Here is a 532,169-nt window from a genome sequence, read left to right on the forward strand (position 1 = left end):
AGACCAAAGCGCTCCCGTTGGCTTCGGTGTTATTTGCGGGCACTGGGTGACATCTGAGAAACAGGCTTTAGGATTGCTAAAGAAAGAGATTCAATATTTTGACAACCATCCCACTCTATAATAGCACTTCTGTTGAGACACTCAAAGGCCAAACAGTTTGAAACCCAAAAAAGATGCAGCTAAAATATCCACAGGAAACGAAGCACAACGGTGAAGGCTCTAGCAGCTCTCCCTTGAATTCCAGGAAACACACTCAGACTACCTGGTGATGGATGCTGCAGGTTAAGACCTGCCAGACTTTTCCCCAACATCTTTAAAGTGAATTTAGTGCTGATGAAGGTGCAGAAGTGAAGGTTTGCATGGAGGGCACATACGATTTTACCTTAGCCCCAGCCCGAAAGGACTGACCCTTCCAACGTCTAACAGGATAGTGCAATGTCTTGATCAATTCACTCATCTTTACTGCTGAGGTATCAATCGAGTGCCAGGGAAAAGGTGACTTGAGCTTCAAAAATGGTTGAACATTGTTGCCAAGGGCAGTGGCTGAAAAATCACAGTGTGCAGACCCTCTTCCTGGAAACCAGCAAACTGATATGGTTTGAGACTGAAGTGTAGGTGAGTGAGGGGAGAATGACCAGCCATCTGCACTGAAGAGATGCTCAAGAGCCATCCCAATAGGACCACAGAGGAGAATGTGTCCGAGGAGAATGTGTCTGAGGAACAGCTTCTCCTTGCTACAATTAGGAAACTGGGCACTGCTGGGAGGAATCCTGGTCACTGGTAATACAGCAGCCAAGAGAGGAAAAGTGGGTCTGAAAAGAGCTTGGCCAAGTCAAATGCTCATCGAGCCCCTGGGGCTCCTGATGGAGAGAGATGCCTGGAGACAGGAAGAGTCACACGGCTGTGTGTATGGAACACTGCTGGCAAGCGTTACAACCACATGGAAAAACGCAATCATAGAGGACAAACAAAGGCAAGAAGATGTCTTCAGAGTGGATGCCCTGCTAATTAAATAGTGCATTGGATGAGGGAAATCATCTTTAATTAAGATGAAGAAGAGTGAAGCGATCTGGTAGCTTTGTGATTTGAGGTTACATGGAAAATGCATGAAACGACACAAACTTGAGATGAAAGCAGTGTGGATTGTCCATGTCTTGTACACTGAAGCTCTTGTGCCGATCTGGTGGGAATGTTATCCAAAGGAGAGGATGCTTTTATCCGCTACGAATACTGATGTGGGATGTGAAATTCAAGGGGAAAAATCCAGGTTTGCGTCTATCAGATGATCTGTTGTGGTGTCAAAAAGGCTACCTGAGGGGAGAAACAGTGAAGAAATCAGTTAAAAATATCAAAATTTGAAGAAATCAGTCAATTATCCCAAAAAAGGGAAAAATTAAACTGATGGAAATTACATATTTGAGTTCTAACATGTGCTGGGGCTGAGCAGCTGGTGTGTACACAGGCAGTGGCTGCTGAATCCCATTTAGAGTAGGGCTCAGTTGGCTAAAGAAAACCAAATTAAATAGTTTTTTGAATCCATATTTGCCAGCCAAGTTCCTCACACAACATCCAGTGCCCCCACTTCAGGTGTCAAGTGCTGCATTAGAGTCCAGAACAAACTGCTCTGCAATGCTCACCCCTTTGAAGTTAGGTTCTGAAGAAGGGAAAAGGCACCACATGAATTTTAAACCTCAAGTACATACTTTGGGATCTTCTTTGCAGCAGTCTAAATGCATATGGGAGAATACATATATATATAAATATCTATCTATATTATACAGAGATATGAAAAGGTGCACGGTATGATTATATCCCATCTTTTTTAAAGCACTTTAAGAATGTGCTTTTTCTAAACAGAACAATGAAAGATGGACAGAAGAATTACAAGGAGCGCGCTAAGAACACAGGGCAAACAGGAGACAGACATCAATCAGCCTGAGAGGCAAATGCAACCCAATGAAAAGGGTTGCATGCAGTTGTGCACTGAAAGGATAAAGATTTATATTACAATAAAGGATTTGTATTTAAGGTTTCGAAAAGGTTTTTTCATTGTTTGAAGTTTCATTTTCTTGATATTGTATTTCAAGAGAAAAGCAGACAACCTGTATAGAATTGCCTCGTTGCTGTTTTCTTATCATCTGGCTCTTTACCAGGAGATTGCTCTCATCTTCTCACAAAACTGTGTCACCCCTGGCCCTGAGGATTGGGATGACAGTGTTGTGCCTTCTTTTAGGGATATCAGAATTCTCTCTCATCTGGAAATTAACCCCAGTGTGGAGAAACTACACAAGCTCTCAGCACAGCTGTGGCCCAAAGCAGGGGTATAAGGAGACATCTCACATGGTCCTGGGCTGCATATAACTTAAAAATCCAATATTCAGGATGAGGATGCAAGAACAGGGTGGTGCAGCTGCCTTGCATCAGTTTCCATGTGCAGAATTTAGGGGTTACATGTTCCTGTTACACCTTCCTGTTGTTTCTCTTTTAAAACACAAGATCCAGATGCTTTATGTAAACTGCAGACCAAAGAAAGATGAGCCTTTCTGCAATATCAGCTTCTATAGAAAAGACTCTAAAAGCTGCCACATCTGTGAGATAAAGACCTATCTCCCTATCTCACACCTTGCAGATGCCTGTATCACAGAACCATAGGATGGTTTAGGTTGGAAAGGACCTTAAGATAATGAAATTCCAACCCGCTGCCATGGGCACCGAGAAACTAATCAGTCTCTCTACTTAGTGAATGATATTTACCCCTGGAGCCGCCTGACCCATTTCAGCTCTGCTCTGGACACAGCCTTCAGCTTCTGGTAGGTGCTGTGGAAGACCTGAGCTTTGATAACATTTGTTAGAGACAATTCTAGTATTTTCTTAAGATTTATCTGTCGATGCAAGTTTAACTGCCACAGTGCTTCCAATTTCCTTTAAACACCCTTCAATCAATGGCTTTTAAAGCAAAGGCCTTCTCAGCATTGATGGTGATTTTAAAACAGGAGCACGCAAGTGCTTTCTGCTCACAAGTGCTAAAATCTAATTGGGAAAAAATGTCCCCCTTAACTTTTATGGGGATGAACCAGCTTGGATGTTTTACAATGCTTTAGAGTTCCAGAAGAGGGTTTAGAAAACAACACAGCCCCTGTGCTCCTCAAAGCCCAGCACTTTGCTAGCAGTAAGCAGGTTCAGACCCAGCTGTAGGCAGCTATTACTGCTCACAGAGCCCAGCCCTGCTGGCACCTCCTAACATGACCTGAGCAGACCTGACCTTCTCTCTGGAAGCAGCCCTCTTCCCACCAGTGATGAAGAGCGCAAGAGCAACCACACTTCTGACTGAGGTGTCTCCAGTGAAGTGTCAGACAGAGTCGTGATCCAAAAACACAAGGGTTGAGGCATCGCTAGTCCACATACAGCCAGATCTTGTGCACAATGTCACCAGTGTCGCAGGCAGCACTGACTGAGCAGCAAAGGCTGATTAAAGGCATCCTTTTTAGGCACCAGCACTTACCGTTGGTTCAGATCATCCACTTTGGGTGCTTTTGCTTCACAAGTTTGTTCAATTCTTGAAGACCAAGAGAGCAACCATCTGATGTCTCCCATAGACAGCTTCTGTACCCCTCCTTTCCCCCCGCCCCCATCTAGTCTCCTGCAAGACCCACCTCCATCAAGCAAAACAATTTAGTCTGGTTTTATTCTACCAATACACCAGGTTAATCACTGATCATGGAATTATAGAATCATTTAGGTTGGAAAAGACCTTTAAATCAAGTCCAACCCAGCACTGCCAAGCCCACCACTAAACCACGTCCCTAAGTGCACATCTGCTCGTCTTTTAAACACCTCCAGGGACGGTGCCTCCACCACTTCCCTGGGCAGCCTGTTCCACTGCCTGACAACCTGTTCAGCAAAGGAATTTCTCCTAATAGCCAGTCTAAGCCTTCCCTGGTGCAACTTGAGGTGGTGATTTATTTGCTATTAGCTATCATCTGCAACCAAGGCCCATTGCACCAGGCACTGTACAAACATAGACTCTTCCCAAAGATTCTTCAAGCTAAACAAAGACAGCTGAATAAACCACACAAAGGCTCTCTTTAAAGAACTTGCCAGTGACCACCCCTTTACAAAACCAGCTATGCTGACAGGGAAAGACCCCTGTAAAAGTTATATTCCACCTCTTTTGCTACAGTCCTTGATAAAAAGCATCTGTATTTTGGCTCTCTATCATAATTACTGTCATTATGCTGTCTGAATATCACTTTAAATCACTTGCTTCCAAGAACAGTATGATATTAACATGGATATGTGCTATAAAGAGGCACTTGAACACATATAATAAATGGGTGGGAACCAAACATTTGGTTTACAGCCGTGAGCATCACCTCCCCCAGCAGTGCAGACTGCAGCGTGGTTTATTTAGGTATCCTTCCATGGATATTGTGAAGTATACACTGCAAGGAAGTATGTCAGCCCAAAAACTGTATGCATGGATGCTCAGAGGTGTACAGGCAAGCAGAACACAGTGGTGATCCGTTGTGAAGTGGAAAGGGAGTTGTCTTCACTGCCACAACCACCTCAGCACACCATTACAGATGTACAATGCGAGTAGTAACTACAGAAACCGTGCTTGAACACCACAACAACCCAATAATTCTCCTTAACACGATCACTAGAGCAATGAAAAGATAACGCTGCATCGCATCAGCCACCTTTATTAGGATCCTCTTGCACGAGAACCACTTCCCTCCCTGATAAAAGCAATGAACAGGATGTCACTTGGAAGAGACCTTTCAAACCAGAGCTTCCTGCATCTATTATCGCAGCCGTGCCCTGAAACGCTATTCAGTGCCTGGCCAAGAAAGCAGCACGGCGGCTTCCAGGCAGCGCGTGCTCCCAGCCCCCCCTGGGCCCATGCCAGGACTAGACTATAGTTGCTTGTCCTCCCAACTGCTTCGCTGGTCCTATTCCTTAGTAACTGCACGTGCTCCGACAGCGGGATTGCAACCGGCGGTGCTCCACGGCTGGCAGCTGCTGCTCAGGCACACAGCAGCAGTGTGTGAGAGCTCCTTCTCTCCAGCCCCTACGTAAGAGAGATTAGGAGGCCCTTGCACAAGATGCTGTGATAGTATTACTACTCTCCTGTCCATCCCCATAGCCTCCAGGTAGCACGGCCTGAGCTCAGCAATGCTGTCCTGTTCTTCACAGCAAGAGCGCTGCTGATCTCCAACCACCCTTTGTTGTTATACGTTAGAAACATGATAAGAATGCACCATAACCCATGATATTGTCTGTGCAAGATTCCCCCTCCTTTTAATTTAGCTTTGGGGATAACATGTAAATCACAGGGAAATGACTTTGCAATGCAGGGAAATTCCCAACTCACTTTCCCCACATTCTGGCCCCACTGTATCTTCAGAGGATGGCAGCTCAGCTCCTACCATCAGGGCACCTGTTGACAGACTGACTCTTTAATGAGAAGGTGCTTCAAATTTCAGTTTCAGCCCATCTTGATTTCAACACCATGTGCAACAACATGCAAAAACCTTCTTTCCCAGCCCACCCAGCTGCCCAGCTAAGCTGCTGTGCAGCTGCTGTCAGGCTTTTGAGGGTGGCTGCACTTCAAGGATAAGCAACCCAACACTTAACTAGCACATAACCATCTCTGCAATCTTTCTGTGAACCCAATATGGTTGCTAATACCTTGGACAGCTGAGCACATGCTACAGATGATTGTGTTTGTCCCTACCAGAAACCTCCCAGAAATACCAGGGGTGAGCACAAGTCTGGCGTAAGAAGGGTAACTTATTAGCTTAGCTGCTACCATGAACCTTGAGGTTTTATGGATATGAAACAGAGGAGGAAATGGTAAGATTCTGATGCCTTTGTTTTTTAACACAGGCCGTTGAAAACTCAAAGATAGCTGGGTCCTGTATGCAATTACCTGCCTGTATGTGCCATGCCAGGAGCATTGAGAACTGCTTCTGTGCCATAAATAAACCAATACATTGGAAGCTGATAAAAATGTGAATGCATTTTACCTGTTTGTAGGAGAGAAATGTCCGGCTTCTCATCACAGTCAGGTGCCTCTGCTGATTGCAAATATAAACAAGAAATCTCATTACTTTGACTGAATATGGGAAGGAGATTAAAAAGCTGCATATTCTAAAAGTGGTTTTGCATTTTCTATATACTTTCCTCCACTGCAATTTGCTGTTGCTCTGTTTAAAACCTCACTGTTTGCTTGGAGGAAAAGGTCATATAATAAAAATGCAAACTTAGAAGAGGGGAGCTGGGTATTCAGAAGCAGTTGTGCCAGCAATGGGATGGGGAAATGCTTGTTCTTGTTAAGGTTTCTGGATATTCAGATGATAAAAGGAGTTGGGATCATTTGATAAAGTCATGTCAGGAATGTCACCAGCGGTCCTTGGAAGGCTGGATCGCCACCCTCTGACAGCTGCCATCATGGGGAAAGGCTGAACACCCCCATTCCTGCACCGTGACCACAGATGAGCTTGTTTTACGGGGCACAGATTTACAAGGCCAGTGTCTTCAAAGATGCAGTGATTAAAAACGCACATAACCAGCCAGGGACAAGAACAGTTACGGTGTGTGCATACACACGTGCTTTCTACCCACAGCTTATGCAAGATCATTTGACTTCATTTAGCCCACAGTGAAGGAAGGCTAAAAGCCTAATTTGTTCATTTCTTATTTGCCACAGGCCAAGGGTATGCATAAAGATAACTGATTTGGCTCAGTGGATGTGCACTGACTTGTTAGACTCTAGTACCCTGGAGTGCGCATGTAAACCCCAAGTTATAGGCGTGTAACAGGAAATCAGTGCCTAACCTACACAAGCCTCATTCAAAATCCTATTATCTTTGTCTTTTGGCACTTTAGCAATGGTATTTAAGGCCTGTAAAACACAATGAGATCTTTGAGAGCACTTCAGCAAACTAGGTGTGGTTATAAAGGACCAGCCCATTACAGGGTACACGGTCAGTGTGATGAATATACGCCTACTCACATCCATTTATTGCACAGTATCTACAGGGATCAAATCTGACCAAGGCTACACATGCACTGAACAACTTAGTTCAGCTCCCGCTTGGAACAAAGCTATGTCCTGATCATCTTTATCATGGCTCTACGCATGAGGATGTTGAGTCGTTGCCTTTATGATGATATTGTAAGGACTAATCCAGCTCCTGATCTACATTAGTTTCCTAATGTAGAACCACCAACCCGTGGCTATCCATCCCTGGACCAAGAGGCTGCTCTCTCTTCCACATGCATGGATGTCAGTTTAGTTTTTACCTGTCTGCTCCCTACTCAGTTCAATTAAATGAACTAAAGACAATAGAAACAAACTAAACCCCCTGATATTAAGCAGTTACCCTCCCACAGGAGGTTTAAAGGGAAAGCATGGAAAAGTACAAGGCACAGACCTGTAAGTGACCCTGCGCCTTGCACTGATACCCGTTTCTGCTTTCTGTGAGAAAGTGTCATGCCGGGCAGAAACAAATCAGGTGCTTGGTACAGCTTACTGTGAAAATATTGAATATTGGAAGGACTGGGTGGCTCAATACATAGGAAGAGTTTACCTAGGCTGGTTTGGATGTGGACTGGACTCCCAGTGATGGAAGGACTGGATGTGCAAGGGAGGAGACAGCACAGTGAAACGAACAGCTGAGGAACAGCCAACAGGACAGACACAGCTTTAAAACTGACAGTCTGAGGCCAACTTCTACATTATGAAGAATCTGCACCAAGTGATTCTGTGGCACAGCTACTCAGCAGAGGCAAAGATGTAACTGGCCCCTTGGGTTAAAGGGACCCAAACTATGCAAACGGGGAAGCCAGATCTGAGTGCTTGCAATGGGTTGAAAAGTCTCCCCTCTATCAATACCAGGGTTGGAGCCAACCAGGCTGTTCACTCAAGTGATAGTTCTCTGCAGCAACCCTTGAAGTAGCTCTAGAGATGGAGTTACCTTTCTGCCTAACTGCTCTTCTGACATACGCTGAACTCAGAGGAAAGCAGTGATTCAGAAAGAAACAAATGGAAGCTAGGAAAGAAGGACTTCAGCCTCCAACTTTGCAGGACCAGTTTTGTGCCATTTTAATGTGGCACAAGACTAACAGGTGAGGTCCAGCTCTCCACCAACTGTCCCAGTCCTGTTCCTCATGACAGCACAAATGTTTATATGGTCACCAAGATCAGATCTCATTAAAAACTGACACCACCACCACGTTAATGCTTGTGCCAGCACCAGAACGGGAGTGGGAGCACAGCAGATGCCCAGACAAACTACTCAATAGCTGCCTGAATTTGTTTTATGAACCTGGATGTGTAACTGCAGCTCCAGGTGAAGTACGACACAAAGGCATGACAAACACCTCGACCTCCCAACATGGCTGTAAACCACCACCTTTCTGTATGTCATTCCAAGCAGGAAAGAAGTTTGCCTTTGACAACCGCGCCCAGAGACTGCCAGCCAAGCTTTGCTTGTCTTGAGCCAGCTTGCAAGACAAGGCAAGCAGAAATAGAGCCTGCTGTGAGAATCTGGGGCCTCTTTTCTGTCCTTTGCTTAGATGGAGCTCAGAAGCTCTTACAAAACAATCCCAATAGTAATTTCCTTAGAACCTTCCGCAAAACAACAGTAAAAATAACAGTTTAGCTTCTGATGTACATGTTTGTTAAGTGTAGAGCTGCTGGTTTGCTCCTTGCTCCATATCTCAGGCTGGGAAGATGAATGCAGCAGTCATTCAGTTTAATACTACTGGTTTTGTCTAAGGTATCACACACAAAAGCACTGTAGCATGTGTTGGACTTGTATCCTCCATCGTTCGTGGCCCTGTGTGTACTACTAAGCAAAAAAACATCTACTTGATCTCTTCAACATGTAGATATTGTATCGAAGACACAAACCGGGGAAATCAGAAAGATGAAGAGAAAGCAAAAAAAAACCCATACAAAACAATGGAAGCAGCAGTTTGAACAAGGATGTGCTTATTTCCAGAAAAGAAGGCAAGCATCTTTCCTTCCATCATTCCCACTATTTTACAGTGCAACAAGATGATGTTAATTTTAAACAACAATTCAAGGATGAAGTGGCACAGCATGTAATTTATTTAAATTAATCCTGCCTGGAAAATGTCAGCATGTTTTCTAACATTGCCATATTTTACTTTACGGACTAGGACAATCAAAAGCTTCCAGGTTATGCACAAGGTAATCACTTTGCATGAACAGCTCTTACACTTTGTACTTTGGGCATACTACTCACACAATATCAGCTTTCCTGTCTATGCAATGGACTACTACTGCTGAGTAACGGCTTAGAGGATCTTCAGAACATAAAAAGGGAGGAAGAACTTACTGTGAGAGACGTATGGCCCCTGACCTACTGCTTATTAATGGATGGAGAGTTTAGTAATCAAAAGGCTTGGATGCTATGTGTGGCACAGAGGTGACTGGAACAGCCAGTCAGTTCCTTCTGATTGTACCTTGTTTAAGGTTTCTATGCTAATGGCTGACTGTCTCCCTCTGTGCTGCCACTGGCAAGGCCATGAGCCACCTACCCATGTGCTCTTCTGCAGGGTGAAAAAAACACACCATGGGAAACCCACTGCTGTAAATCCCAAGGCAATTTGCATTGTAATTCATGCTGCTTTAAGAGGGGAAAACCTTTGCATGTCTTTTCGTTGACTCATTCTCTTCCAGGGCCGCTTTGCATCTCATCCCAGCAGCCACAAAGGTTCAGCTTCTCTGCTGGGAGAAGACAAGATCTGGCACTATGAAGCCATGCCCCATACCCTGTGCTGTTGGCATGACATGGGACCAGTAGTCAAGGCTGAATATTATCACCCTCTTTAATTTTAAGCATAACATCTGTTTGTAACATTAACCTACAGTCTCTTCTCCCCTTTGTGACAGTCAACTTGTGAAATTCTGAAGAGACTGAACAAGGCCAATAAAAATTTAATGGCAGTGACAGCTTTATTCTCAGATCTAACAAATAAAAACCCTTACCCCAGTCTCAGATCTCAGGCTAGGAACTAACAAAAAAACCCAAAGCAAAATAAAGAAATGAAAAAGAATAATATTTCCAGCTATGAAAAATATTGTCACTGATTTGGAAGTTAAAGGCGTTTTTATTTGGCTTAGGATAACAACATTTCCCAATCTGCACAGGGGAACTATTTGCTGGAAAGCAGCATTTTTTTTTATTAGCTTTCAAGTAGGGAGCTTTTCTGTCCTTAATTCTAGGAGATGAGGCGAACATCATAAATAAGGTTGAAGCTGGGCAGCATCTATATCCAGCAATCATGATTTCATTTAACCTGGAAAAATTCTGTTGAGCACACCCTATAGAAAGGGGTACAAGAAGCAGATCCACCCCACTCCCTTGCTAGAATTCTCTGAAATGGTGAGTATCACTGAAAGCAAGAGCAGGATTTACATTATCAGTCTGAAATGATGTTTCACAGGACAAAGCACAGAGGGTTGCTCATGAATGCAGTGTCTTACTGCTTGGTTTGAGATGACACACTAATCAGAGGATGAGCTAAGTGGCTCAGGGGAAGGCAAACAGGATGGAAAACCTGCCCTTCCTCTCTTAAATACTTCTGCTGTTACAATTTAGCCCACTTCAGTGGTGACTAAAATGTTGTCTTGTGGCTTTGGTAAAATAAATGGATTTGTTCTTTGGGCACCTCAGTCTATACCCACAAACTGAGCCAGCACATTTCAGTGAGCAAGTGGAGACAAAACTAAGAGGATGACCTCGAAGTATGGACATGAGGACACTTGCTCAGGAGGGCTCAAGCCTCTGCCCCACAGTCCACACACAGACTGGAAGAGCTCAGCTGGAAGCGTGCTGAATCCCACATCTCAGTGGCTGCAATTCCCATAGTTTTCAGATTCTCAAAAGCTAAGTTTTGTAACATGGGGTCCTGGGACACCTTCTTCCCATAGCAGATCAAACCTCGCTCTGCGCCTGCCCTCCCCTCCTGTTTTGGTCTCTGTTAAGTTACACACAGCTGTAACAATTTTGGTATGGTTTCACAATGAATAGTTAATACGTGCATAGTTCCCACAACACCACTTTTATATCACAATACAGCTGCTGTGGGTTGTGAGACTGTGCTAGCAAACATTCCAACATGCTTCCCTCGGTCCTATACACTGCCCCAGGTATCTGCTAACATCCATGGCTGGAAACAAAATATGGGACTAAATGGATCTGTCGCTTGATCAGCTCTATATCCCCCATATCAGAAGCTCATGGTTGTAACAGAAGTACTAACAAATCTTATTTCAACAAGATGAAGATGTTACTGTCTGCTCCTGCCCCCCTCTGCTATCACATAGGCTGGGGAAACCTCTCATTTGCTTCAGTGCAAGGGCAGGTTGGGTTGGCTTCAGCCACCGGAAGACAGGGCTGTGGATAGGGCAATGAAGGGTAAGATGCAGATGGCCACTGAGGTGTGTTCAATCACTCCTGCACCACCAAAAAGGGCATGTATGCCTGTGGTCTATGTCAGAGAGAAACCAATGCACTTCAAGTAATGGCCAATAAACTAAACACGAAAAAGAGATTTTCTATCAATCCAGGTACTATGTACTTTTAAAAAAATAAATTATTATTATAATTAAATATAATATTATACATTTTACATCTATTATATATATTATATTATCTATAATAATATTATTTTATTTAGTTATAAATTATTAATTCAAATAAATAAACCCAAGGGGCTGATAGGTTAATTGCTGCTCACTCCTCATCCACACACATTGAGTTACCTTCCATGTGCAGGGAAAGACAGGTATTGGAGCCTATCTTATTCAGTCACCCCATACTCAGCTTCACTTATTTCTTCTTAGTCTTGCTAGCTTAGAAACAATATCATTAGCTTAACTCTCTCCTCCTGAGAAAGGACCAAAGATGGAGATGGCCCCGTTTGAAAGGCAAAAGCTGAACATCATTGTCATTTTAATTAATATCCTGCAGAGACACCACGAAAAGCAAATAAAAAGGGAGGAAGGAAAATAAAAATCAAAACAAAATTAGGTCAATCCTCTTTCCCGAGGGATCTTCTGCAGTCAGCCCAAGGACCCTCTGCTCCCCACATCTCACACTGCACTTCCACCCTCCTGCCGTGGGGGAACAGACAGCCTTGGAAGGGGCAGAACTCAGTCCTGTTGTACAACACCAGTAATCTGACACTGTCTATAAAGAGATTATCTCCGATCCCTCTCTCCTCCCTCCCCCTATACATAAGAAACCCTTTTCAAGGCTAGTGCTGGTTCACTTCTACCCAGGGAAGCTTATGCTACTGAAAAATGTGCACTTTTTTTCTCCCCCGTGTTATTTCTGTTTCTGGGTGTTTCCCATTTTCCTCATTCTTATGCTTTTCCCTCCTGGCATTAATAACATGTAGAATGATTTCAGATGCTGGTCTAAGCGTGTGTTTCAGAGGCACAGCTTTCGACAGAAAACATCATCTCTCTGACACAGGGAGCTGGAGAGGACATCTGTAATCCTGCTCAGCCCTCCCATAGCCACAGGGACCACCAGCATTCCTTGCAAAGCCACCAGGTTCACCATCCCATCAGCCTGTGGATGCTAACAGGCACTTAATTGTGGTGATGGGCAGAAGGGAAGAGGGTAAGAGGGTAAACGGTAGGCAGTTTTTATATGGTAACAGAGAAGGACCGTGTTTAAGGACACTGGCACATGTGATGTGCCTCAGACAACAGTGTCAGATGCTCCAGGGAGAGATGGGCAAGAAATACAACCACAAGACAGCATTAAGAAAACACTAGGATAAGGTAGGGTAAGTGAAGCTTCATATGAAGAAAGTCCCTTGTAGGACAGAAGAGAAGATAGGAATGGACTAGTTAAGGTTTATAAAGTAATTACATGTCTCTTAATCAATGATACTGCTTTCCCATGAATGCTACCAGGGATTTTGACACTGCATGTTGCTGTTTGTTGCTGGAGCTGCGTCCTGCTGGGGTGAAAGCTTAGTGCAGAGGCCTCACCACAGGCTGGTCCTGGCCTCAAGCATGCAGGTTATCCCAGCCCAACTTGAGCAGCTCTGCTGCAACCTCCTACCTACATTACCTGTTACTGCTGGCAAGCTCCCTCCTGTGTATTACAGAACCTTGCTGGCACAAGCAGGGTGGGCATTTGTGGGTGGTTTTTGCTACAGTGATGCTGCTTCACAAGGAATGTGAGAAAACTCATCTATCCTTCCAGACACAGACAGTTTAATGGGAAAGCGCATTTGGGTTACGTCTTAGCAGTACAGTGAGGGGCTCGTCACACCAAATAGCACAGAATTAAAGACTTCTACTTGCAAACCTGACTGGATCAGCTAGTTTAGCATTCAGATTTCATGAACACTGGGAAGAAGAGTTTGGGTGCTAATGGAAATGGTTAGAGACATCATTTGAGAAAGACTCAAAGTTAACTTGGCTGCAAAGACACTTCCTAAACTTCCTACTATCCCAAACATAAGGAAACACACACTTTACACAGAAACCTGCTCAAATCTTCAAGGTCTTATTTTCATAGAGTGAACATGTGTAACTCCACAGTCAACAAGAAAACACTTGTGTGGGTACAAAGGCTCTAAACTTTTAACCTTACACTGACATGTTGCTCTGTATATTTTTACATACCTGAGCCTCTTTTTAACCGTCTTCTTGCAAGTTTAATTTGATCCTGAAGAATCTGGACCCAGTCCCTAGGACCAGGCAGTTTATCCACATGGTTAGCAGTGCAGTATTTTTCTGTAAAGACTGAAATAAAAAGATACCATTTTTTTTGAAGCGTTCCACCAGGATGGACAAAAGGAGACTGGAGAGGATTTGAAACAAAATACATCAAATTAACCACTCATCAAAAAGCATTTAAATGGCCAAATCTGGGATTGAAAGAATCAAGTCCAACTCAGCGTTTCATGAGTTCATCATTCAGATGGCATTTGTGTGTATAAATATCACAATACCATAGTTACTCCTTACAAAAGCCTATTCCAGAGAAACAGTCTACACCTGAGCTCTTCCATTCATGAGTTTCACACAAAACCATCATAGAAGAATAGCAGTGTACTTTGAAAAGAGTCTCCAGATGCGGCAGGCACTTGTAAATGCTGCCTCCCAGATGGTACAAGGAGAGAGTTGAAGATCTGCTCATTCAGTGGCTTCTTGGTCACGTTCCTAAGGCTTCAGGCAAACAGATGACAGATAGAAAACCTACCTCTGTGCAAACCTTTACAGTTTTCATACTGCCAAACTAACAGAATTTTTATAAAGCTACTAAAAAAGCCTTTTCTGGGAAAAAAAGAAGTAACCTATAGGTCCAACGTCATATTTGGTTGAAAAGATAAACAGGGGCTAAACATTATAGAATCATAGAATGGTTTGGTTTGGAAAGGACCTTAAGATCATCCCGTTCCAACCCTGCTGCCACGGGCAGGGACACCTCATACTAAACATGTCACCCAAGGCTCTGTCCAGCCTGGCCTTGAACACTGCCAGGGATGGAGCATTTACCACTTCTTTGGGCAACCTGTGCCAGTGCCTCACAACCCTCACAGTAAAGAACTTCTTCCTTATATCTAACCTGACCTTCCCCTGTTTAAGTCTGAACCCATTATCTTTAATTCCATATTTATGGCAGCTTCAGCAATGTTATACCCAAAATACAGGATTATAAATGGAGTGAAACTGATGCAATTGATTTTCATCATACAACTGAGAGGTATGCAAAAACTATATAAGAGCAGAAATAGAAAAATAATGCATTATTTCTGTTGGCATTACTATTGTAGTCCTGATCAGAGGTCTCAGAGCCCACTGTCCCATTATGGCTAGGAAACAAAGACAGAAAAGTGGTCCCAGATGAAGGAATGTGTAAACCTTGAGGATGAATGTCACACAAATGGGATGGGGAAGCATGAAACAATAAAAAAAGACAATTTCAGTATTTTACACACACCCTCTGAAGCAGTGCCAGCTGGTCAGTGTAAGGGGACTGAAAGTAATCCCACCCTCCAAACTCTGTGCATGTTAACAGCTTCACAAAACTACTGCATGAAAGGCAATAGCAATACTTTCCTCTGTAGACTGATTAGCAAGGATGTTAGACCAAATGTGAGGGCTTCCACAGAAGTCAATGCAGTTCCACACATTGCCAGTGTCTGATTTGCAACAACTATGGTCTCTCTGAAAGCAGAAATAATGCTTCCCTTCTGAATGCATATGGTACCTGACACAACAGGAACCTGATCAAGACTCCTACTCACTTCAGACATGCAACTGCAGTTCCTGCTTGTGACCAGGGCATGAAGACAATCTGTGACACTAGGCTGTACCTAGTGCTGCAAGCGCCTACAGTGGGAATTACAAATACTGCCCACTGTTGCCTGCATAGGAGGCCAGAGCCTGGCCACGTTGGAGAGCCAATGTGTTAACTTGCTTCTCTAACTTGCTTCTTCTTTGGAATGAAAGTCGAAATAGTGCTTAGTATGTGGTTAGGAAAACACCAAGGTAGGCAAAAAGGAATGGGAATGCACTAGGAAGAAGGCAGGTGAAGTGGGACCTCCACCTTCTAGTCCACCTGAACTAACAACCCCTCTTATCCGACCCCCTGCCACAGGCAGGGACACCTTCCACTAAAGCAGGCTGCTCTCAACCCATTCATCCCCCCATCTGCATTGATACTGGGGAATGTCCCAGCCCAGCAGTAGGACCTTGCACCTGGCCTATGGAACTTCAGGTTCACATTATGTGCACTCCTGAAGCCTGTTGAGGTAACTCTGAATGGCATCCCTTCATTCTAGCAAATCAACTGTACCACTCAGCTTGGTGTCATCTGCAAACTTGCTGAAGGTGCACTAGAAACCACTGTCTCTGTCCCTGACGAAGCCACTAAATCGTACTGGTCCCAGTATGGATCCCTGAGGGTCCCATCACACTTATATTTGAACACAGCTTACTGAGTTCTGCAGCGAGCGACTTCACTGCCTGGATTTCCAGTCAACCACATAAAGGAAAAATAACAGCTTCTGATATTCCTTTTTCATCTTCCTCCCCCCCCCCCCCCCCAGTTCCAAGTGAAAGACTGATGCAACTCACAAGGGGACCTGACTGCCTGGGAGAAACACTGCAACTGATTCAACAGGTGCCACTGCATCCCCAAGGTCAGAAGAGGATTTCTCCCTGGCTAATCATCCTGTTGCAGGAGCCTTAAATTACTTGTAAGGACAGCAGTTAAAATGTTTTCAGACAGGAAGAGTGATGTCCAAGCAAACAGATCTCTCCTTTAAGTTCTCTGCTAGGTTTTGGCATGAATATAGCCTTTTGTATTGCTGTCACGGAAAAGGACTTAAAGTGCCACTAAAAGAGATCTGGGCACGTGGTAGAGGAATGTCCTAATGATAATAATGTAAACAAGATAATGTTGTTCTTGTGGAGATTTCATACTGGCTCAGTTATTTATTGGAATAAATGAAACCACAGTGTCCTATAGCCCAGCTCTTGTGAGGGAAAATGGGTTCTATTGGAACCAGGCTGAGGAGAGACCCACAGGACATCAGCCCTTGGCATCTTATTCCATCACAGATTGCAGGGATGAGCTCTCCTGTCAGGAATCAGGCACTAGCACTTGGGCAATACTGTAAATACCAATAAGGATCACTGTTACTAAAGTGGTACCCAGTAGTACCATCAGAGATGAAATTTATCTGTTGGAACTATAACTCCCCCCTTTCTTCTCCCAAACTCAAGGGAAGAGGTTAAACCAAGCCTCAGAACTTGCTCCATTAAAAGCTTAGCTCCTGAGAAACATTGATGTCCGCAGTGGGTGATGATGCTATTTTAATAGTGCTGCTGCATCTACTGAAAAACATTGCTTTTATCACAGTACTGCTCAAATTAGAGTTTGTTGGGGTTTTTTTCCTAAGTAATTTTGAACTCCTTTTCCTTCCATTTAACTTATTTATGAAAGCTTTTAAGGAAGAATGAGATACAGACAGAGGAAATTCACCTTCAGATTTCTGAAGATTACTGAGCTCAAGAAAGGAAAGTATAAGAAAGTGTTTGTGATTTAAACCTAATGATAACTGTAAGAAAGTCTGTCAGCAACTCTGTGTTAGGACTATGACATAGCCACAATATAGACTTTATCACACAACTGCACAAATTGACAGGATTGTCTGGTGGTCTCCATGTCCAGCCTGCTGCTCAGAGTGTGGCCAACTAGATCATGATGCTCTGGACTTGGAATATTTCCAAGGATGGAGATCCTGCAGCCCTGTTCAACCACCCTTATGCTGAAAAAGCTTTTCCTCGTATCATGTGGAAAATTTCCATGTGTCCAATGCTTCTTGTGCCTCTGAGAAGAGTCTGACTCCATCTTCTCTACACGATCTATCATCTTCTTTAGGTAGTTTTGGACAGCTGTAAAATTCCTCCTGAATCATCATCTCTTCCAGTTCCCTCTGCCTTTCCTCACACTTCACATAGGTAAGTACTTCATGACTTAGCTGCTTCAATACCATAAGTCTTGGTGGCTCTCCACTGGACTCAAGCCAGTACATCAGTGTCTTTCTTGCATGGTGAGACGGGGCCACAGAGGTGGTTACAAAAGGTTCGTTGCCTCCTTTAGCTGTCAATTGACTTACTAAAGATCTTCTCATTGCTAAGGCAATCCTAAATTGGTAATCTGTATGTCAGGGCAAGTCACAGCCTGTCTTTTGATAACTTGGGTATTTTCCCTGCTATCTATCTCAGATTTCAACAACAGAATCCAGTTCAGAACCTTTGGCCTAATACTAGTTCTTTGTATGTTGTGATCGGAGAGTTTGAAGGTACATGTGTTTTTCTGGCAGTGAGAAACTCTGACTGCTAAGAACGCCACCCAGCACAGGGTCCTCACACTGACTTAGGAAATCTGCTTCTACAAGAGAAGGACCACCACCATTCTTATAAGCATCAAACTCATCTCAGTCCCAGTGTTATCTTCCTCCATCTCTCCCCAATCCAGCCATCAACAGCTCAACTATTTACAGAGCAGACACAATCAGATGCAGTGCAAGCCTCAGAGTTTTGGCTGAAGATGATCAGTTACACTGTCATTATGTTTTCAAGAGTTCTTTGCATCTCTGCTATCCGAAAAAGAAAAATGATTACCTTATAGGAACATTGAGTTTCCAGCCTTAGAGCCTGACTTCACAAACTGGGATCACTGGCTTAAAATTAACACAAGCTCTCCCCGTAGAAGCTATTTTTAACAAGTGAATGAAAGGGAACAAAAATAAGACTGCATATTTTAATAGATTTAACACACATCAGAAATTCTAATCCCCTTACACTCTCTGTAGCTGAGAATATGTTCTAATTCCACATATGAAAGAAAGCAAAACCCATACCTTTTATTGCACCCACAATATTTTGGTCTAGTCCTTTCCGGTTGTCATTGAGCCCTCTTTTCCTTTTGCCGTTTGGTAAAGAGTTAGCCAAAGTCTTGTCATCAAAAAATGCACAGACCAGCTTCCTAAAGAGCAGACTTCCTGAGCGAGTATAGTTTGATAATATAGAGTCCAGCTGAGATTTCGGCATGAAGACGTCAAAGCCTTCTGCAAGTTGCACTTCTGGCTACCGAAAGAATACAAATGTTTTAATTAAAGGAGCATTCAAAGACGTTATTTTACTTCAATCATGCACTGGTGAGACTTCACAATCACTTAATCAAACCCTGAAGCTTTTGCCAACTATTCAGTACCACAGCAGCCTACTTCATTGAAATCAAACCCCATCAGTGAATAAGCACCTTAAAAGGCAAATCAAATAATCATACTCCTGTCTGCCCACTGTAATAGGTGACAATTACTGACATTATTTCTAAGCGTGCAGCTAACAAAAAGAACAGAGATACCTTTCAATATTGGATAATAATGACAAACCAGAGGATCATCCCAGAGCAATATTCCCATGCAATGATTTTTGGATATTTATCTAACCATTTTATGGACTTGTTTCACTGCCAAATGATGGGAACAAGTGGGCTGTGGGGCAGCCAGGCACCTCCAAGAAGCACAAATGCAGGGTTACTGACTGTTCCACGTGGGCTTCCAGCACAGATACAGCCCATAGGAGTAGACGATGAGTTTGAAGGTTGCTTTTGGAGTCAGCATCTGCTGATCATCCATGTTTCCCTCCTTTCCACATTCCCAAAATGCAACCTTAGAAAAGAATGATGTCAGGTAGGCAGCTTATTTCAGCACAGTGGGAAATCACAGGGATTTACACAACCACTAGAAAATGAGATGGAAGGGACGAAGAGGAAACAAAACCATCCTGTATTTCACAAGAGTCTCAAGTGCATTGTGGGCCAAAGCAGACCAAGTCCTTCAAGGAAGTCCCCTTATTAAGAGTCTTTTTGCTGCCCCTGTCTGTACATACCAGAAACTACACAATCAATATTTGCAGTATTTTCTTCTGTGACTACACAAGTTGTCTGTATGAAGTAATTATGTATCTAGAATGGAGATACATCATGAATAAACTACACTTTTTAAGGTATTATGTGGAAGTTGGGGGCGACAGGGTAACAGTGGTCATGATGTGAGGAAATAAGCTTGCTCCTAGTAACCTGCTCTTTTTTCCCCCTTCATGAAAATATATCCATCAGTGGTGGTGTGTTGTCAAAGCTGTTTACAGAGCAAGAGCAAATGCCATCTCCCATCAAATCACCTGCAAATGTCTTGAGTCTAGACAGAAGAAAGGGCTGCCAATCTCTGGAGGATTTGGCTGTGTAACTCTTTTCCCATGGATGTTTAAAACCCAGTATCAAGAGAGTTACAGCAAGCAGCATATTTTCAAAGCATGTTCTATGACTGGCTATGATTCTATGATATGCATGTGTATTTTGCAATAAAACTAGAGATTACAATGCTTTGGGAAGCCAGGATGAAGGATTTTAAAATATTCAGATAGCAATTAGAATCTAAAAAGCGTATTTCTCAGCTTCTTCTAGTTGAGAACATTCAAAATGCTGGATCCAGCAAAACAGTCAGAGTTACTCTATTTGACATTTGACAGTCTTCTGATGTAGGTGGGTTTTTAACATATTACTTCTGAAGTTGCTAGTGACAGGAACGATTTTCAGAAGTAAAAAACATGGGCTAAGTTTACAACTTGGGAAAGATTCTACTTCACAGTAATCAAAACAAAGAATGTAGTTGTCATGGTGATGAAGGTACCCTGTCCTATTCTGCTATTTGGGTCTTGGGTCTCATGATAGCGATCTAAGACAACCTCCATTGTACAAGATGCCTTGGGCAGAAAAACCATCTTCACTAGTCATAGAAACACAGAATCATAGAATTGTTTATGTTTAAAAGACCTTTAAGTCCAACCATTAATGCAACATTGCTAAGTCCATGTCCCTGAGCACCACATCTACACGTCTTTTAAACACCTCCAGGGACAGTGACTCCACCACTGCCCTGGGCAGCTTGTTCCAATGCCTGACTACCCTTGCAGTGAAGAAATTCTTCCTCATCTCCAATCTAAACCTCCCCATGTGCACCTTGAGGCCATTTCCTCTTGTCCCATCCCTTGTTCCTTGGGAGAAGAGACTGAACCCACCTTGCCCCATCCTCCTCTCAGGCAGTTGTAGGGAGCGACAAAGTCCCCCCCGAGCCTTCTCTTCTCCAGACTGAACACCCCAGATCCCTCAGCCGTTCCCCATCACACTTGTGCTCCAGGCCCTGCACCAGCTCCGTTGCCCTTCTCTGGCCCTGCTCCAGCACCTCAATGTCTCTCTTGTAGTGAGGGGCCCAGAAATGATCACAGGATTCGAGGTGCAGCTTCACCAGTGCCCAGTGCAGGGGCACAATCACTGCCCTGGCCCTGCTACCACACTGGTGCTGATACAACCACTACAAGCCAATTACCACTGTGGTAACTTTTCTGACACCTCCTGCTTAAAACCCCAAAGCCAGGAGGATCATGAGGCCCTGCCCTCATGGTCTGTATTTTGCCATTATGCTCCATGGGAGATTTCCTTCCTCCCTGAGCTCACCTTAGGAGATCTGTGTTATGCTTTGAAGAGGTATAACCCCCCACTAATACAACTGTAAGATACACTTCAGACCTTTCCAATGAACCAGCATGGAGGAGTTAGTATTATTTCAGCTTTGACTATTTTGTTCTTAATATAGGAATCAATTTATATATCAGTGAAATAATTTGAAGGCAAAACACTGATTTATTCATATTTCCTTTAGTAGTAAACTGTTTTTCAGTCAAAGACCTAACTGAACTTTATGATCACTTTGAATGCAATTTCTCAAAAGAAAAAGCATTTGTTAGCAGATAATGATCATGGCATAAGGAACTGGTGGGTGAACTATTCATGTATAATAAAATAAATAAGACCTGAATGCCAAAGGCTTTTGCTGTGCTAAAATTAACAGGCAGTGAATTAGATTTAATACTAGACATTTTAGTAGGTTGTACTACCTAGATTAGAAACGATTAGGTTGTAAGTGAAATACTATAACAGTAAAACAAACACGAGAAAGTTTAAGTAAGAATAACAGATTATTACATCTAAAAAGCAGGTTCTATGATTCACGGCCCAGATCAAGAGTTGATCTCACAAAGACTTTTTACACCTCTGTAAGTAGCAGTATTTCATCTCAGCATCTGAACCGGTTGCTTTGGTTTCAGTAGCCTCAATTTTATACCCGTTAAACAGAGATTTTTCTTAAAGTTCAATAAATGTTTTCAAAACAACAGCAGTGCCAGTGCTGGCATATGACACAGCACACACTAGAGACAACCCATGCAATATTCTCAAGGGAACATTTAGTTACGGTGCTGTGTAAAATGTCTTTCATTTTTTTTTCAGGCACACTGGTCCTGAGCACGCTAGAGATGCCTCTGAATAAATAGGAAAAGATAATACTGCCATTCATTGTGAAAGAAGAAGTGACTTTCTTCAGCCTTCTCTCAATGTTTAAGGTCACATTTTATTTTCGCTGTTAAATACATCTATTTTCAGAACTCAACTGTTTTCTTTCCAAAGATGAAACAAAATCAATTTGTTTGTCTCGGGCTTCTGGCTCTGTAAATTCAGTCAAACAACTACTGTGGCAAGCAGGGGCCAAAGCATGGGAGGGCAGATGAGGACCTGATTTATGAGCCACATGTTTTCTCTTCTTTTTTTTTATCTTAGGTCAAATTGGCACCTTCAAAGAATTGTGTCCAGCGATAGAAAACATTCATAAAGCCAAATTACATTCCATTGCAAGCACAAAACTCTTTTCAAACCCATGTTTCAAGCTGAAAAGAGTGCCACAAGCAAGGAAAAATTAGAAGCACAAATTGTGTACTGGAGATAAATTACCAGTCCCTCCCCCGACCATTCTCTCAAACATTATGAAGCATGATACTACAAAAGGAAAACCTCTGAAAAAGCCTCAAACTAGTTACTCGGTATCACTACAAAGACTATGGCATGAGACTGCAATCTAATTAGTGGTGTGGTTTGTATCTGTGTAACTGAATTAGCATGACTGCTCTTTTTCATTATTAGTTCCCTTTTCCAGAAAGGTAGAATATTATCTGCTGCGTTGTTTTCATTTACGCTTATTGGTAATGAATTTAATTACGTTTTTCTAGCTCATTGTACTTGGGAAATTGGAAACTGCTTGCTCAAAATTAAAAATATATTAGAGAAATTAACGATCAGCTTACTCAATCAGTGAACTGGTTCAGATGGCATCTCTTTGGCCATTAAACAAAGCCAATCAGCCACCGGATACATGAAATTTCTATCAATGTGTATGTATTATATGAACCAAGAGAATACGCTTATTGCAATTTTACATGTAAAAGATACATATTTTTTTAGATGGGCAAATGTTGGACCCTTTAATCAGAATGACATCACCAACAAAGTCAAGGCCCTCGTCCAGCATCCACAGTGATGAAGACCAAATAACTGTATTGAGCAAAGGCTGGAGTATGAACTTTATAGAGGTGAGGAATGCCCTGAAGCCAGTGGGACCAGCCAGGCATGAGACACAGCACATAAATACACCTTGGCAGGATAAAGGCATACATGTAGACTACATGCACTCATCAGCAAATGACAGCGCTGTGAACGGTTTATACACAAAGCACTTTTCACAGCTCTGATCTCATGGTGGCTCTTGGTATTAAGAGGCATGAAGAACAAGTTTCAACTGTAAGCTCAAACAACAGGCAGCCTTGAACTCAAGGGAGAACTACACACTCATGAAAGCAGAAAAACAAACCCCAAACCTTTGTAATCAGCACTTCCCAAGTCAAACCCTACTGTCTAACCCTACCCAAGATTTGCTTGTTTAACAAAAAGCAGGAACATCAACCTGCCTTGAGTACTCATTCTCCTGAATGAGTTTCAAAATCCTGTGATCCCACTTATTAAAATATTAACTTACATCTGATGAAGCTGATTCAAGGATAATGCCAAATCCTGAAACAGGGGTTTCTGGTTTTAAGGGGGTTTCAACTGCTTGTAGACTCGATCGTTCTGAGTTTGTTGATAGTTTCTTTTCGTTCTCTGCAGGGTTGGGTTTCTTATTCATGGTAATTGGTTCAACAGTTTTGAGGGGCAGTTTTTTCTTTTTATTTCTCTTTCTTGATATTGTTGACTTCTGTGCACAAATCAGAGGAGCAGGAGGCTGCTGTCTGTTTTGAGTCCCAACTGAATGAAAGAAAGCAACGAATTAAACTTACAGGCAAAAGCACATGTACAAGCACACAGATACATCATTAAACTACTGACATACTGAACTTATCCTCTGGGTATGTGGTATGGTTTTCAGGGCTGTTTGTGCATGTGAAACAGTTACATTTTATCACCTTTGCGTAATTTTCCAATCTGTACAATGGGGAAAATGACACTGAGCTCCACTGTGAGGTTTTCCAAGACACACTGATGAATAGCACATTAGGAAAACTAGGAATATGTAGTTCTTTTTCCTAGTGACCAACCTAGGGGTGGTGACACAAAGGGCTTGACCAATGATTAATTTGTGTACCTTGCTGAATGACTGAGAATCTCACTGTCTTTGAGCATCTTTTCCTGATAACGTCAGATAATATAAGTGCTAATGCAATTATTTTTCTGAACGGTTACCAAGTTAATTAGCTTAGCAAGAACATTTCAAGTACCATTATGTCAAGAACAAGTGAAAACACTATTAAATAGTTTAATTTCTAGGGAAAAAAGTAACCCAAAGTTGCATCAGTTTGTTTCACTCAGACACAGAAACTGACAGGTCATGTGCTACCTCTGCAATCTAATGAGACCAGACTTATTTATCAGTATCTTGCATTTTCCACAATCATTTGTACAAATGAAGGCATCAATCCTGAACCAGTACCAACGCAAACAAGTCCACCAGCAGAATGATCTGCAGATACAATTATATATCTGGATGAATCAGGAAAATGGAGGTCAGAACAAAAATGGCCAAAAGTGCTACCCATGCTAATCAAACTCACTCGACTCACTCGAGCTAGGAGTGAACTACAAATAATCCTCATCTATAAAGCTTGAGGAGAAACCCAACCCTTGGAATACTGTTTATTAAAAGATTTCTGGGATATTTCATTTCTGGCAAGGATTTACAAGACTGTAATTTGTAGTTTATCATTTAGATAGAAGGGTGTTTGAATACTAAAATAAGTGATTACACTTTCACTTACATGTTCTTTTTTGCTTTTAACAACACATGTGCCAAACAGTGTTTTTCTCTCTACAAAACCATCATTTCATGCCTACCAGAAAATATGAATCAAGAGATCCACAAATTAACAAGGTATTTACACTCTAGCTACATAATAAATAAGAAATGTTCCTGCTATTGAGGAGCCAGCTTTTCTGGCATAACCCCCAGTTCTGTACCTCTCACCCATACGCTATTTTTAATCATGCTCATAATTTCAATGAAATCAGTGCAACTGTGTAAAGAATTCCCTGTCCCAGCAAAGATTGCAAAACCTGTGCTTCTTTGCAAATCAGTGACTTCTAAAAGAGCATTTTTACTCATGTCAACTGATACTACAAAACCTGTCTGATCCTTCCTGTCACTCACTGAAACACGAAACACCATGTAGACAAGGAGTTTAGTCAGCCCTTCACTCCACCCACCTGCAGTTAATTGCTCAACACTCCCTTTTCTTAGAGGTCATATCCAGCACTCTAAGAGAAAAACCTCCACGGCTCCACTCCGCATCACTCACATCGGAAATCTCCAGTATCTCCAATTCTCATCAGCATTAACACTAATGTTTAGGAAGCCTGTGATGACCTACCTAACTCTTAGCTGCCATACTCTTGTTATCTTGTTGTCTCTAGTGCTCTGTGCTGTTCTGTTTCAGCTCCTAATCTAGCAGAAAACTTGGACTCAATAGTTTTTCCCAATGAACACATTATTGCTGGTTCAGCCAGTAGAAGGAACTGGTAAACCAGCCTGAAGAAGGGTGGATGCCACAACATGCAGCAGCTAGCTCAGTTGAGGCTACCACTGAGCTGTAACTTGAAAGAACTTTGAAGTGTTATACAATAACTTTAAGTGGCCTTCCAAGTTTCTTTCCTTACCTTAAGATTAATGAACTGGTAAGCAGCTAACAGGTAAAGTAGCATTTTGCACCTCTGTACAAATACACCCTGAGAACAAACTGGGGATAGTTGTAGCATATAGATGTACCCACCCAGTTTCCATTAGGAATAAATTTATTCTCATTAGGAATAAATCACATTACATTTATTTATTTATTTTAGCCTTAAAAGATTCCTACAGGTAACATCCCATGTTATAGGTAAGGATCTGAGAAGTAAAAATGACATTTCCAAGAAGCTTGTGAAAATTTGACTTTGAACAATGTGTCAAGAGAGCAGGAAACAGCTCAGGTTTTCCTGAGTTTACATAAAGTTCTGTCTTACTAGACCATTCCTCCTAACAAGAAGATCATGGAATCATAGAACAGTTTGGGCTGGAAAGGACCTCCAAAGATCATCTAGTCCAAGTCCCTTGCAATGAGCAGGGTCATCTTCATTTGAAATGCTTGTCATGGATAGGCACGTCTGGGACCGGCCACTGTACCTGCTTGAATCTGAATCAATTTTCGCATGGTCTTGAGCTCCTGAAGGATAGCCTGCAGGGTTGACTGGCAATTACATGTACAGCAGTTTGGTCCAATTGATGAATTCATCATTGGGATTTCTCCTGAAAGAAAGTGGAAAGAAATGGGGGAGAGAGGATGTAACCCACAAAAACCACCCAAACAATGAGCAGGCATTTGAAACTATTAGCAATACAACAGATCATGGAATTAGATCCAAAGCAAGAAGCAAATGATTTTCAACATGGTGCCTTTTAAGAGGAAGGGACCACTAGTTTTTATCCAATTACTAATATGTGCAATTATATACAGTAGGGAATGCAATGTTACATGGGCTGAAGAAGACTGAGCATGAATACAATGCACTCTTCACAGCAGGGCTGTCTATTGTCAGGCTAGTTCATCTTGAATAACAGTAGCACCAAACCTCATTATAAATATACTCACTTTATCACACACACACAAAAAAGCCCATCTCCCAGAACAGCCTTACAAAGAATGAAGACAGACAGCATAATAAAGGTTTACACTGTACATTAAATGAGGGCCTAAGAATTTTAAACTGCTTGAACGTTACATGTGATACTTTATCATGTGAAGAATTGAGAATGAAAATGAAACACCCTATTCCAAGGGAAAAATACCCACAAAAAACCCAAACAACACCTTCTCAAAACAAACAGGCTGGAAAAGAATCACAGCAAGAAAACCTTTCAAATCTGCTTTTCTCCTTCCTAGGCTGGGATTGTTTTCTATGTCACATTTTCCAGCACTGTGACCTACAAGATGGGCTTTCCATAGTTTCCTTTTGAAAATGAATAGATTCAACAGGTACTTCTTTTCCAGTAATTCTTACAGTGTTTATCTGAATTTACATACTTCTATTTCTAGCCCTTAGCAATGCTTTTATTACTGCCTTGCTTTCCAGAAGCTTTGCATTGGAGGTCCTGAATTAGGACAGGCTGTAACAGCTGGGAGATTTCAAGCTTTACCTGAACAGTTATATCCTGCATGTTAGTTTAAAATAGTTATATCCTTAGCTTTACTGCTGCAAATAAAACATTCAATATTCCACAGAACACCTAGCAGTATCTGCTTGAATCTGAGGCCAGTTGGGATGCACCCCCCTTCATTTCAAAACATGCTTACAGTCATTTACATTGATGGCTGTTTTACTGCTCATCAAAGCATGCAAGAGGGATGATCATTTTATGAAGATAGGTACAAATGAATCTAACAAAAATCATCTTGCTTGGTGTCTCATGTGGTGGACTTCAGAGTGTATTTCCCTTTTTTCCCCATAGCTGACACTTATCAGGTACCCTTTAATCATTACCTAGCTAAATTTAATACCAGGCAACTCATTTAATCTTCGTTCATAAATCCTCCCATTTTTCATTTGCTTTCCTCTGAAGCCAAACCAGTTTATTAATACCTTTTTAGGTCTGGTCTGTGTTCTTTCTGATGTCACACCCACACAGATCCCCTGACTTCAAACCCCATTTGAAATGGATGAAATATGGCCACTGCTAAATTGCTCAGACTCTTTCCTAGTTCTTCCAGTGTCATTCCTCCATCCTCAAATCTCTCTTCCCAGGCACACGTTTTCTATCTCTTTCCATTCAGTCCTTCAGCTTTGAAGCAACATCTATCAGACTTGAGCAAACTGGTGGTCGTTCTCCCAAAAGTAAGCTACTTGTGAAGCCAAACTCATGCATTACTTAAAGACTATTGGCATCTTCTGGGTGTCTCCTCCTTTCCTGACAGATTTAGACTGTCCACACTACTACAATTACATATTTTGGTATTTTAAAACAGCACCCATGGACAAAACCTGTTAATACTGCACTAAGATAAACAGAGTAGTTTAAGAATCTCTGCAAGTCTAGCAAATACGAATACAATAGTTCCATCTGCGGCTTTTCACCAAGGTTTCAGCTGTAAATAAAACAACTTTTTCAAAGTAAAAAGTGATCTGGAAAACAGGCTGAGTCTCAAATTAAAACAAAAAGAGGTTACTGACTCAGCAGGACTCTGCCCTGTTTGATCTCACCCTTCCTTTGTGCACTGTCTATTCACTGTAAGTTCCTTGGGGCATGGATGGGATTTTATCTTTCCAATGGTCCATAAAGTTCAGCCCATTGTTACAGGTACAGAGGGAAACAAAATATATGTTATCTTTAGCTTTGCAGCAGGTTACTCAGAATCCCTCAACTTGGCTCCACCAACACCCTTTACCCTAAAGGGTAAGGCAGACTTTAAGGGTTAAAGGGAGGGCAGACTTTAAGGTAGGGGTTAAGGGTGTTAAAGGTAGACTTTTAGATAGATGAGGTTCAAGGCTACTTGGAATTTAACAGCATCAGCATAACCCTTTACCTGTCAGTAAGACAAACAGGCACCCCATAAATGGGGTCCTAGGAAATTAGGAGAGTTTTATTAATAGAAGACAAAGACACAGTAAAAACAGCCTTTCTCCAGTGTTTTTTCAATTGGTTTAAACTAGTAAGATCCTCAGGATAAAGCCTGTTCTCTCTCTTGATCAGAATCCAATATTCTAGTGGGCTTTTGGAAATGCTATCTGAAAGACTACAGCAGGAGACAGGGCTGGTGGGCTTCTGTTTCCTTCTTAATGAAGACTTCACATAGTGCTGAAGTGCATCTGAAAACTCAGACAAGTTATATCAGTAAATACCTGTACATCTTTCCTGTTGCAATACAACATGTTCCTAATGAAAGTACGCAGTCACGCAGGCTCCTGATGGAAAACCAAAGGGTCTGTTTTCCCATTGAGACATAGGGGATTTACATTATAATCCCCATTAGCATTGATAGAAATTACCCATGTAAATCTACCACAGGTACTGGAAATGGGAAAAGAGACCACCAGTATTTCATATCAAAGCAGGATTCTACTGACTTCATACATATTCATGAGGGTTTTTTATTTTCTTTCTAGCCTCCCTCCTCTGATCAGTTATTGTGTTATAAGAAACATCTTGTAGAGTGTTCTCAGTCATTGTTCCAAGCACTACCTTTATCATTTTTAGAGGACAAAAGCAACCCTTTTCAACTTGTTATAAATCATTTTTTAATTTTAAAAGGAGAACAGACTTTTTATTTTTATGAAGGAGTCTTTAAAGAGCCATCTCCCTCTCTTTGGAAGCTAGCCAGCAGGCAAATTTGATACCAGCTTCTATAGTTGAGAGAAGGAGATGACACAAGTGCAGTAGTTGCTTCCCCAGTGTGAGCAGCAAGTAGCCCAGGACAGTGGTTCTTACAGCTGGGTCTGCTGAGAGTGAGTTTACCAGGTGTAACATTGCTACCATGAGTTTATATTTGAAAAGTATGCAAGCACAATCCATTGATGTAACTTGACATAACTAAAAAGCAATTCAGCTGCTGCATCACTGCCAGATTTGTTACAGAACATAAACTCAAATGCTGCAGACAAGCTCTATGAGTTTGTTGTGTCTTAACAAGCCAGACATGCTACTCACTGGTAGTAGCTCCAAGAGGCTTCCACTAAACACAGAAGGTCACAGGCTTCTAAGTAATGACTTGTGGAACCATTGCCTTAAATATGGTTCAGAATAAATCACTTTGCTTATCAAGTACGTTCCTACTCTTTCCTCTGTTGCAGCAATGCCCAGGCTCCCCCCATTCCTCCTTTTCCCTCTCTATTTTTGGCAATACCCTTTTCATAACTGCTTTCTAAACCAACACCTATTAAACATCCATTCCAGCCTCCCCTTGAACCACCTTTACCATGTGAGTAGATAACTAGTTAGATGGACTTGGCATGCTTGTTACAATCAACTTTGAGCAATTCAGACAGCCTAAACCATATATCTTGGCTTCCTATATTGTATATATCCACAATGGACAGAAACAGTTTCTGGACTCATCTGTCTGCTAATGCCTGGACATCTCCCAGTGATGACTTAGACCTGACAGCCCTGCATAATAAGCTTACACCCCACCTGAACAGTTTTGCTCTGATGAGTTTTAAACACCATGGTAAGTACCAAGGAACAGTATCTTCCTTGGAGTACTGTTCAGCATTTCTATACCCAGCTTTTAAGGACTTTGTCCATCCTCTGAATAACATCTAAAATACTGAGTTAGATGCTCAGGCTTCCAATGCAAGGGATGGGGGAACAGCCACCCAGAAGAGCTGCGTGCTGGGTGAGGAGCAGTTTCAGAGCTTGCCCATGGCCCAGAAACACATCAGATGTTTTCCCTTCCCAGAGACCAGGCTTCAGAGCCAAAGCAGCATAAGTGCCTGGCAGGATCACAACACCCCGCTGGAGGCAGACACCTCTAAACAAAGAGCCTTGCAGATCGTCTTTTTCAAAGGTGGCCAGAGGAGAGGGCTCACACCCACCTTTATGTAATAACCTAAAAAACTGCATTCCTTTCTGCAGCAGGACAGCTGCACAGGGAGGGGTGGAAGGTGCCTCCTGGTGCACTCCCCCAAGAGCTGGGAGCCTGGCCATTCCTCCTCTCCAGCCCAGGAGGTCACTCAATCCAACCCTTCTCCTTGTCTCTCACAGACCATTCTAACCTATAAGAGATCATAGATGAGCCAAACCCTTCCTCTTTGTATGAAAAATCAAAGCACTGACATTTTCTTGCATATGTGGCCAAATCCTGTCAACACGTTTTAGTTCACATGCTGAATCAGGCCCCTGAGGGGACAGAGGTGCTGCTCCACCTACTTTCTGGATGCGAGAACTAGGCATGTGCAGGCTTGGGCACTTCTGTGCATGCAGCGAACTGTCCCTGCCAGTGCCCAGGGACTCTCAGGACAAAAAGAGAGATGCGCAATGAATTTCGGGTCCTTCCACACTTTCAGAAGGACCTGAAATGAGTGGGATTTTGAAAGCACAGCTTTTTATTCTGGCAGTAAAACCTCCATACTGGGGAATTTTAAACAAGAGAAAAGCATTTTAAGGGCACACTGCCATCTACTTCAGGGCAGAATCCTCTGCCAGCATAAGATGGACCATGCTCTATACACGACATTCATAGGTAGACTCCATCATCTCTTTTCTCCAATAGTCCCATCGGAATAAAAGCCTAAGGCTGTGGAAGGGACTTTGTACCTGTTATAAGGCTGATGCCATCTCCTTCTGAAAGTCAGTAGAATCCTGCTCCACAAGTGGTGTCACAACAGAGCTACATTACTCATTGCAAAGAGGAGTGGTAGAGGCTGACATTTAATTAGCTGTGAATATAGTAACAATGGCAAAAGCTGTTTTAGTAAGTACTGTATAGAAATTAAGCCTGCAACAGCATTGAGTAATGTTGTCCTATCACCAGGAATCCATTTTAAAAGCTAAGACAGATGGTAGCAGAATGCACCGTGCCCACTTTCACACCTTTTCAAAGTGATAACTATGTGCTCATTTGGTAGACTGAACTATAAAACTGCTCTCAGTGCAGCGGTACAATATATCATCACAACAAAAGCAGAAATTTAGTACAGTACAAGGAGAGAGAGGGAAAAAAAAAGTAGCATTCTCAGTAACTAATGCAGATCATACCATTGGATGCCACGGTTCGTGTCTGATTTTGGAACGTTTTGGATCGAGTTCCGTATTGCCCTGAAAAATGGCTGGCTTGGGGTGATAATTCATTCCATGCACCGCTCTGTGAAGGATGAAGGCTCGCCTGGGACTCTGCAGGGGGATTCAGGCGCTGGGCCCAGGCTAAGTCTAAATCTTGGGGCTCCTCCTTTAGTTTTTCTCCTTCTTTGCCAACTCGTTGATAGATTCTTCCAGTGCTGTCATTCAGTAATCTTCTCATCCCTGTAATTTGTTTTTTAATTTCCCGGCTTTCATCTCCTAATGAAAACAGAGCCACAGTTATCACTGTAAATTAGCAAAAAGGGTAATGGGTAGAGATTAGAGATTTTAGATGCCAATAAGAGTTGGAGTATTAAAAGAAATAAAGATGAGAAAGAAAAAGAGACGGTTGGGCAGAAGCTGGTATGTTCCAGGCTATGCTTTAACACAGCGATGGTTGACATCTCCCACGGTTGAAAGACCTGCTGAACTTGGCTTTCTTGATGCTGTTTCTAAAGCTTTGATGAGTAAGATTATTTTTTCTGCAGAAGGAAATAATAATAGCTACCGCAGTTTCAAATAAACCATCCTTTTAAGAGACTGATCCTATTCAGCTGTTGACATCCGTGGCTATTTTCCCCAAGTAAAGCCTAAAGGATCAGATCTTCTACATATCAGTTTGCTAAATGCAGAAGGTTAGATCCTACAAAGGAAAAATAAACCACAAAAAGCATCACCCCACACAGACACACAGAACAACACTGTATCTATTGATTTTAATGAGCAGGATCAGTTCCATAGGCCACAGAATTGAATACTACTGGTTTATACAGGAATAAATTAAAAGGCAGCTAATACACATATAACCATATACAGCCTAGGATATACTGCTGGAGGTCTTAAAACTGTGGATTATGAAAACAAAATGAAACTTTAAACAAGAAAAATTTGCCTGTTTCAAGTAAATTCAGGGCATTTAAATAATAACAATTGCATGCTTTAATACTCCTGGCACCATTTAAGTATTAATTTTACATATGGAGCTGCTGATTGCACAATGAATATATGTGTTTTGGGCAGATAGCAGCTATTTCGCTTGTTAAAGCATACATTACATCTCACTAGTAATAAGGAAGTGATCACAGCCCCTTCTGAAATAGGAAGTTTCTATTTTTTTACTGGTAATAGAAAAATCAAACATCCTAAGCAAATGGAATAAGTGGAAGAAATTGCTGAATCAGCCTTTCTTTATAATGCACTTTATACAGTAATACTTGCTATCCTCTACTGAGTTTACATTTGCATGTCCCAAAGTAAACCTATTTTTGGCAAAGCAATAGTGCAAAGGAAACTTCAGAAGGAAATGCCAACCATCCAAAACCCAAGATGCAACATTCATCATAGACTCGTGCAATGGTTTGGGTTGGAAGAGACGTTAAAGCTCATCTAGTTCTAACCGCCTGCCATAGGCAGGGACACTTTCTACTAAAGCAGGTTGCTCCAAGCCCTGTCCAACTCTGATTCAACAAGACATTTGACAGTGTGTTAATGCCAGGCACATGAGCAATTTTATCAACCCAACAGCACTATTCAGTTGTATAAACCTAGAAGCATGCTTAGGTAGCTGGCTGAACCAGGCAGCTAAAGAGCAGCAACCCCCTCCACAACACAGGTCAAGCTCAATGTGGCTGCAAATTGCTGTGCAAGCCCAGCATACCCAGGGAGGCACCTTAAAGAGGGAGGTTTTGCTGTAGGAGGTGAAGCAGCAGAAGGGGACACAAGCTGTACAATCTGCTCCAGCCTCTGCTGAATCAGAGCATCTCCTGCCTGACCCGGTGCACTGGTTCCCTGGGCCAGAGCCAGCTGGCTCCAGCCCACCCTGATCCAGCGGGAAAGTGGGTAGTTTGCAAGAAAGCTTCTAGTACAAGCTTAGAGAAATATGTGTCAACCCTGCACACGATACTCCAGCACTGCTTCCACTCCAGCTACAGCAGCAAGAAACCCCTTTGCAAGGAAGTTCTGCATTGTGTTTGCTTTGTCGGTTTGCCTGTGGATTTGTGTGTGGGTGTGATTTAATTAACAAATCACAGCACCAACTCCTCTAAAATGACACTTTCTGGCCCTGACCCAACTAAGGGTTGACTGTTTGTAGTTCCCAACCTCAAAAAGCCACAGAGTACCACCAGACTCCAATTATTAAGATACTTTACACTGCCTTTCCCCTGTATGTGGCTGTATCTGCCCATATATCCACGCTCCAAACGCTGTTTGCTACAGCAAAGCATGAAGCAATCCCTCACCATCGCATCATTTAGTAGTACACCAAGTTTTATGCTGTCGATTTGGATTTGTATTCAACAGCAAAATGTATCTGAATATCAAACAAGCTTCCCACCCACCTCCTCCTGTCAGTGACTGTGTGCTACGTGGCTGGTCGGGTGACATGTTGTTGGAAAGATTAAATTTCCCTTTCCCAATTACATAAAATATTAATGTTAATTGAGCTTGTTCAGCCTTGATTCTGCTTCCTTGTTCCTCCATATAGAAGTCTTCCCACTGATGAGCACACTTACTTCTAAATAGAAAAAAACCCTACATTTATGTCACAACAAACCCTGAGAGTGCATCCTACATAAGCATGTCTTTGTGTTTAGGTAGCTCCCTACTTAAAACAGGGAGATTCAAACTTCATGAACTTATTTGTTAAGTTTGTTTTTTTTGCTGTGGTTTTTGGTTTTAGGGATTTTTCTGCTTGGGGTTTTTGGTGGTGGTTTTTCTTTGAGTTTTGGGGTTTGTTTGGGGTTTTTTAAATGTCTTCTGTTTTGTAAGGAAGGACATAAAAACCATGCAGGCTGTAACTGTAACCTTGACTTAGTCTTCAATGCAAGTTTACAATCCCCCTCTTGCAATTATGACTTTTAATCTGTAACTGGCCAGTGACAGCAGCATCCTTCCTGACACTGTCTAAATCTGCAGGCAGGTAGGTAGTAGTAACAGATTTAACTTCATGCCCCTTGGTTCTCTCATCTGGCTATTAGCTCTAAAGCCCAATGATAGCATTTTGTCATCAGCTATCATCAGCTGATGATTTTCACACATAATAATCATGTACTTTTAAAAAAAGTAAAAAAAAAAAAAGGAAGATGGGGCACAGAAAAAAACAAAGAGCTCAAGATACTGCGTGTTACAGAGGAACCGGCCTTGCTGTTTAAATGCTGAATAGGATAATCATATAGTTTAATACAGAAAAATCTGCATTGCCTACCTCTAAAAGCCCTCCTGAGATGGATTTTGAGGCCTGAGAGGAGTGGTGCCTATTTCAGCTTCTCCCTGTGCCAGGGGTTCTCACCACTTCCAAGGGAATGGGGACACCTCTGAAGGGCAGACTACATGAGTTGCTATTTGGATTCCCCGCTTAAACCCTCTGGTTTTACCTGAAGCTAATGAAATTACTTGCAAAACACTAGAAGACTTAAAAACTACCACCCAAAATAGATAAGCTTGGCAAATGACAGCCCTATTTAGGAATTTATATGTAAAGATGATAATGGTCATAACAAAAACATATGAACCATGTTTTAAAATGACTATTATAGATGCTTCTATGATGGCCCCTTATATAGAAACTGTTTCTTCCACATGAATAAATGCTTCCACATGTTTCTAAAACAAATAAAAGCAAAGCAAAGCCCTTTCATAAATACTACATTAAATCCACATTAAAAGCCATTTCCCCAAAATTCATTTCATTCTCTTTCCTTACTGAAAGGGATAAAAACTTCCAGCTTTGGAAGTTGTAAAAATGTTTAAAGTTACAAGTGCACAACTGTAAACCAGAACTGCCCTAGGATGAAGCAGCATCCACAGGCTAAGCGTGTACCAGTCTGAAGCAACAGACCTGCAAACAACTCCACTTAACAAAATGTTCTTGATAATTCATTAATTCCCTGCTTTGGCCCTATGTGCCTGACCATATTTTCACAATCATGCTTATTAAGTTTGATACAAATGAAGCACACTGCCTGCAAACAAGTTGTTCTACTTTTGCCAAATAATCTGTCAAGTTATCACAGTGCTACAAAGAATTAGCAAACTATATGCAACCATAACAATATGATAAATATTGATTTTATTCCAGTATTAGAGAGCAGTAACCGCATCGTATTTAATGTGTGTGTTTTAAGTGTATAAATGAGCGCACAGGGCTAAGGTTGGACTATTGTGTGTGTTTGAGGTTTTCTTCCTTTGACTTATATAAACAAATATATGTTCTCCTGGCCCAGTATTTAGCAAATAAGTTCTTTATCTTTTAACATTTATGTTTCTCATATGTTTTGGGAAATATTAATGAGCAGTTGACTTTTTTAATGCATTTTCTGTTGTGTTTGGGCAGATGGAACTCATGCAGAAAGTTTTCCTTTCTTGGTTATACAAACAAGGCTTTTTCCTCCCTCAGGCTGCCTATGGAAGATACTTTCTATCTCAGAGATCTGTATCAAACTAAGCTGAAATTGGTGGACGAGATGAGAAGCTATGGGGAGGGTAGAAACAGCAACAGGCAGCTAGGCAAGCACATGTGAAGTGACAACACTAGCTTGGTTTGTAAGGAAACAAGAAACTCTGAGGTGAGAAACAGTGGAAGTAGAATGCATAATGCTTGAAAGCTCAACAGAAAATAAATAATGGCAATGAGTTATATAATCAAAGATATTAAATGCCAGTTTATTAGATGCCACTTGAATGCTGCCCTTCCTGGACGAGGGCCAGCAAAACTTGGCTGCTGTGTTTGAAGATTTTACAAGGGCTAATTCAGACCAGCTCCAGGAACCAGGAGGCACGTGCATGCAGGGCACACGTCTCTGCTGCACAGCCAGGCTGAACTCACCAAAACACCTTTCTGAATGTTATGCACTGGATGACGACAGGCTGAAAAGTTGGAGCTGTTCAGCCTGGAGAAGAGAAGGCTGCCTGGAGACCTCATAGCAGCCTTCCAGTATCTGAAGGGGGCCTATAGGGATGCTGGGGAGGGACTCTTCATTAGGGACTGTAGTGATAGGACAAGGGGTAACGGGTTAAAACTTAAACAGGGGAAGTTTAGATTGGATATAAGGAAGAAGCTCTTCACTGTGAGGGTGGTGAGGCATTGGAATGGGCTGCCCAGGGAAGCTGTGAATGCTCCATCCCTGGTGGTGTTTAAGGCCAGGTTGAACAGAACCTTGGGTGACATGGTTTAGTGTGAGGTGTCCCTGGCCATGGCAGGGGGGTTGGATCTGGATGATCTTAAGGTCCTTTCCAACACTAACTATTCTATGATATTCAAGTATTTCCTTCAAAGACAGTTATCCCAGAAGGGAACTAAGCATCCGTTCTCTATACCCACATCAAACTGGAACTTGCAAAGCTCAAGATAGTTTTGCCACTGTCATCTTGTATTGCAAGTGGTCCTGAAATAGAAAATTGTGAAGGTCAGTATGGAGAAAATAGAGGAGCCATGTGCATGATTCCTTATCAGATCAAAGGTTTCCTAAATCAGATGGAAACTTGTGACTGCTCTGTGGATAATTTGAATCTGGCATCTGTGTATCTAAATTGGTGGGGTAAGCACACATTTCTCAAATAAGGGACGCCCAGTCCTTGCTGGGGGATCAACCTTGTCAACCTGTATTGATCAAGTAACACAGGCAACAACATGCTTTGCAAATTAAAACCCCAAGTCAGCAGGGAGAGCAATGGAACAATGTCACAGAATCACACAAGCAGCGTGAGTTACGTGCAAGGGACTTTGAGTAGCCCAAGCTAATATACAGGGATATTTGAGCTGTCTTTGTTAAGGCACCTTAGCAGTACACTACAACACCATCTAAAAGCACCTACGCATCCCCATGTCACCACACAAAGCACTAAGATTGCATCTGCAGGAAAACTGGATTACCCTCAAATTAGACCCCCTACTCCCAAACCAAGCATGTAAGTACACAGGTTGATTGACACCCCTGCTTATGGAGAGACACAAAGTTAATAAGCATCACAAGCACTAATGTAAGCAAAGCAGAATCTTTGGAACATTGAGGACCTGGGGGGGGGCGGTATTTCCCTATTTCCCTGGAAGCTGGATCAGCCCAGGTGGTCTGGCCACTACCACTACAAAGTAACTGAAGAGCTTGGTGACACAGCTTCAAAACACGCAACAGGAGCAGATACAGAAGCATAAGTTACACAGCTTCACACCACACTGAAACAGGTAAATCACTCAGGAAAGGACAAGTGAGCAACTGTTCAATAAATGTATATATTAATGGGGTCATATAATGGAAAAGGTAGTAGTAGATATGCAACAACTTCCCCCAGTTCTCAGAAATATCCGAGGTCAAGATCATACTTCAGCCTCAAAGGGAAGGTTCACAAAGTGAGATCACTAGAGAGCACAGATATATAAAATAACATTTTGTGCAGTCTTAATTACAGAAGCTACTGGTGCAACAGTCAGACTTGGGATACAATTCTATTAAAAGTAACAAGTAACTTCAGAGGCTTGCGTTGAGGCAACTTTTTCTCTGTGAATAACTTGCAAAGGCTATTATTTCCAGGACAGAATAAATTCTTGGTATTAGTGAGTAACTTACGCATCGCTCCCCTGCTCCAAGAAGACATTATTTATTTTTACCATAACATAGAGAAGTTATTAATCTGCTGCCTTCCATTTCAACAATGCAAAGTGCTGTAAAATGCACAGACACCTGCATTACAGTACATTTCAGTTCCACTTTATATCAGTCATAAACATCTCTGCTTTGGACATCTCTTCAAAACAAATGCTCCAAGCACACTGTGTGTAGCATTGGGTTTTATGAAACTATAAAAGTTCTTCACTGTTAATTACACAGACAAATGTCTCATCACACGTTTGATTACCAGGATAATATAATTAGTTTTCTACATTAACCTTTCCAACACAGAGCCTGAATTTCAAGTTGAAAGCATTGTAAAAATACTCAGGCTGGGGGTATATTATATTTCTGCTTTTTTGTCATGATAATAAAATACTAAGACTGGAAAAAAAAAAACACCTAACCCATTGTAGTATACACGAAAGATAGACAGATATATACACACAACCTAGGTTTGATCAGCACTGTCCACAAGACATGGGTGTACAGTCCCCTCACGGGCTTCTATTTCCAAGCCTGGGCTAGCAGCCCTGTGACAGAAGGTTTATGCTGATAACTGGCAAAAGCTGAAGTCAGGTCTGCCTTAAATCTTGCCTGTACTTGAGGTTTAAGCACTTCACTCTGGGCTGCTTCCTCCTTTTCAGGTTGAGCAGTCTCTCTTGCAATCAGATAACTAAGCCCTTCCCTTCCAAACAAAAGAGATGCCAGTCCTCATCTGCAAAATACAGCAGTGACATTCCTCCCACCCAAAGGCTGTGTTTAGTATGTCCTTTGTCTAGAAAGAAGTTCTTGTTTATCATCTTATCAGAACAGAGGACTGGAGGAGAGGACAAGCTACGACATCTCCCAGTCCAACACTGCACCACATGAGCAGACTTCACAAGCTTACCAAGCTCCATTCGTCACATCCATCAGAGGGTCACATCCAGTACCTCGTCCACTAATTGTGCTGAAACTTCCTCCAACTTTCAGCCTACAAAGCTGTTCTGACCATCTATGCTGGTGCCAAAAAGACCATATAGGTTCAACAGGTCTTTCCCGATACTTAATTTATCTGCATGTTAAACATACTGGATACTTCCTACTTACTCATTTACCCTAGGAGCTCCCCTCTTCTCAACAGTACAGTTTGTGGTCACCCTTCTTAACTGTGAGACCAAAACATATGCACATCCCACTCCTGATAGAGCTTCACTTGTTTATATACTGGCATTAATATTTCACCTTTTCTAAAGCTAATAGTTTCAATGATGTATCTCAGCATCCATCCACATACTAAAGTCTGCGTCACACTGAGGTTTCAGCAGCTGACCCCATGAGCCAGTTAGAGAACAAACGTATACAGGAGAACACACTGAACTCTAAACCAATGAATTGGAGTGAACATCCTTCTGGGATGAATTTTGGCATAAATCAGTGAAAACAAGTAAAGAAGCAATTATACCCTGAAGCTCCTTATTAGTGGACAGGACACTGAGCTGGGGAAAGTGTTGTGATGCCACCATCCCTGAAGCACAATGAAATATTACTCCATGCACTGTGACTTTTTCTAAAGGAAAGCTGGAATGCCAAACACCAATCATCCCAGATCCCCACTGAAAGGTGGGAACCCAGATTTCAAGCGCTTTCAGCTGAGTTCAGTCCCTGCTACTGCTTTCCCTGCATTTCAGATCAGTGTCTTTGTCACTAGGAATCTGGATGAAAGCAGACACCAAAGTAACCTACTGAAGATAAAGTGAGGAGATTATGTGAGCTCTGAGTAAGTTACTGAATTGAACCCAATCCCCAAGGAGGGGGAGGGAAAAGTCTAGTCTACAAATCTCACACAGTCATTTGTCATTCAGCCTTGTCAAAAACAGCATGCTTTGAGGAAATCTGAAAGTTGGACACTTAGGATATTGCCAGGAAATAGCATCTTTTCATAGCAGCTGAAGGTGGGCCCCCAGGACTGCAACACCACGCTTCAGTACCTGATAAGGAAGATCCTTGATAGGACTTACATTCTTAAAGGTTAAATTCTGACTGGCTCTTGAAATAGGTGAACTTTAGGCACTTAAATGCCAGAGCACATTCAGTTTCAATGAAAAGCTGGGCATACTCAAAACAAACCCCAAACAAAATCCAAAGACAACACAGCCAGACCAAAATCAAAATCAACTGGTCTAACTCACAGTACAGACATCAAAATACAGACTCCTGCAGATTCTTAGAAGCATCCTGGCTTAAGCAGCTAGATGCCTAACTCCTGCCAAAGCTTTATCATGACTTACTGTTGGAAGACAAAGCATTCAAAGTAAACTTCTGGTGGAGCTCACTCCATCAGGTTTATCAGACCCCACCAAAAGTGCTTACAGAACATGAAATCCAAACACAAAGCACAGCAGCCACATTTGCTGCTCTCTGGCAATGGGTGCAGGAAGAAATGTTTGCTCAAAATCCTAATGGTGAGAAGCTGAGAATTTAACACAGCTCTCACCCTCATGGAAATACTCCAGCCATCAGAAGATTCCACACTGCCCAGGACATTCTCCTCTCCCATTTACTTCTGACCTCTAGAAAAGGTTGTGGCACTATGAATTAAGGAGACAAAGGCATTTTGCATGCAATGAAGACCAACTTCAGGTGCTGATTTACACACTCCAATGCCTCTTGCTGGCTCCAGGAGGCAACAGGCACAGATTACAGACACCTTAAATCACCCTTCAAAACGTTTAGGCTCCTGGTGCACTTAAGGAGAGGCAGACACCCCTGAATTCCTTGCACCAAAGCCTGAGCAAAGTGCCCAAGAACTTGCTTTACATAACAAGAGTCATTATGGTAGCTCAAAAATCTGGCTCCTGATCCTCTGAATTTGGCCTGCCAAATTTTTGCCAGGAGGTGCTTTACTCAGGTGAGGTCCTACATGAGACAGGAGGGGGCTGGAAGCAGGGAAGAAAGAAGCACTCTGCAGCTGGGACAAAAAGGACGCACAGGAAGATAAAGGCTTGCTGATGACCAGTCCTACCATGCTGGAGTATATATCTTTGGTATATACACTGTGCAATGTATATACACTTTGTATACTGTATACTACTACTTTGTTTTCTTTACACATTTTTAACTGTTGATTTAATTTCATTTTGCCATGGCAGGATTAGCAGGCAAGCTACAGAGGTGAAAGGACATTATTACATTAAGACAGCACATTAATCCTTTATCCCACCCAAGGCAGAAGCAAAACCAAACAAATAGCAGCTTCCTGGAAATTGAATTTCTGTTATCCAGATGTCAAAGATGTAATACCCCAATTACACAAACTATTGCCAGTGAACCATGCCAGGGAATATGCAATGTAAATGGGGTGAGCACAGAGCTGCAAAACTGCAGAGTCAGCATTTGGCTCTCTGAGTGAGTGATAATTAGCACTGTGTGTAGACACTAATAAACATTTATGTCTGAAATTACAACTTTTAGCAGTGTTAATAAAGGATATATTGGCAATTCATAGAATATAAGGGTCTTGAAAAGAATGTCATATTAAACAATGGCAGGCTCTTCCTGTGCTTGCACAGAGAGTTTTTTCCTCCCTAATTGCAAATGGCCACGCTATGTCGCTCAGAAATTAATCAACACAAGCACATACCTAAAAAAAATGGTTGTGTTTCTTTGGTCTCCCCATTAACATCATTGCTGTAGTCAGAGATCTTATATATCTCAGGGTGGTAATCTGGAATGAAAAACGATAAAAAAAATTAGAACTCAAGTGATCTGGAAAAAATGAACACTGAACACATTGCTACAGTTTTACTACATAATTTATCAATATCTCTGCAGCTGATTTCATGTACATCAAATTAACCACAGAAAATGTGCTCTGTATCAGCACCTCCTAAAAAAAAACTTTGCTCACACTGGAGAGACTCAGCTCCGATATTTCACAGATTTTAGGGAATAGCTACGCCTGCCCTAAATTACTGTGTTCATTTTCACAGCAAATTATCCCACCAGATGCCAATTATCTGGCTTCTTGCTTTACAGATGGAAAGCAGATTTATAACAAAAACTTTACCTTCCCAGAGACCAAGGGGAACTTTCAAACTTCACCTCAATCAGAAAATCAGCAGTGTACGTTAGGGCTGCATCATTCAGCTACACTAATGTGTATTTGTGCCACTGGCCTCTGAGTTCTGAAGACAGGAGGATCAGGGACACCTTAGGATATTCACCTAGAGAAACTAAGGATGGCCCTGAGAATAAACACCAGCATCTCTTATTCAGAGATGTTACAGGATTAAAAAGTAGTAATAATTAACTAAAAAATTCACCACTGGATTTCTATTTCAAATAAAAAAAAAAGAGTATTTTGCTGTGAAGGTGTCCACTGTAATCCCAGGCAGGTGCTCTGTAAAACCAGAGCTGTGTTTACACGTGCGTACAGAGGGAAGAGTAAGTCCAAGGAACAAACCATGTCTAAAGGCAGCTCTCCTGGATGCTATTTCTGCCTCTGCTACTGGCACACACTTTGTCCTTCGGCAAATCACTCAAGACTGAACTATCAATTCGGTGTCTTGAAACAGCCACTTCCCCACCTCACTCCTTTAATGCCCTCTGAGTTCCCAGCGCTCTCTGCTACTCCCTCTGTAAACTGGTTTTTATGTTTACCTGCCTCACAAAAAGCAAGGCAGAGATTAACTCATGGAAGAGCACTTTGGGGGATTCACTTAAAAGGCACAACAGAAACACAGGGTGGCAGAAGCAGCTCCTCCTCCTGCAAGCAGCACACCTGCACCGCTGAGAAAACAGCTACAGAATGAGAAAGGTCTCCTGGAAGCCAAACCTTTTTGTTAGGTGCTGTTTATTTGTACAGCACGACTGTCTCGAGGGTGCAAGAGGAGGAACAACACAGTAAGTAAATGGGAATTGAGCCTAACACAGTAACGCAAAAACAGAAAAGGGCCTGAAAAAAAATGAGCAGGGAAAAAACCACAGCAGAGTTGGAGAGGTTAGCAATGAGGCGCTACATGAAGGGTTCCTCTGCCTACTGAGCACACCCAGCAAAGTGAAACAGGTAAAAGGTGAAGTTTGAGATATGACACTGAGGAATTAAAGGCTCCTTTCGTAAGGCTGAAACTATGGGATTTATGCTGACTGCCTCCCATGGTCATTAGATGTCCTATTGAGGAGGGGGAGCAGCTTGGTGGGTACCTGGTGACCAGCCAGGGTCAACCAGCCACATTCAGCATTTTCATCCTCTCAAAGGCCTCCAAGATCCGCTGGGAATGAGCACGTGAGAACTAGGAATTAAATGACTTACAGACTCATGAGCCTTAGATCTATAGAGTACACGTGGTTTCTTCTCTAGCACTTCCCTCTGTACAACCAGCTGCTCACAATATTATTCTGATCTACAGCTTCTACCTTAAAGTCACCACATTTCACCTCAGAAACAGCTACATTTCAGTGCAGGAATGGATTTCCCCTTGATCTGGTCATTACTGATCACCTGGATAAGGTGCTCTGAAGTTGTTTTGGGGCGAGAATAAGCACTATAGGGGCACACATCGTTAACAGATGGTGTGTTACCAGCTAACTGACACAGCATACCCTATTCTCTTTGGTTTTCTCCTTCTGCTTCAGATGTCACAGTCCAGGCGCTGCGAAATCTGTATCAATTTCACAACAGTAAACACTAAACTGTGACATTACAGAATGACTCCTGCAAGCGGCAAAGGCCAATTACAAGAGACAACTATTTATACATAATTATCTTTATAATCAACTGTGATAGAAAAAAGACTGTGAGTGCAGACTCACATGCAAAATGTGATTTTTATCTCCTCCATTCTCAAAGTACAAAGGCGTAATTTTCTCTCTAGGATATGTTTTTAGTAGAGATTTCTATAAGCCTTTCTACATCCAAAAAGAGACCCCAGATACAATGAGAATTACTAACAATCTACCATCATAACTGAATTTATCTATTAAAGCAAGGTTAAATAGATTGCCTTATTCACTGAGGCATATCTAAACTTGTAACAAGTGGCAACTGAGCATTGGCAAAATAGTTACCTGTTTCTGATAGCGTACTTATTCTTTTTACAGGTCTATTAGGGCAGAAATAAAACCATGTCTTCAATTTCAGTTTTACTTTTCCACACATTTTGCTTTCACCCACCCCCCCACCCCCCCCCCCCCCGGTTCCTGCGCTAATTCTGCCTCTGAGTCAGAAGCAAGTTTGGTATCAAAACCCTACAAACCAAACCTGTTTTCCATAGAAATCAAACCCTAGATAGGTTTGCTAATGCACACAGACCTCCAATACCTTTCAGACAAGTCTGACAGGTCGCTGCCCTTCTAGTTTTAACAGGAAGTGCAATGCTCCAGACCCCCCCCATGAGGATACGACAGTCATTATTTACTATTCCTGCCAAGTGAGCCTATTTCCGTCTTTAAATTTCCTTGCATCAGACATGATTATGCCAAGCTCCTGCAAAGACATTGCTCTTCAGACAGCAAGTCTTGACACTTGCATGTGTGTGTCCCCCTTCCCAAGTGTGACATTACATCCAAGCAGTCACCTGCCTTGAACTTAGCATGCAGGACACACACAGCCGTTTCATGGAGATATCCTCACCCAATACTTGGAAACACAAAAGGAAAAACAAGATCTCAAGTCAAATGCATCAGAGCAAAAAGATCTTTGGCCAGAGAAGGGATGAATCCCCAACCAAAACAAATCCCTAGGGCTGGGAAGTCCACCTGTTAAAATGCCCACCAGCGGCTGCATCTTCTCCTATTACTATCATAAGAAACCCCCAACCAAACAAGAAGACTGAAAACAGAGCTGTGCTCCTTCCCTGACATGAATCCAAGTTCCCCCCCACCCTCTCTCCGCGATGCCTTTTCAAATAGCTCCTTTTCCAAAAGCAAACACACCCCGAGTGAACAAGTTACACGCCAGTGGCTCTCCCCTGCCCACGTACGATTAGTTACCTGCGTGGATTGTTAATAAAGCAACCTCTGTTCTGCTTTTCTTTGAAACACGCGGATGTACACAGTCGAGGGGAGGAAAAAAACCCACCCCAAACACAATAAATCCACAGGAGTTGAATACTAAGAAGGTCCGTTGTTGCTCAAGTGTCATTATTTTTCTGCTCGCTTCCTCCTTTTACCTTTCCTCCCCCCCCCCCCCCCCTTCCAGAAACAGGATTTACCACGAAACCACGAAACACTATCTAACTTTATTTTGTGCAAGGGAAAAAAAAAACCACGTCCAGCTTACTGGGGTGGTTGGGGGTGTTGCAACAACACGGAACACACATGCAGAAAACCCGGTTAAAATGAGGAAAAGGGGGATAAGAGCAAAGCAAATACAAGGCGTGCAATGGTTTCGGGGAGTTGAAGCACAGGATTGCGGAGTTAAATAACAGCGCCGGGGAAGGGGGGAGCGGGGACTCGGGGCGCGGAGCTCGGGCGTTTCATAACGCCCCGCTTCCCCCCGGTGCAAAACTCCGTCTGCCCCCGGCGAAAGAACAAAGCCCCAGCCACCCCCGGCCGCCGCCTTACCTTCGTTGATCAGTTTAAAGCTTTGGGATTTCCTGCTTCTCTTCCTCTGCGTGAACTCCATGGTGCGGGCAGGAAGGAGCGGGGCGGCCAGGCGGCCACCCGCCGGTGGTGGCAGGACCGAGGTCCGTGTCTTTTAATCAGCAAAAAACACGCGGGGGTTGGGAGACAGCGGCTCCGGCGCTGAATAAAGGGCTCCGGGACAACTTGGCTCCGCTCTTTCCCCTCACACCCCCTCTACCTCCCGCCCTAAACTTTGAGGGAAAGCGGGGTGCGGCGGGGGCAGCCCCGAGGGGGCGATGCCGGGCAGCGCCGCCGCCGCCGCCTTCACCCCCCCCGCCGGCTGCGCGGCCGCGGCCCGGCGGCGAAGGGCGGCCCGCAATGGCTCGCCGCCGGCTCCGGGACCCCGGTGCCACCTGCTGGGGGAAGGCGGCGCGCAGCCCGGCGCGCCCCGCGGCGGTTCCGCCAGCCCCGGCCGTAAACTGCCACCCCGAGACTGGCCCGCCGCCGCACGCCGCACGCCGTGGGGGGAAAGGCGGCCGGTGCCGCCGGGCCCCGCCGCGGGGGTGGTGGGGAGAGGGGCTGAGGGGGCAGCGCCATTTTGTGTACCCCCTCCCGCCGCCTCCACAGCTCCCCATCCCCACGCACCCCATCCCCTCCCGGACACTTTCGGGCTCCCCCTGCCGTGCCCCGCCGCCGCCACAGCTTCCCCCACCGCGGCCTCGGCAAGGCTCCGCGGCGGACAGCGGGGGTGCCCGGCCGTGATGGGAGCGGCGGCCTCTCGGTGCGGCCTTGCGCTGCCGCCGGGCGCTCGGGGCCGCGCCGCTGGCCACGGGCCCCGGCCGTGGCGGTGGGTTCCCTGCGGGGCTGAAGGGGGAACTGTCAGTGTTTAGCGGAGCCGTTCCTGGGACAAGGTCCGGAGGGGATGGGGCTGCGCAAAGTAGGTAAAGGCGAGAAACGGGGCTCGGCTGACGCCAGCAGCGGCTCGTTACCGGGCTCTACGGTCATTATCGCAGCGGTGTGCCCGCTCGCGTCGCGGACCGAGGCCTGGAGGAGCACGCCGGGCTGGCGAGTTAAACGCTGTACAAAGAGGGAAAGAGTCTCGGTCCTCCGGAGGAGTGAGATTTAGTGCCTCTCCGATGGTCACCGGGAGGTCACCGCAGCCATACGGATGGCCGAAAGGCTGCTTGGATTTATTCACCACTTGACACTTCCAGCAATACTTCCAGTTCTAAATTCGTTTCTGGTTAATGTGTTTGTTTTTATAGTCAGCAATACTTCTGCCTGTTGCCTGTAGTAGAGGAAGGACCCAGGCTTTTACAGTTATGACTACCAATAACTGAAAACACAGCTCCCGATCATCATCTTGTGTTTTACGTGCAGTCAGGCTGTGTTGTGACAAGGGGAAGAGTATGTGATAACTTGCAAACGCCTACCCGAACAGATGTAAATGCAGATCTTCCTTTGGTCTCGTCACAGTACCCAGGAGAATCCCATTGGCTTCGGTAATAGTGACTGACCCTAACACTCGGAATAAAAACATAAAATTAGTGCGAGGAAAGCAATTTGAATATTAACAATAGTGATTTGTATCCTGACTGCGTGTGTGGACACAGCCAGACCTGAATTCTCTTGTGCAAGGTGCTGGTCTGAACACCATAGACAGAGCATACCTGGGTCTGAAAAGCAAGGTAGGGAAATAGGCTTAATGGTGAAGCAATATAAGAAAATATGCCTACTGGTGAAATTTATTAGACTCTGGAAAATTAAATTCATGAGGGAGGTTATTGAAACCTCACAGATTGGGTAAGGGTGTAATTTTCTATTAAATTGCTAAGTGGAAAATCCCAGAGGCAATCAATATGCTACTTTTGGAATTTTCCTAAACTTCGTTGTAAGGCTTTGTGAAAGGAAACTGGGCTAACGTACTATTTAAAATCCTGCTTTATATATTTTTGGGAAGATGCTGAAGCAGCAGAGGTAGATGGATGTCATATGCTGTTTGCTAAATGGTGTGGGGCCGATTAATCTCACGGTGAAGCTGGGTCTGAAATGCAGAGCAGTGTGCCTATATTTTGTGTACAGAAAGAGTACAGAAAGAGTATTTTCTGTTCTTTTTTTCCCCTTCCCCAAGCAGTCTGCTGATTCCTGCCTGCTAACTTTATTTGCAAAAGCATTGCTGAAACTGCTATGTTTGACTCTCATCCTTGCTGGGACAATAGGAGAATTTTCATAAAGCATAAGGCCTTCATTTGCTGTTGGACTCACATGATGGGCTTTACCCTGCATTTGCCAAAGGAATGTGCCACAAAAAGGTCCTTTCTGTTTTGTTCTGTTTTCTTCAATTTTGTGAAACATTTTGGGGTATAATTTATGAAAAAGCAATGGCACTGTTCTACCAGCTGCTCTCTTTCTCCTTTTAGTTCTTCCTTCTCTGGATTTTTTTGTGTAATGGGTCACTCAAGACATGAAATGACTTTTCATTCTGAACACTGGACGTTGCACTTTCAAGTAGGGGTTTATGAGAATTAGCACATCCCCTTTCATTAGTATTTCTCATTTTGCTTCTTGTGAATTAGGTTCATTCTTTTCTACATGCAGAATAAGCTTGAACCCTCCACGCAAACCTAATGATCGTTACTTGAGTACATCTTGGGATTTTCATTTCTGAAAGTATCAGCCAGTTTGCATAAAAGTGAATTAGAAACTGGGACAAGGTGACTTTAGGTCAAAATCTTCTAGTTATCCACAATGACAGGAGGATCCGGTGGCTAAAAATCAAACTTTCTGTCCTGTACTGCTACAGTTTCTCAGCCATCACTTAGAAATGACCACTTCCAGCACTCAAAGCTCCCATGTACAGTAATTAATGAGCCTGCTGTGGGGCATTTCGGGGTCATCTGCCCATTTGTCACAGACCACTGTTGCATTGTTTTAGCTGGGGACACCCAGAAATGAAACTTGTCTTTATCCCATTGGAATGGCTTGCTTTATGTCACCCTGGATAGTCACCGGCTGCATCACTGTGGCAGCTGAGGGACTTAGGATAAAGTGCACAGGCTCCAAGGGGCAGCCAGCTTCTAATTTCATCTTTTATTTCGGTTCATGTCTCAGTATCCTGTTGTTATTATTACATATTAAGAACCCACAGTTCCTTTTTTTCTGGTGAAAATATCGACAATTCCGAGCATTTTGTGTATATTCATGAAGAGTCGCAAAGAATTTCCTCAATCAAACCATTAATTGAGTAATTGTGTTTTTCGAAATGCCATGAAATTAGCCAACTAAATAAGGGCTTTATCTTGCAACATACCCTAAGTCATTATGATTATCCCTATTTCCTAGTTACCATTTTATTATGCTGCAAGTTACTTTCAATGCATCCCCTCCCCATTCTAACTGATTTTCATTTTCCCAGCAATCTTCTAGTGTGTAAAATGCTTTTTTTTTTCCATTTCAGCTGCTAGAACCCAAACTAACCAATTAAATATAATTAATCCAGTAATGCCTCAGTATTAACAGCAGCAGTGCTCTCCACATCAGGATGTTCCAGACTTTTTCTTTGCTTCCAGACTCACAGATGTGTCCAGTTAATTGCAGTATTTTGATTATTAGTCAGAAAGTAGATGGTGCAGGACAAAGAAGACTGAAGAATCCTGGAGCTGAGGAGAATTATACTGGAAAAAGTACACAGACTAGATGATTTGATCTGAAGCTTTACGTCTAATGTCAAGGAATCCATGCAAGGTTGGGTGAAGTAAGAGGAGGCTGCTGGCTGTCACATTAATAGCACCATGATTACTACTCATCTTGGGGCCTGGAGAGGTTCAGTGTTAGGAGGCAGAAGGGGGCTGAAGAGGTAAATTGGAGATCAGGAGCTGCCCAGGTGACAGGTTAATCAGTTAGCTATTTTGGTTAGTTATGTGTAATGAATGTCATTGAGGATTTAGGTGCTAACTGTGGTAGCGCTTTTCCCTTTCCAGTGCTGTTTTTGTGGTCACATGAAATACACAGGCAGTGTTTTTCTCAGCTCCCAGCATGAAAATAGGTGATGTTGATGCTGTGTCTTACTACAAACCTTCCCTTTTGGGAGGCCTTCATGTTGGCATATCCAAGGACTGGGTCATTACAGAGGTAGGTTTCCAGATGTCCTGAAGCAGTCTGAAGCTAGGAGTGCAGTTTAGCTTTTCTGACCCCACTTATGTTTTTCCTGTACCATTCCAGTTACAGTACTCAACATCCTTCCAGTACCTAAAGCGGGACTTCAAGAAAGCTGGAGAGGGCATGTACAAGGGCATGTAGTGACAGGACAAGGGGGAATGGCTTTAAACTAGAAAGAAGGTAGATTTAGATTAGATATTAGGAAGAAGTTCTTCCCTCCCCAGAGAAGCTGTGGCTGCCCCATCCCTGCAGTGTTCAAGGCCAGGCTGGACACAGGGGCTTGGAGTAACCTCTTCTAGTGGAAGGTGACCCTGCCCATGGCAGGGGGTTGGAACTGGATGAGCTTTCAGTTTTTTTCCAACCCCAAACCATTCTATAATCTTATTATGTCTCTATAGTTACTCTCTTTTTCCTTCGGGACACTGTATTGAAATGGCTTCTTGTCCATTCTGCTGCTCATTAATCTTCCTCATATAAATTTAAAAGAAAAAAACCTACAGGACAATGTTTTCATCTGTTTGCCAGCTCAGGGAGACCAAAACATTCCAGAACTGTTTCAACAATAAAAAATATAACTGACTCTATGTACAAAGTGTTCTTTGTGTGTGTGGTTACAAACCCTCTGTATATTTCTGTATCGGAATGCAAACCCCACTGTAAGGCTGGGCTTTTCCTCCTGTCTGTCTTTTTATGTGTGGCCTGGACTAAGACTGCGAGGAAGGCCAGCGTAGTCTAAAAGTCAAAGTTTGCTCTGATCAAATACTTGTAGGATAACTGGATATTAAGGTATTAATTCTTCCCTAGGACAATCCAGTGTTCGGATTTGAATTCTGGGATGAGTGGGTGACGAGGCTGAGCTCTAAGCAACAGATGTGGTTGGAGGATAAAGAAGAAAAGGACTCTCTACGCTTTTATGAAAGCTAATGTGGAAGAGTAAATGAAGTTCACCCATATACATGCATGCCCTGTGCTTCTCTGCAATATGGAAAAGTCATAAGCTGCACGAATTTTGCCTTCCCTCCCACTTACAAGGCAATGTGCTTCACGGGAACTAAGGGCAATGTGGGTAGGGCTCATTATTTTTCTTGGAACACTCTTTTTCTGTGCTTTATAAAGAGTAATAGTGCTTAAAATTTTAGTCTGGATGTGTCTTTACACCACTACCATCTCTGTCTAAAGAGATGAAGTGTAAAGCCAGGCTGGCATTCCAGGAAGGCGCATGTTTGAGCTGTGGGTAGTTCAGGAGTTAATCATGGTGGCCTGAGCACAGCTAGGGTAAGCAATCCCATTTCTGATGAATTCTGCAAGCACACATTGCAGCAAGCTCAGCTCAGGGCGCAGCAGCCCAGTGAGTCCCCTGCTAGGAGGAGTTCAAAGAGGTTATGCTACTAATCATACCTACATTTTTGTGTCAGTTTGCTTCAATCACAGCAGCTGAAGGCAGATGTAAAAGTGCAGCAGTGGAAAGAGTCAATAACTGGAGCTACGGATGGAAAATGAATGCAGAATCAGCTTCAGGCACAATTGCATTTAGCAATGTTAGACAGCTCCTTGAGGGTGCAGGATGAAGAAGCCCAGACAACAGCCATACTCCTTTAAGTCCTGACTGAGGCTGATGTGGGGACATTGTTCTGTGTGTCCCCAGCCCAGTCTTCTTGCTGTTCCCACAGCCTGTGTCTCAATTCTGCCTTGATCCTTTTCCATTTCTCTTGCCACACATTAGTAAATGCACTTGCACTAAAATCAATGGGAGTTTGAAAACTAAAAGTAATGCGTGCTTTGGTATGCTACTAATCCACTTATTTGGATCCTCTTACTGCTCCTCTGGGCTGCCCTGATCCTCTCTATCAGCCCACCCAGCTGCTCTGATCTGCTCTCTAAACTTCTGCTGTGGCTATATTAGCATCCCTGTCAACTCACAGAGCTGCTGCCTCGATGCCTTCAATCCCCTCTCCCAATGAGAGTCTCTCTACTAAATTATAATCCTTGTAGCTCAGAATATTGATGTAAGCTAAAATAAATTTATGAAAAGTTGCTAAAGGTCCTACTAAGATGTTCTATTTCCCTAAATGTTTTCAAACAGTCCTTACATTTCAGGCTGCAGAAATAGCTTAAGACACGTTCATAACCACCTGCCTGCTCTTCAGGTCTAAAAAAACATGAAATCTCATTGCAAGGTACAATGTAGTTCAAAATCTACTCACACATGCACTTTTTAAAGAGAGATTATGTGAATTTAATATCTGTGTCAGGCTGGAGACTGACAACATCTGAAAATACTGCTGCTTTTATTCAGCAGTAAGATATATGCAGCAGCATTTTCATTAATGTGCCCACCCCCGATTTCCCTTCAGAGATGTGTAGATACTGAAGACTCCATCACCCATTCAAACCTTGACCTTTCTGCTGAGGCAGAATGGGTATTTTCTCTGAGATGGACACATCCTGCAAGGGTCAAACTGACAACACAAAGTATGATCGTTTAGTAACATCTTTGAGAGATTTCTTGCCTGAGTTGAATAGAAGCTAATGAACTCTTAGAAGTACAATACTTGACACTCAACCATTTATCTTCTGTACACATAAAATTGAAGAATGACAGATGTTTTAATGAGCTTTTCTACCATCCATTGAGATCTGTTTGGCATTGGGGGTGGGTGTCTCTGTTTATTCTCCTATAATTTGAATACAGTTAAAACATCTCAAACCTGATGTTTCTGAAGTGCAGACTTTGCTTTGGTGAAGGCTGAGAAGAGAGACAACTGTATGGATCTAAAACTCGGTGCACAGAATCTGACAAACCTGTGTGCATTTGCAGAGATCCTCTGTCATAACTAGAAGTTCAATCATCTCCCACAAATCCCAGTAAGCCTCTTTTTCTCACCTGGAACATCCTAAATGGTGCATGACCAATTAATGATGCTCAAATAAAAAAAAAATTCTTTTTCATTTTATTTATTTATTCATTTACAGTGTAGACAATCTTAAAACATGAAAGGCTAGAATGTTTTACAGGTCTTTTACTCATTCTTTGACCCTTCAGGGTAGTCTTGTCAGTACTATGGGATTTTATTCCAAGTTTTTTCAATGTTTCAAGTCTTTTTAAACTTACTTTATCAGTATTCTTCGCTCCCCTCAAACTCTTCTTTCCAAAGGAAATGATCTTGACTCATCTGAATCTTGGGTATGATTGTTAAATTAAAGCAGAGACATCTTGATAGGATGATTTGGATCTTTGGGACCTTCAGTCTTGTTCAACAGGAGGAGGATATCTGAATGGTATTTGGTAATGGACAAAAGAAAGAATGACATTAATACATTTCACTGTCAGCTGTAAAAAAGTTGGACAAACTGTTTTGTCATCTTGCAGGGATTACTCCTGTATCCTTCTGGGAAAGAGTCTGCTGCTTGGATAACTGTAGTGCAGACTGATACTGAGAGTATGTTCACCGTTTAATGTGAACCTACCATTGCAGTATTATTCTAGAAAGAACATCAACAGAAACATCAACAACAACAAAAAGCAGGATGATCATTTTCCTGGAAGGTGTTTTGAATTCTTTTAACAGTTACAAATGGCCACTGCTGTCAAAAGAGCACAGTCTCCCTAGTGATGGCTTGGGATGGATTCATTGGATGCTGTAATGACACAGTGACATAGGCTGAATTACCAATACAACAGAATTTTCCTAAGGTATCTCCTGTAGCAGCCAGATTGGTCATAATTAGCCCTTCTTAAATGTAAAGCTTTTTAGAAGCAATAGTGAGGTTTTTATCCCACCTCAATTTTACAGATAATAAAGCTGCTGGGATAGGAATTGACCCATGCATCCTATAGACAACCTAAACAATCCACCTGAACATTTCTTTATCAAAACCTGGTCTAGGTGAAGGTGTCCCTGCCCCTGGCAGGGGGTTGGAACTGGATGAGCTTTAAGGTCCCTTCCCACCCAAACCATTTTGTAATTCTATGATTTTATGAAAACTAGAGGATAATTATGATTCAAATTGTTACTTCAAGTGTGTTTCTAAAAGCCATGCTAGCCTTACTAACCAGTAACGTCCATATGGATGTCACTACTTTCCTAAGTCTTTTAATGGTGCCTTACAGAGGTCTGTCACGGCAGACAGGAACTGTAGGGGCTGACTTACCATGAGAACTAACGATACTTTAAAAGGCAAAACACGCTGAATTACAGTGCCACCTGCTCCTTTCACCCCTAACAGTACATGGATGTCATATACCCTTTTGAAGACTTCTGTTAGAAATCTCAGGAACTTTTTTCTGCCATTGCTTCCCCTGTGAGCTTTTCTTGTCTTTGCCAGTGGCTTTTGGACACCCATGGTGGAGTGCTACCTCCTACTTCTTCCTCGGTCTTCCCTCTGGCTGAGTTTTTCTCAGCCTGTGACCAGCAGATTGTGTGTTACTGTTTATGCAGCTCTGAAATTTGTGGGTGACACAAAGCTGTGTGGGAGTGTTGATCTGCTGGAGGATAGGAAGGCTCTGAAGAGGGATCTGGACAGGCTGGATCGATGGGCTAAGGACAATTGTATGAGGTTCAACAAATGCCGGGTCCTGCACTTGGGTCACAACAGCCCCATGCAATGTTACAGGCTTGGAGAAGAGTGGCTGGAAAGCTGTCTGGCATAAAAGGATCTGGAGGTGCCCACTGATGGAGCTGAACATGAGCAGCTTGTGCCCAGGCAGCCAAGAAGGCCAAGAGCATCCTGGCCTGTATCAGCACCAGTGAGGCAGCAGGGCCAGGGCAGTGACTGTGCCCCTGCACTGGGCACTGGTGAGGCCGCACCTCAAATCCTGTGTTCAGCTCAGGGCCCCTCACTACAGGAGAGACATTGAGGTGCTGGAGCAGGGTCAGAGAAGGGCAACAGAGCTGGTGCAGGGCCTGGAGCACAAGTGTGATGGGGAACGGCTGAGGGACCTGGGGGGTTCAGTCTGGAGAAGAGAAGGCTCAGGGGTACCTCATCGCTCCCTACAACTGCCTGAGAGGAGGATGGAGCCAGGAGGGGCTGGGCTCTGCTCTCAAGGAACAAGGGATGGGACAAGAGGAAATTGCCTCATGGTGCACCAGGGGAGGTTTAGATTGGATATTAAGAAGAATTTCTTCACTGAGAGAGCAGTCAGGCATTGGAACAGGCTGCTCAGTGCAGTGGTGGAGTCACCGTCCCTGGAAGTGTTCAAAAATGTGTAGATGAGGCCCTGAGTGACATGGTTTAGTGGTGGCCTTGGCAGTCCTGGGATAATGGTTGGAGTGGATGATCTTAAGGATCTTTTCCAACCTAGCTAGTTCTATGATTCTATGAAAAGTAATAAGAAATAGCAAGCCTAGTATGAGAGGCTCAAATCCCTAAATGGAGGGGAAGGGCACGTGCCCAATGCAAGCATTATAGGGAAGTGCAATTTGTAAACTTCATAAAAAGTGCTACCATGCCTCCTTAGAACAAACTGTCATGCATGTGGAAGTGACCTGTGGATGTGACAAGCCATATACCTGTAAACAAAGTAAATGTGGGGGTGAAGAATGAGAAACTGGGTAGATTAACAACTGCCTTAATAAATGAAGAGTGAGACTGGATGTGGAGGTCCCTTTGCCAAAGCAGACACATTTAGTCATATTATGAAGGCAATTTTATCAAATATCTTTCTTTTTATAGTATTTTGAAGATGAATAAAAGGACCCATGTACCTATCTGAAAAAGGTTTCCAGGAGTGATCTGTGCCCTGTACCTGTGATCTGTACCTGAAATGAGTTCTTCTGCAATCACAGTCAGCTGTAAGGCATCAGTTCTGCCTCCTGTGTATGAGTGAAGGCATATGCTGGCTGAACTGGGGTTTTCCCCTGTTTTAATATCAAATAGAAAAGTGAAACTGGATACCCATAAAGTACTGAATACAACCTGAAAACATCTAAATATAAACTGAATGCAACTGAGCACAACCAAAATAATTCTGATAGCTTTACCACTTGGCCAAATAGATGACATCTGGGTTGTTTGACTGAAATGATGTATTTCTGAGCTGCCTTCAATAAGCTTCCTGTAAGTTGACAGTTGGCTTACAGCAGATAAAGCTGAGTAATCACTTAATCATCAAGAAACTGGAATGAAACACTTCATGTATGTTTTAAGCTTGTATTTCTATTACATACAAGGCTCTTAGGAATGTTCCAAGATTTTGAGTAACTTCTAGATTTCCCTTTTCAGTCTTAGTTTCGTATGGAATGTTGTGAAACAAATTACTTCAAAGTATCTTTGTGGTTAACTTTGTGGGGTTGTTCCAGAGGTCTGCGGAAACCTGGATCTAGGAAAAACATGGGTAACACTATTGCTTCCAGACCCATCTCAGTTGCAGTGCGCTCTGAAGACTCTGCAAGTGGTTTTGGGGGAGCTTAACAGCCCTAACAGCAAATATAACATATATGAATCACATGTGAGACAGAAATACGCCAACCAATAGCAAACCAGCAGTATAGCCCTGAAAAGCAAAACAGGAGCAGTGGAAAACAAGCTAAGGATTTATAGCAGTGATCTAATTGACTCTAATGAATAGAGTAATGCCATCTATGATAAATTGGTAGTTTGAAATACAGCTTGGAAAAGCACCCATTTCACTTATTAAAAATATCTGTGCATTCACATCAGCAAAGGGTCATTGCATGGATGAGGGACTGGCATAGGAAAGGAATTGTCTGCTTTTGTAACACACTGCTAAGCAATTTCCACAGTCTAAAGGCTCCTTGGAACAATGGAGACTCAGAGTAACCCTGTTATGGTGTGGAGGAATAGTTTCCATGGCGTCGTCCGTGGAGCACAGCTCATAGTGTGAGCTTTCGTGGGCACCTTTGTCCAGCAAGTGGTGCTCCAGATATCATCCTACAACCAAGAAGTGTGTGTGAATGGAGACAGTTAAAGGATGAGATCCATAACAAAGAAGGCAGGGACCATAATGAATTGCTAGTATATATATACCCTCCGAAATATGTTCTGAGGAACAGAGGATCTTTTAACTGAGTCCAGCTGAGACCTGACTGAACCATCTCAACTATGCATGTCCCTCAGAAAATCTTGCCCTGACCCCAGGGCCAAGAGGACTCAAACAGATTTGCCAACCTGGAAACCAGAGAGGGGGATCTCCTCATGAGTTGTCAGTGAAATAAAAAGAAGGTACTACCACTTCTTTTACTTCTTTTGTCTTCAAAAAGAGAAATCTTGAGGATGGATAACACCAAAGTGTTTTTTTTTTCTTTTTCCCTCTTCAGGGAGATACTGGTGAATACCCTGAGGAAAAACGGAACAAACATATATATTTTCATACATTAACTCCTTTGGGAGATGTTGTACTTTATAGATTGCCACTTCTCTTCTACAGGACAAGACAACTGTCTTGATTACAGAGGGGATTTACATTAAAGGATGCTTTGATTTGGAGGCAAGAGAGCACAGAACCAGGAGTACTGGGCACTAAGTCGATCATGGAAGGTTTTGTCATTGTTAGTGAACTTTTAGACACCTTTTAGAGCTACAGCGTGAATTTCAAACATAGCCAAAGCTGATTTACCAATGTAAACTTTTCATCTGCTTTCCTTGTCCATTCACCCCTCCTTGCCACCTTGCTGGTTTGCTTTGATTTTTATAAACTAGGAGATCTTTGGTCTAGGTGTCACCTCACAGTAACTGCATCATTCTGGTGAACACTGTGGATGATCTGGCTTTCCTCCATTTTGTACTGTCTCTAATTGAGATAAAATGCATGTTGTGGTTTAACCTCAGTTGGCAAATAAGCCCCACGCAGCCACTTGCTCATTTCTCCCCTGGTGGGATGGGGGCGAGAACTAGAAGAGTAAAAAGTGAGAAAACTCATGGGTTGAGATAAAGACAGTTTAATGGGACAGAAAAGGAAGGAAATTATAATAATGATGATGATAATAATGATGGAATTAGAATATACAAAACAAGTGATGCACAATGCAATTGCTCACCACCTGCTGACTGATGCCCAGCCACTTCCCAAGCAGTGGCCCTCAGCCAGCTTCCTCCCTAGTTTATATACTGAGCATGATGCCATATGGTATGGAATATCTCTTTGGCCAGTCTGGATCAGCTGTCCTGGCTGTGTCCCCTCCTGGCTTCTTGTGCACCCCCAGCCTCCTCGCTGGCAGGTCATGAGAAGCTGAAAAGTCCTTGACTTAGTATAAACACTGCTTAGCAACAACTGAAAACATCGGTGTGTTATCAATGTTATTCTCATACTAAATCTAAACCACGGCACTGTACCAGCTACTAGGAAGAAATTTAACTACATCCCAGCCAAAACCAGGACAAACTGGAGAAGAAAATGAAGTAAGCTCTAAGGTAATGTCTACACTACAGTTAACTGGGGGGGGGGGGCAGTTGTCACTCAGACACAACCATCCAGATAAAGTTCATTATAGAGTATTCCTATAGCCTCCAAATTTACGCCTTTATCCTAGTGTGGGCACAACCCCCCTTGGGTGTCTTTACTGAGACATTCCCAGATCCTTTCACCATCAGATGTGAGATAATTTCCTTTGAGAAGAGCTATGAAAAAGCATAGGTCTGTTCGTCCTTCCTCATTGCAGAGTGATGGCATTCAAGCCTGTGATAAAGCAGGGAATGGTTTCTAAATCCAGACCCCTCCAGCCTGGGTTTAAACAACACCCTTAATGCAACAGGCCATTTTCTTCAAGAAAGAGCCACGGTGCGACTTAGAGATGCAGAAGCTGCTTTGTGCCATATACTATGAAACTAGAGGAGACAGAGATGCTGCCACCAGACAGGCTCCTCCCAAGCAAAGCAGAGGAGCTGGTTACAGTGACTTTCACCCTTCACTGTTCTGCCTTTGTCTCCAGCGAAAGTGTAGCCCTGATGGATTTAAGCATAGTAAGAATTGGTTCTTCTTACTCATTCTTCAAAGCTTTATCTGGACCTCTTGGAGCTTACTAGCCACGGGATGGAAATTGCTGGGCAAAACTAGATAAATAAGCAAACCAAGATTTCTTTGTGTTATTACTTGGATCACAAATGCTGTAGGCCTGGTGACAAGGACTCCAGCTAGCAAAGGCAGTAGATTTTATTTCCAGGATATACATGCTAAGGGGCTCAGTCCCTACCAGCTACCTCAGTCATCCAGGCCTGAAGGAGGCAGAAAACAGGCATCACAGTTAAACCCCAGCACAGTGTCTCAGGTACACAGGAGACAGGGAGTACAAACCTCTCCCATCTCAATCAAACCCTACACAGTGTAGCTTCACTCAGTAGGGCAGCATAAGAAGCTGAGAAGTCCTTGACTTAGTACTGCTTAGCAACAACTAAAAACATTGGTAAAAACAGCTGAAACCGATGATCTAAAAGGTCTTTTCCAAACTAAGTGATTCTATGATATTGTGATTTCCTTTGGGGCCCTTCCCTCCAATGGCCAGGCTGTGCATTCCTTGGGTACTCCTTGTGGCCAGAGATCAGTATAATGGAATCATTTAGGTTGGACAAAACCTTTCGTATCAGTGAATCCAACCGTTAACCTAGGCAGCACTGCCAAGTCCACCACCAAACTATGTCCCTAAGTGCACATCTACACATCTTTTAAATACCTTAATATTCTCCCTCTTTAATACACCTCTGGGCCACAGAGTAAGGACATGAAGGGTATGGCCATTCTGTGAGATGAAAAGCAAGCTCAAGAAGGGGTAAACACAATCTCTACATCACTTATCACTTCTGTTACCAGCAATTGGTAAGCTACAGCTGTAGTTCCAAGCATCCACCTCAGCTTTATGGAAAGCTGAGTTCTGGTACCTGTGGTGGATTCAGCAGTATGGTGCCATGTCTGTCCACAGCAACACTGAGAGCTACAGCTCCATGCTAAAGCTCTGCCCCACACACAGCTCTGGTGCTCTACCTAAGTCTACATCTTATCCCTTTTTAATAAACTCCATAATGGGTTTCTAGCTGGGCTGAAGTGTACAGGTGATCTAGGGTGTCTTCTGTGGGGTGGCATAAAACCATAGTGTCATTTTAGGTTGGGAAAGATCTTTAAGATCAATGAGTACAGCCATTAACCCAGCACAGCCAAGTCCGCCACAAAACCATGCCCCTGAGCACCACATCTTTTGAACACCTCCAGGGATGGTGACCCCACCACTGCGCTGGGCAGCCTGTGCAGTGCTTGACAACCCTTGTGTGGAAGGCATTTTTCCCAGTATCAAATCTAAACCTCCTCTGCTACAACCTGAGGCTATTTCCTCTGGTCCTATCACTTGTTCCTGAGAGAAGATCCTGACATCCTGACGCCATCCCTGGGTCCAGCGACCAGCGCTGATCATTTCCCTGTTTCAGTGACCAGCCCCATTCTCTCCCTGGCCCCAGAGCATCCACACCCACCTCGGAGCATCGCCCGACCGTGCACAGAAACACTGCCGCCGTGTCGCGCTCTGTCGCACACTATCACCTACCCCCATCGCTCCTCCGAGCCACCAGGGGGCGCTGCACGTGGCCTTGCGGCTCGCCCGGAAGCGACGCTACTGTTTTGCCCCGGCAGTTCCGGTGGTGGTGGTGGGGCCGCTATGGATATCCTGAAGGGGGAGATTAGCCGGAAGCGGCAGCAGCTGGAGGAGAAGGAGCTCCTGGGGGTGAGGGGGCCGCCCCAGCAGCTGCTCGGGTGGGGAGGGTGGCGGGGGTGGCGGGGGTGGCGGGACCGGCCTGAGGTGGACGAGCGGGGCGGGGCGGGGCGGGGTGAGGTGAGAGCGGCCCGGGAGGCGGGAGGCGCTCGGGTAAGGGAATCCGGAGCTGCCGCAGGAACGCGTTTGGGGGTATTAGGAATGGGTTTGGAGGGGCGCGAACGTCCCCGGGTGGGGTTTGGGGACAAGGAGCAGGAGCGGCCCAGGATGGGGTGGGGAAGGAGTTGGGAGAAGATTGGGGGTGCAGAAGCAGCCTGGACCTTGCTGTAGGGCCTCATTGTGTGCCTTTGCCTTTTGGGGGTGGTTTAGTTAGTTATTTGTGCAGCTCGGCAAAAATGACCCTTAAACACAGGGTGAGTGACAAAGCATCGATATGAATGTTTTCAGAATGTAAGTGGACGTGAAGAGGACACTGCTTCATCCCTGGCAGTGTTCAAGGCCAGGTTAGACGGGGCTTGGAGCAACCTGCTCTAGTGGAAGGTGTCCCTGCCTGTAGCAGTAGGTTGGAACAGGGTGAGCTTTAAGGTCCTTTCCAACCCAAACTGTTCCATGATTCAGGCACTGAGAGAGGAGAGAAGTCTGTGTGACCTTTGGTGAACAAAGTGCAGTTCCCTTTCCTCAGCCCTGCTGCGTTCTGTGCATAGAAATAGTCAATAACAGAGGGGTCTGGGTGTGCCAAGTGTGTTAACTGAAAGCACTCACAGTACTGCAGTGCTTTTATAGAATCATAGAATAGTTAGGGTTGGAAAAAAACTTAAGATCATTCAGTTCCAACCCCCCTGCCATGGGCAGGGACACCTCACACTAAACCATGTCACCCAAGGCTCTGTCCAGCCTCACGCTGAATACCACCAGGGATGGAGCATTCACAACTTCCCTGGGCAACCCATTCCAGTGCCTCACCACCCTTACAGTAAAGAACTTCCTCCTTATATCCAATCTAAACTTCCCCTGTTTCAGTTTGAACCCCTTACCCCTTGTCCTATCACTGCAGTCCCTAATGAAGAGTCCTTCCTCAGCAGCCTTATAGGCCCTCTTCTGATACCGGAAGGCTGCTATGAGGTCTCCATGCAGCCTTCTCTTCTCCAGGCTGAACAGCCCCAACTTTCTCAGGCTATCTTCATGGATGTCTTGAATTTGGTTTTGGTGATAGTGGTTGAAGTAGGGAGCTGTGGTTGAAGGCTTTTGTAGGCAAAGTATGAAGGAAGAGCTGGAACACCTCTCATATGAAGACAGGCTGAGAAAGTTGGGGCTGTTCAGCCTGGAGAAGAGAAGGCTGCATGGAGACCTCATAGCAGCCTTCCAGTATCTGAAGGGGGCCTGTAAAGATGCTGGGGAGGGACTCTTCATTAGGGACTGTAGAGACAGGACAAGGGATGATGGGTTCAAACTGAAACAGGGGAGGTTCAGGATAGGTATAAGGAGGAAGTTCTTTACTGTGAGGGTGGTGAGGCACTGGAATGGGCTGCCCAGGGAAGTTGTGAATGCTCCGTCCCTGGTGGTTTAAGGCCAGGTCGGACAGAGCCTTGGGTGACATGGTTTAGTGTGAGGTGTCCCTGCCTGTGGCAGGGGGGCTGCAACTGGATGATCTTAAGGTCCTTTCCAGCCCTAACCTTTCTATAGTTCTATGTCTATCAAGGGAAATGCTTCAGGGTGTCTGGGAGGTCTCATCAAACACATTTCTGTGTGCTTGGTGCACCATCAAGCCTACAACATGCTTTATACAAAGGTGATTTCTCACACCTCCTTAATTTACTATAAAATGCCATCTGTTGTGTGGTTTATTTCAACAACTTTGCTGTGCTCCAACCTGGGCCTGGCTGTGCACATCAGCTTTGTGCTGATAAGTACCAAGGCCTTACATGGCAAAATATGTGGTTTGTTAAAGTGCTGATGAACACATTGTGCTTTTAACTCTGTTCATCCACATGTGCTGCAAAGTCACTATATTGCTGATTTTCAGAGGTTCTTCCAACTAGTCCCCTTTAGATGACAATGTAGACATCTCTCTGAAAGGATATAGCTGAATTCACCAAATCAAGTAAGGAAGTTTGAGCCATTTTCCACCAGGGATGTGAGACTGAAATGTTAACAGCTTTCCTCTCTTTTAGGGAAGTAAGAAATATTTCAAACGCAGTGAGTTAGCTAAAAAAGAAGAGGAGGCCTATTTCCAGAGATGTGGCTACAAGGTATGGCACCTGCTCTTCCAGGAGTTTGCATGTTTACTTTGAAGTCTGCATTTGATTATCAACAGTATAAATGTTGTTAATGATAATTGTTGTTCTTTGTTCAATCTGTTAATGGTATGCATAAGCCAGTAAATGAGAAGCCACCTGGAGAGGTATGAGTTTCCAAACCCATTTTCAATGCAGGAAAAGATGTGCATGATATACAGCTACTTAAGTTTGTGTTATGGTTTGGCTGTTCTTTCTTTTCTTTCCTTCTTTATTTTTGTGGAAAGCATGAAGTGGCTTAGGATCAAAGCTTGTCTTCCTTTCTTTTTAAGCTGTGCTGTTAGGCATGAACACTATATCTGATACAGCCACCTTCCCCTCTCTCCCTGCTCCCTTATCAGGAAAAAATGGATATCTTTGGATAATTCTATCCATTCAGACAATTTTTATAGTCTTGTCAAATGTCCAGAAAAAATCAGTACAGTGTGGGTGCACACTGAAAAGAGCTGCCAGCTTTCCTACTGTGTATTTGGGTTTTGGCCATCAACCATCCAGCACTGAAACTGTGCAACAGCAACATTTATTGTCTTGCTGGCAAAATATGAGAAAACAATTGGTAACCCAGGGTACATTTTGCAACAAATGAGTGATCTGGAAGGCTTTATCTGCCTTGTGATGGTGTCAGGGCGATAGTGTCCTGGACTGGAGAGAATGTTTGTTTTTGTTTACCAGTGTGTGTGTCTGCCTGCTGCCTGATTATCTGTGTATGGGAGGGGGGATGCATTCCCTTGGGGAAGATAAAGGCTTGTAATCTTGTTTGCTGTTACCGGGCACAAACAGGAGCTTTGTTTTCAGCTGAACTTTATGGAGACAGTGGCTTATTCTGAAACCTTGATCTGTTTGTATAATATTTGAACATCAAAGCCAAAATGATACTCGGAACCTGCAGTATATAGTCATGAGAAAATGTTCTGTGAATCCAGTCACTCTTCCAAGTGGAAATACTCCATGATGCTTCTGAGTATTGGTTTGAATCCTTCAGAACCATCCATGGTCGTTCAAACGGTGCTGTCTGTGCTGCTGCAGCACCAGGTTTGGTTTGAAATGTGACCCTGCATAATGGTTTTAAAATAAGTTGCTTTGTTTAGTTTAGTTCCTTTTTAGAGCCTCCTAGATTTCTGCATTTGATCTTTGCAATCTTCATGACATGTAGAATACAGACTGATTTCTTTTTTAATTCAGGAGCTGTTTTGCTTTGCTTAAACTTAAGGAATTGTAATAATTTGACTTGCTTGAAGAAAGCACTGAAACAAAAATAACTGTGGTAAAGATATCACTTGGAGTCTAGCTGACAGAATGGATCAAATCTTTTCCCTCAATGCTGCTGTCTCTTTATGATTTCCAGAGTGTTTGTAAGTTAAATTTTGTATATATCCTTCTGCCATGGGAGTATACTTCTTTATACCTGTATATATTTTCACAGTTCTTCCTTATTTTCTCTCCCCCATCAATTCCTCCTTTCCTGCACTGGTGGAAGTTTTCTTTTTCCCTGCCCTTTGTGTTAAGCATTGATTGGATTGTCCTTCCCTTGTTTGGAGAAACAGCTGTGCTTGTAGGATTGTTTTCTGTGTTTGCTAGAATAGTTTTGAGTATAGATTTGTGGCCAAATCTTGTAGCTGGTGCCATGGGGGTGAATCCTTACAGCCACATGGAGTCATGCTGACACGTGTGTGCAAGACTCAGTCATTGGCCTGAAAGAATAGAAAAGCTTCTTTAAAACCAAATCATGTCTGATACCTTCATCAAATTGATCAGCCTGAATGCAGACTGGGAGTGACAGTGTGCTGCCCACACAAGGAGAATGCTGCAGAGTGCTGTAGGATTAAGTTTCCCTTTTAGCAAGTATGGTAAGGAAATAAATTCTACTAAGGAATTTAGGAAAAAAAAAAGATATGAGTGAGTACTGGAAATGCTTCCTTATTAAAGGAATACTACCAACAGCAGTCTGCTCAGGCTGTCAGAAGTGTCACACTTGATCTTATAAAGGGATGCGTAGTTCCATGGCTGCTGTCTCAAAGTTCCTTTGATCACAGAGTTGGTTTGCTTTATTAAAATATGGAGTAATGAAGAAGGAAAGCTCTGTTTGATTCAGGGACCTGCTTTTAGATTAAGAGGAGTTGCTAATGAGATCCTATCCCTATGAGGAGCTGTAGGTGTCTTTTTTTTCCCTTTTTTTTTTCCTTTAACCCATAAGAAACTATGACAAGTTTATTAGAAAGATGTTGTTACTGTATCAAAGCACTTCTCAAAACCTTGAAGAAGCCATGGATCACTGCTAATAGTACTTGCCTCACTGAAGCTATGGGTAATAAACATTTTAAGCTGCAATTGCACCAAAAGAAGCAGTCCCATTCTCTCCCTGCCCTTGGATTTTCATTTCTGCCCTTATATCCATGCATGTGCTGTGCCTGGTGAATTGGATGAGGAGTTAAGTGGGCTGGGAAGGGTCCTTTCTTTGTGTTTGCCAGGTTGTTTTCTGTTTAAATCATTTCCCCCATCTGGTTCATCACATGGTAATGCAGATGCTTTTGCATGGGGAAGTAGTAAAAAGCAGGGGCAGGAATCAACAAGCAAAGGGTGGATTTGCTATTTTCGGCACCAGTGCTGACATCTGCCTGTTAAAGTGGTTGGCAAACTTTAGCAATTATGCTTTCCATTTGCTCTAGAGACTGCTACCTGCAACCTGCAGAAGTGTTAGTTTACTACTGATACTTCTAAAATTTTTTATTGTTCTGTGATAGACAACAAAATCTATGAAACTAAAGGTTTATATTGTTATATTAAAATCTGTGTTAGAGTTCTGAATCTTCACATTGCTAGTAACATATAGGATTGTTTGCACTGACAGCTTAGTAACTGTCTGTTGAATGTAGGTACAGGAGGAAGAAGAGGAAGAGAAACCACTGACTTCGTCAAATCCAGTGCTGGAGCTCGAACTAGCAGAAGAAAAGTTACCAATGACCCTTTCCAGACAGGAGGTAAAATCAATTGTCACAGTCCTCTTGATTTTCGAGCAAGTTCATCTGAAGTCTCTTGTTAGTGCTGGTTTTCCCAGTGAACTGTACTTCTTATGGCAGCTGTATTAAACAGTGTCTCAGTTGATGATCATCTTCACTCATCAAGGATCTGCTGTCCAATTGAATGCATATGGAGGTACAGATAGGTAGAACTCCTTTGTCATATGGATATGCACAGATGTGCTATAATATTTTACAGCTCTTTCAGATGGCTTCTGGATTAGACCCTAAATATCACTATTTTCTTTGGATAATACTGATACTGAAGATGGCATACTGACTTTTTTCCCAGGAATCCCTCCCCACGCCCCCCAGCTTCTTTTTCTTAATTGTTCTGAACCTAAAAGAAACTGAGTTTTGGAAGTTCACCTTGATTTCTAGAAGAAACATTCCTGAAGTCAGAGCAGCTGCTGTGTTCTTTGGGTTTTTTTTTGCAAGGTTAAAAATGCCTGTGTGAATGTGAGTTCAGAAATACATCTATGCCTCAAAGCAGAGGAGAAGCAGGAAGCTCAGAAGCACAGACTAAATTCTAATCTTGGAAATACTGAAATTCACAGCTGAGATAATCCAGTGATGTCACATGTCCCCTTAATTTTGCTGTTTTTCCCAGGGGCATATCACAAGACTTGCAATGTTGGCTGTTGGTTTCATGTTTGGTTTGAGGCTTGGTCTCTTACGTCCTGTGTAGTGCACACTGTCTCACTGCTATTGAACTACTTGGGTGGATGAGGTTTAGGTGTTGCTGTGCCAGCAGTCTCTCCATCCTTGGTTTTGTGATATATCAGTAAGCCTGTTGCCTAATACACTAAATGAATAATGGTTAAGTATAAAGAGATTTAGCAGCAATGTGTAAAATAAGGAATCAGGAGAATAAAGTTTAGTTTTTGGCTCTGCCCATGATTTTGCAAGTCAGTTGAGGGAGGCTTTTTCACCTCTCTTATATCTACTTTAAAAGTAATTGTCCCATTGGATTAGGGACTTCATATAGCAGCCTTCCAGTGTCTGGAGGGGGCCCATAAGGATGCTGAGGAGGGACTCTTCACTAGGGACTGTAGTGATAGGACAAGGGGTGATGGGTTTAAACTTAAACAGGGGAAGTTCAGGTTAGATATAAGGAAGAAGTTCTTCACTGTGAGGGTAGTGAGGTGTTGGAATGAGTTGCTCAAGGAAGTTGTGAATGCTCCATCCCTGGCGGTGTTCAAGGCCAGTTTGGATGGAGTCTTGGGTAATGTGATTTAGTGTGTGGTGTCCCTGCCCATGGCAGGGGGATTGGAACTGGGTGACCTTAAGGTCCTTTCCAGTCCAAACTATTTTATGATTCTTTGGTAAATCATAGAATGGTTTTGGTTGGAAGGAACCTTAAAGCTCCAAACCCCTACCACGGGCAGGCACACCTTCCACTTGACCAGGTTGCTCCAAGCCCTGTCCAGCCTGGCCTTGATCACTGCCAGGGATGGGGCACTCACAGCTTTTCTGCTTAAGAATGAGAACTTTTAGCAAATCATCTTGCAGATGCGCTGGAACAACCTGCAGCCTGGTAACAGAGTGGTTTTGTTGCCCTATGCAAGTAGGTGAGTGAGATTATTGTCAGGCTCCTTGGCGATTTTGAGAACAGTTTGTAAGCTGGGACAGAGGGATGATTTTGTGTATTTGTGTAAACAAGTCAGAGCAGGAAGAAGTTAGGCTATATCAAACAGCCTGGGATTTTAGGCAAAACTGGTAATGTTTTGAATGACCTTTCCCTGAAATACTGTGGGAATTTTATATTTAGATTGTAAAGTGTCTGGAACATTTTTCTACTGCTTAAAATATTGCCATTTCCTTTCCAGCCCAGCTCAGGTTGTTATCCTAAGCAAAGCAAATAGATCAGTCATTCTGGATTGTATTTTGCTTCCTCTACGAGTTTGTGTAAGGGAATGCTTTGATTCTTCCCAGGTTATCAGGAGGTTACGAGAGAGAGGTGAGCCCATCAGGCTGTTTGGGGAAACAGACTATGATGCATTTCAGCGCCTGAGGAAGATAGAAATTCTTGCACCTGAAGTGAACAAGGTAAGACTGGCTTGTTATGAATTAGTTACTTATTTGTGGTGGGATAACCAGTGAGAAGCCCTATAAAAGTTACTGAAAATCGGTTTCAGTAACTTATAATTTTCAGGAGGGAGGTGTAGTAAAGAGCAAAGAGAAACATCTGCTCCCTCTCATTTATTGCCTGAGAAAGTATGCTAAATGTCATCATTTTGCTCACAATTGCAATTCCTTCTGTTAAAGAGTTAAACCCTCGAAACCTTTTCAGCTGAAAAATTAGCCTCTGGGTGGCAGTAATAGCCCAGCCTGTGCTGTTAACCTGCTTTTAACCAGCAAAGGCAGTCATTTACTGTTAAAACTGTCCTGTGTTTGTGATTATATGCATCTCTGAGAAGGTACAGGTAAGGAAGAGGAAGACTGCATCCTGTCTTACTTGTATGTGATGATTTTTCATCAAAAACTTGTTGTGGAAACTTCATTTCCCACCACTTCCCTTTAAAGTTACAACCAAATAAAAAAAATGACTAAAAGAGACCATAGTTAACCTATTTATTCCTTTTGTCTTAACAGATCAGTTAAATGAGGAGATGCAGTTGAGGTTTGCATTCATGGTTCACCAAGTTTGCAACCCAGCTAAGAAAATGACAGTTGGGATTTTCTTCCCTAATTTGTGGCAAACTGAGTTGTTTGAAACATTTTAACTGGGGCTGCTCATAAAAGAAAAGCCTTTTCCTGTTCAAGTCTTAAATAAACATAACTAAATGTTGAAATATGAGTATTTGAGCTAATGAAAGCTGCCCCTCCAGTGACAGCAGTGACAGTAGTAGGAGTATTAGGAAATAGTGAGCTCATAAATAGGATTGTGATGGATTTTTGTGTTTATATGTTTCAGCCACAATGTGTTGCTTAAATGTAGATAGTCACTATAACCGTTTGTGGTTCAGGCATTTTTAGACTTCTAAATGATTAATAAAACCACTCCAGACAGTCAAGTCTGATGACCGAAGAGGGGAAATAACTGTGCAAAGCTATTCCCAGTGGAGTGGCTGAATTTATCGTAGGGTAAGAAATGTCATACTCCTTTACATTTTATGTCTCAAGATAGTAATGTCTGTCCTTTAACTGTGACTAAGCCGAGTCTTACTCTATTTAAAAGCAGCCCTGAACTTTATATATGTGATTTTAAACTATTTTTTAACCACCTAAAACCTAGGGGATTTTAAACACTTAATCTATATGAACCATTCTGCTATGTTTAAATTATCAGTAATAAAGGGAAACTACATAAATGTTTTATGGGATAGTACTGAAGGAGTGTTAACCTTATTTACAGCTTTTTTCAGGGCAGATGGGAAGACTTGTAGAACTGGTGAGCGTTATGGTCTGTTTTCTGTTTGTTTGGGGGTGATTCAATGCATTGCTTCGAGTAAATGTCTTGAAGAAAGTCCTAGAAGTCGATGCAATCCTCCATGGTTTTCTGGTGAAAGTACAGTTTAAGGTCTTTTTCACAGGTCTGGACATTGCAGAAGTTGATGCACCTGCTTTTTGTGAAGTGCTGAAGCAATCCAGAAGCTGTTCTCTGAACTCAGTTTAAATTCAGACCACAAAGCTAAACCTTTATGCACGTTTTTACAGAATTTGGCTTCTCTTAAACAGAAGTTGAATGCTCACAGTGACAGTACTGAACTGCTTTTATTTACCTGAGGGGTTTATTGTGAAATGGTCATCTCTCACCTTTTCTAGGGTCTAAGAAATGACCTGAAGGCTGCTTTGGATAAGATTGACCAGCAGTATCTGAATGAAATCGTAGGCGGCCAAGAAGCAGGAGATGATGACTCACAGAATGACTTGAAAGTCCATGAGGAAAACACTACTATTGAAGAACTAGAGGTATGTGATGGGTAGATTTTAATGAAGAGATTTTAGATGTAGTACATTTTTGTGAGAAAGCTTTTTTGTCAGGTTTGTTTTGACAAACTTGTCTTGTTTTCAGCATTGAGCTTGGGCATTCTGAAGTATCCTTAAATATGGTCTTGGGTTGCACCATAGGGGCCTACAGTATCCAAGTGGTCTTTGTTAACAACACCTCATCAAAGAGGGGTAAGAGTTGCCTGCAGGGAGAGTAATGCAGTTAGGATTCCCTCTGCAGGGGAGTTAGAGTTAGAATTGGAGAATTTGATACAAATACATTACCTGGTCATAAATTCTAAAGCCTTTCCAATAAGTATCTGAGAGGGTAATAGGCTTAGTACTGCTGAATTTTCCCTATACCAGAAAGATGGGACTCTGAAAAATAGACACACAGAAAGAATGTCTGATATAAAATGATCTAGGACAAAAAAAGAAGTGAATATCAGAAGTAGGCAGATCACAGGAGATATCAGAAATGCAGAGACCATGTGTCCCAGAAACTTCAGTGCAATGGCTCCTCTGTTCTGAAGGAGCACCATGGTATTTGTGAAAGTGAGTGGAGAATGAGTGCCGTGAAATGCATCCAGCACCTGGGATTTCAGGGTAAAATTTGGAACAGCACATCAACTTCAGCTGCAGACTTTTACCCTTAATCTTTAAAATCCTTTGCAGGAGTTAATCTTCATAATGTGCCTCCAAAAGTGTGTTTAAGAAATAATCTGATTTATAATGGAAAACTTAAATGATTGAATTATTATTAGGATATAGTCCTTGGCTTTTTTGTTAGGATACCAGGGGTCCTGGTTTAAAATAACAGTAGTACCAGCACTGATAGCAGTTGTAATGGGGCTGCATTTTACCCTTCTGTTAGCTCTCAAAATATCCCCTTTTTGGGGTTGTGGGGCAGGCTTGGTTTGAGCCATGAAAGTAATCTTTTGTTTGAATACACTTCAGTCTTAATTTTATATTACTTTAACTACTTACATAAAAGCTTACACTGAATTGGGTTCCAAATCTATGAGATACTTTAAATAAGACTCACATTGGTATTGTGAGAACAAGCAAAATAGATTATAAATCCAACTCTACCGCCTGGAAATGTTTCTCTAAAGGGGTGTTAGTGTTAGCAGGTTTGAGGTTTGGGTATTGGAGCACACTGCTGGGGGTTTGTGGTGGTTTGTTGTTTTGGGGTTTTAGTAGATTTGTTCACTCAATTTCACAGTTGCAATGAAATAAAATGGGAAACAGCCCCACAACAACAGAGAATTGGAATAGCTTAACAAAATAATTAGGTTAATTGATGGCTTTGGGGATCTCAGCAAATGCAGCACACCCACAGTTCCCCTTCCTGCAGTGCTGTCAAACAGCTGCTAATGATGCCAATCATTTAGTGGTTAATGAATGAAAAATTGCTGTTGCAGTGACTTTACAGAAATAATCATATTGGCTTTTTGACTGTAATGTTTTTAATAGATTAATGAATATCAGGAGCATATATAGCTGCTGCAGTCCGTTTCATAACTTGTGTTTTGGATTACTGCTGGACTCTGTTAGAGCTCACAATGCAGAGAATCGTGCTCTGCTGTGGTGGTGGTGGCAGACTTCTAGACAACTTGGAACTAATTCATAGAATCACAGAATGATTTGGGTTGGAAAGAACCTTAAAATCATCTAGTTCCAACCCCCTGCAATGGGCAGGGACACCTCACACTAGACCATGTCACCCAAGGATCTATCCAACCTGGCCTTGAACACTGCCAGGCATGGAGCATTTACCACTTCTTTGGGCAACCTGTGCCAGTGCCTCACCACCCTCACAGTAAAGAACTTCTTCCTTATATCTAACCTGAACTTACCCTATTTAATTACCTCTTTTCTTCTGTTCTAGGCTTTGGGAGAATCCTTAGGACGGGGTGATGATCACTATGACATGGACATCATAACAAAGTTCTTGAAGGTAACAAACTCTAATAGATTAATAATTCTGTAGCTGTGTTATATTTTTTACTATCATGTAGATATATCTTGTGCATAGAAGGGATGTTTTTGACTGCTTGTAGAGAAAAACTCATGTTTAAGATGTGGGTTTTTTTAAATGCTTTGCACTCCACAGCTTTGGTTAGTCACAATAGTGACTTCTGCTAGAGCTAGGAAAGAGTGTTCTTCACAATCTGGTCCTGCTTTTTTTAGATAAAATAAATATGGTTTTGATTTCCATGTGGTCATTAAAGCAGTTGTACGTAGTTGCTTCTATATACTACTAGGACATTAAAAGCTTCCGAGGAGTCCCTGCCTCCCTTCCCCAGGAACAGCACAAGCTGAAATGAAATGTCACGTGGTACTGTAATGTGAAATAAGAGCATTTTAAAGGAAATCCACTGGCTTTTCTAAGGAACCAGATTCAAGTGGATGGTAGAAAATTGTTTCCTTGTTTCCTGGCAAGAAGCCTGTATTGCCTCTTATTTGAGTCAGCTGGTCCTTGTGTAACTACTGTGATGATCACAAGTCACAGTAAGAGTTGGAGCTTTTGTTTGTATTTATAAGATACACCATCATTTTAATGTAGTTTGGGCTGGGCAGGGAAAGCAGGCTCAAAAATTGCTTTCCAGGTGAAGAGAAGGCACATTTGATGTGTTTTCCTTCTGGTGCGTTGAATTTTCACTGTGATCTTCACTATTCCTTAGGCTCCTATGCAGGAAAACTGCCCTGAAACGTCAGCATCTTCTGCTTAAGATTTCTGGTCTTCTTACGTATTCGTCCTCCTTCCCTGCAGTGATACCTGCAATGATGTTTCCTTGTTTTTTTTTTTTCTGTAAACACCTATTTATACATGCTCCCCCCCCCATCTTTTTGTACTAGGAGGGTTGTTCCTCTCCCTCCTTGTGTATCCTTCTGAAAGAGGCTTCTTGGAGCCTTATTTCAGATTTCTCCAGAGAACCTGATTTTGCCTTCATGGCTTAAACTGTTCCCATCTGTTTTGCCGAGGAAGCCAGTAGATGGTAGTCTGACATAAATGTGCTTGTTCCTTACACAGTTTCTTCTTGGCGTTTGGGCTAAGGAGTTGAATGCCAGAGAAGACTATGTGAAACGGGGAGTGCAGGGGAAGCTGAACAGTGCCACGCAGAAGCAGACAGAATCCTACCTGAGGCCACTCTTCAGAAAGCTTCGGAAAAGGGTGAGTCACTTTTAAATGTCACTATCCTGTAAGAGTTTACCTTCTGCTTTCAAATGTAGTGTCCTTTCCTAAGCTAATGTTACCTTCCCTGAAGAAGAGAGATAAGTGAGTTTGTCAGAGTTTCTGCGTCTAGAGCACACGACTCCCCTGTTCTGATGTTTTTATCTTGATCAGTGAGTTCTGCCTACCCAGTGCTTTTCCAAGTGTTGCTGAATGTCTTACCTGTTCATTAGGTTGCAAACAGGATAGAATTGGAATTGTATTTTGCACTTTGCCGCTAGCTACTAGGTGTAACCACTTAACCTCTCTTTCTTCAGATCCCTTATCTAAATGTTTTCCTTTGTTAAAGTCCTCCAGCTAGGGTAGTTGCTAAACTCTGTATAAATGCTGAGTAGGATGATTTTCCTGAGCTGCTATTCTGAAGTAAATATGTCTTCTTCTTCTTCTCCTGTAGACACTTCCTGCAGACATCAAGGAATCAATAACAGATATCATTAAATTCATGTTGCAAAGAGAATATGTGAAGGTACGTTTGTTTGCACTCTTCCAGCATATTCAGACTGTTTGGTTCTAATAGATGGAGTTTCTTACTTCCAACATTCCCATTCTTTTTTGCATTTGGAAGATGCACACAGTGTATATCCAAACAAAATGGAAACTGGCTGTGAAAGGTTTGGCTCCCAGTAGTGTTTGATCCACAGCCTGTCAGAAGATCTTTTGAGGTTGGTGAAACTGCAGAGCTTTGAGAAGGGAATTTTTCTCAGAGATGGTTATATTAAGTTGCAGAGAGGAATCCTCTGTGGGAAACCCGATATTGGAAGGTTAAATGAAGTTATTGAATTAATAGGGATAGGGTGTTGATTAAATAATTAGGAATTAATTGAGTCAAACTGAGTTATTGAATACGAGATGCTGTCCCTTTCTGTGGCGATGCTTACATTAGCCAGCCTGGTATGGTTGAGGTATGGTAATGAAAAGCCTTTTGGACAAAGTCTGCTTACTGGAGGAGGCAGAAGCACTTTGGCACACAAGATCAAAGGCAGTGTTGGCTTTTGTTTGTAGCTGCCTTCAGAAGTAGAACTCAAATACCAATAGCATTTGCTTAAGCAGCTTGTGTATACAGAGGAAACCAAGCTGTGTTTTGCCTTTAAATTTCTAGTATTTCATATTATTCTTGTGAGGAGTTGGGGTAGTTTGTCAAGTAAGCAGTGAGCCTGCTCCTGAAAATAACTTCAGATAGCCCAAGGAAAGTTTAATCTAAATCTGAAAATAGAACTGAAAGTGTGGGATTTATGATAGTGGGGTTTTGTTTGGGGGCATTTTATTTTCTGTTGGTTGTCATCATTAGGTTGAAATTCCCTTCCCAATACCTCTTCAAACAAAGTAAGGAATGTGTGGGAATGTGGTTTATCTCATGGGTTAGTCAGCTGTGCTCTTCTCTCCTGGGAGTGCTTGGCTTTATGTAAATTTCATGGACTCATTTTGGGGGATTTGAGTGTACATTTGGAAGTTTTGGGCTTTTCTTACTTGTTTGCTTTTTAATTAAGTTACTGAGCCTTTTACTTTTAAAGGTACTCATATCCTCTTCCATTTTGCTTCCTAAGAGACTTGCCTTTTACTCGCTTCTGTTGTCTTCTGTGCTGTTTTGCTTTGTGCAGCCTAGTAAATGCTCAGCCACCAATTCTTACCGCTCTGTTAGATGAACAGCTGGAAAGAGTTAAACTTTGAAATCAACACCTGACAGCAGGCAAATGCCAGGATGCAAGTTGTGCACTCAACCTTAATTAACCCTGTTGTGACAGTCCCGGAAGGGTCTTTAATTGCATGTTCACATACTGGGGTTCATCATGTAACTATATTTAAATCAGTAAGTAGTTGTTTGATGAAGACTTCAGATTTTGCTTCATGTCCCTTCTTGAGATTTACTTTCAGCTGTCTGCAACCCCCTGCTTTGTTCATTATTCACCTCCCAGTGCCAGCTGGGAAGAAACTGTGTGCACTGGTCATGATTGCTGCTTCTCACTGTATAGTCTTTAAATAGGAGATGGTAAACGAACGCTGCATCAGTGAGTCTTGTGGCTGCACGCTAATAGTAGAGGAATGTCCTGCTCCATGTCCTTCCTGGAGCTTCTGTGATTGCATGTGTCTGTCCCACTCACTTCCTGATTCTCAGTTGTTGTGAGTTGTTCTAAGCTCTGTATTTCTCTTCCTTTCTCCCTTTCTGTTAATTTTCCCTTCAAGTTTTATCCCTGTTCTTCCCCAGGGACTTTGTCTGCTCCAGCTTTAGGAACGGGGTCTGCTGTCTGGATTGGGAAATTTCAGATTGATTTACTGCTGCTACTCCTCCCTTCGTAAATGTTGTTACAAATGTGCTTATTTAACCCAGTTTTGTGGAGTGCTGGTTCTCAGCCTCTTTGGAAGCTCACCTCCCTGAGGGCTGTTAGGCCCCAGTGCACTCCTCAGGTCCATGCACACAACATCAGCCTTCAATGGGTTGTGCTTACAGACAGGCTTCCTGGTCTAGTCTGCATCTGCAACAGATCTAAAGGTGATAGCAGAAGAAAAACTCATGGGAATCTGAGAAAGCTGAGTTGAAAACAGTCCCTGCTGAGGGCTGTTTACTAATTTTCATTTTAATCAAGGTGATTAAACTGTCTTATCCAGTGCTTTCTTTCATCAGGTAAGGTCCATGGTTCTTGCTTCTGTCAGAGTAAACATGATTTGTGTTAGGAAGATGCGTTGTGAAATTGGTTAATACCATGCAGTGAGACCTGATTCAGAGAGACTGGAATAGGTGTTACTGTATCCAGCTATACAATGGATGCTTTCTCATGCTCTTTCTGTTTTGTTAAGAGTACCTGCACTGTGTTTCTTCAGGCAAACGATGCCTATCTCCAGATGGCCATTGGAAATGCTCCCTGGCCCATTGGTGTCACCATGGTTGGTATCCACGCTCGAACGGGTCGTGAGAAGATCTTCTCCAAGCACGTAGCCCATGTTCTCAACGATGAAACTCAGAGGAAATACATACAGGTAAGGTTGGCTTGGGGAATCCAACTGATTCCCTTTTGAAGTTAGGGGATCTTTGAGGTGATGTGGACCTTAGTTTGGGTCAAGCATAACATCCATTTAATAGCTTATCCGGGACCTGAAGGCTCTTCAGTGCTGGGCTGGGAATGGAGTCTAAAGGTTTTTTTTACCTCTTAATTGTGATCCTACATGAACACCAAAGTAGCTGTGAAGACATGCTCCTCAGTTCCTTCACTGTTTAACTGTGCAGAATGTATTAAATTTAATCTCTGAAATACAGTTCTTCTGACTATTTCTGCAACCAGATAAATGCTTTCATTTTTCAAACATGTCCCTTCAACGCCATGGATTTGAAAGTTTCAGGTTCAGTTCCTCCAGTGCATATTCATACTCATGTTGTGAACTTTTGAGTTTGGAATTAGCAGCAGTGGTGTTTTTGCCCTCTAACCTTTCAGTGCAGTAAGTGTACAGGTCTGAGGAAACAAGTCTTCTCTTGTTGTATTTTGACATGTATTTGCCTCCTGCCAGCTACAGTTGCATTGAGATAAAGACCTTCTGGCTTAACTGTGAAGCCTCCAGAGCAGCATCTTGGAGCTCAAAGCTTCTGGCAGGGGAAGCTTATGTAAATGTCTTCCTGCTGCAGCAGAATTACTCTCTTTGCTCTTTGACTTCTGCAGATGGCTGCAAGCAAATTGCTTGCAAAAAGAAACTTCCTCTTCCACTTTGAGTCTCTTTGTGTTAGGGTTACAAATACAGCTTCTGGTTTCTCCTTAACTTTATTTTTTAATATCATCACCTGAGAAAATAGCATCTCCTCTCATATTGGAGATAACTTGGGACTTCAGAGGAAGAAAGGTGAATAAAACAACCAAACAAGCCCCCCATCCTAACCCCAGAACAGCAGCCTTTTCCTTTTAATTCTTAAGCTTTAAAACCCTGTAGTCTGTGAGGTTGGTTTAACAGCTGCAGGTTTATCACAGAATTGTCCTTGTGTTGTTAATTCCTAGGGGCTGAAGAGGCTCATGACCATTTGCCAGAAGCACTTCCCAACAGACCCGTCCAAGTGTGTGGAGTACAACGCGTTGTGAGGCTCTGCAGTGGTCAAGCCGTGACTCATGTTTCCATCTCCAGGATCCAGAGAGGGTTGAAGAGACAGCTTGTGCTTTACCACCAACAGAACATGGGGGGTGGGCTTTGAGGAAAAGCACAAAGCAGCAGGTTTTCCACAGCTTCTTTTTTACAAGCCCCATTTATTTAGATTTCTCTTTAAATCTATGCTTTATCCTGAACACATCCAGTCTGCAGCAGAGGGGGGAGGTTCGAAGGGTTTATGACCAGGGGACAGTGAATCCTTGCCTTTATTTCACTTTGTTATTCAGGGAACCGTGCAGACTGAACTGTTTCCCGTATCTCAGGAGCTTTAGGTGCGACTCAGCCCTGCAAGGAGCATATGTGGAGCTTTTCTGGCTGCTTTCCCATTGGAGACTGATGCGGGGAGGTGATTAGAGGGAAGCAGTTGAAGTTGAATCTTGGTTGTTTCTGTAAATATGAAGACTTTATTGGCTAATCTTTCATGTGGTATTTATCAGGAGGGAAAAATAAAAAGGTTTCTATATTTCTCAGCTCAAAACTACAGCCTGGCTCAGTGCAAAGGGGTTTTGATCTTGAATGCATCTGATTTGGCTTTTTCTTCCTTTTATAACAGTGTTTTTAATAGAAAACTTCTGGGCTTGAGGGAAGTCATCTCATGGCTCTTGAGGCTTTCAAATCCCATTTTTATACATATGGAGAAAATCCTGTTCTGCTGGGTATTGCAGAGAAAATAATTAGGACCTCCCATGACCACATACAGCATTTCTGGTAGCCACAAATCTTTACCATTGTGCATCTTGATGGTGAAGAAACTCACAGAAAGGATGATGTCTGATTCAGATGAACTTTGGAAGTGGTGCAAGGCAAAAGGCTGAACTTCTGTGTGAGGTTGGTGAGGTGCTGGCACAGGGTGTCCAGAGAAGCTGTGGCTGCCCCATCCCTGGCAGTGTTCAAGGCCAGGTTGGACACAGGGGCTTGGAGCAACCTGCTCTAGTGGAAGGTGTCCCTGCCCGTGGCAGGGTTTGGAGCTGGAGGAGCTTTAAGGTCCCTTCCAACCTAAATCATTCCATGATGAAATATTGTGGTTTAATTGCAATAGCAGTGGTACCTCTGCAACAGCACTGACAGGTCCTTCTCCTAAGGAGCCTTTCTAGGATCTACAGAGAAGCTCCGAATGGGTTGCTGATCATTTCAGTGCTGCTCATAACTGCAGCTACACACACTTCTGAGCTTCCAGACCTTGCATCTGTCTGGTCCCCTAGATCCAGTCAAGCCAGGTGCACTCTTCTGCCTCTGGAGAACTGTTTCCTGTGCAGTCAGTGGAGGAGAGGGTCTGGGGTTGGGTTCAGGCAGGTTTTTGAATCTGGCATCCCGTTACAAGATGTATCTCAAGGCTGGACAGAGCCTTGGGCAACACACACCTAGTGTGAGGTGTCCCTGCCCATGGCAGGGGTTAGGACTGGATGATACTAAGGTCTTTTCCAACCCAAACCACTCTGTGATTCTTCGGAGAGTCTCTGTGTTCTTTGTGCCTCTTTGGCCACAGCAGTTTTTCAGTCTGGAGCGTGTGACCCCAGAGAGAATGTCAAGAGCTTAAACAGTTTAGAAGTAATAAAACTGAGGCTAATGAGACCTAACCCGTGCCTGGGGAGGGGCCTTGGGGAACAGGCAGGGAGTTGTGGGGAGAAGCCCAGCAGATGTCGGGAGCATGGAAGAGTTTCATTAACTGTGGTGTCTGGTGATGTTTTTGCAGTGCTCTACACAGACACTCTTCAGAGGCATGGTTACAACAGGAAACATTTATAACGCTGCAACTTTATCCCTATCCCCACCCAGATGATTTCCTGAGCTGCTTCTAAGGTCAGGACGAAGATTTAGTTTTGAACTCCTCCTTCAATAATTGAGGGACAATATTGTCCCTTGTTTAGGAGGGCTGTAATTTCCCTGGGAAGAGCAGCAAGGGAGCAGCCAGGGGATGGGTTAAGGAGCATTGTAACATCTGTTTGCAATGGAACGGGATTCCTTGGGGCATCTGTAATAGTATTAGATAGATTTTCCCCTCCCAACAATTAGTTTCAGAGCTAATTATTGAGGAGAGTTTTAATGGTACCCTGAGTACTGGTTCTGAGTGGGGATGCGCTTCCTGATGGGGTGTGAATTTGGGGTTGGAATGTTTTAATCTGCTCAGGTTTGAAAGATTGTAATTTAAATAACGTGCCTCCTTGCTGACAGTCCCTGAAATACAGCCGCTGTGCCTGAATGAATCCCGTGACGGAAGAACTTTATCCCGTTGCAATCCGTGGAATGGTGCTGCACGGGGAACCCAGGGACTGAAAAGTACTTTCTCACGGCATATCCATGTAAGAGTTTCCAGCTGTCCGGCACGTGAGAGCCAGCTCCGGTCCCGGCGGGATCGCGGGCGGGGGGACACTGTTACAGCAGCTGCTTTTCATCATCTTTGCAGCTGGATGGCCCCAAATTACAGCTACCAGAGCCTGAGCAAATAGCCAAAACCAACCCGAAGCCCAGCCGGGCCCAGTGTGGGGACAAGCGGGTGTGGAGCTGCTGTCACATGCTGGAAGGGCTTTGTGGGGAGGGGATGTTTCGGTTCAGCCGTTTGGACTTCTCCCTCTGGGCTTCTCCAGATGTTCATTTCTGATAATCCTGGCATTAGGAGGAAATAACTCTGCTGGATACAAGAGTTGAAGCCTCAGGATGAAGTCATGCATTTGCCAGTGTCTGGAAGGGTTTGGGGACTTTAGTGTCCCTCATTGTTCGTTGCAGGCCCTGACCCCTTCCCCAGTCTGGTGGTGGAAGGTGCTCTCCAAGTACAGGTTATCTCCCTTGTATTGGTATTGCTGTGCCCAGTGGTAGTTAAATGCCTTCAATACCTTATTTGCTCTTTTGCTCTTTGTCGGTGCTGCAGGAAAGGCTTTTTGGGTAGGCCTGTGTGGGAGCAGTTCATTTTGATTGAGGGTCTGGGTTCCTCTCCTGTCAGCTGGCATATAATCATAGAACCATAGAGTGGTTTGGGTTGGAAAGGATCTCAAGATCATCCAGTTCCACCCCCCTGCCACAGGCAGGGACACCTTTCGCTAGACCAGTTTGCTCCAAGCCCTGTCCAACCTGGCCTTAAACACTGCCAGGGATGGGGCATTCACAGCTTCCTTGGGCAACCCATTCCACTGCCTCTCCACCCTCACAGTAAAGAATTTCCTTCTTATATCCAATCTAAACTTTCCCTGTTTCAGTTTTAACCCATTACTCCATTACAGCTCCCGTTCTTGCCCAAGGAACAAACCTGTTTGAGATGTGAATGTCTGTTCCCCAGGGGCAGGAGAGAGCCCTGACTCCCGGGCCCAGGGGTGAGCACACGGCATGGTGCCCTCCCAGAGGCTCATTGCTGGTATGGAATCTGGAGCAGGCTGTAGGTAAAGCTGCTCCTGATGGGCTGTAGATACTGCAGCAGTATTGGAACCACTGGCAGTAAACTGGAGACAAAACCCAGGAGTTAGGGAAAAGTCTGTAAAATCCCATCATGGTCATTTTGTCCCTTCCCAAACCCTTTGGGGGATTTACTGCACATGACTGGCCCCTGTGCAGTGATGCTGGTGGTGGTCGGGGTGGGCTCCTGGCTCTTCATGGGTGCCATTGGTGGCTCCCTGTGTGCATGTGGGGATTGTAAGATGCTGGGGTGAAACAGAGCTGCTGGGCAGTGGGGATAAATGGAAAGAATAGGAAGCGACTGCGCTGGGCACTGGGAAGCACAGACTGGTCCCATATGGAAAGTGTGTGGCTGTTTGGAACTGAATGGAGGGGTGCTGGGCACTGCTTGGTCACCACTGCCTGCAGAGGGAGAAACAGGATAGCAAGTGTCATCTAACGCTGCCTAGGGCAGGGTGCAGGTAGAACACCTCCTGAGCTCCAGCCCTGTCTGCTGGGATGGGTTCTCTGTGCTTCTGCCTCCTCAGCAGAGACTAAACCAGGAGCATGGGGGTTCTTTAGGAATTTACCCCAAAGAACTGGTGGTTCCTTGGAGCACCAGGGGTGAGTGTGCTGGTGCTCAAGCCTCTCCTGTGGACCTTTGTGTTGCCACAAGCAGCCATGTAGCTCCTGAACATTCAGTTCCTAAAAGTGAGCGTAGTTATTCCAAATGATGTGTGTTGGAAGTAAACGTTAACTAGTATTAACTGTTATGTTTGTTTTGTACTGTGGTGGGACATCAGTCACGCAGTTTCTCACAGCTCAAGGTCTCCTAAGACCAACAATCGAGGACACGTGGTGGAGTGACCACAGATCCACTGAATCCCAGGGGATCTCTAAAGGACAGGCTTTTTGAGGTGAATCACAGAATGGTTTGGGTTGGAAAGGACCTTAAGCTCATCCACTTCCAACCCCCCTGCCATGGGCAGGGACACCTCACACTAAACCATGTCACCCGAGGCTCTGTCCAGCCTGGCCTTGAACACTGCCAGGGATGGAGCATTCACAGCTTCCCTGGGCAACCCATTCCAGTGCCTCACCACCCTTACAGTAAAGAACTTCTTCCTTATATCCAATCTAAACTTCCCCTGTTTCAGTTTGAACCCATCACCCCTTGTCCTATCACTACAGTCCCTGATGAAGAGCCCCTTTCCAGCATCCTAATGCCCAGTGTTTCCTGCAACCAGCAGCAAAGGAGCAGGTGCCATGGAAGCCCTGGTCAGCTGTGTGCACATCTGGAGCAAGGTCTGGCAGAGGTGGTGGTATAAGGAGTGCCCAAGGCGCTGTGCCCTCCGGAATAAGCGCACTGCAAGGTTTCATTTTGAAAATGCTTTAATAAGGAAGTGTTGACACCACCGTTCTGCAAAATGTAAAGGTAACTATACAAATTCTTAATACAAAAAGAATAAATTAAAAGCAGATCTGTTTTAATTCTGCAACTTTTTCTACAACATCCATATTTTTTTGCCTTGATTACAGTTGAACAGAATCCAGTCAAATCATTTTCCATGCTCTAAAGTCAATTTCAGGAGAGACCTAATGGTTTTTTTCCTTATTTTTCCTTCTTTTTTATTTTTTTTTTAAACTAGAGAGTCCATTTTACACAACTCGTAATAAAACTATTGACATTAATATATATGTAAAACTTTACATCTAGTTAACTAAGCAGTAACTGGTCATCTGATAGCACCTGAATGGGGATCGGCTATGCCTGAAACTAAAACTAATACAGAGTGAAAACAAATGGGACTGTTTCAACATCTTCAACACTCGACTGCATATAGGATGATGGCAAAATAAACCCTGCCTCCCTCCAGCACGGCCCAGCGCGGGATTAGCTCTCGGCTGAGCATCAGACACGTAGACTCGGAACGCGATTGTGGCTTTATGTCGGATGGAGCCTTGGAAAACAAAAAGGGACAGGAGGGGTTAAGTTGGTAGTCAAGTGCTTGTCTATAATAGCTATGTATATACCCCTCCGCGTTATACTTAAATATGTTAATCTCATCTGATTAACATTTTATGTACATTTGTGTTTTAATTGAATTGAGCTAAACAGTAAAACCTGTTTTACTTTAATCTGTCTTTACTACCAGACTGGCTGCTCACGTGTGCCTCGACTGCGGAACAGAAAAGCAGAACACAAAGCAAAACTCAATCTGTTTCTAGGAAGCTTTTTTCTCTACTCGAGCCCCTTTGCAATTCAGGCCAAGCACTGGATTCCTCTTTACACCTAAGTTCAGGGCTGCCACCTTTTCACCTGTGCTGCAAAACTGCAGAGCTGGTCTTGGAGGAATTAACAGTTCTTCCTGTAGTGCCCAGAGGCCTCATAGCGCCGCTGCTGTTGAATTCTTTTTAATTAAGAGAAGGTACACAGAGAAAACAGAAACCAACCAACCCCAAAGCCACTTACAGGGGAATTAAAAAGAAAACAGACAGTTGCTCAGAGCCCCTAAAAATCCATGGGCTGAATTATTTGCTGCTGCTTAATTTGGTCCTTAGTTAATCCTTTCACTTTAGCTCCTCAATCTTACCAGGAAATGACACTAATCAGTGCTATCTTGTAGCTAAAAATCCAATTAGGAGCTTGAGATAATTCCCATGTTAAAGACCCCAGAGCACAAAGAGATGGTGGAACTGGATTTTGCACATCCAGGTAATGGGTGCAACCTCACCGCTGTCTATCCTTCCACGGATGGGTTGTGAGGCTCCAACTGCTGTCATAGGGGGTTCAATGCTTCCTGGAGGTCCAGAAGCTCGAGGCTCACATGGCCACCTTTAAAACCCCTTGCCAGGATAAAAACTGTTCTGTTTTGTTTTTCCAGAGGAAGAATAATGATGTTTGGACACGAGAGTTCCCTTCCTGGCTCTGCTGTGGATTTCCCTAGACAAACACCAGCCCTTCTGCCTGCCTGGCACAAGAGAACAGCACCGATCATTCCTGGTACGTGCTGTTGTGTGAGCTGCTTGTGTTAATGTATAGAAACCCCGTCATCTTTCCAAGCCTAATTATGCAGAACCCGTTCTCTTTTCAAGACTGGAATGCAGTTTTCCAGCGATCTTAATACCAAAAGGTGTGGCAGCCCCCCAAGTTGAGGTGTTTCATTGTCGCCTTACTTTGTCTGGTAGACGCTGTTGTTATTCTTGGAACACACACACACACACACACACACACACACACACACACTCACACTTTAATTCTTCTTTTCCTTAAACTAAAGCTAACTTCAGTTTCTGCTTTTCACCAAAGTTACCCCCCTCCAGCCGTTTCTTTTAATGCCTTTCCCATAGGAAATCATCGCACAAACGGGGGGAAAGCCAGGAGCCTCCCCCCATCTAGTGGCAATAAAAACAGCATAGCACCGCGGTGAAGCCTAGACGTGCCAGCTTCAACATCCACCCAGATTGTGCACTTATTTGTTACAAAAGTGTCTTTGAGGCCTTTGAAAGTTCCATGGCTTGAACGTGTATAAAGCATTGCTCAAAAGTACGTGTAAACTTGCAGCTCCTTCCAATGACGGTTCCTTTTGGTATCAGCAGGCAGCTCTCGCTCATGTCCAACACCCCATTGAGTTGCTTCTCTTTCTTGTGGTCGCTTCTTGCACTGGGAGGATCTGCCTCTGCTGCTGGGTGTTGAGCTCTTCCCGACGGACCGGTTCTCCCACCCGGCAGCACGCTGGTGACGAGCCCTTTGCTACACTGGTGCTTAGGAAGGGGAGAGGAGTGGAGCAGATGCGTTAATGTGGCTTCAGGTGTTGGTTTGATTGCTGTGTGCTTTCCCTTTGATTTCACCTTCATGCTTTGTGCAGGTATTGATTAGAATTTATTGGCTGTATCTGTTTGCAGAAAGGTTTTTTTTGGCAATTTTTATATTTATCAGAGTATTAAAACCCAACCAGCACAACCCAACTTCTCCATGTAGTGGTGTGCAACCGGTGCCAGCCCCAGTACTCGCCTCTGCTTTAGATAATGGCTCTGTAAACCTTGTTTGTCCAGTTTAAAAGTAGCTTGTGGACAGTGATGCTGTGATACCAGTCCAGACCTCCAGCAGGTCTTCAGCACAGTGGGTTATTTTGCACGTAGGTGGGCTCAAAGCGATGAAGGAAACGCTGTTTGACAGGAGGTGGTTGTGTCTGTACCGAGTTAAAACAGATGTTCTTGTAGCTGGAACCTGCTGAGTGAGCTCATCCTGCTGATGTTGGCGTGGTGATCTTTGGCAGTGCAGATCTGACTGTGAGACTGACACATCTCTGAAGCGACATGCTTTTGCTGTTTCATAACAGACACGCTTTCAGGACTGTTACATCCATTTCTCAGCATTTATCCCATTTTATCCCCCCTTTAAATTAATGCTTCAGATCACAGGTCATGGAAATCTTACTGCTGTTACATGCCGCAGAGCAATACAATTTGATGTAAGCCTTGAAAGGCTTCCATCATTCCAAAGGCAAAGCAGTAGATTGCTGAGTGCCTGTTAGGATGGCTGCTCATCACATGTGCTGCTCTGGCAGCGGGGTGCTGCTGTGGTGGATGTCTCCGGGCCAGTGTGGTGTGGATGTGGCCTTGAATTGCATCATGAGGAAAGTGCTTGGAGTGGAAGCTGGTGCTGGGTGACAGTGCATCTGGGTAAGGCAAATGAGAGGCAGTGAGGTGATCTCAGAATGGCATTGATGTGGTTAACTTGAGGTCAGGGGTTCACACTAGAGTCCCAGGCTTGGCTTTTTCCTGCCCATACCACTGGACATCTGCTAATTCTGGATAGAGGGGAGAATCCAGGAAACAACTGTCGTTGTAGCTCCTGCAGGAGAAAGGAAACTTCGTTAGGACAACAAGGGCTCCTGGAAACTTCAACCGGGGGCATTAAACATTGTATTACATGCGGAAGGGAACAGAGGATATTCACAGACCCCACTGCACTCTGCACATACCCTCAGAGCTGATGTTTGGGGTGCACTCAGCATCAAGACCTGCTTTGCCGCAGTTTGCTCTTGCCTGGCAGCCGTGTTCACCCCACAGAGTGCCTGGTGTGAGGAGGCAGGAGAAAGCTGAGCTCCAGCAGCCTCTCTGTGACCAGGATGCCCTGAGTTTTGGGGGTTGGAATGGCAACAGGCAGAGCTGCTGTTGCTTTCAGCCCACTGCTGGTGGGACGCACTACAAGAAAGCACAGTGTCTGCTGCAAGCACTTGCGGCCAACCCTGCCAGAATCATCATAGAATGGTTTGGGTTAGAAGGGACGTTAAAGCTCATCCAGTTCCAACCCACTGCCTACAACATAACACCATTCTTTCCACATTGGACCTGGCACGAATCACTTTCTAGCTCATCCCTGGAAAGCCACCTAACTGTGGCATTGCCAGGTGATGCACAAGCCCTTGCCCAGAGCAGAAGAGCTACAGGAAAGCACCACCACCCTTGTCCTTCCCTGTTCCCACTGGGTAATACTGTCCATGGCCAAGATCACTGCTCTTAGGACTTGTCTTACTGATTGACAAGCTATTGCTTGCTTCCCTTCATGGCTTTTTGTTTGCCTGTACGCAGCAGGTGAGGTAGTTGATGAGAATTTTCTGTGCTGTATCTGCATAATAAGAGTCAGAATTGATGTGGCCCCTCATATGTTTTGAACCAGCTTCCAAACTAGAGATTGTTTTGAGGCCAACAGTGAGAGATGCATATTCCCTTTACTGTGGGATTCTCACCCCTCAGCTCCCTGGACTCGCAGGGACTGATCTCCACAATTCCTGCTTCCTCTGCCATGTTTTCCACCTGCTTTCCTGGGACCTTGTTTTGGAGGAACCTGAGCCAGGACATCACCATCTGCATGTTAAAGAGCCCTTTGTTTCCCAGCTCTGTGCTGGAGTAGGGAGGTTTATGGGTTATCTCTTGAAAGCTGGGCTTGAAATAGGTGACACATGCCAGCTGTGAATGGTTGTAGATTCAAATCAGGGTGTCAGACAGCCATGCAGTTTAATTAAACTAGAAATACTCTGAGGAGCTTTTTGTTCCCTTTGCCCTCCCTTGTTTTCCCACAGGAACAGGGCCAGGATCGCTCCTTGTTCCATGAAACTATGCTGCTGCTCCTAGGCTCTGCTTCACAGCTCTGCTCTGTCCGAGGGAAGGAGGAGAATGGGGTGCTCGGTGCCATGGCTGCAGCACTGCAGGGAGCTCAGTCCAGGTCCCCTGAGTTTCCACACTCTCTCCATAGCACTTTGCCCACGCTGCTTTGAATGTCCCCAGCCACAAATTGTCACTGTCGCCTGCTCTCTGCCCATTCACCTCTGCACAAGGGCAGAGCAGACTGGCCCAAAGTCCTCTTTCAAAGAGCACCACAGCCACAGATTTGCTGAAAAGGCACAGAGAGGGCATGGAGATGCTTTCAAGTTGTTCTTCCCAGGGCTGAAGGAAGCCTTGTTGCCAAACAAGGAGGGACACAACCACAAGGGCTGCTCCACTGGGACAGCGGGATGCTGGTTATTCACACTGTGTTCACGGACTGTAAGGCAGGAGGATGAAAGAACAAAACGGCCCCTTACTATACCTCTATTCATCAGTACTTTGGTGGGTTGGAGACTGAGACTCATCCATAGTGGGTGAGTTGTCTGTTGCTTCTCTGAACAAAGGAGAGCAAAAAAAGGAAGGAAAGAGGAGAGAGGAAATGTTAAAGAGAAGAAGTGACACAGACATTGTTACGAGCTTATTAATCCAGTGGGGAAACAAGTCAATGACTCATCTTTAGAAAGAGTTAGTGACACAAAAGCATGTTGGGGAGAAGTGTCAATCTGTCTGGGTCATGCTGGGAGGGCACAGCCAGCTCCTGCACTTTGTGTTGTTCATCTGACAGCAACCTGGACCTGAATTCGTAACTAGGGTATTATGCTCAGGCATGAAGTGCTGATTTGTCTCCAGCTCTGTTTGCACTGGTTGTTGGTGCAAAGCTATAAATCTAAGATAACTTCACTTTCACCAGCTGGGAATTTGGCTTGATGCATTTTTGCTATGGGAGACAGGGTGCAGGAGTTTTCTTGAGAGGAAAAATGGGAGTTGGGATTTTTCCAAACAGATTTCTCAGCTGGCTGCTCACCAGGTTTACTGCTGAGCATCATGTAGATATTTAGAGGAGTTAGGATTGGGATGGAGACTGAAATTTGAGTCTAGACTCAAACCCTTCCTAGTGGAAACTTTAGGGTGCAGTGAAGATAACTGCCATTTGCCTGTCTTGTGATCCCTTGGCCTTTTGTGAAATGGGACCAGGAAAATCCTCCTTTTCTAAAGCTGGAAGCCCATGCAAAGCTCATGTGAGGCTGGATATCAAAACCTAAGGTAGGCCTAAGGGGGTTGTGGTTATGGTGCTCCTCATCTCCATTTTACAGCGCAGTCACAAGCAGAGCTGGAGTGAAACCAGAGTTCAAACTCGGTCACAGGTGACCAGAAGAAATTAAGGAGTATGAGATTTTCCAGTGGCTGCACAGTGAAATGTTTGCAGTGTGAACTGGGACCGGTAACAGCTCAGGGAATTGTACCTGGTTTCCTACTCAAGGACGTCGTATTTTGAGGCTGTAGTCTGAAACTTTATAGCTGATCTCACCAAACTCCATTTAGATGCAAAAATCTGGGATGTGCTGAATTAGAGGGGGTCTGGAAATGATCTTTATTTCATGTGGCAGGCCAGAATTACTGGAGCTTGCTGCAGAATACCCATGGGTGCTTACAGAATGCTCTTTGCTTACACCTGGAACTCCCTGCCTCACAAAGAGGTGCCAAAGAACCCAATTACTGTATTTACGTGAGTAATGGCTACCTGCATAGAATAACTCACTCATGGTAAGTTAGTGGTAGCTGAATAAAGGTGCACTTTATAGTCATTAAGATGCACTGCCAGGAAAACCTAGCAGAAAAACTAGACACAAGTATGGCAGGCACCAAACCCTGCCTTTCCAACAAAGATCCTCCTGGTCTGCACAGCCAGTGGGATAGTTGCTACAGGAAAGATCAGCTATTTCAACATAGGAAGACTGGAGGAAGGAGACTGCCCAAGCAGGAAGAACCTGCAAGGCTTCTTTCCCTGTGGATCTGGCACTGCTTGGAGCAGTTCTGCTGGTGTGGGTGGCATGGTTGTGTCTTGGTCAGCCTGAACTACAGCTCCACCACTCTGGATGGGAATTGGGAATGCTCTGTGCAGATGTGCAGGCTATGGAGGACCTGGAAGATGTTCCCCATGTGTGTGCTGTCCCTGTGCTAGTGTGGCACTGAGTGAGGTGAGTTGTTTAACCCGATGGCACGGACACTCACCCGGTCTGCCACGCGAGGATATGGTGCGGGCTGCCTGGCGGCGTGGCTGCTAGCTCACTCGACGGTGTCGAACTCCTCTGGCTGTGAGGTAAGGCAGCTGGAAAACAACCCAAGGGGGCAGGCAAAGAACCAGTGAGGTGAGGGCGCGAGGGTCAGGGTGGTCAGACCAGCAGAAACATGTCTGGCTGTGAGCAAACACCGCCTGGGAGTCAGACCTCATCCCGAACGTGGCACAGGAGCAGCCAGCCTACTGCTGACACTGCTGTGGGTCATGGCTGGATCCAGCCTCAGCTCTGCAGGAATGCTTTGTTTCGGCCTGCGTGCAACCACCCAGACTCTCCTGAGCCAGCCTGGGAAGCACCATGTTTGTCCCAGCATGAAAGCTAATGGGTTTTGCTGCACATCTCCATGGGAGATGGAGGAGCCCAGCCTGTCCTGCTTCCCTTGGTGGTGGGAGATGCTCTGTGTCCCTGGGAGCCAGGGCTGGCAGTGGTGACAGGATGGACAAGGACACTGCTTCATCTGCAAAGGAGGGCGACAGCTCTGAAGACTGCAAAAGCTACAACTGCCTTTCACTGTGCATAGAAAACTGAAGCTGGGTTTTGCTGACGCTACTGCTATGGACCAGAGGAAGGTTCATCTTCAACAAAGATGGAAACAAGCTGGACTAAAAATGTGCCATTGGCAGTGGTTCTTGGAGGAATCCACCTGACCAATCTTTATTCCTCCTCAAATCCATACAGCGTTGACCTTCCAAATGTAATATATGCCTAGAACCATGACTTGCTGAAGGACAGTCTGCAGTCCAGTAGACTTACTGGCTAGGGCTCATCAGCTGAAATTATGGCTGTTTCTACCTGGCAGCCTTTTGTGTGCTGTTAAATTCTTCACCTGCTACCAAATGACACTCAAAGAGAAAACCAAACTCTAATTGCTCCTTGGAGCTGACAGCCCTGGAAGTCAGTATCCTCCCGTAGCTCTAACTGGACACTGAATGCAATCTACCTGCCAGCTGGTCACCACAAGCTGTGATTACTGAGCACATTCACCACTGTGCTGCCCAGGTATCACATTTAGATTTAAAGACCCAGCTGGGTGGGGGAATGGGCTGCCTGACAGCAGCTTTTACATGCTCCCCCCTACATTACCTCCTTGAACTGATATGGTTTCCAAAGCTAAGCAAGGCAAAGCTTTCCTATGTTCAGGCATTTTCTGCTGCTGGGTGGAAGAGAAATGCCCATTCATCAAAGGGGGGGAAGACAGATTTTCATATGGAGACACAGGATGGTTACAGCAGCTGTTGGACTGTGTCTTGGTCCACATCTGAGCCTCCTACAACTGTTGGCATCACACATAAATCAGCCTCTTCTCAGGCCCATGAGGAACCTGGTGTCAAACCTCCTCTCTGAGTGCACACATGGGGCTGGATTCGGGGTTTTAGCAAGTCCTTGATGTGTCCAAACTGGCTTGTCCAGCAGTGACTGATGACCAGTAAATATTTAACCTTGGGCTGTTTCATAGCACACAGTGGCCTCCTCAGCTTAATGAATTTGGCTGTTTTCTCACCATTTAATATTAACAGCACAGAGTTCTGCAGAGCTCTGTGCCTGCCCGATGGGCACAACACTGCACAAGCTAAAGTGCTCTGAATTGCAGGATGCTATCAGCAGAGCTGCTGGAGCTGCAAGGGAAAGCCAAGTCCCAGCAGTGCACAGAGATGTCATTGCTCAAGCATTTTCACTGGGGGTGGAGGGGCTGGAATGCTCCCCACTTTACCTTCCTCATGCTTTTGGTATTTCACCACGGACATGCATTCTCCTGGTCTGTGCTGAGCCCTCACTTGCTGCATTGCTCTCCTCACTGTGGTTACTAAGAGACTCCCCACTCATGGTTTCTCCATGTTTGGCTGCTAGTGCCGTCATCCAAAACCCAGCTGCACGCTGAGGAAAGACTTGATAACAACAGGGCTTTGGTCCCTCAGTGTCTTTTGAGCCCATCATTGCAAAGTGATGATTTGCATGGAAAGAATTCCCACCTGATGAGTGTGTTGGACAAGGCTTGCCCCCGGTCTTATGCCTACAGACTTGGTGAGCAACATGTGAAGGCCAGATAATGTGCTATGGTCTGGCTTTGCTCTCCAGCATGAACCCATACGGCATGAATCATAGAATCACAGAATGGCTTCGGTTGGAATCATCCAGTTCCACTCCCCTGCCAGGGCACCTTCCACTAGAGCAGGTTGCTCCAAGCCCCTGTGTCCAACCTGGCCTTGAACACTGCCACAGATGGGGCAGCCACAGCTTCTCTGGGCAACCCATTCCAGTGCCTCACCCCCTTCACAGTAAAGAACTTCCTCCTTGTATCTAACCTGAACTTCCCCTGTATCCCTTCACTTTGCCCAGGCTGGGCTCTCACCTGATGTTGCTTTACACATCTGAGGCATTCTCGTGACCCGGCTGTGCGCCACAAAGGTGCTTTGTGAAGATGTGCTGTACTGGGAGCTGCTGTCCGAGGAGGTGGAGCTTGTGTGCGAGAGGCGGCTGTGCTCCTTGTGGGAGGCCGTGGACCTCTGGTACCAGAGCCGCAGCTCGTCCGACACTGCAGTCCTACCCGAGCCTTTCTCGTGACCCTCCCTGCCCAGAGATGGAGTCCTTATGATTTGGGAGCGGGAAGGGGTGAGCCTGACAGAGTCCACTTCATCCCCATGCCAGTTCTCCTTAAACATCCCCCCCGCTGTGTAGGAGTTGGAGGTTTTGAATTGTGCTTTCACGCTGTAGTGTCCCTCCTGGTCGTTCTCCAGGCTCCGCACCACCACGGGTGTGGAGCTGCCCTCAATGTACAGGGGATATTCTTTGATCCTGTACTGGGAGGAGGGTTGGCTCTGGCTGTGCAGGTACACACGGTGGTGTCCTGTCCCGTTCCTCGCAGCCAGGTTGGGCATACTCCCTGAATTGGAAGAGACCAGGTTGCCTGCCGATTTGTGCCTTTGCCTCTGCCGCTCTCTGGCTTTCGATGGGGAATCCTCTGCCAGGGTAGAGTAGTTGGGGTTCATCTGAGCGGGGTAGTAGTGCTCAGAGCTGGAATGGCTGGTGCAGGAAGAGCAGTCGTCCATGGGGTCAGAGCCATTACTGCTACGAGTCCTTGGGGTGTAGAAATCGGGACTCCCTGTCTCATTCTCAGAGCCGAGGAGCTTTCCTTGCGACTCCAAACTAGAGCTTCGGTGTCTAAAGTGCTGAGCTAAGCTGTGCAGTCTGGTTGGGCTGATGTCTACTGACCTGCAGGGAAGAAATCCAGGCTGGTAAGTCAACAGGACAGAGCACTCCCCATCCCCTTGTGCACACAAGACAAGCTTAACAGGCAATGGACTGAGGGCACTGAAAACTTGGACCCTCCCCCCACCCCAGCACTGTGTGGGGCTGCTGCCTGCAAAGCAGGCTGCTTCCCTGCTGCAGGGTTTGGAGTGATTAGGTCCTATTCCTGTTCCTCTCCAGTCTCTTTGGTGGTGGCATTCAGTCTGCAGCACCACATGGGACATGCCCTTGCCCAGCACAATTCCTCTGTGGCTTGCCACCCTGGGAAAGACCCAATCTGAAGGGCAAAACGGGGAACCTCAAGCCCCAGCTTTGCTGGTGTGGCAGAGCTATTTGGATCAGCCCCATCCCTGTGTACCAGGTTCACCTCACTCCAGCTCTGCAAACCCCAAGACTTTAGCCTCAAAGGTGGGATTCCCTCACAAGTAGCCTTTGAATGCTCTGCACAGGTACAATTCACATGGTGTGAGACAGACAAACAGACAGACAGACAGCCCATACTTAGCCCAGAATGCAGTGATTTCTACCCTGGTCACTGAAAAAGTCATCTCTGTTGAGCAGTTCGGTTTTACTGGGGCCCAGCCATGGGTAGCATGTGTGGGACTGCTATTGGGTGATGGCCCCTTCAGGCAACTACCCCAAATCACAGCTTACAAGGCTCGATTCATGGCCAAGTCTGGGTGGTCTCTATTCACCCCAGCTGTTTGCAGAGCTTCAGCCATCTGTTCAGGGAGCAGGAACACTCCCCAACGAGCCACACGCTGTCATGATGGATGGCCAAGGCCAGGGCATGCAGCTCATGAATGAGCCACAGAGCAGGCAATGGTTATTTCAAATACCCAAATGGTCCCTACCCGGTCAAGGCTGCTTCTCAAGCCTTGTGCCAAGCTTGTTTCTCATGCAGCTTGGCTCCAGTGTTAACAAACATTGCACTTGTGAAAGGTATTCTCAGCCAAACACTTCTAACACACTTGACCCAGGGTCTTAATGCCTTGTATTGTCTCTGCCCAAGTCTGATGTGTTAGCATGACTCTTGATTTATGCTGAGCTGAATGATGGTAGCACTTCCCCTTGGGGCAGGGTACCTAACAACACAGCTTTGGCTCAGCTCTGCTTCCTGCAGTGCCCATGGGATTTGTCACAAGAGCAAAACAGCAATGAAGCTGAACACTTTGTGGAAATCCTGATGAAAATTGGACTCAAATTGGGCCATGCACATCAAATCACATCCCTTACACACTTAGCTCTTTCCTCTGTCAGCCTTGGGCTCATTCCAGTGCCACCTGGATCCTTGGGTGGATTGCTATACACAAGCTCTCTCTCCACACAAGTTCACACGTATGCCAACATTTGAGAGAGAACTAACACTACACAACAGTTCGTATCAGACAGGAAACAACATGTTCTCTTCAGGGATCCATGGAGGAACTTACTGCAGAGTTTAGCAGTAGCTCCATAACTCTTTTAAAAGTGGTGTGGGGTTTGGAGCACCTATAAACAGTCCCTGAGATGAAAGGTCCCATTGGAAGAAAAGGTTGGCTACTTCTGGGGAAGTGATGAGGGGCAGGATCATGCTGATGTGATTTCAGGATCTCAGTTTGGGAAAGATTCCCTACTGGCAACAACCGTACATGAGCCTTTTACATGAACAGGACTGGTTTATTTCCTTGCCTGAACTGGGAATTAATACATATCCTAGGGGAAGGATAAAGCCAAGAACATTTATTCCAGGTAAGGTGAGAGAAGACTTACCGCGTGGAGTGGACGTAGTGCGGACTGCGTACCCGTAGATCCGGCGTCGATGGCATGCTGGACTGGGAATTCCAGTGGGGAAGGCTCCGGATGGGGCTGTTCTGCAGCGAGCTGCTCCCTCCTGCCTCAGCACAGCTCCCGGTACTGGGGAACCGCTTGTGACTGCTGCAGAGCAAACACCCTGTGTCAGTTTCCAGGCAGGGATGGGGGAAAAGGGCTCCCACGCCTCTTTCCAGATCTCAGGCATGTGCCTGTGATCTTGAGGGGGGGAGCGGGAGTTGGGGCAGCTGGTGCTGCATCCCAGACATTGTGCTTCTGCATTAGCCAGAGGTCAAGGCCAAGCCCTGTCAAAGCCCTCAGAAGATCCACCATCCTTCCTTTCTAAATGGTTTCTACAGTAACATCAAGATATGAAGCAGCTCCTGTGTTTGCAGCCTATTTTTATGACATGCTTATTGGCCAAAACACCTAAAAACCTCGTTCTGGTATGGGATGGCTTCAGGAAGTTTGATAGGGCTCACACCCATCCCTCGTGAAAGCAGGGGATATCTCTGGAATGCAGCCTCAAGCTAACTGGCTCACCTGGAATGACTGTGTGAGGAGCGCTTCTTGACCTTCTCATAGGGCTCATCCAAGGATGACTCGCTCCACATCTTGGGTTTGATGGGGGACTTGTCGTAGTCGTTGCGGTGGTAATGCATCTGGCGGAGGCCTTCCAGTGACTGCGGGGGGGGCGGCCTGTTGTGCAAGGGGGGCCGGGGAGGGAGTCCTTTGTGTGGGGACTGGAGAGGGGAGATTGTGCTGGTGACCTGAGAGTCCTCTGTGAAGAGAAGAAGGGAGAGAGGTGATGGCTGTGTGATACCTGCAATGGCAGCACAATACCTGAACCTGCTTCCTCACCCTGCTTCCCCTGGGTGCGCTCAGGAGCGACTTGAAGACCCAGCTGTTAGTAGCGCACCAACTGGCATTCCCATTTTGGGAAAGAATGCCCAACAAGATTGTGCAATGCAATGCATTAAACTAACTGCAACATTAAGAGGAAATAAGGGAGATTCTGGGACTGTCTTCTGAAAGAATTCAGATTCAATTCAGCAGCAATATTCACTGCTCCAGGCCTGGTGTCTGGCTACAAGGTGGAGTCGGGGGAAGCCAAGTGGTTTTTGATACTGGGATTTTTGCATGGATTATTATACAGAACAGTTCCTCCTTTCGAGTGTCAATCAGGAGCTCACACATCCCTCCCTTTTTCCTTCCTGCCCTCTAGAACATACAGCAGAAACGTACCATCCTCGAGAACAAGGGCGTCTGAGAGGGAGCTGTCTTCACTGGCAATGTTTCCTTCTGAAGGGAAGAAAATATAAAGATGGTCACATTAGGAAATATTGGATATTAGATGGTCAGATGGGAGATTGAGATGAGCTCTTAGGCAGATGCTCTTCCCTGTGAGGGTGCTGAGGTGCTGGCACAGGGTGCCCGGAGAAGCTGCGGCTGCCCCATCCCTGGCAGCGTTCAAGGCCAGGTTGGACACAAGGGCTTGGAGCAACCTGCTCTAGTGGAAGGTGTCCCTGTCTGTGTCAGGGGGTTGGAACTGGAAGAGCTTTAAGGTCCCTTCCAGCCCAATCCCAAGCCCGAGAATCACTGTGACTACTGAACTGCAGTGTGATCTTTGTCCACTGAGTCTGAGCCTTAAGCAGCCACCCATGTCTTCCTCCTCCCATAGCTGAGGGGCAAGATTCCTATGAACAACTGACTCAGCACTCTCAGTCCCCGAGAGCAGAGCTGCAGGCCAGGCCTCTCACTAGCAGGCTGCCTTTCAGGGAGCTGCTAACTCTTGTCAATTAATGGAGATTAAGACTGAGTCACAAGGGAGAGCTGAGATCCCCAGAGGATGCAAGATGGCATGGTGCCATTGGAAAGATTTGTATCTCAGGCCTTAAGGACTCTGGGTTTGATCCCCACCTTCTTAAAATGATCATCCTGTTGCTAAGTAAAGGCTCACACTAGGTACTAGTTTTGTCTAATTCAGGGAAATGCTTTCTGAGCATCCTCTGTAGCAGCAGGAGCAGCTCTCATATCCTTGGCATGCACACACTGAGCTGCCTCCCCCATCCTGTGTCCTCCTGGCTGCCTTTTATCCCTGACTGCGGTGTAACTTGGTACCCAGGTCACAAATACAGCAGCTCTAATCTCAGTTCCTGCTACAGAGGCACAGAGAAAAGCTCTGCAAGTCAAAGGGAAAGGGCAAAATCAGCAAGGGAGAAAGAACCACAGCAGCAAGTTAATGGATTGCATGAAAAACCAATCAACAACCCAGTAATCCATAAAGTGCCCTGAGAATTCCATTGTAAAGAAAAAATTAGAAAGAAAAAAAAAGCATTTGAACACAGCAATGACACTGCCACACTTTGATTGTACAGATGCCTTTCAGCTAGACAGCTCACCCCAATCTGTGAACATTGATTGTATTTGTACAGCACCACTCTGGAGGAGACATTAACACAGTGATGTTATAGGTGAACAAAGGGCTCACAGTCTGCTTTCCTGGCAGGCTTGTACTCTGCAGCATGACACTGCTCCTTGTGCTGTGAGCCAGCACATCCCCAGTGCACAGCATGCAGGATGGGAGAGGACAGCACCTGCAGAGTCCTCCAGACAGGAGAAGGAAGAGGAGGGATGGAGGAGGGCCACGAGAATGATCAGGGGCTGGAGCACCTCCTGTATGAAGACAGGAGGCTGGGGCTGTTTATCCTGGAGAAGAGAAGGCTGAGTGGAGACCTCACAGCAGCTTCCAGTGTCTGAAGGGGGCTACATGGGTGCTGGAGAGAGACTTTTCATCAGGGACTGTAGGGATAGGTACAAGGGGTGATGGGTTTAAACTTAATCAGGGGAAGTTCAGGTTTGATATCAGGAAGAAGTTCTTTACTGTGAGGGTGGTGAGACACTGGAATGGGTTGCCCAAAGAAGTGGTAAATGCTCCATCCTTGCAGCATTCAAGACAGAATTAGACAGAGCCTTGGGTGACATGGTCTAGTGTGAGGCATCCCTGCCCATGGCAAGGGGTTGGAACTGGATGATCTTAAGGTCCTTTCCAACTCAAACCATTCTGTGACTCTATGATCTGTCCCTCAAAGCAAAGATTTTGCTCCCTGCCCTCCACAGATCCTTCTGTGATGCCGTGGGTGCTGTCCCACTTACCATCTATGATCAGGGAGGCTCTCTGGGTTGGCTTCTTCCCAGACTTGATGCGATACTCATTGATGGCGTTCTCGATCTCCTGCAGCTTCTTCAGTGCGTTCAGGTAGGATGTCTTCCTCTGCTTCTTCAGCTTCTTGCTGACGTTTGGGTCACTGGCCAGGCGCCGAGCAGCCTCCGTGATCTGGGACTGAATGGCAAACTCCCTCTCCAGGCGCTCCAGCTCTGCCTCCTGGGGAAAGGTAAGTGGATTTTGGCTGCCATCAAACTCTCTCAGCACAGCTATGGGGAAGCTCTCCCTGAACCTTGCCATGGCCTCCAACTAAGGCTCTCCATCAGCAAAGCATCCATACTCATGCTGCTCCCCTCACCTCAGGGCCTCCCTGAGCATGCCCACCTCACCTTCATCTGCTCACATGAGTGTCTGGAGCACAGCTGGTGGAAATGATGACCCATGCAAGAAGAATGTGTGTGCTTCAGCCCTAGCCCTGATGTGCTGTTTGGATTTTCATGCAGTTCAATATGGCCTAGCTCTACTACTGACACATTCATCCTGTTACATCCCTCTATGGGTGACCCCTGCCTCCTTATCCACCCCTCCCTGTTTCCTGTCTCCAAATCTGAGTCCCATTTGAAATCAATGCTACGTACTGATGCGAAACTAACAGCTTTAACCTCCTTGACAGGTTTGCTTGGCATTCATCAAACTCTTTGGGGTAAAGAAGCCAAAGATGGCATAACTCCTCCCTGGCCTATGGCTGTCAAATTCCAGGGGATAGTATGAGCTCCTGCAACTCATTGCACCAGAAAATTGTCCTCAAGGTACAAGCCAGGAGGGTGATTTCAGAGCGAGCAGTGTGTAACAGCAAGCTTCCTCTATGCCAAACATGACTAGTTCCCCCAACATTAGCCCTTGCAGTGTCTCAGCTGAGATTTTAAGTGCAGCCAGGGGTACCCTGGAAGCTACCTACTGGTTTTTAGTTATCCTCCAAAGCCAAGGGATTTAGGCCAATCTATGCCAATGCAGAAACCAATATAGAGCGTCCTGGTTTGCACGGGGACCTCAAGCTGTGAGCTCCAAAGATCCCTGCTAATCTGCAATGGATTTGGCTTCCTTCCCCAGCTCGATGGAGTTTCTGCTGTTAGTCTGCTAGGAAGGGGAACACAGCACATTGCAAATGAGGGGGAAAAAAGGACAAGCTTTTTTTACTGTCAGTGAATGGTGGGAGTTCAGATGGCAAGTGCTGATGGAAGTGTATTCATGGAGATCCTGTTATGCAAATTCAAACCCTTTCTTTTTGTCCAGCAGCAGAGTATGCAGCAAGAGCTGTGGGATTTGATCAGACTGAAGTTGTTCTCTCAAGTTTTTATTCTGGGCTTTATCCCTTTGCTGTCCGTGGTGAGTCAGCACTGCCTTAAACCCATAATGATCATTTCCCTCATTCTACTGAACACTGAACCCACCCCTCATCATTTTAACAGATCCCTTTTTGCTTTGAGGGGTTTCTAAGCTCTGTTAGTGCCAATTTATTAAAAGTGAATTTAACACCACGGAGTTTTAAGGCCTGAAACCTGATTTGCTGTCTTCTGGTAAAATCCTTCCCGGAACCAGGAATTATGGACCAGGTAGAGGCGATTACCAAGAAATACAATAAGACCCATTTGTGCAAGTCTTATTCTGCCAAAGCTCTTAGTAAAGGTACGGTGAGCTTGATGTGAGCTGTCATTTCAGACCTTCACAGATTCAGTTCTAAATCATTCAGTATATCTTAGAAAAAACATATTAATTTTCCTCTGGGCCATAGCTGTTTATTTTCTTCCAGTGAGGCCCCTATAAATAAAGCCTCTGAAAATCAGAGCTATCATCTGCCTTCAGATGGAAGGGCCTCCCTTCAGGTCCTTGTCACAGTTGGTAATATCAGTCCTGAATTTATGTGCCTGAGGGAGTATTTCACCTTTGGTTTTAAATGGAGTTTCTAATGTTTGCATTTGCTGAAAAGCACCTGAAAATCACCGCTGGCCTCTCTAAATGCTCTCAAAATGGCAGCCAAATAAACAGAGCTCATTCCTCAAGAAGAGAAATTCATGGTTTTCAACAGGGTCTTCAAGTTTGACAGATGAAAAGGGAGGCAGAGAAAAGCTGAATCAGCGTGTTTGGATTGCTGCTGCCAGAGTGCCTGCAGTGAGGAGGAGCTGCTTTACCTTCCTGCTCTCCCCACCTAACCTTGCCACTGGAGTAAGGAGATTCCTCACCTGCTGGCCCCAAAAGCTGCCCTGTAGCAATAAGATGTGGGGAAGCTGGAGATCAGATTCTAACTGAGCAGCCAGCAGACTGCAGGGGTTTCAGGAATAACTCGGTTAAGCCGTGCTTTCCCTTTGAAAAGCTTAATTAAATGTGTTGGTTCATGAATATCTGAGTGTTGGAATTCCTCTCCCAGGCTCCATTGAGAACACAACTAAAGAGCTCCAGCTGTTTACTTTTCCAGGAGCAGGAAAATGCCAATGAAACGACAAACAGTTAATTCCCTGCCTGAGCCGAGCCCTAAACCACACAGTCACACAGCTCCAGTCTCTCCTCTTACAAAAATAAAAGGGAAACTCAAGCCTGGAATATACACAAGTGTCTTGAGACAAATGCGTCTCTGAAGACAATAGCTTTTCTGTGGATCCGGTCCCGCCTTACAGCTGCTGCAGGCCTGTTTTCACAGCCATGGTTCAGGGCACTGACCCAGCACGTTGTGGGAGCAAGGGAAGAGAACAAACACTCCCTGGCAAACTTGGGAAAACATAATTCCAGCTCCCCATAGGTAGGGATGAAGGCTCTTTTGTTTAAGGACTGGAGACCAAAATGCTTTCATCTTGCTGTTGCAGGGCTAAGATGGATAACAGTGATGCTTTTCTCCCTGCTTAGGGGAGACGTGAATTCAGATTGCTGCTGAAGCAGAGAGCAAGTGGCTGTTTGCAATAACTCAGGGCAGCAGCAGGGCTCAGATGGGTTAAGGGTGTGCTCCCTACTCACACGAGTCACTGCACTTGATCACCAGAGCTCTTAGACTGTCATGGTCCTGTTGTTCACCCAGGCTATTTGTTACCTCTAGCAAAGCCAGAGCTGAACCTTGAGGATTTCACCTTTAAGCCTGAACTAAGGCCACCAACTCTCACTGCTTTCCCTGCTTTATATCTGATTATATATATATATATAAAGGCACTATGACCAACTACAGTTGTTTAATGTAACTATGGCTATAGGACTGATGCTTCCTATGTGGTGCGTGGTGGATATCTTAGAGACCTGAGGTGGGGACACAGGGCTGGAAGGGAAGGGCACAGCCTCACCTCTCCCTTAGGCAGGATCTTCTGCTCATCCAGTTTAAAGGCAGTTCCTATTCTTCTCCTTACAATAGGCGGCTCCTCCCCAGGATCTAGGGGGTATTCTCGTGGCAGCTTTCCTGTGAGCTCCTGTAAGCAGAAAATGCTGTTAGGGGTGTGGGAAGTCCTGCAGCAGAGCAGAGCACAACACCGTGACTGTAAAATGACAGGCGTTCATTAACAACACATCTAGTTCAGCGAGCTGATAAACATAGAGGAGAGCACCCGGCCCTGCAAACTCATCCCAGAACCTGACACTGAGGGTGGGGAACTTTTCTTTAACCTGTGAGCGAATGAATGAATGAATACAGATTATTCTTGCGGCCTGCCCAGGGTAGGTCTGTAGTTGGTGCCCATCCTTAGGGTGGCTGGGGCCTGAGGCTGAACAGACTGCCTCAGGGTGAGCAGGAAAGAGCTTCTGAGAGGGGAGTGAGCAGATCTAAGAGCCCTCATGCAGGATGCAGGTCTGCTGAGTCAGAAAGCCACAACAGCAACAGCCGTGCAGGTTATGACCTGCACAGCAAAACATTCCCACCTGATTCATGATGTGTCTGAGAGGAATGCACTGAAAAGGGTCACTAAAAGCAGTGCCTGGTACCTCATTACCTATCTGATAACACTTCATGTATCAGAGCCCCTTCCAAACCCCAGTGACCTCATGGAAGGCTTTGGAGCAGTATTAGCTGATGCTTTGTCAGACTGATGGGGTTATTTCTAAAGATTTGTTCAAAATCTGAAGCAAACCCCCTAGAACTGAGCAATATCTGGAGCACAGGAAGCAGGGAGCGCCACTACTGATGTTAATGGTGTGGGTTTTTTCCCCTGGACTACACAATACAGCCACACATATCTGAATTGAAGACATTCAAATGCCTACAGAAAAAGGCAGGAGCCTCCTTGTACTCAAAAGTCTCCCCATGAAGGACAAAAGGCTTTTGTGTTCCTTAGCATCAGCCTTGAGAGGATCCAGCTGGCAGAGTAACCTAAATCATCTGAATCCCGAAGAACAGCAGCTGACCTTAATGTGAGTGCTGTGCAGCTCAGGTCCCTGCCTGCCCCGGCCTCTCCCCAGCTCCCTAATGGGGTTTTTCTTTCTGTTCTTTTCAGGTCACTCGGAAACAAGGACCTGGCCTTTTCAAATCCCTCCTTTCAGCAATTCCCTGCAAAAATGGGTTTGCAGAACAGCTCTGTGCTGAGGAGCACATCCCCCTATTGCAGGAGGCACAGTTGCAGTGTCTCAGTCCCATTCTGCTTTCCCCCTGTGGAGTTATTTCAGCTTCTCTTCCAAAGTGTATTCCTTCTAGTGAGATGTGGCTCTAAGCACAGCATCCAAACACAGATTCCTGTATCCTTTCCCGAGGGAAACAAGGCTGTTTTCTTTATAACCCCTAACTTCCTATGAAGCAGTGGGGAAAGAGTTAATATCTTCTGTAGAATGCCCAAGAGTGGAGCAGAACAAAATGAATGTGGGCTACCATGCTGCCTCCAGAAGCTGAAAAGTATTTGCAGGCATGGTCCTGAAATGTAATCTAAATGAATAAGTAACTGGAGTAGTGATGGCCTGGAGTAACCTGATGCCACTGTTAGGAATGGCTCTGGCCATGCTGATTTGATTATGTCCCCACTTTTAACTCTTTTTTTTATCTCCTGGTTTTCAGTCTTCTCCCTCTGCTTTGGCCACTCCTGTGCCAAAGCAGAAAGCACGAAGGGCAGCCTGAGAGGAAATACTTCCAACTACAGGCTGATGATGAGCTGTAGGGTTGTTAAGACAGGGTCAGATTCCATGTGTCCATCAACTGCCTCTCTTGGATCATCTATAGAAAGCACTAACACTTTCTACCAGCTCTTAAGGTGCTGACAGACGGGCTCTGGCCAGCCTTGCTGCAGCACATGAAGGAGATATTGCTCCCTACCAGCAGCTCCATGCCCCAGCGGGAGCTGTTGCAAAGTGCCTGGGTTTGAAGTAAAGGCACTGGGCTGTGAGCTCCTGCAACTACAGCAGAAGCACATCTGCATGCTGCTGATGCAAGGCATTAATCATTGGCAGTCAGGCAGAGTTAGCTTAGGGTGGTAAATTCCTCCAGGCCAAGTAGAGACCTCGAGACCTTGTCCATCAGCCCCTGAAGAGCACCTGACTGCTTCCTGCAGATGATCTTGGCTCTGTACTCAATGGACTTAGGAGACTGAATCTGTTCTTGTGACCTGTATCAGCACCAGTTGTTTGCTGAAGTCAACCAGGACTTCCCAGGTGGGAAAGGATTGCCTGTGTGTAGTAACGGATGGGAACAGAGGCAGCAGAGACTTCTTTGTTGAGAGGTGTTTTTTCACAGCTTAATCTTGGTGTTAAAACTATAGACCAATCGAAACAAAGTGCAACAACAGCTGAATCAGTGACCTACTGCCCCCATTTTTGTCAAAGGCAAGATACACATCACGTATTAAGCAACAACTGGAAGATCTCAGTGCCACTGTCTGCAGCCAGCTTCCTCTTGTGTTACACATCACCATTTGTTATTAAAGTCACATTTTCAGGCCTGGTAAACAAGGGAGGACTGATGAATGACCCAAGAGTACACTGCTGCTGATCTCCATGTGCAGCTGCAGCAGCGTTGTGACTTCCCCAGACATTAAACTGATCTCTAAGCTGGTCTCCTGTGTACGCCAAGAATGAATTGGCAAGCGAGTGGGAAGGTTATGAGTTCCTGAGCTGTCCTCCACGTCATGGGATCACTACAGTGGTTCCAGTTCACAAGGTCTGCCACTACACTGCAATTCCTCTCACCAGTGCCAGAGTTTATTGGATGAAGGGAGTCTACATGAAGCAGACAAGACCTTGTGTGCTGTATGTAGAAATGTGTTGGGAGAAGAAAGCAAGTAAGGTCAGGCCTGCTTCAAGAAGAAAGTGCATCAGCCTGTTCTGTTGAGTCTTTTTTTTTGCTGATGAAGCCAAAAGCATTTGAGAAGTGATTACCAGTGTGGAGGACAGCCTTTCCTATGCCATTTAGGTAGCTGCATGTTCCCACCAAAGTCAATAAGAAGCCTGGCTGAATGCATTTAAACACTATTTCAAACAGCAGGCATGGAGCACTCTCCTAGCCCCAGTCCAATGGGCTACTTAGCTGACATGGGGTCCACTTCTCTGGGGGGCAAACATCCTGTGCCACTGCAATATGGAGTTGAAACATCTGGACCTTCCTTAGGTCTTTGTACAATGGGCCTTAAAAGAGGTGACTATGGAAGGAATCTCTTCTCCTGACTCCACACCACCTCCAAACAAGGAGCATGCTATAACAATGCAAGTGACAAAGCGTTACAGGTATAAAATGTCCATTGCCTACCGCTTCCCGGAGACAGAGCTTCTTCAGCTCTTCCAAGCGCTGGCGCAGTGTCTCTTCCAAAGCTTCTTGCCTGGATTTCAGTGCAGCCAACATGTCTTTCTTGGCAGATTGAGAGCTGTCTGACTCTTGGGAGCCTGTCAATAACAATGATTTCATTAGGCCAGCTGACAGCAGAATACACATCTGGAGCACTTGTAATTTTACCAAAGCCTGGATGCAGTCCTTCCAAGGGGGAATGACTATGACATGAAGCAGGTGTTACCCAGTCATGTTTGATTATGGCAAATTCTTAACGTTTAAGCTATCAGACAGGGATTGGGCAGTGGGGCACACAAAGACACTTGTAATCATTATCTGGAAAAATAAAAGCAACACAATCATTCATGTAAGGATCCTAAGAAAGAAAATTATACCATTCCCATGCAGGTTCCCAATGGCAAATAACAAAATAACAGCATAGTTTATGGATCCATGGAGGTGCATTTTTTGGAAATTAAGCTTAGGAGAAACCATTTGACAATAAAGCTACTTCTTAAGAACTGCAGTTTTCCTTGTAGAAAACATTTAATTAGATCCACTTATAGTGCCTGTTCTGTGTGGAAAATGTAATGGAACAAAATTACCTACCAGGATTCCTGTAAAACACACCAAACAACAATAACCTACAGGTCCCTCGGGGACTGTAGCTGGTTCTTGTGAAGGCATAGGTCAAGATATTTACCAATAAATGTCCAAATGGCTTGACTTTTCAAGTGGCAATTACCCAGCAACTTCCACTGAAGTAAGTCCATGCATTAAGTCAGACTTAGTTGCTCAATGGCAGCATTTGTAACTTTAGCTCTTTACAGGAACTTACTGATGGTGTTTCTCATGTTATTTTGGTTTGGGATGGTGCATCAATTGCTATCCCAGATCTAGCATCTCAGAGAAGCAATGTTGCTTGAATCCATTTTGGGTCCCCAGCTTGAGCAGCTGATATATAACTCTTGGCCACAGATTAAGAACATGAAGGGTATGGCCATTCTGTGAGATGAAAAGCAAGCTCAAGAAGGGGTAAACACAATCTCTACATCACTTATCACTTCTATTACCAGCAGTTGGTAAGCTATAACTAGAGTTCCAAGCATCCACCTCAGCTTTATGGAAAGCTGAGTTCTGGTACCTGTGGTGGATTCAGCAGTATGGTGCCATGTCTGTCCACAGCAACACTGAGAGCTACAGCTCCATGCTAAAGCTCTGCCCCACACACAGCTCTGGAGCTCTACCTAAGTCTACATCTTATCCCTTTTTAATAAACTCCATAGTGGGTCTTGAACTGAAGTATACAGGTGATCTAAGGTGTCTGAGATGTCTTCCATGGGGTGGCACAGAATCACAGCATCATAGAATTGCTTTGGCCTCCAATTGAAAAGGCTGGAGGAGGCTGGTTGCTGGCATTTCATGGAACTCTGGAAGGAACCTAGCTGAATGCATTTAAATGCATTTGTTTTGGCACCAAAACAAAGTGAAACTTGTGCTTTCAGCTTCATCTTTCATTGCTGCTATTCCAGCAGACCGTTAAACTGAAAGAGGACTGAGGCAAACAGTGCCATGAAACAGTTCTGCATTGGCCCAGAGGGAGCTGAGGATCTCACAGATCTCTTCCATCACTATTTTCTGCAGTTTTCATAGAGGAAGACAGCCGGCACTTAACTGTGAAACACCACCCCTCTTCCTCACACCTTTTATATGGCTGTCCTGGAGAGGAGGGTGTGAGCAAAGGGCTTTTGAAAGGTTGAGTGTCATCAGACAAAGGAGGACAACCTCACGGTAAGATGCTCCTTTAACTGTTGTAGTCCTCCTCATTTCATTTGGGTTTGCTTTCTCAAAGCAAACAACTCAATTCTGCCAACACATCTGTGCTGCAAGAACTTGATGGGATCTTCTATAGAAGCCTTGTGTTTGCACTGGCAAATGCTCTCTAGCATTTAGTAATTCTTAATGGTAACCCTGGTGAGCTGTTACTAGTGAAAGCTGAACCGCTCAATTTCTTTACTGAATTGCCAAAAAACTGCTGAGTCCTGGTAAAAACTTGCTCATGACTCCAACAGATGTTTCACCCCTTCTTCTTTTCATTTATGACAGCTTTAATGACTTGCGTTTCCCTTTCAACTGCTGTTCCCCTTCCCTTCCTCTCTGCTCCCTAGCTCCACACCGGCCCCAGGTTTATTTTTAAAAGCTGTTCGTATTTGCACTGTGGGTTGCCACAGCAGCTACAGAGATGCTGAAACATTTAAAAGCATATGAATAGCCCAAACCCTGGCCAGATGCCTGCACTGAGCCAGGGTATGCTGACAAGAAGGAAACAAATGGCTTCTGGTGGAGCTGGTCCGGACCCAAATCAAGCACAGACAGTTCACAGCATCTGCTCCATCTGTGCTTACCCTGTGTGAGATCCACATTGGTCTCAACCAGTGTTTGGTGGCAGTGTCCATTGAGAGCACATCTGACCATCTTTTTACCCCTTCCAGAAAGCAAGGAACTGGGGAGATCTGGAAGCTCTCGTCACATTCTGAGTTAAGCATTGGGATTACTGCTGAAATCAAACTCAACTCCTCCTTGGCATTAATCATAGAATCAGATAGGTTGGAAAAGACCTTTAAGATCACTAAGTCCAACCATTACCCCAAGACTGCCAGAACCACCAGTAAACCAGTTCAAATTGACCTTTTCCAAGTGTGTCTTTGCATCACAAACTCTTCTAGTGCAGTGAGGGTTCAAAGGCACTCAGTTCATGGCTTGTGATCCTGAAGTTTTTTAGCTTGACCGTAGCTGATCTGGACAATCTCTTGGGCATACTGCAGGAGTTCTTCAGACCTTCCTGAAGTTTCTCCTTCAGAAACTGTTCTGTCTGTTTGGGGTTTCTTAATATATTACCTTTTCTTTAAAAGCTGAACTATTTTGGGGTGTTGGATTCTCTGCTTGTTCTCACAGGTGAAAAGCAAATGGGAGACCTGATCAGCCAAGAGACTCACACTGCTGTGAGATGCTTGTAAGTGAGCAGAGAATAGTGCTTTATATTGCTGGGCTGCCTACAGCTTCCATTAGAGGCTCTTTAGTTATAAATATGTATTAATCCAGCCTCGAGCAAGGTTGTGACCACAGACCCACTTCTAAAGCCAGTGGCAACTGACCCGAAAATGTCAGAACAAATCAAAAGGCCATAAAAACAACCAGAGAAATAATCAAAGACCAGCACAAACCAAACCAATCAAGCAAATACTACCTTAAATCAGCCCTATTAAATATGATGCTCACTGAGTCATGGCTGCCCAGCGTCTTCCAAAGGGGATCATCAACAGAGAAAAACCAGTCCTGAAAGATCAGTCCTAACATGAGAGACTCCTGCTGCAACAGAGATGGTTGACTGGGAGGCTTTCTCAGGTATTTTATCTCCTACAATTAATGCTGATTCCTGATGCAGGAGAAATGTTGCTAAAATATGCAATTTCTCTGTATGGCTTTTGAACCTTTCTGTGACAATTATTATTGAGCCTCCTTCCCATTTGCTGTGCAAAGATTTACCAAACTGCATTTTAACACAAACTTCTGCAGAACCATTTGATGTCCCTAAAAGAAAAAGGGTTGTGAAAACACACCAGGTAGCAAGCACAGGACCTTCCCTCAGCAGGAACCTGCTGAGCTGGTGCTGGTTTTATAGCTGATGTTACTGGTTTATTTTCAAAGCCAAGTTAATTGTACATTCTCTTTCCTCCTTTCCATACAGGGTGGGACATGGGGCTCAGTGACCTGAACATTCACTTAATACCCTATTAGTCTGTGGATACACTGCTTATCTTCCGATACCCACTTGGCGTCTCTGGGCTCTTTCTCCATCCACTGACAGTCAGGAGAACATGAGCTGTGAAATGGAGGGAGAGCATGGTCCTCCCTTGTCCAACTCGGCAGAATGAACGGCTGAGCTTCTTCACCAGTGCTAATGTGCTGGTTTCTGATCACTCCAATACTGCTGAGGTCAGGACAGTCTTGGTGATGTTGATGGGAACATGAAGTGAGTCACACTCCAAAAGATCTGACCAAAGCAACGTGCTGTGCCTGTGCAGATCTGCAGGGGGCCCTGGCTACCAGGTGTCACTTGGTAAAGCTTTGCCTCAAAGCTTGTCAAAGGGATGAGGCCACCAATATGAACCACTGTTTGGAGAGGAAAACCCTACCAGTGACTCACTGGTTGTCCCTATTTCCTCCACCTATTGTAGCACAGTGATGTCAGCTTGGAAAAGGTATATGTGAGAAGGATGAAAACAAGCAGGGAGGATAGATGGAATGCTGAAGAGCAGAGGGAGCTAAGGCTCTAATATCCAGTCTAAACCTCCCCTGGCGCAACTTGAGGCCATTTCCTCTTGTCCTATCAGATGCAACAAGGTGGCTGGGCAGCAGCAAGGCAAAAGCATCCACGCATCTATTCTATTAGGAAAAGTTTCTTCACTGAAAGGATTGTCAGGCATTGGAACAGGATGCCCAGGGCAGTGGTGGAGTCACTGTCCCTGCAAGTGTTCACAAACTGTGTAGATGAGGCCCTCAGTGACATAGGTTAGTGGTGGCTTTGGCAGCGCTGAGGTAATGGTTGGACTTGATGATCTTGAAGTTCTTTTCCAACCCAGCTGATTCTATGATTCTATTCCTCATTTTATGAGCCTCCCTCTCCAGGAAAAACATATCTAAATATGGCAAATGCTTCACGCTACATCTGGCTGCTGGCTCCAGCTTGCTGGCACTTGGCTGATGTCCCCTGTGCATGGCTGTCCCCTGAGCAGAGAGGAAAGGTCCCCCCACGCTTGCTCAGTGCCAGAGCCCGGGCTGACTCACCAAGCCAGGATGTCAGCACACAACAGCCAGTAACCTCAGACAGCTGCTATCTCTAGTCTCGGCCCGACACATAGGATATCCTCCAGCTGGAGCTGCTCCACACAGGATGCACTCACATATCCTGTGAGAGACTTGTCTTCATGGCCCCCCGTGCTCACGGGCCATGCAAGGGCTGTTCATCCGCTCTGGCACCCGCCGGGTGATCCAGCTGGGATACAACCCCTCTGGATGAAGAACCGGCTGCCTGGGCTCTGTTGTGGCATTTCACATGTAAACAGGTCCCTGAGCAGGAAACCTCCATGGCTGCTGAAGGAATGGGAGTCACTGAGCCAGAGGATGCTTGAGCACGGTTGCAGAGCTGAAGCAGAGGTGTTCCTCTGTGGCATCTCTGAGACGAAGAAGGTAGGCTGGTGTTCAGAACAACAGTGACAGAGGGGCTCATCACTAGCCAGGAGCCCTCCAGAGTTCTTATGGCACAGACTGCTCCAAAGGAAAAACCCACCTTAGGCCTGAATTGATTTTGTTCTGACAGTTATCTCTGATGAGGGCTCCTGCCACTGTGAAAGCAGAGCTTTTATTCAGGGGCAAACCTTGCCCCAGATGCCCAGGGATGTCCCAGAGGTCCTGAGCAGATCCCTGAGCTAAATCACTGTTCTGGGAGGCCCCTTCAAAGCCAAAATGAGGACAGAAGTTAAGGAGTCAGCTTGTCAGAAATGGACCTGGGAGCACCGGTTATCACAATTACAACTCTGCACTGGACAGAGACTGAGAAGCATGGAGGAGTTCAGGCTTTGGCCCTAAACTGCTGTGACCACTGTCCCAGTGTAAGATTCCATCTTCCCCCGCTGTGTCTTGAGGCTGTAAGTGATGTGGGGCAGTGAGTGCCTCACACTGCACTGCAGAATCTTCACCAGACAGTGTGACAGCCACAACAGATTTTTCCTTGCAGCCTTGCTCCAAACCCATGCCAGTTTCAGCACACTCCTCATGGTGCTGACAGACCCTCCAGGGAGGAGGACTGAGATGCTGAGAGGAAATGACTACAAGTAATTTCCAGGAAAAAAAGGACTGAGAACAGTAGGGAAGTGGGGGCAAACATTCAGTCCTGCCCATGTGATCGCAAGTCACTCAGGGTATTTATAGCCTGGAAATCTACTGTGGCCACTTAATCATTTGCACTTATTCTCTCCAGCGCGCAGGCTGGACCACGATAACCCATCATTGTTGTGACTGTATGCTGATAATCTCTGGCACAATGGGAGGAAATGCAAAGGTTGGGATGAAGCCAGTGACTGTGCCCAGTGGGACAGGCAGTGAATGGCCCCTCCCATGCAGTGGGACAGGGCTAGGTTACCTCTGCCAGCTGGGATGAAGGAAGGGGCTTTTGGAGCAGAGGGTGACTGGAAGCAGTCCAGGGTCTCCAATTCTATGGTATCTGTCTGGAATCTTTGTCAGATGTCTTCTCTCTCTACTTCCTGGCAGCTGCTCACAGCTGCTGGAAGGCACACAGCAAACCCCACAGCTCTCCTTAATGTTTTGGGGAGAGCCCTGACCTCACAGCTAGTAGGATATAAAAGGCAGGTGTGAACACAGGGATCTGGAGGGAGCTGTGCTCCTGGCCCACCAGCAGCACTGAAACAGAGGTTCACATAGCCCTGCACGGGCCCCCAGGTAGACAGATCCACCTACCCAGGCCTGAAGAAATGACTCACTTGGTGAATGTACTCTGCATGGGTCTACTATTGCAGATCTGCTGAGTCTACAAACCCCATGCTCAGACAGAAGGGAGCAAAAAACAAGGCAGAAATCAAAGCATGAGCAGCTTCCAGTGTGGGATTTCCATCTACATAACCCTGAGAGGTGCTGAAGCTTTCCTGGGCCTAATTTTCTGCTGGCTTTCACCTGGCTAGTGCTCTCTCTGGGTGTGAGAGCAGAAGCAAACCCCCATGTTTCTTTCCATGAAGGCCAAAAGTCAGCATATCAACATGAAAACAGGATTACTACCAAGTAGCTCTCACAAACTTAGGAACGGTGCCCAGGAGGCTTCAGTCTTGAAAAGACCTAAAGAACTTCCTTGGGGCACTTCACGTTATTTACTTTCCACCAGGAGAGCTGGAAAAAATGCCAAACAAAGAAAGAGCTCTGAAAACCTGACACCGGTCTGGGAGCTCTCAGCTACTGCAGCTCCCTGAGTGATGGGAGGCACAGACAGTGGATTGTGTACTTTGTCAGGAAGACTGAGGAGCAGAAAGGCATCTCTGTTTGCAGGCAAGGCAAGGAATGGCACAGCAGGCTGCTCGGAGCTCTGTAAACACTGCACATTTTTAACCCCTTGCTGAGTATTTTCCAAGCAGGAAAGTGTGGGTTTTAAGAGACAGGAAGGATACAGTGGTGCAAAGCTGAACCCAGTGTGGGTTCAGTTTTAAAGCATTGGTGTTCTTAGATAGACTCTTCCCTTTGTCAAGCATGGTTATTCTCTACTGTTACACATCTCAACACAGTTTTGCTAACTTGATGTGATGCTTAACAGAAGGCATTTAATTGACTGAAACTGCTAATTATAGGGATACCAGCAACCTTGCCCTCCTGAAGAGCTGCTCACCTGAGCAGCTTCAAGCTCTTTGCAAACTATCAATTCTTGCTTTGCTCCTGGAGTGACATTTAGCACTGTTTTACACACAGCTTGCCTGGTTCAGGCTGATGTAAGAGTATCAAAGAGATAAAACCTCCTGAATCCCCTTTTCTGGTCCTTCTCTTCTTCTATGCAGTAGTTCTCCTCTGTATCAACTTCTTTGGGGTTTCTTTCACAGATTATTTCTTGCTCATACAGGAAGGTGCTCTAAGCCACAAAAAGAAACCTACTAGTTTGGTAGAGAGTGCTAGGGGATAGCCCTTTGGAGCCTGGGACCTCAGCCAAATTTCAGCAATAGAGAAGCAAAGCAGATGTGTGCTCTGTGAAGAAGCCACCCGGCCCCAACACTGCTGAGGGACGTCAGCAATTTCCAGCTTCAGCTTCCCACTGGCTGGCTGGGGACTCCTTCACAAACACGTCTGCCTAGGGGTGAACTGGAAGCCAAGGGGTGATTATGGTAGAAACTGTGAAGACAGATGAGGTCTCAGCTGAAAAGTGAGAGATTGGAGATGACATCCTGGGGCCAAAGAGGAAATGAGTGGTGGTAATGAGAGAAGGGGAGGCTGCTGCTTGTGCTGTTTGTGGAGCAATGTGCTGAGAGACAGACACCTGGATAGACAGAAAGGCTAAAGGGAAGTGACTTTCATTTCTGCAGTGCAGCTCCCCATCACACCGTGGCCATGGCCCTTCCCACCATAGTCTCTCCAGTTACAGGATAATGGACCTACCTGATGACAGAAGACTCCCGCTGCTGCCACTGATAATCTTGCCTTTACTCCCCATGTTGGCCAGCTTTGAGGTCTTAAGCGTTCCAGTTTCAGTCAGGTCAATCGCAATTTCGCTCAGGCTTCTTGCAGCATGAATCTTGGACTGGACATGGACACAGGAGTTAGTAATGAGCTATTAAAAACTGCTTCTCTAAAGCTCACAGAAGGAAAAAGTCCTTTTGCTGTGGCAGGAAACAGGTCTCCAGAACAAACTTGGATACTTTTACAAGAATAGAAGCAATCTGGCACAGGATTCACTGCTGCACTTTTTACATTCTTCAGTGGGTACAATTCTGGCATTGTTTCCTGTTGTTTATTTTCTCTGCTTTGCCATGCACATTTTTCCCTCTTAAACAAACTAGGTATGGAATCACTGTGTTACCACATACAATAAGAAACCTTCAGAAATGCCAACCTGCAAAGCCCAAAGGCTAAACACCATCTCTAGCATCTAAAAGAGCACAGGAGGGGCATTTCCAAATCTGCTTTGGAACAAGACATGGTGGGGACATGACTTAAAGGGGCTGTCATGAGAAGATGGAAGAAAATAGTGGCAGGAAAACGTGTTCAGATTATGGTCCAGACTAACAAGTTGCTCCTACTGTGAGGACCTTTTCAAAGCGTTGTTAACATTACTTCAGCAAGAAACAAGAACCAGTCCCAGCTCAGTAACTGGTCACACTAGGGAAAGGAGTCACCCGTGGTACACTACCAACTGTCAACTACCTGGCCACATCCAGGGGAAAGTAAACATGCATAATGTGTAAATGAGAAGAGAGAAGAGAGAAGAGAAGAGGAGATGAGAGAAGAGAAGAGAAGAGAAGAGAAGAGAAGAGAAGAGAAGAGAAGAGAAGAGAAGAGAAGAAGAGAGAAGAGGATTTCAGCTGGAAGGGACCTCCAGTGATCATCTCATCCTCTTCGTATCTTAGAAGGGAATGAGTTGACTTCCTAAGATGTCATCCTTTCTCCATTGGTGATGGAAGGATTTGAGAAAACAAGATGCCCAGAAAGTTCAGGTGAGGTAACTCCAGAACATTCTCTTCACTGAGCAGTGAGCTCAGATGTGTTTATGTACACAGAGCCATTGAAGGCAGAAAACACTCAGGGCATGGGGGTTATAGTGGCACTGAGCAATGAAATGGGCATGGTGGCTGCTTGCAGGGTTGGGCTCACTCAGTCCCAGCGGCTGCCTTGCCTCTGCAATACAAACCCTGCTGTTAGTAGCTCACCATCTATCTGCAGTCCATTCTCCAGCCTCTAGCAGGTACTTAATATAGACAAAAGGCCTAAGAACATTCAGTTATATCCCTAGCACTAGTGGGAAGAACCCTACATGTGAGGGTTGTCCTGGGTGGCCATGGGTATTTTTCAGTCCTTTTTCTGACCAGTAGAGCCTTAGGGTCACCTAAAAATGGCAACTGCCACATCAGAACAATCCTCTCCAGGCCTCTATTTCGTCTCTCATTGGGGTCATCTCCAAGCACTTCAATTCTGAGCTAATGCTTATGCTGTGAGCCCTATTTTATGTACTGCTTATTGAATTTGCTTCAGGTAACAAGCCATGCTAACAATGGGGGAACTGAGTCAGGAAGAAGCTCACTGTCTGTAACATGGCACACAAAAATGACTGCTATTTCATCTCCAGCCTGGAAATCAGCTGATTGTTCGCTGACCCTCATGTGTGCTCCTCAGTCACAAATGCAGGGAGCCTGGAACTCAACCCACTGCCCAAATCTTGCAGGCCCCGTGCTGCTGAGCTTCAATTACCCTGGCCTCACAGGGCCTCACCTGAACGTTCACCTCTGCACCTTCTCAGGCCAGAAGAGACTCTCAGCTCATTCATACAGTTCGTCATTACAGTGCTAACAAATCAGAAGCTGACTGACATCCACATACCAGCGTGTGGTCTGTTCCCACTGGAACTAATAAAAGATGGGACTAGAAGGAATGCTTGCCGTGATGGAATTTTCAGTGTTTCACATCCTCAGGAGCAGGAATCATTTTAACAAGAACTAAGGCTGAACGGATGGCTTAATGCTCACCAAACTGAGCTTTGCACTTAGCTCTGTCAATGATCTATTGTGATGCTTTGGGTAAGACACTTAAGGTTAAGTTCTTAGTGATCCCCTGCCTCTGTTTGCACACCACTGAAGTAACATGGAAAGTAAAATATCTCCCTGTTGCACACTGTATTTTTAAGATTAATTTAAGACTGCAAATGAAGACAGCACTGGGAAAGCCTTACACTGAAGTATTATCATTTAATACTCTTGGGTATCTATACACTCCATCATTACCATTCAGAGGTACCCAAGTGCCTCAGAAGCTTATTTCCACAATAACCCCAAGAACAGCTTGTGTGCACTTACTTACTCATTTGAGTGCAGAGGCTTAACTACTTGCCAAGATGTCAGAGCACATCAGGCACCCAGTTCTGACGCTCTTACACTAATGCTACAACTAGTTAGTTAGATCCTTCTCGTTTCCAACTGCTCCTTCCCAAAATCAGCCCCAGGAGAAGGACAGCACTCTTTTAGCTCCTTGAACCTGATGTTTCTGGTCAGAAACAAGGTCTGTGAAATATGTTCTCCAAATAGCTCTGGAAGGTTAGTGCCAGGTGAAGAGGAAAATCACTGCTTTTTATCATGAGATTTCCTGCTACTCAAGTCTCAATAAGGAGCCTGAGCATGAACTGCTGTCTTGCTGCAATGCCACATCTCTGGAAGTAACAAATCTTCAGAGTTCTGCTGTCCTGCTGATTTATCCCCTGCAGGTGATAAATGCAGGGTTATGCACACCTTGGATAACCCCAGGAACAATCATAAATGATCAAACCCAGTATCTGCCTAACCCAATATCCTGAGTCCTTGCAGTGATGCCTAGGAAAGGCGCAAATCCCAAGTCTGCACAGACCGATCCTGCAAGGCAGTGGTTTTCCTGTATTTACAGGAAAGTTACAGCAAGAAGCCCTGTAGTTTGTTTCCACTCATATTCAGACTGCAAATTACAGCACACTCTGGCACTACCTGTTTGACCAGGCACCAGCTAAAAGTGCTGAGCAAAGGCAATGCAGCTCCTGCGTTCCTGGCTGATGAGCCAAGCCAGCACTGCCTGGATGTGTGCCCTACACAGGGCAAATGAAAACATGAAATAACACCCATAGCCTGGCATCCCTGGAGCCAGGAGAGAGGAAAACCAAACCAAAGAGCAGGGATCAGCAGGGCAGAGTGAGATTCCTCCACAGAGGATACAATCCAAAGAGAAGACTCCAGGGAGACCTTATTGTGGCCTTTCAGTACTTAAAAGGGGGCTACAGGAAAGATGGAGAGAGACTTTTTAGCAGTGCCTGTTGCAGTAGGATGAGGGATGATGTTTTTAAACTAAAAGAGGGGAGATTCAGGCTGGATGTGAGGAAGAAATTCTTTACAATGAGGGTGGTGAAACACTGGCACAGGTTGCCCAGAGAGGTGGTGGATGCACCATCCCTGACACATTCAAAGCCAGGCTGGATGTGATCCTGGGCAACGTGATGTAGTTGAAGATGTCCCTGCTCATTGCAGGGGACTGGAGCAGATGAGCTTTGAAGGTCCCTTCCAATCCAAACCATTCTATGATTCTATGAAACCTGCTGCAGCCACAGGAGAAGGTTTTAGATTTGACTGCAGTTGTGCTAAGAGTGCCCTGCACTAAACAGTGGGAATGAAACATCTCCTGAAAGGAATGGGGTAATTTCCCATGCTGCTCAATCCCTGCTGCCTCTGCTCCCTACAGCAATGCCCATCAGCATTGGGTGGTCTTGTGCTTTGGACAGCTGCTCATGAGAGGCAGGAATCAGACCAACAGCTCATTTCATACAGGCCACTGAGCAGCAGCCAGCACAAGGCCTTGGCTAGACTCTGTACTGACAGCACAATAGTGGAAAGCTAGATTACATCCCATTAGCGCTCCCTCGGGCCCTGCAGTCCCTCCAGGCTCAGAACCTTTCAAGCACTTAGCACAGACCTGCCAAGTCTCATTTCCATGGAGGGATACTGGCTCATTCATGAGTCATTTCAAAGCATGGGGCCAAACTCATCCCCCGTGTTGTTCTGACAAGGTCAGAGGGTGAAGACAAATCCATCACTGAAATGCAAGAGTAGATGGACACTGGGGATGGATTTATAGAATCATAGAATCATAGAATAGTTAGGGTTGGAAAGGACCTCAGGATCATCTGGTTCCAACCTGCCTGCCATGGGCAGGGACACCCCACACTAAACCATGCCACTCAAGAGAAAAACAGGCAACAATGGGGGCAGGAAGGCAGCCAAGACACTGGAGCTGGAGGCCCTCCTGGCTCTTTGGCCCTGTCCAGGCTGGGTCTCGCCTGCCGGGGTGCTAAGGCTCACCAAAGGCTCACCAAGAGCTCAGTGTCCCTGCTCCCTCTGCAGCTGCAGGAGGACGAGCATTATCCCTCTTGCCTGCAGTGACGGGGCTGTGCTGCAGGTGACATTTTTGAACCCTTGGCCTATTCTCTACTGGTCCATTCAGCCAAAAAGCCTCACACTTGGAGGAACATGCTGTTGGAAATTCCCACAAAATGGGACTTCTCAAGCCTTCTAAGCCAAATGTTTGATTGACTCAGTGCAGTCAATGGAGTAAAGGCATGCCTTGAAGTCCTGCTGCATCTCCCTTCCAGAAAACAAAGGAAGCTGACAGGTATTCTGCACACTGACATGTTCATTGTGGGCATCTTCTCAGTTTCCACATTATGCGTTGGTTGCAGGGAGAGACAGATCAGCAGGGAGGAGATGGTGGGAAATGGGTGAGCTGGCAGGAGTTCAGTGGGAAGTGGGGCTGCAAGAAAGGCTGGGACCTCATTTCCTTGCAAAATGGTCAAAATCCAGGCAAACCTGGTTTTATTTCTTTCTAAAATCACATTAATGGGGTTGTTCAGTGGAGCGGTGCATATCCAACTGATGCCCAGTTATGTGAGGAGCACAGAGTTCAAGCTTGCTTTATCACTGCTTTGTATCTCCTGCCATCTAATCTCCATCCCTAGAGTGAAGGGTCAGATGCAGTGAGCTCCAGCAGGCTTTTTCTTCTAAGTCTGTTTTTATTATTCTTTCTTCTGTCAAAGCTATATGAAATGGCAAGTTTGGACATAAAAGAAAGGAATAGCTAAGTTTTGCTTTGAAGTTGGGGATTCAGCTGAAATGGGGGCTGAGATTTAAGGGGATGCAAGCCCATGCAACCTGAAACTCAAATAAATGTTTGTCTTAAGCCCTTGAGAGCCGAAACGAAGACATTTCACAACACCCCACTCTGTTTCATGGTTTCAAAAAGCAAAGCACACATGAGTACAGTGTCCTGGAGTGACCAGCAGGATGAACTGATCAATTCAAATTGATGGATCTATCAATCTCGATAGTGTCACGTCAAAGACAAGGACAACAGAGTAAAATACCAGCTCCCTTCAGAGAAAGGGACACAAATATTTCGTAGGCCTTCATTTCAAAGCCTCAGCATGACCATTGGCATTATTGTGACAAAGCACACAGATGTGACAGGCTGACAAATGGGGGCTGGTGGATGGTGCTGTCTGTAGGAGTGTGAGCGAGGGGAGACCAGATTGAAACACAATCTGCCAACAACAAAAGGAGCCACTGATGGGAAGTGCTGGGCATTTAAGAGACGCAGTTTCTTAGTGAAGAAGTGGGAGGAGGAGGGAATCTCCTTTTGTCTGTGGGTTGCTTGTGACCTAAATACCTTGCAGCTAGATCAGCAAATCCAGCTGGCTAAAAGCACAGAAAAATATAAAGTTGTGTTTGTTTGCTGAGCTGGTTTTGTTGAGAGCACAACAGAGAGGGCTGTGCACTGCCCTGGTGCAGAGGAGGGGGACCGGAAAGTGGTACTTGGTGTATAGGGTGCATTTTGTCCATAGTCACAGCTGGCACTCGGGGGTGGGAAGTTATCTAGGCCCCTAATTTCCATACAGCTCACAGCAACTATGAAGAATCCTATTTCTTTGCATTAGATGGGATATGGCCAAAGTGAGTGTAACCATGTGTGCTGCCCAAGGCACCCAAAAGTACTATCCACTTTACAATAAAGGCACAGAGATCATGATGGGAAAGCAATGTCAGATGGTTTAGAGTAAGCTGGACTAATAGCACACTCATGGCCCTTCATGTACTTTCAGCAAGCCAAAATACTGAACTGGCAGAAAAATAATGCAGCAAATAAAAAACAGGAAAAAGAAGTATTTTTCTGCCAGTTTAGTGGTCTGAACTGGATCATGAAGAGACCTCATATGTCCATGGGCTGTGCAAGGGAGGGAGCAGCCCCTGCCTGAAAATACGGGCAGTGCTTTCAGGAGAGGCATGATGTTAAGACTGTTTCAGCCATTTGGAGGACCTGCCATCTCCTAGGGATGGGGAACAATGCAAGCAGCTGTATGAGAAGGTGCTCATTCAATACAGACTCTGTATTGAGTCACATCTCTGTAAAGTTAAACACCAGCAGGCTCATGTGGAGAGGGCTGTCTGCATGAGAAGTATCTCTTCTGCCTCAAAGTGTTCTCAAAGTCATCAAAGCAATCTCCTGCTGTTCTGGGTATGCCTAAAGTTACTGCTGATGAAAGGAATTAGAGGAAAAACACACACTCCTCTGGTTTCAAGGTGGTTTCTTTTGTGTATTGTGCTGCCCTTTGTGCAGCACCAGATTGAGACAGTTTCTTTTAAGGCCAGGATGTCAGAACCTGCCCCCCTGCTGTTGTGATATTCTATGTGTAGAGAGAAATAATACCCCTAGCCCTCATTTCTAGGAAATACAATAGTAGAAAGCAAGGGACAGATTCAGACACAGGTACAGAGCGTGAAGCTACTTTAAACTCAGTTACTGGAAGCTGCCCCAACTTTATGACAGACTTCAAGTACCAGAAGACATGTGGAAACCATCCAGACAGGGATGTGACCCTATCTGCTTGTAAACATTGTCTCCTCCATTTTGGCCACAGTTCAGTACAACCTTTCCCTCAATCCTCACTCCCATAGACATGGATTTGATACAAATTCCCTCAATCTGGCCAAAGCCAGTAGATATTTTGAGTCAATCTGCCCATTTTTTTGATCTCAAGTGGCACGGGAGGGCAGGAAAGGAGCCACCATCTGGACTTGGCCTTGCTGTGACTGGGAGGAGTTGAGAAGGACTCACCCACCACAACATGCACTTCCCACCTCCACCATGCTTACCTTGCTTTGCTTTCTGTCCAGGTAGAACTGATGTTGACTAATGGCCATAGCCCAGATAGACTTTATTAGTGCTGGACAGGCGTACCACGTATGCACAGCAATGCCACTATGCCCAAAAGTCCTCCTGGTCACAGATGCCCTGGAGAGAAAAGATTTAACTGGGGTTATACCAAGGTTTCTTCAGGTTGTTCTCTATAGCAAAACCTACCACAGGCCTAATAGTAAAAGCTGCTGTCTTTACTGTGCACACCTTTATGCTAATGGGAAAAAAATGCTTAAGAGAACAGCAATAAAGAGCCAATCAGCCAGGAAAGCATTTACTCTAAATAACTCCTCAAGTTAGCAAGCTCCAGTTTGCTGGAGATCTTCCAGTTTGTCCAGTTCAGACTGTATTCCTGGGTTTGGCTGAGCTGATGCTGACCTGCTACGTGTCCCAGGGGAGTCACCAGTGCCAAAGCATGTGTGAATCCTGTGTGTCTCTTCAATCGCTGAGACACCCAAGGCAAAGTCCTCATACCCTCCACGACTTCTAGCTTTGGACAGTAGCTCTCATATATTAGGACCCAGGTGACAACTAAAGATCCATTGGATCAATGGCTGCTTTAGGGAATGTGGGAGAAGCTCTTAAAATACCTTTATTTCCTCAGTTGTAAACAGATGTAGCAGGACTTGCCAAGGTGTAATGGGAAAGGGGAGTTGTGAGGCTTGGAGAGGGCTGCTTTGTGCCCTGGAGAGAAGAATGTGACTCAGCAATTAGCTGAGTGAATATAAACCCAGGAAAAATGAGAACTAAATGTTTCCTCTCCGTGACTCCCAATTGTCCTCAATCATTAGCAAAAGGAACAGGTTAGGTTTCCCCATGCTTGCACAGCTGTACAGAACTGCTCGAGTATTCCTCCCAACCCTCAGCTCCTTCACACACAGTGTTCTGGTTGCAGAACTCCTTCTACTGCAGGGATGCAGCACTGGCTGGAGTAAACCAAGCCACCGATCTACAAAGCCCCGAATACATGAGGTCCTCCTCTCTAGTCTGTTAAGAAGAGCTGTGGTGGAGTATAATTATGATGTGAGAATGGGTATAGAGGCTAGCTCAGAAACATGGCACTTCTGCTACAGCCTGTAACACGGGGACGTGGATGGTGTAGAGAGGCCAGTGCAGGATGTGCTGTGGAGGGGCTGCCACAATCCATAGTCAGCAGCATTCTGTGCAATACAGATGTGGAGGTGACACTGCAGAACAGCCCAGAAGTTCTACTGTGGACTGCAAGGGATGGCCAACTCTTTTACCAGCACTTAGAAGTCCTCAAGCATTGCTAAGACAGTGGCTTCCCTCCTGTACCTGCACTGGCCACCTCTCCTCTTGTGCCTGTGGGATACTACCTTGTAGGTGAGCATGGGGAGGCCCACGGTGAAAAGAAAGTTGTGAGAGAGGCAAGAGTGAAAGCAAAGCAAAGCTCTGCAGCAAAGTGGGACCTTCAGCCTGGGTGAGGGCTGACAGCTCTTGTGTCAGAGCCTTCTCAGTGCTGCAAAATGTGTTACAGTCCAATTGCAAAGCTACAAATCGGAGTGAAGTTTCTCAGAAAACAGCCAAGGCCAACGCAAACAAGGCCTGAAACTGCTGGGATCTCATGTTTCAGTGTTACCCTGTGCCGAGTCTTTTCCATGTGGCTGGAGCAGAAGACCTGGTCCCATTATGAGTAGTGTTCTTGTGAGAAAGCTCTCTACAGATGCAGCAGGATGGCAACTGATGGTCCTAATGAGGGCGTGTGCTGGTCTGCTTCACCCTGTCACTGCACAGGGAATATAGGCAGTGCTCTCGCATTTGAGGCTGGAAACGGGATCCCACTGTGGATGTTTTATGTTCGTTTAAGGGACATAAACTACCACAGTGTATCAGGCTTTAAGGCATTAAGGCACTTGGACATGAGCTAAAGCCTTAATTCTGGGGTCATCCTATTCAGTTCAAATGCAGTTACTCATTTTGAACTCACACATTCTCTGCAAGCCATTCATCTTCTTATCTTAAAAGCAGTGATTTCCAGTAATTTTTTCTTTTTGGGATCTGTACATGCTTCCTATCAAATCTGCAGCTCCGCTTAGAAAGCCTGCAGACTTAGCTGGTCAGAGCTGTGGACTTGCTTTTCACAGCTATCTTTTGGGGACCTGTGAGACATGGCCCGTAGGTGTTCTTCTCCATGACTCCCCTGCGTGCCCCTATGGAATTAACCCTGCTGATACCCCCTAAAATGTATCATTTCCCTCTTTTACGGTATAAGCAACCGCGATGCAGAGACTTTAAATGGCTTGTTCAGGACAGGAAGCCATGGGCAGAGGCAGGGCTTACAAACACACATTGTGCTGTCCAGCCCTGGCCACAACCATGGAGCAGTGCTTGCTGTGCTGTGACTGTGGCTTCGCTGACTCAGGCTCTGGTTTGGCTACATGGAGAGGAATGTGGAGAGAGCACTGTGTTGGCTACTCCTCCACCTCCACACGCCAAACAGCTCCTCGCAGGAGTCCATCCCGCTTGGCCAGGTGGCTACAACCTGAGTTGTGTTCTCACCATGTAACTCCAATGTGCTGCGCTGCTTTACAGAGCACTGTCTTGACCCGGGTGGTGGTATTCTGTGGGTACAGAAACCAGCCACATTAATTTCCTTGTAGTGAGGAAGTACCAGGCTGACAACCTGGGATGGGGTTTTGTCCTCCTGGTGTTGAACACAATGAAATGACGAACGGAAGCTCTTCTGTGTCAGTAATTCCCATCATTTAAATACAAACAATACTGAGGAGGGTCCTCTGTGTGGTCACATTTCATGCATGACACTGAGTTGCAAAGATCATGATTCTGAGATCCCAGAGCTATTTGGTTTCTTTCCCTTGCAATTATAACTATTTCCTTGCCTTAGAATAGTCTTTCAATACCTAAAGGGGTAAATCTGGAGAGGGACGTTTTACAAGGGCATGTAGGAATAGAACAAAGGGGAATGGCTTTAACCTGCCAGAGGGGAGACTGAGATGAGCTCTCAGGCAGAAGTTCTTCCCTGTGAGGGTGCTGAGGCACTGGCACAGGGTGCCCAGAGAAGCTGTGGCTGCCCCATCCCTGGCAGTGCTCAAGGCCAGGTTGGACACAGGGGCTTGGAACAACCTGCTCTAGTGGAAGGTGTCCCTGCCCATGGCAGGGGTTGGAGCTGGATGAGCTTTAAGATCCCTTCCAACCCAAACCATCTTATGATTCTATGATTGCCGCTCCCAGGAAAGGGCCAGCCTGGGTGCTGAGGGGCTTCTTGCTGCCTGTGGCTTGCAGCATGTGTTTCAGATGTTTGGTGGGGAAGGAGTGCAGCACCCACAGCTCCTATGGCTGGAAGCTCTCCCAGCGTATTCTCAACTTTGCTCTGCTAGGTTTCACGCTACTATTTACATGCTTAAAATTAAGCAGATGCCTCAAGGCTCTGCTGACCTGGAGGTGCACAAGATCCGAGCTGCTCGCTCAGTTACTGCTTTAACAGAATGCACCTATGGAGACAGGCACCATTGGACTGGTGTGTTGTGTTCATATCAGGGCAAATAAGCATAGAAACTGCATGCAAAATTCTCCTAATAAAAGTACATGCATTAGCAGTCAGATAGGCATGGCAAACAGGTGAAACAGGCTCACAGCTGAGCGATTCATACTCATTTTGCAAGTGGGACATTGCTTTTAGTGAGAACAACCTACAAAGCAACACACACATGGGTCACTGCAGTCACCATCCACTAGCACACACAAGCAGAGGGTGCAAATGCACTTGGTTAGATGTAGCACAGTCACTGGAACTCACTCTCTGCCGCGTTGCATTTGTAAAGCAAGGGAAAAGAAAGGCTCCCGTGCCAAAAAGACTGACGGGCTCGCATCCAGCCAGCCGGTAAAGCCCTGGTACCGTGCCATTCCTTTCAGTTGCACTACTGAATATTTATTTACAAGGAAACATGCGAGTACGAGATCTGGCGCCCATCTCCGGGCTCCAAGTGCAACACGGGGACGAGGCAACTCCCGCCTGCAGGTATGGGGGTGCCGGCAGCCAAAATAGAGGGAAGAGGAAAACAAATACCGCTGGGAGCCCAGGGGAAACACATCCTGGAAAACACTCACCCGAACCCTTAGTGCTCTGCTGGAAGGAAGCGGCAGCCCCCGGCGTGGCGCCCGCTGCTCCTTCATTAGGGGTTCACCGGTTACCGAGCGCAGCCAGCCCCGCACATCAGCGTGGGGAGCGCGGCCTCGGCACGACATGGCTCGGCAAGACCCGGCTCCGCACTGCAAAGCCCGACTCGGAATGGCTCGGCGCGGCTCATCCCGGCTCGGAATGGGTCAGCACGATTCAGCCCGGCTTGGCACGGCTCAGGACGGCTCCGCACTGCAAAGCCTGGCTCGGAATGGCTCGGCAGGGCTTATCCCCCCTAGGCACGGCTCAGCTCAGCTCCGCACTGTAAAGCCCTGCTCGGAATGGCTTGGCACTGCTCAGCCCTGCACGGAATAGCTCGAGAGGGCTCATCCTGGCTCGGCATGGCTTAGGCCTTCTGGGAATAGCTCGGCACGGATCAGCCCGACTCAGCACTGCAAAGCCCGGCTCGGAATGGCTCAGCCCGGTTTAGCTCGGCTCGGCACGGCACGGCTCGTCCCGTCTCCGCACAGCTTATCCCTTCTCGTCCCGTCTCGGCGCTCACCTGCGCGGGTCGTGCACCTCCACAGAGAACTTCTTCTCGCGGAAATAGAGGTTCTCCAGCTGCCTCCATTGGAAGATCTGCGGGGAGAACAAGAAGGCGGTGAGGCGCCTCCGCGCCAGCCCTCACTCAGCCCCGCTTCCTCCCGGCGCTGCGGCGGCGGCGGCACCCCGCTCCGCTCCGCCCCGCCCCGGCCCAGCCCCGCGTCCCGCCCGTTCCCCTCCCTCTCCACAGCAGCCGGGGGCTGCCCCACGGCGGCCGGCTCCGACCTGCCCGGCCCCGGTGCTGGAAGTGGGGGGGACGGACGGGGGAGGGCGCCCGTTTCACTTGGCAGGGTTAGTACGGGTCGGATACATGCACGGCAAGGGAAACCCGGGATTCGGCTGATTATCCCTCCGGGAGCTGTGCTCTGGCACAGCAGCATTGCCTTCGGGGCTGTGGGTACACAGCGCGGACCTGGGAGGGGTGAAGGTGGCCTGGCTGGGTGGGGGAGACCTCCACGGGCTGTCTTATGATACCCAGCGCTGCTTTTGCCCCAAAATAAACATAAAACTCGCAGGAACAGGGTCAGTTCATCTACCCAGGCACTGGAAGACTCGTGTTGGTGTTGCCCGAGGCTCCAGCGTGCTCCCGGTGATGTGAAACGCAGCAATAACAAAGGCATATTTCTGCCTCTGTTGTACAGGCTGCCCTGTTGGGCATAGCAAAGCAGTGTGGAGACATTGTCACCAAGGGGGGAACTGTGGCATGAAGCAGTCATAGAATTATAGAATGGGTTGGAAGGGATCTTAAAGCTCATCCAGTTCCACCCCCCCTGCCATGGGCAGGGACACCTTCCACTACAGCAGGTTGCTCCAAGCCCCGTCCAGCCTGGCCTTGAACACTGCCAAGGATGGGGCAGCCACAGCTTCTCTGGGCAATGGGAGAATCCAGTTTACTCAGTCATGGGAGTGAAATGCAGGTCTGCTGGGTACTGACTGTGCCCTGCCCCAGCATCAGCATTGGCCATGCTCAGTGTTCGCTCTGGCTGTACACTGAATGTATGCTGAGTGTAGGTGCTCCTGGATGGGCTCACACAGTCCCTGTACCCCACACCTCTGCCATGGCATAGCCCTCATCTCCCAGGCAGGAGGGAAGACTGACCACAGAAGCAGCATGAAGGATGCGGTGTCAGCTCTACAAACCACCGCACTTGCAAACCACATGTCACTGCAATGGACAGGGCCACCACCACCTCCTCTTTACAAATCAGCCAAAATCGCAAACCCTGGCTTCCAGGCTGCTCATTCACAAGGAGGAGGCAGCCTCCACCCCTTGGGCATCCTGCATGTTGGCTTCCTCCACTACCCTTAGCAAGAAGCAGCGTAACCTCAGTGCTGGGGAGCAGAGCCAGCAGAGCTTTCCTGATTTGTACCCCTTCTCCCACTACAAGCAGCTTCTGTGGAGATCCTGTCCTACCCCCAAGGAAGGCGCTGGCTCCTGCCATGATGAGATAAACCACTTGCCAGTGCCAGCGCTCTGGAGATAAGTAAACAGGAGGAGTAATTTGATTTGCACTGATTAAGCTGCTGATGGAGGTGCAATCCAGGGAATAAACCAAGCCATGGCGAGGACCCACAATTTCGTCCTCGCTGATATCTCAGGAGCAGCAAAACTGAAAATACTTGGGAAAAGTTTCTAACCAACTTATTTATTATTTATTTACTTGTTTCTTTGTTTTCTTTCTATAACAGGGTGTTTAGAAGGAAGGCTGAGATAAGGAGGGCACTGAGCTGCTCCATACTCTTGGGCTGTCTGTGTTGCAGGAGGGTAAGGGAGGAAAGGGGCCAGGAGGGATGGGAAGCTTGAAGGGCTGGCTCACACTCTCCTCAGAGGATTATGTTATTCCTCCACTGGAAAAATTAATTGCTGCATAAAAGTTGTCATCATCAAAGGAAGCACAGAAATACCCCCTGTTTTACCCAAGGAGGGAGGACAGGCACAAGGTGAAAGGGTTAAACCAGGAGCTGAGGTCTAAACCTGAAGTCTGTCTCCCCTGCAAGCCTCCAGCTTCAAAAGCACTGGAAGGAAGTTTGGGGCCTAAACTCCCACTGACAACTGGGGTCAGGCCTGAGACTGTGATGTGGGCTGCTGAAAACATACCTCCACACTTCCAGATGCCTGTCCCAAGACGCGGAGGATAATGTGGCTGCGTAGCATGTGCAGAGGACGTGTCTGGGAGGCGCTCAGACATGTGGAACACATCAGAGTCTAAAAGCTCAGCAGGCCACACCCTTCAGACAGCATCTCGCTGTCCCAGGGTCCCCTGTTGTCACTTACGACTAAACTTCAGCATGATGCAGAAAGAATTTGAAAGCCTTTTCTGAGCTGCTGGCAGCTGTGCTCCTCCCTGTCCTTCTCCCTCGGACTAAGCCAGATTGTTCCCTGTGCTCGAATCCTTTCCTATTCTACCCACTCTGCTACCAAACCTCACTGCAGCTCCGTTTCCCTTCCATGATTAACTCCAACTGTCCAAACACTCGGTGCTCTGGGGAGCTGTTCAGATGCCCAAATGTAGGCGTGAGTGCCGCATTCCATGCCCTGGGGTATCCCGGGATGGAGTCTGCCATGGCTCTGATGTTGTATCTGCCAGCCCTTTGCAGATATCTTGGATCCCCCAGCAGTGCCTAAAACAGCATTAGACACCTACGTTTTGGGCACTGGAGCCCCATATTGCTGCATTTTTACATTCAGTTTCTTTGTTTTTCCTGGCAGGGTGTAGAAAGAGGCACCTTTGTGAGGGAGGGAGTGAAAGTGACCCCACAACCTGAGGCTGTGCCTCTTGTTCCATAGCTTTGCTCTCCAGAACGTGCACGTGCGTTTTATGGTTGCTGTAACTGCCTTTGCTCCCCAAATGTTATTCTGCAGTCTCCCATTCCCTTTGCCCACATTGATCTCAGAAGTCTCAACCTGCCTAAGGGATCCTATCTGCAAAGCTGTGAATACCCACAAGGAAGTATCTGCTTTCTTGTTCACTGATCACAACCCCCCAGGAGAAGCAAAGCCCAAGGTCTCCCTTCAGCCAGACCTCTAATGTAAGCAAGCTGTTCCCTTCACCAGTTATGTATGGATTCAAATTGATGTTAATTCAGTGACAGATGCACAAGGTGCCATTAGTGGGTCTTCTTAAATGGAAGCATAACTTTTACCCATCAAGATCCTTTTACCACTTGCAGCCTTCACTGGGGAATATGAGACAACAGCAGGGAGCTGGTTGTAGTTTCAAGAGTCTTGTGGAAATGCAGTGACAGCAGATGTGTGCTGGTTTGGGGGCTAGTTTGGGTCAAAGCATCCATGTTCATGGCAGGTTTGCCTCTTCCTGCACGAAGGCTGGACCTGGGTTTAGGTTATTTGGCTTATGATGGTCTTTGGCTACTTCGCAGCGCTGAATCCAGCGCCTACTTTTGTGAATGAGACGATTCATATAGGCTTTAACTGAGTCATATTAGGGGTGCAGTGATTTTTGCCAGACAAAAGGTACCTCACAGCAGGGACTGAGACAGCATCTCCCCAGACACACTGGAAAAGAGGCTCAGGAGAGAGTCACTTCGTAATACAAGCTGAGAGCACAGCTCCCCTGCCCTTTAGCAGCTGCCTTGACTCGGAGTCTGCAGACAAGGGCACAATTAGTGGTGCTCGTGGTGGGCTGAGCTTCTGTGATGTGGTGGTTTGCCCACTGGGATCTCTTCTGAGGTCAGCAGCCCGATTTGGATCAGGGAGCACAGTGCAGCTTTCAGATGGGAACAATTTTTGGTAGTGGCCATCATTACAGGCTGCACATGAGATCATTTAATCTTCAATAGATGCTTAAGGAAGTCTCTCTGAGACTGGCTTTTGAGTGTGGCTGCACGCTCAAGCATGTGAAAGGGGCTGCTAGAAAGGGGGAAGTGCATTACCCTTGTTTGCCTCTTCCCTGGGGTGACTGTCCCCAGTGTGGGCCCTGTTTCATTGCACCAATAAAACTGGAACTGACACTATCACTTGAATTAACAAAACTGCTTATCAACCCATGAACATTCAAGGGAACAACTGTCCCCTGTTGGACCATGTGCACCGTTAAAAATGCATTGGGGTGGGTGGGGAGGCCATGGAGGGGCAGCCAGTGCCAGAAATGGCTTTTCCGCAAAGCTGGCAACTTAAAAGAGGAGCCAGGGGAGAGATCCGAGTGCTGCATGGTGTGCTCCAGAGGCTTCAGGTGCAAGCTACAGGAATTTTCTCATTGGAAACCCCTTCCAAGAGGCAGGCGAGCTTGCCAGGCACCAGATGTTTGTGAGTACTTACAAGAAGCTGCAGTCAAAGCCCTTCAGACGCAAGCTTCTTTTGTGAGTGCACTTGTGGTTTGCTGGCTGCTCCCTAATTATGCTGAGCCTGGAGGAGAGGAGGCCCCAGGATCTGCATCCACTTCAGCCATGTGAGTCTGAGTTTTACCATGGTTATTGACCGTGGGGCTGGTTCTGTGAAGTTTGCACACAGCAGCAGGTAGGGTCAGTGGGAGAGCACTGAAAGATGCTCCTGATAAAGAAGGGAGGGCGTTCTGTGAATGACGCATAGGGGAGTGTTTATGGCTTGGCCACTCCTGTTCTCGGTGACCTGGACTTTGCTGAGGTGTGGGGAGGTGAGTTAATCTACATTAGGCTGTGCTTGGGAAAGCCTTGGCTGTGTATCCCGTGGAGGGACCATTTGGGATCCCCTGTCAGTAATGAGGCTGTTGCTGGCTCCTGTGTTGCTCTGCAGCCAAAGGTGAGGATGGAGGCTGTTGCTGAAGGGCAACACAGTGCTCTCTGGATTATGGTACCTAGAGAAACATGCCCAAATAGTACCTTTTGTAATAGGTAAACCTTTTGTAAAGCATCTCTACCCTGGGGTTGGGGTACTGGGTCCTCTTCTCCCTTCTGGACTTGGCACTGGGCAAGTGCACTGAGGCTGTACACTGTGTGAACTGTTCTGTATTTGATCTATTAAGAAGCAGATACAAATGCTGAGGTATTTGGTGTCATGTTTTCTTTCTCTGTGTGTCTTCCCCTGAAGCACATGAGATGGGGCACAGGCAGGACAGGGTTACTTAGCAATGCACACGCTCTCAGGGATTTCAGATACCATGCTTGGTGGCTCTTCAGAATCAAACCATCTACAGAAGTCTACAGAGGATCTACCTGCATTTTGTCTGCTCTTGTTGGTGACCTGAAGGGGATTTACAAAGGTGATGGACATAGACAGGCTTTCCTCAGAGGTGCCCACTGAAAGTATAAGAGGCAGTGGGCACAGGTTGCAGGGTTGCAGCAAGGGAAATTCTGACTAGATATATAAAAAACCCCGAACCGTGTATAAAAAAGCACCAGTCAGTGAAGGTGGTCAAACACTAGGGCTGTGAGTAACCTGATAAACTCTGAAGTTGGTCCCAATTTTGAGCAGGAGGCTGGTTTAGAGACCTCCAGAGGCCTTTTTGACCCAAATTTTGCTTTGATTCTAAGCATCTAATAAATGACCAACTGTAGTTGCTGTTGGACTTACTGACCTATATGGCTTCTCCCAGTCCTTCAAGTCTTGCAGCTTCTTAAGATGATTAATGCTTTGTTAAATAATACTATGCAGCAGGAACAATCATCCCTCCAAATGCATGGGCTACCACCCAGACTGAGCACTCTGAAAGCCTTCTAGGAAAGGCAGGGAAATGGCATGGCACGTTTCTAACAGCCCAAATGCAATCCCTTGCCTACACTATGGGCAAGAGCCAACCCTGCATGACATCCCATTACTAAAACTGGTACTAAACAATGGAGCTGAACAATGACAGCATTTTCACATAGCTTCCATGAGTGCAGCTACAAACTCTCCAGTCTTTTGTTTTCCACTTTAAAGACAAAACAAACAGAACAAAAAAGAATTCCTCCTTGGAAATGTAATTCCCTCCACTGAACAAACTAGTAAGCAAAATTCAAGAGGCTGAGTTATGCAGAAGGTCAGGGTGGAGGTTCTGAGCGGTCCCTTTTTGGCCTTAAACTGTATGGAAATCACAGCTCCAGTGAAGTCAATGGCAGTTTTGTTCCAGTGATTTCAGTGGGGCCATGGTTTCCGGGCATGGATTTGTGTTCTGCCTCAAGCCAACCCTGTTTCCATCAATCATACTTCTGTCAAACTAGTTAAAGTGAAGGAGGAAGGATTTGGTCCAGGCAGAACAGCACCATCTTAGCTCAGAAAAATAGTTTCTTGTTTCAGGGGCAGATTTACCAAGAGATTTCCGTGGGCTGTCACCTATGAGTTAGTGTGACCCATTGCTGCGGGTGCCCCCCAGGTCATGAGATGGGGATGCTGCACTGTAACATAGTCCTCCATCCTGCCACACTTTCATTCATTCCTGTGTTTCTATTAGTCTGGGGGATTTCTTTTTTATTTCCCTTCCCAAAACAAAAAATAGAAGGTTTCCTGTGTAATTTGATGTGGGAAACAACCCTACCAATGATTTTCCCAGAGGCTGTCGTCCTCCCTTCCCCCATGGAATGGGAGCGTGGCTTGGGTAAGCAAGACTTGCAGTGGTCTGTCAGCAGTCCCAGCTCACTATCTAATTACTTCTTCCTTTAAACTTCAGAGCTCTGTTTCTTGCCAAACAGACAAACAATTTCTGGTCCAATCTGAGCTCCCTTTTACTGTGTGCTGTTGTCATGGGACCACACTGTCCCCAAAAACATCTTTGGCTTGACCAAACAAATTGCATTTAGATCTATATAATCAGCACTCTGCATTCATTTCCATGATGGAGAAACAATTCTCTATTAAATTTGAAAGTGGTTTATTGGCTCAGAGAGACAGCAAAGCATCAGATCACAGAGGAAAGAGCTGTTATTTGGATGAAGCATTATTTGTCTACATAATGCAGCTTGATATTTGTGTTGATAACTGTGTAAGGACTGGGAGATCAGGCTTTGACTTTATATACAACCAAATCCCCCTTCACTGCACATATATATTTGCTATATGCTGTTAGATATTACTTTGCTGTCACTATGCTGGATCTTTCTAAACCAGTATGTCTACAGGGATTTTCTTTTTTTCCTGATTCTTGGAAGTTACATTTTCTCCCTTTTATCCTCCACAAGCAAGTCAAAGTGATTAGATCTTTCTGCATTAAAGATCTTTCCGATATAATTAGATAAAAGATGGCCAGTCCATAGCTATGAATCAGCTGTGGCATCCTCGAATGATTTATCCTGCCCACAAACCATGTACATGATAATGGGCTGCAATGCCTGACCTTCTGAGTCTCATGTCCAGGCCACTGACTTAAAGATCGTAGAGTCATGGAATGGTTTGGGTTGTAAGGGACCTCAAAGCTCATCCAGTTCCAACCTTCTGCCACGGGCAGAGAGACCTTCCACTAGAGCGGGTTGCTCCAACCTGGCCTTGAACATTGCCAGGGATGGGGCAGCCACAGCTTCTCTGGGCAACCTGTGTGAGGGCCTCAGCACCTTCACAGTGAAGAACTTCTGCCTAAGAGCTCATCTCAATCTCCCTTCTGTCAGTTTGAAACCATTCCCCCTTGTCGTATTCCTACATGCCCTTGTAAAAAGCCCCTCTGCAGATTTCTTGTAGGCTGAAAAAGAGTGAAGAGGGAGAATCCCCTCCCTCGACCCAATGCCTCATATTCATAGCCAGTGAATAACTGGGCCCCTGCCTGGCTCCATCTGCTGATAAAAATGCTGGGGCCTTTGGAGCAGGGAGTCCTGCTGGGCTAAGAGACAGCATCTGAGAAGGGCGGAACACATGGGGAGCCTCCTACCCCTTCAGAGCCAAGCATAAATGCTCAAAGAGGTTTCAGTGCTGCTCCAGATCTCCACCCGAACTCTGGGCCGCTGAGGTCCAATCTATTTCACTGTGCGCTGTCGGAGTGATTTATCTTTGCATCTTGTTGAAGTTCTTGCTGTGCTGCAGAATCATTTAAGACTTGGCTGCTGCTTTTATAGTGAATTACCCTTTAAGACCTGAATACGAGAAATCACTTACAGCCAGCGAGTTTTACTTTGATGAGACTTTGATGAGACCTATAGTTAATGGTAGCCATGGGCTTGACTTGGCTGGATCAGGGATAAGATGTCATGTCGTAGCCTTCATGAACGTAAATTCTCACAGAAATCCTTGGGGACTGTGTGCCTGATGCTATCACCACAGGACACATAAACTTAACCGCCAAAGTACAAACCAGTGCTGGCTTCCTTGTAAAACAGCAGGGCCTTAGATTAGCGTTCACAAGCATTGTACTGAACAAGCTACTTACTTACTTAGATAACGAAAACTGAGCATCACTGTTCCATGAGTGTAAAAAGTTTCCTTACCTACCCAATCTATTTAGTCCTGTTTGCAAGAGACACTGAAGCAAACTTTTCCCATACGAGAAAGAGTGATGATAATGACCTATACCTGTTAATCTATCCTGGTTCAACCTTGGAAAATTGCATGCAGTCAAACTCCTTCTGTCTTGTGCCAAGCTATGGAACCCTTGTTTCTATCCACAAAGTTATTTTCTAGGTTAATAGCAGCTTCTTTCTCTGACTGCCATGATTTATGCAGCCTGCACCCAAACCCAGCTCCTACAGCTCTGCTGTAGGATACTTATTGTGGGCCAGGTGGTGAATGGGATTGGGAACCGATCAACACTAAAAGTGACCACTTTTTATGGCTGCTCTCTGATCCCTTCTCTGGAGCAGTTTCCTTCCCAGCTACACAATTGTACCAGCGTGACTGAGGAAGGGGCCCAGGGGAGGAAATGACCTGTGGTGGCAGGACTGTGATGGGGGAGGAGGGCCGTGAAGGCCACTTCAACTGGTACTGCTGCCAATGTTCACTGAATCTCAGCCCAGTGGCATGCTCAGCCAAATCCGGTGGAAACCAGTGTCAGGGACAAAATCCTGCTTTCCAGCCCAATGTGCTCTGATTTATTCACCTCCCAGTGCGCTTGGCAGCTTTGTGGCACAGTAATGTGCAGTGGTAAAGTGTGGGGTAGAGGGTGCTGAAAGGGGGAGAGCCTGGTGCTGGATGGTAGACACCTGAAACTGAGGGCAAGCAGCAGCCAAAAAAGTGCAGGTGAGAACATGGTCTCCTATGTAACAAGGATGGAATAAGACATTTCATCAGGGGAAGGTCTTAAACTGTGGCTGCTTTTCAACAGTCACAGGACTGGGTCTTACATTTTGATATGGAAGGAAATTAGGCGAGCAACCTCTATAAGAAAAAACAGCATGGTGAGGAACCTCGCTTTGTCTAGGTCTCCCTCCTCCAGTGCTCCACATTTCCAAATACAAACCCAAGACTGAATTACTGCACTATAAAATGAGTTGAACCCGCCGTGACCTGAAGACTGGTTCAGTTTACAGCCAAGTCCATAATCCAAAAAGCATGAAGGATCAGCAAGGGGAAGAGAAATAAAAGCGCTGAGCAGAAGGAGTCAGCAGGTAGTCCTTAGCAGTCAGCTAATCACAGTGAATAATTTATCACTGCTATGCCGCTGGGACTCCACTGGCTTTTAAACCAGTACTTCCTGGAAATGTGTTCTGCTCCTCTTGTATCATTTGTAAATGTGAAGTCTTTTACCCCTGTCTGCAAGGCAAAGATATTTGCAGAGGTCTTAGGAAGTGATGCTGTTCCAAGAACAGCCCGGTTAGACATGAGTCCAGCATATTGTGTCTGGCCCCAGTTGATTGTGGATGCTCTAGAGAAAGGCCAACCCTTTCTGACTATACCTTGTGGCTCAGTGCTATGCCAATGAGAGAAGTGTTACACATGCTCCATACCTCTGACAGCAGAAACCAGGTAGCTGCCAAATCAAAGACCCTCCTTGAACATGAGGGATTATAAACTGTCCCAAAATCCTGCTTGAAACCAACCAATTTGATGTTAAAACTCTTGATGAAAGGTCACATTTTAAATCCTATCTTCAACCCTTCTAAACTCTTAATTTCTTATATCATGTGGCAAGGAGTTATACAAGTGACTTGGGCTCCCTGGAACGGATTTGAATTTCATGTTTCTTCTACCTTTTTTGACTGTCCTCATGTTCTGTAGTCAGTCAGGATAGAGACCAATTTGTCAGCTCCCTCCTCCCTGTCATTCACTGGTTTCTCTACATTTCACATCAATCCCTGCTTAATGTTTTTCTACCTTACTGGTCTGTCATTCCTTCACCACAGGAAGCACAAGTTTAACCACTCCATCAATGCAATTACTGGCTTCATTATGCCCTACAGCAGAGAGGATCTCTATTTGTTCTGCAATAAACCAGCTCTTAATTAGGCTGTTGCTCCTCCTGTGTAAATAGCTCATTTTTTGCCTCTGGAATTGGGAAAGCTCACTCTATCCTTTGTTTGGAAAAGGCCAAGTAACATCACACAATGATCTTTCACTTTCTGGACAGAGAAAGTGCTGATTACTTTGCTCACTCTTTGGACAAGCAGGTGATTTCTCTCTGATCAGACACTTAAAGCTCCTGATTTTACTTTGACTTTGTATTGCATGGTAGGATGTGTCCAACTCAGCTGTTGGTTTTGCATGTTTAAATGGGAAATCAATCTGTTACTGTTGCTTTGGATTCACAACAAATGAAATTCTTCTGTAATGAGAATCCATAGAGCATTGTGCAGACCTTATGGGAAGGGACAGAGTATTTTCATAACATGCTTCATTTCATCTCAGAGAAAGGATAACACTGGGAAAAAATGGCAGAAACTGATGTTTGGCTGTCAGGGGAAGAATCTTTGTCAAGCCACATTCACAGCTGAATTTTGGGATATCTTATTTCCAAAAGTCTTTATTCCCCTTGGGTTCTGTTCAGTCACCCAGAGAATGGGAACACTGATAATGTGTATGAGCCTGAGAAAAAAGGCTCATCTTAAGTTTCATTGCCACTAGCCCTCTGTAAAGAAAATGGGTGTTTCTTGCAAAGCAAACAAATACTATCAGACTCCACTTTAAGGTGATTTTATTTCTGGTGACAAGTTAAACATTTTCTCTGTGTGTTTATTGGCCATATGGAAGTCCTTTGGCTGCCTTTGTTAATCATTCACTCTTCAGCTTGGAGTGAATTGTTTACTAACTGTTAAGCTGTATGCACTAAAAGATGCCTTTGGGCTCTTAAATCAGTAGGAATATCTCACTAGAACGACAGAGATTTGCCTGGTGCTACTACAACTGCTTGGGCATGCAGGTCTCACAGCTCCCGGCTATGCTGCTTCTACTGCATGCACTCCATCTCTAGGGATGGAGTGGAGTTACATCCCTACCTGCTGTTTAAAATGAGCAGCCATCACTCACAGACAATAGAACCACTCAGGGGGCTGCTGTTCCTTGCTCTTTCTTTCCAATTGCTCTCCAATTGCAATTCCAAAACAAACCCCAAATGACCCTTCACTGAGAATGATGGGTTTGTTCACTGCAGCCTCAGTGGCTTTTGGGAGAGTGGTGCTGGCACATCCTCTCTGAGACCAGGTTCCAAAGATTTTGCTTTGGTTTACCATGAATATTGGATGGTGCTGATCCAAGGTGGGTAGAGCCCAGCAAGATAACTCCTTTTTGTTGGGCTTTTCAAGGCATGCCAAGACTTGAAGGGCTTTTTCACAGGGAGGAGTTTGTAGAAGCTCCGTTTAACAGAGAGGGAGATGGATTCTACCCATCTGGATGCTGTGTTCTGATTCTACACAAATGACACTGGTTCTACAAGCTACTACTGAACTTCCAGAATGCCTCAGAATATGGTTAGCAGGACAGTAGCCATCCTTCCTCACTTGACACTCCTTTCTTCTTGTTCAGCTGCAGTGGTGGATTTTGTGGAGTATACCCAAACTCTTGCATTTATTTAATACCTAAGAATGAACATCTATCAGATCATAACTGATATGGACAGTATCTGGGTTCAAACAGGCAACATGCAAAAGGAAGCCTTTGGCAGGGCTTGCTGAGTCTGTGAGCTAGCCCCTGAACATATGGAAGAGAGAATGATAAGCTTCAAAGTGATGGCTTTTGGTAGCTCCAGGGCTTCCATGGAATTCAAGCACAGGCAGGAGGAACAGAAAAGTAGAAGCATTGAGCCACATTAGGCTCTGCACCCCATCACAAGCTGCATTCCAGTTTAATAGCCCTACATTCCCATCTGAACCACCTCAGACTTGGTGCCAGATCCCCATCTCAGCTGCATCCCTTGTAATGCTGGAGGGCTTCTGCCTGAGTGAGAACAGCACAAGCAAGATCAGGTTCTGGCCTTGTGTCAGCCTCAATTCTCCTCTCTGGACTCATCCAACTTGCTGACAAACCTAGTTAAGTATCTAGAGACACATGGCTGATTTACTCCAGCAATTGAATAAAACCATGGTTTTGACTGACTGCTAATGGGATTGACTCAGCTGCTTAGTGTGGGTTACAGCTTTCTTTGCAAACACAGTAAGCATGGAAATCTATCTAGGATGACATATAGGAAAACATTACAAACTTCTTTGTGAAACAAGCAAGGTTTTTATATGCATTTAATGTAAATATTTCTTGGTTTAGGTTGGTTTCTTGCTACAATTTTCTGCTTGTGTTTCTTCCAAGGAGGTTGATTTTTTCCATTGTAATTTTTCAATTTATTTCTGGCATTGGCAATATGCAGGAACACCATAATAAAGATCAGAGGAGACATAATCTCCGTCCCCTCCCCATTTGAGCTTTCAGAAAGTTCAGTAAGGTTTACCCCTCCGCTTTGCACAGCAAAGGCTAGAACCAGCCCATGCTGGTGTAGTGAAATGAAGGTACTATGGTAAACTCCCAGATAGCAGGGTTAGCAAGTGCAATTTTACAATCTAATTAGCAGAAGATTAAACCTTGTGCCTTGCTGAGGCAGCTGAGCTGCTCTTGCCCGAGGGGTTTTACCACCTGTGTAGGGTAAGAAGCCTTTTTATTTGCTCTGCAGAGGGTATAAGCACTCCATGAAGAAATAATGACGTTTCAGTCACTCTATGCAAGTTTTCTCCTTGATTTAGGCTGCACATTTTGGAATAGCCCTGCCAACAGATGGGGTTTGCAAGCATCATGTAACAGAGAAATGCTCATTTAGGCTGTCTTTTCACTGCTGTGGTCTCTGGATTATGGCAATGGACAAATTCAAGCCCGGAAATTCCTGCTTTCCCTTTCCACACAACCTTCCCTCCCAGATTTATGACCACTACTGCTAAGCCACAGAATTTCTCAGTGGTTTATACATAAGGTGGCACCACTGGTTTGGGTCTCCTGGATTTCATACATCATTTTCTCCCCATAAAGAGAAAAACTACAATTTTTTAGGATTACACTTACAGAAAAAGGGTAGGAGATGCTATAGCCCCTGATTCGAGGGACAATGTGAAAGCTAGAGGTAAGTTATGGGGACACAGAGACAGGCCAAAATGTTATCAAGCTGTAAAACCTATGCTATAATCACCCCAAGTGGCTAAGAGGAAGATAAAATAGAGAAGCTGAAAAGAAGGCTTGAGTCTTCTATTGGAAATGCCTGTCTCATGTCATACAGTCAGAGCACCTGACCTCTTCTTTCTTCTGATGCTCTCCATCAACCTCTTAATCCCATCAGGGTTGATAAAAATGACTCTAGCTTGTGAATGGCTGAGTCCTGTCATGGCAGGGCATTATTTTCCTCCACAGAGATGTTTCTATTACTAAGACTTGACTTCTGAAGGCATCTTTTAAGGACATGTCTTCCCTGGGGGGTTGGCACTAATGGAGATATGTGGGTGCAAACACCTCGCCTGGGCATGTCTGAAACTATCATGTGTGAGTATGGCTTGCCCTGCAGGCAATGATTGATCCCAAATAGGTGTGTCTTTTAGAGCACAGATACTCTGTGAAGACCTCCTTACCCTCCTTGTCCCTTCATTCAATGAATAAATAGTTTTCATTGAATAAAAGGCTAATCTATACACCTATTGTTTCCTGCTGTCTCCTTAGCAGTTGTTTTCTACCAAAACCTTGATTCTAATATATTTTAATAGAAGATGCTACCTGTGAGCACCAGGCAGTGTCCAACTTGAATGATCAGAGGAGGTGAAAGAAAGGGAGGAGGGATCTTGGCACAGAGGCAATGCAGAGAAATGCAGTACATAAATTCAGTGTGGAAGCATTTGCATCCATAGAATTGCTGCCTAGTTGCTCCCAATCATCCAGTTCTGTAGCCTGCAAGCAAGCCTGAAACCTTGCCTCCTGATATCTCCATGGGTTTGCAGTACAACAAATTCTGTTGCAAACAGATTGTGCATGCCCACCTACAGGGCATGTGCTCAGAGAGCAGCTCTTTCTATATTAGATGGCATCCTAGGTAGGAAAATCACAACACATGGGTAGGATGAGCTCAGAGGATCAAAACATTCCTCCTCCCAAATGAAAAAGACATTCCTTAGCTGGATTTCTCAAAGGCAATTTGGAAGGGCTGAGAGAAATTCTGATTTTCAGATGCACTGAAAGCTTCACTGAAAATAGGAATAACGAGACCAGACTGACATGGCATCACTGACCAAGCCCTGTGTTTGTAATCAGATCTGTGCATGCCATGCTTGGATTTGTGAGCTATTTAAAAGGAAAATTCCTAAACAAATTAGATACTGTGCACAAACCTTTTCATGCCTTTTTGTTAGGTATATGGTCAAAGTCATCTCTCCCTGCTAGCTTGACATTAACTCTTCAGTTAATAAAACTGTTGCTTATCAAATGTAATGCTGCTCCTGGGGAAAAAAAATGCCATTTTTTTAAAAGGAAAAGTCCTTCCTGTCTCTTTTTCTCTCTCTCAGATCATTGGCTTGAAAATACACTATCAAGGGTTAGCTGAGCACTATCAATCCCACCACAGGCAGTGGATGGAAAGCCTCCAGCACCTGAGAGAGTCAGTCAAGAAAGAAGTGTAAGTTGCAAGATTAGGTGACATTTATTTACCCCCATACCATATCATTTGATAAATGAAGAGCTACTTTTGTCCATTAATTCTTTGCTGACATTCAGGCAAGTTTGGGAGAAAATCAACATCCTTCAAAATCGCATGAATCAATGCCAACATTTGTACATCACACCCTCAAATTGAGCTATAACATGTGTGGCAAGCCCAGACCTTGATAGAAAAGTAAACACTTACCTTTCTTGGTTTCACTTTATCATGGTAGTCATATTGAAAAATCCCCTTGTAGCTAAGTCCTAACCACCAAGGAATTCCCTGCTTGTCCTGGAAGAAAGAACAGAGGGAGCTATATTGAATGGGATGGGGAAATGCTGGAGATTTCCTAGGTTGTTATTCAAGGTGAGGACTTGTTTTTAAGCAATATCTCTACTGCTGTTATATTTATCCCTGCTGAATTTCTTCAAGTCACAAAGCTCCCTGGTGTTTAGGAGAGATCTGTTTCAGTTTTAGCCATCATATATATATATATATATAAAACCACTTAAAATGCATCAGATGTGACCAGGGTACTCAAAATGATGCTGAGGGAGGTAGAGAGATTTGACATGGGTCCCTTGTGCTGTGGTGCATACTCTTTCTCTTCCCTGTAAATTATTCACTTTGAATACTCAGATGGGAGAGAAAGGAAAGCAAAACACCCATCTGACTTGAATTATGTGGAGGGATCTTAGCATGAATCTTGAAAATGCAGCAGTAATGGGATCTGAGAGCTACCAAGTGATAAGGTCTGACAGGCTTGGACTCAACTGCTTTGTGGCTGAGTGTTCAATAAAATGACCTTATGGAGTAATGGCTGATATCTGATACCAGCCTTTTTGCAATTTACTGAACTGGAGTCCTCAATTAAATTACATTTGTTCTGTTAATGTGATAGAGAACAGTGGGGTAAAATGCAGCAGAACTAAAACCTCCACATCAGTCAGAGCCAAACCTATTATGGGCAATGTTTGCTGCCTCATTGCTGCTCACTGGTACCTACTGATCATGGGGAGTTCACTGGAATAGCTCTCAGTTGTTTGCAGGCTTGAACACCCAGCCCAATCCACCATTTTTTTCTTGATCTAGAGTAGTCCAAGAGATCTGGATGCAAAGGGAACTGGAGGGATCCTGACCTCTGGCAAAAGACGAGGCTAATGCTTTTCACAAAATGCGATACACATTAGCAGGAATAGACTAAAAATGACTCAGGTACTGTCAGATATTTGTGTTTTTATGGTACTCCATGTGTTCAACACATTACAGATGTATGAAAAGCTGTATAGTCTGTGCAGAGAGATAACGATGAAACACATCAAAACTTCAGGGGTGATAGATGAGGGAATATGCTCTGGGGAGTGGATCTAGCTTGATTTATATGTTTATTGATTTCTCTACTTAAAAAAAAGTAACAAACAGCCTTACTCAGCTGGGAAGTAATAATAATTATATGAGACTGGAAGATCTGGTGATAAATCATTAGACAAAAGAGAGATTCCATGAATACCTGCATTAAATCTACATAGTTAGAAGCAGAAAGCTGTTTGGGGAGGGCATGTATTATCTTTAAGAGTATGGGACAATGATTTGGCATTAAAAAGATTTACTATATCTGTATCCATCTACCTATATCTCAAGTGAAGGGAGCTGCAGGTCATGGCTGGCCTTAGTTGCTCATGGATCTGCCAGCTGGGAGAGATCTGACCTCCTGGAACTACAAAAGAGTGAAGCATTGAGTTTGCCAGTGACCTGGCACCAGTGATGTTGGTGCTGGTTCACTGTTATCCCCAGATCTTGCTGCTACTTGTGGTCTGAGTAAGTCCAGCACAATAGGACTACAGGAGTTTTTATCTCCAAGAACAGGATTTTCCTCTTTGGAGCTGTATTTACCAAACATTCACTACACAGTTGAAATAAGTTTATCCTACCACAGGAAGTGAAACGAGACTTTAGTAGCAACGTATTGTATTCTGAAAGCAGGATTGTTATTTGTACCTCCCTCCAACAACAGTTTAATTCAATAAATGACCCTTTTTGTGTCACATACCTTTACTGCGTAATAATGCACTCCATACGTTGGGAGGGATTCTACAATGCTCATGTAGCTGCAAAACAACACAAGAGAATAACATGTCTGAGGAACTGAGAGGATGTTCTGAAAAATGCTGTAATAAATTAATTAAATTAATAAATTAAAAAAAATATTAAAAATAAATAAAGGATAGAAATACATCAAATAAAGCATTAATGAGATGGGAGACATGGTTACATATTGTATTTATAGCCCTGTATAAGTATATCCTGGTAAAACAAAGAAGTCACTCTTATTTCACTTACTTCACAATTGCTTGACCTCTTGTCTGTCCATTTAGTTTCTTGTAATGTTCAATGACTCGATCCTCACTGGAAAGGAAGAAATGAGATGTTTTATATAGTGGCAGACTAAGAATCTTGCCAGAAATGTAGAGATACTTCTGTTAATATAGCTACCGACAGAGGGAATCAAAAGATGCCAAGCAAAAGTGTTAGAGAAGGGGACTTGATGCAGCCCAGGGTAAACAAGGGGGACTTGTAGACTGACAATAAAAGTGGTTTTCTAAGAGCTGGTTTTCTGAAGAACCCTTTTTTACTCACAAACACATTATCTTCTTGTATAGACTTTCCCCTCTATGCATCACTTTCCTTACCTACATATGATGTCCATGATATTACATTGTGTGACAAACAGATTTGTGCTGGAACTGCTCAAGCTCTGCTTTGTCCTGACTGGTGCAACTTCTTTCCAAGCCCACAACATTATCTGAAAGCCAGCAAAGCTTTCAGAAACTGCTGGCCAGGAACATCCCTAGGCCTCACAGATTAGTTCCAACTGCAACTGCACAAAACCATGTACAGGAACACCAGTGGAAGTACTCTGGAGCAATCTCTCAGCAAGGATTTGAATTCCTAGTGTCCACAGGGGCAATGTCTGTACCAGCAGGTTACACAGTGGCAGGAAATGTTTCCAAGGCACTCAAACTTGGGTCTCTGTACTGATAAAGTACTAATGTGCCTGTGCTTACTTTTGGGTTGTACTAACTTGCATTCCCCATGGCAACTCCTGGGTATGTATTGGGAATTAGCATGGTCCAGGGTTTGTTATTAACACTGCTTTAGAGACAAAGACATCTATATTAAGATATAGATGGAGCCTGTTCCATACCAGTGGGCCTCTGTGTCAGAGAACAGTTCTGGGGGTGTTTGATAAATGCATGTTGAGACATTTGCCTATACACGGTAGAGATGCAGCATCCAAGAGCAGATCAGCATGACCCAAAATAAAAGACTAAGAGACATGTGTAAGTTCATTTTTAAAGAACCTCATTCCTTCTTCTCCAGTAAATGGGTAGCAGGAGAGAATGGGGACAGACCTATCTGATGCATAAAATAAGCTGTACAGCAAGGTCACACTAAAAGCCAAGGATCTCCTTTTGAAGGTTCACAGTGCTCTCTGATTTCAATCACGTTCCTCTCTTCAGCCATGCAAGTCACTGCAGCCTCCAGGCCTGGTACTTTCAGACTGGTCTGATTTTGGTTCTACTCTAACTCCCAGCAATGTAATGCCCACAGGGCTAGCTCAGTTACACTGGCATGACAGAATACTCAAGTCCTCAGGTTTAAACCCGATCTCTTGCTCTCTATGTTGTAACACCAAGGATGGGAAAACTGTTGAGTACCCCTAGAGATACTGTACAGACTTTGCCAGTCCAAGAGGAAGGAAACTTAAACTACCTTTATGCCACATTTGTGCCCTCCCCACCTGGCACAGCATAAGCTTCCAGTAGTCCCAAGTGTCTGTCTAATGCCATCATGCTTCATGTGGTTTAGCCCAATGTGAACTGGCATTCCTCCCTCCCTTCATTTCCTAGGTCCAGCTGGAGCCCCTTAATGGGCCTTTAAAGGCAGCCGCATGGATGTCCACCATGTGGTTATTCGTTCCCCAGGCAAAATTGAAGCTGTTTTTGTTGCTAGACAGTGTGAAGAAGCAGAGGAGTGTGTGGTCTGGTGGATGACCTCACTGCGACTGCTCAGAGATGCCTATGGGGACTTTTGTGGCAAACTGCAAAGTGTTTCACTAGCCCTGCTAACATGGCTGTGTGTGCTCATTGCTGCCTTCCCCATGTGCATCTTTGTGCCAGAGAGATCTGTGTGGAGCCAGAATTTCTTTTACAAGGAAATTTCCCTTCCTCTGCTGGGCACAGCCTTCATAATGCCCTCAGGGATGTTACAGGTAGAGGCCACACAGAGCCTGCTGTGAAATCACACACAGGATGTTCTGTTCTGTGGCATCACAAGGAGGACAAACTGCATTGTGAGGTGACAAACAAGATATGCTCATGTGGGGCCTGACACAGGGGAGGTGAAGACCATGCATCCATCCCTGGTGATGCAGGGAGAGGACCAGAAACCTCAGTATAGACAGCACAGAGCAATTCAAAGTAGATAGTCTGTTGCATTGTCAGCAGAGCAAACTGTTCCCCAACAAGCCTGCCATTTGCCTGATAGTAACTGTTGTCCTTACTCACCAAGTGACTTTACCCACTCATCCTGCAAAAATAAAAGGCTTTTCTGGGGGTAAGGTGATGTCCCACCAGCAGGCCACAATAGGTACATGGTGGTGCCTGAGTCAGTGACAAATTACTTGGGGAAAGGAATGGTCCAGCTCTCCCATCATACCCCTCAGTATAATTTTAATGCTTAGGAAATGGTCTGTAAGCTGTAAATTCAACAGCTATGAAACCATATTCAGACCACTCATCCAAGCAAGTACTACAGATGTTATGGGCGTGCACATGAAGGCAGAGCTTGGGTCTCCTGCCATGATTATCATAAACAGGATTACTTTTGGAGCAATAACTGAATTACATGAGTGTTCAGTACTGGAAGATCTCCAAAATACATCATTCTTAATAAAAAAGATAGACAGAGAGGGCTTACAGCCCTTTGAAATTACCTCTTAAAAACACGATTACATGTGGATTCAATTCCTCTGTCTCAGACAGGAACAAGTCAGGAGTGGCTTCTCAGAAAACAATGGAGTTTCTCCAGTGGAAAATGCTCATAACTTTGGTTTCCACTCTGTGCATTTATTGTACAGATCAAGCTCTAATATTGATGCCATTCAAGAAAAGGATAGATGCTCCTACATGCTGATTATCTGATGTGATTCCAGATGTGCTGCTTCCTTAAAAATGATTCTTATAAACTGATGGATATGTTCCCAGACCATATCCCTTGGGTAGGGAAGCCAGTCGATGGCCCCTTTCTTTCAAAGGACACATGAGATGTCAGGGATGCTTCCTGAACAGTGGGATGAAAGAAGTTGTGTTCTCAACCCATATTAGAAGACGTGGGATAGTTCAGGTTCTACCCAGTTCTCCTAAACAAATGCAGGCAACCCTATGCTTCCATTGCTCTGTTAGGATACTGATGATCTTCCTTGCCATTGTATAAAATTTTAAGGTCTACAGATGTTAAATAGCAGATAAAAAACATCCTTGTTTCTTCTTTCTTTGGACAAATAAAGTTTATCAATCAAGCCACCAATATTTAAGGATATGCTGCCTTTCCAATATTTAAGGATATGCTGCCTTTCACCTTTCTAGAACACTGGGCTGGCCACACTTTAGGGACAGAAACAGGTACTCCAGAGCACAATTTATCCAATCTATTTCAGGTGGCTTCCTCGGGAGGAGGTTACTGTTGCTTCTCTCCACTGACAGTAAAGGGAGATGAGGGTGCCTAGCTCAGATGGAGAGGTCTACACTGAGAAAACATACCTGGTCAGATGAATCATAGAATCATGGAATGGTTTGGTTTGGAAAGGACCTTAAGATCATCCAGTTCCAATCCCCTGCCACGGGCAGGGCCTCTTCACACTAGACCATGTTGCTCAAGGCTCTGTCCAATCTGGCCTTGAAAGCTGCCAGGGATGGAGCATTTACCACTTCTTTGGGCAACCTGCTCCAGTGCCTCACCACCCTCACAGTAAAAGACTTCTTCATTATATCTAACATGAACTTCCCCTGTTTAAGTTTTAACCCATCACCCCTTGTCCTACCGCTACAGTCCCTGATGAAAAGAATCCCACCTCAGCTGTGTGACAGTCACTGCTCTAACAGTTCTTTGAACTTCATTTCCATTCCCCCTGCCCTGTGCAAGAAGGATCATCCAGCACAGAGATCACTTTCTGCCTCCAGCTCTGGGACACAGAGGTGAGCCTGGCATGTTCCAGTGAAAACAAGCAAAACCATTCATGGGGCAGAGGAGCATTTGCAGAGCTTATGAAGGTTGTCCCCTATCACTTCAGCTGTTAATCTCCGAGCGGCTGCCATGCTGCTACTGACAGCTGGGGGAGTGCTGGGACACCCCTGGACCACCAGCTGACGTCTCCTCTCCCCCTGCTTTGCCTTGTTGCACAAGTGACACAGAAACTCATTCATAGCACCAGGCTGACAAAGGATGCTTACCTAATGTGGAGACACGGAGGCTGCTGGAGCACTACCATCTGTCTGCCAGCTCATAAAACATTCCCTCTAGCACTGCACAAATTAATAGATGGATGATATCCTGCAGCAGACAGCTTGGATAGAGATCTCTACAGCCACCAAGAAATCCCTCCTGCCCCAGCAGCTTACAGAACTGGACAGCAGACAAATTGCAAGCAATTGCAGGGCCAGAGTTTCTCATTGTAAGATCCAGACTTTCAAACATAATAGTTTCCCCCTCTCTCTTTCCAGCACACTGAGCTGTTTTAAGTAGCTGTCTACTCATTGCTGCTCCTTACTGCTGTTTTGTTTCTAACCTGATTTTTACATTTTGATTATATTCATGAACTTACTAAAGTCTTTATCTGCAGTCATACACTGTCGCACTGAAGCCAGCAGAACATCTCTTGGGCCAAAGGGACCAAGCCCAGGTCTGTGTTGTGTTAGTGAAACTAAAGATTGATTTTCAGAGTGGATTTTCTGGCAATGCTGATGCTTTAGGTTGCTAAAACTAAGCTTGCATTCAAAGTCTGCTGGGAGCTGGGAGAGGTCTATCTTCCCCCTGGTCTGTTGAAAATTCCATCTGCACTATTGCATTTCCTCCTTGCCTTACTGACAACCTACTACTGGGCTGTCTTGCTGGAGAGGATCTGAATTGAGATAAAATGGAATGACAGTGGCTGGAAAGGAGCACTGTGTGTTAACACAGTTTCTAAAGGTTCTCTCCAGTCTCTCTGTTCAGTTTTGTGTCTAAAACAATAAACACTGTCAGTTGTTTCCATGCATGGCAAGAGAAATCACAGCTCAGGGCCCTTGCTTCTGGACTGTGTGGGAGGACCAGAAGCTCAGTTTTCATTTGCAAGGAAAAAACCCTAACAAACAAACCCAGCAAAAAGCCCCTTCTTGCTTCACCAGTAATCAGTGATGCTAAGAGATGCCTGAGAACAAGAATCTGATTCTTCTTAATCTGTGAAAAGCTGGAAACGGCAACTTAATATGAAAATTACAACCTTCCACTTTGTTGTGAACTCTACAGTCATCCAAGAAGGAGTTACAGTGGAGGGTAAGGCTTGCAGCAAGAGTACACAAACAGAAGACTCAATGAAGGTGGAGCTGGAGGCATCAACCTGGGCTGATTCAGCCCTTGCTGCATCTAAGAATCCAGGACTCATCCCACTGGTCTTACTGTGTTTGATAGGAACAACTTTTTAACAGTGTATGATGGAAGTGCTGTATTATTTCCTGCAGATCTATCACAGTATTTATTTGATTATCCATTTTATCACCTGCCTTTTAGTCCATTTTAGCTGAAACAAATATAGGACAGGGCTCTTTTGGTTGTTTATTTTTAACTAGAGCCATCCCATCCCTAATGTTTTATATGTTTCTTTCTGGAGTTGGAAATTCACTTGTCACTGCCTTGAGATAATGCCGAAGAACTGCAGCATGAAACAGATTGCACACAGAAAAGAGCAGGATGAAATTTGAACAGGATGAATTGTTACAGAGTGTGTTCTATACATAGTTCTCAGAACCTGTCCTCTTAGATCATTGAAGGTCGATCTGTACTTTAGAGGCTTTGTCTGATTCACCATCAGCCTAGTCTTGAGAGCATTCGGTGTTTCAGAGGGTATTTATGAAAAAGCCACCATTAAAAGGTAATGAACTACTGACGCATAGGAGGTCTCAGACCTGGTTACTGAAGTGAAATCACAAGGGAATCACAGGATGTAGCCACTGGTTTTATTACCCCATTGGCAACAACCAGCTTCCCAACTTGCAACCTGTCCTCAGTCATATAAGAACTGCCACAACATGAAGTACAGCTGCAAGAAGTGCTGTACCTTGTGTGCTGTATATACATTCTCAGCATGAGGTTTTACACAGCCCTTCTTGCTTCATGTGACTCAGTGGAGCCCAAGCCCAAGGAGACTGTCCTACAGGCAGAGACAGTCCCAGACCTCACTGAGATTTCCATCAGAAGTCCATAATGTTGGCATGTTGACTCACTTGCCAGCAGTGGGGGCAGGCACCTCAAGTCCATGTTGCTGCTGAAGGGTCAGATTTGCCTTCCCTGCCCATGGCTATTTGTTCCCACCTCTCTTCCTGAGGTGGCTTTTAGCAGGAGCTACAAGTGTATCAATCAGACCAGGCTGGAAGTATACTGCTTGTCAGTGTGTGGATTTGTTTGTGGAAGAAGGAAAGCAGTGCTCTGAAGAGGGAGCCCATTCTTCTTCCAGTGAAATGGTAGCCTGCATTTATCAATTTTTCATAAAGATTTGGTTTGTTTCTTAAACAGAAACACCAGAAGACTGTGATGATCCACAGCTTTTGTGTCAGTGTTCCTAAACTCAGCTGGGGACCCTGAGTATCTCCTGATGTGCTCAGAAAGTGATTTGGAGACCTCACAGCCCAGCTTGCCTACAGCTTGACACGAGGTACAGCTAATTCTGGTATTGTAGCCATGCTAGGAAAAGCGGATGGCATTCCTGGCAAAAGGAAGAATTGAGATCATAAACTACAAATGGATTTGTTTCCCCTTGCCATCCTCAGATTTCCAAGATGCAGAAATTAAGAGTAACAGATAAAGAAGTTCACTCCCACCCCCAGGCTTATAGCCTAATACTTTAAAGGGAGACATGAAAGAGGAACAAGCAGAAAATCAAGTGAAAGCATCTCCCCATTAATGAAGTCTTTCCCCAAATTCTTTCCTATTTGCACAGATAAAAGTCATAGGCAGGGCGGCACAAAGAATCTATGTGTGGGGCATCCCAAACTTAATTGTGACCCTGCTCTTACCCTGGGTTTAATTTTCAGTGTAATAAAGACAGAGCTCCCAAGCATCCACCTCCAAACATCACCTCATTCGTATAAAAGGAGAAATAAATCCCTTTTAGTTCAGCTATGCCATACAGCGATACTTGCAAGATGAAACTCAGTTACCCAACAATAGCACAGAGCAGTGCAAAGCACTGATATTTCAAACTGGGGAAACTCTTTGCACAGATGCAAAGTGCTGGGAAAGGAAATAGCACATTAAGCCTCTTGATTTCATCAGGACACTTACATGTTTAGAACGAATATTCTGGACGGATATTTCTGCAGCCATTTGGCAGATGGGGAAACTGAGGCCTAGGGTGGGAGCTCTGCTTGTGTTGAATCATGCAATGAGTCAGTGTCAGACTCAGAGCTAGAAGGCAGGAATCCTTGCATCCCATTTCTACTCTCAGATCACTTCTTACCAGAGCCAGAACAGCATAAGACACTGAAAAAGCCATTCAGCAGCATGATACGTTACCAGTAAGCAAGGGAGGGATGCTCCTTCAGTGCTGGTGTTGGAAGCGCTGGCAGCTTCTTTAATTCATTCCTTACAACTTCATTGCTGAAAGAGAGTTCAAAAGGAGGATCAGGCTACAAGAAAACAACCACAATATTTGATATGACCTGACCTAGCTGGCAGGCTGCTACAGCCCTACATCTGGTCCTCCTTAACAAAAGGCACTGGGGTTTCCTTTTTCTTCTCTCTTTATTTGTTTTATGGCAGCCCAGTTAACTTCTCCCTCTGTTATCACAATTAGAGAGAAGCTCTCCCAGATGGTTATGTTGAAGTGCTTCCTATCAGTGACTGGACACAAAAGCCACCATGTCACATTTCATTGAGCAGGGTCCTATGGACAGCTTCATACACAGAAAAAACAAGGTGAAGAGAAGCACAAGTGATGCTTTCATCTGCAATAAAGCACCTTAATTTAATGCCTTCCAACCTGCTGCAAACAGTAATGATTTGCCTTTTAAGCATCAGAGGTTATTCTTAGCCCCTTGCCTCCACGACCTGAACTTCACTGATAAGGCTCCAGCTTTAATTTGTGTCCTGCTACACAAAGCCCTATGTGGGACCAGGCGCAACCACTCCACCAGCCTCTGGTGGCTGCACTGGTCATCTGGAGCAGTCTCAATGCACATGAGAGAGTAGGGATTGCTCATGAAATGGGAGGCAGATTCTCCCAGAAGAAAGGAAACCATGGGTTGTCTCTAACCACATAAGGAAATGTGTGTGCATGAAAAAAAATCCCTGAAAAGCCTGGGAAGGAAGGCGGTGCTGCTGTTACTTTGAAAGCTGTAGAAATACACAGCCAAGAGGGCCAGACAGGACACTGAGGAGTACCAAAGAATTACTGTTTATTGGCTTACTTCTTAATAGCAAGTGTTTTTTTCTGCCTTCACGTATCCTGTTCTTTATCCTGCCAAAAAAGGGTGGTTAGCCTGGAGCTGTGGATGGAGATGCCTCTTACAGAGCTCCAGATTTCCCAGGCTCTAGCTTCTCCTGCAGGGCAGCAGGGCCATAACCAGGCAGACAGGTAGTCTTGGCATCCTAACCAGCCATACTACATCTGTGAAAGGCCCAAGGAGCCCTTGAATGTTCCAAGTCACCCTGAGTTTTGCTCTTTTCTCTGGGACAGTCTATATGACGGCTTGTAGAGATGTGATACTGCTTCAGCTGTAAAAATCTTCCTACAGCATCCCCCTATTTGCACATCCTAGCAGCAAATCCCAGCACAACCTAGTAAGAACCTAGGTGGGTTTGACTGAACTGGAGTTTGCGGGTTAATTGCTAGGTTGAGCCATAGGGTCAACCACTGCCATAAATCCTGGAGCTGGCATTTTGGCGTCCACAGGCATTTATTATCATGGTAGTTCTCTGACAACAAATTAAGTAGTTTTAAACCAGGACCACAACTTCTAATCAAGGCAAATCTATGACAGAGGTGCCCAAGTCTCAGCTAGATTCAAACGTAGCAGAGTGAAGATGTGTAGAGCAGCACTCACAAGAAATGACTGAGGCAATCGTTTCTAGGCTAAGCCCACAGAAAACCACTCAGCAGCACCTCTTACGCTGAGTCAAATGTCTTCAGACAAAGAGTGTTTGAACACCCACTCCTGCCTAAATCCCATGGTCATTTGACCACCAGATAGGTCTTCCTTTGTAAGTGCAAATGCTCAAAACCTGTTCAGGTTTTTTCTTCCATGGCAGGTAAATATCTGCACAAGTCTGAACAAGAAGCTGCTCTGTTCCATGTTATCTGATGATCTGGGTGCTGTGTTCTGTGACTGACAGCCTAGACAACAAGCTGTTGCTGTTTGCAGAGTTTACTGGGTCTGCCCAGGGAAAGCTCCTCCACAGCGTGTGCACATTCAGCTCTTACTGATTTTATTGACAGTTTAAAAGAGACTGGGGGAATAAAACACAGAACCCAGCACAATCAGAGCACAAGCAGCAGCCCCTGCCCTCAAGTGGAGATGCTTTTGAGGCTGGATGCTCATAGAAGGAAGTTGAGACATTTCCAAATCTCTTGTGGGAAAACACTAATTTCCAAACAGGGGCTTTCTGAGTGCAGAAAGCTGACAAAGAGGACAAGACTGGTGGTGGCTAACTATCCTTGAGAGTCTGGGAAAAACCTGCATTAGTAATGGCTCCCATAAAAGAAGGGGGTAACACCAGTCAGGTCAGTCTTTTCTGTCAGCAAGGACTGAAGCTTTTCTGTGCTGCGATAGTCTTTTAAGAATGAGAGAAAAAGACATTCTGAGTGATGCTGTTGAATGGGATCAGCATTTCTGCTCAGTACCTAGAAAATACTGTAAAGGTAGTGCCTCACAACATCTAATTTATTGCAGGTCATCACCTCCAGGAACAAAAACCTATTTCATGGTATGGTCCATATATTCGCACAGTCTTCTGGCAAGCATTGGCTCAGGACAAATGAATTTAGACTTCCCAAAGGCTGTCAAATTAAGGAAAAGGAGGAAAACAATGATTCAGGTTGCATTTGAACTAGTGGCCACTTTCCTCTTGGCTCCTTCTAAAGCACCAAACCCCTTCATTTTTAAAATGTTTCCAGCAGGATTACAAGTGGGTTTGTACTTGTGAAATATCTCAGTGTGTTTATTTTATTACTGTCTTTAGAAAGTGCTTGTTTAATCCGATCACTTGTGCTGCATTTATTTCCTATTCCAAAGTGATCAACTTCCAGGGTATATGGAAGGATGCTTTTGATGCTGATCTATTAATATACAGGGAAAAGGTTCCAAAACCACTTTCTCTGTATCCTCTAGACCACTTTATTTCTACACTATGGTGGAAATTATGGTATTTAAAAGACTGAATCACAATTTGAAAACTGAACTGGAAAAGCCATCTGCATGGGTTCCTGAAAGTTGGTGAGATAGCCTGAAATAAGGTTGACTGACTAGAGAACAGACCTTGAAAACAGAACTCCTGAGTGCTGGTCTTAGTTCTGGTACTGCCTGATTAACAAGTCTTGGCCAAATAGTCATCACATGTCAGTATTTCTATCTACACATGGTGGTAAAAGATCCACCTGGGCACTTCATGATCTTTTTGTGAAAAACAAGATTTTGGCAAACTGGCTGCAATGATTTTAAGCAAGATTATATATGCAGCTGTTTCAGGAAATCCATACATTTTTCAGCACAGTGATCAGGAACAAAACAAACCTTCAGGTTAAAGTTATCGACTCTTCTCAGCATGGTCATTCATTCTGGGGAATGCAAGGGGAAATGGAGAGTCTGAGATTCTCAGATTAAATGGTACCATGTTTAGGATCTTCTCCATTAGGTTGCTGAAAGCAGCCTGGGGTTTGTAACCCCTTCATAAATTCCAACTGGTTAAATGTCACTTGGTTACACAGAAAGAAAAGTCAGCCTGAAACTACGTCAGATTACCATCTGCCCAAATGTTGAAATGATTGTGAAATTCTGCTGAACAGGAAACTAGCCATTGCTTTCCACCCTTGTTATTCTCTCAGATGTTGCTGGGGAATACATGGAGTTCACTTGAGCTGTTTCCTATTGCTTAACTGGAGAAATCAAGAATGAGAGCCTGTCTGAGGAACTAGCTGCAGTGGTTCAGCTTTTGGTTTTACTTAGGGTGGTTAATTTCCCCTTCCCAAATCAAGGGACAAATGTTCAGTAAATGTTATTCCCAGCTGTTTAAACATAGATGCTGTTTAAGGTTGAAGAGCTGGATTCTGAACATGTAAACCAAAGTTGGTGTGAGTTTCCCAAGGATTTTAGTCCATGTCAGAATGGATTCTAAATCTGGTATGATTGATTTAGGGGAATAATCTCAACTATTTTAACAATATGCTATGCCTCCCCCAAAATCAGCCAGGGCGCCCTAGTTCCTTCCTCTACATAGGCCTAAAAAGAGTCACACCTGCAGGATTTGTGTTCATCTAAGGAACTGGAATTTGTCCTGTCCATGCTCTGCCAACCAAGTGTGACTCAGCTCCCAGCTAGAAACAAGATTAGCTTTAGCTAATAACCTTTACATCTGTCTGCAAGATACTAGTTTAGGAGATTCATATGTGTGATTCTGTGCCTTTGAAGTCTAATATCAAAAAGCACAGATCCAGTCTTCAGTTCAACCTGAGTATCAGCTGAACAGGGATACTCAATTGCCCTTCATTCAATGGTATGTTCTGGCCTAAATGTAAACCTTTTCCAAGCTTTTCAGCTGAAGCATCTGGGGATTCTCTTAAATAACACGAAAGACCACTCTTCTTTAATGCAGAAGACTTCTTAAGGAGAATAACTTCTATTTTAAACCTCACTCTGCCTATATCTCTATCAATCAACTGAGGGAGGTGCCATTTGTACAGTTCTGCTTGCAAAACACTGTGCTGGATCAGGCCATTTAGAGAAAACACTGAGAAATACTTTTCTTAGTTGATCTAAATGGCTTCAGGAGCTTAGGGTTTTTGATGGGCTTGGTTTTGATACAAAACACACATTAGAAATGTAAAAGAGCTTGGTCAAACTGTTCTCTTAGGTGCCAAATGGATCTGCCAGGGCTATTGTGACATCTTAGCTGAAGACAAATAAGGTTGACTCAGACTATGTGCTCTCCAGGCTTACCAAACACTGGGAAGTCATTGTGATGTCTGAGTTAGATAGTACTCCAAGGTGGCAAGAATCAGGGATGAGATACTCATGTATGATGATATCCTACCAAAGGATTTAGAACATGTGTTTGAAACTGCACATTAGCCCCTTCTGGGGAAAGGAAAGAGGGGTACTATAAGCACAGCCATTATTATGAGGCACGGGATGATTTCCTTATAAGCAGCAGTAGGAACTGCTGTCATTGCACATGCATCAGTTCAGAGGCAGAAAACTGACTGCTGGAGTTAATAAGATCAGCTCTGTTTTTTTAACTCCCGTGAAGACCAAAAAGCAGACTTGCAACTGCATTCAGGCGTCCTGAAACAACTCCTTGTGGTGCACCAGTGGGGCTTGGAGGTAATCCCACTCTGGCACCATGGGCAGGTGTCAACCCACAGCTGAAATTGTGACAATTTGGCATTGGCCATGCCAGCCCCTGAGGTGCTCAGCAGTGACTCACAGGAAGGCTTCCATGAGGAACAGCAATTCTCCCATCACTACCAATGAGCCAGTGCTTATGCGCTTTTTTGGATCAAGGCCAAAGGGAAACTTGTAGACTCACAGGCTATATAAATCTGATAGTGGCAGTAGGCAGGACAGGTGTGGGAAATGTGCAGTCTGCATTCCAAGTGTGCAACCCCTAAAAATTAACTGATTTCTTCAAAACCAAAGCAGGAGTTCAAGAGTTCAGACTTCACACTATGTATGCTGCCATGTACAACATGTTGCCTTTAAATCTCAGCAGCAAGACATTTGCAACTGCAGAGCTTCTCTGTTTCAAAGAGTAGCCACTTCTGTTTTAGACAGCATTTCAACATCAACTAACTTCAAACACTGAAGCTAATTTCAGCCCTAAGAGAAGTCAGAGCATTGTCTCCATCTGCAGTTACACTTGCTGGCCCCAGGCTTGATTTGCCTCCCACATTTCATACTGCTGATAAGAATAACCACAAATCTCAGCAGGCAAAATCTTGACCACAATGACCTCATGGTGACTTCAGCAGCACATGGATCTCACCCGGCATATAAACCCGTGTCAGTGCACATCAATGGGGAGCTGCTGAGCGCACATCCCTGGAGATGCTAAGTCTTCTTCTAGACCATGGAGGGTCATGGTAACGTTCTTCTACCTTCCTTTGAGAACAGACTTTAAACTTCACTAATATGGCAGACTGCTTTGTCACCAAAGCCCATTTATATATTAAGATCCCTGGCAGTGTCAGCAAGTTGTTACTATGACACCATTTCTCCAGATGTAAAGGTTTCCCCTTCCACTTCAAACCATTGCGATCCACAGGTACAAAGGACTAAGAGCTAACTGTTCTAATGGGTATGGTGATGACTGCCATACTGATGTGGAGGAAACAGCTAACACTGTGTGTTGAGGTATCTTGTGTGCTCTCAGAGAAGATTCCTCATTTCTCTGTGGCCTAGAAAAATACACTGTGATAAACTCAACCATTCGTTTTATAAGGAACATCAAACAGCTTTTAGGAGATGGATGCTGTCCACTGGCTGTTTCCATTTCTGGTCTGGAAAAAGATACTTGAAGATAGAATGCTTTTGGCACTATGACTCCAAGCCACCTGATTCCTTTCTATTCTAAGTTTCAGACTCTGAATATACACTACCTGGGTGTGTTTTTGCAATGTCCAAGATATTCTGAGAAACATTTATGTATTGTCCTTCATAACAAAACCATGTTATGGAATGCATGGAAGATGCGGTTTTTCACAGGTTTGAATGGCAAAACTTTGCTCGGTCTGGCTCTTCAGATCTGAGCACTTGGCAGTGCATTGAAAAGCAGACCGTAAAGTGAAAGAGCCACATTCACTCCAGTGCCCCCCTAAACAAGCACTGCTGATAACTGAGTTATTCCAAATGGGGTGAAACTGAAAAATGAAGCAAGACTGAGCTTGTGTTTCTGCTGTCAGATACATGTCAGGATTTTGCAAGTTGATTAAGGTTTTGAGAAGTGATAAAGCAGAACTTAAACTTCCTTTTAGGATGGGTTAACTTATGTTGTCTCAGATTCCACAATTTGCAATGCATTGTTCCTTTTCCCTGATTTGTCCCAATTTTAGCTGGCTAGAAGTCCCAGTTCACCAGAAAGTGGACCCTGCCTGTTCTTTTCAGCCTCCTACGGTGCACAGAGTATTGTTACAGTCTTCTGTTAGTGTATCTCAATGCTGACAATATTAAGACACCTCTTCAGGCTCACTGGCCATCCACACCTTGTTTTCTCCGAAACGAACTTCAGTGGATATTGTGGTCTTCCAGCTGAACTCATGTTCAGGTCAGCAAAAGTAATATATGAAGTATGTGACGTTTTTAGCATTGGGAGTTCTGAGTTTCAGATGAAGAACATCCATGTTTCTCACTCAGTGTATGAAACAGCCATCTGATCTTTGGATGCTGCTAAAGTGCAACTGATAGATACTGTTAACTTCAACGGAAGTTCTTGGGCTTTTCATTAACATCTTCAAGATATGAAGCACAGTCACCTCTTTGAATTTCTTACAGCAAGTCTGAAGATTTGGCTCAAGGGATAGTGGAAGTTCAACAAAACCCATTAGCTAAATTGTGATTTTGAGAACTCTGTCCAAATTCAAGCCGAAATATCAATTAGTGATGGAATTCTAATGTTGCCACTGGCTGGATCTGTGATATTGCAGTGATTGTAGAGTCACTTCCTTAGGAATTTCCTTCTGAAGACTAGTCTATTTCCTGAACTTCATGGGCATATAAAGAGATTTGTCAACAACAAAGTCACAAACAATGCTGTTTGCAAGGCATGCTCTGGTCAAAGGCTGTGTTTTGTGAAGAAATGATTGCAGGAAACATGACGTCTATGTTAGCAGTGCATTCCTGTTACTACACAGCTACATCTGAGTCACAGCGCTCACACAGTGATTCTACCAGATTCATTCCCACACCACACAAAAACTTTTCAGTTCACTTACCTTGAAAAGTCTCCCTTTGCCTCCTGTAAAATGAGGAAGAAAAATTAACAACATAGCATTAAAAACTGAAGGAAAATCAAGAAAACGGCTGCTCAAGAGCTTCCATTTGCCGAATTCATTTAGCAGCAATTTCCTGTTGTAATTGATTCCTCATGCACTTTTTGGAACCAGTCTCGAATATCAAGTGCCATACACGTAGTGAGCTGGGCAAATTAACAAACAAAAGGGTTGTCTAATACAGGGCCAGATGATTCCTCATTCTGCTAGTGGATACCCAAGAAATAGCAGGAAATAATGCTGGTAAATAAGTAATTTTTTGGGTCATTGTGGTTGTTACACTACTAGAAGATCTCTGAACTCCCAATGGCTTTTCAGCCTCTGAAATTGCAACTCCCCTGACTCTTTTTATAATTATCCTGGTTATTTTCTAGTGTTCAGATTTTCCAAATGCTGGCAGATTCTGAGGTGATGCCAGACACAGGTTTCTCTAACTCCTTGCTGAGCGTTTGGGGGAGTTTTCAGCTCCCTTACTTATATATCTAGATATTTCTATTTATTAGCATCACAGCCTGATGTTAAAGGGCTAGTAATCTTCTACTCCAGCAGCTAGATTAGTACCTGAGTCTTACTGCATGAACCCTCAAAATCCGGTGAGTCCCCTCCTCAATAGATATAATGTGCATTTTGCATTTCCCACAGGCAATATGAATTTCATATGATGCCTGCTAAAGCACCTCATTTGCCATCAACTACACAGAAGCACAGTGCAAGTATGTCATTTGTGAGTTTCCACTGCCAAGAGGACAGGGGTTTGCATGCAGGCCTTTTGTCTTTACATCTGCCTGTAAAACCACAAAACCTGTCAGCCCACATCCAGTGATGCTTCAGTCCTGAGGCTGGAGTAAAGTTCAGAGCTTTGGTGGAACTTTAATTTGTTCTGGTAACACAACAACTTGAAATAAGGCTGCAGACTAAATCACTTGAGTTCTGACAATTCTTTACTATCTTCCCATTTCCCTGTGAGTGAGCTGAAGGACAGACAAGCTCTCCTCTGGTTCATAAGAAGGAGTCCTTGATCATATCATGACTGTAGTTCAATACAGAGCAAAACTCAGAGGATATGCCCTGGCCTGCACAGGGATGAGCATACTGAATTTAAAACCCAATTTTGTTGGGTATATCCTCATCGTTCAGTACTTTGACCTACATGCTACAGTCAGCAGTAGAACAAAATGCAGTATGATCCCTCTTGTTTTGCTTGGATTCTGTTACAAACATGGGTTGTAGAAATTTCTGGCTACAGACAGCAGAGGTGTGGCTTGTTTTGACTATTTCTATTAAGTTACACATCAAACTACTACAGGAATTCACGTAACATCCTGTGTTTGTGACGAGAAACAGCCACAGGGGTACAGTGGCAGATCTGGAACTGGCTGAACAACAGTAAGATGTACACAATTACTGAGTGCTCCAGTTATTCATTAGGATGAGCAGACAAAAGATTCATAACACTACTGCTGCTTCTCACAATGAGCCTGTTGTTTGATGTGTATTCCCCCAACAGCCAGTATGTGATTTCTATAATGTGCTTTTAATTGAGTCCCCCATCCTGACTCTCTCGCTCCATTTTTGTTACATAAAACAATTTAATGAAGATTCAAATCCCTCTGTATTAATTGCTTCTTTAACATGGAAAGTGCTATAGAAGAGCAAGGCATTGTTATTTATTAGTGCAGTCTGATGAGATGGCTCCTCTGCTCATATGGCTCCTCATAGGAGCTGTTTATGGCTGATGGGAAACAAAAGTTAAAATTACACTGTAGGAAAGGGGAACAAGGATCATCTGACAGTTATCTCTGATCTGCTCCCACAGCCATGCTCCTAAAAAGAGCTTTCACAAAAAGCACCTCTGCTACCCTGAAAAGATTCCTCTTTGGGAACCGCATTTCCCAAAGGCAGGGGGTAATTTGCTCTCTGACCCTTTCCCTCTTCCTCAAAAGCAGGACTTTCAAAGGCAATTTTTTTCTTTGTTTCTGGAGAAGTTCTTTGGAAACTCTTTAAGCTGTTCTGCCCACACTGGAGAATACAGACAATTGTGTATATAGAAGCCTATGGAGCTCAACAGAAGTCCAAGCTTCACTGGGAAACAAATGCAAGTCACTGGTGAAGAACCCTTTCCATATGTATTTCACCTAGTAAAGCACATTCATCACTTAGATGTCCTCTGGCTTTACATCATACCCCAGGGTCTTGGATAACTATGTCGACTCAAACATAAAATACATTTATGGATGCAAAGCGTTGGGCAGTGGAATGTGCTCCACGCATGCAGAGGTTTGGTTTGAGAGACTTCTGTCCTCATTTTACACATGATGAAAACAGTGTAAAGACACATTTCTCTGCAGTTGGGGGAATCCCTGCACTTCTTATTTGGGATTTGGCAAATCAAAAGATGTAATGCAACATGAGGAAGCACAAAGTGAGAGACGGCGAGTGCCTACCTGCAAGATGTATGCAGCCAGTTCAAACACCACTTCACTGTCAACCTCAATGAGTTCCTTGAAAGGTGAAAAAAACAAGAAAGAAAAAGAAGTTGAGTGTGAGCTCCCATTAGAAGGAAGTGCATCTCCACCTGGCTACTGCATGGTGAAGCGTGCAGTGCCAGCTTGCTCCCCTGGCTGGGCTTCAAAGCATTCCCTGTGCTCCTGGAGACCAAAGTGAGGGCGAACCTGCCCACTCAGATGTGGAAAAAACAAAATATTCAGTGTAATGGCATGGTAAATGAAGCGTAACTGGATGTGGCATGAAGGGATTCCTGGGGAGGAAGGAGGAGAAGGCAGGTGGAAGGGGAGGATCAGAGTAATAAAAATTTTCTTGTGTGATGTAGTGAAGGGTAGTCTGAGGAATATACTTTTTCTCCCCCAGATGCTTCAGGGGAACGCAGACTGCCCTTGGCTCACAGAAGCAAGGAAATGAGAAAGTTTATCTTCACTGAGTTGTGTCAAAGCCCCTGCAGAACTCATCTGGCTTTTGCTCAGGGTAAACTCACAGGAAATAGAGCCATATTTCCTCCTGCAGGATGGGAGCTTTGGTTTCAGCCCCTTTATGCCTATGAGCACTGGGACTGGAGGTGCCTTGAGCATGATCTGTGATAGCAAATCTTTTGGTAAATCTTTACTGCTTCATTCTAGAGGATCCAGCTCCCAGTGAAAGCAATCTTGGAGGGTCAGGTGAAATTGTGAGCATTCTGCTTGGACACCACAGTCCCATGAAGGACACTGCTGGTCCCATCAGATTTTCTCAGTGTCCTTCTGTGCCTCAGATAGCAGTCATAGAACCAAGGAGTCCAAGCACTGCTCTGTCTAAATGTATGGGATGCAAACTTGGCATCCAAGATGCTTGGGACAGGAGGCACAAGCTTTAATCTTGTGGCCAAGTGTGTGTTCCTGAGTCTCTGGCCCCTGGTTTTGGGAATATAGTGGGCTTTTACAGAGATACTGTTTAGGCTTCTATTCTGCAACCAGAGCTCCTGTGTCGGCTCTGACGTACTTGGCCATGTAAACTGGGTAGCTGTTCAGCTAGCTTCTGTAGTGGCTTTTCTGTTGTATTTATTTAAGCTGCTGTTTTTAATATTCTACTTCATCTGGCAAGAGACGAGTGATCTAAATATAGATGAGTGCTGTGATCCATGCTCCAGCCAAGTCATGGCCACACCTCATTTACAAGCCACAATCGCTGCGTTGGCTTGTCTCTGGCAAAATCAAAAACAAAAGGAACAAAACAGAGGATAAGATCCAGGTGTCCTTGGCTTTCACCAGTGCCATCTTTTTAATATAAGCACTTCCTTCACCTCCTTCATAACAACTCCTTGAGGAGTGAAAACGAGCTCTGCTGTGGGAGATAAACACACCCTCCCTGTTCAGCTGAGCTGCCTGCTTCACGCAGGCACCTGCACTAATGATGTGTATGTGCCCAGGGAAGCGGATGGCATGAGATGAGGATTCAGCTGGAGGCAGGGCTGTGCTGGGGCAGACAGATATATCCCATGGCAAGGAGCAATACAGAGTAGAGACAAAGTGCCTGGTGTCCCTCCCGTCTTGAAGCACCAGGCACTGCATGGACAAACCAGCCTCTGCAACCACAAGTTGATGTTATGGCGAGTCTATACAAGTAGGTGAAGTGGGTCAGAGCCCTAAGGGTACATGGCACAGTGGAGTGCATGACTAAACACTCTTCTTCCCTCCCCCATTTCTGAATAGGATTACCTCCACTGGGTTGCCTCTTGGGAGCAGGTGCTCATCCCTGAACAGTGCCCAAGCAATGCCTGGGACAGGGCTTGTTGGCAGAGGCCAAAACCTGTGCCAGAACTTGTTAGTAACTAAACAGCCTGAGTGATCGAGGGATGGTGCCTGATGCCAAGCTCTGGTAGTACAAATGTGGCTTGGCCTCTCTGAGCAACAGTGGCTTGCTGGGGTTTGGGTGTGTTGGTCCATGAATGTCTCATCATACAACAGGAGGAGTGGTGAGTACCCAATGCAGAGTCAGTTGGCAACCCAGTGGACCATCAGCCCCAAACTAAACAGGCCTCAGCTTTATTCCTTCCCAACTGGAGCATGGAGACATTTGATCCTGTGTGTTATAAGAACTAACAGGGAATGTCTTCAGTGCTAGCATAGCATTATGAACCACGCATTTCACACATAGTATGGTCTTTCTGGGGTGAAGGCATACATGGTAAGTCCAATGAGAAAACTGGTGCAGCAAGGAAGCTTTCAAGATTTGGGAGCATGCAACACCAACTGCTAGCTGAAGGGATGATAAGCAATGGCTGTGCTTAGGCACTGAATCCCCCTTTCTGCACCTAGAGGAATCCTCCAGGAATGCTGACTGGGTGCTCGCCCTGCATCCTAGTGGAGACTTTGCACCCAAATTCAACACCTATTTTAATAGCACAGCACGGCTTACTGTGGCTGGAAGTCAAATGGGGAAGGACCCGCATGGGAGACTGGGAATCCAGCAGGGCTATTTTTGGATAGAGATAACAGTCAGCTCTAATGTGCAAAGTAATGGTTTCAGGAGAGGTCAGACCAAAATAGACCAATCTAGATCTGTAGGCACTTTTTTTTTTCCCCTTCCCCTTTTCTTCTTATTAAGCTTTCTTCAAAAAAAGAACAACAGTGTAAGCTTTTCCTGGCAACGCTTCAAAAAGGAACTTTCCCCAGGAACCAAAATGGGATGCTCACTGAGCTTGTTGCTGCAGAGGGCTGACTAAGCACATCTAATTGCAGTCTTGCCAGCTAGCAAAGCTCTGCACAGCTCAGCTCAGCAGCCCTGCCTCTTTCCTGGGCACTGGAAAAAAGGCATTTTCTGGCTCCTACCCTGCATTTGATGCAAAGTTAGTCCCTGCACTTTAGGACATGCAGATGTCAGGAAGCAAGGCTCTAGGTTCGGTATAAGGTAGCCGGCTGAGCATGGCACAAACCTGCCGAGGGCTGCGGGATGGTGGTACAATCACTCCAGCTGTCTTTTCCTACCACTTCCTCCCTGGCAGATGGAGGTGAGTCACCGGGAATGGCCTCTGCCTGCACAGAGGGAGGTGGGAGGAATCCTCTCAGGGAATCCCAGCTGATGAGAAGCCTTTCCCCATCCTACACATCTGCACCTCAGCGGGTTCTGAGCCTGCTTCATTAACTGGGCTCTGCTCTTTTACTTATACCTGTGCTTGTAGCATCAGAGGCTTCATAGCTCTGCAATGAGAACTCCAGTGGGGGAGTGAAGGCCATGCCAGGACACCCTTATCTCTGGAACACAACGTGCCTTGCAATGGGCAGCTCTGAGTAGTGTCGGTGACAGCAGACTGGTGTTTTCAGTCACCTACCAGGCAGGGCTATTTCTGGCACAAAGAAACACTTCCCTATGCATGGCTTGCTCCTGTACAAGGTGATCTTCAGGATGTATCCTCAGACACCCTCACCCCTGCTCATGCATATAGCCACATACTCCAGCATAGAATAGTAGCATCTCAGACTGGTTTGTGTTGGAATGAACCTTAAAGCTCATCCATTTCCAACCCCTGCCATGGGCAGGGACACCTTCCACTAGAGCAGGTTGCTCCAAGCCCCTGTGTCCAACCTGGCCTTGAACACTGCCAGGGATGGGGCAGCCACAGCTTCTCTGGGCACCCTGTGCCAGTGCCCCAGCACCCTCACAGGGAAGAACTTCTGCCTGAGAGCTCATCTCAGTCTCCCCTCTGGCAGGTTAAAGCCATTCCCCCTCTTCCTATCCCTACACACCCCTGTAAAAAGCCCCTCTCCAGCTTTCTTATCAGCCTTTTAGGTATCAGAAGACTCTTACAAGAACTCCCGCAACCTCTGACTCACCCTGTCACAAACACACAGCCATACGCATCCTGAGCACCCTGACACAGGCACACAGACTCCCAGTTACAGTCCCACATCCAGTCCCACGCCCCTCACACACTCGGCACCGCGCACCCACCCCCATTCCTACACTCACACCACCTCCTGCACTGTCACCTTTCCCTTGCACACTCACCCTCCCTTGCACACATACACGTACTTTCACAGCCTCCCCCCCTCCCCATGCTAGCCCAGAAGATGGCGCCCGCGCCCCAGACACTGCCGCCCTCTTCGGGCGGGAGCCCCTAACTGAGCCCTGCGCCTCAGCAGCAGGCTCATTTAACACAAACCCGGCCGTTTCCTCTTAAGAGCAAGACAGTTTATAATTTTAGCAGCTGCAGATTCCCTCCTGCCAACCACAAGGGTTACTTCCAGGCTTGTTTTACCTCAGAACATCTCTCTGACGTGGAAACTGATGCTGAGTGCAGAGACAGGAGTGAGGGAAGAGGAGGTTGTACCTTGAATTCTGTGTTCAACCAGCATGAACTTAGCAGATTCAGGTGTCTCAGCCAACCCCGGTGACACCCAGAGCTTCCCGAATCCTTACCTTGTAGATGCAGGACTTGGCGTTCAAGAAAAACAGCTCAATGGTGGCATTGTCCTTTAGATAGGAGATGCTTTCAATGTAGAACCTGAAAGGGAAAGGAAGAAAGGTGAGACACGGGAGAACTCGGGCAAAACAAGAAAACACAGTCATTGTGTGAAAAATGTGGTCAGTGGAGTCGTGATGAGAATACTAAAAATGAAGTTTCTTTGCTTATGGTGGTGAAAGGCTTGTGAGTGCTTCAGGATGTGCTCAGTCACCACCCCCCAGAGGGACTGGGTCATCAGGTGGGTGATTTAGTTTCTAAATGATTCTTTGTTTTGTTTGAAAGCTTCAAATAATCCTTTATGATTATTTGCTTGTGAACTCCCCTCTGTCATGTTTTGGCGTTTCTCCTTCACTCCTTTACCTGACTTGCCCATTTCTGTGCTGTTGACCTGCATCTTGTACAAATTCACTGGAAAAAAACCCAATTTTGGGTTCCTTTCCTGTCCACATCAGCTCTGCATAAGGCAAGTTTTATAAACGTTTCTCTACATATTTCAGTAGCCAGCACATAACAGCTATGGCTGCAGAGTACTCAAACAGCAATAGTTAAGGACCGTGTGTAATGTATCAGTACTGTGAGTAGTGATCCTGGGGGTGCCAATAACCTGGTTTTATTTGAGCTGAGATGACTTCTCAGAGCTCAGTAGAAAGCCCAAACCCTCAATGTCAGAAAAACCCACCCTTTTGCATTGGCTGATTACCCAAATATTTGTAATTATGTTGAAAGCCCGTGATATGTATGAATTAATTCAGTACTCCATGTCCTGCCCACTTTGAAGGTTTGATCCTTTGTCAGTGGACACCATGAGAGTTTTACCACTGGCCTGAATTGACTCCCAGCTCCTAATTCTGCCTTAAGACCTTTCTGGGGAAAAAACCTCAGGATACTGTCAGTTAATGACTGATTCTTACATATAAGTGTGTTGTGAGTTCCAGTAGTAACAGAGAAAGCCTGGATAGGTTCAGTGAGTGATTAAAGTGAATTTTTCTTTGTGTTTTAAGTAGAGAAAAAACCACATCTGTCTGCCCCCCCCCCCCCATCTTTACAGTGATCTTTAAGTCGCACTACTATGGCAGCAATGTTCCTTACATAAATTCCAGTACTACTGTGCCTTGTCAGAGGCAATTAGAATAGGGAAGGTGCCAGAGAAATGCTGTCTGCATCAGGAACTTAAAAGAATAAGATGCCTTAGCAACATGGGTTGAGATGCAGGGTCCAGTTACAGGGAAACCGTATTCCCTGACCCTGGGAGTGGAGCTCAGAGACCTGCTGGCACTCCTGGGGCTTCACACTAGCACTGGAGGGATTGCCCAGGTTGAGTTATTTGCAGAATCAAGGGCCTTAAATATAACCTTCTTAGGGGTAAAGATCAAAGCTTTGTAGTGCTCATAAATGTCTTCTGAAGGCTCTTCAGAACAGTCTATTTCCTGACAGATAAAACCAACTTCATGCTCACTGGAGTGACAGGAACATTTTGAGCTCATGTTCATCTGCTGAGGAGCTCCTACTATTGTCATCTCCCTCTTCTACCCCTCCAGGAGAGTTCAAATGAGACATAAAAATAAACCCCAAATTAACCCCCCCCACATTTGAATGTAGGGATCACGAAGCACAACATGGTCTTATGGTTCTTTCCTTGGTTTCTACTGTGTTTCACCTCTTGTCTTTAAAACCACCTCTCTCTCATTTTTTTGGCAAGTAAAAATACACTGGGCTTTAGAAATGCAAAAACAGTGCTGCACTGAAAGCCTTCTTACTAGATCTGTTCTCTTGAGTGCAGCTGGCTTTCCATCTGCTGAATTCGTGGAGGAAAAGGGTAATTTTTCACATTCTGTGAGTCTTGAAGAACCTCCTCTGCTTATCACCACTACCAGCGCTCTCCAAGTTGTCACAGTAGGATCTTTAATTCCCGGTCAGAAGAAAACAGGAACATTTATTTCAGTTTTTAATCCCAGAAAGCTTTTTGTTTCCTCAGATCAAACGAGACCATCCTCACCATCACTAGAGGGCAATATTGCATTTCTTATGGCTGCTACGATCTTTCCCAGGGCTTTCCACATAGACACACATGAACAGATCATTTTCTGTACAAGATTGAGTTTCTCAGAGCACAGAGCCTGCACATAATTCTCCATCTTCACAAAGAAAGCCCAGTTCTCAAGTGATCCCCAGAATGAAGAGTGTGCTGGGGAGCTACCGCCTCGCACACATGCACCCAGACAAATGCAAACCATGTCCACCAGGGAAATGGTGCTACTTAAAACAGATTTGCAGAGAACTCCTGTGGGATTTTCTGTGTGGCAAGCTTGGAAAACCCGAACTGGAGCAGGCTCCCCTGAATTCACAGAAGGGGGAAGGGAAAGACACATTCTATGCACTGATCCTGACTGTCTGTCAGACCTCTTCCTGTTAGTTCCCCTTCTTAAGGAAAGGAAACAGCACTTCACAATCGCCAATGTCAGTGACTAAGGAGGCAGGCAGAAGCATCCAGCTGCTAAGGCAATGAACCAAGCAAAAAAATCTGGGTTGAATTCCTGACTCGGACACAGGTTTCCTTGATGACCTTCAGAAAATCGTTTAGCTGCTTGGGGCTGTTGGGCTATGTTTGGGAAATACTCCTCCCTCAACTGCCTTCCTCTGCCTGTTTTGCCTGTTAAGCTTTTAAGCCCTTTCTTGCAGCATGTTTCAAGCTGATCACTTATAAGGGGCAACTCTCAGATTTCCGTTGAGGACTCCCCTGAGAGCAGCATTCCTCCATGTGGTGTGAAGTTGATAGATCCAGGGAATAATGGATGGGCTGGAAGGAGAAACAGGCAGTGCAATGTGTCTGACACTTCAGCTCTGCTAGACCTCTTGCAACACAGCCTCAAGCAGCTCCTACAAGAGAGGCTCCTTGGTAGCCAGCAACTGCTGCTATGAGAAATGAGGTACCCGTGAGAAGGGGGAACACCCCACAAGGCTTTGTGAGTGTAAAACCCAAAGAAATAATTTTTCAAACAGTTGAAAAGATCAGCCAATGTTAATCTATTTCTGCATTCCCCCTCCCTTCCCACACCTGGTAACTTCTAATTCATCAAGTACATTTTCTAAGCTTTAATTAAATAGACCAGTGAATATTACACTGGGTAATGAACACAAAGTGCCTGTCTTGGCTGGGCATCTCAGGATGTAGGGATCTCAGCAGTAGGAAAATAATAATGAGTACTGCAGAAGGTAGCTTGGAAGATGCTACATCTGAAATGTTTAAGGCTTTTTAGCTGCGAAGCCATGTCTTGTACAGCTCTATATTAAGCGTTGCTTAACTGACAACTTGCTCTGAGACAGCTTAAGCCCCCTCCTGCCGTGATGAATGGCAATTCCCATTGTAACCAGCCAAGCACAGACATTTATACGGAGGTGCCTGTGAGAAGCAGCTGTGGAAAATCCCGATCCTTGGGTGATGGGAAGCTGGCACTATTGTAATCTCTCCCTTGTGTTATACACAGGCCTACTTCTGAACTGCAACAGGGTAAATGCCTGACTATGCCTTGGACTCACCAGTTTGATAACTGGTTCTTTAGGACATGGAGAATCCCTTGCTGCTACTGCCAGCCCCTTATGTAAGCCCAGTTGTGTGTGTGCGCAGATGGGCTAATTTAGCAGTGTTGTGAAGGTGCTTAATCACCAAAAGAAACTGTCAAATAAAAAATGATGAACATTGCTTCTAACACCCAGCCCCAGACATACCTCATCAGCCTGAACTTGGCCATCAATCAGCTACCAGGGACCAGGCTCTGAGCCGTCTCTTTCCTGACTGTGCAAATATACTGTCATAGCATTTGAGATCACAACCTATGAGTTTATTTGAAGGCAGAACCTGCCAAATGTTAAAACTATTTCACTGTGATCTTCAGCATAATGATGTTTCAAAACATAGCCACAGCAAATGGATGTCTTGTCTGCTTCAGGTGTATATCTGTCCTGGGGCAGTGATATCATCCTACTTCTTGTGAAGTTTGACTCTGGTAGGACCCAGCTGGTCCAAAAGGCTTTTATCCAACAACACAACCATTTTTTTTTCACGAAAAAGAAGCACTCCAAAGCTCCCATTGTAGTGCTATGGTGCAAAACAGAGGTGAGCAGTACCTGGCAGTGATGGGGAGGCCAAGGATGGCACTGAGGGTGTTTGATGCTGATCAAGGTGACTGTGACTGATAACACTGTGGCAATGAATTTTTGGGTGAGTTCCTGCCTTTTCCAAAGGGCAGGAGCTGGGGCCTCAATATGGGCAAGGGGGGTACCTTCGCCCCAGCCCTGTGATACTGCTTCTATGCAGGGAAGCAAAACAACCCTCTTCAGCCTATTAAGACTAGGAAATGAGAAAAATTCCAGAATAACAATCCCAAAAGGCTCTTCTTTCCCCTGGTGAAAACATTATTTTTCCCATGAAAAAGGAAAATAAAGGGGAAAATCGGATTTCATGGACAAAGTCAGAATGAAGAAGAAGGATTTTGTTTTGGTGGGGAGTCACATTCCCCAATATTTTCTCCTGCTTTAGGTGGGAAATGCACTCAAACACAGGAGAAAGGATTGAAATGGGCAGGGGTGTCTCCCATGTCCTTCCCAGCTGCCTTTTACTTCTTTATTACAAAGCGATGCATAAGGGGGAAGACCCCTTTTGTGCCTCATCCATCCTGGGGTCTGGCTCATTATCCCTCACCATGTCATTCAAAACCTCAGAAGATAATTTGAAAAATATGAGGCAATTTGCTAACCAGGAGAAGAAAAATTACATGTATCGGTATAATGGACTTAAATGTAGATGTCATTATGTCCAGTGTCTCATGCTAAATGAGTATTCTGAGCAGCTTAGGCTGCAGAGCTCCTTTTATGTTCCAGCTCTGTTTGCTAATAGTCATGGGTGAACACTTTCATGTGCTGACACTTAAAGCAGACAGTGGTCATCCTAAATAGTTGGCCTGTTAGGTTATCAGCCAGGAATGAGAATAAGCCATGCTAAGAAAGCTCCATTTACCTCACCTTCTGCATTTATTTTGATTCTGATCCCATGCCCTGTCCCCTGTACTTGTGCCATGTTCAGGCTGCCCTCACCCAGCACCTGGGATTGGTATACAGGGGACAGGACAAGGAAGAGAGACCTATGCCAACTTTTACCTCATTGCAAATAAGCCACAAAACTAGAGGTGAATGTAATTCCAGGAAGACAGGGAATTACAGCTAACAATAAAAGAAAAGCTGTGGATATTTTTTCACCTGACCCTGTTCCCTCTCTCTTTCCCACGAACTGTACTGTACTGTACCATATAAAGGTGAAGCTGTCCATTTTACTCAGTGTTTGTAAGAGGCTGGCCCACAGAACTCCTGGGAAACCATGTGTTTCTATGCCTCAGCTTCTCCATATACAAAATACTAAGACATCTGCTTAGGAATATATAGAGACCAGCTCTCTTCCTCTCTTCCAGGCTGTATATCCTGAGAGTTTTCACAAACTGCAAACTGCTCCAGTATTGACACAGAGAAGGGAAGGAATCAAGGTGGCAATACAGAGACATTCCTCCCTGATGTTTGGTTACAGCGTCAAGCACCATCTGGAAAGGCACTGACCTCAGTGCAGGGAGTCCCCTGTCCTCTCACCAGCTGGGGAACCAGGCTTGACCAAGCCATAAAGGCATCAAGCCAGGTCAATATATTCCACAAACCACTGCACCCTGAAATGCCCTGTGGAGCTGAGCTTGCCAGAGAAGTGCATCATTGTACAAAATGACTGTTGCATCTCCTCCTGGCCTGGAGTGATGTGGTTGCCTGTGCCAAGTGTGAGGCAAGAGCAGTGACTGGATCACAGCAGCATGCTGCCTTCCTCTCCTCCTCTCCCTCCTCAGTCATCAGGAGAATTTCCCCACACCCTCCTGAGCACCTGCTCTTTGATCCTTTACCAAGAGTGACATGTTGGCTATTAGAGGTAACTCGATGGGTACAATGTCTTGCCTAACACCATCCTTCAGTATTTGTAGAGCACCTTTCTTTTGAGGATCTTAAACCAGTTTAGAAGTCCCTCCATCCAGTCCACCACAGGAAGGTGTGATTTGGCAGTGAAAGCCATCATGGGGTTTACTTACTCACTGGTTCTACTCCTTTGATGCCACAGTGATGGGACCCCTCATAGACCTTTCTGCTTGCTTCTCTGATGACAGCAAATCGCACCCACTGGTGTAAGGTGCAAATGCACAAATTGAAGTAAAAATAGAAAGAATGTCTTGCATGGCTTTGACCCAGTCAGAGAATCTGTGTGTAGGCACTGACATAGTTAGTGCTGCTTGATCCAAATTAGGTACAAATCCTACACTGACAGCATCCATCATTTCTGCATAGTACCTATCATGCTCTCTAAATGCTTCCCCAAATTAGACAAGACAATGCTGCCAGCATCAACACATTCAAAATGTGGCTCAAACCAATACATTTTCAGAATGATGCTTTTTCCTCCCTTGAGTGGCAAAACCAACTTCTCCCCTTCTCTAAATGCAGCTCACTTATACAAATACATTCCTAGTTAAGCAGAAAACAGAAATGATGTTATGGGACTCAAGAGCCAGACTGCTATTAAGATGTGTATGTAATGGATGGCTTAGCTCAGAGCTGTGTGCTAAGTAGCAGAGCCCCATTAGTTCCCTTCATCAAGCAAAGGTCAGTTTTCACACAAGTAAATCTTCCAACTGGACAGAAGTTTCTCATATCTCTAAAGAGACTCTGAGGAGCAAAGCCTCCCCGCAGGCAATTTATTACACCTTCTCCCGGGTGAACAGAGCAGGGGGCCACCCTGAGAAGGCTGCAATAAATTGTCTTCCAGCACAAACAAGGTCTGAGCAGCTGTATTTATACACTGGGGCTGGCTGGGAGGAGGGGGTTTGCAGGGATGCTGGCTTTTGGGATCTTCCTGCTTAACCTATACCAACCGGTAAAACACACACTGTACACAGACAGCTGGGTTATGGCACAGTTTTGCCAGACTGTGTTAACCCCTGAAAGCAGCTTGGTTGGACTGGATTGATTAAAACTCAGGTTTAATGTTCTGATTTTTTGTTGTTGTTTCTATTTCTACAGCACCCCAGAAGTACATGGAGCTGTACAGATATAATGTGAGTAGCACATGGCTTTTTGTCTCCCCTTACATGTAGCATAAATTGACTGGGAGCTTGGTGTGAGGAGATACTGGCTCAGTACTGGTAAGTGAGAGAGGGTGAGGGAGCTGGAAGGAGCTCAGCAAAGAGATGGCCAGCCACAAGGATGAGGATGGAGCACCGTGAGGTGCTGAAACATTTCAGGTCAGTGCCCTGAACTTCCCTGGAGTGATCAAGCTCCACTATAAAGTGGGACTGTCCTTGCAGTTCCCCTTTGCAGAGGGGTCTGCAGCTGACAAGAGAAGAGCAGAGCAATTTGTGTATATATGATTTTCCCCCAGCATTTTCTCCTGGGTGCTAGCAGGTGAGATGAAGCATATCCATGGGTGAGAGCAAACTCTGCCACTTCTCTCCCTCTCCCCTGGCTGCAAAATGAATGTATTTGATAATCGACTTTGGCCTCTCTCCCCAGTTCCTGTAAACCCTCATCTCACACTGTGGGCAGCGAGAAGGCTGCTCTTTCTCCCTCCTCCGAGGGGAGAATGAGAAGCTGGCGATTCCTCATTCCCTGCCTGGAGCAAAGCAGTGGAGTGCCACATACCCCTGTCTGGTGGGGAAAACTGTGGATGGAGAAACACATCCCATTATGTGCAAGACGAATAAATTGCTCTGGTTAATTTAGTGTGGCTCTACCCTGCTCTTCCTGCTGCAGCAGGCTGCTGTCATCACCATCCCCTAATCTAATTTCTTGGAAAGAAGTGAAGCTGAGTGGAAGTGAGTGGCACACACAAACATGGTGAGCTGGGAGCAGGATGTCATTACTCTGCACCCCTTACGTGTCTTCTGGCCAATGTGTATTTCATCAACAAGTTGTAAGGTCCATCTAGCTCTACCAACAATCCATATTAGGAACCACTGTCTCCCTTCCAGAGTCAGCTGCTTCCAAATGATCTCCTGCTTCTGTTATTTTTAACATTAGTCATTTTCTGATGGAATACTGGTTTAAAGTCTGGCTATAAAGGAGGGCTGGAAAACTAAAATAGCATAAGGCCTCATTAGCAGCTGAAATCTGGTCCAGTTCCATCCAGGTAGTCAGGCAAAGCCTTGGACGGGAAATGCCTCCTCAGCTCTGGCTGTACCAGCCCTGTCTGAAATCATAATCTGAATTTATAGGCTGCCTTTGATGTGCACAGAGGGGATTCATCAGGTGTAAAGAGGTAGCTACAATGTAGATGCCTACATCTGAGCAGAGGTCTGAGGTCAGAGAAGAGATGTAGATATCTTAGACTGAAACTTACCGAATTCTGAAGCAGTCATCTAAAATATGAAGTAGAATCACAGAACTGTTTGGGTTGGAAAAGACCTTTCAGAGTCCAGCCGTTGCCCCAACACTGCCAAATCCACCAATAAACCATGTCCCCAAGTGTCCCATCTCTACGTCGTTTAAATACCTCTTGGGATGGTGACTCTGCCACTTCACTGGGCAGCCTGTTACAGTGCTTGACAACCTTTGCAGTGAACACATTTTTCCTAATAGCCAATCTAAACCTTCCCTGGCGCAGCTTGAGGCCATTTCCTCTGCTCTTATCGCTTGTTACTTGCGAGAAAAGTCAGGTGAATTGTTTCTGAAGGGTGCCTATTTCTTTCCAGTGTTTATACAGGGAAGCTGCACTAATTAGCCCTGATATAGGACTGTCTATGAGGTGAACATCTCGGGCTTGGTGTAGTCAGTCCCATTTCAAGACATCTGCCTCAGACCTGGAGTACTGCTGGTGCATGAAGAGCCACATTCCTTCAGGTCAAAAGGGGCAATGACACACATGAGCTTTTCACTCTGTGTTTCAGTTCTGGTCTCTTATTTAAGGCCACTTTGTGTAACTGTGGTAACCTGGCAAAATCTCTGGCCTCAGTATTGAGAGTCCTGAACCCCCATGGCTCTCTTGCTGACTCCATCCTAGCCAGCACATATCAACACATGCCAGGCATTGCTGAACACAGGCATTCCTTTGTGGGAATACTGCTGGGCCATAGATACAAACTCTGCCCCACAGTGTATTTGAGTACTGAGGATTTATTTCACATTTTTTTCCAAGCTTTTCTGAAAGAAAAGCCTTTCCATGTGAGAGCTGTTCTGATTTAGCGTGACGACTTCTGCGATGAGGTGTCACTATTCAGCTGGTGGAGCTACCCTCAGAACACATATATCCATTCCTGGGAAAAGTTCCACCAGCAAAGTGAATTTTATTTGCTAAGCTTGTTCATATAAAATAACAGCATGACAAGCACCCAGAAGAGAAAGAGATGAGCCCCATGCTGGTGGTTCCCTAGCTAAGGATTGCTAATCCCACAAGGCCATTGTTTGAGGATGAGAATTCACTGCAAAGCCTGGTCGACTTTGCTTTCTATGAACAAACAGTGTCTATGCTCTGGTCCTCTCACCTCAAAGATTTACATGCAGGGAGTAACTTTGGCTTCCTTCTCCTGGCTGTGTGAATCAGAGCAAAATGCTTTCCTCCCTGCCAGAAGTATAACAACACTTATCTGAACCCTTCTGACCTACTTGCTCTTTGTTTCTCCACACTTTACTTAGGTTCCTGTCCTTTTCCAGTACAGTTTTGCTGTCCTCTTTTGGTCTCAAAACACCTCTGTAAAAACAACTGATCAAGCAATCCTTCCTTCCTTCCTCCCTGTCCTTTGATTCTCCTGGGCTTTAGCTGTGTCTTGGCAGATGCCGATGAACCTGTTCCACCAACAACCAAGCAACCAGGGCTTTAGAAAGCCACCTGCAGAAGCTAGTTGTAAGATGAGAACTAACATCACTCCCATCCAGTTGCCAGACATCCCACCACTCCTGCAAGACACAGGGCACTCCTCTTGCTTTCATGTATTGCTCTAAAGCAATGTAAATGGATTATTAGCAGAGTCTTATAAAATGACAACAGCACGACAACAGCCATGGGGCTGCACAAGCAGTTCTGATTGCTTCCTACATTCCTGTTGTTCTCAGCTTCCAGAGAAGCACTAGATGTCAACCTGAAGTCAGAGAGGCTTCAGTTAGCTGTGCAAGTGTACAAGGGCAGAAGCAATTTCTTCTGAACTCATACTAACAAAATCCTCCTTCTTTGACACAGCACTGTGAAATTTTTGGTCTTTGAAGTAAAGACACTAGACATCAATGTTCAACCCCAAGGAAATATGTGTCAAAAGACAAAGCTTCAACAGTGCTACAGAGATTTAAGTAAGGGAGGAGAATTCCTTAAAGCCTGTGAAACTTCCTCTTTGAAGCATGATTTTTCCAAGAAGCCTTTACTTAAAAAAACATGCGTCCCTTTAGATGTACTTTTGGAGGAACCTAAAAACTGTGGCATCCTTGGTGGGCATGCTGCCCATCAACATTGCTGCAGGCATGGTAAGGGTAAAAAACACTCTGATGGTCACATAAAAGGTGAAAATGGTTCCTCTGTAGCGTCTCCTCTTCACAAACTGCAATTTACTGTTCTTGCCTGAAGCTTCATGTCTCCAGTCATTACCCAGTGTGGTTGAATTGTACATTTACTTCAACTAGAGGGAAAAACCCACATGATTACTAAATCCTGGTACAGTAAACAGATTTCTCTGTAATGAACGTCTGGCACATCCAGTCACTTGTGTTACTATCTCACCAATTAGGACCCCCAGCACCAACTTCATCTTTGTCAGCTGTGATGCTTGAGAGAGGTAATGCAAGAAAGGTATCTGCAAACACAGGCAAGCCTTTAGCAATGATATAATAGGTGTCACGGGCACCCAGCACATTTGTAGTGAGGTATGGTACAGCATTAGTTACCTCTGCTTTCCACCTCATGGCAGCAGGGAAGAGGAAACCTTCAGTTTATGGTATGGGTGTGGACTGCATAATTGGGTCTCTTCACAACCTTTCCTTCAGCCCCTGCTTTAGCTGCCAACCCAGAACTGAAACTGCTGGGTGACAGATATGTGAGGCCTTTCCAACTTTAGCCAGCTGGCTGGAATTGCTTTCTTCTCCACTTTCTTTCCCACTGGCAGATCTGGGGACGGACATGGGAACTCTTTACATGCTGGGAAACTTTTTCAACTTCTTGCCAGTGTCTGACATAAACAGGGGAAATACACAGTAGAAAAGCCATGATAAGTTAATGCCCATTCATAATGCTTGAGGCATCTGGCCTTCCCATCCAATTCAGTTTGTAACTCAGTGTAACAATCCACTCATTGCTACCACAAATAAGAGCATAATCCCATAATCAGTCTGTTTTTACACACTGACCTTTCAGATGCTGAATACTGACTTTTCCCCTATGGATTTCCCTGTGGATTGCAATTCTGGAACAGGAGAGGTCACTCATTTACTGTTTTGTGGATCCGTAGTCCTAATGGACTGTCTCTTGGCTAAGATCCTGAGAGAAGTTGTCTCCACTGTGCTGCCAACTCTCATAAAACAATACAGATGGCAATATTTATGCTTGTTGAGTGGTCTTTAAAATGAACATGAGAGTGGCTCAGTAGCACCAGCTTTTACTTGTTCATCACTCCTAAAATCTGTATTTGGCTCTTCCTCAGTCAGAGGTTTTCCTGCTTTCCAAGGGATCCCTGCCCGTGCATGGAAAACTTGGTCCCTAGGCAAGATGCTTGATAACAGAGCTACATGTTCTTATGTCCTTAATGAGTTAGTTAGTGTTTTTCTCTTTTAAATTTGCCTAAAAGTCTTTTGCACCCACAGTTTTGTGTAGTTCTAAGCACAGGCGGATCTGGATTGTATACACTGAAAATGTTCAGTGCATCTCTCGCTGAATCTACCCTTATGGTTTGAAGAACCCTAAAAGTAGACTAAAAGCTCTTCTCCCGGGAGGAAGCAGGCCAGTCCTGCAGTCATGAGGCTTTGTGCACCCTTGATTTGTCCTAAAATATCTCCACCACTAAATATGTGGTCATAACAGAAAAAAGAGTCTCTTCTCTTGAGAGACCTCCCTTGTAATTGAAGTTAAATGAATGACAATCACTATGCAGGGGGAAAAAACTTAACTTAGGAGAAGAAACTCAAAAGTAGGTCTTCATTTTTTGTGGGTAGGATGGAATGAATGAGTGAGATGTCAGATGTAATATAACACTGGGGCGGAAAAGCTGACTGGAAAAGACACAGTAACACTGCACTAGCTACTTCTAGACGTGAGCTATCCATTAAAAGTAAGTCAAAGCCCTCAACTTAATTCTGTACATATGCCATCCTAACCTCCAGCCTCTCTCTGGGTGTTTTAAAACTGCAGCAGCACATTTGTCTTCTAAGAATATATCTCCCTTGGAGGCAAAAATGCTTGGAGTATACAAGAGCAGCTTCTAGCGGATTTCAAATACTAAACAATTCCTTGCAAAATTCCCAGATGGAGAGAAATTCCCCCACACTGCCATGACCTTCATTAAAACCTTTGTAGTCCTGTCCGTGAATATCTTCTACACCCACGCAGAAGCCAACTGGTTGCCACAAATGCCATCATTTGCTATTTGCAGGTAATTCATTACATGATTGAGTCCAGGAGGCAAATACAACAGAGCTATACTGGGATTAATTTGATTCCTGACATAACCCACACCCTGGGCACAATCCACAGGAGATGGATGGCTCACTGGCAAGGAAGTGTTTAAGAAGTCTTTGTTCTGCAGCCCTACCCAGCTTGGACATTCCAGGAGTTCAAACCCCCAAAATAAAACGTAAACACAGAATGTCTGATCTTGCCCACATACAAGGTTTCTCTGTGGCCAGCTATGGGTGTGTAGCAGTCATGTAGTAGTGTGGCTACTACTTATTTACACTTGCGTGAGAAGAGTTGTCAAAGCCAAAGAGCTCAAAAGAAACCACTTTAAAAGGTTTGTTTGTCCATGGGTCTTTCTACAGCATGAGAAACCAACAGCCTCATTTCCTGCCCTCTAGGGAACAGGTTATCCATAGCTGCATCCCATGGGAAGGGCTTGCACTTACCTGACACAAAAGTACAAAACAACCGGTCCTGACTTCTTGGGGAAGTCATGTTCCAGCACCCGGCGGTCCAGCTGGAGCCAGTTCAAGTGTCCCCTGGCAAGAGAAGAGACAACATTGAGCCCAGCACCAAAGAGGTTTCTCACTACTCATGGCAATGAGGTCTGAGGTGTTACAAAAGATGAAATGGATTGCATGCCATTTGCCCTTGGCTATTGCCTGGTATTTGAAAACCACACAGCAAATGTTTGAGGAGTGGAGGCGATATTGTCCTGGCAACACTTCAGGCTGGGAATCGAACTGCTAAAGTTCAATCTGTCAGGGCAAAAGCGCTGAGCAGGCAGGACAGCCCAAAATGTTATGCGCTTCACCTTTTTATTACAACCCCCTAGAGCACTTTTATCATTAAAAGTCTGTCAAGATTTTCATTAGAAACCCTTGTTGCTGAGAGTTTTCTCAACCCCTGCAATATTTCACTCAAAACTAAACCTGACTCAACAGCCCCAGACAGTTTATTTACCACCCACAAGCCTGCAATAGCCTCTCTAGCTTTGCCCAGCCTTTGTTTTTCCTCCTTCAGAGAGCTTTTGAAAAACAGCTGAAGCGTTCCAGCTCCAATTACCACATGCTGCTTTTCTCTTGCCTAGATGGTACCTGTCGCTATTATTTTCTCCTATAATTTATCCATTCGTGCCTTGCTGCTGGAAGCTTTGCTGGGCAGAAGCTCTGTTCTTTGTCACGTTCCCCACACTGAGAGCTCTGTGTGTGTGTGAGAGGTATGTTATAAATACCATTATTTGTATTACGGGGCATCTCACACCCCAGCTGAGGTAAAGGCCCTGTTAAATTAGGCACATAGGGTAAAATTCAGACCCCACTGAAGCTGATGTGAATTTTGCCATTGCCTTTGGTGATGCTGGGGCTGCATCCTGTGAGCATTTTGCTATTGATTTCAGTCAGACCAGATTTCACCCAGAGGGAGAGGCAGCCCTTGCCTTCGGTGTTCTGCTGTCTAGACAAGAAAGGGGAGAGAGAACTGAAGTGATTTTGGGGAGAATCTTGCAGCAAATAAAGCAGGAAATGGAATTCAGATGTCCTGAGCTCTATTCAAGCGCCTATTCCCCAGCTAATCCTCAAAAATAATTCTTTATTCCACTAAAAAAAAAAGAAGTGGAAAAAAGGCTTGTTTCTTAAAAAAAAAGCATTAAATTAACTTCTAGGGTTGCCACAAGCCTTAGCAATGTACCCTGTCAGCAACCACACTTAACTTTCACAAGGGTCTGCCCATTATTCCTTAGCGGTGTTTGTGCTTTTGACACCTTTGGAAAGTAAGAAACAACCTCTATTCAGCAATGCAACTGGATTTGTATCTTCCCCACTCCATCTTCTCTGGAAAAATAAGGGGGAAAACAGCAGTTTAAGGAGGCTTTGAATCACCTAAATTTCTGTACAGCTGCCCTGGCTTATGACGATGCAGAAGAGGATGGGCAGCTCACAGACCCTCCAGCACTTCCAAACCAAACCTTCCTATGATTCAGTCATTCAAAATTACTTGTGAGCCCCACTGATCACTCCAGTGAGTTCAGAATCATCAGACATTTAGCTTACATAGAAGCCATCTCATCTCAGATTTTACCGTATAGAAGTCAGATGTTCAGTTTAAGCAGCCTTTGCATCTGTTTTACAAGAGTACCAACTCTCAGCTAGGTACAAGTAATACATGTGGAGTTGGGGACTTTTCAAGCTCAACCTGAACATCTGTAGGTGTACAAAAAGGATCAAAGCCTTTTTTATCCCCTGCTGTAGACATCTGTGTGTTTCTTTCCAAGATATTTTAACTTTTAGTCATTTTTTTCTCTAGATAAATTTTTGAAGTAGTAATTTCAGCTATCTCTTTTGCAGCGTATGGGCTGAGAGCAAGTCTGGGACAGTGCCGTGCAGTGATACTTCCCAGGATCAGGTGTAAGGGTGGCTGTGTTAACTGGGATGGGTGTATGGGCTAACTGGTTGTGTTGTGCATGTGCAGCATGTTGGGGCCTCCTTCAGTCATTTCTGCTGCTGGGATGCAGTCACCCAGCTCTAGTGTGCAATCTCTGCATCGTGCCCTGTTCAGCACAGATGAGGCTTGGTTTTTAGAAGACAGATGCTCCAGACTGCTAGAAAATAAGCCCCGCTGAAAGATCCTCAACCTCAGCATCCAAAGATTGTAGTGTCCATATTTCCCACTGCATTGCCCTTCTTGAAATCTGTCCTTTTTCCTAACTCTTTTTTTTGCCCTTAAGTGCTGTTCTATTTCTTTTAACAGGACTCAGGAAGTCTGAAATGAACTGTGAAAGCCAAAGTACGCATGGGGATTGAAACTAGACGTGCTTACCCATTCCTAGCCAACATAAAAAATAAGCATTTAACCATGTAGGCCAAGGTATAAAGCACTGTCAGAGCAAGGAAAAGCCACACTAAGCCTGACATTCTATCCTGAGCCTGTCCAGCTGCATTTATATCACCAAAATAGCAGCCACCAGCAGCTGATGGCATTACACACCGGTTCCCTCCAAGACTGATTTGTTGACAATGGACTTACTGTCTACCTCTATTTTTATTCAACAGCAATGTCTGGGTTTCCCTACCAGGTACAGCAAAGGGTTGAGAAGCCACTTTGCACAGCACAATAATTCACTTCAGGGTATTTCTTATTTTGAAAATACCTGTTCTTTTCATTCTCCCTGCATTTGAGCTTGAGAAACTGGTTGATATAATCAGTAAAAAAGAAATATATGCATATACATATGCATACCAGGTTGCACATTTATGTTGCACACGTACACAGTTGTGTGTACTGAATAACACAGTTAATTGCCACTGAGTTCTGGGGTTGAAGAGTTTCATTACTCTCATCTGGTTGGAGCTTAAATCCAAAGCTCCTTCAGAGCAGGAAGGTCACTTAAATCACTGCCAGGAGCAAACTGCTCACTGTACTCAGTTACCACTTACAATCTTTCATCACTGAGGGCTTCTGCACTGCAGATTGTCACCTAACTCCTTGTTTCCAAGCGTGCATGTGTGGCATGTAGAGAGCAGCAGCAGTGAGCAGTTGCTGGCATCTGCCTCTGAATGTGTTCTTTCAGGGAGCCAAACTCCAATGACATTATGCCACAGAAGGCTTTGCTCTGCAAGCTGTCTTCCTGTCTTCAGAACTATTCATGGAGCACAATCCCATGTAAGACAAGGAAAAGTATGGGCATATAACCCCAGGCATGTAGCAATCCTAACAGTTTTCATGGACCAATTTAGGCAGCTTGTACTAAACCATTCATACATGCTTATGTCTAGCTGGATTTCCTTCACAATTCAATTTAGAAATACAAAGGTTTTGTTTCATTATCACCATTGATTTGTTCATTTGAGCATTTATATCAGTGTATTAACAAATAATGGTGCAAACGTTTTTGGGTGACTGCAGAGAGTTTGAACTGGAAGCCAGATCATTTTTCTCTGTTGACTGTACTCATGCTGGCAGTTAAACTGGTGTGTAGATAGCAAATACATAATTGCTTTTAGAAGAAGAAACTGCATCCATTTAGGTTACAGACTGACTATGGATTTTCGTGCCCGGGGTTCATGTTGTCAATTGCATGTAGTAGTTCTGTTTTCTTTTATCAGGGCTTTCAGTAAAGGGTGGTACATCGATGAATCCTTTGCCTCCAGGTGGTTCTGGTTATGCAGCTTTACTGTTGAGTGTCCAGTTTTCTGAAAAGCAGATCCACATTGATCTGTATTTTAAAGGTATTTGCACCAATAAGCCAACTCACACCTCTTCAGTCTCGAACCCGTGTTGAGATGAATGGACCTTAAGAAAGACCCATTCACATAATAGAAACCATATAAACAATTTTTCATTTCAGTCAATCACTACAGAAACAAAAAATCCTTTAAACTCACAGATTTTCTCATTTAAGGTCTTAAACCTTTAACAGAAATACTTTTGAAGGGGCTGCAAAGCTCAAGGAGCCATGAGTTTAACTGTACAGCTTTTGTGAAATGGGGGACTTGGTGACAAAGGAACTGGCCTAATGCCAGATCAGGATGATATTCTGGGAGCTGCACCCTCCATTGGGCTGGCTGTTCAACCAGGACATGGACACCTGGTCCCTTGTTTTGGTGTTGCCACATGGCTGTAGGGTGGAAATAGGCTTCCCCCAGTTCCCAGGTATGAAGGAGTATTCCAGGGAAGAGTGGTACACTACTCTTCCCTTGCCATCCCCTTGGCCGTAGATCTTGGGCTGAGCAAGGGCACTATCTGTTGTTACCTTGTCGCATTAGTACAGTTTCTAGCACAAGTGTAACACAAACAGTGTGGCCTCAATGCCTTGCAGTTTTTCCCTATATATTAGCTAGCTGAAGAAGATGCTCTGCAGGTTCTCCTCTGGCAAGGGAGACAAAAGCTGACCTATGGAGAGGGGAAGCTGTGGGATGCAAACGTTGGGAGTTCTTCATGGAGCAGGTGACTCACATCTAAGGACAAATAAAGGACATGGAAAACCTGCCTGTGGCCCAGACTGGCAGCATTTCCTTTCTGCAGTGAATAGAAGGGGAATCCTGACCACTTGCTCTCAGTAATGCTGGAAAAGCTAATGCCAAAGGAAAGGGCAGTTAGTGGAGATTCACAGATTCTAGCTACAGCTATCTGAAAGAAGGATGGAGACAGGAGGTGGCTGGTCTTTTCTCCCAAGGAACAAGTGATAGGATAAGAGGAAATGGCTTCAAGCTGTGCCAGGGGAAATTTAGACTGGGTATTAGGGAAAAAGTCTTCACTGCAAGGGTAGTCAGGCATTGGAACAGCCTGCCCAGGAAAGTGGTGGAATCACCATCCCTGGAAGTGTTCACAAACCGTGTAGATGAGGCCTTTAGTGACATGGCTTAGCAGTGGATTTGGCAGTCCTGGGGAAATGGTTGGACTTGATGATCTTAAAGGTCTTTTCCAACCTAGATGATTCTGTGTTTCTATGATTCTATAAATAGCTGAACTGAAAAAGAAAAGCCCTTTCCCCATTCTTTTCCAGTCTTAGTCAAGCAGCACATAGCTATTCTGGCTTTATGTGAAGCTTGGCCCCACGTGCTGTACAGGGACACCCTTTTGACCTGTGCTCTCTGCAGTTAATGGCTCACACCATAAAGTGTTCCTATGATCATTAAAATAGGAGGCAGTATTCTCTCCTCCATAATAGTCTGACAATCTAATTTTAGTCACGCTGAATGCAGTAATGACCTTACATTATCACAAGAAACTATTAAGTAGCCAACGCAAAGGTTGTTCTCATTGATTTTCTTCTTAGGTTGTCATGATAGAGCACAACTAATGAATGGAAATCCCCAGTCCAAATAATTTCTAAATAAATTACTCTCTCAAAGCTTTTACTCTTAAACAGAAGAATTGATTTAATGCTTTAGTGGCTTTTCTTCTTTCTAAACTTGCAATTTAGCCAATCCCAGACTACATTTATGAACCAGGCTTGTTCTGGTTTAGCTGGTTACATGTTCCCTTCAAGGAAGCCACACAGAAACTCAGCGAAGGGTGAAGAAAAGGAAATCCCTGAGAGCCTGTGCCACAGAATTAAAGGGTTTCTTTTTGTGTCTGTATCAGCTGTAGGGCTGTGTTAGGTGCTCTGCAAACACACATTAGGAGACTGTTTTTCCTACTTTTTGAAGAAAGGTTTTTTTGTTTAAACTTCCATTTCACATTGCAGGCTAAGATCACAGACAGCCCATTTGATTTTCTGACGGTGACATGGGACACCCATTTCCAAGTCCACACACTCCCCCCCCCCCGTATATGTTTTTGGCTGTGTTCAGTCAAATAAAACAATCACTGTTTGTGCCAACTCTATTCAAAGCTTTTTATAATTGAAGAGGACATATTTTTGTCGATATTTTCACTGCACTGAAGGAGCCTCAGTGCAAAAGTCAGACTCACTATGGGATGGCAGAAGGGCTGCAGACCAAGCTTTGTATCTGCTAGGACTTAGTGGCATGTTTCTGGGTTGCATTTACTAGATTTAATGAGGCCATCCCCAAATCTTTCATATGGGCTGACTCAGCATCTCCTAAAATGCAGCCTCCTACATCTTGACTGCAGGGCAAGAAGGTGAGCAAGTGAGTGGATGCCATCACCTCACCCTTTGTGACAGTGTGCACCCATCTGCATCTGATGCACATCTCTGAGCAGAGCCTTGACAGCCCGTATCAGCTTCCCGTGCTTCCTCCTATCACTAACCCAGATCTTTGCTCATGCTGCTCCATGATAAACCTGGAATCCCAGGGGAGGGTGGGCTCTCTCTAATTGCTGACACCTCCTCATTAGCTTCCCTTGCACTCCCAGGGGAGCCCTGTGCCCGCTCAGCAGAGCTGAGAGCTGGGGCTGGCTCAGCTGCTCTCTAGTTGCAGTCTGACATGTGTTTCTTGTTTTGAACCCATGCTGTTAGGACTGTTAAGGAAACATTTTCATCTCTTAGCCTGCTTTAGCTTCCCTGCATGGCTCTCCTGCACCCCCCAGACAGCACCCACTGAGTAACTTGACTCTCTCCAATCAGAAATAACACTTTGGTGAGGAACCATTTCCTCCTTCTGCTTTTATCAATTGCCACTGCCTCCTGCTGTTCCTCTTGTAAGGACCAGCCCTATTAATCTGTGTTGGGTTGGAGATCCCCTACAGGGCTCAGCTGTTCATGTCAGTGAGATGGGATGGATTCTGGGATCTCCTCTGTTTTGGGTCCTGCTTCTGCTGGTGCCCGATGGCAAGAGCTTCTGCATCCTGGCAGCTGTGTCCTGAAATGCCCTTAGCTGCCCAAGTCAGATGCTTGCCAAAGGAGCTGGCTTTGAGGGGCAATCACTGATGAGATGAATGTGGATATGTTTGTGCAGTTATCCAACAGCCTCTGATTGCCTGGATCATTATTCCAGTGGGAGAATGGAGCAGGCTCATGACAGCAATATTGATGACTCAGCTGTTCTGGGAACACAGCATTGGCTTTTAAATCTTGTTTTTTTTTTAAAGCAATGTAGGTGCAGGAAGCCTCTTTCTGATTAATATATCAAAAACACCTTATTGCAAACCAAGGTGAAGCACGGTGGGTACGCAAACAAGACATAGTCCGTATGCCCAGGATAGTCTAACTACAGAGAAAAACCAGGCAGCTGGAAAAAAAGCACCGAGAGGTCACAGTCTAGGACTAATCATGGCATTTGGCAGCCTTTCAGTGTTTCTTCAGCGCTAATTTTATACTTGCCTTTTAAAGAGGGGATAGAAATGGCCTGCCTCAATACAAAACCTCAAGTTTTATGATAACACTAGAACTCTGGGAGCTGGGGCACAAGGTGAACAACCAACATTGCCTGGGGTGACTGCAGTGTCAGGGTCCCATCCTTGAGTTCAGCTCAGCAATAAGGCTGTTGTGGGATTCCTGGTAAGGTCAGATCCTTCCCACATGGATATTTTATGTTTAAAAATGCTTGTCATTTGCATCAATTTGGCAATCCCTTCCTTTCCCACACTTTCTTCTTTCCCTTTTAAAAGAAACTTTAATCCGAGATCTAAAACATCAGAAATAACAGAGCAATTCTATGAGGTTGGTTCTGGGTTTTGTTCTTCCCTTGAAATAATCTAGCATTACTTTTAAGGCTGCTTCAGTGAATAAACTAACACTTTAATTGAACAGTTCTGCCGGGCTGGTAATGATTTTGTATAGTGAGTGGATCTTAAGCCCATGAGAGCTTAAGCTAACATTTCATCAATGCCACATGACACCAGCTCTTTGAACACTGGATTAGGAAGGGATTGGTACCGTCTCTGTACACCTCCGGCCATGCTTAACTTGCTATGAGAGGCTTCCAGCCTTCTGAAGAAGAGGTGGTACAGGACAGACTCCCTAGACCTTGGTTTAGGATGCAGATCTACACTGGTCATTTTGCGTAGGACAAAAACACCAAGATTTTCCATGATCCATATTTTCCTAATGATCCCATAATTGGGTCTTTAGTTTCTTACACTTACGTTTCATCTGTGAATGCAATTCCAAAGTACTCCTTCTCCTTCAGGTTGAAATGAGATGCCACCAAATCAAGCAACTCCTTGGCCAAAAGCTTTGGCTGGAAAACAAGAATGAAAGGAAGTGATTAATGAGGAGAACTCAGATAGAACTGTGCTGTGCATCTGGTGGGAAACACTATCTTTGAAGGTACCCCACTGTTATTGCTTTTATGTTCCTGCTGGTGTTCAACCTGAAGCTACAAGCAACATTAACTCCTCAAAATGAGCAGTAGTTTCCCTCCTAGGAAATACTAAAAACCTGCTTAATGTTTCTGCAGACAGATGAGCTACCGCCTGCCAGTGCTCAGGCCTACCATGACCAGCTCCTTCATGCCTCTCTGATAATTTTAGTTGTTAAAGCTTTTTATCAAGGACCTCTGCAAACACATTTCAGACACCCACTCTCACACATGCAGTGCAGATACATGCTCATAACACTAAGAAAATACATAGTGCCAAAAGATAGGATGTGACAGGACCAAATGAGAAGTAAATGACAGAACAAAATAGTTTCCCATTCAGTATTGCTTGTCATTAAGACATAAGGTTATATCCTCAAATTTAGGCACTTGGAAAGGAGGAAAGTAACACACAAAATACTGTTTGTAAGAGAGTGAAAACTCTTACAAGCTCAGGGAAACTATTCACTCCATATGGAGACAGTGCATTACTACCTTTTCTGCAAAATCTTATTTGACTTTAAGTCTAATGTTTCCTCCTTCCTCTATGAATTTCCATCAGCTCTGCTGAGTCCCTGTGTTTCCTTCTTGACTACTGAAGTCTTGGCCACAAATCTCTTGTCCTGACCGTCACTGGTAGGAAACAGGAGTACAAAAGATCCAGGTAGATGCAGACCATGATGCCCCAGCAGCACTGGCACACCTGGGGTCAGAGATCCCAACAATGTCCTGGTTCAATTGCCAGCACTATCCAGACTGCTTCTTTATGTACCCAATGCAAGGATGGTTTCTAGGTCACACCAGGAGAGAAAGAAGCAATAGCTGTGCCTAAATGCAGCCCTATCTTAAAGCAGCCTCCAAGGAGGAAATAAGTTGCTGTGTAGGAGGAACAGCTTGGTGGATAACAAATAGGTGGGATGCAACTAGCTTCATTTTAATTCCCTAATCAGACTTCTCAGGCACAACCATTGGTGTCTCTGCTATGTCTATACTGCCTGCTGCAGTGCCTTTCAAGGGCTTCTGAAATAGCTCATGTAGTGTGCTTGGAGCTGAGTAGACCAGGCATGGGGCCACGGTCATGTCCTTGGTCTCCTTGAGTCCCTCCAGGGACCCAAGCAAAGACCACACCAGCTACACCAGTCTCTTTGGAGACTCCAAAGACATTGCTCTTCACCCATGGGGTGCCCTGGGGTGACTCAGTTACTTGAGAAATGAGAAATGGTGCGGCCAAGCAAGGAAGCGAGCCATCAGCCAGCCTTGTTTGTGAATGCTCTATCCCCAGCAGTGTTCAAGGCCAGGTTGGACAGAGCCTTAGGTGACATGGTCTAGGGTGAGGTGGCCCTGCCCATGGCAGAGGGGTTGGAACTTGAGTGATCTTAATGTTCTTTCCAACCCAAACCGTTCTATGATTCTATGATTCAGCCAATTTCCTCACTTCTTTCTTATTTCTGCTGAGTGAAACCTGGTTGCTGATGTTCAGCATGGTGATGGCTTTCCCTTCTCCACTGGCCAGTGGTGGCTGCTCCTCTTCCAGCACAACCTGTTCCTGCCCATGGGGCTTGGCAGGGGCACGATCTCCACTGCATTTCCCCCCTGGCCCTCCCATGGTGCTTCCTCCAAAGCAGCAGATAAGGCAGGATAACTCTTTGCCTTGCAAGATAAGGGAAAAGAACAATACAGCACTGGAGCAGTGCCAGGGTAGTTACTGGACCAGAGCCCACCAGCAGTGAAGTTAGGCCCCACTAGTCCCCTCCAAGATTACTTTCTGCTCTTCTCTTAAGCTCTGCAAGGTCACTGTCCTTTCATTTCCTGTGTCCTCACAACACAGATGGGCAACCTGAGTCTCAGAAGGGAGAGGAAGAAGGTGTCTTCTCCAGGTAGCGAAGACTCCTCAAAACAGGCCCGCAGAGCAGGGATGAGGGCAGGAAAACCCTGCCAGGCACAAACTGAGCTGCAGCCAGTCCTCCTTGTCTCAGGGGAGACCTGTGTGCTCGCTGTTAACAGTTAATCTGCTTGCTGTTTGGGATGGGAATGGCTGAGCAATGACCTCCTTTCATGTGAGCCACGCAGACAAAGAGCTCATTAGCAATGCCTGTGGCAAGTTGTTTTAATTCATTATTAATTCCTGGACTTCCTTTTCCAGAGGGATATTCATTTTGCATTAATAAAACTTCCACCACAGACACATTGAAGAAGATGGGGTCTGCTCTCTGAGAGCAGGGAAATCAATAGAAAGTGGGCCCAGGATCTTCTACATCCAATATAAGTGGTCAGCAAGATAGCTGTGAATTCCACAGCCACAGGGATAATCAGGAATAACAAGTGTCGTTCAAACCAGAAACTGAACTGTGTCCTCAGTGCTTCAGAGCTGGACTGTGGTGCACTGAGTGCTGTCTGGGCAGCTGCTGAGACCCCTCTTTGGACTTGCAAACATTACACTTTCCATAAAAATGTCATTCCTCAATAGTGGGTCAGCGGATCCACCTGCCAGCCATGATGAAATCAGTACATCATCCAGTGGATTCCTGGTCATCTGTGAAGCGTACAGCTCTTCTGTGAAGTCAAACCTGACTTGGGGACACTCTAAGATTTCTCCTTTGCCTCTTGGAGAGGCAGAAGAGCAGATATGGACTTATTAGGGCTACTTCCTTATTGTCAGAATGACCCGGACACCCTTCACTGAGGGTGACAATTGCTTGTCATTAAGAGATAATGGGCCATGTTTGAGAGGCTTGTTTGAAATGCTACACAATGCAAAGTACTTCTGCCTCAGAAGTGAAGACCATAGCAAGCACATGGTCAGGGCTCTTCTGCAACCCCAGCTCCTGCAGACTTGAAGCAGTGAATTCATCCTCTCCCTCCTCTCCTAAACAACTTGAGTTTGTTCAAATAATGACTTAGAGGAAAGGAAGAGCTTTATTAGTGGTGCTGGGATGTGGCAGGGAAAGAGCTGATAATCACTAGTGGACCTGACTTGAACTCACACCAGGAAAACTTATGAAAAGGCACCAAAGGCAGTGCAAGAAGGCACGTATGGGATCACAGCTGGATGATACTCCCAGTGCTGTCTTCCTGCATTCCCCCATTGCTCAAAGAACCCCATACCCTAGCTACAGTCACAGGCTGTGCTAGAGAGAGCCACACCAAGAAAACTTGAGTGCATGCAGTGCCCAAGCTCTGTCTTTATCTCCTTGGCTCTATTTTAAGGAGCATTCAGCACCGACAGATTAACCACAGGGGATGAGTCTCTATTCCTTGTGCTGTGCTCATCTCTTCAGAGACACTCCAAATGGGTGCACCCTATATGGGTGTCTGTTCCTAATTATATATGAAGGCAACTTCCCTGAATAATGCCAGAGCACAGCAAACACTAACAGCAAGTAGGGAAGAGGAGATGAAGGCTGCATGAGGGAGGAGTGATACCGATTCAACGTCAACACCCTCTGAGTATCACAGATCTTCCATGTATTTATCGGATGAGCTCTCAGATGCATGAGCCCTCTAACATAGACCCACGGGGGGAGCAGGCTGGGATCTGCTCATGGGAGACCTCCCCAGTACTACAGAGAGGAAAAGGAGAAGGTGAGATGCAGGTGATGCAGAGCAAGCTGTTGCTACACAAGGTACATGCAAACCCCATTTTGATGTCTCCTAACACCAGCCATGGTCATTGTCACACAAGTTTAATGATCATACTGATATGTTATATCATGTATTTGCCATAGGATGGGAGCAGGAGGAAGAGGGATTCTGAGGAGAAGAATCTCTTGTACTCTGGAGAAAGCTGGACTCCAAGCTGTGTGGTGTGGTTGGCACACCTGAGGGATGGGATACCATTAAGATGGATCTGGACAAGCTTGAGAACTGATGCCATGTGAACATCATGAGGTTCAACAAGGCCAAGTGCAAGGTCCTGCAGCTAGACTGGGACAACCCGTGGTGTCAATACAGGCTGGGAGGGTGAAGGGATTGAGACCAGCCTTATGGAGAAGAACTTGGGGGTGCTGGTGGATGATAAGCTGGACAAGAGCTGGCAATGCGCCCTCCCAGTTCTAAAGGCCAGTGGAATCTGGGGCTGCATCACAAGAAGAGTGGCCAGCAGGTTGAGGGAGGTGACTCTTTCACTCTACTCTGCTCTCTTATCATGCAACCTGGAGTCCTGTGTCCGGCTCTGGGGATCCCAGTACAAGACAGACGTGGACTTTTGGGGTGGGTCTAGACGAGGCCATAAAATGATCAGAGGCTGGAGCACCACTGCTAAGAGGAAAGACTGAGAGAACTGTGGTTGTTCAGCCCGGGGAAGAGAAGGCTCTGGGGAGACCTTATTACAGCCTTTTAGTACCTAAAAGGGGCTTATAAGATAGATGAGGACAGACGTTTTAATAGGGCCTGTAGCAATAGGACAGGAGTTAATGTTCAAAATAGATATAAGAAAGAAATCACGTATGATGAAAGTCATGAAACACTGGAACAGGTTTTCTTGAGAGGTGGTAGATGCCTCACTGGTGGAAGCATTCAAGGCCAGGCTGGACAGGACTCTGAGCAACCTAACTGAATTGAAGACTGATGGATAAGGAGCTGCTGAGGAAAATTCAAATGCAAAAAGAGGCTTATAAAAAATGGAAGCAAGGACAGGCGGTCTGGGTAGAGTACAGGGATGTTGTCCGGGAAGCTAGGGACCAGGCCCAATTAGAATTAAACTTGGCTAGGGCTGTTAAGGATAACAGGAAGGGATTCTACAGGTACATAGCAAATAAAAAACAGACTAGGGAGAACGTAGGCCCCTTCAGGAAGCTACACAGGATTTGGAGAAGGCTGAGGTTCTGAATGACTTCTTTGCCTCAGTCTTCACTGGCAAAGGCTCTGACCACACCATCCCAAGTCTTGGAAGGCAGACGCAGGGACTGTGAGAATGAAGACCTTGGGCCCACTCTAGGAGAGGATCTGGTTCGAGACCATCTTAAATATCTGAACGTGCACAAGTCCATGGGACCTGATGAGATCCATCCGCGGGTCCTGAAGGAGCTGGTGAATGAAGTTGCTAAGCTGCTGTCCATCATATTTGAGAAATCATGGCAGTCAGGTGAAGTTCCTGATGACTGGAAAAAGGGAAATATAACCCCCATTTTCAAGAAGGGGAAAATGGATGACCCGGGGAGTTACAGACCAGTCACTCTCACCTCTGTGCCTGACAAAATCTTGGAGCAGATTCTCCTGGATGGCATGCTAAGGAACATGAAAACAACAAGGTGCTTGGTGACAGCCAGCATGGCTTCACTAAGGGGAAATCCTGCCTGACCAATTTGGTAGCCTTCTTTGATGGGGCTACAGAACTGATGGATGGGGTAGAGCAGTTGATGTCATCTACCTGGACTTCTGTAAAGCGTTCAACACTGTCCCACATGACATCCTTGTCTCTAAATTAGAGAGACATCAATTTGATGGATGGAGCACTCGGTGGATAAAGAACCGTCTGGATGGCCGCACTCAAAGAGTTGTGGTCATTGGCTCAATGTCCAGCTGGAGACCAGTAACAAGTGGTGTCCCTCAGGGATCGGTGTTGGGACCGGTCTTATTCAACATCTTCGTCGCTGACATGGACAGTGGGATTGAGTGCGCCCTCAGCAAGTTTGCGGATGACACCAAGCTGTGTGGTTTGGTTGATACGCTGGAGGGAAGGAATGGCATCCAGAGGGACCCTGACACACTTGTGAGGTGGGCTGATGCCAACCTCATGAAGTTTAACCATGCCAAGTGCAAGGTCCTGCACCTGGGTGGGAGCAATCCCAGGCACAGCTACAGGTTGGGCAGAGAAGAGATTCAGAGCAGCCCTGCAGAGAAGGACTTGGGGGTGTTGGTTGATGAGAAAATAAACATGGGCCGGCCTCAGTGTGCGCTCGCAGCCCAGAAAGCCAACCGTATCCTGGGCTGCATCAAAAGGAGCGTGACCAGCAGGTTGAAGGAGGTGATCCTGCCCCTCTACTCTGCTCTTGTGAGACCTCACCTGGAGTATTGTGTGCAGTTCTGGTGTCCTCAACATAAAAAAGACATGGAACTGTTGGAACAAGTCCAGAGGAGGCCACGAGGATGATCAGGGGACTGGAGCACCTCCCGTATGAAGATAGGCTGAGAAAGTTGGGGCTGTTCAGCCTGGAGAAGAGAAGGCTGCCTGAAGACCTCTTAGCAGCCTTCCAGTATCTGAAGGGGGCCTATAGGGATGCGGGGGATGGACTCTTCATTAGGGACTGTAGTGATAGGACAAGGGGTAACAGGTTAAAACTTAAACAGGGAAGTTTAGATTGAATATAATGAGGAAATTCTTTCCTGTTAGGGTGGTGAAGCACTGGAATGGGTTGCCCAGGGAGGCTGTGAATGCTCCATCCCTGGCAGTGTTCAAGACCAGGTTGGAAGAAGCCTTGGGTGATGTGGTTTAGTGTGAGGTGTCCCTGCCCATGGCAGTGGAGTTGGAACTTGATGATCTTGAGGTCCTTTCCAACCCTAACTATTCTATGATTCTATTCTATGTCCCTGTTCAATGCAGGGGAGTTGGACTATATGAGCTTTAAAAGTCCCTACCAACTCAAACCATTCTATGGTTCTATCATAAACTTCTAGAGGCAACTAACGTCATCCTAAACCCACCCCAAATGCAGTATTGCAAGTAGGTATTTCTCTCTAGGAGGGCATGGTGAATGGTTCAGCTGAGGATCAGCACTGTAAATACCCAACCTGACTCGAGTCATGAAAGGGCAGTGCTGCCATCCAATGAAGGGCTACTTGGGGGCTACAAACCAGGTAGCCCAAGTGCCACCACGGGGTCAACTGGGAACTCACTTCAGTGAGCCATGGGCACCTCAGCTGGTTTAGTTCCTGGAGAGTAAACACCTTCAGATCTCAATCAGCAAAATCAGAGGAGTGCAAGGCTTTCTGCATAGCTTCAGAAGATCATCTACCAGTCATTGTGGAAAATTGAGCAGAAACACAAGCATTCCACTATTAAATATTCAATCTAATTAAAAGACAATGTTACTGGGATTTGAGCAGCCTGAGGAAGTCTGGAGTCACATATTTCCCCAGTGGAAAGACAGGCTGCCCACTTTTGGCACAGAAGCATGTTTCTCAGTGACAGCTTCCCATTAAACTTAGAAATGAGTGAGTTATGGAGAGAGATTATCTATCCACAGTCCAGCAGTGCCATGAATAAAAACCAGGTGACATAGTATTAGCAGCTGCTGGCATGTCCCTAGAAACACAGGCACACACAAAGTATATTTTATTGTTTTATTAACTGTCAAAGAAGCCTACCCATTCCCCCTCCCCCATTTCATAGCTTTTCCCTAATTCTCCATGGCAGAAGGTTTCTGGGAAATGCATAGTTTCAGCATATGGACAGATCTGCACCACCCGAATCCATCCAGCACAGAGATGTGCTGAACTGTGGGAACCAGGTAACCAGCTCACACTTAGAAACGTCTTTTTTTCATTAGATTAAAAAGACTGCTGCCATCTACTGTCTCCTTGCTGGAGGGACTTACAGTGAGATGTATCATGAAATGACAGAGATGAGACACTGCTATGCCAAGTGCTACAATACTAAAGACTGTTTGCAGTACTGGTGCTCAGCCTGCACTGATTTTGTGCTATAACCCTGCTGTAGTCAGGCTCCAGGACTCAAATCACTGGTATTTCATAGAATCACATACTGGTTTAGGTTGGAAGGGACCTTAAAGCTCATGCCAGAGGGAGAGACACCTTCCAACAGAGCAGGTTGCTCCAAGCCCCTGTGTCCAATCTGGCCTTGAACACTGCCAGGGATGGGGCAGCCACAGCTTCTCTGGGCACCCTGTGTCAGTGCCTCAGCACCCTTACAGGGAAGAATTTCTTCCTAAGATCTAATCTAAATCTCCCTTCTTTCAGTTTAATTTAACTGTAAGCATGTGCTGGTGCAGGATTGGTACCCTCAAGCCGAAGCCAGCAGGGCATAGCCCAGATCAGACACAGTCCCAAGGATGGTAGCCTGGTTTGAGGGGAGAGGAAGTTAACCCCTAGGAACACAAGCCAGGCTGTGCCATGTGGCTTCCAGCCCAGCCAGGGAGCCCTGAACTGGTTTATTTATGAGCACAGACACAGCAGATGCTGTCCGGTGAGTTCCCAAGCAGGCTTGGATTCTGCAGACCATGAAGCGTGTCCAGTTCAAAACAGACTCTCAAGTCTTACTGACTTGGTCCAATTTTGCTATGCATTCAAAACTTGGATGCTTGAAAACCATCACTCTGGTGGCTTGAGTTGAAATATAAGATGTGGGATGTGTGCAGTTCGGCCAGTCCATCAGCAGGAAAGGTGAGGTAGAAAAAGGAACTGATTGCATGAATAGAGAGTAATTCCTGCCCAGTGCTCAGCATTGTACTTGAGAGAACAATGCTTCTTCCTCTCACCCATCTCTAGCCTTGAGCCGTGTAATCAGGAGGAAATAAAAGTGCAAACCAGTGATTTGCACACAATTCTTCCCCTCCAACTACTGTTATCATTTGCTAATGAAGCAAACTCCAGGTCCCCCCAGCTGAATTAGATCATCTGCTAAAATCAGCCACAGAGATGCCCATACAGACTCTTTGTGTTCCCACTCTGTTCCTCCAGGCACTGGTTATCCAGTGGCCAGCAGCTGGAGGCCAGCACACACTTACACCCATATGCATTAGACAGTACATTACCCCATGATAGTTACTGACTGTAACTCCCTCCCACCCCTGCTTCCTCATGCCTGAAACATGGAAATCTCTCATCCAGGGACCATTGAACTGTCACTCACTTGCAGTTCTCTTCTTGTCAAATTGGCTCTGCCAACAGCTCTGCCATCCTGTTGTTTAACCCTTTGTAAGCACTTTGGAGAAAAGAAAAATCCAGTTGCACCACAGCAATAGAGTCATAGAATCAATGAGATTGGAACAGATCTTTAAGATCAAGTCCAACTGTTACCTCTAATGACCCTTCCAGCTGTTGTCTCATCCAAATGCAACACAATAACATTGTCCCAAACCGCTCAGGCTGAAGATGTGGGGTCTAGAGATTGCAACTCCCCTTACAGGATAGATCCACCATTCCTCAGATCCACCATGCCACATTACTGTGTCAATATATGGAGTGCACATAATTAAAGCAGGCTGGGATGTCACTGGGTGGAACATTATTCCCTGAAATCATAATGTGTGAGGAAGGAAAGCCTTAGTTTTTATCACGAAACAGCAGAACCCGTCAGTGCTGGGACTGGCAGTGGGAGCGCTGCTCATATTGGCACGCACAGAACTTCTCTCCTAGAGTCAGTAGTTGGCTCTAAAAGTCTCCTTCCTTCATTTACACAGGAAAATGAGAGAACTTGCCTCCAGCAGTCTCCTCAGGAAGGTGACAGAGCGCCATGGACGTTCTTCTTGGGAAGTCAACACCCACAGGTTGTGGGAATTAAGATTTATTAGGGTTAGAGAGACAAAGACACAAAAACCTCCCAAGTTTGAGAAGTCTGTTTGGTGAAAGGATTAGAAACACCCCGCTGACAAGTTGCCTTAGAAATATTCAGAGATAGCTGCATCTCTGTGTTCAGCTTATACCTGACACTGCATCTTAAGTCAGAAGCCATTGCCGACACTCTCTAATTCCCCTACATATTAGCAATGTGAATCTGCTTAAATATTTTTGTACTCGGAGAAAGCAGAGAGCAGGAGCCAGCCACATCTGCATGGCAGATTCATGTCAAAGCCAAAATGAGAAACCGTTGGTGGGAGGAAAAAAGACTTTTTTGGGTCTGTAACATCCCTCCTCCCCTTCTTGCCTGATGCAGAGGCAGCTGCATGCTTCCCCTGTTTAGATGGGGTCTGCATCGATGCCCAGTGACCCCAATCCTCTCTGATGTCTTCTGTATCGTCCTGCAACTCCAACAGAATTTTCAGGTGACTACATCCAAAGGGAGCAGCCAGATACTACTGGCGCTGGAATGGGAAATCTGCCCCTTTTCACTGCTCCATGATTTGAGCTTTCTGCATGACAAAAGCCTCAGTGCTTCCCAAGCTTCCCTCTTTCCTCCTTTCTCCATCTGCTTGCTCCATCCCTTCTCTGTCTCAGCTGGGAGCAGCTAGTCTCCACATACAGCACACAGACCCAGCTGATGCACTGAGGATGGAAGAAGGATGAGCTGAGTTCTGTGGCTGGCCCTTGCTTTGTGTACATGTGTTTTTAAATACATAGACCTGAAGCACAAGGAGATTTGGTGGCTGCTCAGGGCACTACATCCTGTGTGGATCCACATCACTGTCTTCTGCAGGGTTGGGAAGAGGGTACCGTGCCTGGCATTTAGACTGATGTACTGGTCTGCCCTGGCTACTTGGGGTGCCAGCAGGAGCAGCACACTGTAAGGTATTTCTCCCTGGGATCCCCCATGAGTCTGCATCTCTGTGCTGTGCAGTCTGGATGTGCTGGTTAGATGCACATCACCTTCATGGAGCACCTGTGTCAAGTCCACTGTCTCCCAGTGTATCTCCCATATGCTAGAGCACTGTTGTGTGCCTGCACAAGCAGCTTGTTTTGCCCAGGATTTCCAGAGGCCTGAGAATCAAACGCAAATGGTCAAAATCCTGATGTTCCCATTGGATAATGTCTCTGGGCAGCAAAGGAGATGGTGGAGGGTAACCCCCTATGCAGGCACCCTTGAGGCAGTTCCAACTGAGTAGTGGCCAGGAGCATGAACCAAGTGAGAAGATGTGTCCAACTGCAGAAGCAAACCAAGACCGCAAGGGCAAGCAGGCATCTTCTTAGGAGGGATTTGATGGGAAGTGTGGAATTCCTTATGCTGACTGATGTAAAAATTGCTTCTGTAGCAGTGCCAAGGTCACTGCTGGCTCATCTAATCAGCCATGAAAACATCACTGAAGCAAGTTAAAAAGTTGCCCTGGGTCAATTTGTGCACACAACTTTTATTACTCTTTATTTAAACTTCCTAGGTTTGTTTTTGGGTGGTTGGAGGAAGCAGATTCTTCTATATCATCTTTCTTTGGGCTTCTCCCAAAACCTAATACAACATCAAATCTCTTTTGTCCTTTACAAGACGATCCTGAAGACAATCCTGGCTGGCTGCTTACTTTGCTCTGTGCTTACTCTAGCAAACACTGTGTTTTCAGGAGACTACTCTGAACTCCACGGGAGGTTTTATAGTATTCTCAGGAGCTGCATTCCATGGATGGATGCAGATTAATAAAAATATATCCCAAATTTGACAGTTTTGGCTGAGATTTTCTTTCGGCTTTCAGGGAATTTAAGGCAAAGGTATGAGCTGCAGACTCAGAAAGGCTAGTACAAAAAAGGCATAAATGAGAAGAATATGCACAATAGATCAGCAGAGCAGAAGGAATATACTCACATGCAGGAGGACTTTGCCTTAGTTGAAGAGCCTAAGTTTCAGATAAGCAGAAGACTTATGTCATAAGCATCTGTGCTTCAAAGCAAAACAGTGTTCTCAAGGTCACAGTCACTTAAGCATCTCCAAATTCACCTAGTCTCTAGATAACTGGGACTGGGCATATTTCATGCTTGGATCTCATGGTTTAGAAGCACTGGCTTTACCAGTACTAGCAACCTGAAGAGGGCCATGCCATAGACTTGAGTGGTCTTCAGACTGCAGCACCACTTGCAAAATGGGCTAGCCTGTGGGAGCTAATGTTCACCCAGACAATGCCTGAGCACCATCTGGGGGGTAGCCTGGGACAAGAACTACTTCCAAATGTCATTTTGAATCTGTACACCTTATTCCAGGAGAAGGGTTTAGACAGGTAGTCACAGCAGTCTATGAGCCCTTGAGCAAATACTGACTTGTTTCTTCAGTTAGCACTGAGCCGTTGATTCTCCTCCCCTATGAACCAAGGCAGAGAAAGCATGGACCCAAATTGGCTGTCAACAGTCAAATCAGTTAAACCTGATTTGTATCTAAAGGGGCCTACAAGAAAGCTGGAGGGGGACTTTCTGCAAGGAAATGTAATGATAGGACAAGGGTGAATAGCTTTAAACTGAAGGAAGAGAGATTTAGATTAGGTTTTTAGGTAGTTCTTTACTATGAGGGTAGTGAGGAGCTGGCACAGGGTGCCCAGAGAAGCTGTGGCTGCCCTGTCCTTGGCAGCATTCAAGGCCAGGTTTGACACAGGGGCTTGGAGCAACCTGCTCTAGTGGAAGGTGTCCCTGCCTGTGGCAGGGGTTGGAACTGGATGAGCTTTAAGGTCCCTTCCAACCCAAACCAGTCTGGGATTCTATGAAACAAACACAGATTTCATATATTGCTAAACCAGAAGAAATAACCCATGTGGTAGCAGGTTTTGTAGTAACATTTTGCACAGATTGCAAGACACAGCTGAGATGTGCATGGTATGTGCCATCTTTTCTGCCTGCCATCTAGCTGCAGCTGTGGCCAGCCAGCCCCACACAATGATGTCTTAATTCAACAGCCACAGCACAAGTCTTTGTCCCCTCCCCTAGGTTTGGTCCCATGGTGAAGGACACTGCAACCTGGCCAAGCATCAGACCTATGTTCTAGTTTGGGTTCAGCCCCTAGTCGTGGACTCCCCAAATACAAGAGAAACTCAATCTGTTGTCTCTTTTGTCTGATTTGTTTTAGGTGAGGGGAAGGAATGCTGCTCTAGACTTGCTGTGAAGCAGGGATATGATGATCTTCTGAGTTACTTTGGCATAACACAGCTGACTTTGTTACTGGGTTTACCAGTTTTTTGCTCTGTATAGCTGTTCTTTTAGCATGCTGCTTCATCCTGATATCTTCGAGTGGCCTGGAAGGAGCCTGTGTAACCAGGCAACTCTTCTTCTTTCCCTTGTCCTTGCAAAGAGTAAAAAAATCTCATTTTGCCATACAAAAATATTTAGGAAGTTGGTCCTGCAACAGAGATCCTAACAGAGACATTGGGTGAATTCTCAATTTCATTACCACTATCTGTAATCAATTTAAGCAAGCAAAGATATTAGCGAGACTCGTATCTCATTCTTTTATCACACAACTGGAGTCTGCAGAGGTTTTTTCACCTTCCTTTGCACGTAAAATGCAGCAGTGACAGAGACAGAGACCAGATTAGATGGAGCTCTCCAACCGGAGACTGGTGCTAAATTAATACAGACTGAAGCAGCTCAAGATGCAAATTGCACATGCTGTGGAGTTAAGAAGTTTTTGTACAGGGCTTTGGTTCAAACCCTTGTCTTAATGCAAAGAGAAAAAGTCTCAGATACAGTCTTCTTTGCAGCATGCTGGGTTGAAAGTTATATGGCTTAGCTTAAGAAAGTGCTTCCAACATGGCAAATTTATGCAGATAATCTCTATTGTAAATGTTTGGCTTAAAGTATTTTGGGTTTTCATGTGCCTTTCAGCTTCTGCAGACCTGTATAATCTTGAAAAAGGGTAGTCAACTGCTGCGAGAAAGTCAATTGTATTTCAAACCATCTGACTGTATCACATGTGGCAAATCAAACCTTGAACATGAAGCAAGCTCCAAAGCCAACTTTTTGTGGCAGGAATCCATTTCACACTCAGCTGACAGCATGGTTTGATAAGAAAGAGCTAGGCCAGTGTGAATAACCAGCTGCTTTCTCTCTATATATTTTGATTTGGTAGCATCTGTTGAAGTTTTCTATCACTGAGAGCTTGTTGGTATTCTTTTTAAGCATTAAAGCTACCTTGACAAGGTCAACAACAATTCCTACAGAGGTCAGCATTTTTATCTTGAAATATTTGATCATAATTCTATCAAACATTAAAGAAAGAGTTTGGCTGGGGCACATAATGAAATTGGACAGCTCACACAATCCATTTATCTTTTCAACTGTAAACCTCCGAAGCGCTCTAGTTCATCCAGTTTCAAATCAGCTGTAGAAATCTCCATCTCTATCCAGTCTACAGAAATTGGTGCTTGGAAATGCTCTTGATCTCCTGTTGCTGATGTGGAAAAGGAAAAAAAAATTCGCATGACACGCTAGCTTAGCTGCATTCTTACACTGTGTTTGCTTTTTAAACATCAGTCCTGAGTGAGGATGTTTATTTCCATACTGACTTGGTCACTTCTTCATTGCTGAAAATATTTAAGTGAAGTGAATGCTTATTTTTGTGGTACATTTGCTAAACACATTAAAATCATTGATTAAGAAAACCTCCATGCAAAACCTACATGACCATCTTATGAACTGTGAGAAGCTAGTCCAGATTTTAGCAAGTCTGATGTCAATAAAAGTAAATAAAATCAATAACAGTGCTAGGTCTGCTGCATCAAATAGGATCTTCCTGTTTTATCCTATACACCATTTGTGAGTGCAGAGAAACTAACTAATCTTAATGAGATCTACATCCCCATGTGCTGAAACTGGGGAACGAGAATGCCTTCAGAAACATAATAGGTGCACAGGCTTTTATGCATTCATTTTCTTTATCCGTACTTATACCTAGGGATGCAGTCAGGAGAGCTGACTCCACTGACAGCTTCTCCAAACATACAGCAATATTAGATACTCCCTTCCCTAAAGAGCTTGGAGTTGAAGCATATTGGTCCTCCTGGATGCTCTCATCAATTTAATTATCTGCACACATACAGTTGCTATATTAAGAACATTCCACAACAATTTGAAGCTTCTGGATTAAAACGTTCAAACATAAAGCACACTATGAAAATACTACACATCAGACGGACAATTCTTCCCTTGGGAAGGTCAGGAGAGAGAAGCTGAGTCTCACTTGCCAGATGTTGGTTACTTTGCTTAATGCCCAGTGGCAAAGCTCAAATGCTGAGCAAACTGCTTTAACCTTGAAATCAAATAAAGGTCCAGCTCCCAAGGCACAGTAAATCAGCACTACTCCACTTACACCCTCATTGATAGTCTGGCCTCTAACCTTCATGTGAGTGTGGACCCTAAGTTCACTAGAGTGATGGCTAGGACCAGCCCATGACTATCCTGGCCTTCCACACACCTAACACACCTTGTCCAGCAAGAGAGAAGGTCCTCTACTCTCTTGGTGAGCAGCCCAAGGAAGTCTTTGCTTCTTGAGTCAGCAGAAGGTGCTGAATGTAATTAAGGCTTAGGCTTGTGATAAAACCATGGTTATTTCACACGGAATGGAGAAAGTCAACATCTTGTCACTGACAAAAGGATAGAAACCCCCTTTACCTTCAGCTGCTCATTGTTGTGAATTAAATTTAGTTAATTGAATTCCTTTTGGACTCTTGTAACTTTTGACTGGGTGATTTTGCTTTGCATGAGTAGTGGCTTCACATGGGCAGCTGAAGCTGCTGAAGCCTTAGGCCACAAGTGGAGAAAGCTGAACTAAATTTACAACCTGTACTTATTTATGTAAACGAAATTGAGGCCATTGCAAATTGGAAGATAAAGTTGCATCTATTAGCAAGGAGCAACAACTGGAGAGATAAGAAGGAATCTGTGGCCTGCCTGAAGATAAGGAAAGAACCCAATGATGAATGAGGAGACCCCAGACCAAAACTCACCATTGGACCAAGAGGCATGTGCAAGGTATGTGAACAGCATGGTATCAGACGTGTAGAATTTAAGATTATAAAATCCTACAAATTTCTTTGTTTTGGGTCCCTCCTGGAGGCACCCAGCTTGAGCCTGAGCTCCTAGTCCCATACCACTTGATTATTAGTTTTGTAAGAACTGGGTGTCTAAGACTGCTGTGGCAAACCCAAGGCAGAGAATTTTCTGTAACATCATGTTAAGTGTTATACGCAGTTTTCTCTAAGGAGTCTATACGTTCAGAATCTTCACATGAAGCCAACCAACTGACTGTGTGTGTCCCTAAGAAGCCTTAAGACACATCAAGGAAGCTGCCTGGGTTCCCTCAGGTGGTCCCCTCTTTAATCAAGGCAGTCACCATGTACAGCAGTCACCCATGTCAGCAGAAGGACAGGGACAGGGCATTCCACAGAGCAGATTGAGTTGCAGGGGAGAAATCCCAGGCACAGGCAAGTCCTGCCTGCACTTCTAGATGTTGGTATTTCATAGAATCACAGACTGGTTTGGGTTGGAAGGGACCTTAAAGCTCATCCAGTTCCAACCCCCTGCCACAGACAGGGACACCTTCCACTGGAGCAGGTTGCTCCAAGCCCCTGTGTCCAACCTGGCCTTGAACACTGCCAGGGATGGGGCAGCCACAGCTTCTCTGGGCACTCTGTGCCAGCACCTCAGCACCCTCACAGGGAAGAATTTAAGTTTCTCCTATGATATCTGCAGGACAAACACAGGGAATGCTGAAACTCAGTGCAGCTGAAATAGGCGGACCGTTCTAGTGCTCATCAGGACTGCCTGAAGCCCACATGCTTCCTACCCCCTCCGAACAGCTCTGCTCCTGACAACTTTGAAAGCACCTTGAAGGTGGATGAGAAGGGGATAAGGATGCCATGCTCCATTCCCTGACTGTAGGATCACCATTGTCATAGAGCAACCCCATAAATAAAGGAGGAGGCAATGGAGAGCACTGATAATTGGCCACAGCTCACAAGAAAAGAGAGCAAAATAATACTTGCTTACCACAGGAATTAATGGGGGGATAAGAAAGGGTTATTCCCCCTGATGTTTATAAAAAGAAGTGCTGGTGATAAACCAGGCTCATTTAAAAGTAAGACAGTGAAATGTGTGACCAGATGAGATAGTGTGTTTGCTATTAAATGACTAAACCTCTTTCTTTGCAAAGAAAGAACAAAGAAGAAATAAGTGAGAGGGATTAGGAGAGAACTCAGGCAGGGGAAAACTGTTAGCTACTAAAACAGCTACTAAAACAACAATTGGAAGATGTAAACGCATACAAATGTGGGTGATGACCCATGAATTTGCAATAACGGAATTAGCCCATAAATGTAATGAACCGTGGAAGGAGAAGCTTGGGGACTTTATAGAGAATTGGGGAGGATTCCTCTAAGAAGGAGGGGTAGAAAGCACACAAAGGCAGCCTGGTTTCTGACAGCCCATGGCTGGTGTGATGTCTGTGGGAAGAGAGAAGTAAGATGAGTATATCAGCTTGAGATAGGGACCTAGAGCTCGAGAAAGGGATTTAGGGAGGGATGCTGATGCCAGGTTCATCTCTTCCTGTGCTTGAATACAGGAGTGCCTCTAAGGCTGGAGGAAAGGGAAGTGGTTAGAAATGGTCATACCTGCTTCTCTGCCCATGAGGTTTCATTTCAGAGAGCCCTTGGCTGCCTTATTTCCTTTTTGCAGAATGAGGGTTGAGGGCAGGGTCTGTAACTGGCCCTAGTGGTCTTTACCCACTGTTTTGGGACTGGGACTGACTTCTTTACATAGTCTCATTTCTGAACTAAAATGTCATGTACTTACCCACAGGCTTGGTGTCCCAGGGGTGGAACTGGGGTCATTTTCTGTTCATAAGTACTGCAGAGGACCCAAGAGCCGACCAAGCACAGCATGCACAGGCATGGCACAGGGAGCTGCAAGCCCCGGGCTGAGCCAGCTGCAGTTATGGGGTCTGAGACATGCTACCGCAGTGCACAATCAGTCAGTTTAACCCAAGGGCAGCACAGCTCTTTGTCCCTCAGAGTATCCAAAAGCTTCCTCAGCAAAGCCTGAGGCAAGATGGCTTTGACCCAAACCCTACACTGCAGCTGACACTCTCTTCTTGAGTAAGGACTCACCCAACAGTGCCACCAACCCAAACACATCTCTGTGTCCTCCCCCATGACTGGTGTTGAGACCACACTTCCCTCATGGATAGGATAGCAGCTGCCTGTCCATAAAAAATGCTGGAGCTCTTTCTCTTTCCTAAGGAAGAGTCAACCCCCTGTGTCAGCATCCAAAAAAGTCTCTTTCTGCATCTCAGCAGACGCCTCACTGCAAAGTGAGACTGAAGTGACTAAGTAACTGTATCTGTTCATACTTTCACTAAACCCAAAGTGAAAGATGGGCAGGAGCAGATCCTAAAGCAGCATTGCAGGCAAGAGAGATCGGAGAGACTGATCCCAGCCCATCTCTTCAAGTGACAGAGCTGAAGTTTCATGTGTTGAGCCAGCTCAGAGATCAGTCATGCCACTGGCAGAAAATTCTGGAAACACAGAGGCTTCCAGTAAATTATGCGGTAGATCTTGATGGCCGCCTGGGAACTGAAGGCATCTCTGCTGACCAGCCAGTGGTCACACCACCTGTGTGACAGATCTTTCTCTCCCTCCTGATGTCCTACCAGATGGCTGTGGATCCACCCCAAAACTTGCTCCTTGGAAAGAGTAAGTGCCTTTATAATTTCTAATGCTGAAAGGATGCAGTTGTGGAAAGAGTCGCACTTCATACATGAGGGTGAAGAGAATAATATTTAATGTGGTTTCTGAAGAACTGAGGGATGTGAATTTGGGTAGAATTTGGGGTTTTGTCCTTCACTGTAATAAAACAGGAGAGATGTCTGACTTACAGTGGGGAATTAACTTTGACCACTCTGGGGTTCAAGTGTCACAGTGTCATAATCCTCTCTTCATAGTCTCTTCCACAACAGTGTAGTGGTTTCTACACCTTGCATTGAAAGCATACCATGGACTCAGTGGGTGTCTGTCTCTGATAAGCATTCAGAGCTTCATTATTTAAATGGTGGGAACTTTGTTTCTTATTGATTTTCCTTTCCAAATAACTTAAAGGGTTGTCGATTCAGTGAAAGCTTTGGAAACTGGGTGGCTATTATCTGAATCTGTTCTCACAATTTGGACATTGGTATTAACTGGGAACATTCAGCCATTTTAAACTCTGATTTGGCATCAGGAGAAGAAAAAAGGACTTACCCCATTCCTCCTTCCCAAACTGTCCAGGTAGCCATTTTAGAAGTAAAGGATGGGCTGAATGAAGCTTAATAGATCCTTTCTTGCAGCACAGGAAACACCAGTACGGGCTGCTGGTGCCTTCAGCTGCAAAGCGGCAATACCCTGTGCCATTAAATCACAACGCAGTCTGCCCTGCTTTCTCATGTAGTCCATATTCCTATTGAATGGACTTCAACAGGAAAATCTTTATTTCTATATATTTCCCTGCCAAATAACTATCCCTCTGTGTAAACAGAGCTTCCATACCAGCTCCTTGGTCACCTTAATGTCTCAGTGGCTGGACTCAGATTATTGAAGACTACAGGAAACACCATATATCTTTAGAAAGACATTTTCCATTCCACTTGCTGTAGGGATCAGGAAAACATTTGCTTGCCTGTCTTCTCTCCCAGGAGGCACTGAAGATGTGACTGCAGTTTATCCTAGGAAGAAGATGCCAGTATCTCTTTGAAGAGAAAAGAAACTAGATAGCAAAGGTATTTCACCCTGCAATGGCTGAATCCACACAGGAACTCTTGCTGGTAAGGAAAAGTTATGAAAAAAATGAGGAGAAATCATAAAAAGCCAAAAGTTCCAAACACAGACTTGGTCTCAGACAGAAAGTGGTTATATGAGAGCAAAGAGATATATTATAGCCTTGTAGTGTAAACCACTGCTGTTCAGTAGAGATTCATCCATCAGTACCAGAAGAGAAGTTGGCCTATGGCTCTTTGCTGCTTTGCCAGACTTTTATTAAATGCACAAGAATGTGAAGTCTGTAATGTCTAAAAGTGAATTTATTTAACAATGAACTCTTTGAAAAGGGAGTCCCAGATGTGTAATTAATAATGAATCAGTGATTTGAAATCTGATCCAAAGCCTACTGAAGCTGATAGACAGACTCTCTGGCTTCAAGGAGTTCAGGATAAGGCTTTCATTAGGCAAAAGGGGGGGGGGGGGGGGAAGAAATAATTAAAAGCTGAGCCAGCTAGTTAGTTAGAAAAATATTACAGCTTGGATTGTGCACTAAACAGAGACACACGGTGCTCTGCGCTCACATAAACCCCTCTCTGCTGACAGGGGACTCACACATTGCGGGGTCTGAAGCTGAACTTGAAATCTAGGAGATAAAATAGAATTAAAGATAGCTGTGAGAGAGCCCCAAAAGGAAAACCTCCAGCGGTTGGAACCACAGCTCATTTCCTGTTGGCATGCACTGGGAGATAGCTGTCATGGATGTGTCATTTGGAGGCACCAGATGCTGTGTGCGGGAGTCCTGCGGGTACCCTCACCCTGCCCCAGCCTCTGCACCCACCTCTGCTCTGCCTCGTCTGGCTTTATATCAGCTACACGCAACGCATGGCATGGATATAATCAACCTGAGATCCCTGCCAAGCCCAGTGGAGTGTGGTGTCTAAGGGGGGATGCAGCTTGTCTTCCATCAGTGCAACTTAATTCGATTTGTCAGGGATGCAGATGGTTTGGGGGAGCCCGACCTAGTCACCACCATCCCAACATCAGCCAAATCTTGCATTGTGAAACTGGGCTGGGGCTGCCCCTGGTTTCTATCTGCCTTGCAGTATGAACCTAATGGGGAGGTAAAGGAGATGTTTGCTGATAAACATTTTCGTTGTTCCATGTCTTTTCTTGGAGACACACAGCACCCACATTAAATCATCCCCTGGAGTCAAATATTTTTAAGTACAGTAACACAGCTCATTTTTAAATAATCAAATAATAATTAAAAGTAATTGTCTCTCATTCCTGCTGAAGAACCAATGTGTCTACATTGAATTTTCCTTTTTAATAGCAAATTGTAACTCAATCTAAATGTAAATTCCTGGAGAATCTGCTATCTAATTCTCATTATTTCCACTTGCTTAATGCAATTAGAAACATCTGTCACTGATCAACTGTCCACACAGTGAAAACAAGCAATAATTCATGCTATCTGCCTCCATAGTGCTTTTCAGGGAAGGGACTGCTTTAAAACCATTCACTAAAGCCCAAGAGCTAGAGCTGTGCAAAATGCTTGTGACAAGCTCTGAATCACACTGAATGTGCCTGACCATCAGTGTCTCTGTATCCCAGTGACATTTGCTGAATAAGTTGAGAAAATCTCGGGTACATATAAAAATGACCTGGAAACTGAAGGTCCGAGGTCCCCATCTTCAGGGATCTATTGTGTCCTGTTGGGGTCAGATCTCACCCCATCCTCCCAAAGTCTGGACCCAAAGCTGTGCCAGAGAACACAGGTGTTTGTATTGATGGAGCTGTGGTTGCCAAAGGGGCAGCAGGAGTCCAGTGAGTGGGATATTGGTGCAGAGAGAAAGGACACTGGAGTCACTGGGGCTTGAGGGTTATCTCAGTTGTTGCCTGTGGTCCCAGTTTGGCTCTGCCTATGAGAAGAGTGGAGAAACACCAGAGTGAGGAGAAATGAGCACCCAGTCCCCATGAGATGAGCCAGGTCAGGGGCATGGATGATGAGTCCTCCTCTTTAAAGCACATTATAACCTACCTCTGTAAAGTCTCTGGTTGCTCAAAAGGCAAGAAAAATCAAAGAACTAGAGAAGATAAACCTGAACTGAACCTCAAGAAATGAGCTTGTCCATCCCCTGCCTACTAGTGACAGGGATGGAGGAGTAAAGGCAGGCTCTAAGTGGAAGGGGTTCTCATTAGGCATCGACTGCTGGAACATCCTCAAAAGAGAGAACTAAATTCACCCAACCCCCAGTCTTCCTAGTAACCAAGAGAAGCTCAATGCCAAAACTCCCAATCTTTATGTCTTTGAGCTGCTCAGCAGCTGTAGGCTTGTCCCATGCAGCAGCCTGGCTGCTATGTGGGGCTGGTGCATGGGTGCCAGGATGGTCTCCTTCAATAAACATCAGAGAGACCGTCTAGAGACTGTCACAAGCATGAGCAATGGCATTGCCTACATTGCTATGTGGGTCAGAACAACTACTTATGAAATGCTCCAAAGAAAGGAGGTGAAATGAAGTGTAAATGGCTTGGCTGGTTGATCTTATTATATTCTCAAAAAGGACAAAGGCAAGTCTGTCCAATTCACTAATTTCCCAGCAGACAAGTGTAACTTAGAGACATTGTAAGATCCACCCTGAGAAGTCCAAGTCACTAACACTGTCTGGGCTGCCAAAGCAGGAGGGTAGGGATGAGCTGAAAGTTGATGGCTGTCCGTCAGGTCACATCTAATCACTGCTGCACCTCCTGCTCCCACCCCCCTTTGTTTCTCCATCTTCCACCATGACCACAGGGTTGGTTATTCACCCAGCATGGGCCAGAGGCATCTCTGCAGCTTGGCAGCCTTTTGATCCCAATGGCCCAAATGTGCCATCATGTGAGGATGAAGGGATGTTTGTACCCCTCATCCCATGTTATTCCAGTGGGTGAAGGGGATGACGGTTCCTGAAAGCAGATGTAATGGGGACCAGGCTGCACGACTAACCTGCTGTCTGCTTGCACAGGAAGGATTATTCTTGTTCTGCCAACATGAATGCTGGAGACAGGCAGCACAGAGGACACTTCTCCCCAAAAATAGAGAGGAATCACTAACCCAAAATCTATATTAGAAATTGATTTTCTTCAAGATAAAACCCTTCAGTGCTGGCACATTTCACTGGCTCTACCTCCAAGTGTCTGGTTTGACCTGCTACCAAGATAGTGTCATCTTCAAAGTCAGGACAGAGAATGAAGCTTCCTCCTAGGGTGCATTTAGATTTGTGCTTCTTCCTTCCAAATATGGGCACTTTCCCAGCAAAGGTAATAACGGAAGTTTTTGTTCAAACATAATGGTGATGAGGCATCTCTGAGTGCAGACAGATGGAAAGTAAAAGACATCCTATCTGTATTAACAGCCTCTCATCCAAGAGGATTGCTTCTCTGGAAAAGGTCAGGACAGGGATGTAAGGGGAGAACGAGCACATCTTGCTGCTCACGATGAGGTCATGCAGTTCTTTTTAAAGCTTGACCCACTTATTATCCAAAAGCCATCTCCTCTGTCCAGAAAATTAGAGAAGCTGATGGGTTTTGTGATGACATCCCCTATCGCAGCCAGCCCAAATGCCATCGGCAGCTTTCCTGTGCTTGTTCCTTCTCCAGGCGCTGAACTTACAGCATCCTGCCCTCAGCAAGTTACAGCATCCCTGGGGAGGAGGGGAATTCAGGGAAATAAACCACCAAAGAAAGAGACAAATCCATTTCAACATCAGATTGCCCAAAGCTTCCTCGTAAGTAGGAGGGACTGACATGAAATAAAGATGGAAAGGGCCAACAAGCCACACACTAGATATACAGGAAAGGTTGGGGGATGGAGATGTGCTATATCACTTGAGGATGGCATTTTGCATCATTTCCAAACAGACTGGGCCAAAAAACACACTCCAAGGCAGAGGGAAAGGATGGAGACTGCAATAGGACAAGGGGCAATGAGTTTAAGGTGGTGGGGTAATGGGTAATGGGAAGTTCAGGTTAGATATAAGGAAGAAGTTCTTTACTGTGAGGGTGGTGAGACTCTGGAACAGGTTGCCCAAAGTGGTAAATGCTCCATCCCTGGCAGTGTTCAAGGCTGGGTTGGACAGAGCCTTGGGTGACATGGTCTAGTGTGAGGTGTCCCTGCCCATGGCAGGGGGGTTGGAAGTGGATGATCTTAAGGTCCTTTCCAAGCCAAACCATTCCATGGTTCTATGATTCTATGACTGTAGAGGGAGAGGTGGGGTGGGCAGGGCTGGAGAGCACCCAAGCCTCCCTCCTCACACCCCTGCACTGCCCATCACCAGCCTCCTGCCCATTCTACGTGTTGGCACATGTCTCCTTTTCCTTGCATGCTGAGGCATCCTTGCATGCTGAGGCACACTAGCTCAGCAACCTCTCCTGGTAGCACTGCTGTGCCAGATCCAGCTCTTCTTTGCTTTGCTCAATGCCACTGCATGGTGTGATGCTGAAATCCGTGTCTTTGTGACTAACCAGTCCAATGCATCACTGAGGGCAAACCATTCCAACCTGACACCATGCAGCCACAGCCAGCTGCCACTTTTGGTTACCTGCAGCAAGGGAAAGGGAAATGAAACCTTTTTCTAGTGAGATGGTAACAGTTTAAGATCCTTTTTTGCTCACTGCATGCCATACCCCTGAGCCTAGGAGCCTCACCCGTGGCCAAGGCTGAAGGAATGTGCCATGCTGAAGGAAGAGGCTTTTGGCTGGAAGTTGAAAACTTTTGTCCAAGCTGCATTCACTTGTGGCTGAAAGGAAAGGGAATATAAACCAATTTTCTATAAGCTGAGCAATGTAGCTTAGACAATAAAGCTTGGCATCTCTCATTCACTATCAACCTAGTATTTGTACTGTGCAGTCTGATGGAAGCAATAAGGCGAAATGCTCCATCCTGAAATGCTGGCTCGGATTGGAAATGCACATTTTTCACCTTGGCTTGAAAACGGATCAGCTCTGCTGCCTTGCTTATAATGTCTTCTGAGCTACAGGCTTCCAAACTGTTCAATATCTCCTAAAATCATCTGGTACATACGTTATTATTTTCCAAAATTGCTTGCTCAGACCATGCTATAAAAATAATTTTCTATTTCTATTTCTGCTGCCTTCCAAGAGACAGCTTCTGCCCTGGGCCACTTTTAGCACTTTCTTACCCAAATTTATCATTTGGGTTTCTTGCACAGCCTGCAGGACATGAAAGGAGGAGCTGAAGCAGGACTGATCTGACCACACATCACCCTCTGCAATGTGAACACCTACTCAAGAGCTAATTGCAGAGTCCTTTGGCAATCAAGGAGAGAAAGGGGCATGACTTATTTCAGATGACCCATTTGAGGATGAGCTCAGCTGTGCCCTACAAGTGCCCCCCTCTTTCCATTGGCTGTAAAAGCATAGCTCAGGCACAGACACCCACACTGCACATGCCTTGAGTTAAATGAGATGAATCTCACCACTGTCATGGAGCAAATCAGGCGAGCGCTCAGGGCAGCCAGAGGTGGAGGTGAGGGATGGGATGTGGCACCAGTGCAAGGGCTGCTCTACCATGAAGGAGCAGTAGCAGAGAGCAGATGGAGCTCTGTGTATTTCAGCCTCATCATCCTGCTGCTAAATCTCATTTATTTCCATCTTTGTGCTGGGTGGTGCCCCATGGATGAGCCCTGCTGTTGCCTTAGGAAGAGGGACGTGAAGGTGGGGGATGTTTGGTTATCCATGGCTGCAGCAGCATCTCATGGATACAACGATGTATTTCACAGCCACTAGCAGGTTGGTCCAGCATGAACAAAAGCTCCACTGAGGCCAGGGAGCAGCTGAGCTGGGCAGAAATAATAGTGAATTTCTGAATTTCTCCCATGTAATTGTGAGTAAGAGATTTTCTCTGTAACAGAGCCATTAGATGATGGATGTGCCATTCCTGTACTGGTGGATGTGGTAGGAGGCCACCAGGACAGTTTAAATTGCTGATGCTCTGCAAAACTCTAGGAGTTAACTCATTGGAAAGAGCTTTCTCCCATCACCAGATGTTTTACTGGGACTGTGACCAGCTCCCCCCACAAGTTTGAAAAGCTCCATGTGCTCAAAATTAAGGATATTTGACGAATTTTAGCAGAACAAACGGAAACAAGATACTGAATATCTTCACCCACATCTGGCCAGCTGCAAAGAATATCCAGTTCTCAGCATAGGCGGCATGAATAAACATATGTCCTCAGCTTATCTCTCTCCTGAAAGCTCATGGATAGCTCCCCAGCCTGTATTAGTTTAAATACAATTTATTCAGGAAGACTGATAATAGCGATATTGATTACGCAGGCCCTTGGAAATCACACCTTTGTTTCATTCCATGGAGTAACATGATTGCCACTCCTTGTTTATTCTCTTACAAGGCACTTTGCTGTGAGATCCTGTTCCCCGAGGCTCTTAATGCGGTATCTGATAGATGTGCAAGGTTTGGTTACCGGGGTCTTAGGGCATGAAAGGAAGAAACCTGCTCTCAGCTCTGTTCAGAATCCAGCAAGCAGCTCAGAAAGAGGGGAATGTGCAGTGTTATTGTGCCAGGGAAGCATCCTCCTCTCGAGTTAACCTCCTCCTAGCACAGAAATACCTCTCTGCCATAGGCAAGGTCAGCCCTGACCTGCCTCATCTTCCAGGGTCACTTTGCTCCTGGCATCTATTGCCCCCTGCCTCCATCTGTCCCATCTTCTGCTAATGCTCCTCCCATGCCTGTGCTGACCCACAGGCAGCTGAGGAGCAAATCTGGAGGGACTGAGCTATCCCTGCTGGGTTTCATTAACCTCGAGTCTTGTCTTTCCTTTCTCTAGAGCTGCTTAACCACATCGACCTTCACTTCATAGCAGATCATTTGGAGGCTCTCCATGCTCCCTGTCCATCTGGGTTGATGGATGATCTATTCCTGCCCTGGAGCTGTGTGCCCTACTGCACTTCTTCAGGTCTTGCTCCTGGTGAATCTCACTCTTGCTCTACGCAGCCTGCCATGCTGGTATCTGGCCTTAGAGTATGTTCTCCTCCAGCAAGTCTATTTCTTGAGTGCTGTTTGTAGCTGTGTCTATCCTCACTGAGCATTATGGTCATCAATGCTGAGCTCAGGGGACCTGGAGCACCCAGCACACCTGAGGTTAGCTTGAATTAACCTCGTAGGGCCAGCACCACCATTTTGGCTTTGATGGAGCCAAGCAGAGGCTCTTCCATCCCTAGTTTCTGAGCCCAGCTCAGGATCCCCTTCTGAGATGCTCATTTCACCTCCTGTCCCAAATCCCTTCAGTTTTGTCCTCATAATTGAGTGGATCTGCTTTGGACCTTCACCCTGCCTGACATCCCTCTGGCTCTTAAACTGGATTTTATATTCTCTACCTCTGTGCATCAGATTTCTTTCTCTTCTGCCCCTATGCTCTTCCATCTCCCAGCAAACACTCTCCCCTCCAGGCTTGACTTCTGTGGACTTCTGGGTTTATTGGAACCCAAGCTGAGAAATGAACCTCCAGCCTGACACCAGATGCTCTGTAGGCCACAGATGGCCACTGGTGGATGCTTTTTGAGGGGATTAGTTTGTGAGGCTCTGCAAAGCAGCTCAACAGAGTCATCCATTGCAGGCTGGAAGGCTGGGTTTGGGAGCAGACCTGGCTCTCCTGGTCTATTGCTCATTTACCTTGTCTAAGACAAGAGGTGGGTATTGTGCAGCAGCTTTTTCTGCAGGAGCTGTGCTGACTGGGAAAGCCAACAATGCTCCCAGCACCCTATTCCCCTTGGAGCAATGCTAGATGTATTTTCCTAAGGTTGGTAAAGAGCTAACTTTTCAGCAGAGAAGCTCTTGACTCATCGCTCACTGGTTGTTCAGGGAGAGCACAGACAGGGATTGCCACTCTGGGCTCCCACCTCCCTTTTTGCTGAGCAATCTCTCCTCCATCTCCTGGTGACCAAACACAGATGTACATTTGTCCCATTTGCAGCCATGCTCAAAATGATCAAAACTCTTAAATGGGGACCTGAGGAGCACTAAGAGGCCAGGAGGAGCCTTTCCTGCAGGAGGGAGATGGCTTCACACTGTTCATCTTCCAGGAGCCCCAGGCTGTGGAGGGGCAGTTGCATGGTTTGTTCTGGTAATGTAAATCCCACCTCCTATGGCTTCCAAGCTGATCCAAAGCTGTGAATCTCAGTAATCTTTAATGCCAAAGATGTTAAAAGATCTACCTTGTAATTTTCCAAATTCTGCTTTGCTGAGCTGGACTGGTCTCATTCTTGTTGTAGTAAATCAGGGTTTGTTTCTGAAATCAGACTTACACCGGAGTCGTGACATTGCAGTTAGGGAAAATAAAGCCTCCTTTCCAGAAGGCAGATCTGAGCACCCCTTCAGCTCCAGCCCATTTTAAATTACAGACCAAGTCCAATTTTTGCCCATTTTCTCAGTGCAAGGGCCTGAATCCTGACAGATTCCTATCAGAAAACCCACTTGAGCTCAGCCTGGTCTCCAGTTGTTTCTCTGCCCTACAGAAAACATGCTTTTTGTCTTTTTGGAGAGCAGCAACACACCAACCCACAATCTACAAAGCCACTCAGATGAAAGTTGTCAAGCTAATGCTGAGGCCTTGAATTAAGACAAAGCTGCTTCATTGCAAGTATGGAGAGGCTGGGTGGTAAGAGCAGGGACTCTTCCTTGGGCACTCACTGAGGGCATCATCACCAGTCCATCCTATAGGGTTATGGGACCTGCCCTATAGAACATGCACTATACACAGCCCTGTAAAGGTAGTACTCACCCTTTGCTTGCTTGCTCCCAGCCCAGCACTGATGGCTGCTGCTGCTGCTGAGATGTTTAAAGTGCTCTTGGCTCAGAGCCTGCAGGCACTGCAGGGAGGAACAGAGCTGCCTCCCCACACGAAAGGACAACTACTGGCACCTAAACATCTCCATTTACGGTCAGGGCTGCCCAGCTTCATGTCTGCATCAGCCCTGGAGCTGGTGCCTTTAAAGGGATCCCCAGTTTTGGCAACAGAGCAGGGCTCAACCCTATTTTTCTGCAAGTTTTGTGACTTCCCAGGGGAGGCTGATTCAATCCTGGGGCTTGCTTATCCCCAGCATGGGATATAGTGCTGTGGTCCTGCTGTGGTCCACATGCAAAACCTGTGTCCAAAGTTAGACAGCTTCTCCCTGATGGCAGGCAGGTGCCATTCTAAGGGGAACCTCTGCAGTTTTTCCACTGTGCTAGCCCAGGTAACCATCCCGTTTATTGGCATAGAAAGATGAGGCAACAAGAAAACACAGAGAAAACCCCACTTAGTGGAGTTACTGCTCTTCAAAAGACGCTGTGTCATCCCCAGGACAGCATACTCAGCTTGGCCCCAGTGGGGCTGAGCCTGGAGGAGCAAGGGACATTGGTGAAGTCTAAACTGAGCATCTCCACCAGAACAGCCACCCTGGTTACAGCCATCTGTGTGACAGTAAGGCACCAGTCTAGGAAGCACCTCACCAGCCTGGTATCTCCCAGCCTGGCTTGGAGGAGGTTCCTGGGGTGAAATGCTGAAACATGCCAGACACACTGGAGTGCTGGGCTCCTGAACTGAAGGAATCCTGATCCACGCAAAGCAGAGCTGGCGCATGCTGTGAAAAGGTTGGAAAAAGGTATTCTGCACATCCCATTCATTTTGGCTGTATGCACCATGCACCCCCATGCACCCCCCATACACACATGCACCCCCCTGTAGTGAGCACAGTGAGGCCGCACCTTGAATCCTGTGTTCAGCTCTGGGCCCCTCACTACAAGAGAGACACTGAGGTGCTGGAGCGGGGCCAGAGAAGGGCAACGGAGCTGGTGCAGGGCCTGGAGCACAAGTGTGATGGGGAACGGCTGAGGGATCTGGGGGGTTCAGTCTGGAGAAGAGAAAGCTTGGGGGGACATCGCTCCCTACAACTGCCTGAGACGAGGATGGAGCCAGGAGGGCGCTGGGCTCTGCTCCCAAGGAACAAGGGACGGGACAAGAGGAAACGGCCTCAAGGTGCACCAGGGCAGGTTTAGATGGAGATGAGGAAGAATTTCTTAACTGCAAGGGCAGTCAGGCACTGGAACAGGCTGCCCAGGGCAGTGTCACCATCCCTGCAAGTGCTCACACACCGTGTAGCTGAGGCCCTCAGTGCCATGGGTTACTGGTGGCCTTGGCAGTGCTGGGGTAATGGTTGGACTTGATAATCTCAAAAGTCTTTCCCAACCCAGTTTATTCTGTGATTGTGGGTTTGGATGCACTTGCATGGCAGCTGGGAAATACAAAGGTCGCAAGCTTACCTAGCTTGCCCTGAGCCGCTTGATAGCAAGAGTTGCTTAAGAAGTGGCAACATGGACATACAGGTGGGTTAACCACCCAAATATAAGTGTGGTGCTGACTCCTCATCTCTCCCTATTATCTCCAAATTGAACTCGTGGTCTTCAGGGAGAAGGTTAGAAACGAAAAGCCCAGTTATTTCCTATGATGAAATTTCAGAGCCCTCCAGACCCCACAGGCAGCTCTGCTACGAGCCTCAGATGAGCTCTTTTTCTGCAATAACTTTTCCAGAGAGAAGGAATTAGGAGGCTTAACACTTTTGGATGACAGTTGCTGGAGCTGCTGCCAGATAACCGGCACCAGGAGCGATCCAGGCCTCCTGATTCAGCCAGCCCGGAAAGAAGCCCTGTTCATAAGAACCCACATGAAAAGGAACGAATTGCCAGTTATGCAAAAGTCTTTAAGTAAAGCAATGCAAATCTTTCATGTGCAGCCGACAAGTGATACAGCGGGAAATAATATAACAGATAGAGAAGCTGAGAGTGGGGAATGTGGGTAAATCCATTTTCCAGAAGCAAGAGAAGGGACTTGCTTGCTGAAAAGGATTAGCTGGATAAAGCCAAACTGTGTTAGAAACTAAACATGCATCAAACAGAAACAGGGGAAAAAAAACAGGTTGTAAGAAGATCCAGTTCTGCTCCTGCTCAGAAAGAAAAAGCTGTCAAAGGAATATCCTATGTAAACTTGCCACACACCCCAGATTGTCAACAGGCATTTATCAAATGAAACACATACCAAATGCAACTCTTCTTCCTAATCCCAAGTCAAACACGCTTTGGGTTTCAGACCCTCAGGAAGAGATTTCCATATGATCCTCCTCTGTCTCCATTTATGATTAGTCCTTCTAAATTTCAGCATTTATCTGACAAAACACACTGGGGAGGGCTTGCTTTCATCCGCAAAGCCTGTGTTTCTGCTTTTCCTTAGCTGCTGCTCTACCACTCTGCAGTTGCTCAACTTGGGAGGAAGAGACTTTAGTCAAGACCCTTTGATTGACTAAACCCAGGATCACTTTCCTGGTGGTGGTAACTCCAAGCCCTTGTGTTATGTGCCAACACCAAAGCAAGCCAGCATTCAAAGGGGTTATAAATGCTGCCTCTGAGCCAAAGTCTTACTTTTGGGGCTCAGTAATGCAAATAAAACACATGTGTGTGTGGGGTCCCACTCGCAATAGCTGTGAGGCCAATCCGAGGGGTCTTTGTAGTTGTGGGAAAGAATTTGTGGTGTCGAAGCATTTCAATCTGGTCTGCCAAGGCTGACTCCTATGAACAACCACAGGAGCACAGTTACCACTTGCTGTCCTCCTGCAGCCCGAGGTATGGTCCTCATTACCCCCAATGGATATGTTTCGAATGGCGTATTCATAAACCCCTGAGCCTGATCACAGCTAATTTGAAGACAAAAAGGGGAGTGCATTCGCTTAACACACTGCTTTTTGCAAACACCATGATCATTCCCAGATGCATCTGTTTCTGCCCAGCAGCACGGGAGGCAGCAGGAGAGGAAATCATTTCAGCTCCCCAGAGACACTGGCCTAAAGCAGTTTCAAGATGCTCCAGGAGCTCTCCTGCATCCGTTCAAGGCAGCTCTACCAGTCTCCCTCCTTTGATCAGACCCAGCTTCTTCTGCTGTTCTTTTCCACACCACAGCACAGCAGCAGGAGCCCTGAACCCTTCTTTAAGCAGAGCACTTGATATCACACACACACACACAAGAGCTGCAAGGCAGCGTAAAGCCAGATCCAGGTTAGGATGTTATTTTGATCTCACCCATGGCAGAGAAATCAGTTCTGCTGATTCCCAGCAGTCTTTCCTGGAGTGATAAATCAGCTGTGGAAAAGCTTCCAAGAAAGGTTTAGGTTGGTGGGAAAGGTGAAATTTGACATGAGAGTTAAAGAGCTCTGCTCCCAGGGGACTCAAGCCAATGCAGGTCTAGATGCTAAGGCCTAATGCAGCTATGGAGGAACCTCTTTTATGGCATAAAGCAGCAAATCACCCTTCTATTTCAGCCTGTGGCAAGGTACCCACAGGAAAACACAGCTTTGAAGTGACAGCCAGAAGCTCAGAGCTGGATGAACTTTTTATTTACAGCTTCTTATCCAGTTCAGCTATGAGATAAGGCAATAATAAGAATAGCAGTTCTCAGAACTTACAAAGCAACTTTTATCTGAAATCTCACCACAAGTTGCAAACAATACAGGTCACTTGGTGAGATTTCCCCTAGCAAAGTGCACGTTGCTCCCGGAGGGAGGCTGGTTGATTGAGGACCCTGGGCAGAGCAGCCCTAGGATCACCCCAAAGCTGGTGGCTTTGCCCATACTTTAGATGCAGGCAAAGCAAAGCATTGTGCCCAGGTCTACAAAGAGTATTGATATTAGAGACATACTTGAATCCAAACATCCTCTTCCTCTGTTGGCTGCTCCACCCAAAAGTGATTTATTTACTATTTCCCTGAGCAGAAGCTACTTAACAGCACTGAAAAGCCTCATTTAACCAGAAAGGCACCTGAGATGCCTCAGTGGACAATGCTGTACACATACGGGCATGGTGGTACTCGGAGATCTAGGTCAAGCTACATGCAAAAGAGGTTACTGCTTTTCCTGGGCATGAATTTTTCATAAGCAGCCCTCCTGTCTTTCCCCATTCATACGTTACTTGCAAACAGCAAAAACAATTTATTGTACAAATAAAATTCAGCCGTGGGTCACTTGCAAACTAGTTAGTGTGATTTACAGAGCAATCCACTGTCTTTATTGATTAGGAGAAATTCCCTTCAAAGGTGTGATCAAACACTTAAAACCCCATAATATCACATGATACTGCTTCTGCCCACTCAGAAGTGGATATGGAGCTTCCCAAACCAGCCTCCTCAACTGTTATCTTCACTGTGGTTTGTTTTTTTTTGTGTTGATAAAACCCTAGAGTAAGCAGGATGGACAGGGCAGATTTCCTGCAGTATATTTTAAACTGTGATTATTAATACTGTGAGAAGTGCTTTAGCAGAGCTGTTCTCCAAGAGCCCATTCATTTTTAATCGAATTAAGAAGAATTAAAAAGTCATTTATATGAAATAGGAACCCAAGTGCTGCGGTCTTGCGATGAAGGTGGCTGATCTTCCCCCAGGCAACTGCTGAGCATCAGTGAGGTGGGTGCAGGGATGCTCACGGTGCAGAGACCATTGGTATGGTGTTTGGTTTTAATTACTCATCTTGATCTAGCTGTTCTCTTTCCAGACCTGGCTGGAACAGCCACTCATTCATGGCTATCCTGACTGCACTGTCACAACAAGCTGAGGGATTTCACCTCCTCAGTGACTGTGGACATGAAAAAACATTACCATTAACATTCGTTAATGGTGTTTTTAAGCAACTTCCCAGAAAGCAAAGCTGAAAACGTGCTTCCGGTGATTGAAGTCGCCTCCAGCAATCCCCATTCAGGTCTGCCTGTGCTGGGAAGGATCCTGCCCCCCTCCCAGCCGGGGGATTTGGGCGCTTTGGGAAGTTTCATTTCCTGCTTCTTGGGCTGCCTGTAGCTGGCAGGCAGCGCTAGTAAAAGGAAAGACATTCCTGTCATTCTTGCTATTAACCCTTTGGTGGTCTTGGAGACATGAGCCAAAACCGGCAAAAAACTAGAAAACTGGATGATCTTTAAGGTCCTTTCCAACTGAAAACAGTCTATGGCTCTATCAAGAAAGACACAGACTTATTTCTGCTGTTAAGCACATTTGATTCTATCAGGAGAAGCGGAGAATGGTACTGGTGCATCAGCCCATCGTCACACAGCCAGCACAACTCCCATCTCTCCTAGTTTTCCTTTGTGCTTTTCTTTAATAAAAAGTAAGGCAGATGGAGCACAGACTTATGTTAAAGTATATTTGTGTTCGACACATGATTTTATGATTAGTGTCCCAAGCAATGCCTGACTATGGCACCTGCACTGCAGCCCCTTCTGCTGGCTGTGCTCCTGGCCACCGCCTCTGACATGGAGCCTGGCATCATACCCTGCAATTTAGGGTGGCAAGGAAAGAAGACAGAAATAAATCATAGAATGGTTTAGTCTGGAAGGGACCTTAAAGCTCCTCCAATTCCAATCTCCTGCCACAGGCAGGGACACCTTCCACTGGAGCAGGTTGCTCCAAGCCCCTGTGTCCAGCCTGGCCTTGAAGGCTGCCAGGGATGGGGCAGCCACAGCTTCTCTGGCACCCTGTGCCAGCCCCTCACCACCCTCACAGGAAAGAGTTTCTGGAGGTATTTTAAGCAATGCATTTCTCAAAGCTAAGCAACGTCTCAAAAAATAGCTAACTGATATAGTAACAGTGTCAGAAATGACCAAAACTGCTTTTCTACCCCACTGACAGTGACTGGGACAGCTTTTGGCACAGGACAAAGTGAAATATGTCCTGAATTAGCCCTTCCCACAGATATATCTTTGCAGATCCTTCCCACCCAGCACTAGTGCAGCTTCCCTGAGCTCCAAAGGCAATCACAGCTTGAAGTTGCCAAGAAAAGCAGTTGAAAACCCTTTTCTCTCCCCACCACAGAAAGAACATGCAGCCGCAGCACACCATTGCGTGGAGAAACGTGCAGTTAATACCTGAACGAGCAGCTCCAGCTTCCTGTCATCGAGGAGGTGCACTTGGCATCTGCGGCCCTCCGTCATCTGCAAGAGAGAAGAGACATGTATGTCAGGGCGCTCGGCTTTCCAGCCCAGCACGTGGAGCCTTTCATTAACCCCAGCGCTTTCAGTCTGTGGTTTGTGTTCTGGTTTTGGGCTTTTTCCTTTCATTAATCCCCCTTCTTTTGGCCCTGGGGAAAGAAAAGGCTGGAAGAGGAAAAGAAAGCCACCCTGGTAGCTGTCATGGAGCGGCTGCCAGGAGGAGGTTGCTCCAGTGTGGAAAATGGGTCTGTTTGCAGAAGGTCCCCAGCATTTTGTACCACAGCCTCTGGCTTCACAGAGGATCTTGGCCAGGAGAGGAAACACCCAGGCAAGTGTCCCCAAGCCCCTCAACAGCCGTGATTCAAGGTAGTGCAAAGCAAGCAAAGGCCATGCTGACAGTGCTCCCTGGGGTTGCACCAGCTGCTCCTTTGGCTTTGAATCCCAAAATGGGCTTGTCCTACTTGGGGTGTCCTATTTATCACGATACTGGTGCAAAAGTGCTTCCATACAGGTATAGTTTATTACAAGAGTTAACAAATAATACCTATAAAGCTTTTCGGTATAGAAGACTTTTATGAGACTTCCAAGCTCCTGTAGATTGGGTGCTAAGAAATAAATGAGCTGTGGCCTGAGGAAGCTCCTTTACAGTTGCTTGAGCCCTTTCCTGGCTCTCTTCTTGAAGAGAGCACTGTAAGGGAAGGAGCAACTTTGCTTTGCAGTTACAGATCCCAACTCAGCCCTGCAAAGCCCTTCAGAGTGCACAGGCACAATCCCACTATCTGCTAATGGGATATGGGCTGCCTAAGCCTCTTTGGCTTTTGGAAATCCCTTCTTCAGCATGACTTAGGCAGCACGCAGGCAGCCCCCCTGCTGTGGGCTTGCCCCATGACATTCACACATGTCTGGATCCACAGCAGAATGGACCCAGCCCCACAGTATGGCTCAGCCCCACCACTCTCCAGCCAAGGCATTTCCCTGAGCACTGCAGGGATCCCCAGCTTCATTTAATGGTATTTTTTTGCCATGGCGAGTCCTAAAGCATCACCAGAGTGGAGCAGAGGGTCCACAGTAGCCTGGCAGGGGGAGTACAGGCTGCTGAGGATGTGGCTGCCACAGCACTGCATTTCTGCCCTCACACATCACCTCTCCCCACCAGCGCCAGATGAGCTAAGCCCCCAGTGCAAAGCCGCCTTTGCAGAGATGTGGGCTCAGGGGGTTAGCTGAGGACAGCTCAGCTTTCTGCTTTAGCTCTGTGGGTTAAAAATCACCCGCTCCTGTGGACTAATGGGGCTGGATGTGCTGGCATCCTTGCGGTGTTTGGTGCCCATCAACTTCACCCATTCAAGAGCCATTGCCATGGTATCTGCAACATTGACCATCTCCAGCAGCATCACCTTTGCCCTGTCACCCCTCAGCTCTCCTGGGTGCTCCTGTCCTTCTTCCTAGCTCTGTCCCATATCCATCTCTCCCTTTCCTGGAACCAGGACAGACCGAGTCTTACCCTGGCCCTGGCCTCTTCCCCATAGCAAAAATTCAGATGTGCCAAAACCTCTGTTGAGCCTCAAGCTGGCCATGCGAGATACGGAGTTTATTATGAGACAACTTCAGTCAAAATAAGCTTTTCCCTTCAACTCACTCCAAAGTTACAATCCTGGAATGCACAATCCCATGCAATCCAAGCAGACTTTATCCCCGTTGTTATTCACACCAGCATGCCACTGGAGGATAATGTACGCTAAATAAAATTGCTTCCCTTCTCGTTTTCCATGAGCACAACTGGAGCCCTGGCACTGCAGCCGAAGAAAAGCCTTATAAAACAAGGCTACTCATAAATGTCATCCAGTTACCACCATGGCAATAAATTATCTTGCTACAAGGGTTTCATCCGGTAAGTAATGCTATGCAAAATATGGCTTCTCATAATGTGTATTGCTTGGTGAGTGAGATTTTTTCCATGAAGTCTGTGTTAAACAGCTTTCAGTTCAGCTGTAAAGCTGCTCCAGGGGCTCACGGAAGGGCTTTGCAATGGTTTGACCCACTTGGACTAAGAGTTATATGGCTCGTGATAGCATGGGGACAGGGAACCACAAGCTTGCTGGGCTTCCCCAACAGATAAAAGTCCGAGTGTCTGAGCTCTGCTTCAGCATCTCTCCATCCTCTTACTGTCACATATCTGTTGCATCCCCAAGATGATCGTTATACAGTGATGTTCCAGTTTTAATATGAGTTTACTCAAGGCAAGAGATAAAGCAGTGAGTTTATTGTGGTGGTAACACATGATGTCAGGGATGGAAACACAGTCCGGCTTGCACGTATTATGCCCCATCTATTGAAATAAGTTGATATAACAGTTGAAATAAGAATAAAAGAAGGTGAAAAGAGGAAGAGGGAATATTTACTGAGGTGTTTGGCTTTGTGCTTTAGTGTTTTGGCAAAGCTGTGTGGAGCTTCTTTGGTTTTCTACTCTTTCCCAACCCATAGTTTCATATCCCCGTAGTGCTTTCAGTGCTTAAAGAAATCCCAGATGCAAACAGCTGGTAACATAACATATCTGAATAAAGTGAAGCTCTGAAATGCAGCACATGATGGTTGCCTGATTGCAAGGGATTTCATGAACATCACCTGCAGAAGAGGAGTGAAAGCACACTGCTTTCACATCAGCTTGTCCCCAGCAGTTCTGTTCATCAGCAACGTGGCTGTCAAAGACCACAGTCGTGTTCATAGTCTGGTGAGGTAGTGTATGAGCACACAGCAAGGTGTGTACTGCACTTCTTTATTGCCACCTCATTGCTGTGCCTCTCAATGGTTTGAAGGCTCATGCTACAGGCCAATGACCCCAGTTGGTGGCCTGCAGGCTGCTTCTACCTAGTCTTTTCTGCACAAGAGAGGGTGAAGAGCTGCTGCAGGAGATGGAAAGCCTTGGTGGGGAGAAATAGACCCAACACTGGCCCCTCCTCCCAACCCCAGGTAGCAACACAGTGAAGGAACTTCTGATTTTGTCTTTGCTGATAGCTAGAAGCTCAGACCACAATGTATGTGGCTGGAGATGTATGGGACCACAATGTATGGGACTTTTCACTTCCCTTACAAACAAATGATGCTTTGAAAGAGAAAAGACGATAGAAGACAACTTCCTGCTTGATATAAGCTAAAATATGGATGGTCCTGCCCTCCCTCCTTTCTGTTTTATTATTCCACCAGGTGTTTGCAGCCCACACTGTGCTTTTTTGCATCATCAGACCAATACAAACTCTGCTGGTTTGTCAGAGCAAGAAATGGGAAGGTTTCAAAGCACAGTGAGAAGGAACTGATTTAGCCCAGTCTGTCTTGGTGAAAGATGCTGCTTTGCACATTGGCTGATCTGTGCTATCTGCTGCTCTAGTATGGATGGGGCTGTGGCCAGCTCTTGGGCAATGAGTCAGGGAACCCTTCTGCTTCCCTATGTAACCAGAGAAGGGAAATCAACACCAAAGCACTATAAATGGGAACATGGGAGCAAAAGGTCACTAAACATGAGCTGAGCAGCACCAGAGTTTGGAGGGAGGATGACTACAAGTGATGAATCAAGATTCTCCTCTCTGAAGGCTACTACCCACAGAAGGATAGTAGAGTCATAGAATATTTAGGGTTGGAAAGGACCTTAAGATTATCCAGTTCCCACCCCCCTGCCATGGGCAGGGACACCTCACACTAAACCGCATCACCCAAGGCTCTGTCCAACCTGGTCTTGAACACTGCCAGGGATGAAGCATTCACAGCTTCCTTGGGCAACCCATTCCAGTGACTTACCACCCTTACAATAAAGAACTTCTTCCTTATATCCAATCTAAACTTCCCCTGTTTAAGTTTGAACCCGTTACCCCTTATCCTGTCACTACAGTCCCTAATGAAGAGTCCCTCTCCAGCATCCCTATAGGCCCCCTTCAGATACTGGAAGGCTGCTATGAGGTCTCCGCGCAGCCTTCTCTTCTCCAGGCTGAACAGCCCCAACTTTCTCAGCCTGTCTTCATACAGGAGGTGCTCCAGTCCCCTGATCATCCTCATGGCCTCCTCTGGACTTGTTCCAACAGCTCCATGTCCTTTTTATGTTGAGGACTTCAGAACTGTGCACAATACTCCAAGTGAGGTCTCATGAGAGCAGAGTAGACTGGCAAGATCACCTCCTTCCATGAGGGGAACTAATGGAGGGGGAACTGATAACTAACAGGCACAAAGCATGGCTTTGCTTCACCATGGAAAAGCAAAATCATAGCAAAGAGACAAGAAGCAATGGTTGAGCAGAGCTGTTGACAGAAGGACACTTGGCATGGCAGAGAAGCAAGGGAGTTTGCTCTTGATCAAGTCCTGGGTTTCACTATGAGCTCAATGAGGGGTTTTTCCTTTACAAAAACAGCCTCCCAGTTTCCTTCTGGAGGGCAAGAGCCCTCCACCCTAGATCCAGAAAGTATAAAGTCAAGTGTCTATTTCAAACTACCAGTAGTGTCTATTTCAAACTACCAGTTTAGATGCCCTTGATACTCAAAGCAGAGAGAATTTTCAGACATTTCAAGTTAAGACAGTTCGTAGGTGAGCTCCACAGTTACGCCTGCTGCTTGCTCAGCCGGGATGCTGTATCCACATCAATCCCGCAAATTCCCCATGCTTCTCAGGGCGTGTGAAGAGGTGGGACTGTGTTACACACTCCTGAGTGCTAACAGTTCATATGGCAGGGAGCTGCACACGCCGGGTATGAATATGGGCCACGTGCACTTCATGGGCCAGACTCATCACGAACTCAGATGGAGATTATGCACCGAAATACAGAACAGATTTTATTCTTTTTTTCCCAAAACAGCTCAGATCCTCACATTTTTCTGACAAATCTGCCACTTCTTTCGGTGCCTGCACAGCAGCGTGACCCTGAGCGCCTGAAGAGCTCAACACAAGTGTGTTCAAACAGCTCTGTCGTTTGTATACGAGTGTGTAAAGACTATGGATAATATATCTTCAATACACAAACACAGACAGTGCTTGTAAGTGCTTGTAAGGCACATAGATCTGGAGCAGTGTGTTTGTGTGTATGAGCAAGGCATGCTTGCTTTCTCTGCTCTTTGGCTCTTGAGGATGGGAAAACTGGTGCTGACCTCCTTTGTGGGACATCAGTGACAATACATGACATACATGCTTGTTCTATCTAATACAGGGATGCTACAGAAAGCAAGCCTCTCTTGTGGTTACTCATGGAATCTTATGAATTGTAGATGTTTTTTCTCAAGGAAAGGACGTTTTAGTTACCTTTATCACAAAACTAAATCTCTTTCGAGGCTCCTACCCAAATATTTACACAATGGGTTTCCTAGGGAAGGTCTGCTGGCAGTTGTTTTAATCTGTGGCATGACTGCCCTCCTTCCTATCCATCTTTGCTGTAAAATTGTCTCAGAGAATCCTATAAACTCTCTGTGACACAGCCCAAAAACCCACACCGTGCTCAGCTTATCCCCATGTGCCTGTCACTTCATCACTGAATTATCAGCAGCTGCCCACAGAACTGCTCCATCCAACACAAACAGAGAAGGCGATGGGAGGAAACAGCTCCGAAGGGAACCTTTCCCTTTCAATACCAAAAATCCCTCCTGGTGAAAGCACTGTCACACTGAATAACTCAAAGGCATCAAATGCAAATGCTGTTTACAATGACAGTCCTATAAATATCTGCAACACATTTCATTAGCTGGTGACTGCAGGAATAGAGGACTATGGTGTATTCTTCCATGACTCAAATCAGAAATGGTAATTGGAGGCAGAATATTTCCTAAGTAAGTGCTCACTGCCTGTATAGGAGGCAATCACTGTGCTGAATGCACAAAAACCTGTGTTGCTTTGCCTGGGTTTGGACAGACCCACTGAAAGCAGATAGGGAGAGGTAACAGCGCATTGATTCCAGTGAACTATTAGATTAAACATCTGCTCCTACTTGACTGCTTCTTACTGCCTTCTCATCCTGGCAACTCCTAAGCTTGTAGGGGGGACACAAAGGGAGGAAAAGCGGTGTGGGTTTGATGTCTGCACAGTTTACTTAGTGCATGTGGCAGTACTACACTTTGCTGGTCTTGCACTGACCATGCCTCTTTGCATGCCTGCATGTCATCTCCTGTCCTACTTCTCAATATCCTGAAGGAATGGACTATCGTTGTTTCTTGTGCTGTGTGTTCACAGAGCATCCGCCTCAGTTGCTGGTCTGCACCTAATAAATTATAGTGATGGTGACTCTTCACCAGAATGAGCCATATTCAGGCAAGCCGGCTTCCACCTGAGCCTTGGTGGCTTGGAGTTCTAAGGATGGGGAGATGCTCAGGATAAACTGCTGCTTCTGAATACAGTGCTTATTTCTACCATTTATTTCCATGAGTCTTTCCTCAACCAACAATGGGAAGTCTGATTTGTAATGTTATTCTCAAGAGGGAGAAAAATTGTTTTAATTTGACACAAGGCTCCATGCATAAGGAAAAAGGTCTATAAAGCCTGCCCTGTCTGTAAAGGTCAGCAACAGAGTACATACCATGGCCTGAGCTTTCTGGAATAAGCCAAGACTTAAATAGCAGTGTTTCTCACTACAATGTGGAGGAACCCATTAGACACCACTTCTGCCATTCAATTTTGTTAATATGATGATTTCAGATTGGAAAGGCTATTTGGTGCTCTGGAACAGAAGAGGTTAGCTGTTAAGATTTTTCCCTAGCAAGAGTATCCCACCCATATCCTCAAGCATCTGCTGCCTGCTGGCAGTACTGTAGGAGAATGAAGATGTTGCATATTCAAGGAAACAGGAATATCCTTTTCAGGTCCCCTTTCAAGGGAATTTGGTGGCAAGTGGAACATTGGAGCTGAAAAGATGGACCCAGGAAAGATGCTGTAGATGTGGATAATAGCAATGCAAAAAGAAGTAGCTGATGGCTGATGTATAACCGGACTTTGCCTTCTAAGGAAGTGTGTCTCCCTGTTATGGAAGTGCTCTGAGGCTCTGTGAAATACATGCACAATCCATAGGTGGATTGAATAGCCAGAAAATATAGGTCAACAATGATGCAGCATCTCCCACAGGTTTGGTAGGACTGGAGGAACGTATTATGTGCAAGGCCTTTGGCTTTCCCTGAAAGCCTCTTAATCCCACCCCTTGAAAAATCAATGTCCTCACCCATGGACTAAGGAATAGAGATGAAATAGCTGAAACCATGGTTACAGATAGAGCTCTTCACAGCCTCCCCTATCCTGCAGGAAGGGAGCACTGCCGTCCCTTGGAAGAGCTTGATATTACCCATAGCAAGGGGGATCTGCAGAGGATGTGTTTAAGAGGGGCTGCTTCAAGTGTTGCGATCAGTTCTGCAAACAGCCATTTGTCAGGAGAGGGAAGAATCAGCCTCAGCAATTAGAAAGCAAGAGCCCTCCTTGAGAAGTGGGGCTGGGACGTTGTCAGCTGTGGTGTCACACCATGAAAGGCACGACCCAGCCATTGTGTGGATGTCAATGGGGAGCGATGGGATAGAAATTAAGACAAACTAAAGGCTGAGTGACCTGGTGACTTCCCTGTTTTGTCTTGAGAGCTGATAAAAGAGTTCCTGGCCTGCCCAGGGGCTCCTTGCTTCCTCCACGCAGCTCTTTCCAGTCTTGCTCGGGCTCCAGCATCACCCGGGGACATCTGCACAGGTTATTTCTGATGCTTCCTCTAAACAGTGCTCAGCACAAGCATTCTGATCTAGCAAAGCACATAGCTGTGTCTATAAGTCCCTTTTATTTCAGTGTGACATAAGCAAGTGTTTAAGTGGCTTACTGTATCAGGGCTGAAATGAAAAACCATCTCCTACAGTCCTTAAGTCCATTTACAACATCAAGCAATAACTCTCAGGCGAACTTTAAAGCTGGGAATGTCGCGTCTTAACCTCAAAACACTTGGTGCTTGAGCCATGTATTTAGAATTAAACCTAATTCCAATGCCGGATTTTAAACCAAGCAGGGTATTACCCGGTAGACGCCTAAATCACTGCTCTGAGAGCAGCCAGCCTTGGAGGCCTGATTTCAGTTATATCCTGAGATAAGAAAGTCCTTTCCTGGAGAGGCCAGCTTCCTCACTAGGATGGAGGTTGTGCTGGTTCATGTCACGTATTGTTTTCTCTCTTACAAATAACACAGATCTCAATCTTTTCAAATACAAAGGGAAGCAGAACATCTTGCACCCTCCCTGTCGCCTTCTGATGTTGGTGCAGGAGGAGAGGGCATTCCCAGTGCATAGTTTTCTCTACATTTCAGTCTTTTGCCCTCATAACTCTTTCTTGGCTAGAAAGCAAACCAGTTACCAGCTTAAAAATATACCAGCTTCCGATCGTTATTCCCACTATTACGAGGAGTGGAGAATTTGGAACTTTGATAGGGTTGGTCAGAGCATCATTGGAGCCTGGAGCTGAGGCTGACCTCAGGAAGGTGACACATTTCCAGTATTATTTGTTATTCTCACTGGCCACAGGTGTCTTAAACTCAACAGATTTCTGCGTCAGCAAAAGTGTGTCTTGATAAACCTTGACTCAGCTGGTCAGTTGTACAGGTGGTTCAACATGGAAACCAGCTTTGGGCCAATGTTTTTAGGTCAAGAACATGCCAGAGCTCTTAAAGCCTTGCTTCAAACTGGGATCCTGTAGCTACCTCATCTACTTTTACTTGAGCATCCTACAGGAAGTGGAAGGAGAGTGGCTAAGGCAGCCTACGGCCTCATCCCACCTTATGGACCTTAGGAGGATTCACGCATATACCAAAGTAATGCCCAAAAGCTGAAAATGTGCCACTATCACTTAAAAAACATAGCAAAAAATAAGCCCCCTTCACCCCTATCACACAGTATCACAGTATGCTAGAGATTGGAAGGGACCTCGAAAGATCATCTAGTCCAATCCCCCTGCCGGAGCAGGAACACCTAGATAATGTTACACAGGAATGCGTCCAGGCGGGTTTTGAATGTCTCCAGGGAAGGAGACTCCACAACCTCCCTGGGCAGCCTGTTCCAGTGTTCCGTCACCCTCACTGAGAAGAAGTTTCTTCTCAAGTTTAAGTGGAACCTCTTGTGTTCCAGTTTGTACCCATTACCCCTTGTCCTATCATTGTTTGCCACTGAGTAGAGCCTGGCTCCATCCTCGTGACACTCCCCCTTTATATATTTATAGACACTAATAAGGTCACCCCTCAGTCTCCTCCAAACTATAGAGACCCAGCTCCCTCAGTCTTTCCTCATAAGGGAGATGTTCCACTCCCCTAATCATCTTCATTGCCCTGCGCTGGACTCTCTCCAGCAGCTCCCTGTCCTTGAACTGAGGGGCCCAGAACTGGACACAATACTCCAGATGCGGTCTCACCAGGGCAGAGTAGAGGGGAAGGAGGACCTCTCTCGACCTACTAACCACCGCCCTTCTAATACACCCCAGGATGCCATTGGCCTTCTTAGCCACAAGGGCACAGTGTTGGCTCATGGTCATCCTGTCGTCCACTAGGACCCCCAGGTCCCTCTCCCCTACACTGCTCTCTAACAGGTCGTTCCCCAGCCTATACTGGAACCTGGGGTTGGTCCTGCCCAGATGCAGGACTCTACACTTTCCCTTGTTACATGTTAATAAGACCTCAGGTAGACAATCTTCCTTGCTGTCATGTTCCCAGATAACACTGAAGATAACCTGCCCTGGATGTCAGCTGCTCCTGAGATAACTCAGCTCAGCCAAACTGTGTGAAGAACATCTTTATTTTGTGAGCTTTTCTCTTTTTTTCCTGCCATGGTGAACTTATCTTCTAGATAATAATCACCTTGAGGCAAGTTCTGTAGTTTCATCCCAGGTTTGCACATTATATACTAGGGCCATGACGCAGCTTTTGTGTTGCCCATCCCTAATGCAGCCCAAAGGAATAAATATGAAATGGGATGCTCAGAAGGAAAGAAGATACAGGATCTCTGGTATCTTAGCACAAGGAGAAGCAGCGTGGTCTGGGACAAGGTACTTCATCAACTTTTGGGCATAGATGTGCCTCAAGAAACCCACAAGAAACCCTCAAGAAACAATACAGGCAGGGTCTCACATCCCCTTGAAGAGCTATGTATTTATGCTGTGCAAATGTCCATTCACTTTGCAAAAAGGACACTGCATTTTCTAAGGGAAAAGGGTCTGGATTATCTGATAGGACAGCCCTTTATCAATGATGGGCTCCACAGCCTTTTATGTCACATCAACTTCTCTGCAGGGACTCTTGGTTACCTTCTGGTTCATTCCCTACTATGTACGGCTGTAAGCACCGTAAGTCCTCATCATGACAATGACCATGTGGCACTAAAGTACATAGCAATAAATGAGTATTATTGCTCTTCCCAAAGATGCTAGCATGTCTGTTAATCTCTCCTACATTTGACCTGTTTATTTCCTTGTAAACATACATAAAAGTGTAATTTTTTGTACAGTTTCACACTTCAAACATGGCATATTTTCAGCAAACTCTTCCAAATATCACTCATTTGTGCATTCAGACAGGGTGGTAATTACATGAGAGCATCCAAGTCTTCTGGGAAAACACTTTCAGGAGGTTTGGTTTAGTTATAGAGAAGAGGACAATTTATTTGTTACTAAAACCAGTGTGATTTGCTGGAGGTAAAAAAATCAATGTAGGTTCATAAGAAGATGACCAAAGTGACCCAAGGCAGTGGAAGCAGCAGTATGTGTGAAATATTTGTAAAGGACAAATTAAGATATATGGCTCAGTGTTCTTTAAGCACTCATTGAGTGTTTTGTATCTCCTGTATCACTAAGCATTTGGAGGTGTGAGCAGTGATTGCCCTGATCAATGGAGCCAAGGCACTGGGCAGTGCATCACTCAGCTATTCCATAACAGAGCAGGTCAATAGATAGCACTGAGCAGTGGTATATATGACACATAATAGAAAACACACTTGCAGAAGTCATTCTAGATGTGGAAAAAAACCCAAAGTAAAATATTAATGTGCACACAGAGTGTGGTTTTGTTTTGTTTTTGTTTATTTTTTTTCCTTCTTCTTTTAAATAACACTCCAAGAACTGATATGCTTGCAGTGGAAAACTATGTCACTGGGTTGTTTCCAGCCACCACTAATCAGTGGGTTTGACACACATTAGACATTGAGAGCCAGGGTTGTGGCTGGTGCCTGTGCTGGGCAGCGACTAGTGGCTCTGCCTGGTGACAGTGCTGGTGCTGGGTGGACATTGTCCCCAACAGGGTTTTGCAGGGAGGACAGGGTGAGATGCAGAGCACACTCAAATGACAAGCAGCTGCCTAATCCCCAGAGATGCAGGTGTTGTCAGAAATGAGCCCTCCCTGCAGAAGTCTGGTTTGGCCATTTCTGCTCCTGCTTCATCCTCATAGAATCACAAAATTGTTTGAGTAGGAAAGGACCTTAGGATCATTCAGTTCCAACCCCCTGCCATGGGCAGAGACACCTCACACTAGACCAGGTTGCTCCAAGCCCTGTAAAACCTGGCCCTGAACACTGCCACAGATGGAGTGTTTACCACTTCTCTGGGCAACCCATTGCAGTGCCTCAGCACCCTTACAGTAAAGAACTTCTTCCTTTTATCCAATCTAAACTTCCCCTGTTTCAGTTTTAATCCATTACCCCTTGTCCTATCACTACAGTCCCTGATGAAAAGTCGCTCCCCAGCAACCTTTTAGGCCCCCTTCAGATACTGGAAGGCTGCTCTGAGGTCTCCACGCAGCTTTCTCTTCTCCAGGCTGAAGAGCCTCAGTTTTCTCAGCCCATCTTCATATCTGTGCTGAGCAGGGCAGAGCTGGGGCTGGAGGACAGGGACATGCTCTACCTGCACACCTAGACAGCTGAGAAGCACGAAGGGGTCCCACCCGCCTGCTCTTGTTCTGATAGCTCCTGATGCAGAGCACTTGTGCATCTGGTGAGATCTAGAGCTAAAAGTAGCTGCACTCTAGGCTGAAGGAGGGAAAACTGCTTCCAAGACACATAGCCTGTGTTTTTATACTCACATTCATCTTCTGAGTAATGCCAGGATGTTGCATCACTTGTACTGAAGATGCTTTAGCTATTGGTGCAAAACTGGGTCCTGCCTGCATCAGGGCACCTCAGAACATAATAAATATGGGCATCCTGTAACCTCTGCACAGGAGGAACCTGGAATAAATGCCTTGACTTAAGCCTGTCTGTACCAGATGACTCTGCCTTTTAAAAGCCAGGGAAGGATGTCCCTTTCTGGAAGAAAGCACACCAGCTCTTTAGTACTGTGCAGAATCGATGCAGAAGAGTTGAGGATGGGAAGTGAAGAGGGATCAGCTTGATGCAAAGTCTGCAAACTCAGCAGCTGGATCCAATACCCCTGAGTCCTAAGCTCCCAGGATTCAATACCCATTCTGAAGCAGCCTTCAAGTACACAGTTGGCTGTGCCTGTGAGAGAGGACTAAGAAAGTGAAGACACTTCCCAGTACCTTTAGATTTGCAGATTCCCCCCAGAATTGCCACTGGCTTCCCCAGAGCACTTCAGAAGTTCCGAGATGCAGAACACAGTGCAAGTTACCTTCCAAATTGATTTTCCAGCATGCTTGCACGCTGGGGTATGTGTATGTGTGCACAAAGAAAGCACTGTATCTGACTATATTTCCCCTAAATCATCCGTGTCCCCTTGAGTGCCTCATTTCACTGGGAAATGAGTGTGTCTGCTGGTACACAAGCACACACATGGCAGTCACGTGTTGAGATGATGGGCATCTTCACAATACCCTAGCTGGGGATAGCCAGGAAATGCTGAGCAAGGACAAAACTGGTTTTAAAGGTGGAAAGAGCTCCATCCTTGTTCCCCTCTCCAGGACAGGTACCACATGTCAGCTCCAGTATTGTGCTGCCTTTCCAAGCTGTTCCCTTGATGTGGCAGCTCTCCACCCATGTCTCGTCCTGCATAAACCCTGTGTGAAGGAAGCAGAGTCAGCCTGTGGCTGCTCCTCTGTCTACGCAAAGCACTTCCTGGTGTGAAATAGCTCAGCTCGGATGGATGGGATGCCAGCAGCGCCTGCAGCCTGTGTGGTACAGCTGCAGCCACGCTCAGTCCCATGTGGGCAGGAAACCCAAACAAGGGTGGGTTTATTTTGGTTGGAAGATGTTGGAACTTCTAAGAAGAGAATGAAATACATAATCTAAACACAGAGTGGGTTGGCAAGCCCCAGAGCCATTGTCAGCATGTTACATGTGGACGTGTACACAGAGGATTTCTATAGCCGAAATGGGAATATCGACCTCTTTTTGGTTTGCAGCTGTCTAGATTTGCAGTGAGCCCTTTTACAGTGAGTTTGAGTTAAAAAAGAGTCACTTGTATCCTTTTTAATGTCCTCCAGGGCTTTTCCCAAAGATTACTACACTAGTAATCATGTGCATCCCACCAGATCCCACCAGTGCAAATACAGGTTGAAAAGAGCACTTTGCTACCCACTAGTGATCTTTTCTTGAGGGTAGGACACAGCAACTGTTTAACACCACATGAAAATGTCCCACAGAAGCTCAGGAGAAGAGCAGAAGGATGGTGGATGTGTTAAGAAAGGAACAAGAGGGGGTTCTAAGCAAGAACATTGTGCATTGGAAGTCAGATGGTCCCTGTCCCAGCTTTGCACTTTAAAGCCGAGCACAGGCTGAAGTCCTACCCCATCCCATGGAGATGCACCAGGGTTATGTGGCACCACACATGGGGCCACAGAGAAGTGTAACACAGCTATGAAGCAGGGATGTATTGGGAAGGGGAGGTACATCAGGCTCTTCTACTTATTCTGGCAGGCAGCCTACTACAGCCCAACACAGGCAAGGAATAAACCTTCAAGCTCCATGGACCTGCAAGTAAGATGGAGCACAAAGGTGACTTGGAGCAGAGGGAGGCAGAATCAAACCTTACATGTCTGCCATTCATCAACATGAAAGTGCTCCCAGAAGCTTGCAGCTGATCAAATACCTGCCTGGGGTCTCATCTTGGTGTCAGATCAGAGGGAAAACCAAGTCATTTTTGATCCTGATGGGATTCATCTCCAGGGCAGAAGGCAGGGCTCCAACTCATTGTGCAGCCTTAGAACACTGCTTCCTGGCTTTTTAGGAAATGGCACATATTGAGATTCACAGGAGGGATTGGGATTAATTTGTTAAAATTATGGAAGAAGAAATATTGGAAGCCATGTTGGGCAATCTGCTGCTGGCTTAGGGGACTGATACGCCTGGGAAAGGCTGAGACAAATTGGGATTTGGAGCTGAAGGAGGCTTGCAAGCAATTCAGCAACAGCTTAACCTTTTCAGACCTTGCTGCCTGCTGGGCTGCTGTGCTCTGCTTGTACCTCCAGCCACTGGAAAGGAGCAAGCCAGTAAGGATGACTGGAGGTTAGCATTGCTGGGTGACCTTGGGATCCCGCTGTGCACCCAAGCACAGCGCATCCTGCAGTGAAGCATGGGGACCCTGGGGTACCGCTGTCACCTACTTGTACAGCTCACACCACAGCATTGCCTCCCCCCAGGTCCCCAAGAGATGGGGCGTTTGTGGGGTGGCTCCAAGCTAGATGGAGATGTTGGGTGCAGCCTAAAACCTACAGTGCTTGAGTGAAATGGCGATCCCAGCATCCAGGCTGCTCCTGTTTAGTTCACAAGAAGTGGGTCACACAGTGCCTTACTGCATATTCAGGGGACACCACTGAGCCTGACCCAAAATTTGCTTGGTGTTGCACCAACACACTCCTTTTATACCTTCTCTATGTCTCTTACCCCTCTTGTAATGCATGACCCTTCCTTCTCCCTTGCAGTCCTAGCAGAATGGGGCTTGAGGATCCAGTCCCTCCCCAGCGTCTTTCAAATTCTCTTTAACACAGCTTTTTCTCCCTCACCTATACCATGCAATTTTACTTTGCTCTCTGCTAAGCTGCATTCAAACCTGTTGTTATTCACACAGCAAGCAATAGTAGCAACAAAGGGGATATGTATGACTGTGATTACCTGTAATACTTGGGAGTAGACTCCATGACTTGGGAAGTTTTTCCTAGTCTTACATCCCTACTAACAACACCCAACGGACTAACCAATGCTCCTGACTTGGCTAAACAGTCTGACATGATCTCTATGGAAGATGTCCTCTGCACCAAGTGATGCTGCATTGCCATATGGTCCCAAGTGAACCAATGCTCTGAACACAGGTATCACCAAATACTGGAATCATTAATGCAATAACCAGTTCGGACACATGGCAATGGGACAATCATAAATCACCTACCAGGAGAAATGGGTAGCTTGCCCCAAAGGGTTGTGAATGACTCACTGCTGTACCTATGCCCAAATAATGGCAGAGAACCCCTATTTCTAGCCTGGGTTAGAAACAAAATTCATATAAGAATGAAATACTTTACACGTGCATAAATTCACATGCTATGCAACACTGCAAACTTATCCCTACTGTGGGAACGGACTTTGATGGGGCCACTTGCAATGCAAAGGTTGACCAATGCCAACTCCTTCAGCCTGTTAGGTCCTCCCAGCACCTTCAAAATAGCCACTCTCATGATAAGAAGCAATACATCCTTAGCTCCCCATGGCTTCTATCACAGCCCCTCTTGCTCAGCAGCACAGCTGGGTGCAGGAACTGCCCCATGAGCAGCTCTCCCTCCTGCAGCACAAGGTATGTCCCTGGATGACGTTGATACTTAAACCCACACTAAAAATACTAAGATCTGGAAGAGGACAAGAAACCAGTGACTACTGTGCCGGGAAGGTCAAGGCAAGCAGCTCTGAGCCACCACACCAAGCTGGTGCCCCATCGCCTGGCCAGCGTTAGCATCGTGGGTTCAAGTCACTGCGCAGGCAGCGCTGCAGGCAGCAACCCTTCTGCGGGGCCCTCTGCCACAGCCGCAAGGAGAAAGGGGATCAATCGGACAGTTTCAGCTCCATCGAGATCTCTCTCTGGTGCCTGGCAGGCGATTCCAGGCAGGGAAAAAGGCACAGACACCCATGCCGTTAACAGCCACCTCCGTGCATGGACAGGGGATGCTCATCAGACCTCGGGGGCCAATCTAGAGAGACCTGGGTCCGAGACACCCCAATATGCATCAGAGCCATGATTCAGCCGCTCTCGATACCCAAGGCACCGGGAAAGCCCAGCTCAGCCGTGCCCATGAAGTGCGGCGCGCAGGCACAGCACCACACCCCCTTCCCGGAGCAAAGAGCGAGAGGTGCCGGGGTTTTTGTTCAGGACAACGTCCTAAAATCCCCCGAAAAGCCAAAGAACCTGGAGTTCGGCTTTTCCCTGTGACCTGGCTTGCCTGGGAGAGGAGATTTGCGAGCGAGCTCCCGCATCTATGTGTGTTGCATTGCTAAACCGCTGTCAGGGCTATTATTAGAATCAATTGTCTCTCCTGGAAATTGTATATAGAAGCTGGAAGCAACTTTTCTCATGCCCTCCCCAGCAGCTAGCGGGCTAACAATGCGGCCAGAAACCCTCCTTACGGGAGCGTGTCTACAAGGCTTGCAGAGATACACCCATACAGGCACAGTTTGCAGACAGATTTATTTGTCCTTCCTAGCCCTGAATCTGTAGCAACTTTTCTACCCCTGATTCAGGAAAAGGTGCATAGGGAAAAGGAAAGGCGAGGCAGGGGCTTTACCCTTTGCGAAGCCCCCCAGTTCTGCATTAAACTTGCTGCAGCCATTTGGAAAGGGAAGGAGCAGTCCATCTTAGCAGTCACTGGGGACAGGCATCCAGATTGCTGGGAGGGAGGTGGTGGTGGTGGTGGTTGGGGGGGGGGGTTGGAGAAGAAATCACAGCACCAGCTTCTTTCCCCCACACCCTCTCCTTCCCTCTAGTGCAATAAACCTCAGCCGCCTAGCTCGTCCCTATTCTTCGCCCATCAAATTCGGGATCCTGGGGTTGGGTTTTCCTTTTAGGAAAGGACAAGGGAAGCAGATGCTGCCCACATTTCTGCTGGAGATCAATGGAGGGAGGGGGGCGTGGAGCCTCCCGCACACTGCGGCTGGGCTTCCCCCGCGGGGCCGGCTGGAAGGGGAGCCCGGCCCGCCTCGCCTCCCCTCCGCAGACAAAGACCCCCGTTACCTTCTCCCGCTCCTTCGGCGGCTCCTCAGCTCCGAGCCCGGGACGAGCGCATCCCGCTGGATCGCCGGCAGGCCGCGGCTCAGCGCACCGCATCCATCGCCCGCCTCTCCGCGGCCCTTCCCTCCGCCCCGCTGCCGGCACGCTCCCCGGGCGGTCCTAGGGCGGGCCCATGCTCCGTGCCGGGATGCCCTCACCCCCCTTTCTTTCCCCTTCTCCCTCCCTTTCCACGCCTGCCGGCCCCCGGAGCCCGGCTCCGCGGAGCTCCGCGAAGCTGCGAGGCTGGAGCCGGGAAGGGAGGAGGAGAAGGAGGAGGGAGGGAGAAGGAGGAGGAAGGCGGGAGGAGGGCAGCGAGTAGCAGTTGGCGCTGGGTCATGTGAAACAGATGAACCCTGCTCAGGCCTGCCAACATCTGGGCTCCCCTTTGCCGCTGAGAGGAGGATGAAAGGTTGAAAGGATGGAAGGAGGATTCATTGCCCCTTCGAACCACACCTTGCGGTGATAAGGGAGAGCAGGCGGGATGCTCCGAGTGCTCACACAGCCCTGGCAGGGAGGAAGAAGAGGGCAGCAAGGGCCCGGGCACCCTTGGAGCTGAGCAGACAGAGCAGCTCCTGCCAGGCTGTGCCCTGGGAATGGGGACACTTTCCCTTTTCCTGGTGATTCACCCTTGCTCCCGGCTGGTAGAACGGTGCCTGGCCATAAAGCGTCTTTACGTACTGCACTAACAGTAGCCCTTGTGCAAGGGTAGTACTATTAAATGAGTCAAGAAGAACAATATATGCGGGCCTCCATAAAGTGCTGAGATTTTGGTTTAAACAAGCACAGCACAAAGCATCCACACCACAACACCTGCACTCAGAGCTCTGACTTGCTGCTGCTTTGCCTCCACACCAGCATTTTCTTTCTGGAATTGGGGTTATTCCCACCAGGTAATGTCATGAGGTGTCCCTGTGCCATGCTCTGGCCCACGCTGGCCAGGAAGAGGTCTGCTCTGGGAGGGGAGGTGAGCCGGCGAGCCCTTCCTTCATCTGTTTTCAGTTGGCATTCATGCCACTGTGAGAACGTTCATGGTGAGGATGGAGCTAGGGCTTACATGGGATATACAAAACATCTTCTTTGCCCTGTAGGAAGATAGCAGTCACTCGACCAACAGGATGGTAGTGAATGAGCTGGATGTCTGACTTTACGTGGGGGTCTTTCTGAGTTTGATCTGCTATCAGAGTGAAAGCCAAGACCATGCCAGTATTGAAATGCCACAAGACTTGATGTCCTCTCTTCTGCAGCCGAGAAGCCAATGGACTGCAAAGTGCTTTTGGGTATAATGGCCAAATACTAGAGCACAGTTCCGTATCCTCTGTTTAAGGATGCAGCCACAGGCAAGCTCACCCATTGAGCTTGATCCACCCAAGGGGCTGGCTTTCAGTAAGAGGATAAATATAGAGGCAGTTCTGAGCTCTGGCTACTCAGGGTTAAGAAGCAATAGCTGAGGTGGCCCAGCTCTGCTCTGGAGATGGTCCAGAGGCACTGGCAAGAGGCAGCAATGTACCCATCTCTGCTCCAGGAAAAGCAGTGGGACCACAGCTACATTGCTAGGGTAAAGACTGGGGTTTTGTGGGTGTGTCAAATGCATGTCTAGATCCAGCCATTGAAGTACCCCTGAGGGGCAAACCACCAACACACAAACCTCAGAACCTCCTGGAAGTGTAAATCCATCATTTCAGAGAGGGGTAAAACTTCAAATTGCCTCCTAAATTCTGGTTTGCACTTTTCCCTCAGCAGATACCACAACACATCTAAAGCAGGTTCTACCATCTTCAGTGGAGCTGGCAAAGAGGAATGTGTATGCCTGAAGACCAGCAGAAACCCTGCTGAGAGCTAGCAATGAAACATCACCTTCCCAGGCTGATGTTCACCAAAACAGGAGATGAAGCTGCTTCAAAGGTGCACTCACCATGCAGGTGTCTGCTTGTTCTTGCTGCTCTGTAACAATATGCCAAGGTAATGGACTTTGGCCTTGAGGTAGGATGATCCTTCAACTAGCAGAGCCTCAAGGCTATTTCCCACTCATGGCTGTGTGGCATGTGTTGCCCATCCTCTCCTGGCAGGATCTGCCTCCAAATCCAGGGCAGAACCAGGGTGTGGTGTGGCACTATTCAATGGGTGATAAAAGAGCTCACCTGGTGGGTTTAATAAGAAGCAGCAGAGATTGGAAGCCTCTAATTGCAAAGTAATTTGTTTCATGCATAGGAGCAAAAACTGGAAAGCAAAGCTCTCTCTGTTGAGAATTGCGCTTTTCAGTTTTCAGTGCAGGTGTGTGGGGTTTCAATAGATACAGCTTGAAATTATGGGCTTTCTGCAACAGTCCAATCTACTGCTTTGGCACAAAGCAGTCATGGGTTTGGACTGGTCTGGAGACAGCAGGAAAGCACTCTTTATCATACTGCATGTTATGGTGGAATTGTTTACCAGAGGTGCCCAAAGAGCATCCCATCACTGTGTGATCCTAATGGCGTCCTTTGGGGTATCAGTTGGTTTATGCCACAGGGAAAAGCTGGAGTCACAGATCAATTGGCTGACATGTCATGTCATGGAGGCTCTCTGGGGTAGAAATGGAAGGGGAAATCCTTGATTTCTCATGTGAAATGGTTCAGCACCTCTGCAGCCTTTAAGACCCATCATGCAGAAGAACAGCTGGATCATGATACCTGGGAAACTACAAGGTGCATCCTCCTCAGGTCCCTTGTAAGGACATACATTTCCTACCCATCCAGGACTACATGCACAATGCCCGTCCAAAAGGAAGTTCAGTAGGATTTGGTACAAAGGCTGAACATTTCCTGCAGTGGTGGGAGATGTTCCTGCTACATTTCCTTAACCCTCCAATTCATGATACAACATTTGTGATAAAAATAAATTACTGGCCTGAGTAATTTATTACTAGATCCTGATGGAGCTAACACAGAACTCAGAAATGAGGACTGTTTCTTGTAACATGGAAAGTGGAACTTTGTCCCTGTCACGAGGGGATTATGAAAGCTCAACTAGAAAGAGCTCCTTTCCTGGACAAGGAATTTGCTCCAGATCTTCTGTTCATCACACACTTCCTTCTTATCAAACCCCTGGCCACATGTGGGCTGGTTCCCTGGTAGCAGCATGGTGCCCTTGAGCTACAGGCACAGAGGGGTAAAAGAGATGGTCTGTGAAGGGTTCAGACCGACATTTGCAGACAATTTGGGGTCTGTCAGGAGAGAGGAACAGAAACTCCCAAAATGTCTGCAGACCTCAACAAAAAGAAAACCTATCCAGGGTGGAAGAGTGGAAAAAGACTCCAAGAGGAAGACTATGCTTTTGGGATCCTTCCTTCCTTCCAGCCTTGCCTATTTCAGGTAAATCAGTGAGCTGGGGCAGCAGAGGTTGTTAGGGGGCCTCCTGGATGAAGAGCAACTGCTGTCTGCAGTAACACGGCATCACTTGCAAAGCTCTGCAGCCATGGTTAACTGAGCCCTGCAGCACTCCCATGATGCTGGGGAGAGCTGCCAGCCTCATTTCATGGGGAGGCAGAGACATGAGCGCACGATGGCATTAAAGGTACTTCAGTGCATGGGAAATCCAGCTAATAAACTGAGCACACCAGCCCGGGAGGCAGGTGCACCCTCCTGGGTGTACAACGTGGTGTGTCCATAGCTGGGACAGCTTCAGATAGATGCTGGTAGCCAAGAGACCACCAAGACTGGGACCATTAGCCCAAGGAGGACACCAAAGCTTGATAAAGCATTGCAATGCACACAGGGTTCATTACTGGCTCAGCAAAACATCTGCTGAAGCCCCCTACCAGCAACATTAAAGCCTGCAGAGTGGTAGCTGCATCACAGTGCAACTGTCAGGAGTTTGCCTCCAGGAGTCTGCTCTCCCCTTCTTTCTCTCCCAGACATACATGCTGTAAGTCAGGTTTCCTCAACAACATCCTTTCAGGAAACAAAAAGCCATTCACCACATGGATATTCCTCTCTAAATTTCCTAGTTATAATTCAACAGCAGCATCCTTCGAGGAGCTTCAGTAATTCCACAAGGTCTCTGGAGTTGTCAATACCTGAACAATACATCCTGGTAACAAACATTTAGTCTGGAGGCAGCAAAGCTGCTGTCATTGCAGTGATTAGAAGCAGGCGATAGCTGCATTTCTTCCAAGCTGGTTCCTATCATGGCAAGTCCCCAAAAGAGAACAGTAGCCCAAATATTTAACTTTGACATACATAGAGGGAAGCCTTCAGCAACCAGATGCCCCCGCATCAAAATAACACCACCTCTGATTCCTTTATACTGGTTACCTATAACAAAGCAGGGAAGAAACACCATGGCCTTGTGCTGAAGAGCTGCTGTTGACAATTCATTTCCACTCTCGTTAGCAGAGATTAAGGTATTAGAATCCTTTACAGGGAACGTGGTGATAGGACCGTGGGTGCCATCAGAATGTGTGAGCTGTTCCATGAACATTTGTAGTGTCTTCAGAAAAGCTTAATGAATATTGTCTACCCCAGAACTGCATTAATTAGCACTAACAGTTGGAGGAGATGTCATGTCATGAAGCAGTATTCACACTTACACAATGATTTGCATCCATAAGTGGTGCAGTGCTTTACAGGAGTCAATGTCATTTCCCCACGTATGGTACCTCTGAAACCCATGGAAAGTGAGGAAAATGCTTTCAAAGAATATTTAGGATTTGCTGGAGGTACCTAACTGCCTACCTCCCTGTGGGAGGTGTTCAAGGGCCTCACTCCCATGGACTGCACAACTCTTAGCTCGTAATATTTAAGCGGCAATAAGATTAAAAAGCCCCCAAACTTTTAAAGTAGCATGGACCTAAGCAACTTGGGAACTGAAATCCATTTTCAGAGATTATATAAGCTGCCAGGCACATGAATCCCACTGTAAATCAGTGCAGCTGGCTTATTCTAACCATGACAAGGATCAGCCAGCCCTAGAGAACGAAGCATAAGGTTACCCTATGGGTTAATCCATGCAGTATATAATTCATGGTATAGCACGGTCATGTCTGCTCTGATGTAAATTGGCTGGAGAAGAAGCAATGGCCTCACCTCTTTTCATCTGGCACAATGTGTATCCTCCATGCACCGATGCTCAATGCTGGGAAACAGAAAAAAGACTAACGTGACCCAGCTGGTCACCTAATCCACCAGGCTGCCCTCACCCACTTCCATGGACCAAGGCCAGCAAGAGAGAGATGGAAGGTTATGTGGACCATTACCAAATGTGTCCTCCACACCTCATTTCCCCCCTGTAACAGGTTGGAATGAATTGTGACCTTGCGAAAATTCATGCTGAGAACTTTGGAAACCAGGTGGAAATCACAGGCATCTCATTCAGAGAAGTAAAATGCAATTACTCAAGAGCAGGACCTGACTCATATACCTGAATCTGGATCTGCAAACAATTTAGGAGATAAGACATACAATACTCAAGGCACTTCAAACTGGGAAGATCTCCAAGTGTGCTGATTGAACCACGGGATATTTCTAGTTAAGCCTTCCACAGAAACATTTCACTTCTGAGATGAACCATGGGTGTTATTTCCCATGCCATGCTTTCATTAATTTCCAGGACAATCCCTTAAGTAATTGGGGCACAAAAGGAGGGGGGAACATCGAGAAGCAAGACTTTAGCTTGGGACAAAATAAGCCTCCAGGGCGTCTGATTAATTTTCACACAGACTCTGCTTAAAGGATCTCAGAGAGCTGAAGAGGGAAGTAAGAAGACCTCGACGTTCCCAAAGAGCCGGTGCAATAAATCCTCCTTTCATTAGGCAAAGAAAGTGCAGGCTAGCAGGATTATTCTGCAGGCAAACAAAGCTTGGTCTTTGCGAGGCAGCTGGAATGGACGGTGGGGACAAACCAACTCCATCTGGTTGGTGCTATGGCCTGTGGACTGGCAAGTCCTGCCTGCTGCCTCCAGCTCCAGCCTGGAGCTCATGTGGAAAGGGACAGGAGGCATGTGTAAGTCGCTCGTGTCCCAGTTAGCTCTGGATAATCCCAGCATCCAAGAGGCCAAAGCAAACAGTGTACATAAGGGACTGAAGATGAGCTGGGTTTGCCACTAGCCCTCCCTGGGTGACCCATGGTTCTATGGAGTGATGCTGGAGAAAGGGGAGGTTCTTGCAGCCGTTTCACCTTTCACTCACCTGGGATTGGGAATGAGGGGAAGAGAGAAGGAAATCTTCCTGATGGAAGGTTCTGGGAGTCATCCTTATCCTTACAGGAGGAATAAGAGGGATGGGGGAGGTTCTCTATCTGCTGGAGGTCAGGTCCTCACCAATCACTTCTACACTCGCATGAGGCAGAAGGGATACATGGGACCCCATTGCCCTTCAAAGCTGAGCAAAGCTCTACCTCAGGAACTTCTTCCTATTCACACAATATTGCCATTTTCACCTGAAAAGGCCTGAAAGCAGAACAATTGTGGAAGGAGCAGATGTGGCAGAAGCCCCTTCCATCCATAAAGAGGGCTGGGAGGTGGTGGCAGATGGGGAGGTTTTTCACTGAAGGATAGGAGGAGAGAGAGCTGGTGGAAGAGTGGAGGTAGATAGGAAAGCAGAAAACACTCCTGCTGCTGGCAAAGAGCACTGTTTGGCTGGATGGGACCTGGGTTGATGCTTGCAGACCACTGACATGACCACAGTGCAGACAGAAACAAAATGCAGCTAATAAGAGAAAATCTCATTCCTCCCAAGCGAAATGAACCAACCTCATCCGCGCAAGGGAGCTGCTGTGTAAATGGCAAATGACTAAATGGCAAGAACCTGAGAACAACGCTAGAGAGAGGCAAGATAATTCTCCCCACACTATCCTCAGATGCTGCAGTTGACTGGGGCACTCAAAAGCTTTCTTGGATGACAAAAGACAGCACAAGTAATTGTGAAGGACATCAAATGAGTCACCTGAGTGATCCAAGCCCAGAAATGTGCCTCCTAAGTAAGATCTTGCGTGGAGCTACATAATGAAATAATTTCTCTTGCACAGAAGAATAAAACAAAGTGATTGCTGTTTGTTTGGCTTTTTGTACTGAAGTAGCCTTTGCATTTTGCGTGATGTCAGATTTGAAGGTTATTCCTGTAGTTTTACACTGCCTTCTACTGAGGACTCCAAAACTTACACCGGTTGGAAAGCTTTCTATTCCAAAGGGTGCCACGTTCTGCAGAAAATCCTGAGAACATTCCAAGATGCCACTGAAATCATTATTAGCAGCTTTTGCCAAATAAATCTAACAAAAATCCAAAGCTGGTTACACAATGTTTCAATCACTGCAATATTAAAAAAAGGATTTATGAATATAAAAGTAACAGAGAAAAGACAATTTCAGCATTTAAAAACAAAACAACAAAAGAGAGGTTGGTGTAAGCTTGATTTCCATTTTATGTCACTTTTTGGCCATAGTTCTGTATTTCTTTAAATGATTTTCTCTACTCTGTTGCTTGCCCATAAAGCCACATTAGGGAAAGCTCCTGGCTGTAGTAGGAAATAGCTGTTCTAGCCAAAGCTCTTGTAGGTGGGAGTAGGGGGTAACCTAATTTCAGATGCAGGTGTGTTTTTTCAGGTAACCTTTTCTTATTGAAAGTTTTCACTATCTCTGTGAGGCAAGATCATTACCCAAGTTGAACAGATGGGAAAAGAGAGTCATGGAGAGATCAATTTACCTGGGAATGATCCCGTATCAAATTGGAGAGAGACACCTGGGAATAAACCGCAAGCCTTGTGACACCAAAGCCTTTGTGCTAACTTGAGACCCCTCTTTTTCCCCCAGCTGATGAATCAGTGATTAACAAAGGCTGCTCCATTTCTGACAGTTTAATCAGTGATTTCTATTTTACACTTTGTTTCACTTGGGCTTTTTTCATCTTTATGAGGCAACCCGTGCAAAGAGAGGAAGCAAACACAAAATAAATCTCAGAGCAGGTTAAACCCCCATGCCATAAAAGTGCAAAGAACAGATCTTATTTGCCACAAAATATTTATCTGACAAATAATGTTTCCATTTAGGCCCAGTCAGCTGCTTTAACAGCAAATACCTAAATTACATTTAATGTGAAAACATTCAGAGTAGGCTCAGTGTCTTCTAAATAAACATAGCACTGATCATAATGGTGTTCTGCTAGAGCTAAAGGCTCAATGTTACTTGATTTATTGTTTAACTCGGGTCTAATTGCTGCATATCAGACATCTCTGGGCTTCTATTGCTCGTCTGAACACAGTTTCCTTTTCATTGCTGAAGTACATCAAGAATAAACCCCAGCTCTTCTGATACCCTGCCCAGGGCAGTCATCACAAGACTGTTAACCCTTGGCTAAGGAGATTGAAATGCTTGATTAATTTGCTCTATAAAAGTTGCTAATTTCTCCTCTACACGTAGTGCTGGCCTGGTTTCTGAGCACCCCTTGCTCTGCACGGTGTATTCCAAGCAATGGCTCTGTGAAGTCCAACTGTGCTTGCATGGGGCCATGCAGACCCAGAGCTGCTAGAGATCAGTCCTCAGGAGGGGAGGAGGGACTGGAAGTGGCCCATTGATAGGACTTAGCAGTCCTTGGTTGCTGCTGTTTGGGATGGGAGAGTCTTGGGTATCGACGCCTGCTTCAAGGAGTCATCGTGTCTTTCACCTAATGGCTCTAATGGGCCTTGCAGGCACATGCGAGGCTATAGGATAAGCGGTGTTGATACTTCCACCACAAGAAAGAGGCGAGAAGCTCAAATTCATACATTCTGAGGGAGGTCTCAAACCACAGAGCCCCTGCATGAAAAGGGTGAAGCTTTCACCTGTTAGCTGTGCCTTCAGAAATACTCTCCTTGCTCAAGTTTTGCAGGGAAGGATGGAGGTGCCTGCCTCCAAGCAGTGGGCTGATTCATAAAAAGTCAACATTAAACATCCAATCCCCACTTTGAGAGTAGCTCTAATCTGTCTGACACTATCTCAGAGCTGGGATTTGTAGACAAGGTATGGGACTTACACCATAGCACCTTTTCTTATGACTCTTGGAAGTGGGAAGCAGGAGACGTTTTGTCTCTGAAGACTGATCAAACCCATCAACTGTTCAGCTGCCAGCAAACCCAGTATGTTTTGGCTATTATCATGCCAGTTTCTGCAGCTCTATAGAGTTGTTGAAGTCTTTGGGCTATGGAAAACTAGGTGCCCACTTTTAGGACAGGGAAGGATGTGTTTATGGTTAAGTTTGTTCTCTCCCATCTGTTTCCCAATGACATTTTGCTTCACACTATCTCTCTATCCTCACCTATAACCTGAGTTTGATCATAACACACTTTCCTCTCTCTCAGGAGTACTGTGAAATGTAACTCATTAAGGTGAATATAGAGTTCAGACATAACACAAAGTCAGCTCTTGCTAATGTAATACTTTCTACAATGACTCCTTGGGCTTGTTTCATTTAAAAAAGGGAGACAAATGATAGATTAGCTGTAATAGCATATGCCACTGGTCAGATAGGATCATGGCTGTTGAGTTATACAGTAAACTAACAAATGATTGTGGTTTGGCTTTGCAGGAGCACTGTGATGGTGACTGCAAACTTTGTTTATAAGATTTTCAGTACATTGAAAATATTTTCAGATTAAGTGTATTGGAAGGCTGGTTATTAAAGCAATTGAAGAGGATTAAATGCAATCATGCTCGGTCAAATACATGTTTTCAGGCAAACCAAGAATTTCCACAGCAGTTTTCATGGGATGTTGCATGGCAGAAGGAGGGGAAATAAATCCCAAATGCCCCACGGTCCCTAATGTTTGCAATATCACTGCTTAGCTGCAGGATGCAACTAAACTGCACCTCCAAAACAGGGACAATCCCCTGTGAGGAGTCAACTGCATCCGTACTTTATCCTTTGGACATTCAAGCTGTAACAAGGGAAACTAATGATAAAAAGCTCCCTGCGCCTTGTCTGCAAGTTGCTTGGGAGCCTCCACCATGAATAGTGCCAGGGCTGTGCTGCCTCTGCGGACCGTGGCTGGGATGTTCTATCTGATGGGCACATGAGTGGAGCAGGGTAGCATGTCCCCAGTGGGTCTGGACCATCTCGGAAGGGCAGGGATGCTATTTCCCCACTGCAGCTCAGGCTCCTTGCTTAAAGCAGTGCTAATTTTCCTGTCCCCTGCCTCAGGGGCAGACATTTCTTCCCCTCCTCCTCATTCCAGAGACAGCTGCCTTCCTGCAGTGACAGTGACCTTACGATGTGAGAGCACAGGGATGACAAATCTCATGATAGATGACGTTTGTCTGAAACCCTGCTCCTCTGGGTTGATTCCAGAAGATGAAGGAGAAGAGAGCCCAACTCTATGAATTTTGTTAATTCAAATATTTTAAGGCAGCGTTAATATCTTTGAGCCTTAGAAATTTTAAAAACAGAACATGCTTTAGAATCATAGAATCATAGAACAGTTAGGGTTGGAAAGGACCTTAAGACCATCAAGTTCCAACCCCCGGCCATGGGCAGGGACACCTCACACTAAACCATCTCACCCAAGGCTCTGTCCAACCTGGCCTTAAACACTGCCAGGGATGGAGCATTCACAGCTTCCCTGGACAACCCATTCCAGTGCCTCACCACCCTTACAGTAAAGAACTTCTTCCTTATATCCAATCTAAACTTCCCCTGTTTAAGTTCGAACCCATTACCCCTTGTCCTATCACTACAGTCCCTAATGAAGAGTCCCTCCCCAGCATCCTTATAGGCCCCCTTCAGATACTGGAAGGCTGCTATGAGGTCTCCACGCAGCCTTCTCTTCTCCAGGCTGAACAGCCCCAACTTTCTCAGCCTATCTTCATATGGGAGGTGCTCCAGTACTCTGATCATCCTTGTAGCCCTTCTCTGGACTTGTTCCAACAGTTCCATGTCCTTTTTATGTTGAGGACACCAACATAAACTTCTGGTTACAGTCAAGGAGGTATAAGGATTCTGTAAGGAAGAAGTTCTTTACTGTGAGGGTGGTGAGGCACTGGAAGAATCTTCCCAAAGAAGTGGCAAGCGCTCCATCCCTGTCAGTGTTCAGAGCCAGGTTGGACAGGTCCACAGGTCTAGTGTGAGGTGTCCCTGCCCATGACAGGGGGTTGGAATCAGGTGGTCTTAAGGTCCTTTCCAACCCAAACCATTCTATGATTCTGTGATTCTATAAGGTAGCCTGATACATTAGTATAAACTTTTTACTGTCTGGTGATGTACACTTGCATATGGCAGACCCTTTTCTAGTCCATTTTATAATGACAACACCCAGTTTTCACATCGTTTCGCTCATCATTGTTTTATGAGGGGCCACAGTGCTTGGAAGGTTCAAAAATCTCAGCTGCCACCTTTAAATAAAGACTAAAATAAATGGGAACTAAATGAGAGGAAAATAGACAAAGCCTATTAGTTAAAGGGTCACAGTGGCAACTCCTTTGAAGGAGGAAAAACATTTAATTAATGTTCTTTCTTTATAATTTGCTTGGAAACACAGACTGCAAAGCTGACCTGGGTGGTCTTATTTCAAAGGAGTGAAAGGAAAGATATTTTCTTTGTGCAGCGGAGCCTGGAGAAATAGGCACAAGGTTTTCCTGTCCCAAATCAGAGAAAGGAGTCAAGTGTGGGAACAAGTGCTGGGAGGCAGAGATGGGCAGAAACTAGGAAACTGCTGCCTGTAAAACTGATCCCTGGAATCAGCAGTGATCAACCAGGAGGGCAAGTGATTAACGGGGGCCAGGAGCAGGTTTTGTGTTGCTTATGACATGATACTGGTTGTGCGTCTGAAGGACTGGGCTGAGACAACCTTTCTGCTGGAGTAGAGCCATGCAGCCTCACTTGCTGACCCAAGAAAGCTGGTAAAACACATTCATTAACAAAATGCCACTGCTATTATCATCCTGGAAAATAATTGAGAATGGCGAAGCTCCCAGTGCCCTCCAGTGCTCTATTTGTACACAGGTCTTCCCCTATTTTGTAATCACTGTTTTCATCTTTTCCCCTTTTTATGGTTATTACTATTATTACCGGAATTATTGCTGTGCAGAGTGTCTTTCTATGTGAAAAGTTGAAGTTACAGCTTCACTCCTAGATGGCAGTATAAATTATTACATGGGCTACCCTATAATCTTTGGTCATGTTGTACAGCAAGGTAATTGATTCCCAAGTCACTAAAGCTAACTAACACGACTGTAAATCTAATGCTTGAGCACTGTTTGCTATTAAAAAGTCAACATCTACAATAGTTACTACACTGCAATTACTGGGAAAATGCTGATTTGCTCTAGACTTGGAGCAGGGAATAATTGCAGCCTCTCTTGAGATCTTGAGTGTGATAATTGGTGGTGAATGGTGGGTTTTTACGCTGGTGATCATGTAGGTTGTCTCCCTGCATGCTTATTCCCAGAGCACTTATAGCATCACCATTCTTGCAGCCGCCAGTACTGGGCTTGATGCTTCTGCCTGCATGTGGCCAAAATAAGTGAACCCTCTAGGAAGAGCACTCAGGTTTTGAGCTGGTGCAGACCTTCCATAGAGTCTGAGCATTGTGCCAATATACCCCACAGAAACCTGCACCCGTCCACTTCCCCAGTCAAGTAAGAAATCTCATGACCTCTACATTCAGGCCTCTTGGCTTGAGACCAGCTAAAAATATGTCATGCCACTAGATTTTTATCTTTCAAAGGTGGTACGTTGGATATGTGTAAAGTGTGCTCCAGCTTTTGATTCTTCAGAGCAACTGGGGCATGTGCAGAAGCCATCACTTTCCTCTTCAACCCCACGGGAGAAGCTCTGGGAATCAGGATGTACCTGGTCTCTAGCCTGCTGGCTTTCCTTGGTAGCATATCCATGGGAATGAGGAGAAGGCTACAAAGCTCCCTTGGAGAAGATGGATGGCATATCTCAAGATTTCAGACAGTTATTTCAGCTATAATTCAGACAGCACCCAGAACTGGAGAGTGGAGACCTCACAACAGGCCATTCTGCTCCAGTCAGGGAAGGAAAGCACCAACCCTTGAGAGGAGCTGATTTCAATAGCAGTTTTCCAAACAGTTTACGTAGAGTTGTGTGAAATATCTGGAGGGAAATCTGGAAGTCATCCCCTTTCACTAGGAAATCTTTTTCCTGCAGCCTTCCCCCTGCACAGAAACAAGCAAGCCCAAGCAAATAAACAAGGCACCCCATAGGAAATATTCCTTTGAATCAAAATCCTTAAACTGGCTGAAGATGCCTTGCTGCTTGTAACAGACAGAATTGAGAAGCTGCCACCACCTGCTTTGGTGCAAAATCATCTTTCTTTTTCATTTCCCAAACTAGTGAAGACAAGTGATTTCTGCGATACCAAGTGACCAGGGACATTACCACATAAATGATGGTGCAGCATTGTAAATGTCATTTTTATACACTCCCTGGCAGAAACAGTGAATAATAATAATAGTAGTAGTAGTAGTAACAGTTATAGTAATGGCTTAGAAAAAATGATTCAATTGACCCTAGAGTTAATAAGTGCACCAGTCAAACACCAGCATCCTCCTTGCTGTTAGCTCAGCGTGGACAGAGCCCATTGTGCATCCTGCTTTGGCTGTGGATGGTCACCAACATGGCCACGAGCAGCATGTGGCAGCTGCCTGTATAAGGACACCTTCCCTCCTTGCAGCACTTGCTCCCAAACTGTCATAACTGAGGGTGGATGCTTGAAAATGTTCCTAATGAGCAGAAGTAGAAAACCATTGTGGAGGAAAGGAAGAAAAAGAAAATGCAGAAAAAGAAAACCCCAAAGAGATCCAGATGTAAAGAATACTCTAAAAAAAAAGTCTGTTTAGCAGTGGTTCTGTTTATATCGCATCTGAGCATCATTTTACTCATGTGGCTGTTTATACATCATTGTGTTAACGAGGCAGTGAGTAACTAGGTGCCTGTACATTGCAAGATGGTTGATTTCCACTGAACAACTAAAACCCTCACAAAATAAGGTTTGAAACCCAAAACCAAAAACAGCTGGGGTGCTTTGGGAAGAGTGGTAAGGGAAGGAAAGCGAGCACTAGGCTCAGCTCTGTACCCTCAGGAGCTGGCTGGGGTCTGTGAAGCACCTTCCCTTGGCTTTCCTGAACCTACAGACTGACTGCTCTGCTCCCGCTGGGTGAATGTGAGAGGAGCAGGAAGAGGCCCCTGCCCTACACTGGGAAACAAAAGACAAAAGGAGTCTGCATTTATCCCTGATTATCCTGCAGCTGTCTGGGCCCAAGGAGCACCATGACCTGCTCCCTGACCACACTGCCTGCCACACCATCCCAAAATCCCTCTAAACCTGAGCAATTAAAGCAGCGCAAAACAAGGGGCTGGGGCTGACAGTGGGACTGAAATGTTAATGAATGGAATGTCCAGCATGCTCATTTATTTATGACTTCTTCAGCCTACAGTAACTACAAGCAGTAATTGGATTGTGCTCGGCAGAGCCAGATTGATTTGCTACTTAATAATAAACCAGGGTCCTCTGTTGGTAATGAAATCCCTAGAAACAAGGAGCTAGGGCGAGAAATGCATTCGAGGTGCAATGCTGACTTTGAAAGCCCACATGGCTGTTGGTGCAGAGCAGGATCTTTGCCAGATGAAAATTGGAGACTATTAAAACATGCCCTTTGTGGCCTCCTGTGCCCTCAGGGGAATATTCACCAACTTTGTCAGGGGTGTTATTTAGAGTTTTGACTAAGGGCAGTGAACACACTGTATTTTGCCATAGTTTTCTGAAGGTCGTGGCTAACCCTCAGTGCAATGTGCAGTGGCCTCTGGTTGCCTCTGAATGAAAAGTGGCATTTAGACTTAATTGCAAAGCAGCACTGGGGAGCTGGACTACCCAAAACCTTCATCTGGCGCCAACTGAGCCTAAATATAACAAACCAAGCCCTCTGCAGGTGGGTGTTCATGCAGATGGGACTGTTTCTCACCTTGGGTCTCACCAACAGCTCTGGCAAAGAGATGGGGGCAGGTGGCTTGTGCCCTTCTGCTCCCTTCTTCAACCAAATGCTCTGGCTCTACTGGTAGCAGCTTAAGGACCAGAATTATGGCTACAGCATCTTTGAGATGTTTTTAAGGATGCCAGCCTGTCCAGAGGCAGAAACATAACCTGATTTTCCTTGGGCTTTGCCTTTTTGAGCAGCCATGATGCTCATGCTCTTCCCTCAACCATGAGCTCATGGCCATGAGAAGCATTGATACCTGAAGGGATGGTACCCCTAGGGTGGCTGTGCCTCAAATCACTCCAAAAAAAGTGCTTGACGGCTTTGCATCCAGCATTGGCTAGGAGGCTGGAGGAGCTGACCTTGCATTTTGGATACTGTACAAGCATGGAAGGTGCTTGTGAAAGGGCACGTTTGTGCCTGTGCTACAGTGGTCAATGAAGCTGCAAGAGGCACAGGCACAGGCATAGGCATAGCCAGAGCCTCTGACTCCAAGGGTATCTCCATCCTTGGCACAACAAGAAATGTCTTAACCCAGAACCCACTTTCCCCTCCTTGAATGTCCTTGAACAGAATAAAGCCAAAGTTTGCTGTAACAAGGCTGGCAGTTTGCTTGTTTTATGGACTCCTTCCTGTACATATGCATGTGCTTATGTGTAAAATTAATGTATGGTTGTTGCTCTAATGATGGATGTATTTCAGCAAGAACCAGGGCTAATGGGTGGCTGTGGAGAAGCAATTTTGAAGGCAATCCTGAAGGTGCTGTGCATTGTGTGCCATCAGTTTAATCAGACCTTATGAGTCCAAGATGACTAGAATTGCCCAGCTGCAAAAGATTGTGTCTGGGGGGTTTGAGGTTGTGGGACTGCTCCTTCCCTGCCCTCTACATTGTTAAATGGAGATGAGTAACAAGAAGCAGGCAGTGATGTGGGAGAAGCGGAGAAGCCCTTCCTGTTGAGCACCATGTGGAGCTTGCTCTGAGATGGATGGGATACAGGGCCCGCTCTGCTGGAACTTAATTGCAGAGACAACAGAGCAGGAGAGTGGATAGTATTCCTCTAGTCCTGCCACCTTCATTGCTCTCCCCTGAAGTGGGTGGGAGATCCCTAGTCTTCTCCCAGCAGTTTGGGGATTACATGCTGCTCCCTCTTCACTTGGTTCCCCACAGTTTAAAGTCACTAATTCAGAGAGCAGAGTGTCTGTCCCCATCCCTGCCTTGGTTATCCTTAGTACCAAAGTAACAAGGGAGAAACCCCTGAGAGGAAAACTCCAGATTATTCATGGAATGACAGCCTGTCACCATATAAACAAACAGAGGAAGAAAACCAGGTCATGCCTGTCATCGCCAGTGCGAATCCCCTCTGATGCTGACAGCCCTCATGTTTCACAGTTTGTGTAGACAGTTGCCTTTCCTTGTGGGATAATTACAGACCTGGCTGGGAGATGTCGGACCAGGCTTTCTGTCCCAGGGTCACCCACAACGGGTGGCAGATGTCTTGCCTGTGCCAGAGGAGGGCTCTGCCCTTGGGAAGGGTCCCCAGATGCTGCAGAAATCTTCTGCTTTGCACCACTTTTCCTCTAGTTTATTGATCAAGGTGGAAGGAGATGGGGAGGTCAAGCAAAAATGCCATCTCAGAATTCAAAATACAGGTAAGGGCTTCTATCTTGATGTCCAAGGTTATGGGTTATGTGCATTTAAACCAGCCCTACCACTAAATCCCTGATTTTTGGAAAATTAAAGTAAGGCCAAACTTATGATGTGACTTTACATCCGAGAGGGGTAAAGTCTTTTGACTCAGCCTTGAGCTCAGTGGGACCCTCCTGAGCATCTGTCTTCACCTCACATTTCACCTTTGGAAATACATCACTCTTGCTCTGAAAATGAAACCCTCCTGGTTTGCACAAAGCATATTCTTCCGTAGGGAAGAAGTTGAATGGCATAAATCTACTCTCCTTTCTCCATAGGTACCTCTAGTGAGTGAGCTGCTGTGAGGATGGACACAGCTGTGGTCAGCGGGCACATTTAATGTTATCTGCATTGTCAGACCCTGGGCAAGGGGGCTGTTTTGGTACATTGGAAAAATGTTGCTGAAAGTAGTTTTTGGCAGAGAAAGCACTCATGCCAAAATGCCCTGCAAAGTCATGTTATTCTAAAAGTCACACTTGTGGTGAAAAAGTGGGAAAATTCTGAATAATCTATTTTGACTTTTCCTAAAAAAATAATAATAAAAAAATTAATTTACATTAAAAAAAACCCAGCCACTAAAGAGGAGCATGTACTATAAATGCTGTCACGGTAAAGACAGCGTGTTTCAATTGTCCCAAACATTTGGTGGTGTATTTTAAAATCTGAAATGACTTATTCGAGGCAGGGCCCAGCATAGAAATGAGGCAAGAAACCCTCAGAGAATGAGAATCCCATTTCTGACATCTTTCCTAATCTCAGGAGGGTCAGCTGTGTTTTAGCAAGGCAGCACTGCGATAGCTGTGTCTTTCCATTCTTGATCACAAACTGTCTCCCCCTTAGGTGATGCACAGCTTCCCCACACACCTCCACTGCTGACTACCTGGCATGGAGGGGATAGAACTTCCCATAGTCTGAGCCAAAATCAGTTTTGTTCTGCAGATTTGCATGTTTGAAGTATTTTATACCTCTCACCCAGTCTGTGCACATTATACATTCTTATCCTTGCATAAGAATATATAATGATAGTATATTCTTATTCTTTATATCGAAGACAAACTTAAAACCACAGCTACAGGGCTTCATGTTTCAGCTCAGGTAGCAAATGCAATAGTATCGCTGAGGATGACTGATCCAGTGTGTGTGCCGTTGGCTGTGTTGATGGCCGTCACAACAGGGGTGCCAGCTGCATCATTATGATACCCTCTGGCAGCAGATCAGCCGCTGCAAGAGTGTGCAGGATTAGTAATAAATCAAATGCATCCTGTGAACATTGTTGCAGGATATGATTAATTTTCACGTATGCCAAGAACACAGTAAGCCAGCTCCTCTGTTAATATAAAGCTGCCCAGTTCTTGACTTCAGGATTTGGTTTGGTATACTCTCATTGAGACTCACAGCCAGTTTTCCCATATCAGCATATATTATATTGGCTTTTGTGTTCAAGGTCAGGTCCTGGTAAATTTGCAATTTACAGTGAGGGAAAGTTTGCCTTGCAGCAATGGATGGAGATTAATATGGGTTGCTTTGCATGCTAACTATTGCATTTCAGGAAGACATGTAAGATTAGTAGATCCAGGAACAAGGGAGCTTGCATGGGTTCCAAGCCAACAAATCTAAGAGCCACAAGATACCACAATGGGCAAAGCCACCAGACAAACGTTCAGACTGAAGTAAATGATACTGTATTTCCAACACAGATCGTAACATTCCAGGGAAAGTGTAAGGGGATGGAGAATCCTCCACCTCTGCCCCTCACCCTGGTGCCTAAGAGCTCATATAACCCTATGCCTGTGGAAGCTCTCCATCAGCCCAGTGTAAATCATTAATAAGCTCACTGTCATAATTCACATTTTCCCCTGCATAATGGACAGGATTTATCCTGTTAATGTTTCTCCATTAATCATCCCCCTGTCCTTTTGCCAGACTGACTTCAAGCCTGCAGTGAGAATGGGGCTGGTTAACACTGTTATAAGCTGAAGCATCCCAGGTAACAGGGAAGATCCTAAATCTCCCTGCAGAAACTCATCTTCCTTCTCACCACCACGGATGTCTGAAAGAAGACAAGAGGGAAAGGGCTGATCCTGGATACCTATGGAATGGAAAACCTATTGTTTGAGGTGCAACTCTGTGAGGCAGACTGCATTTTCCTGGTGCTTGGGAGGAACTTGTCTTGTAACGACATGACTATGCTCCGTCTGAATTGTTGGCATTTGAGGTGCTTGAATTTCCTGGTGACTCCATTGTGAAGGACCGTATTCACTCAGGCGTGTTTACCCAGCTGCAAGAGATTTTTCTGTGCTCAGTAGCTGCATGTAGCACCATGGATTGTGGAAAAGAGAAAGCTCAAGAAGGATAAGCCTTAGGAAGAAATCTTGCTGGAAATGACGTTATTTACAATGCACAGGGTTGGGATTTGAGCTACCAATCAGTCTTTAGAAGAAGACTCCCACTGAAGAAAGGAAAGGATATTGATTTGAACACGCAGAGAACCATATCAGCTTGCCTGGTGTACTAGCAAGGCACTCCCTATGTACTAGTGCAGCTTCTAGATAAGGTCTAGGAGAAGGCCTGAACATCCTTTCCCTATAGAGGTTTTTTCTGAATAATAGGAAGAAAAGGCTATCCTAACCATAACCTTAACCCTAACCCTAACCTTAATGTTAACCCTAGCACTAAACTTAACCTTAACCCTAACTCTAACCTTAAACTTAACCTTAACCCTAACCTTAACCCTAACCCTAACCTTGCCCTTAACCCTAACTCTAATCATAACCCTAACCTTACACAGGCACCCCTTCTATCTGTTCATGCAAAGCACAGAGCATAGCGGTTAGTCCAAACCCCAGCCCAACTGTAATTCATGCAGACATTTAAGACTGTGTGCAGAAGCATTAAATGTGCATGGGGCTTTGCAGGGAGGTGCAGTACTCTCTTGCTTCCTCCCACAAGGTGCAAGATGGTACCCAGACACTGAGTGAGTCCCTGCTCACTCACCCACACACAGAGACTGAATGGAGCCTTTTGCTCTCACTCAAGAGTATGTGTAAAGGGACCTTAATGAGGAGAAGAAATCCAGTCCTTTTAAGCCCAGCTGCTTGGATCATGGGTAAATCTGTGGGCTGAAGTATGGGGAAATTCCACAGATCTGGATTTCTTCTAATTCACTTTGCTCTGTGTAATCCCACCGTTGCCAAAAGGTGACAAATATCCCATCCTGATGCTGTGCTCATTTCAGATAGCCACAGAGAGAGAAACGCCATCAATGAACAGTAACTGCTTTCTCTTAAAAGAGCAAGCGAGAGGAGCAGCAGTAGTAATAATAAAAGGACAAAGACACACTCAGCCTCTAAGCAGCTTAGCCTTCAATAAGCAATTCTTTGAAAGGAAATTAATGGAAAAGGTTACAAGCCTTCTCCTGAGCCGAGCATGTCACACTGCTCTGTCTCACCATTACTAGGAATGGAACAACTCCGTGGCATTTCTTTTCGTTTCAGATGCCCTGGAAGGCTGTGTTACTCACTGGACCTTGCATTTTCCCATTCCCTGGTTGCACAATGCACTGAGGAATTCCTTGTGGGTGATTCAATGGGTGATGCCCAGCCCAACCTGCACACTCATATAACAATCAAAACAGCATCCTCTTGCTGGACACAAGAAACCTGCCTATTGCATCCCAAATCTGCTTTGGGAACAGGAAATCATAAAAAGGAGGGGAAAAAATATCAGGGTTGCTTGAACGATGCAGTCCCTTTACCTACAGGATACAAAAGCACATGTAGCACATCTGGGAAATGGAATTAAAGATTGGAACTGGAAACAGATCTTGAACTTTGCAAACACAAAGTTGCCCTTCTTATATAGCTGGGCTCTGTCACTAGGTGGTACTGTGCATCGCAGCTTCGTGCCTTCTCCTAATTCCTCACTCCTGTGTTTATCCATCCCCCAGGTTAGATGTTTTGCTGGTAAATACTGTGCTTTGAGAGAGGGAACCTGTTCAAGTCTTCTCAGGTACTCCTGACTTCACACACCTTTGCTGCTGAAGGCAATTAAAGACTTCTGACTTGGCTAACATCCAGTGCTAATGCCTGATTTCGGTTTCTGCTGTCAAACAGCACGTGCTTAATGCGATCTCGCTGAGCCATTTGCTGATGGGTTATGACATCTCCATCTACATATGCTGAGGCTCGTGAAAGGGAAGGAAGACCCAAACAAATCAGGGATAGTTCTATAAAAACAGGGAAAGAAAGAAGATCTTTGATTCTCTTTTTTTTAATGAAACCCTTAGCTCTTCGGAAGATCTTTATCGGTCCTACTACTGCCTGGGAAAGGACAGCAGAAAGGGTTGTTGGATTTTCACTGCACTCCTTTGGCTTTCTGGCAAAAATCCATGTTCAAGGGGTTCCAAAGAACTTGTGAAAAGGGGTATTGCTTGCTTGTGCAATAAAGCCTGAGCAGTCCAAGGGCAGCAGTTCCACACAACACACCTACCCTTGTTTCCACACCAGGTCCTGCTGTACGTGTTTTGTGCAGCGAAAAACATTGTTAATCTGACTTTGCCTCCCAATGTGTGATCTCAACCCTGCACAGGCACTTTCACTTCTACCAGCTCCAGTCGTGAGGTGCTGGCACAGGATGCCCAGAGAAGCTGCGGCTGCCCCATCCCTGGCAGTGTTCAAGGAGAGGTTGGACGGTGATTGGAGCAACCTGCTCTAGTGGAAGGTGTCCCTGCCCACGGCAGGAGGGGTGGAACTGAATGAGCTTTAAGGTCTCTTCCAACCCAAATCATTCTATCATGGTCCCATGCTTCTATGGTGTGGAAGCTGTCTCTTGCACCTGTAAGACCAGCCCACAGCGCAGACTGTTTTGCCCATATGAACTAGGTGCTGAACAACTGTGTTGTCTGTCATTAAGATATCTATTTATTAAATATGTTGCAGCTTTTATAGGTTGGCTGAAGTCTCATGAAGTGCACTATTATAAACTCAACAAACCTGTCCCAAAACAGGTCTGAGCAATGGGAGGAGGAAACACAGATGCATAGGAGGCAATGATCATGCAAGATCCCAAGATCCTACCGTCCATGTGGCAAAGCTGATTGTAGAGCCCAGTGTCCTTATCTCAGGCCAGGAAAATAAGCCCAAGGCAAATTTCACCTGTTAAATTAGCACAGCTAATGTCTGACTTTCCCCTCTTCCCTCCAAAATGAAGCAGCTTATCCTGCATTTCCCAGCATTCTACTACCCCCCAAAAGCCTCTTCCAGTCTAAACCAGCATCAGAACAACTGCTGATTTGAGATCCAGCTTCGTCCCAGTCTGTCTCCAGATTTTATACCGTTGTAATTTAAAACTCCCTTTATTTTCATAGCTATAAAACTGCCAAAGGATCGGTGATTCTGCAGATTTCCCCAACTGCCAAATGGCCCAGCAAAAGCCTTTCAGAATATTTTTCTGAGTGTGTTTCATTTTCCTGGAAGACCTTCTGGGTAGCATGGCATAAAAAGGAAGAGCATAAAGAGCATATTGCTGGGTGATAAGAATTAGGTCAGTGATGACTTAGATAGGAGTCTTCTTGAAATAACTGGTCCTGTGCTCCACAGCTGCTGCTCTACAATGAATGCTCAATCACTCGGCTGCACTCACTCCTGGGGTGCACCATGGACATGTGAAGCAGCACTTGGCATCCTAAGTGGCATGTGGGTTTTGCCTTAGAGAAGGCTAGAAGCACTGTCATCTGCAAGTGCTTTGATTTGCTTATGAACGGGAGATAGGGTGGAAATGGGGGTGCAGCTCCTGGCAAGAATAGCAGAGCAAAAAGTACTGAAAAGCAGGAGGAGAAACAGCAGATGAAAGGGAAAAAATTCTGCCTGAATACGTGAAAGGGCAGATACATGGTATTTCAAGGGCAGTGCAGGTATTTCAAGGCTACAGGCTTCTCATCACAGGCAGGAGTTTGGTTGCACCAAAGCAAATAGAGGCAAAGAATGATTGAGGAACAGCACACTCTGGGAAGAGGTGCAAGTGAACAGAAAGATTTGGAGAAGACATTTCCTTCGAAAAAAACCTTTGGAGGAAATCCCAAGGGACCATCCAGATACACTCATCCCTAAACCACAACAAACGTGTAAGAAATGGGAGCAAATGCCCCACTGGGAAATCTTATGTCTAGGCTATATTAATAAAAATTAATCTCTGGAGACCTGCAAGGTGTCTGGAGCCCTGTTAGAGGAGGTGGAGACTCTTGAATGACTTCCAGGATAATGAGATCCACTGAGAGTCAGGGTAGTGAAATGTAAAGGGGTGAGGTAAACCAGCAGTTACCAGCTCCGACAAAAATGAACTGTGCCCACCCTTGAGCATTCACAAACCTTTTCAACACCAAGCATGTTGTATTCCCTCATGCATTTCCCAGCCAGATTTCATTTACTTCCAACCCTCTCAAGTCTGATGCAAGAGGGAGAGCAATTTCTAAGGGCTATCATGCCTTCCTCATCCCCATCTAACAGCTAAGACATTACCTATGTGTATTAATAAATGTTGGATGATGGGCCAGGCTGAAGGGAGAATGCGTGGGAGATGGTGCTGAGCAATTCTAGACTTCTACAGGGCAGATGGGTTCATCTTTCTTGGTCACCCCCAGCACTGGCAAGAGAGATTTTACATGTGAACTGTAAGATGAAACAAATCACAGGAATGAGTTTGTGTTTGTGAAAGCATCCACAGATAAATAATGTGACTAGTTTTGTTATTATAAAGTGGTGTGGCTGGGAATCACAGCCTCCCACTCAGGGAGACAGAGGTGGATTACTTCTTAGGATGACCACCAACACCCAATGATGAGTCAAGGCTTAATCACTTCTGGCTGGTTTGCTGTTCACAAGGGGTGTTGTCCTCATGGCTTATCACTGTGATGCGACTCCTTGGCAAAGTCAATGGCAGCACTTGAACTTGGGGCTTTCCCCATCAGAACTAACCCCTTATGAGAAGTAGGTATAAATCAGTGGAAGGACATCATCTTCAGGTGGGGATGACTCCGAAGTGATGTGCCTTCTGCTGGAGCTAGATAACAAAGCCCATATACGGGAAAGGTTTTGGCCTTGCACAAAGGGCTCCTCAACTAGGTGATCTGTAAGGTCCCTTCTATGATTCACTCATGCCAGGACATCCAGGCGCTGCAGCGTGAGATAGCAGAAAGAAAAAGCCCCAGGCTGCAGCGCACCCCTCTCTGGTCACACAGACGATGGCTGTTTACACTGGCTCCCTACCAGGAATTCAGGATTTCAGTCCTGTGCTATATTTAGGTTGCAACACTACTGATATTTTTTAGGTCATTGGCCCTTGACACACAAGTGTATTTTCTGAGAGGAAAAATTTCGGCTCTCGACTGAGTGGTGGGAAAATACTACCCACAGAATGTTAAGTTTTCTCCAACTGGAGCCAGGAGTTAGGAACTGACAAGGGGAGTTTAGATTATAAATACAGTCTGTAGGCTGAGCCAAATGTTTAAGGCAGCCCCGTGGTGGGGACCCTTCGTCTGGGCTAGCAGCACTCTGCTGGATCCTGACACTTAGGACACCCTGGATGTTTACATTACAGCTTTTACCATAAGAGGAAGAAGAGCTGTTAAGAGCTGATTATCTTGGGACAAAGAGGAAAGGGTTTGAAAATGGACCACAGTCCTTTGCTGAAACATGCTCTCTGGAAAGCAACAACCAGTGTTTAGAAAGAAGAAATAAAAAACCCAGTTCCACTTCCAGATTCCTGCTCTGAGCATGTTACAGGAACGGGATCCAAGGGGAAAAGAGTTCTGTGAAAACAGCTTGAATGAAAGAATCCCTTTGTAGGAGGTTATGACTGATAAATTACGGGAATGTTTGTGATATGATATAATAGTGGCAATTAAGAGACATTTCAGATGATGAATGCCTGAGAATATGCGGCGCAGCGAACTTCCCAGAACCCCTCTAGGATGAACAGTGACTCTGTTCTCACTTTAATTAGAAATTATCCAACCCTTGTGCTGCTTATTCCCCTTCCTTCTTCACTACCTCCCCATCCCAGTGGCTGCTCCGATACAAGCCATTCCTCATTTGCAGTCTGGTTTTGCAAAGGCCCCGATTGATCTTCAGAGGTTTTGCAAAGCCCAGCTCAGCCACTAGCCCTGCCGACACCCAAAGTTGTTGTCTCAGCTGTGGCTACATACATGAGGACCTGCACAACTCTAGGCTCCTATGGCTGTGGGGCTGTAAAGAGTATTAAAGAAATAGTCTAAGAAAGAAAAAAGCAGAGGTCAACTCGAGTACAACAACTTACAGTAACATAAAAATTTCCAGCCCTCAAACAGGTCTTTCTACGGTGAGCTGCCTCTTTACCAGCATGGAAATGGCTGTACAAACACATTAAGCCCCTGAAGACATAGAGATTGAGATTGGGCCCCCTGGAAGTGGAGCAAAACGGGTTTGCAATGACTGTAAAACCCACATTCCTGCTCTCCTGGAGCTTTATGAGACCACCCTGAGCCCCATCGGCCGGCGGCTCCAGCAGTGCAGTGACCAGTGAAGCTAGAGTGTAATTGTACGCAATGGGGTTTGCAAGTTATGCAATGCTGCAGACATGAGGGTGACTCCTGCCAGGTGCTGGAGAGACACTAATCCCCCCTTGGAGAGGCAGATGGAAGTTCACAGTGTGGAGGAATTTGACCTTGGATAACTCTTTGTATTTGAGTCTGGTTGTCATGCGGAGCTTTCCCCAGGAGTGTTGGATAGGACAGTCCCAAAGCTGTGCTTCATCATATGAGTCCTCGGACTTATACAGTTAAAAAAATATACCTCCCAGACCAAAAGGAGAGAAAGGAAAAAAGGCAGGGTTTGAAATTCCATGTCAATTTTCCTATGGCTTGGGTCCATAGGCTTCCAATTTAGGAAAATAACAACCCTCCTCTGCTCTGAGCTCACGTGAATGAATGCAGTGCATGGGAGATTTTAAGAGTGTTATAGATTAGTCAGAATGAGTGGACACTAGAAATGACTCTTTTTATTTAAACTTCAGAAGAAATCAATGGGCAGATGTTGATAAAAGAAGAGATAGTGTCTTACTGTAGACACCTGTGGATGTCAAAGTTGCAAGGGGTTAATATCCTCCTCATTCCAAACTGGGAGGGACAGAGGGAAGGAATGAGAGGGAGGACATACGCCAACTTCAGTGCCTTCTGGTACTGAGGCCTGGATGGCACTGAAAGCCTTTGTCCTGTTCCTTTTTCTTGCTATCACATGAGATTAATCTTTCAGTGCACAATTTGGGGTTGTTTTTTTCCCAAAGCTTCCATGCCCAAGGCCAACTGTTTTTCTCTAAACAATTGCATGCTGTTGGTTGGATGCAAAGAGAATTTCTGCAAGAGTGCAGGTGATTTGTGGCAGCATCGAATGCAAATGCAGCTACAAACACAGTTAGGGCAGGATCACATCAATGGCACTGGTCAGTTCTACCTAGGCTTCTGGAGAACATCTGAAAGAAACAGCATCCTTTGCACAAAGCCTTTGGTGCAGCAACAAATTTGTGTCGCAAACAGAGAAGGAAAAAAGCAGGTTTTTTTCCCCTAAAATCATCTTCTTTTCTGTAAGGGAAGAAACACATGGAAGCTCAATGAGAGTGGACCTGTACTGGGGCTATTCAGAGCCATATACCCAGGACAGATTTCTCTTTGAGTGAGAAGAGGTTGAATAGGACAAAAATTCTTCAGGCAAAACTTCCCACTGCTTTCAATTACTTTAGATGGCTGAATTGTTCACAAATGTCTCTCTGGGGAAAGCAAATCACTTCACCAAAAACAGGTTCCTCGGCGCATGTCCTATTACAGAGCATGTTGTATCAACTGCAGCAGCTGAAGTTCGATGGCTCGAGCTGCAAGGTTACTGGGCACTCTGTCCTGATGGATACCAACATTCCTGAGGGCTTCCAGCATTTTCCACCCAGGCCTTGGATGGCATGTATTTAATTAGAACAATATGACTGACCTCTTCCTCACAGGTCTGTGGGTGTTTAATACTTTGGCATCTAGTTAGATTTAAAAGTCTCAGATCTTTGTGGTTTCAGCATGAAAGGGTGGGCAAAGAATCATAGAATAATAGAATAGTTAGGGTTGGAAAGGACCTTAAGATCATCCAGTTCCAACCCCACTGCCATGGGCAGGGACACCTCACACTAAACCGTATCACCCAAGGCTTCTTCCAACCTGGTCTTGAACACTGCCAGGGATGGAGCATTGACAGCCTCCCTGGGCAACTCATTCCAGTGCTTCACCACCCCAACAGGAAAGAATTTCCTCATTATATTCAATCTAAACTTCCCCTGTTTAAGTTTGAACCCGTTACCCCTTGTCCTATCACTACAGTCCCTAATGAAGAGTCCCTCCCCAGCATCCCTATAGGCCCCTTTCAGATACTGGAAGGCTGCTATGAGGTCTCCACACAGCCTTCTCTTCTCCAGGCTGAACAGCCCCAACTTCCTCAGCCTGTCTTCATACGGGAGGTGCTCCAGTCCCCTGATCATCCTCGTGGCCTCCTCTGGACTTGTTCCAACAGTTCCATGTCCTTTATGTTGAGGACATCAGAACTGCACACAATACTCCAAGTGAGGTCTCACAAGAGCAGAGTAGAGGGGCAGGATCACCTCCTTCAACCTGCTGGTCACGCTCCTTTTGATGCAGCCCAGGATACGGTTGGCTTTCTGGGCTGTGAGCACACACTGAAGCCGGCTCATGTTCATTTTCTCATCAACCAACACCCCCAAGTCCTTCTCCGCAGGGCTGCTCTGAATCTCTTCTCTGTCCAACCTGTAGCTGTGCCTGGGATTGCTCCCACCCAGGTGTAGGACCTTGCACTTGGCATGGTTAAACTTCATGAGGTTGGCATCAGCCCACCTCACAAGTGTGTCAAGGTCCCTCTGGATGCCATTCCTTCCCTCCAGCGAATCAACCGAACCACACAGCTTGGTGTCATCGGCAAACTTGCTGAGGGTGCACTCAATCCCACTGTCCCTGTCAGCGACAAAGATGTTGAGCAAGACCGGTCCCAACACCGATCCCTGAGGGACACCACTCGTTACTGGTCTCCAGCTGGACATTGAGCCACTGACCACAACTCTTTGAGTGCGGCCATCCAGCCAGTTCTTTATCCACCGAGTGGTCCATCCATCAGATTGATGTCTCTCCAATTTAGAGACAAGGATGTCGTGTGGACAGTATCAAATGCTTTGCACAAGTCCAGGTAGGTGACATCAACTGCTCTACCCCTGTCCATCAGTTCTGTAGCCTCATCATAGAAGGCTACCAAATTGGTCAGGCAGGATTTCCCCTTAGTGAAGCCATGCTGGCTGTCACCAAGCACCTTGTTGTTTTTCATGTGCCTTAGCATGCCTTCCAGGAGAATCTGCTCCAAGATTTTGCCAGGCACAGAGGTGAGACTGACTGGTCTGTAACTCCCCGGGTCATCCATTTTCCCCTTCTTGAAAAAGAGGGTTATATTTCCCTTTTTCCAGTCATCGGGAACTTCACCTGACTGCCATGATTTCATATCCAGAGAGTGATTTGTACCAAGATGCCCATCTTGGTAGAAACCAGCATGGATGAAATGCCTAAATTTTGATAGTTAAAGGAATGTGCGATGCATCTCATGTCATGTTTCAAGACACTGAGCAGAAAATAGCTAAGCCTAGGAAGAAACAGTTTAGACCTGGTTTCTGTAAACCCAGGGGATTAAACAGTATTTCCCTTGCATTGCTGATAGGTGCATTTCTATTATAAGATGAGTGAACTTCTGATGTCAGTTGAGACAGTCTGTATTCCTTGTGGAGAGCATAGTTTTCATTCCTTGCCACCCAAAGTAAAGACAGGGGTAGGTACCCCCAAGCCATTGGTGGTGGACTTCAAGAGAGCTCAGTTTTGGGACAGATTCAAATCCATCCCAGGGTAGAAACAGCTCAGCATTGCTTGTGCTTGCTCCTTGGCTGCATTGGTAATCCTAACCCATTTATTCATGGGCTAGAATTAACACCATGAAAGCCTTTGCCCATGATCATAATGGGGACAACCAGACTCCCCTCCCATGAATTCAGACTGGAGATTGAATGTTTCTTACAAAGAGGCAGACTGGAGCAATCCACACAGAGGAGAAAAAAGCCAAATACACCTCCCCTTGCAAGAGGCTACTGTATTTCTTGGACAAGAAAAAGCTCAGTCATGAGACTTGACCACTCAGTCTCTTCCTACCATCCCTAATGGTTCATGTAAATACAGATAGGAGGCTCAGTGTGGGTTTAAAGTCTACCTCATTTCCTTGCTACAGCACATGGAAAGTCCTTCAGTGTTGTGTTTGCAAACAGTAAGTGTAAGCCTCAGCCAGGTGCAGCTTCACGTTAGCTTTAACAGCAGCAACCCCCAATGTGATGAAATAGTTCGAGGTTCAGCCACTGCCTAGCGCACCTCTGTTGCCTGTCCCTGCCCTCCAAGAAACCCCTATGCCCCTTGCCCTGACCCACAGCTGCCTTGGGGCAGTGGAAGGAGAGATGAGACGCAACAAGCTGCTGAAGGGCATAGATGTTTGTTCAGAAGGAAAATGCTTTAGTGCCCCCAACTTTCCAGGTGTCTAAGCCCTCTGTGCTCCTCTGGTGAGCTCCACCACCACATTTCACCTGGAATTTTTGGTCCAGGGAAAGACATCCCAAGCGGCCCTCTAGCTTTACCTGAACCTAGTTGCTATTGGTCTATTGCCTGACACAGTGTGGGTCAGAAACCAGCCCTGGGCAGGCTGATTTAACATGCCTAGAATGGGGATAAGCACTCCTGCCTAGCTCACTGTTAACACTTTGACTTTCTCTCTACCAACATCAATTCTCTGTGGGCTATGGTGGGTCTGGTGACACTGGGATGGATCCTACCAGATTGCCCCAATCCTTCCCAGCTCTAGAAAGGGAGGGGAAGTCTGTATCAAATGCTGAAGGCAATTTTACAGTGTTTTGTAAAAATATGCGGGGATAGGAACTTATTGAACACTTGTTGTGCGTTCTCCATAGAGCCTTGAGTAGAAACGGGATTTTTTCTGTTTGGATGTTTTCTGGCAAAGATAAATTTTTAACATTTGTTCCCCCCCCCACGCCTGTCTATCCCTCTTTGCTTCTGCCTGTAATGAACACGGGGTGAGTAACTCTGCAAGCCAAAAGCTCCCAAGCGGCTCTTGGAAACATGTGAGGCTCATTAGACCTTCCTGCAGCTCTGGGGCTTTCCGGTGGAGGGTTATTTTTCCTCTCTTTTTGATGATCTGTGTTGGTTGCTGTTTACTTTTATTTATTTATTTGTTTAAAGGGCAGCAGTTCAAGTCTCATAAATGCTTAAATATGGAGCAATCAAGCTCGAGAAGTCTCCAGGGTGACTCCTGAGCCTGTGGACTTGCTCAGCAAAGAGTGCAGGGGGAAAAAATCAGAGTTGCCCCCAACTAAGAGTGGGAATTAAGCTGCAAGCTCGGGGTGGGGGGGGGTTGACCTTGTTACAATAACCCATGGGATGTCTTTAGGGGGCCTGCAGCCTCCTGAATACCAGCTATACCCTGGCATCATGACGCTCTTGGGATAGAGGAGCTGCCAGGAAAGAGCCCTGCAAGTATTGCTCTGCAAGTGGCATTGATACCTCCATCCTCTGTTGTCATGAGTAGAACATCAACAGCCCCACTGAAAAGCCTTCTGCCCAAAACCAGAAGAGAAAGGATCTGGGTTTACTGACTTAGGGGGAGTCAGAAACAGCTTCAGCTGCACCCTAAGACCTAAATAAAGTCCAATGCTCTCCAACTAGTTAGCTAAAGCAAATTTTGTTGTCTGTTTTTCTCCTGCCCACCCAACACTCCCACATGCCTAATGCCCCATTTCTGCAGCCTTCATCATGCTGGAGCTGACTAGATTAATGGGAAATGCTAATATGTCAGGCCTGAAAAGAAAGCAAAGAGCCTGTTCTGTTTGAATTACACATTAATCTGCTTAGCGATGAAGCTATAAATCAAAACCTGGAAGTTTTACCAATCTGAAATTATGTGTTTAACATTTCAGCCCTTTCCTTCCTCCCTCTTGCCCAACACTGTTTTGCACAGCCTTTTACAGTAGCAGGGTGGGCTTGCAATGCTGCCCTTGCTCCTGAATTCCTAATTGTGCTTAGGCATAATGAGATGTCTTCAAGGTAAACAGGGTGAGGCATGATGTTGGAACAAGAATGGATTTCCTAAATGGCTCCTTTATGAGGAGGAAGACCATGATGCTGGAAGGGTATGTGGGGGTATATATGAGGCCCTTAGTGACATGGGTTAGTGGTGGACTTGGCAGTCCTGGGGTAAAGATTGTACTTAATGATCTTAAAGGTATTTTCCAACCTGGCTGATTCTATGATTCTATGATATGGGAAAATGCAGGACTGGGAAAAACAGAGGTAATGAAGTAGCAGAACAGAAGGCTCAGGGAGGACTTGGTTTGGGGTCTCACATGGCTGGGTACATCTGCATGTATGCAAATGAAAACCCACCTTCTGGTCTGCAATACCTACCAGCTCTAGAGGAGCATCAGGGATTTAAAGCACTGCTAAACACCCTCAGTACTAAGGGGCCAGGAGTCACAGATGGCTTTCACAGCTGGAAAACAGCTAGTAAGCTGGGATCTGTGACTTGATTCTGCCTTGCAGGAGGTTTCCACAGCAGCAGCAAGCTCCTTCTCATGGCTAGGGATGCCCAGAGCCCCCAGATATCCTTCTTTTACCATAAGATATCAGCTAAGGACCTTGTTCCTGCCATTGCTCCTTCCAGCACAGCAGAAGTTCTCTTCCTCATTTTACATTAACATCCAGCCACTAAATGCTACAGCCCATCTCCTTCCTCAATCTCATTAGCTAACAGAATATATGGGGATCAGTGAGGTAACGAAGACAATTCTGCACTTTTTTCTATAGCCTAAAGCAAGTAATTTTGTCTCTGCCTCAGTTTCTATGGATATTACTTAACCACCTTTCCAAGTACTTGGTGGAATAAGAACCAGTGTGTAAAAAGTACACAGCATTACTGTGTACAGTGTGGGAAGAATTAAACGCCTGTGATTGGTGTTACAGCTCCTCAAGAGACTGCTTTGCATCCAGTGGTCCACCTCCAACTTGGTAGGAGCAGTTGGTGGGATTTTAAACAAACACATAAACACGTTTGTACTGAGGAGGTAGGTCCTTGCCTACCGGATGGTCTTGAACGCTGCACAGACGTAGCTGGGAAACTGAAATATTTGTTGATGGATTTGGAGATTAAATAAATAGTGAAATGTCTTTGGGATGTTAAAATGCAGAAGTGACGCCTATCCCATAATAAACCAGCCCTCCCCCAGCACTTACTGAAGTGTATGTCTGCCAAAGCAGGCACTGCGTTAGTTCACAAGGCCATTTTTCAGTAGGTCAGAGCAGTTGGACATCTTCTGGGCATTGTTAAAATACATCTGACAAGTCTGTGGCATCTCACACAACTGTCTGAAAGCCTCAACTGGAAACTTATTGTGTGATATCTCCTCATTCAGATGAATTTTGACCATGGAGTCAGAAAGCCACATGGTGGATAACAAAACACAATTAAAATACAGCAAGTGCTCATTGCAATTAAAATATAACAAGTGGTGAATATGAGCCCTGCTGAAAACAGAGCAAGGCAAGTGGTTTGTTCAGACTATGCAGACAATTGTATCCCAGGGAACCACAGCAGACCTGCAGGAGGATTTACTGGCTAGGAAGAGAAATGGGGTCTGAGATAGATGATGGTATCTTGCTTCAGGGTAGAGTACCGAAAGACTTTAGTTCTCACATGTCCTGAGTACCTCAGCACCACTTAAAGAGGAATGGCATTACACAGCATCTCTGACCCAAATCCAGTCTGGAGACCAAGAACGAACAAATTTTGGTTGCTTTAACTTACTTATAAAAACTACTGTTCAGAGCACAGCCTGGGCAGTCCAGCCTTCTGATTACTGAATCAGTTTGGATTTGAAGACTGAAATCTCAACTACTTGAATCACACCTTGGCCACCACAGCCAGCATCATCGCAAAGTTGCTATTCCATCTATCTCTGCTAATGCATTGCCATTGAATTCCCAAGATCTAAGAAAGCAAGGTTTCACTTGTCAGAAATAAGTGGAATTACATTGATTATGCTGATGCCTGGAGCTCCTTTTCTTTTCAAGAGCCCATTGCCTGTTGCATTAGCAATAAATCTGGACTGTACCCTCTATACAGTATTAGCTTTGGTTTTATGTATTTTGTATATAGGACAGCAGAAGGGAATTACCAAACCCAGGGATGTTTTTCAGGGTTTGTGTGGTGGAAACAACAGTCTAGGGGAAGGATACCAAAAAAACTCTCCAAGACAATGTCATACCCAAGCAGCCATGGTCGAGGTTGGTGGTGCAAAGGAGGACCTGAGTCCTCCCACTGATGTGTGCACAGCAGTGTGGTTGCTGCTCAGCCAGGAAACTGTGTTGTACCTTGCCATGGTACTCCCAAGCCAGGCTCAGCAAGGGTGAGCCAGCAGATGGTTCCAGAATGCCACAAATACACTGAGATGTGATTAACTCAATGAGAAAAGCATAAAGCATACTTTTTTTGAGTATGAAATAATTTTGCTTAATTTTAAAAAGTTGATTAATATTTCTTTTTTTAAGTTTTTTTTTTTGGTTCTGGTATCATGCAAAGTTCCTATAGATGATCTGCTGTGCTTTCGAGATACAGTAGCAGCAGGGATTAATATATAGCAGCAACAAAAGCTAGCGTGATCAAGAGCTTCTTTGATCATGTAAATAATAAACAGTGGAAGAAGTCTCTGTCTCTGGGAAGTGATCAAACTGGCAGACTTTCTGTCCAAGCAATATTCTACTAAAATACCCAGTCAGCATTTAAACTGGAGGATGCTGGCTACTGGAGAAAATGCTGTTAGGATTAATATATGTAAGTGTAGAGTTAGCTATCAGCTTGAGCTGGCCACTAATAAAACCGCTGCTGCTGCTGGTTGTCTGCAATGATGAGCTATGAGATGCCTTTCCCAATCAAACCTCCACCAAGCAGCAACTCTCCTGGTACCTGACCCACCATTTCAAGCCTTCTCCAAAGAACTGGAAGCTCATCACAAATAAAGTGATGTGGTTTTACTGAGCTTTTGCAGACGTTCACTATTTCTGTTTGAGAAATGACAACTATTCAAGTCCACCCTGCCCTGTGAGTGTCAGGCTGCATCAATGCTCATTTGGATGGGAAGGGGCACCTTTACAGTCCCATTTCACTGGTGGCTCTAGCAAAAAGGGGTAATATGCCAGGAACATGATAAAATGCCATAGGGGCATAGATGTGTGTGTGTTGTAATGGAAAAAGTGCTCTTGTGTATAGGCTCAGTGCTCTCAACAGAGTAAATCTGTGAAAAGACCATCAGTCCTGGGAGTTATCACAGGCACTAGCATCCCCTCATACATTGTGTGTAGGCTGGGATAGGCTATTCATAACTGCAATCTGGACGCATCTGAAAACTAACTAGCTCCTTAGTTTTTGAGAGTGTTTTTACATGGGTAGAAGGTAAAAAGGGGGTTCAGTACAGAGACCTCCTGTTTCCTCCTCCCCTTTCCCCAGCCCAAACAACCGAATTGGCTTCAGGTTCAGGCTCCTAAAACAAGCTGAAAGAGGGTGGATGGCAGCTTGGTTCACTTGGAACCATCACTGTGGTATTTCTTACGGGGGTTTCAAAACCATGCCCCGGGGCCACCAGGGCTAACAGTGGGACAAAGGGCTCTTTGGAGTAATAAGCTTGTATTATTGGCTGCAGGCATCTTTTAGGACAAATACCTAAAATAAACATGCTGACCGTAGCTTCTGAATTCCAAAGGCCATAAAATCTATTCCTGAAGTCTGCTGAAACCAGAGAGTGATTTGAAGCTGGTTCAAAGTTTGCTGAAATTACTAAGAGCCTTACCCTGGTATCCCTCTAAGCAACACACACAATTTCAACAGGCTTTTAATCTGGCTTCTTCTATATAACTTGGCTTCACACATGGAGACTTCCAAAGCACAGGAAAAGCAAAATGCCAAGCAAATGGGAGTAGCAGAAAATGCCTTTTCCAAATGCAAACACCGATCAGTCAATCCAGCACCCGGCTTTAACCAATTTGTGAAGCTGATAAATAATTTAATGGGTTTGTCCCTGCAGCAGAGTCTTGTCTTGGTTGTCTAATGTTGATTTAAAAAGCAGACGAGCTGCATACTGATTGGTTTACAGCATCATTTCAACCTGGACTCACCAATGGACTGGAATGAGTAGCTATTCAAACGGGCATCCAGTTCTAGTGTATTCTCTGTGATGCTCAGTTTATTTAACCCAGTTTAGCCACTCTCAGAAGCACACACAGTTTATTAGAGCTGTATTGTTATACCTCAAGCTGCAAACAGCTAACATAACTCTCAAGAAGCTAGTCAATCAAGCCCCAAACCTCCCTATACTACATAAACCACACATCAAGTAAAACAAAAGTTTTAGGTGAGCAGATGCCTCAAACTTTGCAAGACTAAGCAGTCAGAAGGCATTGTACAAGTCAAGTAGGGATAACTAGTGCGATTGCAGTTTAAAACACACTGCGTTTGCTCATTTTCCACAGATTAGGTGTCTTTAGGCATGATTTCCTATGAGTAAGTCATAAATGACTCTTGTGCAGCTGCAGGGACAGCCTGAAGATGCAGAACAGCTAAGGCTGTCTGTACTTACAAGTATACAGATCAAGGAAAGGGGTGTAGCAGGGTGACCTTTAATTTTGCATCCACTTATTCCCCTCTGCTCTTTGGGAAGGAGAGTTTGGACCTGTGTTCACCCAGAGGAGACACCACCACCATCCTCATACCCTGCATTTGTCCTCCCAAACCTCCCCTACCAATGGTGTCTCCTCTGTCCCGCTGCCTGTGATGAGATCCAAAGCGGTTGGTAGGAACAGGACAGGACCCTGTGCAACTCGGCACTGGGGTTTGAGGGTCTGGCCTGGTGTTTTGTAACCCTACCTGGTAAACGGCTCTGGAAATGCACCATGGCTTCAGCATGAGCTGCAGGACCCTCAGGTTTCCAAAGCGGCAAGTCCTCAGAGCCCGGGATGTCAGGCTCCACACCAGGCTGTCCCAGCTGTAGAGCAGATCCTCAAAGCCAAAGAGCACAGCAGCCATGCCAGCTCCCCATGTGAAACACCCCGGACTCCCTGCTCGGAGGCAATCAGCTAATCCCAAGGCGCCTTCGGAACTGCAAGGTTAAAAAGTCACTGCAGTTTCCATCAAAGGAGAAGGAAAAGAAAGGGGGGGAAAAAAAAGCCCTAACCACCAAACCAAACCCGACAACAAAAACCAGCAGCCAAAATAAACTGTCTGGGGATGTGTCTTTCTCCCTTCGCACACGCCCTTCAGGATGTGGTTTCTCCCTCTGTGTATCTTCTCAAAGTGAGTTCTGCTGCACCCATGGAAGAGCAGGCAAGAGGTAAAAAGACCTCTCCTGACTTAGAGAGGCAATTGCACATCCCTCGCAAAGGGCTTCTTCTTTACACTGCATCACTTCTCAGCTCTCCGCTGCAGAACCAAGAAGCAAACTCGCATCCAAAGTCATCACTTTGCAAGCTCAGTCCTGGGATTCCATCCAGAGGGAGGAAAAAGCCGCTTGCTCTCCCTCTGCCAACATTCCCAAGACATTCCAATAGTGGGCTTAACTCTTTCAAACACTGCAGAAGAACATTTGAGCAGACAACTTTGCCCCATGCACAGTTTCATCCTTCTGTTTCATGTGTTGACTAGCCGTTGCAGAGTTACATTCCAGTCCTTTTTCCAAGCAACTGTCTATTCTGGAGTCTTTGTATGTTTTGGACTTCATGTGAGACTTATGCAACTGTCTGCAAAGCACCGTATTTACCCAAAGGGTGGTGTCTTGGAAAATTGGATGGATTGAACAATGCCCATTTAAAATCAGTCTGATTCAGCTGGTGTAGACATATTTTTAACCCTTGCATTTATAAGATTGTGTTTCCTCCTAACAAGCCCAGGAGAATGCAATACCTCTGAGCTGGATGCCAAAACACCCTTTTCAATCTATGGATGCAAAGATTAACCTTTAGGTTAGGCTTTGAGAAGAAATCAGCCCTTTTCCCCCCAGGAGCACCTTGTCTGGGTGGAGACTTCAGTGTGGTCAGCATCTATGATGGGATGAGGGAACTGGTCCAGTGAGGGTGAAAATACATTTTCAACACAAGGATTTTGCAGTTTGCTTGAATCACCAGAAAATCATGCAGTTAAACTGCAACAGCTTTTCCAACTAAATCTGATGAGTTCTTCTAACTATGGGCTAAAGTTTAATAACCAAGTGGGGAAACTGGATTGAAGTATTTTACCAAAGGCAAACCAATGCCCTTGGAGACAGCTGCCTGTTAGTGCTATTTTTCACTTATTTAACCCTCCCTGCAGAGGAATGTGCACAAAAAAGGCAGTAGGACTTGGAAAGAGCAGATGGGAGTCAGTTGGGAAGTTGCTTACATGAGGGCACTTCTTAGAGATAGAACAACACCACTTTGAGCTAAAATCATGAGGGACCTGCACTCACTGAGCCCCTAAAGCTGCTGGTTTGATCTCTGGTTGACTCTTCGCAGATATGTCCCACACTGACCCCATCCATAATTAGATCTTCGAGGACTGGAGGATGTGAAGCAAGCAGTGACTCACAGTAATGGCACAAGGATGCTCATCAGCTTATTGACAGGGCAGGTGGAGGGCCAGGAAAATACAGCTGCAAAATGCATATTCTCAGCCTAATTTCTTCTTCAGGACATCGTTTTTAGAGTGGCATCATAAAATATGGTAATAAAATCATAATAATATTTCCTTCAAACTTGTTAGAAGCTATTTATTCTGCCAAGTGTAGTTTTCTTTCCTCCTCTCTCTGTCCCTGCCTATCAGCTTTCTTTGCTAGTCTCCCTATGCTCACCATCTCATGGTTATTTCTTTGCCTGCCTGTAAACTAGGTAACGCACTGCTTCTGTTAGCAGTGATGTAGGCAAAGGGCCAGGAACATCTCCATTATAAAGCCTCATTTGGAAAGAAGGTATTCTTTTCTCTAATATAACTTGACTAGACAATATTTGCTCCGGGCTACAGCCTGGTGTATAAGATCTCTGCCTGGGAGCACAGGAGAAGCAAAGAAAGAAATGTGTTTGATAAAGGAAAACAGAGGGGGGAAAAGAAACCATAGCAAGTGATTGCTTTGGGATGTGACCTAACCCCTTTGGTATTCTGCAAGGGGGAGAGGAGGGGAAATGGAGGATATGCCACAGTTTTAAAATTAGCTACTCCACATGTGCGTCAAGTCTTTCCGTATGCTCGAAAGGAGACTATAGGCCCCCTGTCCCAACTCAGTAATTATTCAACAGATGAAGGAACCTTTTCACTTTGCTGATGACATAATCAGACTCTCTGAAAACAGTTCCCCTATGTATTTATTTAACTGATGGACTGGAACAGTCTCCTTAGGACTCACTTGAGTCTACAGGAGGCCCAGTGGGCATTTCAGTGTGTAGATTTACCTTCATGATTAAAGCAGACTGTTTCGTTTCCTGCAGAGGTTTTCCTGCTGATTAGACACACACTATTTTTTGAGGGGTTAAAAGCTGCCTGTCCCACCTCGCAGCTTCCGAGGGAATTGTGACTGTGGATGTTTCTCAGGCGAAGACAGCCCATTCCCTCTAGATCCAAGGAACACACCAGCAAAGATGCTCTTTTCCATGGAGACACCACAGAAGGTACTCTTGTTTACACCAAAAAGTCAGAAGAGGTCATTGCTATGGGGAATGGCAAAAGAAAGGAGAAAAAATCACCAGTAATCAGCAGCTTGGCTCTTCTGCTGGTGTACACTTTGAGTCATTTCTATAAAATAATCATATATTTCTATAAAACACACCAAGCTTCACGTTCACTAAGGTCAATTAGGAGAAAAAAGTACCTTTTGCTCTTTACATCGATCTATAGACATTTGTAGGTCTTTTCAGCACAGCCTTTCTAATTATGCACTGATTATTTCCTGATATTTCTGAGAAAATGTCAGGCAAAACATTTACTATGAAGCCTCCCACGTTTTACTGACAGTCCAAAAGCTGTTACTGGGGCATAAAAATAGCTCCTTACTTCCCATGAAAAAAAAAAGAAGGAAAAAAAAAAAAACCAAACTCTTTGGGCTGCTGTGTTGTTTCTTGGGACTGTCACCGAGTCTTGAAGGCTGGGGATGGACTTCTCAACCCAACCCCAGCAGACAGCTCCTCCTCACTGCAGACCCTGCAGTCACTGCTGTGCACTGATGTAGGTAGGTGCTTGCCTGCCCTTGGAACTCCAGAGTCGGGTTTGTGTTTTGCCTTTAGGCACATGACTGTATTTTCTGGCCTCAGAAGGAGAACTCCAGCATCCCTTTCCAGTGCTCTAGAGTAAATCTCTACCCACAGCTTTCCAATGGGTGTGGATGTATTTGGGCACATTGAAGGTGGTTTCCTTTGAGCTTGCAGTAGACATACCAGAAACATCCTGCTTCTGCTCAACATATGGCCTCCAATGGCCCCTGAAGCTCCAGACCAATGTGGTCTTTTAGGTCTTATTTCAAACCTATTACCCTTTTTGTTCTTTGTTTCTCTATAATGGAAGGGGACTAATGTGGTTACGTCTTCTTGTCTGAAGTTCCCTTTCATGTAACAGCTTCAGGCTTTCTTATGTTAGAGCTGTTTTTGGAGATGTTTAAACAGTTTCATTTTCCTCCTTGTTCCTTAATGGCATGTAATTTTCATGGCTGATATGATGGCAACAATTAGACATGACCCACTGCCAAGTGATCAAACACATGGAGAAGGAGTCACCCCCTTTACTTCACATGTGCCCATACAGAGTCAGGGCCCTCAGTGAGGACCTACAGAAGTGACCTCTCTCCTGTAACTGCACTAAACCACAAACTCTACTGAGATTTCCAAATGGATGTTGGGCATCAAATCCACTTGTGAACATGAGCCTCTGAGTTCCCTCATCTCACCCCAACCAAGGTGGTGTCATTCCTCATGCTAACCCATTTTGGCTTCTCTGTCTTTTCCCTGACAAGTGGCCTTGCTGCCACCCAAGGAGGTACCGTGGAGGGATTCTATGTGTCCAGTGGGAGCTTCCCAGAGTGCAGGGACTGGATACTATTGGCTTTATTTCTTGTACCTTTGCCAGGTTTTATACTTTGTTCATATGAGGAAAAATTTGAGGGAAGGGTTTTAAAGGAGCTGGGAATGGCATTTGAGTTGAAGAAGCAAATCCTTAGACTTTGAGGGCTACATTTACAACACATATGTTCTGGGTAAAGGAAACTCACCTGAATTTAAAAAGAGTGAAAATAAAGTATGTATGTCCATACTGTGCCTGCTGAGAGCTTTGATTAATGAAGGGTCTGCTGACCCTGTAACCATTTTGGGTTGCTGAAAGATCATGACCATAGTCTGGCTGGGCCACAAGAGCTGGACGGGGACCATGCCTGAAGCTTCACAGACTTTTAGAGGTGTCATTGACACCCCTAGCTCAGCTCTGTGGAACTGTGGGTCAAGAACCTGTACTTGGAACAATGATCTGCTGCCCCATGCAAATGTGATGGCTACGCCTGCACCCCTTCATTTACCGAGTCACTCTCATCCATCACATTCTACCAAAACCATAGATCTAAACAGCCTCTACCCCTCACTCCCTGGTCTGCCACCACTGACAGCCCTACAGTCCCCTGCAGAGAAAAATCAAGAAACCAAAGGTTTTTCTGCTGGTTACATTTTAGAATGAACATCAGGAGTCAGGAATACTGGCCAATTTCCTCAAGATGTTCTCATGCATCCATATGGCCTAAAATGTTCCATAATGAAATGAACTGCTGCTTCACAGTAATAATTGCATGAAAATTTGCTATTCCAGTCATCCACCTTGATCATAATGTTTCTAAAGCTCTTTGAAAATGTAAAGTGCTCTAGCAGTGCTAAGTATTATCGTTATGTGAACAGCAGCTCCTTCTGTGTAAGGATGTACGTGTCCTCACTTGAAAGAGATTTTTATTGACTGACACAAGAGAGTATGTCATATCCTCAAATCATACACATTTCATTTCCTAAAGTAAGCTGTGTTAGCAATTTAACAAGGTTTAAAAGTAGGTGAATCCTATAAAGCCAGGCTTGTACTTGTCCCTAATATTCCACTACCCAAAGTGATTTGCACTTTTAATGTGAGGAAACGTGGAAGAGATTGAGCAGAGATTTACTATTCAATCCTCTTTCTCCACAAACACTGTGGTGAATGAGTCTGCAGGAGGGGATGTAGGTCAGGATAACGTATTAAGTAAATAGTGCAGAACAGCTGCAGAAAGTGAATGGCAAGATCTTAAATATGATTATTCACTTTGGAAACCCAAGCTTATGATTAACTCTGATCCCGCTGGAGGCCGTAATGTCCTGTGACCAGGGTGTCCAATCAAAGCAGCACGTGCTAGCACATGCCCATCACCCCATTATTGCACTGCTCCCTGCTATTTTGTGCAGAAATGCTCGGGAGTACTCTTCCTGGCTAAAAGAAAAGAAAAAAAATCATGGCCTACTTAGGAGGCAGGTATGAACAGGGGGCAACCTAAAGCTCATCCAGCAGCTGGGTTGTTTTCCTTCCATGTTATTCAGCTGCTTCTAAAATAGCCTCTGGCAAGGTTCAGGGGTGAAGAAATGGGAATCTGAGACAAGCCTGTGTTTGTGCCCATCAGGTGGGCACTGATTTTCAGACTGTGGATCAAACGTACCTGACTGTTCACAGGAGTCATGCACTTGTTCAGGTACAGTTTTATTGATTCAAGCTTTTGTTTATTCCTTTGGCGACTGGAGCAAGTATTTGCTTTTATGAGATGTTCCCCTGTACCCTGTGTTTATATAACATTGAATCATCTAGCTTGTGCTTCCCACCCCAAGCTGATGGCCAAGCTGTCAAAATGGCCTTGGCTTTGGGCTGTGGTCTGAAAGACACATTGCAGGTGTCTCTTAACTGCCACTATTTTCTTGGCAGAGAGGACAAATCTGGTGGCTCATATAAAGCCAGTTTGCAGTTTTGCCCTATGGCAAGATGGATAACGTAATGAAGGGCAGCCTTGCTGTCTATGCAAAACAAGACACCGTGCAGCGCAAATGGCCCATTGCAGCAGAACATTTTCTTACAGCTTATCCTGCAGATATATTTAAGTAGTGTGTCTGATTCAGACCCAGTGGTAACACTTACTGCATTCAATGACTAATACAAAGTCCTTTCTGTCCACAGACAAGAGCTGAACATTTCATTAAAAAGGAGGAGGGCAAAGGGAACATGTTTTAGAAAATCAGTGGCCCCGATTTCTCACATTTGATCTTGCTTATGGGTTGGAAACACTGCCCCTGCCTAAGCTAAAGTGCATATATTTGATTTATTCTGAAGATCCTTATAAATGATCATTACAAATAAATATAGTCTTGCTGATTAAGATGTAGTTGTCACTGGACAGACAGGAAAGACAAAATATAAGCATGCCAGATATAACCTTCAGAGTAGAAATGAAGAGGAATCTAGTCCTATTGCAGGAAAGTCATCAGTTTCCTGAGCAACATTAGACGAGTCACATAACTTTATGGGTCTCCATTTCCTCAGTAGATTAATTCACTGACATTTGCCAGGTGCTATGAAATCTCAGGAGAACTGTTTTACATTAAAAGCAAATATGTGTTTAATCTGCTAGGAAGCCAAGTGGTCGTATTCCACTGGAGTTTTGCAGCAGAAAGAAGTACTTAAGATAGCTTGGATCGATAATGTACCCTCTGTGTTGAAAACTCCTACACTGATTATCAAAATGAGCATAACTATGAGTAAATAAATGTCCTCTGAGGTGAAGACTGGTTATGCATACATATGCTCCCTGTGGGAATAGTGTTGTATACATCCAGGTGGTGCTAAATGCTTGTAAAGAGGGTGCCATGGATGAAGATTATGGCTAGAGACATCTCAGAGCAAGCCATGCTGAGCAGTTAGCACCACAAAATGCAGCACACACCCATTCATGGCATCTGCACTGGGGTGTTTTGGTTGCTTCTATTGCCACAACACAATTAATCTGCAGATGGGAAACTCAGGAGTCAACACAGGGGGACTACTGTACTGCAGCGGATCTTCACGCTGAGAACATCTCCCCAGCTGGGACCAGTTAGATCTTCTCAGTAGAGTGTAAAAGTTGACCTCTACTCCGTTTGCTCCCAAAACACAGACCCCTGTGGCTTGTGCTAATGGAAAATCTCCATTTGCCTTGTAGGACAGTGCTGGATCCACGCCATCTACAGTGATAATGCATGCACAGTTGACAGAAGATGATAACTTGTGCTTCTGTTGCTGTTCAGCTTAAAACCCTGTGCAAACATCAGCTTCTATTGCCTCATGGCACATTGAGAGATCTGTATTGTTGCGGTGCTACCAGAGCTGTGGATAAACAGGGACAAGAGGACTGAAGCGCTGGGACAGACCAACCAGAGGCTGGCAGACCTGGCTTTCCCTTTCTCTGGCTGTTTTCTATAGCTACTAGTACACCCACTTACCCACCAGCATATCCAGACAGGGTGCTGAGTTTCAGGAGGTATAAATAGCATCCCAGACTCAATTTGCAGAGGTGGAGAGCAGTTAATCAAAGTCCCCCACACTCTGCTTTCCAACCTGACGATTTGTAATGTGGAATCCAAACTCACTGCCTAGCTTGTTGTTTGCTCCTACCTCCTGAAAAGAGGATAAATGGCTCAAAAGCTGGCTGATTGAAGCAGCAAGTCGCTCACTTCATTGTCTCTATGGACAGCAGGCTGAATCCGATCAGAAGTTAAAACAAAGAGGATTTACAGTCTTGATTTAGAAATTTATGACTCATTCCCATTTCTGCTGTTAGAAACGGCTGCCATTTCCCCTGCCCCCAAAACATCCATGCCATAAAAACTAAAACCCATAAGCTCTTTGCTATCCTTATCTTGATGCACAAAGAATTCAAATGTTCGCTGTTGCTATCCGAAGCTTAACTTCCTGTTATTAAGAAGGACATCCTAGTATTTAGCAACACGAGATTTTTACTTTTTTCCCCTTCTTCAAGCCAGGCAGAATGTCTAATGGTTCTGGGGTTTGTTTCCTGCTTGTAATTAAGTAGGTCACAGCTGCAAAGCAAGAGAACAAGAAAATATTCAGATCACACAAAGCCAAGAGCTATTAAATCATTTGCAGCTGAAGGATATGGCAGATTTTCTTTTTTATTAAAAGAAAAACAAAGAAGTCTCAAGTCTAAGGAAAATAAATGTAGGAACTTTTAAGAGAATGATGAACTTGGAAGTTCTGCCCAAGCACCACAGTAGCTCGGAAAAAAAAGTGATCAAAACCCAGCTAATGTTGTTCACAAGTTAAACAGCTTTATGTGGTTGGAATAAATTCACTTCTCCATCGCTTAGGGCCCTATATTCTATCCATGCAGTTCTCTTTGAACCACATGCAAGACTGCCTTCATTTCTTCTGGGCAGTTCCCACCAGGCCCTCTGTGCCATCCCGAAATACCATGCTATGCCCTCTCCTGTAGGTCCCACACAGCACATACCCTGTGCAACTCCAGATGTGACTCAATCACAGCCCAGTCTCTACCCAGACATGAAGCTCCCATGGGGTTGAAAGTCTTTTGATCTGCACTCGTGGCTCTTGGTGTTGTGTTGCTCTGATTTGGCTCCTGCTCCATCTCTGTTTAGGATGGAGAGCTGTTCTTGGTCCCTGCAACACTCCCTTTACCCCACAGACAAATACTGGCAGTGCATAGTCTATTCACCTTAGTAACCCATGCACATGTGTGTTGCAGAATAACCGCTTAAGGGCCTTGATAGTAGGGGCAGAAACTCGGGTTCACCACATTATGGACAGGCATCAATTGACAAAACCATGCCACAACCTTGCAAAACCAGGAAAAACTTCCTCTGTAGAGCCAAGGTGTCAGTCTGTGTGAACCAGGTACTTGAAGAAAAAGCTAATCCTGACTAACCTGATTTGGGATATTGCAGGATTCGGGAGGAACATAAATGACTGCACATTTCCATCTAGCCTTTGGTATAAACACTCCTCCAAGCTACTTCGCCAACAAGAAGGAACATAGAGCAACAGCCCCATTACCCTCACCTTCCCCAGGTACAGTGCCTGGCACTGCTCTGCTCCGTCATGAAAAGGAGATGAAACAGGGTATTCAGCTATGAGAACAGCCTCATTGGCTGCCATGGTCTAAGGAGCAATGGAGACACATCTCAAATGCATTGTAGCTGTAACAATAGGGCTGTTATTCTGTGCAGTGAAAGAAACAGTCTTTGGAAAGATTTATGTCTGAAGCCCACCAAAATCAACAGTGTACAGGGCAGTGGTCCAGTCAGACAAGAATCACTGCCTTGGCAGGGAACAGCCTCTATGAATCTGTTTGATTTCAAAATAGGGTGTTTTTGTCAGAAGAGTGGTTAAGATATGGGCAGAATAGCAAGAACGAAAGGCTGTTGCTGCTTCCATAAAATGTGATCAGGAGAGGCATAAATCTCAACAATTATAAACTGGTGATGACCTCATATTTACTCAAGCTTTGACTGGGAAACTGTCATGGGAAAGAAAAGCCCACATAAATGGTATTCTGGGCTCTGTCCCTGTCTGACCAGACGTGGTCAGTTCATTCCAGGATAAAAGAACAGGGACCTTTTCATGTTGGTATTTCTTGGCTTCACAAGCTAGGAACTGGGAGGGAAAGATGGTCAGTGCCTCCCCAGTGGGCAATCATTATGAAACACAAACAACAGAAGGTTTCTGGGAGGCCAGTGCCCAGGAATCTGAAGCCAGTCCTGCAGTCTTTTCTTGACCTCATGGGAGAGGGGCTGCATGTGAGAAGGTGGCGGTACATACCCTGGGCTGCAGAAGATGTCTCATCTATCTTCAAGGGATTCAGGGTACCTGGATTTGTGGATTTCCACCTGGAACCTCTCTAAAAGGTGCTGACTTTCAGAGATGTTTTGCTCCCTTCTCTCCAAAATGTTTATATCTTTCCCCTTGAGCCCCTTAAATAGAGGACTCTTGGAGAGCGAAAGGTGCTGACTTCAAAGAAAACACCAGTGTTGGGCTCTGTAGGGGATGTTCAGACACCTCACAGCATCTCTTTGCCTGTGCAGAAAAGCATTCATGCTGCCTATACCCCTGTCCTAAATCTCTCACCAATTTTCCTTCCGGTCTAGGGTGGATAGCAGCATCTGTGGATTAGTATACAGCAAAGCTTAGGAATTAAGTTTGCAAAATGCTGCTGCAACCCACACTCTGGCCAGCTCCACACAGTCTGCTATGACAGAGGACTAGGTCATCTGCTGGCATCAGCCTGCTTATCTTTCCTCAAACACCATCCTCCAGAAGCTGGAGGTTGGTCCCAAGGCTACTTAAACCCCTCTCCGGTGGCTGATTGGATGCATCGGAATGCACTAACATAACTGCTTTTAAAAAGCAGTGTCCTCTAGTTTTATGACTCTTCTTGGCTAGGTTCCCACTGGCCCTAACTGAAGCAAACCCTTTTTCATCTGCAGGAAGCAGCTGCTATTGGTGCATTTGAAAGTTTACAGGAGGATACGCGATGGCTGCGTTACAGTAAAGTCCGGGATGGAAAAAGGAGGTTTTCCAGCATTTCAGAGTGGAAATTATGAAAATTAGAAAGCCTCCTCCCAGTCTCTGATGTGGTTTGCCAGTGAGTTGGGTGGAGAGATGCCTGAGAGGGAGGAAGGGGATGTGGATGTGCACTTCCAGCTAACAGGAGCTCTGAAGTTTGATCCTGCTTCAAAAGCACCCAGATTTGCACTGTGTTGCCAGTTCATCTTGGGTTTACCTTGAAAGCATCCTGGCTGCCAAGTGGGAACAACACTGGCTGGGTCTTACAGAGCTCTGTAGAGGATCAATGCCTGCAAAGCCTTTGTAATATGTAAAGCCTGATGTATTATAAGGAATCATTTTAAATTGTGACCTAGGATTGCCAAGCTTCCCTTTTGCAATAGCCCATCCATCATATTAGCCTTGACAGGCTTTCTTGGATGGTATTTTCAAAAATTGGGAACCCCAGGCTCTGCCCTCAGGCAACAGTAACAGCTTTGAGCTCAGCTCTGAGGAAAGGAGTGACTGTGAAAACTTTGCAACTCACTTTTCTTGGGTTTCTGTGAAAATCTGGACCTTTAATGAAGACAAACTACCTGTGGGGTTTTAACCTTGCTCCCCATCCTCCCTGCTGTCTGCTGGTGCATTAGGTTTGATTAAGGGAAGTTTGAAAAGCAGAAAGCCACTTGTTTCCATCTCATTCAGGTTCCTAAGATGTTCCATAGCATAGTGGATAGTATTACAACCCATGCAGAACAAGCCTGGTAGTTAGAGACATACTGTGGTTACCTAATGTACAGCAAAAGGATTAATACAAGCAAGATGTTGGAGAGGTTTTTGGAGTGCTGTAGAGTAGGAAAAGGATATGGGCATTCTCCTCTCTGAAAAGTGATAATTTCTCATGAATCACACTGGTCAGATGGGTACACTGACCCTGAGCTCTTCCCCATACCATCTCACAGTGTTGTTACCCAGCCAGATCTCAGCATCTACTTCAGATGCGGCAAATGCAGGTATAATGCAGAGAAACTGAAAAGAGGTACATATTACGTTGGATATCAGATGGTATCTATGCTGCAATGAATGATGGGCCTCCAAGGACAGACAACTTCCCTTACAGGTCGCACAGCTGTCAGAGGTGGTAGTGGAGGACTTCCCAGGACAAATCCTGGACTGATAAACCAGAGATTCATAGGGCCATGTGCAGAGCTAAGTGAGCACACAGTCATGGGGGTCAGACCTCTGTTGTGGGGATGTTCACATCTGAGCTGGGCTAGTCTGGGTGCCTCATCTGGATCTGGTATACAGGAGCAAGCATGCAGAGCAGGTATGGCAGAGGTGTTTATCTCCTCTAACTGGAAGTGCCTTTGTTCCCTCTACAGTTAATGGAATGTGGATGTCAACACAGAGGACAATTCATCCCATCCTATATTATCTTTGAAGATGTTAGGATGAGTTGTCACACACATCACTTTTTCTTCTTTGACTATTGAAGAAGCTTAAAATGGCAGTAAAAATTACTACAGTTGCATGACAAACTTGTAAATGTAGGCTGGCTGAAGGTACTAGAAGACAGCTGACATGGGAAATGCACACTAGCAGGAGCAAAATCTACCTTTAACCTCTCTTAGATGTGTTTTGCCAAAACACATCTCGTGCCATCACTTTCTGCTGGGAATTGGCAGAGTAGAAACTCCTTTTGGCAGAAACTTTTGAGTTAAGGCTGGTTTGGTTCACTCTTGCAGTGATTTCTATTCTGAACTAAAATGGTAAAGTAGTGAAATGGTTCTTGTTCTGCACATAGATTTCTAAAGGGAAGATATTTAGTGCATCAACATTAATTGCAGGTAATTGGTCCTTAGCTACTGTTTCACATGGAATTTACCTAATAGATGATGATGCAAAACCTGAAGAGAAAATAGATGTCCACAGTCCCACCCCATCAAGGCTTGGTGGCTTTTCTAGAGGTAGTGCTGGAAACTAACGTGAATTTCAACCTCAGTTAAGAAACTTGCTCACTTATTCCAAAACATGCACAACCCTAATTGCACCTTCTAAATATATTCCAGAAGTACAGCTGGATTGTAGAGTGTGTGCGGTGACTAAATGGCATCATTTGCAGCCCATTATCTTTTCAAAAGCTTTTCATGTGGTATCTTTGGGAAGTGGAGACTAATTGCGAGCTTTGCCTGTTTAATTTGGAGAGTTTGATACTTTGGTCCCAACAAGAAAAATAAAAGCAGAAGAATAACTCCTATCCATCTGCTGGTAAGATGAAAAGTCACTGTTTCTTTGAAGCCATTAGAAATGACTGAGACAATGAGGATAATATATACTTCACCAGGAAATAAGCTAAGCTCAGGCACAAAGTTTGGAAGCGTGTTTGAAATCTAAATCCAGCTTTCTGAACTGCTGTCAAACCAGACTTGTGTTGGTGGCCTGGGGTGGACCAAAGACATCTCAAGAGTGAAAATGGAAAAGCCTCTGAGAAGGCTAAGTTTGCTGCTCATCCACTGTTTTCATAGAATCATAGAACAGCCTGGGTTGGAAGGGACCTTTAGACCATCCAGTGGGCTGGGACACCTCACACTAAATCATATCACCCAAGACTGTCCAACCTGGCCTTGAGCACTGCCAGGGATGGAGCATTTACCACTTCTTTTGGTGGTTTTTTTATGGTGTTGTTTTTACTTTTCCCCCATATATTTATAGTGTCCTGATCTAAATGGATGAAAAGATTAATCAAGAAATTAAGAAATAAATAAAGGCATGTTTTACACTTTGCTCTTTATGTCTGAAAATGCTGTTAGTTCAGGAAACTGTTGAAGTAACATGTAAGAAGTCCCTTGTATGGATCCTGAATTGACAAAGTCTAGAGGCTTTCTATGCCTGGACTTTAAAACCCAGCTGAAGGCATGTGCAAGCCCTTTCAGGAATAAGTCTTGGCTAGGAGCTGAGTTAGAACTAGGTGTTCAGGGTGGGAAGCTTGGAAGACATTTCAAATACCCAAGCTACCAATTTTCATTATCTATCACTTGCCGAGTTTGCATGAAACACGGTCTCTGCCCTTCCAGGTAGCTCCTTGTAGGGGTGCTAAGCTCTTGCCTTTTGGACTATAGAGCACTACCTCCAGACAAGCTACTCTGGTACTACACCATCATATCTCTTGAGCTTTGGGGTGCTGGTGGGGGTATGATCCAGACATGGTACTAGCTGCCTGAGAAAGCCTTTTGATCAGGCTTACTAGCTGGAAGACAAAAAGGGTCCATGAACTACAGGAGCCTTTGTATCCTCTCCAGAGCTTTACAGCTGGATTCACATGACCCCTCTTCCTCTTTACCTTTGGCTCATTTCTGGCTCCTAGCCTCTGTCCTCTGGCTTGCTCTTGCTCTGCCACCCGGCCTATCATTGCTATTCCAGGGTCTGGCCAACGTGAAAGCAACAAATGCCAAACTGTAATGAATAAAGCTTTTCATTTTCTGATCAAAATAAGAATCTGAAGCACTGGAAATTTCACAGCAGAGCCTCTGCTCATGAGGTCTCCAGGCCTTGAGAGCTTCTGATAATTCAGTTAAGCTTCAACCATTTGAAAGCCAATTTGAGCAGTATCCTGGCTCTGAACTCTGTGGAGTTCACCAGTCACTATCCATTAGTCTCTGCCGTGCTCTCATCTCCTGCACTGTTAACCTGAATGCATTTTGGGGGGATAAAGTCTGGCACAGCTCCTGATCTGTTTCACAGGAAAGTCTATTCTCATTTGTTACACCTTTTAGAAGTGTCACAAAATATTACAACTTCCAGACACCCAAGAGGGTGCACCGAGCATTTATCTGTCTAGGCAGAGTTCAAATTAAAACAATTTCACCAAAATACCTGTGAACAGGTCAGAAAAGATAAAGCTCAGATGAAGTAGATAAAATTGATGTTTCAGTAGTCACAAGTGATTATATCAGAGCATTAAACAGGTAAAGGTTTTTCTACTTAAGCTTATCGTCCCATTCTTCTTTTAATGATAACAATTATTTGTCTATAAGGCTGGTGAATAATTCATTGCAAATAAAGTGTTTTGCAAAATGCTGCTTTACTTGTCCACTGCTTTAAGTTTGTGTATTTTTTTCATCACCTTGCAACTTGAGTAAGTTCCAGAAAAAAAGCTAAGACAACAGGAGTTCCTTGCTTCAGGGTTTCTGCTCTGTCTTGGACAAATTCTATACGCAAACACAGAATCATGGAATGGTTTGGCTTGGGAAGGACATTAAGATCATTCATTTCCAACCCCCTGCCGTGGGAGTGGACACCTCACACTAAAGCATGTCACCTAAAGCTCTGTCCAACCTGGCCCTGAACACTGCCAGGGATGGAGCATTTGCCACTTCTTTGGGAAGACTCTTCCAGTACCTCACCACCCTCACAGTAAAGAACTTCTTCCTTATGTCCAATCTAAACTTCCCCTGTTTAAATCCATCATCCCTTGTCCTATCACTACATTCCCTAATGAAGAGTCCCTCTCCAGCATCCTTATAGGCCCCCTTCAGATACTGGAAGGCTGCTATGAGGTCTCCGCGCAGCCTTCTCTTCTCCAGCCTGAACAGCCTCAACTTTCTCAGCGTGTCTACTGCTCTTTGTTATCCACACTCTCTGAGTAAATGTCACTTCAGCAGTGTATCAGATTGACAGTGATGCTGTCAAGGTAAAAGGCTTGTCCCAAAAAATATCACTGCAGGTGCTAAGCAGAGGTCTTCAGGACCTGAGTGCCGGTGTAGAGTTTGCAAGTAAATAGCATGAACTGGAAAGATCAACTTCCCCTGAAGCACTCGCTTTGTTGTGGTGTCAGAGTGAGAGCCTGAGCACAGAGGCTCGCACGAGAGGCTTTAACAAATGAGGACCACTCCACCGTGAACGCCGCAAGGCCTGCCTCGTTCCGCCCCGTTAGACCCTGCACTGCAGTCTTTGGTGTGAGAGGTTTCCAACCACATTCCTCTTCAATCCATGCTAGAAAAAATGATTAATAACAAGGCAAATGCTGATTTATGCTTTGTCTGGTAGAAAATCAATAACTCAGACTAGTAAAAACCCTGCTAGGTTTGTGCGACAGCAAGACGTACCCAAACTCTTTTGCAGGATTTGCTTGAAGGCAACCTTCTCCTTGACAAAAGCAAAGGTCACTATAAGCTGCAGAATAGCGTGGGAAAACCTGCCTCAGACTTGGCCTGCAGAGCAGAAAGACTGGCTTTTTTCCTCAGCCCTGGGCTCTCTCTACTCAAGAGAAATTTATTTATAGGAGGAATGACGTTTCCTGCCGCATTCTTAACATGTTTGCAGCTTGGGATAAGAGCATGGGATCTTTGTCTTCTGCCATCTGTTTTCTACGGCAATAAATATCCATTTACAGATTTATCTCTGCCTGGTGTGTTTTAAAGTCATGATATGAATGAGTGTTCATGGATAACCATCCTGAGGGGAAGTGTCATAGGTAAATACGAGTTCCAGCTCCATGCCGGTGCATATTTACACTTGCGTAATGGACAGTGGAGTTCTGGCTTGGAGCTCTGGCTGCATTTTTAATCTTAGTTTATCTTCTTGAAGGCATAAGAAATAGAAAAGCAATCTGGGCTAAAATCCTACTGAGCTGCAAGCATCCACTGACATAACTGGGCACAGGGCCTTTAATTTACTGTAACTGAGAGCTGGGACCTAAAGCTGGGTTGCAAACTGCAAGACCTAATTTAAAATGGCTTTTCCAGCCATATCTCTCCCAGCTTAATTTGTTTCTTACAGCATTTCATTTAGTCTGGAGGTGGCCTTCCTTTCTATACAGCATCTGTAGTACCATCCTTTGAGCCTTGAAGGCAGAAGGGAGGGCAGACTTGTTCTTTTTTAATGCAAGAAAGCCTCATGTTTTCCCTCGGCTTTTTTACTCCAAAAAAGCAATGCCTTGTGTTTGTGGTAAGAAACATTCCCATGGCTGGAAAATAGCCAGTGAGGTCTTGAGAGAAGGAGTAAATATGTGTTCTTCTTTACCAGTGCCTTGCAACAGCAGAAAGAGATCACTGAATGGTGCTAAGCATTTGTTAGACATTAGCAAGACTATTCATCTTCTTCTCACACATCCGTAGCACATGGATATAATAAAGATAGCTCTCAGGCATAAACCAACTCACATTAATAATGCAAAGAGAGAAAGGACTACGCATTTAATGTGCCTGTTTACTGGTGGGAAAAGGAGATCCAGAGAAGGAAGGTCTGATGGGGAGGGCTTTGTGTTGAGAAATACTGTGCTAGGGATGGGGTTCATGTCTCTTGGTTTGCGGGGGGTGGGCTTTTCTGACCAAGGGGTCCCTCTGTATAATAGCTAAAAGAAAGCTGGCTGGGGTTGAGGAGATCACTTCTGCTACTCCTGCAGAGTATGGTGACTACCTCTGCAGCGACCCCAAAAGCAGCCCAAGGTGCTGGCCAGAGTGGAGATGTCTCATAGACTTCAGTATCGGCTTAGATGAACTGAACGCATCTCTCAGACCTGACACCGTTTGCTGGTGTGTCCCATGGCACAAAGCTGAATTCTGACTTAATGGACATGTCTGGTGTTCTCTGTGCCATAGCAACTAATATTTAGCGCTTCAATTTTTTATTTGGACTTCTAAAAGCCTTTGCAAAACCATTTCTTCTGCTGGATGCATGCCATGCATTGCACAGATCTCTCACATCTCAGACTTTACACATAAAACTTGTTCACTAGGGACCATATTTTGGGGTCTTTCATTCCTGCAGTGGGACTCTGTGCTTAGAAACACAAGTTCTGTCTATCTTCAGGACCCCAATTGCAAGGGACCTGCCCTGCCACCTCTAGCTGGTGGGGACTCTAGAAGAGGGACCATGATGCATGCTTCAGCCAGTTTCCCTACAACCTCATGGGCCAGGTGCCTGATAGGGCAGCTCTATGATGAAGCAGAGAATAACAGCAAAGATAAGAGATTTAGGACAAAAAAAAAGCCAGCTGCAAAAACCATCCTACCAAATCCTCTGGCAGCCATCATAGCAAGGCTCTAGCATTTGCCTGACAAGAAGCTTAAACCACCCCAGCCTTAGGTCAAGAAGTGGGAAGGAGAGAAATAAACTGTGGATGTGAGTGAAAATAAAACAACAGAACCCCCCTGACAGCAGCTGGTGACTTGGGCTGTATGCAGGGCTGTTAAGTGTGTACACACGGCCAAGTCCCCTGCAGTTCTGGTCATCCTTGTATCTGTTGTTTCCTCCTGCATAAACACTGACCTTCTCCAACACCTTCTGCAGGTATCTTCATACTCTCCCTTTCTCCCCACATTGGGGTTACCTCCTGGAAACCCCCTGTGAGAGTATTGTTGTTTTTTACCCTCTCCATCACATGGACTAATACACACAGGAAAGAAAAGACTTGTGCAGCTGTTGCTCAGGTAGGGATAGCAAGTTTGCAAAGGGGATGTGTGTGGGCATGGAGAAGAGTGCTCTCCCATTTTCCACACTGTTATATCACTTGTCTCTAGCTTATCAGCCTCAGGTAGTCTGCGGGAAAGCACGAGCCCTTCCAGATGGGCAGGGGCTCGCTGTGGCCAACAGCAGCAGAGGATGGTGGCCCCACAGAAGCCACAGAGAGCTTGTTCTGTCCAAAACATCATCTGCCACCTTGCAGGAAGCTACCTTTGAAGGAGACACCAGTCTTTGCCTCCCCACACTTGCAATAGCAGCTGCTGTCATAGACCCCTGTGATGGGGCTTAGTAAACACAGTGCCTCTGTGGAGAGGGGAACACTGTCCTGTGTTATAACGGTGCTGGGCACTGTATATGGGACACAATAAAACCTGCCCCTGGCAGCAGCATCTTGAAACTCAAAGCTTAAATTTACCAGGAGGGCCATTTCTGACTGCCTTCCAAAGCAACAACCAACCATCAAACAATGGCAGACCAAAGCTGTGTGAATAATTGATTATCTTTGATTTACTTGATGGACTGGAAAGGCAAAGAAAATATGTTCCAGGTTGACATGAAGTTATTCTGCTTTCCCTTCTGCCAAATGGAGTTGGAAGAAAAGCAAACAACAAGGAAAAAAGGCTTTGTGTTTAACAGAAACAGTTTCCGACCTGCATTTAATTTTGGAGGATTTTCTTCATATCCATTAAAAAAAACGAAGGCATTTATCCAAATTAAATTGCACTGATTGAAAGAAAAAATAAAGTAAAAAAAAAAAAAAAAGTTTGAAATGTCCAAAAAGAGATTTTGTTTTTATTTGAATGACACATGCAACAGAGTCAAAGTAAATTCACAGGTTGTTTCAGCTGCCAGAAACCTGCTGTTCAGCAAAAGAGATGCCTTGAGCAAAGGTTTTGCTCCATCCTGTATGGAGAAACTCTGAACTGCTCTGGGCTTGTAGAACTTCTACATGTGCCACCAGGCATGCAGCAGTGGGTGCAACACCCCTTGCCCACCCTACCTATACACACAGAGGTATAGCCCATAGGGGCTGTGAGAGTGCCGCTCATATCCATTCCATGCTGAGCACAGGGATATCATAGTCACAAGCAGAAGGGGTGTGCAAGCTGCAGAGCGCTTTGCAGTGTGCATCACCCTCTGAGCTGGGACTTGTGTCCCAAACATCACCTCTTTGCCTGCCTGTCAGTACTGCAAAGAGACGGGATCCCCTTTGGTCACCTGGGTGCTGCTGCTAAAGCAATGTGTTTCCAGGGAGTTAATGACATAATTTCAGCACCTCTGAATCCCCCTGCTATGCCTGCTATGACAAGGAAGCAACAGCGTCACCTCAGCTAACGAGGGACTGACAGTCCCACAGTGTCACATTGGCTGGCACCGTGCAGACCAATGCTTTGCGCACTGTAGAGCCCATATTGCATTGTGCAAGCACAGCTAGGTGTATGTCTCAGCTGGGACAGACATTAGTGGGCATCTGCCTCTGTGTTCCCTCAGAGAGCCCTTCCACATCACCCTGAGCTTTCCACTGCCTGTAACTATTTGACATTACTATTATTCAGTCCTCACTCCACAGGTCAGTGCTGCCATCACCCTTTCTCAATGAGTATTGGATATTAGGAATTATCTTTTTCAGAAATTATTACCTCCAAGCCTTATCACAGAGCCTATAACTAGTTTTAATTGCTGCATGTTATCTTACTGTTCCTGCTGGTACCAATTTCTACTCTAAGTTATCTCAGAGGGTCTGACTAGTATTAATTCACATTCATCATACAGATCCTACCAGCAGTAATTTTTCCACACCGTGCCATACACCAATAGTAATTTTTTCACACCATGTCATACACCAATAATAATTTGTCCACCATGACATAACCCCTATTAACTCAGACTCCTAACGGGGCAGACAACTGCTATCAAATGGTCCCCTCCTCATCCTCTGGGCATGCATTCAGGACAAAGAAATCATGGCTTACCCTTTCCACACTGCGTCTCCTCAGTGATCCATATGGTATTTTGAATAAGAGTCTTCGGGTCCTACCCGGAGTCACAGCTGCCTGTATTACCATAGTCCAGAGCTAACTCTGGTGCGTGTGTGAGCGTGTATGTGAGAGAGAGTTCACAGCACACACAGGCTTCCTTTGAAATAACTTACAGTCTCATCTAGATTTCCCAACTATCAAATAGCTGAGTGGGGTTTCACATCAGACTGTATGAGTCAAGATGTGGCTTGTTTGAGAGAAGGGGGGGGGGAAAGGGGAAAAGGAAAAAAAAGACAGGAAAACCCAAGCCTTGTAACCTTAACAACATGCTTCGAGCAGCGTATCTTTAGCTTCCTTCTGTTTCTCGGTGTAGTTTGCTCAGCAGGATTGCTGTGCCACAGAGGTGGAAGAATTAAGCTTCTGGGGAAAATGTTCCAAAAATGTCAAGCTTGCTTCTTGTTGCTACAGATGGTAACCAGGTCAGTTGTCTAATCAAAGCTCTATCAGAGTTATTATACATTTTGCCATGTGACTGCAGACCCCTCTGGTTTGCTGTACAGTAGATCACATGTTCACCTTAAAAAGAATATCTGGTGTATCACCATCTGGTGCAGAGATTAATGTTAAATCCTATGTTCAGATATTCCTCTCTCCTAAATGTTGGGAAACACGTACCCCAGAGCACATGGTTAGAACAGATCCTCCGGCTGCTCAGCGGAACGCGAGCGCTCACTGATTCAGGCTATGTGGTCTTTATGGCACAGAGCAATGCATGCATAAGTACAAAGAACAGACATCACCACTCACATACGTATCAGTGAAAGCCTGCTGGGTGATGCCTACAGCTTCTACGTGCACTTATATCAGAGTCTATAATTGTGAAGCATTGCCTTCACAAAGCCAGTCTCAACATCCACTTCTTTTTTCTCTTATGAAACCACTTTAGAGACTCATAGACAATGATATTTTCTTTGTCTGGAACACAACTTTGAACCTATATTTATACTATAAATTGTACACAAGTGTTTTGGAAATGAGAAAAAGACTTTCTTTCCCCTTCCCACAGACTTCCTGCAACACCAGGACTTCAGGTGTAATATGTCCATATGTCCTGTATATGTCCAGGTATAATTCTCTGCTTTTGTAAATATTTGTTTTGGGTGTTGTATTCATGTCCATTCTCAGTTACAGGTACTGGTCCAGATGCAGTTTGGAATGAATGTATCCAAAGTCTGAGCTTCTCAATGCATCAACTCCATAGCAGTATCCTGAATTCGCTTAGCCAAATGGAAAAGATGTTGGCCCACACTCCTTTCCTTAGAGCAGTCTAACTGGGAGAGCAAAATCTGCTGAGCCGTGGGGCCAATCCTTTTCTCTGTGTATTGTTCTCATTTTAATGCAGAACCAAAAATGTTTTGTTTTGATCCTAGTCCAAAAGCCAGGATGAAGGTGTTAAGGACATGACATTAAAGCAGCCGTTTCAAATAAAGAAGAAAAACTCTGTATCTGCTCAGCATATGAACATGCATTAAAACCAGCCAAAGAAAAAAAACCCAGCAGCTTGATGTGGAAAACTCTAAATATTAAAACAATCGGCCTTTGTTCATAATTAGTTCCATATGTCTCTTGCCAAAGAGAGTGAGAGAGGCAGGAAAAGATGGAAATATCTTAAGCATGACTGACCTATATAGGTTCTTTATGTGGAATAGGTTCAGTTAGGGTCTGTGCTTCTTGCAGGGTTTTTTTACAATTGCTAATGCCCCCCTGCCATCTCACAGCTTGCCTACCTGTTTCTCAAGCTGGCATTTCCACGGGGAAACCTCACCTATATCAGCAGTGCCACTGGGGATCTACTGGTGGAGAAGGAGGGTGAAGGCGGGCGCAGCCTGCCTTGATGGGAGCTGTGCTTGAATAAGAACTGAGTCATGTCTGAGTCACGACCTCAGAGGTGAGTGCTTCACACGAGAGCAGAGTAGCAAAGATCTCCCTGCTCACCCGATCGGAAGCCCTGGGGCGGGAAAATGCCAGAGCCCTTTCCCATATTCCTGCAAGCAAGGTCTTCTGCAGGTCCAGCTCATAGAATACAAGTCCAGCCTCGTAGGTAGGACTTCATCCACTAGAGGGGACAAAGAGCCATAACACACATCTCCACCTGTGTCTACAAGCAGTCAAGCTATGGTATTAGAGACGGACCGTCTAGTGGTACCAGTGTGAAGCACTACAGGAGGTATGAACCCGGGGACAGAAAGCCAAATTGTAATCATCAGAACTGTGAAAACCATCCTGAAGTATAAGATGTTGTTTTCTAATTTTTAGAGTTGCTCAAGGCACACTGGTGGGCAAGCGTAAGGGGCAATCTATTAGGGTTTATTTGACAAATTGCCTATAGGGTAGACAGTGCAAATCATGCTCTCATGAAAGTCTTTCTAGTTGCTCCCAGAGAAGAAGTTTAGGTGTTTGTACCAGATGTAGGCACGACCAAGGGTACTTCAGCCCATCAAATTCTGAATATCCCTAGGGAGAGCCCCCTGTATTGTGTAGCTGACTGCAGATGCAGATTAAGATGAACAGACTCATCACTGAGGCTTCATTCAACTCATTGCCTGCAGAGGCAGACTCCGACCAAAGAGCACAGTAGGAAATAAAAGTCAAACTACTCTAAGGGAACATCTTGGCCTCTCCATCACAGACCCTCAAAAGAGTCATGCCGTATTTACTAACTGCTGAAAGACAAAACTCTTTAAAGCAAGGGATGCTTTTCAGTACTAATAGCAGGCTGCCAGGAACAGTGGTTTGCGGTAACAATGCATCAGAAGAAAGTACATTCCAATAGATTGCTATTTAGACTAGAATTTCTTTTCTGGTCTTTAATGAAAAAGAGAAAGAAATCATTTACTGCTGAAAACTGTGTCTTATATTTGCAACGGAGGAGTCAAGTTTCAAGTCAGTGTATGCCCAGCGGAGATCAGTGAGTGGAAACCGGTGACACCAGTGGCTCAGACTGCAATGTGGCATGTGGTATCCTTCTGAGCTATAAATAAGACATGATTTTGTAAAACTGAAAAGTCACCCAGAAAAACTCAAGTTCTGTACTCCATGAGTATGGAAACACAATGAGAGGAGAACAAGGATAACTTGCAGCTCCTGACAGTATTTTCCATCTTGGATGATATCTATGGTTTCAATCAATAGCAAAGCCAAATTCTTCCCTGGAGTCCTGGTAAGTAAACCACTTGCAGTTGAGCTCTTTAGCAGCTCCTATTAATCTTGGTGGAATTTCTTACTTTCCACTGTAAGAAATCCTCCCTAGCTGATTTGTTAGGGCATGGCAAAGCAATAGGAAGACAAGGAGAACAGGCCAGTGCTTTTGGATTGCAGTCCCTACAGTGACTTAACTTATGTTTTATTGTACCCAGAATCAGACTGTAAAGGAAACTGCCTTGTTGGGAGTAAAAGGTAAGCACAGGTTGTCATTGCAGATCTAGCTTGCCTTAAAGTAAAAACAAAACCAAACAATTTTCCAGTCTTACATGTTGTTTTACAAAGAGATGTTATGATCAGTGTAGCCTGGGGAGGGATGGGGAAAACACATGGAATGGAGTTCCATTCTTGTACAAGCCTTTTCCATCAGAGCTGGCAATAACCCAGCAGCTTGCTTGGGTGAGAGTGATCATTCATGGTCCCCAGCCACAGAAAGCCCAGGGGCTTCTCTATATGTGACAAGGCTATGTCACATCTGGGGGCCATGGAGACTGTCACCTCCCTGTCTCCTCTGGGCAAGAAGTGCATGTGAGTGCCTTTGCTGGGTGCAGCAGTCCAGGCTGAATATGAACGTCAGCCCAACACTTGATCAGGGGTTCTTGCTTTGTTTTACTCTGTTTTGATGCTCTGGGTTATGCAGGCATCAGTGTGGTGTTCGAAGGCATGTGAAGCATGTCCATCACTTGTACTGATGAAGTCAACTGGGAATTTAGGCTCCTGTGATGACTTTGCAGTGTTTGTCTAACCACCTGCAGTTCACAGACATGTTAGTAGGTCTGAGTAGCATAAGCCTAAACAGAAAACCAGGATCAAGCACTTCTGGACTCGGAGAAATTCATATCTGATGCAGACTGCTGTAGGTTAACTCAGAATGTAATGTTACACATTCATAAATTTCCCCATCCACTGCTACTCCACCTGCAGTCCTGCATTCAGCTCTGGGGCTAACAACACGGGAGGGATGTGGACCTGCTTGAGAGAGTCCAGAGGAGGCCACAAAGATGCTGTGAGGGCTGGAGCAGCTCTACTCTGGATCCAGGCTGAGAGAGCTGGGTTGGTTCAGCCTGGAGAAGAGAAGGCTACTTAAGGTGAGACCTTAGAGCAGTTCCAGTGCCTAAAGGGGCTGACAAGAAATCTGGAGATGGGCTTTTGACAAGGGCCTTTACTGACATGACAAAGGGGAATGGTTTTAACCTGATGGAGTGGAGATTGAGTTTAGACATTAGGAAGACATTAGGGTGCTGAGACACTGGCAGAGGTTGCCTGGAGAAGCTGTGGCTGCTGCATCCCTGGCAGTGCTCAAGGCCAGATTGGACAGAGCTTGGAGCAACCTGCTCTAGTGGAAGGTGTCCCTGCCCATGGCAGGGGGTTAGAACAAGACAACCTCTAAGATCCTTTCCAACCCAAACCATTCTGTAATTCTATGAAATATTCACATAGCTGTTCATCTGTTGCTTTTTGTACTCAGCCTTGGGTTTCCTGCTGAGCCTGCACCCAGCCAATTGCAAAGACCCATCAGCTGGTATGTCCACCAAGTCAGCAAGTTCTCGGCACAGCCTCTAGTGAAAGTCATGGTACGAACGTAGATGAAAGTCATGACACAGATCTAGACATGCCAGAAAATATCTTCAGGAAAGAGGACAGAGCAACTTCCTTTTCCCCTACTGCCACCAAGCAGACTCTGCAGATACAGCCTCCAGTTGTCCCACTCACCCTCCATCCCGTGTATGGTCCTTGCTGCAGAAAGCATCCAAGCCTCCGTGCATTCAGGCAGACAGGCTCCTGGAAAACCCTGCCCAGAAGAACAGCAGCAGATAGCAACTAGGGCCTTTGCTAGATGGAACAACATTTGCCTTGTGTTTTAGTGTGCTGGTAGGTCTCCTCTTTTCCCACATAGCTCGGGGAGACAGTAATTAATGAGGGAGGGAACTCGCCTGACCCCATTGCCCTGGAGACGCCCCTGTAAACATCATGAAGGGATCACAGAGGCCACCTCTGACTTCCAGGGCTTATATAAACAAAAGAGGAGATATTTGGCAACAGCACCACATTCCCACATAGTGGATGTGTAGTGGAGGCTGGATGTGATGCATACAATAGCAGTCATGCAGTCAGCTGGGGTATGACTGCGCACTATTTCTATCAGGGCTCTGGTCTAAAGACTAATCCCTGTGACTGCAAGAAGCACTCAAATACTTGGTGCATCTCAGTATCAAGTCTACAACGTGAGTGGGCTGTTCCTGTGTAGTGCTTAGCACTGCTGATTGGCTTCAGCTCCTGAAGAAAAGGTTTGCTCAGCATGGCATGGAAGGTACTCAGCCTTAAGCCTTAAACAGGATATGTGACATATGGACTATGTCAAACACTGGGAAGATAAATGCTTCTTTGTTCTGTGTAATGTTCTCCCTTTTAAAACTTCATCCCTGTTATGCTTTGCTTTGATTAATTTTAATATCTAGTGGGAAAGCATATGCGTCTATGTGAGGGAAGGAGAGAGTTTATGTTGCTCTAAGACACATGAATAGAAGAGAGGCCAACATGTCCCTAAAGAAAGGAGGGAGGTAGAAGACCCCTGAGAGATGTTAGGAGGGTTTTTAAGCCTTGCCAGACCCGGTAAAGAGCTTTTCAGGCAAATTTTGTTTTGCAGTTGAGGTTTCACAGGCATGCAATAATGATGGCTTTCCTATGAGTGGGAAGAAAACTGCATTTGCACAGTTGAAAGAGAAACTGCTAACACTGGCAAAATACAAACCAAATTTGGTTATGTTCTTATGGATTTATATGGACAGATTGAGAAAAGTGAAAAGTGTGTCTGACTCTGGATCTTCAGCCTTGGAGTCTCTCCCTGTAATTCCTATCAGTCTTTATTTTATTCCTTTAGCTCTCCTGTGTCTGCTGAGCTGTAGTATCACCCTACTGCCGTTGTAGGAGACATCTGGAGTGGCATTTGCCTCTCCAAACTTTGGTTGCTTTTGCGTGAGCTTGTCATCCGGACTCCTTTTGTCATCAATGAAGAGAAATGGGCACTTGGAAGGTTTAAGAAACGAGATGTGCTTCAGCTGCCTACTTTACTGGGGGGTAAATGATACCTGAAAGTGTCTATGTCTCCACGCTGATTATAAAATAAGCTTGATAACCGGCCACTCTTGCCCTTCCTCTCCAGCTATCAGAAGTTCTGCTGTGTCCCTTGGTAGCTGTACTTCTTTACCTTGTCCTTGTTATAACATCCCTGTTGGCATTAGTACTCTCAGCTCTTCATTTTCACCATCTACTTTCTGTGCATTGTTCAGCATGGGAGAGCAAGCCTAAAACGCTCCACAAAGCTCTTCTGTTCCACAGAGGCTTTCTGAGGGTCAACAGCATGACCCGACTCTCATGGGAGCAAGGAGTTATCTGCAGTTGATGGCACTGAATGCAGGGCTGCAGCACAACACTATGGCTTTTCTTCTGCTCCAGGACTCTTCATGGCAGCTGTGCCTGGAAACTTGTGTCCCTGGGGTGGGTTCAAACAATGACTCAACAAATTAATGAAAGAACATCTACTGTGAGCTGCTAAATTCAAAGACACCAATTCTGGGTCACGAAACCCCTGAATGCAAACAACTTGTGGTTGGAAGATAACTGTGGGGACTCTGACTATGTACTTGCTCTGTTCTTGCATTTGCCTGTATGTTCCTAATGTCAGCTGATGCCTGAGGCATCATCAGCAGGTCATTCATTGGAAAGACTTGGTACATAGAATCACAGAATTTTTGGGGTTGGAAAGGACCGCAAGATCACCCAGTTCCATATAGCTTTTATTTTCTCATTTTCAGAAGTGTTGAAACAAAACCTGACAAACAGCTACCTGTTTGGATCTCTTTAATGGCACAATCATGCTGAGCAACCTCAGTTTTTAGGGCAGGTCAAAGGGCCTGTTTCTGCTTACCTGGCAAAACTCAGGCTGACACCAGTGGTGGAGGATGAAACTTTAAATCACTTGCAAACTGGATGCTGAGCATAAACTGGAGGATGCTGCTGTTGCCAGAGAGAAACTTATTAAGAGCTGCTTCAAAGAACTGATTTCACTGATAAATAAACACATGGGATTACCCATTACGCTGCAGAGGGTGAGGTTAGCACCCATGTTTTTGCATTATGCATGATTTGTGACTGCTCCAAGCATGAACTTGCTGCTTGCTTTTCCATTAATAAGTCCTGGCAGCCTGGCAAAGCCACACAATTTATTGCCACTAGAGAGGTTAATGGATCTCTTTACATGTTGATAATGTCTGATTATTGCAATGGTTATTAAGAAAAATGTAACACAGACTCCAGGAGTTGATAGTAACTGCAAGAATGTCTGTTTTATTATGGCAGGGATGGAGACTGCTGCGTGCACCGCTCGCTGTGCAATGGTGGTTGAAGCAAGTTCATCACATCCACCTTTCTGCACCCCTCCTTTCTGCAGATTCACTTATGAGAATGGCTACTGTTTACCAGTGTTGATGGCATAAGAAAATAAAAAGGTTAATGGTGTAAGTAAGTAAGTGCTCAAAAAATGGACAAATATAAAGCCCATCTATGCCAGAGCTTGCTAAGACTAGATCCAAAGCACTCTTCATCCTTGGCACTGGAGATCTGTGCCCCACACATTGATGGTTGGATTATTCTGTGATTGTGGCAGAGTATTATAATCTGTAGAGAAAGAATCAGAAAAGTTGGATTTCAGGGCTCAGATTTCTATTCCTTCTTAAGTGGGAAGATAGAGGAGAGTGCTGCTCAAATGGCTTAATGCCCCAGGAGATCACTGCTGCTTTTGCTGATATTTTTCTATTATTAATAAGAGCTGTATAATGCCCCTCTATTTGCAGTTTGGTTTTAGGAGCTGGAACATGTGGACATTAGTAGCCACCACTCCAGACCCTTATTAGGACATGGTGGCTTTGTCCACCTCATGGTGCTATACCCATTGCCAAGATCTCCTAGGGAGTCTGGACTCCTTTGTCACCAAAGCCCAAGGGACCTGGCTCTCATTTTGAACTCTTTAGTGTTAGGGTTGGATTTCTATTCCTTCAAATATCCAGCTTTATGTCTGGCTGGATATGGGAGTTTGACTCAGACCTTAATTCCTGGTATGAAGAATGCTGGCAGAAGAATGAGCCAGAATACTTGCAGCATCCCAGGTAATTTCCTCTGACTTCCTCTGACTGTTATGGTATTAGCAACAGAGATTAAGTTTCATGTCCTTGCTATTTTGGTATTAACTCTGCCAGGACTTGACAACATGGGGAGGGAGAAGAGCAGCTGTTTCTCAGGATGATGGGTATGGCTGGACCATAGCAAATCTGGATTGCTAAACCCACCCAGGGCGAAGCAACCACAGCCCCTCCTCATGCCAGGAAGCCCTCATGAATGTAACTTTCATCAGATAGTCTCCTATATGCATATGTATATATATGTGTATATATATGTATATACACATACTTTAAAAATAATATTTTAAAAATCATATATATTATATGTTTTCTATATATATACACACACATACATGCATATGTATAAATTTATCTGTGCAATGTGGTGAAAGGAAGGATGAGGAGCCTGCTGTGGAAATACTTGTCTGCAGGAATGTAGAAGCAGCAATGGAGTGTACTGTGGATTTGGCAGGCTTGGTTGTGTTGGATGGTGTCTAAGACCCCACAAACCCCTGGAGATAAATTGCTTGTTGTTTCCCAGGTGTTATTTGGAGTGGGCCTGGGATATAGTGTTCATGGTTTAAAGACTTCATCTAGGTCTCTCTTTCTCTCCTGGGATACCACTACAGATCCATCACTCCTGCCTGCAGAAATCAGTACCTTTTGTGAAGTCAGCTGGTGCTTGATTACTTCAGGCCCACTTTTCCACTAAGATTATAATCCTTTTGCCTCTTTGCTTGAGAGTCTGTTTCTTCCACATTTAAAACCACATCCCTAATGCAAGGAAAAGCATCCCTCAGTGGGACATGCCTTGCAGCCTACCTCACTCTCAAACCCTCCCATACATCCATGCCCCAGGAATGCTAGACATGGTGTATCATGAGGCTCACTCTAGCTGTGCCAAAGGCAAGGCTTGGACGGCAGTGAGGTTGGTCCTGAAGTGTACCTCAAAGGCTTCCTTTCACAGACGGCACAAGAATAATTAGCGTGTCTGGAGGCAAGGAGGCTTTGGCTCAGGGATGCTTTTTGCAAGCAGAAAAACAAGGATTCAGAGCACGTGTTTCTTATCCGGACTTCCTTTTCCCCTTAGCAGAGCTGAGGGACCTGCTGAGCTTGTCCCTGTGCTGCCTCCCTGCTTTGTCCCCTGCATCCCTGTCCAGATGCCTCGAGGCAGCCAAGTCCCTGCTCATCAAGCAACTCAGTGGCAGCCCGTCGGTGATGACAGCTAATTATGAAATGTCACATTGGAGGCCTCCCTTTTATCTCGCCTCGTAGAGCCCAGCAAAGCTTTCCAATGGCCTTGGGTAACGGGGGAAAGGAAGTGTCAGTGCAGCAACAGCTGCTTCTCCGATAGCAGGATGACAATGCTGTGCGTACACCATGTCCTGGAAGGAAGTGGCAGTTCATGCCATGTAGATGTGATTCTCTGGTCTGTTAAAGAGTGTTCCGGTGTAAGATTAGCTTTCCAAAGGACATGTTAAACATACCTGCTGTCAAGGCTTGCAATCATCCCTGTGAAACTCTGCTGAACACGCTCCAGGTGAGTTCCTGCAGGACAACTTAGCTATAAAACTATTAGAAATGGCACAGTCCCATAGTCTTTCTTCAGTCTTCATTCCTGGATTAGTCTGAGCTGAGCTAGGTCTCAGTTTCTTTTAGAAACTGGTGGTTACTTCTCATGCGCTGTCTACTATAACCTTTCTACAATGTAAAAGAATGGGCTTGCTGGCTGGGTACAAGCTGTTGAAGTGGGCTTTGTCAGGGTCCACTGGTCTGGGAATGAGTTACTGTCCCTCCAGTCCAAGAAGCATTAAAACTAGGCTTCTTCAAAGGAAGAAAAAGACAAGTCAAGGCTCCATAGACCACAATTTCCAAAGTTTATAGGTAATCACCTGGTTTAGAGCAGTGAAGGGCACCGAAGAACTGGAAGGGGAGCATTATGGTGACAGATGGCTTCACTCCTTCAGCAATAATCGTGACCTGGATGAAGATGCATGGCACGGAACAGACAGAGATCGTTCCCATACGAGTCCTGTTACCTGGCAGCCCCCATTCAGCCCTGCTGGTCTGGTCCCATGCTTTTCACCCAAGTACAAGGTTGGCTGGTAACAACAAAACACTTGGTAATGGATTAATGACCTCAGATAAACCTGGCTGCTAGAATGATCTGTAACAGCCAGAGATTTACGTTTTACCCTTCCTTCATACTGAATTTCATGTTTACTTTTCTGTATCCTGTAGGAGAGATTATTTTCAGCATTACTTAATGGGGAGGTGGTTTAAGATCAAACACAGCCACAAGGCAAGGTGATGAGTAAAGCCTGAACATTGTGCCTGATAGTGTCAGAAAAAAGGATTCTGCATTTGGAATATTTGGGCTAGATTATCCAAAATTCTTCCTGCCATAATTCCTAGGCAGTGTTCAGAAGAGCCCACTTTGCTGAAAACACATTTGCTCATCAGGAAAGACTTATTTGCATAGAGCCTAATTTAGATTCACAGTCCTTGATGGTCAAAGCGAGACATGAAGCCTGGACATGCTACCCAGTCTTAGAGTCCCAGCCTCTGCAGAGGGACAAAGGGGTGAAGCAGTGACACTATTACAGTGTGCCCGTGCACAATGCTGCACAGACACACCAGCTCTTGAGAGCCAGATGGGGCTCCAGCATGGCACAGCATGGCACTGCATTGACATGTCCCTGCACCACAGTTTCAGCTGTGATTGCAATGTTCCAGCTGGGTTTCTGGAATCAAACATTTGAGGGGCCAGTTCCAAACACAACCTGAGAACAGCTCCATTGGTTTAACAAACTGAAGTCACCAGAACCTCTAGAGAATTAGGACATATTTATTCTGTCTACTGTCACACTCTGCAAAAACCACCCCAACCCAAATGCAAAAGCCATGAAAAAGACACTTGGAATGGAATCAAGGGGTGGACATATGATTAGGCAAAGCTTAGACACAGCTCCAAACCACTGCTCACGGTGGGACACAAAGAGCCAAGAAGAAATGCTGTGCTATGGCCTGTCTTACAGGGCTGGGTGGTTCCCAGCAGGGCAAGAGACTTTTCATGCCCTTCAAACACAATCAGACACAAGTAGGACTCTTCAGCCTCAATCAAATCAGTCAACCCTGGCTTTCTAGATCTTGGCAGTCTCAGAGATACTGCTTGGAGCTACCCTGCAACTAAATGCCTTTAATGACTGACTGTTAATGACACCTGCACATGGGAGCTTTTAGTCTCCCAGGTGTCAAGCACTCAGCTCAGTAAATTATGCTAAGCTACAAACATACCAAGAGAGATTGTGGTGCCAAGTTTATCCTACAGCAACTGCAAATAGTCCAAAGAAAGCACTGGTCTCTTCCCACGCCGAGTAACCTTCACAGTGTGCTGTGGTCATGAGATGCAGATGTTGCATCTTTGCTTCTCATGGGGATTTAAACCCTTAGGAAGTTTCTCTAGTGCTCATGGTACTCAGAGGCAGGGAAAGGAGCTGAACCCAGTGTGACAAATAATCATTAGGTTTGTTCAAATCTCACAACCCAAAAATTATTTCAACATTTCATTCCTTAAATAGAGGCTTTGATAGAGCAGCCTCCAACTGTTTTCCTCTATCCCTTATCTTAACAACCTGTGGGAAAGGTGACAGGGCACTCCCCAAAATGCTGAGGAAAGAGATGTCATTGCAGGGAGACTTGAATCCATTTCACAGCACAGATGGACACCTAAGGAACTGGACCACAGGCTAGGAAGCTGGCAAGATCTCCTGTTTTTGACTTTTGTGGTTGATGTCTAAGATTCCTCATCACTAGACTCTGAAATTCAAAGCATTTTATTTAAGAGATGCCAAAGTCTCTCTTGAAAATTGAGAATGGCACTTGCCATCTTATTTCCTATAGCCTGAATTCAGACAGTGCAAATCACCTTGACATGGCTTTTTCTTTGAAGAAGATAAATGATCTGGCAATCCCTCATTGTCTTCCCCACACCACCCAAAAAACTTCCCAAACATGGATATCTCTGACCTTTAGGCAAAACCCATCAAGTTATGCTGGAAAAAGCAGGAATATGTTTTGAAATGTTTTGATATTTTTAAGAAACTTTTAAATAGAGATGATGAGACTGATTCATATCTCAGATGTGCAGAAGCAAATCGTATGTTGCTTCACTGAGCTTTGATGATTTGAAGGAAGCAATTACAGATTAACACAGTGTTTGATATATCTAGGAGGAATAAACCTGATTTTATTGAAAACATGACTAGTTTTTTTTTTGTTCCTCTATCTCTTACAAAACTAACCCAGAAGTCAAAGCGGTAAAAGACTGTAATCTAACGAATGTCAAAGTCCTAAAGCCAAGGACTCTTGATGCTAAGCAATGCAGTTTAAATCTCTGTCAATGCACTTCTTTGACAAAGTTATTTCTCAAAATGACCAAATTTCTCCTCCTTTAAAATACTTCAAAATAATTATAGATGATACACAAAGCCAGTGTAGAATGTACGCTGCCCTGGAATCACACTGTTCCAGTTTTTCATATTACCACTTGCAGTAGATGCCTTAGCTATACTAGAACACATTGGTAGTGCTGGACACACAGTTTAACAGGAGATGTAAAGGAATTAAGTCAATGCAACACTTGGATACACCATTAAGTTTGTACTCTGCCTTGTAGATTATTAGCATCTCACTTTAAATAAGAAATTGTAGCTTACTTACGAACACATCCATTAGTAGGTGCTCCAGCGTCACTTCAATATCCTCTAATTTAGCTGCTAAAGTCATTGTGAAGTCAAATGTTAGCTCTGGACAGAGAAGAGCCCCCAATCCAAACCGTCTGTGGCCAAAGCTGGTTCTCAAACCGTAGCAAAGGAGCTTCTCACAGCTAAAGAAAACCCGAGGAATCAGAACTCAACATCTGAGTCCAGATGACGCCTGGACTCTGTGCTGGCTGTCAGTCCTGCTTGCGGGACTGAGGATCATTCCATGTGTGCAAGATGGGAGCAGACGCTGCACTGCGCGTGCTGCTTTCCTTTCAGAGCTCCCCAGTCAGAAACATGGAGTTACATCTGGGAAACCACAACAGAGGGAGGGAGAGACACACACAGAGGGAGAGAGAGGGAAGGAATGGAATAAACTGCCTTTGACTATGACTGATATTTATAGGACTACTTGTTTTTGACTCTAGTCCATTTCTCTGTTCATTTCTGACCTTTCACAAATGGCTCAACACACTGGAGTGTATTGTAAAACAGGGGCAGCAGGTCCCACAGAAGTTGGCTGTGACCAGTGCTGGGCCAATTCACACAAGCACACCATCAATAGCTCTTTGTCAGAGCATACCAGGCTCTGTACTGTAGCTAGTGATAGAGGAGAGCACAGACGTGTAAAAAACAAGGAAACAAAAGTTGTTTGGATACTAATTTTTTCCTAAGTATATTAATAGATTCCCTTACCCACTCCCCAAAGCACTGGACTACAGTGGTGACTGCTGAGGTTATGTACAAAGGGGAATAACCTCAAATAATCCTACAGGGTTTATCTCTGCAAACACCCTGCACTCCCTCTGAAATGTCTTCCCACCACTCAACCCCTTCAGCATCCCTGTACAGGATGCTAAGCACTTCTTGGGGCTAAACCCTTCCTTTTATTGCATTTATGGGAAGTTTAAAGCATGATCCTAAGTGCTTGCTGTTCCTCTGCACATCTGTTCCTACTTAAGTCAATGGAGAAAAGGTGACATTTTTTCTTGCATAGCACTATTTGTTTGTAGCTCTAACAGCACCACATGTAGTGGCAAGGTATTGATAGACCCGATCCAACTGAAGCTAAACCCAATGAGGATTCTTCAAAGAATTTGGTTAACGCTAGCTGGGAACCAAATAGAAAGGAAACTGAGGCACAAAAAGGAGAAATACTGAAAGTCATGGTATAAAGGGGTGCTGGTGAAGTCTGTTGCATCCTGGACAGTGCCAAGTTCACCAAAATGCCTTCCATGATGTCCACGTTATTCAGCCAAACTCGTTCTATTTATTTAATATGTACTCACACAGTTTGAAAACTGAGTGAAATCTTGCATGTGATGTATTCCAGGCAGTGGAAAAAAACACGAGGCTGCCCTAAAGGATTCAGAAACTGAAGACCAGTATTATTTATAAAGGTGTGAGATGGACAGAGTTGATGGAGCTTAGAGGGACTTCTAGTCATAAATTCCAACTAAACGTTCTCAGAGTTATAGCTGAAATCACATTTTTAGACACCTACCATCAGCATCCGAACAGGAGCTGCCTCTGATGGCCGAGTTTTACTAGACAACATGATAGACCATCTGGGACATGATATGATGGATAGGTTCAATAGCAAAGAAGGGCATGTAATTCATTTTCCGGATGGACCAACTCTCATTCATTCACGCAAGGCCCTGCATCAGATAATAAGTTAGCTGCTCCAGAAATACAACCAGCACAGGAAGCTTGTCTACTGCGGAGAAAGATTGTTCATCATCCACTTACTGGCCTTTCATTAAAGCTTTGAAAAAGTGTCTGCCTTCACTACCCTGAGTAGAGGGGTGTTCTAATGAGCGTGGATCAAACCCCGAGGAAACATATTTGGAGGTTATTACACTGAAGGTGGCCAAAACTCAAGGAACCATAATGCAGTGTTCTGGTGAGTGAGCTAGCATGCATTCTCACCACTGTAAGAGGCCATGTGGGTACCACTGCAGACAGGATTTCACATGCTCCGCTCTCTAGGAAGCATTTGCAGAAGACCTGCCTGCTGGTAAGTCTTCCTCTCCTGTGGTACACATGGCCTCTTATAGTGAGGCCAGAGATCAAAGATCCTAGGAAGCTACAGTTTCTACTAGAGCAGACTGGGTACAAGGATGCTTGACTGACCTTTTGCAGGTCTCCATCTCTGGTCCACAGCAAGCAGTGTTCAGGCTGTGACAGTATGAGCCAACAAAGGTCCATCAGGATTGAATCATGTGTTTGTCTGCTTCTAACTAACTGATACCACTGTCCAACCAGTCTGACCACAACAAGAACTTTACTGGAACCAAACATGTGATCCCTTGATCCCTCCCACCCCATTGACTGCACAAAGGCCATGTGTTAAGTACTGAAATATGAAATTAAAGATCCTTTTCTGCAGGATCCCTTTGTGTAATAACATGGGGCAACCACGTCACTTGTGTCCCTTGACAGTCCCAGTAGCTGCATTGTATTGACCATAGAAATAAACAACAGGAGACATCTTCCAGGGTCAGAATGCAGCGTCCATGTGACAGCCTTTTTGACTCCAACACAGGCTCATTTTTGTCTTTACAAAGATGAATTTCAAGATCATTTCAAAACTGGTGTCAGGCACAAGCAAACGGCTCAAGGGAACACATAAAGACTTCCCTGATGCCTGCTCAAGAAACACCTGGCACTAAAACCACCACGTGTGCCACCAGCGACAGCAAGGAGGATGAATGGGTTGATGGGTTCTCACTCAGGCTCAGCTTTACATGGCCTGGACTTCCATTATCACAACAATAAATGACAGATATAAGACATATACCAGCTCTTAGATTCTTGCAGTTGCAATATTCAGCGTAGCAATTTTCCCACTGATCAATATTAACTGTCTTCAGAAATAGTCAGAGTTTTGGGGAAAATACTGTTGATGTAAAAAGTCGCTTCGCTGAAATAAGCCCTGTGGAATTTTCCTAACTCTTAGACTGCAAGGTATTTTGTGTCATGGGGTATTTCTCTTTCAAATTTTCCTTCAAATTGCAATACAATTTCAGATTCAAAGCAAAGAACAATATGAAAAGTTCTAAAATACAGAAAATGTGCAGAAGATGAGAAAAAATTCTCTCCTTGTTCTAGTGATAACTGAAACAGTTGGTGTGGCTGTGGTACAAATATACTGATGGTAAAAAACAAAGGTGACCAGAGAGCAGAAAGTAATTTCACTCAACCCCTTGCAAAAAGTGGAAATTAGAGTCACAAAACCAGATCTAAGCAGAAGAACTTCTTCAATAAACCGAAGCTTGGGGAGCTCTGAATCTATCCCATTGGCATTCATGTAACTCTCACTTCAACTTACTTACCCCATATGACCTCTTTTATAGAAATAGCCTCTCAACTACAATAAACAAGAAACAGAATTTCACTGAGTTCCCCAGGGATTATTCCCAAAACCTCTGCACATGTATGCATGTATGCATGTGCATTATAAGTACACATGAACTCGAGACCACGTGTGATAATGCAAGTTCTGACTTATCTGATTCTTCAGTGCAGTAAGTCCACTTTATTAAATCATTACTTACATCTTTTCTGATTCCTGAGAATTTATTATTTTGGCCTTTGCAAGCATGAGACCTCTTCTATTTAAAGCAGAGCATCCATCTGACAACACACCAGGGTATTTGTGCAGAACAGGATGTTCTCCTACACCCACATTTTCCCCTCACTTCCTTCCTAGTTTTCTTCTACCATTTGGGAATAAGAGCCGAAGAGAGCTGAGGAATGGAGACTGTTGGAACATTTTTTTCCAAAATGAGATTTCAGCAAAACATGCTGTTTTTCAAAAGCTGAAATGTTACGTGGAAAAACACTAGGTCCCAGGATTGTTCTCTTAGGGGAGTTTCAGGGGTGAAGGTGACTGGAGATGGTAGGAAAAAGTCATCCTGGAAGGGCTAGCTTACAAAGACAGTGGTGTGAAAATAGAGCATAAAATTTAGTGAATAAAGCCAAAAGCTGACAAGAAAGGCTTAAAGAGCAGATCTAAGCCATGAGTCCCTTATGCTTTGTTTGGGCCAGCCCAGCTTGCAAAGATGGGAGCTGAGGAGTCTGGGGAGGAAAACAGGCAGATTATTCTTGTATGAGGCAAAATGCATGCTGGCCTCATGGAACCCACAAGAAAAGGGAGCCTGGCTCACCTCTACCGGTTTAGTCAAGGGGTCAAGTCTGCAGTAACTGTGGATTATAAACACGTATGACAAATATGTGTGAAAACTCATCTAGGACAGTGCCTTTGCCATGCCACAAACTCAGGAGGCAATGGCAACTCAGCTGCAGCAAGCTGGGCCATGTTTCTGCCTAACTAGTAGAGAAATTTTATGACCTTTTCTGCTTTAAATGATTGAAGTGAAGATTTAAATATGAGTCTTTTTGATGTCCTGCACAGGTTTTTCTATGCTATTTCTTTTTGAGAGCAAATAATAGATCTGCTGCAACAAAGTGTGAAGCTGTTCTCTTTGAGGAAGGTGAAGAGGGAGGTCCCATCTTCTTGGTAAACTCGGATCACAGGGAAACATCAGCCTCCAAAGCCCTCTTTCTACCTCCAGCTTTCCTTTCCCTACAAAAACCTGGATGCAGGAACTCACCAACCTGACACCTCCAGGTTGGACTGCAGTAATTCACTCAGTATGGGGCTAAGCGTGAAGCTTAGCAGGCTCCAGCTGGCTCAGAGCACAGCCATCTGCCTTCACCTTGGTTCATGATGCTGTAAGTCAACCCCATCCTGCAGTAGCTTTCAATGTCGGTTGAAGGCCTTGATGATAGCTTTCCAGTGAATTCAATAACCCTAATGCTTCATCAAACACCTATGGCCCAACCTCAAAGCTATGTTCCAGGTTGCAATGCAACAATTTCATCTGATTTATGACACAACAGGCATCTAGCTATGACACAGTATCTCCAGAGGAGTCCTGTAAACCTTGAATCTGTTCAATCAAGGCAATGAGGAGAAGGCTTTTTGTTTTTTTCCATGTGTATGGGTGAGAACATTCACTACTCAACCGAATCACAGACAACCTGGGAAAGGTGGCAAGCAGTGAGGAAGCACAGTTTGCAGGCGACACCATGGTATTCAGGGTAGTGAGAGCAAGGGCCTGCAGAAAGATGCAATGAAACTAAGTGAATGAGCAATAAATGAGCAAATTAAACTTAATACAGCCAAATGTGAGGTAATGTTCATGGAAGAAAAAATGTTCTGAACTTCACGTATAAAATTATGGTCTCTGGGCTCACTCAGGAATAAGATATTTGGATTATAATAGTTCTATGAAATACCAGTTCATTGCTCAGTAGTGGTGGAATAAGCCAATAAAATATTAATAATTACCATGGGTCAAGCCAAAGAGAATATTAATACACCACTGAAGCAAATCTGGGTTCACTTACATCTTGAATCCTCAATCCCTTTATCTCCAGGAAAGATAGAGAGACGATGGACGGGATTCAAGAAAAGGCAATAAAAGTGATTAAATGTAAGAAAAATGGCTCATATAAAGAAATGACTAACTAAGCAAAGTGGAGTCTTTTGTCTGGAAAAGAAAAAGAAAGATGCTTGAAGGAGAAATTAAGGAGATCTACAGAACAATAATAAGGGTTCATCAAATGAGGCCGTCAGGAGCCACACTCAGAATAAATCAAAGGAAGCAATTCAAGCAGAGCTGATAGTTGGCACTCCTTGCCAAAGGATGCAAGGATGCAAAAGTTTACCTGGGTTCAGAAGAAGACTGGAAAAATTACAGGGTTATAAATGCATAGAGGGATACTGGATGTCTAAAGGCCACATCCAACAGGGTGGTCTCCAGGCAGAAAACATGTGGAAGGTGGGAGAACATCCAGGGAAGTATCATGTGTGCTTTCCACTGTCCTCTCTGCATCACTCATACCCACTTCTGGAGATGGGACATTGCAAGAGCCTTTGCTCTGATGTGGTACAGTCGCCCTTAAATTTCAGTCCCATATGAGAAGCTGCCCCAAATTTATAATGAATTTCCCCAAATGTCCGAGCCAATTCCAGACTCTGCAATACAAAATTTTCCATGAATTGCTTGACCCCCCAAAAGACATATTCATCAGAGACTCTGTGAAGTCACCAGACCTTGAGGTACTACTGCTAGACTTGCATGGAAGGTATGTGCATGCCGAAGCCATGGAAGTGGTGTGACACTGGTTGCTGATCAATGGCCTCATCAAGATGTAGCTCCAATCTACTGAACAGGAGGTACTTGTTTCTCCCACAGCAGATATGTTTTCTTTTAATTTTACTTATTTTTATAAGAGGGATTTAGGTGTGTTTATTTCCTTTTATTTATAAGTCTTGCCTTTGTCCCAGAGTGATGACACCCTATGGAGGCGCATGTACTTTGACCTGTAGATACATTGCTGCTGGCAAAGCTGATGTGTGAGCCCATCTGCAGAGAAAGGGGCTGAGCATAGCTTTCCTTTCAGAGCAGCTCCTTCCAGAGCAGCTCCCCCTCAACGGCATAGGCCAAGCCTGCAGGTACACAGTGCGCTGCCAGGCAAGGCTACAGCACATCTGAGGGCTGCTCACCAGGACAGGCGAGGTCCCATGTGTCTGTCCACCCCCAGGCTGGCAATGGGACGGAGAAGTCATTGCTTGCAGCTGACAGGCTTGCCAGGCTGGGGCAGATGAAGAATGAGTGTGGGAGTCCCATTCCTGACCTCTTGCCTGCAGTGGGTTTGACATAGCTCCATAGTGGAGGAAAAATTCCTCTTCCACACGACAACAAGATAAACGTTTTTATAAGGAAGTCCCCAGATGGGAAGCACCAGCAGCCCTGAGGTGTTTTAGAGACAGGAGTCACACTGCCCTGGCAGGTTTAGCATCCAGGCTCACCCCAGCCTTTTCACAGCCTTTAACAGGGATGTTTCTGTTTGTTTTATGAAGCGAGCTTAGCAAAATAGAATCATCCTGCCTTTGAAGAGTCCCAGGTGTTGTAGAGAACTCAGCTTTCAAGTTTAAAACTCATGGCTATCACTTCTATTTTATTGTCACTATATTCAACCAACATCCCATCTTCTTGGGCACAGCTGCCGCTGTCTGACTTTTGTTCACTGCCCCCACTGCATTACTCTCTCCTCATAGGTGGTCCCTTTTTCCTTGATGGCCTCACACAGCTCTCTGTAACCAAGACATTGTTTTATTTTCATAATTTAACTGAGAGTCCTGAAAGCCATCCTTTGGCTAGAAGACATCTGTCTCCTGTTCTTTTCACATACACTCTCCTTTAAAGGCCACTATGGAAAAGGGAGGGGAAACCTCAAGTTTTCTCTCTTCCAGACTTCCCCCCAGGGCCAAACAAGCCACCCACATTTCGTCTTTGGCACAGGCAAGCTGAGTGGGTGATGCTCAAATGGGTCTTGTCTGTTTCAGCTGGAGAAGGAGGGCAGTGATCATGGTGAACATGGAGGAATCAAGAGTCCCCCAGCCTGGTTAGTCTCTGTGTACCCAAACCTGCCTCTCATGGCAGCAATCTCTGCAACACAATTCACCTACCCCAATCACAGCAATAGAAGCACACTTCTAATACTATCAAGAAACCCTCCCCTTTTCTGATCCTATTTGCCACAATTCAATGTTCCACCGGCTTCTCCCTTTGCTTTCCTAAAGCATGGATCTCCTATATCTCAAGGTGACCTCTTAGGCAAGGCTTCTGCAGTGATATTTCATTGGGAGGCTGTAGTGCTGCTCACACTCTCAGAGAAGCCCAGATGCCACTGAACCACACGAGCTTATTATTTAGCATCTGGGAGGGATCCCTCTTCAGCTTCTATCCTTGATGTAGGAAATCAGCTGCAGCAAATGACTAAAAATAGACTGAGCTTGCCCAAGACTGCATCTATAATGGATCAATTGCTTTTTATACATTTTTTTGGCTCGCTACAGTGCTGCTTTGTCATGTCACTTTCACTTGTTTGGGCGGGATCTTGAAATAATAGGCACATTCAGGGAATATAAATATAGCTATTTGTTGCCTTAAAATGGGTCTGCAGACAAATCACAGTCCCAGCTTCAGGTATTAGGAAGTTAAATCTTCCTCCTCAGACCTCTCTCTTTTGGACCTGTACCAAACTTTGGGCTTTGCAGCTTGAGGGCTGCTTTATCTTAAGCTATAGGCAAAAGCTCTTCTGCACAAAATTCAGACCCTCATAGATGTTGATTTAAGCAGCTCTTGATGCTAGTCAGGATTTGATTCTAATCAGAAATAGCGTGGAGTTAACATTGAAAAGCTGCAGCACAGTGAAATAAAAATAAATGCACTCCATTGTGTAGCTTAACGGGGTGCTAATTTCTTGGGAGCACATAAATAGGAGGCACAGAACACATCTGTTTGCTGGCATTGGGTCGGGAAAGAGCAGGGGAAATTTGGAGCTCTGTCACAGGGACAGGCTGAACTTTGTTCCCATGTCTTGCAGTACTGCACAAAGTCTTCTCTGTAGAATAGCCAGTTAATTAAAAATGATATTTATGGTCCTCTGGTGATGCATGACTGTAATTCTTCTATTAGTATTTCTACAAAGTCTGGCAGAGCAAGAGGGTTGGAGCCCCAGCAATGCAAACAGCAGTCCTCATCCTCTGTGCTACCCATGTGGCTGGAGTCCATACAAGAGGGGCTTTGGGCAGCCAAGCCCCTCTCTATCACACCGTATTTACCAAAGGATTTTATTGCCCAGGTCTTCCACAGTGAACATGGGACACCCCCTGCTACACTTTTAGATTCCCAGGTATTTTGCAAGCAGAAGTGAATTAATCTGCCTGATGTGGTTGGTATGATGCTCTCAGCCCATGTTATCACTTCCTCACACTGAGACACATGGCGGCACAGGGGAATCCAATGCAGCTTAAAGTACCGACACCATATCCTGTGCTTGACCCACCAGACTTCACATCCCATTGCCTCCTTCCTCCTCTAGCTCGCATCCAGCACAGCTTACAGGAATTATCCTCAGGCACTGACAGGGTATTTACTTGCAGTAAGGCTAGGCATTTAGAAACATCTGCAGTGTTTCCTGCTATGTGATGCATGGGGTCTTGGATATCAGATGACTTGAGAAGAAGCAATGTCCTGAAACTTTAAAATATGCACATGACAAAACATAGAGGTGATGGGAGGTGGAAAGGAGCAGGGAGATTTCCAGTCATTTTAACCCCCTTGTTTACGCAACTGCTCTGCACATGGTCAGAAAGAGGCAGAGATTTCCCCAGAGGCATATACAAGCAGGAAGACAGCAGATGGGGATCAGGGAGGACATTTTTCCAACCTGACCACTCTCAGCAGCCCCTGTGGGCTCCCACTTGCTGTTTTAGCCTGAATTTTAAGACACATAATGCAGTGAAGCAAGCTCTCATTTAACCTGGCCAGAGGATGTCCCAGAGCTCTCCACCTTTCAGGGAAGAGGTCCTCACTTCCCCATCCCACTCTAGCCCCCTCCCTCCTCCATCTCCAAAAGATTTCAGTTTTGGGAAACTCCTACAGAAGTCCATAATTAAACTCTACCCCATCACTGCCCCATCCCACTCCTCCACATCTCACATCACCCACCTCCACCCCGGTGCCAGCAGCTCACCTTTGGCAGGGATGTGCAGACCCTGAACTCGGCAGGTACCCGTGAGGGTCTGCAGAGCCGTGGGAGCTTGCGCCTCATCCTCCTGTACTTCTTCATATCCTTAATTTGTGTTAAAGATAAAGATAAAGCTCCTCTTATGGTACGTATCCAGTTGCCAGCAGCATCTATTAATAGCTGTTAGTTTGTCCTAATAGCTGGACACTGCAAGTACGCTGAAGTGATTTGTTATAAGCGTGTTAAACGCAAGTTTACAGTTGTTGAATGTTTCGCTAATACATAAAGACTCTATCTTGATACCACTGAAAATAAGACTAAAAACCTCTAACATTTTATTAGCAAGCCCTTACCTCTATTCCTTTTTGTGCACTGCTAGTCAGTCTGCTCATGGAAAAAAAAGAGATGATGAAAGCTAGAGAAACTCCTTGACACACTCTTTTTGGCTTTGTGTATTTCACTTTGAATTAGGATGCCAAACCAGGAGAACGACGCTGCAGACTTCTGAGGCATTAAAAAAACATGAATCAGTGCTCAGCATGACTTGATTTGCTAAAAAAAAAGGCTTCAAACTTAGGAACTCAAAAGAAGAAAATACTGTTCAGGCTCTTTCTCATTGTCTCCTGGTTTTGTCGTGCTTCCCTGTGCTTTAATGCTCTTCCCCAGGATGGTGAAAGGTAAAAAATCTGGTTTTCTGACCGAGTTTGGCATTGGCAGGTAATCACTTGGTTGGAGGATTCAAGGCTTTAGGAAGGGTTCAGGGAATGTGAGACTCCCAGAGGGATGTGCCATTCTCCATGACCTGGCATATGGTCCCCTTGGATTCACTGTGCCCCCTACAGGGAGGTATCTTGGCTAACACAAGCCTCACCCGGCTCTCCATGGTTAAAGATGACCAACAAGCACTCTCAGAAAGAGGTCATTCATGCTGTGGGCCTTCAGCCTTTCCCTCCACTGACTCCTGGGGGGAGCCTTGGCAGTTCAGTGGGATGAATCCCCCTCCTCAAAGCCTGGCAAGGGCTAGCAGCAGATGGGAAGGACCACCTTGGCTGGCTCAGCTACTTCACAGTCCTGCTCCTGCAAGTAGTCCTAGGAATGATGTTTAGTTTAGGAAGAGCCAGAGGAATATCTTCCCATGGCCCCATCATCACAAACCCCACAAACACTCTGTTGCACGTAAGACTGGAAGCCATGGCAGAAGGCATCGAAGTATTGTCAATACTCCTACACAACCATAAGATGCAGTAGCTGAATTTCCTGGATGGTTCTAGGGAGCAGACTGGAAGGCACAGCAGGTAAAGGCACAACACCCCTGACAATATGATCTGGGGAAATGACTTTCTGATCCCATGTCTGGAGTGTGGCTTACCTCTGAAGGTGTTGGATCACACAATTCAGGCACCAGGGAGAGTGTCTGTGCCAGTGCCAGTGCCAGTGCAGCCGATCTTGCATCCTCTTCCTACACAACTCAATCCCCAAGGTGGACTGACCCCCATGAACAAATGACTGATCAAAGAGAAACGCATTCCTCTCTCCTTGTCCCAGAAACTGAAGCCTGGCTTATCATGACATAAAAATAGCTCGAACAAGCAGCAGTCTCCTCTATCATGGCGTTTGGCTGAAATGATCAGCAGAGATTCCTCCCCATGCTGCAGTGATGGAATAGAGATGACAAATCTGTCACTGATTATGCTCCATTACATCCTTACAAGATTTCTTGTGCTCCCTGCAGAGTAGATGTTCTTGCTTGGGTTTTTAAAGGATTTTAGGTAAAACAGACAGCCAACATCTCTGGCACCAGCCAACTGGTGTTCTGGGGTTTAATTCTTTCCCAGCTCTGCCCTGGGGATGTACAAAGGCATTGGAGATGCAGAAATGGCTACTTTTCTGAGTCATAAGGGCATTTATTAGGAAAATATCTGTGAAAAGCCCATGCTGTATCCTCTTTACACTCTTTAGCAGGAACCTTGCTCAAAATCAGCCTCTAGTATGTAGAATGGCGGGACCCAAACCCTATGGATCGGTGGATGCCTGTGAAAGTGGCATTGGGAGAGAACAGGGCTGAATCCAGAGATACCAATTCAGTCTTAGCAAATCATAGGGACTGCAGTGGCATGGATGGACTTGCTCAAGTAACCAATTCCCACTCCTGAAGAGCATCTGTTAAGCAGAACTCTCTGAATATGGTCCACAGTCAGTGCTGGAAAGCAAAGAGTTGCAGAGAAGAGCCTATACTCGGTGAGTTCAACAGGGGACAAAGGGAAAGTGCTTGCAGGAGATAAAGCTAATGGTCGCTCCGGGGAGTGACAGATTTTGCTGTCACGGGTTGCTCTGACAGATCCATCAAGAGGCACTTAGCTATAAACCCCCAAGATCTCTGCAAGGGAATCCTTGCCCTGCTTCTGTGTTTATGTTGCTCTGAACTGCCTAGTTAATGCAAGAGCGAAAAATGGCAAAGTAATGGGCCTCTTTAGAAAGGTTTTAGGCACTTAGAGGAAAGCAGGAAGCCAAGGCCTGTGTAATTGAATTGCTAATCTCTTATCAGATCTGGCAGGCTACTTACACTTGTTAAAAACAGGTTTAAGCCCACAGCAATTTTTGTTTCTACTCTAGGTACAAGCCAGGATCCTTGATTCCTTCAGCCCTGAAATGCTTGTAATAGTGGCGTGCCCTTCTTTAAAGAGCTGCACTCTGGCAAAGCCCAGACAGCATCAACATGGTCCTCTTCCTCCTTAAAATAAAGTTATTAATGGGTGAATGTGTTTATGCTCCCTGCTAGGGCACAGTCTCTCTTGAGGCTCCTCTCTTGGTGATGTTCACTCACATCACCTTTGTCTTTCCTCTTTCAAGTCTAAGCCACTTGCATCAGGGACCCCAAAGAGCTCAGCAGACTGGTGTGAGGTGTCACACAAACACCTGCAGAAGGGTTTTGTTGCTGTCTCTGTGCCTCTGCACACTTTGCATACCCTAAAATAAGTACCAATTGTCCTGCTGGCTAACCTGATGAAATGGAGTTCCATGAGGCACTGACCAGTTTTGCAGCTGAAATACATTCCCTGCTGATACATCACTCTTCCTATAACAATCACATCTAAAGCTTGCAGACTACTCTTGCTTTGCTGAGGAAAACAGACAGATGTAGAAGGATGAGATGGGATTTGGGTTAATCCATCACCCTAAGAAAAGTGACCAGAACAAAATTAAAAGATCCCCATTCATTTCAGCATCCTGGTCTCATACTGTGGTGTTTATATTCCCCTACATGATTCCCTCACCTGCTTGGAAGTCAGGAGGGAGAAGGTGTCCCAAGGAACATTGTTTGCTCGGAGACATGCTTCCCTCCTTAGGTGAAAGAAAGGGGCAGTGCCAGGCTGGAAATCAAGCTGCTCATCACTGTTGATGGGAGAGGTCCCAAACAGTTACATGCAGCCATGTCTCCATTGATACTGATGGGTTTGTCAGGGTAAAGTGCCCTCATCAAAGGGCTCCTAGAGCCAGAGGGGAAGACTAGTGGGATGGGGTGGTAAGAGATTTCTGAAGATTAAAAACCATACAGTACAGAGATGTTACACGCACTAAAAAGCAAGAGGAAAACATTCAAAGCAGCAGCTTAATGGGTGGGACCACAATCCTGGAGATCTCTGCTGCTCTGGGATTGCATGGCAAAAGCCTTCAATGCCACCTGAGCAATCAGATGAAGTGCCTGAAATCCCACTTCTGCAGAGGATGTTTGCAGCTGTGGTGAAACTGCTCAGCCTTTCTGGAAGGTGCGTGAGGTACATGAGACCCACCAAGGACAGATCTGGGATGGGTTTCACCAGCACATCTACTGAACTGGCCTTGGATGTGGCTGGTGGGAGACACTAGGGAGAATTAAACACTTAGGAAGGAAAATCTCTGGTTTGTCCTTAGGAACATCATTCCGATGTCTACAGACATTAAAATATATAGTTTGCTTCATTTCAAAAGGGTGTTTTAGAGTGCCCTGACCCAAGCACCAAGGACATAAAAGTTTTATTCATATCGGTACAGCAGTCACCAGTCATTGGCTAAACCAGCATTAAACATTTTGGCATCTCAAGAAGGGGGATGCACTGCAAGTGTTGAAGTTATTGTGGCTTAACAAATTACTAATCATCAGCTTGAAGATATTTGCATGCTTCCAGCACATTATAACAGAAAACATTATTACTTTTAATTAATAGTAATAACTTCCTGATCTGTGATAATTCAGTCACTTGCAAGCATCCCTGTGTACCCCTTAGTTTATGTGATCACTCTCACTGGGTTGAGGGAATAGGGAGACATTCACATACAAAGAGAATTCCCTTTTGTAGATCTATGATGATAACCCAATCACCTAGAAAGGTATCTTTATGATGTTCTTAAATACACATATTGCACAGAGAGAAGATTAATAGTTTTAGGATGAACAGGCCAATTTTGACAAACTTGCAATGGTTTCTATGACTAGCAAAAGACTTTGTTTGTCAGAAGAGGAGAGAAATCTGTGCTCCAGCGCTCAAGCAGGTAGAGTGCAGGAGGAGAGCAGTGGCAATCAAGTAGGGCTCTCCCACTTCTCTAGGACCTCCTTTGTCACTCATTTCTTTAACGCAACCCATTGCTTGCTCTTGTTCTGTCTCCCTTTTTTAGCTGTTGTCTCCTAAAGTTAGGAAAGTCTTATTTTTAGTTATTGTTTTTTCTTCTAGTGTGAAAGACTACTTTGAAAAATGAAAAGGGATGGGAAAAGGCAGCTTGCAGGATTGCTGAAGAAAGCCTTTCTCACCCAATTTTAGACATCCAGCTTCTGAGAACACCTGAGCACAGGGAAGTGAACGAGAAGCACACCCAAACTGTGGATGTGATTTCCAACCTTGAGTTATTTTGACTCTGTCGTGTATATCTGGACTGATCATTGTAAATCCTGAGAAACTACATTTCCTAAGGGCCTCTTTGGGAGCTCTGACCACTAAGCACATTGTGGACTGCAGTCTGAATGCACCAGGGTAGCTTCTGCTCTACGTGGCTTCTAAGAAAAGAAACAAGATCTGTGGCTTCTCCTAAAAGGTTTTGCAGATTTGTGAGTCCCAGAGAAGCAGCTTTTCTGTCTTCACAAATGCATGTCCTGAAGACAGTATATTTGAACTGGCTTATTACTTTCTTGCCTCATGCATTTTCTCCACAGTGCAAGGTGAATACAACTCTTTCCATCCTCTTCTCTGCTCAGTCCTGCCACTAGGTACAGCCCAGTGCCTGCTGTGTGCCACCTCAAAGGTGCTTTAGTACTGGGCAATGGGAATGTATGCTCATTGAGTGATGCAGCAACCCATGTTAAGCTTTAACCATAGGCTCCCTATATAGGCAGGAAACAGTGTCTTACGTAAATAGGTAAGCAGTGCTCAGTCTAGGAAAAAGGGCACAGGGAAGATACAATCAAAGTGTATAAAATCATGAAGGACACAGAGATGGTTGAATACAGGAGGATTAGAGTATGGAACTCTGTCTAGGGACAGGTGAGCAGTCAACAGAGAGTTTGTGGGTCAGGGTTAAAGGGAATATAGCTATGGGAGACATTACTGTGGGGATCTGTTACAGACCACCTGATCAAGGAGAACCTGCAGATGAAGCACTCCATAGACAGATAGGAAAAGCCTCATGCTCGCAGGCCCTTGTTCTCATGGGTGACTTCAACCACCCTGACATCTGTTGGAAGGACGGTACGGCCCGGTACAAGCAATCCAGGAGGCTCCTCGACTGTGTGGAAGACAACTTCCTTCTGCAAGTAATAGAGGAGCCGACAAGGAGAGGTGCCATGCTTGACCTCGTGCTCACCAACAGGGAAGGGCTCGTTGGAAATGTGACGCTCCAGGGCAGCCTTGAATGCAGCGATCACGAGATGGTCGAATTTGAGATCCTCAGGACAGTGAGAAGAGCGTGCAGCAAGCTCACTGCCCTGGACTTCAAAAGAGCAGACTTTGGCCTCTTCAGGAACCTGCTTAGGAAGGTTCCATGGGATACAGCCCTAGAGGGCAGGGGACCCAAGACTGTTGGTTGATATTCAAGGATCACCTGCTACAAGCTCAGGAGTGTTGTGTCCCAACTAGAAGGAAGTGCAGCAGGAGGGCCATGAGACCTCCTTGGATGGATAAGGAGCTGCTGAGGAAAATTCAAATGAAAAAAGAGGCTTATAATAAGTGGAAGCAAGGACAGGTGGCCTGGGAAGAGTACAGGGATGTTGTCTGGGAAGCTAGGGACCAGGTTAGGAAAGCTAAGGCCCAGTTAGAATTAAACTTAGTTATAGGTATTAAAGAAAACAGGAAGGGATTCTACAGGTACATAGCAAATAAAAAACAGACTAGGGAGAACGTAGGCCCCCTCAGGAAGCTCTCGGGAGAACTGGCTACATGGGATTTGGAGAAGGCTGAGGTTCTGAATGACTTCTTTGCCTCAGTCTTCACTGGCAAAAGCTCTGACCACACCACCCAAGTCTTGGAAGGCAGACGCAGGGACTGTGAGAATGAAGACCTTGGGCCCACTGTAGGAGAGGATCTGGTTCGAGACCATCTTAAAAATCTGATTGTGCACAAGTCCATGGGTCCTGATGAGATCCATCCGCGGGTCCTGAAGGAGCTGGCAAATGAAGTTGCGAAGCCGCTGTCCATCATGTTTGAGAAATCATGGCAGTCAGGTGAAGTTCCCAATGACTGGAAAAAGGGAAATATAACCCCCATTTTCAAGAAGGAGAAAATGGATGACCTGGGGAACTACAGACCAGTCAGTCTCACCTCTGTGCCTCGCAAAATCTTGGAGCAGATTCTCCTGGATGGCATGCTAAGGCACATGAAAATCAACAAGGTGCTTGGTGACAGCCAGCATGGCTTCACTAAGGGGAAATCCTGCCTGACCAATTTGGTGGCCTTCTATGATGGGGCTACAGAACTGATGGACAGGGGTAGAGCAGTTGATGTCATCTACCTGGACTTGTGTAAAGCGTTCGACACTGTCCCACATGACATCCTTGTCTCTAAATTGGAGAGACATCAATTTGATGGATGGAGCACTCGGTGGATAAAGAACTGGCTGGATGGCTGCATGCAAAGAGTTGTGGTCAATGGCTCAGTGTCCAGCTGGAGACCAGTAACGAGTGGTGTCCCTCAGGGATCGGTGTTGGGACCGGTCTTGTTCAACATCTTTGTCGCTGACATGGACAGTGGGATTGAGTGCGCCCTCAGCAAGTTTGCCGATGACACCAAGCTGTGTGGTTCGGTTGATACGCTGGAGGGAAGGAATGGCATCCAGAGGGACCCTGACACACTTGTGAGGTGGGCTGATGCCAACCTCATGAAGTTTAACCATGCCAAGTGCAAGGTCCTACACCTGGGTCAGAGCAATCCCAAGCACAGCTACAGGTTGGGCAGAGAAGAGATTCAGAGCAGCCCTGCGGAGAAGGACTTGGGGGTGTTGATCGATGAGAAACTGAACATGAGCCAGCCTCAGTGTGTGCTTGCAGCCCAGAAAGCCAACCGTATCCTGGGCTGCATCAAAAGGAGTGTGACCAGCAGGTTGAAGGAGGTGATCCTGCCCCTCTGCTTTGCTCTCATAAGAACTCACTTGGAGTATTGTGTGCAGTTCTGGTGTCCTCAACATAAAAAGGACATGGAACTGTTGGAACAAGTCCAGAGAAGGGCCATGAGGATGATCAGGGGACTGGAGCACCTCTCATATGAAGACAGGCTGAGGAAGTTTGCGCTGTTCAGCTTGGAGAAGAGAAGGCTGTGTGGAGACCTCATAGCAGCCTTCCAGTATCTGAAGGGGGCCTATAGAGATGCTGGGGAGGGGCTCTTCATTAGGGACTGTAGTGATAGGACAAGGGGTAACGGGTTCAAACTTAAACAGGGGAAGTTTAGGTTGGATATAAGAAGGAAATTCTTTCCTGTTAGGGTGGTGAAGCACTGGAATGAGCTGCCCAGGGAGGTTGTGAATGCTCCATCCCTAGCAGTGTTCAAGACCAGGTTGGATGAGGCCTTGGGTGGTATGATTTAGCATGATGTGTCCCTGCCCATGGCAGGGGAATTGGAACTTGATGATCTTGAGGTCCTTTCCAACCCTAACTATTCTATGATTCTATGATTTATTCTTGTTTTAAAAATTATTTGATTCTATAACTCCAGGACTATGCAGTGACATGATGAGGCTGCAGATTTAGAATGAGCAAAAGCTCTTATTTGAATAGGTAATCGTAAAAATAGGGGAAGTATCATGAGCAGATGCATGGGAGGCCAACAGCATAAGTAGGTTGGAAATATAATTAGAGAAATCCACATAGGAAAAGTTCATAAAGGGTTGTTAAACATGATGAAGTCAGGAAGTGGCTGAACTAGCGATGTCTGGGCAGTGGGAGGATGTACTGAGGAAGCATCACTCCTGACTTGCCTTGTTTCATGCTTCTCCTCAGTGTTTGTGGCTGGCTGCTGCTGGAGGCTGGGTTTTGGGGCAGAAGAACCTCAGTTTGACCTAGCAGAGCTGTGATGTTATGTCACAGGTCACATTATCTCAGAGTCCTCCTGAGCATGATTCAGAGCAGGAGTTTGATGCAGCTTTGCCTTCCCTCCCACACCCTGCACGGACTGCAGAGCAATGTGGGGACATCATAGTGTATTTAAGCAAGTGTGTTAGACACCTGAAGTTGGTTAGTTTAAATCTTTCCTTTTCTGAATATGATTTGCAAAAAAGCAATAGCAAGTTAAGTGTCTAAGCTCCACCACTTTTAGTTGGACTTACTACACTTACTCTGCTTATACATCTTTAATAATCTCTCTAGGCACCACCACAAAGCATCTATGAAAATCAGGCCTAGATTGATTTCTTCCCTTTTATCTTCTGATGCTCAGATAATACTTGCAAAATGCCTTGTGACCCATAGGTAGAAGCTATGGTTTCTCCACACTTTGCAACCGTTATTAATGAAGCTTTTAAAAAATTAGATTGCTTGGAAAAGGCATATTTTGTCTGTTTGCAAGAATTATGTCAACAAGTTTTCTTCCTACATATTATAGACAGCGAATGCATTCAATGCAGCAAAACCCAATGATGTCTCCATCAATCTCTGACTTTTAAAGCTGCTTCTTACACCACTTATCTTTCCCACCTCATAGGAGCAAGGTGAGAAAAGAGGAGCTTTCAAGCTTGGCTGGGCAGATTGCATGTAGCCATGGCAGGCTCCAAACAGAACCACAAGCGCTAGAAACATAAATCAGGTCTGTAACGTGAGGCTGCTGGAGGAGAACTCTATTTTATGTACTTGACCTGTATCCAGGGTTCATTTCAACATGACTCTGGTGTAACTCGCTTTATCAGCTGTAAAGACAAGCTCAGCAGCTGTACATTATGTTCACACTCCAAAATCACTGGAAAAAGCAAAGCCCCAGAGCAGACCTGTGGGAACAGACCAAGGAAGTCCCTTCTAAATCATTTGTTTTCCCTGCTATAAAGCTGAAAGAATTTACCTGAGATGGACCCAAAATAACATAAATTCATTCAATTTGGGGATATGATTTTTAAAATAAATATCAAGCTCAATTCTAAGATGAAGAGTTTTATTAAGTAAATAATTTCAATGTTTCATGTTGGAATGTTAGAACAGAGCTTTTCTGGTTTGTCAGGAAAAATAATGTCCCTCTTTTGGTAGCAGAAAGCATTAGCTGCATTCAGCCTGAGCCTGTGGATAGTTTCAGTCAGCCTGAAACTGCGTTTATTAGCAAATAAACTATTCATCTGAAAAATGTTCTCTTGTTCTACCCCAAATATTCTTCCCATTGCTTAAAATATCCTATTTGTAGACAAAGCTATTGTTAACCATAGATTTAAGGTATTGTGGTTCATTGTCTGGTACAATATCTCCTTGGGAAAGCAAACCAATTATGCTCTTCTCTTTTGGAGCCTCGGTGCCTGTTTGTGCAGTTATTACATCTCAGAAGGGACTACAGACTTACAACCTTTGAAAGATAGGACTGCACTTGCTATAAACAAATACCCAAGTTTCACTACCTTTGAGGTATAAATGGTCACAACACAACTTAGGAAGGCAGGAACAGCTGAAATCAGTGGAATATCCTGTATCTAGGTCTCCTGTACCAAAAGTAAGCACCAAAGTAAAAGCATTGGTCCTAACTAACAAACATTTCATTATAGAGCCAAAAAAAAGGCGAGAAAAAGATAAATGGAAAAAAAACCCTTAAATCTGCTGCTTGTAACACTGATGGTTTTCATTATTTTGATGATCTTCTAAAAGCCTGGTTGCTTGCTTTGGCATTTGAAGTTTTCTGTCTTTGTGAAATGCGTACAGATTGGATAAAATGAACCATACCTGCCTTTCCAAGGTGTCCTAGCCTTCTGTTGCAGGAGGCAAGAAATCTGTGCAATGTGTGGCTTTTGGGATAGGGTGGAGGAAGCAGGGCTCGCTGGAGATGCACTTTTTACTGTGACGATGGCCGAGCACTGGCACAGGTTGACCAGAGAAGTTATGGAGTCTCCATCCTTTGGGATATTCACAACCCAGCTGGACATGGCCCTAAGCAATCTGCTGTATGTAGGCGACCATGCCTTAAGCAGGTGGTTGGATGAGATGACCTCCAGAGGTCTCTTCCAGCCTTCTGGTATGAGCACATACCTTGAGCATGAGCATGGTTCTTTCTGTCAGCGCACTCTGTGACCACACTACCTCCAGGACAGTTACTGGGCAGTGTGTGCAGGTCCCTTATTAACACATGCCTACTCATAACCTGCACTTACCCTCACAGGGTCCACAGCTTTCATTTCACAGACAACAGGCTAAATCCATCCACTCATTTAATATTTATTTTATCAAGCAGACGAAAACGTGCTTGTCACTTTTACTGAATCACTGCTTTTGTTTTGCCTAGCTAGGCAGGTGGACCAGGTTCCCAACTGCCTCATGCCCCTGGGTGACCAAAGTCAGCCTTCTTACCAGCATCTGTTGGCTGCTACTAACTCAGATAGGATAAAGCCTGATGACCTAAACAGCAGAAACCTCTCATTTTCTTACCAGTCTGCTGTCAGTTTTGTTTTGGGTTTTTATTGCTGCATATAGTCTTTGCTTTCTTTTAAAATGCAGCATGATTTAGTTTTAGGTAGTCCTGAGAGGAGCAGGGAGTTGGACTCGATGATCCTCATGGCTCCCTTCCAACTTGAGATATTCTATTCTACCTCATGGCTATTTTTCAGCCATCAGCTCAGGAATGGGGTTAAAGAGGCAGACAAGAGCACAGATTTGTAAATATTACATTTGCATATAAATTATTTGGTTAGCTGTGATGGGAAAAGGTTGTTGGTCAGTTGGACTTCCTGGCTCTGGGACTAGCAGGTGGCTTTTTGGGAGTTACCACTGTTTATCATCCACACATAATTTATGGAGCTCATCTTTTTCCAGCTCTCTGAGATCCACAAGACACAACCTGTGGCTCTGAAGCTATGTGAGGTTTGTAGTGTGCTAAGGAAGGCTAGTGGTTTGGTTCCATCCGAGAACATCGTTCATGTCCCAGCACATCCGCAACATGCTTGCTAGTAAGTGAAGAGCCTTCAGAACATGATTTGCTGAAAGAAAATTGTCACTGAAAACATCCAAACCCTCCTCAAATAAGACGTGCTGCAGAGACCCCACAAACAGACAGAAACCAGCAAAGGTGGCCTATGTTTAGGCAGGAGACTGGACAGGAGGCTGTGGATGGTCCCAGCTGATCTGTAGCTGGGTTAACTGCACCAGACTGGAGTGATGGGGTAGCACACACAGACAGGGTGCAGCTATAGCCAGGCTTAAGAGCATGAGGTGGCACTACTTGCAAAGGCATTTCCCTCCACACTGGTGGTTTAACAATGCCATGGCCTTGTGTTGGTCAGGTGCAGGAGCGATACACAGAATGATCTTTGAAGTGCCACAGCAGCTGCAACAGCTCCCTGCTAAATTAAAGAAAAATGCTTAAAGCTCCTGTGTGCTGCTCACACAGCAGTGCATTTTACAGAGCTCAAAATCCCCGCACTGATTTCATGTATTCATTTAAAAGCCTTAGGGGGGCCACAAGCCATAGTTTATCAGCGGCAACACAAAGAAACTCTTCTTTGGGAGCAGAGTTTTCTTTACTACACGACGGAGACGAAGCCAATACACCACTCATTTGAGCTATTTCCCTACTGAGAACCAGGATTACTTTGCAGCAGTTTCCTAAATGCTCAGCCTTAAGGTAGCCTGAGTTCAAGTATTCAACAACTTAAAGCAATACAATAGACTCAGAGCTGCCTCCTTCCCAGCCGAGATGGCATTCATTTGTACACGCCGTTGAGCTCGTATCCTAAGAGTATTCCCACTTTATTTCCCCTTTTTTTTTTTGATGGGAATAGCAAGAAGGATAATTAAAGCCTCTGAGCTGTTGCTGTTGTTGATTATTCCTTCCATATAATGTAAGCAGTGTTATCTCATGTCTGAACTCAGGAGCTCTGGTTCCTTATAAAGACCTGCCCTGCACCTTTCCCTCTGTGCTCAAAGCATTTCAGGCAGCAAATGCAATTAATTTCCTAGCAAGAGCACCCAAAGGGTGTAATCAAAGTTCTCTGCTAACCCACAGCAGAAAAGCTCCTCAGTTCCTGCGAGAAATGTGCAATCCAGCCCCAGCACCGCTATACAAGATCTTGGGGAAACAGCACGACCTAGTGTTCCCTCTGCTTCTCACTGCCTCTCGAAGATGGGTGCTTCGCGGGCACGTCTTTATAAATGCTACCCCTACCAAGCCCCCACAAAACCAGGATTTCCTTCTGTAACCCCAGTTTCTTTTCTTCTTCCCTCTAGAGGTTTATACCTCTACCTTGGGCACGTCTTGCCTCTTTGTCCAAAGGAGGATCTTACACAGTCCTGTACAGCATGAATGTATTCAAAAGCAGTGTGCAGTCAGGGAGGAGTCTGCTTCACAAGCACACTGAAAGGGATTTGGGTAGTTTTTCATATCCCTCTGTGAGCACTTAGCAGGAGGTGTCTGTGAACATCACCCACTCCAGAGATGCAGGGCATGGGAAGGTGTTGGTACTCCTTGTCCTTTCTGCACCTTATCTGTGCAGTACATGCACCTTGGAATGACCAGTTCTGATCTGAAACACAGTATTAGGCATGTCACTACACAGCATATGAAACAAATCTATAAAATGCCTTTTTAAGTCAGTTTAGTTTGTCATCCTTTCAACTATAACCCAGCTTCTTCTACACTGCTGGTGTGGTCATACATGTCTGTAATGGCAGGGTTGCCCACATACTTCCCTGCTATTAGCATGACCCATAAAGAAAGGCTCCATCACAAGCACCTTAATGTGAACACACAATACTGTCTGGATCTGCTTTGCTCGGCCATCACTAATACATACAGAAATAGTCTGGGTAGGTAAGTGGGCAGCTTCTGACTACTGTGGTCCAGACTGACCTTATGACAGGTATCTTTTGACCAGCCCTGTTATTTATCCGTTCACAAAGATCTGTCCTTAAGACACAACTCCACATTGGAAAAGCTTACCTGTTGCTGGAGGCTTAGGACCGTGAGCTTTGAAAGAAAGCACTGGAATTGCAAAGCAGCCCTAGTGTGCAGTGCTGCCTTAAGGAACAGTGTTTCTGCTTGACTTCAGGATTGATCACCTTATTCCCTGGAGGCTTAAGGTGCCTGAGAGATCATTGCTGCAGCCAGTGTAAATGTTAGTGCTATTCAAGTAAACTCAAAAGCAGAGGAAGGTCCTCCTACATGCTTCTCAACAAAGATTCTGATGAGATGCACCATTAGACCAAAGCCAGATCTCCTGCACAAAACCAGATACATAGGGAGCTATAAAAGGCCATTTGTGACTTTCTCTATGGACAAATTGCAACTCGTGTGTGTACACTGGCTGACCTGGGAAGGAAAGGCAGATTGGTTTGCAGATCATCATGGCTGTGGTGGAATGACCACTGTGTTTATTATGTGACAAACGAGAAAACAAAGATGGAGTTAGTCTTTAGGCAGAGCTTCCACAAGCCCCAGACAGGCCCACAGCTTTGGCAAAAGTCACCCCTGCTACATCTGGCATTACACAGCGTTGTATGATAGTCATGCATGATGCAGCCTGGTTGTCTACCCTCCAGCTCTCAGCTGCTAGCCCTCTAGAAAGGGGTGTTAACCCATCTTCACTCTGGCAACAGTTTCTCTCTTCTCCATTGTATAAACACAAAAATAAATAACCAGACCTCAAAGCAAGACACAGCTTGCCTAACCTTTAATCCAGGCTGGAAACAGCACTGCCCTGGCAGCTCCACCAGCACCAAGCCCTGAATGAGATCTGAGTCGGGCACAGAACTGGATGAACGGATGTCCTGGCAGCAGATAAAAAGGATGACTCCTTATCTATCACCCGCACCATCTGGGAACCCCACTTCATGACTCCCCAGCCCTAATTATTCTTACTGCTTGATCTCAAGAGCTGTTTGTGGCGCTACCCGTAACCAAGCGAGCCTGCTGTTTCTTGCCCTCTCCCTGGCAGTTGGCTTTTCAGCCACTTTATTACCATCTTCACCTGTGAATCAGATAATTGCTCATGTGATCCCAGAGTATTAGTCGCGCTTGTGTCGTTGCAAGGGTTTGGACATTCCAATTTTCAGGGGATTATATGCAAAGCAGAAAAGACATCAGCCGTGCCTTTCATGCTTTCCTGCGGTTTCTCTTTTCCCTGAGGACAAGTCTTTTATCTCAGAGAGCCTTACAGAGAAATCAGCAATTCAATTGCACTATTTTCTTGGCCTTTAATTTCAGATACTTATTCCTGTTTGATCACGTCACACAGCATCTCACAGGAAAAGAATGAAATTGTTCCTAGTTGCAGATGCCAGTTGCTTGCTAAAGCAACAGCAGATTGCAGTCTTTTGTCTCCTCTGCTTGTATTTTATGCAGTCTTTCAATCTGCCAGTCTTGAGGTCTGTTTCTGTGAAATACAGACTTTGACCTGCTTTAGGTGTGAGTTCACCACCACTGACCTGGCTTAGCTTTAAGCTCATAGTGGAATCCTGATTATGAACTTCAGTGAAAGGAAAAGATAGGTCTATGAAGCAATTCCAGCCTGGCTCCAAAAACCCCAAGCAGAAGAGATCATAGAATCAGCATTACAGCATTACACCCCAGAGCAAGAGGCTGCTCCTGTGAAAGAGCATCTTCCTAAAACATCAGGATTTACTTACAGTTAATGTCTCTTCAGCATCTGTGAAGGCTGTGATTGTCATAGAGTCACAGACTGGTTTGGGTTGGAAAGGACCTTAAGATCATCAAGTTCCAACCCCTTGCCATGGGCAGGGACGCCTCACACTAGACCATGTCACCCAAGGCTCTGTCCAATTCTGTCTTGAATGCTGCAGGGATGGAGCATTTACCACTTCTTTGGGCAACCCATTCCTTACAGTAAAGAACTTCCTTATCTCCAACCTGAACTTCCCCTGTTTCAATTTGAACCCATCACCCCTTGCCCTATTTCTACAGTCCCTCTCCAGCATCCAGTAAGACTGGGAGCTGGTGGGGCAGGAGTGAGGCTGCAGGTCTGTGACATGTTGCAGGGCATATTAGCTGGTCTTAATGATCCCTGCTGAACACTTCATCTATAGTCAATCAACATGGTATATTAGATACCTATAAGACAGCTCAAACTTGCCTCTGGCCCAAGCTGCTAACAAGCATGGATCTCAGCCATCTGCCATACAGCCCTCAGGGATGCAGATCTGCAAATGCTGTCACTGTGTCCACTGCATCACTGTGAGGTGACAAGGTGGCTTCAAACCCTCCTATGTGGGTCTATGTGTATGAAATAAGGATTGAGGTGTGGGTGATTGATCTTATGGGGCACTGCCTAGGGTCAAGTCTGCAGAGCAGAGGCAGATGAGAGCACCCTACAAGATCAGGATGATGCTTGTGACCTGTCCCCTGCCATGTGAGGGAAGCTCAGCCAAGAACAAACCTCACCAAAACCCTGTGCTGAATCAGGGTCTTGATAGTAAAAGGCAGAACAAGTTTGTTAATTGCTGCTCTTACTGGTAAATCTCTAACTGAACTGAAAATTGTAAGGCAAGTAATTTATTTTATGCACAGATTGTATCTATTTTAATGAGATCCAAAAATAGAGCTTTTAAAGTGGTGGATTTAAGCTCTGACGTTACACAAGGTTTTTTTTTTTCATGTGAAATTTTCCAGGGTGTTTAATGAAGCTGTTCTTTCCTATAGATAAAAATCTGTTTTTGTGTCACAGCACACCAAAGGGGCCCATGGACTGAACCTCGCCTGCTTGGTAAGTCAAGGACTTGGGCTGGTCTTCATGGCTCCTCTGATTCAGGCCCTAATCCTGCATTGCTGGGAAACGGATGGTCTTAGGGTGCAGAGGTAACTTCATGGTCTGAGGCAGTTCCAGCTCCATCATGAGTTTTCGTTCTCCTGTGTGTGAGAAATCCCTGCCTCAATTCCCCATGCAAAGTAAGAGATCATAGAATTACAGAATGGTTAGGGTTGGAAAGAACCGTAAGATCATCCAGTTCCAACCCCCTGCCAAGGGCAGAGACACCTCACACTAAACCATGTCACCCATGGCTCTCTCCAACCTGGCCTTGAACACTGCCAGGGATGGGGCAGCCACAGCTTCCTTGAGCACCTTGTGCCAGCACCTCAGCACCCTCATAGCAAAAAACTTCTTCCTTATATCTAACCTGAACTTCCCCTGTTTAAGCTTGAACCCATCACCCCTTCTCCTATCACTATAGTCCCTGATGAAGAGTCCCTGTCCGGCATCCCTGTAGCCCCCTTCAGATACAGAAAGGCTGGTTCGAGGTCTCCACACAGTTTTTCTTCTCCCAGCCCCAATTTTCTCAGCCTGTTTTTGTACGGCAGGTTTCCAGTCCCTGATCATCCCCATGGATGGTAAAACACAGGACTGTGTTCCTTGGAGATGTCCTCTGAGACAGTGATGTGCCCCTTGGCTGTACCAGCGATGCCCTGCCAGTTGGCAAGAGTTTGCCCAGGACTTGTAGGAGACTCCCATTAACTTTGCCACCCTGCACTTTATACAAGGGCCACAGAGGTATGTTTAACCTCATTGAAAAAGCCACTGCACCAAGACCCACCAGGCAAGACTAAGATGAACAGTTGGGATGTTGTTTCAGCTTCTCTTGGAGGATGCTCCCAGAAGGTTCATCCCCCCAAGAGCTGAAGTAACCCTTCTGTTGTGAAAGCCATGGTCACTGGCAAAGGGACTGTCAGGGATTTCCTTGGGGCAGGGGAAGGGATGCTGCGAGCACACAGCCTGCACAGTGTCTGGGGATTTCTGGATGGCATTCCCCACTCAGCTTCCTTAATATAATCAAGGCCAGGACTTATTTAGTACACATCCAGTCAGTCATTGTGAAAGGGCTGATTACAGGCTGCTCTCCTGGGGCACTATTTCAGTCTGGGACTTGATGGGGAGGGGGTATAAATAGCGTGGCAGGCTGCACTAAGGAGGTATTCCTATGTGACAGAGAAGCTAAAGCCCATGTCAAGGCCTTGCTAATTGCTCGAATTATTGCTGCTGTTAACAGGGCAGCAAATTATGTCAGGGAGCCTTTTAGTAGTCACATTACTCCACCTAGAAATGATATACACTCCTGAATTAATCCTGACAAACAATAATAAAAAGGGGTTGAATTAATAAAATCTGAACGCTGGGAATAAATGTCAAATTAAAAGCAAACAACACCTAAAACATTGGCTTTGACAAAATAAAGTGATACTAAGAGGGAAATGTTATGGAGATAAAATTCAGAGCACAATTTTTCTCAGGGCAAGTTTTACCAAGCACTTTGGAAACAGAGCTCAGACGTGCCCATCTGCAACCAAGTTCTGGTCTGCACTGATTCAGCTGCAAATGTCTTCTCCTGACAAAGGCTATGAGAACTGGAGGAGTAACCCCAAGAGCAACACCACAAGGCTTTAGTGCTGGAAGTACCCTCTCATCTTATGTTCCTGGAATATTAAATATCACCAGTTCTTCTACTTCTTTTTGGGTGAAATTCTTCCACATTATGATGTCAACAGACCCAACAGGTCAGGGATGTATATTCCAAGTAATACAGTCATTCTCCTTTGGAGGAGCAGAATGGTTCCCCCCATTTTATTGTTGGGTAACTGAAGCTGAGAGATGGGGAGCTTTGCCTGGGGTAACTGAAGATGTCAGAGACAGTAACAGGAATTGGATCTGTCAAATCCTACCTCTTCTTTCTTCATGAGTCTCCTACTCCTCTAAGTTCAAATAATGATAAATTTAGACTAGTGCAACCACTATGGATACAAAGGACCTGGCTGATCTCTTATTTACAGCATTAAAAAGCAGGACTAACTTACCCAAACCACTGACTTACATTGTTTTGGATCCAATCCAGGAGGAGACCCAGCTCCACATTTGCAGCTGCCTGTCCCTTAAAGATGGAAGGTCTTTAGGTCTCATTCCTGTCAAGTCTTACCTGAGAGTTGAACCCTCTCCTCCTATTTCCCATTGTTACAGCTGCCATAAGCAATGCAGTTCACCATAAGCTATTCTTTTAGTAACACTCTGCCCTATCTTCTTGCTTATGCTATCAGAGGTTGTCAGTGTAAAAGATACCAACAGTATCTTCCTCCCCCCACATATAGAAATGTGCAAATGTCACAGTACTATGAGCAAACTGCTAAAACTCCTTGGTTTCATAGTATTGTAGAATTCATGATCTTACACTGGACCACATCTAGCTTGACTACCTATATGTATGAAATAAATACAGCTAAACTAACATGGACCCAAAAGTCGTTCTCTTTTCAAACACTGGAAGCTCCAGCGCAAGCTGAATTGGACTTTCCTCTTCAATGATGCTTGGGGTAAGTGTGTGTTGAGACAGATTGAACTGATCCGCAGAACAGGCACAGCACAAGCAGCTTTTTAGCGTCAGTTGCTGAAGGAGAGACGCTCCCACACATTACTGTAGTCTCACAGCAGGAATAAATAAGAGCCTCAACCATCGTGTTGTAGTGAATCCCACTGCCAAATCAAGGTTGAGTTTCTTCTTTCACTAAGCAGTGCCATTACTGGCATTAATTGGGTAGGAAACCTGTCATTATCTGTTCTGTGTTATCAAAAGGCTTGGATCTGGGCTGCCAAACATATAGGAACATCCTGCCCTAAAGCGGCTAAGACCTGAAGCACGTGGCACAAGGGATGAAGAAGGGACTCCAGGGGCCAGGGACCTTCTACTGTTTTTGTCATAAACTTAATTCTTTGAATCTTTTTAAAGGATGTTTTCTTGTGTTTTTTTTTTTTGAGAGGGATCTGAGAGTAGGGACTTCTGAGTCTGATTTATTCAAAATCTAGACTAAAATCCAGCAGTGCCATGGGCCATATGCTCCCCTCCTCTACTGAATGATGTCATCCCATGAAACCGGTGGCAACTGATATATTCTCAAGAGCATGTATGAGTAAATCAATGTGGTAGGCCACAGTGGAATGAAGGATTTTGCAGGTATCCCTTGGTGCATCCCTTGGTTATCCCTGCGGGGGTATAGGCACCACTGTGACCATGCTGTGTGAGCTCACCTTTAATCATCCTCCCTGTTTTCTAAGTCCTGTACTGAATTGGGATTTTGGGTCTCTCTCGAGGGCATTAAGAGTCCATAATCTTATTAGCAAGTAGCAGGCTGTATTTCCGTCTTCCTACATGGCGATGTAAGACGTTTTTGTAAACAGCTGCTTGTAAGGACAACACCTATGAATAGAAGGAAATGACGATGCTGTCCATTTCTCATCTGTATTCTCAGTTCTCTGCTAGTTTTCCACGGACTCCTTTTTACCTGTGGTATTAAAATGTACCACAAGCCTCTTTGCTTCCTAAGCCAGTGCAATCAAAGGCTGAAACAATCCTCGCAGCAGAAACCAATGGCTTTGCAATAATTAGCAGCAGAGTCTTGCAGAAGATGCAGGAGTCTATCACTTGCAGTAACCTCACTTTAACATATTTAATCTTCTTAGTGAGGTGTAAGTTACATCACCTCAAACCAACTTTGAAAGCTCCTGATCAGCCACATCAATAGCACAAGCATTGCAGGCAATTCCATGCTCTGGTCTTTGCTGAGCTCTGTAGTAGCAAATTAACATGGAGCAGCTGGTGCTTTCAAAATCTTCATGTTCAAAGTAACTGATGCAGATTTGGAATCCCTGATGGGTTATGAGCAGAAGATGGTTGTTCATGCCCAGGACTGAGGAGTCTGATGTTATCAACATCAGTGTTATTGCTGAAAGTTCATTTTTGCCTCTCCAGACAAATCCAAGCCCTGGCATTGCTTGATCACAGCAATTTTAGGAGGCTAATAGCAATGAGATTGAAAGACTGCTGAGGCTTCATGGGGAAACAACTCATGGCTTCATAACAAGCATGTATAAAGAATAGCGCTGTTTAATATATTTATTGCATTATAGCAACTTCATTCTAAGTGGGCATAAAGGACAAAAGAGAATAATTTCCTACTCTCAGTACTTGCCCTGGGAAGTCATGGGAGTTTCATACTCAGTGTCATTGAGGCTGATAGAATCTTGCACAACCAACCCCCAGGAACAGCCAAGATACATTTCAGGGGATGTTACCTCCCACTAAACTAAGGTAAATTTACACAACTGAAAATAGCAATGTTTTGTTCATCTGTATGACACTCCAATGTCCTGCAGGAAGGGAAGGGTATTGAAGGGTGAGATATCTCCATGGTGTTAACTAACCTGTAAGTCTATCTAAGCAGCAAATATTTCACTTGAAGCCAGGCTTTAGAAATGAAATTCAACTAATAATAAATTCTGAGGGCTATAATGAAGCCAGGGAGGATTTGGCTTTGCAAAGCTATTTCTGTTTATAAGAGAGACTGATATGAGACATACAGCTCTGGGCTTTGGGTCCATTCTGTCTCGTTCATGCATTATATCACTGAAATGTGAAATAATTAGCCTTCAGCAGGTCATCCAGACCTCCTAGAAAAAGAGCCTAATTTCCCCCAAAAGCCAACAGAGAAAGTGGCCCCTCCAGAGACCTTCACCTCCCAGGTAGCACTAACTAACTCAATCTCATGATTTTAACCACTGTCATCTCTCATTAGAGACAAAGGTTGTGAGATTGGGCTTTCAGGGCTTCTCTGGGGGATGTTGCAGTTGGTGCCTATGAGGAATGTTCTCACCACCGGACTCCTGGGCTTTCTAGGTGCAGACACCCTCTCCAATCCCATGGAAGACAGATCTTCACTTGGCCATGAAGAAAGAGCCACAGATCCAGCAAGACAGTGAGAGGGACTCTTGTTTTTAATTTGGAAATGCTAGGGACAAACAAGAACTACTGTTGTATTCCAGGGCTTGGTCCTCTGAATCTGTATTAGGTCAGTTTAAATCTGATATAAATGACAGCAGATGGTTTTCTGTAGTTCAGAATTCCTCCCTGTCCACTGCTCCAGTGAGCTCTGTGTTGACGCAGTCTTAGCTCATTGCAAAAGTGGCATCCAAGCTTTGTATTTGCACCAGGGGCACCCTGCTGTGCTCCCTGGGTCTGACAGGGAGCTCGGTGTTTTGCGTCTTCATGGCACAGAGGGTTTGGTTAGTTTGCTCCTTTGTGGGGCCCAGGATGAGAGATGGCCAGAAAAGAAGACAGAAAATTCCCTTCTGAGAAGAAAGATGAGATTTTAAATGTGGTTTTTGCTGTATTTCTGCAAGAAACAAAACTTGAGAGACTTCTGTCCCATTCCTCAGGTGCCTGGAGAGGTGTCCCTGGGCCAGTATTGCAATCTCTGCCTGGACTGGGATGGGAGCTTGAGGGTGCTGTCTTTCTGACTAGTTACCCTGCCACAATCCTTCACACTGCTCGCCTGGGAAGTCTCCTGTGGCGAGCTTTGTTAAAACAAAGCTATTTTGACAAATTCAGGTTTGACAATCTGTCATTTCTGACAGCGCATCCCACAGTGACTTCTGCCTGGCTCTCCTCAGCCTGCTTTGACAATGTCCATGGGGAACCTGCAGGGAAAAGTCTCCTGGCAGCAATTAGCACCTTCTAGTCCAACACAGCGAGCGGTTGGATTAATCTCAGATATCCCTGCACGCTATCTGACACAGTGCTGCAACTTCCAGACAGCACACATGGTGCAGAGCAGGGCACTGCAACCAGCCATCCACACAAGGATGGAGAGGGGCAAGCCAGGTGCCCAGCTTCACATCAAAGACTTACAGCCACCACTGAGCTTTCTTATTCAAACCAAATGGCAGATGCTGAGCATCTGATGGGCAGTTGGGGCTGTTCAGCCTGGGGAAGAGAAACTGCATGGAGACCTCGGACCAGCCGTCCTGTATCTGAAGGGGGCTACAAGGATGCTGGAGAGGGACCCTTCATCAGGGACTATAGTTATAGGAGAAGGGGTGATGGGTTCAAGCTTAAACAGGGGAAGTTCAGGTTAGATATAAGGAAGAAGTTCTTTACTGTAAGGGTGGTGAGGCACTGGTGTAGGTGACCCAGGGAAGCTGTGAATGCTCCATCCCTGGCAGTGTTCAAGGCCAGGTTGGAGAGAGCCTTGGGTGACATGGTTTAGTGTGAGGTGTCCCTGCCTGTGGCAGGGGATTGGAACTGATTGATCTTATGGTCCTTTCCAACCCAAACTACTCTGCAATTCTATGATTCCATGAAAGACAAACTACTCTGCTGGCACTGAAAATGCTGCTATGGGGCTCATGCACCCAATGCCCTGCGAATGACAAAGGGGGCTCCCAGGCTACTGGGCATAAAATATCCCTGCACTTTGGAGACCCTTTGAGGTTGTTTTGGGGTTACAGCAAAACTGGACCCCAAAAGAAAAATGAAATAAGAGCAACAAACAAACCAACTCTGCAGAGGGAGAATTTGTGAGGCAAACTTCTGCATCCCTGCAGAAGAGCTAGTGAAGGCAGGAGTTTTTTCCATCTCAGAGGCCAGTCTGGATGGAATCTTGGGTGATATGGTTTAGTGCGAAGTAGGGGGGTTGGAACTGAATAATCTTAGGTCCCTTTCCAACCAAAACTATTCTATGATTCTATGACAACCGCAGCCTTCACAGAGGCTGAAGAGACATTAACTGTAAATAAATCCCGATGTCTTAGGCAGATGCTCTTTCACAGAATCAGCCTCTTGCTCTGGGGTGTAATGCTGGAGTAAGCAGCTGGTCTCAGGTTTATTGGGTCCTAAAATGGGGTTTCTAATACATTTGCCTCTGCTTACTGCCATCTAGTGAAGCTTGCTGGGAAGGCTGTTGAGCCCTCCCCCTTGCCCCCCCAACACATTAAAATTAGGATGTCCTTTCAGGCAACAGTTGTTCCAGGCAAGTCAGTGTGCAGCAGCAGATGAGAGACAGAGAGGCAGGAAGATGCTTTGTACTTGATCCCATTTCCGAAAGGTTTACTGACTCCACAGAGAAGATTTCAGATCAAAGAGCAGTTTAACCAGCCGCCCTGCATGGGTTTTGCTCATGTGATGATCCCTGTGGATTCCTCTGACATAGGTAAAGCTATGGATCATTTAACTGAGCCATGCGGAGAGCCTGGCGTGGGGCTGTGATGGCAAAGGGGGCCTGCCAAAGTAGTTTGTTTTCTTAAAACAGGTTAGGAAGATGGAGCTTTTTTTTTCCTGTTTTTAAGCTCTAGAACGCTATTATAGATGTTGGTGTGCTCAGAAGATGGGGATCTGGGTGAGGGCTGTGGGCAGCTAGGAGCACGATCTGTTGCGTGCTGAGCTAAGGTCTGCAACAGCCAGACCTAAACCAAGGAATGCAGGCTGGGAGCAAGAGTCCAGTGTGAAGGGAGGAGGGATCCCACCCTGTTGAAACCTAGAAGATGCCAATTTTAACTTCTGAGCACAGAAAGAGAAGTTTATTATGCAGAGCTCCTAATCAGAAAGCTTTTATTATAAATAAAGCTACATTAAATCGTGAAAACAAACATGCTTTGTTTCTGATATATAAATATATATTTATTTACCACATCAAATAAGAAATATCTAGATGTTAAAGAAACAAAAGAAATGTGGCCTTTTAACCATCACTTGTGCTGAATTTAAAGCATCCTGAAATTTAAGCTGCACATGTGTAAATTCTCCTCTCCTTGTGTGCTCCATAAAAAACACTGGGGCACCTTAGATCCCATCCTGCCTCCAAGCAAGGAAACAACCATAGGGTCATTTGCTTGAGAAATATACAGCCAGAGAGACTATTCCACAAACACCGATCAGGTTCATGTCCTTCACAATGCACAACTGTGCTGACTGCAGCAATTATGTGATGTATTAGCCCAAAGCCATGGAACAGATGAACTTCAGGTAGATGAAAAACCCCACCAGGAACACCGTAGCCCCAAAAAATCAAGAGAGAATTGAGGGTACTGAGGACCTTCCTGTGGCTAGATCCTGTCAGACGTGGTTAGGAGTCAGGTAAGAGTTGCATACGAGGGAGGGATAAGGGAGGAGATGTGGTCTCCACTCAGATCTCAGCTTAGAAGAAATGCCCAAGTCTGGAGGTCTTGGTATTGAAGGTTTTGGAGCAAAACTATCTTTTACAGAGTTAAGTCCAAGCTGGCTTCAAGTTGAAGTTGTCACCACTGAGGTGGAGGGGCTAAAAGGCCTGTTGCAGATGTCCTACCTATCAGGGCACGTTGGGCTGAGTCTCTCAAATTTTTGTTGCCTATCTTGCTTTTTTCTGCTATTTTAAGCAATGTCAAGGATGCTCAGAAGTAGGCTCTCAGAGTAGATGAATACATAGATAAATGTGATCAGTGTGCAACTTTCAGCGCTGAGTTTCTAGGAAGCAGGAAGGATAAAATTTTTCCAAGTCTAGCACCTGTGAAAGCCATCACCAGGTGGTGGAAGGGTTCTCCAAGCTCACTCTACACTAAGATACACACAAAGCCCAGCTGTAGCCAAAGGCCTATGATATTGCCAAGCCCCATAACTTGATCCCGTTACAGCCCATTCTCACTGAGGGTACTTTGCATGTTGCAGAATCACTCCTTCTGATATCTGAAGGGGACCAATAAGGACGCTGGAGAGGGACTCTTCCTCAGAGACTGTAGCAATAAGACAAAGGGTGATGGGCTCGAGCTGAAACAGGGGAAGTTCAGGTTAGATATAAGGAAGAAGTTCTTTACCATGAGGGAGATGAGGCACTGGAATGGGTTGCCCAAGAAGTGGTAAATGCTCCACCCTTGGCAGTGTCCAAGGCCCATAGCCTAGGGTGAGATGTCCCTGCCCATGGCTTGGAACTAGATTATTTTAAGGTCCTTTCCAACCCAAACCATTCTGTGATTCTATGATTGTTCAGTCACGGAGCTTTGTTTTAGTACCAGACCAAATATTTGCAGTCCCATTCTGTATAAAGAAAAACCCTTTGGCACGCACACGCACTGCGTATGCTGTCTAGTTAAGTACATGTAGTGATCTCCAGCACGCTGACTTGTATATCAGGTCCTTCATTACACCAGACTTTATTCTAGTGGTTGACAAAATATTTCCGTGAGGCCTAAAAGCACCGAGGGAGCTGCTGGAGCCAGTGCTTCATCCAGATCAATATATAGGAGAAGGATAATATGATTACCAGTGGATTAAATTGGACACAATAGCAATATCGTGATGTATTGGGAATGTGGAGCATTTCATCATGAGGAAGAGGGGGGGGGGGAAACCCAATATGTTAAAATTGCCTTTGAAAGAGGAAGAATGCTTGCATTCCTGGGATACCTTCAGGATGTTTTTATAGATTCTCAAGGCTACCATTGAAAATTTTCATTATTCAGCCTGACCTGTACACATCATCTCATAGAATTTTGTCTCATCATTCCAGCTTTCAAAGGCTATTTCCATTTTTACATTAATTCGGTGGCAGAACCACAGATAACAAGAATTTCCTATTCCCACTGAACCATTTTGATATCTTCTGTAGGAAATATTTTCTAGAAGCCTTCCAAGACATTTTATATTCAACTTCTGACCATTTTACAAAGCCCTGTCCTGGAAGTAAAGTAACAACACATATTGATTAAGCATTTCTGAAAAGTAACCAAAGCTATCTGCAATTTTGGATAGAAAACTATCTGCCACTTTTGGATAGAGCTGAATGTGTTGGTTTACCTACAAGAAAGGTGAAAAACTAGTAAATATGCTAGAATGTTTTGCCATTTCATTTGGAATTGTGGTAGATAATTAGAAAATGTTCCAATGGAATTAACCATTTTTGAACTAGGAACTGATAACTGACTGCAATTTAGCACAACAAATATGCATGCCTGACATGGTCCCGGAAGCCAAGTATTTACTTCAGGTTTTATTTATAGGCAATAGTTGGGGGTTTTGACTCACTGCTGCCTCTGCCAAACAGATATTTTAATAACTTCATAGTGTTTCATTACATGAAAGGTGTTATAATCTTTGGAATCACCAGTTTTGTTTAAATTGAAGGCCATTATATTTTCCAATCTGCCAAAAGTTTTTCAAACCATCCCCTTTTAAGGCCAGCATAGTATGTTTCCTTTGACCTGAGCAGACCTTTACGTGACATTCTTCAAGGTTGATGCCATCAGTGGTCTTAAGGGTGCTTAAGAGCGAACTGTTCATAAATACATTTATGAAGAAACAGGCTGTCTTCACATCTTTGACTCTGAAGCTTCACCTCTGGTACTCTTGACAGGTATTTCTGCAATGGTCTTACACCTCTAAAAGCAATGCCCATTATGAATTTATAGGTTTTATATTGTTTGGAGCTATTCTGGAAGCATTTCTATTTTTAATAGTCTGAAGACATTTCATCTCTGCCTCTGCCTTGTCTCAACCTCTTTTTGGAAAGACACAGCATTTTTGACAGAAAGAGCTGACCCCACTAACCTCTGCAGATCTGCTGGGGGCTTGGGCAATGGGAGAAAGACACTATTCATAGATCACAATGAGGCAATTGGCTTTATCAATGCCACAGTCATCTTCCATCATTTGCTTTTGGAAACACTGCTGTGGAGGGCAAAAACTTGACGTCTTGTACTGCAGCTCATCTCCATCACGTCTGCTCTTCATCTTCCCCTGGGAACAACTTCTTGTCTTCACTAACCTTGAAAAAGCCTACTCAGCACAAATTGTCCATGTTCATGTCACTGAGAATCAGGCAATGCTGAATACAGATAATAGCCCATTTATGTGGACTCTTGTTTTCCCACTTTGTAAACACCCTCTGAATTTATATTCCTGTTGTTCTTGCTATAATACTGTTCCTTAAGCCATAAAAAGAACAATTCTAAGCTTCTTGACAGCTAATATTTCTGTTGAGAGATTTTAATGCATTGTAAGTCTGACCTTAATACTGATGCATCGCAGCCTGATCCTACCCAGTACTGAGTTCACACTGTGCCTCTTAATGTGCCCTGATGTTTGTGGAAGGTGAGGGTGCTCAGCAATCTGCAGGATTGGACTCCAAAGCAGTGGTAATGGCACAAAACCGAACTAAGATGTTAACTGTCAGTCTCGTGTAAACGTGAGACATGAGATTGTAGGAGCTAAACTGTACTGGGAACAATTCCTATAAGATACAGCATCCCCTTGGGATACATATCAGCAAGAAAATAAAAAGCTTTACATCTTTACACTGCAGTGGGCAAAAGCAATATGCAAGTGAGGTCTTTGTAACGTGTAATTCTAACTAAATACCAACAGTTCACATGCACAGCACGTTCGTGTGAGCAAAGTTTAGCTTTGGGTTTCTTTAGGTCTACAATTCATTTTTATGCTCTTAATAGCTTTTCAGTGTTCACGCTACATGAAAGCCGTGATGACATCCGGAATTACAGTTTGTCTAAAGAGCAACAGGCATCTATTAAAGAAACAATTATTATGAGCTCTAAACACACTCACCCCCACATGTCCTGCATTACATCCATTTCTCCCACATATACAAGAGCCATTTTGTACCTGAAATTAATTTACACACAAAGACATTCCAGCTTGGTTTCATCGCAGTGGCCTTTAGACCAAAGGGGTCAAACCCCTTCAGAAATAAAACCAGACAGCTCACTTGATTGACCTGATGGACAGAATCATTAATTTCTGTGCAAAGACATTTCTAAGTACTACTTCTGTTCTAGTACTTCTTTATCCTTCCTCCTGCCCACCCTCCCTTTTGGGGTGATGGGGGTTAAATTTCTGTGCTCTTTAGGCCCTGAGAACTTCATTGGCAGAGACATGGAACACATCCATTGAGAATTCCCCTTCCTTCTAAAGGACCTTAATGCAGTCAGAGCTGTTTGAAGTTAGATTTGTTTTCTGGCTACTCCTGCACTGATTGATAAAGCCATTGGGGTAATGAGAAGCTTGGCTAAATGAGAATTAAGGTGTCAAAAATTAAGGTTTCCCAACTGTATGCTGGGAGGGTTGGCTCTGCTCTACATGCTGCAAAGCTTTCCTATACTGGTAACCAAGGATGGGAAAGTCGAAGTAGCTTTCCCCAGGCCAGCTCCCTTCCTGATCAGCTGATGGTTGTATCCCAAATCCTGTAGGTGGGGAAGGCGACAATGAAGATTAAAACCTGTTTTCTGCACTAAGATCCTTGGTTCCTTTCCTCATCTTGTCATCTCACATTTGAAGCAACACCCAAATTGGGTCCCTGGACAATTTACTAGAAGCTGAAAGCTGCAGCCAAAAAGACTGGCACTTTTGGGTACTTTGGAGGAATTAATGGATTAACTCCCAGTCAAAAGCACTTTAGCATTCTCCCTTCATAGTCTGCAAAGTTAAATTACTCTGGGCAGTGAGGTAGGGCTCTGCCAGATTAAAAAAAAGCCAGAAACTCATCTACAATTTTCTCAAGAATCCAGTAGAGAGTGGTAACAGCATTTGCTCCTACAGCACTTTGCAGTGGCATCTTTCTAAGCTATGCAACAGACAGAAGGAGTTGAGGAACATGGTGCCTGTGTCAGGAGCCAGCACCACCATGAGTCACTGGTCTTCAGGGAGGAAAGGTTCAGGGTAGTGCAGGGCTGAAAAAACAGATCCAACAGCTGGGTATGGCAGGCACACAGAATCGGACTGGGAACGTGGCACTTGTTTCTGACTGGCAGGGATGCTAGCTATGTGAATGTACCTCCCAAGGTTGTAGCAAGGATTTACCAGCACCTGAGGCTTCATTTTTAATTCTTATTTTTAACAGAGATCAATGTGGCTTCTCCCAGAGAAAAGAGCATGAACTCTGGATGGAGATGCTTGCTCCCCAGCTATGCAGGGATGCAGATCAAAGTCTTCACTGGCCTAAATCTGACTTTAGTGAGCAAGTAACACACTGGGGAGATGCACTTGTCTCTTTCTCTATTAACCAGGCTACAGGAATGCTTTCTGCTGGCAAACCAAGGAGCCACTCAGCTTGATTTTCAAAACAGACCTTTCAGCATTAAAAATCTGTACCTCTGTGGTGGGAAACACAACAGCAAAGGGAAGGGCTGGCTGAAACATCTGCTGTCATACCTATGACAGCTTCATGGGGCTTTTCATGCAGCAGTGCCACTGAGGCATGCTGCCCTGGCATTATCACATGCAGGTCACCCAAAGTATGTCAAAGCAAGAAGGGAGTGAGCTGTAGTCTCATTCATTTTGTCACAGACACCCCCTCACACACACAGAAGATAAGGTTCATGTTTGCAGCCCATGGGTGTTTTAGACTAGAAACTTACATGCATCAGCAACCATTTGACTGGCAAATGTTTGTACACCCATGGTTTAGGTGGAAAAAAATGACGCCCACATTCAGAATTGCTTCCTGAGCATCTGTCTTATGTAAAAGACTTTTTTTAACATCTCTCAAGTACTTTGGGATGCCTGCCCATGGTCTGCTGAGTCTGGAGGCTCCTGCTTAGTTTTCCTTTTTTCCCTTGAATGCTCTGGATGACAGCAGCTACGTTTTGCTGCAACACTATGTGCTGTCAATGCTTACTCACTGGGGTCCCCCACTGAGACATACATTTCATGTTATTATTGTAGTAGGTAAAATTTTAAGTGCTGCGATGTCAATTGCTGTAAGTCAGCGTAAGGTAACTGCTATATCGAACATGTCCAGGTCTCTGGGTTTTCCCCTCTAGCAACTGTGCAAGACTTTGCTGCCCCAAAACAATGTGCAGTAGTTAGGTGTCTATCTTGTACCTTGAGCCATCCTTGCCCTGTTAGATGATGTGATCCTTAGATCTTTCACTCTCCCAGGGCCAAGAAGAGGTATCCCATTTATTCTCTGCTTTACAAGACAAGGATGTCAATGCTGACTTGTACATCCTGGATATGAAAATTAGCTGTGTTTTCTAATGCTAAGAGAACTCCATTATAGCATCATATTTGCATGTAGGCTAAAGCAGTTTTGCATCATTTTTCCTAACTAGGAACAGTCATAAGTGTAACACTGAAACCCAGAATTCGGGTCCTGAAGGTTTTTGTTGTAAATGAAACATCTAAGGATATCCCTATCCACACTATGCCATTGTCAAGCCATTAGACAGAGACCGAAATGCTGTCTTCAGCAGTTACATCTGGAAATGCATCTTGCTGAAGGAAAGACAGAGTAAGGAAGCTGCAGAACAGTGAGAGGAGAGGGATGGCTGAAAGCCTTCATTAAACACACTGAGGAGACACATTCTGTGCCTTGCACTTAACTGAAAAGCTCCTTTCAAGTTTCCCATGTACCATGTTAGAAAATTAAGCTGTCAGATCTGCTTATGGGCAACATGCTAACCTATGAAACACATTTTCTCTTCTCACTAGGATAGTGCATTGAAGCAAATTTTCCTTCTATTATTCCTGCAACATTATTGTCATTCCTAGAATGAAAGTCATCTTTGTTGAGTGGGGTGTCGCGGTCTGACGCTCAAGGTGCTCAGAGTTGGTAAGTAGTGATAGTGGTGTAGGTCTGAAAGATGCCAAGGACCTACACCAGTTTAACATCAGCTCTCAGTCTCAAGTTGAGTAGAAATATACTGAAAAAGGAAGCACTTGTGGTATTCAGCCTGACTTCTGCTCCCACCACTGGTACTCTCTCCATGGAGTATAGAAGGTGCCTAGGGCAGACAGCACTTCCCAGTTATGTCTTTCAGATAATAACAGCTGTGATAAAACCAGAATACAGTTTCCTGATGCTCTGTGTGTGCTGAGCACAGAAATTTATCCCACTCTCCCTACCCCAGGGGGTGGCTGTAGTCACAGGAGGACAGAAACCACCAAGCAATTAGCTGTAGAGGAGCCTGATTTCAAATAGCCCTACATTTGTATGAGGCAGGAAAAGGTCTGATTTTTGTGGAAGTGTACAACACTACAATACATTTAGCTCGGTACATGTTCCTGCAGGTATGATTTTCTTCCAGCTCAACAACCTGCACTAGAATCCATCTAGAGCTGTATTTCATCATTCCAAAGATATTAAAATTACTGTGCCAGTGTCCTCCTTCTTATGAGCAAGTTAATGGAATAGGACAACCCAAGCTGTAATGAGCAAAGTGGTGTCAATGGATAGCATAGAAGGCAGTTTGGCTGAAAGGATTTTGATGCCAAAGGGATTAGCTCAGGGAGCAGACTGGGTTACAGAAGGGTAAACTGAAAGATTCATCAGATTACTCTTTGTGTTCTAGGAGCTATAAAACGTTTGTGAATATAATGAATATCTAACAGCTTTGAAGAAATTTACCATGGATAATTCTGCATGTTGCTTTGATTTTGCTACTCTCCTTTTCAAAAGGAGAAGATACAAAGGACATTGCAGGAAATCAGGGATGTCAGCATTTTTAGGGTAGGTTCTCCACTGGCGTAAAATAGCTGCATCTCTTTTCATTAAAATGGAATCTGTGATGGGAGTGAGATGACTTAGAAACCACTGACCAACTGAGGTTTGTCAGCATAAACTAGTGAATAATTGGGCATAAGTAATGCGTTACTGCAGGGAAGAGCAGCCTATGGTGCCCTGGCCACGGCCAGCATCCACCTGGCAGAGGACGAACAGAGATCTATCCGAGAGGTCTGGCACCAGGAACAGTGTTGGAAGTGATGAGCAGCACTTGATTTTGGTCAGTGGCCTCCTTACCTTAGCCCCATACACTCAGCTCGAATAGAGCACCACAGTTAGAAGATGCTGCTGCCCCTGATAATAGGCAGAGCTGTAAAGAAGGGTTCAGGTTCACCTACTTTGTTCTTTCACTGTAAATGATTATCTTTAGCAATGACTTCAAAGCACTGGCACTGAGAACTTCAGATACCTCTTGCTCCTCATGTGACTCTTCAACTGGCCAAATATTGTCACCAGCACCAGGAAGCATAAATGCAGAGAGGGAAAAGCCAGGACCTGCTGGACCGTATTGCTATTAAGTATAATACCAGCAGGAAACTGTTTCAATACCCTACATTAGAAATGTGCAGATCAGTTTATGAGCAACCTGTGGACTTGGAAGAACTGTAATTTCCACACTGATCTACAGAGCATTGCTTTCAAAAGCAGTGAGTTTGATTTTCTTAATAGGAAAATAATCTTGATAAGAAATAACATTTTTATTAAACACTTCTGTCTTGCCCTTTTTTTGTCTCAAATAGCACTGACCGAGCTGCTAAAGTGTAGCTTGCAGAGAAGTGTGTAATGAATTGGAGCGACTTGGATGTGTAATGAATTGGAGGGACTATGGGCTAATTTTTAATGTCTGCAGGTTCATGGAGACCATGAACTCCAGGCTTTTACTCTTACCTGTAATCCTTCGCAGAGCAGTCTCTGCCAAGAAGTACACTGTATTGGTGATAAGTGAGCAGTTAATAAAAGGGGAAAAAAAATTAAAACATTAATTTTGGGGAGCAAGCAGTAAATTTTAGCCTCCACTGACTCAGCCAGAGGATAACTTTGCTTACAGTTCCTGTTGCTTACAGTTCCTGTTGCCCGTGTACTCAATCCAAAACTTTCTGCAGTCAGGGTGAATAATCCCAGTATTTGTGTGGCTTGTGGACTGGAAGAAGAGTCAGTCCTTGGAAGGGCCTCACAAGAGCTTTGTTTCCCTGTGTGGCTGAGCACTGCATGGGTGCACAGCCTGGTAGCCTGTACATGGAATCTCCCAGCCAAATCCAGGAAAGGAATTGGTTAAAATTCATGTGGTTCTGCATCACAAGGACATCCTGTAGGATACTCTAGTTCTGCTTTCAGTCACTGGCATAATTATAATCATTACGTGGAACACACAGAGGGGTTATTAAATAGCTGTACTGTTTGAGTATGCACTAATTACATAAAGCACGGTACAAGGACAGCACAGAATGTCTTCTAATAAGAGTAGCCTGCATCTCTGGCATCCATCTAAATTAAAAACCTTCTCAAAATGATAACCTTAAGTAACTGTGCATTTCAGAGGCAGCTGTGAAAGAGTTAGAACTAACTGAATCAACTAAATTATGTGTAAATGGCTCCATTTTTATTAGTGGTCTCCAAAGTATACAAATTTCAGTGGTAAAACAGTCACCACTAATAGATTACTCCATTATCTATTATCATCTCTTTCTGTCAAAACATTTCTCCAACCCTAAGGACTAGCTTATGAATAAAAAAAACCCCAAACAACAACAGTAGCAACAAAAATCCAAGCAGAAAAAAAAATATCCCTGCTTAAAATTCCATCTCTTGGTTGGTTTTCCTAAGGATAAAATATGCACTGTGCCCTGGGATATTTGAAAATGCTGTGGAGGGAAAGCAAGAAGCCATTTTTACTAGGTACACTTTGATAACAGCATTTCTGACAATGATGATACTTGTAAATACAATCTACTCCAAGCAGTACTTGTATAAGAAATACAGGGGAAATAGAAATTCCTCATTAGCTTCCTTTTTCTCTCTTTAAATAGAGGCTGCCATGCCTCCTAGCAGGAAAAAAGGATCAGTATAAAAGAGATTTTCATTGATCCACAGCAAGGATGGGACTTCAACTGCTTGCGCATAGCTGCCACATCAGGTACTATGCAATCTGGGCAAGGACAGGGAGCTACAAGGTTCATTGTCCAGGTGGTGACTATATATAATGAAAGTGATTGGATGTACTCTGAAGACATGTATGCTGTTATGAGAGGCAGAATATCAAAGAGAATAAATGTATGATAGGTCCAAGCAATTTTTAATTGAGATAGGGAAGAAGAAAGATGTCTGCCAAACTCAGTACCAAAATTTAGCCTAAATTTGATTATCAGTTTCCTGAAACAGAAGAATAATGGTGTGGAAGAAATTGCCTTTAGTTGGTAAATGTTTTCAAGGCCATCCAAACAGATGACCTGTGTTAAGCCATAGTAATGGGGCAGTGTTTCTTTTCATACTTTATGTCTGAAAGGCCCAATGCAACTCCAGAAGACCCAGGTGTGTGTCCCACTGTGAGGGGATACATGGACACAGCCATGGTTTTTAACCTGCAGATATTTTGTGGTTGCAAGAGAAGCTCATTTTGGATGTCCATAGATGAGTCTGTGATGTAGAAAAGCAGCCATGGTTTAGTTCTCTGGGCACATGTATGCTTGTAGCAGAAGATGCTTTAAACATCCTTGAATAAATTAATGTCTTAAGCTCATGCTGCACCTCATGAGTGTGTTCCAGGATCTCTGTGTGGAAAAACATCTTTGCATACACGGAAGTATATTCATAGCTGTTTCCTCCACAGCTTCCATGGCCAACTAATGTCAAAGGATTAAAGTTGTAAATGAAGGTAGCCTGGGAAAAGCCAGAGCAGAAAGTAGGCTCCAGTTCTTGGTAGACTTGATATGCTGCATTTGCAAGTGCTTCATTCTTATTTATTTTCATAACACATTGCTCCCTCGGAGTTGCCCATTATTCAACCCAACAAAAATGTGCCAAGAGTAAAGCAAAGAGGAAGCTACTATTTAGTTAAGTAAGACAAAGCAGGCAGAAAAAGAGAGAACTGGTCATGTTTCACAGATGGGGTATGGAAGGATGAGGGACAAAGAAAACCGAAGACACAGAAAATCTCACATTGGGAATGGAGCCCAATTTTGCTATGTACCAATCTAGCATCTCGGGTCATATGTTTTGCAGTTGTATTTTTAAACCTTGTGAGTTGATGTACTTCTCAAGCCTGTCAAGGTCCCTCTGGATGGCATCCCTTCCCTCCAGTGTGTCAGCACAGCTTGGTGTCATCAGCAGACTTGCTGAGGGTGCATTCAATCCCACTGTCCATGTCATCAACAAAGGTGTTAAACAGTGCTGGTCCCAGTGCCAACCCCTGAGGAACACCACTCATCACTGGTCTCCACTTGGACATTGAGCCATTGACCACAACTCTTTGAGTGTGACCATCCAGCCAATTCCTTATCCGTTGAGTGGTCCTTCCACCAAACCCATGGATCTCCAGTTCAGAGACAAGGATGCTGTGCAGGACAGTGACAAATGTATCCACAAGGATCTCTCAAGGTTGACCTGTAAAGGGCATTACATAGCAGCGAGGGGATGACCTCCAAAGTTTGGGATAAATGACAGGGAGTTAAGTAACGTGACTGCCTCTATCAGCTTTTCTGAAGACCTGCTGTGTGATCTCCACCTCTAAAATACAGATAATAACTCTTCCTGTACATCATAGGGTTGTTGTGATGCTTAATTAAAGCATCTACAAAAGCTTTCAGGAGCCTCAGTCTGTAACTGTTAAGTGAGGCTGTTATTCTTCTTCTCCATAGTTACTGTCAATTGTTTTATTGATCTAGTCCATTATAGACTCAGGAAAAGAGTTGTTTATTACAGTGAGAACTTGCAATTGAAATACTTCTTTTCTCCTCACTAGACTCAAAACTTGCTCCCACAGGTGTTTTTAATCATCAAACATGTTGACTTCAGTCTACAAAAAGGGGCAGGATTGACACTGGGTATCATTCCCTACTAAATAAAGCCTTTTTTCTGGTCTTTCTGTAAGAACTGACATGCTCAGTTTACTGGCATCTGTTGGAGCTTTCATACGAAATAACAACAGCAAAAATATTTCTGTCTTCAATTACAGCTGGATGAAAAACTTATTGATAATAATAGGAGGCTTCTCACTGTTACACAAGGCTTTAAATCAGATTATTAACGTCCTGCAAGCTGGTTGTACATAAAAACCTCAAATGATTTCACTGAGAGTTTTCCATGCAAAGAAATTGCAACATCAGTCCTCAGTATTTAAATGCTTTTAGGACAAGTGAATTGATGCCAGTGTAAAGAAATGATTAATAGCAAAATATAATTTAGCTACAAGCATTTAAATTTAATTTCTCGTTGCTATGACTGTATATTCATGTTAAAAATCACAAACATTTACTAGCTCCATGCAGAAGCAGCATTTCTAAGGTGTTGAAGTATCTTGGTAGTCCAATTATTACGTATAGAATCCCTAAGAATTCTACCTACTTACATTATTCAAAGGACTATTTTGAATTAGTTCACTACTTAGGCAGCAATAACATAACATTTAACATGACACTTCAGAGAAAGCTGAGCAGTAAACAGGTGCTTTTTTACTGCACTCCTTTCTTTTTCAGTTTCAGGGAGAATAATGTTTTTACAAGGAATCAACCAAAGGTTAATTTGCAATTAGAGCTTTATGATGGGAAGAGGCTCTGCTGGTGAGGCCTATGACCAGAAGTCCATCATTGAGACACAAAAAGGAAAAGGAGGTTAATAAATACTCCACAGACATGTTCTGATGCTTGTCCATTGGTTGGCAGTTCCTAGCTCAATTTAGGTCCTATTAATGAGGCATTAAGCATGTACATCAGAGGTGGACTCTGGAGAGTGAAGATGAAAATTTACTTGTGTAAAATAGAGATTAGGAGAAAAAGTGTCATCATCCCTTGACATGAATGGGAAACTGTGAAATTAGGTGGTTTGCCAAAACATGCAGCAGGTATAGGAAGAAAACTCCTGCCTGGTTCCTATCTTGATGTATCATATATATGTATCATATATATGTATCATATGATGTATCATATAAGGTAAATTCTGATTCTTTGTTCTTTCTTCTATGGTCCTACATAAATCACTATGGACTAGGTGAGGATTTGAATTTACAGGATGGCAGCTGATCTGCAGAAATAGTTCATAGCCATTTACTGTCATGTACTGGAAAGAATGGGATTCAGCTATCTGAATATAGCTATTCAGCTATATGAATATAGCTGAATTCAGCTATCTGAATATAGCTGAATATGGGAGACCCACTCTTGCCTGTCCATACCTGTAGAAGATATACCATTGCCTGCATGGCATTTTAAGAGCTCTGCATTTTGCTTTGGTTCTGAGAGACACTTGGTTACCTGCAGTGAAATAACTCTGCAATAATGACTAATGCCCAGTCATTCCCAAAACCAGGATGCATGCAGAAGAAGGAAGATTCTCCTTAGAAAGCAAAGTCTAAAATATAATAAGGTGTAGTTAAGCCCTAAGAATCATTTGTAATGGGATTCTGTGGTCTACAGTGTCCTTGGCTGACATCAGCAGCCCTTCCCTGATCATTATGATAGGAGGACACCTCACTCGCTGTCAGTGCACTCATCAAAGGTGATCTTTAACCCTCCTTAGAATGGAAAATCATCCTTGTTCCTCCTGACAGACAGGATGCACATCCTTCTGCTGCTGGTGTTATGGGTCTGTTTAATGTGCAGAATATTGCTATGGCTAGCAAGTTTGAGGCTTTTGTCTTTCCTCCAGTAACAGCAATCTGTATGTGAGATGGCAGAGTAGGTGTGTTTGAGACTGGAGCTATGTCTGTGTTCTGCCACCAAGGGCTGGGAAAATGATTACAACTCAAATCAGTCATCAATATCCTTATTCTATAATAAAGACTGAATAGATCTGTAAGACTTCTTGGTTACCCAGCTGAACTTTTTGAACAGTGCAGTTCAGGCAAATTTCTAACCAGCTCTTGAAATGGCCGAATGTGAATGATTATCAGAGATTGGCAAAACCAATGCCAGGTATGGCCACACAGTGGCAAGAAAAGCAATTATGCAGCATAAGGATATACAGCCTCAGCAATGGGAAGCTTCTGCCATGAAAAAGGAGTGTGCAAGTGCTACAGTTACCTCGGCTCAATGGTCTATGAATATTTCTGCATAACTTAAGACATTGATGTTCATCATAAATCAGGAAAAAATAGTAATGAAAAATACAACTTAACGTTTGTATATGCTATCTGACCTTTAACCCTGCAATAATCCTCAGGGTTTTACTGTTAAGCTTCTTCTAACAATCACAGAGCTAAATTGTGCTTTAAAACTAAATATGGGAGACAACTTCCAGTATAACTTGACTCTGGGAGCTAAGGATCTAAAAACAATTCCAATAACATAAGGTTCATTCTAAAATTATTCTAAAATTCTGGGAGTTGGCAACTGCAATCCCATAAACTGGCACTTTCCAAGTCCTTAACAGAAGGTGGGGAGTAAAAAAAAAGGAAAAAACTAGTCTGCATCCAGGTTGGAGCTAACATCCACCTACTTCTTCCTCACGCCCTCATTCATCTGGAGAAGAGTATAATGGCAAAGTAAGAAGATTTATTATCAATGCATGCCTGTTCTTCCTCCTCCTGAACCCCAGACCTGGGTCTTGTGTAGGAGTTTAAAGGAGGTAGGAAAATGACTTCTGCTGTGTACTCAGGAGCTGAGCAGGTATGAGCAGCCTTGTGGCAGCATGACAAATTACTGAACATCTCCTCAGTGACTGCATGCATGTTGGAAACTTGAATGCACTTCTTGAAGGTAATGAACCATCATGGAGCATGGTTAAGCTAAGGCATCATCCAGCACTCCTGAAAGTTTGCACCAGCCCAGAAGATGGTTCCAGAAGAGGAACCCTTGATAGGTATCATCTGAAGTGGAGCAACTTCTCTTCAGCCACCCTAAGTCAATTCTGTTTCTAGACCTTTACTTGTTATCTAGGTTGTGATTTCACTTGAGTCTAATGCAGGTTTCAAACTTAATGATGAAATTTAGAGAAGAAGCCCAGAGGATCTTGAAACAAATCATGGAGTGGCACAAATGCTGGGTGCTCATCAGCAGGAGGCAGGGTCATCCCTTGCTGTGATTGATGGCCAATCATGGAGTTTGGGCAGTGTGCACACTGCCACACAACACCTTAAATCAGCCTGTCTTCCTTTACATTTAAAACTTCCCTTGATTAATGGTGCTGGAAGTCTGATAAATGAGAATCAGCTGAGTTGTGCATACAGATATCTATGCAGATTAAATAATTAATCATCCTGTAATTAATAAAGACAGATACTGGCTTTTTCCGAACTTTCCCTCCTCCTCTCCCTGCACAGACTTTCAAAAGGTTTTTGACAAAAATAACTACAGACACCAATAGCTAATCCTGCTTTGTGGGGGAAGGGGGACCCGCTGCTTTATTAATGTGGCAAAATCAGTGCATACATTTGAGCAGTAATGAGATCTCCAGGGCAAAGTACGGCATCTGCTCCAGAACTTCTAAAATACAGGTTAATTTACACCAGACAAACTTCTTTGAAGCCAGGCGGTTTGATTTTTACATGTGGACTTAATGTAGTAGCATCTGACAAGCATCCAGCTCTCAAAGGCCTTGCCATTGCTTAGCTCCCAGTAAACGAGCCTATCAAAGCACTTTAGAAATAATACAACCAAATAATCCATTGGCAAAGGAGCAGCTGAGTGCTTGGGCATCATCATGCAAGTGGTCACTTGCCCCAGAGGTGGCTATGTCTACAGGGATGGACCAAATGCCAACATCGCCATTATTTCTACGGTGATCAAGAAAATCAAGCATGTGATGACTAAATAAGAAATGACATAAGGAGGATCTAATAGAGCTGGGAATTAAAAGAAAAGGTAAAACTGGAAGCTGGAATAGTCTTCCTTCAGGGCAGATGATACTTACTCCCCGTACTTTCCTGGTTAAAAATGTGCGTCCCTTTTCTTCTTCTTTTAAAAAAGGAGGAAAATAACAAAGGTATTACAGAGGAATTATCAAATTAGTTAAATACCTTTGATGCATTTAGAAGGTAGATTAAGCTAGAAACTTTGCATCAACAGGGATCACTTGTGGCGGGTGATGGCTGAACTGGGCTACCGGTTCAAGTGCTCTAATGAAATGCTTCTAAGTCCATTCCTAATGGTCTTTTCACCGCTTTGCACTTTCTTGGCAGAGTACGCTTGTTGGGTCCCTGCAGTTCAGGTCATTGTGGGACTAGAAATGGTCCTTAGGTGAAACACAGTGAAGGCAAAGCAGTATAAAAGCTAACATGAGTCAGACGCTTGCACCCCAGCAGAACTTTTCACTTTTGTTAAACCAATTTATTTCAAGTAGTTTGTCCTTGGGAAGGCTAAGAGTGAATTCAGTTGCAACTTATTGACACACTCAAAACCAACCTATTAACACTTGCATTAGGAAATTTTGTACAGGACTCAGCTCTTCAAGCTGAAGTAAGATTCATCATGAGCTCTAAGAAACAACAGTTGAGGCTGGGCAAATTCAGATGGCAAATAAGAATCTCAGGCTTTTCCTTGTTTCCTTTTGTTGTTGTTTTCTTCTCTTGTTTTGTTTAAGAAGACTGGTTACAAGTATCTAGAGCAACTTGCTAGTAGATACAGCATCTTACCGACCAGCTGCAGACCCCCAAACTGCTTATTCTGAAAACATATGCCACTGCCCTTTCGAAAGTTATGGACTCGATACCAAAATTACTGGATGATTTTCTGATGCAGAAGGATAAAGGCTCATAATGCTTTCTGGCCTTTAAAAGCCATAAACTCACAAACCTGAATGAGGTAAAGCAACTGAAAAATACAGGCTACTAGGACAAAAATGAAGAATGAGTCATGTCCAGATGTGTCTTAGATGAATCAATTTATTTCCCCATGTCTGCAAAGCCCTTCCAACAAATTATTTAATGAGATTATTCTAACTCTTTTTCACAAAAATCAGTCTCAAATCTGATTTCAGAGATTACCTGCTGTAATAATCCAGCCATAATTCCTAAAATGCGCCCAGGAATGCTGGGTCAAGTATAGGACATATCTAGGCTACAGAAGAGCTTGTATAGGACAAATCTAGGTTACAGAAGAAGAGCTACAGGACCACAAGAGGTCCTGCTCACTGGGGTTCTATGGGAAAAGGTGCTGTTTTTTTTACACACTTGCCAAACAGAAATGAAATTGTTTTTTAAAAGAAGCAAAATTAATGGAGCAATACAGACACTATTAGGAATGCAGCAGGAAGTAATCAAGTACAAGATCACGTTGTTCCGTGACTGTTGCCATGACATTCAAAAAGCACTTACTATTATCATAGACTATGAATATTCTGTCGGCTGATTGATAGTCTGTGGCTTTTTTTTCCTTGTAAGCAAATGCAATGACAATATTAAGCAATTACCGATAATGTCACACAGCTGCTTTCCTTCTGCCTGGCTGAAGGGATTTCTGAACTGCAGAAATAACAACAAATGTATTAAAGCACAGGGCATCCCGCTCTGCTCGCTGGCATTGCATTTGTCCGGTTACAGCACAGCAGAAGGTTTCATTATAGCAAAAGAAAGAAATACATCATCAGTAAACTTTACTATGGGAAGTACCATGGGGCTTATTTAGCTTTGATCAGATCAATGAGACTCTCTAAACACAGCAATTAAAAATACAATTGGTAGCAATGTAGCCTGCTTTAAGCCATCTGCATGCCTAAGAAGTTTGTACAGGATTAAACTTCCTAAAGTACTTCCTGATTAGTAAGTAATCAATATGTAAGGTACTTTGTAGATTCACATAGAGCAATGGTGATGGCCAGATTTTCCTCAGTTAAGTGTCACATTAGCAACCTGCCAAGAGCCGTTGTGTTGGGCTTAATTTATGGGTGATTTACCAAATTGTGTCCATTTTTTCCCTTAATTATCCCAAGGACTATCTGTCCCATGCAATGGCTTGCCATGAGCCAAGCAGTTTGGGCTTGGATCAAAGACCCAGTGTTGGCACCTGTTGTTGCTGGGTGCGATGGAGCCACTGGAAGCATAATGAGAAGGTCTGCAACCAGCCTTGGTGGGAGATCTGGGGTTGGCTTTGGCTGCAAGCTAGGCCTGGATCTACTGGTCAGCATCTTGTGTAACTACCTGCAGTGCTGAGGACCTGGAAAATACCTCTGTTATTTCATGCTTGAAAAAGAGGGAGTTTTATCTGCATTTGTTTTCAGATTTATTACTTGTTCTGGAAAAGAGAAGTCCAGGTCACACTTCAGAGATGCAAACAGGCCATCTCCTCCCACCACTTATGCTGCTCACTCCTTGCACACACGAGGTTCGCAGGGTGTGAGAAGATCAGATCCAAAGTGTACGGTTCTTAGCCCTGACAAGCACAGTTCCTAGGGCATGCAGTAGAGATTAGAGGTTGGCTCCTCACTTGCTGTGAATTAGTATGGCTATAATGAAGTCTAAGAGGATACAAGTTACACAAGCTAAAGATTTAGCCCCAAATTCATAGGGGTTTGTTTGAGTCACTCTAAACCCCTTTAAAATGTAACAGAGATGAATATTCTGTTCATGGGATTGCAAAGGATTTTATAGAGGGGCTTTTATTTTATATAAATTTTTATAGGGTGGTTAAAGTAAACCTGGAACAATAATTGCATTTTCTGTTAAATTTTACACCCTTTGTCAATAAAAATTGGCATGTGGATATGAATGGAGAGAAAAATATTGGAGGCTGGCAAATTAGAAAAGTGTGAAAGGTTTGACAACAATGAAAGGTAACAGCTTAGTAGTAGGATAAACCTCCACAACATAGAGAATATAATTTATATTGTAGTGTTTAGAAATGCAAACTTTGGGAAGAGGGCAGTGGGAATGATTAGAGTTTAGAAAATGTGACCATTGAAGAAAGGTTAAAGGATGTAGGTTTCTGTGGTCCAGAAAATGGAAGCCTGAAGGCTGTGAAACAGTTCGTCATAGAAAGGTGGTAGATAGGGCAAGGATTAATTGCAATCTGTCTTACTCTGCAGGGAGAAAAGAAATGGGCATTAAGAATCCCTCTTTAACCTTAAGGCTAGTTAAGCACTGGGAGAGGAGATGGTTACCTGGGAGTCAAATCCCCCATGCTAGAAGCATTGAGAACAGTTCAGACAGACTCCTGCTCTGAATTGTGTTTTTCCTATTTTGTCTCTGAGCCTGAGTGCCTTCTAGACCTATTTTTAAAGTAGATTTTGCTATATGCAGAGAGAGTTTGGAACATGCTATTTCCTGAGCAGTTTACAAACAGACAGAGCTTTAGAATACTCCTCTGAAAGGTGAGTAGGTGGGCAGGTATTACAACTTCAGTTTAGAAAACCAGGGGAGGTTAAAACAGATTTAAGTAACTTCCCCAGGGGTAGGGAAACAGCAAGCATGTCAAGAGAGGTTCAACTAGAAGTGATTCTGAATCTATCAGTGTTTGGGAGCTCACATCCACCCTTTCCTTCTCAGAGAACCAATCTTTTAAAGTTCACTTTTCATCTGGCTCTATTTTCATGCCATTGCCTGGCAGCTTCCTTGTTTTTTCCTCCTTAGCACTTTGCTAATCACCATTAATAATGGCATACCTTAACTTTGTAGCTGCCTAATTACTGATGAATACAGCTGCTAACCAGCTTTCCAACCCTGTTATCAAAGCTCTGCTGAGCTGCATAAAGCATAGGAGTGACCCATGTTTTGCCTCAGTAGGCAGAAGGCTGCCACCAATGATATCACCAAAGCTTTGGTACCAAAAGCTTCAGACCATGAGCTGGTTGGGACTGGAGAAGAGGTGGCTTTCTCACCTGGAAGATGGTCTGGCCAGCACATACCAAAAGCATACGTATCAGTGCCCATTGCTTTTCTGACCTGTTCCCTTAAACAAACACCTAGGAAAAAACCCTTCCAGCCAGCTCAGACTACCAGTTTCAAAGGAGAATAAACAATCTTTAGAATCATAAAATCATAGGTTTGGGATGGAAGAGACCTTAAATCTCATCTAGTTCAACCCCCTGCCATGGGCAGGGACACCTTCCACTTGACCAAGTTGCTCAAAGCCCCATCCAATCTGGCTTTGTGACCACTTTAGGACTTAATTGAATTTCATTACAGCATTGGGATAAGGTGAGAGCTTGTCCCTTGTGAGGTTTAAGTAAAGGAGTTTGCTTGCTCTAAGCATGTCATGAACACTTTTAAAATATAAGCCCTGCCCACCAAGCCCAGCAAGCAGAACAATGGCATCACTTCAGATTGACTGCCATTGCTTTTATTCTTTATTCCCTTCATGGTTTTTCCAATTCCTTTATAGGATATCCATGGCCTTGGAGAACTAGGAACAATAACATTAAGAAATAAGACAGGTGTAATTCAATACTTTTGACCCATTCCTCATTAACACTTGCTCATTCACCAAAATATTCTTTCACTTTCTTCTTTCTACATAAGGTATGGAATATACTCATGTTTTGTTAGGTTTTAATTAATCTCTCATAGTCAGCTGACTGGAGGACCCTATTATTAACATGGTTTCTTTTGCATGACAGTCAAGCCAGAAAATCCTTATGCCTTGTGCCTGAGGATTAATACCAAACCATGGCTGACTTCTCTATGGAATTATCTCTTGTATTCGTGTTAATACCAGAGGAGTTTTTCCCAAGCAGCATTACCACTGCACACACCAGCAATCGCAGATGATTTGTACATATGCTTCCATTGGACAGGAGCCATACAATTAGGAAGAAGCCCTCGAGGCATTAACATTTCTCGACTCTTAGTAAGTGCAGTGGGAGAACACAGCAGAAGTTTATAGGGTGTTATCCATGGGAGTGTGTTATTTCAACAGTATTTCTGTGAATCTGTGAGGACAACTCAGAGCAGGGCAGGAAGCCAACACAAAGAGGTTTCTGAGGCCACAGTGGAAATCTGCTGGGAGAAGAAGACAAGGCAGAATGGGGCTCTGTAGTGTTGGACTGGAATACTTTCTGTACTGGCCTATTCCCTCTGGGACCTGGGCACTGGTAGTTTTGGACTGGAATACTTTCTGTACTGGCCTATTCTCTCTGGGATCTGGACACCAGGACCTTACTCACACTCTTCAGGGTGTTTGTAAATCATAATCCCAGCAAAAGGCTTATCCCTGTGAAGTCCTGGATACAGAAATGATATCAAGGTCTTCACTCCTCCTGGGGAGGAACTGTGATACTTAACGACAAGGCCACTAGTGTGCTTCAAGGCCTCAGTACCAAACCAAAGGGTCTGCAAGCTCCAAAGGGCCAGAGTAAAGACCTTGCCATGCTTGGTCTTTTCCACCAGAGAACTTGTGGGATGCAGGGTGACAGTGGATGAGCTTACTTGAGCCCCTAGACCCAGGGAATCCACCGTATGCTCTAGGATGCTAATGAAACCTTGACGTAGGCTGTAAGAAAGTCTGCATCTAACATGTTTTGAACAAGACATCTTGGAAGCAAACAATCTGGAAAACCTTTGACAGGAAAATTTTAAGCCTGATTTCCACTCTGTGTGGCTCTTAGAGACTCAGTGAATCCCATTACTCTCTGGCAGAAGGATCTTGGCGTCATGGTCCATCCCAAGCTGTGTCCAGACTGTTCATCTTTAGAGCCACCTGTGAATGGTAAAAGGCTTTGCCTTTGCAAGTCTGGTATTGGCAGGACTTTGGCTATCCTCTTTATTAATGTATTATAAGGAGGAAAACACTTGAACCCACTCCCTTCTCACTGTCTCACTCCTACACTTTAAAAACCACCAAACATATGGAATAAATTAGTTCAAATACTGCACTTTCAGCTGCACTGACTTTGAGAGAATAACATTCACCCCCACTACCATTGTATTTGTCCCCCAGGTGTTAAAATGATCTATATTGAGGCCTCAGCGCTACTGGCTAATTTAAGAGTGTTGTCATCATCATAAAAGGAAGGGAATCAATTCAAATTAAAAGCCCACAAAAAAACTATGACCTTACTCACATCATTAAAATACCCCAATCCCAACCTCTGACAGCTATGGTAGGCTGTCAGAGAGGCTGAGAAGCCACGCAAGATGCACACTATTGATTACAGTGTAATAATGATTTCCCTTCAGCCCACAGGCTGCACCATATACTTCATTCTGCATTCCAGAGCACGTCCCTGAGCACCACTGGGGCTGGGAAGTAACACACACCAGACATCGCTGGGGGTTGCAGGTTAAGTACTGCTCTTAGGTTTTATGGAGCAGAAGAGTAGATAAATTCTGTCAAACGAATGTTAATGCTCAGCATTAATTTTTGCCCCTGAGAGTCTTTAACCATTTCCTTAGGTTTTTGGGAAATGTTTCTAAGATTTCTCAATGTGTGAATGGCCATGAATCTCTCCTTGGTTCCAGGTTTCAGTTTGGTTTGATTTTGGTTTTGTTTGTTGATACTAGTGCAAATATTCTCTAGAAGTGAAAGTTTAAAAGAATTCCTAATTTTTGGTCCTTACTCTGTGCTGTCTGGAGCATCACATAAACAAAGGAGTGGCCGCATTCCTGTGCGAATACAAACTGGCACAGTTCCTTTAGGGCTGGTGGTATAACACAAGTTTGCTTTGCTCAGTCTCTGCCCTGTGTTTCCTTCCCTTTGGGTTTGGTCTTTTCTCCACTGACAATAATTATCTTGCAACATACGTAATAGTAACGTAACTTTATTTCATCTCCCTGTTTGTACTGTGGGTGATATCTCCCAGGAAAGATTAATGGCTTAAGCTGATTTAATGGTGTACTTGTTTTTCACAGTAAAAGAAAAAAATGATTGTAAATAAATATTTTTTCTTTTTCAGTCCAGATTGAAAAATGTTATATTTTCTTCATATTTTCCTTTGATATTGGTTGTTTTCCAGCCTTTGATGGCCTCCCAGACAACTTCACCATCTTTCTGTGCATCTGTGATGTTCCCATGTTAATGTGAGTCATTCTTACAAACAAGCCTGGGACTCAGTTGCGTGTATGAGAAACTACAGTTTATCTCTACTGAGTTTCAGGAGCTGTGCCAGCAGAGACTCTGACCCTACACAATATAATCACAGTCACCTGCTTGTTCTGCCACCTGTCCTTCTCTTTTCACTGTGGTCAGGAGAAAGGCTGTCTCACTTGGCAAGGGAGGTTTGTGATGCCTATGGGAGAGGTTTGAAACATTTGGCTGTCATTTCCCCTTGTGCTTGTGGAAGCACCAGAACACTGTTATTATCCAGGTAAGAGAATCTTAAAGAAACCCCTTGAACCCAGGCATATGTGACAAAACTGTGGTGTAAGCAATAAAATGTATTTAGAAGCTGGAAAGAGCTGGTTGGAAGTTAAATAAGTAAGTTTTGCTTAACGCTTTCTTCTTAATCTACCTGACAATCTACCTTAATAATACTGTGTTTACTAATCAGAAAAACTGCACTCAACAAGATTGCAAATACCATCACTAAATGAGTGATTTAAAATAGAGTAACTACTGGCATATGCAGACACATATTTCTAAAAATGAGTTGCAACACATTGTTAAAGTCACTCCCATTTCATAGAGCTTTTTTTACTACCCTATCAAACGAGGACAAAGAATCAGATGCAGCTTTTCTTGCGGACAAAGACATCTATTCCAGGCAAAGATGGTATACAGAGAGATGCAAGTGGAAGGACACAAATTCAATCCCCACCATCAGCATGTGGTTTTGCCACAGTGCTGTGTTTTGATTTGCACATTCAAAAGCTGCCTGGCCTTTTCATACAGTCAGCTCAGCTCTGCTCTCATCTACTCCCACAACTATCTATCTGTTTTGTCAGTTTGAGTTACTCCACGAAGGTGCAAGAAGGAATGATTGACTGCAGTGAATTTGCTTGAACTCTTAGAATTAATAACATGAGGATAAGTAAAGAATAGCCACATGACAATAATCATGTGGCTGTTGGTATTATACATGTGGAATCTGTACTGGGTGAATATCAGGGTGAAAAGTTAGAAAATGCCAAGCATTAGTGGATGTTTTATGATGCGGGTTTTAATTGCATGATGATATACTCTCTTCACCTTAACCTCTGCCCCTATGGTTTCCTTTTTTCTTGTGTAGGGTGGAGCTGTCTTAAGGATGAATCAGTGAAGACATCTGCTTTCTAAAGGGCTCTTTGGTATTTGTGGCAGACAGAAGGTACACAGGGAGCTGCAGAAGATGAAATAGTCTTTGGGTGAAGACAGTTGGTGATGGGTGATTCACATATCCCCAAATTTTGCTAATGACCCCTGACATCTAAGTTTTATTTTCAGGTTTGTGAGCGATACCCCTGGCATGTGACTTGAAGAAAGCCTTGGCTTTGCCAGAGGTAAATGATGAGGGGCACAATGAGCACAGAGACGCATTCCTGTGTAACATTATCTAGGTGTTCCTGCTCCGGCAGGGGGATTGGACTAGATGATCTTTCGAGGTCCCTTCCAATCTCTAACATACTGTGATACTGTGAATAATGTTAAGGATGCAAGAAAGTCAGAAATGGTTCAAAACTGGCGTAGATCTTTAAGATTCCTTCATGGCTCAATTCTGCATCAGTTAAATAGGGACAAATCCAGAGTCTGATTACCTTTTAATGATACAATTAATGCTACAGAAAAAAGTATATGAGAAAATGAATAATTCTGTTTTCAGGGCAGTATTCAGCAAAGAAGACCTAGGGTTACTTACTGAGAAATGAGGAGAATACAAAATCAGGAATAGCTGCTCATTATCTGAGCACTGTCCATTTTATGCACAAGATGAGAAGAAACCTGTGGGAAAATGGTATGGGACTACATAATTAAATGGGACAGGGCTGCAGGGATGTCCCTTCCTCTGATATTTCCCAGCTTTGCATCTTGATGGTGTTCTCTCTTTACAAAACAGCTTTACACACGTGCATTTTACCACCCACATCAAGTTGGGACACAGGGACTGGGCTGAAGGAGGTTTCCATACAACAGACACAAGTCCCCCACTTCGTCTTTGCCCTCCACTGCTCACTCGTCCTCTCCAGACCTCATCTATTTAGTCCTGGTTGCTGCTTCTCAGACTCATTCCTCCATCCCTAATCACCTCTTCACAACCTCCCCTGTCTCCTTGACTGTTTATTCCAGCTTGGATTTTGCTTCTGCTGCATTTATGCCTTATTTTCCACGTTGCTGCGGGCGTCAGCAGGGATCCAGGGGATGTAACACAGGTTTCATGCCCCATGTGTTGGGAGTCACTAGTCTAATAGAGACAGGGATAGATCTTGGCTTAAAGCTCATTTGAGCTGGCTTTGACCCGGATGTTTCTGAGGCACCACTATCCCAGTTGATACCTACTGATATCCTTACCAATAGGTATCTACCCGCCTACCAGCAAAGGTGTGAGGAAGAACATTGAGGCACTGGTGCCATAGAGAGGTATCTGACTTTATGAAGACAACGTTCAATCTCTCATCTCACCTGATCTCTCTTTAAAATCACAATACATTATGGGAGGGTTTGTGCCAGCTGCAATGAGGTTGATTATTGCCCTATTTGTGGCATATAGTTCCTGGGCCTGAGCATGGAATATTTACTGAAATGATTAGTCCTGTAAGTAATTAGTCTTTCTGGAAAAGAGTTTCAGTGGCTGCAGATAACACTCTAATTCCCTGTATCCAAAATAATTTAATCTCTTCTAAATGAATTCCATTTTTCTAAAGAAAAAATGACTTCCACAGTGTTACTCCAAACCTGACTGTGAAGAGATCCAGCTTTAGATGAAGCAGTAATGATTTCACCTAACTTTGCTTTCAGCTCCTAAGCTACTGGAATTAATTGAGCGTGTAATTAAGGAAGGGTTTTCTTACCAATATGATCATGCCTATAATTAAAATCTCACACAAGTCTCTATGTGGAAGAAGAATGGGGCAGGGCAGAGCAGGGGAGAGACCAAAGAGTCTGACAGGTTTACATCAAAGGACCTGAGCTCCTGCAGCAATAAGCCAGAGGGAGGGGAGGAAGGGAAGACAGGACTGGCTGATAACTGACTGGATATATTGTTTTTGACCTCCTGTCTTCAAAGCCCCATGTGGTTTACGTGCTCTCTATGCAGCAGATTGCTTCTACCTTTCATGTTACTTCAGCAGATCAAGCTTTGCCAGCATTTGCGGTACCAAGCCCCGGATGAGAAGAAGAGAGATGACATCTGCCTGTTTTCAGAGAGGGTGGAAAGGGTTTGGCTGCTGCTTTGGGCTGTGCCTCATCAGTGCTGCAGCCCAGGGGACCCCATGGCATGTCACAAGAGCCACTGCTTTCCTCTGGGTATTGTTGCATGGGAGACCCATGAGCAAGATTTCATAAAAGGAGTGGTGATGTTTCTTACTGTTATTTATACTGCCTTTACTATGAAATCAGCCTTTAATAGAGGTATTCAGCAGGTGGTGTGTGACCCATATCAATGGTTCTGACTAGGGACAGCAACATTTTGCAAGGTTTGGCTGCAACACAGCACCTCCACAGGAGGAAACGGACAAAGAAGGGAGAAAGGCTTTCCCTAAAAATACCAAATGGGGACCTGAAGCTAGAAGAGAAGAAGGGTTTAACTCCCTTAGCTGGTCTGCCATATGCTATCATACCCTATGACAACGTTAGGGAGAGGAAAAATCTTCTCTCATAGAATAACCAAGCAAAGGGCCAAGGCACCAAGGAAAACCATAGGTAAGGATGGGTGTTGCATGAAAGAAGGCACCCTGAGCAGAAAACCTGCCCTCTTGTTTGTTAGATACCTGCTCTGCTCAGGGAAACAGGACTTCGTATGGTTGTTGACATTATTATGTTTATAAATAACAAAAAGGCACCTGTATCTGTCCTCGGGTCTCCTCTGAACTGGTACAACCTGTAGGGCCTTGGATTTTTGTCTGGCTGGTTAAATCCCAAATGGGGTCAGACTTTTGGTCTCATAGGTTTGGTGGGGTTTATATTGCAGTGTAGATGAAAGAGGAATGGAGGGAAGGTTAAAGTACATTAGGTGTGCATTCTCAGGAAGAAAGCCCATGTGCCCAGCTGAAGGCATACTTTTACATTCATCTTAAACCAGGAGAATATTATAAGGAACAGCTGATCACTAGTGAAGTGTGGGCCGAGGTGCTTAAAGTTATGCTGGTATGCACTGCTCATGGATCAGATTGTATGTGAAATACGCAGTGTGCAAGTGCTTTATTGCATTCCGCATAGTCCCAAACATAAACGTAGAGTCCTTACCAGTAACTGCCTTCAAAATGACCTAATAGATCAAATAGCCATGCAGAAGAGCTGTTTTCCTCCATAGATAACTACTAGGCTGGCATTTTGGGACAACCATCACTTTTGTTTCATAATCATCCTTTCAACTTTCCCATTTTTTCAGCTTTCCCATTTTTACAGCAGTGACTTTATGACTTTCCCCAGTGAATATAAGCTGTGATTCACAGCTATCAGTGGACAGCTCTGTCTGAGCTCTGCTTTTGAAAGGATGGCCAATTGCCTCCCCAACATCTGCCCATTAAGCAAACTACTTAATGAAATGACTAGGAAGATGGGTGCTCACCAGTGCATTTTCTCTGCACTTATTAAAACCCCCTGAAGCCTGTAATCCACACACGGAGCTAGTGAGCATTATACTCATAATGCCTTGTCTTAACACATTTTAAATCTCACTATTATTATCATTATTTATTATTATGCTATTATTTGTATGTTTCTATTATTAATTTCAATTTGATATTACTGTGGTCTTTACATAGGCCTCCAGTGCGCTTTTCTGTGAGGTCCCATGGGAGCCAAGAGAAGATCCTTGGGTACTTCCAGGCAACCTCAGCTGCAGGAAGGATTTGGGGACTTGAGATGTTCCTGGGAACCTCTGCTACAGCCAGGGCTTTGCAGAGGCTGAGTAAGACATGGAGAATCTAGGCCAGGATGCAGGCTGGCTTGAGCTGGGACATGGTGTCTGGACAGTGGGAGGTGAGTGGGGCACTTCAGAGAAGTTCCTGTTTCCATCCCCTGAAAAGACCCAGTGGTATTTAATACATGACAGCTTTGGTCATCAAGGTATGCTGTGATCATTCCAGGTTCCAATACAATGGGGGTGCCAAGCCTATTTACATCTCCCAGTGATGTGGATCCTTCAGCTGGTGATGGCAGAAGGGGGATCCCCAACCAGGTGACTATACTGTCTGTGAAAGTCAAAGCAATCCCATCACTGCGGTCATCCTGGTCCATCTTAAGGGTTGTCATCATGGGAGTGCTCAGCAAGAGATGAACCAACTTAATGTGGTGTGAACCCAAGGGTGCCTCATGCTATGATGGTATAGTCTGGACTCAGCTGTGCTGCTGAGGATGCTGAGAAAGAACAGCATCACCTGGCCATTGAGTTGTGGGTGAGATATCAGAATCTGCACTGCAATCCTTCCTCCTTAAACAACAGAGGCAGAATGCCCTCGTTTCCTCTCAACTTCAGAAGGGAACATCTGGGGACAGGAATTGTCTCCTCATCATGTGCTTGGCCTGCACTAAGCATATGAGTCCCCATGCTGGACTTTAACCTCCTGATGCTACCACAATGCAATTCTCATTAACAGCACAGTGTCCAGCTCCTGCCCAGGAGGATACGGAAGGATGGAAGGATGCTTTCCCCCTGTACAATAAACAACCACCCTTGCTGCAACTGTGTGTGAGGGCAGGGCCCGGTCAATCATGGTGTCTCACTACACTGATACAAAGCACAGCCGGGGAGGAAAAATAACCTTTCAGAGTTATGTTCAGTGATATATTGCTTGTAAATCTGAATGGGTTTGAGAAATGCTACAGAACAGAAAGAGCTCTGCTTTTCCAGAGGCATAACGTTATGGTAGAGTTATTTCAAAGCCAAACTGTGCTGAGTTATGCCCTTACATCCTCTCTTGCAGGTATTTATAAAGTTATGATTAACAGTAGCAGACACGGGACTTCATTATTTCTTGAATTGCCTTTCTTTTTAATGGTCTACAAGCTCAGAGAATTACATATGGCCTCATTAACCTCTGTGTCAAACTGCTAATAAGGCAAGGGAGGAGGTTCCCCCTCAGCTGCTTGACAGACAATGTGTGTGCCCCATGGAAGGGCTGCCAAAGGAGCACTGGCACTTCCCACACCACAGTATGGACTTCACATGGCTGTGTCAGGTCATGGCTGATAGCACAGGAACCTGGAAGGTTTTGGTGCTCACTGTCTATGTGAAGTTACTCCATCTGAGAGGTCTGAATCATCAAAATGACTTAGGAAATCCCAGTCTGAGCGTCATCGCCACCTGTATGAATTTATTTCAGTGGAATATTCAAAATGGGAGTTAAAGACACAGTGGTATTGAAACAGGGACCTGAGGTTCCAGAGAAGGAAGGTGCACGCTTCTTGGAGGACAGGTGCCCCCTTTTGCCATTTTGTCTTTTGTCTTTGTAAAAAGGCCATCAACATTTTCACAACATATACAAAGGACTTTGAATCTCGCTTTGTACAAGAGTGCTGTAGGGTGAATTGAAGATGTGTAGCTCTCCATAAAGTACAGGATCCTAACTTCAACTTTTACAGGACAGTTTGAGAGCTTAAAGTTAAGAATCTGTTCAAATGTTTTTCTAGGTGTGTCCTCACATCATGATAAAAAGATGGCACATGTAAACCTCTTTTCAGTTACAATCCAAGGGGTTAAGGACTACAGCAAACCCATCCATAGGTGTAATGCAGACTCCAGACTTCCCTTTCTCTGAGGTAATTTTCCCTTCAGATTTCATCCCCTGGTGATCTCAAAGGCCAGCTGCCACAACCCTCTGCTCTTTAAGATTCACAGGGGATGTGGTATCTCCCACAGTTTCTCAGCTTCAAGCTGTTGTGAACTTCTCTAAGTAAGGCACAAGGACAACTTAACCACTCTTTTTGAGAGACTTAGTGGCCAAAAACTAAACTGCTTTGAAAGCAGAACCAACGAGTGAACAGGAACACCATGGGAGTGTACTAATCCCCCAAGTCTATAATAAACAGATAAAGTTAGTAAGATTCAATTAAGAGAGAACAGCCCCATTAATGTTTTAAGAGCACTGTCTAAACATTACACACATTATTTACCGAGTTCCCAAGCTGAATTCTCTGTACACAGGAACACTCCAAATTCATTATCTTTGGATGCAAAGCTTAGTAAATTCAACGGTAATTAATCTCCATTTACCCTCTGTGTGTGTTTCTGAACAGATGAAAAGTTCATTGAAAAAGTTCTTTCAGCCAGTCTGAAAGAAAAGCAGTGCTTTGATAAACAAAAAGGCACCAAACACAGGCCTCTCAAAGGGAAACAGAACAGCTAGCCAGTTTCTGCGTGGTTCAAGCCAGGTGCTCATTGCAAATTCAGTAGCATGCACTGGCAAGTGTCAACAGCAGAGGAACTGAAATGACTGAAATTCTTATGCCAGTGTAATTTGCTGAAGGCAATGAACTGAGGGTTAAGGCAAATTGTGCATGTGTTGAGGATTATAAAACAAATTAAAATGGAGGCTAACAAAAGGAGTGCAATATTTATGCATTTCTTCATGCTTTTCAGTCCGTGGTACTCAATCAACTTCATAGGCTCTTAAGGTGGCATGGGAACACTGCTATTATGTACATTCATTTGCTCCTGAAAAGGGAGCTCAGGTGTAGCAGGCTACAGAATGCAGCTGATTCTGGCAATATTTATCAGTATCACTGTTAACCCACCAAATATTTACAGCACACAATTACTTCTAGTCATGTGACATGTAATCAACACCAAAAATGCAGGGAGTTTTCTGTTCAATGCATTCCATTTAACTGTTTCAATTTTGATATGCCAGCCCATTTTACCATGTATTCCTCCACTTTCCCTTAAATTCCTGCATTCATGGATCCCAGATATACAAAAGTATAAATGCATTAATCACCCATGACTTACTGCAGTGGAGTCTATTACATGGTGTAATGCACTTAATGTTTGATAACTAATTTACTTCAACCTTCTAAGTTATTAAGCACCCCACTGTATGATCACCCAGCGCGGCCCAGTAACCAAATAGGTTATCACTTTGTGGAATGGGAAACAAGTCCCCTGTGAAATATGCTTTTAGTTATGTATTCCCAGCCCTCTGCTGGCAAGACCTGCCATGGAGCTGAATGGAGATGTAAGGACATGTGCCCATGTCTCTGCCCTGCATGGGCATGTGCCCATGTCCAGCCCTTCTGCACCATAAATTGGGGTTTTGAAACCAAGATGTGCCCACTTGTCCCTTTTCCAGTGCTGATGTGGGGTGGAAACCTCTACAAGCAAAGGGGACCAAAGAGGTGACAGGAATTGTATTTTCAGTTGCCACCACAATATTCACCCAAGACCAGCAGGGAGTTGGACCTTCTTTTAATTACAGAGACCTTTGCATGTTTGGCTATGAGAGGCAGAGGCATGTTGTCCTCACCCTTTGGTGACAGACTGTCAGAGGTGTCTGCAAGAGTCAACCCCTACTCCTACCCAAGGAAACAAAACAAACTGGGTGGTTTTTCATTTTCTGTCTACATTTGAGCAGACTGAATACCACTACCCGAGACACTAAAGATAAAACAGAGAGTTTATTTACATTTCACTTTAACATGGAGATATTTTCACACTGGTTAAAGTCTTGGAGTTCACAGATGCTCCAGGCTCACTCCAAGCAGTGCTGCCAGAGATGACCAGGAGCCCACCATCCTTCATCTCACCATACAAATCAAAGGACAAAAAAACTTCCAACTAGCCTCCAACAGTTGCAGCCTAAGTGTAAAACAAGTGACAACAGATGGGATCAGACAGACGGGGGAGGAGAGGGGGAAAGATGAGGTAATATTAAGGAGTGTGACAGGCAGGGGTCTCAGTACATCGGCAGCCTTGTTGTTGTCAAGCGTTTTTTTTTGTAGGCATCACATATTAAGGTTGTATTTGGAGAATTATAGATTTTACACTTGATTTTCTGGCAGGGAAACAGGGAGCTGCTGCCAGCTACGAGGCATCTTAGAAATGAGATTAGTTTTCGAACCTATTCAAGTGATCTTCTCATTGTTACTTCTTTGTAAGGACCAAATCCTGATCTTAATTACACAAAGTTTATTTGAATATCTCCATCAACTGCCATGGAGCTACTCCAGATTGACACAAACGTAACATCAATGTCAGGACCTGGATTTTCAAGAGAAGCATGACAGTTTTACATCATTGCAATCAATGGTTGAAAAGTCGCATTGCTTTGGCTTAAAAATACTTTCCCATACACAAAGGAGGTCAGAATCTGCACCATTCTTTGGTATTAGAATAGATTGGGATCCAAAGGATCAAGTTTATATATGCAGATTCTTCTATAGCATGAATAAATAATGCAATAGTGGTAATTGAGGTTACACTTTATGAACAGCATTATTAGGATTTACATTCCATATGAAGCAAGTCAGATGAACAAATATAATACCCAGCCCCGGTCCACTTCCCTTACTCTGTCATTTCTAGAGCTGCCCGCATGCTGCAGGTGCTGATAGTACACACGTCTGACTGTAATCCACGCGTCAGCCTGATAGCACACCAGTTCTGGGAGAGACTGCCTCCAGCAATCATTTCAAGCCTGGTTAAAGCAGCAGAATGGAATCATCAACTCAAATGTTGAAAGTTACATGTTCTAATAATGGAAATGAGATCTGTTAGGCAGTTTTTCTGTTTCCTATTCTTTGACCGAAAAAAAAAATAAATGAGAAATGCCTTACAAAGACTAACACTAATGTATGTATCCCTCAGTAATGAGAGGTATGAATGGCTGGGTCTATAACCCCTTATAAATCTTTCATTCTACAAACTGCCCGTTAGCATTATTCTTGGTAATGGAGATCTATATGAAGTTGGTTGGTCCTTTTTTTAATCCCCAACTTACTAAGCAAGACAAAAAGGAGCTGAATTACAGTGGAAAAAAATTACTCCCCTGGAGAATTACAGTACAGCCACTTGCTAACGAATTGTTATTATTTAAATCACTTGTCTAGCTTTTAATATTGAAAATACTTTCAATCACTGAAGAGTCTTTAATTTAGGACAGTGGATGGCAGGGATATCATAGAGGAGACCAGACTAGCTCATCTGCCTCAGCACAAGGACTGGACCAGATGATTTCTCAGGATTTTTTTTTAGTCTGGCATTTATATGAAACAACTCTGGTGTGACTACACCTTCCAAACTGCATGTAAGACATATGATGATACCCTGTTGCCAGCAAGAATTGTCACTGAATTCCAGCTCTCCCAGTCCTGAGACACAATAGCACAGGGTTGGATTGCATGTGGGGATGGACCGAAACCAGAAAGATTTACCCCAGGCAGTTACCACATAGGATGGAGGCAGGGGCTAAATAAATAAAATACAATCAGGATTCAGTCTATCCCCAGGACCACACAGCTATAATAGCGCAGAAGGTGATTTTACAAACCAAACCATCACTGTATTTGTGTCTGGCTTTTCCCTCCTGGAATTCAAGTTTCTTTAATACCAAGGATTAATGGCAAGCATTTAAAGAGAGTTGAGAGCACAAGAAAGCAGCAGACAAGTGCAGCAATTCCTTAGGTCTGCCCACTCACTTTCTCTTTTACAGCTTTGGGTCCACATCAAGAGGTCTCCCACCCAGGCAGGGTGCTGAGGCACAAAATCACCCTCTTTGCTTGTCCAGGCATCCCTTGCTGGTGAACACCCTGTACTGGGGTAGCCCACCTACAGTATCCCTCTCCGCCCCGCAGGTAGCTTTCCTGTACAGCTCCCTGGGGATCAGGCACAGACACACAGACACAATGAGAGCCTCCGACTGGAAATTCAAACAAAAATATGGCTGTCTACTCCAAAAGGCAAACTCATTAACAAAGGTCATCTCTGTTGAGGAAGAGTGATGGGTTACTCCCCTCTTGGAGGTGAACTGCTGTCGCTCCTCCGCCGAGTTACATTCACAAGCATAGTTTTGAAACAGAAGAAAGAAAAAAAGAGAGAGAAAAGAAAGAGACAAAAGCTCGGCAAGCCCCCTATTCACAGAGCTAGCCCCACACCTCTCCTTCCCCTCCTCGGGTAAAACCAGCTTCAAATGACATTAACATCTTCCCCTACCTTCGTTCTCATCGGAGACAGAAGCCCTTCCATTTTGCTCCGATCCTCATGCCAATCCTCGTGCCCCAACTTAGTCTCTCATCCCTGTCTCAAGCATCCCACACGAACAAGAGCATGTCAGGGACCGCCAGCGACACCCTCACGGAAGCTCGGCCAGGAGCCAACCTGCCAACTTGCAATCCTCAGTTACGTGGAGCACCGTTCCTGGAGGGAGAGACCTTCCTCCCTCTCCCTCCTCTCTCTCTCTCTCTGCATAATCTGCCTGCAGCTATGTTTGTACCATCGCGGCTGACAAACGATCCCTGCCTTACGTAATGCATTCAGCACAGGACAAGCGATCCCAGCCCAGCCGCGGGGATCCGGTCGGCAGCAGTGATGGGAAGGTGTGGGACTTTGCCCTGCCTATTGTGCCGCTGGGTTTAATCTGGCAACATCCCCCCACGCGGGGCTGGCGCTCACTGGCTCTCTGTGCTAGCTAAGAAAGCACTGAGAAAACTTCGTCATCATGGGAAGATTGTGGATTCCCTGGGATTGACTTAAAGAGGGGTAATCCTGATCCCAGGCTTTGGTTTTCCCCACTCGGGAAACACCAACTGTTGGAGCATTTTCTGCAGGGCGGGTTCGCTGTCAGCGAGTGACTGAACCCAGCCTTGAAAGGGAGTTCCTGTCAATTGTCAGCCAGGAATTGAGAGAGAGAAAGGAAGAAAAGGGAGTGAAACAAAAGGAATGTAGTCCTGCAAAGTTGGTCAGCAAAAGATACCCGCTGGATGTGTTTCTATTAGCATTTTAATTCAGATCAGAAAACGCTTTTGTGGAAAATTCCCTAATTGCTCCCATTTTCCTCATTTGGTTTTGCATCAGGGTGATGCTGGTATTGAATCTCTTTAAGAGAAAAATACAACAGGAAAATAGGCTTCAGACCTGCAAACACAGCAGCGTTTGGTCCACAGGGTGAGAGCAGATCAGTCCAAACCCCTCTGAAATACCATCCAGTGAACACCAGCTGCCAATCACTGCTCCAAAGGTCACTGGTTTCTCCTGGGGCCACCCCTTTTCTATTAAGAAACAGCCACAAATAAGGCTCCCCTTCCCCTGCCCAGGGGATAACCTTCCACATACCAGTACCCAACTTCTGTCCAAAGATCAAATTAAAAACCCTGTTACACCACCAGAACCTGATTTGCAGTGTTAGAAAATCGCTGTCAGGCTGGTTGGAGCATACCACAGGTGGAAATTTCTAACGCCCTTTAACATCAGCTCTTCTTTGATGCCCCAAAGCTACACACTCAGGTAGAGTCACAGTCTGAATAAGGCACTGAGCTAGGACATGGTTAAACTGCCGAAATTGCCACATGTTCCCTGGATGACCACGAGGATTCACCTCATTTAGCTTTCATCTGCAGAAACTCTGCCCTCTGGTCTGAGACACCCACTAAGGCTCCTGCAAAGCCAATGAGAGAGACAGGCTCCTTCCCAGAGTGATTCACCCCAAATGTCCAAAGCCAAAGAGAATCTTGTCCTCAGGTCCTCTGTGGCTCCTTACTTCTGCATGCTGTGGTTTCATGCTTTGGCTGCTCAGGCCAGGAAACATCTCTGCCTATGTGCATCCTTTATGTACATGTACACCTCTGCCCATGTAGCTCCTGGATAGCTACACTGAGATGGAGGAGGTAAGAGGGAATATGTTCATAGTGGTGTATGAGGATGCACGGTGCAAATCCTGGGATGAACCCAGGGATAGACATGACTCCTGCCCTGGAAAGCCTCAACAAGTGACACAGATGAGGGTGTTCAGTCCCACACATCCCTTTTCCCCTCTATCTCTCCTGATTCTTTCAACCCTGTAGATAATGCAGTTTTAGGGCATTTTTCTTTTTATTTCTTATGGGGTGAAAACGGGGAGGGGAGGTGCCCCCTACGGTATTTAATATTAATTTCAAAGCTAATTAACTGTTCTCAGTCAAACTCAGGCCCTTATTAAATGTGAACAAATCTGATCATATCATATTGAAGGCAGAGATAGGTTTTCCAGAGCTAAAGAGGCACTGTACAATGCTAGCAACCTCATCTCTTTCTTCTTGGGTGTATAGAAATATGCTTTGTTGCTGGTATTTACAAGACTTTAATAAGACCTTGAATAAATGGCAGCAGGAATTCCAGGTTCCAGCAAAACGTGACTGTTTTTATTTTTCTGCTCTACAACATCATGTCAGACTCTGATGTGAAGTTTACACATCTGTGCATCTGTAAAACATCGTCTCCATACCATCCAGGGAATTTGACTTTACAAAGTATTAAGGGGAACCCAAAGAGACATGAGCATTTGGGAATTTTGGAGATCTCAGGCCACGTGGTCAAGCTCTGATGCAACATGATAATGTGGGTGGCGCACTCAAGGTAGTATAGGAAAACCCAATTCTCTTTTAAATGTCGGTTCTGCTTTGAACTAGGATAAACCATGGCCTCATGAGGTTTCCTGTGTTATCTCTGTTTACAAGTGAAAAAAAAAAAAAAGGTAGTTTTCCTAAAGGCCAAAAGACTAATTCAGTCTGGGACCAGAAAAGCAAGCCAAGGCCTTTCCGGTTCAGCAGCACTCAAAGCCTCTCTGATGTGAACGGACTGGGGAATTGTGCTGATACTGCATGAGTCAGAGCAGAGCCCAGCTCAGCAGGATGAGCAGGGAAAGAGGATGGTGCTGTCTGAGCAGCACCCGTGGTTGTGAGCCGGCAGCAAGCCTGCCCATCCTGGGAGCACAGGCTGCGACCCCCAGCTGCATCCCAGAGGATGCTCTGGGCCCCTGGGTCTGTTATGAGCCCCCGCATAGCATTACTGTGAACCACAGCTAAAGTGGTGCGTGACAGAGAGGTCTGTCCACATTTGCAGTCACCAGCAGGGACAGAAAACCCAACTGGCTTTGCCTGGGCAAATTTCAGCATGGTTGAAAGTGTTGGGGCTGACAATGTCCAGAATTTGTGAGAGATGGAGCAGCAGTGGATGGATGGGGATTGTGTTTCACACAACATCCTCCCCTCAATCTCCAGACACCAGGTAGGACTTGAGTTCTACTTGTGTCTAGGCATATACTCTACTTTAGCCTATGCAGCCACCAACCTGTCCTTCATGTGCTGCAGGAGCAGGATAACCACCTTCTGCATGCGTTCAGCCTGTTTGCAAAGTCCTTTCACAGCAGAGCAACAACTTTACAATTGTGAGGGCCAGAGAAGTTTATTCTCATTTCAAAATGAAAGTTTAAGTTGCTATAGCCAGGAGAGCAGTGCCACAATACTGTGTCCCATGGTCTGACACCTTACTCCTCCCCAAGGCTGCAACTCATGGCATTGCTCACATTACCACAGACTTGTTCAACAGCCTCCACTCCTGCGATATTCAGATCAAAGGCACTACAGAGGCAAAAGGAGCATGTGAACACTTGCTTTATCATTCTCTTTCTGGGGAGGGGAGCAGCATTTGACTCAGAGCTTGGTCAGCTACACCCAGCATATCTCAGGTTCTTTATCTGGAGAAGAGGGGACCCACTTGTCTGTTACTCAGAGATGTTGCAGAGGTTCATCCGGTTCTGGATTCAACCCTTCTCATCTTACAAGTGTTTAATCTGGGAATACAATTACTCTTGGCTCCTTAACTAATCACGGGAGGAAGATAGATACCTTGAAACCCCTTGTATTGTCATAATCTAACTATCTGCTTGATCTAGACAGAGGATGAAGGTAGATGTCTTTCTGGAGCCAGGCAGATCTTACCTGGATTCAGTCTTATAGCTGAATATCTTTCTAGGTTCTGCTGACTGCATTGACAGCCTTCCATGGACCAGAATGAGAGCAAAGACATCTGCCAATATTTAGCCAAGTAGATGTAAATGGACAAATTTAGGTGACTGACTCTGGAGCTGAACCTAGTAGTGAGGAAAATGGCCCAAAAAAGCCTTATGTTCGCTGTTGGCTATTGGCTGAGTGTCCTAGAAGCAGCCAGACAATATGGTATATATTTGAACTCTCAGCTTTCCTCTTATTTACTCAATGTGGGTGCATCCAAGCTGATACAAAACTTCTTTAAACCAAAACCTTTCCTAAACTCTGAGGTGGGGATCCCAATGCAGAGCCAAGTTGTGCCACCTGTACCAGTCCTGGAAAGTGGAGGAAGTCTGTATTTGGACTCAGTCTCCATTTTCCCTCCGCTGCAAAGGGCTGCCACCACTTCCTGCATGCGTACCCCTGAGCTGCTGGTGGCCAGGACAATGGAATGGGTGCTGATGCAGCCTGGCTGTATCATGAATGCACGCCACTGGCCAATCTCGCAACTGGTCATCTCATCCAGCAAACAAAAGGTAGCATCACAGTGTTGCCATGGCGACATCCCTCCATCCGGATGGCTACGGCATCATATAAAGGAGAGGGAAACATCCCAGTCACATACCGGAGCTGGCTGAAATGTATCTTATATTTAGAACAGGCAGCATGGGGAATACTAATGAATATTTAACACCCGGAGTGCCCTTCCTGCTTGCTTTTTTTATTTTTGTTGCATACTTTCCATAAACACAACATTTACCTCCTAATGGCTTGAATAATATTGGTGCAGCGCTTCCCTTGTCATTGCTCCTCCACGTTTCCCCTTGCTTTTCACTTCTCTCGTGTGAACGAAAGTGGAAACCAGCGCACAGCCCTCACAAAGGTAGCCTTTGCAAATCAGGACTGATGCCTCCAGCAGGTCAGGGTGTTGAGGAGGGAACTGGGATATTTGTGTGTTCCAGTCTCCCAGCCTGGCTTTGCTGTGTTTAGGTTGTGGTTTTTACTACAAGTCTACTGACAGGATAACAAAGGCAAAGTTTTCATGAGCTACCTGAAAATGAGCAAGATTTGCTTATGTATGTCCTACAAGAACTAGCCCATATTAGAGCCTTTTTTAAATTATTATTATTTTTTTCTCTTTAAACAATTAAATATCTGTGTTGTGGATAAAAATAAGCTTAATTTTGTTTCACTCATCCAGGAAAAACACACACTAGAAAATGTCCTGAAATTACTTTCATGGATTGTGCTGATGGCTGGGTGAATCCTTTCAGGGACGGCACTACCTCTCCAGTATTCTTTTCAGCTACAGATTAAGTTATAAACAGGGTTAAAAACGTGGTATTTCAGATCTAGTTCTGAAGTCACCTCCTGGCATATATAAAGCTTTATTCTTAGAAAGGCCATATTCTCAGCAGTGATTTTGAGAGTGAAATGTATGGTTTTTACTCAACACTGGCAGAGCACTGGGGTCTTTTTTTGATCCTAGAAGCCCTGCAAAAACTGCTGGGTTCCTGAAGGCTTATCTATATGCTTCCTGCTTGGTACCACTCCAAGGCACCAAGGATACAGGCACAATTCAGCTGGCAGCTTTGTCAGTGATGCAAGGGGAGGAACTGCGCTGTACTGGGTGTGTTGCTTTGGCAGCACTGAGAAACTGGAGCTATGTTTATTTGTTGCTGGTGTAGGGTGTATTTACAAAATGGAGAAGGGTTTTTATCTCCAAGATTGCTGGTGCAGTCCTTTGCCCCATGGCTTTAGAGGGAGAGGGACTTGCCTCTGGGGCAGTAAACAAGGGGCAAACCCATGCTCTTTGCAAGCTGTTCCACTGACACAGCATTTGCACAAGTAAATGCTGTCAAAATCATTTGCCAACTTATCCTTGTATGGCACCAGTTCTAGTGAGGGCTGGAAACACCAGTTAGTTTTCTGGAGTTGATCTTTAAAGCTCTGCTTTTTTCAGAACAGTCATGCTTTTTGCACAAAATCAAAGCAATTTGATGAATATTAAAGTCTCAATGTATTAATAAGATTGATTCAGCTGCCTTCCTGATTTAGAAGGCAGACATAAAAGAGTCAGATCTGAAGATCATAGGTGTCTGTACAAGTCTGAGAGACTGACCTACAGCTAAGCCAATTTAGTGTCTTGCCCTGCTTAGCACAGCCGTCAGGGTTTGTCCATCCTCCCCCAACAACTGAAAGCCATTTATCTCAATAACACATCAATGATCTCAGCCATTATTACCATGATTCCTGTCAAGTCAGTGAGGTAGTTCAGGAAGGAAAAGCTGCATGCATGCATCCAATCTGTTTGCAAACCCCCCTCGACCATGCAAATAAACCACCTCAGTGGAGATGGGGACTACTGTATTTGAAGAAGAGCTCATTCAGCTCAGCAGGGTCCCCAAGACCAGTCTCCATGACCTGCGTAAGGCTCTGACTGCCTTCTTTCTCCTTGCCTCCATCCCAGCTAACCAGGAGGATCTGTAGATGCTTTGAAGATCTATAGATGAATAGATGAAAAATGGGAGCTGTAGATGAAGCTTACATATTCAAAATAATAGCTGCTGTCCAGAGTCTGCCCCAGCAGAGAAAATGGCCTTGGGCTGTTCTGGCTCCCAGCAGGTGCAGCCACAAGGCTTGAGCATCCTGCTTAGTCTTCTGACAAAACATGTGCTGGAAATAAGATGGTGCTTTCTCCCCTAAATATTAACTGGAGCTGTATCTTCCTTTCACTGGTAGGTATATTTGCCATTCTGGATGTTAATAGTCATAACACATAGAAAACCTTTTACTACAGCATTAGGTCTATGTATGCATTTTCAACAGTTAGATAGATGATTTATTCATCCACTTCAGTAACCAAACAGGGCACAATATTCACTACAGTGTAGAAAGCAACAAACACTGAGTGTGTTTGGTTTGCAAGAATAAATCAACAGAACAGGGTAACAGAAGCTCTTTTTCCAACGCAAAGGACTCCACTGCCATCCCTGTTAATACCTCTGTCAAATTAAACACTGTTTCCCAAAGCTACAACTCTGTTAAAGCACGGCTATTAAGCTCTCAGTTAGAAACCTGATTATAGCCACTTTATGTCTGTAAAAACACAACCTCTGATGGAAGGTGACTCCCAGATGCTCTGCAAATGCTCATAAATGCACTTGATGCTCTACAGACACATCTCTGTGTGTACTGGGGGAGGAGACCCTGCTCTCTCAGGGCAGACAAGTGAGAAATAGTGATTTCTCTGAAGTGTAATGTCATTACAACAGTGCAAATCCTGGACTGTGGTCATTTTGGCCTGGGGAAGAGGAGTGAGGAGGGAATGAATAGAAGTGCTTAGGTTAAAGCAGAAGTAAAATGCAGAGGTAGGGGGAGGAAAGTGGTTGACAAAGTACAAAAGAATAATAATAATAATCTGGGGTTGTCCAGGAGCAGTCCTATAAAATACCATTTCGTGCTGAGATGCTTTAAAAGTTTGGTTAGTTTTGAAGCAAATTAGAACCACAAATGAAAAGCGAACAGAGATAATCTCTGCTCCAAAACATCCCTGCAATTTGAGGGTGAAGGCTGGGAGAGAATCTTGGAGCTACCCAGCTCTCAGAAGAAAGACCCCTGTATGCAGGAGGATCACCTGTACCACAGAATCTCAGGTAGATCCTCCAAGCCTCTTATTTGATGGAGGCAGGCTGCCTCACAAGACATTTCCAGATGCATGAAAACAGGACTCAGGGAAACAAATGATCACTTTTTTTTTCTTCACAATGATCCTACAGATTTTCATTTTACAAATTTATCTTGGTTTGTTCAACCCTAATGAATCCCACCCTCAAGCACCCATGAACTCTTTGTAAACTCAGAGTCATCTCTATCTCTGTTAGATTTACCTTCTGGCATAGGGGACAGACACCCCTCCCTTTCAGCTCAACTGGGGCCCCTGTCACTCTCCCAGATAAAGGCTGTGTTCAGCTGATGCCAGTAGCATGTTGCTGCTTTATGCTGTAATGGATATTTCTAGCTATACACAGGCACCTGCTTCAGCAGCTGCCTGTGAATCCCTCCTTAGGTCACCATTCCCTGTGAACTCCTTAGTGATGCCTTTGACTGACCAGCTATCGGCCACTTCATGTCCCAGCTGTGATGGTTTCTGAGCAGGGTTTCACTGGTGCTGGAAAGATGAAAGCTAAGGTGACCCAGAGGCTGGAAGTCACCTCTTTCTTCCTTGATCATCTACTTTTCTGAGCCCATTCAGCTCATTTAAACACTTGGTCCTCTCAACCCCTTTCACCGCCTGGATTCAGTTCTCTCAGGCAGGGTCTTTAAGTGCCTGCAGAGGTGCCAGCCCCTTTTGGATGCTTATCTCTGCACAAACCACAGTCATACAGATATTCTTTTAAGAATATTTCCAATCCTAGGTCTCCCTATGGTCTCATTTCTTCATTTTTACCAGCTAATGGGACATTTATTCATCTCCCAGAATGTCAATAAAGATGTAAAATAATGATGCTGGCACGGCATCCCCAGCAAGGCACAGGAGAGCTTCTACATATAATGAATACATATCATCAGCCTGTTTTCAGCCCAAGCAACAATTCCCGCTTACATCAAAGCCTCGTCTGAATTAATATTTAATGCTGGAATTCATGCTACCATTAGATACTGTTAAAATTCAGAGACCCCAGTCTTTCTTCATCTGGAAACAACAACAGAACTCGCTGAGCCAGGTCCATCTTCAGAAGTGGGATTCATCTCAGCTGACTTCAAATGTCTTTGGTGTGACTGGCTCCAGCTTAGCTGCTTCATTATAATTTCTTTATAGTAAGTGGAGTGAACTGGCACTTCTAAGGCTTAATTTCCTTGACTTGTGTTAGGATAAGGTGACACATGTCCTAGCTGCTTAACAGAATGCATGTTTTGTGTTTCCCATGCCACAGTTCTGGCAGAAATAAGGATGACAAGACCTCATTAAGGTTTCTCCTCATTATCCTAACATCTTGATTGCCCATCTGAGTTATCCTGCATGCAGTAAGAAAGGCAGTCATGTGCTGATGGAGCTCAGCTTCTAAAAATACTTGTAGTTGATCTGTGGTATGGGACAAAAGCCAGAAATCATGGTTGGAGGAGAGGGGGTCAAATTTTACCAGTTGCCTGAAACCTGCTTGTTATGCATCATATTTGCAAAGCAGTTCAGTAAGTTAATCAGCTAATTCACACTAAAGTCTTATCATCACCTTGAATTAATGACTGCTGGACACCCCATTTTTATGAGTGCTTCCTCACCTGCTTTTTATCCGGTACTACATTTGCAGTGTCACCACCACTTCTTAACTATCCATCCCTCTTTAATTTACTTTGCTGATTAAAACAATTTAAAAGGCAGCATAATTCTAGAAACACACAACTGAAAGTCTAAGGAAGGATTCCATTTAGTCAAAGAAAGAAATCTGTTACAGGGGAGTTGTCTCCTATTGATTCAAATGATGCCAATGCTTGTCTTATATTAGCCCTTACATTAGTTACGCAGACATAACCCCAAGTACGTATCATGTGTCACCCTCTGACTCATAATAGGTATGAGTCTCCCATACCTTCCAGGGGGATGAAGTTCAGCTTTACAACTGGAGGACTGAGCTTTGATCCACCTGAAGAACTGTAGCCAGGGCTGTTGCATTGATCTCTAAAACATCAACAAGACCAATACAGCTGGTGCTGTGGTGCAGTTATTGATGCTGGGATAACTGAAAATGAAAGCTAACTGCACAGAATAATAGAATGGTTTGGGTTGGAAAGGACCTTAAGATCATCCAGTTCCAACAGCCTGCCATGAGCAGGAACGCCTCACACTAGACCATGCCACCCAAGGCTCTGTCCAAACTGGCCCTGAACACTGCCAATGATGGAGCATTTACCACTTGTTTGGGCAGCCCATTCCAGTGCCTCACCACCCTCACAGTAAAGAACTTCTTCCTTATGTCCAACCTAAACCTCCCCTGTTTAAATCCATCACCCCTTGTCCTATCACTACAGTCCCTAATGAAGAGTCCCTCCCCAGCATCCTTATAGGCCCCCTTCAGATACTAGAAGGGTGCTCTGAGGTCCCTATTTTTCTACAAGCCCCCTTTTAAGAACTGAAAGGGTACAATAAGATCTCCCTGTAGCTTTCTTTTCCTCAGGCTGAACAACCAATGCATGATGGTGGTTGTAGCACTTCTCCATGAGCACTGGCCTGACTTGTGCCTCAGGGCTCATATGCATGGCACAAGAGAAGCTCAATGCTTCATGCTCTGGCCAGACCCAGAAAGTCCTTGCTGAACATTTGGGGCATTGCTGCCTTCCACGGGGTGCAGCATGAGCTCTTACCCACATGGAGCACTATTTCTTGTGTGTCCCCATAGGAAGAGGGAGCCCACCATGGGGGTGCAGAGCAGAGACCCAGGTCTACTGTGTCCTCCACCTTGTAATCCCTTGAGGGTTTAGAGCAAGTTACGTCAAAACCCCCTACGCATGCATTCTCATCACTCTGGAAGTGGAGATAATCTATACCTCAGAGGAACATTGCATAGATAAGTCAATTAACCATGAAATCACAGATGGAAGATGCAAAAGAAATGCAAAGGATTAGTTCTGCAGAGCAACCCTGCCAGGCACAAGTACATTTTTCGATCCTTTATTTTTTTCCCCTAACTAAAAATCACCATCAAGCTGCTCCTTATAGTCCCGCTTAACCTGTTACTGGGACATCCATGCTGATCTCAGCTACATTTCAAGCTGAGTGTGGAAAGGTGGGAGTGAAGCCACCTGGGCTCAGCACAGTTAGCTGGGCAGCCCGGCCTGTCCTGGCGTCAGGTTTCCAGTTTGCCTGGCTAGTACTGCATGTCAAACAGAACAGTAACCTCATGTGATATACATGGACCCAAACCAGGCAGAAACCTGTATCAGGAGGCAGAAAACTCACTGCTGGTGTTCAAAGGTGGGATGAGCTGAAGGGGACCCCACATTATGGACCTCTGCTCTCGTGGGGTCCCCAATAAGGTCAGGTATGGGCAAGGTCTTGCTAAGAAGACAGATACTGCTGCTGGGTTGTCTTTTATGCTGAGCAGATAAATGATAGGAAATATTATTAACAATAAGTTCTCGATAGTAATGAAATAGCAATAGCAATGGAGAAGCTACTGAACCACTTCTTGCCTGAAATCACCACTAACACTTTCTTCCTGCTTGTGGACTCCGTGTTCTTTTGCATAACAGTGGTCTCCAACAAGGTCAGCTCTGATACTGCAACACTGACACCCACCTGGTGCTGTCCCATTGCTATTATTAACCACTGCTATTACATGGATCTGCTCTTGGAGAGCCAGAACCGGGGGTTTGTTCCTGTCCTTGTCTCTGACTTCTCTAAAATGAATCTCGTCTTCTTCCCTTGGAGCTACTCTTTCTCCAGTCAATGGTCCTTTGAAGTAACTTTGCTGTGTGTTCCCCAGAGAGTCTCCAGGACCTTGCTGTGGCTGGGCTTGGAAACACCCCCTCAAGGCTATTGCACCACAGCCTTCACCTTCAGGGTGTGTTTTCCTGCCAGAGATGACCACTGCTGAGTAGCTATGGTTCCTCCTCAAGGTGCTTTTTATGCCTTGTCGTGGTTTAAACCCAGTCAGGCGACTTGTTCACTCACTCCCAGTGAGTGGTGCTCAGCTGACAACAATCGAGCCCCCCCCCCCCCACCGGGGCTCTCCCCTTCCCCACTCCCGGAGGAACGGGGAGGAGGATCGAAAGAGTGCAACTCCTACAGGTTGAGACAAGAACAGTCCAGCAACCAATGTACAACACAAATCACCACCGCTACCACCAACTACAACAATGATAAGGGAAAATAACAAGGGAAGAGAATACAAAACCACCGGCCAAGAAACGAGTCCCACCTGGAAGCCCGTGTCCTTCGGGGTAACTCCCAGTTACCCCCCACCCCGGCCATGACGTGCTGTGGTATGGAATACCTCCCTGGCTAGCCTGGGTCAGGCGCCCCGTCTCTGCTTCCTCCCGGCTTCCCCTCCTCCCTGGCAGAGCATGAGCCTCACAGAGTCCTTGGTCAGGGTAAACATCACTTAGCAACAACCGAAAACATCGGCTTCACCAACACTGTTCCCAGGCTGGAAGTCAAAACACAGCACTGCACCAGCTACCACAAAGGAGAAACATGACTGCTACTGCTGAACCCAGGACATTATCCACCCCTTATTCCATACCATTCACGTAGTGCTCAGATCCCACATTTTCAATACACCATCACCCTCCCACATATATACATCCATATACACACAGACCAAGAGAAAAAGATCATTTTCTTAGTGCATGGACCAATCCCTATAATACTGCCGAGTCCATTTGGTCCATGATGTCAGGGTCCATCTCTTGTAACAATCTTTCAGGGCAGGAAAGGCTGTGTGCAGTATTGGATCGTTGCCTGCTGATGCTGGTCATTCCTTTGCTGCAGAACTCATCTGGTTCTATCAAAGTTCATTCTCTGTCGGGATGATGGTTGGAGGGAAGTCAGGGCCAGTCGCTGGTGACCTGGAGACATCTAGTTGATGGGCTATAAAAGCATTACACAGCAGGCAACGGCATACAATTGAGTTCACTGGCTGTTTTCCCCTAAAATCAAATCCCCTTGAGGTATACATCGGACTTCCCCATCTTCCCGCATTACCCACCAAGTATATCCAGGTCCCTGAGCAAAAGCGATCCCACAAGTAGGTTTGCCTTTACCTGAAGCAGGAATAACCCAGACTGTCTTCCCCAGCAAATTCTTCATATGCACCACGGGAACTTTGTCCCCCTCTACAATATGTAAAAGTTCTGACTGGGCTGGGCCAGCCCTGTTGGCAGATCCTCTGGTGTTGACCAACCAGGTGGCCTTTGGTAAGTGTGTATCCCAATGTTTGAAAGTTCCCCCACCCATCGCTCTCAGTGTAGTTTTTAACAGCCCATTGTACCGTTCCATTTTCCCAGAGGCTGGTGCATGGTAGGGGATGTGATATACCCACTCAATGCCATGCTCTTTGGCCCAAATATCTATAAGGTTATTCCGGAAATGAGTCCCATTGTCTGACTCAATTCTCTCTGGGGTGCCGTGTCGCCACAAAATCTGTTTCTCAAGGCCCAGGATGGTGTTCCGGGCAGTGGCATGGGGCACAGCGTATGTTTCCAGCCACCCGGTGGTTGCTTCCACCATGGTAAGCACATGGCGCTTGCCTTGGCGGGTTGGTGGCAGTGTGATATAGTCAATCTGCCAGGCCTCCCCATATTTATACTTCAACCATCGTCCTCCATACCAAAGAGGCTTTAACCGCTTGGCTTGTTTAATTGCAGCACATGTTTCACACTCATGAATAACCTGGGCAATAGTGTCCATTGTTAAATCCACCCCTCGATCACGAGCCCATCTATATGTTGCATCTCTGCCCTGATGGCCTGAAGTGTCATGGGACCTTACATAAGTAATCTGGAAAGCTATTAAAGGATTTTTTAAAAAATATTATTTTAGTGCAGTTTAAGAACATCTTTAACATCTCAGATGTTGAAAAATCTGTACCGACTATATGGTCTTTGCTTTAAATCAGTGTCTTGTAGGTAATTAAGTGGCCCTCATTTTAAAAGGTCACTTAGAAACACCACTGAATTTATTGCCTACTATTGATAACCACCTGGGAGGTAAAATTATCTCACCCAAGGAAGACTCACCCTGTTGCACTGCAGTCTGTAAACACTACTGTCAGACATGGAGACTATGGTTTTGCGTGATGATTTATCTAGCAGCAGTAAGTGAAGGGGCTCCTGTCCTATCTCAGCCTCCCTGAACCTAAATACATTCCGCAGTCACAGAGCTGGTGTGCATATTTGTCTGGGAGATATTGGATTAGAAAAATAATCTCAGCTAAGAGAAAAAGATGCAAAGGAAAAAAAAACAGAAATTAATAAAGAGGGGTTATATTATATTTATATTGTTCTGCTGTAACAGTAAGTTACAGCAGAAGGAGAAAGCAGCCATGAGAAGGAAGGGTTTCACCTGCTCTAGAGAAAGTCTAACTCAGGACTCCTATTTCTACTTGCAATGTTGTCATTTTTTTTTCAGATCATTGGTGAGAAGCAGCTTACTGTATTTTGTTGTTTTTATTGTTCTTTTTTAAAATCATTTTTTTCTATATAGCAAAGTCCTTAGGCACATTTGCACTGGCTTTTTCTGGTAATTCATTTTGATAGAAAGCTTCAGTAAGCTACAGCAGACAAAGACCTCTTTTGCCCTGGGCTGCCCAACCCAGGAGGGTTGGGCTGTAGATCAAACCTTTACCAACAAGCCTTTAGTAATGTGGAATAGGCTATTGTATGGATTAACTGAGTTTCATATAGAAAAGAAAAACTGTTTAGAGTCCTTATGGTAGCCTCGGGTATCTAAAACTTCAGTATCACTACATCTTTTAAAATAGGGAGGCCAAATACTCAGTTGGTCAGGTGTTGAAAGAGTACGCAGTGATTCAGTACTCAGTGCGTATCTTATAAACATGATTGCAATAGGAAAAGAGGAAAATACTCAGAAGTGAGCAATCTGCAGGCTGCTTTCATACCTACTTGTCTGTCTGAGTTTGCTGGCAACATTTCCAGCTGATGTGAATAGCCCACTCTTATACAAATGACATTAGCTTGGACCTGATAATGACATTTCCAGAGCAAATATGCATTCTCTCTGCATAAACATAATGATTTCCTTGTCAAAGATGTTTTGTTACAGAGACAGGAGAGTGACTGTGGTCCAGAGAAGAGACCATCCTCTTGTTTCTTAGTGCTGGAGTGATGCTAGTGTTATCAGAGCTCAGTTTGGGATCTGATGGATTTAGAGCAGTTGGCCAAGGGCTTTCTGGCCCCCAGGTTATCCGTCCTATAGGAGGGCTGGCTGAGCTGGATGGGTGATGACTTCCCATTCAATCCTGATTTGAGTGCAGCCTGCCAACATAAACCATTGACAACACTGCAGCTCAAGCAACTTTGTGAAAAGGAACTTGGTTTGCATGATATAGCTATTGGTAGAAAATGCAAATATGAGTACATTTGCAAATATAATCTTCCCTCCTGAAGACACTGCTTCCTGCTTCTTGTCATAACCTTTCTCCTTATGCACTCTTCCTCAGACTGCAAACAAAGAAATGAACCAAGTAACGGCCATACACAGCCTGGACTAATGCTGTGTATGGCCATGACTTTATCCTATCTCATGATTTAGCATACTGGGCCCTCTTTGCACAATGAAACCCTCAGTACTGTCTTCACAGGGCCAGGCTGTGAAATGCTTCCTTGCACGGAAAGAGAGCAAACTCGAGCATAAATGACTCACATTGAGTGCTGAAAGCCAGAGAGATCTGTCTCTCCCATTGCATGTGCTCATCCTCCAGGATAGCTGTGAGGCTGACACCAATTTTCAGGCAGTTCCATCTTGGTTTTCCAAGCATTTGCTTATAACATTGAACACTATTTGGTTTCAGAGCAGAGGCTTCTACTGAAGCATCCCATCCTTCCAAGTACTGTTGCTCCCCATTTCTCTCCTGTTGTGGTGGTACTTCAGTTATGTCAATAGATGTTCTCTAAAACCATGCCCCCCCCATGCCAGGGGAGAGTTCCTTTACATACAAAAATGCTTATCAAGACAAAAAAAAATATGGATAATCAACAGTCTAGTCTCTCAAAAGACATTTACCAGAAGCCAAGTGATCAAACACATACATTAATCCTAATTGTGTGTCACCATCTCTTGAAAAGCAGCTATGGCTCAACTCTGCATATTTCAGCTCTTTTCTGTTCTCTTGTCTCCTGTGGATAAATAAGGTTTGGCTGCAATTATGTGTTACAGCAAACTGAAGAAAGCACCCACCTTTCTAAGGAAATACATCATTAGTGTGTGATCATGGCAGGACTGTTATTATTTAAAAGCAACATCTTTCTACCTGTATTTTATTTTCCTACAATTACATTTTTAACAACCAAATTAAAACCTGTGTATTTTTCTACATCCAGGTATTGTTGAACATGTCACATCTAATAAGAGCACGAAAAGACAGATGAAAGCACCGTACTCATTTCTGAGTAGCTGGGAACCTCACTGAGAAAAGCACAGCAATTGAGATAAAGAGAGAGCCTTCACAGTTCAAGATAACTCAGCTGCTTGGAAAATCAAATCTATTGAACATACAGATTTCATGCAACAAAATAATGCTTCACTAATAAAGGAAAATAACAATGCTCACGCAGAGCTGTATAGACTTCGATTCAATTTGGAGGTAAATGGTCAGTCCTATATTTTTCCTCTTTAGAAAAAGTCAGAGTTAGCTTTCCAATTGTGACTGTTCATTGCCTCTTTTTGCCAGCTCTGAAAGATAAGGTCAGAGTTTTTCATCTGATAAAACATACCCCACAATTTACTGGAAAGGGCACTTGCATAGGGAGGTAGGATGTGCAGGTTCCCTTCCAGGGTCTCACACTGGCTTTAGGTACCTCCTCCAGCTCTCCTTCCCCTCAGTTCCTATGCTTAAGAGACATCAGTGCCTTTGTGAAATGCTTTGACATCTCTAGAAGAAAAGTGGTGTACTACTATCCCATCATTTCTGTGCTCCTAGATAATTCATGCCAAGAAGCCAGGAATAATAACAGGGTATACAAAGCTGATGGGAAAATGTTTTTCCCTCTGATGTAAGCTGTGTACATCATAGGGCACTACAATTTTCTCTGAAAACCACTATCTGGGCCCAAATGTTTTTACTGTACCTACAGTGAATTTCTGGTCCAGGTATAAAGTATTCATCATTCCCACCCATTCTCCATTCTTTTTTTCCCATGTGGAAATTATGAACACAAAAGCACTTTTCCAACAGCATGACCCAGTCTTCCTTCCCAAACTTGAGGAATACATCAAATCCTGAACAGGGAATTGTAAAACTCACCTTTTCTTTACTTCAGGAGACTCTATTTTCAGTAGCCTTCTAATAACCTAGGAATGTGTGTAATATTAATTGAGAAAAATAATACTTCTGGAGTTTCAGCTGGATATTGAAGAAATAGAATAGTCTTAATTCCTCTAAATGAAGCCTTTTATATTTGCATGAAAAGACACCTAATATGCTCCCTTTGATAGCCTTTTGTTAGGTGTTTGGCATTGTAATAACTAACTAGTCATTCCTGCTCTGTTTTAATATGCTGGCCAGTTTTTTAATCAATGACACAATACTTTACCTTTCACCAAACATCTCTGGTTTCCTGACAGCCTTTGTAAGAAACTTCATCAAAGAGTTTGCAAAGTCCAAAGAAATTATTGTTGACCACTTTTCTTTCAAGTCATTTTTGCATTGGTGCTAAAGACTTCAGATAGGTTGGGGGAAGAATACCATGCTCCCTAGAATAGGCTGTTCAAGTTACAGGTAGAGTCCCCTGCAAAAAGCTACTGAAGGTGCCACAGTCGGAGTTCCTCCCTGTTCTTGCTTAGACCAGCAATAATAAATATTACAACTTGTAGTCCTGAAATTACCCTCTTGGGATGAATTCCTAGCCCCATGAGTTCTTTCCTGAAGGATATAATTATAATTAACAACGGTTTGATTCTCCCTCCTTTCTTCCTGGCAAATCTGGACTCTGGCCTTTACATCTTTGCCTTGGTATCCTCCAGCCCTTGTGAAAATGATGTGAGTGTTGGCCTTAATAACAAGCCATGTAAAACCTACATAATTGACCCCTTTTCTGAAAATATTTCAAAGCTTTCTCTTTAATCTTTGCATATGCATGTGCAGAAGGAATGCCCTCATTTCAGTAGACCCCTGTTGCATATAGCAGCCTCCTTGGTAGCATACAGAAAAAACAACTAGAGAGTTGTAAGAAACAGGGGGGTTTGCCTCCCAGATGCCCTACTTATGCTTTCTGTGTGATTTTATGAAAAGGAACTCAATCTCTTTATTTCTGCCAATGCATCAGTAACATTACTGCACATAATTTATATATCCATGGGATATTAGGGTGACAGGGTCCCATATTGAGATCTATGGGCCACTGGTGATCTCTGGGGCTTGAGGAGTTTCCATGGTTATTTTACAGCACCACCCAGGATCACAGGTGACAGGTTTACACCCATGTTTTCTGCTCATTCATTACCTAAAGACATCTATAAACATTGCCTCCATGTCCCTTTTCCAGGAATGGTGTTACCATGGGAATCTTGTGCAACTGATTGTGGGAACTGATGGCACGTGCCATTGTGAATATAAAAGAGAAGATTGCTGTGCTGTAAACGGGAAGAAAGGGGAACTGTTGTAGAAATTCTGGTAGGGGCATCCAGACTGCTCTATCCAGATATGGCTCATGGCTGGGGATTCATCCATAAGCCATAAATCTACAGGGGACCCTTTGCAAACCATGAATGGAAAATCACACTCCTAAGTTTTCACTGATTGTCTTTCCCAGCTTCTCACAGCTTTGTTTCACCAAAACCTTTCTTCTGTTTCCCTTTAACATTTCTGTGTCATTCGGATGTCAACCTCTTCTCAAGCACCAGATGGTTCACTTATCAATTGCTTACACTACTCTGTTCATTGTCCCCCTTCTTTTACCATTGCATCTAAACCACTTCCTTCATTCTTCATTCAGTTACAAAGCCCTGTGTATGTATGCCTTTATGTGACAACAGGACTGAGAAAAAGGATGCTGGAAGCAGACTGTGCTTTCATATCTGTGACTAAAACCTGTCTTACCCAGTTTCAGAAAGGAACTTCCACTAATCCATCCTTTGGAGACAGTCAGTCCTTCTACTTGTTAAGAGACAGCTTCTCCAAGTCAATACTACTCACATGTTTATTCAAAATCAATACTGCTTATTACAGCTTCTGCAATTGTCTCACTATCGCTGTCACCTAGTTAGCTCACAACCTTCCCAACAGTCTGCCAGCTTGCTGTGAAGTGATGGACTTGCAAGACTGAGAAAAAGAGATCATGAAGACAGGCAAAGATAGGGACCTGCTGATGGGGGATGTCCCATAAGACAGGTTGACAGAATTCCCTATCTGATTCTCGTTCCCTATGCTCAGACTCATTTGACCAGAATGAGAGATAGTCACGATCTTTGAAATCTCTGCATTACTAACAGCTTCTGTTCTCCCTCCTGAAAAACAGAATGCCATGAAAATGTTCTGAGGGCTGGAGCAGCTCTGCTCTGGAGCCAGGCTGAAAGAGCTGGGCTGGTTCAGCCTGGAGATAATAAGGCTCCTTAAGGGAAGACCTTAGAGCAGCTCCAGGGTCTAAAGGGGCTGACAAGAAATCTGGAGAGGAGCTTTTTGCAAAGGTATGTAGTGACAGGACATGGGGGAATGGCTTTACCCTGCCAGAGGGGAGATACAGATTAGATCTTAGGCAGAAGTTCTTCCCTGTGAGGGTGCTGAGGCGCTGGCACAGGGTGCCCAGAGAAGCTGCAGCTGCCCCATCCCTGGCAGTGTTCAAGGCCAGGTTGGACACGGGCTTAGAGCAAGCTGCTCTAGTGGAAGTTGTCCCTGCCCGTGGCAGGGGGTTCTGACTGGATGAACATTAATGTCCCTTCCAACCCAAACCATTCTATGATTCTACAATTCTAAGTGATAACTTGTACCTAGTTCAGGGGTCATGACAAGGATTAGATGATTCTCAGGAAAAAGCACAATCTAAACAGTATGTAACACTTTTATACCTTGAGGTTGCCCCTGCTGAAGCAGATGGCAAGCTCCCATTGACTTTAATGAGGCCGTAAAAAGCCCATTATGTGCATGCAATATGTAACAGCTCCTCTTGCAGCCCACACGCTGTGAGCGCTGCTTTCCCTTTTGTTGTCTCCACAGATTGAGCAAACCTCCACCGAACCCCTGCAGAAACCCAGCCTCCTGTATATAGAGCTGGAGAAGACCAGAGACCAAATTCACAGCAATGGTAGTGTCTGTTCTTCCACCTCTGCTATTTCCCTCTTCTCCTAAACAACGCCAGAAAGGACACAAGTACCACAACTTGCAGGTAACACAAATCATTCAGGAGAGTCAACTCCACAGGCAGTTTTAAGGGGCTACAAGAGTATTTTGGAGAACTGGATTACACAGCATTAAAATGGCAGATGAAATTCAGTGTCAGTTGGTGTAGAGTTATGGGAGGAAAAATAAACCTACCTACATGTACACGATGGTGCTTTTAAAGTGCTGATTTCAGTCATGAAAGAGATGGTGGAGACATCATTGGCTCATACTGAGTGGTGATGAGAAAGGCAAAGCGAACATTAGGGAACCTAAGAGAAGGGTTTGAGGATAAAATGCAGACTTCATTACAGCCCTGCAGAAATCTCTCTGTGCCTGTATTTTGAAGATTCTGTGTTCTGTTGACTTCATCTTGAAAAACCAGAGAAGACAGAGATGAGGGGCAGAGATGATCAAAGATGTAGAAGGGCTTTCACAAAGGAGGAAACTGAACAGAGAACTTAGGGGCTTGGAAAAGTGATGAAGAGGAGCTAAAGACAGAGGTCTGTAAAATCACAAATAGTGCAGCAAAGAGGAATAGAAAAATAGTACAGGTTTGTTTCTCTTAATATAGGAACTAGGAGGCATACAACAATATCATCAAGCATTAGTTTAAAATGAACCTAAGAGAGCACTTTTCATACAGTATGTCATTAAAATGGAATCTGTTGCTTTCACCTTGTGGAGCCCAAGGTGTAAGTGATTCAAAAGGAAATAGGTAAAGGAAACAGATAATTTTAGAGTGCTTAAGTCCTTTCATGGCTGTTAAACACAAGGGTCTGGCTGCATCTTTTAGCTTAGGAAGAAACCATATTCATTGCTGGGAAGCAGTACGATGTACATGCTTATTCCTCTTTGCAAGCACCATCTGTGCACACTGTATGATGGACTTGATTGCTATTTTGCTCCACAATTGCGGGGTGCCTCATACACCTGCACATATTATAAATCCTATTGTATGGAAGTAGCACAACTGCAAAGCAGAGCTCTCTGTGATTGCAAAATAGACAGCCTTTTTGTCACCAACAGAGCTGTTGTGGTCTTGGCTCATGGGCAGCTCATGAAACAAATGTTTTGTGTAAATGTTTCCAGTGAAGACCCCTGCCCCTTGTGCTGGCAAAAGGCAGGATTAAACACATTTATTTGTAACCTTTCAGACTTTGAGCCTCATTTTTCCATTGATTACCTTAAAAAACAGGGGCTATTTATACACATTACAGTCTATAACTGTCAACTTTGTGACAAATCACCCACCCAGTGCCTTGTCAATGATGTGGAAAATAGTGGCCATATAAACAGATCAAATGAAGTGGAAGTTAGACCATACAATGGTGTCAGACGGGAGCCTTTGATCTTTAAATGCCAGAGGTCAAACTTGTCTGCACCGAGAGTAAAAATGTCTTGGGGAGTTCATCCTAGTACGCTGAGAGCTATGAACCAACATCTCTTCTTGGGAGAGGGACAGAGGTAAAGTCCGGGTTGCATATGAAGTTTTGCATGGGGATTGGAGGAGCTCTAGTTAGAGAAGAGTAACTCCAGTGTTGTTACCAGACAGCATGGACAGGAAGGTAAGTACTATAAGAAATCTAAATATCTTGGAGAAGTCATATAGGGCTAATAAGAGGTTTGTGGGGAAAGGATGCTCCTGTGCGTGGCATGTTTCAATCGGGATAACGGGCAACAACACCCAGAATGCAATCAGGAGAGTCTCTTCTACTGTTTTGTAGCAGTTCAGTTTTACGCAGTTACTGTGGGGCACTGGACAAGGAGCAGTATCAGTAAATCACTGCTGCTTCACCTGTGTTTTAATATATAATGAAATATCCTTGACTACTGAGGGAGAAATACATAATTTTCAGGCAAAAGCACTGGCTTTTCTGTGCCACCCAGGGGACCATCCCTCTTATTTATTTTTATTGACCCACTCTCATTTTCCCATCTGATTTACAATGCAACAATAGCTACTAACTGCACCTTTAGTGGTTTCTCCTGACAGCTTTCAACATATGAATGTTACATACTGGGACAAAAACTACATTGAAAGCCATTGCAATTTTAAACACTAGCAAGCCTACCAGCCCTCAACCTTAACATTTTCACCTATATTTCCTCTTGCATTTGATAAAAGTGTATTAACTTGGATGCTGTGCAGTGCTTGCTGTACAGAGGGGAGAGGCAGGACAGACAACACAGTCCTCTTCCACCCTTCCTGCTGCCATTTCCACCTTTGGGACAACACTGACCCTTGGTTGTATTCTGCACTGGATGAAGAATCACAGGTGCAGAGGATCACTCTAGTGCCTCATTCTGATCTGCCCAAGGAGCTCAGAAAACCCTTCACTCTGTTGGAGCAGCCAAAGACAAGGAAATGTGTTTTCTTGGATTCCAGCCTCTTGGGGGGGGGGGGGGGGGGGGGGGGGGGGGTTTAAAGCACTTGTCCTTCTGTTTGACAGCAGACCACCTGCTCTACTACACACAGTGAATAATCAGCTCCATGCAATGTGCCACGGGACTTGTCTGGCAGTAATTCTCTTGCAGTCACGTGTGTCAGAGTTAGCAGTCAGGTACAGCTGCTGCCTCACCTAGGTTGTCATTGCTGCTTATCAGGTAGGAAGTTCATGGCCCAGGGGCTCCCAGCAAACTGCTTTTTCAGTGATGGTGAAGTTGATCTAGTGTGCCAACACAGAGCAGCCTGAAGCCATCTGGCTCTACAGATGCGGTGCAGCAGAAAAGCTTCTCACAGCACTGAGGGACCTCACATTTTGCCTGGGGGAGGGTTCTACCTTCCTTATGGGACACTGACAGACCTTCCAGACCCTCACCTCTGTGATCTACCACTTCAGTGGGACAAAGGGACAGGTCTCCAAACTTTCTCCTCCCTTTACTCCATCCAAAAGAAGGGACAGTTGTCATCTGGCTCGGAGAAAAACTCTAATATGCTCTGGAAAGACTCCAGACATTCAAGACAGAGCTTTCCCAAGCCCAGCCTGGCGGTGTGAGTTAGGCTTACTCTGAGCAAAAATAGTCATTAAGGAAAGGATTTCTCTCATTTGAACTCTGACACGTCAAAGTTAGATGCCTAATTTTAAGTTAGTCACCCCACACTATGCTTCCTTCTAGCCGCAGGTATTCAGAGGCCATTCATCTGGTCTTAGATGCTAATTTTAGGATGAGATGAGCCTCCTGTTGGAGGCACCTACTACTTTCCATTGACTATAGGGAGACAGTAGGGTGAATAGCTCAGAATTAGATGTCTTATTTTGAGACGTCCCAAACTAGGTCAGAAAAATCACCTCTGGCCCTTGTGGGCAGGGCTGAAATGCTTGGGCCAATGCTCAAGGGACATGAGCACCACCAAAGTGGATGGTGGCAACAGGAGACTGGATGAATGGAAGGACAAGATTGTCCTGTGCTCTGAATTAGGTGAAGGGTAGTCAAACCTGAATGACCTCTGGTGATGGATCCAGACTATATAATCAAATATATACAATATATAATCAAATGGGGTGTTTGGGGATCTATCCAATGAATGCAATCTCAAGATGATAGAGTACTAAGAGCAAACAATGCAGCAGAGGAGAAGCTGCTAGGGTTAATCTAAGTGCAGGGTTATGATCTTTTTTTCCTATTCACCTATTCTTACCAGCTTTTCACCTGTGTTTTCTGCTTTAGGTTTTATCCGTTTGCAATTTAACAAAGAGGGTGTTAAAGGCATTTTAAGCAAAATGGGTAAACATTATGGTGGAATAGCATAAATGATATTCAGGGTCTGGGCCAAGACATGACTTCTCTTTAGTATACTGTGTTTTATATAAAAAAATAAGTATAGATATTTCAACCTCATGGTCAGCACCTTGGTGGCTAGCAATGATAGGCATATGAAGAGCAGTGTTTTCCAGTGAGCGCTGTCAGCCTGGAAAGCACTCCAGCATGTGGGAAGAGAGTAAGAAACAATGCTTAACACCCACAATCTCAAAAGGACTTGGCCACAGCCATGGAGCAAGTGGCTGTATCATGAGCCAAAGCAAAGTGGGGCTCACGGAGTTACATTAATCTATTCTTTCCCAATCAATTGCTTCAGTGAGATTATTGCAAACATGATGGATTGGATCACTTAATCCAGTTAGACGGCAGCTCAAGCGGCTGGGTAAATAAGGGGAGCACGGAGCCTGCTGGCCTCTACTGACCCGGAGCAGCAAATAGTCAGCAAATACCAAACAGCTTTCAGTGTTTATCTTGACCTGCGTCTTGGCATTGACATTGCTAACAAAATAAATGCAAGTGACACAAGAGGTGTATGATTTCAGGCAAAGTATCTATCATCAGAAGTCCAGAGGACGGAAAAGCCAGTGGTAGCTCTTTCCTCTTCACCTCATGCACGTTTAAGAACAAGTGAAATATTTCTCATTCACCAAATCAGCATCAACAAAGAGAAAGAAGGATAAAGCCTGACAACCCATTTAGCTACTCCTGCCTAAGATATAGGACAGTGCTTTGAATACAGGGGTGGAAATGGTGATTGCACAACTGGATTTTGGAAGGTAATGCAGCACAGCTGAGCTACATTTAATGAGGTTGTTCTGACACCACTAGATCCCCACAGCAGTCAGTCCCTTGTGAGCAAAATGCAGTCACTCCTGCTTTGTGTTATTTGGTATTAATCAGCACAGTCACCTAAAATTTAACACCTGAATTAGAAAGATTCTGATCATTAATGACTGCATGTGATGCTGCACTCAGCATGAACCATCAGATAAGCATTTTCATTTTGTGTATGCAAATCCTGCAGCTGGAAAAGGCAGCATTGGGGTTGGTTTCTTCTTAACTGAAATAATTCCACTCCTTACACTTGGTAACACCAATGAAAAGTGTGCGATGTTTTGTCCTTCTTTCTAACAGAATAAAGAAAGATGCTCACTGTGAAATTAAAGCACCGGTATGTTAATATAACATATGTGACTCATTATGGTCTGATCAATCATGAGATGTGGCATTCAACTGCCCTCTTACAAAGGTTTATTACATGGAAGAATTAGTGCCTAGGCTGGCAAAAAGGAGAAGGTTGAGATCTCTATATTTATACTAAGTAAGAGGACATCAAGGGACTTTTCAAGTAGGTTTTGGGTGAGAATTTTGTTTTGGGAGGTTGAGAGCAAATCTTCCTTCAAAAGACCAAAAAATTCAGGTAAGAATATGCATTTCGCTGACACCAAGCATTTAACTGCCGCAGTCAGAAAGTGTAACCAGAGCCAAATAAAAAGGAGAAATAGGAGAAATGAGTAGCAGGAATCCATTCTCCTTGAATAATCACCACATCCATGGGCATGTAACTGTATAAATACAGAGTCAAATATATTCAGCTTACAGATGTTTTCAAAACTTTAAAAATAAATAAGAGGGTTTTATAGTCTGGCAAACCCTGCATTTTGAGATAATTAAAGCTGATTGCTTTCAGAGCAGCCTGTTAATAGGCTTTCCTTATTTATCAGGGGTCATTTAACAGTGTATGAAACATTCCCCCAAATCATCAAGCCACTTTCCCTGAATGAGCCTGCTTAAATAAATGACATGATGGGTCTGCATTGGATGTCTCTGTGGCTCACAATGCCTGATGCAACTGCTCAATTTATTCTGCAGTTTCCACTCTGAGCACAGGAGAAACTCCTCATTACAGGTACCTTGAGCTGCCTTGCCCTTAAAGCTGCCCATGGGGGGATTTCTCATCTCTGTGGACTTCAAAGTTTGCTCAAGGCTGTTGACCTACCTCCTTATAGTAGGGGCTGTGATTGTGGTGCCCTTGGGCAATATGGGCAAAAAAGCTCCGAGTCACTTCCAGTAGCATGAGATGAAAACTGGGCTCTTCTTATGTAAAGTTTGCCTTCAAGTCAGCCAGAGGAGCAATGCCACCCCTTCAGGGTCAGAAGGAGGAGCCAGCATCTCACTGGGTCCATGCTGAGCACATCTAAGCACCACGGACCTCAGAGGCCATCCTTGGAAGGTTTGCAAGAGGAAATTGCTGGCCACTGGTGGAGCAGAAAGGCTGATCTGAACATGTGGGGTTGCAAAATGTCTTGGTCTTCAGGGTGGTGAGGGGCAGAGCTCTGCTCAGATCCATGGGAGCCACACGACTAATAAGGGCTGTTCGAAAGAGCTGCCATTCCCAAGAGCAGCCAGCCTGCAGGAAATAGGTAGCAGCTGTTTTATGCAATTATTTCTTCATAATACGAGTATTGTAGGAGAGGGCATGAAGATGCGTGTTTCCACTAAGAACCTCTCTTGTGAATAGGTAATCAGCAGTAATTAAGTAACTCCAGACTGTTTCTTGCGGGGGAAATCCAAATCATACAATGACAGGAATATGAGAGCAACAATTTGCTTCCTCTCCTGCAACCGCAGCTTTTCTGTAATGATCTGGCAAAGTCATGCAGGCAATTCAATGGGTTTTGTCTGAAAACCACACAAAATTCTGCCTGTTTTCTGAAATCAGCTCTTGTCTTAAGTATCTTAATTTAACAGCTCTGCTCTGCTCTATAGTTGGATTGCATTTGCCAAGTGGAGAGCAAAAGTGTTAGAGGAACACTAGAAAAAACACAGATAATAACTTGACTCTAAGGGAGGGTGGTAGAAGACTAAGAGATACACAAGAATAAGACTAAACCAAAATAATTTCATCCTATTTGAGAACTGCAGTTTCCATCATTGTACTGCAAATCTTACAGCATTTTATATTTCTTTTTCTGAAAGCCCCAGAGAACACAAGGCTCACTTTTACAGTAATGTAACAATGTCTTGTTGTTACAAGGAAGACAATGAAAATAACTGCACGACTCTAAACCCCAAACAAATAGAAAGAGGCACATAAACAGACCTAACCCTCTCCAACCTTATTTCATACCTACTCTCCTATTCCCTTAGGACTTTGATGTGGAATTTGGCAGCTTGAAATACATGATAGCAGAATGAAAATAGTAGCTTCAACCTCTGTGGAAAGATGAGATTTATGGCAAATAAAACTTTTCCAGTGGTTTTGCATATGCATTTAGGAAAGTTTGAGAATGCTTATCTGGTTTGGTTAAAATGCCAGAGCCTGAAAGCCAAACCAAGAGGTGAAAGATACTCAGCTTTAAAGTATGCAAAACCAACCCAAAAGAATCATAATCATGTTTTATTTAAAAACACACACATACACACTCTCTGATGAATAATATACGCTGAGTGAAAATCACTTACTCTCACTACAACAAAGACTGAACTTGTGGACTTTGTGACACAGTTGCCAATCCCTCATTCTCATAGAAGACCATACGCCCTTGAGTCTCAGCTCGGGAGCTTACAGACATGTTTTTAGCATTTTTGAACATGTGCGTGTCCTGCCATTTCCCTAACAGCCCTAGAATGGTTGTATTTTTCTCTTAAAGGACAGGTAACAATTAAAGTGTCATTAAGTTTCAGAGTTAAAATCCCCCTGAGTTAAAGGGGTCAGAATGCCTCTTCCATGATTCTGTCTCTCTAGATGCAGGAACATGCAAGCTCAAATCTCATCTGGAAGGCTTTCTTCATGAGAAGACAGACATGACATCTTTTAAAGAAAGATAACTCTGAGAGGACTGATGGGGTCACTAAAGAAATACTGACACAGTGCATTAGCAAGGGCCAGTCTGATGTGACCTCTGCCTGTACCATTGAATATGGCGGGATTGCTTTTAATATCGACTGTTCTTCAGGGAGCAGGAGGTCATGAGCTACATTTTTCATGCAGCATGTGAGTGGTTTGCAGATGACTGATGCCTGCTGATGGTTGGGGCTGCATGGATCACTTGTGGTGAGAGGCACCACGTGTGATTAAAAATAATTCTCAGCTAACTCAGGATTGCTATGGGGCAAAAGGTTATTAAACCTGGCTGAGTTCATACTGAGATGGTTTAGGGGCATTCACATGAGCTCTTAAGACAACTGAGGTTTAGCTGTTGGCCCAACAACAGCAGGGACATCATAAAATTGCTCAGATTACATCTATGAGAGTACATCCACCTTCAAATTAGCAAAGCAGTCATGCCATAATCAGTCTTCTTTTATTCTGAAAAATCACTGCCAAACTCTGAATATTCATTTCATATGACTATTAGTTTGTCCCATTGCTGTATCTTGTAGGGCTTACCTTGCCAAACCTATGTCTTAAACAAACTTTAATGTCCATAACTTTAAGATCCATACCCTATAAAATATTGACAAAGGTTGTTTTGCATCTGCAGTCTGATTGGTTGAAGTAACATTTGTGCAAGCTAGATTACAACAAACCTATCTACTCCAGCCTGTAAATTTGACTCAGGAAAGCAAAAAACCTAAGAAATCTCTGGAAATCATACCTCTTGCAGGACCATAACGGCTATCAAAAAATGTATGGCAGTGCTAAGACCTATACCTACATCTGGAGTAGATATAGGAAGGATGCTCCTCCATACCCAGGTCAGCTGAAGGTTCACAGCAGCCTGAAGGTGCCACCAATGAATCAAGTCATCCTCAGTGACCTGTGTCTTTATCAGTCCAGATGAACCTTACCCTGTTTTATACCTGCTAGCATACTACATGGCCAACATCACAACTAGAGAAGAGGATGGAGCTCATGGGCTTTTCTCAATAAGGATGATTGACAAACATGGCTTCTCCTCTCTTTGTTTGACTCCCTGTCCATTTCTAGCCCATTCTGATCTTTTTCTAAGTACCTGAGTACTTTCATTCTGACTGAGATGTGTGGGACAATCCCTGCTGATCAGTAACGCTCTGCTCTAGCAGCTCTCATCTGTGAAGCCATGAACCACTCAACTCATGACAGATCCCAATGAGGAAACAGCAGCCTCTCTAAGCATTGTGAGGACCAGCAACACAGGTATTGCCAAATGAAGGAGCAGAACCCTTGCAGCTCTGCCAGAGAGCACAGGCATGGAGCCAGCCCTCTCTGCCCAGACCAACCACTGCACTTTGCCAACCAGGAGTGTGTGTAAAGTCATGTTTTGTTTTACACAGGGAATGCTCTTCTGGAGTGAATCTTCTGGTTGTCTCCCCTTACTGCCATGTGGTTGAGCTCACAGAGTGGTCTTGGAGCAAATTATCTGGATTTCTTCCAGGTGAACCTCAACTGCAAGATGCTGCAGAAGCATTGCAGGAACACACCTAATGTGCTCCAAACACCGATGGACCAGACGGTTCATGGGATGTGGCTAGCTGTAGTCTGGAGTAAATGCCTTGAAATTATTCTAGTGTATCAAAGGGGTCCTCAGCACCAACCATTATAGACCTCCTGCTGGTGGGTCACGCTACTTGCTAAGGACACATGGCCAAGGGCTTCAAACACTGCCACTGTGCCATAAGACACATTATTTGTATGATAGAGTGATATTATGGTCTGATCACAAGACAATTTTCCCCTACTGCAGAGAAAAGGATCCCAGCTCTTCCAACTCAAAACACAGATGCAGTAATATAAAACAATGAATCTGTACTAGCTCAACCTCATTGGCACACAAGAGGTGCTCATGAGCTTATCATGGCAAAGACCCCAGATTCATATGCTAACAAATGATAAATCACTTGTCACTCCATCTTCTCTGCTCTTTTTTTACCCCACTTATCATAGAAGTAGTGCACACTTGCCTCTTTTTTTTTACTTTATACATGTTTGAAGTTGTCAAGGACTTTCCAAAGGTTTCAGAGGTCACATTAAACGATCAGGTCTGGATGTCAACAGATTGAAGTGCACTTGACTGATGAATATGGTAGAAAATGCTGGTTTCAGTAACTGAAGAACTAGGGGAAGGATGGGCTGGTGAATAAGGGCTTGAGCTAAAACATGTGATAGGTGAAAGTTCATTAAGGACCAGAGAGTCCTGCTGTCCTGACACAGATGTGATAGCTCCATACATTACATAATGGAACAGAGTAGCATAAGCAAAGCAGGGGGGTTGAAACTAGATGATCCTTTCCAACCCTAACTATTCTGTAATTCTATGACTATATACAACATCTATATCAGGCATTTTATATTTATATTATATCAGGCATGACTGTATACAACATATATATCAGGCATCATATATATCAGGCATTTTCTTTGTTGAAATGTACAGCAGTATGGAATTGCCTGTATATTGAACCCATAGTTCGGGCTCTTCAGCTTTGACCCTGATCCTTTTTTTAAAAGCCAAGCTCTGGGAGACATGGGATTAAAGTTCCCAACATTTGTTCTTGAGGAATAAGCCCTCAAATGGGAAATTCCTAAATGCAGGTGACAAAAATAAAATAGAAATGAAAACACAAACAACCACAACCTTTCTGCTAATGTACTTTTTTAACTGATACCATTAGGGAAGGAAAATGACTCATGATTTGGAGTGCATGGATCTGGCACATCGTTATAGCACAGAATTTAAATGAGCCTTTTCTCATTTAAAGGACAGTTAATGTACACATGGTGTTAGACTCTGTATGACACTTGGTAGGAGCACAACTTGAACGCAATCGAGACCTGCAGAAGAAAGCAGGAATTCAGGAGGAAAAATTCAATTTCACTCTGCCCGTGATTCAGTTCTGACCCGAGGTGTCAAACAGGCTGCGTAACACAACCCACACCAATTCTACAGACTGTCTATAGCCAGAAGGGGCCCACAGTGGAGACTGAAAAATTAATTCCATCCGCCCCTAAGAAAGGGGCAAATGTCACTGAGTTAGGAATAACAGAGAAGGTTCATTGCTGGGGTCTCTCTGTACACGGTCTAACACAAGCACATTAGGATAAGAATCACAGATAGAGATGCACCAAGACCTTTCCTTTTCCCTGAGTAAGAATGTGTTTTATAAACAAATGCACAGCTCCCTTTATATATTGTTTAATTTAGATCCTGTTTTCTTATCATAAAGCCCTGCTTTCTTGTGGCTTTTAATGATGTCTTATGTAAACTGCTTGGACACCCTATCGTAGCCTGAGCAGCTGCAGTAGGTTGATTGACTTCCTGCACTCAAGTACTGGGAAACAGGAAATGCACTTGCCTGGGGAGAGCATAACCCATGTGGGATTTCAGAGCACCTTTGAGCAGTGCATCACCAGCAGTCCCAACCCAGCTCTGGAAATGTGCATTTCCAGGATGTTCAAACCAGAGCCCCATCCAGGGACCCCAAAAAGCAAAGTGCCTGGAGCAAAATCAGATATTAAATTCAGGACAAGGAGGCTGAGTCAACTCCACCACCAGCCTACCACAGGTACCCAATTGCAGCAACCTGCATCTCCTGGAGGCACCTACCTCTCCCTGCTGATCACACAGGGATTTTCTGCCCTTCCTCCCAGGGCTGGGTTGCTAGGTGCTTAAATGATAGATACAAATTGGGAGCTGAAATTAGGCAGGTTTAGTCCCACACCTGGTACTTATATATTGTGAAAGAGTCTTTCATTAAACGGTCGCCTTTTTTTTTTTTCTTCCTGGAGGATTCATTTAGGATGCAGCATGGTCAATCACTGAGGATGAACTGTGGGTGAGTAACTGAGGAGGGTGGTGTCCATGACCAGCTGAGTCTGGGAAGTAGGCAGTGTGGCATAAAGGTATGGGAATTAAGTGGTTTAGGCTTACTGAAAGTGCAGGCAGGCTTATAGAGAGCTAAACAAGGGCTCCTATCTTCTGCAAGGTAAAAATTTGGATTGTGTTTGTTTCCATCCCATACCAGAATGGTGAGATGAGTTCCTAAAAAGTGCCATTCAAACACTCCTTCCTTCCCCATAATGCATCGATCACTATTTCAGTATAAACTTGGATTTTAACTGCACCAGAAATGAAGAAACTTTTCCAAGCAAAAATATCAGTTCACGATGAAAAAGAAACTGTTCATCTGAAAATGTCACAAGTAGCCATTTCAATCATTCATATATTTTTTTCCCTGCTATGTGGAAATACGTTAACATTGCCTTTTTTCTACAGAAAATGTCCATTTTAGCTAACCATCATTTTCCTGACCATGACACCCTTTGACACGTCTGTTAAGTGTTCCTTATTAGATCTTACTGAATGCCCTGGGGGAGGCCGGAGCTCTGCCCCTTCCTCTGCCACTGGCTTCCTGCATGGCACCGGGCATCTCACTTACTTAATCCTCAGCTCTCCCATATCTTGTGCTTTTCTCTTTCTCCAGGCTGAAATCAAGAGGAAATCCAATCTGGAATTCAATCTGGAATGACACTGAGTACTGAAGTCAATCTTAGTGGTGCTTCGAGTTTATATTGCATCATATAATGCTTTGAAAAATCAAGTTCTAGGTGTTTCCAATAATGCAGCTAAATTGAGTGGACATTTTTGACCTTAAACTCTCTTGTACTGCAGGTCCTTATCTGTAAAATGGTGGTAATAGCATCTTCCCTTCTCAGAGAAGTGTTTATAAAGCTGACATTTGTGAAGTTTTCTGATAATACATAGAAGGGGTACATTAAAAGCACCTGTGAGGCAATTTATAATCCTGCCTTCAAAGCAGCATTTCAATAGCACTCAGTAACAGTGTGCATCATTTTATACCTTTTTCTGTTGCAAGATTTTTCAGTGTCAGTCAAACAAGAAAGTAGAAAAGTTTTTCTAAGTGATATTTTTCTATATTCCAATGAGATCCAAGCTACCAAAGAAATGACTTGGTCCTAATTACGCTTTGTGCATATAAATCATCTGTGAAATAATTTGTAACTCTTGTGTGTTTGGGATCTTTATCAATGAGGCAGAATAATTATCAACAAGCCTCCATTAAGCCTCACTTTAAAAAGAACTCATTATTAAATATGAACACAATTCTGCACTTCAAAGTCAGAATGACTCCCCAGTGGACTGCGCAAATACCAAGGCCTGTATGCATCAATGTGCATATCTCAAAATAAAAATTAAATTATAATTATTTTATGTTTAAAATAGGAAATTCCCTCTTTTACCTCTTATCAGGACAAGAGATTGCTGTGACCTAGAAACAAAGTTAAGCTTGGTCAAATACAACGCAGCAGTCAACCAGCCAGTCGACATGTAATGTCAATAAGCATAAAACAAGCATTGATACAATTCTCAATAATGCAGATTCTCAATAAACATGAAATATTTTATCTTCCCAAGCAGCAAACCGTGTATAGATCAAGCGATAAAAGACATCAGTTTCTCTCTTCTATCTGGTCCAGCGAACAGTGATGATAGATTTTGCAAGACAGGCTGAAAAAGGTCTATTACTGAACATCAGCAATGAAATGTTAAATTAAAAGTTCCTATAAACAGATCCAGAAGACAAATAGACAGCTCAACAGAAACCTCACCACCCTTTTCAGAGAAGGTAAATAATCTCCCCCTGATTTTATGGTTGATGAAACAAGCGCCTGGGAATGAAGACTCCTGCCGCAGTGTGGTCAGAAAGCTCCTTCACTGCCTCATGTCCCCATGTGCTGGCCATAACCCACCTTCTGTGGTGACCCACAGTGCTCCCCACATTTACCATCTGCAATACAGGGGCCCATCAGTGCTAGGAGATACTGCAAGAGCTGCTCCCACAGACTATGGATACAGGCAGAATCCCAGATTCCCTCCTAACTCGTCACCCATTTCACAGGGAAGCAACAGAGACCCCCAAAGGCAGTGCGGCCAAGGAGGCACTTGCAACTCAAGGCCAAATCTTGCTCCTGCCTTTGAGAAGGGGCAGTCCTTGCTGTCTCCCTGTGTGGTCCACCTGAGTCTGTCTGTCCCCCCAGGCAGGCTGTTCCCATGCCTGTAATGCCCATGCACAGCAAGGGATGCCGGGCTCTGCATACGACTTTGCAGACTGGAGCTTTGCTATCCTGAGAAGACAATGCTGCAGGCACAGGACGCACATTGCTTGTGCAGGAACAGTAAAGGAGGGACCTGGATGCGCTCCTGGCTCAGACAGCTGGGCAACCCTCTGGGAAAGCCTGTGCCACAGCTCCCTCTGCGGGCCCTTCCTCCGGATGGTTAAAAGCATCCTCCCTTCACACCCTCCACTGTCCGAACACAGAAGCTTCGGGGTGGAGGGGGTGCTGCCAATCCTGCCCGTGACACATGGTGACGGGACGTGGAGGTTTATAGGCAGATATGCTTGCAGATCCTTATGATATCCTTAGTATAACAAGTGAGGTAGTAGGACAATAACATTGGCTCCTGTGAGTTTTAAGCATTTATCACTTGGCAAGGAAGAAGCAGCCCCCTTTCAGGATGGAGCCCACATTTATAGATAGCAGAGAACTTTGACTTGGAAAATGTTTAACCTTTCCACTGGACTTATCCCGCAAATCAGTGTTGTCTTTCTCCTCGCTAGGACAGCTTCATCCCTTCTGATAAGCCTGGGAGAGTGCTGTGTCTCAGCATGGGAAGACTTGGGACAAATCCAGCTCTCCTTCCAAACACAAGCTATGTTGCACATGTAGAAATCAGTATTTCACAGCACACCTGTGGGCTCCCCAGCAAACCTAAGTAATTGTATTACATTACTATGCCCTTCTCTGTGCCTCAGCCACCTCCTGCTCTCATTTGCAAAGGTGAGGTTCAGCTAAGCTCCTGTTTGGCAGAGGATGGATGTCTGCTCCGGCTCCCAGCTGGGCAGGGTCTCCCCAAACACACCTTGGGGTGCTTTCAGAGACAGCACACATGGCTGCAAACAGAGTTTCTCACCAGAACTAGCTTGGTGTTAGAAGGGAGATTATAGCAGTAGATCTTGCCTTTTTTCATGAGATTATTGCTTCACTCTGACAATAAAAATACTCCTGATTGCTCACAGAGGAGTTATTCTCACACAAAACATCACTCTCTTGCTTTCTACAGAAAAGAACATGAATAACTATCGTAAAGATGAAAAATGAAAGCAGTTATAAATGGGTATTTGGAATCAAATATAGGTGCATGCTAACTTCCTTATAGATAAACTCCACCTCGTATTCCCCAGTCATACCTTTGTGTTCACATAAGGGATGGGAGGACAGGATGCATTGCCAAGCAAAAGCCACTGGATCCAGGATGCCATCTCTCTACTGCAACAGCAAAACCTCTTTATGCAAGGAGTATTTTGTGTGCATTGAAGGAATCCAGGCTAGTTCCATTCTCCTCTTTAGATTCCACTATTCCCCACCAGTGTACAGGTAAACCTACTGTGCAGACATGCTCCACAGCCTCATGCAGCACTGACAGCCCTGTCACTGCCTGTCACCCCACTACCATGACACACAACAGCTCCCCAGCCAGCTCAACAGACAAAAGGGATTCCATATTCCCCTAAACCAGTCTCTTGCCCCCGGCACCCTCACACGATTTAATGATTCTGGGTCTCCCGAGGACAAGGATTTTGACTCAGCCTCTCCTGGCTGCTGTGTCCTGCTGTGACACCCATCGACCTGACACAGGGCTTCCTGCAAAGTCCACATATGATCCTGCAACCGCTGCGCAGTTAAGCTTTAAAGGCTTTAAGTCTAGAGGCATTTTAACACTCCTATTGCAAAGGTCTCCCTGCTGTAGCAGCCGCAAAACTTACATTTCAAGCACATAATTTCATTACTGAACCTAGGCCAAGGGTCTCCTCTTCTGTGGTCTCTGTCTTGCAAGTATTGATTTGAGATCTACCTTCCTATCTTTGAGTAAATGTAATTGAGATCTGAAACAACCAGGTCTAGCCTATTTAGAAGCATTAATGTTCTGTGAGAATGGAAGCTCCATTACTTTAACATCCCACAGCTGAAATTCCCTTGTAGCTGTTTATTGACCTATAAAGATGTGACATAAATGCATCCTTGACATGAAGAAAAAGGTGAGGCAGGTATGACATTTCTCCCTGAGGCAGCTACTGCAGCTTCAATTATCTTATCTGCAGGAAAAGTGGCTACAGAAACCTAATCGCTGCTTAATTTACTTATAGCCGGCCGAAACCAGAGCACTCAGAAACTGTTCTTGGCTCTCTGTCCCTGTACACTGGGAAGTGACTATCAGGTGTGCTAACAATCATTGTACAATTAAAAAGGGAATAATTGGGTTGCACAGTCATTTCTGACAAGTTGGCATAATTTTCTAACCAAGATGTGCTACAAAATAGGACATTCAGGGGGAAAAACCCACCTCACCATCATGAGAAACCCACTGCCCCTAAAAGGCCAATAATGTTTCATTTGGTCCTGAATTAACCTGCAGTTTAACATACTGTATGAGCCCTGACATGAATGCACAGATTATATTGATTAGTCAAATTGGAAAGGGTAATAGGAAGAGGGGAATTAACATTCAGGCAGTAGTTAAAGAAAAGAGCCATAGGAGAAAGTGGAGACATAGAGGCCCTTACATATCCCTCCCCCTTACATATCCCTCTTCTAATTACATTTAGCTAATCCGTTCAATTAACATTGATGAATTTTATGATGAAAAGCATAATGAATCCATTAAATACAAAACAAGCATTGGCATAAATCCTTTGCACCCCAGGAAGTGAATTATATCAGAAGAGCTACAGTAATTTACTAATAAAATGATCTAATGATGAAAAGAAGCCATTCATTTTGTGGCCAGTTACGATCCAGGCTGGCAGAGGCTGGATCCTCCAGATGAGATGCTGATGCTGAGGGACTCACTCCACACCCAAGCTGCAGCAACTGGCAGCAGAATTGGGCCAACATGTTACGTCACTTGCTGCTACCTAATAATAATGTTACTCTGACACTGTCAGTATTTTTCATCCCCCTGCTCCTGTTAGACTCTTCTATAAAAAGCCAATTTTTTAAGCAGTTAGGCACTGCTTTATAATTCAGAGACTCTCCCAAAAGTTTAAATGAGAAACCACCAAAGGAGGGAAGTACGGCCTGAGATGACTATCTATAAGCCAGCTAATACCCTGCTACAACAGTCTCCTCTCGTGACGTGTGTGTTACATTTCTATCATGTGCAGTACTAAATTTATATGTCATGCATTCCCTTAACAAGACTACTCATACAACTATGATAAATAGGGCCATAATCTGCAGCGATTTCAATCCTTCTGTATGCCAGCAGAAGTCTCTTAGCAACGGTTGTCAGGGGCAACACCAGCATCCAGCATCTTTTGTCAGATTCAGCAGCAACTGAGCTTCCACCAGTTTATGATGGAGGCTCCAGCTATACCTCAGAGAAAAGGGAGCCTCCCTCCCCCTTCCACACATCCATGCTACCAAGAGAGACTCGTGCACAGTGCGTAAGGCTCAGCAATTATTAAAATTATCAGTTCAGCACAATCCAAGCGGCCATTCTGGATGTGACGGGTATCCCATGTCCTATGGCACTAGAGGGCTATTAGCTTGTTTTACGTGATCACAGCAGCCTTGTCCTCTCCCCAGCCTGCTTAAAATTCATTACATTGTCTTTAAACTGGGCTAGGGAACCTCTGTAATGTGGTACAAAGAAATCCCTTTACTAGTTCCCTGCTGGGATATGTCACCGATGCACTACCAGAGCTGTGGCGTGATGTGTGTGCCTGTAAAGTGCAGCCATGATCTTAATATTCCTTTAATTTTTTATTCTGACTGTAGCCTAATGCCATTCCCTAATTGCAGAGCACCCCCCACAAGAGGAGTTGCTACAATTCGTCTGGTTTTACAGGATGCCATTTTTTATTCAGTGGGAGCACAGCCAGCGTTTCTGAAGCAGGAGTCTCCAGACCATGCCACAAAACCAAACAGTTGTCTGGATTAATGGAGAAAAAAGTAAAATCTGGTAAAACTGAACCAAAAAAAAGTGAAGGGGATCCTATGCCAATCAAACCGAAGTGTGTATTGAGCAACACCAGCTTTAATGATGACATCTGTGATATGGGCTGAGAAGGGTATTGGGCTACCTCTTCCCTGGGGATTATATGAATATTTCATCTCAAATCAATTACTGACTTGCTATTCCCACTGCTGTCCTTAAGGCTGTCAGCCAACTCACTCTAAATCCCCTGCTCCTAGGCAGTTGACATCTCAGCCTTAAAATGAACCCAAAAGCCACACACACAAACCCTACTCTGTCCTGAAATTTGATATCAGCAGAGTTTATCCTGAAATCACAGCACACTGTTGGGATGAGTGGCAACCTTTTCTTCTTTTAAAGAACTCCCAGTAATTTTCAAATACCTTTTTCTTCATTTGCATTTAAATTACTTCATTAGGCAGCGTGCTATTTTCCTTATGTTTTATTTGTCTTCTAGGAGCAATTTCTTTCCTCTCTCTTTTAAACTTGCAAATTTTGCAAGTTTAACCCAAGCCCAATGTTGGAGCAATATTTAGATTCAAACCAAAAAGAGCAAGACACGTCGAAGTTGTGGGTGACACTCTCTTCATTGTAAGCAGTTGCACAGCTGTCAGATCAGTGTAGGAGATGAAATACTATTTGCCATAATACTTTGGCATTGCTGGTTGATTTATGGATCTTATGTCAGACTTAGATTTTAATTTCCTTGTTTATCCTAGAGTTGGATCATGAATGTCTTGTTGCTCCCTCCCACGAGAGCTAGTCGGGTATTTCAAGCTTCTAATTGCTGGACAAGGAATCATTCTGCTCTGCTTGGAATTAGCATCACTTGCTCAACCTCAGTAGACTAAATATCCTTCTGTATCTCTCAGCCTTCAGTCCTCATCAGACCTTCAGGATACAGCAATGAACCTAAAATCCCCTCTTCACACCTTTCAGAAACTTTTTGGCAAGGAATTTTCTCAGCTAAACTTTAGAGCCTTGTAACATAGATGTTACAACCTAACCCTGATCCAGTCCCTCAACCCTTTCTCAGAGTGGGTTTGAAGGAGTGACACCCAGCAGCTCACTCTTGGGATGAGTGGGATATAAAAGGGGATGATAGGGCCTTTTAGCATTCAGGTGTACAAATTTAGGCAAAACTCTCTGCCTTTATCACTTAATGGAAAAGCAGGATTATGAAGCAGAAGATAAAAAGTTAAATCTCAGCTGTAGTGTGACATTCTCCAAGCAATTTAGGGTTAGACACAGTCTTTCCCATCTGGAAAATGGGAAAAAAAATCCAAGCTCTTTTGGGAGGTGCTTTGGGTGTCTTTGTACAACCCCCAGCCCTGTACAGCCTCCTCCTGGAAAGGATTTCTGCATGCTGTTCCAACAAGACCCTTGGGCTGAACTCAGTCCCCCGCAGTGACATAGACCCCTGTGCAAATGAGGGTGAGGAATTACCCAAGAAAAAAACATCTTGTTTCAGCAATAACTGTTGTATGATTCTAGGATACTAAGAAAAACCGAAGTGTGGAGGTGATGAGAACAGCAGAAGCAGTGAGCAACCCCTTTTCCCCTGAGCATCATAAGCAACTCAAAGAAGCATGTTCTTCACTTCCAAGAGATCACAGTCACCTGATTATTTATAGGGTGATCATGGTTTTGTTCATCCTTAACTGCAAAGGAATTTAAGTCTTGGGGAAAGAAGGGAGTGGAAAGAAGGAGGTAAGAAATCAAGAAGGAACAGGGGAAAGAAAAATAAATAAATAGGAGGAAGGAACATTATACTTCATAAAAAAAACCCCACAACCCTCTTATACACACAAAGATAACTTGTCTCTAGATGCTGTCAGGATTCCCAGGTGGGTTATTCTTTTTGTTTCTTTATTTTTAATTACATTTCTCAATTAAGCACACCTACAGATTGAATTAGACCTTAAGGATGTTTTTTCTGAAGTTTCTAGATACAAAGAAGTTTTAGAAAACAATGATATATATAATGCACATTAGACTGACTAGTACTCTCAGTGCTAAGTGGTACCATCTCTTTAGCATCTTTAATGTGGAGGTTCTTTCTATAAGGTTGCGCATGCTCCCAGATGTATTTGATTTCTTGCATTTTACATGAAAAAGCAGCCTTCAGGAAAATTGTAGCTGTAGGTTTGCATTAGCTGTAGAACAGATACAATTTCTTTTGTGACTAGAACTAATGCAATCTGCAAGAAAATCAATGCAGGTTCATGAGGAAATAACCAGACAGTTCTGAGAGTGTACTGAAGTCTAACAGAGACATGGTCTGCTAACACTGAAAAATGCTCACTAGCCATGCTTTTGATCTTGCTTCCCTCATATGCCAAGCCTTCCAGACTATCAGGAGTGCATCATGCAGCTTCCAAACATTAATCTTTCACTCATTTTTATTGTGTTCTCTGGTATTTGCATTGTGATCTGATTATTCAGTGCTGGATCCAGGAGTGTTCTCCACGTCCACCTGGATTATCAGTGTGAAAATCATACTGGAAGGGCTAGAGACTGATTACTTTAAGCTTCTCCTTTACAAAGGTGCTGGATCTAATTGCTCCACACCTCTTCCAAATACACTAAAACACAGGCATGGTGTTTGTGTGTAAGTTCTAGAGCTTCTTTTTTATGCTCGTTTTAAATTCAGCATTGAGTTGGGTGGTTTCTAAGTTTTAAAAGGCTCTAAAACAAAGATTTTATGATGCCAAATCTGCATGGAATGAGGAAAATGTAACTGGTCCTAAATCCTCAGGGCAATGCTGGAAGAAATGCATGTCCCAGAAGGAGATAAAAGGAAAGTGAAAGCAAATGGTGTAATTCATGCACAGCTGAACATGGTCCTGGAAAGGTGGAAAAGGAGGTGCAATACATAGAGAGGAAGCTTGATTGTATTCAGGAAAAGAAAGTATAGCTGACACAAATGGATTCCCTTTGCATATGGGACCACAAGACTGTTGGTGTGAAAAGCCCAGAGGGAGAAAATACATCACTGCTCTTTGAAAATACCTGTATTTGTGTTAATCTGTAAAAGACAACATGTAAAAACCTGTTGCTGTATTTGATGAATGAAGAAGGAGCAGCAAACATCTGGTATAAGTGGATACTTGCAGGTCAGGAATAACTTGCCGAGGACCACTATGGAGATAATATATTATTGAGGATGTGTGTCCCTCCTGAGCTGGAAAATTCTTTCTGGCTTGCTAACGATTTTCTTAGGTTTAATAATTCAGGCTGAAATTTCCATTCTGGATGATTATTCCCTCCTCCCCCTAAATTCAGGCAGAAGTTACACTTGTTTATGAGAGTAGGAAATGAGGGCAATGAGGGGGGTGTAGTGAAGGCATTTTTCAATATTCCCAGTAATGTGTGGAATTGTACAAACCTCAGGCCAAGCAGCAACCACCTGAAAGTTGTTAGACATGATCTGTGCACCATAATCACACTGAAGAGTTTTGCTATTCCACGGAAATCTGCCCCCTCAGTTAAACTGTGAATCTTGCCAAATAAAAACAGTTTGCATTTGTTTGGTAAAGACGATGTAGGTCCAGTGTGGGCCCCTCATGGGGTCACAAGTCTCGCAGCAAACCTGCTCCAATGTGGGCTCCTCTCTCCATGGGGCATCAGGTCCTGCCAGAAGCCTGCTCCAGTGAGAGCATCCTCCTGCTCCACTGTGGACCTCCATGTGCTGCAGGGCACACCTTGCCTCACCATGGTCTGCACCACAGGCTGCAGGGGAATCTCTGCTCTAGTGCCTGGAGCACCTCCTGCCCTCCTTCTGCACAGACCTTGGTGTCTGCAGAGATGTTTCTCTCACATATTCTCACTCCTTTCTTCTCTGGCTGCAATTTCTTCTGTGCAGTAACTTTTCCTCCTTCTTAACTATGTTATTTCAAAGATGCCACCACCATCACTTGTAGGCTCGGCGTTGGCTGGTGGTGGATCCATCTTGGAGCTGCTGGCATTGGCTCTATTGGACACAGGGGAAGCTTCTGGCAGCTTCTAACAAAAGCTACCTCTGTAGCCTTCCCAGTAGCAAAACCTTGCCATGCAAACCCAGTACAGGAGCATACACCAGCAGGGCAGGGCAACAGCAGGACACAACTGTGTAAGCTATTTCTGCAGTTGCTCAAAGCATTTCCTAACTTTCAAGTGCATGACCGCGCTGCTTAATATTACTCATTCCATCTATTTCTAATTACTTCATTAAAAGGCAAAGAACAAGAGAGTTTCTTGAGGCAATAGCAAAATCTTTCTCAGAAATCTCCCGGGATTCGTTGCAGGAAGCTGTATTTAATACCGTGATTGCTGATGCACAATGATGGGTCAACAGAAGGGCAAGAATCAGTGCACACAGGGTATGGCACAGAGGGCTTGCTGCCGTATGCCAGTGCAGCACGTTTGGTATCTAGGAGAGCTAATAGCAGCAGACTCATAAGCAGGCTTTTGGAGATGTGGATGCATCACAGTGTCCACTAAACCCAAAGATTCTTGGCTGAGTAAGACAAAGCCACAGTAACATAGGCTGTTCAAAAGGGACCTCATGTTAGGTCCTCAACAGTCAAGTCCCTATAGTACAGAGTGATGGGTCTGGTTGGATTTCTTGGAAACACTAGGCATGGGAATTCCCTTCAACAGAGCAAGTGGAGAAATAAGTGCTGAGATTTGTACAAAACACAAGAGGAGGCTAACCCTAAACCCAAGTGCCCGTACCCCCTGTGGTGGTCAGTACCAAGGCACTGAGCAGAGGAGACCTTATCTTGCAAGAACAGAATGTGACAGGCTGATCAATTCCCTGCAGCAGTTCCAAGAACTACAGTGAAGATGAAGCTGACATTGAACACTGCAATAGCACACTAAAAAAGAGTAATTTTTGCCTCCAGTTGGAACAGCAGTTGAATAAGCAGTTTTTAAGATAAAAATAAGAACTGAGGTCCATCAGACCTCACCAGGGCAGCTTGCTCCAGGATATATGGTTTATAGACGTTGTATACAGCAGGTTCACTATCAGCTTGGCATCCGCTCATGCTTGACATGGATATGAGCACGTGGTCTGTGTGCAGGCACCTTCTGGCATCTTTCTGGTTTTAGGCACTAAGCAGAATCAATAGTGATGTATTGAGAGAAATTCTAACACCTAAAAAAGGATTTGAAAACTAGGAAAAGATTATTAATTGCTGGATATGGATTTCAGTTCTGAGAGGATCGATTAAGCAGTATAGGCTTTTCTAGCTTTCCTGAATTGAATCCCAACCAGGATAAATTTACTCTCACAAAATTACCTGAGAAAACCTTAAACTAGGTACAGATGAAAGATGATATCAGCAAGGCAAGTTGCATAAGCATCTACCAGCTCTCTACAGGAGGGATTTATGGCTCCCATAAGATCCCTCTATTTCATTATTATCAGTACAAAACTGGTTAGCATCAAGCCAGACAAGCTTTGGATTTGATCTATAGTTACACCTTGCACAGCAGAATGGCCATAAACTCCACCAGCAATACCTGGTTTTATATGAAACGTCAAAGGAACTGGTTTTAGTTCTTAGCCATAGGGAAAATATGCAGGTGCACTAAAGCAGATCAAAACCTCCAGCTCAGTATGCAAACAGATACAGGAGCAAGCAGATGCAGACTTCCTTATATTTAAAGTAAATTCATTTGAAAAGATAAAACTTCAGACTGAAGATGGTAGCAGCTCCTGATTTGGGATCCAGCCACCATACTGAAAGTCTTCATACCCAAGGAAAGCATCAAAAGCTTTGTCACATACAACCATAGTCTCCAAGCCAACAGCATGGACCAGGCAGTGGGGTTGTTCTGAAGCATCTCATGCTGTCAGTTACTGCAGCAGGTTGCCTTATTGCTTGGGGACAGCCTGCATGGGGACACAGGCAGCTCCTGCCATTAAAGGAGCCCCCAAATCACAGTTGTATCTCACTCCTTTTATGAGGTTGTAAATTCTGTCATGAAGTACAGATGACCTTTAACAAACATATCTTCTCCATATACACAGTGTCAGTCACAGTAAAACCCTGTTGGGCTGTGGGATTATGTTGGTCTACAGATATTACCTCAATAAATGTGATTAACTGCAGCTATAAAAAGCAATTTCATTCTGACTGCTAACCCCACAAAAGAAAAAAAGGTAAGTAAACCAAAGAACAGGCTGCAATATGACATTTTTACATCCCCTTCAGTTTGTTGTCTACCTTTGGATTGTGAATCTGATGGCTCATGGTGGGAGCAAGAGTTGCTTTTGCATGGTCGGCCTTTGCTATCAATGCTCTGTGGGATGGAGGTGCCACAGGTAATTTCCATTATAAGAAAGGAACTACAGCAGTTCTCCAAGACTGTTGTAGCCATCAGCAAATGCTGGTGACAATTATTTTGTTCTGATGTACCAAAGCAACAGGGGTCCTTCGCCAAAACAACTAAGTCAATCTTGCAAGGTCAGGTGACAAGTAACCTCTACTGAATGAATGGAGTTGCAAAGGGCAGGGCTGAAATTAATCCTGGATTTACTTCACCTAAATACAGGCTCTTTAAAGGAGTCTGTTGTTGAGGCTCAGAATATATAGTCATGAACATACATCCAATAGAAACTGCATGGAGAATACAGCCCTGTGTAAAGTAGTTCCATTTGCAGAAAACTTCAACCAAACTGAACTTCAAACTGGTATTTGCTATTTTCTTTTCTTTGTAGCCTTTCACCAGACCATGCACCCATGAACAGACCACAATTTATCTCTTTGATCAGCTTGACGAATTCATGTAGCATAAATGACTTTATTCAAGAGAGTTATTTTTAATTTAGCAGAAATTGCTGTAACAATACCCAGTGGCTGAAAGCTGAGGCTTGCAATATATATTGAGATGCATATTTTTAACAAGAATAATTATTGGAACAATTCATCCTAGAATGAGTTTCTCTGTCAGTTATGGCCTTTAAATCGTATTAGATTTTTCTTCAGGATTGGACACATCAATGTCAAATGTTTGGAGTGAAGATACGAGAAAAGACCTAATGTGTATGGGCTATGCTGGAGTAATTTCCTATGACCTACATGTCTTCACTGAAGATGGGATTTTTCCAATGTTTTTTTGTAGGTTTTATAGCCCCATTTACCAAACTCTGTATGCCATTCTCCTAACTTTGCTAACAAAGCTGCATTTATCATGTCCTAAATTAAAGGGAAACTTGAATAGGCACTTCATACAAAATATTCACAGCTGCATAAATCAACTCAAAGAGAAAATTAGGTGTTTATCAACAAAAAAACATAAGCTGTAGGAGCATGCTTTGTACCTTCATTTCTTTGTGCTTCTCTTGTAAAACATTAAGGATGTCCTAGGATACGAGGTAATTAGACAGATATAGTGCATAATGGCCAAATAAATGCCGCAATACTTCCTCCTCTCTGCATAGCTTGTAACTCACTGTTTATTTTCTCACTATGATACAGGGTTCTCTGCAAAGACTGCAGTGCCCTGATATTGTGCAATTATTATTTTACTGTCCCAAAGTTGTAAAAATATATAAATATCAGAATTTATTCTGTGAAGACCATTGAAATGCACGTGAAGGGGTGGAATCAGGATTTAAGATGTACGGGAAGCAAGCAAAATCTGAAATATGAACCAGACAAATGTGTCTTCCCTAAGCATGCCTTCATCCTGCCAGCTTAAAAGTAATAGAAAATAGCCACACATGGCAGCATGAGGTTCACCCTCTGCACCAAGCTGATAGCAGGGGAACACAGAATCATAGAATGATTTGGGTTGGAAAGGACCTTAAGATCACCCAGTTCCAACCCCCCTGATTACAAGATTGCGCTTTAGGTTTTCTGAGTCAGGGGAGTTGAAACCAGCATCGGGCACTCATCTCCTATGAGAGGGATCCCATAGTCTTGTTCCATCCCACTGCCATCCCTTTTCTCTCTCATCCTTCTCTTGGCAGTCCTGAAGGGTTTTAAGGGGAATGTGCCGTAGCTGAAGTCTTGGTGAAAGGTTTCACTCAGGTGCATCCAGATCAGCCTCGGTGAACAGACAGCAGACCCCTGCCAAGGGGATTATGTTGTCAAGGCAACGTTTTACCTGAAAAACTGGACAAGAGAGACCTTTTATCATATAATGGGATTATGTTTCCTCAAGTGATCCTCTGCCATTACTTCTGTACTGAAGAAATGGAATGCTGAACATCTGCAGATGGACTTTAATTGCTCACCTGGGCTCTTTCTTATGGTTTCCACACTTTTAGCCAGGACAGCTTCTCATGTTAGGCATTTGCTCCTAGACAGAGGTTTCAGCTTTCATTGCTTCTCTCATCCTACCAGACAGGCTAGAGAGACCAGAGATGCTTGGAGAGAAGCAGGGAGGGCAATGGGTCGGTGACCCCTTTGGACATCCAGCAAAACCCCTTTTAGATAGATTACAGGGCTGTTAAACCAACCTGGAGACAAAAAGAACCCAGAGGGTCAGCAGCTGCATAGCTAAACTAGACCAGATAGCTTTGGAGAAAAACCTACAGACAGACTTGACTTCACAACTAAACTTGAGTTTATCCATTAATGCATTCAGGTATTCAAGGCAATTCCAAACACTCAATGTATCAGTGTGGGTTCATTGATTAAAAGGGATTCATATCTAAACCCCTTCCTTTTTCTTTTATATCAGATTATATCAGGATAATCCAGATTCCAAGTATGGCTATGGCAAAGAATTTCAATAAACACTTCTAAATTCGTTGCATGCTGGTCTCATGAACAATGGTGTAGCGGTGCACACTAGAGGCTGCACCTAGGGCCTCCTCACATGTGGAACAATGGAGAAACCTCTGTACCATCAGGGGTCCATGTACATTTAAGGATTTTAAGGCCAGAAAGGAGAAACTTTATCATCCAGGAGGTCTCATGACAGAAAGGAGAGAAGTCATCATCCCTTCTCAGTCAAGAGCTTCTCAGACCAAACCCTTCTTTCAAGTGCTGAAAACACATGTGTATCTCAGCCGTATTTCCAGATAAGGTGCTCTGTTTTTAGTCCATGGCACATATAACCCCACTATTATATTCTGTGTGATCAGAGCCATGTCTGCAGTCCAGCAGTAACTGATGGAAAACCAGAAACAACATCACATTTATAAGGCCACTGGGTCTTCTTGGGTGGATCTTGGCCTCTTCCTTTCAACTGGAAGAATTAATAATTTACGTTATTAACCTCTACAGGGTCCTTCTGATGACAGGGGGCTCCAGGCAGATATCCAAGGCTCTCACCCCAGAGCCTTCAGGAATATCACCTCTTTTCACCCAAACAGCTCAAACTCTCTTGGAACAATTCACTGTTCTCACAGGAAATTTACTGAGCAATAATTTGTCCCCAGAAAAAAAAAAAAAAAAGGAAAACAAAGGACTCTTTCAAAGGTTCTGTCAAAATACGGTAACCTAAGATGTCTTTTTTTATGTATACTTTCCTATTTTGTACCCCCTAGTACTCAGATATTAAAATCCAATGTGCTAAGGGGTTTCTGATGCTTTCTCACATCCCCCCAAAAGGAATCCATTTCCAGGCTGTGCTGCCATTAGACTTTAGCATTTATCTATGTTTGTCTGGTTGTGAGCATTAAAAATTCAACTCTAAACACAGAATGACCCCTTCTTCCCAAGCTATGACAACTAATGCATCATGTCCATACAGTAAATCAGCCTTATTATAACAGTCGCATTGTGGGGTTTGTCCTTTTCTTTCTCACAGTCTCTGCAGGGTAATAAAGAAGCAAAGCCAGTTAAGACACAGGGCTAAGACAGATGTTGATTTTGGCCTACATTTATATCAGAGTGACCCCATATTTCAATTATTTATTTGTGTTATCACAGTCTTTAGGAGCCGCTGCCATGTTGTTATGACACTAGAAAGACATTATTTTTCCAAGTGTTTCCTCACTTAAAGGATTTAAAGCCTGAGACACTACGAGGGCAGACAGACAGACAGAATGGAGGAACCAAGAGACAAACAGATAAGCCATTTGCCAGCAGTGAGCTGCTAGAATTGCCAGCTGTGCTGTGTCAGTCCACAGCACAAATCCCTCTTCACCCAGCGCTGGCTGCTCAGACCCAAAGGTATGCATCATATCTTCATCAGGCACAGCCACTTCTTCCAAACAAGTTCCTTGTTTGGACTTGATGAACTGCTGTGGGGTTTTTGTCAGTGAAATCAGAACTTTGGAAATGTGAGCTCTGGAGGCTGATATTTCTGTTAGGAAAAGCAGGGACATTGCTTCCTAAGGGTTGTGCCTCCAGCATCACTGGAGGTCCTCCTATGGGAGCATGATGAGAGGGCTGTTCTTGACCTCCTGCCATGGATTGTACCACTGCCACATCCTCTCTGCCTTCAGGAGCAAGGTCTATGGAGCAATCACCTGTGCATCAGAGAGCCCCAGCAGTGATGGAAAGGACATCTGGGACAGAGCAGTGACTCCTGCGATCAATCTTGCTCTACAGGCAGCAAGGAGAATGAGGTCAAGCTCATCCTTACCTTCAACTACCCAGGTGAAGATGGAAGGGGCAGCCAAGACATGAATATTCCAAGATCAGCTTTCAGGCATTGACAAGGCTTCAGAAGGAACCGCATTTGGTTGTGCTCGTTTGATGGGTGATACCCCTGAAACATATGCAGTAGTTTATACATGAAGATGTCTCCCCGCCTCTCCAGGCAGCTGAAGTGAAATGCACCAAGAATTGCTGTGCTAAAGCCTCAGTGCCAATCATTAGCTGCGAAAGGTCACCGTAACTGATGCAGTTGGTTGGAACCCCTGTGTGGTTGGGCTGTTTACTCTTCAGGGACAGAATGACCTGCCACAGAGAAGGAATTTCACTTCTCAAGGCCTTTCCGATGCAGAATTGCTCATTTTCCTCATCGATAGCTGCCTTTGCAATTTACTCCACGCAAGATCACTGTCAGCCTCATTTTCTTTGCTTTTACATCCATGCAACTGGGATAACAACTTCAGTACAAGAGGTCAACTGTGTAAAGACAGAACAGAAAGGCCACTAAAGGCAAGAGCAGGCTTTGAAAAGCTCTGCCTTGGAAATCTTTCCAGCTGTATTTCAGGCTGACCCGACATTTATTTTTTCACAGATTTCTTTTTTTGTCCACTCAGTTTATTCCACCTGAATTCTGAACAGGTTGTGCTTGCCCTCATGCAAACTAATAAGGAGGATTTCAGGCTCTGTAGCAGAGCAATTTGGCAGGAGGGGACAGGCCAGGTTTCTCTGACAGATGCAAATATTTACACCAGATAGCAACCATGTCACAGGGTCGAGTAACAGAGCAGCTGCAGTAGTACCAGCATAAAGCCACCTAATGCTCTCTTTGGCTTCAGGTTCACATAATTGATTGAATCAGCAGATAATCAGTTACATTAAACACCTACTAAATCTTTTCTTTGTCAGCGAAGACGCAGCTCCTTATAGAGAGAGATGTTTAAAGGATGAGATAAAGCTATTTCCTGGAGTCACGTGTAAGTACAAATGTCATTATTTAAAGCGCGCATTGCACACACTTAAACCAGACTCTGTGACCTATGGCACAAGGCGGGATACTCATAATCTGATTTTCTCTGCAAATTTTATTGCATAAGGAAAAGACAATTTCATAACACAAGTCTGGAAAGCAATGTTCCCAGCTGATCCAAGCTGGCTGCCTGAGCCCCCTGTTCTCTTAATGGAAACAGGAGTGTTTAGGTCATGAACTGTCTTGTCCTATTTTAGCTAAATTGGGATGAAGTGAGTCAGGTCCTTGAAACATCTGTTTCTCTCCTCTGATAATACAAGGTGTTGAGACAAATAACTCACATGTAAGCATATATATTGTAGAGACTGCACTGGGTCATGGTTTCCCTGCTCAGCATCCAAATGAGCCTTGTTAAGCACTAGCAATAAGAAACTAACAGAGAAGTCACTGGGCTGCCAGCTTTGGTCAAAATACTGAATTTCTATAGATATCTGCCTTCCTACTTGACTTATTTCCCAAGTCTCATTCCACCTGGTTGTCCAGATTTCTGCTCTTGTCTACCCCAACTTTCTGCTAAAAAGCACCACTTCTGTGCTAAATCGCAAATGCATTTGGTAAGCCTTTGTCCTGGTTTATACATCTCAAGAACTCATTCCTGCCATACTGTTCATATCAACACTGGTTGATTTGCTCAGAAAAAAAACCTCTTGTTGTTTCTCTATCCTGATAACTGCCAAGCAGCAGACACCTCGTGGTCCTAAGGTATGATATTCCTAGGGCACACACCACCATTTAAGAGACACCTAGAAAACTTTCAACATCTCTACAGCACACAAGTTACACACCTTACTGAAACACTGGTGAATCTGGGCCAGTTTATAGAAGTAGAGTAGTATATAGTCTGCACTACTATAGAAGGTAATACAGACACCTGGCTTGAGCAGTTCTGCTCTGATGATTTTCATTACATACATCTTAGGAAGAAGGTTTTGACACAAATGGTACCTTTGGGTCACTCCCAGACAAAGACACTACATTTCTTATGGCTCCGGAACATAGTTTAATGCTGGGATTTCTTTTCACCTCCTGAAAAACTTCTGCCCAAATTGAAAAATTTAACACAAAAAAGAAATCCTTCAAAATGAGCTGATTCCTGACAGGGGAGGACTGGTGGGAAGATTTATAGGACTCTGCTTGGCTTGAGAAGTGTGCTGAAATTGGACTTTACACACAGATCAAGGAGATCACACCCATGCAAAGCCATGCATTTGTACCCTAAAACCTTTCCTTATATTTGTACATCTCCCCCAGTCTTCACTCCTCTTCAATATTTGACTCCTTCTGTTGTAAAAAAATATTTCTCTGTAAGCCAATATCTATGTGAGCTTAAATGGAAGGAAAAGGGGATGAAAGACTCACACTTTGCAAATTCATAGATAACAGGAGGCTTAAATGTTGCTTTGAACCTGTATCTGTGTCTCCACAACTGTTTCCCTTACCTGCAAAATCCACTCTAGTAAGAAAAATACATTCTGAGATCAGCTGAGGTGATTTCTGTGATGCTAGGACAGATCTGTGGTTAGAGTTTTGAGGACAGCTTTGAATGATGCTGCTCCCCTTTAACATACAACAACCTTTACATTAATGATGAAAGTTTCCTCCTTGGAGAGCTAAGGAATAAAAAGAAATCCAAACCACGAAGTTGCTTTATTGTGCTTAAAAGTGGGAGAATGGAAAGTGTCAGCTGATGCTGTCCCACAACCTTTCCTTTTTGCTGGCTAATCATTTGAGCATTTCCAGGAGAAACAATAGCGTAAAAGGACATGATGTTTAAAAAAAGGAAACCCCAGAGTTTAAACGTATGGCTCAACATAAATAAGTCATGAGCAGAGGAGCTCATTTGAAATTCATAGAGAGATAAATGAAAGGAAGTCGGGAAAAAATCTGCCTTTATGCAATAAGCTTCACATCTCTCTCAGGTATAAAACCCCGTTGACTTCAATGGAATTGCAACAGGGATGGATTTGGTCCCATATATTTGCCTTAAAGAGTGTATCTGCCCAAAGCAATAGGCTGTCCCTGAGGATGCAGGAGCAGCTCTGAAGTGCTTAATGGGGGAGTGTTGGTACCTTGCTGTCTGAATTAACCAAGCAACATGATGCATTAGTGAGACAGGAGAGGACTCTGGAGGAGACAGGTTTGCAGGGGGATGCTCCATTTTATAACAGCAATTTGTATTCAACAGCAGCCATGAGCTACATGTGTTGCCTGTCTCATTATTCCCTCTGTACCTGGAGATGAAATGAGGACACCTAAAACTGAACAGTCTGTAGAACCAAGTTTGGTCCTCAAGTAATTCCTGCTTCTGCCCCAGGTCTGCTTCAGGTGTGAAAGTGGAGCCCCACTGGGAACAACAGAGCTGGCAAAGCCACCCAGTAAGGCCAGATACAGGGTTTTTTTTTCAGAGCAATTTGACCAGTCTCTGTGTGGTTCTCCCACCTTTCATATGCTCTTCTTTTTCTGCAGTATTTCAGTTTATCAAAGCTCCCCTTATTTGTGCTTTTGTTGTTTTGTGTTGTTTTTTCCCTTTGGGGCGTCCAAGACATTGAAATTCAGGCCATCTTGGACTTCAGTTTCAGTCCTTGCAGTTCAACAATTTGCTGGGAGTTTTAGATATAAGTGGACAAGGCATTTTAGGGGAAATAGTAAAGGCAAATCTGAATCCATCATTTGTAGAACCCGCAGCTGAGAGTTAGGTGTACAAGGTATTCACGGAGGACTAAGCAAATGTTTCTCTAATAGGTTTATAATATAAGCAGAACAATGTCAATTAATACTAACAAATGCTGAGAAAAAGGAAATAGCTAATGTGAGTTTGCCAAAGACCATACAGGCACTGGGTGGCAGAAACAGGAATTCCTGCAAACCCCATCCCAGCATCTTCAGCACAAGATCATTCTTTTGCCAGCAAGATCCTAATTTATAACATTGTTATTTTGTAGCACTGTCCAAAACTGCTAGTCCAGAAACAAGCCACATAGAATCATAGAACGGTATGGGTTGGAAAAGGCCTTAACATCACCCAGTTCCAACTGCCTGCCTTGGGCAGGGACACTTCACACTAGACCACATTGCCCAAGGCTCTGTCCAGCCTGGCCTTGAACACTGCCAGTGATGGAGCATTCACCACTTCTCTGGGCAACCTGTGCAGTGCCTCACCACCCTCACAGTAAAGAACTTCTTCCTTATATCTAACCTGAACTTCCCCTGTTTAAGTTTTAACCTGTTACGCTTTGTCCTATCACTACAGTCCCTAACGAAGAGTCCCTCCCCAGCTTCCCTATAGGCCCCTTCAGACACTGGAAGGCTGCTATGAGGTCTCCATGCAGCCTTCTCCTCTCCAGGCTGAACAGCCCCAACTCTCTCAGCCTGTTTTCATACAGGGGATGCTCCAGCACCTTATCATCCTTGTGGCCCTCCTCCGGACTTACAAACAACTATATCGCTGAATGTGACTTTCTCGTGAGTCTAGGTCTCAAGTTCATCAGATGGTATGAGACAACAAAAAGAAAAAGCTACTTCCTGATGTAAAAAAAAAATATACTTTAGACTTTGGACAAGCACAGACATTCTGTACATCAGAAGGAAGACTTTGGAACTGAGCTTAGGCTCTTAATGAATAAAATTGTCTGCCAAAAGAATCAAAGCTGGTGCACCTTTTTCCACTTCATGTTCTTAAGACTCCTCAGACTCTATTACATACTTGGAAAGAGGTTAATTCAAGTCATTGCTTACTTCATAGATGAAGCCACTGGTGAAAGATAGGAAAAAAATAAGAAATCTAGTTATTTGCCTACTATATTAAAGAGAGAAAGATTTCTTTAGAGTGATGCCTCTCAATCAGCCTGGGAAGAAGAATCAGCGACCACAAAATGAAAGGTGAGAGGATAGACCCAGCACTGGTGAAACAGAAAATGGCTTGTACAGTGATTACCTGGTGAAAACACAGCGAGTTTAATGAAATCTGTCACTGCCCTGCTAAAGAATGCCTTTGTCTCCATAAAAGCATTGAACTACTTTAATGGTATTGATTTAGGTCAAAGTGTACAAGCCCTCCAACTTGGGGATGCTTATGTTGCTATAAAGAGGCTTTATTTCAAATGCAGGTATCTGGAAAGGCAAATAAGTAACTTTCCTGTATTGCTGTGTTCAGTCTGGAGATTATCTTGGTATCAAGATTTAGGTTAAGCTTTTCTTACTTGAGAGAAAAAAAGGCAAAAGAAAAAGCTGAACTGAAGTAGTTAAAACACTACCCAAAGTGTTAAAAATCACTGCAGAACTAGGACTAAATACAGATTTTTTTTTCTAGTTCTTGACTTGTTAATTCTACTCACATTAACACAAAAGGTTTTAAAGTATGGAAGTTCAAAAAGGAATATATCTTCTGTTTAGTTGTTCCAATGGAAGGCTCATGACTCCCTAGAAAAGAATCTGCCGAAGTAGTAGCCACACTGACCATCCAAGTTGCATCCACTCACATATGAGAGTGGGACCCTTCAGTTTAGTATTGTCATTTATAAGAGACTTTAAAGATTTATTTCAAGAGGGAGGGTATATTTTGCCCTGCAGATGAACAGATTAACCATCCCCATTGTATCTCAGTCTTTTCCTCTGTCTTTGTCCTATATCTCTTACTCACACAAGGGGGGGTGTTCCATAAGCCATGAAGACTACTTGCAGAAGTGAGAGCTATCTGTAAGGGAACAGCAGCTGGGTCAGGCCCCAGCACATTTACAGAAGGAGATTAGTGCTTAATGGGTAAGAGTGTATCTTTGAGACTTGGGAAACATAAGATAAATAATATAACCCCCAAGCCAAAATCCCCTTTTCAGCGCAAGAACCACTAAATTGTTTCATAAGACTGTCTAGGATTATAACAAATATGGTTCAGAATACATCCCAGGGACTCTTCCTTGCAAATAAATAAGCCAGATGAACATGCTGTGCCACACTCCAGTTCATAAAGAGAACCAGAGGGCAAACTGTAAACAGAAGGAAATTGCAAGAAGGCCAATAAAATGCAACTCTGATCTGATGCCATTAGCTGGACTAGGCAATAGGGATAAATAAAGTCACAGACTTTTCCTGTATTTATGATTCCTTATTGTTGTGGAGCTCTCCTCAGAACAAAAATGAGTGTGGAAGGGAAGCGGTCATACTCCTTTCAAATGGCAATGTTTAAGAAAGGAGAACCATATGGTTTTGAGTTGGCTCAATTGTGGCAGCTGGGAAACTAATCCACAGATTTATTAGAACTGGCATATGTAACAGAGTGGCAATGCTGCTTTCATTTGCTGCCAGCAAACCCTCTGTGGTGCAGAGCTTTACCTTGAGCAGCAATTGCTTACTGGGCATATGGGCCTTGTTTCTGCAAATGGGAGTGGAAGAGAGTCAATTTGCAAATCAAATTGGAATTCTCTTCCTCCTGTCACTCCAATTTACTACTCAGACTTTATTCATTGTTGAAGGAGCCTGGATTTCTGCCTCCTTTTTCTCTAATGGACTTGTTCTCTTTATTTAGCACATCCAAATGAGAGGAATATGATGAAGAGAGAAGAATCCATTTAAATCATTGTCACTGACCACATAAAAGTTATTGCAATAAGCACTTTACCTAATAGCTTATTACATTGTGCCCACATGCTGGAAGACCCCTAGCTATTATCATTAGAGTTCCTGACATCCTTTTTTTTCTTGAAAAGGTCATATGAAAACGTTGAGCGGCAGATCAGAGTCACTGATCTGTCTAAGGTGTATATGAGCATCTTTAGGTGGCTTTTTCATCTGGGATATAAAGTGCAATAAAATTCTCAAGTATCCTTTGGGCATATCCAGAGAAGGGTTTTCAGAGTTTCCATGGGCTTCCCTGGAAAGAGGTATCAAAGGCTTGACTTCTGAAGAGAGACAAGGTGGCAGGGGGTGAGTGATAGATGAACTGCCACATTAGAAGTGCAAATGGAAATATGATCGGGGCTTGGGATCAGCCCCATTCACCTGGGGAACATGCAATGCTGCATTGAGGGCTGCAGCAAGGCAGGGAGAGTTTTAGGGGAAGACAGATGATACAGTAACATTAAATCTGTTTCAAAGATTTCCTATAAGCAACAGCTAGAGACAGCAAGAAATGTATGTAATTTCTGAGGGAAGCTATACCTGAAAACCATGTTGATCTATTTTACAGGAGGTACAGCATTATTGCCTTTTCTTCAGCAAAAGAAGAGAATAACAAAAGAAACTGGAAGCACTTTGCTTGTTAAGATCAATCATTGATCATACGATAAACCGATTGTGTTCAGTGTGCAAGCTACCAGACACATCAGAGAAAGGCAGGAATGACCATGCACAGAGAGTTCTTAATATACCTCTGCCAAACTTATCTTTGTGCCCATTCCCCAGGGATATGTGTCTAGAAACATCAGGGTATCCAGTAACAACAATAATCTATGAATACAACAGTCCATCAGCCCCTGGTGCTAATCAGCAGTAGTCTGCAATGAAGTAGGGGAAGAAATCATTATGCTTTTAAAGGTTAATATTTGCCATGTCTCTCTGCAAAATGATTCCTTTGTGAAGTTAAGCATTGCTCTCAACACAAAAATATTATTGAAGAAGTTAAATGGTCTTATGAAGACTATGTTAAAACTGAAGATGGCAGTCAAATCAATACAGTATGAGGTTCAAAGCAGTCAGCAAAGACAGTCCGATCTACAGGGACTCTCTTAGGTCACTCAAGCCTGCTGTGACCTTATTTCAATGCATCTCTTATAAAATGGGTCAGAACAACATTTCTCTTCAGCAACTAATGTGGATATTCACAGTTCTCTCCATTCATTACTTCCTACAGGTAAAAAACCAGAAATATACCATCCGATGTGAACTCAAAGGAATGAAAAATAGATCATATTTGTAAATCATCATATCTATATATATGTCAAAGTATAAAAGAGGTGCTTGAGTCTAGAGGAGTCCAGTATTCAAGCAGGTGTAAAAGGGTACTTTGATTTTTTTTGTCTGTCAAAGCTACATCATTCAACACAGATACAGTAGAGAGCTCGCTGCAAACAAACACCATGGTTTTCATTCTCCCCTCATGAAGAACAGGCTTCGGGTCAACACCTCAGCTGGAGTCAGTTCCCATTCATGCAACAGGGAGTGAGAACAAAGTGAGATGCATTTTTATACCTGAAAAGTCTCATTACTACGTTGAATTGCCCATAGGTAAAACTGTGCATATTCTCTCTTCTGCCTACCAAAGGGGCAATAAAGCACACATATGCATATACAGACAATGAAAAATTAATTACATGGGATTAATTTCCTATTTTACAACCTTATCACTTTGATACAGATGGCAGTAAAAATTGTTCATTTTGATATAAGTATCTACACATACATAAATATATTAGTCTATATACTTGTGCCACTGAACTGAAGTGCCATAAAGGAAGATTTCTATCATCCACCTCATGAAATTAATGTTTCTTTGACAATATAAATGATTTTATTTCAAGAGGTGTGTTTTGAAAGCAAGTGTCTATAACAGTTATAAGCCACATATGTCAGAATTTGTCTGCAATTTCTGTTATGAACATTAGGAACAATGAATGATAAAAAAAAATCAGCTGTCACAATAACCGCTCACTGTGCAGAAAAAGGGAAGCAGAAAACAATATCTTACATCTGTACCTGTTGCTGAAACGCAGCACATGAGCTAACATTGGCCCATGGTAGCCCTAATACCAGGTCCTCATCTGAAAGACAGAGAACAAAACCAGTCTTGGTTCACAAGAGACATCTATTCACCAACGAGAGAAGATACAGACACTGATGTGTGTCCTTTGATACTGCTTGCAGGAGGATGTGAGCAGACCAGAAACCTTCACATTCCCAGGCATCGGTTTATGTGCCTTTCCTCTCTGAACTAGTGAATTTAATAATTTGGAATTCAGAATAAGATCACCATCCATTGAAAGGAACAAATTGCCCTGCACATGCACATGTGTCCTGGGTTCAGCAGTAGCAGTCAATTTTCTGCTTCTTAGTAGCTGGTGCAGCGCAGTGTTTTGACTTTCGGCCTGGGAACAGAGATGATAACACTGATGTTTTAGTCTGACCAAGGACTTTGTGAGTCTCACGCTCTGCCAGGGAGGAGGGGAAGCTGGGAGGAAGCAGAGACAGGACACCTGACCCAAACTGACCAAAGAGGTATTCCATACCAGAGCACGGCATGCCCAGCATGTAACTGGGAGTGACCTGGAAGGGCTGGGAGACTGTGGGGTTGGAGGAGGTATCGGTCAGAGCTTGGTCGGGCTTGGGGGGGGCGAGTTATCAGTCAGCTGGTGGTGAGGTGTTGTATTCTGTTCCCCTGTTATTTCCTTTATCATTATTATCATTGGTGGTAGCAGTAGTGATTTGTGTTATACCTTAGTTACTAAACTGTTCTTATCTCAACCCGTGGGAGTTGCATTCTTTTCGATTCTCCTCTCCGTCCCTCTGGGAGTAGGGAGAGAGAAAAAAAGGGGGGGAGTGAGTGAATGAGCTGCCTGACTGGTTTTACATCATGACAACATGGTCAGGGTCCCTTTCCTTCTCCTATAGTATACTCTTTAAAGAAGAGACTGCCCTGACCCTTCCTAGCCTAATCCTAGGGTGAACAGTCCTCTTCCATTTATACGATGTAATCAAGGAATGGTTACTGCCCATGCCTGGCCACTGGCTCTAATGGGACTTCTTGCAGTTCACAGCACTTCACTGTACCTGTTGAGGAGTTAATCAGACAGGGTGAGCACTGAGGTGGTGGGAATGCCCTGCCCTGGTACCCAAGAGAGCTGACCTGGGGTTTATACATGGACAGTGTCACCATGGATCTCCATCAGGGCTAGGAGCTAGAGAGATGAAGGAGACGGTGAACGCCTGTCTGCCCAGCTCCACCACTGGTTTCTGCAACGGTAATCACTCAGGGAATTCTCATTTAAGCAGGCATAGCATTATTCCATTATATATAATTATAATTTGGTTCTATTAACTATGAAGCACAGCTTTTGCAAGCAGCTAAGCAAGAAATATTTAGTGTCAGAGACACTACATACATTATTTTAATTGCAGCCTTTCGAACTCACCAAACATGTCAAGTGTTGGTCTTGTTAAAGCAAGCAGTTTGGTTTGCAGCATGGAGAAACAATTCAGGCATTTCATGTAAACAGGCCTTTTATTAAAAAGGGATCATGTTTCACCTAGTTTCAATCTTTTAAATTTAATGATTGCTTGCAAAAAATGGAGTAAAAGAAACCCCAAAACCTTGAAGCTTCCAAAAGATTCTCCTCTGCTCACTCCGTGTTTAAAATAAAAGAGCTTATTTCAGTCCACAGAGTCTGCATTTCACCCTGCAGTAAAAGAAAACCCTCCAAAGATGTATTCTACTGCTGGTTGTAATCCATAATCAAAATGAATGACAGATTACAGCAGGATTTTTGTTTGCAGATCTCTGAAATCAGTGAACGTATCTTAACACCTCTCATCTGTATCACTTTGTCCCCAGACATATTTGCTTGTTACAAACAGGCCTGAACACCCCGATTTAACAGATTGCTGAGCTCTCCCGCTCACTTCTCTGCTCATTAATCTTCATAAAAGAATATGGCAGTGAGAATTGCAGGAGTTCTCCCTATACCACCTGCTGCACTCCAAGCTCTAGTGAATAAATGGAGAGTATCTAATACATGGTGAGAAAGGTTTAAGTCCATATTGTGTTATGCATTGGAATGTCTGCAGCCTCTGTCCCTGTGGAAGTGGAAAGCTTCGTACAGACTGATTTGCTATGCAGTGCACACTCAGCAGGACCGCCTGAAGGCATGTTGCAGAGGAATTAAAACAATGAGTAAGTTACAGGTAGCACAGAGCTCCGTGCAATGTATAAATCAGCCTCTGCCACATGGTGGGATTGTTTCTTCTAGGCAGTGGTTGCATTAAACATATTTCTAAAGGGATTTTCAAAACCTGTTATGTTTAGTCCAGTGAAAAGAGGATTCCATTCAGTCTTTTGCTGCAGCAAAGGCATCTGCAGTCTGCAAAACTTGATCCTGAGCACAGATTTGACATGCATGGAGAGCTTCACCCATAGGTGGAAGCCCAAAAGGAATCAAATCACCTGACTTCATGTCCTACATCTCAGAGTGGCAGGACTGCCAGTGCAAGCCCCAGGAGGATGCTCTTGAAAATGAAGCAGTGTCAGCATATGCTGCCAGCAGGCTGCCAAAGGCAGGCCTTGCACTCTGCGTGTGAAGCATAAGCTTGGTTGGCCTCAGCATGCCACCTCGAGCTTTGCTCACCATGTCACAGGATGCTTGAGGTGGGAAGGCACCTCTGAAGATGATGCTGTCCAACCTGCTGCTCAAAGCAGGGTCACCAACAGCAGGTTGTTCAGGGCTATGTCCTGGTGGGTTTTGAATACCTAATAGAGACTCCACCACCTCTCTGGACAACCTGTGCCAGTGCTCAGTCACTTCCACAGCAAAACAAGTTTTATATCTAAACAGAATTTCCTGTGTTTCAGTTTGTGCCTTTTGTGTTGTCCTGTCACTGGGAACTGCGGAGAAGAGCCTGGGTCCCTCTTCTTTAGTCCATCCCATCAGGTATTTACACATACTGGTAAGACCCATGACCCCAGGCCTTCTCTTCTTCAGGTTGAATAGTTCCACCCCTCTCAGCCTCTCCTCATCTGACAAGTTCTCCAGCCCCTTCATCAGCTTCTTGATCCTTTGCTGGACTCTCTCCAGTATGTCCGTGTCTCTCGCATACTGGGGAAGCCCAGAGTTGGGCACAGCACCCCAGACGTTTCTTCCCCATGCTGAGCAGAGGGGGAGGATCACTTCCCTTGACCTGCTGGCTACTCTACCTAATGTGGCCCTGGTTTTGCTGCAGGGGCACACTGCTGGCACATGGGGTTATTATTCCCCATGTTTAAGACTCTGCATTTCACATAGCTGAGTGCTGTGATGTCCCTGTCAGCCCATCCCTCCAAGCTGTTGAGCTTCCTCCAAATGGAAGCACAACCCTCCTGGGGTATCAGCCTCCCCTCCCAGTTTCTTATTGTCTCATTTTGAACACTGATTTGAAACCTCAATAGCCCCAAATTAGGAAGCACAGTTGTCTGTCAAGAAAAATTCTTCTCACTCTTGGTGCTATCCATCTGACGTGTTTTACATCTCTAGAATGGGCAAAGGCAAATTTATACAGTGTGTGACAGCAATTTCATGAACCTGAAGTACTCAGCTTAAGCTAGTAAAATGTGGCAGCACTAGAGATGTAGGGAGCATTCCAACAATGTGTTAGTATTAAAACTGACATGTCTTTTGTCCTAGTTCAGAGACAGCAGGCTTCATAGGCTTAGTCAGAAAAAAATTTTCTTACACAGGAAATATTGCTCAGGGACATGAATGATATTGACTCTCCATATTGACAGGAGGAAATAAGGGACTTGAAAAAACACCAACTACCAGTGCCTAGTTGAAGAGAAATTACATCTTGAACTATATTGGACATGTCCTAGATGGTAGGGAGATAAAGGCAGCTTGCGTGATATCCATCAGACCACTTACTCCCACATGTAAATGGCAGTTATCTAGCTTCCCATTTAATTAGAAACAGGACTTCAAATTAATTTCATCCTAAAAAGGCACATGAAATGGTTGACCTATGCTTGAAAGCTGCCTATTTGTCTGTGCTGTCTACAAAGGGAGGTCAGAGCAGCTATTTCAGGTGACTCAGGGACTCATACCTAAGTGAGAAGAGTGAAAAGAGAGAAAAGGAGGAAAAGATACAATACTTAAAAGTAAGACAGAGGAGGACTGTGCATGTGCAAGTGCTATTGCACACTGCTCAGCTCAGTGTCATACCTAAGAAAGAATTTTTCATCTTTTATGGAAACACTGAAAAGGGATTTTTCACTGCTTTATTTTTTTTTAAAGGCTATATTTAAAGGCACAAAATGCAATGAAAACCACCCCTTTCTTAAACAGGGAAGAAAAACAAGTTTTGATTTTTACAGCTTTACTGTAAACTGTTTCAATATGAAATTGCTGATCAATAATTACATCACAAGAAACAGGAACTTTCCTAGGTACTCATTTTGAAAGATGATATAAACTGATTCAGCTTGCTTTTGCCAATATATATCTTACTCTGCACCCGTGCTGAAATTCAGATATCTTGTGGTTTTAACTTTTCAGGATACACAAGGCTGGGATTCTCCTGCTTGTTCAGGGTAGATCTTACGACATTTGATAAAAGGATATTTTGCATTTCAAAGTCTTCTGCAATTTTTTTTAGTTGCCTTTTAAATAGATCACAAGAAACAAATAATTATCGTATTCCTCACTGTTATTCCCTCCCAATGCTTCCTCCTTCTGAAGCCCACATTTACTCTGCACCTTCTTCAGGGTATACCCTGCTTGTTTGAACAAATTTAATTAGCAAATGTCAATAAGTATACATGTGCTCACTGCAACAGTGTCTAATCATTGGGATTTCCTTGGAGCATTACTGTGCTTGGTATGAGACCAAAAGGTTTCATGCTCTTAAATGTGAAGATTTGAGAAATGGATCCATTAAAAATAGATAGATTTTCTTCCTAGGAAAACTGTAGTTTTAAGAAATGTGTCTACTTCAGTCTTAATATACTTTTATTGTGTATTTTTAAACTCAATTTGTGCAATTTTAAACTCAGATTAACTGTGACTTAACTTCCATGGCTATGCTGAGGCCATAGAATCATAGAATAGTCTGGGTTGAAAAGGACCATAAGATCATCCATGGGCAGGGACACCTCACACTAAACCGTGCCACCCATGTCTGTTCAACCTGGCTTTGAACACCAGACCAACATCAAGCAGTTTTTGAAGGATCTGTATTTGGGAAAAGTAGGCATTATGTTTTCTTCCCCACCCTATGAAGCAATAGAGATTTGTCATGTACAGAGAAGAACAGAGATGACAGAATTTTTAGAAAGGACTTACAAGACAAGAAAGCAAAAGCAGAAACACACAAAGCTTTGAGCAGAAGGGGGAAGAAACAGTATGTTTTTGTAGCTAAATGGTAGATTAGAGGGGACTGTACTTGGGGGTTCAAGCTAAGAGGTGCACACAAGAAAAACCTTGTGCCACAAAAGAGGATCCAACACAGACTGCCAAAATATGACTGAGGAAGGAAGGAGGGGAAGTCGATGAAACACATGGAAAGCTTCTTTATACCCAGAGTCTCCTGCACCTCTCTCTGCTGAGCAGAAAAGATAGAGGTTTGTGGTAGCAATGGCAAGTATATTGCATCAGTATTTGCAGTAACATTTGTAGCATCTTCTGGAGGATTTAATTTGCAACCCAGATTAGCACAGGGAGCAACGCAGCTAGATCCCAATGCAACCTTTTGTGAATAGATGCTGATAGAATATTTCTGCCCCAAAAAAAGAAGGTTCCAACATGCCAAACAAGGAAAAGAACTGAGGCAATACACTGGGATATTTAAAGCTCTTTCTTTTCACCTTTGTAGTACATATCAGAATACATGGACAGGCCAGATGGGTCTGTCTCTGGAGCTGGACCAAAGCAAGCAGAGTGCTGGATAGGTAAATTGTGCATTTGTGATGCTCTAGTAACAAAACACCAGCAAGTGCCTTGTTCCCAGAGCAGAGCGTAGGCATTCGTTGTCCTGAGTTTGGGAGGAAAAAAGCAAAGGCTGAGGGTGTGAAGGAAAGCTTCATTTCAACAAAGGCTCTTTGATATAAAATATCACAGGCATGGGAGCAGAGCAGGGGGGGAGAAAAGAAAATGGAAGGGAGGGCAGAAGAAAGCAGGGGAACAGATGAAGTCTTGATGTGAATTTTACAGCTGAAAAGCATCTTTAAAGCACATCTCTGATCTGCCATTTATTAGGTAGCATGTGGCAGGGTGATAGAGTCTGCTCCTGCTGTTTTAACCTATACACACTGACCAGGCAATGCACCTCATGTCAAAGGTTACCCATAAATGCCAGATTCCCCTGCGAGAGAAGCTACTGAGTTGCAGGAGGATGTTGGCTGCACAGAATCAGTCCAGACCCTATCAGAGAGGCCCTGATCCTCCTCTCATGGGATGTGACGCATGGTCATCTCTTAACCTCCGTATTTTATCCTCATTGCTTTACAAAAAGATATTGCAGCAGCATCATGGACTTTCATTGAGCTGAGGAAGCTTAGGAGATGTTTTGTCCATCACATAGGTCAAAAAGTATTTTCTCCAGCAAAAATAAGTTGATTTGGTACTAAAGTGCAGCAGACTACCCTTCAGAGAGCAGCCTGAAACTGCATCCCTTCCACCCCTTTATCCCTGTCTTGGTTTCATTACATTAAGATGGTTAAAACCACCTGCATTTGTCCTGTGATTTGCAGTTTTCAGCTGAAAAACAGGAAAAATACTCAAAACAACAAAACCCCCACATTTCTCATCTTTACTGAAGATTAGGAACAGGAGACAGATAACTGGTTATTTTATGTGCAGAAATAGAGAAAAATAAACTCAGGACTCTCCTAAGGAGTGCTGCTACTAATATTGCTAATCTCTCCCATATGACACAGTCAAGCCTGGACTGTGTATTCATTTAATTTTCATGTTCACTGCCAGCATTCCAGGCAATCTTGTACACTCTCAAAGTGGAAAACCAGGTAAGCTGTGGAGAAACACGCAATAAATGTTTCAAAAGCACAGTATTTGAGAGGTTGGTGGAAAACGTTGCTGTTTTCTAAAAGGAAAGTTATATTTTTGTCTATTTTTTGGATAAAAATTACTAATTTATCAATTCGAATATGGATAACTTTGGTATTTTTTGCAATCCCAATTCTTGATACGTAAATGAGGGGGGGTTTCCTCCTCTAAAGAAAATCAAGATTTTTTGCTGTACTTGAAAGAGGACTCTTTGAGGTGTGAAGCTCTTGGTGAGAAATCAGCTTTAAACTTCATAGCTAATATGGCCAGAAGTTTTCCCAGGTGCATACCAAGAGAGTTTCATAAGATCCAAAGTAGTCATGTACAGTGTGGTACCTGAGGACTTGAATTAAGTTCTTGAAGGGGAAAAATTTACACTTTGAAATTACAAGAAGAGATACTTGAGCTGTCTATAAATTAAGACACCCTCTCACAACTCACAACTAGAACAAATCCTTTAACAAGTGTTAAAAATTAATAGGGAGAAGAGATCAAAGCTAAGGTAGATGCTTCAGAAAACTGTCAAAGCATCGACAGAAGAAATCTTTCAGCTTGATTTCATAAGAAAAGACCAGAAAAGCATTGCCCCTTTGGTGGAGTGAAATGAGTTTAAATCAAATAGAAGAGAATTTAAAATGAAATGTCTATAAGGAAAGAAGTATCTTAATTCTCCTACTGAGGAAAACTTGCTTGATCCAAAATCAAAAGTGGTGAACTGATCGTTCACTTTCTTACCCCAAACATATACAATTGCCTTCACCACTGAAGAAAGAGAATACATGAAATCCTTTAGACCAGGATGCACACACTTACATACAGAACACACACTTACAGCTGCAGAATTATCCCACCAGGATGAAATGATTTTGCAAAGAAGCTATTCTTGCTGCAGGTCTCATCTCCCAGGGTCCTCAATGTTTATTACAGAATAAGCTTTCTGCATAGACTGGCCATGTACTTGTTGTTAATCATCTTGATTTATTCAACAACTGACACTGTTGGGTGATGAGTGCCATGATCCATCACCAACACCCCATCACTGCTTCTGGATAGAGCTCCCTTTTTAACGCGTTCAAAGAAAAGGATCCTCAGAGGATTGGTCAGAGATAACCACCAACCACAACTGTAAAGTACTTTGAACAGCAAAACACAGGCTTCAGAAATACAGTGAGGAAAAGGGAAGAGGAATTCTACATTCATAGAATCATAGAATAGTTAGGGTTGGAAAGGACCTTAAGATCATCTAGTTCCAACCCCCTGCCATGGGCAGGGACACCTCACACTAAACCATGTCACCCAAGGCTATGTCCAACATGACCTTGAACACCGCCAGGGATTGAGCATTCACAACTTCCCTGGGCAACCCATTCCAGTGCCTCACCACCCTCACAGTAAAGAACTTCTTCCTTATATCCAATCTATACTTCCTCTGTTTAAGTTTGAACCCGTTATCCCTTGTCCTATCACTACAGTCCCCAGTGAAGAGTCCCACCCCAGCATCCTTAGAGTCACCCTTCCATACTGGAAGGCTGCTATGAGGTCTCCACGCAGCCTTCTCTTCTCCAGGCTGAACAGCCCCAACTTTCTCAGCCTGTCTTCATGTGGGAGGTGCTCCAGTCCCCTGATCATCCTCATGGCCCTTCTCTGGACTTGTTCCAACAGTTCCATGTCCTTTTTATGTTGAGGACACCAGAACTGCACACAATACTCCAAATGAGGTCTCACAAGAGCAGAGTAGAGGGGAGGATCACCTCCTTCGACCTGCTGCTGGTCACACTCCTTTTGATGCAGCCCAGGATATGGTTGGCTTTCTGGGCTGTGAGCACACACTGAGGCTGGCTCATGTTCGTTTTCTCATCGATCAACACCCCCAAGTCCTTCTCCACAGGGCTGCTCTGAATCTCTTCTCTGCCCAACCTGTAGCTGTGCCTGGGATTGCTCCCACCCAGGTGCAGGACCTTGCACTTGGCATGGTTAAACTTCATGAGGTTGGCATCAGCCCACCTCACAAGCGTGTCGAGGTCCCTCTGGATGCCATTCCTTCCCTCCAGCCTATCAACCGAACCACACAGCTTGGTGTCATCGGCAAACTTGCTGAGGGCGCACTCAATCCCACTGTCCATGTCAGCGACAGAGATGTTGAACAAGACCGGTCCCAACACTGATCCCTGAGGGACGCCACTCGTTACTGGTCTCCAGCTGGACACTGATCCATTGACCACAACTCTTTGTGTGCTGCCATCCAGCCAGTTCTTTATCCACCGAGTGGTCCATCCATCAAATTGATGTCTCTCCAATTTAGAGACAAGGATGTCGTGTGGGACAGTGTCGAACGCTTTGCACAAATCCAGGTAGATGACATCAACTGCTCTACCCCTGTCCATCATTTCCGTAGCCCCATCATAGAAGGCCACCAAATTGGTGAGGCAGGATGTCCCCTTAGTGAAGCCATGCTGGCTGTCACCAAGCACCTTGTTGTTTTTCATGTGCCTTAACATGCCATCCAGGAGAATCTGCTCCAAGATTTTGCCAGGCACAGAGGTGAGACTGACTGGTCTGTAGTTTCCTGGGTTATCCATTTTCTTCTTCTTGAAAGAAGTCCAGAATGCAGAAGCCCAGATGTTAGGTGTTGGTGCAAGGTAGCCATCTGGGCTCACATTATGGCTGGAGAGAAGCAGATGTTCCCAGAGGGGGGCTTGTCTCATTTTTATATAAATGTCTAAAATAAAGGACTAGTCTCTTTCTCTTGCTCTCCCCTCCCATATAGAAGGTGCTCCATCAAACCAAAGTCAAAGTCTTAACAACTGAGAGCCTGACATTGGAAGAGAGGAATCTCACCCCATACAGATTCCTTTCCAAGGTAACAGAAGCAGCTCATTGCAAAGACAGCTCCTAAATTCCTGTTGAGCTCAGGCAGTTCTTTGTCACTGTTCCCTGGCAACAATATAGGACTCAGCTTCAGAGCTTGCATTTAGCTTTGCAGCCTTTGCATGCATGGCTAGCAGAGACTCATGCAGCCTGTGACAAGCCTTGCAGCATGCAGACAAGCCAAGGAAAGATGAGGGCAGGTCACAGAACATATCTATAATTCCTTTAAGGAAAAATAAGGAAAAGGAAAAAAGAGAGTTGTTTCGTCTCAATTTTTCACACCAACTCCATTTTATTTTAGGTCCATCCTGCCAACAAGTATTATTTTGATTTCTATGAGCAGAATGAAGACAATTAAGCTTCCAAACCCAGTATTTGGTAAAAATAGCCATGGCCTTATTTAGCAGGGTACAGCATTTCCAAAGAAATGTTCTAGCTTCCATCCTCCAGTTAAAGGGCACTTATTTTTTTCACTGCCAGAGTTATCAAATGTTTTCTGACTTGAGACTATTAGGGAAAGGAGAATGATAGGGAGCTAAGAGCTGTCCAAGATGTGCTGAAAAGGTAAGAGTTACTGTTTCTGTTCAAGCAAGTACCAGTAATATACTGTACAGCCCATGTCTCTTGGAGAGCTTGACACAGTCTAGCTCCACTGAACCACTTCTGGTTTACACCAGCACTAGGAAGGGGAGGGGGGAAAAAAAAGTCTGACATAGTAAATCTTTCCACTGAGTGACATTTTGAAAGGCTTGTACATCACTTTGAAACTAAGGTCTAGACTCACAATACAGATGACCTGAAGAATGGCTTATATGCCCCAAAGTCTCTTTTCCTCAGATATCATTTGCTTTAGTAAAAGGTATTAGCTCTTCTTACAAATCCTATCTCAATGGACTCGCAATGGCATTTAGAAGCCAAAGTCCCACTGACTAACACTTACAGAGTATTTACTTAATACAACCGTCTAATATTGAAGGGACAACATTTTCGTGAGCTATACAGAAATTTAACAGCCTGATTTTCTTTGGGCATCAAGGGAATAAGGTTTCTAGATGATTTGCAAAAGTATCAGCCTCTATAGTTCATTATTTATACTGCACAAAAGAATCATGAGTTGGCAGTGCATGATCTGGCCATGCAAAGACACAGCTGTGAGCAGAAGAGATGTTCATCATCATGCACTCAGTGGCTTTGCCAGGGTCACTGCACAAGAAACAAGATGAAGCTGTGTTTTATTCTATGCAGCATAGCCCATTTCCCATCGTGTTGGAGGCAGAGTAATAGAAGAGGTGTTATTCCAGCCTGCCCTAGCACATGCATTTTTTATACAACAGTATCAGATTTTTTGTCCATTTGCCATACACACCTTCCCCACAGCTTAACAGTTCATACAGATCAGCAAATGAAGGCAACACCTCAGCAAAGTGGTTTCCCCAGATCTCCATTTCCCAGCTTTGATTCCACGTGTTTGAGACACTTGGGTTAAGGCTCACTGCAGTAAGGATGCTGAGCATCATCATATTCAGCAGCACTGTGTTAAGACCTCAGTTCTGAATATGCTTTTGGGCAGAATTCAAAGTCTTCCTTAGGCTGAGACTTTGGCATCCAGACAGGTAGAATGGAAACTGTTATGGAAAGACAGAAAGGCGCTAGACCACTTTCTACAGAACACAAGGACTACTATATTATGCAGTGCTGTAATAATGTGCAGTTTTAATGAGTTAATGGCGGAGAAAGAGCTTCCAGTCTGGTAATCTTCTCAGTGATAGGCTCTATGTCACTTAAGATTACATGCCCACAGCACAGAGCCAAGCATCTGAGCAAATTATCTGAGACTCCCCTGGTGGAACTCATCTAGCCAAACCTAGGTTGCACTGACAAGAGTCTGTATTTGAATACCTCTATTTCTATTATAAAGGAATCCTAGGATCTCTTAGATTTATACCCTGTAGGCACAACAATATTTCAGATGAATCCCTGAGTGTTCCAAACAACTAAAATCTGATTTGTTGTATACAGAAAAGGATTAAACCTACCCAGCTTGAATGACCCAGTATAAGATTAAGGTGAGGAAAGTGTTAAGTCCTCAACCGCAGTAGACCTCAGCTACATAAGCACATACGGCTTTAAACCCAGAAAAATCCACAAGCACCAGCATGATCAGCAGACAGCATACCAATATATCCCCACACCAGCACTGAAACTTGTGAGATTAAAATGGGGTTGCAAGTATCCATTACCCCTAACTCAGACATGAGGCTGACACACTATACTTGACCAGATGTCATATTCAAGCTCAGAAGCTTAATGTAACAGTGATGATAAAATTACTGATCTGCTGGTGACAACTTTATTGGTCCTTAAAACTGCATTAGCAATTAATCTACTCAAATATTAAAGATAATAGTTACAGTTCCAACACAGCATACCATTATATGGTGCTTCAGAGGCTGAAAGCATAACCAATTATAGATGGAATTTTGCAGCAAATACATTGGTAGGGCTTTAGCCAATATTTAAAGACATGTGTGGGCAGTTACAAAATACTTCCAGAAACCTGAACAAAGACTTTTGCAGGGGATTATAAAACTAAGTCTTTGAAGAGCAGAAGTGGCATGTTAGCCACGTCCCTTCCTCACATCATATTACTCACTGTTGCTTACTTAGCAATGGATTAAAGTGCTTTGTACTGGAATCCTATTAGTTACTCATACCAATGCAACACAAATTCTGTGTCTTGGAGGTGTAATGTTGCGGCTATGTCCTGCTTGTAACATTGGAAGAAGTGATAGGAAAAAATGATTTAAAAAGTAAAATGAAGTTAGAATACCTTAGCATAATTTTTAAAACCTGTGTCTGTTGCTGCCATTTTCCTGCCAATATATTACTAATAGACTCTGTGTTCAAAACTAATAGCACACATATGAAAGTGTTAATAATCCAGGAAAGAGGGCAGTTAGGGTAACTTGCACTTATTCACAAAGGCTTGGTTGCATTGTTGTGTACAGTCTCCTTACATCCTCCCCAGGAAAGGGCTAGCATTCAGCTGCCCTGCTCCAGTGGAGGTCTAAGACTTAGAAACATCACTTTATTCACTACATTTTTCCCTTAAGTGTAAACCACATCCTTTGTCCACATAGCCCAGTCTTTATTCCCTAAGCCTAACCTATGGCAGACCTGCTCTGTGTGGTTGCACAGAACCAGGAAGCAATCTTGCCTTGAGTTATTACCAGGATTCAGAGATGTGCATCACTATTGATCTGTCAGAATGGTTCTAGTGTCTTGTCCTGGACCCCAGGATGTAGATTTAAGCCTCAGCCCAGACTGAAAGGCAAGGCTGATGAGAAATGCACTTCTAGAACCTAGAACAAATTAGATACTGCAAATGTGTATCTATCTCATAAAATGTCCTCAAAGCCTATGCTTTTTATGGTGAAAAGTAAGCCTGAGGTTTCTCAACTCCCCTTTTACTGCACAATAACCTTCTGAACACAGCCCAGATGCCCGCACATAGGAACGTAGGTCTTTTGAGCTGCCTTTTGGAATTTTGCCCTGCCACCAACTGCTACTGCAGGGGTCTGGAGGTCATATCCTCCTGACACAGACACCTTGGATATCTTAAAGCATCTATAGGGGAGCTGGACACCTATGACTAGTTCACCAAATCTCATTCACTGCACATTAGTCAATACCATTAGTAGGGATTCAGTTCTACCTAAAGCAGATGCCTCTTGTTTGGACCATGTCTCAGGTCCACTGTCTAAATCTCCACTAATGGTAACAACATAAAGCTGTACTGCACATGCAGCTATCCTAATGGAGCATCTGAACCTATAAGCTGCATCTTAGGGAGCATGGATCCCAGTCTCAGAGACTTAGATTTTAGTATTCTAAGGATGCATATTTCTTGAGTTAGGACTAACAAACTTACTGTGCAGCAATTTCTACACCCTTCATGTCCCCCAGTTATTTACACTCTCTTTAAACAACATTAAATCTAATGCAAACCAGAGGAGTGCTCAGGTAGTCCAAGAAGTTTTTGCATACAGTATTGAAGTGTTCAAGTCAATTCATGCATTACAGCTGCTGGATGTGAAGTGCATCCTTAGTAGGCTGACAGCTAACCTAACTGCGTACATTGAGGGCCAAGGACACATGAACTTACAAATCTGAACCATGCCCTTCTGCCACTCAGATCTCAGGAGGAACAGAAGGGTGAAGTGTTCAGTATTTCAGCACATCAAGCCAATTGCTCCAAAGTGAGGTAAAACTTTTATTCTACTACAGAAAAGCCGCAATTTGCCACAGCAGCAGCAGCTTTCCTATAGCCCCATGGAGCATCTTGCCCACTGTCACTAGAATATGTATCTTACTGAGGTTGCCTGTGAATTTCACTTCCTTTGGGAGTTTATTTAGGAGAATCTTGCTTAAAGCCACCGAAGAAATGCAGTTCTGCAATCCTTGTTTACATGTCTGGTATTACTTCTCTTTGTCAAGGTAGATTTAAAAAGAATAAATCACCCAGTAATCAAGTCAACCCTGATGGTATTTTCTATCAGCTGACACCCAGATTGCTGTTTAATTTTAGCCATAAAACAGTTTATACAGAGCCTTTCTCAGTAGCATTGTCTAACAGTCAAAGCAGACAATCTTTTAAAACTTGGCTGTCTGCCATGACAACTTTCCTGGTCCAGTTTCCGTTCATTAATATTTAGCTTTGCAGTTTTTCAGCCTCTTCACAGCAAAATAGAGTGTTACAAAGAGATTGGAAGTGTCATAAGAGACAAAGGCAACATTATGAAGAGCAACATGGCTCTAAATTTCCAAGCAAAATTCTGTATGGTACATAGGAAAAAAATGATGCAGTTGCATTTCTCAGGTAATAGCATCAGTACTTATAGTCCCGAGTGTCATCATGTTATTTCATCTGTAGAATATCATTTGTAGAGACTCTAAAGAAGAATCCCTGGGGATAAAACTTTCTTCTGTTTGCCTGATAATATACAATAGGTTGGCAAACAGGACCTAGCTGAATCATCAAGATTTGCTGATCAGTCTTCTTATTCAGCCCTGTCTACAATTTCCCTACACAGAGTCAAGTGATGTTCATAGCCCAAACTGAACCAGCCAGACAATTTCATTCACTTTTGTAGGCCAGCTGGAGCACTAAAAATCAGATATTTTCCAAAAGAATTAGGCTCCTATTTAAGCACACAACAAAAAGGAATTCTTATTTAAATGCCTCTCTGAAACGGTACTTAGCACCTTCACACTCAGAAGAAAAAAAAAAAAAAACAGGAGATAGTTGCTGGAAGATCTGATGAAGTCCATCTGAAAATGTGATTTAACAGAAAAAAATGTTATTTTCTCTATTCTTATAAAGGTTATAAGGACCTTTCTCCATGTTAGGATCTTGATGTCTTGCCTTTCACCCTCATGCAATCTCTGGTTGCAAGGGTGGGTAGCAAAGGTAGTTCATATCACAAGTTTATAGGTGGACAACCTGCTCTGGGTATGATCATTTTAGGAAGCTTACAGTGATTGTGATGATCTTGTAACATGAATAAATAATAAAGATCTGCAACAACTACACAGTAAAATTGAGGACACAATTTCACAACAAAATGTGCATGTTTATTGCTTATTCTAAGTTTGAATTCTGTTTAAAAATTAAAGACTACCTCATTAGCTGGTAATTCACTTTTTATTTCCACTTAATTTATGAGTCCTGAGGTGTTTGGACAGGGCTTAACATGACCAAAAAGTTTGCTATATTCAACATCCTTTCATTTGTTTTTGGTGTGGTACATGAAATAGTCTCTTTATTTTAGAAAGCTTTTTCTTTATGAATCAACATCATTAGCAATCAAAGAAACATCCATGAGCACTCAGTGCAAATGTTTGAACTTCTATAATTTGCATGTCATTAATAAGCAGGCTGGCAGAGTTTGGTCATGAAGTTTACTTTGAAAGTTCCCATTGCTGTTACAGCTTGAGTCATGGCAGAAACACTGAGGTTCTTGATTCCAGCTAATGAATGGGTTTAGGAGTCACAATTAGCACAGCGGATGGCAGCCTGGGGGTTGCCCTTTACGGCATGAACCTCTCCTCACACAAGTCTCTCTTGGTGAGAAGACAGTTTGAATCCACTGTAGCACAATCTCACTCTTTTTTGCTATGTGTACAACTTTGTTCATAGTCAGTGACCTGTTTTATTTCTCCTCTCTCTCATTATTGGATTATTGGACTGCCAAAATACCTGCCATGCTGGAAATGCTCAAAGTGGTCCTGCAAAAAGGGCATTGAACCCATTTACAAAACCAGAACACAGTAAGGAGTGAAGCAGATTGCCCAAGGGCATGCAGAATATGCATGCCAGTGTTTGAAAACAGGTCCTCAGAATTCAAGCCTAGTATCCAGAGGCATAGAAACCAAAGAGTAAGAGCAGGCAGCTGTCACTAAATTATTGGTAGATAGCCTTGGGGAAGTAAAGTATCTCATACAATCCAGAGCCAAAGACGGAAAAAAATCAAACATCAAGTCAAACGAGACTAGTTACCTGGGCTGGGCTGATTTTCTACCTCTAAACTTTGTGATCCGGATGGTTATTTTCATCACCTAAGTGGGTTGCAATTATCAGCAGAGGGACAAGGACAAAATTGACAATAGGCAAATAACTCTGATCCCTCTGATTAAAAATAATCAATAATGCATCATGAACGGCTTCATCAGGTGGGAAGGGCTGACAGCTTAGGGGGGCACAATAGAAAAGGCCACGGGAGTGAAACACAGCAGCTTTTCCCTCCTCTCCCACAGCTGCTGGCTCATGGAGTGGGGACATGTCTGTGGCTCATAGGCACGTGTGATAACTGTGCCGAATATTGCAATCTATAGTTCACTGACCCCAAATGATTGCTGTTCTCCCCTCATGTGTTCAGTAACTTTCTGTCCTGATTCAGTGGGATTCAAGTGGGCAACCAAAGAGAAACAGACCCATTAGCCCTGCTTAGGAAAAACAAATATAAGGTGAAATCCCCCTGCTTCCCTTCAGAAGTTTTTAGTGTTATGTTGTTGAGTAGGTTTTAAAGTGTCTTTCAAATCTAGCACAAGAGTAGCCACCTCGCTGACTCACTATGAAATGGTCTCATCAGAGAGGCAGCTTAAGACAACTTCCACACACACTTGTGCCTCAGCTCAGAAACATGCTGAGGGACAGGCTGAGCCCCTGCAATCACTCTGGTGCTCCCACACCTTGCAGAAGCCCTAAAATCCCTGTCATGGGCAAGCAATTAGTATGACATTCAGACAAAGGGTTTCTTCAAAGAGAATAAAGTCATAAAAGAAAAAAGAGCTCCAGGACTTTGCACAGGCAGAAATTGGCTGCTGAAGTCCACAAATTTGAAATTGCATTGTTTTTCCTTTCTTTGTATTTCAAGCGGAAAAGTGGGTGGGGTGGGGGAGGTGGGGAGGGCTACATCCAAGGAATACTAAAAACTATGTTTTGTTTGCTTGTTTGCTTGTTTTTGTTGAGTTGTTTGTTTTTTCATGTAAGAGTGCCCACATTGCTTAAACACAAGACAACATCACCAAATAAGTGTTCTGATGTGCCTGCCCCCAGCCATGGGGGTACCATTTCCCCTGCTCAAGAGGGACTTGGGAAGCTGTGACAACACATCCTCCTGCAAGAGGCTATGAATGTATTTGCTGTGACATTTGGACCCATTGTCATACTTAAGCTGTGCTCTCCTTGGGTTCAAACTTAAGCAGGGGAGACTTAGGCTGGCTATAAGGAAGAAACTGCTTATTGTGAGGGCAGTGAGACCCTGTCACAGGGTGCCCACAGAAGCTGTGGCTGCCCCCTCCCTGTCAGTGTTCAAGGCCAGGTTGGATGGGGCTTGGAGCAACCTGCTCTAGTGGAAGGTGTTGGAACCAGATGAGCTTAAGGTGGTTGTTGATGCTGTTATTATTATTATTATTATTATTATATTTCAAATACTAAACTGTTCATATCTCAACCCATGAGTTTTCCCACTTCTAACCTTCCAAATCTCTCCCTCATTTCACTGGGGAAGGGGAGTGAGTGAGCTGCTGCTGGATAAGTGGGTGATGCTCAGTTGCTGGATGGGGTTAAACCACGACAGTCCTCTAGGCTTGCTGGTCTTGCCATCTGTTCCAGCATGATCCCATAGGTACAAGTCAGCTGGCAGGCTACAAACACCACTGTCCTTAAGCCAGCCCCCTGGCTTAGCCCAAGGGCAGAAAGCAACAGTGAACAGATTCTTAATTGTTCAAATATTCCCTGCATGCACCAAAATTTCATATGAATATTTCATAGAGGCAATTTTTAAGTAAATTGCTGCTCTCCACTGAATCTGCTCTATCCAGGAGGTGCCATCTGTATTGGTCACTAGGAATTACAAGAACACTGCTTTTCCCAATGCTAGGTGAATAGTTTATCTGCAGCTTAATATTATCTCCTGGTTTTACTGTAGGCAGCAGCATTCCCTGTTGTTAACACTGAAATCCAGAGGAGTTTTAATTCTGTTCAGCTACACAAACACATGCGCGTTTCTCCAGTAGTCAGGAACAAAAGCAAAACAGACTCAACTTCCATAAGCATCAAGCACAACCCACATACCTGAGATACTTAAAAATGTTTGGCACAGTACAAAATTTATAGCAACTTTCAATGCAAGATGCATGACAGCAAAACCCTGATTTGACAAAGTGTTTGATATTCTCATACAGCCACTACTGCCGACAGGATTCATAAGTCACATTCCTTTAGCATATGTAACTTTAAAGGGGACCATTCACTTCATATTTAAAACTTACTGTAAATTTCCCCAGAGGAAAACCTGCAGTCATCCGTACCAGCCAAGGGAGACAGATGTCCAATTTACGATGATCTAAACGATTCAGACTTAAGGATAAAAAGGAAATATTGAATGTTTTCATAATGTTTGCAAAGCTGCTGTTACAATAAAGCTCCTGCCCCCAGTGAGAATCTAGGTGCCATACTGACGTAAACACAGTAGCAGGATCACAGCTCATATATGTGTTACTGTCAGCAAGCAACTAAGTTTTATATGGTCCCCGATGATTATAGGGATGTGGGAAAGGAGATAGCAGTGAATTCCTAGCAGGAGGTTGATTCCTGGATATAAGGGGAAAAGAAAGCAAATCCATCTACCACTGCCAGTGATGCCCCATCCTGTGCTAAAAGCTTAGGCTCACCTTCAAAACATGGCATTTCTGTTTTCTTAGATGGTTACATTAACAGTGCAATAGGGGATGATAAGAATGCCTTAGCCATTAGAGTTGAAGCAGCTGAGGTTACTGCTCTTCACCTGACACCTGGGAGTTAAATTTTATCTGCTGCAAAGTAAAGCAAACTCACTCAGGCTAGAAGATATAAAGAGCAGAAGGACAGCATCCACCCTGCCAACTACTGCATCCCAGATGGGATGCAGTTACTGCCTGCGATGGGCTGATCCCTTGGATGGCAAAGATCATCACACAGGATTGTTCCCCACAAGCTTAATTTTCAGCTACAGTTATCTCGGCTTCTGTCCTGAGAAAGCTTTTTTCCCCACAGCTAGAAGAGATTATTTCTTAAGAAAGAAAGAGAGCTCCTAGGACAAGAGAGCATCGATTTCTGCTTCCCAGAAAAGCCCTTTCCACTCCTAAAGGAAACTTTTGATGGGAAACAGTCCCCAGGATTGGGGAACATAATAGTAATGTGTAGAAGCAAAAATAAAATCTGTTTCAGCCATGGCCTGTATCTTGAGACACTTTGTATTTGTTTTTAGATGAGAATATTGACAAAACCCAACTTAACTCAAAAAGGGATTTAAAGATCTAATACCACCTCTCCTGTACTCACCAATTCAGGACTCAGTGGAGCTCGTGCTTGCTACTCACCAGCAGGACACCTTCAGATAATTTGATTCTGGGAATACCATAATGCTTTTTCTACTCATGGCAGACTCCCCCACCAGATGTTGTGCTCTGGAAGCCCTTGCTGTGGTTTCTCTCGCTGTGGTGCCTTTGTAAATGCTGCAGCTCATAGCTGCCGCGAACAGCACCGCATGAGAGAAATTAAGACACTTTATGTGAAGCTTTGAATGCTTCTCTGAGGGGAGGCTGCCTTCTTATTTAGACTGGCAGAACCAGAACTGAATCTAATAGAGCTGTAGTGGAAGAGATGTGGAGGAGAGAAAACTCACTTCTTCCCACAGGGAGGTCTTTCCAGCCCACTGCCTGGAGGAATGAGGGTCTAATCCTCTAGGATTGCTCACCTATTCTTGGGGATTCAATGGGAATCGCAAGTCGCAGTTTGTTAACACACAAAATAAACTGAGCAGTGCTGCAGAGGATCAAAACAACTTTAAAGGCTTTTCATGAACCTCTATATTCATGTCCTGCTCATGCACTACATGTGCTGTGAGAATGCAACCTTCCCCTCGCAGGTCACCTCAGTAAGCATAAACCAAACCTGAAGATGAACCTTTATACAATAGGTATATTCAAAAGCTTGTTACACAAATCAGATAAAATAAAAATATTTAAATAAATAGAATAATAAAACAAACGAGAACACACAGCATTGTGAAATTTCTTTCCCTCAGATCTTGCCATCTCTCTATGATACGGAGCCCAGATAGACCTCAACAAGAAGCTGCACAGTTAAAATTAACCATACATTGTGCTGTAGCTGGATTTCTGTTTATCACAGAGCACCCAGCATGCCTGTGACTAAACCTCTTATTGAGAAAAGCAGTACATCTTCCTACTTCAGACATTTAACAGCATTAACATAGTCAGATTTACAGCTTCTCCCACATTGTCTCTGTTTCTCTCTAACTTGGTGGGTTTCTTCAGACAGTAATAGAGATGTAAAAGAAAGCTTGAACTGAACCAGACTGATCTGTAGTGCTCTGCACTCCGTTTCCTTAGATCTGGCAACATCTCCCCATCCAAACACTCCCCTGCACCTCCTGTGCTTTCCTTCTGCAGCATCCTTAGCTCCTTGCTTGGTCCTTTGCTTATACTTTCATCAGAATTACATGCTGTAAACATCAGCCACGATGCCCTTATGATTTAGACTATTGTCATTAGACACATGAAATGAGAGCAGGGATTCAAGCCTTGGGAAGTCACAAGGGGTCCTTTTGGATTAGGGTGGGTGTCATGTACAGGAAATGGCTCATGAAAAGGGAAAAAGTTGAACAAGATGGACCTTGGTTTCTCTGAGTGCACAGAGAGCTGACTTTTCCTGTGAGCTAGGCACTGGCTCAAGAAATGATTACTCAAAATATCACTTGCAACAAAGCCAGATTCAGATTCTATACCACCAGTTTTTCTTTTCTTTCAAGCAGAATGTTAAGCCCTGCACAACCATTGCTGCCTCATCGTGAGTTTAACTGATGTGCTAGAAAGCCACTGCTGTCAAAAGGAAGGGCAACAATATAAAATACAGCCATTGACCTCCTGCCATTGAACTTACTGGTCACATTTGCTCTTATTTCAGCATGAGAAGATTCAGGTCTAGAGCATTCGCAGAAGGAGGATCTTAGAAGCCAGTCATAGGGCAAAATTAACACCTCCTGATTGATCAGAATTCTAGAGATTGAATTTCCTAAATGTAATGACAACATAAGAAAAAAACTCATAGTAGGACTCTTCTCTTTTCCCATCTGTCCAGAACTCACTGCTCTGGTGTTTTTGGTTTAAATACTCTTTGCCCTAGAGAAAATAGTTCCTTTGACCTTTTGGGAGGGAAAAACAAACACCACTTTTTTCCTTTCATCCCACCTACATCCTACATTTAAATCAGTGCACAGAAGTAACCAGGTTTGGCATCAGCATTTTGTTTTCCCAAGAAGCTTTTCTGTATTAAACCTTGACTCTACAGGAATAAGCACTCTTTTTTGAAAACCTGTTTCTCACTTACTGGATTCATATAAGATTTTGGTTTATCCACCTATAAACTATCTTTTAATGAATCCACCTTCCAAATATTAGGAATGGTACTGATGCTTCTGGTAGGGGACACGTGAGGAGGAAAATTCTCACATGGGTATTTAGGATCATACTGTATAAACAGTTACAGCATTCAGTGCCTGCAGAAAATCAAGTGGCAAATCAGCAGTGAATATCAATTATACATCTGCTGCATCGCAGAGGCAGATGGCACTTTAATTGTACATCCAAAACATTATGGACAATTTTCCTCACCCCAGCATCATTGAAATAGGGGCTTTAGCACCTAAAACTATCAAGGCAGGATAAGTGCACAATGACTCATCTAAGAATTCATTTCAGTTTGGAAATAAATATTCCACCAGTAAACCAATACTAATCTCCAAGATTCACAGCTCATATGCAGCAGCTCGTATGTATTATCTTGATCTAGGTAAAAACTTTTATTTATGAAAACCAATTGGGCAACTGTACGGGTCACACCACTCAGCTCAGAGTGTGAAATTGTCAGAGTTTGAAGATCAAAGAACAGATTGCATCTGTAGAAATTGGAAATGTCGTGGAGATAAGTGAAATAATATGGATTTACACTCTCCTCCCAGCTTGATCCTAAAAGAAGAAATATCAAATCCTTCTCCCTTGGACATCAGTGGTTTTCTGCAATGGAGGAAGTTTTATGGAGCTTAAACAGACTCAACTATAGCTACTGACCACAGAAAAATCAATTGACACTAGTCTACATATGAAAGAATGACTCTGGCTACCCAGAGACAGTTGTGTTAATGCACCAATACCAGAAGCATTGTGAACGCTCACTTCATTAAAGATTATTAAAAATTAAAACTGACTGCTCTCTTATTCAGACATAACGCTTTATTATTGTTTGCATAGACTTTGTCAATTAAGACAATTGTCAATTTTTATACAGGGAAAACAGTGCAGATTTCAAATAGGATTTGTTCTTTAATCCCATTTTATACAAGACTGGGTTTTTCATTCATCTGCATGGTCATAAAATCTCAAAATGTCCAGTAGGTCTCCGACATCAGTTTACTTCTCATCATGCAAGTGGATAGCACTCATTTCCTCTTCTCCTCCACAAATACATGTAGGGCTAGCCACAACAGACAGTTTTATTTGCAATGTGAGGACAGATACATTTCCTTGGGAGAAATGTAGAAAGTTAATTACCAAAATCTGTATTTACAAGTGGTATCTCAGGTAAATCACTACACAGAGACAAAGCAAACAGGAGCATTCAAAAGACACCAGGCACCTCTCGACTGTGCAGCTAAGGTTTAATTCCTACCAGTGATTCAAAGTTCCCAGGCAAATTTCACATGGATGATTCTTTATTTAGCTCTTCAAATTAAAATGGCGCATCCAAACCCAAGAAACCCCCTAAAATGACCTAAGCACCGCCTGGCCAAAGTAGAACTTTAGTGAAAATAATCAGTCAAAATATACCCACAATACAAAAATATTTGTGCTGGAACTAGTCTAAGCAGCAGGTTTAGCTTTTTCCTTCTTGCAAATAGACATCAGAGTCTGATTCTGATATTAGGCATAGAATAAGAAGAGAATTCAAAAGGAGCAATCCATTCGTAGAGGTGTCTGAACAAGTAATCCTTTCTTTATGTACTGCAATGAGGATGGTGACAAACTGAGGTTTTATATTAATCAATAGGGTAATACAAGTCTCTTCATATGAAACTATTTAACTACTGATTCCAATACAAAATTTCAAAGTGGGGGAAAAACAACAGTTCTAGGAACTTCAGCAAGTTACAAAGCTTCCCCATCCTTTTCTTGTGCCATAACTGTACCTTCTGCTGTCTGCAATTTTGTCTGTTCAGAGCTGAAGTGTTATCTTGTCATGTCATTAAAGCCAGCAGTCTCAGAATACTGATTCAAGGACATTCGTCCATGTGAAATGCCATATTTTAAACGCGATTAGAGAAAATAGGATTCAGCATAAACCTGTGTTTAACATAGTATTTAATGCACTATAATTTGTATTTAATAAGTGCATTATTATTAATATCTTTACAAAGGAAGGTACTAAAAAAATGTTTTTTGCTATTCTTTTGGCTTCATTACCACTGTCTCTAACTAGAAAATAAAGAATTCACAACCATACCGGTTTGCCAGGGGAGGAAATAACAACTAATCCTCCTTAGAACTGTCAGGTTTTAATTCTAATTTTCAACAGAAACATTACCCTGCTGCTCTGGGGACTCTTACCTACAGAGCAGTTTGAGGGACAGCACAAAAGCAAATCTCCCTATAGCTCCTGCTTGATCTGGAAATCAGAATACCTTCCTGAGGCAGTAGAATAACTAGAACAAAGGCTGGTTTTCATGAGAGGGGTGATTTTGTCCCACCACCAAAACCTTGGAAACTCAATCTAAGCCTGAGATACCAGGACACAAACACATGGTCCAATACGTATCAACAACCAACCATTTTCCCTACCCAGTGTCCAGTGCCTTGCTGCTAAAGAAACCAGCAGCAGAGGTTGGTTGGGTTTTAGCTCAGTTGTTGTCCAGCCCCTTGGATGGCCAGTAAGAGCCGGTGCCAATCTTTTGGGAAGGCCAACATTTTTGCCTGCATAAAACCAGATCATCATCCTCTCAAACACACTTCAATTGATTGCTCTCTGTTGTTAAGAATGTGGCCAAAATCTAATCCCTTGAAAATCAATGTAAATGTGGAATAATTGGGAACAGCCTTTGTTCACAGATCTCTGAAATGAGAGCAGGACAAGGAAAATGGGGTTTTGAAAAGCTCACGCCAACTTCTTTCTATTACAATAGCTCATGTAGCAGCAGTAATAATGACCTTCACTAGATATTTCCATGAGTACTAATGACCTGGGGTTAATGGCCCAAGGCATAGTTTTATGCAGTCAGCTATCACAGCCAGCAATTAATTACCATGAAATACAATGTGCTTTGACCACTATGGCTCGATTAACATTATATTATTAAAAATGAAAAACATTTCAATCTTATTTACTGTGAAGCTGTCCTGGATTTTACTTTACTATATTAGACAAAAAAAAAAAGAAGAAAAAAAGAAAAAAAAATGCTTGAACCTATATTAAGCCAAACATATGTTCTACAGCACTCCTCCATTAACTTCACACAAATTATGGGGAGCCAAAACCTAACGTCTTGCAACACGAGGATTATCACAACCTGCCCACAGATAGGAAAATATTGTGGAGCAGAGCTCTGTGAGAATTCTGCTTCTGCACCAGCAAAACCTCCCTGAAAACCATTTTCAGCTCTCTGGTGGCTGTAAATGGATTGAGAGAAGGGAGAACAGTGAAGGACACACTGCAGAGAACAGCTCTTCATTGGCAAAAGGTGGGTAAGGATAGAAAGGGAACGAGATAGTCTGTTTTTACCAATATCTCTCTAATTGACTTGCAAAGAATATCTGGGTAGATTACTTTTGCACCCAGATTCATGTTCTCTCAGTTTACTTCATTGCATTTTATTATTTCAGTGAGGCTTTTGCAACAAGCCCTGAAAACAAAGCACCTTGGGCTCAAGTCTCATGGTTCCTGGTCAGTTGTTGGTATTACAGCATGATCATTAGCTTGTTGGAGACCTGAAAGGCTCAGGCCAGGCACTAGAACTAGCATTAGGAGGTGCTGGCTTTAATTTGGGGGTTATCAGCTTTAATACCATGAAGGATGCATAAAACTGATGGGATTTTGTGTGTAGATCCGTTCCTCTAAATAAGGTTCTGGCATTCACTATGGGTTTTGTTTCCATTAAATACAGACAGGCACTTCTGTGCACCTCTTCCTGTCTAGGAGGGCTCTCAAGTAGGGCTTTGAAAACACCACTTGGTCTCTGCTGGACAATTGCGTGCTAACAGAGCTCTCAGTAGGACTACCCAATACAGTACAATATGACATTTCAAACAGGCAAGCAGGAACCTTGCTCTATGTGTTTTGAGAGTTCCAGCATCAGGCCAACTCAAGAATTCATATAAACAAGAAAATTCATCTCTCTTGAAGGTGATGATGGGTTCAGATTAGTTTGACAGTGCCAGTAAAACCTGTTTGCGAAATGACTGGTTTCAACAAACTTCTGCAAGTTTCCATGCTTGTTGATATTTAAAAGCAGAGAGAATGAAGACATTTGGGGCAAGATGCATGCATCTTCCTGGAGAGGTGCAGGGAAGATGGTTACCCAAGGTGTCTGCCAGTGATGGCAGGGATGGAAGCATCTGATCCTCAGCAGCATTTATGGTGGCCATGGAGAGCCAGGGACAGCATGCTGCCTGAGGAAAGCCCAAACCTCAGTCCAGTCCCTCTGACAGACCCACATCCAGCTGGTGGCTTCTGTTTTCAGTAAGACATGAAACAAAGCATCCATCGCTGGTGTTAGAAGACTCCATAAGCACCCACAGAACCATCCACCTGAACACAGCACCTATAGTCACCAAATCACAAACCCCTGCCTTTTCATGGGATGTACCAAGGAAAGACCCATGTGGGACTTCTGTACATCTTTGAGCCCTGATGTGCGAACCACACTAGCCTGTCAGAGGGCTGGATCATTGCCTTGCTGAGAAACTATGAGTACAGTAATTATGGGAATATGACATTTGTAACTAGAAGGCAAAGAATTGAGAAACTGCAAGCACCCAATGTTACGAATTTTTCCTGTATATTAGTAGCTATTCACAGCCTTGCATTTAAATTGCGGCAATTACAGCATTTTTAACATTTTGTTTTGCTTTAGGGATATCAGTCGAGCTTTCCAATGCATTTCATTTCTGAAAAGTGAGAGTGACATTATTCTTTATATATTGTCAAAAGGAGTTGTCATATTTAGCGATCTTTTCAATCTGTTAATATGTTACTTTCCTCCTAATTGTAGAAAGACTCCAATTAATCATAATGATCATTTATTCAAGTGCCCACTAATTCTCTTGTACAAATAGCAATGCTGTAGAGCATCGGGGAAAAAAATCAATGGCCACATCTCTGATGAGATAATTTTGTCAGTCACTCAGAATGAGCAGCTTGCAAAAGCCATATTCATAATAAAAATGTATGTCATAAATCAGTTATCCTTATTCCTGCTTTAAAGCGTAGTAATAATTAGGAGAATTCAGATGCACAAACATCATGGTCTGCTTCTTCCACAGCATGCTCATGCAGCGAGACAAGGAGAGGGAAATTGATGGCATGCACTGAAGCAGAATCGAAGGGATAACAATTTCACAGCCCTGCAGCTCAGATGGGTAAAAGGTGACATCCACCACAGGGAAGCCAAGAGTAATTCCAGGGAGTGTTTAATCTCATTCAGCTGAATTAAATCACAGTGTTTGAAGTCTTACTGATAGTTTATGGAGGAATATAGGAAACTTCATATAGAATTCCATGCTATGGGGGAACTTATCAACAAGAAATGGTTAAATTCCCAGTCCACAGTAGCAAGCAGCCACAAAGCACCAAGCTGGAATTTGCTATTCCCGTCCCATCCTCTAAGACAGCAACCAGCGCAGCTCAGCTAGTGCTATTTGTAAAGCCCATTAGCAAATTACTGACTGGCTGGAGAAGGAAGAGCCACAGAGGAAGGGAGATTCCTGCTGGCACAGCTCCTTCCCAGTGACCTCGGATGCCGCAGCGCATTATCATCTCCTGGCCAGACCTTCTGGGAAGGCTGTGGATGAGGCCCACACACCTGCACAGTGGAAACATTTGCAAAAGGAGCATGGAGAGGGATGCATAAATCAGTGTTCAAGTATTGCCATAGACTTCATTTTGGGCATGAAGCTGAAGTGGACCAGATGTCAGCAATGCAGCTGATTCCTGCTGGAAGGCATTACTCATTCGCAAGCAATGCTGCTCATGCCCAGACCCATGTATTGGTCATGCACTGCTGACATGTCACACTGCTTCAGCATCAGATGAGAGCTGCATTAACCTCTACACCATGCAATGGCAAGGAATGAATGGGGTTTGTTTTCATGGAAGAAGCGTACTAAGCATAGGTTCTCTTCAAGTTCAACGTGGTCTGCAAATGAGGTCGCAGCAAGGAGATTTAAATGTCAAGGGCTTTTGCATATACTGTCAACATAGAGATAATTTAAGCCTGAGATGAAAGAGGCAGAAAATGACCTCATCCTTCCGCTGTAACCTTGCTGCTCCCAAAGGTTTTAATATGATCCTCCAAACTGAGCAATGCTGCTTCAATCTGCCTAGAGATTTGAGTGGGACAGAACATAACATTATGTTGTGCAGGATCAGTCCTAGGTCTAAATGGAGCTTAAAAGCCCTGTATCTTTTTAGTTACCAAATTTGCCTTCACAAGTTGTCCTGGTTTAAATCACAACAGAAAAGCAGACTTTGGCCATAAACACTTAGTACTCAAACATATGAAATTATTTGTGAAATAGTTTATAAAATATCCAGAACATTGTTAAGTCCAACACCTCAGAAGCCAATCAGTCAGAGTGTGGCCCTCATGGCATTTTGTATGGATACAGTCAAATCTGAGTGTGTTTTAAGGGCAATTCTACAGAGTTCAGTGCTATGCTTCAGAATAATAATCAGATCAAGAAGAATCACCTTGTTTTGAGGACTCCAGCTTGAGGGGAGAAGGATGATTCAGGAGAACCCTCTTGGAAAGGGAGACTAGAAGCACAGCAGCAAACTGGGGTTTTCAGTGGACGACAATCAGATGCCAATTGTGTATGCTAAGGTTTAGAAACAGCAGTTTTCACATGTCTTCCTGTTGTAGTTGTGCGCCTTAGACATCTGTTGCAATGCCTTCAACTCAATAGAAGAAGGAAACACCAAGGCTGGCAGCCCCAAAGTGGGCTGGATAGCTAATTTCTCGTCATCCTGGGCATCGTGAACACCATGGGCTGAGTTAGTACTCCAAATTTGCTGTTGGCACTGTTTTCCTTCTTGAACAACAGAGATAACTAAGCCTTATGTGGTGAAGGTCACTCAAGATATCTCACATGCGACACTATTCCAGCCTCAGTGAATGCAACTCAGACACAAAAGAATGAATTTTACAGTCCCATGAAATGAAAGATGCTCCTCCAAACACAAGTAGTTACCATTAATTTACACGTGCACTTGTTTTCTAAATGGTAAATTGCTATTTCTTCAAGGAAAGATTTATGTATACAGACCAGAGAGAAAAGCTGGATTGTAAATATGGAAAATACTCCATTCATACAATTGGATAAGAGGGGGTGAGAGGAGCTAGCTGGAGCTCCAGCTTTTCTGGAAACAGAAAACCACGCTCTTCTTCCCTACTGTTTTAAGATCATTGTAGATTAATTGGTATGCACTGAGCTGTATACCTTGCTCACCTGAACCTCCATTGACATTTAGCACACATTAATTAGTGTTGGTGTTATGACCTACAGTAGTTTGAAGGTCAAGTCCCTAAGATCTGTTTTCATGAGATGCAGTAATGTTGTCTCAGGAGACACCAAGTATCATAACTTACTGTGTTGTTAAAATCCGCACAATCAATAAGTCTGTAGCTTTAAAATTTTACAATATGCTAATAAGAGAGGCATAAAATCTTACTGATATTTCATTTACTCCCATCAGCGTTAATGATCTTAGCACAGCAGGTGTTACCATTCCTAACAAGACATGGTATTTGCTATTTCATGCTTAGGTGCTCCCTCCTCTTGGTTCACCGAAGCTGAGGAAGCTCTGTTTAAATGATTTGATAATGCTACAGGCAGAGCCACTTTGGGCACAGTTCAGCCCAAATTTTAATGAATTAGGCAACATCCTTCATCTACTGTGATCTATGCAGCAAGATAAAGGCAGGAGTTCCACAGACCGGAGTCATTTGTAATACAACTCATTTAACAGAATGGAGAAGCAGCGGTTCTATTTCAGATTGTAGTCTTTGTATGGAAATAATACATTTATGTCAGGAAAATATAAGCTTAAGTTCTTCATTGAGACTTTCCCTGGCCTAGGACTAAAAATAAGGGGGAAAGAATCGCTGAAAGCAGGGGAAAAACAAACCTAAACACCTGCGTGTAATGCTGGCTAGAAAACAAGATCAAAATAAAAACAGATTCGATTTTGATAGTTTGTTGTAAGGTCATTTTTTTTTCACTAAACTGAAGCAGGACCTGTCCACATGAGGCTGCAGGTTTAATGAGATCTTCTGGTGTGCCAGTGGCTGCAAAAGCAATGTGCACTTCCTCGCTGACTTGCTGTCTGGGAACTGCTTTAGGCCATGTCAGCTCCACGTCCTGGCCAGCATTTAGCAGGCACAGGTAAGTCATTGTGAGCTGTCATCACAGCAGGCACCCAGAAATCCACTAGGTCCCATGTGCAGTTTTAGCTACTGAGGCATACTGATGCTTGGTACCTATGTCCTATAGATAGTCCCATTATAGGAAGAAAACTCCATAACTTGGACATGTCCACCTTTCTCAATTGAAAAGAAAGAAATTTGGGATAAGCAAGCTGCCAATTTGGATCACTCAATTCACTGCTGAAAGTTCCAGGGAAATCACATAATGACTCTGCACCTTGGTTTCTGTACCTGCAACACAAAGTGCTTTGAGTTACCCTATTGAGAAGGAGATATTTTCAGATTAAATATGATGCAGCACTGCCAAATGCTGCTGCTGATTGGTTCTCATAAAAAGTGGATAGTTGGATGCACATACGGCATCCTATTGCAGGGGGAATGCAGTACTGAAATATTCCTCATTGCTACAACAAAACCCTCTCAATGGAAAAAGCCCATCAAAGTATTAAAAGCTACTTCTGCAGACTTCCTGAAGACATCAATTCCTTTAATCTCTGGACAGTGGCTGTTTTAGAAGAGATGCAATTATAGCTGCTTATGGTGGGATGCATTATGCAAGAATTTATTATTGATTCAAGGGGAGCCTGCTCAAGCATGCAATCAAAGCCAAGGCAGAGCAGAGGGAAAAGAATGAGGTTTCTATACTTAACTGAATAGATTCACAACCCAAGAAGAATCTAAGGCAAAAGAAGCAGTTTTCAAAGAGGAGCCTTTTACACACCAAATCACTTTTTCCACACCCAGAACCAGCCTCTAGCACCAGAACATCCTGAAGCAGAGCCCAGAGAGTTACACAAGTCCTCTCAACCCCAAAATACATCCCCACCATCTCAACCATCCACAGGGGCAAAAACGAAGACTTCTTTGTTTGTGGACCCCCAACCCAACCCAGTCCATCCTTATGGCTCTTGGAAACCACAGCAGCCCTGTCCAAGGTCGTGCCTAAGGTGACGAGACTTGAGGCACCCAGATTACAGGCCAGAGCTGTAGAAACACCTGACCCACCTCAAAATTACAACTGGGGCAAGGCCATGTAGCCACACAAAGCCACATTTTAAGGCAAAAAATTATGGTCGGCTTGGGCACCACACCAAAGTTTGACAAGGTCTGTTCAAGGAGGACTGAGACTGGGGGAGGAGAGGTTTAACTTGAGAATTAAGAGGTTAGCAAAACTAAAAGCATGTACAGCTCAAACAGTGATACAGGGGTGATAGGCACCCATCAATTTATCTTTGAGAGAGAAATAGGAAGAGGCCATTTAAAAAGGCAGAAAGGCCGGAGGTAAGCAAGAGGGAATAAAATGAGCTTAGACAGCAAGTCAGTCACTAGCAAATATAAAACAAACCATGCAGAGGCTTAATAGCGTGTTTAGCATTTTGAGTAATATACATAAAATTTGCTTTCCTCAACTTGACCTTTGGTAACAACCTTAGGCATGACAAGGCTATTATCCTGCAGCATTCCCTTTACTAAACTCATCATGTCCGTGAGTGTTAGTGACCATATCCTAATACAACCAACAGAGAGATCAGTAATAATAATTATATAAATACATACATAATGCATATATATCTCTGCATTCGCACACACACACGTGCACGCACACGTGTTCTTTGCTTATAACAGCTCTCCAGTGGAAACATTAGTGACATCTAGGCAGAAAAATATCCATCAGAGATCTTATGTTACCAACACCCCTGATACTGCTGCATAGAAAATGGCAACAAGAGTAGGAGAAAGGGAATAAAACATAAATCAGTAAAGCTAAACAACTCCCTAATATTCCCCCCCCCCCCCCCCCCCCCCCAAGGGTTTATTTTAATTGGAGCATGACAGTGGCATGTTTCTGGGCTCAGCCACGTGTTTTGCTAAATAATCTTCTTTAAAATATTATAAATATGCAGAACTTTGAGAAGTAGGTCAGTGGCTCAACATGTTGCAGCAAATAGCTCAGATATATACTAATCATTACCCTGTGGTATGCAGCCAGTGGCAGGTCTGACACACTCTGCAGCTAGTTGCATGGCGATTCACTGCATTAGAGGACCATACTCCAAATGGTACAACATCTGAGTACCTGGTTGCAGCTACCAACATAACCCACAGAGAAATCAAACTCTCCCTCTCCTCATTTAAGTTGTCACACAATCAGCAAGGGCAAAAGCAGGAGAAAGCAGAAGGATGTGAGGATTTGACACTGATATAATGAACACAAACATAAACCACAGCTCAGGATAAACCCCGAATACAAGTGCCAGCTCTGCCAGAAAGGTGACTTCAAAATGCTGCTTTAAACACTGGTCCAGATGCATTAAAACCCATCATGGGAGGAACATCTCTGTGCAAGCACCAGACAAGTCCTTTGCAAAGTTCCCCGGGACCTGTAAAAGCTAAGTGGTGGCTCCTACAAAATCCTCCCATGGATTTGGTGCCCTGAATCTGTGCGGTGCAGCTCCCCTTGCCCACCCCCCCTTCCCAAACGGATTTCAGCAAGCACTCACCATCAGCAAGCTCAGAGCAGATTCGGGAGCACGCTGCACAGCCATCTCCTCTCTTCCTATGTACAAATCCTTCCCACGACTCAGTCAGCCCTCGGCCCTCCGTCACAGCAAAGCATCCACAGAGCCCACAGCTAACTGCAGGGAGAGAAACCCCAAATCAGGGTCGGAGAGCATTTGCAAGAGGAGGAGAGGATGGATGAGGGGGTGGGGAGGAGAGGAGGGAAGGAAATAACCTTCTCAGCCAGGGAAAGAAGCTTAAGCTAGGCCAAATTTTACACTAGAGAGAGGAGGAAAATGAAATGGAGAGCCTGCTGGAGGAGCAAGATATCGGGAACTGCAGGATATTTAAAGCTCAGGTGCATGCCTCCACAGCAAGCAATGCAGGACACGTATCAAACACCTACATGACAGGTTAGGTCCAAGCCATCCTCCCCCTGCCCCAGCACGCAGACTATAATGAATTGCTGTTAATTGCCACACTCTTTCTTCCACTAAACAAATGCCTGTGTAGCATAAAACTGCCATGCCCCTGACTTTGCATCTCCCTGCCTACCCTGGCGATGTTAGCGAGAAACAATGTCAAATATCACAACGTACCGCTTCCAACAGGGTCAAATCTCTTCTCTCTTCTTGCAAAGCCCTGCTTCATCTGGTTTTGAAAGCAGATGCCTGCATAATACAGACATGAGCAATGAGTGAGAGGAGCCAGAACCAGGAAGCACTCGGCGTTCACTTGAGAACAGCAATTACCTTTATCATATTCAAGCAAGAGCTGGGTTACGCGCTGACCCTTTTCACCTTACAATACCCCACCACCACCAAAAGTCTCTTCCTCCTCCTCTCCAAATGGACTCAGCTCCCTGTGGAGCTAACACACTTCCCAGAAACATGTAATTACACAGGCTGTTGTGTTAGCGCTCTGATCACGCTGCCTGTACTGCATGGAAACGGCAGCCAGGCAGTGTGTCGTCCCCCCCCCCCCCCTTCCCTCCCTTCGCAAGGAGACATGCTGCAATCCCCCACCGAGCTCCTGTGGCCTGGGGAGCTGGAGACAGCTAATTGGGAAAATGGGGCTGGTTAAGACACAACGACAAATTAGCCTTGAAAATAAGCCCCTTGCTTAAACATGAGCTGTAAATGGGAGAGCGCTAAAAATAGAGCATCCTGGTAGGAAGGCCAGTACTCTCACCCACGTGTCCTGCCTGTAGGACCCCTGTTTTGTAGGGCTCAATCCTCAGTGCATCAACTCTTGCACCTCCCCTCTGAACAAGCAGAATTTTGGCTTCGTTTCCTAAAATGTTAGGCTTCGTGTAGTGACAATGTCTGTTCATCTGCCAAATCTCACCTGCACATTCCCCCTCCCCCGTGATTTTGGAACCCAATTAAAATTTCAGACAAATTCAAGCAAAGCTGAATTCTCTGACACGTGTCATTCCTGCATCTGTTACAGAGATTGGTACCAGGGCAGAAAAGAGAATCAAATCACTTTCTCCATGAAGGTGGGTAGCAGTAATCCAGCCCTTGTGCTCCAGAAACTACATCTGGCAGGCCGGCTGTGGCATGTTCCACACTGGAGTATTAGTATCTATTTATATTTTTATATATATATGTACGTGGATGTATTTGGATGCATTTGCCCAACCCCTTGTTGCTCACTTATCACCATATTTTAACAAAGAGGCCATGGGAAGTTGCAGACATTGCCCTGGGAAGGTCATTCTGATCAGGTTGAAGATGTCCCTGCTCATTTCAGAGGGGTTGGACTAGATGACCCTTGAAGATCCCTTCCAGCTCAAACTATTCTATGATTCAGGACATCTGTGGCATACCCATACCTCTCAGCACACTACTCTTGAGCCAGGGGACCACCCTTCTTGTAAGGCACGTATAGCATGTGACATATAGAGAAGTTTGGTTTTTTTTTCATGTAAATACACAGACCAGTGAAGTCCTCCCCATACCAGCAAGCTGCAGCACCGAGCTGGGTGTTGCATGATGATGGCAAGGGCTTCCTTATCCCAGCATGTTCTCCACCAAGGGGTTTGGGAGGGAGAAGCCATTTGCACACAGAAGGGACACCTCTCCAAGAAAGTGTGGACTCACTTATGCGTACATACACAGGAAGGCAACTTCTGGGGTCCCTCCTCCTTAATTCTGGGTGACAGACATCAACACTCAAGGATAGTCCCTTGTGTCATGCCTGAGGGTGGCATTTACTGCCTTGTTTCTAAGAGCTGACCTTCACTACAGCGAGCACACCTCCTATGAAAGCATACTTGTGCCACCAGCCACACTTATCTCTATCTTCAGGTATAAGTCATTTCCATTGACAGAGAATGGGGGTTCAGCTTCTCAAGTGCATTAAGGTACCTGAGCACCAAAAGAGCTCCGATCTTCAATCAGACCAGGGAGCTGAAGCAGAGTTTCACAGTGCTTTCTAACTGTAGGGCCCACCTTGGCTGCCTGCAGTAGGTTAAAAGTGGGTTATTCTTTACTTCACAGTCATAGGAAGCTATGAGCTATAATGCAATGTGACCTGCTCCCTTCCCTCCAAAGAGATTTGTCCTCATCCCTGAAGATGAACAGGTTGTTGACTGTTACAAGGAGTGGAGAAGCAGGTTACTTGAATGTCTCTTGAAAGTGGAAAATATGTAGAATAAAAAATGAATGTAAGTTTTAAAAAACATCTCAAGGCATCAAATTATGAAATATGTAACTAAATCTTTTTCAACAGTACCATGACGAACATCCCAAGGCTATTACATTTTTCCCTACATTAACACACTCTGAAGAGCTGTAAGGAGGTGGCTGCAGAAACAACACTTTCAGTAGCTCTCGAGTCTGACAAGCAAGCTTTCTCCTTTGCCAAGTGTTTTTAAAGAACCATCCCTACAGTTTTGGACTCGGATAAAATGAAGAATCTGGAATTATGCATGTCTCTTCCCTCTCTAGCAATTCACTCTACAGTTAAGCAAGGTAAAATCCCAGTCAAATACTAGGAGCTAGTTGTGACTTGTGGTGTCCTTGAAGATATCCTAGCTTTTTCCTGAGCTCTGCAAGTCTTTGGGGTAATGATCATACGTAGGGAGCCATCTGTGCACAGGTATATGATCTATAGCTTCAAGGTACACCTTCAAACTTACCTACAGGTTTGCCAGTTTTGACTATTTGGGTGAATAAATTTCATAGTGTGAGAGGAGGAAAAAAAAAGATCATAATTCACTGTTTTTATCTCTTGACAACCTACCATCTAAAAAGGAATCTTACTGGGTAGATGGTCAAAACTAGACTTATGGTTTTCTTTCAAGGCCTAACACTATTGCATTAGCAAAAGAAAAGGGTTTACTGACTGTGTTTCCCCCCCCACACACACTTTAAGAGAAATAGATGCTACAACTGGTTGATAAAGTGATTGCTTACAATCACTCAAATAAAACCTATTATGGCAAACTTTTGATTAATTGATACCACTAACAAAGCATAAAGAACTTTTAGACTGGCATATATAGATAGATCCTCCAATTCCAGTGTTATTCACTGGCAGCACTTTGACAGCATAGGTGCGCTGTGCCACGGTGGGTTACTAATGTTGGAGCTGGTGGTTGTTGGTGCTGTGATCTTTGGTTCTGGCAATGCAATGTAGGATGAAAACCCTCTTGCTAAAAGCACATTATTTGTTCATGGACATACGGCGCCTAATAGGCACTTATTGTCCTCAACACATTGTTTCAGAAGCCAAGAAGGCAGCATTATTAATGTTACGAACAAAGGCAATACAGAGCTCAGGGTTAATTGCAAGACTTGATTTCAGGTGGTACAGAACTTACATTTTTTTATTAACTTTTTAATTTAGCAAATGCAATCTCTAATTTCCAGTGAAATGCAAGCAAATTTCCTATATATTGCTACCATATATATTTTAAACAGTAAAAGCCACCTGTAATACTAGTGAGAGATCAAAATCCTGATAAGAATTTTGATTTGCCTTCTTGAATCACAGATGTGAGTGAAATGTTATCTAGTGATATGACAAGTGCCAGGAGATCACTTATTTAAGCAAAGGTGTGTACAAAGAAAACTGTTTATCAAGAGGAGTTTAAGTTTTCACCTCAATTTACAAGGACTTAATAAAACAAGTCCTGATATTTTTTTTTAGCAGGAAAATAGTCAGTTAAAGTTGGTGGTACTGCCATAAGCAAAGAGAACCAGAGTCACACACATTTACAAGACACTCACCAGTAGAGCCATAGAATGGTTTGGGTTGGAAAGGACCTTAAGATCATCCAGTTCCAACCTGCTGCCATGGGCAGGGACACCTCACACTAGACCATGTCACTCAAGGCTCTGTCCAGCCTGGCCTTGAACACTGCCAGGGATGGAGCATTTACCACTTCTTTGGGCAACCTATGTCAGTGCCTCACCACACAGTAAAGAACTTCTTCCTTATATCTTACCTGAACTTCCCCTGTTTAAGTTTCAACCCCTTACCCCTTGTCCTATTACTACAGTCCCTAACGAAGAGTCCATTTCTGACATCCTTGTAAGCCCCTTCAGATATTGAAGATACTGGATATTCCCTATTGAAGGGAAGATATTGAATATATCCATCCAAGAAACCGATGGAGAACCCAACAAGAATCTCTAGAACTTGAGAGATGTCAAAGTTTATGCCATGTTTGTCAATGTTTAACTTCAAATTCAAAGGACAATGAGCTTGTTGGAACTTAGGTGACTAGTTGCAAGTATGTGCTAGTCACAGAAATCAGACTTGCATTCTGAATGGCGATGGCAGAAATGCTTCTGCTTTAATCCACAAAGGAAGAATCACTTCATACAACAAACTGCAAATAACAACACAGCTGGGATGTCTGAGATGCTTAACCAAGCTATGGAGAATTACACAGAAAGAAATATTCACATAATTCAAACAGATAAATTCGAGGACCTAAATTTTGCTCGTAGTATATTCCCAAAGAAGATAAAAGCCTGATGACAACAAGTAAATTATTCATTGTGAATTATTCACTCAGCTTTAAAAGAGATCTGGAAGGAACTTACTGCATTAGCTCTGCTCCTTACCTTCCTATGCTCCCTTCCATCAACCCAATTGCTCAAAAAATCCCTTGTCAGACCCACAAACAGATCCCTGCGGAGCTGAGACTTTTTCTTTTGAAAACTCTCTTTGAAGCTTTTGATAACTATAATTGCAGTGATAAGGATGATTTTCCAAGCTGCCAAAGAAATACTGTATAGGAAGAGAACCGTTGTTCCTTGAGCCAGCAGACTGTCAAATGAAGCCACTACGTGTGGATGTATGAGGGAAAGAGTGTTTGGTCAGCCTCTTCGTCCACTGTCCCTGGATGAGGAGTTTATTGAAAAGCCCCCTACTAAGTGTTTCGGAAAATATTTCCTTGCCTTTCTCAAGGATGAGGTACCACAGAAAACATTGCTGAAAGTCTATCCAGGTTAGGTGGACACTTGGATTTATGACCCAGGCTAAGAGAAGGATTCATCTCAAACTCATCTCTAACTTCCAGTTTAGCACTGACTGGCACATTTCCATTGCTTTGCTTTTTTTTGGCAAGAGTTCACAAAGAAAATAGTGCTGTTCATAAGTGGCATAAACCAGAGGCTCTGCTCTCATCTGAGTGCTGAATGCTTCCCTGATTAAACCTCTCATTTGTCTTTAGAGCTCTACAAGCAACTCACAGGCTGCTCATTGCTAAGCAGTCCCACTCCTGAGATGACTTATGTCTGAGCATTAATTAGCTTTGATAGGCACTGCTTTGGAATAGTAAGAGTCCTAGAAAGATCTTACTGTAAGGACAAGGGGGAGATAGCACAAAAGTTTCCACCATACCTGGAGGCAGAGAGATTTCTTGGGCCCTCTGAAGACACTTCTTCATGACAGTGACTGCCACTAGAGAGCAAAGATCCTTGCAAATAAAGGTCATTGCACACCTCTTCCACATGTGTGAGGGTGAGACCTGGCAAAGCAAAATGACTGTCCAGAGTCCTCTAGCAGATAGCTGGCTGGGCCACAAAGAGAACTGAGACTTCTTGTGGACTCTGTTCCAACCATGAGGCAATGCCTAGCCTTAGGCCACATTCAAGAGACCTAAGCAGGCCAGAAAACACTCTTGTGTGTAAGTAAAAGAACTGGCATGTCCAGAGTTAGGCCAAAAATAAGAGCTCAAAGTAACAGGCTTACAGAATGTATACCATAGTTACATGCAAGAAGCCTGTTGGAAGAGAGGTGGCTTCCCATTAGAAGCAGTGAATGGACTCTGACGTATGAGCAGACCTATTGTTCTTGCAGAAGGCCCACTGCCTCAGCTGGTACTGCCTCTCAGTTTTGAGATGAGGTTGGTCTACTTTTGGACTCCTGTCTTCCAGGTCCCCGTTCAGCCTATGCTGTGCAAGGTTTCAGGAATCCCGGTGGTCTACACCCGATATCTGGGAGGCAAAGCATCTCCTGCTGAACTCTGGTCAGTGGGAGCTGACACCAAACAGCACCTCCTGCATCTCCATTACCCTTCTGTTCTGCACTCAGCAAGAGCTGGGCAACCTCTGACATGAATCACTGCCATCCTGAACAGGGACAGTTTTAACAAGACATAACATCTCACATCAATTCTAAGTGGCTGTTTCAGCCCACATCAGGGCTGACCTCTAACTGGTTGGCATTCATACATCTCAGACCTATCTATGACTTTGATCTGATCTCTCATTCCCTGGGTATACCCACACACAGCTATCACAGTCCTCATCAAGCAGGCCAGAAGAAGAAGCCAGTTCCTACCAAAACTCTGAACTACCTCTACTTCATGAAACAACCTGTGGCATTTAAACCTGTTACAAGAAAAGATGTAGATTAAAAGAAAAACCTAACATAAAAGCATTCTGATAGCTTACCTCCAGTGTTTTTCCAGCTTATGCTCTATTTAATTTAGCATTCTAGAACTTGACACTAATGGTGCCCTGAGACAACCCTCATTTAAAAAAAACATGAAGGTTAATAACTAGAAAATAAATATGTCATAACTCAAAGCAGGATTTAATAGTGGGGCAGTAATTAACATTCAATAACCAGCTTACTCAATTTGAAAACCCTGGCTTTCATATTATGATTGCTTAATATTAATTTGACATTTATAAGGTGATGGCCTCAGCAGACTCAGATATCGTGAGTCCAGAGGCCCAATACAGGGTGTGGAGTCTGCAAGTATGCATCACAGCTATGGTTATATCTGTGCATTCCTTAGTGCTGTCGCATGATGTATTGAGCTATACTTGAGCTACTTGATCTGATTTGCACCTGTGCAAGTGTAATCTAAGTGCAATAAAACAGCACCTTGCAGCCAGTTCCATTTGCAGTTTTTAATTTACTTTTTCTCTTTCCAGTATTTATTTAAAAGAGCCTGTGGGGAGCTGTCCTTCATCAACAAGGTGAGTTCCTCTTCCAAAGTCAACCTCTGCAGAGCTGTGCTGAAAAACTTACCAGGTTTTGTTTTACTGTGCATTTTCAACTTCCAATCTGTATTTATTCATAGCCAGTTCTTAATCTTTGTGCTGACACTGTGTTCCAACTGAAGTAGCTCTAGCTTCTAAGGATTTATCTCTAGATGTATTTGAGATAACCAAATTTCTTCTGAGCCTTTGTTTTGACACCTGTGGGTTTCTAGTATGCTGCCAAGGAGAACACTGTTTCTTTCCCTTAGAAACCCTTTGCTACCCACAGCAACTACGATTTATCTTCCCTGAACGTCATTCACCACCTACATTATTTCAGGTGAGACCTGACATCTTTGCTATACTATGCCATGTATTTGTGCATATCATGCAGCTGCCTTTTCCTCTGGGCAGGGCTTGAGCATTTGAGTATTTTTCTTCTCAGTGCACCTCATTAAGCCCTCACCTCTTAAGTACATTCAGGTTAATGCATTTCACCCATCTCTAGACTCATCAAAAAAATCACAACGCGAACAGGGATGAGTACATATGCACAAGACTACATGTAAATGGCTTTGCCCCATGCACTGTTCTTGGTTCTGAAAGATGTATTTGACCTTTTAAAACTTTTCTAACAAAAAACTAAGCACACCAAATAGAACAATTTTCAATGCCTGAAAAGTGAAGGTTTGAAGGCTCTACACATTGAACTGAAGCCCCATGGGTCCTTTTAAGGCAGCACTATAATAAGAATAGCCTGTATTCTCAAAGAGAGTCTGTAATGCAACTGGGAACTGGATGTCCATTACTTCAGTCCTACCTATGCTGCCCCTTGGAAATCCCTTCTTCTTACAGAGGTTTTGCCTTTCAGCCTCAGAACAGGTTCTATACAGTGTGGACTTCATAAAGATGCTGTTGGCTGGGTATTACCTAAAGTGACTTCTGCTACACAATGCCCTAGGACAGAAAGTGAGTCAAGTTAGAGCCAAAAAAAACTACTCGAATGCAAGCGCTACTGAGAGCAGTCTGTTCTCAGCTTCTGTACTTAGACCAGGAGTCACCTAACCTAGTAAAAACAAATTATGAGTAAGATGTCTAGCCAAAGACAGCCAATTAAGGCTTCTTCACCAGTCAATGAACTAATACACACAGCTCCAGAGGGTAGGTTATACACCCTATTAATCTTCAAATGGGATGAGTGCTCTCTGGAGAGCCTGGACTCTCCCTATTGGCTACTGCAGAATCCTAAATGACTATTGTAACATTGTCAGCAAATCTCAGCTTGTGCATCAGCCTCAGGAGCTACCCTCAAGTACCAGTGTTGCTGGTTTCATGTGCTAAGAGCATCTCAACTCAGGCCAGGAAAGCATCTCTCCAGTGCTGGATGCGCAACTGAGGATGCATACAAGCCACAGGCTGAGTGAGTCCCACGTCCTGGAAGTTGCTGACCACTCTGGATGCTCCCAGCATCAGTCTCAGCTTCCAGAGGTCACCTGCCTTCCCTTAGGTTTACCTTCTCCTCCTGGCACAATTTGGGGTAAGCCCAGAATGAGCAAAAGCGATTATTAGGAAGGTTCCCTTAGACAAACATGAGAACCACATTGAGAGCTGTGGCAAAGGTGGGCTACCCAAAGAGGTAGGTCATCTGCCTTGGGCTGAAGAATGAAAATAGCACAGGCTTCCAGATGAAAGCCAGCATGAACACCCACTCTTGACCTCTTTGCCAAAATTGTTTGTACCATAGTTGCATTTTGGATTTCCATCAGATATTTAGATGATGCTGTAATGTTAGACATTGTATGCAAACCTTACTAGACCTGAGATGATGTTACCAACTATTTGTTACTACTTACACATCAGATCAAATCAAGAGTGCTCATCTGTTTCAGAGCAAAGTCTGGCCTTAAGGAAGAGGAAAGTGATAAATACTTTGACAATGTATTCACCTGACTTCCAGCACAGCACTGTAACCTCTCAAACTACCGCGGCTATTTCAGCAGTGATTGCTGTGGCACAGCCTAAGATGCATTGTTCACATGGAAGGGTTGACAATCCACAGTGAGATGAAAGGACTAACAGTGTTTTAAGAAGGGGGAAGAAAATGCCTTCACAGAAGGAAAATGGAAAGGCTTTCTGCCCTTGGAATATTCACAGCAATCCGCATATTGACATTTGCCAGAGCAAGTTATCAAAATGTAGAGTTTATCATTCATCTGCTATTTCATAATGCAGTCAGAGTCAGTGTCATATTTAACAGAAGTCAATTTTAAAATAAAAAGGAAAATTAGTTTAATTCACTTATGAATTACTGTTTCAAGTAACTAATTTATAGGAATAGTAATAAAAGCAGAACTGTGTTCACCAGGTAACATCTACAGTTCTGGAAGAGTATGGCCATTAATAAAGAGAAGTGAGTGCAGAATTTTAAGTACCCTTTCTTAATCTAGAAATATGTTCTGTGAAAACCTCACATAAAGGAGTGAGCAATTCAGCTCAGCCCATTAATTGCCCTAAATATCATGGCTGGTAATCTGCAAATTAGATTATAAAACCTCATTGCATTTAAACAAACGCTAAGATAGATTGCGTCTGCTTTCTCGGCAATTAGTTTGCAAAACAGTTACTGCATTTTATGCTTAACAGTATTAAAGAGCCAACAGTGATTTCACAGTAAAGCAGTTTCATAATGAATATTGTTTTAATGAATCCTGAGTCCAGTTGTTAAATGCTTATGGTTGCCCATGTAACTCAGCTTTGAAAGACACTTCTGCTGTTCACTTTATCTAATCAGATCCTCTTCTACACCACTTCTGGGCAGTCAAGAACTGGCACTCAGGCCCATGTAGGGACATTGTACGTCCAGTTTTCCACAGATGGGCAGGGGAGGGGGTTTATCCTTGTCAGGAACAAACTGGTGGGTTACTGACAAGTTTTCACATCAGCCACAGATTTATGGGCATCTGGTGTCTCTGACAAGTGAGGCAGACAGATAAGAGCTGTGGCTGGGATGCTCTGCATCTAGAAATTGGCGTGTCCATAGTGCACACGACTCACAGTAACTTTCACATCTGGGGAAGAGTTAAAAGTAATTGCATGCCTTCCTAGATGACAGCAGTTAACAACTAGGTCCACACAGTGACCACTCCTTCAGATGATGCAGGCCTGTCCACAGACCTGTTCCTCACTTAATTTTCCAGATTCAAATATGGCATTAACACAGCAAGTTTTCCCCCATCTCAGACGCAACTGCTTGATGTAAAAAGTATTGTAAACTTTGCACCAGCAGTTTAAACGTGCCGCTTCACTTAAACAAACAGCTGAACCCCCATGCATCGTTCCTTCCAAAGCAAATAACGTGAAATAATATTTCATCCTGCATTTTCAGCTATCCTGGGAGTCTAAATTGGGGTCTGCTGAGCTCAATAAGTTTTCCTACTGAAATTAAGGAGGATTTAGATCAACTTCTCTCTGAAAAAATACATTTCAGCTCTTCTACACACACACAGATAGGGGGTAGCTCAGAGATATGCATTTCACTTGGAGTGCCTTCCCTTGGATAAGCAAATGGCTGTTAATTTCTGCATGTTGCCACTCAGGGAAGCACATGCTTGAGATGAGGGCAGTGTTATCTCTGTGACATTGCACAGTCCCAGTGCTACAATGCCTAAGTGCTCAGATGTGCAAAGGCCATGCTGAGATATACTATTCAGTCCATGAATATTGCACCATTATCACAACTTGACAGGTCTCATTTCCCCAATGTCCTCAGCAGAACATGAAGTGGTGCGGGTAGGAGTATAGAAGAACCGTGCCTTTAGAGTGATCATTAACAAAGACATAGTCAAAGCTTGAAAAAACCATGGTGTTAGCTTGGAACAGTGTCACTGGGAAACAACACTCCTCTGGCATGACTAATAGGTGGGATTTTTAGAAGAGAAGTTTGTCACCACATTTCCTTGAGTGCTTTAACACAGTCCCTCCAAGGACATCAGCACATGGTTCAGGAGATTCCAGCTGGACTCCATGCTTAGAAATGAGAGTGCTCTCCCGTCACATTGGAAGTCTACACCAATGCTCAACCAATGCTCTCCATGCTCAATGTGGCCCTGACAGCCGTGCTTCCCCCGGTCCTTGTAACTGCTGAGACATTCAGGGCAAACCCAGGCTCAATGGCAACAGCCTAGTTCACTCAGCACTCTCCTGAGCAGGCATGTCTCCAGCCCCAGCCCCTCAAGGTAGATGCCCTTTGTTTACCCTACTTGTGTTTAGCGAGAGAGTCACTCTCTTGGGCAGTATTGCTTGTCAGTCTGAGCACACAGTGCACAAGTTGTGTATGGCTACATTTGATCTTTGCCTATTTGAACTCCTTATGGCTCCATGGAGGAGCCACCACAGAGATAAGGCATCATGGGGGACCCATTTGTATAAGACAACTTTCTATAACAAGCAACCAGTCAACCAAAACCCCACAAGTTCAATTGGCTCAACTACAGTTTCCATGGCCAGTGAGTTTTACCTGCCTGTTGCAAATGGAGTATCCTTGGAAAGGAAAAGCCAAGCCCAGCATTTAGAAATCAGGAATCAAGCAGATGAAGGTTAGGCGTGAAACCTACATCTCTTCTTTCCTGATCAGGGAAATGCTAATATTCTATAACCCATTCTATCTCTTGCTTCAGTGTGTCAGGTTTCCTATACAAACATAAAACTGCAACCTCACACCAAAACAAAGCTTTTTTTTCAAGGCCCCTGAGATGGTAGAAACCTCACTGGTATTCCTGATAACAATTGTTATTCTTTCCCAGAAACCAGCCCAATTATCCCTTGCCACACTCCCTTATTTAAAGTCTTCAAAGGAGTTTGTAATCATTGGATAAGTATCACCTGGGAGGTGTCAGAACAAGCACAGGTCCAGTCATGCCCAAACACCACCAAAACACCAGGCATCTCCTGAGAATGAGGAAAAGATGCCAACATGCTTTTTCCCTTGTAGCCTTAGACAACGGTAAGGCATTTTGCTATCGGATGTGCAAGCACCAAGCAGTGTCCAAGTACGCAGATGGGTACAGAAGGTCTCGTCCTTTGGGATGACTCCATGTAGTTGGAGCAACCCCAGCCTGCTGGGTGGATGCACCCGTACACTTCTTTATTAATAGATGGCCTTGTCTTTGTTTGAGGAACAGTATTTGAATAGATAGCACCATGCAGAGATGAAATAGCCCCTTTCCCTTCTTGCACTGAGTTTAGCAAGAGACAGGTAAAGTCAACGTAGAGAGTAAGGAGTTTCTTTGCAAAAAAAACATGGTGCCAAAAAGGAATGGTGCTTGAATCTAAGAGCCAGTGAATTCTCACTGTACACCAGCTGGATCTTCATATGTGGATGCCACTGGGAGACCACTGAAATCGGTGTCCTTCAGCACCTTGTCTAAGCTCTTCTCAATAACGATGGCACTGAGTCTGTGGGGGTCACACATGCTTTCTTCCTCCCATGGTGAGAGCATCTCAACAGCTACTCCTAAATGCATTTAGTCACTGACCAATTTTTGAGGCAAGAAAATTCCCATGTCACTGATCTGTAGCTGGTGAGCTTAAAACAAGGGAGAAGCCTGAAAGTATTTAGATGCTCTCCAATGAAAGCATTGACGAATGCAGCCACATCAACAAAAGGCACCAACACCCCCAAGAAATAGATTGACCGAAGCTCTTCACAGACTGTCATCACATTTGGCACACGGTGTCCAGCGGAAAATGAATGAGACAAATAAAACAGAAACAAAATGTTTTGCTTCATTAAATTCTATATAGTGAGGTTATATTTAGAGATGTATTTAATATATCACCATAATAAAGACATATGTGTTTTGCTTGGGGAAAAAAAAATGTTTAACATGATTTGAAAGAGAAAAGAATGAAAATGAAAAAGATTCTTGTGGTTTAGGTTGACCTAAAATGTTCCTTCTACTTCTGAATTTAATCAAACAAACAGAAAATCAAGAAAGTCAATTATATGGTAAGCCTTGTGAGTGACACACACACAGAAACAGGCAATTGAACTTCAGCCTCTCGGCTTTATCTTTCCATCCTCCCTTTCTTTAGACACAAAGCACACTGCTTTCATTACAACACAGTTAAATAATTCTACTAATGCAAACCTTTCCAAGTGTATTTCATAATTCGAGGGGGTTTGCTCAGAAGCATGTGACCTTTTACAGCTCTGGATCTGAGTGAAATGAAAACTGTTTTCTTTACAGTCATTCTGAATCACTCTTCACAAATTAGATAATGACAATTTCCTTTAAAATGTCAGACTAACTTAAAATCAATTTAGTGCTCCCAGTTTGCGTTATAACTCAAGTGTTCTTAAGCAAATTCTTACCCAGACAACACATTTAATGCGATGTTTACCGCAAACAGCATAAATAAAAGCTCGCTTTAGGTACTGCTGTTTGTTAAGCAAAAATATGATTTATTCTTTTTATATTCTAGGAATACATCTATGAAGCAATTTTCAGCCTCAATATTACCAGTGGTTGAGTGATTGCTGCACGAGTGTAAATGCTGTGTGCCTTTTAGGAAATAATGAGCCAAAATGTCTATACTGCTTTGCTAATTAATACAAAGTTTAGTTTAGGGCTCTAATTTAACATGAGATGTCATGTGTTTGCTCAGTAAAAGAGTGCCTGAGCTTCCCTTATTGAGTTGTAACAAGAGGAATATAATTTCTATAGCGTTTCTAGGGTGCTCTGTGGAAATCAATAGCTCGGCTAAAATGTTCTGCTCTGTTTTATCAGACTGTGAAATGCTAAAAGTGAAACGGGGACTCATGTCATTGCTATCGCTACTGGAGGCATTTAATAAGGCCAACAAAAAAAACCACAAGAACAAAAGAAAATGAAAAAAAATAAAGGAAAGACAAAGAAAAATCAGATGAAAACCAGATAAAGGAAACATTTGACAACACTTTTTCAAATGAGGGAGAAAAGGCATTGAAAGAACAAAGGGAGAAGAGAGATTTTAGCAAAAAAAAAAAATAGATTTGGCAGCTTCATCCCCAAGCTTCCTTTTAAATCAGCAGCGCCAGTAACTCACTCTGGACTCAGCTGACACTAGTCAGCATGTTTTGAAGGAATTATAACAACTGATGTGTTTGTGTGTGCCAGAGATGCAATGAGAGGGACATGAAGAAAAATAAAATGAACTCTGGGAGATCAATAAAATGTAATCCTTTGACCTTGTAGATGATCCCTATCCATTTTTCAGAGTTAAGCGATAAAACCAGTACAGTATAAGGTTTTAATCTGGCCATTACTGCTACATTGCATCTGTGAACTTGTGCATTCATTTGCTACACGGATCTACTTTTAAATGTAGATATAGTGCCTCTAGAGAAGAAATCAAATTCCCAGTTGGTATTAAACGTGGCTTTGGTAAAATTAACATTTGTGCTCAAACTGTTCCAGTTCTCAAAGCTTATCTCAGAAAAAAAAAAGAAAGGGCTCCATCTTCTCTGCTAGGGGGAATAAAAAACGCAAGATAACAAGAAGCTGAGCAGATGGAGTAAATTTTCAAAGCTGTGTGTGGGAGTCAAGCATTCAGATCCCATTAACTAATATCAGAGTTGGAGGATCAGACTCCTACTCACCAGGCTTTGAAAACAACAGGTTCACATTTCTCCAGCTTCACTTGCTTCTTACGTGAACCTGACGCCGCCCTGGCTCCTCTCTAACAGGCTGACATTTACACAACGGCACAGGGCCAAATGTGTCTTTATACTTGGGGTAGGGATCCTCATCCAGCAACAAGAAATGGAAATATGTGAAGCATATTTCTAAGCTTATGTACATACCATGTGTGCTTATATATGTGGTATGGAGAAGGACCAGAAACATGTAGCGGCTGCATCCCACAACCAGAAACAAGCCACATGTCATCAGTAGTTCAGTATAGATGCTCTTAATAGTCATACTTTACTCCTTTAGGACAAATGAAAAGTGAAAAGCAAGTAGATACAGCCAGTATGGGTGCTTGGTGATGCTCCAATGTCTGTTATACCTGGCTGTATGCATCTGTTGCAATCCCTGAATCTTGAGAAATGCAATGACCTCTGCAGGTAAATATGTCTACTGTCTGCCTCTTGCACAGGAGCTAGTGAGCACAGCTTTTGCCATTTACATCCATCTCCTGTGTGCTATATGAAGAGAGGTCATATGCAACAGCCCCACACGTTCAGCTGGAACGGGCACATGTCACCCAGGATCCATCTTCTCCCCTAGGTCGTCTCTACAGTTTTCTCATTTGTAACTAAACATCCTCTTCTGCCAAATCAGGTTCTCTATCCTTGGTGGCTAACAAGAAGCAATTGCCTTCAGCTCCACTGTATTTTATCATGGTAGCTTTAACTGACATTAATCACCCAATTATTAAGAGTGGCACAACACTTACACCCTATCATTGTACCTAATTAATTTCCAATCCCATAAATCAGTCTTGTACATCAAGTATGCAATATCTACGGTCTGAATCTCTTATTTGCTCCACAGGGACACTCTGCAGTATTGGTTATGACCAAAATGTGGTACAAAAGGCAACAAAGCACTTCCTGAAGAAGACATGGATGAGGTCCTCTAAACACAGATAGGAAAAAACTCACATTCATCAGAGACTGTAGCGATAGGACAAGGGGTAATGGGTTTATACTTAAACAGGGGAAGTTCAGGTTAGATATAAGGAAGAAGTTCTTTACTGTGAGGGTGCTGAGGCACTGGGACAGGTTGCCCAAAGAAGTGGTAAATGCTCCATCCCTGGCGATGTTCAAGGCCAGGTTGGACAGAGTCTTGGGTAACATGGTCTAGTGTGAGGCATCCCTGCCCATGGCAGGGGGTTGGAACTGGATGATCTTAAGGTCCTTTCCAACCCAAGCCATTCTATGATTCTGTGATTCTATGAAATAATACACTTGAACAATCTGGTTATAGGGAAGTCAATTCTGCCTGGTTTCTCCGTGTCTTTCTCTCACAGCATCACAATGACTTGCTGCACACACCATCCTGATGCAGCCTCTGTCAGGGGTCCAGTTTGGACTGCATCCTTAAGAGAACCTGGTAGATAGCACTAGATTTTATAGATAATTTCATTTTTGGAGCCTCAGGAATGTCTGGCCAGATTTATTCTTTCGTGTTGAAAGATTTAGACAAAAAAAAACCCTGATGTGGCTTTAATAACAAGCATTGTTCCACTTCGTTGGAGATGCAAGCACAGCCTTGCTAGCACAGATGTCACATCCTTAATACTCCTTTACTCACTGAGGGGGAAAGTTTCCCCTCCCTTCTCTCAGTATGAACTGTATCCACAGCCTGAACCTTATTCTTTATATTCATCTGCACAATAGCTCATATAGTATCAACATGTAAATGCAGTGACAAAGCTGACCGACTACAAAGATGCTTCAAGGCTGTGGGAGCAGTCAACAATCGCTGAATTAAAGCATGGAAAGTGGAAATGAGGAAGGGGCTTTGACTCAATCTGGCAAGGAAATAAATGCCATGGGGTTCAACAGAAGCTGTGTTTGCACATGAGACACTTTCTGCAGAAGGACCAGGGCTCTGATCTCATCCCCAGAGGGAGATGATGGCCTGAAGTTGCAAGCAGAGCATAAGGAAACTCAATATTGTTATAGAATCATAGAATAATTAGGGTTGGAAAGGACCTTAAGATCATCCAGTTCCAACCCCCCTGCCGTGGGCAGGGACACCTTACGCTAAATCATATCACCCAAGGCCTCGTCCAACCTGGTCTTGAGCACTACCAGGGATGAAGCATTCACAGCCTCCTTGGGCAACCCATTCCAGTGCCCCAGAACCCTAACAGGAAAGAATTTCCTTCTTATATCCAACCTAAACTTCCCCTGTTTAAGTTTTAACCCATTACCCCTTGTCCTGTCACTCCAGTCCCTAATGAAGAGTCCATCCCCAGCATCCCTATAGGCCCCCTTCAGATATGAGGTCTTCACGCAGCCTTCTCTTCTCCAGGCTGAACAGCCCCAACTTTCTCAGCCTGTCTTCATACAGGAGGTGCTCCAGTCCCCTGATCATCCTCGTGGCCTCCTCTGGATTTGTTCCAACAGTTCCATGTCCTTTTTATGTTGAGGACACCAGAACTGCACACAATACTCCAGGTGAGGTCTCACAAGAGCAGAGTAGAGGGGCAGAATCACCTCCTTCCCTCAGCCTGCAATTTTAGTGGGTGCAAGAACGTTCACCTTTCACTGCACCACACTGTAATGCAGCTCAGAGCCTCTTGGCCAGCCCATGGTGGCTGTTTTGCTGTGAGCTTGCTCACTCCAGTCACATCCAATGAAACGTGATGGTCTCAGTGAAATATATTTTGCTTCCCTTGACTAGATGATCAGTGCTCCTAGCAAATCTGACAGTTTCAACCATCATCAATTACAGCTTTCACTATGCAGTGACTCTTCCTGTGTCACACTTTCTATTACAGAGACCTTCAAAATCTGTTTTATTTAAAATGGGTAGAACTAAATCAGGAAAGCTCAGAGTAATTCTTCTTTTCAAACCCATCTCCTCCTAAAAATATTTCACTTTATAATAACAGGAACCTGGTAAGTCTCACCTGATGTGGGAATTCTTCCCCACAAAGTTGGCAGGCTGCCTGTTAGAAAGATGTTCTCAGAAATGCAAGGCTATTACCCCTGTCATTTTGTTCTTATAGCTATGGGTTCACTGCTGAGCAGAGTGAAACTGCCAAAGAAAGGTCCTTGCCTGCAGAAATACCTACATCTGGTGGTGTTCACGGAGAATCATTGTTCCCCTGCCCTCTGGATCCCTCTATAGCAGATCCTGATGCTGCTCATCACAAGAGCATAGGTTTTGTGAGATGACTGAATACAAACTGCCTGCCAGGCATTAAATCGATGCACTACATCTCCATGCTGCATGGCTACAGGGGAAGGCTTACAGGGCTCCATCTTCTCGCCATGCAGAGACACCTACCCTGTAGGATCACTATCCCAGGAGGGACAATAAGACTTCTGTCCTGAATATTGCATTGAGGTGAGAGCCAAAGGGTTTCACAAGGACATACCTGAAGGACTTGTCCATTCCCCACTTCTCCACATCTCCATTCCCGGAACAACCACTGCAGTTAACTACGATGGCAAGGCCAGTAAATGTGCCAAGGATGAAGCAAACCGGAAGACTGGAAAATCACCCTGAGAGGATGCCATGCTTTCAGTCAGCAGCATGGTAGGCTTATCTGCCATCACAATTGCTATGTGGGAGGCAGAACTTCACTCTTGGGAAATAAACATTTGCTCACTTCAAACAAAAAGAAATCTGTGAAAACACCAAGTTTGGTGTATATACAGAGATCAGAAGTCTCAGCTGCGAGGCTGAGGTCACGTAGGCTTCAGAAGACAGGGGCTCTGTTTCTGGCAGAGCCATTGGTCCTTAAATGACAGAAGAACAAGTTGTTTCCCTGCTCCGTGCCTCAACTGCTCCTCCCATGAAATGGGGCCGGTGGTACCAGTTTGATGTAAAATCTATGATGGGTGGAAAATCTTATATAAGAATTGTTACTATCATTATTTTTCCCCACCCAAACACAACCTGTGAGGCTTTTTTTCAAGTATCTTCAGCAATAAAGAAAATATGAACTTGTTCACTAAGTGCAGGTCTGTGTGAAAGCATTTCGTGGCAGCTTTTCCTCGGAGTGATCCACTGGGGTCTTTTTGAGGAATGTGGTTTTCTGTCTCAATTCCCTGCTTAAAGATTCCTCATGACAGCAGTGTTATGTTTTCGCATATAAAATAATGAGCTACCAGCTACTCCAGCCAGAGTGACCTTTCATTTCCTAATGGGAAGGACAAAACAAAAGCCAGCAAGGAGTCTCTACCATGCAGAGGAGTGTGTGTCCCAGCTCTCAGCAGTGAGCAATACTGGCATCTGTCTCCAACTCGCCATCTGCCTCCCAGCAAAGGAAGGTGCAGCACAAACATCCCTCATGCAAGGCAAGCAAAGGGGGAGAGGTCTCCAAAATATTATTTTACAGGGTCTCATTAATGAAAGATGCAATTGAGAAAACTCTTTTAAGTTGTAACAATCTCCACGGAAGTCTCTTTCAATGCCATTATCCACAGCTCACGCTTAGATCCATACTGGCCATCTTCAGGGATACTTAAATGCTGTGGTTAAGGTTGGTGTTAAGTTTTGCACATGGGAACATCTTCCAAACATTGCAAAACTCAACAATTAAGCAACCTCAAACTTTGGGATACTCAGGGGCCCAAACCTGTCTCTGTTACATCTTTCTGCCATAGGAAGCAACAACAAAAGCACTCAGATGCCTCTTTTGTCTGATGCATGCAGAGCAGACATCACTGTATGACTCCCAGGGCTTCAACTAGTCCCCAGGTCTTCGTATATCCTAATCACAGTGCAATATTATTCCTCTTGTCAACAGTTAGGGAGGAATTGACAGATTCTGGTTTAACTATTTAACTCTGCCAGGGGTAGTAAGTTCTCTCATGCATTAAATTAAAAATGACACTTGAAAATAAGTACATTATGGACCAACTGCAGCACACAAATGGGGGTTGGGGGGGAGGAGGGGGCAAAGATTTAAACTGCTGCCTAGTAGAGAATTGCTAATAAAGCAACATGCATCTCATTATCCAGACTTACATTGAACACATCCGCCAAGAAGACCCTTTGCATAGACATGCATTTGCTGTGGGTGAATGCCTGCTATCAGCGTGGACAAACACAACTGTTTATTTTCCATTGTAATAATGTTTGAGTTAAAAAACTCAAGCTCAAGGTGCTTGAGGGCTCCTTATGATGGGTAAACTCTGGACAATGCAGTCTCTGCTCACCCTTGGGCCCCATCAGTTTTGCCTTGCAGCACAAGGTCTGTTTGCAGAGCTCCCCTTCTGCTAATATCTGGCAATGGAGCAGTGAGCTGATAAGACACACTTAAACTGATAGGAGAAGCAATAACATTAATACAGACAGATTTTATTTGCAAGTGGAGTGCATTCCTTCCAGAGCAAGGAGATTACAAGCTTTGGGTCTTGAGTTATGCTACCTTCTTCCACTGTTACTGGGGTTTTTCTTTCTTTTTCAGCACTGTCCCCTATGGAGCTGCAATTTCATACACAGATACATAAGTCTATTCCCTCCTAGTGCTGGAGCATGTTTCCAGTCCATTGATAAGCCTTTGGAGCGGCCTTTGTACCTCTTAATTCAAAAATATAGTCATCTCCCTGTGAGTTGGGCTCCTTCATAGTCAATGGAGAGTTACAGGGATTTAAAAGGAACAATTCCTCTGCTCTTTCTGAATGAACTGAATTACCCAGCCAGTAAGTAAGTCTTATGAGCTGAATCACTCCACATTTTTCCAGGTTGCCAAACAGCATCAGGAAGGGAATACTGTGATAGAAAAGACTGTGGACAGCCAAGCCAGCTGGCTCATTATCCTGCAGACATCTGAAGTTAGGCAACAGGAACCTCTCCATGTAAGTTACACTTCTAAATGAGAAGACACCTACAAAGGGAAATGCTGGGTGAAGAACATGTGAAATACTAAGGGCCATTAGGATGAAATGAAAAGCAGGAGGTAAAAGGAGATGCTATGAAGACTAAAGTTTGCCAAAAGCTGAGAGCTGGAGTTGGGAGCATGCAAAGGCCAGTTTTCATAGTTAGGTTGGAAGCTGTGACAACTGATATACCTTCCATGGCAGGATATAGATGTCCTGAATTGCTTAGGCAACATGGGCAGAAAGCAAAGCCCTGCAGACAGGTACGTGAGAGTGTTTCCAAACAACCCCAGTTGAATGTTGGCTCTGTGCTGGGTCCATCTGTTCCAGGAGGAGGAGAAAATAAACACCAACAAGATATTCTTACAATTGCTGCTGGGTTCAAGTCTTGCATGTCCTCTCATAATTGCTTCATATCTTTCATGTCCTTTGAGAAATAGTCACAATTGCTAAGAGGTTACAGACATTTGAAGAATAATATTGAAAATCTATCTGATATTGAAAGTTTTCTATTGAAAATGTGTTCTTTAGTCAGTGGTGGAGATTTGTCAAGTAAAATACTTATTGATTGGACACACTTTTAATTCTATGAGGAATATAAAATGAATTATCTGAATGAAAGCAATTCTAATCAAAGCACCCATTATGAGGTTGCAAGAAGATATTGAGACATTTTGTTTGACCACATGCCCACTGAAAGTAGGAGAAAGACACGTATGAGTGTTTTAGGGGTCTGCACATTATGCCACGTGTGTGAAGTTACCCATCTCTAGAAGAAATAAAGACATTTATTCCCACACCTACTGAAGGATTTCTAATCAGGGTCCACAGCCTGGGTTTGGAAGTGTCCTCCTGAGACTATGAAACCAAAACATGATAAAACAAAGGAAAGAGGAAAATCAGTAAAACAAAACTTAAATGTCAAACAAAGCAAGTCCCTCTTGAGGCTTGTTTTCATCCTTCGTCCTTACATCCAAGTCATGCTACGAAGACAGTGGATGTGTAAGAGAAAGCAGTGAGTGGTCCCACTCATTTTGCTGCCATGCACTGTAAACTGGGTCTCCTCCTTCTGGAGACTGAGGACACACCCCACCACCCCACTCACAGCTATGTCATTACTTTACATTTGCTAAGCTGGCTCACATTCCCTCTGGCAAAGCATCCCTTCTGACTGGTTCCTATGGGCTATCCCATGGAATAAAGCTTAGACATGACCCAGAAGGACCCACTGGCAGCATCGAGGGTCCTGTGGGACGGGGCATGCAAGAACTCCCTGCAAGGGACACTTGCTTTTATGGGTCCAGAGGGTAGAAATCAAAACCAGTCTCCTCTCAGCAGTGCCCATGTCACATCTCAGCTCAGTGCTGCCGTGCCAGGCTCTCTTGAGCAATGCCTTAGGTGCAAATAAAACCCTTCAGAAATCCTTTTGTGGATTACTCAGGGACATTCATATTCATTAGCGGTTATCAGCACACAAGCAAGGCCCATATTAATTAAATATCTTTGCCGTTTGGGAATTGAGGAGTTTGGTCTTGTTTTGTTCAAGTTTGCTTATTGGAAGGAGTATTAACTTATTCTGACCTAACTTTCTCTGACACCTTTCCCTCTTACAGGAACACAGGCTTATAAGCAGGATATTTGGTAATGCATCCACAAAGATGCAGACAGTGTCACAGAAACACTGAGAATGAAAACTCCCAACCTCCATTATCTAAAGCTCATTTTAAGGCATCAAATGGGAAAAACACAGGGGAAGTCCTTCCCCCCCTTGACTCTTTCTCAGGAAATCTTTGCACCAAGGATGTTAATTACCTCTGAACCAGCTTCTAAATGAATTGCTTCCATTACCAAAGTAATTCATACAAATTTAACTATTGCCATTTCTTTAGACATCTATTCCCAGTAGTTAATAGCACTGTGGTCAGGGTGTGAATGTGCTTGCAGACCTGTTGTAAAAGGTGAATTCCCATGTTCAAAACCAGCGTTTTCACAAAGTTCATCACCTGGCTCTATTTTCTTTAATAGCATCACTCTTCTTTGTTGCTTAACACAATACCACTACCTAGATGGCCTGCAGGGTCTCATTTCAGCAATAATCCTGCAGTGACTGCATCTTGGCATTGATTTATGCTTGCATTTTACAAGATAGAAAACCTTTCTATCGTAACAGTTTCCTTATTTACCGAAGGGCAGAAAAAACAGCTAAATTATTTCGAAAGCATGAAGTAATTTGTAACAGGAGCTGTTTTACTGACATGAAACAACTGCTCTAATGGGGAATAAACTGCAGAAATATTAACAGTTATGCAACTTTGCATCACAAAGAAACTGCAGAACGAAGCTCAAGCCTTCCCCATTGACAATGTCACACCTCTGTCATTAAAATGCCTCATGCAGCCTCAGCTGCTGAAAGGGCTGAGGATTTGAGACAGGGGTTGAGATTTACGATTAAAGGTGACAAAGAGATACAGAAAAAGCCTCCTAATGCTGCTGGACCAGACTTCCACAGCAGATGATGGGAGATGAATGGGAAAGAGTAAAACACATCTCAGTCCCAAGAGGTAGAGGACAAGATTTTCACCCTAGGAAATCACTGCTCTTTCCTTACCCTTTTTGCACCCATACCTATTTCTGCTGCTTCTATACTAATAGCACATGACACTTTCCTCTAAGCCACAAGAGTTACAGATGTTTTATACATATATTCATAATGAGGTGGAATTTTTATTAAACTTGTCTGTGGAAGCTATTGTGGAGCCTGAATTTTATTTACTACAATATAATAAATTTCCAAAGCAGTGGTGACACCATGGTAACAATATTGCTCATGTAATTATTCTTGCCTCTAAATAGAGTCAAGTCTTTGTAACTTGCAGCAATGTTATACAATAATTGAATATGATTAGGTTTCCTTTCTTCTAAGCAGGAGGTGAGGAGCTGAAAATACACCTCTCCATGGTAATTTGAATCAGTAATTATTTACAGACATCAATGGGAAGAATTACTCATTCACACCCATAGCTTTCTGTTTGGTTGTTTTTCCTAAGTCAGCTAAAGCTGAACAGACAGTGATCTGGGCATCCTAGCAGTTCAGGAGTGAAAAGGCTGGTTCAAGGTGTTTGCACACACACTGGGAATCATAGCTTCTGCCAGTACAGATTTGTGCAGAGTTAATCAAATAAAACCTTTTTCATGATTTACATTTTAACATCGTGTTGCAAATTTCTGGAATATAACAACATATATAATGTATAACAATCTTATTCAGATAAATCACATGCACTTTGATGAAGTAAATACTCAGCGGCACTGCCAAATTTAACCTTCACATGGAAGTACCTAAAAGGATTTTATAAGGCTTCTTACCAGTACTGGGATAAATGTCTGGATGAGGAGGATCTATGGAATATCACCAAAAAACATCATGAAATGACCAATGTCAATAAAACATTTAGAAGTCAGTGGTAATTTTTTACTATTCTCATTATATTTTTATCAGTGTGACTGTGATCAAAAACTTCTGCTCCTGTGATACAAAACAAGGGATGGACAAATGGGCACATGAGCCCCTCAAGCAGCATTAGCTTTGTATGTGTGCACTTACAAACATGGCTACTAAATGAATGCAGGAGCTACTGTGTTGGGAAATACATTGCTGTAGCTCAGCTCAAGCTGATTAAACTCAACTACAACCTGCTCCAGAAGATGCATCTTTTTCCTGCATTTTGCTAATGAGAAGAGAGAAGTCTTTCTAAAATTGTCCTTGTTAAAAAATAAGTTTCCTCGTTTAGTTTCTTTTACGCAGAGAGAAGGCATTTGCTGGAGTGGGATGGAAAATCTCATGGAAGAGGGATTGGATTGGTCTGTGGACTGGTTTGTGCACACCCACTGGAGTTAGACCTTGGACTCAGAAACAGTAGGAAAACAAGAATACTACAAGGGCTGTGAGTAGGGGAAAAAGCTGTATCCCATGTGGACACATCTTAGTCCCTTGAGCATGGCAAAGATGTTGGCTGCATTTTAGAAGGTGTATTCAGTAGTCAACTTTGTCCATGTCCTTCCAAAAACTGATGAGCATTTGTTATTCCCTTGGAAATATGGTCAGGGAACACCTGAAGGGAGGCAGTAAAGGGACCTCTATCAAAGGAGGCTATTTTTGTCAAGTGCCCATTGCAGTCCATAGCATTACTTGCACGATTAATGTTAAATATGCACTAAAGTGCTCCGCTGGACAGAGGCCAGATGGATCAACACTTTGCAAAACTGAGCTCTAAATGAAGCTTCTCTGGGACCTGGCTGTCCTTCAGCATGGTCCTCCTTGGCCTTGTCACACCGCAGCTCTCGAGAGATGGAATGCAGACCTGTTTCTCATTTATATGATTCAGAAATGGCTCAGCCTCTTTGCTATTGTGATCACAGATTCTCTAGAAATTCCTAAAATAAATAGATGCAAAACCTGTATCTCTTAAGAGAATATTAAGCAGGGAAAGTTCAGGTTAGATATAAGGAAGAAGTTATTTACTCTGAGGGTGGCAAGGTGCTGGCACAGGGTGCCCAGAGAAGCTGTGGCTGCCCCATCCCTGCAGTGTTCAAAGCCAGGATGGGCAGCAGCTATGTGAGTTTTAAGGTCCCTTCCAACCCAAACCCTTCTATGATTCTATGATTCTATGACTGACAATTCAGGAGTATTCCTGAGTGTTGTTCCACGTAAAATATAACAAAGGTGCTGAGCACTGACAGTCACCCCAGAACTTTCCTTTTTCAGACAGATATTCTAACTGCCAAGCTCAATTTCTACAAATACACTTTGATACACTGCTTTCTTAGAGATGCTGAATTACTTTCATTGGATGGCAACTGATGAACTTCAACATCTCATGGTTGAGATGATGTATGCAGCCCAAGGATGCAACTTCAGAAGTTCAAATGCAGGTGGGGGAAAATGAGTCCCTTGCATAACACTTTGTACTGAGAGCTTACTTGCAACCAAGATAGATAAAAAAGAACATTATTGCTTCTCACCTTAAAACCCTGTCCTTTAATTTCTAACCCTATTGCTAAAGTTATTCAGACAGGAGCTGTCTGACTGCGAAGATAAGGATAGATGTGATGACTGGTCTGTACACAGTGATATATACTTTATTGTCAAGCTGGGTGCTGTGCGAGGTCAATAAACCACATAGTTATTGATCATGCTGGAAAAGGAAATTAATGCAGACACGGCTTGTTTTGGCAGTATGATAGGTATGTCTGTACGTCATCACCTGCCAGCCTCGAGCTGTTTGTTCTTGTTTGAGTTGGATGGGATGGAGCTGTCCAAAATCTGGATAAACAATAAAGATCAGTGGTGACCTTTGAGAAACTTCAGGGTTGCGATCAGAATGTTGGGAGAGGCGTCTGGGACTTACAGGATCTTATCTGATTAACATGGCACATCAGAGTTAGAACAAGTGCAGTGAGAAGTGCTCCAGCCAACAATGATTTGTGGATTTCATTGCATCCTTTTCAGGTCTTCACCATTTCTTTAGCACTCAATAGGAGGAAACTGCTCCTTATGGTCCTCTCCATGGCACTCCTACATGAGCCATGTCCAGGACTGTCACCAGCCTCACTCCTGGCACTACAAAGGAGCAGTGTATGGAAAAGCAAGCGAAGCAACACCACAGAGGTGCTTTTCATCCCCCACACCCAGCCCAGCTCCTCTGACCTGCTCATGAATGAGTAGGTCCTCCCTTGCAGTCAGGACATTTAGATGGATGGAAGGAAACTTTCCCTCTGTTATCACTCATATCCATCATACTGTAAGGGACGTATGATTTTCATGAGTTTGAAAGATCAGCCCATATGTTTTAATTTCTGTAGGCTTAATGTGTGGGGCTTTGCTGTGTGGCTCTCAAGGTGCTGTTCGGAAGAAAGTGCTATTGCAACTGGCTGCTTCTAGCGCACAAATTAGACATCTCAAAGAAGTTTAAGGCTATTTGAAACTGAGCTGTGCTGGGGGTATATGTAGATGTAGAATGCCCAGAGGTCCTTAATTCATATTTGAACTGCTAATAATCATGTTAGTATCCCTCTTCTTCCAAGCATTGACGTGAATTCCTTAATACATATTTGCACTGCTCATAGTTGTAAATCAAAGCAGTATTCCACTTCTTCCAGTATAGATCAGTATATTTATTCATAAGCAGATCTATAGGTATGAACTTCAGCTGAGGGCATAAAGTTTGCAAAGCACTTTGTTTACTTTCCTCAGTGTGCTTGTATTAATAATGTTACAGATACTATAATAAAGGTCCTAGCTGTTTTTACACTTTGGTACGTTCTTCCAGTAATCCATCACAAGCTATGTCAGAGAAAAAAACACAAAACTCAATCAGGTAGAAGTCGTTTGTTTTTCAAAGGAAGAAATTTCCTCAGAACCACAGTGCATTATGAATTTTCCAGCCCTGGTAGATCGACAGAATGATATTTGAGTCACAGTGAGAAATGGAGTTGCATGGTTGGATGAAAGCAGTAAAAACAATCAAGTGCCTTGCTGGGCATGTGGTGCTGCTGTTCTGCTTTGCTCCATCTCTCCAGGAATTACAATCAGCTTTGCTGCATCCAATGAAGGAGGACACTTTGGAAAACCACTGAGCAGAAATATCCCAACTCTGAACAGATTTCTGGACTTGTTTGGTAGGTAATTTAGATGAAAAAAAGGTTCTTCTTTCAATCTTTCAGTCTACTAGCTTGCAAGTGCCATTTCTGGCTGATATCACACAATCTGCAGGGAGTTGGCATATACACACTCAAATCAAACCTACAAAATTAAGTGATTATACCGGTGCTTGGCATTTCACTCGCTGATCTTACAGCAGTGCAGATGGCATTAGCAAAGCCAGTGGTAGTAAAGCACACGGTTACTGCTCCTTGCATACCACAAGGCATGAACCATGATCCCTTTTTTATCTGCTTTCACAGCCCTGACAAGTGTGAGGCCTGCAGTGGATGTCTGCACTTGTTCTATAGCCTGTCCTGCCCTTGGATGATCACACACTCGTTGAGATAGGAAATATGAGCTGTCAGTATTTGCCTTTTCTGGAGCAGGGAACCTGCTTCACAGTGCGGCCCGTGGCTCCATGAAGTTCTGCAGGCAGGGGAGTGGGACTGGAATCATCGTGTGATGATAATTCTCATTTACAGGCTTTGAGGCAAGCTTGAATCTTTCCTAAGCAGCTCTCTATGGTTCCAAAGGGACACATCTGAATGGCCCTAATAGGCTGTCATCATCTCACTAATAGGGGTTTAGCACCTGACTTATGGACAGAAACCTAATTCCACTTCTCAATGATGCCCTGCAGAAAGAGCAGCCCTGTTTCACCTTTCCGCATTTCCCTCTGCCAACCGGTGATTTTCCTGGCATTAGGAAGGACTTTGGATGATGAGCCCAATTCCCTTCCACAATCTAACTGAGAAGAGGACTTCGGCCATCAAAACTTTTAGTAGAGTTGGGTAGGGGAAGAATTAAAATCTTTCCATAAACAGATCCATGCAGTATTTCTATTATTTGTCTTAGTAGTACTCCAGATACCTATGAAAGCCACACACAATGTGATGTCCAGCATCTCATTAGGAGCAGACAGGCAATGGAGGAGGCACAATGAGAGGAAAATGTGTGATTATTAAAGGACACTGAGAGGCTCTGTATGCAGAGACTTCAGAGAGTGAACTGGGCACTTCACTAGGTCTCCATTGAAAATTTTCTCCCTGTTCTTGGCAAATAGCTGGAAATCTTTCACTGGCATCATATCTAGCTACTGTTGTGCCTGTGGCTGTTTTCTGTATTCTTTAAGAGCCTTCCATTGGAAGAGACACCAACATTTTTTGGCATTAGGAAATAAATATTTTCAGGCTCCAGCTGCCAAAACCTGCACTAAAGGTTCAAGAGAGCACATCTGCTGCAGGATGCCCTAGGGCTGTGTGGCTAACACTGCCCCGGTGAAGACATTTCTTTGTCTTGTTGCTAGCTCTCACTCTACCTGCAGAAGATGTTGTGTCCTGTTCCTCTTTGAAGAATACCTTGAGGAAGGTATTGGGAAGTTGGGGGTCAGCATTCTACTTTCTAATGGTGAGGATATAGATGAGACAGAGATAGTTGTCAGGAATGCACAGTGTAACATGGACAAAAGTTATTGAACAAATGCTGGAAAAAAGAAAGCTACAACCGGCTACAAGAAAATAATTATAAGAGTGGTTAAGGACTGGAGGAGGATGCCCAAAGAGACTGTGCCACCTTCATCACTAGAGATTTTCAGCGGGATAAAAGCCCCAAGAAACCTGACCTTATTCAGAGGTTAGACCTGCTTTGTGCAAGAGACTGGACTATGGATTTCCTGAGGTCACTTCAACCTATATTGAATAATGAACCTATGACTCCATGGGTGGTTCAGAAACTGGGCTATCAGCATTAATACATCCAGAATTATAGAATATCCTGATGTTTATCCTGGTCCCTTAAAATCACCCTAAATTTCAGATAGGTGAAGCTTAATCATAGATCTTAAACTCAAAATAAACAAAGAAAACCAAAATATCTACTCATTCAAAGACTAAATTAATTCATTCCTTCTCTATGTCTACGTGGGAAGATGAAGATCTACCTCAGATAGAGTACAGTACCCCAGCCTCCATGCACACTGTATATCAGGGTGCAATTACAAGTGAGGAATCATTTGTTGCCAGGAGATCTTCATATTCAGTAATTTTCTTGGGGTATCCTATGGTTTCAGTTCAGACTTTTCCTTCTTAATCCTTAATCTCTTCTGCAGGCAGGTTCAGCACTCACCTAGGAATGCCTGTGATCCTTTGGGTGGACAAAATCCATACAAGGACTCACACCTATTCTATTAGGAACTGATGCAAACCTTTTGTACTCATTTCATACCAAGATGTGCATACACAACAACACTTTGTCCAGATACAAACAAGAAATTACATTGTGCTGCTGCTTGCTGACTCTCACTTTAAGCAAGTCACAATGATAATAAAATAATTGGAGGTCATACTGGGTGAGGCATGATTAAACCCAGCTTAATCCCCAAACCCATTTTTTGATTACTCCTTAATTTAGAGAATGTGACTTATCCCTCAAGCAAAAGCTGGAACTACATTGTATTTCTAGTAGATAAAAGGTGGGGGTACTACAGACATTAGCAAATGAAAAGGCTGACGGTGTTAGTCAGTGCTTAAACCACAGCACACTGCTCAGCGTGGACTAATTGACCCAGTTTTCAGCATCACATGATAGGCTAAATTACCCGAGAAACAGTGCCCTGACCTTACACCTTCTGCTGGAAGAGAAGTCCTGCATCAAACACACATCCTGAATTCACTGGGGGCTCTTAGGAGAGTGCAGAACATATCAACATTAAACAGTGTTAATGCACATGTGATAACCCAGCAGTGGGGATCAGCTGATGAAAAGTGTATCCAGAGCAACGTTGTAATTGCCAAGTCCTGCCTATGCCTCCTATAATTCCAGCTCAAATCATTCCCAAGGCTTCCACCTGTAATTCCATCTCAGGTTTCCTAGCTATGACTTTTGTAGTAAAACTGTGAGCGGTTTCTACCCTGTGGAGCAGGCAGGAGAACGAGCTTGGAGAAGCTGTAGTTACCCTGCATCCACCATAAGAGCTGAAATTGTTTTTTCCTCCCATTTCCATGACCCTGTAGTTTTAATTCACTGATGTCATGTTTTTCAACTCTATGTGCCGTGGAGTGTTGTGCTCGATTGCTGGGAAAGCAAATCCATTTTCTTTAATACCCTATACACATAACACATGTATCAGTAAAGAATGCAATTTCCCCGTAAAATCTATGTGTTTCATTATGTGCTCCATATGATCTATATGGTCCATCATGAAACGTTGCCCTCTGCTTGCTACTTTATGTTACATTTCTCATGAGGTTATCTTGACTTTCATGTGGGTTCTGTACTAGATATTTTTTATGTCCATACAGCCTTTTAAGATATACATGGGTTTTTGTTACAGGTACAAAAGAGTTAGGTTCACATATTGCAGTTTTTATTAGTGCTCACAGAGAGGTCTCATCAAGCTGAAAGAAACAATAATACCTGCTTTAAGGAGAGGTTTTGTCTTTTCAATGGCCATATATGTTCCTATTGTCTGCAGAGTAATTTTTTTTCTTTTGGTACTAAAACAGGAAATGTGCAGAGAAAAAACAAATGATCTTTTCTTTATTGACTTCACACAGGTTTCTTCACATCATTTCAAGGGATGTAAACCATTGCAAAGGCAGACTTCACATCTACAGTGGAGCAGCACTTCAGACAGACAGCAGTTCCTCAGACTTTGCTGCTGAAAAATCAATTCTGGTCCATTGTAGTCAAGAGCCTACAATGGTATAAATGAGAGAAGCAACTGACCTATTTTCTTAGCACAACTTTTCTTAGAAGACTAATTAATTAGCTCGTGGACACCCTTGGAAATGGCAGCCCTTTGTTTTCCATCACCTTGTCCCACTTTTAGACTGTTACAACACCACCAAAGTCACACCGGTGAAAATAGAAGCAATAAAGTGCTGGACCACTGTCACCAAGTCCACAACACAGGCTTGGATGTGATGGCCAAGAAAAGGCACAATTTCCTTGGCACTGAATGAAGGTGGAACCAAACTCAATTTCTGCAGCAGGCTGCTGTGTGCATTAAGCAACATCATGCACCAGGTAATGAAAGGCAACTGACATACACGATTGTCCTGGGTTCAGCAGTAGCAGTCAATTTTTCTCCTTCTTGGTAGCTGGTGCAGCGCTGTGTTTTGACTTCAGCCTGGGAACAGTGCTGATAACACCGATGTTTTCAGTTGTTGCTAAGTAATGTTTATGCTAACCAAGGACTTTGTGAGGCTCATACTCTGCCAAGGAGGAGGGGAAGCCGGGAGGAAACAGAGACAGAACACCTGACCCGGGCTAGCCAAAGAGGTATTCCATACCACAGCACGTCATGCCTGGGGGATAACTGGGAGTTACCCAGAAGGACACGGTCTTCTGGGTCAGACTCTTTTCTCCGTGGGTGGTATTGTATTCTCCTCCCTTGTTATTTTCTCTTATCATTGTTGTAGTTGGTGGTAGCGGTGGTGATTTGTGTTGTACATTGGTTGCTGGACTGTTCTTGTCTCAACCCGTGGGAGTTGCACTCTTTTGATTCTCCTCCCCATCCCTTCAGGAGCGGGGAAGGGGAGAGCCCCCGGAGCAGGGGGGGGGCTCGATTTCTTCCAGCCCAGCACCACTCACTGGGAGTGAGTGAACAAGCTGTCTGGCTAGGGTTGAAACCATGACAATGATGTGCGTAATAGTGGACAGTCTCTTATTATGAGGAGCTCATAAGTCATCTTTCTGTCTGATATGTGATTTTGTGGAGCAAAACCATTTATGAGATGTTCAAGTACCATACTGAAAAGCTTCACAAATTTTATATCGCAAGAGGGGGGAACTGTCGATTTATTTTTCAGTTGAGGCATAATACACTGAATTCCATACACTGAATGAAAAACATCAGGAAAGGCAAAAACCGCTGCAGTGTACCCTGAGAACACGTGTTTTAAGAGATAGAGTACATATGGGAAAAGGGCAGAGTTAGCATTAACAAAGTCATCCTCATTTTGTCCTTTATTAACTCCTGAGCTCAGGGTTAAGCTTGTCTGCCCTGGTAAATGGAAGAGTTTCACCAGGAGTATTAATAAGAAACAGTTTATTTTCTCTTTTTCTGTGCAACTCCTACCAGTATTAATGGTAAAACAAATACAGGAAGGAAACGAGGAAAGGGCAGGGGAAGGAGAAGGGGAAAGGAGCAAGGACAAGAGAAAAGGAAAGAGAAGGGGAAGGAATTTTCATATTCAGATATTAACTTTCAATCATAGAATTGAAAAAATGAACTGTGCTTAACCACTGCCCTTGGCACAAACAGAGCCCGGTGTCCTTGGTTTTCCTTTGCCTTTCAGCTGGGATACTCCCTGCCCAACCACAGCAATATTCCCATTCTCTTAAGATGTTTTATGCTCATTTCCTAGGAGTCGTCTACTAAGAAGATGGAGCAACAGAAGAAAAGCTCTTCAGATTAAGAACAGAATTCACATATCGAGGATGATGCTTCCCCCAAAGAAGAATTCACCCTTCAAAAACATTCCTAAGCAAAATACTCCAAGCAGTTTAGAGTTCATGTTGCTGAAAATGCCTTTTGTCTGAAATTCCTATCATGTATTTACAAAACCTCTGCCAATACCAGATAATAGCAGATTACAAATTAAAGATGAATGCAGCTGTATTTCATTATTAATTGTAACATGTTCCCAAGCTGTTAAGCCTCATGGTCCGCTGATCATGCCTGACCCACAAATGGAAGTATGCAGCACAATAAAATTCCACACATTCTCCATGTCCTTTCTAATTAAGGAATGAGTCATGCCCTAGGTCTCCAGAGCGGAACTGCTCTTCCTTTTTCTAAGAGCATGTATAGATTGGCATGCAGGTATCAATTCAGAGTGTTGCACAGATTTGGAAGGATCAGCAAACTGGGAGCTAAGTTTAATGTTAAAGCTTCAGGTACCTCCACTTGTCTCCTTTTGGAGCTCGCTCCTTCTAAATCTGTCTTGGGATTTGATCTTTTAACATTAGGTACATTAGGGAGGTTTGGGTGAGCCTGAGCATAGCCTGACCCTGTGCTTGTCCTTTCGCTTGCGTGTGTGAGAGTGTCCTTCAGGTGGAAGCAGATGCAGGGAGGCTGTTTCTGAGGGTGTTCTCCGAACATCCCACATGCTGTATGCAATTAGTTGTGATGTCCAAATCACTTCTCCAGCTCAAGGGCCCACTGCTGACAGCGGGGCTTGCTCTGTGACTGAGAGGACTCAGTGCCAAACAGTCCCACTGCACAGCAAGAATAGGCTAGTTTAAATGAGGTCACTAAGTCACTTGGCCAAATTCCCACCCCCGGCATTTGTCCTACATGCCTCCTCCAATTGTGTAGCACGACTGTAATTGAAAGCTGTATTTTGCCTGACAATGATACAAATCTCAGCCTTCCAAGCTCTCTGAATCACCAGGAAACTTGTAAGCCTCAAATGCTGATGGAGGCCAAAGTGACCCTTTTCCCATACGCTGAGGCACTGCCCGAATGCCCATGGCATACATTTATCTCCCCAGACAACACAATGCACAGGCAGTGAGGAATCTCCCATTAAGTTACTCCAGCAAAAGTCCAACTGTCTTCTCTAGCAAAGCCTTCCAGATGGGTTTCACCTGATACCTGATCAGACGGGTTGATTATTTCTGACCCATTGTCTCTCCTTCCTTCCTCTACAGCTGACTGGATCCCACCTCTTAGCTATCACATAGATTAGAAAAGAGCAACGAGGGCACAGCAGAAAGGGAAAATAGCCCCAGGTGATGAGTTTACTCCAACCTCATTGAATTTTCCGAGTTTGCGCAAGAAAGGGACAGTTCTTAAGAGTAACACCAGCTGAATACAAGCACCATCACTCCACTAGGCAATTGGGGTTTGCTGTTGGCTGTTCCCCTGACACCAAGCTCCGTGAGAGCACAGGAACTACCTTTCTCTGAGCAGAGGTGTAGGACTGCACAGCAGCTTTGTATTTCAGCCAAATGATGGGTTCCCATTGCAAAACCTTCATGCAGGTTCAAAGAGCTCAGCTGTTTTGCACTGAAGCTACTTGACTTCATCATCCCTGTGTCACACCACACACATGATTACCACAGAAATACGCATGTTGATATACTAGGGGCATGAAAGAGAAATGGAAATTAGGCTATCTAGAATTTTAATGGCACTAGTATAAATTAATTTTTTTTTTTTCCACCAGTCCTTTTCTTTCTGCATTATTTTTTTTTTATAGATCTCTCATAAAATTCCATCTTAATCTAGTTGTGTTTCTATCAGCTCAGTAAATTTTCCTGGTGGAATTCTTAGCCTCATTTTTATCAGCAAGTGCAGGCAGAAAGAATGAGAATGAGAGAAAAACACACACAATGCGTGTATGAGGCTGAAGTGAGCTCTCGTATCAGGTTACCAAGTATTGTCCCCCCCAAATGGGCCATAAATGGAGCATAAACCACAAAGCATCATGTAGCCTGTGCAATGTCTATGGGTTTTGGCTGGACAGATGGAACAGCAAGGTATGTGGGTCTTGGTGTGCAAGGAGAAAATCTGGTGTCTCCACTCACCTGATTCACTGTCCCTCTTTTCATCTCAGACCTTCCTGGGAATGGTTTGATTCATACAAACACTACAAAATGCCTTTGAAAGTCATCTCTATGTGACTTGCTTAGAGCCATGTATAAACAGTGACCCACATCAGTGCCTTCCCTATGCTGTCCACAACTCACGTAAGTGAGAACTTCCTAGGGGATTTTCCTAATGTCATTGGGAAAAAAAAAGGAAAATCCATGAATGTTTTCACAGTTTCACATGACACAGGCCAAAATTCTTTACCAAGACACACCAGTAGAATAGCTAACCACTTTCTCATTCTCACACTCCAAATTCCCTGACAGTAACACAGGGGAAACATCTAATTCCCAGAATGAAGAGGGACAAGCTCAGTGAAGCTAAACTTAATTACACTGTGGTAGATGTAGGGCTGCAGTGATTTAGATCTGCCCAATTTAAACAGCCAGTTCTCAGGAGATGTGCCCAGAAGTAATCACCTCCTGATGCTTCTGCCAGGTAGAAGAAACCAAAACCCCCTTCACTAACATCCCACTCATAAACTAGGAGCATCAAGTTCATCACATATGATGATGGCTTGACATTGGCCTTTTTAGTCATCAGTGCACTTCATCACATAGAAGTTCTGGGGGATGGATTATTCCCCACTAACTAAACTAATAGTAACTATTTAATACTGCAAGAATTTTACAAAGAGTGGGAAAATGTGCAGGACTTGATATAAATTTGGAAATCCATTCATAAATACATAATAATATAAGGTGGAATTCACTCCCCAAGGCCACAGGACAGAAGCACCAGCACCAGCCGGCTTCTGATAATTGGTAGCAGTTAATGAGACAGCCCTTAATAAGTCCATTGTTCCCCACTCAGAAATGTTTATCTAGCATCAAAGGGATACAAAGAGAGCTCGGGTATCTCTGTCAGCCATAAAAGACCTTCAGCTCTCAGTCCTGGTTGAAGGGGTGATTCACGTGGAGTCACTGCTGAAGCTGCAATTCCATCAGACTCCTAACTAAAGGCTAAAAGTGGTTGGAATTAATTCCCTTTTTGAACAGCGGATGACATGAGTTCCTCATTTTTTAAATTAAATAATAACGCTGCCACATCCCACCAGGAGCTGTGAGGCATAATAAGCATTTTAAGGTAGTTAGTTATTCAGGCAGCCAGAACAATCTCTGTGCAAGAAACAAGCATCGCAGATACCCCTTCAGAAATATAGAGGAGCTTCGTATCATAAAAGAACATGCCTACAGGAATATTTAGGTTAAAGGGACCTTGGGAGGTCTCTCAGTCCCCTGTGCAAAAGTGAGGTAACTTTTTAGTTAGATCACATTGCTCAGGGCTGCTGCCAGTTGAGCGTTGAAAGTCTCTGAGGACTTCCATCCACTGTGTGACCATTGCATCTCTGAGAAGAGCCTGGCTTTGTCTTCTGTATAAGCCCCTCCAAGTATCAGAAAGCTGTTGTTACACCCTTGCTTATCTCTCCCAAGTTAACCAACCCTGGTTCTCTTTGGCTCTTTATACCATGTGCCCATGGCAGGGGAGTTGGAATTGGATGACCTTAAGGTCCTTTCCAACCCAAACCATTCTATGATTCTATGTGCTCCAGCCCTCTAACCATTTTAGTGGCCCTCTATTTGACACTCTCTGATTTACTAATAAATGCTTATCTTGGTATGAAAATACAAGGTTTCTAGACCCACAGTTTAGAACTGCCACTCAATTGTGTGCTTGACTGGTAGTTTAAGTGAGTTTATCAGCTTCCAAATGTATTAGCTATGTATGTCTTTATTTTAATCTTCTTAACTCATGTAATTTGGACACCTGGCTTTACAGATGGCCAGTCAGTAAAAATATAATAAATATTCCTGGTACATCTGCTTAAACATTTGCAAAATAGTGTCTCCTTAAAACTTATAGCATATGCAGCCTATTGCTGATACTCATCATTTATAATAGCTTCCAAAGGCACCACACAGGGGATGATTTTTTCTGGGTGCTGCATTCCCTGTGGGAGGAAACCAAATTCTCTCAAAGAGCTCAGCCCAAGGAGTTTACAAACTCAGCTACAAAAAGGAGAAAACAAAGAGGGAAATGGAATACCATATTTACAGGAATTATCAACTGCTTGGAGACCTCACAGCAGCCTTCCAGTATCTGAAGGGGGCTTATAAGGATGCTGGGGAAGGACTCTTCATTAGGGACTGCAGTGATAGGACAAGAGGTGATGGGTTAAAACTTAAACAGAGGAAGTTTAGATTGGATATAAGGAAGAAGTTCTTTACCATAAGGGTGGTGAGGCACTGGAATGTGTTGCCCAGGGAAGTTGTGAATGCTCCATCCAAGGCCAGGTTGGACAGAGCCTTGGGTGACATGGTCTAGTGTGAGGTGTCCCTGCACATGGCAGGGGATTGGAACTAAATGATCTTAAGGTTCTTTCAAACCCTAACTATTCTATGATTCTAAATAAGATCGAAGTTTCCAGACTCAGAGATCACTCTTCTATATGCATCTTCTTTTTCTTTCGCTCACCTTTTAGGGCTTACTTATTTTCTATCTCTCCATTTCTGCTATTTTCTTCCTATTTTTCTGTATGTTTCTGCTATTTTCCTTCCTAGTAGGGCAAGGGCCAATGCTGAACACCTTAATGCTATTTTAAATTTATGTATTTGGAAGCGGATAGGGAAAGTATGTTCTTGGATTAATTTTAGACACATAAATAAAGGCAATATTGCTGACCTTCAAAATGAAACTTTGCTCTTGGCAAAGCTGACTGTGAGGCTGAAAGGGATTTGAGAATTCAGCAGGAAGGTATTAGCACCAAAAGCCATCAAATGGATGTTTGGCACGACTTGTAGGAGCACAGGACAGCAGGAGCCCCTTGACTCACTGGCTGAAGACAGAGGTTGTTCTGATGGGCAGTTGTGTCATATAATCTCATTCAAAAGTTTGTTTTTTCTCCTTCTTCCTTTATCAGTTCTGTATTTGGAAACCAACATAGGCGGAGGAAAGAAGGCTGCCAAAGCCAAAGCACCACATGGGATCACTGGGTGTGAATAATGGGACTCTGTGCAGCTTTCTCCTGTCCTTTCTATATGTTGAATCAATTAGTTATCCCTTGACATATCCAAGGAGTCTACTATTTATAGTTCAGTAGTCCCCCATCCTATCTTTGCATCATCTCTCTTCATCCCCTGAGAAAGTCTGGCATATATAATCTAAATAGATGCTTTTCCGTACAGAGGAGGGCTTCAGTTGCAGATGGCTGCTCGGAATGGGTTCAAACTTAAAAAGGGGAAGATCAGGTTAGATATAAGGAAGAAGTTCTTTACTGTGAGGGTGGTGAGGTGCTGGAAGAGGTTGCCCCAAGAAGTGGTAAATGTCCTCCCCTTGGCTGTGTTCAAGGCTAGGTTGGACAGAGCCTTGGGTGACATGGTCTAGTGTTAGGTGTCCTTGCCTATAGCAGTGGGTTGGAACTGGATGATCTTAAGGTCCTTTCCAACCCAAACCATTCTGTGATTCTATGATTCTACATATACCATATGCTGGTGTTTCAGATGTGAGTTAATAATCTTCCTGCATCTCCTGATGTTCACTCTCCTCACACAAGTCCCACCAGCTGCAGTTACTGTACATCATCTGAGCACCTCGATAGGTAACTCTCCTTTTCCTTCATATGAGGAGCCCAGCAGTAATAAGAAAAGTGATTTTAAACAGTGGCAGCTCATACAGGCAAGTGGCAGGCTGGGAGAGATCTGCTCAGAGTCTGGTATGCTTCAATAACTCTGCTACCTATGATACCTGCAAATGAAACAACTACTTTAATGGGAAGGCAAACTGCAAGCAGAGTGAGTAGGCACCAAAGAAACAAATCTATTTAATCTGTGAAATAAAGCTTTTGATATTACAATGCCAAATGAAATATCCAGGAGAATGTGCTGAAAGGAAACATGCATTTTGCCTTTCAACATTTATATATCCCTAGATATACATATATATCCCTTCATGGGGATGGATCTGTCAGAGTTTCAGTGCTGAGCATCCTTTACGGTTAGTTTCTCAATTTTATGCCTATCAATAAATGGCAGCAATGCTTTCTATTAGAAACGCACAACAGCTGGATTTGGCATCCAGTTCAAAATCTGATTCCAAAAATGGCAGCAATTTATGAAGCTTTGACAAAAAAATACATCAATGCAATAAGAAAATATTGATTCTTCCAACTTCTGCTTCACAGATTTGACACATGCACTTATGGTGCAATATACATGAATTATTGCAACAGTAATAATGATTAGTGTCCTTAAAGTCCTCTCAGACTTCACCTCTGAAACTGTGCACAGCTTTTTCTTACCTCCAATAATGTTCAAATTCCTGCACATTAATCTGTCTTTTTATATTATTGGTTATGTTTGCAACATCTCCAGAGGCTGCGGAAGCTTATGGCTGCGTTGTTAAAAAATCGGACCTATTTGTTCTGTTGCCAACACATAGTCTCCAGAACAAAGAGTTTATGACCTAATTACAGGTGAGACAGGAAAACATTTCCCATTGTCTGTTGTAATTTGCCTTAAGTCCTCATCTATCTCTTTTATTCATCTTGTCATACTTTGTATGGCTGAGATGTCTTCCCACTATTGGTGTACAGGATCTGTATCAGCTGAATTCAGGCCTTAGCTTAAAGCACAGTTCTTGGTGAAGCTCCTCATTGACAACTCGCCAAAGGAAGACTTCATGCAGATAGAAGCATCATGGTTAGGATCTTAAATTTGGATCAACACTCAGCATTAACCCAGGAACTCATGATTACTGTTGCAGGTTTTGGCATCACAACTTCACCTGGCCAAGAATTTACTTGCTCCACAAATAAGATGTGAGATAACATTGACCAGAAGTGCTGATAAGAACCACTGTTTCTTGTTCCAATAGTTAGCTTTGAATGAATACATTGGAATCCTGGGAATTTGAATTATTTTTTCAGTGAGTTTTAAGGCAGTTTGCCCAGAGTGAGAACTTTGGCTGTCGTAAAGAAAGGTGAAGAGATTCCATAGCTGTCCAGATCAAAGAGGAAAGCTCAGAGAGGTGAGTTAATACACAGAAGTAAAATCCGTAAGATAAGATAAATACAGCAAACCCACCTTTCCTTCTTATTTTTTAAAAATCCTCTTAATTCTTGGGCTTCTTTGATGTTTTTTTTAAGGGCATAGATCTGACAGCATGGAAGTTCAGATTCTTGGTCTGGAAACCAAAAGGAACTTTAAAAAACTGGGATTTGTCATAACTTGTGTCGAGTTGGAGACTGCACAGAAAACAATGGCTCACTGGATGTTCTTGATCAGTGCTGAAAACAAGGACGTCCATAGACATTCCCAGGAGAATTAATTAGTAAGAGCCCAATGAGCCTTTTTTCTAACCACAATTGAAGAGTTTAGAACAAAGTCTTGTCTTTTTAGCTAGAAATTATAGACTATTTAAACTTGCATTTTATTAAAAAGTCTTTAGAAGACTGGAAAATTGACATCAAAGAAGAAGCAAATGAAATGCCTAAAAGGAGAGATGATTTTCAGCTGTTAAAAAAACTACTGAAATCCAATATACTGAGCACAAATATTGCCACCAGGCTCAGGATTTCTGCCTTATTTTTCCATGTGATTTGATTCATAGTCTTTCATATACCTGAGGAAAAATTGCTCAAAAAAAGACTTTGATAGAATTTCATTATGTCCCTTAATAACGGTTGGGAAATGTTTATAATATGCATCAGAGATCACTAAGTCACACTCTGAATCAAAGAGCAGAAGTGATTTCTTAATGTATTAAGATGATAAGAAAAAGGGGCATCTTTCTGAGGAAAACCAAGACAAAAGAACTTCCAGACTTCTTTTTATGTGTGGAGAGAAGCAAACCAACAGGGGAAAATCCTGGTTACTTTCTTCCTTTTTGAATTACCTTTAACTACTGCAGAATGTCACCACTGCGTTGCAGGTGACAATTACATCATGCCTTGTCTGCTTTGCTGATGTAATGCTTCCTTACTGCTCCCCTGTTAACAGGGAAGGCAGGAGACAAGAGCTCAGCAGTCAACAGCTTTGTGGTGAGGTTGCTGTGTGTCTTTGGGCTTCAATCCTACATCCTTCTTATCTGCTTCAGAGTAGCCCTATTGATTTCATCCAATGCCCTGGTATTATTTGTAAGGTGCTTTGAGCTCCTCCAACTGAATCTACTTCTGGAGTGAAAAATATTATTGGATTGCCTTTTGGGGCTGCAAAAATCTGTGTTTTAAACTATGATTTGAGAAAGAGAAATAGATAAAGACAACAATCTGACAGCTATGTCCATCATATGACTTCCAGAAACAGGGTTTTTTAATACATCAGGTGTTTGAGGATATTTCTGATGGATCAGCCTACTCATTGATATTCTGAAGGGGCTCTATAGAAGTTCAACAATTATTTCTTCCATCAACACAGTTTTCAGCATCTTCTTAGCGTGTCTGACATATTATGAACATATGGTTGTGGAATCAAAAATAGATTAGAACTGAGACATACACTTCTGGCACTGGCCATACAGACTGAAGGTATTTTACTCTCATAGGAATCCCAGCATCCTTTTTAGAGGTGTCAAGCATGAGAAAAGAGAACCCCATACATTTCCTAGTGAAGCTTTTAAATATTAAAACCAGCACTTAACAGGTATTTAATTTCCTCTCCATTAGAGTAGCTCATAAAATGCTCCGTTTGATTAAAAAATGTATTATTTTATTATAGCAATGAGGTTTGCAGTGTTGCAAATGCAAAAAAAAACCAATAAAACCTGTATCTATTGAGTTCCATTTCCATACCACTGTTTTCTGCTGAGCTGACCTCCAGGCAGACCATGGACTACCCATTTTTCTAGAGAAATAAAGGTTTTAAAGCAAATTTGCTATCTGTTTTGTTTTTTTTTTTCAAGGAAATAAAGGACTTCTTCTTACAACCCAGTGGATCAAATATTCCCTATTGAAATAATGATACCATAGAGTTGCTAAAAGTAGATTTTCACAGGATGGCCTTTACAGCAACTATCTACATGGGTCCCTGCAGCAATAAGGTCTATGATAACATTGTCTTATGTAGTCTGCTGAAATGGACAGAGGCATTTGGATAGCCCAAATAGTTTGGACCAAGGTTCAGCTGATGCACTTTTATACAACAGCTAATATTGGATATTAAGAGATAAGAAACTGTGTGATCCTTACCCTTGGGACCTCCACAGACCTTCTAACCATCAGCAGCACAGGCACTTCCAGCGTATCAACCAGATCAAACAGCTTAGTGTCATCAGCAAACTTGCTGAGAGCGCATTAATCCCACCATCCATGTTATGACAAAGGTGTTGGACAGGACGGTCACAACAATGATCCCTGAGGGACACCACTCATAACCAGTCGCCAGTTGGACATTGAGCCATTGACCACAACTCTCTGTGTGCAGAGAGAGTTATATATTCCCCTAATATATTTATTCAGGTGTCCACTGATTATTTTGTATTACAGTTTCAGCTGATTTTCCTGGTGCGGAAGCCAAATACACTCATCACATACACTAGTAAACAGGCATACTTGCATAGGTACAGTAAATAACTATTTCAGTCCAGGTAATAGTTCCCTGGCCTCCCCAGAGTCCTTTTTAATGCAGAACTGATTTTTAACAGAATTCCTCTACCAGAGCAATTGATTCCAGCGATAGGTTACACATCACTGCAGGTAGTGCAGCAATTCCCTATAGGAGCTCCTTTAAATTGAAAACCTCCTTTGCTCACTTCCATCCACATACCCCTCAGAAGGTCTGCAAACCAAGAATTTGGGATTCACTGAAGAGTGTGGGCTCTTTTCCCCCATGCTAAGCACAGGGTCTTCTCTAGTCCCAGGCAACTGCTGATCAGTATAGAAGCATGTAATAATCTATATCCCCTTATCAGAAGCAATTCATGCATTTAGGTCCGAATTGCTACCCTATTTCAGCTAAGGCTTCGTCTTCAGTGTCAAGTAATTATGTGTGGTGATATAGCAGGAGATGGAAACTGTCAGTGATGAAACCCCTGCGACTCTTCTATGGGCACTTCAGGGGGGATTCAGTTTAGTCCAGTGCCTTGCACTGAATGTCTCCACTAAGCAGATGTTTTCAGGATATCTGGAGGCAATTGCTGGAACTCTATGTCCCCATGAGGAGATGAAGAGAATTAGCACTGGTGGTAGAGCTTGTGTGTCCTCTGAAAGGAATCCAATCCATGCACACCAAACTCAGTCTGAAAACCAAACTAAATCCTGCCCGGGGACTGCTTGTGGGGGATTCACTTCAAAATGTGCCCAAGGCTCTGAAGCAAATGGCTAACGTGGGTATAGCTTTAAACTACACAACTTTTAAGCAGAGTTTGCATCTTACCAAAGCAAGGCTTTGTTCCTTGCTGGGATTGCTGCATGCAACTTTACTACACATTACCATCTTGATAATGCCACTCTGTCCTTTGGGAGCAATGTGCACATCTAATTTTGCTCCTATTTATGTCAACTGAAATAAGAATAGCTTCATTTTCAGGGCCTGAAAAAGGCCATTGGATCCCTATCAGCATGGCTGGAAGTTTAGGGGATTTTGAAGCTGCTTGTAGGAACATTCCCAATACTCCTTCCCTTATTCAACAAGCATTTACACAACAGCTTCTTTGTCTTGCCCAGAGCAGTGTGGGTCCACAGGGTTCCTGTACCATGTCCCCCCTGTGTGAAAGTTGATCCTGGTGTGTGGTCGCTCCTTTGGTGGTTGGGAAAGCGGATGGTTCCCGCCTTGCTAAATGGCTTTGGAAAGGAAGCTGGAGAGAAAACAAGGCACCAGCAGCACAGCCTGGTCAACAGCTCCCTTCTCAGCTTTGTTCTTCACCACCGGCTGTGTTTCTGCAGCCAGCTTTAAGTATCGTGGGTGGCCCCTGGCCCTGTGATGTGGGGGAAGAGGTGAGCCTGCCCCACAGAACAGGCTGAGTCTTCCCGGGTGGTAGATGTCAGGAGTCTCCTATTCCTCTCTGTTGACCAGGCAGGATCCCTGGGGCAACAGATCTGCTTTCGGACTCTGGAAACCCAAACAGGAATCTGAATGGAGATGGGCTTTTTTTGGAGCCTTTTCATCCCTTCAGATGGGGATGTTTACAGTGTGCTGAGTTCCCCTTCTTAGTTGGGCTGTCTAGATCAACCCAAGTAGGGAGGGCATGGAGTGATGCAGGGATAAACACCCCCAGAGCCCTGTCATAGAGCAACTGAGCTACGAAATGATGCTGATTCCCCACTGCTCCTCCAAACCACAGCACACTCCTTTGAGGTAAGTTTCCTTCCTGCTCTGCATCAGCGGAAGGACAGCTTGGGAGTGCTGAGTCTGGCCAAAACTCTGCAGAAGAAGGAGGATAAGGAGCCTCTGCACTGACTTCAATGAGTTTAGGGTCAGGTCTGCTGCAGCTCTCTCTAGAACACACTGAGCTTAGTTAAAATACACTCACAGCTTATTCCTTGTTACTGTTTGAGGAGAAACCACTTTTGTTTCATAGCCTAGGGTCCTTCACAAGGTACTTCTCAGGTAAGGCTGTGAAACAGAAATAACCCTCTTCTTCAAAAGGAGTAAGCGTAAGGATGGGGCTGACACACAGAAGTGCTTCCTTGACTCTCTTCTGGCCTGCCATGACTTGAATCCTAGGGACTTGGTGAGCTGGGGTGATCCCACTGCACATACATGTTGCGTCTGAATGGCATGGCCATAAGGGTAGCAAACAGCAATGCATCTGTCTGCAAGAGGGACACCACCAAAATCTAGAGACCTGCACAGCAGGGACAAGAGGTTGTGACCATTACAGCATCACAGGGATGTTCAGAAAGCAACAGGATCATCAGGCCATTCAAATTCAGGTTTGGTTTAGAAGTGCAGACAGTTGGTTGCTATACTGATTGAGAAGACAGCTCCAGACATGTCCCTTGGGAACAGCTTTGTGTGACATTGCTCTGTGTGACTTTTATTCCTGGGAATGAAAAGGCTGTTTTCTCAAACCCATACCAGTATAGAGCTGGAAGATGAGCCTGTTGCTGCGGGGGAATATTTGGTGATGTTGGTGATTCCTTTAGTCCCCTGCTTTCCTCCCAAGGAGGCTGCCCCTCTAGCAGAGGTGGTCGGGTACAGAGGGATGATGTTCCTACATGGGGGCTCCACTGCTGCCTCTGCATACCCCAGCCTGGGGATGTGCCAAAGCAAAAAACAGCACTGAAAGGCCAGGCTCTAACAAGATTAACCTTTCTTTCATGTAAGCTCTTGTGGTTCCTAGGACTAATGAACCACAGATGTATCAAGAAAGACAGACTAAATACACCTGCAGGAAGCAGGCTACTAAGAGTGCATCACAGGAGAGAGGTACACGTATGACACCATCCATAGAGAAACCTTTCATCTGAGACGATGTCTTAGGGAAACATGGGATACTGTTCTGAAGGACTCTATTTGGGCCCTTTAGCCACAGGATTAAACACCATTTGCTGTCTTTGCAGTCACCCGCGGGTGCAGCAAGCCAGGCAGGGTACCATGAGCTACCAACCGAGCCTCACTCATTGCTCTGCATCAGAATGACAGTCAATCACACAAAGCATTGTATCAGCTCACATGACAGGGATCACATTGGGTTATAATGCTGACCCTGCTCTCTCCTAATTTAAAATGCCTGATTCCTCCCAGTTAATGTTTTAAAGCTGTATTTCATATGCTGTGTTGCAGGAGTCAGGTATTTTCACACCCATCCCTGTATCTCTGCACCTTAAGAAAACACAGACTCCGTGCATATCAGATGCTTAAACTGTTGTTGGGGATCACAAAGCTGCAGAACACTGAGCCCTCATCTCCTGTCAGAGAAATCTCTTCATCAAGGGATGGGTCCTGAGCATCACCCAAGGACAAAGCAGCTCTGCTGCCTCCTTCAACCCTGACACCACAGCCGTGGCCTTGTAAGAGTAAGATGTTTGCAGATGACAAATAGGAGAGGGGAAAAGGGAGACTGATAGGGGAGGAGGTGCTGGGGAAGAAAGCAAGCAGCAGTGCTCATTAGAGACACGGGGAAACGATGCTTTTCATACCTGCCCCACTCCCTTTTGCTCCTTCCATTCTTCAGACAAATGAGATACCCACGGCGCACTCAGTGTGCTGGTGCGATTCCTCAATTATTAATGGGAGATGCTTTGTTTTATTTAATGCCGTGGTTTTGATTAGTTTATTCTCCTGGGACATGCTTCCCACCTCCTTCATCTCCTTATTTCTCCTCCTTTCTTTAGTCTACCTTTAACCCTTTATTTTTCTTGCATTACAATGCATTCACATTGCTGCTTCTGGCATCAGGTGCTTTGCTAACACGGGCTCAGGTGAGCCAGGCATTTCTCCAAAAGACCATACATTGCCATAGCTCCTTCTTGAGAGAGGGTGAGGCTTGATAGAAAATAATGAGAACTGGCAGGTCTGATGATCCAAAGCTGAGAAACGTATGCTTGGGCTGCCTCCTTCATCTCTGTAATTGGGTTTTTCCACTCCTGTCAATTAGGGCTGATTTTCTCCCCCTCCTGCAGCAGCATGTCTCCTATGCAGGGCACTGTGCGAGTGGCTGATCACAAGAGTGGCCTTGGGATAACTGGCACGAGGGCAATGTGCAGAGGTAGGTTTGTACAGGACCATGGAAAATCCTCTGGGCACATGGAAATGAGGGTCTTATTTTCTCTTCTTGTCTCCAGAGCAGCCTGGGTGCTATGTGGTGACATACTTACAGACAATGCATGGTTTTGTCCTACTTCTGCTTAAAGTCATGAAGTTTATTTCCAGTGGTGCACATAGCGGGGATTAATCTTAGCTGCAGCAAAGAACCCCGCTCCTGTGTCAGTGGTCAAATAGGGGCTTCAGATAGGGTAGTATCTCTTTTCGGAGAGCAGTGTCTGCAAAGGATGACTTCTTACTTCCCCTAGGTTTGACCTTGCATCTTTTCTCTAGTCCTAGCCCCATCTCTCAATGCAGTCAGAAGCCAAGCATGTGGACCAAAGCTGGGGAAGGCTGAATGGAGGAACCATCCACCCAGTGCCTCCTAAAGACAAGCCAGGTAGAAAACATATTTCTTGGCATTATTTGTATTTCTCAAGCCTTTGACAAAAAAATCACTGATTTCTTTCCATGAACGTGTCTCCTGGTGGGAAATGTCAAACTCGGCAGCTCGAGAGTTAGGAAAAAAGGTGAGGAATGCATTTTAAATTCTGCCAAACGATTTGGATGGCTCATCCCATTGCTGAGCAGGACAAAACTCCTCACTTTCATCTCCCATCACACACAGCAGCTCATTTCAAAGGGGAATTCAAGGCTGCGGACCCTGTGTTGGGTGCAGCAGTCACCACTGTGGTCACCAGCTCAGCCACTGCCCTGCACATGCTGTTACAACCAGAAAATACTGAACTGGATTTGAAGAGATTTTTGACCTATAAAAGCAAAAGAGTTAAAAGCTATTAACTCTGAAAAAGTATTTCAAACTTCACATTGTGTAACATGAGCCTGTTCTTCTTTTTTTATTGGAAAAATAATGTAAATATTATTATTATTATCAGTAGTAGTAGTATTTTTCTTGGCAACTGCAAAACAAGTTTCAGAAAGGGCAAAAATTCCCATTATAAATACAGCAGCAAAACGCTGACAAAACCTTTCCTTCTTCTTGCTCTTTGCTTGTACTTTTTGAGCTGGTGTTCCGAAGTCTGCCAAAGGTATCTTGTGACCTGAGACAAATATGAGGTTGCTCAAGGACCCTTCTGGACTATGCATTTAATACCTGGGTGTTTGCAGTTATGGATCCGATCCAGTAGAGTCCAAACTCTCTGCAACTGCCCAAATGGAAGGATACTGATTTGCCAGAGAACTGGGTTACATTACAGATATTGCAGCTAAAGCTCTCCTCTCTTGACTAAACAGTGGAGACACATTAAAGACTGATTTACACATTGTAAAAAAGAATTCTCCATGAATGTTACTGTGGGGCTGTGCCTGGAAGGGGCACGCCAAGATGGGCTCTGCACATCTGTGTATGCAGGGAAGGAGTGAGCACACGCACTCTTTACACTTCACCAGTTTTTCACCTGAAAAGGTGCTGAAATGGCCAACTACTATTGTATTCCATATAACACTCATGTCTGCACAACTAAAGAGGTTTATCTGAGGAGCTGTCAGCATCAGGCATCTGGGGCAGTTATACACCAGCCTGGCTGATAAAAAACTGTGGTCAGCTTCAGACAAATTATTTCACAAGCCTCAACACCAATTAAAGTGCATTTCACTTTCATATCATATATTGCGGGTATCTGTATAAAGAGTGAAGGCAATATTGCTGGCTGGCTCCTTGTCTGCATATGTGAGTACCCCCCCAGTTTGCTCCTCACAAATACATAGGTTCCTTCCCAGACCTTTGCTCTGAGCACATTTGCAGAGATGTGCTGGTTTTCCATAGACACCATGAAGAGGAGCCACAATTCAGATGGCATGGAAAAGGGGCTTCCCAGAATGGAGCATTGGAGTAATTAATGATCCTGAAGAATGAACTCCAAGGAGTCTGTGACTGAGAATAGAGATGCACTGACATGTCTGTTTAATCAAGGTAGAGAAATTAACAGATCCACAGAGTCTGTATATAGAACAAATTCCACTTGGATGCTGTGATTGAAATGAAGCCAGATTCTGTTAAGTCTTAAGGAATCATTCTAATGTTTTAAGAGAAAATGTTCTACCTGCCGCGGACTGACATCTTTCTGAATCCCATTGGAGCAAGTGAAAATGAGAGAAGAAAACTGGATACCACAGCTGAGATGTTCTGCTGATACACAACAGTACAGTTAAATAATAATTTTTAAAGCTATGTCAAGGTAAAGCAACTGTTCTTCTTAGCAGAAACTCTACCCAAACACCAGGAACCCAAATAAAGAGCCGCAAAATCAGTCTTTAACCTGAACCTCTGCATCCATCAGCAGACAGTGGCTCGAATGTTAAATTCAGCCTTAAAGCTGGTGTCATGCTGCCAACCCACCCTTCACATAGTGGTGATTGCATAATTAATATTTAAAAAATTGGCAACAAAATAGATTGTATCAGTTGAAAATCTAACTCTGAATTTTCCTGAAGAATGATCGACAGTGTATTATTACTTGGGATTGTAAGTACTGGGCCTTCAGATCACTTACATTGTTTAAAAGACCCATAATAATTTTATAATGCCTTACATTTGCTGCCCTTTCTAAGCTTTCTCATTTATTTTCTCTTCTTCCATCATCTCAATTATCATGGAAAGTGGATTAATGCCAACAAAGACAGACAGAGCTTACGACATCTATAAACGCCCAAGAGGAAGGTAAGTCCCTGGGGAGGCAGGAGCCTTGAGCTCAATGCAAATTTCAAGTGAAGCAGAGCAGGGACCAGCACCTGGCTCTTTCACTCTTGAGAAACTGATCTAATTGCTGGCTATTAGCCCTCTATATGACTCAGAAATCTGCCCAGGGCCTTTTCTTCTTAGCAAGTCTAAACCCAGGAGCTAATCACTGGGTCTTGAAATTAGATGCTTAAAATGTGCTGTTGATCTGACAATAAGCAATAAGTCAGAGGAGGAAAACTGACCCTGTCCTTTATCTCCTACATTGGTTGCATACCTGAAGCATGACCCAGCTTATATGTGTTTGTCACAACAGCCTTAGGATTTTCTGTCCCAGTTTCCAGACACATTGAGTTCTGCTTTGGCAAGTAGATCCATTATCCGTAAGAGGCACTACTGCTACTCCAGAAACTGCAGACATCACTTCCAGAGTTAGATTCCTGCTTTCCAAGCCATGATGCTTTTCTAAGATGTATCCCCAGATGCCCAGGTCATATCCCCTTTGTTTCATGTCAGTCTCAAGGAGCTCCCATGATCTCACCTGTCCAAGTGTTGATACTAACCAAATTCTGATCCCTAGGGACCAACATTAGTGGAGATGGGGGATATCAAAAACACAGAATGCACAGTTTTGGCAGAGCCCTGCATCTCCTTCACCCTTTAGCTACTCTTGCTGAATAAGATTCAATGTGAAACAGCCATAAAAACAGCAGAGGTGTTGATTTCCCACTATACCTCTGTTTTTCTCTGCTTTCCAGCCTGCCTGAAATCCTCTGATCAGCTTCACTATGTCTTGGCAGGTCCAACATCTTGGTGGCAAGAGAAGGGGCCCACTGAGAAATGACTGATATGTTCCTTGTTGCAGGGCTTGGAAGGGGCAAAAAGGGTGTCTGAAAAGAGTCAAGTGCTGGGATTGCCTGGTATGGAAGCATGCCCCACAAACCCATGGCCAGGCTTTGATTCCTCAGCCTCCTCTCCTAGCAGCCCATTACACTCCCCTGAGACACAGTTTCTTCCTCCCGTCCAGAATGAACAAGGGATGGTCATGATGTGCGAGTGGCAGCAAGTTAAATGAAATACCAGGGCTTCATAACTGAGAAATCCATACACACAGGAGGCAGTGGGGAAGGAATGGCTTTGAAGTTAAGCCAGTCAGTGCATTCCTCTGGGTTTTGGTTGTCTTACACTCATTTTTTTGCTATTTAAATATATGCTTTTATATGGTTGTGTAAATAAATGAGGACCTGGAAAAGATCAGTATAAAAAGTATAGAAAGCATATATACATATATATATATAAAGTATGTATAGAAAGCCACAGTATAGAAAGTAAAGAAATTCCTATGCACCAAAGAACTAAACCATGACAGTACATTGTACAGCCCCCTCTCTCAGTAGCAGGCATTAATAATACCATGCCGGAGTGGTGGTGTTTGGATGTTCTCACCTTTCCATCATGCACTTCTCTGCACCCTGGTGTACTCCTAACTGAGTGTTTGTCCTGCTCAAAACCCCCAGGTGAGGAAACACAAAGAAAGGAAAGCTCTGCTCTGCTACTTGCTCCCAATCCAAAGTTCAGGGCAAAGCCACCCAAATCCCTTCCAGTCTTTCCGACAAGCAGTAGAGCAAAACGTGAAGTGTTCCTCCAGGATCCAGTAGTTAATAGGTATTCTGCAATAATTTGGGATAAAAGAAAAAGAATCAGGAAAAAACACAGTAGGAGGAAAGAGATTTTTACTCTGTTCTGTAAGATATTTATTTCCAAACTGAATTAAAAATCACAGCAAACTGCAGTCCCTTCAAACAAGAACAATTTTTAAAATTGCTTTCCAGATTTATTTGTCATTTTAATAAATGACTATTTATAAAAATAAAGTGTTAAATTACTTACAACAAACTGAGCAACGCGTGGCTGAGATCATTCAGCATAGCGACAGACAAGGTGCTATTCCTTTATGTTGTGTCCTTTCAGACTGGAGACCAGAGAACAGAGTGCTCATGAGTTGAAGAGTAAATCAGAACCGTTCCAGCACTGGAGCTTCATGCCTTCTGTGAGATTCTAAGGTCATCTTACTATACAGAAAAGGAAATGATTACAGGAAATATTACACTTCATGCTTCTGCAGCTGGATTAAGTATTTTATTACTCACCACCGAGGACACTTCTGCTTGACACAAGCATATTTGTTAGAGTATTTTATTAAATTACAGCAAACATATGAATTCAGAGTGGGGCTATTGAAAAGCTAAATGCAAGAGGAACTGACACCACAGTGTCTCAGCAGCAATAAAGCTGTAATCAGTTTTGACAAATCTTACTCATGTGCTTTAGGCTCATCAAGAAGTTGTTCAGATACCACCATGGTGGAGCGGAAAGGAACAAAACATCAGGAGCGCCATAGAAATGCAGCACTATGGAGAAAAGGTCCCCAGAGATGCTTCTCCCTTTTATTCTCCAACAGCACTACAAAACTGAGTAAATAACTGGTAAATACTTTGATATTTAGAAAGATTTGGCATATTTGTTAATAGCCCTGCCTCCTGACCTTTCATGACTGCATGGACAGTTTAACTACTACTTTACAACATAAGGTTCTGGTCCCAAAGCTGTAGAGAAACTGTAGGTGAAAATAAAATTATCCCTATATATTATATCCCTATCTATTAAATCCCTATATATTATATCCCTATATATATACTATATATATTATAGTGGGTTTAAGGATTTTTTTCAAGGCTTGTTTCATGAACTTTGTAATTCTTCTTTGGTTTTTGAACGTTTGAGACCAATAACTTTATGTTCTTGGTTTTGCTGTTTCTGGCAGAACGATTAAGAGCTGGCACTTGCTGTGCCCCAAGACAGCCTGGTAGGACCAAACCCTAAGTAAGGAAGGCTGAAGGGCAGTGGCTAGTTCTTTCCTTCTCCCTTGGACATGACATGCAAAAAAAGAGGTATAAAAAATCACTGGCTTCCCACTGCCAGTGGTGGTGGACACCCAGTGGATCCCTGCTTAGAGTTAAGTCATTTTTCATCCCAGTCCAAAAGGAAATTACATTCAGCAACAATTAGACCAGCCTTCTGTAAGGATGTGGGGTGCAGTATGACCCCATTTATTGTTATCTATCTCTCACATGAGAACTACCATGAAGGGAACATTTTTCACATCTGCAGTCCGTAGGAGGCATTTTTCAAGGGTTAAAGGCTTCTTGCTCATCACAGGACAGCGAATTTCCCAGAGGAATGTTCATCCCTTATTCCTTTCACTCTGCTTTGTATTCCTGGGAGTCATTAGAGCACAGGTACATCTCGAGTCATTTTTGAAATACCATAGGAATTGCACAGCTGAGATTACCTCCTCTCTCTAGCATGCAAATCAGCCCTAAGAGGGCTCTCCTGGAAAACAATTCCTTACATTTTTTCCCAAGGGTATGTGTTCTTTTATTTGTCAGGGATCAAAATGCTTATGTGACAATACATGAGGAGCTAGTTAAACCTGGATTCCTTTGAGGTGGCAGCAGCTTTTTCTCCTCTTCATCTCTTCTCATTCTTTTTTACCCATTCATAAGGTTTCCACTGAGCCCAAAACTCAGAAAAATATCCTTAAATGGTTGTTCAATGTCTTTGTGTGCCAAAACAAGCTAGTTTCTCTGCAGAATTCACTTAGGCACCAGTTGGTTACGTGTAACTTCTTGTGTGTAACTTCATAGACTCCTTGGACTTTTATTTTCCCTACTCAAAGCCTGCAAGTAGTCAAGAGTATCTCTTACAGTGAGCTCCATTCCACCCAGGTTCAGTGGTGCGGGATTATCATTGGATATCTGCTGCATTTCTGTTGAAGTCTCTTGACCATAGGCATGTCCTTTAAGTCTCCATCCAGAACTAAGTAGCAGGTGCCAGACGTACAAAAGAAGATACAACATATTTGCTCCTAATGTAAAATCCTCTTAAAATCTAAAGCTTTTCTGTAGTCAATGGAGAGGGAAATGTGCTTGGAAGATTTCCAGGGATCAAACCCAACTAAGGACCTTTATTTGATTGCATCTCTTTGAAGACAGACACAGACAGTCTCTCCCAAGGTTAAATGTCCTTCTAGATGGTGACGTTAGATGCGTGCTCATATTCCAGTGTTTCCATAAGCGTTAGAGGCCCAGACCCAGGTCACTAATAAATCACAGTTTGGCCACTCCATCAGGACTGAGATTTACATAACTAACCAAGAGCTTTGGTGTCCAATGAACAGAGCACTTCAGGTTCTCTGATTGTTTCTGAATCCAGACAGGCTGCCGGCTCTTTGGGTTGGGTCCCCCACCCAGTGCCAAACGCACAGGCTGTGCTACTGTGGAAGGAGCCGCTCCATTGACCAACTCCACAGGGAGTCCTTCCTCCACACTTTGCCTTGTTGCTTCACAGAAATAAAACTGCTTCAGTTCAGGCAGCATTTCTAGCTCCTGGAAGGCTCCCCCAAAACAGAGCTGACTGATAAAGCTGTGAGCTGCTTATTCCTGGTGTTAGTCACCCCAAGCCAAAGCCACCGGAAACGATGGCACCATGGAGAGGAGTTCAAGGGTCTAATGCAACGAAGGACCTGTGTGTTCAGCTCTTTTTCTCCCTTACAGGAGCAAAGTTTTATTCTTTTTCATTTCCCCTCTGGAGAGAGCTTTATTTAAAATTCTGTTTGTACATCTCTTTTTTTTCTCTTTAGTGCCCTTGAGCCTTGAGAAATGTGGAAGCTCAAGAATTCCAACTTCAAGGAGGTTGTTTAGAAAAACTTCAGTGTGTTACAGTGTTTTGTAAGCCCCAGATGCAGGCTGGTGCCTTTGATTATTCATACATGCCATTCAGACTCTGACCCTGTCAAACATTCTTTCCACACTATTGGACAAAAAAGTCCTCATCCAGCAGGTGCCTTGTGAAGCAGAAAATGCTAATGTTTGTGTCTGGCAGCAAAAACAGAGGCTCTGTGCAGGGAAATCTTGGTGTTGTCAACCCCTCTTTTTCAGGTAGAGCATGCACCTATATCACATTTTTATATCATCACTGTAGATTGGGCTCAGAAGAGAATAAAGACCTTAAATTTATGGCCTGCCTGACAGCGGTTGTCCCCTGCAGCTCATTTGACTATTCATCATTCTCCACACAGTCAGTCCTCCATACAGCTGAGGATGTTGCCTAGCAGAGGATAAAACCTTGGTTATGTTGTAAATTTAACATTATACATTAAATATCTGTGCTATTATAATACTGATGTAAGATATTTTATATGTATTAACTCTCTAGAGCTCCTTACAAAGATATTTTGACTGTCACATCCTGCACAGGTTGCAGCTCCGGCATTTACACAACATTCCCGTAACAATAGACTTGAGTTTCAACTGGTTGAAAAGCCAAATCAATGTAACACCAGTACCACAGCTCTACTGATTCACAGCAGGATGGGCTGGCAGCACTCTCCTCCTCTTCATCCTGTAGTGCGAGCTCTTACCAGCTCTCCAGGGACAGAACCCAAGCTCAGTGTTACCTGTGCCTCAAACAGCACAGCTCATCAGCCATGGGAAGGAGGTTTGCTCCCTGCTGGGAAGCTGTGAGGCCATGAATCCTTTGGCTTGGCTGCAGACAGAAGATGCCACATCTCTTTGAATCCATAGCTGCCCATTAGTGTGGGTGTCCATGCTCTCCTGTTGCACTCCTTAACCCCCTGTGTGATGCTGAGACACCAGTACCCACTACCTGCAGACACTTGTGTTGCTTTCCCCTTTAAAGATCATGCCACCTCCTGCTGCTGTTGCTCCTGGGACCATGCCCCAGACACAATCCGTGGTATCCCAAGCCATAGCTCCATGTTGAACACTGTTGGTGCAGCCCAACAACATGGATGTCTCCACCAGGAATATTTTCTTGACATGGGATGCTGTATCGCTCCATATATCTTCACCCCTAACTCCATGCAACCCTGTTAGCAGGCATCATCTGAGTTGCCAGCCCCCACTGACACTTAAAGCGGGACTAGATATCAATGTTTAGGTAACTCCAATCTACCAATATTTAAGCAACTCAAATCTGCCAATATCCTTACGTAAACAAGCCCAAAAATGGAATATAGAAAAGCAAGGTAAGCAACAAACTGAAAGGTGAGGAGCGTGATGGCTGCTCCAGGAGCTTGTGAAATCTCCAGCTTTGGAGATAAAGGTCTTTCCCAACATGGTTGATTCTATGATTCTATATTAAAAACTCATCTGGATGTGGCTGTGAGTGACCTCCACTAAGCTGGCCCTGTTTTAGGGTACACACCAAGGTCCCTTCCAGCCTGAATTATGCTATTCCATAATCACACAGAGGGTAAGTGAAGATAAGGCCCATAGAAGATTGGAGCTGCTAAGGATAGGTGTTGCTCTGGCTCCTCCAAATGACGGAGAGGGAATGGTACGCAACTCACTCAGTGCTATGGTATGATTTGATTTTCCAGAGAGAAGCCATAGCTTAAGAACAAGCGTATTTATCTGATTTTCATTAGCCAGGCACAGAAATCACTCATGTCACTTGAACTCTCCCCTTGCTTTTCAGTTCTACAGATTTTCCTTAGAAAGCCTCTGAAATTTAGAACCATTCCCAGGGAACTTTCCAAATCTGAGAAAGCAGAGAATACTGAAGAGCACTTTTCTTCCTTTAGACTACTTCATCAGTTTTAATCACCAGAGAATATACTTTCAAAGGGACACTTAGAGGCAAACAAATCATGCCAAAGAGTAAGGGGATTTCCATCCCTAAATCACCATGACCAGCTTTCAATCCTACCTGAAGGCAAAAAGAGAGGCAGAGGGAAAAGCTGCAGGTGCAGCAATAACTAGGAAGCTTTCTTCCTTTGGAACACACTTTCTTTGCTCATGTCTAGGAAGGATCCCAGGGGAAATGGGTTCAAACTTAAACGGGAGATTTAGGTTAGATACAAGGAAGAAGCAACCTGGTCTAGTGGAAGGTGTCCCTGCTCATGGCAGGGGGGTTGGAACTGGATGATCTTCAGGTCCTTTCCAACCCAAACCATTCTATGATTCTATGGTTCTACAATCAACCAAAATACATCCATCTTCTCCTTGCTGCAGACAAGGCACCAGCTTTAATGGTATTTTGGACTTGCCTTCTAACACTGTATTTCTTTTTTAATTACACCTCATTAGTTTTTGCCTTCCAAACTATTACACATGGCAATCAGAAACCCAGATACAAGTACACTCACCTCCATTTTTCATGTACATTCATATTGTTTTCATGCACATTCATATTGTTTTTATGCTGGGTATGTGATATACACAACACGTTACTACTAGAACACTTGGTACCAGAAGGCTGAGACCTGAACACAAAAGCAGTTAGTCTGCTGGCTTCCCACTGAACTCAGTGGCTGTTCAGTCTCAACAGGAGCGAAGAGCTTCAGTGTTGGCTGAATCACAGCCTCAAGGAGGAGGCCAGGACCACACAGAGAGCTAGAATAGTGCCAAGAATAAAACCCAGGAGCTTCTTGGCTCTTTGTTCCCCATTCAGGACATGGGATCAGGCTTCTTCACTGATTTCATGTAAGAGGAATAAGGGATGTCATTAGGAGCCAAAGGCATGATTTGGAGATGCCCTGTGCATCTTTTCAGAGTGGCTAATGCTCCAGGTAACCAACTGAGAGAACAGTTGAGGAGATGGATGTAACCAGATCTGAGCACAGCTCATTGAGAGGAAATGAAACAGAGCTGCACAAAGAACTAGGTTGAAAGCTAAGATCTAAGCATAATAAAATACACAAGTCACAATATTATTTGGTAGAACAATAGAGATTAAAACAAAGGATTTCCGGGGATGTGACATTTGTAGATCTGCAGGAGTATTTACAACTTTGTATGAGGCTTAAGGTGGTGTTTTCTCAACTCTCCTTACAAAACAGAAATGTTAAAATACATAAAAGAGAGCACTGAATTTTTCACAGAAGAAGGCCATTCATGACACAAAGCCTCTCATTAAAGCACTTTCTTAGCACAAAGAAAAAGAACAAACTACACATATGAGATGGTCCAAGCAGCTGCCTCTGCTTTGCTCTTCTTAATGGATGACCTCGAGGCAGTTTTCCCCTGGCACACACACAAAGCCTCACACTGCATCAACCCTGCTCCTACTGCTGTGGGCTGAAGCCACGCTGAAACACAATGGAGAGTGCTGGAGCTCCATGTGCATGGAGCACCATCTGCAAACAGATCCAGCACCGCTCCTGGTGGCTTCTGAAACACTGAGTTCACACAGCCCACTGTGCATGCTTCTGAGCTTGAAAATAAGCTGAGATAGTTCTGAACTGGCTTCAGTGCCCTTTCCATGCGCTAACCCCTGCCTCAAAAGAGGGGAAAAACAATGATCGGTCACGGCTGGAAGAAGGGTCATGCATGTCTTCTAGTCAAAGTCTTGTGACATTTGGGGTAATCCTGATATTTTCAAGATAACCAGTGTTTTTTGAGACTTACTTGGCTGAATACTGGCTGCTTTGAAGGAGTTGTTATGTGCAAAATGCCTTCATAAAATCATGGAATGGTTTGGGTTGTAAAGGACCTTAAGATCATCCAGTTCTAACCCCCCTGCCATGGGCAGGGACACCTCACACTAAACCATGCCACCCCAGGCTCTCTCCAACCTGGCCTTGAACACCACCAGGGATGGAGCATTCACAACTTCCTTGGGCAACCCATTCCAGTGCCTCACCACCCTTACAGGAAAGAACTTCCTCTTTATATCTAATCTAAACTTCCCCTGTTTAAGTTTTAACCCGTTACCCCTTGTCCTATCACTACAGTCCCTAATGAAGAGTCCCTCTCCAGCATCTTCATACACCCCCTTCACCGAATAGCTTTGGTTAACTATGAGGGCATCTTCTTAGATGCTTTCCTCTTATTTGAATGCTTGGACATTCCAAATATCTTCAATTTTATTAGCGTAAGTATAAGGATGCCATCATTGCTGCACATCAACAGAGTGATAACAAAATCCAACTACAAGCTCAGCCCAGAATCCAGAATGAAATGTTGTAGATTTTGCTGAAATCTTTAGGATTTATAATAACTGATGATAAAAAATCCTTACGTTTTCCTGAATGCTTGATTGCACAAATCCAACTCAAGGTGGGAAACAGCAGATCTGGGACAACCTCTTTGACACAGGCCAGTTGATATGAATGATATCTGAAGCATTCTGGTTGGAGGCAGATTCTGTCCTTCCTCAAAAAACCACCCCAAATTTGGAAGTCCCTGATAAACTGAGGAATAAATCATGGATTGTCTGAGGAATAGGTCACAGATTGGTAGAAGGGGAAGCCCAAGATTGCCCTAGTCAAGAACAGTAGGTCTATGCAGGAACTGTATCCTTATGGGAAATGGTGCAAGGAACTAAAACTTCATCTACATGAACAGGTGACTCTAAAATGCTTTGTTGTGAGATCAGATGGGAAGTCCTTAGACTAGTGAGGAACAAAGGCACTGGTGCTGTTGGACAACAAGGATGCTGTGAGTGTTTGAAATCTTCCTCCAAAAACCCTTGAAGTGCCAGATGGAAAGCCAGGATCCATTGTACAGACCTATTTGGATGGGCTCAAAGAAAGAAATGCTTTCTCTAGAGATAACAGGTGATGCAGGATCACTGGTGTCAAGGTGATCTATCTGCTGCTGAGATTTCTTCCATTTCACTGGGCAAATCAACTTAGGTCAAGGGATATCCTCTGTGTACCAAACCGTATCTCTCCTTGTCTGGCTGGTCTTGTTCCTGCCTCTGGGGCATCCTAATGCTGGGGAAGGAGCTGGAGATTCAGCTGGGAAGCAGCAGGTTGGTTAATCAACCAAAGTGAGGACAAGAATGTCTGCTTCAGGATGTCAGGATGGCGCAGCCTGGACCCAACATGTGTTTTACCTGAGCCTCCTTGGAGGCACAGAGCACACCCATACAGAGTTGCTGAGGGTCTCCACTTACAGGAACAAACCTCTGTGTGGCAAAAGAACCAATAGCACTCACCAGCCTCATTAAAGATGTAATCACTTCTTGCTTGGAGGATGGAACACTCAGCACCCAGGGGCACCATTCTCTGTGCTCCCAGTGGGGAGAACATATGCTTCCTCCTGATGGAAGAGTGACAGGAGCATTTCAAGTTTGTCTTGAAACTTTTCCCAATTATCAAAACCAGGCTGTGTGAAAAGTCCATCTGTACACTGAGCCAAAAGCAGTTTACATCTAAAAGTTGTTTTAAAACAACTAGGAATGTTGGTTGATGAGAAAATGAACATGAGCCAGCAGTATGCGCTTGCAGCCCAGAATGCCAACCGTATCCTGGGCTGCATCAAAAGGAGCGTGACCAGCAGGTTGAAGGAGGTGATCCTGCCCCTCTACTCTGCTCTTGTGAGACCTCATTTGGAGTATTGTGTGCAGTTCTGGTGTCCTCAACATAAAAAGGACATGGAACTGTTGGAACAAGTCCAGAAAAGGGCCATGAGGATGATCAGGGGACTGGAGCACCTCCCGTATGAAGACAGGCTGAGGAAGTTTGCGCTGTTCAGCTTGGAGAAGAGAAGGCTGCGTGGAGGCCTCAGAGCAGCCTTCCAGTATCTGAAGGGGAGCTATAAGAATGCTGGGGAGGGACTCTTCATTAGGGACTGTAGTGATAGGACAAGGGGTAATGGGTTAAAACTTAAACAGGGAAAGTTTAGACTGGATATAAGGAAGAAGTTCTTTACTGTAAGGGTGGTGAGGCACTGGAATGGGTTGCCCAGGGAAGTTGTGAATGCTCCATCCCTGGTGGTGTTCAAGGCCAGGTAGGACAGAGCTGGGTGTCAGGTGACATGGTTCAGTGTGAGGTGTCCCTGCCCGTGGCAGGGGGGTTGGAACTGGAAGATCTTAAGGTCCTTTCCAACTCTAACTATTCTATGATTCTAAAAGAGATGAGTAGCTTTGCAATAAGGGAGCTCTCAAAACCAGAAATCCAAGCTGAATTGAAAGAACCGCTCTTTAATCCAAAACTCCATATAGAAAGAAGTTGATTTATATTGTGGTTGAGGCCACAAAACCACCAAAATATCAGTAGCTGGTACATAGTTCCAGCTGCAGGTGAGACTGCAGAACCAGCTCATGGCTACAGGGAGCAGAAATCACTGCATTTCAGCTTGCTGGGTTTGAAGTGATTTCACTTCAGTTGTTGAGGATGCGATACATGTCAAGGGGCTGGAGAATTTACAATGCACACAAGAGTGCTTTAGGGGAACTGACTCTCAGCAGGTCTCTTTGGCCGTGCCCAGGTACCTTGTTGTACAAACACAGTGCTGGAGGAGAGCAGGTCCTGAGGTGTGCTAGCACAGCAGAGGAAAGCACATGATTTAATGTTTGGTTTTGGAAACCCACAGGTTTCCCCTGACCTACAGCCTGGCATGGAAAACACTACAGGTAAAGTGACATCTGGAGTGCTTTGATATCCTGAGGTGATGAGATGGCAGAAGACATAGAATCATACAACTGTTTAGGTTGGAAAAGACCTTTAAGATCACCAAGTCCAACCATTACCCCAGGAGTGCCAAGGCCACCACTAAACCATGTCCTGAGCACCACATCCACACATCTTTTAAACACCTCCAGGAATGGTGACTCCAGCATTGCCCTGGGCAGCCTGTTGCACTGCCTGAGCACCCTTTGGGGAAGGAATTGTTCCTCATCTCCATCTAAACCTGCCCTGGTGCAGCTTGAGGCCGTTTCCTTTTGTCCCACCCCTTGTTCCTTGGGAGCAGAGCCCAGCCCCTCCTGGCTCCATCCTCCTGTCAGGCAGTTGTAGGGAGCGATGAGGTACCCCTGAGCCTTCTCTTCTCCAGGAAGACCCCCCAGGTCCCTCAGCCGTTCTCCATCACACTTGTGCTCCAGGCCCTGCACCAGCTCCGTTGCCTTTCTCTGGCCCCACTCCAGCACCTCAATGTCTCTCTTGTAGTGAGGGGCCAGAACTGAACAGAGGATTCAAGGGATATTTCCTAATGCCCCACCAGTCTGGTACTCACCTAGAGGCTGTCTTAAGTCTTCTACAGCACAGTGGTCAGAATGCCTCATAATTAGCCCCGAGGGCAGCAGCCTTCCCAAGGAAGAGGCAGCACAGCTGGATTTCAGCAAGGACAAGGAACTTGGTGCCACACTTTCCTTGCCAGAGGGGAACTTGCCATTTCCAGCCTGCATCTTCCAGTCTGCTGCTGCCAGCCCCAGAAAGTCTTGGAGAAAGGACTTTCAAGAGGAGCTCACAATCCAGGGGGAAAGGCACCATGGACACCTGGGTTTAACAGGGCCCTCGGGAACTCAAGGGTGGGAGGTACAGCAAGCTCTGCCCACAGCACCTACATCCAGTTTGCAGCAACAGAGAGGCTTTACCCAGCACCAGCAGATGCTCCATGGGCTGGACTTGAAGCTCAGACCATAGGGCAAGAACATACTGTCATTTTCCTGTACTTTTGTGCAGGACATGCCTTTCAGACCAGGTTACTGCCCCGGATACATCTCTTTCATTATATTTCATAATATATTTCAACAATTCCTCCCATTTTCATGTATTCATAAATAAATCTGCGTGGGGTTTACGGACCAACAGCAGTGCTTTAGCTCGGGGGTGTGTGGGACAGCAAATGTGGTCCATGTTGTGTATGAATGTGGCTGGGGGGCTGTGAAGCAAGCATGGAGGGGGAAGGAGGCACATGGGGGTTGCAGAGGGCCGGCAGACCCCCCAGACAGGAGCAATCCCTTGTAGGCAGATGGTGAAGACTCGGGGAGGAAGCGAGTGTATTCGCACATCGGGAGGTGGTTTGGATGCAGGCAGGGAAGTGTGGCGGAGGCTGCCCGATTTGGCCGGGCTGCTGCTCGTTGTTATAGCAACCGGAGGAGGCTGCTCTCAGCCAGAGGATGGAGCGAGGACGGGGAAGAGGAGCAGGTTTATAAAGCAAAGGAGGGAGTTTGAATAGGTGAAGAGAGGGAGAAGTCAGAGGGCTGGAGCAGGATGAAAACTGCAGAGGGATGGGCAGCATATGTGGGAATGGGGGATTCTCCCCACCTTTGTTCAGATGGTGTCCCATCACATCCCTTCCCTGGGGGAGAGCAAGGGTTGGGGTCCCTCTCCTGCTGTGAACAGGAGGGCACAGCAACGCTCCCCAATGGCAGCAGAACAAACACTGATGACGGTGTAGACAGTGGGAAGGGGGCAAAGGGGGTAAAGCACAAGGAATCCTCTGCAACAACTCCATAGTACAACAGTGGCTGCTGTTGCTGCTCAGAGGGAAGGACCAGTTGGGAAAGGCTGTCCCAGCCATAACCCTGGTACATGTGGGCCTTGGATCTCTGCAGTGATGTGCCAGTGCAAAACGGTCTGGAGACTCCTCAACAGCCACCCCAGACCCCCCTGCTCCCCCATGGTAAACCAGATTGAAACACCAAAAACCCCTTTGTGAATCCAGCTCCTGAGCTACTGAGACCCTGGAAGACACTCCAGGGTTTTCAGGATGATGCCTCAGCACAGCAGAACTGTTAATGACATTAATGAGCATAACCTCGCGTTCATCCGGCTCACAGCACAGCCAGCGCCAAGGGCTCAGCACAGCCGCGTTTTCAGAGGACAGGGTTGGAGAGCCCCAGGGTCATCCCGCAGGGTCGGCTGCTCCAGTAGTCGCGCTTTGCCCAGGAGATGGCAGCAGCGGGTGCGGGTTCCAGGCGGGAAGCCCCGGGAATTGGGCGGATAACCTGGATAATGGTAAATCATCAAGCAGGCTTTCGTCCCTTTAAGCTGTACTATTTGGCTTTGCCCAGTGATTGTCTTCATGTGGTTTAGGCGTCTTGATAGTCACACAACTCCCATCCTCATCCAGCTTTTATCATCATGCCCCTTATTTCAACTGGGGCTCTGAGATAAAACCTCAATACAACTCTACAGGTTGCTCATTTACGCTATGCAGACATCCACTCTGAATGTTGATTCCTACCTGCTCCTTCCCCCTGCATACACAGCATTCCTCATTTCCACTCCCCAGAAGCTGAGGCTTCAGGCTGGGTTTCCCTTCCCTACCATCAGCCTCAAACACCCATTTTAAAGACCCATCCCAAGGATTTCTCACTAATTAAATGCTTTTCATTACAATCCAACCCTTGGAAACAACCCAAGGCCAGGGAGACCTGAATAGGCAGCAAGAGCTTGGAGTGAAAGGAATCAAAAGCACAATGGGGCTCGAGGGAGAGGGGGAAAGATACAAGGTGCATTGGATGTGAACACAGAACACACAGGCTGGGCATCATCCTCACACTAGCTGTCTAACCTTGGCTATGAGGTGGAAATCTTCATCAGTCAGCGACTTGTTTTCCCACTGTCTATTCCTCCTTGTTAGCTCCTCCTTTTCCCTCCCCAGACAGCAATTCCTGCTCTTCAGGATCAGAATCAAGTGGGTCTGTCCACAGAGGAGCCTTTTAAAGCTGGGGTAGCTTGCAGTTCACCACCAGTCTGGTTATCAGCTCGATTTCCTAACAGGCAGGGAATAGAGTTGTTGCTACAAAAAAAACAGAAGCAATAAGAAAATGACAAAAAAATTTAAGATCTGTGCTTCAAAAAGAATGTCCTGCTTGGTGTTTTAATGAGTTCATTTCATTTCTATTAGAAATGAGAGGAAAGATTCCCTAACAAAGCAGCTGTTGTGAAGGAAAAGGCCAAAAATGCTTAGCAAATTTCCAAAAGCCACGTTTTTGCTGAGCTGTGCACTTTGGAATTGTACAGAGGAGAATTCACTCAAGGATTAACACACAAATAAAACTGGATGAAGATGTGGGCTGAAACCATGCATCCTCCTCATGGCACAGGACTTAAGTGATGAAGGGCCTTCCAGGTTTGATAGCATTAGTTTAAAGGGCTTCTCTCATTTCCTGCTGCTACTGATAAAAGCAAATCCCTGATCAACTTTTCATGGGAGACTGTTTCAGGCTTCATTTCCCAAAGGAATTTCAAAGGCAGATATCCTGTTGGACATAACCCCTTTCAGATAGGCTGGGTTGCTCTAGAACTGGTGGGATCCAGATCCCTTTGCCTTTCTATACCGAGTGATACCACTTCCAATAAACCTTGCTGAGGGCTTAGGCTTGCTGGGTGCTCTTTAATTTCCGAGCACAATGAAGCAGACTTGGCATTTCAACTGCATTATGAAAGATGTGTTCCTGAACAGCTGAAGAGGGGGAAAGAAGCATGTTTCTGTTTCCCATCTAATCAGGCTGCAGTTTCCCAGTGCCAGCCTCAATCTGTGTTAAATTGATCATGCCATCCACCAGAAAGATTGGGTACATAATAGAAGTTAACCCCAAAACTGATTACTCAGATAATTAAGTATTAGAGCTATAGTGGGTTACTCCAGCTCTTGGTGCCACCTCTCAGGTGCTTTATGTTTTCCTTCCCTCACAACCACTGCAGAGACCCACCTCCCATTCCCTCCAAGTCAGGCATTGCAAGCTTCTTTGGAGTCCGAGGAAGGAAGGGAACTGTGCTCCCCAGGGCTGGTGTGTCTGCACTGATCCAGCGAAAAGCACATTAGCTCAAACACATCTAAGTTGAGCAAAATGGACCCTTGGATACCCAAAGAAAAACAGAAGCAGTCCTCATCTAACCTCAGAGAGGCAATACAGGCAGTGATGGACCCAGTGCAGCCTTTACCTAGGTCTAAAGCGATGCCAAAGGATGAGCTGTTGAAGACAAGCACTGGAATGGGAGTCAGGATGAAGGATGTCTGTGATCTATTACCACCCCCAAATACTTCCTCTGGCCCTGGTCTCCACCACCTCCATCAAGGAGAGTCATCCTTAACATTTACAAAGGCATCACAAACCTTTACTCTGACAGATGAAAGATTTCAAGTAAAACCTCCTCCAGATCTCATTAAGTATTCATGCTCTTCCTATTGCAATGCCTTGGGAACCCAACTTGCCTTCCCGTTCTTCACCCCAAAGACATCAGTTTTGACCTGTGGAAACCACACTGAAGCTATTCTATCTCAAGCTGTCTTGCTCCGTTGTTTTCTTAAGTGCAACTGGTCATCACAAGTGCCATCAGGATGCCATGCTCCTCATTTTAGGTTGGGAATGCTATCCATGGACCCTGTAACAGCATCTAAAGAGACCTCAAGGTACTTCTTCCCACATAGCTACGGCATGACACAACCCATGTGCATATGACCACAGAAGCACAAGCAAAGCCCCCAGCAGACCAGCCCCTGCAAAGCCACATGACAAAACACATTAGCTCAATGCAATATGCAAAGGGAAGATCATGTTTTCCACTGGACATGCTACAAAAGCAGATCACATGCCCTTACTGCTTGCTTTCTGGAGTGAAATATCAAAGGATAATTCAAAACACACTTGGATGTGCTTGAGGTAGGAGACTGCAGGGCAATGGCTTCAACAGGCCTCAGAAACCCACCCCTCATTAGCTCCTGTATTTTTTTTACCTTCCCCACATTTGACAGCTCCTGGAGTGGGTCCAGCGCCGTTGCATCCGCAGCACTGCCAGGACCCATTCCACATGCTGGGAATTTTCTGAAGGAAAAAAGCATTTCCTGACATCTGTTCTGAATTCGCTGTTCTCCCCCTCCTCCTGACTTCGTCTCACCCCACATCCCTCCATCGTCACCTGACCCTGGCTGACCAGAGCTCACTAGTTAGAGCTGAGAATCTCTGTGGAGAACACAAAACCCACACCTCTCCTAGCCCTGTTCCTCCTCCTCCTCATTTTCTCTGCTGTTGACACAGGATTTTGCTCTTTGCAATGAGCAATCTGTCCCTAAACCCTAATCACTTGCACATGCGTTTTCTTTTACTGATTCAGGTTTTTCCTACCAGAACGATGGGCTTGAGTGACGGCCAAATTAAAAAAGCCTTTGCAGGACTGAACCCACAACCAGGTTCATCCTTTTAGGATGGAGCTTTTTCAATGTGAACAATTCCAAGGTGGAATTCTATTCATTCTGATGAAGTTAGCAGGATAGAGAAATGATTTCCTGTTATTTGATTCCATCAGAAGTTTCCCTTCACGCTCTGCCTCACCTTGTGCTAGCTGAGCAGCTTTCTGCATCAAAAATAGTCAAAAGATAAGACTGAGAGACACAACAAGCTGCTTCTGCCAACTAATCTGCCAATAATTCTTCATACGCACACATGGATGCAGCTTTAAGGAGCCAAAAGTCATCGTGATCTTGTTTTTTCCCCCTATATTGCAGAAGTTTAAATAATCTGGGTTATCTCAGTGCAGTGCCCGAGGTTCTGTTTGCAGCAGGACATGACAGACACCACCAGGTATGCCAAGCATGTAAGTAGATTTTATTAAGCATAACTTTGGTTCTAAGTATTCCACCCTCATTCTTGTCATAGCTTTAGTTAAAAACAATTATACAAGAGCAAATACAAAAAATATTAAATTATGAAAACAAATCCATTAAGGCTCCCTTTTTATATTTATATATATTTATATATGTACACTCAAACAAGTGCAGATATTAACAGAAGGTTAAAGACACAAAAAATGCTATAAAATTTACTGCTATACTATCAAAAGCAAGAGTTTTAAAAAAGTACAAAGTGGTAAGTAAGCCATTTTCAAATCACTGAAGTATTTGCCAGATTGCTTCAAACCCTATATGGCTAAAGGGCAGATCAGGAGTTGCTTACACTCACTGACAAGCAGTTTCTCACTTGAGCAGCCGCACAGGACACTTGTGGTGTGACTAGCTGACCACCCATTGCAGGGTTGCCCATTCTAGCCCAATCCTGACTTTAAAGACAAGCTTTCGCCTGTCAAATCGACATGAAGGTGGCTGGGATTCCTAGACTAAAGGGTCAGCAGGATTCAAAGATGTTCTAACACACACATTGATGTTCTGTTCACACAAAGAATTAATTCCAACTGAAAACAAAAAACTACTGCACACTGTATGTACAACGGAGTTGTCTGGCCTCCTGTGTTTCAGAAAGAGAAACTCTACCCTGAATCACAAGCTAACACGGAGAGAAAGCAGAATGCCTCCAGCCTTGAAGGGCCCAATCCAACACAGTCCCCGAAGCCAAGAAGAGGTCCTCATCCCACACTGACTCCGGTGCCATTGGGATTACGCCAACTTCATTTCACTGTGCATTTGTGGAAGGGTTACCATGTTCACCAAGGGGAAATGGCAGAGAAATGGTCTGCTCAAGCCAAAGGAGGGTTTCCTCATCAACTTCTAGACATTTCCATACTGAGCAGAAGGTTAATTGTGGCGTGGAAAGCAAGAGGCATGAAGTTTGGTAGGCTGGGAGTGGCTAAAATAACACATGAATGTGGCATGGAAGGCTTGTGTATAGTGCTGTCTCAACAATATGAAACAAACTCAATCAGTGCAAGTGTTTGTGCTGCCAGAAAGGAAGATCTTCTCCTTCCAGAAGAAAGGAAAAGAGAGGGGAAGAGCCTGCAGCACTCGGGTTGTTCCTTTGTAGAGAAAATACAAGGAAGAGTCTTACGTTTGGCCCTTGTTGTATGTCCATAATCTGAAGTCTGGTAGACCAGATTTAATCTTCTAGACGCGAGTCATGCTGCAAGTCTAAATCAATGGCAATCCACTTATCACAATTCAATTTTCTCTCAATCTGATTCTGTCCTCATTAAAAACACCTGGATCTTGACAAATGGAAGTCCGTATCTAGGAAACACTTCTAATTGTGAGCATTTTGTCCCAAGTGTTATGCTGAAATTGGATTTAAATCGTCCAATGCTTACAGGAAAGGGAAAAGGAACTAGAAACACCCCCCCCCCCACCTTTACAATATAAACATGCCACTCTTGATATCAACAAAACGTGTTCTCAAACAGTTATAGCCAATGTAATTACGAAGCAGAAATTATTTTGTTTAGCATCCTAAGGCAAAGGCTAGGATTAGATCCTCAGGTGATAGGGATGAACACGGCTTCAGTGAGAGCTACGACTGTGCCAACCAAGGAAGATGAGGATTTCTCCCCTCAGATTCTGAAGATAAGATACCTGCACCCATTCACACCAGGTAAAAAATCAATTCTATAATCCTACATGAGTGATCTCTTCCCCTCTTCTCATCCCAGGCTTTCCTGGATATCTAGTAGTCATAAGCATGAAGGATCAGATTCTGCCATCCCTGTGCAAGCTGAGCAATATTTAACTTAATGGCAAGTCACAGGGGCAATTTGTGGAAAGCCAGAAAGTGATAGGATTGGACCCAAAGACTCAGTGGTAAACACACTTCTCTTCTTTCTTGAGGCTAAAGAAAGGGTGGGATAAAATGAATTGCATTTTATACCTCACTTTTGAGTATCTCAGTAGATTCCAATTATTGGTCTGGTGTGGCTTAAACACTGCTCTGGTGCAGGAACTGCAACAAGTTCCTGCAAGCAAAGAGCAGGAACTGATAACTATTCTACGAT

General features: G+C 44.3%; 3 protein-coding genes and 1 long non-coding RNA gene across 20 annotated transcripts; 2 read left to right on the forward strand and 2 right to left on the reverse strand.

Moving 5' to 3' along the window:
- Positions 1-707: 707 nt before the first annotated feature.
- Positions 708-46,315, reverse strand: BEND7 (BEN domain containing 7). Of its 10 annotated transcripts, XM_061467205.1 has the most exons (10): positions 45,978-45,993; positions 42,055-42,138; positions 40,909-40,984; positions 31,744-32,043; positions 26,179-26,301; positions 23,506-23,771; positions 18,442-18,667; positions 13,688-13,807; positions 6,030-6,080; positions 708-1,311 (listed from the first exon to the last, which is right to left on the reverse strand). In XM_061467205.1, exons 4-10 carry the CDS (start codon positions 32,003-32,005, stop codon positions 1,250-1,252), a joined length of 1,110 nt encoding a protein of 369 aa, XP_061323189.1. In that variant the 5' UTR covers positions 32,006-32,043; positions 40,909-40,984; positions 42,055-42,138; positions 45,978-45,993; the 3' UTR covers positions 708-1,249. The 10 variants fall into 10 exon arrangements, with proteins under 10 accessions (XP_061323189.1, XP_061323182.1, XP_061323181.1 ...); XM_061467198.1 differs by lacking the exon at positions 40,909-40,984 and having other exon boundaries at positions 6,030-6,077; positions 45,978-46,315; XM_061467197.1 differs by lacking the exon at positions 40,909-40,984 and having other exon boundaries at positions 45,978-46,315.
- Positions 46,316-60,659: 14,344 nt separating this feature from the next.
- On the forward strand, positions 60,660-77,854 carry PRPF18 (pre-mRNA processing factor 18). Of its 3 annotated transcripts, none has more exons than XM_061467247.1 (11): positions 60,660-60,799; positions 62,959-63,036; positions 63,166-63,188; positions 65,955-66,059; positions 68,034-68,147; positions 69,867-70,013; positions 71,923-71,991; positions 73,069-73,209; positions 73,664-73,735; positions 76,087-76,242; positions 77,247-77,854. In XM_061467247.1, exons 2-11 carry the CDS (start codon positions 63,024-63,026, stop codon positions 77,325-77,327), a joined length of 921 nt encoding a protein of 306 aa, XP_061323231.1. In that variant the 5' UTR covers positions 60,660-60,799; positions 62,959-63,023; the 3' UTR covers positions 77,328-77,854. The 3 variants fall into 3 exon arrangements, with proteins under 3 accessions (XP_061323231.1, XP_061323229.1, XP_061323230.1); XM_061467245.1 differs by having other exon boundaries at positions 60,665-60,799; positions 63,162-63,188; XM_061467246.1 differs by lacking the exon at positions 63,166-63,188 and having other exon boundaries at positions 60,665-60,799.
- A 3,167-nt stretch (positions 77,855-81,021) lies between these two features.
- On the forward strand, positions 81,022-83,207 carry LOC133276463 (uncharacterized). Its single transcript, XR_009745880.1, has 2 exons — positions 81,022-81,671; positions 82,005-83,207. It is a non-coding gene; the product is annotated as an uncharacterized LOC133276463 (long non-coding RNA).
- A 545-nt stretch (positions 83,208-83,752) lies between these two features.
- Positions 83,753-463,807, reverse strand: FRMD4A (FERM domain containing 4A). 6 transcript variants are annotated; one of them, XM_061467215.1, is made up of 25 exons: positions 463,763-463,807; positions 463,610-463,681; positions 463,013-463,147; positions 219,313-219,378; positions 184,847-184,941; positions 176,803-176,895; positions 163,647-163,731; positions 159,182-159,238; positions 156,681-156,703; positions 149,054-149,137; positions 141,566-141,631; positions 141,276-141,333; positions 139,430-139,516; positions 124,264-124,340; positions 119,560-119,698; positions 112,289-112,430; positions 104,063-104,196; positions 100,692-100,814; positions 97,359-97,587; positions 95,448-95,504; positions 94,746-94,983; positions 94,164-94,328; positions 91,516-92,375; positions 89,101-89,197; positions 83,754-85,612 (listed from the first exon to the last, which is right to left on the reverse strand). In XM_061467215.1, exons 3-25 carry the CDS (start codon positions 463,055-463,057, stop codon positions 85,510-85,512), a joined length of 3,123 nt encoding a protein of 1,040 aa, XP_061323199.1. In that variant the 5' UTR covers positions 463,058-463,147; positions 463,610-463,681; positions 463,763-463,807; the 3' UTR covers positions 83,754-85,509. The 6 variants fall into 6 exon arrangements, with proteins under 6 accessions (XP_061323196.1, XP_061323199.1, XP_061323200.1 ...); XM_061467212.1 differs by lacking the exons at positions 463,013-463,147; positions 463,610-463,681; positions 463,763-463,807 and adding exons at positions 87,350-87,421; positions 272,232-272,415 and having other exon boundaries at positions 83,753-85,612; XM_061467216.1 differs by lacking the exons at positions 463,013-463,147; positions 463,610-463,681; positions 463,763-463,807 and adding an exon at positions 373,415-373,970.
- Positions 463,808-532,169: the final 68,362 nt, after the last annotated feature.

Source organism: Pezoporus flaviventris, unplaced genomic scaffold (assembly GCF_033815535.1).
Source record: "Pezoporus flaviventris isolate CSIRO_AGI_PZ_B2104156 unplaced genomic scaffold, CSIRO_AGI_Pfla_v1 ptg000045l, whole genome shotgun sequence".
NCBI lineage: Eukaryota > Metazoa > Chordata > Aves > Psittaciformes > Psittacidae > Pezoporus > Pezoporus flaviventris.

Excerpts from the sequence above, each read along its gene's own strand:
- BEND7 (XM_061467197.1), bottom strand. The coding sequence starts at position 46,038 with ATGGAGTTCACGCAGAGGAAGAGAAGCAGGAAATCCCAAAGCTTTAAA. Across the intron at positions 23,772-26,178 it reads ATTGATTCAGATTCAAGCAG|TTGGGACTCAAAACAGACAG; the intron begins GTACAGTGGCCG and ends TCTTTCATTCAG. Across the intron at positions 13,808-18,441 it reads TATTGTGGGTGCAATAAAAG|TCTTTACAGAAAAATACTGC; the intron begins GTATGGGTTTTG and ends TTTTTATTTCAG.
- PRPF18 (XM_061467245.1), top strand. The coding sequence starts at position 60,734 with ATGGATATCCTGAAGGGGGAGATTAGCCGGAAGCGGCAGCAGCTGGAG. Across the intron at positions 63,189-65,954 it reads ATGAGAAGCCACCTGGAGAG|GTACAGGAGGAAGAAGAGGA; the intron begins GTATGAGTTTCC and ends TGTTGAATGTAG. Across the intron at positions 73,210-73,663 it reads TCAGAAAGCTTCGGAAAAGG|ACACTTCCTGCAGACATCAA; the intron begins GTGAGTCACTTT and ends CTTCTCCTGTAG.
- FRMD4A (XM_061467211.1), bottom strand. The coding sequence starts at position 272,390 with ATGGCTGCTGTGCTCTTTGGCTTTGAGGATCTGCTCTACAGCTGGGAC. Across the intron at positions 141,632-149,053 it reads CATCCCTCCCTTGCTTACTG|TGAGGATCGAGTCATTGAAC; the intron begins GTAACGTATCAT and ends CTTCCTTTCCAG. Across the intron at positions 95,505-97,358 it reads AGCCTCCCTGATCATAGATG|AAGGAAACATTGCCAGTGAA; the intron begins GTAAGTGGGACA and ends TCTTCCCTTCAG.